Below are 512,894 nucleotides of genomic sequence, written 5' to 3' on the forward strand. Positions count from 1 at the left end.
TAAATCTTCCTCCATCCCTTTATTTTGAGCCTTTGTGTATCCTTGCATGTGAGATGGGTTTCCTGGATACAGCACACTGCTGGGTTTTTGCTTTTTATCCAATTTGCCAGTCTGTGTCTTTTGATTGGTGCATTTAGTCCATTTACATTTAGGGTTAATATTGTTATGTGTGAGTTTGACACTGCCATTTTGATGCTAGCTGGCTGTTTTGCCCGTTAGTTGTTGTAGATTCTTCAATATGTTGATGCTCTTTAACTTTTAGTGTGATTTTGGAATGGCTGGTACTGGTTGATCCTTTCTATGTGTAGTGCCTCTTTCAGGAGCTCTTGTAAAGCAGGGTTGGTGGTGACAAAACCTCTGAGTGCTTGCTTGTTCGCAAAGGATTTTATTTTTCCTTCACTTATCAAGCTCAGTTTGGCTGGATATGAAATTCTGGGTTGAAAGTTCTTTTCTTTAAGGATGTTGAATATTGGCCCCCACTCTCTTCTGGCTTGTACAATTTCTGCCGAGAGATCTGCTGTGAGTCTGATGGGCTTCCTTTGTGGGTGACCCGACCTTTCTCTCTGGCTGCCCTTAGTATTTTCTCCTTTATTTCAACCTTGTTGAATCTGACGATTATGTGCCTTGGGGTTGCTCTTCTTGCAGAATATCTCTGTGGTGTTCTCTGTATATCCTGCATTTGAGTGTTGGCCTGTCTTGCTAGGTGGGGGAAATTTTCCTGGATAATGTCCTGCAGAGTATTTTCCAGCTTGGATTCATTCTCTTCATCACATTCTGGTACGCCTATCAAACGTAGGTTAGGTCTCTTCACATAGTCCCACATTTCTTAGAGACTTTGTTCATTCCTATTTGCACTTTTTTTCTGATCTTGGTTTCTCGTTTTATTTCGTTGAGTTGATCCTCGACTTCTGATATTCTTTCTTCTACTTGGTCAATTCGGCTATTGAAACTTGTACATGTTTCGCGAAGTTCTCGTATTGTGTTTTTCAGCTCTTTAATTCATTCATATTCCTCTCTAACGTATCCATTCTTGTTATCATTTCCTCAAATCTTTTTTCAAGGTTCTTAGTTTCTTTACATTGATTTAAAACATGTTCTTTTAGGTCACAAAAGTTTCTCATTATCCACCTTCTGAAGTCTAATTCTGTCATTTCGTCACAGTCATTCTCCGTCCAGCTTTGCTCCCTTGCTGTTGAGGAGTTTTGGTCCTTTCTAGGTGGTGAGGTATTCTGGTTTCGGGTGTTTTCCTCCTTTTTGCGCTGGTTTCTTCCCATCTTTGTGGATTTATCCACCTGTCGTCTGTGTAGTTACTGACTTTTCGATTGGATCTCTGAGTGGACACCCAGATTGATGATGATGGAGTATTTCTGTTACTTGGTTTTCCTTCTACCAGTCTAGCCCCTTTGCTGTACGACTGCTGAGGTCCACTCCAGGCCCTGCTTGTCTGGGGTGCACCTGTAGCGGCTGCGGAACAGCGAGGGATGCTACCAGTTTCTTTTTCTGCTATCTTTGTCCCAGGATGATGTCTGCCGAATGTCAGCCTTATGGATATAGAGGGGTCAGGGAGTTGCTTGAGGAGACAGTCTGTAGGAGCTCAAGTGCTGAGCTGTGAGCTCTGTTGTTCATTCAGGGCTGCTAGGCTGCTATGTTTAGTTCTGCTGCAACCTAACTCGTAAGAAAACCCCTTTTTTTTCCTCAGATGCTCTGTCTGGGTGGGGGGTTTGGGCTTTCCTTGTGAGTGTCTGCCTCACTGTCCTGCCCAGCTAGGAGGCAGTCTAGTCACTTTTTGCCTGCCGAGGCTCCTCCCTGCTGGTGTGAGGTTCGCCCTTTTCCTGCAGGCTCTGCCCTTCTGCTGTGGTCTCCGCCCTGTTGCCTTGGGCTATGCCCTGCAGCGGAGTCTCTCTGTTGTACCGGGTTGCCTCAGCAGCGGCAGGCTGTGTCAGCAATGGGCGTGTACCTCAATAGGGGCTGATTGCCTCAGTAATGGCTGACGCCTCTCCCCCGCGGAGCTGCACTTTAAAAAAAAAAATCCTAGTCACTGGGAGCGTTTGGAATTGCCGTTTTTTTGTCGCACTGCACTCCTCCAAACGCTGAGTCCCTGGGATTTCCTGGGCTGGGTCACAGTTCAAGACCCATTCAGTCTCAAGTTCAGCCCTCTCGGGTCTTAGTTTGCCAGTTCAACAGGGCACCCATAACAGTGCACTTTTGTATGGAGTGCTGTGGAGCGCCTCTGCGCTCAGGCGCGGGCCGGAGCCGCACCAGCTGCTGGCTACGCCAGCGGAGACCTCTGCCTGGCGTCCCGCGTCTCTTTTATACCTGGAAATTTCCCCGTTCTGTGGGCAACTAAGATCTGTCTGGAAATGCTTCCCCAACTCACCCTCTCTGTGCATCCAGCGAGAGCTTCAATCCTGGGTTGTTCTCACAGTGCCATCTTGAGTCTAGTCCTGATTTACATTTCTTAATGACCAGAGATGATGAGCTTTTTTTCATATGTTTGTTGGCTGCATAAATGTCTTCTTTTGAGAAGTGTCTGCTCATATCCTTTGCCTACTTTTCAATGAGGTTGTTTTCTTTTTTCTTGTAAATTTGTTTAAGTTCCTTGTAGATTCTGGAAATTAGCCCTTTGTCAGATGGGTAGACTGCAAAAATTTTCTCTCTTTCTGTAGGTTGCCTGTTCACTCTGATGAAAGTTTCTTTCCCCGTGCAGAAGTTCTTTAGTTTAATTAGACCCCATGTGTCAATTTTGGGTAAAGAAAATGTGGCACATATATACCATGGAATACTATGCAGTCATAAAAAGGATGAGTTAATGTCCTTTGCAGAGACATAGATGAAGCTGGAAACCATCATTCATTCTCAGCAATCTAACATAGGAACAGAAAATCAAATACCGCATGTTCTCACTCATAAGTGGGAGTTGAACAATGAGAACACATGGACACAGGGAGGGAAACATCACACACCAGGGCCTTTTGGGGGTGGGGGACTAGGGGAGGGTTATTATTAGGAGAAATACCTAATGTAGACGACAGGTTGATGGGGGCAGCAAACCACTATGGCATATGGATACCTATGTAACAAACCTGCACGTTCTGCACATTTATCCCAGAATTTAAAGTGTAATACAAAAAAGAAAAGAAAAAAAGAAAGTATAGTGTTTTGAAATTTTTCTTTCATAACCTCACTATGGTTTACGTTTTAGCTTTTCAATTATGTGCAATATTCACCATTGGTTTCTTTGCTGGAATTTTCCAGTCAGCTTTAGTTTGTATAAAGCTTGCCCTGCAGTAGATTCCTCTAAAAGGGCACATGTATAGAGCATGTGATGAGTTCTTACATGTTCAAAATGTATTTCTTCGTTTTTGATGTATGAAGACCTGTGGTTTGCATTTTCTTTTCTTAGGTTTCTCAAAAGGCAGCTCTGCTGTTGTCTTACTTCATATGCTACTGGTAGCCTGATACTAGTTGAATATTTTTGTCTTTGTGATTTTTGATGAGACAACAATAAATGGCCTATTAGATAAGTTTTATGTTGATTGCATTTAAACATATCTTAACTCTTATGCCACCCCTACACCAATCTCTAGAGCCAGCAGGATAGAACTAGTTTAAGTCAATCAGCCAACTTTTAGTAATGAGGATGGGTTTAAAGTAACCTAATCACCTGGCTTAGAGGAGGAAAACTGAGATAGAAAAAGAAAATGACCAGGTAAAATAAAGCACATAGAAAGTGAGTTGCATATGTCATGGATGGAAAGTGATTGAAGAGGAAAAAGACAAAGAAGACTTACAGCCAAGGAATTTAGGTTTTTTCCTTGGGAATTTTTTAAGAGTTTGTATAATGTGTTTCCCTGTGTTTAGTGTGTTAGGAAGGCATCCAAGGATGGATGCGGGAAATGAAGAAATGATAGTCCTGGTAGCTTGATGATGGAAGGAAAGCTCAATTGAAACAAATTTGAGAACATGTTTGTGTCTGTTTCAGACTGCATAGCAGAGGGTATTGTTCCTGGAAAACATATGAGTTGTTCATCTCAATGGAAACATTTCTACTATGAGTCTAGGAGGGGATTAAAATCAGCTCATGTAATGCTATCTTTGAAAAAGACTGAAGCCCAAATACAGGAACAAGCTCCTGAGAAATTCTTCATAGCAATACAGAAAAGAGATGAACTATCAGTGATGAAGGTGAGATGAATGGATTTTTGGATTGATAGTATCTAGTACATTCTCAGATTTACAATCTACATATTTAAAGTAAATTTATATAACAAATAGAATTATTTAGTTAGAAACATTAAATAAAGGTTTAAGTTTGTACTTTATTTTACCTATGTCCAGGAGAACTAGGAAAAAATGGGAATAGAAAAATTAGAATATTTATCACTCAATACTCTTTAATGATGAATATTTGGGGAAATGTATGTGGCAAATATACTGATTCAGGTGTGAAATAAATAATGTTAGGTTATTTTGTAAAACCACACCTCTGGGAAATACTGTTTGTAAACCGTTTGAAAAGTTTGCCAGGTAATTTATAGTATAATGTTTTACGTTTCATGATTCAGAATAGTAACATAAATTTACTAACTGTGAAACAATCACATTGCTTATGGGAATTTTTTATTGAGATTATCACTCCAGGAAAAGAAGCATTAGTTGGAAAAATAGATGGTTTTTGCAGTAAACTTAATAGTGGCTCTCTAAAATAGCGGGTCCCAATCTCTGGAAACCGGAAATTTTAATTTATTAAGACTTTATATGTGTGACCAAGGATATTGAGGTGGGAATATTATCCTAAATTATCAGGGTTGATCCCAAATGCAATATATGTCTTTATAAGAGGGAGACAGAGAAGGATTTGACACATGGGAGAGGTAAAGGCAAAGAGGAGAGGGGTAGAGGTTGGACTGATGTGACCACAAGCCAAACAAGCCAAAAGAATTCTAGCAGTCACCAAAAGCTAGAAGCCAGGGATGGATTTTCCCCTAGACCCTTTAAAGGGAGTATGATCCTAATACTATATTGATTCTGGTTCGGTGACACTGATTTGGAACCTCTAGCTCCAGAACTGTGACAGAATAAATATCTGTTATTTTAAGCCACTACACTTGTGGTAATTTGTTACAGTGGTCATAAGAAACAAATACAGTTGTCAAAGAGAATGGCATAATTTTTCAAATCAATCATGAGTTTTGCCACCTAAAAGATTATACTCTGAAAATTATTTTATGAGTTGTCTTATTGTACATGGTCTACAGTTATTTAATTCTTAAATGGCAATGTTTATGAGAGCAGATAAACAGAAATTTACTATGAAAGTTCAAATAAGTCTATATTTAGCCTCACATCTATTAGAAATCTTTTGAATCATCTTCCCAGAGATTATAACTAAAAATCCAAACCAAACAAAATCATATCTAGTAGACCCTTTAAATAATTAATGAGAAAATATATTTTAATGGCCTTAAAAAGGTCTGCATGGCTGCATGGTGACATTCAAGTGTGTTGCCGGGTGCTCTTCAGCTCATGAGAAGCAGTTGCTTTCCATTACTTATCTCCCACCTTCTCCTGGTTTTATGAGTCTACTTCTTCAAAGCCAGCATAGCCTGAATGCTCATCTTTTAAATTTCTTTCCTGAATAGCAATTGCCAGATTTTCTGTGGTGTGGTTTTTTTTTAAGTAACTGCATATTTAAAATAACACTTGAAATTTTAGAAATACCATAGAAACTTTTAACAAGCATAGCTTTCTGAGAAGTATCGGAAGACACAGGTAAATGAAGGTATTCTGGGAATGATGAATAAGATGACATTTTTCCTTAGCGGATTCTAGAGAATAAGCAGAAAAGGGGCAGATTACTCAGGGACCCAACCCCAAAGAGCAGCCTGTCACAGAAGGTGGAGGGTGATGGGGCAATGTGGAAATCGGAAGGCTTCCTGCAGTTATTCTGGGGACAGATGTCTGAGGCAGCTCTTTGATCTGGGCTTGCCCACCCACATGGCATCTTATGCCTCTCTAGTAAAGCCACCCAAATTGAGCTTTTCTGAATGCCAGAGAACAGAGTGCTTGCCTTGAAGATTCATCACTAAGGAAAATAGTGCTATGTTAATCAGAATTTAAAAATAGGTAAAGAGAGTAAAAAAGCAAAACAAAAAATGTTATGGAAAGAAAATACTGGCAGAGCACTGTGGCTCATGCCTATAGTCCTAGCTAGTCTAGAGGCTGAAGTGGAAGGTTGGCTTAAGCCCAGGAGTTCTAGGCTACAGAGAGCTGTGATTGTGCTACTGCACTCTAGCTGAGCTGACAGTGTGAGACCCTGTTTCTAAAAGAAAAAAAAGTTATGAACTTAAATAGGTAACATTCTTTATTTGATCATTAATGGATCATGATTTTTGTATAGCTTCATAGTGACCTGGAGGCAGTATTTCTCTGAATGAAGAGTGCATGATTATGCAAAATAAACACAAAAATAAATTCACTGTAAAGCTCTAGAAGTCAGTAGTAAGACAGGCTGGGATTTCCTTTTTTTTTTTTTTCAGATGGAGATAATGAAAATAGTATTATAAAAACATGGTGTGTTTTTCTTCCTGCATTCAAAACACAGAAAGACATTGCTTGTCTGTTAGGACTTAGCTCACAAGTGCTTAGAACCAAGCACATATGTGGGGTGAGATGGAAATACTCTTTGTATGATGGACGTGAGCTCCAAGTGAACAATTAAAGGGAGATATACTTTGTCTTTTTGTTTAATATTAATATTATAGAATTTGGCGATACAAGTTGGAGAAAATTTCTCTTTCTGCTCGATTTGATGATACAGAGAAGTTAAGCCAGTATTTATGCATACTCCCTCCTATTAGAGTGAACAAACCTGAAATTCATAAGGATCATGTATCTAGGTCAATATCTCTAGATCTGGAATTCCACTCTATCATTTAAGTCTTCTAGTAATTTTTTTTTCAAAAAGCTACTGTGTTTTCTAAGACTTTTCAAGTGTTGAAGTCCTCCCAAAACTGGATTGCTTAGATCATGCCATTTCGTGCCCGATGAGCCATTTCAGAAATAAGCGATCTGCCAATCCATAATAAGATTACTTTTTTTAAGAACAGGAGTTACAATTTGAACAAGAGAAAGTCATGAATCTCAAGTGCCAAAAATGTCATTCAGTCAATCTTATCTGAGAGCTTGTTTGCCTCAGCAAGGTAAACAATCCTTTTGGGGCCTGATGTCATTTTCTAAATCTGCCTCTTTCCTGAATAACTTTAATTCTATGTAAGTATATTTGAATTGGATAGTGTAACTGTATCTATTTTTACTCATGCTAAGAATAATTTTTATTAGATATTCACATTATGCTTTACATTATTCCTCAGTCCCTTTTTAATCACTTTCTTTGTCTTAGATGATGATCACTGTGGATTCTGTAATTTTAACACCTTCTGAAAGCTTCAGACCACTACAAATGCTTTAACTATTGGCAATTTCCTAATCCCTGAATCAAGCCAAAAAGGATTGTATTTCCTTTTCTTCAAGGCCCTTCTCTTCTCAAATTATTTTGAGTTAGGGTGTGAAAAAGTTGTCTGTGCTATTCTTTACAAACAATATTTGCATTTTAACTCTTGCCTATTAATACTTAATTTAAGGTTCTTCAAGCTGGTTCTGGTCTAAGAACATGCTTCCCACAAATTCTGAGAGTTCTCAGGAGAATTTAAAACTTCTGTTCATTTGATGATTATCTTTGGATGATATCTTAAAAAACAATGTAAGTCTATTCTGGATCCTCTGGATGACCATGGGGTAGCTAAATGTTTCCTATAACTGTGGTCCTAGAGTGTTTGTTTACAATTTCATTGGTGCAATCTTTGGTTAATAAGAAAGGAACAGATGTGAACTTAATGGTGAATAATGATTTTGCACTAAGTGATGCCCAAATGTCAGCACTGCTCGCCAAAAGCTAGGACAGAAAATATGGTAGAAGAATTCAGATATCTAAGCCCACGAGCAGCAAATTAATTTCAGCAAAACAACATCAAAAGTCATGTTAAATAAATTACTAGTTTTAATATGACTATTCTTGTATCTTTGTTTCATTTTTAAATTTGCTTTGGTATGAGTTACAAGAATGAAAAGTTTATAACTGATTTTACATTGTACATATTTAAATAACATTTTAATAATAATTTTAGTCAACTGAATAGCTTGTGATTGCTGAGTTGATTTGTTTAATTTCATCTATGATTTCCTCAAATTTAAGGGGCGCTTGTTTAGAGGCAAAAAAAAAAAAAGATAATTATATAGAAATCTGCTATTAATCAGACAGATTGTCCTTTTTGGTAATTTGCAAATCACTCAATACCAGCAGTTGTTGCCCCAATAATTGATTTTGGAAATGGAAAATAGGTAAGTAATTAGTCAAAGTTTCTGGGCACAACACATTAAGGAGGGACATGTTAACCTATCCACTTAAAAAAATATCTATATGACCATATTCTCTAAAGAAAACTGAAATTCCATTATTTATAACAATGAAATATTAGAGAGAGAAACTTTTAAACAATCTAACATACTTCTGTTTATCTAAGCAAGTCCTTTGTAGATTCATGATAATGTTTCAGATTTTTACTTTACAGACTAACATGTATTATGGTGTCCTCTGAAGCATAGTCTGAATTAGGTGTAAAAGGCAAACTTTATTATTTCCCCATTTGGTTGCCCTCCAAGGTGCCTATTTCATGCTAGATAAAGCACAGGTTTTTTTTAGTGGGGTCTATAAAGCTCTCACCATCCACTTCTGTCTATCACTCTGGCCTCAGTTCTCATACTCCAGCCCTACTGTCCTTCTTACAACCTTTGAGCCTCATTGGGCTTCTCTACAGTACCTTCACAGTGCCTTTCTTTCTGCTGGGCACCTTCTTCTCCTCACTGATCCCTGTGTAATGCCCAGAATTTTTTCTTTTCAGGTAGTCCCATATGCATTGTTCCCTCTGAGAAACTTTACCTCATTGCTAGACTGCTGCTGCCAAGCCCACTCCATTGTCAAAGCATCTTAAATCTTCCCTATCATAGGACTTAACATACTTGATTATAATTTGTTCTTTAGTCATCTGCATTTCTTACTGATCAAGGAAAATAAGTTTTATAAATCCCTTGTGGGAGATATGTGCATGAAATAGCCACACTCCCTATTCTAACAATTTTACCTTAGGACATAATTAGAAATTCAGAGTTAAGTACAAATTGGTTTCGTGAATTTTTAGTTTCTTATTGAAACATAGCATGGATATATATATAAAAGTATGCAAGTCATAAACATAAAACTTAATGAATTTTCACACTGTGCAGTTGCTACCCAGATTAGGAAAAACCGTCTCCCTAGAAGTCCCTTCATGTTCCCTGACATGACTACCCTCACCTGTCTTCCCAAGTGTAACCAATATGCTGACATCTAATAAAATAGACCAATTTTTCTTGTCCTTATATATTTTTATTGATATATAAATAGTTGTACATATTTTGAAAGTACACGTAATATTTTGAGACATGCACAAATGTGTAATGGTCAAACCATGGCAATTGCTGTATGAACACTGACTAATGCACATATCGTATAAGATACATTCCTGTTGAATATAGCAATAGGCTGTTCATATTCATTTTTGTATAATATTTTATTTTATGAAAGTTACCTGTGATGGTTAATTTTATGTGCCAGTTTGACTGGGCTAAAAGATACCCAGATAGTGGGAAAAACATTTCTGGGTGTGCCGGTGAGGATATTTCCTGAGGAAATTAGCATTTAAATCAGTAGACTGAGTAAAGAAGATGGTTCTCACCAACGTGGCTGGGCAACATTCAATCTGTTGAAGGCCTGAGTAGGACAAAGAAGTAGAGGAAGGATGAATTTACTCTCTCTGTTGGAGCTGGGACATCCATCACTTCCTGCCCTGACATCAGCATTTCTGGTTCTCAGGCCTGGAACTGGAACTATACCACCACCTTTCCTCGTCCTTCTGCTTACAGGTAGGAAATGAGCAGACTTCATAATCAGGTGAGCCAGGCTCTCATAATAAATCAATCTCTCTCTCTCTCTCTCTCTTTCTTCCTTCCTTCCATCCTTCCTTTTGTTCTTTCTTTTCTTTCTTTATTTATTATCTATCCTATTGATTCTATTTCTCAGAGAACCTAATACAATACCATAGTGTATTTATCTGAGCAATTGTTGATGGGCATTTAGGATGACTTTAAATTTGAGCTATTATGAACAATGTTAGCAAGAACATTCTGGTACTTGGTGCACATACACATTCATTTTTCAATCATATATATCCAGAAGTAAAATCATTTGCTCATAATAGATGTGCATTAATGTTCATACTGCTAGGAAGAAATACCTGAGACTGCAAAATTTATAAAGAAAAAGAGGTTTAAGGGACTCACAGTTCCACATGGCTGGGGAGGCCTCACTATCATAGTGGAAGACAACGGAGGAGGAAAGGCACATTTTACAGGGCAGCAGGCAAGAGAGTATGTGTGAGAGAACTGTCCTTCATAAATCCATCAGATCTTGTGAGACTTATTCACTATCACAAGAACAGCCCTATGATTCAATTACCTCCCACTGGTTCTCTCCCATGACACGTGGGGATTATGGATGCTACAATTCAAGATAAGATTTGGGTGCTGACACAGCCCAATCATATTAGTCTGCCCCTGGGACCTCCCAAATCTGATGCCCTCACATTTCAAAACAAATTATTCCTTTCCAACAGTTCCTCAAAGTCTTAACTCATTTCAGCATTAACTCAAATGTTCACTGTCCAAAGTCTCATCTGAGACAAGGAAAGCCCCTTCCACTTATGAGCCTGTAAAATTAAAAGCAAGTTAGTTATTTCCTAGATACAATGGGTGTTCAGGCATTGGGTAAGTACACCAATTCCAAATGAGGGAAATTGGCCAAAAAAGGGGCTACAGGCCCCATGCAAGTCCAAAATCCAGCAGGGCAGTCAAACCTTAAAGCTCTAAAATAATCTCCTTTGACTCCACATCTCACATCCAGATCAGGATGATGTAAGAGATGGGTTCCCATGGTCATTGGGAGCTCTGCCTCTGTGGCTTTGCAGGGTATAGACCCTCTCCTGGCTGCTTTCACAGACTAGCATTGTCTGTGGCTTCTCCAGACACATGGTGCAAACTGCTAGTGGATCTACCATTCTAAGATCTGAAGGATGGTGGTCCACCTCTCACAGCTCCACTAGGCAGTGCCCCAGTAGGGACTCTGTGTGGTAGCTCCCACCCCACATTTCCCTTTTGCACTGCCCTAGCAGGGGTTCTCCGTGAAGGCTCTTCCCCTGTAGCACACTTCTACTTGGACATTTGGGTGTTTCCATACAACCCCTGAAATCCAGGCAGAGGTTCCCAAACCTCAATTCTTGACTTCTGTGTACCCGCAGGCCCAACACCATGTGAAAGCCAACAAAACCTGAGTCTTGCACCCTCTGAATCAGTGGCCTGAGCTGTATATTGGCCCTTTTTATACATGCTTGGATGTAGGGCACCAAGTCCTGAGGCTTCACAGAGCAGCAAAACCCTGGGCCCAGCCCAGGAAACCATTTTTTCCTACGCCTGCCTGCCTGTGATAGGAGGGCCTGCCATGAAGCCCTCTGACATGCACTGGAGACATTTTCTCCATTGTCTTGCAATTAACATTTGGCTTCTTGTTAACTTATGCAATTTTCTGCAGTCAATTTGAATTTTTCCTCAGAAGATGTGTTTTTCTTTTCTATTGCATAGTCAGCCTACATATTTTCTGAACTTTTATCTTCTGCTTCCCTTTTAAATATAAGTTCTAATTCCAAACCATATCTTTGTAAATATATAAAACTGAATACTTTTAACAGCATCCAAGTCATGTGTTGAATGCTTTACTGCTTAGAAATTTCTTCCACCAGAAACCCTAAATTATCTCTCTCAAGTTCAAAGTTCCACAGATCTCTAGTGCAGCAGCAAATGCCACCAGTCTTTTTACTAAAATATAGTAACAGTCACCTTTATTCCAGATTCCAACAAATTCCACATCGCCATCTGAGACCACCTCAGCCTGGACTTCATTGTCCGTATCACTATCAGCATTTTGGTCAAAGCTATTCATCATGTCTTTAGGAAGTTCCAAACTTTCCCACATTTTCCTGTCTTCTGAGCCCTTCAAGTCTCTATGAAGTTCCAAACTTTTCCGTACTTTTCTGTCTCTTTCTGAGTCCTCCAAACTGTTACAACCTCTGCCTGTTACCCAGTTTCAAAGTCACTTCTACATTTTTGGGTATCATTATAGTACTCCCCTCTTCTGGTACCAACTTATTGCATTAGTCCATTTTCACACTGCTATGAAGAAATACCTGAGACTGGGTAATTTATATTAAAAAAAAAAAAAAAAAGGTTTAATCGACTCATAGTTCCACATGGCCAGGGAGGCTTCACAGTCATGTCAGAAGGTGAAGGAGGAGCAAAGGCATGTCTTACCTGGTGGCAGGCAAGAGACCATGTGCAGGGGAATTGCCCTTTATAAAACCATCAGATCTCCTTAGACCCATTCACTATCAAGAGAGTAGCATGGGAAACACCTGCCTCTATGATTCAATTACCTCCCATTATGTCCCTTTCATGACATGTGGGCTTTATGAGAACTACAATTTAAGATGTGATTTGGGTGGGAACACAGTCAAAACATCAGTATGTGTATGTTTAAGATTTCTATAGAATATTGAAATGTTTTGTTATGAATAGAAAATTCACAAAAGAAAAATTTATAAGTAATAATTTTACAAAGAGGTGGTCAGCACATTTTGTAATCAGAGAAATGTAAATTAAAACACTTTACACATGACCAGATTGGCTAAATTTTGTATCTATATAATATCAAGTTTGGATGAGAAAATGGAAATCCTCAAATATTGAAAGAAGTGAAAATTGGAGTCACCTTTTAAAATTTGTATGACTTAATTTTTCTCATTGCTGTATCCTCAACATGAAGAGAAGTGCCTTGTTGAATGAATGAATATGCATGATAAATAGTGTATTATACACATATACAATAACCTAGTAATTCTATTACCAAATGTGTACCCTAGAAAAATTCCCATAGAGGTACATAAAGAAGTATGCAAATCAATGTTTACTGTAAAATTAACTCTAGTGGGGAGATATTAAAACAGAATGGGAACAGAGGAATAAAATGCACCAAAATTAACCAGCTGAATAAACTAGACATACATAGAATAACATAGATATATCAGAAAATGTAATGTTAATTGAAAGAGTTATGAAGCAGAATAAAATACACAGCAAAATATAATTAATATAAATAAAACCAAATATATAAATCCTGTGTATTATTTTTATGCAGTAGCATATAAATAAACACAATTAATTGAAAGGACAAACATTGAATACATGACAGTGAAAGCATGGTGTGATGTGGGATTGGAGTTAAAATAGAGAAACACATAAAAAATATAAATACATAAAAATAAATGATAAATGGGACAAGGTGCATTAGAGCCACAAATTGTATAGTATTATTGTTTACATCAATATGATCCAGCACTCATGTGGTACAAACATTTAGAAATAAATGTTGCAGAAACAATACTCAGAAGAGGAGGTCCTGAATATGTCTTGGGTATACAACTGTACATAAATTTATTCCTCTTTAGTGATCACCCTTCAATGAGCCTTTTTCCACTTACAAATTTTTACAGACTTAAACCTGTAAACATAGCATTGTCAAAAGCCGACAGTTCTTTTAGTAAAGAGTTCTCATGATATTAGAATATGTGGGATAAGCACATTATCAATCAAGTAACATAAAAATATTTCTAGAAATTATGCTAAAACACAAAAATCTAAAAACTTATTTCTTTTATTAATTCAAAAATCCATTCACTATATATGTGTTGAGTCCTTGATGCATGCATGAGCTTGTACTACTGTGTGAAGATGAAAAGAAATAGTGAAACAGTAGAGTTAGAACTCTTTGAGCTGTTGCCTTTATGATAGCTGTAAAGGTAGCAGCAACAGTTTTCCTGGACAGCACTGCTCATCTTAGCTCCCACTGGGATACCAGACAGTCAAACTGGAGTCTTGCATCTTCAGTAAATCAATTACTCTTCAACATCCTAAACTAAATATAACTTTCATCTTCTTTACCCTAAATTTAGTCACAGAAACTACAAGTGTTCATAAGAACTGTTAAGTGCCATATTTCTAGTCCACACATTTTTGAAATATGTTAACATCTCTTAAAATAGGATGCATCTTACAATTAATGATATCTTTCGATTGCTCTCAGCCAGGAGACAGCTACAGCAGAGTTATTATTGCCTACACATAAGTCACCTTATCATAACTGTTTATATTATCATTGATTCAATTGAGTGGGAAATATTTTGGAGAAAACACATGAGTTTGATTGTTTTTATGTGTCTTATAATTCAGCATTGAAATTAAATCATTATAGCATACAGAAATACATGAAAATAGAGTAGCTGAACATATAGGATTACATTTCTTAACTCTTGGTCAAATTGGACAACTACATTTGCTTAAAATTTTGGTCAACAAGTCACTTAAGAGTCTTAATCAATTGCCAATTGTATAGTTACTAGTACTATACAATGAATTATTTCAAAATGTATTGGCTTAAAACAACAAATAACTATCGTCTCACATAGTTCCTGAAGGTCATAAATCTGGAAGCAGATGTTTGGGTGGTTCTAGCTCAAGGTCTTTTATTAGACTGCAGTTAGGCTTTCAGCCTAGACTGTATTCCTCTGGAGGCTTGACTGAGGCTGATATGCTTGCAAGATGGCTCACTCGCAGGGATGCTGGCAGGAGGTATCAGTTTCTCTTTCTATGGATATCTCCACAGGGTTGACTGAACACCCTCAGAACATGGCAGCTGGCTTCTCAAAGAATCATTGATCTGAGAGAGAGAGAGAATGATTAAGATGGAGACCATACTGGCTTTTAATAACCTAGTTTCCAAAGTCCTCCACTGTCATTTCTGCTTTATCCCATTCTCTAGAAGTGATTCACTAAATTCAGCATACCCTCAAGGGGACCAGAATTATGTTCCACCTCTTGAAGAGAAGATTTATGAACAAATTTTTTTTTCAGTGGCCATAATAACTTTCTGTTGATACCTGGTAAGATTGAGAAAACATGGGCAGAATGGGCATCAGCCTTGAAAGAAATATTGGAGTATCCTTTAAGTAATGATGTAGACACCAATACCACCAAAAGATGACATTTTGTAACAAAATACAAACATCAACTACTCAGAGTTTAGAAATGATTTCTAAGGGTCTTATTCAAAATGTGGAAAATTTGTAGGACTTTCTTAGCACAATTTTTGTATAGTTTCTTTATTGTCTATGCATAAGTATAACATGTCATAAAAACGTATGTCCAAATAAATAGCCATTTCAATAAGAATAACAGTTCTACATGATAAGCAAGCATTGTGTTACTGTTTAATTAGAAATAATTTTTCTTGTCTAATAGTAAAATTGATGGCATATTATATCCAGTGGAATTTGATACGTATCTGTGGTAGATTACATCATTTGGCTCCAGTTCTTCAACACTCCCTGTATCCACACCCTTGTTGTACCTTTAAAGTGTCCACCCGCATATGTGGGTGACCTGCCCTGCCTCCTGGCTCTGGGTTTGTAATATTACTCGATTTGGTCAATAGGATGTTAGCAGACATGAGGCAAGCAAAAGCTTGAGAGAATAGATACGTGTTTCCACTCGCTTTCTTGCACCTCTGTCAGCCATGAGAACATGCCAGGTCTAGCCTGCTGGAGAGTGGGAGAAAAGTGAAGCAGAGTCAAGTTACCCTAAAGGCCCCATCTAAGGCCAGTCTTGAACAGCTGACAGTCAACTGACTCCCAGACATGTGAGGGACTTCAGTTCAGATAAGCAAAGCCACATATCTCACCTGCTGCTGCCCAAATGTGTGAGCAGTTTTTTATTGTTATATGCCACTGAGGTTTTGTTAAGAATGAATACAGTTCACTAAAAATGATGCATGTGTTTATAACACTTTAACATAACATATCCCTTCCCTGTGATTAATTGAAATGATTGTGTAATGTGGATAAGCTTTTCTAATGAAGTTTCAAAGTCCCCTGGAAACTTGTACTATAGTTGAATATTCATGTCATTCTTAGAAATAATAAAAACAGTGTAGATGGAACTGATTGACAAGAATTTCCTCTTACCTTTCATCACTGAGAATAGTGTATATTTAACGGGTGGGAAAAGGAGGATCTTTGTGCTAACAGGCACCTGATAGTTCTTCTGGAGGAACCATCTTTCTCCATTCCATCTAGTCCTGGTGGGAATTAACTTCTCTCTTTTTTCTTTTCTTTCCTTTTCTTCCTTTCCCCTTCCCTCTTCTCCCTTCCCCTTCCTTCTTTCTCTCTCTTTTTCTTTCTTTCTTCTTCCTTCCCTCCCTCCCTCCTTCCTTGCTTCCTTTTTATCTTTCTTTCTCTTTCTTCTTTTTTTTTTGTGACAGAGCCTCACTCTGTCACGCAGCCTGCAGTGCAGTGGCATGATCTCAGCTCACTACAACCGCCACCCCTGAGGTTCAAGAAAGTCTCCTGTCTCAGCCTCCTGAGTAGCTGGGATTAAAGGCAAATGCCACCAGGCCCAGCTGATTTTTTGTATTTTTAGTAGAGGCAGGATTTCGCCATGTTGACCAGGCTGGTCTCAAACTCCTGACCTCAGGTGATCCATCCATCTCTGCCTCCCCAAGTGCTGGGATTACAGGTGTGAGCCACCACACCCAGCTGGTGGGAATTTCTATTACAAGGTTTGTGCCACCTTTTGACTACCCAGAAGGTGGACAGGAGACCCAAAATGGCAAATAAAATATACCAAGTTTCTGGGGATAATCTGAGTCTTCACTGAGATTGTCTATGTATGCTGAGTCAGAGTGAGAGAGGCTCTATTACTTTTGGACCACTGATCAGGAGGATGTAGGTTTGGAACTGTCAGTACCCTGGATTCCTTCCAGAAAATGATAGTCTGCCAGACATGCAGAATCCATAGATGAAGAGAAACCCTGGGAAAATTACTGATGCCTTTATATCGGTTCCATCTTAGAGACTGCATTATTTGAGCCAGTAGACTCCTTTTTTTTTCTTTAAAGGTATTGGAGTTGAGAGTTTGTCATTTGCAACTAAAAGAACTCTGAACAATTGAGAAATATTATCCCTATTTTATAGACGAGGAAACTGCACCTCAGAATGTCACATTTCTTGTCCAATATCTCATAAGCAATAACAGATAGCATTAAAATGTTATCACAGATCTGTCCAATGGTCATGATCTTTTCAAAAATTTCATTTTTAAAATTTTTGTTTTGGCTGAGGCAGGAGAATTGCCTGAACCCAGTAGGCGGAGGTTGCGGTGAGCCAAGATTGTGCCGTTCCACTCCAGCCTGGGTAACAAGAGTGAAACTCCATCTCAAAAAAAAAAAAAAATGTTTTAATGAACATACTGTAAAGCTCACCCTTTTGATGGGGAATTTTGTGTTTAAACAAATGCATAGATTTGAGTCACCACAACCAGTTCCATGGCCCCTAAGAGTTTCCTCATGCTACTTCTGTACAGTCAGACCCTCCACCTGCTCTCAACTCCTTGCAACCACTGGCACTCTGACTGTTTCAGAAAGTTCAATAAATGGCATCACACCGCATTTGGAATCTGGCTTCTTTCATCTAACATAATTTATTTGCATTTCATCCATATTGTTGTACATTATCAACATAAATGTTTTCTGAAATGATGCTTAAAGCAGCATTTCAATCATATCCACATTAGCGTGAGTGATGAATGTCAGGTTTTAAAAAAAAGGAAATGAGAACTATGCTGAGACAAACTAGAATGATAAAAAATATATGTCCACTCAGAACCCGTGAACGTGATCTTATTTAGAAATAAGGTCTTTGCATATGTAATTAAGTTGAAGTCATGCTGGATATTAAGATGGTCCCTAATCCAATGACTGGTGTCCTGATAAAAGAGAGAAATGTGGACAGCAAGACACACACAGAATATGCCATGTGACAAGAGGTAGGGACTGGAGTGTTGCACCTGCAAGCCAAGGAATAGCAAGCACTGACTGTAACCATGAAAAGCTAGGTGGGGGTGTGGAACAGATTCTCCCTTGGGGTCTCCAGAAGACAGGCTGACACCTTCATTTTAAACTTCTAGTTCCCAGAACTGTGAGAAAATTCTGTTATAAGACCCTTGGTTTGTGGTAGGTTTTACTGCAGTTCCGGGAAACAAATGCAAGAAAAGATGAAGATTTTTGGCTTTGCTTTCAAGGCAGCATCTGTGAAACAAATTATCCTGAATGAAAAGGATTAACTTCATGGTTGTGCTTTAGGATGAGCCTGACTGAATTCTAGAGCAAAATTAGTAATGACATTGTAGGTACTGATATATATTACCCCAAGTAGCAGACTTATTTCTAATAACTGGAAAGTGAAACTTGGTTTTAAAATAGGTTTCACAATGGTGAAACCTAATTCTGGCTTCCCATAAACTAGTTTACAAGTCAGTTCATTCAAAGCATCATGTGTCTATGATGAAGAAACAAATAGTAAAGTTGGGGGAGGTAACTTTCATCATTTTTTTTATTAGCAACCTCCAGAAGATGATAGACTCAGGAAATTAACCATTAAAATTTAATTCATTTTCCAAGTATCATGAAGGAAAAAGAAAAAGTCCACATTCCTTTAGAGAAGAAATCTTCTGAGGTGCATTTTTGTCTGCAGTTGGGATACAAACAAGGTAGGGGATATTTTTGCCAGACAAAAACTGTATTATATTTTGATATTAAGATGTAGAACAGAAGACAATAATAATTATAAACAAATCAGCATTTAGGCAAGCCAAGATTATGGATTTTTTTTTCTTAAGATATATTAAGTTATTTAGACATGCTATTGAAATATACTGTTGTTTCAGCTAACACTATCAGTTTATCTAGCCTGTAGTGATCACGAAAACTTCAAACCCGACCCCCTATCAGATAGTACTGAACATTCCCTCCAAAATATAGCCCACGCCTCAGATTCTGATTTGGTGAATCTGGACTGAGGCCCAGGGAGTTCATTTTAATTTTTCTAATTCTCCAGGTGATGCTGACGGGCAACCAAGTTTGAGAATCAGTAACATGGAACACACTCTCACAGAAAGAAGCTTTGATCCTTCAAAGCCTAGAGAATGTGAGCTGGGGTCATATTAGAAGAGAAGTAATTTAATGCTTAAGATCTAGAAACAGATACAAGGTCCAAAAAGGAAAACCAGAATCCAGGGTGAGGCAAGCTTCAAGAAATAAGAAGGGAGGCAAGAATCTCATTGTGAAACCACAATTAGAACACAGGAGACAATGAGAAAGCAGGACACAGGCAGCTCTGGCATGCAGTTTTCTGGGCCCAGCCTGTCTCAGGACTCAGAGGCTTTACACTCCTATAGATTTACTCCTATAGATTCATGCCATTATGCAGATACCTCTATTCCAGGCTCAGCTCATTCAGCGTTAAACAGTCTCATTTTCTTAGCATCTAGCAGCTTGCTTTAGTATTTCAATTTAGATTGAATGATATTCACTGATATCTTCATGAGTTGAAGTTATTTACCAGGTGATCTTATTTCAATGTAATAATGACTCTATGTGTATTTCTATGTGTGTAATTTTTGTAGAACTTTTGAAATATTGAACTGTTTCTTAACCAGAATATTTATTCCCTACTATTGAACTTGTAATGAAAACCTTCTGAAAATAAATTTAAACTGAGGTAAATTGAAAGGACAGTTGTTCTTTCTTGGGTAACAGTAAGACATTTATTACTTTATACTAATTTTTTTTTCATTCATAAAAAGGACAAAGCACAGTCCTATACTACTCCATTGAAAAAAATGATAAAAAATAACTAAAAAAATCAATTCAATATTTATCAGTATCAAATAAAACTACTATCACCTTTCCTGAAATATGAAGAAAAAACAGATGTATCTATACCTATATAAAGTTTAATTCAGAATCTTGCATCTTAAAGCAGATTATTATTAGTTAGCTTGACAACAGTTTAAAACTGATGGTCCCAGTTAAATCTGTACAACTGTATGAGAAAATGAAAAGCTTGAGTTATCAGCATATGAGAGATTTTTAACTACTTTATCTCTGTCAGAAATTCAAAACTCCAAAGTCTGTTTTCCTCTTACCTTTCAGACCACTTCATGCAAAATCTAACCAGTTTTGTTCCTTATTACCATATATTAGAAAATAAAAGGCAAGCATGCATTTGGCAAAAGATTTAGTTGTTGATTATATAAAAATGCCCAACATAGGTCACATTGCAAAAGTAAAACCCCAAAGTGTAACAATGAAAACACAAACATTTGTACAGAAGGTATACAGAGTATTCATTTCCTTAAAGTATGAAGACTTTTTGTTTCTTTTTCAAATACTTAAATATTATGAAATCTGGCAATGATCTTAAGACTGTTTACATACTTCCACTGGGAAATCATCCATTTCACTTATTTTTAAAAGTTTCATTTTATAACAAAGAGTTAAATGTAAACTAACGAAATATTTATTGATATTTTCATAATGAAGGCTCTAAACATTTACACATAGATATATATAGTACAAAAATTATACAAATTAAAGAAAAAGGGGTAAAGTAGTAATAGATCTCTTTTGCTTCCTGTAAATATTTTTTACGAACCTATACGGTATCCTTTCTAAAAAGATAAACTCTAATTAGCTAGCAAGTTTGTGCTAATAAAATAGGATTATACCTCTTGAAGCATCCAAAATTGCACTATTTCATGAGCCAGCTAATTCTTTATTACTCGATTTCTTTCACATCCACACTCAAACACATTTCCGTGCACACCATGGAGAATGAAGAAATGTGCATCTTCCTTTTCATAACTTATAAAAACCCAAAGCACCAACACTTGGGAGACACAATCGGAAAGACATATTATTTGTCTCCTCCTGGCCTTCCAATTTTGCATACTCTTCAAAGTACCATTAGCAATATATTGATTTGGTATTTTTAGCCAGTTTTCAGTATTGCATTGAAGTGGGAAATGAGCTTACAACTAATTAAAAAAAAGAATACTGTAGGTTTTTCAACTAGGTGACTTTTTGATCTGACATCTGCAGTAAAAAGTTATACTTAGGAATAAAGCAGAAAAACCAAAGTTGCAATATTTACTTAACTGTCACTTGTTCCTAACCATGTAATGACTGTCACATCTCAATAAAAAAGGAAGCACTCTACTTTTCTAAATTTGTCATTCCACATATGAATGAATACAGCAATATCATGATACTCTAGATAAGAGCTGTGATTTTTGAGATTTGAAATTGATAAGAAAAGCATAAAATAACTTCAGAGTAGAATATAAAAGTAAAAAAAAATCTTTATATGGTATGTTAACTTTACTATTAAAAAACTGATTCTGAAAATCAAATATTTAGAAAATTACTTACTTTGAAAATAAGAATACTGATAGTAAGTTCTAGAATTTGGTTTTCAGTAATCAAACTCTTTCAACTCATGATTTGATAATGGAATTTATGACAATATTTGTTACACTCTATTGTCTTTTCAAGAAAACTCAGGACGTCATGAATGATAGGGGCCATTCAATAATATGCAGTACCCAAAATAGCGAGGAAAGTACAAGAGACTGTATTACTCTTACATTTACCACATACGACCAACATTTCAATCTCTATTATATTTCACAACTTGTTATTAAATTTAAAGCACCTGTATATGGTGATTTGACTTTCACTCTACAGCCTATAGTATTGAATTGAACACTGTAACTTGTTCCATTGGGTTAAATCATGCAATTGTCACAGAATCAGGTTAAGTGGTTTATAAGGCATATTGGAACGAGTTAAAAATCATTTATATCCATTTAAAAGTTTATTCTTTTGGATGAAGGGGTTCCTGAATGCCTCAGTCATCATTGTGTGTTGTAAATCAGTTGAATAGCTTGTTAAAGTATAATTTTTTTGGCTTAGGATGGAGCCACAGAAATCGGAAGGAATTGTGGTCATCCCAGGGATGAAGGGTGTCTTCTGAGCTCGGATGGGAACAGCAGTTGTCACAACACATTCAGAATTCCAAGTAGACAAGGATGCCAAGGGCAGGCAGCAGTAAGCCGAGAAGACTTGGAGATAGGGTGGGTGCACCTACAAGGTAAACCAGAAGTGTGCATATTATTTCATTAGTAAACATCACTGTTGCTCATTTAGTCTGCTTTGGCTAAGGCAAGATGACATAGTCCTGGAAAGCAAATGGGTCCTTTTATAAAACAGAGTCTCTTATTGTTACATGATTTAAGAAAAACAAAAGCTTTTGATCAGATTTTGTGTGTGAGACCATGTGAACTGTTTATACAACATGATTAAATTAATCGTTTAAAATAATATTGCAGATGTGTGTGTTGTCCTTATGATCCAGCAGTCCCAAATTCCTACCAGATGGCAAAAGGTCAAGAAACACATATACATACATTAAAATAAAAAGTAAGCTTTAAAAGAATATGACAAAGAGATACAGTAAAAATACTGCCAATGTTTCCTCGGATAATGATAACATAGGTATGCTAGGTAGGTCTTGCATAATTTCATATGCCAATGGTTTTAAGATATTGATATATTTATACACAATGAATTAAGGAATGTATTTCTGATCATATTAAATAATCTCATTCAATTCTTATTAAAGAACAATTGCCCTGAGATATTATACTGTGAATTAAAAATTGAAATGATGAATTATAATATGCTATGAACTTATTTCACATCTTGGGTGACACTTAGAAGGGCTGCTCCTATAGTCAAGTAAGTTTATGGGTCCAGGTCCTGTTGACTCGAGAATTTTTGAAAAACTGCTATGAAGTAGGACCAAAAAGTCATACTCTTTCTTCTCAGTGTGTACACCTATTAGGTACTATCTTCTTTTTTAATACATTAATTACTTTTTTAAGAGACAGGGCCTTGTTCTGTTGCTCAGGCTAGAGTATAGTGGTTCAGTCATAGCTCATTGCAGCCTCAAACTCCTGAGCCCAAGTGATCCTCCTGCCTCAGCCTCCCAAAGCACTGATATTACAGGCATGAGCCACCATGCCTGACTGACACTATCTTCAATGAACATATTGCTGGAATGAGTGAAGGCCTAAAAGATATAGTCAATGGCTTACAAATGTAACAGTTTTTGTTAATTTTTGGAAGTTTATTCTCTAAACTTGAAACCATCTAATAAATCATTATTATCTATCATATTAAAAGTGACTATAAACAGCTCATTCTTTGGCATAGTCCTTTTACATTCAGGGAGATTTAGGGCATTTCTCCTGAATCTCTGGTTATTAAAAGCACATTCATGTTCCCTAAAAGATGGAAGATAATAGTGTCTGTCTACTTGCTTGTCTTCAACATTGCTCTGCTTGTTGCTTTTGGTGCTGCCTGCAAACACAAGAGGGAAAGCATGATCAGATATAGATAAAGTGGTTCTCAGAAATTAGCAGGAAATTGAGGGTCCAAAAGTGAGGGCAGATAACAATGGCAATATAAACAGCCCTCAAGTAGCGGAGCTCCTAAGGACATTATCTACAGCAATGGTAAACTTAACAACTATGAGAGATGCTACTTACTGCCCTATAGTCAGCTACGAGACAGACTCTATGTTGGCTCATTATGCATATTATGACGTGACTACAACAAGCTAGAGTGGTAAGTCTTATTACTCCAACTTTATATATTTTGTAACTGAGTCAGGAAAAATGAATTGCTCAAGTCCAATAGTCACTAGAGGGCAGAGATAGGATTAGAATTTAGATTTGTCCAGCTGCAAAGGCCATGGTTCTTTTGGCCTCTCTCCTGTGTTCCTGCAGATAACTTTAGCAAGGGACCAGTTTTAGAAGTGCAGAAGGACACTGCACTCTGCATTTAATGTGTCAAGACAAGGGCACAGAAGAAAAATAATAAATGTCATAGGAAAAACAGCTACCACATAAGCTGCTTCAAAGAGGTCTTCTTATTCTTATGTATATTTTTTAAAATATGCCACAGCCCACACATTATTTTATTCTGATATGATGCCCAATAACAATCCTCAATCATGCAGCAAAATATTTAAACTTCATTATTTGACCCAGTGTAAACGATCTATCCTGAAGCCTTTTGTCTGAGGATGACTGCAGGGTTTCCACAATGCTCTGTCTTTTGACCACAAATTACATCTGTGTCAGGGACACGTTTATGTACTTGCCTGAATATGTGGGTTGGCAAAGTACAAACTGTGGCTGCTTAATAGAAATTTAGTTAATTGTGGATGCCATCTTGATGTTTTGGTGTTAGTATGAAAACCAAATACGATTTCATAATTTGTGGCTTTGACATCAGGATATTTGATTTATTTTTTTTTAAAGTCTCCATGTTTACCTGTGTTACATTTAATTTCTCTAATGGCTCAAGCTTATGTAATTTTGGTCTTCATCTTCAATTTTCTTCCACATTCCAAACAGAAATTAGAGACCTAACTGAAATACTATTTAAAGTGATTTTAAATGACACATATTCTTGAGGAGCTTTTCAATATGTATTGGTTTTGAGTCTAACAACATACATATCAGAATACTGCTATCAACCATAATTCTGATACTTACATGGTATATAGTAAACGTGTATTTTGCTTTTCACATAGCTGATGAATGTTAAACCATGAACAAATCTTTGCTCTTTGAATAATTTTTTTCTATCAGAAGAAATATAAAACCAATTTGGAGTACTATATCTCTTCCATGGGATTTTATTGATTTTTTTAAATCTAAACTTTGACTTAGTACTTCCTTCAGGAAGAATTCCTGCTATAGGGAGAGAGATATATTGAAAACAGAAATTTTAATTAAAAGCTGAGTGGTACTGCAAGCTTTTGATAAGTAGAAAACTGCTCTACTTGTTTTTTTAATACAAACCTCCTTTCTGATGCTTCAATCTGGACATCTTGATGCAGTCTCTGTTTTTATTGCTTGCCTATTACTGATATACTTTTCTTTTTGTGGTGTCACATTTTGTGATCACAACTGCTAATATCTCTAGATTATGAACAACTTCAGGACAGAGATGATATCCAAATTATATTTTAGCTCTGTTGACTAATACCAAGCCTAGTACCATAGAAAGGACTCAAACTATAATGTTCAAGATTGAGTTACACCTCCATTGAAGGCCCTGAATATTTTTTGATTACAGAACACAGGGTGTCTAAGGAAAAATAATATGGTTAGAGGAAACCACTGTGATCTTCAGTGGAACCCCTGATATTTCTTTTTATTTTATTCTCTATTGCATAATCTCTCTAACTTCTTGGAACCTCAGCAAAGAAGGGGGTTATATATTTCTCCTTTAAAAATTTACTTACTATACTTTAAGTTCTGGGGTACATGTGCAGATGGTGCAGGTTTGTTATATAGGTATACACGTGTCATGGTGGTGGATTGCTGCGCTGCATCCATCGCCCTGTCATCTACCTTGGGTATTTCTCCTAATGCTATCCCTCCGCTAAACCCCCAACCCCTGCTATTCCTCCCCTAGCTCCCAACCCCCTAGGCCCTGTGTGTGATGTTCCCCTCCCTGTGTCCCTGTGTTCTCACTGTATGAGTGAGAACATGAGGTGTTTGGTTTTCTGTTCTTGTGTCAGTTTGCTGAGAATGATGCCTTCCAGTTTGATCCATGTCCCTCCAGAGGACATGAGCTCATCCTTTTTTATGGCTGCATAGTCTCCATGGTGTATATGTGCCACATTTTCTTTATCCAGTCTAACATTGATGGGCATTTGGGTTGGTTCCAAGTCTTTCTATTGTGAACAGTGCCACAATAAATATACATGTGCATGTGTCTTTATAATAGAATGATTTATAATCCTTTGGTTATATACCCAGTAATGGGATTGCTGGGTCAAATGGTATTTCTGTTTCTAGATCCTTAAGGAATCACCACACTGTCTTCCACAATGGTCGAATTAATTTATACTCCCAACAGTGTAAAAGCATTCCTATTTCTCTACATCCTCTCCAGCATCTGTTGTCTCTTGTTGTTTTAATGATTGCCATTCTATCTGGTGTGAGGTGGTATCTTAATGTGGTTTTAATTTGCATTTCTCTAATAACTAATGATAATGTGCTGTTTTTCATATGTTTGTTGGCTGCATAAATGTCTTCTTTTGAAAAGTGTCTGTTCATATCCTTTGCCGACTTTTTGATGGGGTTGTTTTTTCCTTGTAAATTTAAGTTCCTTGTAGATAATGGATATTCTACCCATATTTGTCAGATGGGTAGATTGCAAAAATTTTTTCCCATTCTGTTGATTGCTGGTTCACTCTATTGATAGTTTATTTTGCTGTGCAGAAGCTCTTAAATTTAATTAGATCCCATTTGTCTATTTTGGCTTTTGTTGCCATTGCTTTTGGTGTTTTAGCCATGAAGTCCTTGCAATGCCTATGTCCTGAATGGTATTGTCTAGGTTTTCTTCTAGAGTTTTTAGGTGTTAGGCCTCATATTAAAATCTTTAACCCCTCTAAAGTTAATTTTTGTATAAGGTATAAGGAAGGGATTCAATTTCAGCTTTCTGCATATGGCTAGTCACTTTTCCCAACACCATTTATTAAATAGGTAATCCTTTCCTCATTGCCTGGTTTTGTCTGGTTTGTCAAAGATCAGATGGTTGTAATTGTGAGTTCTTTTTTTCTGAGGTCTCTGTTTTGTTTCATTGGTCTATATCTCAGTCTTGATACCAGTACCATGCTGTTTTGAGTACAGTAGCCTTGTAATACAGTTTGAAGTCAGGTAGCGTGATACCTCCAGCTTAGTTTTATTTTTATTTTTTGCTTAGGATTGTCAGGGCTATGCAGGATCTTTTTTGGTTCCATATGAGGTTTAAGGTGGTTTTTTCCAATTCTGTGAAGAAAGTCACTGATAGCTTGATATGGATACCATTAAATCTATAAATTACTTTGAGCAGTATCACTATTTTCATGATATTGATTCTTCCTAACCATGAGTATGTATAGCATACACAAACAGAAAACATTCTATCTGTTTGTGTATGCTCTTATTTCCTTGGTTTTTATCATAAAGGGCTGTTGAATTTTGTTGAAGGCCTTCTCTGCATTTATCAAGATAATCATGTGATTTCTGTCTTTGGTTCTGTTTATGTGATAGATTACATTTATAGATTTGTGTATGTTGAACCACCCTTGCATCCCTGGGATGAAGCTTACTTGATCATGATGGATAAACTTTTTGATGTGCTGTTGGATTTGGTTTGCTGGTATTTTATTGAAGATTTTTGCATCAATGTTCATCATGCATATTGGTGTGAAATTTTTATAGTTTTTGTCTCTGCCAGGTTTTGGTATCAGGATGTTGATCTCATAATACGAGTTAGGGAGGATTCCCTCTTTTTGTATTGTTTGGAATAGTTTCAGAAGGAATGGTATCAGCTCCTCTTTGTACATCTAGTAGAATTTGGCTGTGAACCCATTTGGTCCTGGACTTTTTTTGGTTGGTAGGCTATTAATTGCTGCCTCAACTTCAGACTTTGTTGGCCAATTCAGGAATTCAACTTCTTCCTGGTTTAGTCCTGGGAGGGTGTAAATGTCCAGGAATTTATCAGTTTCTTCTAGATTTACTGGTTTATTTGCATAGAGTTGTTTGTAGTAATCTCTGCCTTCTACTGGCTGGGTAATCTTGAGCGTGTTCTTTAATTTTTTTTAAACCTTCATTTATTCAACCATAAAATAATATGTCTCATGGCATATCACACAATACATATGCAGCATAACCTTTCCTCAGAAGTATATGTGGAAATCCACTATTGAAGTGGGTGAATGGGGGGTACTTTACTCAAAGATGGGTTTAGGAGTAGGAGACCACCAGATTTTTGTCTTCTCTGTGTTCATGCTGGCACCTGTACTTCCCCACAACCCCATCACACCATAGAACATGTGGGGCTCTGCTTATTATGGTTTGAAAATAACTGCTTTATGTAAAGTGTTTCAGAAATGCATGATTAATAGATAACTCCCAGTAAATGGTAGCAATTTGTACTACATTTGGTAATGTTTATTTCTTGCTCTAGGCCTGCACTGTATTTCTGGAAAAGTGGCTGGATAAAATAGAGCAAACAACAGCATAAGCTGGGCATACTGAATTTTTTTTTGTAATAGTGTAGCTTCCAGCTCCATTGTTACCTTCTGTGTAGCATGGTAGTCAGGGGTCTTTGGTTTTAAGGAACAGAACTCCAACCTGACAGCTGGTGTTGTACTGGCCTGAGGGACACCTGGAGCCGAGAACTGAACACGTCTCTTCCGAGTCTCTGGTTTCACCTTTTCTGTTGCAATTTGCCTCACATTCTCAGACTGACATCTCTTAAGAGAGACATGAGCTCCTAGCTCACATCATGTATTCTTAATAGCTAACAGACTGGGCTATCTTTTACCCCAACTCCAGTAAAACATTCGTAAGGAAAGGCTCTGCTTTGCAAACATCAGGTCACACACCTATCCCCAGACCAATAGCTGTGTCTGAGTTAGTGGCTTCTTTGATTGAACTAGCTTGGAGAAGGTTTCCATCCCCCAACCAATCACTCTGGCCAAGGAGGCAGGGCCACTTAAGAAGATGGCAGCTTTCATTCTTATCTCAGGAGAAACAGTACTTTTCCCCAGTGAAAGGGCTGTGTGGATCCAGGAGCAAAAGAGGAGTTCTGGGGCAAAAAAGAGACTACTCTCACCTAAAAAGTACATGTAAGTGTATGTTGAGAATCACCAAAGCAATAGGGGATAATCAGTATCTCCCAAACTTGTTGACCACAGTAATCTTCCTATCAAGGACCATAACACAGGAATACTATTCAGTCCACAGGTGTGGAAAAGTGTGCTTTCTGGTAATGTGGTAATTGGAAAAGCGTGTTTCTAGTCTTTGCTCACCTGTATCATTTAAAACCGCTCCAACTTGCCTTTCTCAGCTGTTAACTATTTTCAATTGTTTGAGGCTAATAAATACAAGAAAGGCAGTGTGGAAGACAACAATTTCAGTGAACTTCTCAGAGTACTGGAGCCATGTTTTATGAGCAACCACCGGGACGCAGTCAAGGTAGGTGCAGCATCAGAAATTTTCAGCGTTTTTTTATCCTATTTATTTGTGCAGGAAAGCCCAGTAGGAGTTTGCCACTGCAAATTTAATCACTCATAAGAATTTGTCTGAAAAAAAATGGTGAAATCGCAGTGAAGAGCTTTGTTTTGGACTTGGTCTAACCAGCTGGGAATTTTCTGGGATTGTCTTTTACTGGCGGTGTTCCATTCTGCAAATTACTAAATTGTGTTTGTTTCTGTCAGAACAGGTGAGGAAATCAGTTAGGTATTTACTAAATTTTATGGTAGAAATGTGTGAAAACAAACATTAAAAGAAGCAGAGGTATGTTTTACTTTGAGACAATGAAATCTTACTGTACGGCTAATTTTCTGACAATTATGCTTTTAAAAAATTCATGCAGTCTAATTTACTTCTAGAGTTAACACTTGGTCAGTGTGAAGCTATTGAGGTAAAAACAAATGTTTTAAATGTCTTAACTGAGATTTTATGAAATGTCTGAAACAAAGGAATCTTTGAATTATTATTGCTGGATTCATTTTTTGGCCTGTCTCATCTTTGTCTCTTTCTCCTCACACATTTTCTCTTAAGTAATTTGTTTTCTTTCAAGGTTTCCATCCTGTTTAAATGCAAGTATAGAAGGGAGTTGACATGTAAACTTACAAACCCGTAAGGTAGAAAAGTTGTACTTGCCTTGAAACTAGCATCCAGTTTTCAGTAAAACTGCTTTAACTTAGTGAGGTTGCTCTTAACATCTTCTTTGAACCATATATAAATATTGTTATTTTTATAAATGGTCTAATGTCATTAAAGATTAAAGGAGGTGACTTTTTAGAAAGTTAGCTGAGTTGGCTCCAAACCAGTTTCTTGGGGAAAATGCTAATGTAATTTTCAATTTTAGATCAATTACTATAAGCATTAACTTCATGACTTTGACAAAAGAAAGTGATGGATATTCACACTAATTGGTTTTAAGAGATTCTAAAAAGGAAACCCAAAGAGAAATCAGAAAATATAATGTGTTTGATCTTTGAGGTTCAGCAGAATTTTTCCACATTTGATGATTTTTGGTTTTTCCCTAAAATATCTGTTTTATTGTCTGTGTATCAGCTTGCTTATTTTGCTTTTGATGATTTTATCTCCATTTGCCTATTTGAGATAGCAACACTCAAATACTCAGCTAAGTAGAGAAGAAAAAAGACAGCTTAAGACCTACTTCCAGTTCTGTCAATAGCTAGTTATATAACTAACAACAGAGAATATTTGGGCTCAAGACATGGTTCTGATGCTGCTGTGATCTTTGGCTGTTTTACTTCTCGAGGAAGTGAATTTTCCTTTTGTAAAATGATACGGTTCAATGTTGTAAGTCTTAAGGTTCCTACTACAACTCTGAGTCTATAATTCTAGGCAAACCATAATATATTTGAGAATAAATAAGGGGAAATATAATAAATATGTTTTATATGGCACTTAGCCATAAAGTTTGCAAACATATTTATTATATTTCCCCTTATTTATGCTAATCAAAGTTGATATTAGTTATAAATGTACATTAAGTGCTTGATCGTCTAAGTGCAGTGGCTTTGGTGGGTTTTTCCATCCAGTGAAGCCCGCTAATCTTGCTGTTTGTACTTGTTTGACGATTGTGAACCCAAACCCACATGCCAAGCAAAATAGATTTTTGTTTGGCAGAGGTGCATAGTTTTCTGGCAGCTTATCCTGGCAGTTGTATTTGTTCCTTACTGTTGACTCTGGCCCTTTCCCTATCAGAAAACGCCAGATAACAAGGATGCATTTCCTTTTTGGGAAAGGAGTGAGCATTTCCAATAGAGTGATTGACTTGTAATTTCCAATTGACTTGCTAGGAAATATAAAAGCAACTTCTAGCTGCCTCCTGATCAATAAGCACATGCTCAACAAGCTCTAGTTTGATGTTTTGGGTTAGATGAGACCATTATTATGAGGACTTTTAAAATTGGCTTACCTACTTCTTTAGAAATGCAAGGTGACATTTGCACAAAAGCATGAGACTTGAGGTGAGACAATTCTATCTGAATGCTGTTACCACTCACTTGAGTGTGTGGCTCTCACGGGTACTTAATCTCTCTGCACTACATTTACTTATCTGTAAAATTGGGAGTCGGTTTAAAATGCATGGTAAAAATATCTATTAATTGTGAATTTGCAATATAAAATGTAGTTTATTCATTTAAAAAGATATTAGATTATTTAGTGAGAACATACTCAGTCTGGAATGAGACAGAGAAGACCCAGACCTTGGTATCTGGGTTCTAGTCTATGGAATATACAGCATATGTGTAATGTATTTCATGGGTTTATTTTATTCCCAACTTATATACAATCTTTTACAAATAACATTGAAGTTTTTCATTTGTGATTAATTACCCAATGACCAGAGCCAGTTTATTAGATAATCTTTGCACTTGGCTTTGCAAATAGCTGTTTGACAGAACATTCTCACATTTGCAGCCCTAACTTGATGGACTACATTGAGTTGCCACCAGGGTTAACTTTTACCAACCTCAATCAAAGTTAGAAATTTTGGGAACTTCAAATGCCCACTTCATTTTGCCATACTTACAAAAAAAAGTGCAAATTATTCCTTCCACTGCCTCTACCTCACCTTCTCCAAATTAGTTTTTGAGGCAAAAAGACAAGTAGAGCGAGAGAGCAAGTTTGAAATGTATGTGTTCCACGATGCCAAGGTTAATGGTTCCTCTTCAGTGCAAGGCTTGAGGGACCACTTGAACACTGTGACTAGGACTTCGTGGACATTTTCAGAAACTACAGATAAATGGCCTTGTGGGTTTCTTTACAGACAAAGAAAGACTGTCCCTCGCAATCATCCCCCTACAAAAGTTGCTTGTTCTATTGCTTTGCTTCTCTCTTTTTGTGGGGAGACTATTGGTGTTTGAGGGTAATAATAAAGAGAAAGAGTAAAACTCCTTGAAGGGGTCCCTTACGTTCCTTGTGAGTTGTATTCCAAGGTATTTTATTCTTTTTGTAGCAATTGCGAATGGCAGTTCGCTCTTGATTTGGCTTTCTTTAAGTCTGTTATTGGTGTAGATGAATGCTTGTGATTTTTGCACATTGATTTTATATCCTGAGACTTTGCTGAAGTTGTTTATCAGTTTCAGGAGTTTTTGGGCTGAGGCGATGGGGTCTTCTAGGTATACTATCATGTCGTCTGCAAATAGAGACAATTTGGCTTCCACCTTTCCTATTTGAATACCCTTTATTTCTTTTTCTTGCCTGATTGCTCTGGCTAGAACTTCCAGTACTATATTGAATAGGAGTGGTGAGAGAGGGCATCCTTGTCTAGTACCAGATTTCAAAGGGAATGCTTCCAGTTTTTGCCCATTCAGTATGATATTGGCTGTTGGTTTGTCATAAATAGCTTTTATTACTTTGAGATATGTTCCATCGATACCGAGTTTATTGAGGGTTTTTAGCATAAAGGGCTGTTGAATTTTGTCAAATGCCTTCTCTGTGTCAATTGAGATAATCATGTGGTTTTTGTTTTTGGTTCTGTTTATGTGGTGAATTACGTTGATAGACTTGTGTATGTTGAACCAGCCTTGCATCCCTGGGATGAATCCTACTTGATCATGATGAATAAGTTTTTTGATTTGCTGTTGCAATCGGCTTGCCAATATTTTATTGAAGATTTTTGCATCTATGTTCATCATGGATATTGGCCTGAAGTTTTCTTTTCTCGTTGGGTCTCTGCCGGGTTTTGGTATCAGGATGATGTTGGTCTCATAAAATGATTTGGGAAGGATTCCCTCTTTTTGGATTGTTTGAAATAGTTTTAGAAGGAATGGTACCAGCTCCTCCTTGTGTGTCTGGTAGAATTCGGCTGTGAACCCATCTGGACCTGGGCTTTTTTTGTGAGGTAGGCTCTTAATTTCTGCCTCAACTTCAGACCTTGTTATTGGTCTATTCATAGTTTCAGCTTCCTCCTGGTTTAGGCTTGGGAGGACACAGGACTACAAACCACTGCTCAACGAAATCAGAGAGGACACAAACAGATGTAGAAACATTCCATGTTCATGGTTAGGAAGAATTAATATCGTGAAAATGGCTATACTGCCCAAAGTAATTTACAGAATCAACGCTATCCCTATCAAGCTACCATTGACTTTCTTCACAGAACTGGAAAAAACCACCATGAACTTCATATGGAACCAAAAGAGAGCCTGCATAGCCAAGTCAATTCTAAGCAAAAAGAACACTGTGGGGGGCATCACACTACCGGATTTCAAACTATACTACAAGGCTACAGTAATCAAAACAGCATGGTACTGGTACCAAAACAGAGATATAGACCAATGGAACAAAACAGAGGCACCGGAGGCAACACAACATACATACAACTATACAATCTTTGATAAATCTGACAAAAACAAGCAATGGGGCAAGGATTCCATGTTTAACAAATGGTGTTGGGAAAACTGGCTAGCCATGTGCAGAAAGCAGAAACTGGACCCCTTCCTGACACCTTACACCAAAATTAACTCCAGATGGATTAAAGACTTAAACATAAGACCTGGCACCATAAAAACCCTAGAAGGAAATCTAGGCAAAACTATCCAGGACATAGGAGTAGGCAAGGACTTCATGAACAAAACACCAAAAGCATTGGCAACAAAAGCCAAAATAGACAAATGGGACCTAATGAAACTCCACAGCTTCTGCACGGCAAAAGAAACAGTCACTAGAGTGGATCAGCAACCAACAGAATGGGAAAAAATTTCCGCAGTCTACCCATCTGACAAAGGGCTGATATCCAGAATTTACAAAGAACTCAAGCAGATTTACAGGAAAAAAACAAACAAGCCCATTCAAAAGTGGGCAAAGGATATGAACAGATACTTTATGAAAGAAGACATATATGAGGCCAACAATCATATGAAAAAATGCTCATCGTCACTGGTCATCAGAGAGATGCAAATCAAAAGCACATTGAGATACCATCTCACGCCAGTTAGAATGGCGATCATTAAAAAATCTGGAGACAACAGATGCTGGAGAGGATGTGGAGAAAAAGGAACACTTTTACACTGTTGGTGGGAGTGTAAATTAGTTCAACCATTGTGGAAGACAGTGTGGCGATTCCTCAAGGCCTTAGAAATAGAAATACCATTTGACCCAGCAATCCCATTACTGGGTATATATCCAAAAGACTATAAATCGTTCTACTATAAGGACACATGTACACGAATGTTCATTGCAGCACTGTTTACAATAGCAAAGACCTGGAATCAACCCAAATGCCCATTGATAATAGACTGGATTGGAAAAATGTGGCACATATACACCATGGAATATTATGCAGCAATCAGAAATGATGAGTTCGTGTCGTTTGTAGGGACATGGATGAATCTGGAAAACATCATCCTCAGCAAACTGACACAAGAACAGAAAATGAAACACCGCATATTCTCACTCATAGGTGGGTGATGAAAAATGAGAACACATGGACACAGAAAGGGGAGTACTAAACACTGGGGTCTATTGGGGGAAAAGGGGAGGGCCAGTGGGAGGGGGAGGTGGGGAGGGATAGCCTGGGGAGAAATGCCAAATGTGGGTGAAGGGGAGAAGAAAAGCAAAGCACACTGCCATGTGTGTACCTACGCAACTGTCTTGCATGCTCTGCTCATGTACCCCAAAACCTATAATCCAATAAAAAATTAAAAAAAAAAAAAGAGTAAAACTAATTGGCCATGAAAGTCAATTTTTTTAAAAAATTAAACTTATTATTTCTTTAAACTTTAAACTTATTATAAGTGTATCTTAACAAAAGAAATCCAAACTAAAGGAAGCAGATATAATTTCCCCCAAAACCCACTGAGTTCTCAGTTCTTTGACATGAATTTGAGTAGATGATCTATTGCTTATGCTTATGTCTTTTTTTTTTTTTTTTTTTTTTTTTTTGAGACAGAATCTCGCTGTGTCGCCAGGTGCCAGGATGGAGTGCAGTGGTGCAATCTCAGCTCATTGCAACCTCTGCCTCCTAGGTTCAAGCAATTCTCCTGCCTCAGCCTCTGAAGCAGCTGGGACTACAGGTATGGGCCACCATGCCCAGCTAATTTTTGTACTTTTAGTAGAGATGGGGTTTCACCATGTTGGCCAGGATGATCTCAATCTTTTGACCTTGTGATCTGTCTCTCGGCCTCCCAAAGTGCTAGGATTACAGGTGTGAGCCACCATTCCCGGCCATGCTCATATCTTAATGCCTATGCTCAAGGTAATGGTGAGGCAGAGTGTTTGCTTGTAGGTGAGATAATGGAAGCTAAGAAGCTTGCCCTATCATGAGACTAGCCATTACAGCTATTCATTCATGGAGTCTATCTTGTATGGTCATCCATAAAATTATACAAGAGATGAAATATATTTAGGACACACACATTTACATACTTAGTAGTAGTATCAGTATTTGTGGGAGAAATCATTCTCTAGTACTAGGTGGACAGGGCATAAAGTTGCTCACTAAGTTTTCTTAGAACAGAAAATGCTTTAGGAAGATGAGGGCTGTGGGGATGACACAGAAAAGCTTCTGTTCAGTTGGTCCTGTGACCCCCAAAGTAGAAATTGTATTCAGTTTCATGTGGTTCTTTTGTGAGACCCTAATTAGCACAGCCATTGAAATGGCTGGCCTACCTGAGAGTAATTCCCATTTCACAAAGGGTAGATGCAGATTAAGTATAAATTTATATTTTACCTCTGCTTTTCTTTGTAAATTAAGATCTTCACCTAATAATAAGAAAAATTCTGAAATTTAAATAAAGTGATGATTTAAGAATAAATGAAAAGATTTCCTTAAAATTATTCCACTTATTCATAATAATCTGGAAAGTCTGATCTATAATATGTCATTAACAAATATCTGTTCAGTTTTTGTTTGTTTGTTTGTTTGTTTAGAAAATCCTACCCTGTCTCCTAGGCTGCAATGCAAAGGTGCAGTCACAGCTTACCAAAGCCTCTAATTCCCAGGCTCAGGCAGCCCTCTCACTTCAGCCTTCTTAGGAGCTGGGACTAGAGGCATGCATGACCACGCCCAACTGAATTTTTATATTTTTATAGAGATGAGGGTCTCACAATTTTGCCCGGGATGGTCTGGAACTCCAGAGCTCAAGCAATCCTTTCTCCTCGGCCCCACAAAGTGCAGGGATTACAGGCATAGGGCACTGTACTTGGCCTTTAAAACTTTTTCTTAACCACTTAGTAAGTGCCTAATCTTTCCAGGGCATTTTACAACATTTATTTTACTAAATTCTTATAATACATAGTTAAAATATATATCATTATTTATATTTACAGATTAGGGACATAGGGCTTATATTTACATACCTACAAGTCAGTAAACTTGGGCATTGAATGTAAACCTGAATCTAAGCACAGTACTATTTTCTCTACCTCCTGGCTGCTTCATGAACGTCTCTAAATATTGCTAGAGAATTCAGTGATGCCACCTTCCTTAATGTAATGAGTTGAGAGTTGAAAATGATTAGAAGTGTCTAAACACCTCAATAGCAACAACAGCCAATAATCTCATTCTATCATTGGTTTCAAACGGTGATTCAGAGACATTACTACCTTAGAAACCTTCTCAAGATAAAACTGGGGCAAAAAGTCCTGTTGATCATGAGTCATCTTTGGCTTTGGGGCTATGACACATGAGTGATTCAGCTGTTTGGGGCTGTATTTTGGTATTTAAGATTTTTCTTCCTAGTATGACCTTAAACTCATTTGTTTGTTAGACCTTGGGACTTTACTGTACAATTCAGTGTCATCCATCTATCAAAAAGGATTAACTGGTGTCTTTGTTTTTCTATAATGCACATGAAGGTCTTATAAGAAACTGTCTAAATTCATTGAATCTATTGAGAGGATCTCAATAGATCCTGAATATATTGAAAGCAGTTCAATCTTCTCTTTGTGCTTCCACAGCAGAAATAATTTTTCAGCTGTTTTAACAATAGTCTGAATGTGTTAAGAGTCACTGTCTAGAATTGGACATGAACTAAAAAATTTGTAAGAGATTGTGTTTGTTCACTTTCTCATCCTGAAGACATAAAATAATTCCAATCACTTTGGATTATATCTGCATGGAATTTCCTTCCTTCTCTTTATATATTCTTTAGACTTTCTTCTTTTTTGAAAAGGCTCATTCTTAGTCATGGTTTCATGATGCGAAACCCTAAAATTTTAAGTTCTTTTCTAATTCTTTTTAAGTTAAAAAAAAAATGCGGAAAAAAAAGAATAACTTTCATCACTTTGGCAGGAGTTTATTTTTAAAACCAACAGAGTAGTTACTTATTTCCATTTGGAATTCTGGGAAATTCTTTAAGAAACCATTTTGTTTACATTGAACAAATCAAATTCCCACACGGTGAATGGAACTGAAATTCTTTCAATACCAGCATTTCTACCAGTATGGCCAGGCTTCTTTTATTCATTCCATCATACAATTTTTGGTTATTATTGCTTTTTCTCTTTTCAAGACTTGTGTCTTGTAATACTCATTTAGCTTGACAGTGGAAACAGAGTGTTTTAGGTGCTTGTTGATGATATACTAACGTGTGAAGTGATTCATAATGAATTTTCTGAATGTTGAGAGAAATGTTAGGGAAGCTGGAAAGAAGTCTGGGAGCACTGACTCATTTTGGATGTACTATGTCTTACCCAAACTGTTCTATCTCTTGTTCACTTTACCTGTTTTTTCCAGGTAGGGTTTCTTCTGTTTGTCACAGGACCACTTCTCTCTCCCTCTGTACTCCCTATTCCCACCACTACTACTGTAAAAAATGTCCACCCTCCTGCACTACTTAGTTCCGTTCATGAGATACCATGCACTTAATTATTCATAACAGAAAATGCAGTCATTTGCAAAATGCTCTTTCTTCCTCCCCTGTAATATATCAACCTGGGTCCCAAGTCCAGCTGATTCGATCTCCAGTATAGCTCCAGAATTTCTCAAAACACTTCACATCTATTGCCTGTGTGTAAGTTTAAGACCTCATCATCTCATGCTGATATATAAGAAAAGCAAAAACTAAAAATAAAAAACACCTCCCAAATCCCAGAAAACAAAAAGCAAAGACCACAAACTTAATCTTCCCCCTTTTTATAGTCTAAATATAAATTATACCCCAGCCATATCTTTCTACCTTCATTTTTTAATCTTCCATTCCAATTCACTGAATAAGACTTAAAGCAAGCAATCTGCTCATCTAAACCAATAACCACTAAAGTGCTTAGTTCAGAAATATGAACAAAATCTTATATTGATATTCCATATTCTAAGAATGACATTGTTGGCTAACCATAGGTTGATTTTATAATATATATATATTATATATTATATATATATATCTCAAAGAGATTTCACCAAGCTAAATTAGGTGCACATTAAACTTTAACAATTTTTTTACTTGTAAAGGGTCTACTAATGTGAGATTTTTAAGTGTGATTTAGCCCCTTTCTTGCTTTTTGTAGTGATTATGTTCTATTTTAGGTTGAGCCTGTGTTTAGAATATAATCTTGGACCAGGAATACATGGCTGTTTTTTTAGAGGAGCATATTTAGATAATACTTTAATTTGACTATGTAATTGGGGCTTTAAATATGTTATTTTTAACTAAATCAGATGAATTTTCCACTTGTACAGATGGAGTCTAGAAGATTAAAATAATGTAATCTGAGCTTATTTAATTTTTTTCCTCCTCCAAGAATCATGTGGATTCTGTCAGTTTTGATAATGGTAGATGCTATGTCAGGTCCTCTTCCAAATAGTTAACAAAATCTGGTTTGCAGTTGGAGTGCTAGAAATTTCAACTGTGCCTATCTGGCATTCACTGTTTATTCTGCAATATAGTAGCTACTTATAGAATGACCTGGGTATTTCTGGGCATCTCTGTTTCTCTTCTCTTGTTGCTATGTCATGACCCAATATCAAGTTCTTGCTAAAAATTGCCATATGGAACTAATCATATCCCAACATAGTATAGAGATTAAGAGCACATGCTTTAGTGTTAGAACTAAATCATTTGAATTCTGGCTCCTAGCTTAACCAGCTGTATGACTTTGGACAAGTTACATAAACTCTGAATTTCAGTTACTTCATCAGTAAAGTGGTGATAGTAACATTTATGTAATTGTGTGATTGTAACAGAGGTACAGAGTACATTGCTATTGTAAATAAATATTTCATGATTGATGGCTCTTTGTATTATTATAGCTGGAAAATTATTTTCTGACCTGTTTCATTTGTTGAAAAATGAGTGCCATTTGTCTGTGGTCTTTGCAGGCCACATTCCAAAGAATTCTGGTAATGGATTCTGGAGAGAAAAAATTATCTGGCCAGGCCCAAACTGAAGGGCATTAGAAGGGAGCAAGTGGGATTTAGGATACCTCTTAATCTAAGCCAGGAGGAATCAGGGCTCTTCTGACTACAGCTTAACTACTTTGCATCTCCAAGGTTGTGCAAACTCAAAAACGGATCTAGGTACTGAGGTATTTGTGCTTCTTTCAAAGTAAGAGCAGATCCTTGGCTGTAATGCCTCTATATAGGAAGCTAAGAGGGAAGAGAGAGGAAGTCACTGGTGAGAAAGGTACAGGGACCTGATCCAACTGATAGATAAATATGCTGGGTGTTTTAACTAAGTGGGCAGGAATCATCTATCTGTGATGAGAATGTGTGATTCTGTTCAAGTCATTTTTCTTTCTTTAGGATTGCTTCTCAAAGTTTTGATACAACAAGAAAAAACTCAACTGCCAAACCTCCATTCATGAATTTCAGTTTATTAAGTACCCGCTACTACTGTGGTCAGTACTGGGTGCAGAAATGGCCTTTCTTCTTCTCAAGAGATCATGGTTGAATGATAATAAACCACGATTGTATTATGGTATGGTAGATATAGCTGGACTTAGAATGCCAAAGATATGAGAGGAGGAAAAGAGAGAGTACTTCCACATGGTAGCAGAAAAGGAGAGGAGGAGGGAAATACACTAAGAAAGGAGAGATGGGGCAAAATATATGAATGGGTTTTAGAAACACCCTCTGTCATGAAGCTAACAAAATATTTACTGAGAAATGAATTGCTAAAAAAAGAAAAGCTAGTAAAAGTTATCCTGGATATTCACAAAAAGTAAACTCTTATTCTAAGCCATTACTTTATAATACTCTAAATTAATGTAAAGTGTTAGTTGATCCTCTCAGGTATATTAATTTGAATTTCATTAATTCATAGACCATTCCAAAAGAATAAAAACATATAATTCCCATAAAACGACAAGACATTTTATCATCTTATAGGACATCAATTTTATAGAAGTTAAATACATGTCCTGTTAGACTATATTTGAAACACAGTTGTGCAAATGTCAAAGTTATTAATCTGGAAGAATAGCCACAACAGAAATATTTGCTACTTGGAATGATGCCTAATCTTTAGTATTAAAACTTGCAATGTTGCATTTCATCTAATTAAAAATGGCTGAAGACAAACCACACATGACATACTGTTCATTGACTACTGCAGCAGAACTGTGTAGAAACTAGTAAATGATTGAAACAATATTTGAAAATTAACACATATAAATGGAAATTCATCAAATTTGCAAAAATTTAATCCACAACTTGATATTCTCTAAATCATATAAGTACATTTAAGTACATCTAATAAGTAGAGAATGAGTTCTTTAAATGTGACATGGCAACTGATAATGTAATTTAAAGACTATTCCATGTGAAGTACCTATTCATGTGCTACCTTACAGAATGTATTAGCAAATGTTGAAGATAAATAAAATAATAGAGCAACAGTTATGCTTTGTGATAAGTGCTTTGGTTCATATTATCCAAAGGTTAATTATAAAGACAGGAAATTTATTTATGTTTAAAATGAGGAGATAATGACCATTTCTCTTCTTGCTAAAGCAGAGACTCTAATCATATTCTCACTGTGATTTTTCATCTTGTATTATGGTATGGTATAACGTTGCCTCATAAATGTTATGTTCCAGGAAAAATAGATATATAAAAAATATAAGATATTTAAGATATTAGGCATTGCCCACAATATCTATTTAATTTGTAGAAAAATGCTTACAGTCAAATATGTTCTAGGAAATATGTATAGTACTATGTTTACTATATATTTCATATATTTTTTTTGAATATCAATGCTATAACTCCTAGCAAAATCTATTACTAATTTTATCATTCTCAGATTTTAGAAAAATAAATCTTACTCCAGAAAGGATAGTATAGAGAACTTAAGGCACTATATAGTCCTAAATAATGAAATAATGACAAGAAAGTATACTCATTTTCACTTTAAGTTGAGAATCATATAACATCTCTTCCTTTGAGGAAAGGGAATTAGCCTCTAAAATTCAGATATAAAATATTTTTCCTTTTATAATTATTTTATCTGGCTTATAAAATATTGATTATTGTTTTACAAATTTCCTTGAAAATAATTAAAAGCTGGCATACAATATGTATTTTTAAAGAATGTAAGAAGAATAAGACAGTAGAGTTTTGGGGACTTTGCCTTAGCGACACACTGTATTTATTTTAAAAATGGGTGAAAAAGGATTAAAAAATCAGAGTAAGAAAATGCTAAGTAAAATGATCCTTTGTTTTTTTAAACTGAATCCAAAAGTTCAACAAGTATGATAATAAATATAAGTTAAGGCCGGGCGCAGAAGCTCATGCCTGTAATCCCAGCACTTTGGGAGGCCGAGGCGGATAGATCATGAGATCAAGAGATCGAGACCATCCTGGTCAACATGATGAAATCCCGTCTCTACTAAAAATACAAAAGTTAGCTGGGCATGGTGGTGCGCGCCTGTAGTCCCAGCTACTCGGGAGGCTGAGGCAGGAGAATTGCTTGAACCCAGGAGGCAGAGGTTGCGATGAGCCAAGATCGTGCCATTGCACTCCAGCCCGGGTAAGGAGCAAAACTCCGTCTCAGAATAAATAAATAAATAAATATGAGTTAGTATTATATTATTTGTAATGACATTAAAATATATGTTAGTTGTTTTAAAATCTGTTAAAGATTAGTTAAAAGTTCTTGATGATGACAGTCCCAGGAGTAAAAGCAAAAAGAATAACACTAGCTACAAAAGATATGTTCAGACATCCAAATCATCAATAGAAAGGGCAAAATAATTAACCAAATCACAAAAGAACAAGAATTTCCAGAAATAAGCAACTTTGTAAAGGACTAACTCTGCATTATTGGCAAAAAAAAAAAAAAAAAAAAAAAAAAAAAAAAACATATTCAGTGAAAACATAAAAGAGACAAAATCTAAATAAATTTTATCTGGGAATAACTTTTTCCTCTACATGAAATTCATTTTGGGTATCATATATCCACGGCAGTGTATTTCTATGTTTAGTAGTTTAGTCAGCCATTCATAGTGACTACATAAAAAAAAAGAATGTCTTTTTATTTATAAATCCAAGGCTTTCGAAAAATAAACTCAGAGAATATAAGGTCATGAAAGCACTTGAGGTACTTGGAAGTGTATGAGAATTATGAAGGCTATATTTTTCAAATGCGATGGCATCATTATTTTTATACTTCAAATTTTTATCAAATTAGCTTGCTTTGTATTTTAGACTTCTGCTTGGATTACGATATGTAATCTTAGAATCACACATGTCAGTTACCTATTTGCTAAGAAAATTTATTATACTAAACATATAAGTGCTTTTTAATTGTGTTCATTTTTCTTCTTGTGCCCATTTTAAGAATTTTCTCTTTAGATTTTATTGGCTTTTACATTTTAGATGCATTATTTATAACTTTAATATTTCAAGAATCATTTTGGCTAAAATTTAATTAGAAATCATATATCGAAAATCTGATTCATGTTTTATAGTTCTTGAGGATAAATAAGTGCTCTTAAGGCATTTATTATTGAAGTGTTTCAGATATTGCAATCCAACAGTATTTATCTCGATAACCTTCTTTGCTAGTTAATTGAAAAAACAAACACTGAGTCAAAATGATTTGCCAGGTTCTTTGGGGGCTAAAACATAAATATTTACTTATGAGTTATAGGCTACCTCATAGAAAAGGCTTTCTGATCATTTACAAAGATAAAGTATGATAAAACAAATAAAATTGAGAGAAAAAAATAAAGTTAGGAAAAATGATACAAAAAAGATAATACCAAAATAGCAATATCAACTAAAGCTAGTATGAATATTGACAATATTTATTGTGTCTATGGTATTTCAGGCACTTTTTAAAGCCACTGCGCATATATTCACACATTTTAAAGTAAAATATACAATACTTTATATACTTTGCTAGAGGCATGTAGCATTTTTGGCTCTGACCTTTGGCCATGCAGTGCAAACAAAGAAATACATCAGTCATTAAGAGTATTACCCAAAAGATAAAAACAAGTAATGCCTTAGGAAAAGCTTATCTACTTCTGGTATTAAGATGAGAGACACAGTTTAAGGAGCAGTCTTGTTGGGGAGATATCCAGAATATGATCTGTACTGCATGCTAACACAGTACTAGAAATACAATAAATTGGGAAAGCATATTTATCACCGTATTCTTCTCCCAGAGTTCTTTTACAGTAGACTACTCTACTGAAGGAAGATGTTGATAAGCTGTTTAGAGTGTATGTGTGAGTGTGTGTAAGCTATTTAGAATGTGTGTGTATGTGTGTGGAAGCAAGAGAGAGTGAGAGAGAGAGAGAGAGAGAGAGTGTGTGTGTGTGTCTGTGTGTGTGTAGAATGAGTCGCCTATTCAGTACATTCCAATAAATAATATCTAGAGTGCGTGTGGAAAATAGATTAACTGTAGGTTTTTTTTTTCTTTTAGTATGTGTTTGTGTGGGGTGGATGTTGAGGAGATGTACTGTCCAGAGCTTAGACAAAAGTGATCCTCCTTGCATTCTTCCTCTAACAAGATCTCATCTTCTCCATTAAAGAACTAGTGTGTAGGAATTTCAAGACTCCTCATTTAATGCTAATATTAAAGTAGTTTATTTAAACATGAAATATTTATTTATTGGCCTAGACCAGTGTGCTCACTTCTCTAGGTTCAGCCCTACCTGAGAGAATTTTCATTCACAGTTCCTTAAAAATATGACATTTTTGTGTGTGGCATAGAAAAATATATCCTCAACAATTGTAGAATAATACAATAGTAGATTATGTGTGTTTTTATTTGGGGTTGTTTTTGTTCTTTTTTAAAAAAATAAAATGCACTTTGGGAGGCTGAGGCGGGTGGATCACAAGATCAAGAAATGGAGACCATCTTGGTCAACATGGTGAAACCCCATCTCTACTAAAAATACAAAAAATTAGCTGGGCACGGTGGCGCATGCGTGTAATCCCAGTACTCAGGAGGCTGCTGAGACAGGAGAATTGCTGAACCCAGAAGGCGGAGGTTGTGGTGAGCCAAGATCGCGCCACTGCACTCCAGCCTGGGTAACAAGAGCAAAACTCCGTCTCAAAAAAATAAAAATAAAATGCCCTCATTCTAAGCCAATAGCATAATACCAAAGTACAATTCAATACAAAATTAATTCTATAAGAACACAAAACAATATATTCTAAAAACACAGCTCACTGAAGGTTTGGACCGATTGATTCGTAGAATTTACTGTGACTCCAAGGACTAGATGGAGTGAGAATCTCCACTGCGTGCCTTCTCAATAGGACCAACAGCCCTCCAACTAAGTGAAAGTCGGTTCTTGCGGGGTGGGAAAAACCTGAGATTTCATAATACTTTTGGATCATTAAAGGGCCACAGAACATAAACAGCTATACAGTAGATTTGTGGTATTAAAATTTTGTAAGTGGTAATGCCTGGAAAAAGAATGTGTAACAAGGCCCCCCAGGTAGGCAATCATGAAGAAAGTTTGAGAAATACTGAGAGAGAGTATTATCTTTCCCAGTCAGATTTCTGGTTAGAAGTAGGTGGCAAAGGTTTAAGATATTAAAAAAACAGGTTTTAATTTACTAATTTGTGGCTCATATCAAAGGTAGACACTATTCTCATTTATACAGAAAGAGAACATACCTATGCTAAATAATCAAGGCATATAATAATGATTTGGTTCTGTGTCCCCACCCAAGTCTCAGATTGAATTGTAATCCCCAGTGTTGGGGAAGGACCTGGTGGAAGGTGATTGGATCATGGGGGTGAATTTCTCCCTTGCTGTTTCTGTGATAGTAAGTTCTCATGAGATCTGGTTGTTTAAAAGTGTATAGCACTTCCCCCTTCTCTCTATCTTGCCACTGCGTGAAAATGCCCACCCAAGTCTCAGATTGAATTGTAATCCCCAGTGTTGGGGAAGGACCTGGTGGAAGGTGATTGGATCATGGGGGTGAATTTCTCCCTTGCTGTTTCTGTGATAGTAAGTTCTCATGAGATCTGGTTGTTTAAAAGTGTATAGCACTTCCCCCTTCTCTCTATCTTGCCACTGCGTGAAAATGCCCACCCAAGTCTCAGATTGAATTGTAATCCCCAGTGTTGGGGAAGGACCTGGTGGAAGGTGATTGGATCATGGGGGTGAATTTCTCCCTTGCTGTTTCTGTGATAGTAAGTTCTCATGAGATCTGGTTGTTTAAAAGTGTATAGCACTTCCCCCTTCTCTCTCTCTATCTTGCCACTGCGTGAAAATGTGCTTGCTTCACCTTTTCCCTTCTGCCATTATTGTAAGTTTTCTGAGGCCTTTTCAGCCATGCTTCCTGCATAGCCTGTGAAACCATGAGTCAATTAAACCTCTTTTCTTTATAAACTACAGTTTCAGGTAGTTGTTTATAGAAATGTTACAATGGACTAATAAAGCATATAAATAATAAAAACATACACAAATTTATAATAATGTAAACAGCTTGGCCGGGTGTAGTGGCTCACCCCAAATAATCCCAGCACTTTGAGAGGTTGAGATGGGTGGATCACCTGAGGTCAGAAGTTCAAGACTAGCCTGGCCAACATGGTAAAATCCTGTTTCTATTAAAAATACAAAAATTAGCCCGGTATGGTACATGCATCTGTAATCCCAGCTACTAGGGAGGCTGAGAAAGGATAATCATCTGAAACCGGGAGGCAGAGGTTACAGTGAGCTGAGACTGTGTTACTCTGCACTCCAGCCTGGGTGACAGAGTGAGACTTTAGCTTTGGGGGGGAAAAAAAAAAGAATATTATAGACAATTAGTGAAATCAGATAAACAGGCTTATTTCCCTAATTAAGGGAAATCAAATAAGCAGGCTTATGTTTGCCAGAAACAGGCTTATATATCATGAGCTGGGGACTTAGTGTTAGTGACCAAGATTGACAGAGATCAGGCAAAATACGAATATGAATATGATCTAGTTCTGTCCTAAGATAGGAAGTCATTAAAGCTTTTTGTGCAGAGACATGAGAAGAGCTGACATATTTTAGAATAATCACTGTGATCATTTCGTTGAGAATGAATTGTAGGTGTTAAGCACAAGCAAAGAGCAAAATTAGATGGCTAGTGCAGCAATCTTGGAGACAAGGCACAGTGGCTGGACCCTATGATGGGAGGAGGAGAGATGGATATTTCTAAATACATTTTGTTAGTAAAATCAATTTTAATTAATTTCTCGATGAAATAAATGTGGTGTGTAAAGAAAAATGATGTCAAAAATTACTTCAAAGAAAATTGGAGATACTTCATTGAGATGGGTAAAACTGCAGAAAAAGGAAAGAAAGGGCAGAGGGGAAGAGTTCAATTTGGAGGTCTGAATGGAGATAGCAATCAGGCAGCTGAATAAATCAGAGAAGACTGACATTTGATTGTTTTCAGCAAATACATGCCATGCACTTAAAGCCTTGAGACTGCATGAGATTACTTAAGGGCTAAGAGGAAAAGAATTACTGACTTACTGAGTCCTAGGAGATTTTAAAGTTCAAAGGTTGGAATGATTACCAGAAACCAGAAAAGAAGGCAGAATACCAGCTCGTAAAGGGAAAGGAATAATCAAAAAAGACTGTTGCCCAGAAAGCCAAGAAACAGAAAGTGGTCATATGCATCAGTGCTGCTAAAAGGTTGAGTAAGGAGAGGGCTGTTCCTGAATTAGAAACATGAGGTCATTGGTGACCTTGACAAGAGCTGTTTTAACAGGATGCTGAGGTGAAAATCTGATTGGAGCAAATTTAAGACAGAATTTTGGAAGAGGAATTAGGTGGTGAAGATGATAAATTTTTTGTTGAATTTTTCTTTGAAGAAAATAGAACATGCATTCATTACTGGAAGAGATTTTCTTTTTTTTTTCTTCCACCCTCCCTCCCTCCTTTCCTTCCTCATTTCCTTCCTTCCTTCTCTTTCTCTCCCTTTTCTTCCTTCTTCTTTCTTTCCTTCCTTCATTTTTTTCCTTCTTCTTTCAACTGTTACTCTGTTTTATTATATTTGTTTTCTCCCCATTAAATGTGGGCAATATTGCAGAATACTTGTATAGTGATGAGAAAATCAAATAAAAAAATGAAAGAAATACAATGATGTAGAAGAGGAAGGAAAAGATCGTTGAAGCAATATTCTTGAATTAACAAGAGGTGTTAGGATCTGACTTCCATGTAGGGGGTGTAGGAACATAGAGCCGACATCTACATATGTGCCCTTGTGACCTGTCTTCGGTCACATGGGCACATATGTAGATGTCGGCTGCTTCAGAATGCTTCTATTTCTCAGAGAAACAGGAAGCAAAGTCATTGACTAAAGAGGAAAGATGATAAAGATGTGTTAGAAATTTAAGGAAAGAGAAGAAGGTGTGAAATAGTTTGCTAGGTGAAAGAAAGAGTGGGTGTGTGTGCCAGGAAAATAGTGGAATGGCCCAGTAGCACTATGGACCCACATGAGGTTTTGTGGTCACGAATTTGAGGTGAAACTAGTGTTCATGTTGGCATTCTTCTCTGGCCACCTTTAGCTGTGAGAATGTAGGCTTGGAGGAAGTGATGAGTTAAATTTAATCCATTGCTTTAGACAAGTGAGTATAGTGAAATGAGAGAAAAAGGGACCTCTGGGTGGAATGAGAGATCTATGTCAGAGAGTAATTATATTATGTGGCTGTGGGTTTTAAGCTGTATATACAACAAATGAGGATACCAGGAAGGTAAGGGACACAGACAGTGGTCAGATCAATGGCTTGTGGTTCCTGATAGGTCAAAAAAGTTTGATAGTCTGAGCACCAGAAGAGGAAAGGTGGGAAGTGGGAAAGAGGATAGGATGTTTGATATTATAAAGACAGTAATGACAAAGGTTAAGGTAGAACCATGGGAAGAACAACATAAGAGAAAGAAACTGAGAGAACAGAGTAATGCAAAAATCATTTACATCTACATTGTAATCACTAGAAAGTATGAAAGAGAATGGCATCTCTTCAGTGTCATTTGGAAAGGATGACAATGATCTAAAAACTAAAGTCTTCAAGGAATGAGTAAGAGTGGCCCTGGATGTTGGTAGATAACTTGGAAAGAAGGGGAAATGGGTGGGAGAGGGTGATGATACGAGATTCCAACCAGAGTTTTGTAGGCTAGAGAGAAAGAGAATACTGCAGAAGTGACAAGATGGAAGATCATCTAACCCTCCACCAGGAGCAGCCTTCAAGAGGCATGAGAGAGAGCGCCACCAGTTTTAAATAGACAGTCGAAGGAGCAATGTCATTAGGGAGAGCAAGATTTCAGATAAAGTTAAAAGGTGAAGGAAGCATTCAGTGAATAGATGGAAGTTACAGGAAACTCTAATGATGACTGATGGTGAGTTTTAGAGGAAACAGTGGGAAGGTTTTAAGAGTCAAGTATGAATAGAGATGTCAGAAAATGGGCATCTGGATCTGTATTAATCAGAGAGGCCTGAGTTTCTGTAGGTGAGTGTCATAAACAAGGTCATAAACAGATTAGATCGCAGTCTCCAGATACGTGGTGCTGGTGAGACAATGAATGTTGGGAATGGAAATGTAAGGGGGAGATCCTGGTAGGGGCATCTGACTTCTGCTTGGATGTGGACACATAAAAGGTGAACAGTTATATATATTTATTTATTTTATTTTATTTTATTTTATATTTTTATTTTACTTTAGGTGTTTACTATATCCAGCATTTCTCCCCATATTATACCCCTTACCCTCCCCACCCCCCCACTGTCCCTCCCCTATCCCTCCACAACTGCCCCCAGTGTGTGATGCTCCTCTCCCCGAGTCCATGTGTTCTCATTGTTCAACACCCACCCATGAGTGAGAACATGCGGTGTTTGGTTTTCTGTTCTTGTGTCAGTTTGCTGAGAATGATGGCTTCCACATTCATCCAAGTCCCTACAAAGGACACGAACTCATCATTTTTTATGGCTGTGTAGTATTCTATGGTGTATATGTACCACATTTTCTTTGTCCAGTCTATCATTGATGCGCATTTGGGTTGGTTCCAGGTCTTTGCTATTGTACACAGGGCTGCAGTGAACATACATGTGCATGTGTCTTTATAGTAGAACAATTTATAGTTCTTTGGGTATATACCAAGTAATGGGATTGCTGGGTCAAATGGAATTTCTATTTCTAGATCCTTGAGAAATTGCCACACTGTCTTCCACAATGGTTGAACTAATTTACACTCCCACCAACTGTGTAGGAGTGTTTCTATTTCTCTATATCCTCTCATTTGAGTTTGGGTTTGGCCATGTGAGGAGCATAAAGAGGGAAAGGGACAAAGTATATAGGGCAGTTGTTTTCATTATGAACCATGGAGTCTGAGCTGACATTCAAGAAGGGAGCTGAGGCCATGAGGATGGATGAAGGACAAAAAAAAAAAAAAAAATACAGGCAATAGGATCAATGATAGTCTGGGTGGGGGAGGGTAGAAGAATTGCTGGAGTTGGAAGGAGATTTGAGGGAATAAATTAGAAAAAGAGTCAGTGGTCAGAGAACAGAGTATTTAAAATTAAAATTTTTAAAAATGCTTGTAGTTATTAATAATATCAAGATTTACAGGGATTCTTAAATTTTTTGTTTTGTGGACCCCTTTAGTGGTCTCTGGATATTTGGAAAAACTAAGAATAATGCTCTTACTACATACATAAAAATATAATACATAGTTTTTAAAAAAAAAACTATGAAAAAATTGAAATTCATTTATAAAAGTACCAAGAAACCAAATGTACATTACTAACACATTAAAATAGTATGCTTATTAACACATTAAATAACAGGGTCTGGGGCAGATTTAAGAAATGTATCATTGAAGTAATACTTCAGCAGCTGAAATATATGAGAATATCTGATTGTTTTGTGACAATATCTGATTTTGTTTTGGTGACAGTAATATGTGACCTGAATTCATATATTTTAAAATGTCCAACTTCAGTTAGAAATTCAGAAACCCCTCAAATTCAAATTCGCGCTGAAACCTGTGAATTCCTGTCTAGATTGTGATCATGAGTGAGTGGCTGAGTCAGAACACAGGACAAGATTATCAGAAAAGAAAAGTTAGATAAATTAAGAGGCTAGGGCATTGGATAGACTGTCTGGATGCTGATATCCTAAAAGTGCACAACTTCTAGGCACATCTGGATTCTAAGGTATCTCCTATGGGCTAAAGGTCTTGAGGAGTCAGTCCCTGTGATCTGCCTGCCATATCCTGACTCTTTGTGCATATTCCGTGACCTTCAATACCCTTCACTTCTTCTTCTCCTGGCCATGTGAACCAAGACTGGTTATTTGCTTTTGAGCCTATTTTTAAGAAAAAGAAGTGAGAGTCAAATATGCTGGCCCTGAAATGGAAGGTTATAGAAGAAAGACTACTGGCTGGAGGATCTCATACTCTTGAAATTGTTCTAAAATATTTATTTTCTTTTGGTCTGGATCATTTGCAGAAGGTGTATATAAAAACTGCCTCTGGAATGTCCTTTGCGCTGTTCTCATACTGTGAATAATCTACTGAGAGACCTGGCTTCTAGCCTTACCCAACTATGGGAATTACTTTGAGACCTAAATGTTCCTTCATAAATCACTAAATCTGATCCCTAATGCAGTATCAAATAGACCATTTTAATATGTTGACATATCACTTTCCAGTTTAAACATTTTATATTCCCTCTTATTATGGAATTAAAGGCTTCCAGTTTTATTTATGAGAAATTTCAAGGGTTTTATTTTTAACAATCACAAAGTCACTTTCTCTTCTAACTGGTTTTCAAATTTATGATACAGTGAATAAGTGTCAAACCTCAGGAGAGAAAATTGAAAACCCAACTCTTTCTCAGAACATACAGTTGCCTTTACATTTTCCTAAGAGGTTTACAAATTTCAACATAGCCTATAATGTTTCAAAGGAAAGTGAATTTTGAAGTTTTGTTTAGATGGTTGATGCATATATCTATTAAAGATAATCTGATTGTTTTAATTGACTTATGTGTTGCTCTTATTTCAGGAGAGAATATAAAGTAATATACTATTATTTGGGGTTGGGGTAGGTGTATCTTAGCTCATCCTTAGGAAGAGATGCATCTTAATGTAATTTTTTTATGTCATTAGTAAATCAACATTCATAGAATAATACAAAATTAGGCTAACTAGTAATTAAAATTCTTCATATAAGATACATCATTGTAAAAGATTATCCATTTTCTCTTGACTAATTTATTCATGCAAATATCATAAAATTGAAACTTTACAACTAATTTTCTCAAACTTTGGTATTACGCATACACATGAAGAGAAACACATTACTGCATAGTAAAACTAAAATTTTGCTGATACCCAATACTCAGAAAAATAAAACCATCTTTTAACAAAGGTATCTCTCTTAGAACTATTGGTTCATTCTCTGAAAATTCTTCACCATAATTGCATTTTCCAAAAATAATTAAGTAATTCCTTTAATTTCTGACCTCCTTTTCCAAAGCACTCACTGTATATGAGAGTTCCTCCTCATGCTAGCTTTCTATTTTAGTTCCTTCAGGAATATTTTTTCCAGATTCTGTCTTCCCACTATAACATTCTATATTTAGAATACATCACCAAATGCAGCTATTCTAGGTGAAGCGTTTGCCTCATAGATTTCAAAATTGTGGAATAACTGAATGATAAAACAAAGCAAAAACATTGACAATTTTTTATGTCAGTAATGATGTAAACCAATCCTTAAATATTCCTACTTGACTACTTAAATATACTTTAACAGTGATAGAGGCAAATAATATATTTTTAAACGATAAACCTGTGTTTACCTAATTTCCTCTCCTCTCTTTTCTCTAAGAATGTATCCTTCTTATGTCTTTGTTCACTTACCTCATTATTTAACTTTGAACATCATGCAAAAAATCTTTCTCCCTCTGCTTCTTTGCTAATACACTCTTCATATTGTGTTCTGATATTATTCACTCATCCAAGGAAGGTTTTCTCAACCCAGATCAGCAGTGAATCCTGATCACTTTGAGCAGGATTGTAGAAATGATATTAAGGATAGGCTTTTGACACAGTTCGGAACATTATAGGGAATGTTTTTCTGAGAATATTCTGTGAAAGGCTGGGCTGCTTTTTAAGATGCAGCTTCAAAAGAGACAGACCCTCTTCTTTCTTGGAAAATATAGGGTCTGTGTGATTCCTGACACTTCTGCAGACTCTTGCAACCACAGAGAGGTCAAGCCTTAGAATGAAGTTGAGGCCTCTCAAGTGGAGAAATGGGGAAAAACTGTTCTTTAATTATATTTTTGAGACACTGATTCCACAAGGGCTTTCTTAAGCAATTTTGAGTTGAGAGTTTGTTACTAACAGCTGAAAATATTCTAATGGATACTGACTCTCTGTTCAGCAATTTCAATTATTCTTTAACTAGAAGTAATAAATCCTTGTTTTCCTTCATCTCCACTTACATTAACCACATAATTTGTCAACTTTGGGCAACACCAACAAACGTCTGCTATCTCTATTTCCTCCATCCCTATCCAGGCTGGTATGCATTGCAAATAAAGTTATATAATTATGCCAGTTGGTTCTTTGACAAGTTTATGTCATCTGACCTCAGCTGCTTTCTTAGTTTTATTAGATGATTCTCTTTTCATCTCTTTCCATTTGGATATCTCACAGTCATATTGAACTTAGCATGTCAAAATTTGAACTATTCCTTAATTTCATGTGTTTTCACAGATGTGATTTCACAGAATCATAGATGATTCTGTTTTAATACATAATTCTGCTGATTGTTTCAGTAGATGATTGTGCTGGTCTGTCTAAATCCTTAAAGTTCTAACAAATCAAATTCACATACTTCATAAAATCATCGGAAAATACTGTTGAATCTTCCTCCATATAAATCCTGAACATGGCTGCCTCCCACTTCCACTCTTACTACACTGGTCAAAGATATCTTCACCTCTTGCTTGGACTGTCACCTAACTGATCTCCCTGTGTGCAGAGATTCTCAGAGATGTCCACCATTCATGAGATTTCTACTGCCCTTCCAAAAAGAGGTTGAGATGCTCTATTGTAAAATATAAATCTGATTATGTCACTTCCCACCTTAAAATGGTTCACTGGCTTCTCATCACCTTTAGGATAAAATTTAAATTCATTAATCAGAACCTCTAAACCTCTCTATGATTCAGATTCACCTGTCTTCCCCATGGCTTCCTTGGCCCCAGCCATACTGTTCTCTTTGCCGTACTGCTCTCAGGGCTTTTGTACTGTTCTGGTGAGAATACATTTTCTTCCCTCCAGAAAACTTCTTCAACTTTTCTCTCACTTCATTCCATTTTTCCCCCGGCATTTCCTTATTAGAATAAGCCCTTCTTACTTGGTGAAAACTCTTGGTGAAAACAGATGTCCTTGTTCTCTCCCACCTCTCTTTATCTTCCTCAGCTTACCTTCAGATATTATCACTACCTGACAAAACTTTATGTATCCTTATTTATTATTCATTTTGCCTCCTCACTTTAAAATGTAAGTTCTATGAGGTTTACTTAGAGAAATAAGATTTCACCCACACTATTTTGTCAAAGTTGCTCTCTTAAAACTACTGATGACCTTTGTTTGGGCAGAATTTTGTCCCTGCTGAATATATATATCGAACTTCTAACCCCCTAGTAGATCAGAAAGTGACTGCATTTGGGGTAGGGTCTTTCAATAGATAATTAAGGTGAGAGTGGGTCTAATTCAATATAAATGGAGTCCTCAAAAGAAGGGGAAGTAGAAGTCACACACACAGACACACACACACACACACACACACACACACACACTTTCTCTCTCTCTCAGAAGACCATGGGAAGAAGACATGGCCATCTACAAGCCAAGGAGAGGGGCCTTAGAAGACACCAACCCCACCAACACCTTTATATACTCCAGAATTGTGAGAAAATACATTCCTGTTGTTTAAGCCTCACAGGCTGTGGTACTATCATGGCAGCCCTAGAAAACTAATATACAGACTTCCAAAATGCCAAACTTTACTCGGCTTCTTCAACCTCCTTTTGACTTTTGCCACTTTAAAATAAATTATGCAAATTAGTAATTTTTAAAACTTTATTTATTTACTTATTTTTGAGATAGAATCTTGCTCTATTGCCCAGGCTGCAGTGCAGTGGTGCCATCTTGGCTCACTGCAACCTCTGCCTCCTGAGTTCAAGAGATTCTCCTGCCTCAGCCTCCCAAGTAGCAGGGATTACAGGCACACGTCACCATGCCCAGCTAATTTTTGCATTTTTAGTAGAGATGGGGATTTACCACTTTGGTCAGGCTTGTCTCAAACTCCTGAGCTCAAGTGATCCACATGTTTCAGAGGTAATTTAAATGTAAGTTACCTGTCAACCTACAACTATCTAGGCTACATTTATATACTTGAATGTTCAAATTAATCCCATGAAAAATAGTGTAAAGGAAAACAAAGGATTTGCTTATTTTAAGATGATTAAAGAGACAGCATGTCGATTGTGTCTTAATCACAGCCCAAAATTAATAATGTATGAATTGAATTTAAACATCCCACTAACTTCTTGTCCCTCTTATACTGCAAGACTTAGGGAGTGGAGAAGGGAGCACAGAGGCAGTGATGGAGTTAAACATGAAAAAGTTCCACCCAAAAACTGGTTTCCTAGACTTTCTTCTTCTGCTACTGAGCAGAAGAGGACAAAGCAAAACAACAAAATTGTTTTTCATTATAGTGTTTAAGTCAGTGGGTTTGGTTATTAAGTTTAACTTAATAGCTTGGAGTCTACAAAAATATTAGGTTAAATATTCAGATTACATCATCTGTGGTAACATCAGGATAAATTACAGATTTATTAGAAGATAAAATACACAAAATGAATATATAGTCACTTTAAATCAAATGGAAAAAATGCCCGGCTGTTTTAGAATCTATCCCGGACATCCACCACTGCCTTCTTTCCAGTCCAAGACATCATTATCTTTCAATCTTTTATGGAAATAACCTTGTACTTCATCTCTTTACATCTTATTCCCCTGCTATACATGTTTTCCACAGTCACCAATATAATTTTTCAAATGAGAAAATCTGATCACGTTACTCCTACATTACAAATTTTAAATGACGACTTCTTTCCCTAGAAAAAGATTCAGATTCTAAAATGTTCTGAAAAGACTTTGTTGATTCAGCTATCTGTAGTCTATTTAACACTAAAAAGAAAAATAGACTTAAAATATGCATGTTCACTATACATAATTAAATGTGTGCTTCTCTGTGGATATTTATTTATGACCAAGGATTTTTGTCAATTGATATTCTAAAATTTATAGAAAATATGTAGTAATCCAAATTACCTTACTGAAAATATTCAAAATAATCTCTCTCTTTATATATATATATATATATATATATATATATATACTTAATTTTCTCACAATAATTTATTAAAAATGGTTTTTAAAGGCAATATAGAATTTACTAGAGATAGTGTGCATGTGGCAAAACATTTGTGGTGTTACATTTGCCTTGATATGCACTACAAATATTCAATAAAGAATAAGTTATTAAAGCAATAGATAAGTGTTCAAGTCAGAGAGAAGTGCAGTTACAGATAACCATACCTAAAAGGATTTCTAAAATATGTCTAAAAAGAAGTCTTAATTTTTTTAAGAATCAAATTTGTGGATCAACACATGACATAATATAATTTATATACCTAATGGGGAAGTCTATCAGTTTTCTAAAGATGAAAACTATAGTTTTAAGTTGCTCACATTATTGTTAGTGAGCTTTTCTCTATACATAAATCATGAATCAATTCAACGGTTACTTGTCAAAACCCTGCTACATGCCAGATTAGTTCCCTAAGTGCTGGAGATTCAAAGGTTGACTGAGGCAAACAAGAGCTTGCTCCCATGGAGTTTAGCTTCAAGTAAGGATGGAGGAAGATGATAAACAAATAAAATTAATAAATAACTTTACATATAAACTAATATTATGAAAAATGCTATGATATAAGGAAGTGCTTATGATTTAAAACAGTGCTACAATATTAGGAAGATTTACTCAGAATATGCCACTACCTTAATTGCTGGCCATGTATAGAGCTCTTCTGAGAAGGTGACATCTGAACGGAAACAAGGATGAGAATGAACCTAACGTGCCAAGATCCAGAGAATTCCAGGCAGAAGGAAGAACAAGCACAGGTGCCTCAGGGCAGGGATAACACTAGTGTATTCACAAAGAGAAATGTCAATAGAGAAAGGAACAAAGCATTTAACTGAGATGAAAAAGAGGGTGGATCATATAGACCACAATAGGACACAGTAAGAAATGTAGATGTTACCTGTGAGCCATCTTTCTAAGAGGAGAGTTACATGATTTGATTTGTGTTTTAAAAGATCTGTCTGTCTGTTGCATAGATAATAGGCCTTAGGCGGCCAGCACTGGGAGGCAAGAGGATCATTAGAATTGCAGCAGGGCCAGGAAAAGATGTTGAAATATATAAACCTTAGCACATTTTAAATATGTGAACTGTGACTGCTGTATTATAGGCATTTAATGTCTATTTGTTGAATGAATGAGCAAATAGCATAATGCTTATAAAGATTAAAATCTAGTAGTATGTTATAATCCTGGCTACATATTTTGGGCATGAAAACCAAAACAAAGGAAGTACTAAGAGTCTTTAAATTTAGAAGAAATCCTGTAATTTTTGTTTATATTTACACATTTTCCTCATTAAAATAATTTAAATGATTTGAAAATCCAACTTAAAAACAAGAATATTCTATAATGGTATTATTCACCAAGCATCTGACATTTCTTAATGTTAATTCTACAATTTCTTTGTACAGTTATGGTCTTAATAAGAGATAAATAATAGAAATTCTGAAATCAATAAGAATGTTGTCCATTAGTTGACAAAAAGAGAAAAATTTGAAAAATATCCTAAGTTTGAGATAAAAAAAAATACTCTGTCTTCTTTATATGAGCTATTTATATAGAAACATCAGATTACAACTGTGGTATGTTGAAGTCAACCAATGCAACCCCCAAAATCCAATTGTGAAATTTTTAGGAAATTTATGAGCATTGTGTTAAACATGTAATTATTAAAATAGAATTTATCTAAACAAATTTAAAAGCTTAAAACAAAGGTAATAAATACTCAGAAAAATATCAATTCTTAATTGTTTTACTATATTATAATGCTGTCAATGTTTTTGAGGTTCTCATTGTATCTGTATGGCGGCAATTACATGTAATGATGCACTACTGCGCAACTCTTCACAGCTCCACATTAAGTGACATCACTTGGGAAGCTTGAAATCTCACATGGTGAGAACATTTACACCACAGAAATTGGCAAACCTTGTAAACAGAGGTTACCCCTCTCCCTAGTGATTCAACTGTTTAACATTTACCAGTGCCATTAGTGATAGCTAAGGTTACCATCACCGCTACAGCATCTCTTGCTAAAAACCTCGTCTCAGTCCCAGAAGCAGATAGGTTCTCCTTTCCACAAAAAATGATGAACCAAAGGTGAGTACAGAGAGCAAAAGCTTGCTATGGCTGGCTTCTAGACAAGAGAAGGAAGGACCAGGGTTCAAGGGCAATTTATTTAGTGATTTTGTGTCTTATCTTCCTTGAAATAATGGCCATATTTCCCTGTAATTTCCTTTTGTGGCATAGCTCCACTAGGTGTAAAACTGCTGAAGGTATTGCAAAGTGCTGAATTTAGAAAATGTTTCAAAACAAAAAAAAAATACATTTTTTTTCCTGTCAAATTAGCAATAACTAAAAAGCAAGTAACATTAGAGTGGTGCAGTGAGAAAAGCACTGATAGAAACAACAATAGATATTTAAATTAGTAAATGTTTTTGAAGAAATTTGGCAACCTCAAACACTTTGTGTTATATTTAAATTTAACCTGAAGATGAATTTATGAAAATGAACTCTAAAATTATTATATATAATTAAAAAACTAATGAGTTTCCATATTTGTTGGAAAAAACATCATTTATAATTTTAAATAAAATTTACAAAATAAGTGAAAGCTGAAACTTGAAATTACATATATGAAGAGTGACTATAAATAAATTCAACTAAGCATTAACAGTAGCTATTTTAGGGTATTTGGAACATGATTCTTTTTTTTCACAACTCTATAATTACTATATTTTCTGAAAAGACAAATGATGATTAAACTAAAAAATTCAAAGTTTTATTTGGATTTGAAAAGAATGTATATATGTATTGTGGCAAATTTTGCAAAAACATGGCATACAATTGAAGGTAGGATTTATTAAATACTACAGCTTTGTGTTAAAGGATTTCTTGTTAGTTTAATATATAGAATATTCATTTATTTAGATCAAATCAGCAAACTTTCTTTTCTTTTTTTTTTTAATTTAACTTTTAAGTTCAGGGGTACGTGTGCAGATTTATGATACAGGTAAACTTGTGTCATGGGATTTGTTGTACAGATTAATGAAATATTCTTATAAATTATTTATTATCATGTTTGATTTAGGATCTTCTAGTATTTCATAGCCTCTCATATATTTCTCAAATTAACATCTATTGAGATTTAGTATGATTAAACTCTATCATGCATATAGAATTAGAAAAAGTATATCAAAAATTAAATAACAGAATGCTACACATCAAAAAAGAATGACTGCCTCAAATATATTTATTTCTAAAACAAAGTGGTCAGAAATAAAATTTGTAGAAAAGGAATAGATAAGATAGAGAAAAAAAAAGGCAAAGGGGCTAAAATTTAGTGTTTTTTAATAATATGTAAAGTGAAAGAAAGTTAGAAGAGTATTAAAAATAGCCCAGTGTATTTCCTTTTGATATGAGAAGGTTGTTTATTATTAAATAATAGCCTAGTATTATATAGTATTCAATAAATTATGTCATTTTAATTGTACTTTTTATTTGAAAATTGTGCTTTTTATTTGAATGTGAAAATAATTGACAAAGATTAAATATATTCAAGGTGAGTAACATGAAGATATATATATATATATATATATATATATATATATATATATATAGTGTAATTATTACCACAATCAAATTAACTAATACATCCCATACTGTACATTGGATCCTGAAAACTGGTTCATCTTATGTCTGAAAGATTTAAACGACATCCAGATAACAATCAACAAGTATGTGGTATGTCACAGACTTACTTTTGTGACTCATAAGGGAAGAAATACCAAGTTTCATGGCATCCTTGATATGTTAAATCTACTTCAGAAAATACAAACATAGGTGTGAATATCAGGCTTATCCTAACCTTGGGAATCCATAGGGTGTAGAAACTCACAAATACTTAGTTTCAATGTGTCTTAAAAGACTCACCTGAAATTTTGACTTGAGACACCACTCCATCTCCTCCATCACTGTGTGCGCGAACCTCCACAACATATTCTCCGTCTCTGGGTATGGGGACTTCTATGGAGTGTTTGTGAGTTGAATACAGCTTGCCATCATGCTGGCCATCAGGTCTATAGAGTACCTTATCAAATATAGAAATGTAAATATGCAGTAAAATCATAATAATGAGCCAGTGCCCTAACATTAAAACCAGAATAAAAATGCTTACATTTTTATTAACAAAAATTAATGTTTAAAACTAGAGGAAAAAATAAATTTAAAACTAGAAGAAAAAGTGTTATTTTCAATTCACAATAATTGATTTTTGCAATTTTTTAGGCTATCCAAGGAGATGTGACTTAAGCATCTGAATTTTATTTTTTGAGATGACCCAAAACAAAAATATGGAAAGAATGTGTCTTTTTAAGAAAACAATCCAAAATGAGGACTTTTAAAATATATTGGAATGGACTGAAAATTGCCTCTCAATTTTTATGTTTACTGTTTTCCACAAAATTTGGTACTCAGTGAAAAATGTGATAGTGTATGATATAAAGACTATATTTAAAATAAGCTTTTCTCTTTTTGTTCATTTATAAACAGTAACTTAGTTTATCAAAGAGTTTGCTGGGTGCAGGGCAACACTATTATGATCATTGCCAAACAAAAATGGTTTCGTTCTCTCTCCTCCTTAAGAGAGCTTTGATTATTTTATTCTATCCTTAAAGTATTCCATTTATCTTAATCTTTTGACACAGCATTTTGCTGAAATTCATTGAAGACCATTTTTTTCCATTTAAAAATGTATCATGGCACTATGTCAGCTGATTCTGCCCTACAACTATTAAATAGAATAAAAAATCTGAATAGGGCTGGGCGTGGTGGCAATGCTTGTAATCTCAGTACTTTGGCAAGTCGAGGCAGGTGGATAATTTGAGGTCAGGAGTTCGAGACCAGTCTGGCCAACATGCCGAAACCCTGTCTCTACTAAAAATACAGAAGTTAGCCAGGTGTAGCGGTGGGCACCTATAATCCCAGGTGCTCAGGAGGCTGAGACAGGAGAATCACTTGAACCAGGAAGCAGAGGTTGCAATGAATCAAGGTCGTATCTCTGCACTCCAGCCTAGGTGACAGAGTGAGATTCTATCTTTAAAAAAAAAAAAGGTGGGGGGAGGGCTTGAATGGGTTTCACTAGAACAGGAAAAATTGAAAACATTAATTATCGCTATTTGTAAGAATGAAGTTTGTGTAACTAATGATCCAGTAATCTTTTATATACCTTATATCCTGTCACTGTAGATTCATTTGATAGTGCAACGACATGATCCCAGGTGATTATATAGTGTGAACCAGACCTTACTGAACTGATGATCCTTGGAGGCTGGCTAGGAGCTGTGAAAAGTAGTAATAATGTAATCAGTGGTCACCAAATATCCAATCTCAGTTCTGCATACTCTACTGCATCAGGTATTGTAATGCTGATGATAGTGGTACTGACACCACCATCACCTAATTTTAATAAGTGTTTGCTATGTGCCAGGCACTATGCTAACCACTTTACAACCATGAGTCCATTTAATGTACCCCATGGCCCTGTGAGCTAGGGAATATGACTGTCTTTTATTCTCTTCTCATCATGCTCTACTTGGGTTTCTTTCTCTACCAGTCTTTCAAAACTGCTGTTTACAAGGTTATCAATCACCTCCACTTGGCTAAATCGAATGTCACTTGTTTATTCTTTTTTAAATTTAACATTTCTGGAGTATTTCACAGAACTGACCATCTTCTTTCTTGAATCTCTCATTTTTTTCTTAAATTCCAATCCTAACAACTGGGTTTTCTTTCTACCTCATGGACTGTTCCTTCCCATTATTCATGTTTAGCTGGCTCCCTCTGTCAACTTGTAACTGTTGGATGACTTAGGACTTCATCTATGCACCCTTTTCTACTCTCTCTGTGGATCTTCCCTAAGTACTGACAGCTAGGCCCATGGCTTTAAATATTCGAAGTTCTGTCTCTAGCCCTAATCTCTCTTTTAACCTGTAGACATATGTGGCTAGGAGTCTCTCTATCTGGACAGATATCACCCTATCTCTACTTGAGTGTCTCAAAGATTTCTCAAATGTAATATAATTAAATGTAATACATTTCTCAAATGTATTATAATGTCAAGTATCCTCAAATCTTTCTCCATTGAGTCTTTGCCATTGTCAGCAAAGGCACACCAAACCCCCCTAGTTTCTCAAGCAAAAATTTGGTAGTCTCTCATCCCATTCATTGCCAACATCCATATTAGCAAGTTGTTAACTCTGCCTCCAGATAACTTTCCACTTCTATCTCCATTATCGCTTAGTGCTAGCCACTATCAGTTCTCTCCTTGACTGCTGAAATAGTTTCCAACTTGGCTTTTCTGCTTTCACTGTTAACCAACTACAATCCATTTTCTGTCCAGAAGCCAGAATAATTTTTTTTAATGACATCATAAATTAGATATCACTCTGTTTTAAAATCTTTCAATGGCTTTTTATCACGTTTAGAAAAAACTCAAATTCATCACAATTACTTACAAAGTCCTCCATAATTGGGCCCCAGAATTCTTCCTCCTCCTCACTCAGAAGCTATGCCTGCAACACCTAAAACATTTCAAGCACTCTCCGCCTTAAGGTTTTGTACTACTTAGCGTGCAGAGAACCTTAAGGCTCTGTCTAAAGCGTTCATCTTTTCACTTATCACTCAAATCTTAGCTTAACTGGCATCTTCTCAAAGAGGCCTTTCCTGGCCACCCAATCAGAATATCACTTTCATCTAAGTCACTTTCATTATGTCCATTTATTCATTTTATTGCCCTGTCATCTCTATAATCCCACTTATTTATTTGTCAGAGTTTTTGTTTGTTTGATGTTTCTGTCTCCTTCCATTAACTTGTAAACCATGTGAGAAAAGCATCTTGGACTGGTTGGATCCCTTTTTTATCCTCACCATCTCGAATAGTGCTGAGTACATAGCATATTTTTGGTGAATGAATAAATATATGAACAAATAGAAAAAGAACAAAGAAATGCATGCTCCTTTTACAAATTAGGAAACTGAGGTTTAAATAGGTAATTGATCTCTTGTCATACATTTAGCAAGTGGCAGAGATAGATTTCAAACATGTCTGACACCAAATTCTAGCTCTTGCCACTACATCCATCATCCCCTTGGGAGAGTCTCTGTCCCAAAGCGAACTTCGTAAATTTGCAAACTGTAATGGTAATGACATCTTCAGATTCTTGAGACATTCCCTAGAGTCCTGCATACAAATTGTCCTTTTTTATATATTCAACTTTGGTTTAGGAACAGAGATATCAAAATGAATCCAGAAAGATTAGAATAACCTGAAAGTGAGCAGGGATAGATGGTAGTGTTTTGTGAACCACATAAAACAGCACTAGAACATACAACAATTAGAGAATTCGCATAGTGCTACACATTTAACACGTACTGACACTTAACATACAATGACAGAGGTTTATAAATTAAAGCATGCAAAAACAAGCAAAATTTTCGTTTTCACATGCTGTTGATGTACTCTTATGAAAACAGTGTTTAAATTAATAAACACAGGATGAAGATAAGTTAATGGTAAAAATTTGAGAGCACAGCCTTTACAAAAGGGCAGTTCTCTAATTTTATTTCTATAATGAAATATTTAATGTATGAAGGTATTTTTCACATTTTTTCATCATCTATAGTAACTCTTGTTCTGAGGGAAATTTTGTGTGGCTGTAAAGGATATCATTGAAAAATGTGGTCAGGTAGCTAGCTAGGAAATTTCCTTCAAATGTACTCCTATCACAATGGAATCAAATAGTAGTTTTTGACAAGTCTAAAAACAAAATGTGAAACTCACGTGCTTTCTTGGTGAAAGCCTCAATCATGTCACTTGGAGGTCCACACCCTGCACTATTGCAGGCCCGAACTTCTATAAAATACTGGGTATCTGGCAGAAGGTTCTCCAGCCTGGCCGAGTACTCTTGGCTGGTGAGTTGAAGTCTGTGTGCAGCTACTTCTCTGTCATGGGTAGCCCAGTACCGAATCTGCAAACATTCAGGATGAGTTATATTCTGCCACGATTTAGACTCTTCAGTTGTGAAAAGTTGTATTCAACTACTTCTGTTATCATTGGTGTTGGCTGATCATCATAATTTCAAATCCTTTCTAATGATACGTACCCATCTATCAGCTTTACAATATAGTAGGGCACCCAGGGTAGAAATGAGTAAAGATGCCAAATGCAAATCAACGTCACTTCATTGCCCAAAATATTTTTACATTGACTGAAAAATAAATAAAAAATCCCCAAAACTTTGCAGCAGACTTAACTTTCAAAATATAAAAGTGGTCTCCATTTGGACATATTAGCCACAGTAATTTTTATCATTTTTTTCCTGTTTTGCTTCTGTTTGCATGATTTCAAACTTGTTCTGACCCATTCTTAAAGCAGTTGGAGCAGAATATAATTTTTCTTGATAAAAATAGTCAACTATGTGGCCTAAAACATGGTAACGTAATACTTTCTTCTAGCCCCTTTCAGAAGTAAGTTATTTCCTTTGAACCCATATATAAGCTAGATATCAAAGAAATACATCTAATAATTGGATAAACTGTCAGTTATTTACCTGTAAAGTAATGTTTTAAAAAATGTTATCAACTTTGTGATTAGAAATGATTGCTTTTGCAATATAATTACAGGATTTCTTTTCCCTTAAAGTTTAAGAAAACTTATAGATTATAATTTTAATTCTTTAAATAAACACTGTTTTTTTGCATCAAAAATTTATAATTAAGGTGTGAATAGAATGAAAAAATATATATTTTAGATGCCCTGTCTATAAAATAATAGGATTGTAATTTCAAAATTAACCAAAATGCCTAGATTAAAATGTCTAATAAAATAATCCTGCACTTTTTATTTACATAAACATGTATGAAACCATTATGAAATGCAACAGGATGGCTCAAATTCACTTGGCAAAAGTGAGGTTTATATGTTGAATGAGCACATTTCTAAACATTCAGGAGTGGATGAATGCTTTCACTTTCATCCCAGGCAGGGCAGTTTCAGAGCCACATTTATAAAAGTCCTCAAAGGTCTCAAGGGCTGGAGTACCAGTTGCCCACAGTGGTTGCCAACAAGACAAATAGCACCTTTGTTTCCGAGCTCCCCACTTTCCTGTTTAACTCTATCTTTTCCTCATTCCTGCTTCCTAGGATCATATTGAAAACAACAATAATGAAAACCTTTCTCCACATCGTTGTTTGAGGCTTTGTTTAGAAGAAATTCAGACTAATATGGATGTCTTCTCCAAAATAAGAAAATAAAGCACTTTCTAAATATCAGTTTCTGCTTACTATAATAATTTAACCTTTAAAAACATTTGAATAGACTATACAGGATTGTTCAACTTTTATGATGACTGTAAAATCAGTCATCTGCATTAATTTCCAATTCAGCTGGTAAAAGTTTTTGCATTCATTATTACTGGTAACCTATTTTACTTATTTGTATTAAATTAAGTGAATATTTTACCTGCTGGGTGAGCAGACTAAGCCTTTTGAAGATTCCTGGGCAGGAGCCCAAAGTTCCAAATGCCCTTGATAAGAAAGACTTTTTGTATTCTTCTAGATTACCTACACTGTAGAAAAACTCACTGGGTATTAAGATTGAGAGTGGGGAGCTCTTTAACCAAGTAAGAGAAAAAAACACTAAATGACATAAACAGTCTACCAAGATACACTTTAAAACCACAAGGGAGGAGATTATCTTTAGATTCAATTGCTCACAATTCTCATTTGAAATTTCAGGAAATGAACCTTGAAATGATGTCAATCAGGCAGGAGCCAGGACTTCCCAGCTTTATATTTTATGTTTTTAATGTGCTGCTTTCTTTCTATGTGTCTTTATGCACAGAAAAATATAGATCCATCATACATTTTCATAGGAAGTGCAGTGGGGTATTAGTTTTCACTATAATCTATCTTGTTAAACCATTGCTTCTCCCATCATATTTTAAAATGGAAACAATAACCACATTATAGTCAGTCAAGATTCCCCCCTCCACCTTCAGAGGAGCATTTCTTGCAGAAGAATAAATAATACGGATGTTCTAAGTGTTCGTGCTTGTCTCTCTGATATTCAAGACCCTGTGTGAAAGGCTTAAAAGGATTTTAAGAAAGAATGAATGAAAAGAATAATTGTATGATTTACCTTCAGCAATTTTAACCAAACATTGTCTGGAGAGGCAAGAACTGGATTAAACTTTCATTATGACAATTATTACTCAGACAAACATTTCTAAGCCTCAAGTCTTTGATCTCTAAAATGGGGATAATAATAGTTTCTATCCTCTAAGTCATGTGGATTTAATATAATGAGCCGAATTGAGTGTTTAGCACAATACGGACTCAAGAAGTGTTATCAATCTTTTAATTATTAAGATCATCATGATCATCTTCATCACCACCATCATCATTGTTATCATCATCAACACCATCTTTGAATGCTCAATGACATAAACAGGGAAAATCATTAAGTACAAGTTATTTAATATCTCTCACATAACAGTTCTATGAGACAGTGGCTACTTTCTTACTTTATAGGTGAAGAAACTCAGGAAGTTCAAATTAATTTTCTACAGAATTCTTAAGTGACAGAGCTGAAATATAAATCCATGTTTGCTCAGTGACAAAGCTCATAAGTTTCTACTTAATGTGAAGTTGGAAAAGGTCAGAAATCTGTGAGATGAACTCCTCATGGTACATACTTTTCCCTTGAAATTATTGTTTGATAAAATCTTATTTGGTAAAAATTACTTTTTACTGACTGTTTGAAAATCCTTAACCAACATTTAGTTCCCAATCAAAAGAGCATATTTAATTATTATCTGAATCACTGGTTCCACTGTGTTGCTTCCTACATCATATTTCCTTTGTCCTCTTCTTATTAAAAGTAAGAAAATAGTCAATATATAATTCTTGGCATTGACATAGTAATATATAACTTTCTAGCATGTTTTAAATAAAGTAAAATATGTCATATATTTGGTATTTTGACTCAGTGATATGGGTTATGTATTAAATTATCCTTTTTTCAATTTTTATTTGTTAGAAATAACACAAAAGAAGAAAAAAATCCTGTGATCCAAAATTTGACTTTCCAAGTTTTACACATTGATATATTCTCCCAAAGATACCTCAGACTTAGTTATTATAGGAATTCGTAACATCTAGCAAACTTCTCTTTTTCCTACTCCTTTTTTTTCTTTGAGATGGAGTTTTGCTCTTGTTACCCAGGCTGGAGTGCAATGGCGCGATCTCGGCTCACCGCAACCTCCACCTCCTGGGTTCAGGCAATTCTCCTGCCTCAGCCTCCTGAGTAGCTGGGATTACAGGCACGGGCCACCATGCCCAGCTAACTTTTTGTATTTTTAGTAGAGACGGGGTTTCACCATGTTGACCAGGATGGTCTCGATCTCTTGACCTCGTGATCCACCCGCCTCGGCCTCCCAAAGTGCTGGGATTACAGGCGTGAGCCACCGCGCCGGGTCTCCTACTCCTTTTCTACTAGCTGTGAACATAATTGTCAAGTTAGTACATTATGAATATTGGATATTCTCAGTCTAGTGATTCCCAGTCCACTCTTCTCTGTTCTGTAGTAAATTCAGCTGAACCCTTGAACAGATGGTCTGAGAGCTCTTTAATATCTTCCCAAATTATCACCTATTGCACACACACACAAAAAAAACTTCCTGTCAGTCTGGGTGTGTATGCTCAAAGACATGAATGTCTTCTACAGCTACATCTCAGAAACGTGGTCTTGAGAAAGCCCAATTGTAACACTTTACTTACTCATACTTCTTTATTCCCATCAGTATCCAGTGAATATCTATTTATAGCCTGCCAGGTGCCCAGCACTGTTCTTACATGGCACTGAGAATAAAACAATACCCTGTCCTCATGGAACTAATATTGCATGGACAAGGGAGAAGGGAGAGTGCTGGAGCTGAGAATGCAAGCTGTCTAGGGGAGTGGGGTGGGTGGATGGGCAGCCCTAGACAGCACTCCCTGAGTGAAACAGAAGGGAGTCTGTGAGGTGTGGCAATAAATCCCTGAACTTTGTATCTGACAACTCGAGTTTTAGACACTGCTCTGACATTTTCTGTAAGTAACAACCAAAGCAAGTTGTCAAATCTCTTTGGTATTCATTTGTTCATCTTTAAAGGTAAGATCATGTCAGTTCCTTTGAATTTTCACTTCTTACACTTAAAAATGTGAGATGATTTCACATTTTTACATAATTTAGTCTAAATTGTGATAGCATTGTATTGAAGACCCCAACTACCTTCCTATTTCGATTTTCCAGTTCTTGCTGGACGAAGACACACTTCCTCATTTGTATCTGGCTGACTCTTACTGCTTCTTTAAAATTCAGGTACAGGGAAGTTTTATTTGGGTCATTTTGATCGTTACTTCATAGATAACATAAGACATATTTGGTATTTTATAATTATTTATTTTGGAAGAACTTTTTGAAATGGACTCAAAGAGGGTGATTATTTTCAGGATGCATCTATAAATTACCAGAATGATTTCCAAAAAACTTGAGATTCACCAGCTTTTTATGAGAGTGTTTTCCTAAAAATGCCTTGGGGAATTGTAAATGTTATTGCCATAGTTTGTATTTTGGACAGTTGTTTCCCAGGACTTAGGTTTCTTTACATCTCCCCTGGCTAGGCCAGTTAGGAACCCCCATTTTATTCTTAATAATTAACTTATATTTGACCACAATTCTAGACACAGAGAATACAGTATTAGTTGCCACATAAATTAACGAGGCATTGAAACATAAAATACATTTGAAAACTGAGGCTTATATATTTATGAATAAATGTATTTACTTTGATAAAAATTGAACTTACCTGATAGCTTTCCACTATTTTTTCTAAAACATGTTCCCAATGAACAGATATCTCAGAAGATGATAAGACTTTTACACCTACTTCTGTTGGGGCTTCACTGGGAGCTGAAATTTTATGAGAACATTACATTATTAGTGAGATATTTACAATTAAGAAATTCAACTAGCATTATTTGCTATATGAATGATGTTGCACCGTACTTAATTTTTTCTAAAATAGCTTTAATATTCTCAAATGGACACAAGCACAATGATTTTATTACCTCTTCCTGTATTTTTTTCTGTTACTTTATTTTATGGCTTTAGTGATAGATGTACACACAGTCATATACAAAATTGTTAATATAGACATATACACATACACATGCCCACACGCACTTTTACCAAATACAGAAAGCTCCTTTAATTTCTATTATATCTGTAAGCAAAACAATACTAATTTTTAAAAAAATTCTCTCAACTGATATGCTTAAGAAAGCCTGTTGATGCAAATTAAAATTATTAATATTTAGCTATCAACTCTATATTACTGGAAATAGCAAATTTAGTATTTAGTATAGAAAATAGTTCAATATAATACATTTTCTCTTATATGCTATTTGTGTAAACTATAAGCAGCAATTTAAAAATAAATATTCCCTTTTTAAGTTCAAGCTAAGATCTTTAAAAAAAATTTTAAGAGTCTTTGAAACAAGTTGTGACATCCACTGTTTCCTGGGCTCAAGAAAGCTTTTATATGTCTAATCTTCCAAATGGGCATCAAGTCAAATATGTATCTAAAAGGCCTCTGTTCTGGGAAAAAAAGTAATTTACATCTCTTATGAAATTTACACAAAGAAACCAATGAAGGCTTTAAGCAGGGGTGATCAATTTTTATTGTCTTTCATTTAAAAAGCCATAATCCTATTTAATGTTTAAAAATGTTCTACACATGAACACTGTTGCCTTTCCAAATCAAAGCAAACCTGTAGCATTATGATTGATTTCTCAGCAGTAGAAGAAGAGATTAACACTTACACAAGTTTCAACACATGCAAGTTTTATGAAACTCATAAAATATTTAGGAAAGAAATATAATTAAATACAAATGGCCATGACGAACTAGATGACAAGCTATTTGCCTGAAAGCTTACTTTAGCATCAAGTAAAGCAGTAAAAAGGTGAGAAGGTAACTTGTAAAAATGGTTAAGATACTCATTTTATGTGTAAGATGTACTGATGTTCTTCAAATTTTAAAACCTGACTGAAGTTTTATATGTATATGTATATGTATGTGTATGTGTACATGTATATGTATATGTATATATTTCTTTTCTCTTTTTTTCTTTTGAGATGGGAGTTTTGCTTTCGTTGCCCAGGCTGGAGTGCAATGGTGTGATCTCCACTCACTGCAACCTCTGCCTTCCAGGTTCAAGCTATTTTCCTGCCTTAGTCTCCCTAGTAGCTGGGATTACAGGCATGAACCACCACACCTGGCTAATTTTGTATTTTTTGTAGAGACAGGGTTTCTCCATGTTGATCAGGCTGATCTCAAACTCCCGACCTCATGTTATCTGTCCACTTTGGCCTCCCAAAGTGCTGGGATTACAGGCATGAGCCATCACGCTCGGCCAAGTTATATTTCTGCTGAATGAGCTCAAGCATAGAGAATGTAAGTTTGTCATCAGGACTTTTCCACTGTTTGATAATAAATAAATTATTTCTACTTTTTTTTCTTTGAATGTATTTGATTGTGCTAACTTAAAGGTAAATGTATATGTGTGTGTGTATATATATATATATATACACACACAGTATATTCAAATACACATATTTTTGTATGCAGTAAAAATATATACAGTAAAAAGTATATGTTTTAAATATATACATATATACTTATATACACACATATATACTTAGATATATAAATGACTGCCTTTTATATTAATAATTGTTAAATCAATTGATGTATATTTAAGATAGACATGGTATTTTGAGATACATATATAGAATAAAGTGACATTTAATAAAATAAAGATCATAGGATGATTTAGTTATATGTTACATTTTTAAACAAATACTAAAACTAATAATCCTGTGACTGATGAACATGTGAGAATTTCTGTTGAGGTCTAAGTCATGGCTAAATGTCTGTTTTGGAGTAAAAATAATGCAAGTTGGGTGAACCAATTGAGCACACTTCCTCTAAGGACAGAAGTGTTCCTCACACAGCTTTAGTTTTTCAGCTCTTCCACTTGTGCTTCTCACACATGTGCAAGGAGAAATTTGGCCAAGGGTAAATGTATCATTGCCAAAGATCAGAAGGCAATGACATATCTATTTTCTTTTCCAGGCATTATTTACATAATGCACATATGTAATAAAGAAATATAAGAAGGTATTATTTTTGACAGAAATATAAGTAACAAAAGTATAGCAGCTTAAACAGAAAATCAGAGAAAATAATGTAATTATGCTTAATCTAAAACTGTGTATCATTTGTATAATCATATAAAGTCCCCTATGGCCATGCTTAGTTAAGTTAGTTTCTAAAAAACAAAAAGAGCTAGTATTAGTATTGTTTTTTTTTTTCCATAAATGTCCTATAGGACAATTTTTCCCTTTTCAAGAAAACAATATCAACTGACTATCTGACCACTTTTTCATATAATTATGTCTAGATTCCCTTTAACAAAATTTGTTCTCTCTTGTTATAAAAAGTTATATGAATGCTGCAGTTACATGCATTTCTAAGTTAGAATTTTGGGCCATTTTACAAATAAGGTATATGTTATAGAATTATAAATGTTATGAATATGTAGACATTGTGATGTTCTGTTCAAGTATGAAGAGTTTCTGACTACAAAATTAGAATCAAGAGCCCAGAAATGGGAGGCTAAGCCAATTATTTTAATGGGGATTTTCTAATACCATAGGCAGGAGCTAAATGATAAAAAAGACTTTAGCAACATTCTCATCATTTAGATGAAGAGGCTGACATTTAATTTGGTTTAAAATAGTACTCATTTACTAAATGCATAATGCTATAAAAAGGTCTTAGTAAGTCAGTCCTGAAAGGAAGCAAACTAAACAGCTGTTAGAGAATTTGGTTTTCCTCCCTCTTCACTTAGTAAGGACTTTCTTTGACCTACCATCCTCTGCTGAATTAATGACTGCTACTAGGCTGTAAGGTCCATCTCCTTTGTTGTTGAAGGCCTTCACTTTGACTTGAAATGCAGTGGAAGGGCTCATTGTTTCATCTTTATGGACGTATCGGCCAGTGTCAGGATTAGTAACAGTGACTTTTTTCCATTCTTCTCCATCAAACGGCTTAAATGCCACTATGTAACCAAAATTGTTGCCATAGTGGTATTCTCTTGACAAAGGCTAAATAGAAATTAAAATATTGAGTAAGTTTCAGTAATATAGGTAAATTTTTTTTATATATATATTTTTTATATTTTTATATTTTTAATATTTATATTAAATATTTATTTATTATTATTTTATTATAAATAAAAAATATTTATATATATTTTTAATATAGTAAAAAACTGAGGGAATCCTATGGGGATAATAACACACATGGAGGCATGCTCTTTGTAAAAACACATTCAGTCCATATATTAGTGCTGGTTGCAAATGCCAGAGGAAAAACATGCTCAAACATGGGATGACTTTATTTACCAAATGGTGGCCTTGCTTCTCCTTGAACACCTCAGAGGCCTCCTGCTCTGGGCCTTTTTACTTCAGTTCCTTCTGCCTAGAATGTTCTCTTCGATGTCATGGTACTCCTCCCACCTCCCCACTTTCCTGAGGTAAAAATCACCTACTTGACATTGTTTTCTCTGGCCACAGGTTCTGCCATTGCAAGATTCCTTCCACAATATCCCATGCCCCACCCCGGTGCGTACTGTTTTTCTTTAACCCTCACACAATCTATACTTACTTATCTACTTTATTGTCTCTCTCAACTACTAGAATACACATTTTATGAAGGCAGAGTTTTTGCCAGTTTTGTTTACCTCTTTAGCGCCTAGAACAGGGTTTCAAATAATATGTATTTAAAGGATGAGCAAATGAATTTCATTAGAACTGAAAGGCAATGGTAGGAGAGTTATACAAGACTCTAGAATATCTACTGTGTGGTAAAAAAGAAACTGGTCACAGGAATAAAAGCAGGTGACGAGGAAGAAGGCCATTTGTAGGAGGATGGCTTTGGGTCTCTGTCTATCCCCAGTGCTAAAGCAAGTGCTTGGTTTTTCATCATTTTCTCAAGGTTTCTTATTAGCACCCATGTCAATTGCCTTATGAAGAAGTCTGTGTCAGGCCTAAGCATCTATTATTAATAAATATTGACTTACAGCTACTTCTAGTGAGTACTTGCCAGTTAGCCCTTTTTAACAATTAAGGTAAATATACAGATTGTGTATTTACGTTTTTTTAAACCACAAAATAAAATTTAAGATGGCTTGAGGCAAAACCTTGAAGTAAATATAACATTATTGCTTGGACATACTTACATTAGGAAGATGTAGAAATGTTTAAAGATCAAATGGTAGAAGCTGGATATGGTTGCACAATATAGTAATAGATCTGTGATTTTAGATTATTAGATAGAACAGCCTAACACTTCTACAATGGTTTAAACATTTTTCTTATTGATAGTTCTCTACTTAGTTTTTGGAATTTAGAGTATAACAGAATCAGCTATGGAGCTTTCAAAAACAACAACTCTCAGGCTCTATCTCCAGAAACTTGAATTTGAATCTTTGGAGGAGAATTTTCAGTTTTGAATTTTTTAATAAGGTCCATCTTGGCCAGGCGCAGTGGCTCATGCCTATAATCCTAGCACTTTGGGAGGCTGAGGCAGGTGGATCACAAGGTCAAGAGATCGAGACCATCCTGGTCAACATGGTGAAACCCCGTCTCTACTAAAAATACAAAAATTAGCTGGGCATGGTGGTGCACACCTGTAGTCCCAGCTACTCAGGAGGCTGAGGCAGGAGGATTACCTGAACCCAGGAGGCGGAGGTTGCAGTAAGCTGAGATCACGCCATTGCACTCCAGCCTAGGTAACAAGAGCGAAACTCCGTCTCAAAAAAAAAAAAAGCCCATCTTATTCTATAGCAGATATCCACAGAATTTACAAAAATCAAATCAAGCCATAAGAGAAAAAGCGGAATGTTTTAATTTTTATAGTATTTGATTAGCAAATGGATTTTTTCACTAAATCTTGCTTTAAAATGTGATTTAAATGAGAAGCATAAAAATGAATACAAAGCACATAGTGAGCCAAGTTTTGCTAAACATTCACTTATGAAGTAAATCAGTTTGACTCATGCAAATAATAAAACCTGTCATTTTTTTTATACAGTCATTTGGAGCCTAAATTCTGCTCTTTGACTATCTGCAGTGATCCAACACTAAGCATATTTAATGAATACATGAATCTATATAAACCATGTTATCTGGATAAATGCCAGGTGTCTAAGTCAGACAATTTTGTCCTATAACAACTTTTCCCACCCCTCCCAATATCTTTCCTGTTTCCAAAATTCAGTTAAGATGTATTATATTCTAGTGATTATAGTCTCTGATAGAGAACTGTCCTTTGACTCATGAAACTGTAATAAAATGCTTTGGATACCTCAGTAACTAGCCCCATGGGTGACTTCTAAGATTGACCTATCATGCTACCTTACACCAGTGATCAAAATTAGCTTCAAGTGAGGAGGCAGATTTAAAATGGGTTTTGATAGAAAGTTTGTAAATGGAATCTTTGGAATTTAGAATGTCCATAGACAACGTTTTAAATTACAATTAGATTACCAGAATACAATGATCAAAGTATCCCTGGAATGAGACAGCTGAATGTTTAATCACCTAGGCTAACAGACATGTTACCATCCAGGATTATTCTTGCATAGGAACTACACACTAAGCCACAGTAAGCCAGATAAAGTCTGACATGCATTCAAGAAAAAGAAAATAGTAATGTATTCTTGCTTGTGCATTGGGCTTTCTCTTTCAACTTGATTTATGAAGCAATCTATAGTATGTGCAACTCATCAATACTTACTGCCCATGTTATGGTCAGCTCTCTGTTTCTTCCACCTCCACCTCCTACATCTGATGGAGCCACATTTGGTGCTGAAACAAACAAACCAACAAATATATTCAAAACAACAAAACTAGGGACTATATATTTTTCCTGGTGTTAGAATTTGTATTCACCACAGAAACCACAAATTTTTTCTTTAGGAAAAACACACTGCACACACGATCAACACAATTATAATAACAATGGCTCACAGTAGCTGTAATAATCTGTTTGTCTGCCAAGAGAAAAATTGATTTGGTGCCACAGGAAATGTGCGCATTTCCCTCAGCAAAGGATAGCAAAGCAAATTTGCCTCTCCATCTTTTTCTTTCTGTCCTTTCAGTTAATATGATTTTGAAAGATAACATAGACTCTGTTGGAAAAAGATTTTGCCACTTTTACTTTTGAACCCTATGAACTTCTAACAACTTACTGTTGTTAGTTTTATGCTTCATTCTACAAATCTATGTTAAGAAACCATGCATTTGTATTGAATGTTTCCCCAAATATCTATAAATACTAGAAATCTAATATTGTCTCTTATGCTCTATTTTTACTTTCTCAACTTTTCTCTGAAACTGTGCCATCAGTGACGCCCAAGTACTCCCTCCTCCACTCTTACATCATCTTGTAGTCTCAGTTCCCTTGCTAGAAAGAGCCTCTGTAGTCTCCTTAAAAATATTTGTCTACTTCTTTCTTCTTAATCCCCAAGCCATTGCTCCCTTTTCTGTCACTGAACTGCATGAAAGAACTGATATATGGCTATTATTTTTTTGTACTTCACTCCATAATCACTTTTTAACAACCCACATGTATCCAATATAGGAGTTTAGAAGAAATCACTTACGAAGAAAGTAAGTATATGGGAGTCCTTGGTAAGGCTTTGCTTTTTAGTGAAAAGCAGCCTGAAATCATTTTTTAAGAAAGAGCAGCCTGCAAAGTTGAGCTGCTGACATAGACAAGCAAACTGGGAGCTTGCATAGGTGAATGGTGGCAAGAACTAAGAACTAGACATGTTCAAGATGGTGGCTCCATCTTCCCTTTTTTCAGTCACATGTACAGTAAGAAGCAGACCAGATAGCACCAATCAACTGGAAAGCCCATTTACATAAGATTAGGGTGCAGCAACCAGCCTTCCCCATGCACAATGTAAACGTCATACCTGATCAAACCAATCTGAGCCCTATGTAGATCAGACACTGCCTTCTTAAACCTGACTATAAAATCCAGCACATTCACCGACATCTAGTCTTTTCTGCTCGGGGACCCCACTCTCTCTAGAGAGAGAGCTGTTTCTCTTTCTCTTCTGCCTATTAAACCTCCACTCTTAAACTCCTTGTGTGTATCCACATCCTAAATTTTCGTGGTGTGAGATGATGAATTCCAGGGAATATACCCAGACAGCATAGCCACTTCATACTGGCGACCTCATCTGGGGTACCAAGGTACAACATTAATCAAAACAGTGAGTAGAGGAGCAGACTCCAAATCTGTCCTTCCATTCCAAGGCTATTGGCCTCCATTTTAGAACCAAATCAAACAAAATACTGGGCCCACTTCAGGCATTTAAAAACAACCTGGCTGCCACCCTTACAAGACTTGGGGGACAGGCTTACTGGGGGGAACATAAAGAATCCACCAGGTACCGATGGGTCGCTTCGCATATTAGCCATGTTTGAACCAGCTTCCTTTCATGGAGGACTTAGCTGTCATGTGGGCCTGGAAGAGGATTTTTGGCTGGGGCTACTCCCTTGTGTTTTCCAAAGGCTACTGGATTGACCCCAGCCTTTGACCACCCTGATGTGGTGTTGGCCACAGGATCTCCAACTTTCCTATCATAGTTTCTTCCTTTCCTGTTGGCAACTGTCATAACTCTTATCCTCTCTGTGTATGTGATGTGCAGGAAGCCTTACAGTTCAGGAAGAAATCTTGTTTGCCAAGATCAGGGAATGTCATAGTAACAGGGGATATAGCCCAAGGAATATATTGTGATTTTCTAGAAACAGAGGGCACCCCCAACCCCCACAGAGAGCATCTCTCCCTGCCCTTAGTCTGGAAAGCAAATGGCATTTTCAGGTCTGTCTCTGCCCTTGATTTGGAGAGCACAAGGCATTTCCAGGTCACTCTCCACCTTTGGTCTGGAGAGCACATGACATGTCAAGGTCACTCTGCCCTTGGTATAAAGAGCACACGGCATCTCAAGGTCAACAGCACCACCTAGTGGAATAAGAATCCTCTCCATGAGGCACATTGTCAGTCCTTTACCAAAATCCCTAGCTTCCTAATTCTTTCCCCTTTTTATCCCTCTCTGCTAGAAACCAGGCTATACACTGTTTCTGTGAATGGGAAAACTCTGCCTTCAATAATTAGGAGTAAAATGTCCTGCCAAACCAAATTTTAGTCTCTATACTGTCCTACCATCAGGAAAACGGCCATTTGGTCTCTACGTTTTTCTTTTAAACAAGTGTCTCATGACACCTGTGACAAAAAGTGTCACAAAGCAGTAAATGACGAAAGACAAAAATAACAAGTGTGTATAATAAGAGGTGCCCTAAGAGTTGGGTTAGCATAGAAGGCTCCCATGGACTAGCATGATGGGAAAGGCTTTCTACATGAAGTAGGATAAGAGTGTGTCTTAGAGATTTGAAGAAGTGGAGAGAGGGGTGGGTAAGAATGATAGTCTCCAAATATAACCACCCTCAGTTTTCTGCATTCCATGCAGCTCCTCCCACTGATAGGAAGAGTGGCGGCTCACACCATGGTCCTACTTGGAGGCTGCAGTGAGCTATGATCTCACCACTGCACGCCAGCCTGGGCCACATGGCCAGACACTGTCTGTTAAATAAATAGGCTTGGCACAGTGGCTCACATCTGTAATCCCAGCACTTGGGGAGGCCAAGGTGGGCAGATCACTTGAGATCAGGAGTTTGAGACCAGCCTGGCCAAAGTGGCAAAACCCCATCTCTCTCTTTTTTTTTTTTTTTAGAAAGAAAAAGAGGAAAAAAAGAGGGAAAAAGAGAAAAAGAGGGAAAAAGAAATATTACTTCATTCCTGAAATAGGTATCAATAATGGCCAATCAATATTTTGTGTGTTTAAAGTGGATAATGTATATTTTGTGTGTTTAAAATGGAGAGCTTTATTGAGTTTATTGTTCTGGATCTGAGTTCAAGTCCTGCATATCGTTATCAATTTTCTGTCTCGTTGAATCTAAATCTCATTATGGTTCTTATGTATCTGGGTGTTAAGATCTCTTATTATTACATGAATCCTTTTACCCTTGTATCCTTGTAGCTTTGAAATCTATTTTATTAATTATGAGAATTGCAACTCCTGCTTTTTATTTATTTATTTTTGCTCTCCATTTGGTTGATAAGTTTTTTTCCAACCCTTTATTTTGAGTCTTTGTATATCTTTAGATATACCTTTAGATTTTGTCTGTATCTTTTGACTGGGGGATTTAGTCGATTTAAATTTAGGGTTACTGCCATTTGATATTAACTGGCTATTTTATCCTTTCGTTAATGTAAACTCTTCTTTATGTTAATGCTCTTTACTTTTTGGTGTATTTTTAGAAAGGCTCATACTGGTTGTTCCTTTCTATATATAATTCTTCTTTTAGAAGTTCTTGTAAAGCAGGCCTGGTGGTAATAAAATCTCTGAGTACTTGCTTGTGCCTAAAAGATTTTATTTTTCCTTCAATTGTAAAGCTCAAATTGACAGGATATGAAATTCTGGGCTGAAAGTTCTGTTTTTTAAGTATATTGAATATTGGCCCCCACTCTCTTCTAGCTTGTAGGGTTTCCACTGAGAGATCTGCTGTAAGCCTGATAGGCTTCCCTTTATGGGTAACCTGATCTTTTCCTCTGGCTGCCCTTAATATTTTCTCCTTCATTTCGATCCTGGTGAATCTAACGATTATGTGCCTTGGGGTTGGTCTTCTTGAGGAATATCTTTGTGGTGTTCTCTGTATTGCCTGGGGTTGAATAGTGTCCTACTTTGCTAAGTTAGGAAAATTTTCCTGGATAATGTTCTGAAAAGTATTTTCCAGCTTGAATTCATTCTCTCCATCACATTCAGGTACACCTATCAAATGTATATTAGGTCTTTTCACATAGTCCCATATTTCTTGGAGACTTTGCTCATTCCTTTTTATCCTTTTGTCTCTATTTTTGTCTTGTCATTTTATTTCATTAAGTTGGTCTTTGACCTCTGATATCCTTTCTTCTGCTTGATCCATTCAGCTATTTAAGCTTGTACATATTTCACTAAGTTCTCGTGTTATATTTTTCAACTCCATAAGTTCATTTGTATTCCTCTCTATATTGTCTATTCTTTTCATCATTTCATCGAACCTTTTTTCAAAGTTCTTAGTTTCTTTACATTGGGTTAGAACAAGTTCCTTTAACTCCCAGAAGTTTCTTATCATCCACCTTTTAAAGCCTACTTCAGATAATGGAACACAGTCCTTTTCCATCAAGACTTGTTCTGTTGCTGATGAGTCCTTTTCCATCAGGGCTTGTTCCGTTGCTGATGGGTTCTGATTTTGGGTATACTCGGCCTTCTTAGGCTGTTTTTTTCCCTTCATTGTAGATGAACCGCCTTTCTAATTAGGTTTCTGAGTCGACGTCAGATTTATTGATTCCCAGTGCTGGGATTCGAGCAACCCACTGTGGCAGCCTAAATAGCAGCGATAAGACTGATGGTGCTCTTCTGCCCGGGAATCTCTGGTCTGGCTTCTCTCTTGAGTCCGCAACAAGCGGCTCTGACTTCCCGGAGCTCCAAACTCTGGTCAGTAGGGGAAGCAGTCCCGTTTGCTCTGCATGAAGAGCTGCTGCGCTGAGGTGCCGGCAGAACCACTGCGGCAGCCACGAGAGTTGCGCTGGCGACCCGTGGGGCTCCTCCACTGGGAATCGGCTAATCCGTAAGTGATGAAAATTGGTCTAAAAGTGTGGCGTCGTCTCGTTCTCTCAGCTTTCACTGGGAGCTACAATCCTGAGCTGTTAGTGATCGGCCATCTTGGATCTGAATGGCCTCTACGTTCTTTTAAGACAACTACTCTACCTCCAATTAGAATGGTACTTAATTAACAAGGGGATTTGAAATCTGGAAGTTAACCAGAACCATTATCTACAGGTAAACACTTTAGCATGGGCCATAATATCAGGATATAGAGCTAAAACCAGCACACTTCCTCCATTAAGGTGGGAAGTGCAACAATTGCCCAAATACAACTGTTACAGAATCTCTCCCGAGATGCATTTTTCAGGGAGCCACACAGGCCAGACAAGGCTAGGAAATCAAAGGAAAATCACAGGCAGAGGACTAGAGTCACATGGGTGAGGGTGACTAAAACCTATCACTTAGTTTCTCTGGTTCCGCAGGTGGGGAATTCACACCCGTAACTATGGGCAGCACATTTAACAAGGTGACAGGAAGGACCCCAGGAAGCATGGAGGGAAAATAGCAGAGGGGACACCCTCAATGTCTTTCTTTCTACCCTAAGTAACATCAAAAGAAAGGAGAGTAAAGGAACACCTTTTTCCCCTTCTCTTTATTATCTAAGGCCTGAATGCACAGAGACTCCTGTGACCTTGAGACTTTGAAGAAAAAGTGGCTCATTTTCTTTTGCACAAGGACATGGCCTTCTTACTAGACCTTTGCAGGTTTTACAAAATCAACCCAGCCCTTTTAGCAATCATACCAGGAGCCCCAAAGGGAATGATTTCCTAAGGCTAGAAAAGCAACTTTCAGAGGAACATCTGAGAATCCTCTTATTTGGGGTCACCTCAAGTTTCCTTCTCATTACAGAACCTTTATATCATTACTGGTCATCATGATCAGTAGAGATATACAAATCAAAACCATAATGAGATATTATCCACACTAGTCAGAATGGATGTTATTAAAAAGTAAAATAATAACAGATACTGGCAAAGTTGTGGAGAAAAAGAGAACACTTACACACTCTTATATAATATGCAATCCAGTCACCAAATATCTAATCTCAATTCTGCATACTCTACTGCATCAGGTATTGTAATGCTGATGATAGTACTGATACCACCACTGTCTAATTTTAATAAGTGTTTGCTATGTGCCAGGCACTATGCTAACCACTTTATATCCATGAGTCCATTTAATGTACCCCATGGCCCTGTGAGCTAGGGGATATGACTGTCTTTTATTCTCTTCTCATCATGCTCCACTGGGTTTTTTTTGTCCACTAGTGTTTCAAAACTGCTGTTTACAAGGTCATCAGTCACCTGCACTTGGCTAAATCGAATGTCACTTGTTTATGATTTTTTAAATTTAATATTTTTATTGGAGCATTTCACAGAATTTACCATCTTCTTTCTTGAATTTCTCATTTGTTTTCTTAAATTCAGATTTTACCAACTTGGTTTTCTTTCTGCCTCATGGACTGTTCCTTCTCATTATTCATGCTGAGTTGACTCCCTGTGTCAACTTGTAACTGTTGGATGACTTAGGACTTCTTCTATGCACTCTTTTCTGTTCTCTCCATGGATCTTCTTTAAGTATTGACACCTACACCCATGGCTTTAAATATTCAAAGTTCTGTCTCTAGCCCTAATCTCTCTTCTAAACTCTAGACATATGTGGTTAGAGGTCTCTGTCTAGGCAGAAACTCTACAAGCCAGAAGAGATTGGGGGTCAATATTCAACTTTCTTAAAGGTAGGAATTTTCAACACTGAATTTCATATCCTGCCAAACTAAGCTTCATAAACAAAAGAGAAATAAAATCCTTTCCAGAAAAGAATATGCTGAAGGATTTCATTACCACCAGGCCTTTCCTGCAAGAGTTATTGAAAAAAACATTAAATATGGTAAAGAAAAACCAGTACCAACCACTGCCATCAGTACAATATAGTGTGGCAATTCCTGAAAGACCTAAAAACAGAAATACCATTCTACCTAGCAATCCCATTACTGGTTATATACCAAAAGGAATACAAATTGTTCTATTCTAAGTACACATGCATGAGTATGTTCATTACAGCACTATTCACAATAACAATGACACAGAATATACCTAAATGCTCAGTGATACACTGCATAAAGAAAAATTGGTACATATACACCATGGAATACTATACAGCCATAAAAAAGAACAAGATCATGTGCTCTGCAGGGACACGGATGGAGCAGGAAGTCATTATTCTTAGCAAATTAGTGCAAGAACTGAAAAGCAAATACTGTATGCTTTCACTTATAAGTGGGAGCTAAATGATGAGAACACATGGACACATAGAGGAGAACAACACATACTGGGGTCTACTGAAGAGTGGAGAGAGGGAGGAGGGAGAAGATCAGGAAAAACAACTTAATGAGTACTATGCTGAATACCTGGTTGACAAAATAATCTGTACCATTAACCCCCATGATGCAAGTTTCCCTTATATAACAAACCTGCACATGTATCCCTTAACTTAAAATAACATTAAAAACAATTAAAGGATATGATTATTTTCTTTCCCATAGAGAAATTATTAATAATATGAATTTGAGAGATTTTATTTTACTATTCAACTGTCATTACATGAGTGTCAGAAAATGAAATTGGGTATACAGGGTTAAAAATAATTTGTAGCACTTTAGATAGAATACATATTAAGGGCTGGAATATTAAAATAACTTAGAAAAACTCTTTTACCCCTATAACTCATACTCTGAACTTAAAACTCTTCATGCTGTAGAAAAACAAGTACGTTGTCCTATCAAACAATAAATCAAATTGTGGGTGTTTAAGTACAAGTATAGTAGTCACAGGCAAATAATTTCAAAAACAACTCTAACATACACTGCAATTTGTTGAATCAAATATTGTCTTCCTTAGGACAAGAATTATTTGTTAAAAGCATTTTACTGTAATGCTTTTCTGACCTGGGCCGGTTCACCCCTCCTTAGGCAACCTGGTGGTCCCCTGCTCCTGGGAGGTCACCTTATTGATGCCGAACTTAGTGCGGACACCTGATTGGCATAGCGCACTGCAGCCCAGAACTCCTGGGCTCAAGCGATCCTCCCACCTCAGCCTCCCGAGTAGCTGGGACTGCAGGCCTGCGCCACCATGCCCGGCTGTAATGCTTTTCATTAAAACACCTGCCTTTTTATTTGGAACAGACCTATAATATCTGCCTACAATCCATACCAAAATGGAGTTTGTTTAGACTGAATATCTATTTCCATTTTATCATGTTTCTTTTAAGCATGTTTTAACATATTTCAAATAAACAATTCAAGATTGATTTGCTCTTCAAACATCATTCATTCAGCTCAGTCCATGGGAAAGGGAACGTAAAGGCACAGAAGAAAGGTAACTGCTTCTCTTAATAGTGTTTTTATACCTTAACTGGATTAATTATTGACTTAATTTCTCCCATTTAGCTTTGAATGTTCAGTTGTAGCCTTAGTATATTAGAAAAAGTTTTTCACAGGTGGAATTGATACACAACCTACATATTTAACATGAATCTGAGAATAGAGCAGTTAGGTCATCTATCTGCACTTATCCATGCAGAAACAGGGAATTGGCCGAAGAGTGATTTGTTTCAGGGAAGTAAATCACCCTAAGCACAAGGAAACTTATTTAAGTTTAGGCTCCAGTGCATTTAACAGAAAACAAACTAGACAGTCTTTACACAATGAATCATTTAAAAAATGTAAAGTATAATTCATTAAAATTATTGAATTAATCATTCATTAACAACATGTATAATTTTATGTGAAAGAAAAATAGGGAGGTGCTTTAAATTGTCTTTTTGTCTTAATTTCTGTTTTGTAGAAATTCCCATACGATGCTTATAAGAGTGCTTCTGTATTTCAGTCACAGATCTAAAAAATTTTAAAAAGATAAGCCAATGTCATGACTATTCTTTCCTATGAAAAAAATTAATGCTGCTAGTTTTCCTTTTGGATCTGAATGCTTAAATGATTTGCATGAAAGTGCCTCTTTGGGCTTTGATGTTTTATTTAACAATGTACAAACTGGCTTGTGATAAATCCTAAATTATAAAAATTATGAAGTACATGAAGATAAGCTCTTTATTCAAAGTGTATTGACTACTTTAATTCTTATTAATTATTGCTTTAACTTATACAGTCATTTGTACAGATGAAAAGTTAACCATGAATTTAACTTTTTACTTTAACTTGCAACAAAATTTCATGGTGATTTACTACAAAGATTTTAGTAAAAGATTCAAAATTTCATGGTGATTTAAAATAAATATTTTAGTAATTCTTATTAACTATTGCTTTAACTTATACAGTCATTTGTACAGATGAAAAGTTAACTTTTTGCTTTAACTTGCATCAGAATTTTATGGTGATCTAATACAAATATTTTGGTAAGAGATGCAACATGGTTATGTAAATAGTGCTCTAGTCTGGAAAACCAAAAGGATTAAAGCCTTAATTCTATATTTATACATACATTCTTAAGCATTTAATTATATAATTCTGAAGAGCTATTAATAAAATCAAATGAGCTATATAATATTTTAATATTAAAATGAGAGTAGTTCTTATGAGCACCTGCTCTGATAGAGGAACAGATTGCTAACTCCCCTAATAGAATCTACCAGGTTAAAATGATGTTCTCATTATAGGTTAAAAAGATGGAGGATCATAATTATGTCTTATCAGACAGAAACTGTAGGTTTATTTATTATTATAGGCCTTGTTTTCAAAGAGGAAATTTAAACAGGTGAAGCAGAGAGAGTTTTTAGTTGCTCAATGAAATGATAATCTAAGAATAAGTCAGTTGGGGAAAATGTTTGGATGGGCAGAGAAGAACTCTTCACATTAATATTATGATAATCCACAGTAAAATTCTTATGAATAATCTAAAACAATTACAGATTATTTGTTTAAATTAAGTAAAAGAACACTTTGTTTTCTTCAGTATATGGACAATAGCATCAAATTATATGTTTTATTTATTTATTTATTTGTTTATTTTGATGAAATCTAGCTCTGTCACCTAGGCTGGAGTGCAGTGGCATGATCTCGGCTCACTACAACCTCCATCTTCAGGTGCAAGTCATTCTTCTGTCTCAGCCTCCCAAGTAGCTGGGATTACAGGTGCCTGCCACCATGCCCAGCTAATTTTTGTATTTTTAGTAGTGAAGGGGTTTCACTGTAAACTTGTTTTCAGTCATCAAAACACAATATGTTTGGTAATATATTCTTCTAAATTATATAGATTTGCATATGCAATTATATAGATGTGCATATGCAAATCTCATTGTCTTGATGACTCCTTTTCTTTTCATCATGATCTATCAGTATAAAATTACATAGGTAAACCAACAGTGGGATCAGGCTCCAGTTTCTTTTTGTTTTTCTTTTCATCATCCTCCAGTTGCCCCAATCATCATCTTACCCTCCTTGTTTCTCCCTTTTTTCTTCTACAAATATTTTTAGCATCCACTATGGACATTGTGTTACATAAAGCACTAAAGAATATGAATAAAAAAGGATTGCAGTCCTGGATATGGTCTTTTTTCTTTGTTTTTGATACCGAGTCTCGCTCTGTCATCAGGCTTGAGTGCAGTGGCATGATCTTGGCTCACTGCAACCCCTGCCTTCCAGGTTCAAGCGAATCTCCTGCCTCAGCCTTCCAAGTAGTTGGGACTACAGGTGCGCACCACCATGCCCAGTGAAGTTTTGTATATTTTAATAGAGACAGGGTTTCACTGTGTTGGCCAGGATGGTTACAATCTCTTGACCTCATGATCTGCCCTCCTTGGCCTCCCAAAGTTCTGGGATTACAGGCCTGAACCACCGCACCCAGTCTGGATATGCCCTTTTTATAGTGGCAAAAAATAAACATGTACTACTAGTTTTAATTCAGTGTGTTAAATCTACCTAATTCAGAAAGTTTGCTGAATGAATGATCTCAGCTTAATAATAGACATATCTAGAGCTTAGAAATTATTTTCATATACTACATCTAATTGGATACCCAGATCAGCACTTTGAAGTAGTTACATGGAGAAATGGCATTATCCCCACTTAAAAGTAAAGGCAAATGAGTCCTGAATAAATTAACTAGCTTGCCCAGGTTACACTGCTCACATGTAGAAAAGCTGCCATCTTTAATTCAGGTCATCTGATGGCTTAAAAATCTATCCTCTTTGTTTCTTTTAAAAAAGGTTTATTTAATTATTAATGACAGCAACTAACATCACGTAGTACCTTACCAGCTTAAAATAATGCTTACTTCTCTTCTCCTTTATCAAATATGTTTAAAAATGAGGAAAAAAGAAGAGCGAGAAAGAATACTAAATGAAAGAATGATAGACCTTCATAGGGCATGAAATTGAGTTTTCATATATAATATGAACATGTTGTTTCTGGTTTTATTCTTTTTTCTTTTTCCTTTTTTCAACTGGCTTGATCTGACTAACTAACAAAGATGTTAAACCTGAATGTACATTTTTAGGATGTGGACTCACCAACTGTACCTGCGGAGCTATTAGCTAAGGGGGCATGTCGTACAATGACAGGTTATTTCAAAGAATGCTTTTGTTATCTCTTTTCTATAGTCAAAATTAAATGGGTTAGGATAAATTACAAATATATCTTCTGATTTTTCATTTGGGAACATCCATTTTATGATGCACTTGTCTGAATCCAAAGAATGTACCCAACTGTGCACTGAGATCTTAACATCAAGTAACTGGACATATTAGGGCATGTGTGGCATTGGATAATGTCTTGTCTTTCAGTCAGCATAGAGAGGCTGGGGACCAACTGTTCCATCAAATGGGAACCAGCCTTTGTCCTGCATAACATATGCTGGCATCTCTTAGAGAATTGTTATAATGGTACATGACAAGACAAATATCCCTTATTTAGAAAGTATTTTTTTCTTATAAAAATAAAAAATGTAAGTGTCCAATTTTATGCATGTTCAATTTTAATAAAGCACGTAAATAGCAAAACAACAGAACTTTCTGTTGAATTTTATATAAAATATATAACATTATTAAAAATTATATAAAATTATATGCTCTGTGCTTATAAGAATTGAAAATATATTGCTAAATGGGTACTCCATTACAAAGTAGACAGGAGAGTATAGTTTCTTGTAAGTATATTACATTTTTAAACAAAATATAATAGCATAATAAATTTATTGAGCATACTATGCATTGCAGTGCTAACTGCTGTCCTGTATGTTTGTAAACATAAAAATCATCCTTTAAGATAAATGATTCCCATTTAGAAATGAGAAAACTGAAGCTCAGGCCATATGAGGTGGTTCATCCCTGTAATCCCAGCACTTTGGGAGGCTGAGGCAAGTGGATTGCATCAGGTAAGGAATTCAAGGCCAGCCTGGGCCACATGGAGAAACCCTGTCTCTACCAAAAACCACACAAAATAGCTGGGCATGGTGACAAGTCGCTGTACTCCTAGCTACTAGGATGGCTGAGGCAGTAGGATAGCTTGAGTCCTGGAGGTCAAGGCTGCAGTGAGCTGTGGTTGTGCCACTGCACGCCAAAAAAAGAGCCACTGCACTCTATCTAAAAAAAAAAAAAAAAAAATGAGGCTCAGAGATTAAGTAATGTGCCTCAAATTACAGAGCTTTTATATGAAAATGCCAGCATTCCACCAAGGTTCAGTGGGTGGGAGCCGCAATACTAAATACTGTGTACTATCTTCAGAAGGTGGTCTAGGAGCAAAGCCTTTAGAATGAGAAACATCTAGATTTGAATCCCAGCTCTGCCTCACATTAGCTGGGCATAATCTTAACTTCCTCATCTGTTTCATAAAGTTATTATGGGAATTAACCTAAGCAATGCAAACAGAACTAAGCAGTATGTCTGACAATAACTGCAAATGTATAAAGTATAGTAATTATGATTTGATTAATCAAAGGTCTCAAAATATTTTCTGATATATTAACAAATGTGTTAGAAGTTTCAGAATTAATTTTTTTTTTACAATTAGTAAGAATGAATCACCTCATATCCCTACAAGGTTGTATCTTACTCTGTCGATAGGTTGTCTATAGGTGTGTTTGCTTTTAGCCTTGGCTCTGATGGCTTGTAAAGAAAGTTATTTTGTAAGTATACCAGACAGCGAACTCAGTCCTTAACAAAATACCATTTGAGAAAATGTAACATAAGAGGTGAAGGTGATGACGAAAATAAGTTGGTTTCAAGTAACAACTGTGACAAAATTTTAGGTTTAATATTACTTGAAAACCATTTTTTCCTAACATTTAAGGATAAGAAGACATCAAGGTAAATATTCTTCAAAGTCACATACAAACCACTAGTAGTGAGCACATCACTTCTAGATAAGATCTTAAGTATAAATTATATTCAGAAATTTAGGTCTGAAAGAATTGGATTAAATTTCTCTGAGACATCATTTTTGTTGTTATTCTTAAAAACTATTTGATTTTGTCACTTCTACTTTGAGATTAATAATTTAAGACAGATATTATGGTAATCATGTCTAGATCATGAGCCTATATATTGTAAAGAAATAATTTTCTGAGATAAATAATAAGGATAGTATTTGCAACAAAACCAAAAAAGAAGGAGGGAGGCCTACATCTGTTACTAATGCCAAAGAAAGTATACTTTCTCCATGACAACTTTTATTTCAAAAAATGGTGTTCAGATAAGACTTAGGTCGTATCAAGAGATCACAGAAAATTAATTAAACTCCATGATTAAAGGTCTACATTCGAGATAGGTATGTAAAAATGTTTTACCTGTGATAAGTTTGTTTAGACCAATTTAATCACTCGGGATTTTCTGCAGTTTTAATGAATGCTTGTTAAGTCAAATCAAATACATGATCTGTCAGCATAAAATTACCGACATAATTTGGTAAACCACCAGTAGGATCATGCCCCAATTTTTTATTTTTTGTTTTAAAGAAAGAGCAACAGTGTTCAGTCTATAATACAGAAGCCTCTATTACAAACATAGGCAGCTCTAGGGAATAATAATATAAACCAAAGAGAAATCCTGGCTATGTGGTATCTCTCTCCTATAAAGCTTCACCTTAGATTACCTACATATCCTGATGAAATTTCTATGAGGTAGAGAAAAGCAAACTCTAGTGTTCATTTTGCAGGTGGATATGCTAAAACAAAAAAATTTAGTGTTTAGGTCATATCTAGTATAATAGTTAAGGATGAAATCTAAGTTTCTATTAGAACTCTAACAAAGATTTGTAATAAACGTGTTTCTTGAGTCCTGCTTGAGAAGCCAACTTTGAGAAAGCTCAATGTGTGAGAACAGCCATCAGATCTGGCTTCGAATTCTGAATCTTGCAATTAGTCATATTAACTTAGATAAACTATTTAGTGTCTGAGTCTATTGCTCATTAGAGAACATGAGCATAGGACGACCTGTCAAAATGTTATTATGAGGATTAAATGAAATACATGTAAAAAACTGACTACAGACAAGGTATTTTAGTGCTCTTGCCCTTTAATTTCAGAATTATCATTTTTATCTAATGAATTACATTAAATTGCATGAAACTAAGAGATAGTTTACTTGTGGCAGTTTCTGTGCATTACTTGGCTTTTAAAAATAAAGCCATTAGAACTAATCATTATATTTAGAAGTTAGGCCAAGGACCTGAGGTAAGCAGGAATATAGGGAAGTGATATTAAGAGATCACAGTAGAATTTTAATGGAATTCTGTCATTCATTTAAAGCCTTCTCTACACCATCTAAAACACTGAAGTTTGGCAAGGCCTAGTTAAATTAGCTCAGAGAGGCTACATTTTCTTTTTGATACAGGGAATAATAAAACAAGAGCTATCATTAGAATCGGAACAACATTTTTCCTTAATAATATAGGGGAGAAGGAAAAAAGAATAGATTACTTCTTGCACTAAAGGCTGTTTAATAGCAGTTGGTATTTACTATAAAATATACACTTACTTGGCCATTCAGTTATAAATGACTTAGAGAAACACATAAAATTATGAGCCTTCTAAATCATAAAACCTGTTTAACCAAGCAAGAGTCTGCCTAGTTAAGATTCAGAATTTACATTAAAGTTTATAATCTAAATACTTACCTAATTTCAGCAGTCTCAGTGGCATTTTCAGTGGCCCCTATTTACCTCTTTCTCTACATTAATTATGTAAAACATTCTTAAACTTTATATTTCTTCTTTTGATTTGTGGCATGTCTTGATAGAGAATACACACATGTGAAATACACATACATGCTTTTTAAATGAATTACTTACCTCAGAGCATTCTTTTCAAATACATTCAACCATATATTGAAATCACACTGTATTTACAAATCTTTTAAAATTTCGAGTTTCTTTTATATACATACCAGCACCATCTGTTTTAATTTTGTTAGATGGTATACTGGGCTCTCCTCTACCCAATGTATTGGTTGCCACCACGCGGAATTCATACTCCATCCATGGGATTAAGTCCACTGCTCTTGCTGCCTCCATATTTCCTTCAATAATTGGGGGATCTAAATAAATAAACATTAAAAAGAGAATATAGGATGATTAACATCACTTTTATAACTTCACATTTTTAGTTTACTATTTCTGGGAGAATGGTATACATTACATTGAGTTGAAATAAAAACTATAACTGGGTATGACAAAATGTTAAGTTCAAGAGAGTAAGAGAAGAGGTTTAGCAAATAATAAACTTACAGTGAAATGCATATAAATCACATAAGTAAGCAAGTTCAAGGTGGGGTGACTGCAATTCTGCATGTCTAACAAAGCCACCAGGCTTGCTGCTAGTCCATGAACTGCACCTTGAAGGAGCAAGGAGCTATAGTCTGAAGGTAGAATCTAAAAAGATTTCCTGAGATAAGGGTACAATTGGAGCAGAAAAATGTTATGGATTGCCACTGTTATAGTCTATGGCTAGCAAATAATTTATAACTAGGATAGAAAAGGTTACTGTTTATATAATTTTTACTTGATTTTGTTGATTTATACTCAAATAATTTGGAACAGTGAAAATTAATATTATAATAATTTATTTTGTTCGGTATCCCTCAGAATTCATGTTACTAGATACTAATGGGAGATGATAAATTATGGGTGGAATATGATCCCAGATTGCTTATTTAATTGAGATATAATAAAACATACAACCAAGGAAGGTCTGGGTGTTATTTTAAGCTTTCCTCAAATATTTCTACATATGTTTTTAATAATAAATCCACTCATGTAAATTCCTGTATTTGAAGGCTTGTCTATGACTCAATGTCTTATCATTTAGGAAAGTTTAGCTGGCAATGTAGACCAAGAATATGTAATGGTTAAAGATGATGTATCCATCAACACAATAAATACTAGGCGCCCCAGCATCCAGTTTCTACTTTTGGACAAATTCTCGCATGGCTCAGACTGTCCCATTTCACCCTGCCGTAATTTTAACACTGCTATACACTACTTTTGCCATTTGGTTTTTTATTTTGTTATGGATTTCTTCTGTAGATTTAACATATATTTTTGACTTTCTAATTAAAAGTTTCCCTTTCCTCTCTATTTTATTAAGATTTCTTAAGGATTTCTACCTCTTTATCTCTTATCTCTTTTACTCCTCCCTCACAACAAATCAGAACCTGTTTGTCTTAATTGAAATGCATAAAAATATTTTCCTAGGTAGTTTAAAGAAGTAAAGTGAAGTTTTGGTTTGTGAAGGGCTCTTTATGGATTGAAGGGAGAATAGAGCTTGTGTGATGATGCTGAGTAAGGTGGCCCTTCTTTCCTGGACACGTTTCAATGATTTTGATCCCTTATAGAAAACAGTCTGTCTTAGGTTAAATGGTGCCTTTCTCCACCCAAGAATATGTCCATGTTAAAATCACCAGAACCTGTAAATGTCATCTTATATGAAAAAAAAATAAAAGTCTTGCCAGACCTTTTAAGTTAAATTTAAGGTTGTAAGTGTTAGGAATCTTCGGGTAGGATTATCCTGAATTATCTACATGGACTCTAAATCCAATGACAAATGTCCTTATAAAAGAAAGAAGCAGAGAAGAGTCACACCTAGAAGACCAGAAGGCTGTGAGACACTGAAGGAGATATGAAAGTGATGTAGGCACAAGGCAAGGGACATGTGGAGCCACCAGAAGCTGGAGGAGGCAGAGAATGGAGACTTTGGAGAAGATGCAGCCCTGTCACCACTTTGATTTTGGTCTCCAAACTATGTTTTAAGCTATCAAGTTTATGTTGATTTGTTGGCAACCCTAGGAAACTAATACAGAACCTTAAAGGCAGAAGCTGATGAAGCTGTTTGTGAATTTAAAATTATTGAGTTTGGCGGAGGCTGGGGCGTGTGCAGTACAAAAGTGTTTTAGGAGGCTTGAGAAGACAGTCTGACCTGTTCCCCTGCTTCCTAGCCTGCAAAACTTCAGCACCATTTAAGGACTGGAAGAATGAAAATGTTGGAAGCATTCCAAAGGGTGACAATATTGTGCTCTCGTGATGGTCAAGGCTACAGTGGGTCTTTTCCAGGAGGCTGGGAGGTCAACAGATAAAAAGCAGGTATGTGCTAAGTTGAAAGCACCTGTCCCTCACAGAGGAAGCATATCTCTCTCAGCACTCCTGCCTTTATCTCATGTTTGTGGTATCTGTGCCCCAGAGGGAAGTTCTCTTTTTTCTTTTTTACACTTGTGTTCTGTCCCAAAACTTTCTTGAGTATATATGATGAAGGCCTATGAAAAAGAATTGCCAAATTATTATAGATTCTCCTTGTTCTTTGATCTGATCATCCAGTGATTGTAAACAGCCATATCAGCCTATACTTTGTCTTTAAATATGTTGGAAGTTAACCTGTTTTCTTCTTGTTAATGTCTATAACTACATCCTTCTTTCATCACTGTTCTACCAATAATAAATTTTAGTCCATTGTGTCTTCACAGACTCAGCTCTCTAATGGGCTTTGAAAGATGATGCTTTATACATTATCTATGTGTTCTTTGTGTCAGTGTACTAGTGAAGTCCTCTTCTGACTGCATCCTAAGTGGAAGTGAAAAACATTTTCTACAATGAACACAAAAATAAAAATTATGTGATTTTTATTTATGGTGTGACCACTAAGAAACAAAGGTATAGTATTAAACTCAGTTCTATGAAGGTAAATATTTAAGATATTAAATATTTTTTAAAGGCATCAACTTTCAGTATTCCAAATATTAAATTTAGAATAATGAGATGAAGAAATAGGCTATGTATTTTAAAGGCAACCTATTGTAAATTTTACTTCTCCTGGACTGTTTTTAGTGGATGGACAGCACAGTTTGATGCCATTCCTGGAGTTCTACAAGGGTGCTCAGGTCATTGTTAGAAAATTATGTTTGATTCGATGCTGCTACTGTCAGAGGGCAAATTATAGATTATTATTAGTGATGGGGTAAGTGTGTGTAAGAGGACGTTGGACAGAACATAAAGAGGCATGGTAACCATGCTATGAGAAATAGTTAAGAGGACCTGGAATAAATTATCCAAAAATGAAGAAGAAAATATGTTTATATTTAAATTTCTGTCATATGTATGACTGAGTTGATTACCAAAAGTTTTCTGCAATTAACATCTTTGCACATAAATGTTCCTTTTTACTTTAGATTATTTCCCTAAAATATATATTTGTAAATTAAATTATTGAATGTAAACAGCCAAAACCCATGAGCTATATCATATAATTGCTCTGCAGTAAGGTAGAACCAGTCTTTATTCCCATCAGGAGTATATGAGTATCTCTTCTGCCATATCTTTACCTAGTATTAGTATTCTCTTTTTAAAAACAAAAACACTCTATGTTTATTGCAGGAGAGTATTTTTTTTTGCCTTTCTGTTTCTTCAGTTTTGGTAGTTCTCATTTCAAACATGAATTTCTCTAGATTTTATGAGGCTACATATTTCCCTTAGAGAAGGATCAAGAATTCACACCTTCTGAGATGCCAGAGCACAGCTTGCTTTTCTTTTGGCCAAACCTATGGTTCCTTCCAGAGTCCTGCCAGGTGATCTGTGGGTTGGGTCTAGGACCTGTAACATGAAACTGAGTAGGTGCATTAGAACCAGTGAGAAGCCTTTAAATGCTCATTTCCAGTCTCAAACAGAGACCTGAATTTTTATTTAGAACCTCTGAGTGAATAGGTTTGTTTGGGGTACTTTCAAATATTTGGGTTTTAGATTGAAATGGGGGATTCCAAAGATACTGCTTCTGTTTAGATCTTAAAGAAATACCAGAACTCACTAAGGTAACTTCTAAAAATCTTCCATGGAGGGGCTTCCTCTTCCTCTCCCTCTTCTTCTTCACTTCTTTCTCCTTCTCCTCCTTCTTCTCCTACTTCTACTTCTCTTTCTTCCAAAATCACCTACACAGAAGGCTGCTCCCTACAGAAGTCAGCTTTGCTCGGGAAGCAGATTTATGCCTCAAGCCAAATGGAGAAGAGAAACAGGAACAGAGAGACTCTGTGTCCTCTTTCTTTAGCCAAGTTCCTTGTAACCTGTTTGTTATTCTTGGAGCCAGAAAGAGAGTAAAGTACTTCGCATAATGGAAGCAAATACTGGGTGGGGATCAGGAGCAGACCTTGTTTTAGACCTGATTTTTAACTGGGTCAGTTCTGAGTCAGGCCATACAGATAATCTCTGCAGTGAAAAATCATATCTCAACTGTATAATGCCAGCTAGAGGCATCTCTCTTTAAAAAAAAAAAAATCTATATGTTGTATATGAAATGGTTAGTTCTTTAAATATTTGTTTTATTTTTAGTGTCAGAAAAATTTTTTGGAGACGTAGTCTCGCTCTATCACTAGGCTAGAGTGCAGTGGCATGATCTTGGCTCACTGCCACCTCTGCCTCCTGGGTTCAAGCAATTCTCCTGCCTCAGTCTCCTGAGTAGCTGGGAGTATAGGCTCACACCACCATGCCCAGCTACTTTTCTTTTTTGAGACAGAGTCTCACTTGTCATCCAGGCTGGAGTGCAGTGACTGGATATCGGCTTACTGCAAACTGCATCTCTCAGGTTCAAGCCATTCTCCTACCTCAGTCTCCCAAGTAGTTGGGACTACAGGCACCCACCACCACTCCCAGCTAATTTTTGTATTTTTAGTAGAGGGGGGGTTTCACTATGTCGGCCAGGCTGCTCTTGAACTCCTGACCTCGTGATCCACCCACCTCAACCTCCCAAAGTGCTAGGATTACAGGCTTGAGCCACTGTGTCCATCCCAGCTAATTTTCTTTTTTGTTTTTTTAGTAGAGACGGGGTTTCACTATGTTGGTCAGGATGGTCTCGATCTTCTGACCTTGCCATCTGCCTGCCTCATCTTCCCAAAATGCTGGGACTACAAGTGCCAGCCACTGTGCCCAGCCTTTAGTGTAAATTATAAATGAAGAGATATAAAGCAGGAGACCTTAGTTCTTATTTTAGTACTTAGGCAAAAGTACACAGTTTAGCACCCAGCTAAAAGGAGTAATTCATAGATCTATTTCCAAATGCCTTGAAGCTGTAGGACTTGGAATAAAAAGTTTCTCATCATTCTTTGAGGAAAAGAGAATCAAGCCCATGGGTATCCTAATGCCAATAATTCATTGTGTTTTAGTTGCCTGGAAACCATGCCTGGTGCCTTACCTTTAGACCACACTGATTAGATGTTTGAGCAACTTTAGAAACAGCCAGAATGACTTCAGGACTAAAAACAGATTGTGTCAAGAATAACTCCAGCCAATGTAAGCCCCTCCATGGAAGATTTTTAGAAGTTACCTTAGTGAGTTCTGGTATTTCTTTAAGATCTAAACAGAAGCAGTATCTTTGGAATCCCCCATTTCAATCTAAAACCCAAATATTTGAAAGTACCCCAAACAAACCTATTCACTCAGAGGTTCTAAATAAAAATTCAGGTCTCTGTTTGAGACTGGAAATGAGCATTTAAAGGCTTCTCACTGGTTCTAATGCACCTACTCAGTTTCATGTTACAGGTCCTAGACCCAACCCACAGATCACCTGGCAGGACTCTGGAAGGAACCATAGGTTTGGTCAAAAGAAAAGCAAGCTGTGCTCTGGCATCTCAGAAGGTGTGAATTCTTGATCCTTCTCTAAGGGAAATATGTAGCCTCATAAAATCTAGAGAAATTCATGTTTGAAATGAGAACTACCAAAACTGAAGAAACAGAAAGGCAAAAAAAAATACTCTCCTGCAATAAACATAGAGTGTTTTTGTTTTTAAAAAGAGAATACTAATACTAGGTAAAGATATGGCAGAAGAGATACTCATATACTCCTGATGGGAATGAAGACTGGTTCTACCTTACTGCAGAGCAATTATATGATATAGCTCATGGGTTTTGGCTGTTTACATTCAATAATTTAATTTACAAATATATATTTTAGGGAAATAATCTAAAGTAAAAAGGAACATTTATGTGCAAAGATGTTAATTGCAGAAAACTTTTGGTAATCAACTCAGTCATACATATGACAGAAATTTAAATATAAACATATTTTCTTCTTCATTTTTGGATAATTTATTCCAGGTCCTCTTAACTATTTCTCATAGCATGGTTACCATGCCTCTTTATGTTCTGTCCAACGTCCTCTTACACACACTTACCCCATCACTAATAATAATCTATAATTTGCCCTCTGACAGTAGCAGCATCGAATCAAACATAATTTTCTAACAATGACCTGAGCACCCTTGTAGAACTCCAGGAATGGCATCAAACTGTGCTGTCCATCCACTAAAAACAGTCCAGGAGAAGTAAAATTTACAATAGGTTGCCTTTAAAATACATAGCCTATTTCTTCATCTCATTATTCTAAATTTAATATTTGGAATACTGAAAGTTGATGCCTTTAAAAAATATTTAATATCTTAAATATTTACCTTCATAGAACTGAGTTTAATACTATACCTTTGTTTCTTAGTGGTCACACCATAAATAAAAATCACATAATTTTTATTTTTGTGTTCATTGTAGAAAATGTTTTTCACTTCCACTTAGGATGCAGTCAGAAGAGGACTTCACTAGTACACTGACACAAAGAACACATAGATAATGTATAAAGCATCATCTTTCAAAGCCCATTAGAGAGCTGAGTCTGTGAAGACACAATGGACTAAAATTTATTATTGGTAGAACAGTGATGAAAGAAGGATGTAGTTATAGACATTAACAAGAAGAAAACAGGTTAACTTCCAACATATTTAAAGACAAAGTATAGGCTGATATGGCTGTTTACAATCACTGGATGATCAGATCAAAGAACAAGGAGAATCTATAATAATTTGGCAATTCTTTTTCATAGGCCTTCATCATATATACTCAAGAAAGTTTTGGGACAGAACACAAGTGTAAAAAAGAAAAAAGAGAACTTCCCTCTGGGGCACAGATACCACAAACATGAGATAAAGGCAGGAGTGCTGAGAGAGATATGCTTCCTCTGTGAGGGACAGGTGCTTTCAACCTGTTGAAGCCCAAGCACTCTGGGCTTTTGACTGATTATCAGAGCAGAAGCAGGGGAGATTAAAGAACCCTTTGTGGGGTCCAAAGTAGGAGAGCCTGCTGAAGTCTAATAGCAGGACAAGAAAACCTCCATATACTCAGATATGTAGGAAGGTCTGATCTTATACTCAAATCACTTGGAGGCTATATTAAACAAAATCTAACAACAATGCTCACATCATCTCAACTACAAATTTGATTGACTCAGTCCCTAAAATAATGACATGCACTTTCCCAGACATCAATTAATATTTACTTTAGTAATCACTGTTCTTCTATACACAATGTTTGGAATTGAGCAAAATGTTATCAGACACATGAATAAACAAAAAAATGTGACCCATTGTCAATAAAGAAAAAAACGTTAACAGAGCTAGACTTAAGTATGGCCCAGATGTTTAATTCATCTGATGGGTTTTAGCATAACTATAAGTGAAAATGTCAAGTGAAAAATATGCACAACTTGTATAAACAAATATGAAATTCCCATGGAGTACTATGTAAACAATATTAAAAGCAGCCAAATGCTAGAAATAAAAATTCCTATACACAATAAAGCAGTAGGTCAAAAGTATTTTAATGGGATTATTCACAGACTGAATCTAGCAGAATAAATTATAAAAGTGAGAGAGGTAATTAACCAATATCTAAACAGAAACACACACACACACACACACACACACACACACAGTGTCCACTACCTGTAGAATACTATCAAACAATCTAACATACATGTCAAGAGAGACCAAAAAGAGAGAGAGAGTAGAGCAGAGGACATGTCTAAAGAGGTAATGAATGGCTAAGAATTTTCCAGTTGAAGAAAATATCAACCCAAAGATAACAGAAGTCAAGCCAGTATAAAGCTCCATTAGGATAAATGCATTTTATCAATCTGGAAAGCAAATACAAAATAAATCTTGAAGCAGTCACAGAAAAGGTACATATCAAGTACAGGGAATTATGATTAAGGCAATTACTGACTTCTCATCAGAAACAATGGAGATAAAAGACAAAATAACAATATTTTTTAAATGTTCAAAGTAAAATGAAAAGCAATTTGGAAATACCACATAAAGATGAAATTAAACACATTTTCTGATAGAAAAAATGTAAAGAACTTTGAGTCTAACAACCTGAACAATTAGAAATGCTGTAAGTTTCTTAGAAGTGAAAATTATACCAGATAAAAAAACAGTTTTACAGGAAGGAATGAAGGACCAAGATATAATAAATATATTGGAAAATAAAAAGGAATTTTGTGGCACCTTTCAGCAAACAGAATAGAAAACAATTTTCTCAGCCTGAAAAAGGTATCTAAGATGGCATATGCAAAGCAGTGAAATTAAAAACAAAAATTGTCAACCAAGAATATCATATCCAAGAAAATATATGTTAAAACCAAAGAGAAAATGAGCTCCCAGATAAATAAATACTGAGAGATACTGTTACTAATAGACTTATCTTACAAAAATTATTAAAGGAAGTTCTTCAGGTTGAAAGTAATTGATCCCAAACAGTAATTTGAATAAACTCCCCCAAAATAATAAGCATTGGTAAATGTAATTTTCTAATTATAAAAGATAGTATAAATACTTATTTTTTCTTCTACTCTTATTTAAAAGTAATTGTAGAAAATGATATATGCGTGTATATATGTTCACACATACTTTGTTCATTTATATGTGTGTATGTAATTGTCCTATTGGATCTATAATATATTTATATGTCATGCATTTGATACTAGCTGCACAAGGGGACAGATAGGAGTAAAGCTGTAAAAAGATGACATCACATAGTGACATATAGTTTGTATGTTTGTCTGCTCTAAATCTCATGTTGAGATTTGGAGGTGGGGTCTAATAGGAGGTGGGGTCTAATAGGAGGAGTTTGAGTCATGAGGGTGAATTCCCCATGAATGGCTTTGTGCCTTTCTTCCAATAATGAATAAGTTCTTGTTTTATTAGTTTATACAAGAATTCAAGAACTGATTGTTACAAAGAGCCTAACACCTTGCTCCTCCCTTTGTTGCTCCCTCTCTCACTATGTGACAAGCCTTTGCTTTCACCATGAATGAAAGCTTTCTGAAGCCCTCACAAGAAGCAGATGCTGGTGCTATGCTTTTTGTATAGCCTGCAGAACTGTGCACCAAATAAATCTCTTTTCTTTGAAAATCACCCAGCCTCATATATTTCTTTATAGCAATGCAAAATAGACTAAGACAGATGATAACTATAATCAACGTGAACAAATGGGGAGGACCAGAAATAGTAAGTATACAGGATAATATAACAAATTAACAAAGGATAATATAGGCAAATGTATTATTTTAATAGACAAACAATTATAGAAAGTGATAATTTTAACATAAGATTATTGGTTTGTGACATATATAGATGTAATACACACACACACACACACACACACACACATTTCACTGAATATGAAAGTGTTTCTCCTATATAGCTCTGTTTCATCTTCCTCTTTTGTACTAATATAGTAATATATATATAACAATGTATCACTATATATTAATAGCATATGAAAGTGTTTCTCCTATATAGCTCTGTTTCATCTTCCTCTTTTGTACTAATATAGTAATATATATATAACAATGTATCACTATATATTAATAGCATATATTATTTATTATGGTAATATATTACTATATTACTTTATATTACAGTATATAATAAAATATACTATATATTTTATATATGCTATTAATATATAGTAATATATATTACTATAATAGCATATAACATATACTATTAATATATAGTGATATATATTACTATACTAGTGCAAAAGAGGAAGATGAAATAGAGCTATCTAGGAGAAATACTTTTATATTCACTGAAATTAAGCTAATAAAATATAAAACCTATTCTGATAAATTCAAATGTATCTTGTAAGCCCTAAAGTATTCATTAAGTATGTATGTGTGTGAATATACACATATATAATGAATATGAACTTCCCCTCATTTTATGTTTAGAGAGCAGGATTATACACACAAACACACACACAGTGAATATCTATAAACTGCCAACAGAAAACATACTTCAGATTAAAAGACTCAAATTCAATGAAAGTAAAAGAATTAGAAAAGCTATATAATGGAAACAGACACTTTAGGAAAGCAGCAGTGGCTGTGATTAATATCAGAAGTACCCAATTTAAAATTTATCTGCTTCCTACCCATTCCTCTTTTCTGTTGTTTCTCTCTAGCATTCATCACCACAGAACTTACTATATATTTTAATTGTGTTTTGGCATCTCTCCTATGATATAAGCTCCTTGAAAGCAGGTTGTATTGTTGTTATTTTTTTTTTTTGTCTATTTTGTTCACTGCTCTTCAGCTATACATACTGCATCAAGAACAGGTTCTGGCACACAGTGAGGACTCAATAAATACTTGTGGAACGAATGAGCACTATGGCCCTGATCTAGGTGCTAGAGATAGAACAGTGAATAAAACAGTTTATACCTTCATGGAAGTTACTTTCTAGTGGATATTTTAAAATGAGAAGCATATTTTAATTGAGCTACATAATAAGCATACATAAATAATTAATGAAATGATTGCAATTAGTATTCCTTTTTCAGAGCCAAACCAAATTTAAGCCATTTGTTTATTTTAATGTGGCTAATTTCTAATAGTTTCATTATTATCATACTTTTCCATTCTCTTCAGAAAAGTAGAAACTGCCCAAACTTTAGGGTTATAATTGTGGAAGACAGTGTGGTGATTTCTCAAGGATCTAGAAATAGAAATTCCATTTGACCCAGCAATCCCATTACTGGGTATATATCCAAAGGACTATAAATCCTTCTATTATAAAGACATATGTACATGTATGTTCATTGCATCCCTGTTGCAATAGCAAAGACCTGGAACCAACCCAAATGCTCATCAGTGATAGACTGGACAAGGAAAATGTGGCACATATAGACCATGGAATACTATGCAGCCATAAAAATGATGAGTTCATGTCCTTTGTAGGGTCTTGGATGAATCTGGAAACCATCATTCTCAGCAAACTGACCCAAAAACAGAAAACCAAACACCACATGTTCTCACTCATAGGCAGGTGCTGAACAATGAGAACACCTGGACTCAGGGAGAGGAGCATCACACTGAGGGTAGTTGCGGGGGGGCTAGGAAAGGGACAGTGTAGTGGAGGGAAGGTAGAGAGCGATAACATGGCAGAAATGCCAGATATAGATGAAGGGGGAATAGAGGCAGCAAACCACCTGGTTATGTATGCACCTATGCAACCACCCTGCATGGCCTGCACATGTACCCCAGAACCTAAAGTAAAAATTTTTAAAAAGATATCTAAAAGGTTTTAAAAATTATTTTTCAGATGGTCTGATTTTGTCAATAATGTTTATAGATAGTTTTAAAAACAATAAGCATAATATAATGGAAATATTTCACCTGTTTCTAATTTATTGGCAACTTTATACACTTAGGTGGGCAATCACCTGATATTAAAATATATCCTAAAACCTTGCAACAGACTTCACGTTTATATTTGATTTATTTCTCTGGAGGAGGAGAAATATCAAATGGAAGTAAGTTTAAATTAAAACAGCTTAGTAAGCAATACAAATAAATCCCATTATGTTAAGATAAATCTAAAATGAGAGCAGATGTGGGACATCAGAGTAATTTTTTATTTTTTTATTTTTTAAAAAGGAGGAAGATTTTATTCACCACTCATGTCTCTTTTCATCTCTTGTGACAACTGGGAAAATATTTTTATGTCTTCTTTTTCCCATCATAAAGAATTCTAGCAATGACAAGTTTATTTAAATATATTGTCAAAAGTTACAAACATAAGCAGGTTATTTTATCAAAAAGATCTTCAATCTTCTTCCATTTTACAGGAGAAAATATTTGTACTGATGTGTGATATTGTAGGCTAGTCATGAGAAATGACAACGAGAATAGTTGTAGACAAAGGAAAGTACCCACTTACTCTTTTTTTATATTATTATTATTTATATTGTATTTTAGTTTATTGTATTTATATTGTATTTAAGATTTTCTAGAGTTGATCAGGAAAAATTAATTAAGTGGGTATATATCCACTTACTCTTAAGTTTTCCTGATCAACTTTAGAAAATCTTAATATAAGAAAAGAAAAAGATTGAAAGATAAAAAATATCTTTAAAAATCTGTTTTGAGGAAATCCAAACCAGGTGAGATCATTCACATAAAGTAAAGGGTTCTAGTAGTAACATTTGGATGCTTAATTTAAGATTTATGATCAATGTGGCTTTTCAGAAATGCAAAACTATAGTACCTATATAATCAAATAAAATGGGTCATAAATAATATACTATAAATGCTATTTGCTCCAAAACAGACTTCTCAGTGATTTGGGGACAGTAAATCTCACACAAAACTCAAATAAGAAACCCAGGAGGACTCATTTTGCTTTCCATTCTAGATCGATTTAGAAATGATACTTCTTTTTCTATACCTTTAACACATTTAAATATTTTAAGTTCCATGAAATTTTCTCTACTGCCAAAATATTAGAATCAAAAAGAAAGAAAGCCTTTCAAGGTAGATAATAACATTTTTAAAACCTCCAAATTTTTGTTTTTGAGAAAAGAATTCACTTTGAAAACATGCACAGATTAATCAGACAAATAAACTTACCTGTCTTTGCGTCTTTCCAGTCATCTGAAAGAATAGTCTTGGTCTGAATAGTGTATTTAGAGATAGGACTATGATTGTCTGAACCCCGGCTCCAAGTCAGTCCCACAGAAGTGGCTCTAATGTCTTCTATTCTCAGACCACCTGGAGGGCCTGGAGGGCCTGAAATGAAAATTTGGGTAATGAATCAGTGAATCCCAACTAATGAGTTAAACACACATTAGAATACAAAAATGTCTTCTTACAATTAATCTAAAGAACATTTGTACAATATAATCAGTATAGCTGCATTTCTTTTAAATATCGATTATAAGAAGTGATGTCATTTGTGGTTTTCACTGAATGATTTCATGTGTCTCTTTTTAAGGAAGGAGATAAATGCCATCATTTTAAAATGACATTGTTATTCTGGTACGATAATCTCCGACTCATTGTATGCAATTGGCACCACAGGGACTTAATACAGATTGTTACATAGTGAGATTTAATAAGTTTTTGCTGAATGCACGAATCAGGGATGGCACAATTCAGTTTAGATATGGGAAAAGTTAGTCTGTCATTCTGCCTTTTTTTTTTTTTTTTTTGAGTTAGGGTCTCACTCTGTCCCCCAGGTTGGAGTGCAGTGGAGTGATCATGGCTCACTGCAGCCTCCACCTGCCTCCCTAGCTCAGGGGGTCTTTCCAGCTCAGCTGCCCAAGTAGCTGGGACTACAGGCACTCCACAACAACCAGCTAATTTTTTTGTGTGTGTGTACTTCTTTGCAGAGACTGGTCTCCAGGTTTTGGGCTCAAGTGATCTCCATGCCTAGGCCTCCCAAAATGTTGGGACTAAAAGTATGAACCACCACACTGGCCCACATACTTTCTTATAACTCTTAATATTCTAGGTAATTTATTTACTTTAAGTAGAAATTTCTGGGAATTGTATCATATATCATTTTGCATAATACATTTCATGTTAGTTATAGTCATAAGAATATTTAAAAATGTTTCTACTTCTATAGAAAAGAATTGTGAATTCGGAGATATACCAGGAATGCTCTTAAAAACCTCAAGTTATATTGAAGAGTCAGAAGAATTGTTATTGCAGAACATAAAACAATGTTAAAAATAGGTTTTCATATTTGCTTCATAACTCAGTACTAATACTATTCCTTTATCCTCTCAACAGAGCACTGTGTTGGAGGATAGAGATTAAAAGACAAATGAGACACAACTTTTTGGGCTTTGAAGAGCTCTTTGTCTTCAAATAAGACAAATAAAAATAAGGAAAAAAAATCTTTTAGTAAAGTAACATCTATCACTTAAAAAGCTAAGGAAGCCTTTCAGTTAATAGACAGCTCTTAGTACAGACATTTCAGAATGTTTATCACTAAACATGCATATCACCTGTTTTATTTGCACGAGAATGGAGTCTACCCTCAACTGATTTAGGCATATTGAATATAATAATTAATTAACAATTTGATTAAGTTGCACCATCATTTTTTTTATAATGAATGTAATACTAAAGAGGACATTTGTCTTTATCTTTTAGCTGAAATATGTACCTTTAAATTTAGATATCAGTTGAGCTACTTAGCTTAGATGGCCTTTTTCTTTATATGAACTTTGGTATTTGCAGAGGTATGGCCAACATTTCAAACCTTCACCTATTTCCTTATAGTGGACCCAAGGAAGAAAATGTGTACAGATCAACAAAAACACATCACCACTAATGATAAAATAACACATGACACACACCCTATCAATTACAGTAAATTTTATTATTTGGAAATATGTCACATATAAGATAAGCACACAAACTTTTATAAATTTATAATCTATAATTGTATACTTCTTAATTAAATAATTGAAAATAGACACAGAACACATTTGATATTCAGAAAGATTACATTTTTCATGTGTACAAAAGCACATTGAAAGACAGTGCACATTCTGGATCAGAACCAAGAAGTCCATTACTTCACATAATGCAGCATCCTAAGTCAACTACTGAGTAGAATATTTTAGAGTGTTAAAATAAAAAGTTAGAGGTGAATAATCAAATAATTTTTCAGAGGAAGACAAAGCCCTGTAATGCATGCATTCAGATACTTTTTCTGAGCATAGGGGTATGGCATTCAGAAAACATTACAGGGAATTTAGGACAAAATTACCATCGGTTAGTCATTAACCATTAAAGTATAAGTCATTTCCTTGCTCTCATTCTCTGATGTTCTTGAGGTGGCAAATGAATAATATTTCACAAAGGTCAGAATAAAGCTGTACATCATTAGTGTATTTGTTGAGACATATGCGTAATAATTCAGACATCCATTCATTTAAGGGAAATATTGTTGAGCAAAACACTATAAATTATACTCGCCCATTGTTTTATTGGATATACATCTGGCCACTGGTAGGTTCTTTCTTAAATATTTGGTGACTACATACATAAGTTTATAATAATTGATGTTCAGGCAGTTCTGTAAACATAATTGTCATCTATGATGGAGTCTTCATTTTTCCAATTGTCTTAAAATACTATATCATCATAAACAGGTAGAATTGAGAAGACAAATGTAAAGGGATGGGTTGTTATCTTCAAAACCCTGGTGTGGGAATCTTCCTTGGTTAATGGTTCCACTGATATAAAATAGATTTTTCCATATAGTACATCTAGTAAATCCCTACAAATATCTCCCAAAAAGTACCTGAGAAAAATAATACTATTAAAGTCATAACTGTATGAAAAAGCAGGGATTTTAGAATTAAGACTTAGCTTTAAATTCTGTGCTCTGATTTATCTTGGGCAAGTTTCTTAAAATCATTAAGTTCCTGTTTTCTCATCTGTAAAATAAGAGTAATAAATATGTAAGATTTTTTTCAGGCCAAGTGCGGTAACTCATGCCTATAATCCCGGCACTGCAAAGGGAGGCCAAGGTGGGTATGTTATCTGAAGTAAGCAGTTTGAGACCAGCCTGGCCAACATAGTGAAACCCTATCTCTACTAAAAATACAAAAATCAGCTAGGATGGCAGCTACACCTGTAATCCGAGCTACCCAGGAGGCTGAAGCAGGAGAATTGCTTGAAGCTGGGAGGCAGAGGTTGCAATAAGCCAAGATTGTGCCACTATACTCCAGCCTGGGTGACAGCAAAACTCCGTCTCAAAAAAAAAAAGCAAAGATTATTGTTAGGATTGAAATAATGTCCTTAAAGAATGTAATTCTCAGCCTGGTCCATAGAAAGCCCTCAGGAAACCTTAGCTATTAACAATAGTATTATCATTTTAAAACATGATAATTTTTTAAATGTCCAGAATTCTGGACACCTTAGCTACCTGGCAGCAGTTGTCAATTAGTATTTTTCAGCCATTGCCAGGGATCTGTTTATCAGAGTATTCATTTACCACTTATTACTTAAAGCAGGGACACTAAACCAAAAATAAAATTCTAAGCCCCCCAACCATCTGAAAGGAACCCTTCTCCTGTCAAGGGCATTCCAAAAGTAACCTGAAAACCTAGTTCAGGCAGTGATGGGAAGGGGCAGTCAGACATGCCTCATTATATCCTCCTCCTTTTTGGAATTACTGATAGAATAGACTATTTAAGTCTGATAAGAAGCATTTGCAATCTATTCTCTGAAGCTTGCCACCTGAAGTCTTCATCTGAATGATAAAACCTTGGTCCCCACCACCCTTTATGGTAATCCAGACATTCCTTTCTATTGATAACTCTTTCAACCAATTGCCAATGAGAAAGATCTTAAAATCTACCTATGATCTGGGAGCCCCTCACTTTGAGTTGTCCCACCTTTCCAGATGGAACCAATGTACATCTTACATGTGTTGATTGATATCTCATGTCTCCCTAAAATATACAAAACAAAGCTGTAGCCCAGCAACCTTGGGAACATGTCATCAGGACCACCTGAGGCTGTGTCATAGGTGCATCATAGCTTGGCAAAATAAACTCTCTATATCGATTGAGATTCGTCTCATATACTCTTTGGTGCAAAGGACAACATAGAAAATAAAATGTTTTCCAGTAATTTTGATGTGGGTAAGGAAAAGTTGGGAATCTAAAGACACTCTCTGTGTATGAAGAAATCAGTTTGTGGCATAAATAGAGCTTGGAGACAAATGTGGACAGTCTCACTTTAACCCAGGGCCAGCTTGCAAAGTCTCCCAGTAGGAAGGTTTTCAAGCAGTGTAGGCTGATTTGTTACTTGCTTATTTATTGTAATTTTTATTTTTTTTGTTGTTTAGAATGGACAGAAAAGTGTTGGGGTAGAAAATAAAATGACAAAACTACTTGTTTCTCAGCAGACAGGAAGGTATTAAGGAGCTGACCACACTTCTGGGGATTCTTTTGTCAATGAAAAAAACCCAATCATACATAATCCTAACCCTGAGTTTCTTTTTTGTTTTTGAAAGTTTCCATTGCCATGTACTCTCAATAAATTCTTCAGAAAAGAATTGAAGCCAGTAAAAATGTAAGCAAATGACTTGATGTGTGTAGCTTATTTCACTATTACTTTACTGATATCTCTTTCCAGTTTCTTAGGCTCTTCTCGGCCAGATAGCTAACTATTCCTAAGAACTATTTACCCCAAAGTTATCATAAAAGAGAGAAATTGTTCAGCTGAAAAAAACCGTTGGAATCTGACCCAATTTTATATGCCTAGATACATTAGATGACATATTATTTTAGCCTTCTATTTTTTTTTTCTTTCTTTGGCTGTAATAATTAAAGATCTGTGGTGGAAGGAAAAAGAACTGAAATGTATTTTGACTACACCTGGCAAAATCTTTTTATCAGTTTTTCTCACTAACAAATATTGCAGAGTTAGAAAAAGATGAAAAGAGAAAAAGAAAAAGCAATATGGAGGAGGGAATAAAAAGTTACTTAAAGCATGCTTTTTGTTCCATGCTTTTATGAATACAGTTTTATCTTTACTCTGCTCTTGTCACCACCTCCCGCTGCCCCATGCTCTGGAGTTTCTGAAATACATTTTACTACGCTCATATATCATATCCCTACTATTTCTGCTCCTTGATTCTTCCAAATGCTGACAGGCTGTCATCAAGAGTGGAGACCCCTAATTGTGCTCAGCCTCTCCCACTGACTGAATTTCTCTTTCATTACAATTGGCAGGACAAACTTCAGTGCTGTTTTTTTTGCTTATTTTCCTATTCAAAATCATAGTGTCCTTTGGGCTACCTTTCTGTACTTCAGATGGGGACTGCCACTATGGACTATTCTTCCTTTTCTATTTGCATGACACCCCCACCCCCACCTACTTACTATTCTTATTTTGCGCCAGTTATATTCTTTCACTCTCACTTTAAAAATCCCTCTTAGAGAATGCTGACTGAGACTCTTCCATAAAATTTCACCTATGGCGATACAGAAATAATGATGTATCAAAGTCCTTGTTAGTGTTATATTTCTTACCTTGTGGGTTCTTCAAAATTTGGCTAAAAACAAGTCTACAACCACTGAGACTTGTTTCTGTCACTTTTTTTTTCTTTTTTACCTACTAAAGGACTGGGGAAATGGCCTGAATGATCTTCTGTCATTCATGGTTCAATGCAGAGTCTCATTTGCCACATCCCTACTCTCTTTCTTTAAATTTCTTTGTTTTCATCATTTTTACTATTAAATCATGGGCTACAGACAAATGATAGATACATTTCAAGATTTAACACAGATCACATACATTTAAGAGTCCACTTAAGCCAATAAAGATATAAATAATCCATTTTACAAAAGGAAACCAAAGTCTAGAAGTGCTGTTGTCAGAATTGCATAGCTAATCAGTGACAGAGTGCAGAGACGGGATCGGAGACAGGGTTTTCTGGTATAACATGCTCGAAATGAGAAAACATCCATTTTCAAATTCAGATCATACAGCTTAAATGTGCCTGTCTGAAAAAGACTTCCTAGAAATTACCTGGATGAGAGCAAGTCTATCTGTTCTCTTTGGAATTGAACTCGTAACAATATAAAATTTACATGATATAAAATTATTAGTGATTCAGAAAGGGGAAATTTATATTATATATTTAATAAATATTATGCCTTTTTCTGAGTACTTATATCAAAGTAACTGCCAAATCTTTTACAGTTCTTACCAATAACCCTATGATGTAACTGCTATTATTTTTTGTATTTTACAGGTGAGGAATAGGAATACCTGTATTTTATTTAATCTATTCCTGTTTGTAAAATAGGAATAGGAATACCTGTATTCCTATTTTACAAACAGGAATAGATTAAATAAAAGGTCCATGGTCACCGAGCAAGTAAATTTCAAAGTTAGGATCTGAACCCAATTAATTTGCCATGAGACCAAATTTTCAACAACTATGCTAAAAACAATAATTTTAAAACAGCATAGTCAGTATCATATTCAAAAATGTTATTAGGTTTCCATTGTTGACCTTTCTTTTTAGGGAGAATATGAATTACTTATGTGCAAGTGAATATTTTGGAAAATATGACAGAAACTGTAATATATTGATCATAGCTTTTTATTTTTATTTCTTTTATAGAGATGGGGTTTCACCATGTTACCTAGACTGGCCTTGAGCTCCTGGGTTCAAGTGATCCACTTGCTTCAGTCTCCCAAAATGCTAGGATTACAGGTGTGCACATCACACCCGACCAATCATACCTTTTAAAATCTTTGTTTCTGTGTTAACTCAGATAAGTAAAGATAAGCACATCATCCATGAATAAATTTATATTCGATACATTCACACTCTTTATTGATTGCTGTAAATCATTTCTGGATTTTACTAATGTTTTTAGGAAAAAATACCTATGTATGAACAAAATATAGATTTCATTTTTAATCAGTTCTCATTCATATGTAAACTAATTAAAAATAAAAATGATGAGAAATACAGTTGTTTATCAGTTCTGTCATTTCTGCTTTTAAAATATAGTAACGTTCGATGAAGAAGAATTTAGACATTTGAGTAAGGACAGTGAGAAAACATATATTTTCCAACTGATACATTCTAAGCTGACCATATTTTCTTAATAATCAAGATTGATTTTTTTTATAAATCAAATTGGATAGAAGACTAGAAATTAAGATCCTTGAGTCTCAATTTCTAAACAGGATGTAAAGTAGCTGAGCTGTGACTACACCCCAGGTATCATTTTAGTTGGTGCCACTACTTAGGTAGTAGCCCTACCCGGCTTGCTTCCTCATAAACACTGGCTTTCTAAACAACTATACTTAGAAATGAACACCCTAAATCTACTGATTCTTTAGGGAATACACGTAGCACATTCATTTAATATAAATCATCATGCCGCAGAACTGGTATAAGCAGGAAAATACTGGTGACATTCTTTTTTCCACTGGTAATTCCCTAGTAAGGAATTAAAAGCAAAGCACCACATACAAATATTCTGTGGTTTGCTGTTTATTTTTACCAAAATAACAAATTTCAATTAAAAGTTTGAAATGTTAAGGAAACTAAAAAACTTTTCAGAACAATTTACCTCCCTTTTTAAATCAAGTAATCATAAAATTGAAATTGCTGACCGAAAATGAGTGACAGTTATATTAGGGCAGGTAACATCTTCTTTACCAAGGTGTCAAAATTTCATTATTTATTACAGGCCTCTTCTTTCCTTGAAAATTCGTTAAGGCAATGGATCTAATATCCTGATTTCAAAATAAAAATCAATGTTGTGTGATCATGTTGATGTTTAAAGTTGTACTAAGATGAAGCTGAATATTATTAAATATCTCTACCATTTAATAGAAGTATGGTAATTTTCTTAACCCTTTATATTAATAAAGGTAAATTGAGATCCCAATTAGAAATAAGAATACAACTAAAGGGAGATAAATGAATCTGTATAATCCTTCTACTTGATAATAATATAGTTTAAGATTGTCCTTTCTTTTCTGATACAAGTCACATTTGTCTTATGATTCCCTTTCAAATTATTCTTTCTTTAAAAAACTATATTCCTATCTGGTCTTGGTGGTATAATTTCAGTAAGGACTACACAGAAATATGCCCTTAATATGATTCATACATGTCTGTATGGTGCTGTTTACAGACACATGAAAATTCTCAAATTGATTTTAAACATCTCACAAAAACGGCAATTAACCTGGATCTCTAGTCTCAATTCTAAGATAGCTCCTTTTGGAACAGTAATTGAGACTAGAAAATATAAAAGACGGAAATAAGTAACAGCTTGAGCCATATTTCTTTATGATGACTAATAAATTATTTTTAAAGTTAACCTATATATATATATACATATGTAATAACTGAAGAATGATATTTATTTCCCTCAAAGCTTTCTTCAGAGTTCTTCTGACCACAGAGAGAATTGCTAGATGAAGTAAATGAGAAACACAAACCTAAACACAAACCTGTCTAAGAAAATCAAAATTATTTATTGTGAAGGAATGAGTTTTAAGCATGTCTCTTTGACCAAACGGGGAAAATGAAGGCATTTTCAAACAATAAAATTTAAGCAGTTCCAGAAAAAATTATAGTTTAATCATCCACTTCGACTTAAGTCCTTCCCATAAAAATTAAAATCTTCCACCCAAAAGAAAAGATCTACAAAAGCTGATGGCAGGAGTTAATAAAATTAAATATGAATGCATGCTGTTAATGGCTTAGTCATCTTTACTAAAATATTGCTAGATGAAGGTTTCCCCCACATGCTATCCATTTTCACTTTCCAATTTCAGGAATTGTTCCAAAAACCCTACAGAGCCAAGGTAGGACTTCAGTTGTTTACTGATGCTTTTCATTCTTTCATGCCAAAGAATATGTATGGCACTAGGATTAAAAAAAAAAGACTGCTGGAGTAATGCCCCTTTTAGCTTATGTCTTAATTATGGTGACTCATTAGAGAATTTGACAACATTGCTCATTACCTGCTTCAATAAATAAAACAGTACACTCAATGGCAATACTCCTATATTATACAATTCTTCAGTTCTTCATAAATTTTCAGATAATGAGCTGATTTCTGAGCTATATAATTTCAAAGAAAAATAGGACATGAAAATACAAAACTTTCATTTGGTCATTATATAAAGTACTGAGTTAGTTCACTAGCCATTTTTAAGGTATTAGAGAACATTATAGTTATATTTTTAAAAATCTTTATGCTCAACTTACGGTTACATATTTCAAAAGAGAAAACATACTCTAAGAACTAGGTGGGGGAGGGGAATGCAGAAGCTACAATACTGAGTTAGTCAAATCTAGTATAATATGTTAAAAAAAAAAATCTTTCACACAAATGGTGAGTGTCAACGATCACCAGGTTGGAGGCAGGCTTGCACAGACGGGGAGAAAGGAATCCACCATGTTTTTCTCTCCACCTTTTCTGTTTTTACCTGCAAGAGGAAAGATCAAGGCTGAAGGGAGAGTGTGGATGCCCAGTTAGGGCCAGGAAGCCATGTACTTGGGGTAGTTGCCACGTTTCCTTGATGGGTCAGTTGAATGAATGAATACAGAAAGGTATCTTCCCCTACACACTGAGGACAGGGGGCCAAAGAGAGAAGACCAATGTCACAAGCTCTAGCCCAATTAAAACCTTTCCCTCCTACATAGTGACTGACTTTCTAAAGAGCAAGAGTTGTACCTGAAGTCTCTCCTCAAAAAACAAATAACCAAAACAAATCTCATGGATCCTTTGTAAATTTCATTCCACATAGTATAAGTCTACCTACTAAAACATATGCTTATGTCTTGAAGACTTCTAAGAAAAAAAGTAATGAGGACAGATTGAAGTAATGGTTCAAAAAAGTTAATCAATGGTTGAGGCTGTGTTTTGTGAGAACTGTGTCTTGAGTTATATTTTATTTATTTCTTATCTCTATATATACATTGACAGTAAAGGGAAGAAAGTAAAGGAAAATATTTATAAAAAGTTGCCATGAACAATGTATGAATTGTAACAATTCATATTTGCTTTCACAAATAGGAAATTTGAGGCTCACAGTGATTAATCAACTAGGCTAAGACCATAGGTTAAGTAGGCAAAGTGGATATCTAAATGATTTATCTAATACCAAAGGCCACAGATTTTTCTATCACACCATGCAAATCATTTAACAACAGTATGTGTATACTAATACAGCAGTCATTTTTATAGGAAACCATGTAATTAACAGAGTGATCATTTATCTCATTCCCTATGCATAAGTAAAGATAGTTATTATTAGAATTACACCATTTTATAGCCACTACTGCCCCCTGGAGATAGCTATTGGAAAGATAACTGCCTGGAGAGAGCATCTAAGGAAACTTGCCTATGCTGACTGCTTGTGGTCAAATCAGTCCTTATGGTAAATACTAATAAAGGTCATAAGACTCATTTGACATTTTAAGCATATGAAACTTTAAATCCTTTTGAAGAAAACTGAAAATGCTAATTTTAGATATATTCTTTTTTTTTTTTTTTTTTTTTTAAACGCAGTTCGGGTAGATTTTTCTATCTTACCAGAGTTTGCTTATCTGTGATTTGAGATTTTAAGTCTGGAAAGAGCGGGCTATAAACAGTCACCAAGGGAGCCTCCCTAAACTCCTCCAGAGAGAGGTGCCATTTCCTTGAATTAGTCACTATATCTACCAGACAATGTAGGAAGGTATCAAATAGTGGTCCTCCAAATTGTTTAGACCCTATACATCAGCGGGTTCTAACATATTCCTATCAGTAATAGTTTCTTTCTCCTGGAGAAATTCTCAGGAATGTGTGCAGGAGGGGTGGAGTCAGGCTCACATTGTTGAGAGCCACTAAGAGTGCAGGGAGCAGATGCTCAGAAGAGGGCTCTTCAGTATGACAGACCTTAGACTATTCTGGATATAATTGCACAAGGGATCTCTACAATCTGGTGTGTCACAAGCAATTTGCTAGTAATAATATTGAGAATTCAGAAGTTTGTGCTTTTTTTTCCCAAAAGGTAAAGTAGATTCCAAGTTATATCTGTAGAATGCTAACTCTCACTCACTTGCATCCCAATGTACTTTGAAGTGAAGGTGTTGGTTCTTCAGGGTGCCCTAGGAAATGCACATGAACCTCAGCCACTCCCTTGTCTTCCCATGTCCACACAGTGATCATCACTGTTAGCTGGCATTAAGCAAGTCACAATTAAAAGAGTGTTGTGCTTTTTAGGGGAAAAAGGGTTTTTTGGACTTATGCCAGAATCCACATCAATTATGAGAGTATATTGTACAGTTAAACATGATGATGGAAATGCACTTTGGCAGAGGAAAGATTGAGAACTACTCCCCACTGCTCTGATCTAATAGGGTATCCCAGCTCAGCATCAGTTGCAGAATACTTAAACATTTCTTTCTTTCTCTTTGTGCATGTTTCATTTAATCCCAGTATAATGATTAGAGTTAGAGAAGCTATCGTAGTAATTCAAAAACACTAAAACCTCTCTGTAGCTTCATAAACTGACTATGACTTTAGAGGGTAAAAGCTTTTTCTGAGTTCCCTTCCTTCCAATATTCTTAGGTGCCAGAACTTTTATGACCACATTAAATTTCCGGCAACTGGATTGAAAGCAAGTCTGCAAAATGCTCCATCAGGAAAGCATTGCATAGTCATGAGCCTGGAAATGTCAAACTGCAGAAAAATCATAGATAATAAAACTTCACTTGAAAGGGATCTTATGCCATTTAGTTTTTTCTTGGTTATATTTTCAGTAATGAGGCTAAGGTGTTTTGGTCTTCTTTTATTTAGTAAAGTGAGCTGAAAAGGGAAGATATTGATGAAATTCTAATTTTAAACAAGCTAAAATGATACTCTACTCTCCAACTTAACTTGGAATTATCAATAACAGCATGTTTGGAGTGAACAATCTAATTAATTTGACAAACCATGTAACAGCAATGATAGAGATGCATAATACAAAATTATATGGTCTGATTTCTGCCTTTGGGAAAGTTAAACATCAAGAAGGGAAAAGCATGTTGACATTGTTGAATTTGGAACACAAGTATGTGGCTACATTCTGGCTTTATAACTGATAGTTGAAAATATATTTTTTCTTTTTTAAACTTCCTCTGCCCATGAAATGGGAAAAACAATCCTTGTACTATCATATCACCTCATAACAATTTTGAAGATGACATAGGAAAATTAATAGGAAAGCCCTATAGGTGTAGACATTATAATCTAAGATATTTAAATATTCTAAATGAACTATTTTTAACTCTATGAATTATATATGTATTTTTTTAAAAAAGCAGGAAAACACACATCAAAATTTCATTTACTATTTTTAGGCCAAAGAGCACATTATAAAATGAAGCTTTAAAGCCATATAGTACAATTAATTTACTGTTTTTGCTATTGTAATTATAACTACATAAAGCTGACAAGCTGAAAAAAAATTAACTACTATAGTTTCCCTTGTAATAGGCCAACCATAAATAAATATAACGAACAAAAATAAAATAGCAAAATCAGTATCATTGACTTTCTATAAACATTTATTGCCAAGAAAGTAAAAGGCCCACATTTTAACTTTTCCGTATTGATTATTTTATCTCATTGAATATATCCGAGTTAGTGTTTAGTTATAGTGTGCTACAGCCATGAGCTGGGTGCCACACCTGAAATTAGACTGTCTGCATGCAAACCTTGTTCTTCCATTTAGTAGCTTTGTGACATTGACTGATTAACTTAGCCTCATTAGACTCAACTTTCTCATGTGTAAAATGAATATAATACAGTAATTGTTCCTGTCCCTTTGAATCTGATAAACAATGTCTTTAATAAATGTTATATATCCTCATGATATAATCAATACGTGTTATATGCCATATAATATATGTATTATAATATGCTATGTAGTTATGTCATATATGATACATTAAATTGTGTAATTATATATATTATTTTATATTATATATACACACACACACACACACACCTTTTTATAGCCTAAAGATTTGAGGTGGAAAAATATATTTTACTAACATAAATCACAATTACTTTTAAAATATAAACTGATTGCCATTTATTCATATTGATCAAGACTTTTGGATATCACTGATTATCCGTATTGCTCTTGAACTTTGACATTATTGGCATAATTGTGGCCTAATTAGGTATAATTGTCTGGTAAATATACCTGTATGTATGAATCAATATGGAGCACTACCTCCTGAGTAGTAGAAGGGTTGTTTTTCCTACTCTGTAGGAAGGTCTTACAGAACTTAACAGGCCTTGGGAGTTTTGAGATACTGTATGCACTTCAGATTTGTTTTTTTAAGGGTTGTTGATTTTTTTTTTTTTTTTTTTTTGAGATGGAGTCTCACTCTGTCACCCAGGCAGGAGTGCAGTGGCACGATCTTGGCTCACTACAACCTCCACCTCCTGGGTTCAAGAGATTCTCCTGCTTCAGCCTCTCGAGAAGCTAGGACTACAGATGAGTGCCACCATGCCTGTTAATTTTTTTTTCTTTATTTTTAGTAGAGATGAGATTTCACCATATTTGGCCAGGTTGATCTCTAACTCCTGACCTAGTGATCTGCCCACCTAGGCCTCCCAAAGTACTGGGATTACAGGTGTAAGCCAACACCCCTAGTTGATTATTTTATTTTTTGAGATGGAATCTTGCTCTGCTGCCCATGCTGGAGTACAGTGTCATGATCTCAACTCACTGCAACCTCTGCCTCCTGGGTTCAAGCAATACTCCTGCCTCAGCATCCCCTAGCTGATTATTTTTTAAGGGAGCCATGGATACACATTAAGAGTGCATCTAAAAGGAAATTCCAGTTTGCCAAAAGCTGACCAGTTTGATTATAAGAGACCCAGAAGTAGTTAATTGCAGAAAAGAAGAAATTCTCCAAGGGAGCTTTTCTCATTGTACTCTAGTGAGGAGGGTAGAAAGAAATCTAAATTTATATTAGTGCATGACATAATATTTTCCAACCCGTATATTTTAAGTTTTGAATTTGTCAAATTAAGTGTTAATCTAGATAAGTTTTAAGACTTATCTTAAAATTTAAAATAATGTGACTCATTCTGAATAAATTACATATTTGAAAAGTTTCTTGAGTGCACATCAGTTAACATTGAACTTGCATTGAGAAATATAACGTCAAATTATTGATGGACTTTAAAATTACAGAAGTAATTGAGAAAGCTGTCATTTTTACTAGAGTTTTTGTTTAAATAGCCACTAAGTTCTAACTTTAAATTTTCTAAATTCTGCATATTATAACCAACTATGCTTTTCAGCTCAGTATTTTAGCTTTTGTATATTACAATTATGGAGAACTGGCCCAATAGCATTTCTTTGATTGGAATTTGTTGATTCTCAGTGGGAAGTGGAAGGCTTAATTTCTGGGCAGGTTTTGCTATCAATGGATGTATTGCTGTGGTTAGTGCAGAGTGGGGTCAGGATGGCTCAGAACGGCGCCCAGTTGTCATTGTTCCAGCCAGTGTGGGTAGCAAGGACCATTTTCCTGTCTCAGTCCTGCAAGGCTGATGAGATGGAATCTTTAGTCTGTCTCTGTGGCAAGACTTCGTTGGCCAAAGCAAGTGGAAAGCAGAGGCAACTATCCAAATATCTGAGGTAAATGTGTGTTTTTCTGCCCCAAATACTTGAAAAACTACCTCAACCATTCTCTTTGATTTGACTGTAATGATTTAGACCCAGATCTTTCTGCCTTTATATGTTCTTCTCTTTTCTGTGTGTGTGGTGTGATGACGTGCATATACTTACATGCCTGTCTAACTTGATATGTATTTTATGTGGAACCTTTATGTCTATTCTTCCCAGTTACATGATAATGAAATTGATTAATGTAAAAGTCCTTTTTATTTATTTTGGCCTGGAATACCTTAATAATAATTTCAAACATAAACCAATATTTGCTTATTTAGGAATATGATGAATATAAGAATTCTTGAGTACAATGTGAACATTTATGCCAGATACCACAGAATCCTAAAATCTGATTTAGCACCAAGAGTTTAACAAACTTTTAACATGGCAATATGCTGTCCTGTGGCCTTCACTACTATCCAAGTTTCTTGAGCTAGTCATACAAACAGAACCCTAAATAATCCAATAATTTGTGATTAAATCTGTTTCTGATGCATGTCTTTGGCTTTACTTTTTCCTAATACAAAACATATCATTTTCAAAACAATGTTTTAAAACAACGTTTTAAACATATGCTAATACAAAACATATCATTTTTAAAACGTTGTTTTAAAAATGATGTTTTGTATTAGCATATGTCAAATAGTGGGAACAGAAAGAGAAAAGAGCAGAAACTGAAATCAATAACTTTTACTATTTAGTAAAACTTAATAAAAGAATTTGTTTGCTCCAGAATAGACTTGATAATCTTTCTGATATAGTGAGTTTTAGAAATTAACTATAGATTTTATTTATCCATACTTTCTGGAGAAATTTTAGTACAGAAGGCTGGACTGGGGTCCCAAGGTTATTGTTTTCCACAATATAAATGGGTAATAGAGGGGAGGAACTCTCTCAGAGTCCAAGTTTTTAAATGAAGGGGTAGAAACAGTCTAGATAACCTATAGGATTAATTCTACATTTAAAATTGTATTTTTAAATTTGAACATAAATGCAGAGATTTCATATAGCCACTGTGAAGAAGTGGGAAGGAGAAAAGATGTAACTAATGCATGATTTGCCAATAATAGGACCATTAAAATGATTTTATCATAGAGAGAGAAAATGTTTATCATTCTGTATTTATTTAAAAAAATAGAATACTAATTTGTCTGGACCATCATCTCCAAGTAAATGCTTCAGAACTAATTTTGTCTGGACAGTGAAGAGTGGAACAGTCTAGATATTAAGTCTGCTAATGTAAACCAGCTGGCGGGAAAATACTCAAGAGCGTTTTCTATAGAAGAGATCTTTAGGCAACTATTATGGTACTTTAAAATACTGCATTATTATTCAAACTAAAAAGTATATTGATAGCTTCCATCAGCTTTATTTATTAGATCGACCATGTTACCTTAACTTATCCAACAGTTTAAAAGTGGTTTAGTAATCAACCAAATAGCCTTCTTAAGAGAGAATCTGGTAATCACATCATTAGTCTAAGTAACAAAAACCTGAACGGAGTATATCAATAAAGATGACCTCCAACTAATATCTCTCTCCATTCTGTAACTGTATTTTTGCCTTAGAAATAAAGTGGAAGGCAACACACACACACACACGCTTACTTGATGTTTCCATCTAAATACAAGTCCACATAAGATAAAATGAATAAGCTTCTAATGTAATAATGTAAACAACACAAACTTATTTTAAGGAGAAAATGATTTACAGAGTTTTCATATCATTTGCTTTAGGTTCAGCTACTCTTTTTCCAAAACATTTTAAAATTTGATACAGCATACATTAGGGTTGAGAACCAGACCAAAAGAAAAGGTGTAGATAGTAAAATTGTTTTCATTTTCTTTTGTTTGTTTTTGAACTCAGACTTGAGTGAAGAAACATCATTTAATGTAGTATATAAGATGCTCATAGGCAGGTGATGAAAAATGAGAACACATGGGCATAGGGAAGGGAGTACTACACACTGGGGTCTACCGGGGGGAATAGGGGAGGGACAGCAGCGGGGAGAAGTGGGGGAGGCATAGCCTGGGGAGAAATGCCAAATGTGGGTGAAGGGGAAGACGACAGCAAAACACACTGCCATGTGTGTACCTATGCAACTATCTTGCATGATGTGCACATGTACCCCAAAACCTAAAATGCAATAAAAGGAAAAAAAAAGATGTGAACAAATATATAGGATATAAGATAACATCCTAATTGTATTTTCTATTTTGGCAATTTCAGTGGCAAACATGTTTTGTTCACCCAGGTGGCAGGAAAGTGTTCCTAAAAGCCAGTAGCATTGCCAAAATTTTAGAATACATCAGAAATACTAGAGAAAGTGGTAAGGCATGTATAAGTTAAAGCCAAATTTTTTTATTTGGGGCCTAATTTTATGGTCCATTTTTGAATGTTGTCTAAAAGTGCACTCATGAATGAGAATTTAGATTTGGCAAGCCACACATACATTTCCAAAATAAATCCTGCTGAATAAATCCTGCAAAACCTTTGCCTCTAAATGACACTCTTCTAGCTAAAGACATTTAAGTTTTTCAGAAATGTTGTTTGCTGAAGAATATTCCTATAAGGCTGTTTACAAGCATCAGGCACTTACTTGATGAAGCAACCCAAAATACACTTTTATGGGACCTAAAAAGTAAAAATTTCATCAGAGGAAATTTGTATCAATCACTCTTAATGTGGATTATTATACATGAGGCCTAAAAACATCTGAAATATAATAGCTGATTTTTATTTTAAAATTAAGGCAACATAATTTTTAACTATAAAGGCCTTTTAAATATTAAGTAATGGATAATGGTTTAAGTTCTAAATTCCTTCAGCCGTATTATAAAAAATCATTGTCTTAAAGGGGTGATTCTGAAATTACTTCTTTCACCAACAGTATTATTTCCAATTGATGTTGATATATATTCTTCATAAGAAAAACATTAACTAAAATCTTCTTTAAACAATGTAAATGTCATAATAACAAGCATAGCATTTTAATTTCTTGCCACCATGCCAAACTAATTTTTGTATTTTTGGTAGAGATGGAGCTTCACCATGTTGCTCAGGCTGGTCTTGAAGCAATCCGCATTCCTTTGTCTCTCAAAGTGCTGGGATTACAGGTGTGAGCCACCACGCCTGGCCATGAATTTCCATTGTTTACATAGTTTCATATTTTATTATCTAAATTTGTTAGAATCCTGAGGGGGCTAAGTTGAAGACATCTTATTTCAGAGTAGATAATCTGCTTTTGCCAGGATTATGAGGAACAAACGTCTATTTATTTATCTTCATCTTCTACTTTATATGTTAAATCTTCTGGACAATATCATTTGAAGAAAGGTTACTCTTGCAAAAATAGTCTCTATACTGTAGAAAAACTAACAGAAATATTGCCACCGTTAACAGATATAACTCATATAAAAGGCAGCTTTGGAAACGAAAATTACACGATCAATACAATCTCATGACTTGAAGTTGTTTGCAGAGCTGGCTGTTAGACACCGTGTGCCACTTTACTGGTCTCTTTTCCTTAAGCATATTGGACCCAGTTAGTTCATAAATAAATTAAAGTGCTATAGCTTTTAGTTGGTCTACAGACCAACAATCGTTCATATCTGATTATTGGGGCCATTTTCTATAGATTGTTTTTCTTTGGCAACAACTGCTACTGCTTTCTTCATTTCTAAATCCTGTCATATATGATACAGAAAACTCAGCAGGAGTGAGTTTTCTCTCAGCAAAAGGCCTCATGAAATCAGATCCAATGCTACATTTTCTATTTACTATATTTTTCCTATATTTACTTTTAGTTTTATATTTAGAGGCACTCAGATTTAACTATTTGACTGCTTACATTCTAAGCTCAATATACAATAAAAAGGCAAGGAATAAACAAAAACACTTTTTTTTCTGATACAGATCGCTTTCATCAAGCTTCATGCATATACTCACACTTGCCCATTCACAATTACAAATGTGTGCACACATGCAAACACATGCACACACACATGTTGATTAGGGCAGCAACACTGTTCTCACTGTGTATTCATTTCATTTAGTGTAATGTAGGGTAAAAGAAATCCACAGTCTTAATTATGTCTAAATATTTATACTTTGTTTCAGTTTTCTGATAAGGTATAATCATTTATACACTTGTTTTGTTATAAAATTTCTTAGTGATCCTCATATTAAATTGCTTTCCCCTCTACTCTGTTTACTATCCTTCTCATTACACTAACTTCTGCAGCTGCAGTTCAGATTACCAATATCTGAACATGGATTAAAATTAGTCCATCTCAAATATGGCAAGTTCTTATACATGCCTACTGTCTACTACATAACATGTTTAATATTTTTGATAAGCATGTAATTTTGAAGGATTGAGTGCAAATTGAATCTTTTAAAAGCAATTCACAATATAAATGTCCTATTTTAGATTGGACTACATGAAATTTTTTTATACTTTTGCATGAATAATCATTTCAATTTATTTTATTAGAGATGTGGAAATAATAAATAGATTATCTTTTTAATGTCTTGTGGGACATTGTTGGCTATGAAAATCATATGAAAATTATAAATCCTTTTCCCAGGAAAAGATATATATACATAGAATTTTAAGTACAACTTCTGAAGGTCCATGGATCCCTTAAAGCCTGTTCATAGACTCCAGGTTATGATTTCTTGAACTAGATACAAAAGCGTAATTAAATGAATAAATAGACCAATAATATCACTTAAGGCAGGACATGTCTTATACATTACTCATCATTATTATAAGAAATAAAAACAACTGTTTAATTGTATACTTTCTGGTTTGAATATATAAAGCATATTAGAACATCTACTTTATATATGTATTTTACACAAGTTCTGCAATAGTCAAATATATAAGGCGATACTTAATTACCTAAGTGTGTTGATAGTATCTTGACTACCCTTGTATTATATCTGTAAAATTCCTTTTCAGTTAGAATATTACAGAGTATTTTATGATAATGCTACAATGAGTTTACTACAATGTAATCATATTAAGGCACTGATGTCCACTCATTGTAATGTAACTTCTATTGCAATATTAATGCTAATTATTTTTATATGTAAGCAATTTCAATTAAATATACACTCCTCTATTTCTGGATAGGGCTTAACAGCTATTGGTCTGACTAGGAAGAATAGTGAACTCATTCCTCTCCCTAAAAACTCTTGAAAACAATCAATGTCCCAGATAACAAAATACTTTAAATGAAAATACTGAACCTAAATGAACTTTGTTTGACTTAGGATTTTGTAGTCTCATATTTATTTGTTAAATTTCAATAAATGGTCTGTGGAATGTATTTCTAAGATTAATTGGATGAAGAAACTTCAGCTAGACTTCTTATTACTCTATTGGAGAATATATTCAAATGGAGTAGAAGGCTTTTCAGCATTTGCCCAGTGTTGCTTAGGGACTCCATATTCCATATTAACACTGCTGTAGAGGGAAATACAGGAGTTGCATGAGATTTAGTGAAATTATATTGACCCAGATCTGGAAGGGGTATGAAACCACAAATATCCTTTTTTTTCCCTATTTCTCTGATAGTGTGAAAAGTGAAGGCAACAATTGATGTTCAATAAATATTTTAGTAGGTGAAATGTGAAAAACAGAAATTTTACTGACACTGAGACAGAAAGAGAGAGGTATGTAACAATTCAAAGGAACTCTGCCATTCACTAAAGTTTACTACAAATACATATATGAATTGCAAAACTTAGGAGAGGAGATAACTGTGTACAGATTGCTATAGAATACATGAGAGAAAGCAATATATGTTATGAAAATTCAGAAGATAGGAGCTTATACTGGGGACATCGAGAGAAGGATTAATGAATTTAGTACATACTTTAGCTAAGCCTTGAAGGAAGGATAAGATTTGGTCAACAAATGATGAGAAAAAGACAAGGAAGGAATGCTGTGAATAAAGCAGCTGACATGGAAGTTGAAGAGTATTTTTGTGGATTAGTTAGATTGCTGGAGTCGGTTACATGAAGTGATATTAAAGGTAACAAGCTGGAGTCAACACATTGTACTTCTTGGGTGCTAAGCTAAAGGGCAGTGAGTGAAAAGCCAACTATTTATTTTAAACAACGTGTGTTGTGTTCCCAGCCAGCCTCATGACTATGGCAGTGGCTAGTTGCAAAATGTGTATTCCATTACAATCTCAGCTATATTATTCATAAGAACAAAAGCACTAATTTGAAAACCAGAAACAAATAGAAACATGATATGTGTATAAATTAACTTTACACTCTAAGACAAAAGTGATAAATATAGAACACTTGAGGTTATAGTAAACAGCATCAATATATATTTTTCCATAGAAATAAAAAAGAAAACAGCACTATACTCACACACCAAAAAGTATTAGCAGGAAATGAGAACTTTTGGTAAGTCTACAAAACACAAACATTAAGTAGGAGGTATGTGGTGTAACTTTCTAGAAGATATGTAGTTGGTAAAACAAACAAAATCAGCATCGTTTACTACTTGTCTGGCATAGGTCATTCTTAGGCATGGGAAGAAGCTTAAGATCCATCCTTAAGCATGGGATTGAGACTCTTAATAGATAAGAATTTGCACACGAGTTATCAGAGCATTATACATGTTTATGCAAGTCAAGTATCTTTGGTTTTATAATTTTAAAATGTTGAAACTCTTACCTCTCACAACAAGGTCAGCTGAAGCTGAAGAATTGTCCACAATTGTCTGGGCAGTGCATGTGTATCTTCCAGCGTGTCTCAGCTGCGCATTTCGGATGAGCAGTTCCCCATTGGAATCCAGCTGTTAGCAAAACAGCAATCATTACAATCAGTACATTTTGTACCAATTATATGGCATTTAAGATACAAGAGGTAGATTTTTTTCCCCTAACAAACACCACTTTAACAATGTATTTTAGATATGCTGTTATGTCCTTGCTCTAGGCTTCAGTTTCTCAACTGAAAAATAAAGTGAATAATTTATTAATAAGGTCATTTTCAGCTTTAATATCTTTAACATTCTATTATTTCCACAATCAGAGGACTATCCTGAGGGTTATATCGAGAGAAACCCAAGGGATGAAACTATTTCATTGATATCGCTTAAAGGGAAATACTACGGTCTAATAATCTTAGTGTTACGTATCAGTGAGTACAAACAAATGGTGTATGGTTTGGAAGAATTATTAATTTGGTTTCACAATGCTGATTTAATTGACTAGTTTTAATATGTGCCATAGTTCATTTTAGAAAGATACTAAAAGTTTGCAGAAATTGAGAAAATGTACAATTTCACTAACATGTGCTTGCTGACAAATTATAAGTTCTGGGAGGACAAGGGTTTTTGTTTTGTTCAATGCTCTATTCTAGTGCTTCCAGGAGTGTTCAATACTTATTTTTGGAGAGTGTTGAGGAAATTTTGCTTGTGATAATGACACTATTTCGGTGTAATTTCCAAAAATAGCTAATACCTACTTAATGACCACTCTACACTGGGCCCTGGGCTGTGCAAGTATATATATAGATATAATATATATGTGTGTGTGTGTGTGTGTGTGTGTGTGTGTGTGTGTGTGTGTGTGTGTGTGTATACACATACATACACTTTTATTCAATTCTTTTTTGACAACTGCCCTATGAGATAGGTCTTATTATGTCCATTTGATTAACAATATAAGTGGGACTTATGGAATCCAAGTAACTTAACTAAGGTTACTAAGGTCACTCAGCCTGTATGGTAGTGGGGGCATGTCAAAGTTCATGTTAATGATCTCCAAGATATTTTCCTAGAATGAAAACTTGGAGAACTCAGTTTTTAAATGGACACACTCAGTTTTCCTGTGAACCAAAAATATTGATTTACTATTTCAGTCATATGTATCTAGATATATTAAAGAAGGAATATATCATATAAAGAATACTCTTATATGTGATATAATATTTAAATAATACTTTACTAAGTTAGGCCTACAAAATTTTAAAATATGAATATTTAATGACTGTACATGGACTGAATGTTTTGCTTTTCACCACAGGTTCTACCAATAGCCTCTTCATATATGATGTTCCCTCCCGGTCTTGGAAGACATTTGGGTTTGTGACCCTTGCTGGATTAATGAGGTTACAAATAATAGCTGGGCTTATTGGTCTGGTTGGTTGAAACAGAATACTAATATTTTCACATAAAGAACTGATCAGTGACCATATACCTCATTTCTTGATGTTAGCCAGTCTTAGCACAAAACCAGAGGTTATAATTTAATGTCAGGTGAGCTCTTCCGGTCTCTTGAGGTATAGATTGGCCAAAAATCAAAACAGTTCCCAAGATTTCTACAAATTCTTGGAGTAGAAAAGTTTTTTCCTTCTGTCCTCTTGGTCTGTTATATTTATTTATTTTTTCATACCAAGGAGCTCCAGACTAGAAATTCAGCACTATTTCATAATAAAACCAAATAGCATGTAGTATTACCTAGAAAGTGAATTTACTGAACAACTGATGGCACTGTAACCGGTTATATATTTAAAAAAAAAAAAAAAGGCCAGGCAAATCAGCCTTAAAAAGTATCATCCATTGCATAGTTCTGTTTTTAAAAGTTTTACTGGCCGTATATTTACTGGGAATTTCTCAGTGACCTCCACCCCTCCCAGTGCTCTGCCATCCTGTTGGCAGCCACACCTCCTGCCAATCTCTTATTTCTCTCTCTCTCTCTTTTTTTTCTTCTTTCTCTTGTAAATAAAGAATTCTTATTTTCTCAGGTTAAGCTGCTTGATTGCTTGATTGATTTCTGCTTGAATTCTGACAAAATCTATTCTCTGTAGTTTTTCTATTTCTTCATTTCTTACTTTTCAATCAATTCTAATCTGAGTCCCACTGCTTCAGCTCCTCTTAGTTGACTTGATAGCATTTGGCTTTCCTTCCCCAAATATTCATTTTTTTTTCCTAGTCATCTGACTTTCCGGGAACTTCTAGGACATTCTTGGCCCCTCTCTTTCTTCAAATTTCTTACAAATCCATCATAAATTCTTGAATTTATCCAATTCTTTCCATCAACCCTGTCTCTTATCCAAATTCCCCACACCTGTCACCTGAACTCCTACATCTTATTTAATTACTACTTCCACCACTGTTCCACTCTATTCTTTCCTCTATTGGTTAACTAGAATGACTTTTAAAAATGCAACTAGGCTCAACTTACTTATCTCCATAAAAGCAGATAAACTGAAACCTTTAAAATTTCCCTTTCTTGGGACAAAAGCCATAGCATTATTGTAGCCAGCTTGGTTCCATTTTCTAGGCTCCATCAGATGCTCCAGCTCACCTAGTGCACCATCTCACTCACACTTGGCTCTCCAGGAAGAACATTCTGTTTTTAGGACTGCAAATACATCTTGTTCTCTTTAATCTCTAGTTTGCCACAGTCTTGTTTTCTGGAATTACGATTCATATTCCTCATCACCTCAATACCTCCTCCCCTTATTACCTTCACCTCCACCCAATACCAGTTCAAATCATTTTCTCCAACAAGCCTTTGCATTATCTGTGGACTAGACAGATCCACTTTATATATTTTATTATAGTACCATGAACCTTATATCATATTACTTACCTTAAATCCACTTAAACACTTGTGTGATTATGTGGTTGAAGTTGGTATCCCTGGAAGACTGTAAGTTTTATGTGAGAAAATATGTCAGTTTTATTTAGCATACGTCTTGTATCCCTGTGTTGTGTGTGTGTGTATACATATATATATATACAGCTGTATGTGCTGTCTCCTCAAGTCCAGCACAGTGCCAAAAAAAAATTACACTAAATATACCTTGTTTGAATGAACTTGCCAAATTGTCAAGAATTTTGGTATCTGCTCTTAAGATAATATGTATTTACTTTTTTTCAGCTACATTCAGAATTATATTAGCAAGTACATATAACCCATGACAGTGACAGCATTTACTAAATGCAAAATGAGGCTTTTCTTGTGTGAAAGTGAAGTACACATATCTTCAACCTCCACAGATTATCCCTGCATCTAACTCCTGCGCCCCAGCCACAGTGAATAGCATATATTTTTCCCTGTGCTCTCACAGAAAACCTTTGTATATACCACTTGCATTGCCCAGATTGCCTGTCTCCCACTTCCATTACTTGGCTATGAAGGTTCATTCCACATTTTAGATACCCCTCTTATTTCTGAAATTGCAAGGCTGGGTTAGGTATTGCTCTTTGTATATTTTCATTGTAACTATTCCTTTCTACTGTAATTGTGTCACTATTGATTTATTTCCATAGACTTTAATTCCTGGAGGAAAGAACCAGATCTTATTATTACATACAAAAGTACTTAATATAATATCTGACATACAAGAAAATTCAACAACTACTGGATACATTAATCTAAAGTATTTTTATTAAATAGACATTTTATTAGTAATTTCAAATATTTTTTCAGGTAAGATCATGATAATGTTATAAGGTAAAATAACCGAGTTGAGAAAAACTATTGCTATCCATATCTAGGAGATAAACTACCAATGAATGATATGTTTCAAATATCTACACACTAATTTCATAAGAAAATAGAAAGGTTATTGGGAAGATGTGACAATTTATAGAGAAAACATTATTACTAACATATAAGAAAACTGAACTTCTAACTTTTCCCACCCATATGTGTAGTAAAGAATTTGGCCTTGCCCAAAGAGAGGTCCTGCCATTGCTTTCAGCTTCTAGAAGATGATCTCTAATGTCTTTCTTTGCCTGCAGGGGCTCTTCGGTCATATGGGGTCATACAATCATATGATTTAGGGTAGGAGTCAGCCACACCTGTTTAGTCTTAAAGTTGGGGGTGGTCACAGAGTAGGAGCTGGGTCATACTGGAAAATCCAACAATGTAATTTAGAGCAAGAGTTTACACTTGTAGAGTCTTAGAGAAGGGTCTGGTCATGCCGCAAATAGGACATTTTGACTTAGAGTAGGGGCTTTGAGTCATGTGGTATCACTCAACCTAGAGACTGAGATTAACCAGGTGAGCAATGAGTCCATCAGTGATGTCTACTTGATGAAGTCCCCCCAGAAACTCTGGACAGAAAGGCTTGGTAAGCTTTGCTGGTTGGCAACACTTGGAGCATGTTATGACATATCAGAGCAGTCAGAGTAATGCATTTTAACCACTCAGGGAGAAGACAATGGAAACTCTGTGTTTTGTACTTCTCAACTCTGCCCCGAGTGCTTTTTCCTTTAGCTGATTTTAATTTGTGTCCTTCCTGTAAGAAGCTGAAACCACGTGCATAATAGCTTTGAGTTCTGTGACTCACTTCTAGTGAAGTGTGGAAACGGAGGATGGTTTTTGCAACCCCTTAAACTTGCATTTGGTGTCCGAAGTGAGGGTGGTTTTGGGGACTGTGCCCAACTTTGCAGCTGGCCTAACTTCTTATACCATTCAAAATAGAATTTACCTAAGAAAGGAGGTAAAGGAAGTTATTTTATTATTTCTAGTTATATTTAAAAATATTTTTGAGCTAAGCAGAGAATAAGGTTCTGTATAGAGGGAAAGTAAGTATGAGTTTTTCTTAAACTATCATAAAAGTTAATTGACATATATAAGTAATTTTTTAGTGGGAAAATAAAATATAAAGTAATTATGGTAAAATAAAATAATTTAAACATTTTGTATTTGTTAGACTGTTTCTAAATATCTTGACATCCTTAATAGAAATGAACTTGATACAAAATATTCAATAATATAAATGCATTAAGTAAAAATATTTCAATGTTTCCATGCAAGTAAAAAGCATTCTTTTTTTTTTTTTTTGTATTTGTTCATTAAATGAACTTAGTACTTTGGTTCCTTTGGTGTCTAATTGAAAGATAATCCTGTTACTAATCTCCCACTATTTTAATGAGCCATGACATTCATTAGATTTGAATTATTTAAAAATCACCTTAGCAATTTAAAATATTTCCTCATCCAACTGTACAACAAAAAATTGAGGGCAGGAAGTAATCTAATAAACATGTTGTGGTATCATAATTGCCCTTTTAAAAATATTTCTGTTATGTATCTCATCTTCTTTCTTTCTTATTGAAATTGCTATCTTTTTTCCCTAAACTCTGTTTGAAACATAATGATGTTTATACATGCACTTATTTTATTCTGATAGAATAATGTGGTCATTTTTCTTAACTCGTCACACATGTAATAAAAAGCACAAACAATTTTATATCCTAAAATGTATTGTGTTAAATTTATATTTATTAAATTTTCACAATAAACTCTTTATGACTTTTAATTAAACTAATCTAAAAGTTTAATGTTATATTCATTTGGAAATTAACTCTTTTATTGATAAGCCCACTTACATAAAGCAAGAAGAAACAACTGTAATGTTTATTCTCACTTGCTCTACATTTGGGGAACATGTAGCAATAAAACTTCTCAGAAGGAAAGAAGAAAAAAATATGAAATCTCATTCCCAATATAGTTGTGTATGTATGAAAGCACTCCTAAACTTTTTATAAATACTACTAGTACTTTCCATACCTCAAGAGAAGTTGAGGTTCTCAGCGGTTGGCAGAACGCTTACAAAGCAAGTCAAGATCATGGGCCTCAGCACATTCTAGCCACAAATTAGATACGAATGCTCACTGTATTTTTACTAAAAGCCACAGTTTGGCTCAATTACAAAATTCTTCCCTTCATATGAGGAGAGTTGAATCACATACTGGAAATTGTGATAGCGAAGCTCAGGGTTGTTCCAAAGTGTATATGCGGTTGACCACTTAGAAGTTTCCCAAGTTTAAATCAAAAGACGTCCAACTTATAAATACCCAGCCCTTCCTTCACCTTCACCCATAAACTAACTGTAGAATCATTTCTGCAATGTAAGTAAGTCTCAGTGATTACACTGTATTAACAAATTGAATTAATCCTGGTGAACAAAGAAAGATTCTATATGGTACATAAAAGGTCTAGATAAAACCTAGAGCTCATAATGGTCAATTAAATAATTTGTTCCATACAAGTTCAGAGTAAAGAGAGAGATATAGAGATTTGGAAAGAAGTACAGCCTTTAAAGAATATGTTTTGTAAACATAAACAAAAATTATTAAGTATGTCTTAATATATGCTATATCCATGAAACAATAAAACTTTTCTTCTTTTGGCTCATTAGAGAAGCAAAAATAATAGAGCAAATATGTCAATCCAACTGCAAACATTACCACCACCACCAACAACTCTACTGATAGCAGATATTTAGTTAGGTTTAATTAGGTGTCAAAGGTTGTTATAAACATATGTGCAAACTCACTCTTAATAACACTATGAGATAGGTACTATTTTTAGCTGCATTTTACAGAGGAAGACACAATACTCCTGTAACTAGAGCCACTAGTATTACTAGTGCCACTATTAATAGAACACTACCAAAGCTGCTACTAATATTGCTATTATAATGGCTACTATAACTTCTACTATTGTTACTGCCACTACTGATACTACTACTGAACTCCTACTTATTACCAGATCTAATTTATTGAATGCTTTTTAAATGTCTAGCAATGTGCTAGCTATTTCACATACATTTTCTCATTCAATTTCTATAAATACATTTATAATTTCATAGCCCTATTAATGCAACTAGGACTATTTCCTTTTCACTTCTGAGTTCCAGAAGTAATGCTACCCAAGGATTTACTAGTAATATTCCCATTTTGGAAATAAAGACCTTGAGATTTTACACTAAGCTATTTGTGACAGGCTCCACAGGTAATACATAGCCCTAATTTCACCCGATCAAGCTGTTTACAAGGTAGTGCTTAATAGATCAGGTAACTGGATTTAGGTTCACTATTTGGTAAGTAGATGTGGCACTTTTTTATATATGATATGTTATTATTTTACTTAATAAATTGTTTTTCTATTTAAAGTTTCAAACATAAGAAAGCCGTCTATAAACCAACTAGATTTAACAATTGTAAAGTTTTTGCCATATTTGCTTTATCTAATTGTCTAGCTAACTAGCTCCATATTTACCTTTCTCTGTCTACTATATGTCAGTCTTTCTGTCTAGTGTTGAACCTTCAAAAAATAAATTCTGGATATTATTATATCAATACAATCATCAACTCATCAGCAACTTCTAAAGACATTAGCTTGAATCTCAAAAAAATTGAGGTCATTCTCTTACATAATCACAAATCCATTTTCCTTTTCTTTTGTTTTTGTTTTTTATTTTGAGAGAGAGTCTCACTTTGTCACCCAGGCTTGAGTGCAGTGGCACAATGTCAGCTCACTGCAGCCTCCACCTCCTGGGTTCAAATGATTCTCATGCCTCAGCCTCTCAAGTAGTTGGGATTACAGGCATGTACCAACATCCTAGCTAATTTTTGTATGGAAAACCATTTTCACACATGACATAATTAACACTAATTCTCTAATATTACCTAGTTTTTCTTAGTGTTATTTTAAGTAATGCATCAATATTGAGTCTAAAAAATAAACAAAATGACAAAATAACTTATTAATGAAGTGATGTCGTTGGATATATACAAAGATAAATAAGGTAAGTTGTCCAGGATAATTTCTAAGATTACTAAGATTATATATGCAAACAGTGAGTTTGCATATATATTAAGAATGGATATGTTGAACACCTCTAAATTTGCCCCTGTCATATGTAATAAACAATGAGAATGACAATGAGAGTCTAATTTTGATCAGTTGGCCATTTTAAATGAAAACTCAAAAGGCCATTTTCTTTGAGGTTTCTGCTAAGCATTTTGAATGATGGACAAAAACATCAATGCCTTGGATTTGGAACCTATGTTTTAGAGCTGAAAGAAAACTCATATATCATCTTATTTATATGGTTTTCAAGTTAAATCCCATTAGCTTTAGCATTCTAAAAATCTTCCTGGACCACTTTGTAGAAAGCGGTGATCAGAATGGGCATTTTTGGGATAGGAAGAAGTGAGAGACCCTATGGATAAGGCTCTTTGCTATGTGGTATCCTACACAGACACACAATACACATAAACACACACACACACACAATTTCATCTTCAGTCAGGGCGATCTCATTTTCATCTGTTGTTTACATATTAGGGTTCTGATTTAAATTTTCCTTGGAAAAAGCATTCTGCTGCTAAAAACCTTTTTGCTGTTATTTTTCGAAACTATTGATGTAGCCCAGACTCTTCATATGAAAGAGGAGAAGCCTGAGGCTCAGAATGACTATTTTGCCCAAGGTCATATAACTTGTCAGTGGCGAAAGCAGAACAACTATCCAAATCTTTAGATCATGTTCTGTTCTTAAGCACAAACTGAAAAAATAGATATATAGTTTTTCAGGACTGCAACCACTAATACAAAGTAGCATATTTCTAGCATGCCGTAAATAAAACATCGAAGTCCACCTTGTAAACTCATGAAATGTCTAAGACATCAAAATTATTGTCTGTATTTTACAAGCATAAAAAGCCAAAATAAGTAACGTGGAAATGCTTAAATATGTGCGGAGTTCTATGTAAAAGGTGTGTTCTTAAATTTAAATGAATTTCGGCAGATCCCTCAAAGCCTATGTATACACTACTAATGTATATACACTTAATTGTATTTACCTGGCATTCTCATCAACAAATGCTTAGTAAGGACTATGAGAAGCTATGCTAGACAGTGACATCAGCTAACATGTTCTATACATGGGAAGTGTGATGATCTTCAAAGAAGCTAGCCCAACTAAAAACACACCCAGGAGCACAGATACCTTCCTTCATTTACCACTGGAAAATAGCAAATAAAATATAGCAGTTAGGTATAAGTAAAGATTTACTGAGGTAGTAAAAAGGAGATCAGAAAAGTTATATATCCGTACAGGATGAAGTATGATAGAACTATCTAATTATCTAACTCTTCTCCAACTAATTACTGATAAGAAAAATAGAGTGATTTGGCATGATCTGAATGCTTCTGTAGGTTTTGTATGTCACAAGACTGTGCCAGGAACCTGTATGCTTTATATGTATTTCTTCCTCTTTTCCACTGCTTATCAAAATTTAAGAGTTTTAAATTCAAGAAGCACATAAAACCTATTTTCTACTACTTAAACTATTTTGGATATGCATTTTTAAAAATCTAGTTTCTTTTTATTTGTGTCCCCAATACTCTTATCTGCTCAAAAAATATAACATCTCTTTGTTTCCAAATCATCATGTTGAAAACCTTTCAGTGGCTAGTCTCAGTATTGCTAAGTTTCTTCTTTAAAATCTTTCTTTTTCTTTTCAGAATAATAGTGAGTCTTTATTGTATGGATTTCTTTCTTGTGGCTGTTAAAAAATATATATCCATTTAGCTGATAATTTTTTTAATTATACTTTAAGTTCTGAGTTACATGTGCAGAACATGCAGGTTTGTTACATAGATATACACGTGCCATGGTGGTTTGCTGCATCCATCACCCTGTCATCTACATTAGGTATTTCTCAAAAGACATTTCTCAAACCTGGTTCTATTGATAATTTGGGCCAGATAACACTTGGTTTTTGGAATCTGCCTTAAATATCCTGCATTATAGGATATTTAATAGCTAAACAGAAGCCCAAAACACATCCCCCTCCCAACATGTCTGCAGTTATGCTAACCAAAAATGTCTCCACATGGGGCCAAAGTCACAATATTTCAGGGCTTCTGTGACTTCCCTGTGCCTGCCTGGTATCCTGCTCTAAATTTTTTCAGCTCAAATCTGATTCTTACCAAGGATTATTGCACAACCATCCTTGTTTTCTCCAACCTGTTGCCCCATAATTCTGGATAACCTTAACCTTCTTGTTCAACAGTGAATAGAGGCTGGGCATGGTGGCTCATGCCTGTAATCCCAGCGCTTTGAAAGGCCAAGGCAAGTGGATTACCTGAGGTTGGGAGTTTGAGACCAGCCTGACCAACATGGTGAAATCCCCATCTCTACTAAAAATAAAAAAAATTAGCCAGGTATGGTGATGGGTGCCTGTTATCCCAGCTACTTGGGAGGCTGAAGCTGGAGAATTGCTTGAACTCAGGAGACAGAGGTTGCAGTGATCTGAGATTGTGCCAGTGCACTCTAGCCTGGGCAACAAGAGCTAAACTCTGTCTCAAAAACAACAATAAAAATAGTGAATAGAGACAATGAAATATATATAAAATAACAAATTGACTTCTGTTTTATCATTTTTCCTCTTTTTGCTTGTCTGGCAGAAACACAATTTCTGTACAAGATCACCGCATGATCTAATTTGAAATACATCTTTCTAAAATCTAAAGACCTTTTTTGACATGGTTAATAAAGTTTTTCTTTAACAAGGGAAAATGATCTTTGGGTAAGAAGTCTGTCTTCTTTTCTCTTGAATGATATTGCCTATGCACTCAGAACAAATGCACACCCACATGCCTGCAAACACACACCTAGTCTACCTATCTACAGGGAATCATTGGGAATTGCCAGGAACTTTATAGTTAGACTACTTGAAACTGTGTAGACATAACTTGCAGTGTTGTAAAGGTGGCTAACAGTTAGGGAGAATGAAGTAATTTGGGCAATCTCAGTGAGCATACAAGGCTCATTAAACCAGATTAGAGAATAAAATGGGAGTTGAACAGTGACGTCTTGTAGAGTTTCAAGTTCTTAGGGGAGAATTATTTAAATAGACACAGACATGAACATTAACCAAAAGATGAAAAATCAAAGAGGTGGAGATTACAGGGTTGGCATTCAGGCCACCTGGTTTCAAATCTCATGTTAGCCACTAGTGAGTTATATGATTACAAGGGTCCAGTTATTCAGTTTTCTAATACTCACTTTCCTCACCTGGAAAGGTGAGAAAAAATCACAATAATATGGACTCCACAGGGGACTGCTGTGAAGATCAACTGAGAATTATGTGAAAAACATTTAACCCAACTCTGACTCAACAGTAAACCAACAATAAACATTGGCTATTATTACCTCTCCACCACCGTCAGCAATGAAATGCCCAGATTTTTTTTTTTTTTTTTTTTTTTTTTTGGTCTCAGACTAAGTATCTAGAACAGCAAACGATGCAAGTATTAAATTGTGAAATATAAGATCTGTGGCTCAAAAAAAAATAACTAATTGGCAAACATTTCTGGATTTTCCAATTGGGGATGGTTGCTCTATTATAAAAAGTATTAATAATAATCAATTACATACCAAATCCTGTGCCAAGTACTTTATATGCATTCTCTCATGAAGTAACTAGTTTTGCAAACCCAGTGAAGTAACCTGAATGAAGTAAGTGAATGATTAATCACATTTTGCAGAGGAAAATTCTGAGGCATAGTGAGTTTTACTCTCTGCATCAGGGTCACCAAATAAGTGAGGAAATGAAGCCTAAAGCCCAGGTTGGTTTGTGACAGAATCTCTGAACAATTCAAGTGATATTTATGAATTTATAAAAGGCAGGTAATAATGTCCCACAGAATTATAACATTTATAAGAGAATAATATATATAATTCTCATAAACAGTGATATATATTTTATGTATATATAGATTATAATTTTATGACAATCCTTTTGTCAATATAAAATATTGACAATCTTCAGAACCAGAAATATTAAGAAACTCGTGTAATTAACTAAGATAATGGCTCTAAGCAGGGAATATTGTTAAACAGTTGAAAGAAAATGACCCAAAACGAATATCAAAAATTGAGGGCTACTGAAAAAATAATTTCTCCAGGGCAGATGCCACCTTGAAAGAGGAATAAAAATTTTATATTTAAAATTTATATTTTTAAAAGATTTTCTCAAGCTCTCTCTGGAACATGGAAGGTTATAAAATTAAATAAAATGGCCTTTTGTATTTACTCTAAGGGATTAAGTAGCTATTGATTTAGGAAGCCAAAACAGGAGCCACTTTATAATTGGACTTGAAAAACTTGTGATCATTTGCCATATAACATCAATAAAATAAAAGAATGGTAGATAAACGGCTTTAATATCTTATTGTATCAAAGTGTCAAATTTATTAAATTTCTGTTTTGTGCTTGTATTTTTAACATCCCTCATGCATAAATTCAAGTTCGAGTGGAACATCTACTGATAATTATTACATAATAATATAATACTCAGGAAAATTTTAGATGTTTAACTCCTTAGTGTTTTTCTATAATCAGTACTAGATGTGCAATTACTGCTTAAAATTGAAAGTTACATTAAAAAATAAATTAATCCCAAAGAGTTTTACATAAAGTAGGATCACTAGAGTGTTATTTTTGCTTCTTTAGTGTTTTCATTAAACTCTTAAAAGAATTGTACATTTTAAAAAATGTATAGTTACATTTTTCCTAATAATTACATAAATTTAATTGGAAAAAGTATAAAGAAGACATTTGAAAATCAGCTATAAAATCACAATTTATTCATAAGTATAAGCAAATGCATCTGTTTAATTTCATGAAGAAAAAGAAGTCGCAATTTACTCCAGGCTGTGAAATTTGAAACCTTATAGAAGGTTGCCCCTTAGTGGTTAAAACAAGAATAGCAAGGTAAAATCAGTGCATACTTGATTATTGAATTCAATTTATTATCGAAACGAAATTGGAAAATAAAAACTTAGATTCTTTAAATTAAAAGTTTAAAATTTTATTTCTATAATATTTTTGTATTAGTCAGAACTTCTTGTATTAATTTTTAGCAATGAAAATTGTTAAAACATGTTAATGGTTTTAACTGTAATGGCTAACAAAAAACATCTGAATCTTTAACTCTCGGGGTGTCATTGATTTATTTTGGGCTGGTGTCTGTGTCTATTTCAGTGTTTTATTTACCTTAGTGCCTAAATCTGTGTCTGCTTATGGCATGTGTTCAGAACATATTCTTAAATGAACAAATGCTATTCAATTGTTGCCATATACCAATATATTATTTTGGTATAAAATACCAAATATTTTAAAAACACATATATAAATACATATAAGAAACATATATATATCCATACACACACAAGAAACATGTATGTTTATATGTTTGTTTATATATATAATCACACACCAAATTTCAGTATATGTATATACATATATGTACATATACACACACACATATATATATATACTGAAATTTTTGCCTGCATAGTTTTGAATAATAGACAAATGCAGGTTGGCCACGTTTCTTCCTTCACATTTTCTGTCCTCAATATCTGCTATCGCCATTAAGATTTCATTCATTAGGCTTTGGGTAGGAGAAGCCACTTCTGAAAATGATCTACTAACAAGCCTAGAAGCAGTTATTAGCCATTAAAACTCTTCCAAAAGGTGGATCAAATATTTATGGTGTTTTTACTTAAATTTTGCATGGTATATTGAGCAGTGAAGTCTAACTTTGTAGAGTGCCTTAAAAGAGAAGGAAGGTGCCAGGGAAAGCTACATTATTAGTCTTGTGTTGGTTTGAAAGACAGAATTCAGTTTAATTATTTATTTTAAAATGATGATTCTTATCTGGGCTTTTAAAAAATTGAGATAATTGAATGCATCTGTCTATCTACAAAGTGCTAAAAATGTGCATTTGATATTCTTATTCAATTAAGATGCATATCTAGCCAGTTGAGTAGGTTTGCTGCCACTGTCAGATTATTATTTGATGGAATGAACTGAAACCTGAGGTAGTGAGTCCTGAGACTGGGCCTGGGGTCAGGACTCTGCTCTGGATTAGCTGAGGGGCAACTATGTGAATCTCTGCTGCTATCCTCTGAAAAGGGAGCATGTGCACTAAGTGGCTACAAGGTCTTATACATTTTATGGCCTAATTTATTATGTCCTAATTAGTATTCCAGTTATTTCATTGTTTTCTGTTTTTGTTGTTGTTGTTGTTTTAAGGGACCGGGCTCCATTTTTCTTTTTAATTTTCTTTATCTTCTTTTTTCTTGTGCAGTGGTTATTTACATCAACCAACACAATGTACCTAGTATTATGAAAAACATAAATGAGCTCTAAATATGACATTTCTGTTCAGGCAATTTTTGTCTGAAAATTTATTTACATAGACTTCACTGCAGTGCTTAGTTACAACTTTATGAACTACAGTTGTGGGACTCCTAGACTTTATTTTTGAAATTATTCCATTTATACCACCATAGATGGTCCTTTCAAATTAAGATCCTGTTCAGCTCACTTTTTTCCCTTAAAGTGAATAAAACCGAGTTGTATTGACTTTTCTTGCAAAATAAAATACAATTTAAAGAAAGTATTGGAGACTTCGGTGCCAATTTTACTAATTTTAGGCATGTGCAAAATAGTTTCAGATCTATAAGGAAAATATATTACATGGTATAATGTCAAAATACAAAAGGTACAGTTCTCTGCCAATTCTCAATTGTTATTCTTTTAAGTATAATTTTGGTTCAGAAACTGAAAGAGGATTGGTAGGCTTACTATAGATGTACAGTTGTAGCCAGATCAGTTAAATTAAAACTCTTCTAAAGTTAAACACATAGCTGGACAATATGAAAGCATAATATTCTAATGTGTACATATCCATCTTCAGATTTTATGGGACTGAAACAATTTTAATGTCCAAAGAAGTTTATGCATGCTTTTTTTTCTATATTAATAACTGACTTCCAAAATGTAAGTTTTATTAATTAAGCCTATGTTCTAAATAGGTTCTAGTCTTTCAAATAGTTGCCTTTCTAAAGAAGAGGCTGGTAGGGCCAGTGATTAATTTACTTTTTAAATATACTATAACCTAGACAGTCTACCAAGACACTAACAATGTTTCTATACAAGTTGTTCTGCCTGTATTACTTCCCAATCTTTTCCCTCTATTTTATTTCTTCCTACACCTTGACTCTCTACATCACTTTTTAACTGTAGGACTTACAGAATGTTAATACTTTTCAATTCGGAAAATAGAGACATTTAACCCTCTTCAAATCACATAAACTAAATCTCCAAATTCTCCAACATATGTATTTTGTCTATTTCTTACCCTAAAAGCATAACACAAATGCTTTATTTATTTTTTTTATTTTTTTGAGACGGAGTTTAGCTGTTGTTACCCAGACTGGAGTGCAATGGCATGATCTCGGCTCACCGCAACCTCCATCTTCTGGGTTTAAGCAATTCTCCTGCCTCAGCCTCCCGAGTAGCTGGGACCACAGGCACACACCACCATGCCCAGCTAATGTTTGTATTTTTAGTAGAGACTTGGTTTTACCTTGTTGACCAGGATGGTCTCGATCTCTTGACCTCGTGATCCACCCGCCTCAGCTTCCCAAAGTGCTGGATTACAGGCTTGAGCCACCGCGCCCGGCCCACAAATACTTTAAAGTCATCATTACAACAAAGATTCTATGCTCTTACTTCATTAAAAATAAAAAGGTAGGCACTAGAACCTAGGGCACATATATACTGACATGTAGTATACATCAATGTAAAACTGTATTAAAATTAAAGGGGAGAGCACACCTAAAGCCCAATTAATATTAATTTATTAATATTTCTATAGAAATCCTCAGGGCTAGCCATCTGGAAATATAACAATTAATATAAGGAGAACTGCAAAAAGCTTTTTTGTCTTCTTTTTGGTCTCATGAAAAACAAAAGTCATATAAAGCTATGATTATAATAACAGAACTTTCAATGCAGACACAAAGGAATCACTGAGGTGTTAATAAGATGAAACTTAAAACACATACCATAAAATTCCTCTGGTAATGAATATTCTCTTTGTTAAAATCGATCACATAGCCATTGAAGGACCAAACAAATGTGAGATCCAAGGCAGGATCAAAGGACGCAGCACACTGCATGGTGGCATTTTCTCCAACTGTGATGTCGGCATTAATTGGGGCCAATATAATTCGCGTGGGATCTATATATTTTTAAATAAAGTAAAGCACAATTTGAGATGTAAGACACCACATTATATGGTATACTGAAAGAATAAAAACCTACATATATTTTTATTTCATAAAAACCTATATATGTTTATATTTCTTTGTGCCAAATAATAAGATGTTTTCACATCCAAATTCCAAGAACAATATCACCAAGCAAGAAAGTTGCCTGAAATACTTTTGAAACAGAAACTTACAAATAATTGACTGTTTAGATGCTTAATGCTGAATCATGTTTTTTAATGCATTAGAAATTAAGCACCCTCAAACATTTACTTACCTGTGATAACAAGGGTCCCAGTGCTATTAGCCTTCCCTCTGTTATTTTCTGCAAAGCATGTGTAGATACCTCCATCATTCCTTGTAATGTTATTGATTTCTAAGCTACCATCTTCCCAAATGAGTATTCTAGTGAAATAAAAAATACATAATTCACAAATCTGATTTAGTAAAATATATTATGTCTTAGTTTAGAAACACTAATATTTTTCAATTATTAAATTTTATACAAATCATGCTACCATAGACATTTTTTTAAGTTGAAAAATTCTAGCCTTTAGTTATAATATGTTTTCTCAGCTTTGACTATTTGTTTTAGAAATCCACTTTCTTCTTTTTTCTGAACTATTGCCATAGTCATCTAACAAAATGTCCACTATGGGGCAGGCTGAAATAAGTCATAGGCCTAAAAGAAATGAGCCCAGGTCTCTCAGAAATTTAACCTCAGGACCTCAATTCAGACTAGGAAGTGAGGACAAACTGCCATTTTCATGGCTACAGAGAAATATAAACATATTTTATTTTTAGAAACTAAAACATATTTTAAAACCTTCCCTGGTAACATCTTCTGGAACAAATTAATATTTAGGAAATTCTTCTTTGAACAGAAACTAAATCTTTTATACAACAGGTATTTTTTCTGCTTGTCAGCCGCTTCCCCAGGGGATGGAGACTAAAAACTCACTGAGTTTTATTGTACAGAAACTCACACTTAAATACTGAATTGCCTATCACTGGATTTTTACTTTCTTTAAAAGGATCTTTTTCAAATCTAAAGTATCTTTGAACGTTTGCAGAAAGCATGCAAACATATATCCATTTCAAGGGCAAAGTCTGATAAAAGAAAAAAAGAACTATCTAACTTACTAATAAAAATCTCCATATAAGAAAATATCAAAATTTTTCCCTAATATTATAGTTCAGGATTTCCTTTCCCTTCTTGAACAATCCAGTCCCAACTGGGAGCCTCCTTCTCCAACTCTGAGGAGTATAATTGATTCTCTGTCCCAGACGCTGTACTCAGAAATTCATCACTGTATTTATTCAGAGCCACACATTCCACAGGCTGTTCTCAGTCAATGACTAAGCATGGGAGGAATTTTAAACCATGCCTGATCCTGGAAGACAGTAAACTCCTCTGATATGCATTTTTGACTGGAAGACTCTTTAGTGGCATTACCATACTTTCCTAGAATTGCAGTGCAGTCCAAGTCATTTCGACCCAATCATTTTACTTTCCTTCCCTCTGTCCTTCATCTGGGATCAGACCCGTATCTCAGTAAAATACCTCCCTGAGCTTCTACCAGTTTCCTCTCTATTTTCCCTCCCATGCTTTGCCATTAATTAATTTCTTACATGGCTAATCTTCCTGGCATCAGAAACTTGGAGGACACATATTACTACAGTACCAATATTAATGTGCTGCACTTTTTCTCACTAAGCTCTAGTATAAGTCCTTAGCCAAATAATCACATCCATCCTATTTAACTATTTTTCAAGAGACATGAAAAAATTATAATCAAGTGGCAGTGGAAAAACAATGATGATTCTTTCTTAAATCCACACTAGTATGTTGAGCTTACTTATGTTAGTTTTCAATTGATCTTTACCATCTTTAAAGGGTATACATAATTCCATGTGTCATTCATGCCATTTATACTTTTAGGTGCTTTGCCCTTGAGATTAAATTTACATTTTAATAAAAATATTTAGGAAACCTAAGTTTTTAAATAATAATTCTTTTTATTCTTAAAGCAATATAGATCAAACTCTCATGATCTTATCCTTATTTCCAGATACTATGATATAGATCAGCTGTCAAACAAACTAGGATCCATCTGGTCTTTAACCAGTCGGTCACATATTGTTGCCAGAATTACTCCAGAATAGCATCTGGAGAAGAAAAGAATAATGAAGATCTCCTCCTATAAGTGGTTTAAATAAAAATAAAAACGACTTTAGAGCTGACAGCAGTTCATTGACTATAAATTAGCAACTGTCTTAATTCTGCTAATTACAAAGAAATTCTGCTGCAGAAAGTATATCATTTGAATCCAAAATATAATCATAAAATAAGAACCTAATTATTATTTATAGAGATGCATAGTTTCTCCCAAATATCACATAAACCACTCTATAGGCCACTAACCAGACACAAAAATAACTTTGTTATATGGAAATTGTTTTTATAATTATTTTCAGAAGAATAAGACTATATATTTTTATGCTTTAAGACCAATATTAAGTTAGTCCTTGAATATTCTTTTTCAAAATGAACACCAAAATTTTTATGTTTAGCTTTTTATATATACTATTTTATAATTCAAATATATTTGCATATGAATACTATACCTACTGCAAAATGGTACTTACACTGAGGTATTAATGGATTAAAGTACTAGGTAAAAATTTGATTTACAGACTCTTTCATCAAGGAAATAATACATTTGATTTCAAAGGCTTTAAGAATATTATAAAAAATCAAAATTGTAAAATTTCAGGAGCTAAATCTTTCTCTTCTGTTTTTTGAACACATACTGATATTTAGAAAAAACAAGTCCATGAAACATTGCTCTGGGAAATCCGTGGTTGAAGAGGTCCATGACATGGGTCTTCATCAGAATCAGAACAAGATTTTATCATTAAGGAAGGAGAACTAATGGTCTGTCCAGTGGGAAATGCCATGCTATAGGCTGTGTAAGGAGTAGGCACCTATGCATGGGGCTGCCCTTTCATCATTGTTTGTCCAGTGGGAAATGCCATGCTATAGACTGTGTAAGGAGTAGGCACCTATGCATGGGGCTGCCCTTTCATCATGGTTTCTCCATTGCTCATTTTCTGAACATTAATGTTTCAGTGGCAAATAGAACAAATGGACTTTTCCTTTAGCACTTCTTGTAATATCATTTTGTTAAAATCTTAACAACTCTTAGGCCAAACATATTAACTTTAATAGTTAATGTGTTCAGGGAAGCCCCTGCTGTCCCTTTCCTCTTCCCCCATTCCAAAAACAGCCATGCCTGTGCTCATCCTAATAAGAGGGCTGTGTTGGCATACTCTCAATTCATATCAATGTCCTACAACTTCAAGTTCTAGTTTGGATATCATCAATATATTTTTTCAGAAAGTCACTTTAACTTTACCAAGCTTTAGAGACTTCAAAATATGGATGAGAATTCCAATGTTATTTGTTGGGTTACTTTGAAGAAAATAATATATTTTCTACACTTGAATAAGAATGGTCTTTCAAATTCTTTGAAAGGACAAAAGTGATCTTTGTCCTTTTTCTTGTTTAAGACTTTTAAACAGATTTCTGTTACTCTTAGATGAAGCCCAATCCCCTTAGCATAGAAAACTTTGTCATTTATAATCTTGCTTATTATGTCTCATCCCTTAAAAGTCTCCTCCAATTTCCTCTACAAACAAATCATACTGATTTTACTTTCTCCAATTTCTTACACATTCTCACCATAGGGCCTTTGTGATGCTGCTCTCACATTTTGGAATACATCCCTAAGCCAAACCCCACATCCCATCCCTCTCACTTTCAATCCTGGCTTTCTCCTTCTCATAATTTTTGCACTCAATATTACTTCTTTCAGGAAACACAAAAACTATTCAGATTACAAATAATCTATGTAAGTCATACACTGCTTTTCCATTTTGTCCCAAAACCACCAAAACATTGGTAGATGGTTCACTTATAAGAAAGATAACATGTTGTTCATTTCAAGATGAGAAGAGATTATTTATACTTTGAAATCACCTTTTTATTTTTCTATAAAATATTTAATAGGCTAATTGCATAAAATTCAGTTGAATATGAATGGATATAGATGCCTATGTTAGGGGGAAAATATGTTAGAGAGATCCTATTTTATTTCCCATTGTTTATTAGCTGAGTGTCACTGGGCAATTTCTAACAACAAGAACTACAAAAAACACCTCTGAGCCTCAATTTTCTAAATTCCCTATACATTATAGAGTACGGTTAATTGAACCTTCATTATAATACATACTGACAGGGATAGGTATTTCTGTTCGTCTTAGAACTACAGGATCTTCTGTGGAAAAAAGTATTTTGGAACAAACAACATTTTCATTATTAACATATAAACATGTCTTCTATAAAATAAACTTTTTCAAACAGTTTATTGCAATTGGATGTCTAGTTTCAGCACTGACCTGCTGCTATTGACAAGCCACTCTGTCCCTTTACTCCATGAAAACTTTGGTTTCGGTGCAGCTTTAGGTTTGCATTCAATTATCACCCTTCCACCTTTGGCAGCCAGGATCTTTTTCTTCATAGGATTCATTTCAAAAGTTGGAGCCAATGCTAAAAAGAAAACAAATTGTTATTTTTCCCTTTTTGTTTGTAAAGCCTAAACATTGCTTCTGTGTTATAGAATCTTTTATCCTTTTTCATATTCATTGGAAAGGATTAATTTCAGTAAATATGATCAATTGTCACCAAGAGGCATTCTAAACCTACTGCTTTGTAACTTTAATAACTTTTACTTATCATAAAATCCACCCAATTCAAATGTACAGTTCTTGATGATAACTAAATTGATTATTAGAAACTTTATTAGAGTTCAGACATAGTGGCTCACATCTATAATCCCAGCATTTTGGGAGGCTGAGGTGGGCAGAAGGCTTACCCCAGGAGTTTGAGAGCAGACTGGGTAACATGGTGAAACTCCATCTAACCTAAAATACAAAAAATTAGCTGGGCATGTTTGCCCACCTGTAGTCCCAGCTATCCAGGAGACTGAGGTGGAGGATCACCTGAATCTAGAAGGTCAAGTCTGCAGTGAGCCATGATTGCACCACTGCACTCCAGCCTGAGTGACACAGTGAGGCTATGTCTCAATCAATCAATCACTTTAATTTCATCAAATGTTTTATACACATTTACCTTAAAATTAACACTAAATTCAGTTGGTTTGACTCAATCCCACAAGGAAAGTAAAATGAAAGGCTGGAGAAAATTGACCAGCATTATACACACTGACATATGATCCTAGTCAATCCTCTCAACCACATGTTGAATGAACTACCCCCAGTTTATAAATGAAAAAATTGAAATCTATTAGGATTATCTAATTTGGCAAAGGTGCCACAGGTAGTAATCACCAGGAGTCACATTTGAATCTAGGTCCTTCTGTTTCCAAAGCATGTGCTTTTCATTAAGCAAGCAATCTCTCCTTCTGTATACATTTACTGAGTATCAACTGTATGCAGACACTCTGCAAAATGCCAAAATAATTGAAGCCCTGCTTTCGGCACCTATCCATAAACAGCCATGGGAATAATGGATCTAATCAACGAATTAAGGAGAACATGATCATTTGTAGTTCATCCTTACATCCAAGTAAAGAACAATACTTATCAGAACAGAATACTCCTTCGCTGGTGTGCTCTGACTTTCCTCCGGTTTCCCACATTCAATCTACCGCTCACTCTCCTTTTCTCTTGGCAAACTCCAAGCAGATTTCATCCATATATTTCAACACATGACAATCAACTGTAACTGTGTACTTTCTGGAGGCTTTTCTAGGCTTAAGCATATCTTTATCTGAGTTTTGACTCTTCATTATCTAGTCTGCTCATTCTCAAATTTATGTGTGTATTGAAATCATCTGGGGATGTTTTTAAAGTGTCCATTCAGTAGGTCTGGGGTGAGCATGGGATTCTGCACTTCTAATGTGCTCCTTGGTATGGCCACTGCTGCTGACGCTCTGGGGAAGACACCTTCTGTGGCAAAGATTCATTCTATTCCATTGTTTTGTTAGTCTAAATTTTGATAACTGGCAATAAAGTAGTAAGCAACAACCCATGCTGTACACCTAACGCACTTCTGGGTGTTTTGTGTAGTCTCAATAAACATTTTGTGTGACATGACATATTGCTTTGAAAACATAAAAGAAAATTTAATAGGATTATATTTTAAAAACAAAAATTCAGATGGAAAATAAGGATTTTCCTTGAATCAGTTTAGGTGTTAATGAAATAGTTGATTTGATGTGGTCCTTTAAATGACTTCAGATTTATCTAATATTTGCATTTCTAACAACAGAATCTAGACTATGTTCCTATATATGTTTTAGAAGTGGCAAAATATAAGGTGATATCCTTCCTCTCAATTAAGATGAAGGTATGATGCATATCTTGTGTCTTTGGTTCTTTATTGTAATATATGAACCTATTAAAAGAATAGCATCTGCTGTAGAATAAGTGCTCAATAAATATTTGCTGGATGAACACATGAATTAACTAAATAACCCCGGAAAAGAGAGGGAGAGAGAAGCACTGTGCATAAGAGTATAATAAACGAGAATGACTGAGACAAATTTAAACATGTTCAGGGCTATTGATCTGGGGAGGATCAAATTGTTCTGTTTGCTAGTTATTACATTAACAGTCATTAAAAGACTTGACAATTCTAACCGAAATATATAGAAATTTTTCAGTCTGAGCTGAGGAATTGTTATATTTGTTTTTGGTAATATACTAAGATATGAACTTTAACAGAAAATAAAATTTACATTTGGGACAGAATTCAAACTGACTTCTCTGAGTGAAAATGATTTTATATTCTTTTTTACCAAAGATATCTGAGCTTGCAATGCTTTCTTGATATCCAAGAACCTAGAGTAAATATATTACCAGGAAATTTAGGCTTTAGGGAGGAAGAAATAGAGTATGATCTTCAGCATTATAATAAGTGGATTGGAATGTTAAAATTAAGATGGCCTGGCTGGGTGTGGTGGCTCATGCCTGTAATCCTGGCACTTTGGGAGGCTGAGGCGGGTGGATCACAAGGTCAAGAGACTGAAACCATCCTGGCCAATGTGGTGAAACCCTGTCTCTGCTAAAAATACAAAAAATTAGCCAGACGTGGTGGCACATGCCTGTAATCCCAGCTACCTGGGAGGCTGAGGCAGGAGAATTGCTTGACCCCAGGAGGCGGAGGTTGCAGTGAGCCGAGAATGTGCCATTGCACTCTAGCCTGGGCAACAAGAGCAAAACTCCGTCTCAAAAACAAAAAAATTAAAATGGCCTTAACTTATTGAGACTAGTTTTATTTACTTCTCTATAATTCTCTCATTTCCTATCATTTTCTTTTTGTGTCCGTCAATCTGTAGGGATACCAATGTTTTGAAGAGTATTCTTTGGGTGCAGCACGAAAAAAAGTGGCCGCATTGAGTCTTGCTTTATCTTTTCAACAACTAATGCTAGAAGAAAAAGCCTGACTTCCTGAATTCACTACTTAAAATATGACTTGACCTAGTGACAACTCTTTCAAACAACATGAAAAGGACATAATACAGTAAGACTTTTGGGCTGGGCACAGTGGCTCATGCCTGCAATGCCAACATTTTGGGAGGCCAAAATGGGTAGACCACTTAACTCAGGAGTTCTAGACCAGCCTTAGCAACATGGAGAACCTCCATCTCAACAAAAAATAAAGCATTTTGCTGGGTGTGGTGAAGTGCGCCTGTTGTCTCAGCTACTTTGGAGGCTGAGGTGGGAGGATGGCTTGAGCACAGGAGGTGGAAATTGCAGTGAACTGAGATCACACCATTTCATTTTAGCTCGGTAAAGGGATAACTGGCAATACATAAATTAGTAAACAACCAACCTATGTTGTATACCTAACATAGTACTGGATATTCTGTGTAGGTTCAATAAGCATTTTGTGTAACACAACATATTGCTTCAAAAACATTTAAAAAAATTAATAGGATATTTTAATAGGATTATAATAACATATACACTACTATTAAATTATAATAAATCATAATTTATATCAGAAATTATTGTAAATCACATTAAATTCAATTTTATTAAATATATATATTAAAATTATAGATTATAATAGGATTATATTTCTTCAAAACACTGGTATCCCTACAAATTAATTGACACTAAAACCCTTGATAGAGAGAGACTGTCTCAAAACAAAATAGACAATTGTAAAGTAGTTGTAGTGAATATACATAAAGTAGTCATAATAAAACACCTTGGAGATATCTCTGGTGTGAATTGCAGAAGATTAGCAGATGTACTGGATGGGGAAGGGACATGATAAACTCTGCCATTCTTCAGAACAAAGAATCTTTGAGGAGGAGATGTGAGTGTGGGTGGGAGATATTAAAAAAGAATTCAGCTGCAGACATGCTAAGTTTGGATTCTCTGTGGGATTATCCAAATGAATATTGCTTCTAGGAAGTATTTATATTGAGATTGAAGCTAAGGATAACTATCTGGGTCAGAGATATAAATTATGGGATCACTAGTAAGTAATAGGAGATGCAGAAAAAATTCACTAGAAATTTTAAAAATAAAAATAAAAACCAGGCATAATAATGTAGGATACATAAAGGGAAATGGAAAAGGGAATGAAATGGATCAGAGAAATGGAATGCTGGGATAGAGCAAGATTTCTAGCCAGACAGAGGAGAGGGTGAAAAGGTGACAATGAAGGAGATAGAGAAGAAGTGGTCTGTGAGGTCTTATGGCTCAGAATCACCAAAGAAAGAGATAAGAAAGCCTGAGAATAATACAGGACCAGAAAGAGGCAACTGGTGGATATGTTTTCAGACACAGACACACACACACACACACACACACACACACACACACACAGAGCACATACACATACACAGGAGAATGAACAGCTGTTGATATCAAGTATCAAGAAAAATGAAAAGGAATGAATATAGTGCAGAGAGGTAAAATAACTGTTTGATGTTTGCTTAGGAGAGATTCTTTCTTCTCCAGATAAAGAGTATTGAAAAGGCAAATGTAGTAAAGAGACAGCTTTGAGTGGATGGGAAGTTGAAATACTTTATGACAAACGATTTCAATTTTCATGGAGCACAAGAATACAATATAAAAGCCAGAGTCCGGGTGCAGTAAGGGACTTGCAGAATGTCCTAAAAGTTCTGAATAGCAACTGTAGGGCATGAGACCCAGGGACTGAGAATGTTCCAAAAATGACCAAATACTCATCTGAGGCTGGATCACATGCAGTGTTTTAGCATCAGTCTTCAATGTTATGTGATTCTGCAGGCAGTGTTCAGCTGTCCAGGCATATGAGAGGATAAGACTTGTTGTCAAAATTGGCATGTGTAAATTGTGCTTTATCATTTAAAAAAATACCAAAACAATTATATTCCATGTTCCTTCAAATTTATTATACACTTCAGCTTCTTAACTAAAAATAAAATGATGCAATTTAATTCAATAGAAATTTGTATGTAGTTGGAATTTTCAACTAGCATAAGAAAAGTTTAAAGCGTTACTTCCTCCCTGCTTAAATGTTCTTCAGTGAAAGGAAAAACCATATCATTTCATTCCCCACCGCATTTTAAAAGTTTTTAATATTGGACATTAAAGAACGTAATGTGAAATCAAATGTGATCCATGGATACTCCATCATCTTTTTTAAATGTCACCTTCTTGATGAATGTTTAACAGAAATTAGAAATGATACTGACCTAAGATCTTCAACTCAGCATTTGCATAAATGGCTCCATGTGTGTTTTCAGCTATGCACTGATACATTCCAGCATTTTCAAAAGTCACGTCATATAGTCTCAATTCCCCTTTATGATACTGAAAAGAATAAAAGTTAAACATATTCTCAATGAACTGTAATAGTAATACTTTCACTTAGGTTTGGGCTTGTTTGTCTTTTCATGTAGATACATTATGTTCATCTGCCCCCACTGTTACCTAAGATGAACTGAGTGGGATTTTCGTGGCATGGGAAAGGAAACCCACTTACCATGCCCAAAGGCTCTTGTTCTATTCATCCTACAGAGCTGAGAGTCCACCTTTTCCCCTCTTGGACCAGCTGGGAGATTACAGTGGGAAGGTAGAGAAGAATCCCACTGCTGCTACTTGTCCCCAGGGCCAAAGGTAGGACTTAGAGCTTCACTCTTACCTCTGTCTCTGTGGGGTACAGGAAAATAGTGGCAAGAAAAAGAGGACAATATCAGGTATTGGAGATGGATGAGTAGGAAGAGGGTGGAAAAGTGGAACAAAGGAAAAAAGAAGGAGAGAGAGAAAGAAGGTAGAGTAAGATTACAGAAAGTTGTTTAAACTGAAAGAAGATACTTTATGTTCAGTTTTTATCTTTTTTAGGAAGCTTTTATATTTCAGGGCCCAAGTACTCTTTCTCTATTGATTCTCCTGCTAAATTTATCCCAGGACCACCCTGAAACATTGCTTGAACAGGGACTCAGGAACAGCAAAGTACATGAACGTACATACCGCATATCCATTTTTCAACCATCGGATGGTAGGGATGGGCTTCCCTGTGGCCACACAAGGCCAGTAGAGATCGCTGCCTATGTCCACCTCTGTGTCATTGATATGTTCTACCCACTCAGGGAATGCTAAAAAGTAAGAAACATTGTACATTTTAAATGCAAGTCTCAAGATCCATTATAACCTCCAGAGTATAAATATTACATTAGTAAACCTTATTCTGCAGAATACATCAGATATTATAGGTATCCCAAATTCAGTATTTGAACCATCAAAATTGTACTTGCATAGGCCTTTTCTTTGTTAGGTTTAACCTATGCAAATCCTATATTACTCTAAAAGGAGGTAACTATAACTCAGTCATTATTTTTCCATTTGTAAATCATGTTTTGTTGAAAAGCTGAGTTATAATTAGTACTAAAATATTTTTTTTCTGCTCATAACAAATCTTTCAAGTCTGTCAAAATAACAATTGAGGTTTTAAAGAATTATGTCTCAATTCAATATGGCACCATCTCTTAACCTTTTGGATAAAGATTCAGATTTTTTCCCACTCCTTCAAGTATATATTATCTTCATTTTGATGTAATTTAGCTAGTGGCCACTGTAACATCTTACTGTGGTGTTAGAAAATTACCTGGACACTTAAATATACTCTTTCCATATTAGAAACTACATATAGTAGCCATGATTGGTGAAATCCATGCATGAGTAAAATTGATCTCAGTCTCATTCTTTAATCTGATCTACTTGATATCTAAAGAAACACCCATAAAAATGAGAAAATGCTAAAAATATTCCTAAGAAAATCATATTTCTAGAGAACAAGAAAATGAACAGTTTGATGGTCTTTTTGATTACTTCAGTTATCTAATCCAAATAGATGCAGATAAATAAATTAATATAAAATAAAATGGAAGTAGGAAGAAAGAATCCTGAGTGGAAAATAACTTTCTTTGAAAATGGGAACTTGTATTAAGTTTATGGCAAAAGCAATATATACATCTTATATAAGGCATTTAACAAGTAATAAAATACCAGAAATTTAAAAACTAGAAAACATTTTTATAATCTCACCAAATACCATCAATATTACACATTATAATGTATATAATATATGTAGACATATGTACACCTATATACATATTTTATAGCATATATAGTCTTATTTAGTACAATTTTTCACTCATCATTATATCTGTCCATAACATAAAGAGATTTTTTTTAAATATTGGTGGATACATTCATGTTAATTGAGAGAGGCTTTACTTTGTATACAATCTTAGCAATACATAATACAGGAATATCAGCACCTTTTCTGTCTTGGTCTCACATAGGTAACACAGACATTTGCTATTACATTTTATACTGAATAATTGAATTGGCTTGATACATTCTATATATGGCTTAATGATGTAACTTTCGAGTGATGTGATCAGACCTAAAGATAATACTGAGTATGCTGTATTAGTAAAGAAGAAATATTTCTCTTAAATTACCTGCTATAAATACCTGCTCTGGCACCTTGGTTCTTCTCAGGCTTTAGATATTGAACAGTTCAAAATTCTACTCTGCTGAGAGCCTGGGTGTAGTTTTCTTAATATGTTGAATAAAAACATGTCTATAAGCTTTAGAAACCTGGTAGAAAGTGATGGATTTATTTCAAAAGTTTTAAAGCTCTTAACTACTTTTCTTCCTTTCAGGAGGCTATTTCATGCATACTTGATATGTATCACGTTAACATTACTGTGGCATTGGATATACAAGTCTGAGGTTCAGGATAAATGTCTGGGTTACAGTGTTCAGGGTAGAGTGTGTCTAAAGCCATGATCATGAATGGGATCCTAAAGGGAGTGACTGAAATGGAGATGAGGTTCACAGATGGAACCCTGATCACACCGATGGTAGAAAGGTATGGAGTAAGGAGGAAACATAAATGGAGAATGAAAGATTATACAAGGAAATTCATAACAGAGCGGGTCCCAGTCAAAAAGCACAGAAAGTAAATAACGAAGAAGGGAGGGACCAACTGTGGCAACCACTTATGTTAGATTAAACAAAGTACAACTGAGAATTGAACATGGGCTTCAGCAATATGGAAGTTGGTGGTCATGGAAAGAAAGGTTTCTGTGGAGAGGTAGAGATGCAAATCAAGTTGGAGTGCATTTAAGAGAGAAGAAAAACTGGAGATGGTGACAACACTTTTAGAGAGTATGGGTGTATCTGTCAAAATTTTAATTCCTTTTTGGGAGAGACAGGAGGCAGTGAAATGGGACAGTAGCCAGAATTAAAAATGAATAATCTTGTGTAAGCCCTCAATGTTTATTCTGTGTGACCTGCAGGTTCATGTTGTGGAACACTATAGAGATTATTTCAGTCTGGAGTGTTTCCAATGTGGCCTTAAAAAAAATCTGTCTTCCCAAATGTAAGTTTATTTTAATGCATGAAAATCAAAGACTTGTGCCAAGACAATTTTCTCAAAGAAAAATGATTCCTTAGACCAGTGGTTCTCGAAGTGTGACTCCAGGGCCAATAGTATCGGCATCTCTTAGGAATTTGTTAAAAATACAATTTGATGACCCCCAACAGACCTCTGAATAAGAAATTCTGAGAGTGGGGCCAAGCTGTCTGTGTTTTGACAAGCCCTCCATATGATTTTGATGCATGCTTAAGTTTGCAAACTACTGACTTAAACTAAGTCATAACACACAAATTATATAAATAAAAAGATACTGAAAAAGACAGTGATGAAACAAGTAAGCAAACTACATTAATTGTATATTCTGAAAATTACCAATAACACTTGTGTCAATCCATTGCTATTACCTATGGTTCCATTGGTAATAAGTTTGTAACTTCTATAACTCATAGTTGTGACTGCATTAGACATATGAGAAATATTTTATCTTTCCCCATGATGGTAACATACATCACTGTTTTAAAAAATATTAATCATTACATAGTAGTTTTTCAAGTATGGAAATGAATCTAAATAAGATACTGTTGAAATTTATACAAAATTAAAAACATCTACCTTGAACATAAATTCTTGCTTGATGTTTATCCTTTCCTCTAATGTTCTCAGCCTCACATTCATAGATGCCTTCATCTTCCAGCTGAATATTGAAGATCTTAAGAACAGCCCCAGAGGTACTAATCTCAGCAGTGCTTGGCATTGGTTCTAGAACCTTCCGCCATCGGATATCTGGAACAGGACTTTAAATAGAAGATACAAGTGCTAAAGTTTCACACACTTAAAAAACAATTACTTTATGTTTATGGCTAAACAGTTATTTTTTTTTCTAAAATTGTACCATTTCTATGTATGTTAATAAAAGTGTCAGTATACTTACTTTCCAAGTGCAAAACATTCTAAGGTCACATTTTGGCCCATCAATGCATATATATCCTTGAACTGGACTACGATATCAGCAGGATATGGTTTTGTTGTTCCTAATATTAAGAGAAATACAAATGTCCACTAGTTATTAAGCACAACAGTAGTTTTCCTAAACGTGGTAATCCTATAGGATTAGAACTGCTTCAATACGGAAGCTTTTCTCTGTACAGGTACTGCTCATATCATAATGCATAGACTTCTTTGTTTATGCAGAGTATGAATGTAATATAACTTCCCAGCATTCTCAATAATATTAGCTCATTCTGACAGCTGCATAACCAATGTGACTCAATTTACTAAAAAATTCAAGTCTTTAGAGAGCATCAGGTATGTGTCAAACATTGTGATAAGTGCCACACGGAACTCAGGAAGGTGGAGAAAGAAAATGAAGGAGAAGGAAAGAGAAGAAGGAGAAGAGAGTAGAAAAGAAAAAGGCAAGGCAAGAAACTAAGGAGAAAAGAAGAAATGACCACAGAGATAAAGGGAAAGGGAAACAAATTGAAAAATGGGAAGGAGAGAGGGAAAGAAGGAAAACCTTTACTCAGACAACATCGCACTCCTCAAAATACACACTTTATTTCATTTATTTAGCATATCAGTCCTGAAAGATGTATTAATTCTTCAGGCTTACAAAAAAAAAAAACAGGCTCAGAAAGGTGAAAAGCATTGCTTAGGATCACAAATTGAGTGTGTACCCTACACCGTAAAATGCTAAAGAGTCAAATAAATAAATAATGATCTGATAAATAAACCAAACCGAAATGGGTACTCTGAAAGAGTGACTGATGAGCAGGGTAGTTAGAAGTAGGTAAGGGCTATAGGACTCTGCAGCAAATACGGCATTTAAATTGGACCAATTCAGGTTGAGGAAATAGCGTATTATTACAAAGCTCCAGAAGTCATTTAAATTGGACCAGTTCAGGTTGAGGAAACAGCGTATCATTACAAAGCTCCAGGAGCGTGCAAAGAATTTTAAAACGTCTAGGAACTCAAATGATGCTGAAGTATATGAGCTTGCACCCACAATCTAGAAGGACTGAAAAATGATATTAAAGAATTTGAGATGAATTTTCTCAATGGGTAATGTATTAGTCTGTTCTCATGATGCTAAGGAAGACATACCTGAGACCAGGTAATTTATAAAGGAATAAGGTTTAATGGACTCACAGTTCTGCATAACTGGGGAAGCCTCACATCATGGTAGAAGATTAAGAAAGAGCAAAGGGACATCTTACATGGCAGTGGGCAAGAGGCAGCATGTGCAGGGGAACTCCTATTTGTAAAACCATCAGATCTCATGAGACTTATTCAGTACCACAAGAACAGTATGAGGGAAAACATCCCCCATGATTCAGTTATCACCACCTGGCCCCACCCTGGACTAGTAAAAATTATTACAATTTGAGGTGAGATTTGGGTGATGGCACAGCCAAACCATATCAGGTAACTACCATTGGGACTTGGTAATAGAAGATGGATCTTATCTTCGGTTTAAGTAGAAGAGCTTGTTGCCATTTTTAAAGGATGGAGCATGGAGAGGAGAAACACAGAAGACAGTCTCAGTGGTCCAAACGAGGCTGTTTCAATAATTCAGGCAAAACAGGTGAGGCCCATCTCTAGGGCATACTTACGGTGAAAACAGAAAGGAAACAATAAATATAAATTGTATTTTAGAGGCAGAAACAACAGGATGACTCCTTGGATCAATGTTTCTCAATGTGTAGATTAAAGGCCCAATTCATCCGAATCACCTGGGATGCTGCTTCAACTTGTGGATTCCTGGGTCACGTTCCAGGCCTGCTGAATCAGTATCTCTGGGTCCCGCATTTTCCCCAAAACTCCCCAGGTGCTTAGATACTAATTAAGAACCACTGGGTTAGCTGTCCTGAAGAGCAGTGGAAGTCAGGATTTGATAATAAATAATCCTACCTTGAGTTGTTAGAAATAAAATTGTATGGCTAAATAAGCTAAAGAAGAGGAGGATTTAGGGAGAAAAAAAAGCACATTTATTTATGACACTTTGAGCTTAACATCTTTGAGAGCTTTTTCAGGAACAAGTCCAGGATATAGGAAGAACTGAGGTCTAGACACAAGAAAAGTTTTGGAGACATGAACTTGAAGTCTTTTTCAGAGGAATACTGTTGAAAATGTGTAAGTGGGTGAGAATATCAAGGAAAAGATTAGAGAAAAATATGAGAAGAATATTTGTGAAGAACATTCTATGAAATTTGTCAGAGAGGCAGAAGGAAGATGAAGAGTTCAGGGAATCAGGTGAAGAAAGAAAAGTTCACGAGAGGCAAAAGGGGTAGTACCGAAGTTCAAACAGAGTAAGGACTGAAAAGTATTCTTTGGATTTAGCAAATAGGAATTCATAATAATTCAAAATTGCATTGAATACAAGACAATATGCAGAGAGAATCAGGTAGAGTAGAATCTGAAGATTCAGGAAAGGAGAAAGTAAGTGATATAGTGAAGTTTCTGAGTCAAATAGAACGTGAACCAGAGCAACTGCAGGACCAAGCTTGAGCAGGGGGAGAAATATTCTGCTACTGAGACAAAAAGTAAGAAAATAAATAGATGTGCTGAACTGCAAGTGTATTTCTGGGCAGAGTTGAAAAGAAAATCAAGAAAATTTTTACATGATGGCTGCTTTTCAGTGTATGAAGTAGGGGGTGAGATTATCTCTTAAAACTGAGGAAAGAAAAATGAGCCAAAAAGTCAACAATATTTTTTGAATACCAATTACGTGAGTGTTGTCTTGCAGAGAAAAATAAAAATGGAACCTCAGTGTTATTATGTCATTTTCCCATTGTCACACTGTAGTTAGGGTAAAGGCAGAAACCAAACCTAAGTCTGTCAGTCTGAAGCTGGTAGGCTCTCATGAGCTTGAATTTGCTGATGTTAATGTAGCAGACGGACTTGGATAGAAATGATGTGAAGTAAGCAAATATATTGTGATTTGATTCTCTTAAGCAGCAGAACATTTTAAAGGGGAAGTAGTCCAATTGGAGTCTGGGAAAAGGCCAATGAGATTGTCAGTGGTCACCCACCATGGTGCTCCCAGGGTAGCACCCTATGCTGATTACATAGAATAGAAAAGACCATTTATTTGCTTAACTGTATCATGTAAATCGTTCCTTAAAAATATCAAAATAATCAAAATGACTTAAAAATAATTCTACTATTAGTATTGTTTTGATCTAATAATCATTTGATTTCTTCATGAGCTTTCTAAGAATTAGGAATGGCCATAAAACAAAAAGTAGATGCCAGTGATTGCCACTGCAACCAATACACTAGAACTTGACCAAGGTATCAGTCCCCTGTGCATTTCCCAAGCTAGCGGTAACTAATCTGAACTCAACCTTCCAACAGTAATTTTATCAGCTGAATCTTCTCAATGCGAAAAGCTAAGAACCAAGCCTTTGGCCCCTTAAACGTGCATCTCCTCTATATTGTCCTCCCTGAAAACCCAGCTAGTCTTCACTGGGCATCTGTTTTCATTATGGTAAGTATACCATATGTAGACAACCTTGCAAAAACAATGTAACAAATAAAATACTTACGTTCAGGTATTGGAATGAGTGGGATGAATTTGCTGAACACGCTCTTTGTAATAGAAGGACTGGAAACAAAGCAGGAATAATTGCCTTTGTCGGAAGCCTCAACATTTGCAATGTAGAGATTGCCATTTGTCTGAGACACAAATCGTCGTTTATCCATTGTGATAAATACAGGGAATTCATTTAGAAGCCAGCGGTAGCTAAGATCATCTAGGAGAAAATATCGTCTTCTAAATATTAAGTGCTTCTCCCAGAGCTGTTACATAATCTAATAGAGGCTAGTAACAAGCTATCACTTAATCTAATAGAGCCTCTTGTACAGCAAATGTTGGAAGAAAGCCAAGGCAAACAGTGCAAACCTTTAAATACCTACCATATTTTACATGAATATAAGCATTACACTAAGCAATTACATCTATTTATCTCAATTATTTTATAAACTATTAATATTCTTATTTTCATTTCAATGATGGGCTAAGTGAAACTCGAAGAGTTTACATAACTTGCTTAGACTTTCATGACTATTAAGAAGAAATGGGATTTTGAATCCACATCTAATAACTCCAAAGCCATGACTAATCTGCTGTACTGCATTTTATAAATAAAATTAAGATTACTTACCATATGATTGCTTTATCTATTTTTTGTGTGTGTACACCTATTTTCAGTTATAGATTTAGAAATGAGCTTACGTAAACTATTGTGGTCACATTAAATAGAGAAAACCACAGAAACAGGGAAGAGTATGGTACTGGTTTAATTAAATAGCAGGAGATGTATCATCGGGTAACTCTTACCCACATGAAATTCCTTTAGCTAAACACACTAGCTAGTTAAATGGAAAACTGAATTTCCTCCTTAATTTGCTGAATATCCCGTAGTTTTCTATTCCTTCTTTCCTCTCTGTTTTTATGAATGACTCCCAGTAGTCATTCAAGAAATACAGGAGAGGAGACAATGGGTAATGCATACCTCTAGGTCAAAAAATGATTCCCTTCAAAACATCTTGATCACATAACGGCAATTTCTACTAGGAAGAATACAAGTGGGACTCTCTCTAGGTCAGACTAGATAGGATTTTAGATGTAAACTGGTGGAAAACCAAGACCTCAGCACTCAGGCTTCTTATAAAGATAAATAATCACGACAAACAACTATTTTGCTTTACGGAACTCAATGTGGCTAGCAAAGCTTTCAATGCAAGTGTGAAAGCACAATGACTATGAAAAGCTATCAGAGACGTACATTATATGAGCCTCACACAATTGGGAATAATAACCTGGGCATTATAGTTAGCTTAGCTATGTAATTTTCTCCAGCAAAATATCAAGAAAGACAGTGAATATGATTATATTCTTTTGGTTTTCAACGTTGGTCTTTTTAAATTGTGGAAGCAGCAGCATATGTTTGTTATTAAAGAAACGGAATACAGTTAAAAAGAGGCAGAAAATTAGACTACCATCATTAGCCTCTAACTCAGAATTATGGTTAACATATATTTCCAGGCATTTATATCTGTGAATGATTGAATTATTTTAATTACTTATCTTTTTGCAGATTTAGGGTCACAGGATCATTAAGATAGGGAGAAATTTGGGGAGCTGCTTAAATTTCTGAAATGAGGTTTCCTGGGATAAATAAAGAAGTATCACATTCAGAAGTATGGCGTAGTCCTTCATCCAAACTGATATTTATAGTACATTTTTAAAAAGGCCTTGATCTCTTCTAATTCTGAATAATATTTCCTACTGTCAGTTAAGATGTAAATCAAAATTCTGTAGGGCTTTCTGTTAAAATTTAAATCCCCACTCCCCCTGCCCTACCACCAAAGCCAAAAATGTCAAGAAAATGTGTATCTCCATACAAAGAAAGGACTTTTGTAACTATAGAATGTATGAAGATACTACCCACAAAATGCATTTAGAGTAATCTGAATCCTCAGTGGTTATGTGAATGCAGAGACCTGGATTTTAATTCTCAATATGACTTTTATCAGGCAAATTAGTCACTCTATTATTTAGTTTCTCTAAAATGTAAGACATTTTCCTGTGCTCCACTCATAAGAGGTGTGTGAAAAGAAATGAAAGAAGTGATGGTATTTGATCCTTATAAGGGATAAATGCTAAATGAGAGAAGCTATTGTCATGATTTTGTATGAACATAAATCTTGGACTATAGAATAACTGCTCTGACTGATTTGATGCCCAATGTAGATTCTCTAACTTATTTATTTTGCAAAACCTGACTACCTTCCATGTGCTGCTAAACAAGATAGATGTGGCCTCTGCATTTGCAGGACTTGCAATATAATTACTCTAAATTTATTTAACAAATTTTAGCTTATTGTTAAAGCCATTCACTTGGACAAAACAATAATTACAATTTCTTAGAATCTGTCAGCACTCAGTACAAGAAAGGTAGGAATGGCTCTTTCCATTTTTAAATAGGGAATCCAAGGCCTAATAGGGTGAAGTGACTTGCCTGAGGTCATACAGCAAAGGCTAGGCAGAACTGATGTTCTAAGCTTCCCTACCCACTATCAGCAAAATAAGCTGTACCAAGACTGGAGCAATAGCCACCCTGACTCTCCAACCTATGGATGAGATGTGATTTTGTCAATCTTTTGATCTTTGGTCTTTTCCAATTCTGAAATCAAGAGCAAAGCCCTGATCTAGTTCTTTTAAGGATTCAATGGACCATCTTCGTTGTGTCTTTCCCAGCCCCATGCAGATGATAAAATCAACCTTCTTTGCAAAAGCCTTCTGTTTTCCTCAGATTGTAGACCGGATTAAACAATAAATTACTATGAAATTATATTTTAGTAAGAGTATGTGCCAGGACATGTTTAAGAAATATTACTTTTACCGGTAGACTCTTCTTGCTTTTGCCCCAGAAGCCTAGACCACATATATCACAGGTGAAATTCATTTTGTCCAATTATAGTGCATTAGGCTAACATCACTGTGTTACTTTGAACTACACCACTTATGTAACCTTGCAAAATGCTGCATCAATCTCCGTGAAATACACTTGAACTTCTTTAGTTCAAACCATGGAGAAATAACTTGAAAACTTTTTAGGAGATTTTCTTGCCTTCTGGAAAATTTGCTTGAACAGAATGGAATTTGCCTGTACCAAAATCACTGTAGTTTCTAATTAGTGCTTTAACACAATAAACTACATTAAACATGTTTAGAAAGAAAGTTTTATTCCTGTCTATTTTTGTGATGATCTATTTAGTCTATTGGGATTCATTCAAGATTATATTCAGTATTTCAGGAGTTGTTTTTCTGAAGAGTACTCTCATTTTCTTATCCATTTTAAAATTCATAATATCCCTATTATCAGGTATCTCTTATTTTGTCAATAATACCTGCCCTTGAAGTGACTTTTTTTCTCCATTTCCCTTTTGCTATATACAATGATATGATTTATATTTTGTGAAATGGAATAAGTCAATTTTTGATGGTTATACTGATAGAAAATTACTTGGAAAGAAAGCATTATATTTTCATTTTTGAGAGTCCATGACTTTAAAAAGTCTTGCATGTTTATGAATTAGGTATTGCAATGTAATAAAACAAAAATCAAACAAGAAAGTTTATGGTTTCAGGAAACTTAACCCTACATTTAATATAATGAACAAATCTATTTGCTCTTCATTCTCTCACTCTCTCATTCCTCAGATATTATATTGAACACTTACTTTGTATATGTACCAGAAAATTATTTGTATGTCAAATGTTATAAAATTGAGTGAACATTTGTATTCAAATGCATATTTGTGATCGCTCTTGATAAATAAGAAAAGCAGTTCAAATGAGAGTTTCCCTCCTTGCAAGGAACTGAAGACCATCCAAATATAGATAAAAATATATGGGATTGTAAAAGTTGATATGTTTCCTTTTGAACTTTTTTTTCCTGCACATAAATGAGGAAGATAACATTGCTATAATCCTGAATTAAAAATCTTTAGTGTAGTGACATGTACTGAATAATAATAACAGATATAAAACATTGGCTGTACCAAAATATATATTATTTACTTTAATAATAATCTAGTGAAATTGCATATCCATTTTACTATTTTCAAAACCATTTTAAATGAGGAAATTAAGATGTAGACTTGCCTAAGTTTACTTGACATAGTAAGGACTGAATCCCAGATCACCAAATAGAACAATAGGGTTTGACAATTCTAAATAATTGTGTATATAACACAATTATTTAGACATTCAGAACACAATGACAGGTTCCTTTGCACTCAACCCAAGTTCTAAGCCACAAAACATAAAACCTTAATTTACCTTCATTAAAACAGAATGAGAATTTATGGCAGAGAAATAGTAAAATAGTACATGTAAGCACATACATACACACATGGATTTGAAGCAAATGTCTGTTTCTATATCGGTTGAAGATGGCATATCTGATGAGCTACTCAGATTTATTCTGTGAATTATAATGTCTCTTGAACCAACTTTATTTTTGTTTTTGTTTTTTCCATGTAAACATATTTATCTTTATTGAGATAAAGAAGTAATGGACTCTTTTGGCTTAATGGCTTTAAGCTTCTGCCGACCTTGCTCTGGCCCATGTATTTCTACACTCAGCACCATGGCTTAGACACAGCAGAGACTGAAAAGCAAGACTTACCTTAGAAAAATCTCAAAGCCTGTGTTTTGGACCCCTGCTTCTTGCTTTCTATCTATTCTAATTCCCTAGGTAATCATATTGCAGACCCGTGGCTTTGAAAACAACTTATATAATGATGAATCACAAATTGATATTCCAAGCTTAGATATCACCCCTGAGATCTACACACATAGAGAACTGCCAACTTGATTTCCATCTGGAAGCTTAACAGATGCTTCACATTAAATATCCACACCTATTCCTTCAGATGAAGTAATGGCAACTTCATTCTTTCAGGAGCTCATGGCAAAAACTTTTATACCACCCTCAACTCTTGTATTTCTCTTATTACCACAAAAAGTCAACAAGCAAATCCTCCTGGCTTCTCCTTCAAAATACATCTAGAATTTAACTAAAATATACCTAGATTTCTATATAGAAATTTAACATATTCTATTTATCTAGAATATGCCTGGATTCCCACCTCCACTGACACCACTCTGGCCCATCATATGCTACCTAGATTATTATAATACCTCTAACCAATCTCCTATTTCCACCTTTGCCCTCCCCAAGTCCTTTCTTAAAACAGTAGCCAGAGTCACCTTTCTATAACTTAAGTCATGTCATGTGGCTCCTCTGCTCAAAGCCCTCCAATGTAAGTCACATTCAAAGTAAAAGCCAAAGTATTAATAATTGCTATGAATTGTAAGGTCCTCCATAACACAGCTCTTGGACCTCTCTTATTTCATTTCTTACTACCCTCTGCCTTATTCACACTATGGCACCACCCTGCCTTCCTTGGTCTTCCATAGTCCCACCTCAGCATCTGCCTGGCATGCTCTTCTCTCAGAAACTCGCGTTCTTAGCTCTTTTATTTCCTTCCCATGTTTATTCAAACTTTCCTTCTAGTGATCCTCCTCCTGAGGTTAGTCGTCCCCTCAATACTTACTCTCCCCATTTCCCTGCATTATTTATTTCTCCTTATTTATCAATATCTAACATGCCATATCTTTCAGCCATTTATCTTATTAATGTCTGCCCCTCTCCGTGGAAGATCTCTGAAGGCTGGTGGCTTTTCCTGTTTTGCTCCACTGAGGCATTTCTGTAGCATACATTGGGCCTGCTATATAAAAAATGCTCAGGAGAGATTTTTTGACTCAATGAGTGATGGAGTGAAGGCCCTCCCATATTGAATGCGGTCAAATGTAGTCACTGGATACTTTTGGTCATTACTTTGTGGGAAACGCTATAAAAATGGTAGGGTTTTAAAATATACATACATACATGTATATATAAATATACATACATACATAATATATGTAATTTATATATATATATGTAACTTCAATAGTTCCTTAAGAAAGTCTTTTCTCATTGAAAGGGTGTTACAACATTTTGAATTTTATATGTCACTCCTATATTATCAAGCAATTATCTTTCTCCTCTTGTGGAGAAAATTACTAATGTTTGATATGTAAATGACCACAACTACATAAACACACACACACACACACAATTTCACATGAAATGTATACTGCATAATTTTGTGTGAAATATATGTATCTAGCTAGGTACATACATACACATCAGATTGATGTATTTCACTCAAATTCCTGCATGGATTTTAAAAGCTTGTTATGTTTCATTCTCTATGGATATGTTTAAAGTCAAATTTATGACATAATATTAGAATTATAAGAATAGAAAAAATAATTTTTGAATTGTGAAGAGAGGTATTTATATATTGTTTCAAAGGGATATTTGATAAAACAAATGAAAATTGGTGAAAGCATATAAAGAATTCATCTTCCAGTTAGCACTTTTGTCGCTTTTGTCTTCGCCATATTAAATTACATAAAACATATTCAAAGTTGAATCTCATAACAGATGACACTTAATTTAGCCCCATTTTTGAAGTAGATAATTTTTGCAGATTGGTGTTCCTAAGGAGATTAATAATTTATTATGTCTTTATCCCTTTCTAGTGTTTAGTTACATACAGCTCACAGTATTTTATAGATGCTAACTTGTTAAGAAAATGATTGATTATACATCCTTCCTCAGTAGTGTTCCATTATAGGAATATTTTCTAGAAAACTATCGAAATTTTTCTGTGGAATAGGCATTTTAATGATGACATAATACAACACATATATATATTTATAAACTGAATTGATTAGAGATCGTTGGGACTAGAACCAAGTGACTAATGAGCCAAGAAAGGAAGTGCCCATTACGATCAGTGACACATTACAAGCTTATGCAAATATCCAGTCTAATTAATAGTGAGCCATGATTATTAATAATGTAGCATTATTACTATGAAAATGGAGCTTGCCCATTTTGTTTGATAGATGCTAATAGTCAGAGAGGAATTAAATTTACCTGGAAAATGGTATGGAGGGTCACAGAGCAGCACCATTCCTTTCCCTTCTTTTACTCTGACCTCAGGACGTTCCTCAGGTGGGAAAGGATCAAGATCTAATTACAAAAGGAAAAAGAGAAACATTCACTCTCTAGTCAAGATAAAGAGACACTCATCAATTTTACCTTTCAGCAACTAACTCACTTTTGAGATATCGCACTTCTCAGTGGTTTGGTGAAGTCTAGTAAAGTCAGCTCCTTGTTCTTACATTGCTGGGATTTGTATACACTATAAAGTTTTGTGATGAGCTCAGAGTCTACAGACATTGGGAGCAGCCTGCGTAAGAATTCTGACAACCCTGAAAATTACAAATGTCCTAAAGACTTTTGTTTCACACTTAGGGAGAATCTCAGGCAGGGCATACAATGAAATCAGACAAACCCAGGGACCTACCAAAGAAGGTAAATAAGAAGAAATGACTTAAAGGAATGGACTCATTTGATGGGTATTTCCTTTCCTGAGGGAAGGCTTGGATATCGGGAAGGAGTAAGGGTAACAGACAAGACCCTAATTAGGGAACACGAAAGTGACCAATCTCTTGCTCCTTTTCAAATTCCGGCTTTGCTTCAGTTCTAATTTTCTTTACCCCTTTTTTATGTATTTGGAACTTATATTCCGCTTGATTCCTTGATATTCTTCCAATCCTTCATTTATCTTACTCTTTTTTTTCTGCCTTTCTTCCTGTTCCTTACCTGTGATCAGCACCCAAATTATAACATTTAATTGTTACTTTTCTCCATATAAATTGTATACCTCTGAAAAACCACTTATTCTAAGTGTTACTTTTTGCAGAGGACTCTTCAAATCTACTTCTCTAGCTCTGATGTCTTACTTGAATGTCATCCCTCTCCTCAATAGCTTACTTGACATTTCAGCTTGGATAACTCAATATCACAATAACCTCTGCATGTGAGGCAACCATTTAAATGCTTCCTGCCACCCTTGAAATTGGTTTTTCTTGCTCCCATCACATTTTTAATGAGAACAGAATGTTTCTGCCCTTTGACTAGACATTACTTGGGAAAAAAAACTACAGTCTTCTTTCCTTTTGTGCAATGCAACCTGATAATTCTTTCCTTATAGTTAATGTATGCTATTTACATTTCCACTCTCACCACACTAATTTAATCTTACTTCTATTCCTGGCCCTCTCATTCCCTCTTGATAAACCCTACCATGTAGGACTTCTCAAAACATTGTTTTTATCCTATAATTCATTTTGCAAACAATTTAAGTGCTCATGTAAATCACATACTGGAGATCACTGATCCAACTTGTCTCCCAATGTAAAATTTTCTTTCAGAACAACCTCTAATTTTTAGCTTAGCACAGTTTATCATTATTGGCCCTAATTAAGAGAAAATTTTTATGTAATTTAAATTTAAAATAAATTAACAAAAATATAATTAAATTTATTCCTACTATGCAAAGTAAAATATTAGTGAATAAGGTATTGTCATATTGGGTTGATCTTTGAAGAGTTATAGCCATTATGTTGCAATATGTGACATCTTCTTCCCCCAAAAGCCAATTTTCCCCCCCTTATGGGTGATAGTGCCCCTTTGATAATATACGGCTTGACACTTTCACTGATGCTAATTTTTAAAGAGTCATTCAAAATCCTCACACCCTGGTTTTCCTTTAGTTGCCAACATCATCTTTCACTGTTTCAAGTGCCTTCATTGTATGCCTTGGGGCACTTCGTTGTCTCTATCACACAATTAGGGTCCACTCATTTTGTAAGATGCACCTCATCTATGATGTCTTCCTCTCACTGTCCTGTCTTGATTTTTCTTCTTGCTGAACTCACCTAAATACACTTAACATTTTTAAAAAGTTACAGTTTACTTACATCCAAAACTCAGGGTTGCTTCGGTGCTTCTGACCATCCCGTAGCTATTGGATGCTAAACAGTAGTAGATTCCAGCATCTTTCTGTTTGTCAGGGTTGTTGATAACAAGGTTTCCTCCTACCATACTATATCGATCACTGGTCAGATCAACATCCCCATTATTCATTCTCCATCTAAGAGAAAAATATACAAAGGTCAATCTCGGGTCATGAGACCTGAAAACTGTACGGAGCTAACAAAGTTCTAAAATAATCTGGGTATAGCTCAGGGTAAATTTAGACAATAAGAGATATGATTCAGATGGTATTTCTTTGTACTCTATAATTCAGAGTCTCTAGGATCATAATTTTTAATTTAGCTCAGGTACAGAAAGGTAAGAGTCAAAGTCCATACATATTTTGTCTTTTTTTTCATGAGGTATTCGAGTGACAAATATTTTGTTAAGTTTTTCTCCATAAATTGATTCTTGGCAGCTATACATTGGACATAATTGACAGTCATCCATGCACCAGTTAGATTCACAGATATGCAGATATGCTGCATAAAATATTAAAAGTATTGTTCTGCAGAAATAAAATATAAAATATCAATATCTGACTCTAAATTTCAAAGTAATTTTTCAATAAAACAAACGAATTGACATTGGGGTTTGCTCAGTAGGTGGCAATTCTGACCACTAGAGGTCAGTCACACAATTTGAAAATTATAAAAATTAGTTGGGTTTTCAAAAATGTATTCCAAGCCACAAATATACCAGTAAAACTAGATCTTCCTCAGCCTAGAGCTAGTGGTCACTTACATGTTTTCTCAAGACTCAAAGATTACTTTTAATAAAGTAGAAAAGAAAAACAATTCTTTTTCCATCCCACCACATAATCTCATAACAATATAAGACATGTTGCAGGTAATCAGAGCATTAATTGATAGGGATAGTGTTATAAATAAATTGACTGGAAACAGGATTCTAAATTTCTGATGCAATGATGAAAAGAATGCATGTAGAAAATAGTTCTCAACTAAAAGAACCAACTGTGTAATTATATAATCATCCTTTATCAGGGTTTACCCTTTAAAGTTCCATGTCCTCAGGAAAGTCATAAGCCTAGAGCTGTGGTCAAATCGCTGAAGTAGTAGGGGCTGGTGGCCACATCACTCATTTCCTGTCCACTTCTAATTTGCTTAATAATCATACCCAAATGGCCTAATTACTTTAAAACATCTGTTATCAAATCAAAGTTACTGAAACATTATTAGTTACAATTTTTGCAGTATAGGAACTAATTCAAAGCAAGCATAGGAAACTATGATTTTGCATTTTTAAAACTTACTAAATTCCAACCCAATGAATAAAGCCTTCCTCTGTCCCCAGGTGATGGCAATATTTTCCCTGCCTGAACCATCCTGCGTCAAGTTGCTCAGCTCTTGTCAAGACAGTGTGTTTCTTTGTTGGGCAGCTCCAATATTTGTAATTTTTCCCCTCATTATGTTGGTTCCAAATTTTTGTTTATTGTCTTAACTTCTTCCACATGGATCTGACTATGCTTGTGATGTCATATAAGGATGACCTTTTTCTGTGTTTGAGGAAGTTCACTGGTCTAGTTTCAGAAACATACGCTATTGCTACAATTTCTTTTAGTAATTTTTTTTTATTGTAGCGCTTATTTCTTTGGGGATGGGGACACGAGCATGAAAGCTGCAAGGCTTGTAAGTCAGAAGTCAAGTACCCCGTTGTACCTCCCAGGACGTTGCTATGAATAACAAGTTGTCACAGAACATGGTACAAATATGAAACTACTATATGAATGAAAAATTGGATGATTACCAAGGTCAGTATAATTTGGCCTGAAATTAAGTACATTTTAAAAACTTTAAACATTCTTTTCCATCAAAGTAGCTGCATCATGAGCTGATTTTTTTTCTGTTCTTTCATTTTTTTCCCTCAACAAAAGGAGACTGCCTTCATAACTAGATTAAACATCTGTCTTCTCCAGTTACCTCTATTAATGTATGGGTAACCAGGTCAAACTCAAAGAGGAAATTTCAGTGCTGGGTGCGACCTGCGAGAAGCAGGTGGTGACTTACTGGGCAAGCAAAGCTTTGCTTCTTATGGTGCTTGTGGGGTGGGATGATGCGGCAGCAAGGAGAAGCATAGCCTTTTCCATGTTTCTAGAACATTATCTGAGAGCAACCCTCTCTTCTGGTTGCCTCCATTCCAGCCTAGAGACTGATTTTCTAAGTTCCCTTTGTATGAATGTTAACAACGGAGTATTACAGAGTAAGTGTCGCTGAAAGAGCTTTTGGGATTTTATCAATCTATCTAGGTAGATAAACACTGAAATAATTGCATACTTCTTCAGAACTCATAAAAGCTGTGTTTCAGTCCCTGATCTGTGTTTGACAAGTTCTTGAGTATGCAAATTTACTTACCAAGGATTCAGCGTTCTCTCCGGTGAGATTTTCTTGGATTAGATCTCCTCTACAGATCCTGTTAGTTCTACTATCCCATGTCAATGACAAATAGGCTCTCATTATATATGGCTTAAGGGTGGAAATAAGTCTAGCCCATCAAATATTTTCAGTACAAATGTATTATTTATAATTGATAAAATAGCTACTTATATTGTACTCCCATGCATGAAATTGAAACAATAAAAATAATTTCAATGGGATGGTGATTTTGTATCTAAGTTCATATTTTATCTTAAGAATAATTTTGTAATTATAGCTAAAGGCAAGAAAAACTGAGTGCAATTAGAATCAAATGGGTGGAAGGGGATATTCTCTTTGATAAGAACTTTTTATAATAATAGAAAATTACTTTTCTACCCAGGGAAAAATATTAAAATTAACTTTCTTGAGTGACAACCTTCAATTAAGTCAGGTGACATTAACACACTAGAGCCCCCAGTTTCTCTATCAGTCTCTTGTTTTGTCTTCATGGAACCATCGCACAGGTGAAATTCAAATCCATTGGCAGTTAGTTGATTTTTGCATCTCATTCTTTGCATCAAATGAGAAACTGTTAGTATAATTTTCTGACCCATCTGAAGCAGGAAAATTCATTGTTGCTTTTTATCAAGTTGTTTTTGATAGCATACATATGTAACCCAGAAAAATAGAAAGAGGTATGTTTATGCAGAGTTTCCTATAGATAGAGACATTTAAGAAATTTGCTGTGTTGGATGTAATATAGATATGAGACTGTTGAAAAAGATGATGCTTTCTACAGTTATTTGTTCAAGATCTTTAACTGTACTTAAATAAAAAAATTTATCCATATCTGTAGGTATGAGTTATCCAGGCCAGTGCATAAAAAAATTTTATCCTCAAATCTGTATATTTAAATTATGCATAATTTGATGTAACCATTTGTAGGCTTAAAAACATCATTTCCATTATACACTTTGTAAGTGGATGGTGTCAAATGCCAGTAGCATTATCTGTACAGAGAACAGTAAGTGAATTATTTGCATATATTTAAGAAAACCTGCTATTTGAGCATTAGACAATTTTTTAAATAGCTTGTATGCCAATATTATTGTTAATGTCCATGGAATTTGTAGAAAGCACTATATTATATCTTTACAAGTTCATACATGCTGAACTGTGATCATTACTCTGACACTCCATTCTGAAAAGAGCAGTGAGGTACATTACTTGTAAACTGGGAATGGGCTGGCTCGTGCCCGACAGTTGAGTGAGACTTTTCCTTCCAGTGATTCCTCTGGATAAATGGTATTGATTGGCTGCTCTTCAAAAATTGGTCCAAATCCTTTGTCTTCCTCAGAAACTACAAGAAGAATAAAATTGTTTTATATTGTCCTACTTTATAAGTTAAAGAAAGTTTGAGAACATTGGAAAAACATTTGAAAAAAATCAGAAACAGACTCACCATTTTAATTCAAAACAAAGATGTTTGCCCCCATAATACTGAGCCAAATATTAGGTTCTTCATTTAAAATTATTTTCTGCACATCTCCTGTCATTTCTATGTGTTACCAAACTTAACTACTTACCACCTCCCCAAACAAGCTGTATTTTCATGCCCCGAGCCTCTGCATATGCTTTTTGTCTTCCTAGAATCATCATTCTACTTTTCTTGTCCTATCAAAATCTGCATGATCCTTTGTGACCTAGCCATATTTAGTTCCATCAGGAAGCCAAAACCTCTCATCTCTCCTGGCTTTTATTGGTCCTCTTTTGAGTTCCTGTAGCTCCCCATATAGGTTATGGTACTTAATACACATGCTATGATTCTTGGTACAACTTTCTGTTCTGCTAGATTGCAAATGCTTGAGAACACCTGGTTATGTCTTTCATCTGTGTACATCATTCTCTTGGGTAGCTGTCTGGTTGTCTGGAAAACAATAGGAACCTAATGATTTTTGAACAAGAGTCTGAATGAAAAGGAGAGCTTCTTGATTTGGGGGAAATGAGTCTCTTTCTAAGTGAGATTACTCATTTTTTTTCTAAACATGTGACTAGCATTGGCACTCAGCAACATGTATTATACTCAATCAATAAATTACATGGATAGTGGATCCGAACAACTGGTTCAAAATTTATTACAAACAGCTGTGTTGAGAAACAGTTGATCCTGGTGTTTTATTCTCTCTGGAAGGGAAGAGTGACACCTCACAGCAGGATGAGGAGAAGAGAATCACTCACTGTGGCAGCATTTACAGAGCATAGCGCAAAACCATATGCCTCAAATGAATTAATAATGATCTGTGTGGCTAGAAAGAATGAATATTCCTACAGGTCACTGGAATGTCTCTGCCTGATCGAAGCCATGATTCACTCCTCCAGTTTATTTTTTGAGAGAGAGATAAAGGCAATGGCACACAGACATTTTATCTTCTCTAACACTAAAGTTGAAGATGAGAGCTCTGTTCCAGCTTCCTTTTGAACAAATAGTTTTCATTGTGTCATTTAAATCTTGCCTCAGTGCCATTATCGGTGTGCCTTTGGACAAATTATTTAATCTCTCCAAGGCTCAATATCACTCTTTATAAAAAGGAGATAATAAAATCTACCCAATAAGGTTATTGTCAGAATTATTTTGAAATAATTCATGGAAGATCACAGTGTACCTGGCTTATAGTCAGCAATGAATAAATGCTAATTTTGAAAACATTCTCATAAATTTCTCTTTGAAATTTAGTTTAAGTTTCTTATGTATATAAACTATTTGACTAATCATGAAGCTTCTATAAGCAAGAAGCCGAATTTTCACTCTTGTAGCTCTGGTGCCATCAGCACTGTGTGGTTTGAGACACTCAGTACATTTTTGTTGTACATATAGATGGTTACTAAATCCTCAAGTTAGTTTCTCCCCATTCCCTCCAGGTATGAAGAATTAGTTTCTCCAATTAATAAGTTAACCCAAAATGTTTCAAAGGGAGCTGCCTTGTTCTTGGTTGAAATTTGCTATAACTTTTATTCAATAGTTTATAGACAGCAGACACATTTCATAACCATAATCCCATTTCAGATAGGAGATAAATAGCTGGATCAGAATCAGAAGAATGAGAGAAACTAAGACTTAGCTTCTGCAGTGAACTTCTCTAGTTATTGTCTTACGCGAGCAATTTGTTTTACAGGGCTAGGATATTCAGGCATATGTCCTAAGGACTCCATGTGCCTACCACACTTATCATTAAGATTACAGATATGAGGTATTCACAGAGATTCTGTCTGCTAATAATTTTGAAAGTTGTATTCTAGGTTGTCTCTAGTTCCATATCCTTCTTGAGGTTGTAAAAGCCATAAATGCATATGATATTTTCTGCTTCACTTCTAATACTTTTCCTGATGATGCCTGATATTTTCTGCCTATTCAGGCTGTAACAGCACAGCAGGGAAAAAATGAGAAATGAATCCTGAATCCCTGATGACTAAAGACTTTTGTTTTTTATGGAAGGTCTGGATTTTCTGACTTCTGAAAGAAATGACCTTGTGCTTATCTATGATAAAAATCATATGCTATTTTTCTTCTCAGTTTGACAATTTCACAAGCTTTTCCTTGAGTCTCTCCCAATTGCACAGGTTTTCTGACTTGAGCAATTTAGTAACACCTGCCAATTTGAAGATCTTGTTGTTTCTTCTCAATGCATATAAAAATGCTTAAAAAGATAAGTAGAGAAGGGTACTTTTCAATATATCTAGATTCTCTTCTTGAAGGTAAGATAATTTCTATTCCCACTAGAATCCTTGGTAAATAATGAATTTAGTATAAATTATTTTAAAACTATTTTAAATCTAAGTTCATAAATATTTAGAAAACTAAAAATAAATATTGCTTAGGGGATGGTAAAGTTCATAAAGATCTTCTAAGTACTTTGGTACTTATGCAACAAGCCTGGTGATTATGTCAATGTTATTATTACCAATGGAGAAGGATATCCATTTAAGGAGATTTAAGGAGAAATCAATGCAGATGCAAGTATGCAGATACTTTAAACATAAGACCATAGATCTGCACTGGATTGGATCTTGAATTTCTACTTCTTACAACAGAGTTAGCATAGAAATTTCAGACGGTCCCACTGGGGGCTACAATTTGATGCACTATAGATGTTAGTTGTCCTTGATTCTGACTTTGGGTACTCAGTAAGCTTTTAGACACAACACCAAAAGCGTTATCTATAAAGGAAAAAAAAGATTAAGTTGGATTTTCTTAAAATCCAAAGATCTGCTCTGTGAAAGACATTGTTGAGAGAATCTCAGGTCTTCAGGTAAGGATTTTTCTTTGAACCTACTCCAACTTGCATCCTATATGCAGCACACTTGAAAGATTTTTTAGAAACTAAATATCTGTCTCATTTAATAATGGGGAATACAGTAGTGATTAAATATGCCTTCCTAAAATATGAACTCATCTCAAGAGGTACAGGCTTACATTAATAAAGAGAGATTAGACAATTGTATTTCTAATGTAGAAACAGACAGCCCTGGCCTGTCTAGTGTCGGCTTCTAATGTGGCTTCTAGAAGTGCCATTATGTGGAGGGTCATCATCCAGAATTCTAAATTTAATTTATAATTTCATTTGCTTCCTTTAAATAAGCTTTTATCTTTTGAAGTAAGGTGAGTTATGGTTATTCAGAATTGCTTTGATTATTGAAAGTACTGCTTGGCACCTTCAAATACAATAAAGACAGATTCACATGAGCATATTGCCATGTAAAGATTAGCATATTTTCATATTTTAATAAAATGAATAGCCAAATATTTCTTTTGATAATGTTTCCTTTCATTTACTCTATATGCTTTTGAGATATAAGTTGGTCAGCTTTTAGAGACCTGGGAGTATGTTTTAAGTAGTTTTGCATCTAATAATATGTATTTTTAAAAAAGTAAAAGGTGCTAGCAATGAAAATTTTCATTGAAAATTATAGAATGGCACATACAAATAATGATGAGGCTATATCTATCGGATTATACTGAGTGCATATATAGGATTATTCCCATACATTAGGAATGAACAAACCCTCAAAGGTGATATGCAAATATTTAACAATTTTGGAGTGAATTTTTATAGGCCTAACTGGATAATATTGGTGCCTTATGCTACTTTTTCTTCTCAATTAAAATATTTTCCACAAATTATATGTATGTATTTCCCAATACTCCACTTACATTTGACCTTTATAGGAACAGCACAATGCAAGCTTCCAGGGATTAAAATAAGAAGGTAATCTCTAAGAAAATACTGAAATTATTTTTCATATTGAGAAAATATTACAGTTAAGATATTTCTCTTTGCCCTTTCCAAGAACAAAAAGCAGAATAGGACATACCTCATATCACATTAATTTTTCTATTAAGTATTTTGTTTTATAACTATATGCTTCTTACTTTTCTAAACTTTTTAGCTTGAATCACATCATGTATTCCATTTGATGGCTTAGCAATTACTGTATATATTTTATTTTAGGAACATATTTGGGCCCTTGAAAGAAAAACTACTCAAAGCAAGCATCTGTATTGCATTGCCAGGTTCAGCATGAACCTCTTGACTAGGATCCTCATGTTTCTCCTGTAGACTGTACCTGAGTTTATTGCCATGCTAGCTCATCTAGAGTGCTCAGATCCAGGGAAAAGAACTTTCAGGGATATTAAATTCAAGGCTCAGCAAAGGATCCAGCAATGTAAGCATTATGTTCTCAGCCTACAGAAAATACTGTCACCTATTGATTTTTTTCTATAGCCATGGAAACACTTAGATGACAAATTTTGATGCTTTGGAAGTATAATGGGGGTAAAAGGCCTAAGAAAGAAATCACAGATAAAGATTGCGTTTTTAAAAACTAGAATTATTTTTTAAATGCATTTCTTCTTTTAATAGATAGATTCTTCCTAAAAGGAGCACAAAGCTATTGATGACTTCTCAAGCCAATAGAGGCTTTAACACTTCACATCTCTGTTTTGATCTGCTCTTAATGTAAATTCGTTTATTTCCTACCTGATAGTGTATCATAAATCTATTACAGATGTAAGTACATTTCTTAAATGTGATCAAAAAGATTAAGATAGAAATAAAGTATGAATATCTGCAATCTTATTTACTAATGTAAATGACAGGCAGAAGCTACTGCTCTTTCATTCTCACTTTCACCATTAATATAACCAGTCAATTATATGATCCCAAACAGGATTACTTCACCTGTGACTATGTGGAAAGTCTCCACTGTAATGTTGTTATTTTATTTCTGGAAATTGAAAGTAAAATTATAATTTGTGCTTCAGAGGTATTTTTATTTATTTTATATACTTTTTAAGACAAACTCCACCTCCCACTCTATTTCACCTCAATCTGTTAGTTAGTAAACACAATTTTATATGTTATAGTAAATATGTTATAAGAACAGTCCTTGGAAAAAATCTGTGAGAAAAAAGTGATGACATCAAACTTTAAAGAGACTAAGATGTTGTAAATGTTTACCACTTTTACAAAATTACAGTGATTATTGGTTGGGGAGTGGTTTAAGCTCTCTTAAAACTCTCTAAAAGAGTTAATATTTAAACTGCCACAAAGCATCCTTCTCCCGCATAGTACAGCTTCCTGTCTGTACTGCCACGCATTTCCTGCTGATAAGAGAAGATGGGCTTAGCCTTTAAATCCACTGGTGCCCCAGTTTTTTAGGGTCATGGGTAATAGGTAACATTGCTATACTTTTCCATAACTAAACATAGAGAATAAGGAGTTGTTCTCAAAAACTTGTAGAAATACAGTTATTAGAATAAAGAGTAGGGTCAGGTTAGCAGAAAAGTTAAGTGAACTAAATTCTCCTTGCTTGGCTTTACCTGCCCGAAGGGAGCTTGTCACATATCTCTAGAGCAACTACTTCCTTGTCCTGTGACCCACCTCTGAAGCATCTAGACTGTGTTTTACATACCTGGCTGGGCATCTTCTGACACCTATCTCATATCTGACTGCAGCCTAATAAGTCTCACGAGATCTGATGGGTTCATAAGGGGTTTTCACTTTTGCTTCTTCCTCATTTTTCTCTTAATGCTGCCAGGTATGAAGTACCTTTTGCCTCCTGCCATAACTCTGAGGCCTACCCAGCCATGTAGAACTGTACGTACAATTAGACCTCTTTTTCTTCCCAGTCTCAGGTATGTCTTTATCAGCATCATGAAAATGGACTAATACAATAGGTATCCTTGATTTGCCATGCAAGTTCTAGCATGGGTTGTTCAGTGATTCTTCATGAGTTTTCATTTTCCTACCATTATGCAGTGGCTTTTATAAGTTACTAGTGTTACTATACTCAGGGAGCACCTACTTGCCAGTCATTACGCTAGAAGTCATCACTGCAATTCATTTTTAGTCCTAACAACAATGTTGTGATTTTTACATATTGGAAAGTTGAGGCTCATAGAAGTTATATAATTTACACAAGATAATAAGATCAGCTAGTGAGTACGGAGCTGAAAATGCAAATTCAGGTGATCTTACTCCAGACCCTGTATTATTTTTTCCAGTATACCATGCTGACTTTATTTCTGCAAGATCTGTTTGGTAGTTGAAGTAGGATCTAAATTAGAAGGATTATTAAACAATAAATTTTACAGTAACTGTGGACTTTTAATTGAACTGAATCTTAAGATTCCAAGTTCACTAACTTTAGTTATCTCCTTTTCAACAAAGCAAGAGGCTTTCAAAAATAAGTTCAATGCTTACAAATTTTAAAATATTGCTTCCCAAGTTTAGTGGCATAGCACTGTTACAAAGCATGCAGGAAATAATGCCAGCCACCTTTAATATTTTCCATTTGCTATAATCCTCTAATAGGATATTTGTTTGTGATGTATCCACTCATTCAACAAACAATTTGCTTATAATCTCAGAAAGATCACCTTACAAAATTTCACAGTAATCTAACATTAACCATTTGCCTTAAATTTAGAGAGTTAATGGCTTAAAGCAGAGATAATATATGATTCAACAGAGAAAACATGTTTACAAGATTTACTCTTTGGTCAACTTACCTCCATGACCATATCTTCTAAACCATGTAAACTCTAAAAATGAAAGAAAAAACAGTTTTGATCCCGAAGCAATGATTTGAATTGTGGTTTCAAACATTACTTGAATAACTGGGATGCTAGACAATGGAATGAGACTAGTGGCCCTTTACTATAAAGGTTGAAGTATCTTCACTTCTGTGTATATATATATTTATTTCTTAAATTTACATTTATAGTTGTGCACCAAAATTTGCAGTTAATTAGTATGAATTTTCAGTACTAAGATAATTTTTGTTTTATTTTATTCATAAAAATCAGACTTCATCCAATGACTTTACCAAATTTTCTTTCCTATATTTACATTATATATGTGTAAATATATTATGCATATGATTACATATATATGTGGGAGTGTGTGCATAATTACTATGGTTATAAAATATATATTTATCAATGTCATTAAAATTCTTAAGTACTAATGAAATTGTCTTTTCTGAGTTTTGGAGTGAGTATAATAAAAGCTATTCTCCAAAATAAAAGAAGACCTTTCATGTTCTTAATAGTGATGTCCTTCGGATTAATCATAAAAGGATGAGGACCATTTATGTCTGAATAAAACTGTCACCCAACAAGCACCTATTGAGTTAGGTCATTAATACAAAAGTATTAGAAAAATTGATTGTTAGAATTCAATTTTTCTAATACTTTCATGATAATGACCTAGCTCAATAAGTACTTGTTTGGGTGATGATATCAGTTTTGCAGATAAAGATATGATGTGCCTCTCGTTGTACCAAATAGGTCTGAATGCTTCACACTTGCCTTTGAAAGACAGAAATATAATATTTCTTTGTCCTAAAACTAATGTATTCTCAAAATTGTTTTATTGGTCTTATGTCCCTACACACATTGCAGATTACTTTAATCAATTTAAATTATATTGATCAAATTGGTAAAAGAGTTATAAGATTCAATAGTGTGTTGCATCTACCTAGAGCTCTCAAGAAGTAATTATTAATTTTTAGAAATTTTGTGAATCACTTGTTAAACATAGCAAGTATTAAAAATTAATTTACAAATATATCAATTATATTAAAAGTAAAGGGAACAAATACTTAAAATCCATTACTCACTCTCTCTCTCTCTCTCTCTCTCTCCCCCCGCTTTTGTTTTTTTTACTAGATACCATTGTGGTTATTTATAGCTGGATGGGGAAAATATTATAGACTGGTGAGCTGTTGCACATCTTTCTCAGTTCTACATTAATGATGTCAAGTGGAAATGAGTCACAGTAGGAGAATTTACTCCTCTGGAATAGACTAATGCTATGCTCCAGGGACCTCCCCAGAGATCTAGATCTTAAACATTCACCAGCACACGATTACCCAAGACTGATGAAGTTCTGTGAAATCTTAATTGAAATTAAAAAGAAAATAGGGTCAGCCTAAATACATATTTATATACTTGTCTGACCCAGCTATCATAATAAAATAATGTTTACTTCATACAACACATTTAATAAAATAAACGCACATATCAATTATGTTTACATAATATATGTAGAATATACAAAGGATATTTCTTACCTGCTAGACAGGTAGTAATAGATATTATCACAAGATGACTGACCAGCAACCACATTTTCATCTTGTATTCAGTAGTTCAGTTCAATTTTCCAAAATAGAATTTAGCTTTATGGCAGTTGGATAATATTAAACACCTGCATCAAGAAAGAAAACAAGCAGCAAAGAAATGGAGAGAGAGGGGAAAGAAGGAGAGAGGAGGAGAAGAGAGGAAAAGAAAGAAAGGGAAGGAAAGGGAAAATGTTCATCATTTGAGGAAAACATTATTAACCTATTCAATTTTATGCTTTTTGTTTGTGGAATAAGTTTTCATTTATTTAAATATATTTGTAAACACCATGTTTTGAAAAGAGTAGAGTCAGTATCAGAAGACTTCAGCTGACATTCTAGTATTGACACAATACAATTACAAGCATCATTCAATCATGTGTTTGGGTTTCTTTTCCTCTTTAACCATTGAGTATAATAATCCTTTTCTTAAAATAGCCCAGTTATAAACATTTTGATATCAGTCACTTTAATTGAAGGTTACATTTAATCGAAGGCCTGGTGGAAAATTCTATTGAAGTTACATTGGTATAAGGGCTTGTAAACTCATAGACATTACAGAAGGGTGCCAATGTTAGCATTTTCTGTTGGTGGCATGTGGAAAATTTTTGCCAGACATGCTAATTTTAAATGTTAAAATATATTAACTAATAAAATATCCATTCCTTCTCATTCCTTTTACTTCTTTCATTTATTCATCCAACAAAAAGCAAATAATCATTCCTTTCATGTCAACAAGGGACAATCAAGGTTTTGTGGGGCCAAAATTGTCCATTCGGGGAGTTTTCTTTCAGGACAAGAAGAAAGTAAAATTACTAACATAAATGAAACTACAAAGCCATGTAGCAGTCTAATTAAACCCTCTTAATTTTACAACTTTTGCAATAATGTATGACCACGTGATTACATTGCTAAGGTTTCACCCAGGACCCTGGAATAGCCTCATGCAGGTGAAGGGCCCTGCAACTTATGTTTCATCATCTCCATGGTAAAATCCACCACTGTGACTAAGCGCGTACCTACGGAGACTCAAAAAAGAAAGACATAGATTGTTTCCTCTTAAGAAATTCATAGAAAAAAAAAAAAGCACAGATATGTGAACAAGCCAGTGCAATGACATAGTTGCATGGACCTGTATGCTATTAAACATGAAAAAAGTATGAGTCATTTTCATTGAAACCATGGGAAATGCAGCATGGTGGGAACAGGCCTGCCTTCGGTAGGCAGGGCATTATACAGGAGTGTAGCATTCTTAGATTTGAATCATTTGGTGACTTACTGTCTCATCCAACTCTTACTGGAGCACCTTAAGAATGATATGGCCCAGGGCATTAGAAAGAACACTCATCAGTAATGACACAATAGGAATTTCATCTGGAAAAGACATTCAATCATGCTTTAAAAGAACATATAATATCATAATTGAAGTCTCATGACATGGAGTTGAGCCAAAACATAAATTAAGATAGAGCCTGAACTCGGTGTGGTGGCTTACGCCTGTAATCCCAGCACGTTGGGAGGCTGAGGCAGGCAGATCACCTGAGGTCAAGAGTTCAAGACCAGACTAACCAACATGGTGAAACCTCCATCTCTACTAAAAATACAAAATTAGCTGAGCGTGGTGGCACATGCCTGTATCCCAGCTACTTTGGAGGCTGAGGCAGGAGAATCACTTGAACCACTAAGGTGGAGGTTGCAGTGAGCCAAGATCATTGCAGCACTGCACTCCAGCCTGGGCAACAAGATCAAAACTCTGTCTCAAAAAAAAAAGAGAGAGAGAGAGAGCATGAAAACAATTCTGAAGGGAAAACACATAATGCTGTAATATTAAATGTATAAATATATTCAAACATTATTTAAAACAGCAACATTAAAATCCTACTGATTGCTTGCCTCATGCTATTATATAAAACAAAAATATGGGAGTTTATTTATTTTTTAATGGATTTTGAGAACACATATACTCTCTGATTTGCAAGAATTCTAGCACTGGCAGAGGCTGGACAAAGTTTTTACCTGGCCCATGGCAATATATGGACCAAGATAAACATAATTTTTATTTTTTTAATATATATAAGTCTGAAATTTTAAATGTCTATTAATTTCCTAAGCAGAATTGGGCAGAGAGGAAAATAGTTTAACAGAGGTGAAGAATGAAAAGCAATTCTTTTAGAGGACAGGAATACCAGTTACACGATCTGTGGAAAGATTCGTAGCTTTTTATTTTGATTGTGCATCACATCACTGTTATCTAAATGTAGACCTAACTGAAAATGTTGGAAATGTGTCCACATTGGTTATACCTATCTAAGCTTCTGTCACAACATGTGTATTTGATCATTTTTTTGTACTGATAGTTTCTAATTCTTCTCATTGGGCTATGCATACAAAATGAGATGAGTTCTTTTAATGAAGAGAAAGTTAGAAAAAGCAAAAACATTAAAATGCCAAAACTTTAATGCCAATCAAGGAATTGACTGTAAAAATTAATTTAGATAATATATTATTATTTTAATTTTAATTTTATTATTACACAAATTCTATTATGTAAACTATGCATGTTGGCACATGTTCCCATATTCTGTGGTTCCCATAGTTTGTGTAATAACAAATTCTAATTTGTATAATAATAAACTATTATAATTTGCAAATTCTAAACGTTTCCCACAGATATTCACATTTAAGAGCAAGAGATGCTGCTGCAGTGTTGGTATTGAGGGGCAAGGAAGCAGCACTGACCATTAAAAAAAAAAAAGGTAAATAAAAGTGAAGAATTAAGAGTAATTTCTGTGAAAGTCTGCTTCTGATTTTTCCTTTTGATAGAGCACACCAATGATATTTTGGTCTATTTACCCACGAACTTTATAGATAATCTGGAAAAGAAGTAGGATAGGCCAAAAGAAGGATTAGTTGTGTCCACATACAGCAAGAGATCTCAGTAAATTGTAAATAAAATACAGAAAACTTTCTAGGGCTAGAATGTAATTTAACAGTTCCTTCTCACTAATGACCATGGAATATGGGAGCATGTGCCAACATGCAATGTTAAACGTGTACAGGGGAAGTCAGCCAGATCTTGTCTGAATTTTGCCTCACCCACTCTTTAGCTTGCAAGTTTGGACAAGTTACTTATCCTCTGAACCTAATTTTCCTTATCTTTTAATATGGAAAGGATACCTATTGCATAGCACTATTGCAAGGTTTTCATAAAGTTGTTCATGCAAAATGCTGACTGTGAAAGTGTTCAGTAATCATTGATTATTCTATTAGACCATAAGCCAACCAGGATAGGGGATACATATCTTGTTCATCGTTGTGGCTCTAATACTTGACACACAGAAGTCACTCGATATAAATTTATTGAATAAATGATGAAATGAATAGATCATGTACATAACTACCATTCAATGCAAGTGCATTGGAATATATATATACAATGAACTTTAATTTTCTAAAATAAGATTATAAACAAAATGAACTTTAATTTTCTAAAATAAGAATTGGATCGGGTGCAGTGGCTCATGCCTGTAATCCCAGCAATTTGGGAGGGCGAGGCGGGTGGATCACCGGAGGTCAGGGGTTTGAGAGCAGCCTGGCCAATATGGTGAAACCCCGTCTCTATTAAAAATACAAAAAATTAGCCAAGCATGGTGGCTTGTGACTGTAGCCTCAGCTACTTGGGAGGCTAAGGCAGGAGAATTGCTTGAACCTGGGAGCTGGAGGTTTCAGTGGCCAGAGATTGCACCACTGCACTCCAGCCTGGGTGACAGAGTGAAACTGTCTCAAAGTTAAAAAAAGAAGAAGAAGAAAGAATAGGATGATGACCATGGGTAATAAGAAATGTCTCTTACTGGGGCTTTGATTCTTGTTAGGGATTCCTGTAGTTTATAAATATACTCCAGAAAGGATGTTTTAAGTATCAATATTTAAAAGTATTTTGAAATGTGTCATTTATTGGGCATTACTGGAAGTCTGTTTTCCAGTTTTGAATATGTACACTCTCATCAGAATGAAAAGTTATTTTCATTATTTTGAGCCTGTGTTATTCCATGCTATCTTTTCCTTCACTTCAAAATGTTGCCTCTTTCAGTAAGACAGTGAGATATCCCCCGGCAGCATGTAATTTATTTTATGCAACTGGTGTCTTGCCATTCGGATATAAAAGCATCTTTCACATCTTGTTCACACATTTGTTTTCTGCTGGTGATCTGTTCTATTGTGTTACCAGTTAGCCCATCATTTGTGACTCCCCCGATCACATCCCTCAGCAGCACAGTAGAGAAGGCACCAAGCTGAGCCCATTCCTGTTAATGTGGAAGAAACTGCTCTTATTACTTCTCTCTTAAGGCCATACCACTTAATAATTCACAGCTAGCCCCTGACCTCCATGGACCTGAAAGTGTTGCAAAAAACGAAGTGACAAAGTTAAAAAACAAGAAACTCTGACAAACATGCGCCAGTCACAGGAGCAGACCTATTTCTTCTCAACAACTGAAATAACAGAAGGACCAGAAGCAGGAACTGGGGGTACATTCCTTTTCCCGAGACCATGCTGTGCTGGCCAGCTCCCTGAGTATGACAGCCTTCAGAGCCCTGTGACCTCTCATACACCCAGCCAGGCCTTATGCCAAGTACTGCTGCTGCTGCTGCTGTATCTCACAGTCTCACACAGCTCTGTGGGTCTTGATGACTGCTGGATCCCTGACATGGACTGGCACTCTGTTAATTTCCAGTAGAATTCACCTTCTGTTCTCCGACATCCTTTAGTAAATCTCTTGCACATATATTAAAACAACAACACTTCACAATATAGTGAGGCAATGCAGTATGACATATCTTCGTCTTTCTTTCTCCTTCTCTCTTCCTCTACTTGTCATTCTTCTTCCTTCTCCTTCTTTCCTTTAGATAACACTGGGGTTTTCTCATGTGAAAAATATGGCCTATATCTAGATAAGCATTTTTCCACTGGATAGACCTCCGTATAGCTCCTGTCTTGTTTTATTCTGATGCTGGATAGTTCAAATAAATTATTAATAAATGCTTCAACAACACATTAGCAACTATTGTTTACAAAGAATTTAGTACTACTACGTAATCAAAGTGTGTTCCATCAACACAAATAAAACTAGTTTTCCACCACATTGATGATGAGACAATCATTTACATTGACAGAGATCATCACATGAATATTGAAGAAATATTCATATATATCAGCAAGTAGTCACATCTAATTTTACAAAAAATTTTTGGCACATCAAGTAAAAAATAAAATATGCCTTTATCCTTTAATTGTAACTCTATTTCAACCTCATGAAAGTTCATTTGTTAAAAAAATATTTAACCTAAAATTTGATGTTAAATATCATTCACCAGAAAGTTCTATTTCCAAGATATTATCAGAATCTTATTCAAGTAAAGCACATATTATTCTAGGCAAAAAAGACACCAATATTTCCTACTCTACAATTCAAAATTGAGGGACATTTTCCTCTCAGGCTTCATCTGAAATTCTGCCTCTGCTGCTCAAGTCCCTTAATCTTCTGAGGTTTCAGTCTTTAAAATGAAGATTCAAGTTTCTACTAAGAGTATTATCGTGAGGTGTAGGTAATGCATGTATAAGGATATGTGTGTGTATGGATGTAAAGCTCTACAACATATGTACATAAAAGTGAAGTGAAAAAATGAAATTTTGGGGGAATAAAACTAGTTTTGAATTTTAAAAGTGATACCACTATTTAATTAATTTATTTTTTTATTGTACTTTAGGTTCTGGGGTACATATGCAGATCATACAGGATTGTTGCATAGGTACATACATGGCAAGGTGGTTTGCTGCCTTCATCCCCTCATCACCTATATCTTGTATTTCTCCACTTGTTACCCCTCCCCACCCTCCCCACCCCCTCTCCTAGGCTCCCACAACTGAGTGCAGTGTGTGATGCTCCCCTCCCTGTATCTACGTAATGTAATTGTTCAACACCTGCCTATGAGTGACACCATGCAGTGTTTGGTTTTCTGTTCTTGTGTCAGTTTGCTGAGAATGATGGTTTCCAGATTCATTCATGTCCCTATGAAGGACACAAACTCATTGTTTTTTATGGCTGCTTAATATTCCATGGTATATATGTACCTCATATTCTTTATCCAGTGTATCATTGATGGACATTTAGGTTAGTCTCCTGAAACTGATAAGCAACTTCAGTAAAGTCTCAGGATACAAAATCAATGTGCAGAAATCAAAAGCATTTCTCTACACCAATAACAGACAGAGAGCCAAATCATGAGTGAACTTCCATTCACAATTGTTACAAAGAGAATAAAATACCTAGGAAGATAACTAACAAAGGATGTAAAAGATCTCTTCAAGGAGAACTACAAATCACTGCTCAATGAAATAAGAGAGGACGCAAACAGATGGAAAAACATTCCATGCTCATGATTGGGAAGAATCAACATCATGAAAATGGTCATACTGCCCAAAGTAATTTACAGATTCAACACTATCCCCATCAAGCTACCAATGATCTTCACAGAACTGGAAAAAACCACTTCAAACTTTGTATGGAACCAAAAGAGAGCCTGCATAGCCAAAACAATCCTAAGCAAAAGGAACAAAGCTGGAGGCATCAACCTGCCTGACTTCAAACTATACTACAAGGCCACAGTAATCAAAACAGGATGGTACTGGTACCAAAACAGAGACATAGACCAATGGAACAGAACAGAAGCCTCAGAAGGAACATCACACATCTACAATCATCTGATCTTTGACAAACCTGAGAAAAACAAGCAATGGGGAAATGATTCCCTGTTTAATAAATGGTGTTGGGAAAAATGGCTAGCAATGTGTGGAAAGCAGAAACTGGACCCCTTCTTGACACCTTACACTAAAATTAACTCTGGATGGATTAAAGATCTAAACATAAGACCTAACACCAGAAAAACCCTAGAAGAAAACCTAGGCAAATCCATTCAGGACATAGGCATAGACAAGGACTTCATGACTAAAACACCAAAAGCAATGGCAACAAAAGCCAAAATAGACAAATGGAATCTAATTAAACTCCAGAGCTTCTGTACAGCAAAGGAAACAATCATTAGCGAAAACCAGCAACCAATAGAATGGGAAAAAAACTTTGCACTCTACCCATCTGACAAAGGGCTGATATCCAGAATCTATAAAGAACTAAAACAGAAAAAAACAAACCCATTCAAACATGGGTAAAGCATGTGAACAGATACTTTACAAAAGAAGACATCAATGAGGCCGACAAACATGAAAAAATTCTCATCATCACTGGTCATTAGAGAAATGCAAATCAAAACCACATTGAGATACCGTCTCACACCAGTTAGAATGGCGATCATTAAAAAATCTGGAGACAACAGATGTTAGAGAGGATGTGGAGAAATAGGAACACTTTTACACTGTTGGTGGAAGTGCAAATTAGTGCAATTATTGTGGAAGATAGTGTGGAGATTCCTCAAGGACCTAGAAATAGAAATTCCATTTGACCCAGCAATCCCATTACTAGATATATACTCAAAGGATTATAAATTGTTCTAGTATAAAGACACATGCACACATATGTTCATTGTAGCACTGTTTACAATAGCAAAGTGCTACCCCTTTAAAAGGGGATATTATACAATTAAATACACAGCTAATGTAGCACTTTCATATAAATATTATCTCTCTCCAATTAATTTTTGGATTATTAAAAACAATTTAAATATAGGTGATGCAACTCCCTTTAACTGAAAAATGGTATTTTTTTAGATGTTCTTCTCCAGCCTCACACTGATTTCTTTAAACTCATTAACAAAAATCTAACCATTTTCTACAGTCATTAACAAGGTTTAAACAGATTATTGCTGTGGTCAAAGATACTTCATACAAATTTCTGAAGACCATACTGTTCTGAGCCAAGGAATATAGTACACACACAAGGAAAACACCCCCTTTTCTGCTAATGATTATAAGCACTATCCTTCCTTTGCCAGAAAAGAATATGTTGTTAAACAAGCAGGTAGAGCTGCATTAGTCTGCAGATGGTAACAGCCTTCGCCCCTGACATAGCCTGCCACTTGAATGTGTGTGCCATATACATGAAAAAGGAGCCACACAACACATTCTAAAACATCTCATGAAATATAACATCTCCAGAGGGTCAAACATTCCAACCTTCACTTGGCACATTTACTACAATAATTCTTGAACTTTAGTATGCCTACAAATTACTTACAAAGCTTGATTAAAATGCAGATACTTGAGCTCTTTCCACAGAAATTCTTATTATTCCTTTGTTGTGCTCAGGAATCTGTCCAATTACCAAGTACACCCCAAATGCCCTGGACCACATTCTGGGAAACACTGACTTAGTGTTATGAAAAATACACTAATTATTGAATATAAAACATCCTTTTTATGATCTAGGTCAAGAACAGGTTTTTAAATCTCTTTTTTAAAAACTAATAAAAAATGAGGACTTTAAATCTGTCTAAAATAAAAGAATTCAAATCCTGGCTGTGTTACTAGCTGTGCATCTTTGGGCAATCTATATGATCCCTATTAACTCAGTACAGCTCTAGAAATGTGAGTGATTTGGTCAGGATCAGATAAGAAAATGTACAAGTTAGTGGCTTGTAAGATTTTAAGCAGATATGCCTGTTACTTCCTTCTCTACTGCCTTTATGTATCTGAGGTTACTGTGTCACCTTCAGTACTCCCATTCATTGCCTGGCTCCATTCAGTCTCTTCTATCCAGATTCTTCATGTAAATCATTGACAACAGAGAGGTTGTCAGTTTCACATCCCCTCATGCTTCCCAACTCCTACTAAAACCTACCAATGTTTTCTCTTTCATTCAATACTCATTTAATATTTTAAGCAGCAGTTCTTTGCCAAACCTAAAATATGGCTTTGCCCTTGAGTAATAAACTGATTCTTATTAATGTACTGATGGGAAAGTTTGAGTGGAATCTCATAAATACATATGTGAATTCTAAATCTTGCTTGCTAAAACAGTACCTCTTTTGTTCGTTAATTGAATCAGTAATTCTCATCATTGCTGATAATCAAGAAACCACATCACTTGATTTGTTCATTATTACTATCTTTATTTTCCATTATCTTTATTTCCAATAATTATTGGAATTATTTCCAATAATTTCTCATATTTTGTAATTCTAAGCAAAATAACTGTGTGGAGTTGGTACCCTATCTGTTCCATGGGCAGGATAGTTTGGAATCAGCAGGACTTTTCTGCATTTTCCCGAACTTTATGAGGTACCTAACCATACATACACACACTTCTAAAATGTAGGACAAAAATCTATGTGGGACTTCCTATTTTTGTTACCACCTAAAAATGATGGTTTCCTGAAATTCCAGGGAACATGCATGGCTGTAGCAGTTATAGTCCTATGTGATACCATGGGCTTAAATTATCTCAGGAAAAAAATGTGCTATAAATATCACAAATGGAGTTCCACTATTTTTACATTCCTCTGCCTGCATTACATCATTTCAAAAATAAATGAGCAATTAATTTAATTATAAATCCAATCATCTAAAAATGTAAGCAGTCATTCTGTAAAATGTGTGCCTTGCTGTCAGCACTTAATTAACATCCACATCTGTCAAAGCCTTAATATTTTACCCCTCAGCAGCCATTTCTAGAGATGGATTGACTTAAAGGGATTACGCAGGTTGCTCAAATACAAATAGCTAGTAACAGAGCAAAGGTTTGACATCTATTCCATACAGATTTAAATCCCCTCTTATTTATTAATTTTTAAAAAACTACTTAGTGTCTGTCTTTTCTTTAGATTATAAAAAAATAATATTTAGCATATTCAGTGATTAACATATTTTTAAGAACAACAAGTCATTGTTTCCCAAACTGTGGTCCAAGGGCCACGGACATTAACAGCATTTGTCTTGTGATTGATAATAAGATAGATTTCTGAGCAACTCTCAAGAATAACTAGATTATCTGGACGAATAGTCATAGTATCTGCATTTTAATCAAGTTTTCCAGGTAATTTGTGGACATACTAAGTTCCAGAATTGTTGTGGTAAATGTGTTAAGTGAAGGTTGGAATATTTTCATTGCTCAGAGAGAACAATGCATAGGTAACTACATGCATGCAAATGTGTTCTAGGGCCACATGTTCAGCCAATGCATCTCTAAAAATTAGAAGATACATTATATTTAGTAGTCCGTTTCTTAAAACTATGTCTGTAGTATATTTTGTGTGGCATTTGGTCTACATGATAAATAAAGTTCTCTATACCTATATCTGATTTACTTTGCCATATCATAACGAACAAGGCATTTCGATGCATTGCTTTGACTAATATCTGGAAAGTTTCTGACTTTAATATGAGACTTTCTTACTAGACTACAATGACCTGATTGGATGAATTTTAACTTCCATTGTTGCTCAACTACAATTCAAAAGGATCTGAGATTGCTGGACTACTACAAAAGAAATAGGCGTTGTGATACCTATAAACCATATCTAAGGATCCAAAGTAGAATTTAATAAGTTTTTGACAGCAGAAAAAATTCCTATGTCGGCAAGATAGAATGTCCAAAATCCTTTACCTTTTGCTCTCACATAGAAGCATGAAAGGATGAGATCTGTAAAGAAACAGTGCCAGATCCAAGAGCTCACTCAATGTACGCTGAGAGTTTTGAAAACTTACTATGCTGTAATAGTTCCTTTGTAAGGCTTTACTCCTCTATGGAGATGCTCACACCTAATTAAAAAAAAAAGCTTTATCACTGCTACTACTGTGCTTTCTGAGGTTCCACTCTAAGTCATTCTTCCTAATGCTGCTGCACAGGATTATGATGCTCGAGCCTGCTCCATGCTGCACAGTATATGAATATCTTTGTTAAAATAGCAAGCATTTATTCTACTTCACTAATCCAAAGGTACACAAAACTTCTGAGTGTCTTCTGACTCAAGACCACCCATGAAGGAAGAATGAGACTGATGATCTCATAACTCTTATTAGCTGCGGTTCAGATTAAGCGATGTCAATATGGAAGGTACAATCCTCCTGGGAGCATGATGTAATCCCTGACATTCTGTTTTTTAGATAAAAAGAGTCATTGAATATAGGTCATTTTATCAGTACTTAAAGTGATAAGTGATTCATATCTAAATTATTTAGGTCCTTTTTTCTAGAAAGAGCTTAAGAGAACTTTATGTTAAATTCACTTCAATTAAAACTATTCAAGTGTTTATATTTAAAACACATGAAAGATAATCTCAATGAATTTTTATGCAATTTAACCACACAGACATCTGTTTTTATTGCGTGCTGTTCAAAGACCAAGATTAAATGTATTACATTTTCTTTGAAGAATACAGAACAAAGTAATCCATGTGGGTAGATGAATGGTACTTTAAAATTATTTATTAATTTATTCCATACATATTTCCAAAGTATCTACCATGTCCAGACATTTTGTGGCAGTAGCATAAGTACTGGTAAATCAGAGATATTTATTCAGGGAGGGAATTTCTAAATTATAAGCTCCTCAGCAGCAGATTGTCTCATTCCTTTTACTATACCCTCAAATTACCTAAGGTGACACCTAACACATCAAAGATACGCAACTAAAATCTGTTGACTATTGAGAAATTACTAAAAACAAATTACTGTTCCATATTTGGCAAGCAGATCCAGGAGGAAGTAGCAAAAAAGAAAGGAGGAAAATAAAGGTAAAATTCAGAGACCCTTCAAGAATAAGCATGGCCAAGGCATATTCTCATGGGAATATTTGAGAAAGAGAACTATGGTAAAGTCATGGCACCTTAAATGCCATGTGTTGAACTTTTAGTTGATGTCACAGAGAGTTGTTGAATAGTTCTACAAGAAAATATAATCATAGTATTTAATCCTAAGTCCTTTGGTTTATGAAAGTTCCTTTTTTTTTTTTTTTTTTTTTTTTTGAGACGGAGTTTCGCTCTTGTTACCCAGTCTGGAGTGCAATGGCGCGATCTCGGCTCACCGCAACCTCTGCCTCCTGGGTTCAGGCAATTCTCCTGCCTCAGCCTCCTGAGTAGTTGGGATTACAGGCACGTGCCACCATGCCCAGCTAATTTTTTGTATTTTTAGTAGAGATGGGGTTTCACCATGTTGACCAGGATGGTCTCGATATCTTGACCTCGTGATCCACCCACCTCGGCCTCCCAAAGTGCCTTTTAAAGGCTTCATTACCAGAACAGATACTGGGGAAATTCCCTGACTACCTCAACCTAGTGCCCCCAAAGCATTGAGGTTTCAGACTTATATTCACAACATGGTCTTGGGCTATACAGAGAGCTTTGTTCCTTTTTATTCAAATTTATATCAAATATTAATTAATTTGTCAGTAGGGCAAGGGTAAATACATGTCTCCAGTTACATGAAATTACAGAAAGAGATGTGAATTATACAAAAACTGATAGCTAAAGGAAAGTGATTCTATACTTTCTGAGATCTATAATTATTCTCCCTGAATGTTAGCAACTATTTGTTTGTATCTAAATCCAAGTCTTATCAATCAACAAATACTTCTTGAGTACCTACTATATGAAATGCTTTATACAAATCCAATTAGTAATAGCAGAAGCAAATTCTCAAACTTCAGAAGTATAGGGCCTAGTTAGGCACAAGCTTTAGAGAAAACTTGATGTATCTAACTTTTGATCCCTTCCACCAAGAGGAAACAATCTACGCATTTATTATTTTAAAGAACATATACCCAAATCTCTGAAGCTTAGTGAACAATACAAATATCAGTTTGACCTCCAGACTATAATCCTCTTAGTATACTCTTTAACTCAAAATTTACCAATGATACACCATCATTTCATCATTCATTCAATGATTATTAAATACTTTAATGTGTTAGGCATTATGCTAGGCCATAGAAATTAAAAGACCAACTTAAAATTTTTTAGCTTAGTAGTTAAGATACATGTACTCCATCTTCCACCTTGTAAGTCAGGCTCTGTTTTAAAAGACTAAGTATTAACTAAATTTTCATACAAATAAATGATATAGCTACTATTATTAATTTCAGCTTGTAAATGAGAAAATAAAAATTTCAACTCTATTTCATGATATGGATTTACTTTTATCTTGACAGGAAAGGGTCTCCTCAGACAACCTCCTTCTCTGAGGTCTTCTCTCTTGTCAAAAATCTTAGAGTAGTCATTTGTCCTACTACTGATATCTTATTACTATATTCTTGCTTATCTTTTAAATTCAAGGCCACTTCCAATTGAAAATTGGGAACCTGAATTAGAACAAATATATTTGAGGACAACTTCAAAGGTTGAAGAAAGAAAGTATTTTGGAGAAGTAGTTTCTTTGTTGAAATTTGGTGTTTCTGATAGGCCTAATGGACAATAAATAGAACAGAATATCCAACTATAAAACTATCCTAGTAAATCTGATCCTATGTTCATAGCATTTTAGATGTTTATATTATTAAAAGGCAGTGAGGCTGAGAGACAAGAGTACAGATTGTGAGTGTAGTCAGAACAGATTCACATGGCTCTGTGGATTTAGGCAAGTCACTTTGGTGTTTGTAAAATGGGAATAGTAGTATAATACATACTTCTGAGCATTATATAAAAAATGCATGTGAGACACCTGTGATAGCTTCCCTTTTTTTCCTAACTACACTGTAAGTTTCTGAGATATGGAGATACAACATGCCTATACATATCTTTATATTTTTAATTGGGCTTAAATATCATTCACAGTGTGTGATTAATACATATATGTGTGTTAAGTGTAAGTGTGTGTGTATGTTCAGAAGATTTAGGTGTCTTAGAGCTGATAATTAAAAGCACCTATGAACAGCTATGCAAGTGACCTCATTAAGAAATCTTGAAGCACAAGAATTGCCATTAAATACTTAACATTGGTGCTATGGTTTGCATGTGTCCCCCAGATTTCATGTGTTGGAAACTTAAATCCTAACATGGCAATATTTAAAGGTGAGACCTTAAAGAGGTAATTGAATCATAATTCATTCATGGGTTAATGGATTCATGGGTTATTATGGGAGTAGGACTGGTGGCTATAGGAACAGGAAGAGACACCTTAGCAAACACCTGAGCACACACAATCCCTTCACCACATGATGCCGTGTAGTGCTGCTGCCTCAGGACTCTACAGAGTCCCCAACAGCAAGGAGGCTTTCACCAGATGTGGCCCCACAACCTTGGACTTCTCAGCCTCCATCACTGTAAGAAATAAATTTCTTTTCTTTATGACTTACCTAGTTGCAGGTGTTATGAAGCAATAGAAAATGGACTGATATAATTGAACTGAGGATATTTCCATTCATTTTCTTTCTTCACTTTGTGAAATCGTGGTTATCTATTTAGCAGTTAGCATCTGTTCCACAATTTTCCCGGGATGACTATGAATACCAAGTAAGATAATATATGAAAGCACCTTTGCAAATTAAAAGTAGTACAAAAATGGACTATACTATTATAAAGGGAGGCTTCCATGTAACTGAACACCAATTTGACACTTTGTAAAACTGAAGCTTACTATAAAATAGAAATTTGAGTTGCAGTCTTTGAAATCTATTTCTGGAATTATCTTGAGGCCAGACTTTCAAAACCCTTTTATATGGAAATTTATTAAATAAAAGAATTATTCTATATAAATTTTTTCTTCTTCTTTATTCCACCAAGAACTTACAACATTTCTGAAGATATACCAGTACAAAAACCTCTAATGCCTCGCTGCCAACATTGAATTTATATGGACCAAATTCTCTAAAAATGATACTATTGTGAATTTCCAACACATTTCTTTCTCAGTTGTAATAAACTCATTCAGAAATGGTTTTTTTCATAGAACTGATTTCTTCATAATTATTCATGAAGTCAGCATTATATATTACCTCTTTTTACTTAGGGGAAAGAAAATGAAATATACTCAGCTAATAGATAGTTACCCAATAAAAGTTAGCTATTAAAACAAAAGGCATTGGGAACTGGGGAAAAAATGGGTCTCTAGATGTCTTGAGAATATAATGGCATAAAAATTAGAGAAATATTTTTTCTGTGTCATATTTTATATGTTATTTTCAGAGCAGTTTTAGACTTAAAGGAAAATTGAACCAAAAGTACAGAGTTTTCATATATCCCTTCTCTCCTATATAGTTTCCCCTATTAACATTTCACATTATTGTGGTCTATCTGTTACAATTGATGAGCTAATATTAATACATTATTATTAACTGAAGTCCACAGTTTAAATAAACATTCACTCTTTGTGTGTGACTTCTCTGAGTTTTAACAGTTAGAAGGACAGATACAACAGAACTTATCTTCCAAGATCTAGTGACTCCTTCAATGCAGAGAAGTTGCTAGTATGACTTGCAATGTAGACATGTAAAATCAATTATTTGCTTAGCAAATGAATAAGCTGTTATATAAGTAATTTTATTTGTTTTAAAATATTTGACTATTGTATATATACCCTGCTAGGTCCTAAGGACTTAACAGATTCAAGAAATATGGTCCTTGGCTTCAAGGGGGGTATGAACCAGTGAAAGATAAACACCGATTGCATAGTACCTGCAGAGATATTGGAACAGGTATTGAGGGAAAGGGCGGAATTCAGGGATGGGCATTTGCCTTTTGGGTTGGCTATTGGAGCATATGATGTTGCTATTCAACAAAGGGAAACTCAAGTTTTGATGGTAAAATTGCCCAAGAATTTGATTTTGAACATATTAGATTTGAGTTTCCCATTAGACATTCATGTGGAGTTACCAGGTAAACATTTGAATAAGTAAAACCAGAATCTAGAGGTCAGACAAGAGTGGGGAATAGCTATTTGTAAGTTGTCTGCATATTGATAACTTTTGAAGGCTTTAATAGAAACTCTTAATCTATTTGCAATGAAATGGAAGGAAGAAAAATGAAGCAACAGAAATATAAGTCTGAAATTATTTTGTTTTTCCTTTGTCTTGGCTGTCTAACTAAAAGAAACAGAGTAGGGGGAGAAAGCAGGGATAGCTGTATCTATTGGCAGCCATGAAGCTGTTGGCACTCGGTAGATTATTTACTTTCTTTACAAGTTTAGAATAAATAGCTTTGATTTGTAGTCTAAAGTTCTTGCTAAGATAAAACATTTGTTAAAAATTGCTTCCTGAGTGTTCTGATAATTGAAACAATATCACTACTATAGCTGCAGTTTCTTAGAATAAAGTTATTAGAAATTTGGAGGTTGTAGAATGCAGAAATTTGTCTTCTTTTATTTTTGTGAACTAATTTTGAATATATAAAGTTTGTGACAGCAATTCAAAGACACTTAGATTTTTCAATAAAGTATCAATATTGAGTTTGATATGTCCAAATTTCTATCCTTAAATTTTAAACTATCATTGACATTTTAAGTGATTTTGATTTAGCTTGAAAATTAAACTCCTAACATGACTATGCAGAGTGATATAATTATCTACACAGTTAGGATAAAGAGGAAGGTTTTGCACTTAACCAGAAAACTTTAGGCAAAAGGTGATATTTTTACTTGAATTATATGTGACCATACATTCTTTATTTAAATTTGAACTATATCTGAAATCATTACATCAGAATATTTCTATTTAATATTTTTGGTATTTTAATTAATATTTTTATGTTTTCAACCCAATTATATTTTTGTTTATTCACTCTCCAGTTGTTTTCATTTCTTGAGTTCCATTTGTTTTGATTAATGTGTCTTGAATTTCTGGGAAGAAGAATTTGTAATGATTTATATTGTGCTGAACTGTATCTCTCTGACTCTGAGTACTCCAGCAGAAACAAAAAGCACCATGTTTTGACCTTTACATTTCTCTTAAGAAACATTGAATAATGAGATGTTGGCAAATCACCCTCCAACCCTGTTAGCAAAAAAAAAAAAAAAAATTACAAAGTTTCAGGTTTCAAGTCTCTTGCCCTTCCAGAAGTGGACTTCCTTTCTGGAAGCTGTGAGTATACAGTTGTTGAATAAGTTATGTCCTGAAACATGATTCACGTTCCTGTCAAAGCACAATATCTTCACTAAGTCAGGTGCTATTTCCGATATGCCGACGATAATGATTGTTTGGTTATGGGTTTTCCATCTCCTGTTGTTGCATCTCCTTTGGGAACGATTCCATTTTATTTCCTGTAATTAATATTTTTATTTGAATAGGGGTTAGTAACCTAATACAGCTTCTTATAGAAAAATTCTAATGTGGCTGGTATTTAGTATATTTGGAAGAGTTCAAATTGTTCTTTCCTTGAACAAATATTTAAGTAAAACACAAAGATAAAAACATAGTGAGGGAGATTCTAAATTGTCAAGATAACAGTTCTTCCCAGCTTGATCTACATATGCAACACAATCCCAATCCAAACAGCAGCAAGTTATTTTGTGTATGTTGACAGTGATTCTAAAGTTTACATGGAGAGGCAGAATGGTCAACACAACAACACTGAATAAAAAGAACAAAGCTGAAGGACTGACACTGTCCAACTTCAAGATTTAAAGTTATAAAGACTGTAAAGCTATGGTCACCAAGACACTGTGCTATTGGTGAAAAAACAGATACATAGATCCATGGAAAAGAATAGAGAGTTCAAATATAGAACCATACAATCAAGAGGTTGTTGACAAAGAAATAAAGGCAATATAATGAAGAAACATAGACCTTTCAACAAATTGTGCTAAAATAACTGTACATCCATGTGCAACAACAACAAAGTTGAGACATATACCTTACACTCTTGACAAAAACTAACTCAAAATGAGTCATGGACCTAAATCTAGAATGTAAAACTATAAAACTCCTACAAAGTAACACAGGAGAAAATCAAGGTGACCTTGAGTATGGAAATAATTTCTTTTTGATATAGCAATAAGGGCAGAATCCAAACCTCTTTGATATAGCAATAAAGGCAGAATCCATGAAAACCAGAATTGCTAAGCAGGATTTCATTAAAATTTAAAACTCCCACTCTGCAAAAGACACTGTCAAGAGAAGGAGAAGACAAGCCATAGACAGGGATAAATATTTGTGACAACATCTGATAAAGGCATGTTATCAAAAATATACAAAGAATTCTTAAAACATAAAAATAAGAATACGAACAACTCAATTAGAAAATGGTCAAAATTCCTGAATGGTCATCTCACCAGAGAATATAAACAAGTGGCAATTAAATACATGAAGGGATGCTCAACATCATGTATCATCAGGGAATTACATATTAAAATGGTAAAAAGATATCACTACATACCAATTCAAATGATGAAAATTTAACACCAAATGTTGGTGGTTTCTGCTGTTCCATTTCCTTGCTAGCATTTGGTATAGAACAGCAGGAACTCTCTTTTTTTTTCCTGGTAGAAATGCAAAATGGTACAACCACTTTAGAAGATGGTTTGGCAGTTTCTACCACAGTTAAACATATTCTTACCATATGATCCAGCAGTTACACTCCTTAATATTTACACAAAGAAGTTGAAAATGTATGTCAGTACAAAAACTGCACAAGGATGTTTACAGCTGCTTTATTAATAATTTTCAAAACTTAGAACCCATCCTTTAGTAGAGGAATCAATATATAACCTGTGGTACAACCAGGCCATGGAATATTACTTAGCGCTAAAAAGAAATGAGCTGTCAAGCCACGAGATTATATTAAGGAAACTTAAATGCATATTAATAAGTGAAAGAATTCAACGTGAAAAGGCTATATGCTGTATGATTTTAACTATATGACATTCTAGAAAAGGGAACACCATAGAGACAGTAAAATAATCAGTGTTTCCTAAGGGTTAGCAAAAAGGAGAAATGAATATGCAGATCACAGAGCTGGAACACAGTGGCACAGAAGATTTTTAGGGCAGTGAAACTACTCTGTATGATACTATCATTATAATTTCATCCAAATCCACTGGATGTACAACAGCAAGAGTAACCCTAATGTAAACTATGGACTTCAGTTGATAATACTGTATCAGTTCAGTTTCACTGATGATAACAACTGTACCACTTTGGTGCGGGATGTTGATAGTGTGGGAAGCAATGTGTGAGGAGATGGGGGTATATGAGAACTCAATTTCATTTCTGCTCAACTTTGTTGTAAACCTAAAACTCTTAAATTCTATTAAAAATAATGAAAAATATAGGGAAAAATAAAGTACAATGGTGAGTTGCAGGAAAAGGTGATATTCGCTCCATTTAAAAACTACCTTAGACATAGTCCATATCTAATGCTATTCTCAGAATATACCACTCATGTATCTGTATTTTTTAATGATAATATCTATAAAGTATTAGAGATTAATATCGCATGGATATGAGTCTAATAAAGGAAATTACTCATTTATAGAACACACACTGTTTCAAATACCAGTGGTTTACAAGTATCTTTCATCTTCAAAATTACATGTAGGTAACTATTATTGACTCCAATTAACACATTAAGAAAATGAGGTTTGGAGAAATCAAGCAACTTGCCAGTGATAATAAATGGTGGTACCTGTACCCTAACAGCTTCATCCTCAGCATAGTGCTTATCTTCATAATTCTTCTCATCCCTGGAATATATATAATAGGTAAACTCTGCCATGATCACTGCCAGTTCTTTATGTGAATTATCATTTTTAATACTCATAATAATAAATTGAGATTTACACCATTTGTGCCTTTCAGGATGATTATTACATTTTATGATTAAATAATTCTCAATGTCTGACTTTCCCATTGATTTGGGACTTGAGAAACCCCAAAACCTATCACAACAGCTATCACACAGGAAACGCTTAGTAAACAGTTTTAAAATTCCTGAATGTATACATTAGCAAATTGTTTTGAGAGTTACAACTATGTCATTGACCCAAAAAATATTGCTTAATATTTTCACAGAACATGAAAAGGGATAAATTGAAGAGACTGAAAAGAGAAGCAATGACATTCCACTTGCCCTTTTTCTTTCCTTCAATCCCATTCAAATTAGACAACTAAATTTGACTCAACAATTTTGTTTTCTTTCAAATCACTTATCATGTCCCCCATTTTTCTTTTTTCCTCTAAACATTATTCCTGAAACGTAGTTAAGAAAGAGCAGTGATTTTAATTACAGACTCAGCTACTTCTCACCAACCTTTTAAAGAATCTCCCTCCCACTATAAATACAAGTATACAGACAGGAAGTGAATTTCCTAAGGCAGCAGGTTTAATCCTTACAGAGAATAACCTGAGAAGGAATTTTCAAATGGTTCAACTTTTTGCAGCTCCAGTCAAAATACTTTCAAGAGATTTCGGCTGACTGGCCCCATGGAGCAAATCCCTGGCACAGGCCTGCATGCCCACTGGCAAGATGCTGTGGAGTGAACTGAGTGGCAGGAGGGGAAGCAAAGCTTCGTTCTTTGTCCACATGAATCCCCTCCTGTGAATGGTTTTCTCCTAGATACTAAATCAAGGGAAAAGATCTCATCCTTTTGCTGCAACTCTCAAACTTGTTTTGTTTGTGGAAAGCCACCCAGCTTGTTAGATTCTTACTCTGTTTATTAAACTGATAAAATGCTCTCATAGTCTCTCTACCAGGCCGAGTAAAAGCCTTCCTGTCTCCTACCAGTCAGCTATCTTTCCCCTGTGTTTCCACAGTCCACAGAAAGATTAATTGCTGGCAAAAGAAAACCACAGCCTATATGCTTGCTTTTTTTTGTTAATCACATTTCTTTAAATTGTAATTGAGAGTCTAAAACCTCAAGTTAAGATTTTAAGCCATATCTTTATTTACATTAATGTTTACAGAAACTATAGGTGACCAATCCATGATTATAGACTAAATTATGTTTCCAATACTGCTTTTGAACTCTCAAAATAAGACTTAAAATATAAATTAATGTACCTATAGTATTTTTCTTTTTGATGTATTTTAACATTTCTCTATGGAAAATTACTTATTGATTCTTGAGAACATGGGTAATTAAAAATATATATACAGTACACAGATAGGAAATGGGTAATACTCTCACAGTTATTTAAAAAAATTTTAAGTCTATAACAGTGAATAAGAACATATAAATCACCACAAAATTAATCAGGATATTATAAGACTGATTTATCACTATAAAATTGGATTAAAAACTTTTAACCTTTTACAATCATAAGCCCTTTTAATAATCTAATAAAGACTATATAACATCTCCCCTAAATAATGTGAACCAAACACAGAATTTGATAGATCAATATCATGTTAAGTCCATGGGAACAGATTTAAAGTACTGTGACAACAGGGCCCATCACTGTCTGATCTGTTTGTTTATCCCAGTGTCTTCTATTCTACCGGAAACACAGAATTTAGCACTGTTCTGGAAGCTTAGGCAAATATTATTCAAAATGAAGTAAAAGTTACATTTACAACATTCAGAAAAGAGGACGTCGAACTATTATTTGCATACAGTGTGATTATAGACCAGAATATCAAAGAAAATAGATTTAAATAAAATATTAAAATTAAGAGTTAAGCAAAGTGACTAAGCAGAAGATAAATATAAATTAAACTTTAGCTTTCTTTATACTAACAATGTCTACTTAGAAATAAGAAACATGAAGCCTCAGCCTGCAGTATTAATAAGCACATAATTGATGACCTAGACATACTTTTAGTAATCAGTATGAGAAATAAAAAGCTATAAATATTTATAGATAGATCTAATAGAAGCATTGACAGTTTCTGATAACAAGACTCAATACTATTTTTTCCAAAATGACATACTTTCAATCATAGCACAAATAGGACTTCTCTAAACTTGAAAGAGTAAGTCTCAGTTCTATTAGAGAAGAAAAACAGTTGAAAGGAAATTAAGACTATTTTGGAACAAATTATAGCTAATGCTTACATAGCACTTACTACTAACCACTTTAAATGCGTTTAATTCTCGCTGGAGTCCTCACAATAAATCTCTATGGTAAATGCTATGAGTATCTCAATTTTACAGATAGAGAAATGAAACACAAAGATGTGAAGTAGCTAAGGTCACACAGTTAACTAGCTGGCGTGTTAGGATTCACCACCAAGCTGTTCAGCTCTAGAATCCCTGTGCTTAAGTATTCTACCAAATTGTTTCTCAAGGCTAATAAAATAACCATAAACCCACCAATAGAAAAATCATAATAAAAAGCTCCATAAACAAAAGTGTGATGATGTTCTTTGAAGAATAAACTGCTTCTATAAGAGCTAACATTTTCTGAGCACTTATTGTGTGCTAGACATCCTACATGTATTATCTCACCCTTCACAAAAACCTTGATATAGGCTCTTTCTTTGTGTTCATTTTAGAGATGAAACGACTGAGGCATGTAGGTTAAGCAATTTTCCCAGGATTATGGTGTTTCTGGTGCTAGTAAGTGGTGGAATTGAGATTTAAACAAGGCTTACATTTATATTGCTTACATCCTCTATTTGTGAAAGTGCTAACATGTAAAGATGCAAAATACGATTTAATAAAGAGCACTGAAGCAATTAGATAGCTAGAAAAACAATCAATAATATTCTAATCTCACTTCATATATCAACAAAAACTTAGATGAATTAAAAGTCAAAACACAAAAATGAAATTAACTTAAAAAGGAAACAAATACACCAACTCTCTGAAGACAGGAAAATGCAAAGGAAAAATTTAAACTGCATATATAAAAGTTATGAATGAATTTTATGGGCAAAATATAAACTGGGAAGAAACTTCAAAAAGATTACAGACAGAACCATAAGGAACTCACAGTTAATATATGAAAAACTATTATAGTAATAATAAACAAATGAATAAAGAATATGTTACACTTACATGAACATATATATGACAAATGAATAAGAAATGCAACTTTAAAATGCTGTATATATATTTTATTTGATAAAATTTGCACACAATTAAAATTAACAATACTCAATGTTTATGTGGATACAATGATTGATATTTTTCCTATACTGCTACAAGTAGTAACTAAGGAAACCTTTCAGAAAATAATTTAGTAATATGTATCAAGTGTCTTAAAAGAATTCAGACATTCTGATACAGTGATTCCTCATAGAGAAATCTATTCTGATTAAATAACTTGATGTGTTTACATATAATAGAGCAATATAATAAAATATTACAGAAGCCTTAAAATTATTCTAACAAATGCTTTATAATAATCAGTGTCAGGAAAAGCTTATGCTTTATTATATGAAAAAGCAGAACTAAATACTAGATATTATGACCTCAAAAATACATGGTACATAAAATATTCAAATAGAAGACAGAAAAGAAGGAAAAAATAAAAGAAAAAAGTATGGGTAATTAAAAAACATAAAATAAGATTTTAGAAATGCATCGTTACCTAAGAAATTACAACAAATATAAGTGGATTAAACAATTTTACCTGCTAAATGGCTGTGTGTAAGAACACAATTAAAGAAAAAATAACCTATAGCAACAATTAGCCAACATTCCATGAGTATTTAGAAGAAATAAAACATAGATAACACCATAACATGGTTATTTCTATAAGGTGGCATTATGGGTGATCTTTATTATCTTCTGCACATTTTCTGTATATCCACATTTTCCTATGATAAAAGATACCTTACTTTAATGGAAATTACTCCAGGAGCTGGTTTTTTGAAAAGATCAACAAAACAGACAGACTTCTAGCCAGATTAATAAAAAAGAAAAGAGAGAAGAATCAAATAGATACAATCAAAAACCGATAAAGGGGATATCAGCACGGATTCCACAGAAATACAAACTACTATCAGAGATTACTACAAATAACTCTATGCACATAAACCAGTAAACCTGGAAGAAATGGGTAAGTTTCTAGACATTTGCACCCTCCCAAGCCCAATCCAGGAAGAAGTCGAAATCCTGAATAGACTAATAACAAGAGCTGAAGTTGAGGCAGCAATTACCCTACCAACAAAAAAAAGCCCAGGTCCAGATGGGTTTATAACTGAATTCTACCAGACATACAAAGAGGAACTGGTACCACTCCTTCTGAAACTATTCCAAACATTCCAAAAAGAGGGAATCCTTCCCAAATCCTTTTATGAGGCCAACATAATCCTGATACCAAAACCCGCAGAGACTCAATAAAAAAAGAAAACTTCAGGCCAGTATCCATGATGAACATAGATGCAAAAATCTTCAACAAAATACTGGCAAGCCGATTTCAACAGCACATCAAGAAGCTTATCCATCACTATCAAGTAGGCTTCATTCCAGGGATGCAAGCCTGGTTCAACATAAGCAAGTCTATAAACGTAATTCACCACATAAACAGAACCAAAGACAAAAACCACATGATTATCTCAATTGAAGCAGATAAGGCCTTTGACAAAATTCAACAGCCCTTTATGCTAAAAACTCTCAATAAACTAGGTACTGATGGAACGTATCTCGAAATAATAAAAGCTATTTACAACAAACCCACAGCCAATATCATATTGAATGAGCAAAAACTGGAAGCATTTCCTTTGAAATCTGGCACTAGACAAGGATGCCCTCTTGTACCACTCCTATTCAATATAGTATTGTAAGTTCTAGCCAGAGCAATCAGGGAAGAAAAAGAAATAAAGTGTATTCAATTAGGAAAGGGGGAATTCAAATTTTCTATATTTAAGAAGACATAATTGTATATTTAGAAGATCCCATCATCTTGGCCCCAAATTTCCTGAAACGAATAAGCAACTTCAATAAAGTCTCAGGGTACAAAATCAATGTGCCAAAATCACAAGCATTACTATACACCAATAACAAACTAAAAAAGAAATTTCTATTAAAGCAAAAATTAACATGAGTTCATTATTTAAATGCATTTCTTCTATAGTGATTATTTTGACAAAATATTATTATATGCTTACAACTTTATGCTGGTGCCAATTAAAAAACAAAAGAATTCCCAGATGTGGTGGTGCATATAATGAACCAAAACTGTTTCCAAGTAAGTTTTAAATGAGCCTATAACAAATTCCCTCTGGATACACAGTTAATAGATTATTTTTTCTACTTTTTAAATGAGGACATGCTACCACCACATTTTCTTATTACAGGATGGAACACAGCTCTGTAGGGAATTTCATCTTCAAATTGTGTTTCCTAGCAACGCTCTTTAAACTAGAGTGTCTTTTTTTTTATATATCAAACATTGGCATCTGTAGAAAATGCTTGAAAACTTTTTTCTTATCCTGTGACTAAACAATGTGAACTAGGCTAGCAGGCAGCTGGAAAGGAAGAAAAGGAGTATCAATTCTAAAATCACTAGAATTTTCTTGTATCCTTTGAAATCTTGTGATGTTTTTGCTTTAAGTTTGGAGAAATATATTTGCATTTCTCTGTCACAATTTTATGACTTTCATAAGATTTTTAATTGTCAAGAATGTGGACTGAAAGAGAACAGACACCCTAATTATATCATTCTCATTTTTCTCAATACCAAAAATAGTCAACAAAGAGCTAAAGAACACATTTAACTTAAAAAAGCATTGTTTGAATTAGATCATTCTCAACTGTGAATGCAAATTAGAATCACCTGGGAATCTAAAAACATACCCATCCCTTGGTTCAAAACCCTAGTTACTCTGTCTGGAGTGAGGCTTGATTAAAATTTAGGCTTGATGAAATCTTCAGGTGATTGTAACATATGGTCTAATTAAAAGGATACACATTGTGCAAAACATATAGTCAGTGAATAAACATTCTCAAATAAACTACTGAAAAATGATCAGATATATCTTTAATATTCTAGCTTGTACAGAGATTTGTGCAAATGAATCAAATGTACAGTTCAGAAAATAAAATCACAAAGAAACCAAAATGTAAAAATAATTCTTCATGTGTACAAAGCAAGAAATGAAAAAATAGTTTTAAAAACTCATTTCTAAACTATTTTACTTATGCTAAATACAAAATATGTTAAATTCAAAGCATTTTAATAAAGATTATGTGTGTATGAATATTGACACTCATATTAAGTTTAGAAGGTATACCAGGTGGGCTTAGTAAAGATGGAATACTATTTTGAGGTCTATCATATGATTAAGCATGGCAGAGATCCTGAGAGATGGGCATCTAGAGAAAGAGGTCCAGATGAGAATATTTCCTCTGAAAGTACCAGTTGCTACTATCTTACAGGAGAGAAGATCTAGATAAATATTGATATAACTCGGTTTTCTGTGATGCACATTACAGAAAGTCTACAGAGAACTCTAGGAGAGCAAGTCAGAAACCAAAATTAGTCTGGGACAATATATCATTTATTTTCATACTGGAATGGCTTTCAAATCATCTACTTTTATTGTTGTTAATGACATATGTTTCTTCTTCTATGTAACAGTCTCTGAATCAAACTAAGAGAAGGCTTAAATAAACTAATTAGGTTTATTTAACCCATGTCTAAATAATTGGAACAAATCACTAATGGCATTTAAAGTATTCCAAAATGCTTGTTAGTTCAACTTGTTTATAACATTCCTTATGCCTATTTTCCTGATACTTCTTTTTTTGCCTTATCCAATCATAAGATTAATGCTTGAGAAAGTGAGAAGTGACCCAAATTTATTATAGGCAATTCTCTTTCCACTTCTGCCTGTCAGTCCGTTTTCCTTCCCCTCAACATCTGATGCCTATTATATATATTAAAGCCCCCATCATTCTATTCTTTATCTTTTCCTTCCCCACCAAAGAAATAATTTTTTTTTTTTGAGATGGAGTTTTGCTCTTGTTGCCCAGGCTGGAGTGCAATGGCAGGATCTCAGCTCACTGCAACTTCTGCCTTCTGGGTTCAAGCGATTACCTTGCCTGGGCCTCCCAAGTAGCTGGAATTAGAGGCAGACACCACCATGCCTGGCTAATTTTGTGTTTTTAGTAGAGATGGAGTTTCTCCATGTTGGTCAGGCAGCTCTCAAACTCCCAACCTCAGATGATCCACCCACCTCATCTTCCCATAGTGCTGGGATTACAGGTGTAAACAACTGCACCTGGCCAAGAAACCAATTTTATAAAAACCTTGTTCTCTGATCACTCACAAGTTATAAATAGCTCATAAAATCACTAAACAATCCAAAAACAAATGACATTTTACAAAAAGGGCAATATGATCTAGACTTAATATTTAGAAAGCAAGTCAATTTCTTCTCCAACTACAAATGACTGATATGTGAAATTAGTATTACGGTTTTTTAAAAGAATCAGAGTCCATTATCCAGAATTCACTTGAGGGAAAGTTTAGACAAAATGGTAAACCTGAATCACCTACTCAAGGTCTGCATGAATGAGTGTGATAGTTCTTTATATGTGATGTTACTGAACTAGTAGCTGCAAAACTCTTACCTATTTTCCATTTTCTGATCTCTCTCGGGAAGTAATAACACATTTTTGTAAGTCAGTAGCTATAGCCGTGATTCCCAAAATAGGGGCCTATTGGAGCATTTTACATGTTTTGAGTGAAATCCAACCTGATTAGCTTTCAGATCTGAATATTTTGTTTTATGGAAGAATCAAAGTAAGAAACCTAAGGATACGAAAAAGCATTTATTTGCAAAGGAAGAGATCATCTTAGCCTTTGGAAGGCTTACATGCTTAATGTGTTTTCTATTTGCTCATGAGATTTGCTCACATTAGATAGCTTTCAATGAGTTGTTTTGAATTAATTTTTTATAGTCCATGTAAAATTATATTACAAAACTAAAATAAACATAACTGAGGAGCCTGAAGGGCAGTGAGGTCACATATCCCAGCCTTGGTTTATTCAGAGATTGAGTAAGAGTTAAGCTGTGCCTTGGAGTTGGCTCATGTGCAAGAACTAAATGTCATGGTTTTTCATGTTGCAATCTTAAGGCACCATAATGATTTTAATTACATATATTAGCTTATTTATCAGAGATTATACACAGCACACTTTACTATTTCCTTCTAGAAGATTGGTCAGCAGTTCTTTTCAAAAAGCAATCACTCCATCAGAATGCTATTGACTACCTCTCCAAAAGGGTTTTCCAGTATTCCTCCTACAGTTAAGTAAAGGCCATTTCTCTGGCATGTGTTTTCTAAAGTCCCTTAGCTTAATCAAAAATTCTGAGAAAACAATAAAGATCCTGCTTCTCTAAGCAATAGCAGACATAAAATTCCCCAAAGAGAAATAAATTGAAGCATTTTATGCTGAAACAAAAATATTCTCCTTCTCCTCTCTCCTTGCTTTGTATGTTATGCAAAATCTCCTAGAGATTAGGAAGGAGAAAAGAAAATTAAGAAAGGAGTTAAACAAAAATCAAGAAAGAGTCCAGTATTATATCACCAAAAGATAGATATGTGTCAGGCAGCAAGGAGGGAAGTTACAGAAAGTAACTAAAGGCTGGAATAAGAAAATATTTATAGTTTTGTTCTTGATTTCCTATGTATAGGAGGAAATTATGGTCCTCTGTGAGAAGTCAGGATATGAGGGTCACAGAGACACATAAATTCTTTGTTACAGTCAGTACCACTTGTTTTGTGACTTTTACCTTTTGTGCAACTTTATGTCCTAGCCTTTTCTCTTTTGAGCATTTAGGAATTTGTATCAAGATAAAGAAGCAAGAAATTCATTGTGATAATTATATGCTACATGAAAATAAACAGCATTGTCTTATCAAAAAAGCTGAATGAAGATTGTGAAAAATGCCTGTAATTATACCTTTGCTCCAATAATTCTAATGCTGACTGCTGTAAGGAATACAAAATGGTGTAATACAGAGTGGACTCAAAGGAACACATTTTTTGAGGTGACATAGTCATAAATAATGTAAATATTATATAATAAAAAGAAAAAACAGATTAGCAATAAGGAAAAGGCAGATAATATAGTAGATACATACTAAGAATATATTCATTTATTCAACAACTACTTGCTGATTATCAGGAAACCTATAATCAACTGGATTTTAGAGGTCCACAGATTATTGTGAATTCTACAATTTAGGAAATCCGAGTAAGAGTATTTCCTTTTATTGAGTTTTTATTTAGGTTTGAAGGAGATGTAGGAGAATATTCCTTCCTAAGTGGATGTAAATACATTTGCTGAGTAAATGGTATAAAGAAAATAACAAAGTCATCAAGTTTTCAGGATGTAATGATAAATACCTTTGTCTATAATGCCAAGTACAAATCCATTTCTGCTTAAATGAGATAGAAGCAAGAGTGCTGGAAAGGACAGACTTTAATCATTATTCAAAATATTTGCTTATTGGTGCTATGTGCAAAAAGAAAATTTAAGCAAGTAGATGACATAAAGACTGTGCATTATTTAGGACTCCTTTGATAATAAGGTTCAGTGAACCCAGCAAAAGCTGATAAAAAAATAACAGGTTTGTATTGATATATATCACTGAAAATTTCAGAAGTAAGTATGGCTTTATAAATACTCTGGAATACAGATGATTTGATCAGGAAAATGTTTTTATCCTTCTCCTGACTCTATTTTATTCTCAGTCTCCATGACACGTTCTTTCAGTTTTAGGCTTACATCCTCGAAGCATTCAGTCCAATAGAAAAGAGAGGGAAACCTTGGTTTGCTTCTGAATGAAGTTACTGTGTTCTATGCTTGGAATTTCTAAGGCCAGAAGCTTATATTTTAGCCAATCACTGTGGCTAAAATTATGGAATTACACAGATTTACCAGGAGTAGACTACAACTCTATCCTTAACCTCCTGTGAATGGAGGAATTCAGTAATTCATTGTTATGACTGGATAAGCATAGAACCTATGTGCTCCCACCTATACATCCACACAGAATGAAAATTGAGGAAGTTTATTTCCCAGAAAATATTCGTTGTACTGGGAATGAGTGCAATGCAGAAGTTTTGCAAATCCACCCAAATGTTTACTCCAGCAGGTGTATAATAATACTATGCTGATGCCGGGAGTGGTGGCTCAAGTCTGTAATCCCAGCACTTTGGGAGGCTGAGGTGGGTGGATCACGAGGTCAAGAGATCGAGACCATCCTGGTCAACATGGTGAAACCCCGTCTCTACTAAAAATACAAAAAATTAGCTGGGCATGGTGGCATGTGCCTGTAATCCCAGCTACTCAAGAGGCTGAGGCAGGAGAATTGCCTGAACCCAGGAGGCAGAGGTTGTGGTGAGCCAAGATCGTGCCATTGCACTCCAGCCTGAGTAACAAGAGCGAAACTCCGTCTCATAAACAACAACAACAACAACAATAATAATCATAAGCTGAATGGGTTGGATGCAAGAAAGCTTGGAGATAGAACAAACAAGGACTGTGGCTATAAATTTTATGAATTTTAGCTATATACACAAATTAGAATGGAAAGGATGATATTAATGTACCATATTTTTCAAGAATGACCTGGTTGGGCTTGGTGATTATCTATTAGCTTTTCCAATAGTAGATGTTTTGGTGATTACACATATTAGTGCTATATTACAGCCCAGAGGTTCACGAATTTTTGCAACTTATAGCATTCTTAATTTCTCAGTTACTTTTGCACGGCACCCCTTCACCAAAATAAATATTTAAGAAATATATTTAACAAATATTGACTATGCTAGTAGGCCTCTATTTTGGGAATCATAGCTATATCTTTTGACTTACAAAAATGTGTTATTGCTTCCTATGTATTGTATTCATACAATTTATAGCTATAGCCTTTGTTCATTCTATCTCCAAGCTTTCTTTCATCCAACCCATTCAGCATAGTGCTATTATACAAGGCCTTGGAGTAAACATTTGGGTGGATTTACAAAACTTCTGCATTGAACTCCTTCCCAGTGCAAAAATGTCTTATTACTTCCTATTTTGCATTGTCTGATCCTAAACTTCATATGAGTATCCAAAGCGGGATCAGACAATGGAAAATAGATAAGGGTATTGTAGCTGTTACTTAAATGACATAGCATAAAGAAACTATCACATCCATTCATGCAGATCTTGAGTAGGTGATTTGGGTTTACCATTTTGTCTAAACTGTTCCTCATGTGAGTTCTGGATAATAGACTCTGACTCAAAAAATTATAAAAGTTATTTCACATATCAGTCATGTGTAGAAGAAATTGACTTGGTTTCTATATGTTAAGTTTGAACCATTTTGCCCTCTTTGTAAAATGTGATTTGTTTTTAGATAAGTTTAGTGATTTTATAAGCTATTTATAATTTACTCTGAAGATCAGAGAACAGGGTTTTTAAAAATTGTTTCTTTGGTAGGGAAGGAAGAGATGAAGAATAGGAGGATGGGGCTTTAATATAATTAGCATCAGATGTTGAAGGGAAGGAGTACAGAGATTGACAGGTATAATGGGAAAATAATTGCCTATAATAAATTCGGGTCATTTCTCAGCTTCAAAAGCATTAATCTTGTTTTGATTGGATAAGGCAGCAAAAGTGGTAAGTAGCAGGAAAATAGGCATATGGAATGATAGAGAGAGAATAAGTTGACAACAGGAACTAGTACTATCAAAGGAAATATTCTCATCTGGACCTCTTTCTCCAGTTGTCCCTCTCTCAGGATCTATGCCATAAGTCTGTTTATTTTATTCTACCATTTTGGGCATTAACCTAGAAGTTTCTAATTGCAATGCAAGGAAACTCAGGGTATGAACTTCAAGCTTTTCTGTGGAAAACTTTCTAAATATGCCTGACCTTCACTGAGCCCAGAATGTTAGGCTAGCTGGAATGGCAAATTGGCAGATGGTGATGTTTGTCGAAGGGAAAATATGCCATCTTGTTTAAATAAGAAGCTCTCAAACAGGAATTGTGAATTTCACCAATTGTGAATCATATTCACAATTATTTTGGTGAAATTCAGTTCTTAGAGCAGCTCAAAACCAAATGATTAATTGCAATGGAAAATAACACATTTGAGTGTTGAGGTTTTGAAACATTATATGAAGACAAATAGCCCAAAATTTAAAGAAAAATAATGCACAGAAGCAAATATATTATTAGACTTCCTACTTCTTTAATGAATGTGTTCAATTCATTAAAATAATGCCAACACAAAGCTCTTCTATCAAAATGTTTTGTGAAGAAAGGAAAATAATATTTGCCCAACAGATATATAATTATGTTTCTATCTCAAGAAAGCAGAAATCTCTGGTTGCACCAGGTAGGAAAAAGCAAAGCTCATAACAAAAGTTCAAAAGTTATTTTATATATATACATATATATATTTTATATATATATGTATATATATACATATATACACATATATATGTTATATAAAAGTGATTTTGTATATATAAACATTGTTATATATGTTATATATATAATAGGAAAAGTTTTGGTATAAAAGTAGATACATAAAACTACTTAAATAATAATGGGATAAGATATTTTATTTCTGTGATTATTTAATCATATTCTCCTTAATAGAACATTGTATCCATTGGCTAGTATCCTAAAAATAATCTGAGAAAAAAGATGGTCATATTGATGGTTTAGTCAAATTCCTAATAAATAAAAACATACTTCTAGGATATGGATATCATCCAGTCTTACTTGCTTAATTTTTTCATGCGGTTCTATGAGATTTAAATAGAACACTATATCCAGTTTACTATAAAAAGTGTTGGGCATTTTTTCTTCAAAGCATTCTTGTTTCTTTGGTTTTAAGTTATCTCATTAGAAAAGTATGCTTCTCTGAAATTGGTTTTAGGAGCGTTTAAACATTTGAAGTGTTTTCTTTCTCACATGCCATATCTAGAAAACAAAGCTAGTGAGATGGCTGCATAGAGATACTAATTTCCTTGTGGGATGCTTTGTAGATTAGAAAACCTTAAACTGTAAGTTCTGTTTATTTTATTTTAGCTTTTACTAAATGATGTTAGCAATATTTCACCTGTGACTATTTCATGATCTCTAATAGCTTAGAAATAATATTCACATAAAAATTAAACATATTGGTGGTGAAATCATCATTGGAGATTAAAAAAACTAATAATTTTACCTTTAGATAGACACATTTTTACCTTTAAGGGTGATCAAAGAGAGAGGGGTCAGCCAGTTAACACAATTTCCTTAAAGTACAATTAAAAAAAAGAAAAACACAGTAAAAAAAATTCTATATATAAACTCAGAATTGTTTAGGGCCCAGAAAAAGGAAAGAAAAATCAGAAGGTAAGTCTCCTATATTCCAAGAACATAGAATAAAGTCATACTGAAAACAACCAGTGTTAAAGTAACATGCCAAATATTTCATTATTAGATCATCATGGAGTTGTAGATGGAGAAATCTACAGAAATTTGAATAAGTACTTGGATGTGAGCTTTGAGAAAAATAATTGGCAGAGAAGAGCCATGAAGCTCTTCTAGGCAGAAGGGAACAGCATGATAAAGAGCAAACACAACCGGGGGCTGTCATGAAGCACAAAATGTTAGAGGGCAGAAGAAGGACTGGTTGGAGCCATCACTTGGATCATTGAGTCTGTGTGATCCACAAGCAGGAAAGGTTAGACGAGTAAGAGAGAAGAGCTGAAAGTGGGAGGAGACACCTGGACTTCATTCTGCCAAAAATGATACTAGGCCTTTCCAAGAGGATTGCGTTGGTAAGGTCCCACACTCTAGGAAGACTGAATGAGTAACAGGCGGTGTAAGAGACTTGGAGCAGAACAGTCGATTACAGACTTGTTATACGGTCCAGGACCAAAAGTATGGATCTGCATCATGGTGGTCCGAAAAGAGCAACATTTTGAATTTAACAGGTTGAACTAGATATAAAATTTGAAGGAAGAAGGAAGAAGTAACAGGATTTGATTTGTGATTTGACTTATTTGTGGAATAGAAAAATGACTCTAGAATATTGAGCCTAAGCAATGTTTTTAAATAGGGGTTTTATTGTTTTAAAAATAAAATAGAAAAGTGTACAAGGTTGGGGAGATCATTTATTCTTTACATATTTATATATGTAAAGTTAAAAAAAAAGATAAGAATAAGTCAGGATGTGATATGGCCTAGTAATTGCATTTTTTTGTGTTTTTTCCAGAGAAATGCAAACATACATTCAAACATAAATATGTAAATAAATATTCATAAAAACTTATATTTAATAGCCAAAAACCTGGAAACAACCGAGATGTCCTTAAACAGGTGACTATCTAAACAAACTGTGGTACTTACATATCATGGTAGAAGTTATAAAAGAAGTGAAATATTTACACATACAACAACCTAGATAAATCTTCAGAGAATTTTGATAGAAAAAGGTCAATCCCAAAAGGATATATAATTGAAATATAATGAAATAGTATATAGTGGGATTCCATACGATTTAGTGGAATCCTATAATATAATTCTATGTAATGAAATTCCATTATATAGTATGCAATCTTTTGGAATTGACTTTCCATTTACAAAAAATGCTATAACATTCCTGAAATGACAAAACTATAGAAATAGGTAACCAATAACTGATTGCCAGGGGTTAAGGAGGGGATGAGCAGGAGGGAAATGGGTGTGATACAACTTGGCAACAGGAGGGATCCTTTTGGTGACAGAAATGTTCAGGACCTTGACTGTATTAATGTCAACCCTGGATGTTATGTTGTACTATGGTTTTGCAAGATGTTACCCCTGGGGCAAACCAGGTAAATGGTGAATAGTATTGTCCCATATTGTTTTTTATAACAACATGCAAATTTACAATTATCTCAGAACAAAACATTTAATTAAAATCAGATTAACAGTATTTATATCTAGACTTGATCCCCAGCAATTTTGAGTCACTTGCTCTGGAGAGAGGTTTAAGCATGAGGCATTATATTTAATTGCCCAGATAATTCTAATGTGCAGACAGGATGGAGAACCAGTCTTTGAGCACTCTTATATGTGTGCCCGAAAGCACATGTGGTTCAGAGAACTACATCTTGGCCTGATTACCTTATTTTGATTTCCAGAAACACCATGTACCAGCTGTGTCAAGTTGACCTACTTTCTTCATCTGTACATTGTCGATAATAATAGTTCTTACTATGAGATTTTATGGGATTAAATGATTCAACATATGTAAATCATTGCCTAGGAAGTAAGCATTAGAAAACTGTTTTATATTACTTTCCTCATCATTTATTATTGCTATAGCAGTTTATGAAATAGTAAAAGTTTTAAAACACACCTAAATATACATCAATAAGAACATGATGAATGAACTGTAGTTTCATTCATACAATAGACATATTCTAGTTTCACTGCAGTTTCATTCATAGTGTATAGCAGTGAAAATAAATAATACAGAGCTTCATATATCAATTGTGATGGCTTTTGCAAGCATCACATATATCATAAAGCTATATCTGTTACAGAACAAATAGAGTTGGCCTCATCCATTAAAACACTTGTAAATGTTTCTACAAATTGCTTAATGATATACACATGTGTAAAATAATATATACATCTGTAATGAATGAACAAAAGCATGCATGAGAAACATAATTACTGAACTGCAAAATAGCATGTGCTTCAATTATATTTATAATTTTCTACCTGTTAAATTTCATTGTGTCTTTGATATTTATTATTTTATCATCATAGGTTTTTGTATATCTGAAGAATTTCCTAATAAAAATAACCAATATTTATTCATATTTACTAGGTTGCATACTAAATTCTTTATATAGATTATTCATTTTATCCTCCCAATAACCCTATAACGTGCTCTTATTATTCTTATTTACCTAATTTTACAGATAAGAAAATTAAGGCAAAGAAAGTTTAAATAATGATCCCAAGAACACATGGGTTGGGAGTGGTAGAGCCAGGATTTTAACCCGAACTCCTGAGTATGGTGCCTAGAACACTATACTCTGGTAGGCATTTACTGTACTCTGGTAGGCATTGGTGTGGAGTCCACACCAATTCATTTAATGATTTTTTTATGTTCGATGTTGATTTGTTACACTTGACATAACTGTATACTGCATGTTTTTAATTTTGCAAATAGTGATTTTTGACATCATGATAGGACAAAAAAAGGAGGTATCATCATTTCTAGTAGAAAGAACACAAGATTTTGAAATCAGGTAGACATAGGTGTCAATGTGAGCTCCCTGAGTCCCAGTTTTCCTGTCTCTAGATGTAGCAGGTGATTGGAAGGATGAGAAGTAATATACTAAAGAACCCAGCATGCAGATATCCAATAGTTGATAGCTATTGTTACATATTTAGTTTGGGGACAATGAGGAACCATTACAGATTTTTAGTCTACAGAGAAATAAACCGACAAAAAAATTGTAGAGGATGAAAGAGTGGAGAAATTTAGAATTCACTTATGTTTTGGGTTTTTACAGATATGGCCTTTAAAATATATTAATACATCTTAAAACTGTACTGTATTCTAAAGGGAAGCTCCTTGGGCAAATATCATGGACTGCACAAAGATATGTTAAGGCTTTTCATATCATTATAAACGTCCTTTGGCCTAACACACTAAAATTTTAACAAGAACATTTGGAAGAAGCAAAGAAAAATTGCTAAAATTTTATATGTTTTGGTTTAAAAAATATTTTAGCTATCAAACTAATGTGGAGTCTGTATTATGTTTTAAATACATGTATTATAATCAAAAGCTTAAACCAGGAGAGCTCTATGAAAGTTGTTTTTAATAAAGAGGATTATAACTATTCTTTGAGCTATGAGTTAAGCTTATGGTTTATACATTTCACATGTCCTATTTCATTATATATAATGTATAATGTGACAGGTAATAAAATTGCTAAAGTTTTCAGCGATATATACTCATGATAATTACTGCAATTCGTGTATAAAAAGGTTAAAATAATTTGTATATCTTACAGCACTTTTTAGAATTAATTTTTAATTAGGCATTTTCTGTTTCTTACCTAATGCTTCTCTCCCTTCATTATACAATGTTTTACTTTATGCAAGAATTTAGTCACAGGATTGTGATACATTTACTGGGTTACCAACTACTAAAATGGCAGAAGAGAGTAGACAGCAGCATGGGATTGGTGTCAGCCTGACTGGGGTTTAAATCGTGGATGGGCTGCTTACCTTTTTATGGCTTGAGGAGATTATCTTCCCTCTCAACCTAAGTTTATGCATTTTAAAAAATGGGGTAATAACAGTACAATACTCACAAGGTTGCTGTAAGTAGGCAACAAGTCAATGACCATAAAAATGCTTAGTACACACAACACAAACTATTACTGTAAATAGTATAACAATTTTTTCAAAGGCCATTTGAATATCAGAGGCATTTTTCTAAGCCCTCTCAAGATAATGATGTAGTTAGAAGTACTCAAGGTCGGATAAATATAACACTTTATTTATACTGTGGAAGCCTTTATTTGAGTCCACACCAAGTCATTTAATGATTTTTTATGTTTGATGTTGATTTGTTACACTTGATATAACTATATACTATATGTTTTTAATTTTGCAAATAGTGATTTTTGATATCACAATAGGACAAAAAAACAAAAAACCAAAACAAAACAATGGAAAAAAACCCTACTGATATCTCTTTTTTTTTTTTTTTTTAATTTTTTATTGGATTTTAGGTTTTGGGGTACATGAGCAGAGCATGCAAGACAGTTGCGTAGGTACACACATGGCAGTGTGCTTTGCTTTTCTTCTCCCCTTCACCCACATTTGGCATTTCTTAAGCTCAAGGTCTGTGCTGACTGATTAAATATATATGATCTTTTAAAAATTCATTTGGTATTTATAGCTCAATTTTCTCTTACTGTAAAATCAAGATTCACACTAGATGACTTCAGAGGTAACTTCAAGAAATGGGCCCCATAAAAGCAAAAATAGTTTTTCCTCATTTCCTCTCAAAAAGTATTCAATTTCATGAAGTCCAATTTGTTTTTTATAGTGAGTGTTTTTTGTGTTCCATCTAAGAAATCTTTGCCTAACCAAAAGTTTTTTCCGAAGTGTTTTATAGTTTTCACTGTAGCATTTAGATTTACATCAATTTTAGTCTATAGTGTGAGCTTAAGGTATATATAAAGCTCAAGTATAACATACATATAAAGCTATATATAGACAGTGGCTCATGCCTGTGGTCTCAGCAATTCAGAAGGTCGATGCAGGAGGATAACTTAAGTTTGAATGTTCAAGGTCAGCCTGGCCAGCATGGTAAAACCCCATCTCTACAAAAAAACAAAAGAAGTTGGCCAGGCGTGGTGGTGCATACCTGTAGTTCTGGCTATTCCAGAGGCTGAGGCAGGAGAATCGCTTGGGCCCAGAGGCAGAGGTTGCAGTGAGCCAAGATCATGCCACTGCACTCAGCCTGGGTGACACAGCGAGACTCTATCTAAAAATAAATAAATAAAGCTATATATATCTTTATATATTAAAAAAGTATCCAGTCTCATTTAGTGGTAGACAAGAACAAATATAAATTCACATTTTAGAAAAATGAAAATATCTTTCACTTATAGAAATCACTCAATAAACCAGATTTTTGGGGTATCAATGTTTTCCTTCTCATAGTTACTTAAAAAGTCAGTAATTTTTATAGCAAGCCACCACCAACAATAACCTCCAGCCAAAAGAAAAATAACAGATGAGTATTTAAATTATTTTAGAATTTTGCAATTGGTCTGATTCACTCCATTGAACACGATCATTTTTGGCCAAATTAACACTATTCTATTTTGGAAATGTAAAATGCAAAATATAACCTTAAAATTTTATACAAAACATTTTACCTCTTCCTGTCCCTCACTGCGGATCATTTCAGAGAATGAAACTAACATTCGCTCAGTTGATCAAGCATAAAACAGAGATTATTTTTGATTATCCTTCTTCTCTCCATTGGTATCCAATCTATTAGCAAGATGTTTTGAGTCTAGGTTCAGAATATTCCAAATCCAACCATTTTGCCCCATATCTCTACTATTACTCTACTCCAGGCTTTGCAACGGACCTCCCTATAGTCTACTCTGTATAAAATTATTTAGAGTGACTTTTAAAGGGTAATACATACTTCTCCTCTCCCTAGAGTCATACAATTAATGCTTATTGCAATTATGCATTATATAAGCCCCACAGTATTCAACCTATTTCAGCTCCAGCCTGCTTCCTGAACATAGCACAGAACACCATACCCTGTGTTTATCATCCTCTATCTTCTCTTTTATTTCCTCTCTGTAATAGGTCTGAGTCACTACTTAGGGATTTCTCACTAGTTACATAACTGACTCTCAACAAAGAGTTGTCTTTTATGGTAGCAGAGAGAAATATGAGTTAGGATTATTCAAGGGTATAAAAAAGTTGTGAGACACTGGTTTATGTTTATCTGGCCTAGCAGAATCCTCACTTGATTCTCTCCTCCAGATGGACAGAGCACAAAATTCAGGTATGCTTCAAGGAGGAACTGCATCTATTCATCCACTTTTATTAGATACGTGTTTGATAGTTCTGTATAGCACAAGATGGAAATGTCTGTAAATAGAGGATGCCATAGTTCTCATTAGTCTTTCCACTCAGACCAACCCTTTATGAACTGGCCAACCTCAATGATAATAAGCTTAATAAGCTTTTTATTCATTTATGTGTGACAATGTGTTTGGGTTGGAATGTATGTGTGTGTGTGTGTGTGTGTGTGTGTGTGTGTATGTGTGTGTGTGTGTATTCTGCATAAAAACTTCTTTAGATCAGCAACAATATCTCATACACCTCTATCATTCCTTCACCCACACCTTTCCCTACCATAGCATCTATCTTAGCAGGTACTCAGTAAATGCTGATTGAATTTTGCTTTATTGATTCCCCTCCAAAAAGTGATGCTCAGAACTGCCAGAAATGTTAGGTTTGGAAATGAAAATGTATGATCTGTCTGATTGAGTGCCTTATGCCAAAAAATGGAAATTGAAATAAACATTATGGCTAGAGTTATATTCCAAGTCTCCCTAGACTGCAAATTAAACTAGACATATAAATTATCTTATTTTTGCTCTAAGAATTGAAAAAGAGATCTTAAATGAAATGGCAATTTTGAAAAAGTATAATGTCTTTTGTTATAATAAACAGATCCTGCCATGAGTAGTCCCATCTTCCAGTAACTCAGTTATTTTACATTAATTTTTTGCTTTATTCCTTGAATAATTCTAATGGAACATGTATGTATTAGTCCATTTTCATGCTGCTGATAAAGATATACCTGAGACTGGGCAATTTAGAAAAGAAAAAGGGTTATTGGACTTATAGTTCCACATGGCTGAGAGGCCTCACAATCATGGCAGAAGGTGAAAGGCACATCTCACATAGCAGACAAGAGAACAGGGCTTGTGCAGGGAAACTCCCACTTTTAAAACCATTAGATCTTGTGAGACCCACTCACTAGCATGAAAACAGCACAGGAAAGACCCGTGTCCATGATTCGATCTCCTCCCATCAGGTTCTTCCCACAACATATGGGAATTGTGGGAGTTACAATTCAAAATGAGATTTGGTGGGGACATAGCCAAACCATATCAATATACATTTTAAATAAGAATCATTGTCTTCAGAGTATATTATTGACCTTTGAAATGCAAAATAATTTCTTTTCCATCCCACTATCTTCACGAACAGTTAAAATAATTAGCAGTTGTAATGGTTCATTTGTGTTTAGTTTGCAAACCATGAAAGTAACATGACATGAAGAAAAAAACACTACAGATTTTGCAATAGATCTAGCATAATTTTCCAATATATTTATTTTTTAAAATACACATAGAAGTGGACCCATGCAGTTTAAAGTTGTCTTGTTAATCAAGACACTATATACAAAATATTTTTCTATGAACTGTAGTTTATTTCAATGAATTGACTACAATAATATATGTATATAAAAAAGGAATGAAGTCTGGACATGGTGGCTCACAGGTGTAATCCCAGCATTTTGGGAGGTCGAAGTTGGTAGATTGCTTGAGAATAGGCATTTGAGGCCAGCCTGGGCAAAGGAGACACCTGTCTACAAAAAACACAAAAGTTAGCTAAGCATTGCCACGTGTGTCTATAGTCCAAGCTACTCTGGTGGCTAAGTTGGGAGGATCATTTGATCCCAGGGAGAGCAAGACTGCAGTGAGCTGTGATACCTCCTCTTCACTCCAAGCTGGGTGACAGAGAAAGACCCTGTCTCAAAAAAAAATGAGGAATGAAGTGATGGATTTAATATCCTGTCATCTGTATTTTGTTCAATATTTAATGCATATTTTTGTCTGCTTAGATCAAATCTTAAAGAATATAACTTATATTATTGTTGTATTATTTTGTATTTTATAAACTATTAAAACATTCATTCATCAATGTAGCATTTTATTCAAAATTAATTGAAATTTAATCAGAAAGTTGTTTTTCAATTTTCACAAAAAATTGACTTTAATTTTTCTGGAAAAAGTCTAAAATGAATAAAGACAGTGTAGTATCAAAATCTCTAAATAGCAAATAACTCACTTCAAGGTCCATAACTCAATCAAAACTGAAAAGTGGGTGAGGCTTTATTCATATTACAACTCTTTTTAAAGCATCTATTATTGTTTTCTACCACAGTACCAGTAACTAGGGGCATGTGAGTTTACAGCTGCTGGGAAGAGAAAACACAGTTGGTCTCAATCCACACAGAATTTATAATTAACTGCATGTAGAGACAAGGACCATGAGAATGTCAAGGACAGGTGTTCAGGCTGTGATGCAGGACACTCAGCCACAGGATCAGGGGAGCATATTACCCAGAGGGAGCATGTTCAGAAGCATCAAGAGGAGCAAACAGGGCACTTTTTAAGGGGGTGAAAGTAGTTCCAGGAGGCTAATGCAGAGTGCAGGGGAGTTAGGCTGTGGGAGTGAAGAGTAGAGAAATGCTACTGTAGTGTCAGTTTTCAGCATCCTTATACTGCCCTTTTGCGGACTTTATAGAAATTATTATACCGACTGTTCCTATGTCATTCTGGGTTCAGATTCAGGTTAAACCATGTAAGTACTGACTCAACTTGAATCTCTGCTCCCATCTCTCAAGGTATTGTCCAATTGTACAGTGGTTCCCAGCCTATATGTGGCCCACAAGGATACTGGAATCATTCCAACTGATCCAAGAATTAATCTGAATACCCACTTTTACTATGGACTAAACAAATAGGACCAAACATTTATCATGTGGCAAGCCTTCAACTTTTCTTCAGACTGCCGAAGAGTTTTATGACACTTTTTCTCTTTCCTATGTACTCACTTCTAGTCAAAATATAATGACTTTATGTTCTATTCTTCAGAACTTTGTGGGGATAGTGACCAGTGTAATAAACTTGCCTGTGTTCTTGTGATAATAGACAATGATGACTTCCATTATTACTATTTTCATTTAGTATCTTAAGCTTCAAGCAGGGATTTTCCAGAGAAAATTACTCAATGAGGAGCAATGGCCCAATAAATGTGAAATTGGAACATCTCTGTAGATATTGGGATGAACAATAATCGAAAACTAAAAATCTATTAGGTAAATTATTGTCTCATTTCCATGCTTATCATGCCTTATAAACCAAGGCAGCTACAGCTATATTCATATGGGAAGATCACATAGTACCTAGCAAAGATGCGTCTAGAAAAAATTAGTAAGACCAACTAAAACCAGCTAACAACATAATTTAATTCAGCAAAATTACTTTATGATTGACTTGCTCAATAACTATATTTTGAGTACCTACTGACAATAATATATACTTACTCTGATCCAAGTGTTTTACATGATTAACTTACTTAATACAGCAAAGGAATGAAAAAGTAGGTATTTTTTAGAGGATATTCCGGTGGGATGTAATACATAACAAATAAACAAAAAAAGTTAATCTCATAGCATGTTACAAGTATTACAAACAGAAAAATCCAAAATTCTCACTAATGAAAATCTGTAAATATAATTTTATTGACAATTTCTGAACTTGATTGATTTAAAAAGCTCCTACCTAACTTAATTGTATATTCCATATTGTTAGTTACACATTCCTCTGATTCTCCAGTTTTTACTTATACAACATTCACATTCTTTCTAAAATATGCCAAATATATTTTAGAAATTGGGTTTAAATTACCAATGTTTTTTGTAGAATTAAGGTCAACTTTGACTACCTGTACATTTTCTGGCCTATTAATTTGATGAATTAAAATAATAGATTTTTTTCTAATACTGATGTATCCGTTCTCATTTTAAGAAATAAATCTTAGTTGTATGTGGTTATAAATGTTCCACATACTTTCTTTTAATTTACTCATATGTGGAAATATCTTCAGGATTATTAACTTATTTAAATGATGTAAAACATAGGAAACATTGAAATAGTTGAATTATTTGAAAAGATTTAGGGATGCATGGTCTGTCACACTTAAGAGGGACAGAGGTTTTTATAAAAAAATATCTTAAATCTTCCATATATAACTTACACACCTGACACAAATGAAATATAATTTTCTAACTTAGCTTTTCATAGTTCAGCCAGTCAAAAAACATTGTTAAAGCTTGTGGCCTCTTAATAACAGGACTTAAAAAAACATTTACTTCACTAAGTATCCTTGTGGTTGGGGCTTTAGGTAAAAGACTAGTTTGAGAGGAAGTTGTACTAGATACCATTTAAAGTTCTTTCGAATGGCAAGAATAATTGAAATAGATGTTTCTGTAATCCTGTTTAGCAGACTGGATTAGAAGCTTTGCTTTGAAATTTTACCTACAAATTACAAATTTCCATCCAAATTAAAATCCTAATGATGCTGTATAGAGTAAAATTAGCATTTAAATGACCTCCTAGTTCTAATAAATAAAAACCTTCCATTAGGATATTTTTTTATTATTATTTATGGTAGTGAAGATCTTAAGCCCAGAGAGTAAGGAGTTACATTACAAATAAAAATAAACTAAAGAAATAGAAGCTATTTTCTCAAGAAATACTAAAATCTAAAAGATCTTAATAAGCTGTGACTTAATAACACTTTTAACTTCTCAAAGCAAATAATTTTTCCAGTAGTAAAGCCAAAACCAGAAGTTACAACAGGGCCCAAAAGTAGTGTTCAGAGCTAAGCTGTAATCCAGTGGTGTTTCTAACCACACTAACACAAACACAAATTACCACCGAAGACATCAACAAAATAATAAAGATAAGAATAATAATAAATCCAGAAAGGCCACATTTAATCTTCTCTCTCATTACTAAAGGAACCAGCATTGCTCCATTTTATATTAGCAAACATTTAACAAAGTAAAGAGAAAAATACATAAATTAGAAGAAATTAAATTCTGTATATGCTAAGTTTAAATACTGGGTTTTTGCTAACTACTGATTCTTTTAAAATACACATAGTTCATTCCGTAGTGTTGGTTACATAATATATTTATATATGCTATCATCAAGATGACTGGGACATTAACTTAATTATAATTAGATATATGGAGTGGCAGTTATGTGTGCAAAATTTATAACTGCACAGTCAAGAACTTGGCCCATTTCAAGAGTAACTAACTTTTGACTTTATTCATTGCTTTTAAATCTGACTATGCCATAGTTATTTTTAGTCTGGAAGTCCATTATCTCTTCCCTATCTAACAAATACGTATTTCTTCTTCAAGATCAGAGTTATGTATTACTTCCTTTGACTCTGGGAATTAAAACCTAAACTTCTCTGATTGCCCAAGGCAGAGTTAAACTCTGTCTCTTCTTGTATTTCTGTACCATTTTGGATAAAAATGTACATATTACATTTCCTTCCAATTATTTATATGTTTATCTCCAGTAAGTCTTATCTTTGTTTTCTTAAATGCTTCCACAGTTCAAAGCATACGTGCTGAATAAATATTTATTGGATTAAAGCATTCATTAATCAATAGATTAGAAACCCAGCATTATTTGACAGTGCAAGGATATGAAAGAAGGCTTTGGTAAGATAGCAGGGTTATATTGATTTGAAGATGATACATTGTTTTAGTAATTGGCAGAGACTGCAGGCAGTATCATTTTGCTCTACCTTCTACCTCCATAAAGTGAAAATGTATGACTGAGTCTAGCCAATGAATGTAAACAAACATAGCATAAACCTTTTTTCCAGGCCTGGCCCTTAAAAAATTCTCCAGCCCTCTTCTAAAACATAGGAAGCCACACATTCAAATGTCAGAGCCACAGATGTGATATGAACAAGAAATAACCCTTTTAGATTGAAGCAAATATTTGGATTATTATTACAATTACAGTATAACTTAGCATATCTAATATAGAAATTTGTACCTTGAAGAGAGGCAATGTTAGAAAATCAAAACAAATCCTAAAAATGTGAGACGAGAACCTGGTGGTCCAATTGTTGGCAGAGGGGGAAGTCAACATTGGACTCTGGAAAGATCTTGATTCATGTTAAGCAGTGACAGAATTATAATAAAGGTGTCTCTTATGGATCCTAAGAAGCAGATCACATGCTTACTGAGTTAGCATCTCCAGGGGAAGAGTTTTAAAGGTCTTTTAGTGAGTGTTTATTATTATTGGTTATGTTTGACTAAGTACAGTTGTGCATTTTGTAATGATGGGATATGTTTTGAGAAATGTATCATCAGGTTATTTCACTGTTATGAGAACATTATAGAGTATATTGACATGAACCTATATGGCATAGCTTTTTATACACCAAGGCTATGGATATATCCTACTGCTCCTAGGATAAAAACCAAATAAGATGTTACTGTACTAAATATTGTAGGCAAGTGTAATGCAATGCTATTTTAATATCCAAACATGTCTAAATAGAGGAAAGATACAGTAAAATAAGGTATACATGTTATACCTGTAAAGGACGTATACCATGAATGGAGCTTGTAGGATTGGAGTTGCTCTGGGTGAGGGAGTGAGTGGTGAATAAAAGGGAAGGCCAAGGACATGACTCTATACCACTGTAGACTTTATAAATACTGTACAAGTAGGTCACACTAAATTTATTTAAAAATTAAGTAATTGCATGATGACACTATGACAACTACATGTCACTAGGCAAAGGAATTTTTCAGCTCCATTATAATCTTATGAGAGTATACTGCTATATGCAGTCCACTGTTACCTGAAAAATCATTATTCAGCATATGACTGTGTTACCCAAAACTGAAGAGCTCAGGAAAGAGCTGGCCGATTTGCACAAAGAATTTAAAAGTATAGAGTAAGTCCAGAAAGGCATGGTTTCACAGGGGAAAAAAAGACATGCTTCTAGATAACAAGAAAAGTGAATAGAAAAGGTTTCAAGTGACAGACACCCTGAAAACAACTTCTCAGTTAAATAAAATAAATAGATAAAAGTTCAACTGAGGGTGTGCCCTTCTCCAGTTCTTCTACATACCCTAAGTGTAGCTTCCATGGAGTTGATAACAGCATAAAGCGGGTGCTGTGGTTAAGGAAATAAATGAACCTTGCCTTGAAAAGATGTTGAGATATTTTATGAGAACATGAACAAATCAAAACAGACATTAGGTACTTATTAAAATTGAGAGGATTTTGTTCTGAAGACTCAAGAGCTCACATCAAAATAGTTTCTGACTGTTGGAAACCTAAACCTGACTTTCCTGAACTAGGAAACTGTACAGATCACAAAAAGGACATGATCCCAAAAGTTGTACTCTGTGAGGCTGGTAGATGAGGGCATGGCCCTCATCACAAAACAGAAACAAAATATTTTCCAAGAGAGCAGAGCAGGAGTCTTAGGAGACTTCCCTCACTGCCAGAGTGGAAAAACTTCACAAATTATCTAGCCTAAAAGATTCCAGTATTTCTGTAGACAAGTTACTTTTTAAATTGACAAATAAAAAATATATATACTTGCCATATACAACACATTTAAAAATATGTATACACTGTGGAATGGTTCAATTGAGCTAATTAAGATATGCATTGCCTCACATAGTTATCTTTTTTTTTTGTAATGAAAACATTTAAAATTGACTCTCTTAGAGATTTTCCAATACATTGTTATTAACTATAGTCCCATGGTGTTGAAATTATTCCTCTTATTTAATTGACATTTTGTGTCCTTTGACCAATGTCTCACACAAAGATAAGTGATCTTTGTAGGTCATCTAGCCTTACGTTTTATTCATGGTAGATATATTTTTCTTTTCCCTGCCCCACTAATTTATGTTAGGTGCATGTATGGATGCAGATGGGGTGTGGGGAGGCCTGGTATTCTTAGTTTATATGCCACTAGACCAAGTAGATGCATTTCCTGACTTGAGAGTTCTTCGACTTGGAATTCAGTGATTTACGATTGAACTCCTTGGCGACCAGGATACATTGAATGTGTAAAAGTGATATTTGATAACTAGAAGTTTGAACGATGGCAGAGACTTCTGTTGCTCACCAAGTAACACTGTGCTTCTCTACATTTCCCAGCCTCTCTTGCAGTTAAGTGTAGACCATATGTTCAAATTCTGGTATTTGGGATTGGGGCAAAGTGATATATGTAACTTTTAGGCCTGGTCCTTAAAAATATACTGCACAGAAATAGACTTCACAAAGTTATTTCAGCTGAATCATTAAACAAATACACGAATGACCAAAAACTAAACAACAGTAACAATACCTAGGTGGAGGAATCAGTATCCAGAGTCACTATGATGTTATTATTTAAGATATCCAGTTATCAATTCCAAATATATAAGAAAAGAAAGAGGTGAGCAAGATCCATAAATATAAAAATTATCAACAAAATATTAGCAAACCGTATCTGTATCTGGTTAGATGGGTTAGGATTATACATCATAGCCAAGTGAGATTTTTTCCCAGTAATGTAAGATTAGTTTAAAATCCAAAAATCAATTGATGCAATACATCATATTAATCGAATAAAGAACAAAAACCACATGATCACCCCCAATAGATGTAGAAAAGGCATTTGACAAATTCCAACACTTTTTATGGTAAAAATGCTCACTAAACTAGGAATAGAAGAAAACTTTCAAATTTTAATAAAAAGCATCAGTACATAATCCACTGCTAACATTATGTTAAATATAAATTACTGAATACCTTTCCCATATGATCAGGAACAAGACAAAAATGTCTCTTTGACCACTCCTATTGAACATTTTACTTAAAGTTCTAGACAGAGCAAAGAGATAAGAAAAAGAAATAAAAGAAACACACATTAGGAAAAAAGAAGTAAAACTATTTTTATTTGCAGATGACATAATCTTGTATTTAGAAATTTCTAAGGAATCCACTAAAAAAAAATGAGGGCTAATGACTGAGTTCAGGAAGATTATAAGATACAAGATAAATATGGAAAAATAATCATATATTTATATACTTTCAATGAACAATCTGAAAGTACAATTTTAAAATTAATTTACAATAGCACCAAGAGGAATAGCATACTTAGGAATGAATTTGATGAAAGAAGTGTAAGAAATTTACATTGAGAACTACCAAACATTGTTTAAGAAACAAAAGGCCTAAATTAATGGAAAATCATCTTCTGTTCATAGGTCAGAAGACTTAATATTTTTTACATGTCAATATTCCCCAGAGTATTCTACAGATTGAATGTAATCCCTTTCAAAATCTCACCTGACTTTTTTGCAAATTTTGACAATTCAATCTTAGAATTAATATGAAAATCCAAGGTACCCAGGATATCCAAAAAAGTACTGAAAAGAAGCACAAAGTGGAGAATTCACAGTTCCAAATTTCATATTTACTACAAAGTAACAATACTCAAGACAGTCGTGTATTGGTAATAATAGACATATAGATCAATAAGATAGAATTCACAGTAAAGAAATGAGCCTTTACCCTAGTAATGGTCAATAGATTTTGAAAAGAAAGTGAAGACAGTTCAATGAGTATATGGTACTGAAACAACTAAATACTCAAACACACAAAAAAGTAAGTTTGGACCCTTACTTCACACCATGCAAAAAAATGACTCAGAATGAGTCATAAATCTAAATATGTAAGAGCTAAAAATATGTTTCTTGGAAGAATGCATAGAAGTAAATCTTTGACCATGAGTTAGGCCAAAATTTCTTACATAGGATACAAAAAGCATCAGCAACAAAAAGCAAAAATAAAATTAGACTTTGTTAAGGTTGAAAACTTTTTGGCATCCAAGTATATCATCAAGAAAGTGAAAAGACTACTGCACAAAATGTTTGCAAGACATATCTCTAATAAGTGACTTGTAACCAGAATTTAAAAAGAACTCTTATAACTCAATACTTAAAAAGACAAAAAGCTCAATTTAGATAAATAGACAAAGGATTTGAAGAGGTGTTTCTCCAAGGAAGATATACAAATGAACAATAATCACATGAAAAGACATCCAAATCATTACTATCACTACTCATTATGAAAATGCAAATCAAAGCCACAATAAACCATTATTTCATCCCCACTATGATGGCTTTAATAAAAAAGACAGGCAAGAACAAATTTTGGTGAGGATGTAGAGAAACTGGAACTTTTACTCACTGCTGGTGGAAATGTAAAATGGTGCTGTTACTTTGGAAAACAGTTTGGGGGTACCTTCGCCTCCAAATTTAAGAACAGAGTAACCATATGACCCAGCAATTATACCCTTAAGTATATGCACAGAGAAATGAAAACATATATCTATATAAAACTTACACACAAATATTAATTGCAGCATTATTTGTAATAGACAAAAAGTATAAGCAACCCAAATGTCCATTGGCTAATGAATAGATATGGAAAAGGTAGTATATTTATACAATGGAATATTATACAATGATAAAAAGGAATAAAGCAGTGATACAGGATACAACATCAATGAACCTTGAAAACATTATGCTAAGTGAAAGAAAAATCATGAAAATTATAAAATCATATTGTGCAATTTCATTTATATGAAATGTACAGAATAGGTAAATCCTGAATCTAGAAAGAAGATTAGTGATTGCTTAGGGGTCAGAGGAAGGGATGGGGGCAGAATGAAGCCAATACATATAGGGTATTTTTTTAAGGGAATGAAAATTTTCTGAAATTAGATTAACATCAGAGGTCGAAGACCAACTTAATGAAATAAAACGACAAGACAAGAATAGAGAAAAAAGGATGAAAAGGAATGAGCAAAATCTCAAAGAAATATGGAACTATGTGAAAAGACCCAATCTATGTTTATTTGATGTACCTGAATGTGATGGAGAGAATGAATCCAAGCTGGAAAATACTTTTCAGGATATTATCCAGGAAAATTTTCCTAATCTAGCAAAGCAGGACACTATTCAACCCCAGGTAATACAGACAACACCACAAAAATATTCCTCAAGACGAGCAACCCCAAGGCACATAATCGTTAGATTCACCAGGATCGAAATGAAGGAGAAAATACTAAGGGCAGCCAGAGAGAAAGGCCAAGTTACCCATAAAGGGAAGCCTATTAGACTTACAGCAGATCTCTCAGCAGAAACCCTACAAGCCAGAAGAGAGTGGGGGCCAATATTCAACATACTTAAAGAACAGAACTTTTAGCCTAGAATCTCATATCCTGCCAAAGTAAGCTTCACAATTGAAGGAAAAATAAAATCTTTTATGAACAAGCAAGTACTCAGAGATTTTATTACCACCAGGCCTGCTTTACAAGAACTTCTGAAAGAAGCATTATACATAGAAAGGAACAACCAGTATGAGCCTTTCTAAAAATATACCAAAAAGTAAAGAGCATCAACATAAAGAAGAATTTACATCAATGAATGGATAAAATAGCCAGTTAACATCAAATGGTAGTAACCCTAAATTTAAATCAACTAAATCCCCCAATCCAAAGATACAGCCAAAACCCAACGGTATATCCAAAGATACACAAAGACTCAAAACAAAGATTTGGAGAAAAATTTACCAACCAAATGGAGAGCAAAAATAAATAAATAAACAAAAAGCAGGAGTTGCAATTATCACATTTGATAAAATAGATTTCAAAGCAACAAAGATACAGTGGTAAAAGGATCAATGCAACAATAAGAGATCTTAATACCCAGATACATAAGACCCATAATGAGATTTAGACTCAACAAGACAGAAAATTAATAAGGATATCCAGCACTACAACTCAGATCCAGAACAAGTAAACTCAATAAATATTTATAGAGTTTTCCATTTTAAATACACAAAATATTGATCAGCCATTATTAATACCCATTTTTAGAGTGAAGCAATATTCCTGTTCTCTCTCCCTCTTTTTCTTCCTCTTCTTCTCTCCTTTTTTTACTTTTCAACATTCTAGTTCCTCACCTCTACTCAATACATTCCTCTGAACACCTGATTCCTTGTGATTCTCCCATCCCACTGAAACCTCCAATCCATTAAAAAAAAAATCAGATGAATAAGTTTTGGAGAGCTCTTGTACAGTATGGTGACTGCAGTTGATAGTAACGTATACTTCGAAATTAAGAATGAAGATCTTAAATGTTCTTACCACAAAAAAAGTTGTTAACTTGATTTAATCACTTCACAATGTATACATATATCAAAATATCACATTGTACACAATAAAAGTATATAATTTTATGTCATTTATACCTTAACAAAGCTGAGGGGAATCTTTTTTTAAAAAAGAAAATTCTCTGTTATATTTACATCTGCAACTAGACATGACTGAAAGACTTCTCATAATACTTCGCCAAACTGTTACTTATGCTCTCCAGTGGCATCAGACAAAACCATAGCCATAAAATTCCCCTTTCTTTCCTATGAGCTAGGGAAGCTTATTGGGGGGCAAGGACACTGATATGTTGAAAAGAGGTTGCATTTTAATAAACAAAGAATTACAGGAACAGAAGCATCATAAAAAAAGATTAACATTTAGAAATTAGAAAATGTTCTGAATTTAGATTACAAAACTAAAAATCAGTGAATTGTATGCTTTAAATAGGTGAATTGTAGGGTATGTGAATAATATCTCAATGAAGTTATTAAGAAAAAAAGAAAAATAGGGCCAGGCATGATAGCTCATGCCTGTAATCCCAGCACTTTGGGAGACCAAGGCAGGTAGATTCCTTCAGGTCAAGAGTTCAAGGCCAGCCTAGCCAACATGGTAAAACCCTGTCTCTACTAAAAATACAAACAAATTAGCTGGGCATGGTGGTGGGCACTGTAATCCTAGGTACTTGGGAGCAGAGTCAGGGGAATCTCTTGAGCCTGGGAGGCAGAGGTTGTAGCAAGCCAAGATGGCACCATTGCACTCCAGCTGGGCAACAAGAGTAAAGCTCTGTCTCAAAAAAAAAAGAGAGAGAGAGAGAGATAGAGAGAGAAAAGGAAAGGAAAAGAAAGGAAAGGAAAGAAGGAAAGGAAAGGAAGAAAAACATTCCTCTTAATCCTCTAGCCCTTTGTTGTTCTATATGGCAGTGGTCCCCTTTCCTTTGGCACCAGGGACCAGTTTTGTGGAAATAATTTTTCCACAAATGAGAAGGAATGCTTTCAGGATGAAATTGTTTCACCACAGATCATCAGGCATTAGATTCTCATAAGAAATTAAAAAACTAGATCCCTCACATACACAGTTCACCATAGGGTTCAAGCTCCAATGAGAATCAAATGCCACTGTTGACAGTAGTTGGAGCCCAGGTGGTAATGTTTGCTCATCTGCCACTCACCTCTTACTAAGTAGTCTTCTAACAGGTCAGGGACTGATGCCATCTACTGCCCAGGGGTTGGGGACCCCTGCTATAGGGAATTTTAAGAGATTGTTTGCTATAGATGAATTAAGAGATAGGATATTAGTGTATTTAGCTGTGATGTGAATAGCAAATAAAACTTTACTGTGTCAATACCTGAGATTTTATGGATATTTGTTAATACAATTGCTCCCTATTTTATCTTAGCCTATTCTGTCTAACACAGAATTATAGTGTTTTAGAATTAGAAATTATGTGTTCCTCAATTATTTTTTAATTGAAATAACAGTATGTAGAAGGAAAATACAATTTTAGCTTTCCCAAGTATCACGGATGAATTTTATATTCATAAACATTAATTCAGAATCTATAACAGTCCAGCACTGAACATATTATACTTCCTGAAGTTCTATTTGGCAATAATTCTATGATTATCATTTTAAACTAACAAAATACCAAAATCCCCAAACTCAATTTTTGTTATTAGGTCAGTGCTGTCATGAACATCTTCCTCAATGCCTGTAAAACAGAAAATTTCTAACAGCTATATTTTAAATGACTAAATTTAAAATGTTCTTTCTTTAATATATGTTCATTTAACAAGATATAGAAAAAATGTAAAGATTTAATAAATATAAAAATGCTTCTACTGTTATAATGGTAGATTTCAAAATATAATGTATCCAGTTAGGATGAAATGGGGAGAAAAACGAATTTGCTCTAAAATGTTCAATAAGCATATATTCAGTATTTATAAAGTTTACAGATGTAGCTTGGTATTAAGGCAATCCAGTGAAAGAAGGAGTCTTTACCCAGTTCAGAAAAGAGAGTTAAATTCATGAACAAGGAGATTTTTTTTTCACAGGGTTTACATTGACAATGCAGCATACAATCAGTGAAGGGGTGACCTGTGAGTGGACTTCTGTTTCTGCACTGGATGTAGAAAGCTTCAAAGAACCTTACCTGTATGTAACAATGTGAAAAAAGCCAGATCGTATTCATAACTTTCCTTGACAATGTCAGAGACCTGAAGTTGCAAAGCCACCGAGGTATCCGGGTAACAAAAAAATCACACCTCTCCAGAAGGAGAGGAAACACATGAAAAATTTTATATTTGTCAGACTACAGGAGAAATTGGTAACCCCCATAAAGGAGACCTGTGTTTTAAGAAATGTGCAAGGAAGATCTTTAAGCAGAAAAGTATGACACTGAACAGAACCTGGATCTACACAAAGAAATGAAGAGGATCGGAAAAGTAACAATAGGGTAAATAAGAAAAATATTTCGTGTGTGTGTGTGTGTGTGTGTGTGTGTGTGTGTGTGTAATAAGAGACAAGGTCTCACTCTGTCACCCAGACTAGAATTCAGTGGTACAATCATAGGTCACTGCAACCTCAAACTCTTGGGCATGAGTGATTGTGCTACCTCAGTTTTCTGAGTAGCTAGGTGCAGACCAGCTATTTTTTTTTCTTTATTTTTGTAAAGACAGGAGTGTCCTTTTGCTGCCCAAGCTAGTCTCAAACTCCTGGCCCTCAAACTCCTGACCTCAAGCAACCTTCCCATTTTTTCCTAATTTGTAATTGCTGTAAAAGAAAATTCACTATCTAGAGCAAAAATAGTAACAATATGTTGTGAGGTTTAAGGTATAAGTAAAAATGACATGTATGAGAGCAGGAAGAGCTGGAAGTATACTGCTGTAAAGGTCCTTGTACTATATAGGAAGTGGCATCATATCATTCAAAAGTGATTAAAGATACATATTAGAAACTCAAAGGACACCAGTAAAAAATTAATGAGTAAACTGAAAATAACTTTCGAAGAGGGTTGTTTGAATTGGTAAATATAAATAGGCATAGAATATAATGATCCTTCAGGATAATCCTAGAGTGAGTGAATCTCACTTCTACAATAAAATGGTGCAGTGGGGAGCAATCCAGCCAGTATTTCAAGGGGAAAATTATTCCTAAATAATCTCTGACTAGGAGAAAAAATCAAAGAGAAAGAAAACTAGTAGAAATGACTTACACTTATTTTCTTACAGAAAAAAACTTAAAATGTTTCACTGGGTACTTAAGAGACATTTCTACTTTTTGTAAAAAAAAAGGCAAATTTAATAATAAATATGTATTTTTTCTGAATAGAAGACTTTTAATCAGAATTCCCCAAGGATTAGTGCTAGGAGCAGTTTTAGTTTCACCTAATGTTGTATAAATGGGCTGAGAAAAATGCAGCCAAAAAATTGAGTCTCTAGAACGAGAAAAAGGTTTAACATGGACAAGCCATATTCACTCCAATTGGAGTGAATCTCAGGAAAATGTGATATGTTCTTCAAGTTAGCAGATAAGCATTAATTAGCTTTAAAGTAGCCATGTGTTTCTTTCCAAAGTAATTTAAATTCTGTTATACAGTGATAATTTCTAAATAGGTAGTGATATTATCATAGATATTTTGTCTTTGCCCCCTGTTCCTGGCACAGAGCTTTTAAAACTTTTGAAATTTCCTGAGTATTAAAGGCGATGGAAGTGTCTTTTATTCTAATAGGATGACTCTTTGTGGGCCCCTGGATACTTCAGCATGGGAACTGGTTGCCAGATTAGAGATTTGGAACTCTCAGCCTCACCTCCAACTTTCTACCAGTGGCCAGTTATTTAATCAATCATTTGTAAGTAATAAATTTCCACTAAAATCCCTCAATGATGGGGTTTGGGGAGCTTCCATAGTGGTGAACACATGGAGGTACTGGCAGAATGGCATGCCTAGAGAGGGTATGGAAACTCCTGCCCCTTGCCCCACACTTGCCCTGCATACCTCTGCCCTTTGGCTGTTTTTGAGTTGCATCCATCATAATAAACTGATAATAGTAAGTAGCATTCTCTTGAGTTCTATGAGACATTTCAGCAATTTATTAAACCTATGTAAGATGTCATGGGAGGCTGCAATGTGTAGCCGGTTGACCAGAAATACAGAAAGCTTGAGGCTTGCAACTGGCATCTGAAGTAGGGCAATCTTGTAAGACTGAGCCATTAACCTGTGGGTTCTGCATTAACTCCAATAAATTAGAGGCAGAATTGAATTGAATTGAATTGAATTTGTTGAACACCTAGTTGGTGTCCAGAGAATCAAAATTGGAAAAGCGTTATTAGAGACATCACATATATTGCACGGGACCTAGAAGAGATCCAGATAAAATATTAAAAATTATTCTAATGTATCATCAGGACATTTTTCACAAAATATTTGAGAACATAATAATGTGTTTCCGTTTTATATCCTGGCAAACTGACTAGCTAATATAGTATGCAATATATGTTTATAAAGATGAATTTTTGTCTGTTGAATTGAATTGAGCCTAATGGGTTTAAAAATCCAATTTCTGGTAAATATAATATAAAGAATTAGAAAAAATTGTAAAGTCTTACAGGGTTTGTAACAAGTTAAGACTTCAAATGTAATATATAAGATAATGGATGTTCTGTTTCAAGGAAAACAGAATACTTGGAAAAGTTTTGGAAAAGTATGATCAAACTAATCATTCTATTAATGGATTTTCACTGACATTGGCTATAAAAAGCAGTCTTCAGTTTAAGTGTTGTAAGTAGAAAAGTTGTGAATGATGAATTATTTAAGCAACCCTAATTGAAAACATTAGCATTGGTAAAAATTTATTAAAACTTGAATCCAGTAATTTTATAATAAAGTGACAGAATATAGATCATCAAATATCACTATGCTTCTGTATCTTTCACTCCTGTGGTAAACAGAATTGTAAGATGATCTCAAAAATTTTGCCCTAACCCCTCGCATAATATTCCTGTTTATTCTTCCCTTGAATGTGGGTGGAAGCTCTCAATATGATGGGATATTACTCTTTGTATTAGGTTACACAAAAGTGAACAAATACTGTGCAGCAAAGTGAAAAAATATTGAAAATCTTTTTTTGTTGTTTTGTTTTTTCCATTGCACAATTTATTTATTTATTTTAATAACTTTTTTTGGAGCAGTTTCAGGTTTACAGAAAAATTTGGAGAAAAGGATCAGATAGGTTCCCATATACCCTCTTCATCTGCCCACACAGTTTCTCCTATTATCTTATATATCCTACATCTTACATTAGTGTGTGTCTTTTCTTACAATTGATGAGCCAATATTGATATCTATTAACTGAAGTCCATAGTTTACAGCTCTCCTCATCTCTCAATCTGTTCTCGCCTCTGGAACTATTAATCTATTAGTCATTTATTGTACCTATTCTCTATATTCCCTTTCACCATCTCCTCTTTATATCTTTATTTTTATTTTAAGTTCTTGGGTACATACGTATGACATGCAGATTTGTTGCACAGGTAAACATGTGCCATGATGGTTTGCTGCACCTACCAACCCATCATCTAGGTATTAAGCCCCACATGAATTAGCTAGTTTTCCTGATGTTCTCCCTCCCCCAACCCCACCCCCAACAGGCCCCAGTATGTGTTGTTCCCCTTCCTGTATCCATGTGTTCTCATTGTTCAGCTCTCACTTATGAGCAAGAACATGCAGTGTTTGGTTTTCTGTTCCCACATTAGTTTGCTGAAGACAATGGCTTCCCACTTCTTTCATATCCCCACAAAGAACATGATCTTGTTCCTTTTCATGGGTGCATAGGTATCGGTATCACATTTTCTTTATCCATTCTATCATTGATGGGGATTTGGGTTTATTCCATGTCTTTGCTATTGTGAATACTGCTGCAATGAACATACATGTGCATGTATCTTTGTGATAAAATAATTTACATTTCTTTGGGTATATACACAATAATGAGATTGCTGGGTCAAATGGTATTTCTCGTTCTAGATTTTTGAGGAATCACCACACCATCTTCCACAATGGATGAATTAATTTATATTCCCACCAACAGTATAAAAGCATTCCTATTTCTCTACAGACTCTCCAGCACTTGCTGTTTCTTGACTTTTTAATAATTGCCCTTCTGACTGGCATGAGATGGTATCTCATTGTGGTTTTGATTTGCATTTCTCTAATGATCTGTGATGCTGAGCTTTGTTTCATAATGTTTGTTAATCTTAATTAAGATCTCAAATAAGTTGATTCTGAGTTAATTGAAAGAGAAATTATTCTGAATGGGCTTGTCTTAATCAAGTGAGAGTCCTTTAAAGAGGCTTGGGCCCTTCCAGAAGAGAAAGGGTCTCTTGCTGGCCTTGAAGAAATTAGCTGCTCCGTTGGGAGAGGCCCAGTGAGGGGTGCAGTGAGAAGGGCAAGTAAGGGAGTGGCCTCTCAGCAAGAAATTAGGACCTTAGTCCTACAACTACAAGGCACTGAATTCTGCCAACAACTGGAAGAGAACATCAACTCCAGAAAGGAACGCAGCCCAGATAAATTTGACTTCCATCTTGTGAGATTTGGAACGGAGGATCCAGCTAAGCTGTGCCTATTTTCCTAACCCAAAGAAATTGAGATAACAAAGTATGTTTTAATGATTGCTTAGTTTATGGCAATATGTACACAGAATTAAAAAGTAATATCCCACTACCACCACTACCAGAGACAAGAAAAACAAACCACAAAGAAACTTGCAGATTGAAAGAGAGTCAAGGAAGCTGGTCAAATCCTGTTTTAGGCCTGGGCTATCTCTGGAAACAAGAAGGGCTGTATATGTAGATCTCAGATATTTGTACCTGAAAGTTAACAATGACTTATTTTTTTGAGATTTTCTTTTGTATGAATGTGCAAAACTTACACATTTAGAAAAATTTAATTCATCAATTTAATACTATTTTGCTTCAAGGCATCAAGGTTCTGACGACCTTTTCCACAGGAAGCAGCTTTATTTTTCCACTGAAGCAGCACCATATTTCTATTTTCTGAGAACCCACCTGCTTCCAGGTCTTTCATTTCTTGTGAATGATTTAAAGATATAAACCTTTCTAACCCCAGGCTTCTTTCACTGTCAGCTTTCTCCAAAGTTCATAGGGCATCTCCACTCTGAACAAACCTCTGCAAGCTAGAATGTAGTAATAAAGATGCATTTATCAAATTCTTTTCCCATATCGCCTTTGCTATTTTCAACAGCCCTACCAAATTCTTAGAATGGCTCATTTGGTGAACACCTTTGGAATACTCATAGTCATACAATTCTTTGGATAAATTATGTAGATTTATTATTAAAATTGACTCTAAGACTACTGGCACCATCATTTAGCATCACACATTCCCCAGCATCTAGATAAACACCATTCTCTCTAAACCTCTGCTTCTAGTTTTCAGTACTTTATTTCAGTGGTCTTCAAAGTTTTGGCCTACAACCCCACTTAAATGATTATGAGAAAGTTATATGCCCCACTGCATACTGTATGTTGACATCTAAACTCTTATTAATATGTATATAGTTTCAAATAATATAATGTCCAGTGTGTTATATATTGTATAGTTGCTTTAAGTATATGTTGTTAAAACATTGGTGAGAGAGAGTCTAAATGTTCCACAACTTTGTCTCCTGAATGTCATTCCGATTATTTTTATGGCAGCTTTCTTTGCTTTGATCTGCAGGGGTTGTTTCTCAGGAGCTACGCGTTCTCAAGTTATTTTTGTGTATAGATTACACAAGGATTTTGTGTACCTTAAAGTCAAACTTGCAGGACATCCCAGATATCCAACCTCTGAACTTTTTCTCAAATTCTTTTCCCTTCCTGACATACTTTGGCAAGTCTTCCTTACTATTATACACACATTCCTCTGTTTTAGTCCATTTTTAGTTTATCTTGTCCAGAGAAACAGAAATTTATCACTTTCATTCATAACAATTCACTCTACCTCAAAATCAACTTTCTGAAATTAGTATGCAAATCCCTCAAACTTGTACCTTCTCTTTATCTTCATTCTTGTGGCTGATGACTGCCGAGAAAATTGTACAGCTTTGCAGGTCAGCCCTATAAACGTATTATCTCCAGATACCAGGCAACTCTTTCTGTTTCCCTACTCAGCTATTTTCTACTCTCTAGGGAAATATTTAAAAATATAGTCCACTCTTGTCAGCTTCTAGAACTTTTATACATGCTACGATTCTAATAGAATACAGAAATTTATTGAGTATTTTACCTTATATTTCTCTTTCTTTCCAATGCCTTTCAACTTTTCTCTGCTGTCATTGTCACTGCCTAAATCTATTGGAGTGGCCTTTAAACTGATGTATATATGTTCTTGAGGGCATAAAAATCCTTCCAAGTTGTACTTGGAAAGAGATTTTACCTAATTAACTGAAGATACACTTTTCATCTATTCTATCTTCAGACACAAGTGCAGACTCTACTTTCCAACACCCTCTTTCCTAGTTACCTTCCTCTTATTTCACAAAAGAAAGAAATACTTCTTACCCACCCAAAATTTAATGTGCATTGATCAAGCATGTAAACTCTTTGGGAGCACCAAACAAAAAGACAACTGATATAAATGTTGAGAAACACTGGTATTGCTATTGAGAAAGTCAATGGCTAGCAAATAAATTATTTTGTAAGTCAAGTAATTTCCATTTCTTTGCATTCAAAAAAATTCAGTTTATTAAAGATAAATTTTGATAATAGATCATGTAATTTTTAACATATAATTAGAAGTCCAATAATTGAATGACACAAATTGTTATATTCAACTCTTTATCACTATGTACTAATACACATCTATAGTTGGCTCACACCAGCACTTTGGGAGTCTGAGGCTAGCAGATCATGAGGTCAAGAGATCGAGACCATCCTGGCCAACGAGGTAAAACCCCGTCTCTACTAAAAATACAAAAATTAGCTGGGTGTGGTGGCATGCGCATGTAGTCCCAGCTACTTGGGAGGCGGAGGCAGGGAATTGCTTGACCCTGGGAGGCAGATGTTGCAGTGAGCCAAGATCACGCCACTGCACTCCAGCCTCAGTAACAGAGAGACTCCACCTCAAAAATAAATAAAATAAAATAAAAATAAATAAATAAAATAAAAATTCAAAACAGAGTTAATACTAAACCCTGTCTAATTTTGGCAATATGTAACATTCTCCCAAAGGTGGAGGGATTAAAATTTTTAAAGCTCATCTGCTATATTTAGCAAAACATTGCTAATAAAGTTGTACTTCTTTTGTCAGTAATGATTTTTTCTGAATCTGAAATATAGTTATATAAATTTAGTCAAGTGTTCAATAATAAAAATTTTATTGACAACTTATTCTAGAAAAATAATTAACACTTAAAACTTTACAATTATAGTAAATGTTTAAAATTAAATTATAAACATTTTATAACTAAAATGCATAATTGGATAATTACTTTTGAACACATGATATATAATAAAAGGTTGAAATTCATGAGAATGAAAGTATAAATTAAAACAAAACACTACATAAAACTTTTTAGAGTTGTATAAGAGTTACATCAAATACTTTTAACTAGAAAATGATGAGCATTGAATGTCGGTATTATTCAGCCTTTAATGGATACTATTCAGAATGATACAACAGGCATCTTAAAATGGCAAAATTTACAATATGGTGAAAATTATGTTTTGCACCTGTTTAAACTTATGATTAATGCTTGTCAATTCTTAAGTATATAAGATGATATACAATTCTTCAAAATTCTTTTGGGAATGTTTGAGGAACAAAGTTTGGTAACCACTAGACTAGGTTATTAGTATTTCTATTCAAGGTTACTGCACTATTCCCTAGTATTCTTTCTGCTTCAGTCACGCCCCACTCAAAAATTTTTCACAACTGCAGCCAGATCTTCCTTAGAGGCAAAAATTCAGTCAAGTCACTTGTTTTCTTAATACAATCCAATGGTCTCTCATTGCCTTTCATATGACCTCCCAGTGACACATTGCCACTGTTCCCCTATACCAGCACTCTCTTGGTCCTGAACTACAGGACTTTTCAATCCTCTTGCCTGTGGGCTCTTTCTCAAGTTCCTCTCCTTTCTTGACTCCCTGACTCCTGTGGGCTATCTTCCTCCACTTTTTCTCCTCTGCCATCTGCTCTTCTAAGGAGCTCCTAATCATCACTCAGGTCTCAATTCTAAAATCAGCTGCTTTAGAAAATGTTCTCTGGCTATCCAGCTCTGAGTTAGAAATCCTCTTCTTGTGTTTTCATAGCACATAACTTCCAATTTAGAACCAGAAATGTTAACGGAAGTGAAAAGCTTTCACTTGCTGATCTTCCTTTGGCTCCTTAAATCCTCATATTTTAAATGGTTAGACATTTGCATGACAGTCTCTTTTTTTTCTTATTTTTTTAGCTAATTTCTGATCCAAGTTTAGAGACACAGAGTCTTGACTTAGAGACTTAAGGTAATTCACATCTTTAAAAAACCATGACCAAACTTTTAAATCTAGAAATATGAAATGAGATGAAACTAAATATGAGAATGTGGGAATAACTAATTATTCCCCCATGTTCTGTCTTGAATAAATCTTTATTCTTTAGGATTCAAAATAAATCAGACTTCCACCAAGAGTCAGTCTTGCCACATTCATCTAAATTCGCTCCCACTCATTCTTATCCCAGAAGGAAATTCTGTGTTCCTGCCATTTCCTTGCTAACATGTATGACAAGCTGACTTAAATACTCATTTGCATATTTTTAATTTAACATTTATATTTACCACTAGACTTGAAACTCCCTAAGGATAGATAGCATGTTAGCCTGTCTATTTACTTATCATTATATCCTTGAGATATAGCATAGAACCTAGCATACAGTAGGAATAAGCCAAAGAATATTTAATAAGAATCTCTAAAATCAATTATTTTGATCCAGGATGCTGGAAAAGAGGTGTTTAAGAAATCTGAGATGACATTTGGAAAATTACTATAATCTTGGAGGTACAGGAAGATTCATTCTGAGACAGGTATACATAAAGACATTGTTTTACTACTGAGGTAAACTGTCAATGGACTTTATATCTTCCTGCATTTTTTAAAGTTATTCAAATATTTGATATGATCAGAGCAATTTAAACAAAAAGTAAGGACACCAGGGATTGGGAAAGAAAGTGGATGGAGCTAGAGAGAGAGCTAGACTAACTCTTGGTATCAAAGCTATAGGCTTCATTGTAATTAACTATTTTCTTGCCCATGTTTCTCAATATACTACCGTCTATAGGGGAAAAAAGATTGTGTATCTCCTGTTTATCGTGGGGCTCCAGTGCCTAGCACAGTGTCTTCTAGCTAGTGGGTTTTGAATAAATAGATGGTGAACAAATGAATGAAGCCTGTCTAAGACAAAGAAAACATGATCATCACTTGTTGGAAACAGTTTCGATGTCATAGATCAAATACGAAGGGTGCTTTGGATTTAGCACTCATTAGAGTCTTTCACTAACGTTTCTTATGTGGGCTAGGTTCATTGAACAAGAATCAACAAGTCTTACTTTCCTGTTCAATACTTCAGTTAATCCACTAATAATGGAACCATTGATTGGGTTTCATTTACGTATGAACACAACCTTTTGGAAGGCGTCCCACTTCCCCTTTTCCTTTACACTCAATTTTTATTCAACTTTGATTTCACTCTGCTCAGGACCTGTCACCCCTGGTAACAAAACCTCTAGCAGTTAAGGCAAAGACAGAATACATCAGCAAGAAATTATAAAACTCAATTTCTTACTTTTTATTTTCTTACTGGGTGAAAAATACTGACAATATGACATGGAATATAAGTTTGAAGGCAGGATAATGTTTATGTTAACACAACGGGGAAAACATGTTCCAATAATTCCAGCCATTATTATAAAACCCCAGTAACTATTTAGCAAGCTTATTTGAAAAACTAGTAGATATTAGATCAAATTCTATCAGGATAAAAAAAAACTATGCAATAAGGGTTATTTACCAAAAAAAACTGAGTGACAAAAAATAAATTTAGAATCATGAAAATTAATAAAGGAAGATTTACCACCAGTTTGGGGAATTGTAAGAACAGAAATAATAGTATTTGAGATATATAAAGTTTTCACACAAAAGCAAAAATATTTTTCAGAGGTAGCACAAGAGGGAATTCAAGATGTAGTAGATTTTCTAGGCATAGTGGCAGAACACAAACATTGTTCTTCCTCAGTTCTATGATATCATCTCTTTTATCAATTTATTCCCAGATTTTGAAAAAAAATATCATTGAAGCATTAATTTTAGTAGTGGGAAAAAATGTGCCATTTAGAATGGAGAGAATATGGCACTAAAAAATAAAGGCAGCACATGAAATTCTTAAAATACCAATAAGCATTTTACGGTAAATGAGTGATATGTAGGAAACCTGGTAAAGAGCTTGAAAGCCAAGCCACAGTCATGCCAGGTACCTGAAAGAGCTCTGGTCCCAGAGAGAGCCAGCCAAAGTCAAAACTAGGAATTGCTGCTCAAACTGAAAGCCAACATCCCTGAACATTTCTTAACTACAAAATAATAAGAAAAATGTCCTTCATACCAACCTTAAGTATAGCTGAGGAATTATAAGAAAACCGAGGGGTTAAGTTGATCAGGTCTCACAGCCCTGCTTGCTTTTGTTCACTTGCTTTTGTTATTATTGTTATTATTTTTCTTTTCCCCCCCCCCATGAAGCTGAAAGCCAGGTAGCTGAAGAGCTCCCTGCTGAATGCTGAAACACTGAACCTTCACTGGCTACTTTATAGATAACATCCGTGGGTCACCATGGTAATGTCTGATTTATTTGTTTTTCAAAACTTGGGTCAGCTCCTGTCCAGTTCAACCAGTTAAGACCACCTAGCCTTCAATTGGACCTGTACAAGTACCAGAGGGATATCATTTTCGCCGCAGAGGGCCCAGATGTTTACCCTAAAATCATGCTAATGCTACCATTTTCTGTACATGTGTCCTATGAAATACCATCAACACTGACTGTACTTGAACAGAACAAACCCGTTACTTTATTTTCCCCCACTGCCAATCACCTTTCCCCATGCCTTAGACCACTCCACTTCCCTAACTCATAAATATTCCCAAGCCTTATCTTCCTGGAGGCAGATTTCAGAGCTGTGCTCCTGCCTTCTTGCTGGATGCCTGTGCAAATAAATTTCTTTTGCAAAACCCATGTCACAGTGATTAATTTACTGTACATGGTCAGAAGGGACCTGGACCTGGGTGGTAACAATAAGGGGAGAATAACATATGTATAACAACTTTACACATGGAATTTTGTTTTGTTTTAACAAAAATGAGGATATAATTCTCTAGCAAGACTAAACTCAGAGAGGCTGAGAATGGCTGAAAGGTAGACATCCCAGCTGAGTCTCAAAATATGGATGACTTCTTTTTGACTGCATGTTTCATGCAGGGTACCCACTTTTTTTGCAAAATGTGATTTAAAGCAAATACATGTGAGTGTGCACATACATACTTTTTTCTAAACCAGGCTTTCATTCCCAGTGCACTGGAAAAATGCCAGGAAAATGAGAGGATAAGTGAAAAGACTACATACAAACTAAAGACAAGAGAGTCACACCTACTTCTAAGCTCTAATTTTACTAAAGTGTTGTTTGATCTCAGGGCACATGAAAACTCTGTTCCTACCTTTAACTAGGAGCTCAATCCAGAGTCCCAATTTTCACCACTATTAGAAGCCTACTACAAGGCTTTAGAAAAGTCCTTGATTTGTAGCAAATGAAGGCTCACCACACAGTTAAGTACAGTCCCAATCAGAACCCCAGCAGGAATACTTCCATTTCATGCCCTAAAATGTGAAAGTTATCTAGATGAAAGTAACTCTCTGTTCAAAACAATTGGATGGAAAAATATCTTTAACACTGAATTCATTTTTTGCCAAATGTTTTTTTTAAACCTCAAAATGCCAAACAAACAACATTTCTGCCAAACAAATGGTATTTTAAATTTCAAAATGAAAAGGAATAAAATGGGGGCTGATAATTTATAATTAGTTTAGATTTAGTACAGTAATAATGCAAAAATGAGTAAATATCCTTATCCACGACTCTCATTAGCAATTAAAGAAACCCCTCCTATCAATTGGTACAAATCCACACCAACTATAATCTCATAGACAGCTGAAGAATACAAAAGCTATTTATACTTATTCATCTAGTCATACAACTTACTAAAGTCTAGCTCATATTTTAACATCATCGCTTTGAATAATTTTGATTATGTCATTTGAAATGGGAACAATAATAGATTCAGACTGGGTTTGCATCTTCTAAAAGCTTTTTTTTTTTAAGACAAAGAATGATCAAGGAATAGATTGAATGCTTTAACAAATCCATTTTGTTTTATAACATATAAAGGAATAGAGCTTTCAGAAACTACTCATTCTGTCTACCAAAACTTCTGGATAGCCCTGCAGGGCACTGTTTGGGATGTATCTGACATAATAGCAGAAAAGTAATGAATCAATTCAAATTCATATCTGAAAAATCAAGAGAAAGAAAAAATAATTCTGGCCTAGTCCTTAGAAACTTCAAGCCAAATGAATGCAAGCTAACAGTCTTTGGAAAAAAGTAAAATAAACAAATATTTATAATCAGTTAATTTCATAATGAACAATAAGGTATGTTTACAGGGCATGTCTACAGAGGGATAGTTCAGGAAAAAAAAAATAGCACCAAAAAATTGTTGGGTGCTTTTGTAAAACACACAATTTAAAGAGACTTGACTCAACAAACATAGATTATAATGCTAAAGATACAAGTATTTTATATGACATCAGTATCATTTTCTGAAGAGTTTATTGGAATTGACTGATTCTTTACTACATACGTGTATAGTACCTACTAAAACAGTATTCTATGTTTCACAGAATATAGTGAGATATACATAGTTAGTAAGATATATATATATATGGAGAGAGACAGAGAGAGAGTACATACAATATGTATATATCTCACTAAAATAGTATTCCCTGTCTCACAGGTTAAAAAAAGAATCTTTTCCTTATTTGAATTTGTTTTGCTTTGGCTGCATATGACGTGCTGAGAAATTGAAAATCCTTATTTTAATAATACAAATCCCTATTATTTGTTTAACATATTATTATATATTAGAAATTACTACAAAGGGCCGGGCGCGTTGGCTCAAGCCTGTAATCCCAGCACTTTGGGAGGCCGAGGCGGGTGGATCACGAGGTCAAGAGATTGAGACCATCCTGGTCAACCTGGTGAAACCCCCCTTCTCTACTAAAAATACAAAAAAATTAGCGGGGCATGGTGGCGCTTGCCTGTAATCCCAGCTACCCAGAAGGCTGAGGCAGGAGAATTGCCTGAACCCAGGAGGCAGAGGTTGCGGTGAGCCGAGATTGCACCATTGCGCTCCAGCCTGGGTAACAAGAGCAAAACTCCGTCTCAAAAAAAAAAGAAAGAAAGAAAAAAGAAATTATTACAAAGGTAATTAAGAAAGTGTTCTCAGCATTCCATATTTTATGTAGACTTAGTCCCCTTAACAGAAATTCTTAGATAGCATGAGAATAAATTAGAGACCCTAATATAATGGCTAGCACAGTTGCCTTTGTTTCTCCTAATCAATTACAACCAAGCTCCATTATTGCTATTAGGGGAATCAGAGGGTAGACTCAATTGGAGCATAATTGTGAGTCAGTTTTTGTGGGAACTGGTTGAGATACTCAACTATGATTTCCAAGCTATAACATGTTTCTTTTGGAGTCAGTCATTAATATATTTATTACATTTGCTTATGCTTTATTTTCACTGAATGACTAACTTTACATATATATATTAATAACATAAAAGCAACCTTAATCAAGTATGTAGGTTTTCTTGTTGCTAATGTTAAATTTACCTTTCTGGTCTTCACACTTTTTTTAAAAGTGTAATGGTTATAAACAGTTCAGGGTATATTTCATTTGTACTTCATGAGCGGTTTGACAATTGGTGAAGCTAGGTATTGCTAATCCCCATTTCAACGATTAATAACCTGAAGCTTAGAGAGATTAAGCCGTTTGTCTAAAATCCCAAGGGACTAAATTTAGGTTTCTTGGTTCTTAGTCCAGTGTTTGATGGTATAACCACACTAATATTTATTGATCCTTTTAACTCTGCAGGGATGTTTTCTTTTGATAGTTCATTACCTTAGTAATTTGGATCTATCACAAATACAATTACATTATATTCTTACATTGTATTTGATTATTTTGTTTAAGAAGGCAATTAATCCATAGGGAAAGAAGTGACTTTTCTCTTTTATAACCAGCCCCTACTGTCTTTTATTTAACAACAACAAAAGAAAAAAAAAAAAACCCTGATGTCCTAGAGTGTCTGAACTATCATATAAGACCAGCAGCATATATAACTCAGTACAGTACAACTTCAGTAGCACTTCAAACTTTGAGAAGACCTTAAGGCTAAGTACTTTTGCTAGGCACCAGACACATGACATATATCCCTGAAAGGACTTGAAAAAAAATCAAAAGAGCATTTTCAAAACATCCTTTCTTAATTTTATTACATCTACATCTCTTTTAAAGAGAACTGAATGTAGTCAGATTACTGTTTATTATAAATTCCAAAATAGTATGTGAATCTCGACTCATTCAAAACAAGTGAGGGGTTAGATGTTAACTCATACATTATTCACCTACTTATTTTTTCATTATAGGCAAGTGTTTACTAATACTTGCAAAAAATTGTGACAGCGTACATAGTAAAGCTTTCAACACAATAATGAATGAGATAACACTATGAAGGGCATTAAAAACCTAGTCTACAACACAATACCACTTTACCTATTAATTTAACAAAAATTTAGTTAGGCTAGTGTAAAGAAAAAGGGAGCCAACAACATAGCTCTAACCTAACCTAATGAAATAATAATTTTGATAAAATAAAGTATTTATGTTAACGTTAAACACTAGAAGAATTCTGACAATACAAATGAAATTGGGGAAATAGTAATTTAAAGAGAAGTTTAGAAGAGTAATTTAAAAGGTTGTTTATACATGAATCCTTATATGAATTCTGATGTCAAATCACATCCCTAAGAATCTATTCTGTTAAGGCATAAAACTGACCATTCCTAGACAAAATATTTGTAGATTTAGAAGCTCTAGAGCAGGGGTCTCGAACCCCTAGGCTCCAGAGTGGTATGGGTCTGTGGCCTGTTAGGAAAGCAGCTACACAGCAGGAGGTCAGCAGAGGGTCAGCAAGCATTGCTGCCTGAGCTCCGCCTCCTGTCAGATAAGTGGCAGCATTAGATTCTCACAGGAGAGCAAAATCTACTGTGAACTGCCCAGGCAAGTGATGCATTTAGGTTGCACACTTTTTATGAGAATCTAATGCCTGATGATCTGAGGTGGAACTGTTTCACCCCCAAATCATTCTCACCTCATCTATGTAAAAATTGTTTTTCATGAAACCTGTCCCTGGTGCTAAAAAGGTTGGGGGCCACTGATTCCCAGGGAATTATCCCCAGCAGGAGAGGGACAGCCAGCTCCTTCAGGCTGTAATTCTACTTCCTATTTAAGAATGTGAATGGGGACATAACTAGTAAAATGTAATTGTAATGGCTATTCACATTATAAATCCATCGCTTTTTAAACTTTTCCCTAAAGATCTTTGAAACTCATAAAATTAAAATTTTAGTTTCCAGTTTTAATTTGCATAAATAGTGAACACAACATCTGAAAGTCACACAAATTAAAAGAAGGGGCAACCATTTGTGAATTCAGTTTTTTTCCCCTGAAATATAAAAGTTAAAACAACAGCAACAAAAAGTTTTCGCTGATTTGAAGAACTTTGCTACAGAAATTGCAAACGAAATACAAGGGGACTTTCAAAAAGTTTGTGGAAAATATAATTAAAAGATAAAAATATAAATATAAACTTTGTTCATCAAGTTTAAGACATAAGCAATGAGACCAGCCATTTAGTCCATCCCTAAAAAACTAAGAGTCCTAGGAAGTTAACCAGGTAAATGCAGTCTTTTTTAATGTTACTGACTGAAGGAAAAAATGGGTGCCTTTTAAAGATTGTTTAAGATCAGCAAACAAAAAGGAAGCAGAGGGAGCCAAATCAAGACTGCAAAGAGGGCCAGGTGCAGTGGCTCATGCCTGTAATCCCAGCATTTTGGGAGGCTGAGGTGGGTGGATTGCTTGAAGTCAGGAGTTTAAGACCAGCCTGGCCAATATGGTGAAACTCCCTCTCTACTAAATGTACAAAAATTACCCAAGCGTGGTGGCGCATGCCTGTCATCCCAGCTACTCAGGAGGCTGAGGCAGGAGGATCAGTTGAAACGGGGAGGCAGAAGTTTCAGTGAGCCGAGATAGCACCACCATACTCCAGCCAGAGCAACAGAGCTAGAGACTCCATCTCAAAAAAAAAAAAAAAATTAGCTGAGCATGGTACCACACTCCAGTAATTTCAGCTACTTGGGAGGCTGAGGCAGGTGAATCACCTGAACCCAGGAGACAGAGGTTGCAGTGAGCCGAAAATGTGCTACTGCACTCCAGCTTTGGTGACAGAGCAAGACTCAAAATAAAAAATAAAAATAAATTAAAATTAATTTTTTAAACAAAAGACTGTTTTTTAAACAAAAAACAAAATACATTTCTGATTAAAACTCTCCCAAAATGTCCCTAGTTTAATGAGATGAATGTGCAGGAGCATTATCGTGGTGAAGACTGACTCTCTGGTGAGACTTTTCTACGCTCTATGGGGTGACAACATATGGGAGCAATGAAAACATGGCCAGGACTTCATGGAAGCATGTGAGGTCTTGATACCCTAACCCTAATTCCTGCCATTTTTTTAATTACTGGAGGATTTGCTCTGTCCTCTCTGTATCATTTATCTGTAAGAGTTTACTGTTTTTCTAACTTCCACTGCAGTGTCATTGCTGAAATAATTTATTTACCACTTACACACTGATTATTTCCCACAGATTTGTTTGCTGAATTCATTTTAGATCACACTCCAGTTAAGATGTAGGTTAGGTCCAGCTATACCTCGACTCCATCCTTCTCAGCATTTGCTTATACAGCCTTCAGGCATGTGATAAATCGATATCAGTGCATCAAATCCCCCTTTTGCCTAAGTTAGTTAGTTCAAGACACATTTTCATTGCTGAAAAACAAGATCAACCACTACTGAATTCATCTTACATTTGATATGTACATTAGACATAACAGGTTCCTAAAAGTCTATTAATTTGATAGTTTGACAAATAATGTCTTAGTATTAATTCATATGATCTTTTATTCCACATATATTTATTGAACATCTACTATATTCAAGGCACTGTGCTAGACACTATAAATACAAAGATGAACAAAGCAGACTGTTGCCCTCCATAATCTTCAGTCTTACACAGAAGACTCTACTGGTTAATATTTATTTTTCCTTGACAGATAGTAAGGAAGCAAAAGTGTCTAAAGCATCTCCTCAGGGAAATTAAAAAATACTACTTTTTTCTCAATGATTATTGATACATAAGTTATACATATTATGGGGGTACATGTGATAATTTGATGCCTACATACAATGTGTGATGACCAAACCAGGATAATTGGGATACCCATCACCTCAAATATTTATGTTTTCTTTTGTGTTGGGAACATAGCAATTCTTGTCTAGCTATTTGAAGTATGCAGTTAATACATATTTTAGAGGAATCAGTAACAAGCTAATTAATCTGAATTTATTGAAAACTTATTCAAGATACTCAGTGATATTTTAGATGGGTATATGCAACAAACATCTTGTAAAATGTATGTATTTCCTCAGATGGCACTTTATTCTATATTTACCAGTAACATCTTCCATACTTAAGCAAAGTGATCTTTTTAATTTAACTTAGATTAGGGTCTGTGGGTGGCTTATTTTTCAAATTATACTTGACTTTCTCCTAATTAAAAAAAAATATATATATATATATATATATATGTTTTTTCTTTTTAAAACGTGTACAAATTTATGGGGTACACAGATACTTTTGCTATATGTTTATAATACACAGTGATCAAGTTAGGGTATCAATCCTATGTTGAATAGGAGTGGTGAAAGTTAGCATCGTTTCCTTGTTCTAGTTCTTTAAGGCTTTCAGCTTTTCCCCATTGAGTATGATGTGAGCTGTGGGTTTGTCATTTATGGCCTTTATTATGTTGGGGTACATTCCTTCTATGCCTAGTTTGTTGAGAGTTGTTTTCATAAAGTGAATTTAAACTTTGTCAATTTTTTGCCTGCATCTATTGGTATTACCATATGGTTTTGTCCACCATTCTATTAATGTGATGTATCACCTTTATAGATTTGCATATGTTGAACAATTCTTGCATACCTAGCATAAATCCCACTTGATCAAGGTGTAATATCTTCTTGTCATGCTGTTGGATTTAGTTTACTACTGTTTTGTTGAGGATTTTTGTGTCCATGTTCCTTAGAGATATTAGGGATTTCTTGTTTTGATGTGCTCTTGTCTGGTTTTGGGGTATCAGGTTGATGCTAGCCTCATGAGATGAGATATGGAGAATTCTCTCATCTTCAATTTGTTGGAATGATTTCAGGAAGGTAGTTACTACTACTTCTTTGTATGTATGATTGGCTTCAAATGACACCATCTAGTCTAGGGTTTTTCTTTGTTGAGAGACTTTTCATTACTGATTCAATCTTGCTACTTGTTATTGGTCTGTTTAGGTTTTCTACTTCCCAAGTCAACCTTGGTAGGTTGTATGTTTCTAGAAATTTATCCATTTCCACTTTTTCAGTGTGTAGTTGTTTAATAGTTCTCTGATGATCTTCTGTGTTTCTGTGGTATCTGTTTTCATGTCTCCTTTTGCATTTCTTATTTTATTTAGGTCTTCCTGCTTGGTTAGTCTAGCTGCAGGTTTATCCATTTTGTTTATATTTACAAATAACCAAGTTTTTGTTTTGCTGATCCTTTGTATTACATAGTCTCTATTTCATTGAGTTCTTGTCTTATATTTTTTCATCTGCTAATTTGGGGTTTGGTTTGTTCTTGTTCTGTTTCCTTTAGGTGCATTGTTACATAGATTTCTAGTTTTATTCCATTGTGGTCTGAGAAGACACTTGATATAATTTTAATTTTTAAATTGATGTGACTTGTTTTGCTGCCTCATATATGATTGATTGTGGAGAATTTTCCACATGCTTATGAAAAGAATGTATATTCTTTCATCGTTTGATAGAATGTTGTGTAAATATCCATTTTGTCCATATGGTCAAAAGACTAGTTTAAATCCAATGTTTCTTTGCTGATTTTCTGTCTAGATAATCTGCCTATTGTTGAGAGTGGGGTGTTAAAGTCTCCCACTATTATTCTATTATAGTCTCTCTCTCTCTCTCTCTAGATCTAGTAATATTTTATTTACAATCTGGGTGCTCCAGTGTTGGATGCATATGTATTTAGAATTATTATATTGTCTACTGAATTGATTCCTTTATGATTATATGATGAGCTTCTTTGTCTTTTTTTAAAACTGCTTTTCACTTAAAGTCCATTTAACCTGATATAAATGTAGCTATTCCTGCTTTTATGTGGAATATCTTTTCCTTTTATGTGGAATATCTTTTTCCAATCCTTTACTTTCAGTTTATATGTGCCTTCACTGGTATGGTGAATTTCTTATTAGTAGCATATAGTTGGTTCATGTTTTCTTATCTATTCGGCCAGTCTATAACTTTAAACTTGTAACTAATCATTTATAAATGATTAGTTCATTTATGTGTAAGACTATTATTGATATGTGAGGCTTTGTTCCTGTTATATTGTTAATTGTTTTCTGGTTGTTTTATATATTTTTTTTTGTTCCTTTCTTTTTCTCTTATTGATACTCTTTGGGGTTTGGTGGATTTCTGCAGTGGCACTGTTTGAGTCTTATCTCTTCATCCTTTGTGTTATTATTTACCAGTGATTTAATACTTTTACTTGTTTTCATGCTGGTGAATGTTTTTCTTTTGCTTTCTGGCTTAGGACTCCTGTGAGCATTTCTTGTAGGACTGGTCTAGTAGTTATTAATTCCCTCAGCATTTTCTTGACTGGGAAAGACTTTATTTATACTTCATTTATGAAGGATAATTTTTCTGGATATAACATTTTTTGACTGATATTTTTTTTTCAGTAGTTTGAATAGATCATCAGATTCTCTTCCAGCCTGTAAGGTTTCGACTGAGAAGTCTGCTTTTAGTCTAATAGGGTTTTCTTTATAGATGACTGGATACCTTTCTCTTGCTGTTTTTAGGATTTGCTTTATATCCATACCTTTAGACAGTCATACTATAATGTACCGTGGAGACACATTTGCATTTTATCTTCCTGGGGATTGCTGAGCCTCTTTTATATGAATATCTAAATCTTTTGCTAGATTTGGGAAATTTTCATCTTTCATTTTGCTAAACATGGTTTCTAATCTTTTTGTTGTTTCTTCACCCTTGGAGATATCAGTAACTTGACTATCCAATTGTTTTATGTTGTCCCAAATGTCATAATGGCTTTGCTCATTCTTTTTAAATTTTTTTCTTTATTTTTATCTGACTGAATTATTTCAAAAGACCTATCTTCAAAATCTGAGATTATTTCTTCCACCTGATCTAGCTTCCAGTGATGAAGCTTTCAAATGTATTTTTTTCCTTCAATAAATGCTTAAGTTCCAGAATTTATTCTTTTTTTTCTTAAAGAAGAAAAATCTCTCTTTGGTAAATTTCTCATTCACATCCTGAACTGTTTTTTTCTGATTTATCTCTATCATTTTTCAGACTTTTGTGTCTTACTGAGCTTTTACAAAAATTAAATATTTTGAATTCTTTGCCTGAAATTGAATTTTGTTTTGATTAAGACCTATTACTACAGAATTATGGTGTCCCTCTGGCAGTGTCACATTTCCTTGCCTTTTCATGCTTCATGTGTCCCTGCACCGATATCTGTACATATGGTGTAACTGTTGCTTCTTCCTATTTTTGAATTATTTTTGTAGGGGAGAATTTTTCCTAAAGATATTTTTATGGTGTTGTTTGGGTAGTGTACTTTGACTTTGATTCTAAGTGTGTTTCTGTATAATTTCTTTGCTATATACACCATTAGTGATGCCTGCCATTTTTTGGTGGGTTAGTGTGTGGTTATTAGTGGAAGCTGTGGTGAAGTTATGCTGGGGAGTAGGATGTCAGATGGGGCAGTGTTCACACCACAGTGGTGACAGCAGTGGGCTATGCTTGCCTATTTTTGTACCACTGGGTGGTATACACAGGAACCTTTGTTTGCCATTACTGGCAGGCTGACTCTTGGATCTCCAGATTTCTTGCTTAGATTCCAATAGTAGCAACAGTGGACTAAGTGGGTGGTCAGATACTTGGTCCCTGGGCAGATGGTGTGGCATGGAGGATGGCAATAGCAATGACAGAACAATTCTTTGGGCCTCAGTTAATGTGCACTGATGTTGGTGGTAGCAACAATGGGCTGGGCAGGCCCATTTCCAAGCTCAAAGATGGTACTTGCAGCTAAGTGCCAGCTGAATTGGTAATGGCTAAGAGTTTAGACCCAACTTCAGGCCACTAATAGGAGTGCTCAGGTTTCAGGCTGGTGAATTACGTTGGGCCATTCCCAAGGCTACAGGCTATGTGCTCTGTCTTGCCGGTGCGAGGGTGGGTTGGATGGCCTTCTGTTCAGTATCCCCAATGGTGAAAGTAGACACCAACTGTGGTGGATGGGTTAGGGTAATCCTCAGATACCAGGTGGAATGCTCTGGGGAGAAGCAGTAGCAGCCATGCTGAGGTCCTGCCATTGGATAGGGTGGGGTTGTCCTCAGTGGCCACAGCAAGTAGAAAACACAGGTCTCTCCCATACTCTACCTCTAGCAGTGGTAGCCTGAGCCTTGCTCAGGTCCTAGCCCTAGCTGCAGAAGTGTCCACCAAGCTGGCGTCCATGTTTCAGTGGCAACTTATGCCCTGCTTGTGTCTCAGTCTCTGTCCTGGCAGTGCTTGCTTCCTGCACTGGCCACTACAACCCATGCCTCACTTGCTTCTTAGCCTTGGCTGTGGGAACATTCCCAGCTTGCTCCTCAGTCCCATTAGGGACATCCCAAGTTTTCCTAACACCTCAGAATCAATCCTGCTGCACCCCAGGACAACATGCAGTCTGTCAAAAGCAAGGTTTAAAAATGGTACCTTGTGGTAACCACTTAGATCTCAGAAAGTTTGTGGGACCCAGGACAAGCTCCATCCATGGAGCAGTTCCATCCCACAGTCCCTATGATAGTTTTTGGGGTTGAGACGAGTAAGGGGTTCTCCTATAGCCAGAAGTGCATAAATCCATGATAGAGAATGTGGGCTTTTGAATGTTCCTTGCTCACCTACTCCCTGTGTTGGGAAGTCACTCGCAGCTTTCAGCTGATTCTGGGAAGGCAAACTGTCTCTCTCCCTTCTCCTTCCTGCTGTTGGTGTTCTCTGTCACTTCCTTATTAAATTCCACCACTCTCTCCAAGATAATATATTCAACATATGACTGTCTATACATTATTTTGGTTTCTAAAGTGGAGGAGGTGGGCATGAAATGCTTCTAGTCAGCCATCTTGAAGGCCCTCTCCAATCTTCTAATCAGTAGCATCTTAACGAAAATTAACATGCAACTTTCTACTGGCCCCATTATATGCATTTTAGTTAAAAGGAAAAGGAGATGAACAATCTAATTAATATAGGGGTTCTAAAATATCATGGATTATATAAATGCATTGACATTTAAACGTTTTTGCAAGGTACAAAGAAAATTTAGCAAAATTATGGTGTTATAGAAGAGGAACTTTTATCTCCTAATCCTGAACCAAAGAGTTTTAGTAACTGTAACATTCATCTTAAAAGTGAGGATATCATACTCTTTTGGAGAGGCTTAAGTGAGATAATACTTAAATAATGATCCCAACACCAAACACAAACTTGGCTTCCTTTCAAACTGTGTTCATTAATCACATGTATCATTTCGAGTCTGAACCTCCGAAGTTCATAGTCAACACCATTATAACAGCAGTGAATAAACCATTATACAAATACTTAAATAGTTTAAAAACTATCCTATGTATCCTTTGATTTCTTCATTGAGGAAGTTATCCTTGATGTCCTCTCCTGATTTTGGTTAGAACCCAATTTATATGCACTTATTGTACATACTGTATACCATATTTCACAGAAAGTTCACTCCTTTCTCTCTTTTTCAAAAGACTGTTTTGCCCACGCAATAGGAAAAAATCTTTTATTTGCATAACGTTGTACATAAAATAGGCTTGATAAATATCTACAAATTAATAAATTAGTGTGTTCCCTAACCTCAAGAGATTTAAAATTATAGAGGATATACACATGTATTACATGAACATATCATTGCATCTATTAAAGTATAAAATAGTATCTGATTTTGTATATAAACCCTATATGTATACATATACATATAATATATGCATAAATGATTATTTATACATATTATATACATACATATTATATATATTATCACATATATGTATAGATACACCTGTATATGCATGTATATATACACTTGTATACATATATATGCTTATATATACATATACCTGTTCATCCACCAAAATATAAACTCTGATGAAAAGGTTCATATTTTATTCATCTTTATATCCCTCAACGTCTGGACTAGTGCCTGGCATATGTGTAGGATTTGCCTCATATGGTTCTTTAGGAAATTGCTCCAACTTTTGTGTGTGTGTGTGTGTATAAATAGCACTTACAATTTTGGAAGACACTGCTACTAGCCTGTATCAATTCAAGTTCTCAGTGCTCTAGTGCTCAGAAGTTCAATTCAAGAGATTAAAGTGCCAGCTTAAGAAAAAATCACTTGAAAAGAATATTCATGTAACTCAGACAACCCTTGACATAAATGATCCCTGCTTCTATGTGTGGGATTGAATGGAATACAGATATTTTAGAAATGATCATATTGGCAGTAGAACAAAAAAGTTTCAGGCATAATGGCGTATGTGCTTCAGCTAGTAAAATAGCAAGTAATAGACTAGCCTGAGAAATGTGGTTGACAGTAGCAGAAAAAAAAGTTTATAGGCTAGATGGAAGAATAAAAAGAATGTTCATTTTAAGCTTATAATGTGGTAAATTGAAGTATCTTTTCCTCTAAGAAACCATGTAATTATCTGACGGTCAATCAGAATGGTCATATTAAGCCAATTCCTTCCTACAAATATTACTGGGTATGGTACTTTATATCATCCCATAATGACAGCTGTCATTTTAAAAAGTGCATAGCGGTACTACACAATTATACTAAGTGCTTGCAAGTATGAAGAACTGCCTAAGAATATGGTGATTTAAGGGAAGGTAAGTCTGAAGGCAGAAGAGAGACCAAATGACTTGTAATGGTCTTTATCTTCATTGAGACACTGCTATTATCATTTTTAATAGACAAAGACAACATAAGCTATTTTTATAAAGATGATATTATATTCAGATTTGCCATAGTCTGGTAAATCCTCTTTTTGAAAGGAATTAAAGTTCTTATTCTCCACTTTTACTTTGTGTCAGTATTATTTTCCAGCCAGGTCCCCATAGCCTCATACATTATTTATAGGAAACCCAAAATTAGGACATAAAATAAATTGTATACTCATAACAATTTTATAGAATATAATTATTTAGTGGTAAGCATCTTTAAGTTTTATACTAAAATTTTCCTTCTGTAGATGATCATCATCCTATTTATAATCATTATTTCAAAGTACTTTAACAGATTAAAGTATGTCATTTCCTCAGGTTCAAGCAAAGGGACAAATTGTAATTGTTTTCTATTATGCTTATCTATTTGTTCTGGAGCCTTGGGTGCCCTTACACTGACCTATTTCTTTTAATATTGGTCCATCTAATTCAGTTCTTGGCTGCCTATCCATCCAGTTCTTCAATAGACTCTTCTTGCTTGTCACCCAGCAGCTCTCCTTGCCAACTAATATATCATCTTCCATCTGTTTAAATTCCTATGTTCTTACTGGCACAGCTCCGCCTCCAGATTCCTCCCAGCCACCTACCTTGCTGCCCTTCCATCTGCTATCATGACTCGTATCTTTTCTAACCTATTCCCAAACTAAATTGTCACCAGTTTTCCACTTGAGTTTATCAAAAGTTTATTTCCGAAAGGGCTACTATGATAAATAACTTTTAATGCAATCCAGGAGTCAAAAAGTAGTTAAAAACCACAAAAATCAAACATACATTTAACGTTTGAATTCTTCTGCCCCTTAAAATCATTTACTGTTCTCTTCTTTTGGGATGGTGTTTTAAAATAATGGGGTGCACCACCGAAAGATAATGTCATGTGATACATATTCTTCAGAGCACTATTTTCTGTGTGATCCAATTCTTGTTAGTCTTTCTGGTTAATTGCATTTGGTTCATTGTTCCAAAGTTTTGCATCCACTGATTAACCATCTCTCCTTGGACACTGTTCTCAACAGAGTTCAATTCAATTCAATTTTATAGGCTTAATTTGGCAGACTTTTGTTTTTGTGTTAGGATGTGTAGTGTAGTTGTTCGTCAAATATTAAAGACATTATGTAAACAACACTAGCATTTGGTAGCTACAGTTTCAAAATTTCTATATTCAAGGAGTATAAAGATAGCATTTTCCCTCAGCATTGATTTAGTTGTTTGACAAAGTAAATGCTTGTTTTCATGCAGTAGATATGACATACTACAAGTTAAAGCAATCTCAGGAAAATATTTAAAACTTTAAACTGATGTATCTTGACATAAGACTGAAAACTTCGAATTGCTCATCACATTTCTACAGAATATACCCTCTTTCTATCAACTACAACTTAGGAAACAGTTAAGCTTCTTTTTATAAGAGATTCACTTAGAATTTACCCATAAATTAAAAATAACAGTTTAGTAAAAAGGTAATGATTTTTTTTAATAAAAAAAGACTTGGCGAATTTATTTCATGTCCTGGGAATATAATATTTCTATTTACGTTAGTTTGTATTAAAATTTAGAAGATGTTTAAATGTTTATTTTTAATGTTGGCTTTATTATTTAGGTTTGGTAAGGACAACAGACCTGGAGACCCACATTTCATAAGCTACTTACTCAGAGAAAATATTTTGAGGGGGAACTAGTGTAATCATTTCCTCAAATAGGAGAGAAAAGATGGTATCTCTCAAGGATGACTCTTTGTTGTAGTTTCATACTTGAAAAAGTTTTCTGTGAATTTCACAAAGCTTGCAACTCATCAGGACTATTTACTGAAGCACCCTGTGGGAAATTTTCTTGTCATCTAAACATAAGCTTCGATTTATACAATTTTCATATGAGCTTGCTTTATGGAAAATGGGTATATTACCTCTCTTTGAATACTTACAGGCTTCATAATCATCCATAAGCAATCTGTAACTACCGAAATCCTAAGTAAATATAGTATATATTTATATACTACATATTAAGATATATATATTATAAATAATATATAATATACTATATATATTATAAATTTATAAAATATATATTTATATATACTATATCTATAGTATATATAATATATTAAATATATATAATATACTATATATATAGTATATATAAATAAAAGTAAATATATACTGTTTATAGTATATATACTGTAAATATCTATACTGTTTATAGTATATATACTGTAAATATATATGCTGTTTATAGTATATATACTGCAAATATCTATACTGTTTATAGTATATATACTGTAAATATCTATATTATGTTTATCATATATATACTGTAAATATCTATACTATGTTTATCGTATATATACTGTAAATATATATATTATACTATATAGTGTAAAAAGTATATAACTGCACTGTAAATAAATATACAATACAGTATATAGTATAGTATATGTATTACATATGTAGTGGTTAGGATGATGGTAGTTACAGATCACTTACGGTAGTTACTAAGTAGAAAACTCGATAGATAGGTAGATAGGTAAAGAGTATATATATATATATATATATATATATATATATATATACACACACACACACACACATACACACATACATACTATACTCTGTCTATATATATATATATATACACACACACACACATATACATATACACAGAGAGACTTCTGCTTAGATTTATTACAGTGTAAGTTCAAATATATTTTAGCTATATGAGTATTCCCTATAGAAAATATTACAGCTATTTTAAAATATCTTGTCAATTATTTCTCACTCTACTAAGTCACCTTTAAAATTTATTTTTAAAGAAATTATAAACCCTTGTATTAGTAAACCTGTTACTTCAGAATTTTTATACATCGATTTTTAAGAGTCACTAATAATGTATATGTACTATAATTTAAGTACATTTTTCTTTCAAAAATCTTATTTTGATGTTTCACTACTCTGTCATTCTAGTTGCCCTATTTCCTTCTTAATATATATTTTTATAATATATTCAGTCTCCATTTCCAATTATATCGAAAACAATTATATGTTACCGTAACAATCACTATCTAACCTAATTTTGGTGCTTCATATATATCAAATAAGATACTAAAAAATTCGCATCAATTTTCTGTTGGTTCTTCCCAACTGATAGCCTATAGAAATTAATTATTATCACTCTGGGAAGCAAGAACTGAGAAAATCTTACTCCAGATTTCCCATACATGATCCGGAAACTATTCTTTATCTGACCATCATGTTTTTAAAATGAGATTGATGAATGGCTTGGGTTGAGACTAGAAAGAAGAAAGAGAGGTTTAGATATGTACAAGGACACTGCTCCTTGAATCCCATTGTTTATACAATCTCCCCTTGTTAGGCCATTAATTTTACTGCTATGATCTTGTCACCCAGCGCAAGTGCTTTTATTCTTCTACTGTCAACTCAGCCAGATCCAACAAGTAGCACTGCCATTCTACTTATTACTCAGAATTTAGTGTGTGTCATTAGGCAATAAATATCAAGTTTCTGCTCCTCCCCGCCCATTCTTTCTCATTTTCCTCTAGATTCCATTTTATTAGCTGTTAATCAGCCACCTCAGCCAGGAGGCATTTGAGCAGAACTGAACACCATGACTCAGCATCAGGAGACTTCTCAGATATGCAGGTAGTAATTTCTCCTCCTTTTATTCCCCTCCCTAAGGAAAAAACTCCAGGTGTGAGTTTCCCCTTATACTTAAACTAGATCAGTTTTGAAGATTTAAACCATTCTGTAATGCCGGGAGTTCTGTGCACAACACCTGGGCAACAAGAAACCCAAGTAATATAGTAACACTGTAGCAGAATTGAAATGCACTGTGAAATGCTTGAAAGGTAGTTTTCCTGTGCTCTTATTATCATCATTGTTCTAAATTTGTTTCTTAAAAAATTAAGTCATGCTTTTTTATTCCAAAACATACTTGTCCTTATCTATTCTTGGCCCTTGATAGATGATTTAGCAAGCATACTTTTAAAAACATTATCAATAAACATACATGAGGAAGTGGATATACCTATATATTATAGTGCATATATTTTATACACTATGAATTGTATATATGTATGTGTGTGCATATATATTCACTAGTAATATGAATTCACTGCTGAAAAGTATCCTTAAATAATTTTACTTATCTAGTGCTTCTTGCTTTATATTTATTAATTCTCTTTTCTCGTCCTAAAGAAATATTCAGGAATTAATAATTTACCATGATATTTAAGCAAGCAACTTTAATTAACAATGACTTCTGACAAATATACTAGCACAGTACTATATTTTTCAGGCTTACAGAGTTTTAATAAATGTATTCAGATCTTATGTAGTGGGTTCTATAGTTATATAATGTTAATTTTTAAAATGCCAAGAAACAAAACTCTTTTTTGGGTAAATTTTACAACATGTCATCTCTCCACACATTTTGGAGTAAGGAATTCTTGACAAGAGGATAAAACAAACCAGGTAGAAGTCAAATGGTTTTGTTTGACAGCAAGGTCTTCCCTCAAGGACATGTTAGTCCAAATTGTTTTAATTCCATCTGTTCAATTTGTATGCAACACAGTATTTTAGTTTGAGTACCTCAGTGCTCTCCTCTACTTCTGAAAGAAGGATTGAGCATTTTCTGGTGTCTACCCACATGTTTTACTAGAATTTGAAAATGTTGCCATTAAGGAAATAATATGAGCCAATGTGATGCAACAGCCGAGCTAAAACTTCCCCACAGGAAGGTAATTTCCACTTATCAATTCAGCTCATTCTCCTGCTGCCCCTCTCCAGTTTGCAGTCTTCTACACGTTCGAGCTCTAGTACATTCTTGAAAAGCTTTTGCATGCGAGATAAAATACCCAATGATCCAATAATATCAAATGTAGAAAGTCACCTCTCATTTAACATAACGGTTGAGAGTCCTGATGCTGGCATTGCAATACTAAGATCTGAGTCAACCTTACGAATATGGCATCACCATTACCCTAACTCAGCACATTCTATTTTACAATTACCTAACCTAGAAAAAAAAAACCTTGGACTTACCTTATGTGTTGAGTTATCTGTCGTCCTGGGTATAATATCTATTGCAAATTGTCCATTTGAATACATACAGCAACAGTTATACCACAATATGACTCTCTCCTGCAGCAGAAAGCAAGTTAAAAGGACTTCATGCTGTGACCTCACAGGCAGGCACAGCCGCTCCCATCCTTCAGCCAACCTGGGAGAGCAGGTTAGATGACAGAAAAGCCGGCTCTCTACATAGCAATACTTTCACATAAAGCATTCTGTGCTGTAAGCTGGGAGATTTACATCTTCCAAATTCGGCTGGCCTGAGTCAATGCTGCTTCTATGCCTGAAAATATTAGGCATTTCACTGCAGTCACTTAATGCAAGAAACTATCTGAGGCGACTTCACAAACCCTGTCATTCTGTTCGGAGACTAAAGAATGAGCGCTGCATGCATAATTCATGCATTAAAATCTTCAATGCACTTCCTGTAGTCGCTGTTCTATCCAGTAATGGGCTATTGATCACCTCACCGCCAAGACAATTGGAGCTCCGCGATTGGTTTACTTCCACAAATAAAATTACAAACTAAATCATAGGCAGAAGCCTCCAACCCTGCAACATCCACTCGGGTAAAACATTCACATAGAGGAGATGACATTTGCATACTGCAGAATGTTTAAACTGGACTCTTTCTTTGGCAGACATGCTACAGCATCTGCTATCGTTTATTGAAAAGATATACTGTCTGCAAGTTGAGGCTGAATATTTTACATTATAAGTGAGATATACGGAATTGGCTTTAGCCTATCATTTCTGGAACATCAATAAGACTAAATGAAAATAAGGAAAATAAATGAATGAAACAAAGAAAAAATAATATATGGCTATAAAATATGGAGATTTTTACATGGACTCATTTGAATAACCTTTCTTAGAAAACTTTAATTTACAAATACTTTTTTATTTCAAAAATGTGGAAGGAGTTTCTCTCTTAAAAAATCATTAATATGAGTACATGTGTTCATCAATGAGTTATTTTGGAACACAAGTACCTGTACTCTGGGTGTGTCAGTGGTTGTGAGAGCTCTTTCTCTTAGAATTTAAGCTTCTAAGAACATAATATTGTTTTCATTGCCTTAAAAAAAGCAGGCTTTAAAACAAAATGTCCATTTGATTATGCTAATATTCATCAAGGAAAAACAAAGGTAGCATTTTAAATTGTCATAACAGTATTTGCAAAAATACTAGGATGGGAGATTCATGCAAAACAGCAAATGCATGTATGTATAAGAAATGCTTGTCTATTTTTCAAAGTGTCTTAGATGTAAAAACTGATAAGCCTTATTTTTCTACCAAAAGTGGACTGAACATGATGTTATTAGGGTCACTGAGATGCCTAAAGTCCTATCTTCCCAAAGCCTCTTTTTATACTCTCTCTCACATGTGCGTGCACACATACACAATTCATATTTCTATGCCCATTCCACCTCATCATTTGTAAAATCAAAGTGAAACCATCAAGTTCTTTTAGGAATTATTTATTCCTCTTTAAGGAATAAATAATATTACTCATAGAAGTTCTTTACTCAGGTTTAGAGTACAGAATAACTGTCAGAGTTTAACCAAAGATTGCCAACTAAGAATTATGCAGTAGGGAGCCATTCACCCTGGGTGATATCATCGTGGTTAATTTCATCAATAAATCAAAGGCAGTTGATATCAGCCCTTGAAGGTAGTAGGGGTGCTGATGACAATAGGTGCAGAGTTTAGAGATGTCCAAGAGCATGTGAAGCATAATCCCTAGTAAGCCATAGAGAAGACAGTTGCATGTGGCTGATAAAGATCCTAAAACATTCTAAATGGCAGTCTGAGAAATTAGACACCCAATTCCTTTGTCTATTATGTATTCCATGTGCCACAATGTTTTGTTTTGCCCTGGGTAGCTTCTATTTTCATATTTACATATATTGTCACCAGGCTAATAAACTTCAAGTAAACTACACAGACTTTGTTTTATGATATTTCTCTCTTCTATGAGTAATATTATTTATTCCTTAAATAGAAGATTGAAAGGTCTTATTTTTAAAAATTACAGAAGTTTTATCAATTTAATCATATATAGAAGCAATTTCATATAACAAGAGCATTTTATTTATAAGTAGAAATTTGAATATTTTTGAAATTAGGTACAAGGTTATCTAGAATACAACAATTTAGGAAATCTAAATTATTGATATAACCTATGATTATTACAAATGTAAGCATTAGAAATTTAACTTTCCTAAAATGGTATGATTCGACAGTGTGTAACCAGGTAGCTGGGAAGAGTATTCACTTAGTTCCTCTTTCTTCAGTGAATGGGAGGAAAGCCAGCAGTTTCTCACATACAAGTCTCCAAAGCCAACTCTGAAATGAAGACTGCAACTTTGCATCTGCTTGGTTAAGTTTCAGGATTCAGTTGTCTAAAGATGGGGCCAGAGATGAGAAATACACACACAAACAACACACACACACACACACACACACACACATGCATACAATGATCATCTTCATCATCATCATCACCATTTCATCATCATCATCATCATTGTCATCATCCTAGAATAGATAAAAATCAAAACCCAGCAAAGTAGAGAAATACACAGCATGAGGAAAACCATGGAGATAGTGAATCCTGAAGCAATAAAAGATGCAGCAAGTAAGCCTTGAATGGAAATGATGGAGGTAAAGTAGACAACTGTACTCTCAGATAAAACAAAGGCAAGGTCATAGTAAAAAGCCAATTTCCATTTTTCAGAAGTCTGACTATGCCTGAGAAAAACACTTAAACGATCTTTCCAAATGGATGGAAAACGGAGATGGCCACTTTAGACAAATGTGATGTCTTTGCAGATCAAGAGGCTTTCCAATATTTTGAGTTTTATAATGCATGTAAAAATTAGGAGTGAACTCTGTAATGTTAATAGGGTCAATAAAATAAATCAAAATTTGGGTATAAATCGAAGCAAATTTGGGTATAAATCTGTGATATCTATTAAGATGTATAACTAGCCTGCCTGACTACTGTCATTTGGAAAATTAATAATTTGTCTCCAATACAAGAAAAAATAATGCCATGATGAGTTAGGAAAAGAATATAACCTACCAAAGATTCTGCATTTCTGAGTTCAAGGGATAAATACTGCTGGGAGAAGATTTCATTTGTTCTCTAAGATTTAAGACATGCTTTCTACTTTTCTCTCTGTGTCCTGCCAATATCATAGAAACTCTCTAATATAGCCGATTCATTTAATTAACATTATTTATTGTGCACCTTCTACATGCAAGGAATTGCATGATGGAGGGATGCTATGAAGTCAAATATGTATCAGTACATTGTTTCTTCCAAGGTTTTCATACTTTCATAAAGAAAGCAGGCAACCACATTGATGGAGGTTAATGCATACAGTCGCTGTGATACTTATTGAGATATGTAAATTAGATAATTACCAAAGCACATAGAACTGTATCCATATGTTAATTAACTGCTAGGTAAATGTTAATTATTCTTATTTTATTCTGCTATATGAGGCATATCAGCAGAAGAAACCGTGGCATTATCATCTACCCATGGGAGCATTGGGAAATGATTCCTTTGGAGAAGGGGTGATATTTAAAGACACTGGGGTTTATAATGGAAACAATGTGGGCTTTAATGTTCGTCAAATTTGATATGAAATTTAGGCTTTGCTGAGTTTAACTATATGACTAGGATACACCATTCATACTTCAAGAGCATCAGTTTTATCATGTAAAAATCAATTTAAATACCTATCTTTCTTTAAGTTTTTGACAGTTAAATAAATTATTTAGGGCACAGTTTTTAAAAGTACAGTTTTTGGAGTCAGCCGATGAGAGTTTAAATCCTGCCTCAATTTCTTCATCTTTAAAATGGAGATCCTGTCAACCTCAGAGAGTTATTAGGAAATTCAGCTATTACTATGTCTTTACATCACTTAACACAGTTTCTGATACAGTAAGGACTTTAGAAACATTAATTTATTTCATCTCAAGACTGTCTTGGAAGAAAAGGCTTGAAGTCATTTCCAGTAAATACAACAACACATGCATTTGTAGGGAGGGAGGATATTACATGATAAGCCTGAGAAACTCAAGTTTCTATATGATGAGAACTGTGGATACAATAGACAGATTGTCTGGTGATAGGGTAAAATTATACAGAATCTTTTAAAATCTGCTTAAATATTGATTATATATGACCGTTTCAACACTGTTGAGGTGTTTGATACTATTCTGCAGAAATAGAAACATTTAAAGATTTCACTAAGAGAGTAATAGGGCCAGATTCTGGGGGGCGGTGGGAATGAATGAAAGACTGGATGCGATAAGCAGAGGCAAGGAATAAGTTTAATGCAATATTATCTGTAATCCACCAGAAATGATGAGGGCCTACACAAGGCAAATGTAAGGGTAGGGTGAGGAATAAAATAGTTTAGAGATATTTAAACACTACAGTAGTAGCACTTAGTAAGTATTACAAGAATATGGTGAGATAATGAGAAAATAATTTTAGATATAACAAAGGAGGGATAAACTAGGAAAATGAAGAGTTAGACACATAAAATTTCCATTAATCTATTGGATAGAGTCTGTAGCTGAATAAACGGGTTTGGAAGTGTCCAGAACTGCTTAAGCTATGGAAGTTAATGAAATAATTCAGGGTTTCAAAGTGTACAGTGAAAAGAAGATGGAAAACAAATCCTAAAACGTAGATAAGTAAATGTATAAATGTATATAAAAGCCCTCTGTTAATATTTGACATGTTAATACATTGATGGCAAAAGGGAAAACTGCTAATATGTATTACACATATACTATAAAGCTGGAAAAATGCTTAGTACTTTACTCAACTGATTTTATTTGATCATCATAAAGCCCTTACCAATTAAGTGGCCTCATTTCCATTTTGTCAACGAAAAATCAGGCTCAAAGAAAATCAAGTAATTTGGTCAAGTTACATAATCAGTGAACTAGTGGGCTGGAATTTACATCCAGGATTTATGACTGAGCTATGGCTCAGGCCTCTTTTACCACATCAAGTTCCTGAGAACCACAGATGTATCAGAATTTTTTTCTTTACTTTCTTATGTCCCAGAATACCAAAAGTAGTCCCTGTTATATAAAAACTATTTATAGTAATCACAACTAATTTTAAATTTTGGACCTAGAAAAAAATTAGAATATGGAAAACAATATTTATTATGTTCCAAACATATATTATTGTATATATGTGTGGATACATGTTTATTTGTATACACACACACACACACGCACACACACACACACTGTATCATTATACCAAGGCTACTTTACAAAGAAAATGCTATATTCTCACTGATAAGTGGGAGCTAAACATTGGGTATACATGGATGTAAAGATGGGAACAACAGACACTGGAGAATATAAGAGGGAGAGAAAGAGAAAGGGCTGAGTTGAAAAAAAACTACTTATAAGGTATGCTGACTACCTGAGTGATGGATTCAATCATACTCCAATCCTCACTATCAAGCAATATACTTTTATAATAAACCTGTCCATGTAGCCCCTGGTTCTAAAATAAAAGTTGAATAAAGAAGATGCTATTATTTTATTCTACATTTCTTAAAAAAGCTGGCTGAAATAGCTTAAATAACTTTGTTAAGGTTACATAGATATAAGGAATAAGACAGAATTTGAGTTCCATATGACTAAAAGCCATGGTTATTACATTGTACCACACTTTAACAGAATTTTTAAAAATTCACTCAGAAATAATACAATAGAGCTACAAGAATCAACAAAGAGCCTACAAGCTTAACACTGAGGAAGAAAAAATAGAGAAGAACTCACACATCAAAATTACAATCATCAAATTTAAAACAAGCAAGAGAGTATAATGATACTATATTTTGTCTGGAATGGAAATTATAAAAAAGACTGAGAAGTATATAGATATCAAATTCAGGATTGTAGTTACAGGAAGCAGAGGAGGGTATTACTGGAAAGAAATTCACAGAGGACTTCAGTTGCATATAGTACTATTGATTAAGCTGGTAGTGGAACACAAATTTTGATTTTGTTTTTGAATACTATCTAAATATTTGCAATGTCAATAATATATTTCAAAGTGAGGAAAATATAATAAAGCAAGCTCCCTTGGTTTTATAGTTGGAGTCCCCTTTCTTTAGTTTCTATATCCCTTTTAAGATGGTAACCAGGAGAAAAAAAAATACTTCTAATGCCATTCAATTCTATTTAAAGCATCTGTCTAATCATTAAGAAAGAGATTCAGTTAAAGAAAAAAATTAAAAATAAATATCAATAGTGAACAAGTATCCTAACATGTCTCAAAATTTGAGATATTTTACATGGTTTATGTTTCTGGTTCCACTAAAATACCTAAGAGTTTCCTTAATGTTTCATATAGCTTTCAAATATCAGTATACCAAATGATTTCCCAGGTTTCATGAAAATTAGCTAATCTCCATGTAAAATGAGACCACTAACACTATTACTAATGGTTCCAAGTATAATTGAAAAACATAATTTAAAGTGTTTTAAGTTTAATGTATAACAAATAATTCTAATAATCCCTAGTTAATCATATTTACTTTTAGTTGCCTTAAAATACACAGGTTTGTTTGTTTTTTGGTTTGTTTTTTTTGAGACAGAGTCTTACTTTGTCACCAGATTGGAGTGCAAAGGTGTGGTAATGGCTTTGTGGTCTGCAAACTCTGCCTCCCAGGTTCAAGCAATTCTCCTGTCTCAGCCTCTTGAGTAGCTAGGACTGCAGGCACGTGCCACCACACCCAGCTAAGTTTTGTATTTTTGGTAGAGACAGGGTTTCACTATGTTGGCCAGGCTGGTCTCAAACTCCTGACCTTGTGATCTCCCCACCTCAGCCTCCCAAAGTTGTGGGATTACAGGTGTGAGCCACTGAGCCCAGCTAAATTAGGTAGTTTTTCTTTTTAAGTGACTAATGCTCCTGGAGGAAGCCATATTCAACCCATATTTAAATCAAGAGATGTCAGGAACAAGTTCTGCCCCAAGAGAGTCACCAAACAGCTTTGGATACCTGCCAATCTGTCTCTCTGGATACATATTAGGAAAGAGCTGTTAAAATTACATCCTATTTAGCTTCTCTAATAACACATTTAAATAGTTGAAACATAGTTTAGCCCAAACATGTTTCTCGTCTCAAGACAATTTAGACTTGTCTCATTATGGCTCAAATTATTTATTCAACAAATATGTGTTCACTCTTGGCTATTTCAGAACTTCTGGGCTTTTGAGAAGTATGAGTCAAACAGTAAGTAATTCCTTTAGAAAGCTTTAATGTGAAGTGATGCCATCAAGATGGTAGAGATGGAGACATCAGCCTTCTTTTCCCTACAAAGACAAGAAAAACATCCTTGGGATTGCTCAAAGTTCCAAAAGAATCTAAGCAACAAAATGAAACAAAACAAACACTAAATAAGCAAGAACACCCAGAATAATCACACAGAATAAATCACTGGGGAGAATGGCATACCTGAGATATATAGAGATGTCTAGAGTGGTAGGTTCTATCAGTATTAGCCACATATCAAATGCCAGGATGGTTTCTAGTGACCTTCTGTGCAGGGGACACTGGCAACTTTCACCACTGAAATAATCAAGAGCCATTGCCACTGTGCACAATCTGGAGAGGGAGATGGTGTGATCCCTCCAAAAAGGAGTCATTATTGTGATGCCACCTCCCAAACCCCACCAAACTCTAGAGCCATGACCACTCCACCTGGACCCATGTTCCAGTCCACTGGCTCTATGGCTCCACTGTAAGTGTCCACGTCTCAGACACCAGAGAACCATGGTCCCTGTGAGCTACCTACAGTCTAGGTCCTATAGTCACTCTACACAACTGTATTCTGGACACTGACTTCACTGCCATTCCACATGTGTCCATACCTCAGAATCCAAGGCACTGCTATGGTTTGGATACTTGTCCCCTCTTAACCTTACATTAAAATTTGATCCCCAATGTGGCAGTGCTGGACTTAATGGGAGGTGTCTGGGTCATATTGATGGATATCCGAGGAATAATGTCCTCCATCGGGGTGAGTGAATTCTCACTCAATTAGTTCCCATTAGAGCTGGTTGTTAAAAAGAGCCTGGTACTTCTTTACCCTCTCTCTTTCTTCCTCTCTTGCCATGTCATCTATGCACTTGCTGGTTCCCCTTTGCCTTCTTCCCTGAATGAAAGTATCCTGAGGCCTTTACCAGATGCAGATACTAGTGCCATGCTTCTTATAAAAACATAATAAAGACGTGAATCCTTCACCAGCAACCAAGGTATCCAGGTTCTCTCGTCAAAATTGACTAGAAGGCTGGCATGACTCATGGAGAGAAGTGAGAGCAGTGTGGTGTGCTGGCCCACCTAACAGCCATACAAGGAAGGGGAACCCCCTGCGCTGGCCAAGGGAGGTGGTGAGTGAGCATGGTATCCAGCCAGGGAAGCGGTGCTTTTCCACAGAAATGTGTGACCCACAGATCAGCAGATCCCACTCATGAATACATACCACCATAGCCTATCGTCCCAATCCCAGAATGTGCAGATTCTTACAGCCTCTCAGCTGGAATCTGCTAAAGCTTACTGAACTCCAGAGAGGAGAGCCTACCAGCACTGGCTGCAGCTGCCTGCTGTCTAAGCCATTTGAGCTCCTCGGGGGAGAGACAGCAGCCAGCACTGGGACTTACAATTACCTAATAACAAGTTAAGCTCTCTGAGGTTGTGGGGGAAGGGTGGCACCTATTTCTATAAATCCAGATTGTGCTTTTTTTTTGCTAAAACCAGGGAGTCTAGATGGCCTGGCCCCAATACTTGTCCCAGGCATGTACCAGAATCCCTGGGACACCTATGTCTGTACTAAAAGACAAATGTATCAGAATCTCTGGGATATAGCTAAAGCAGTGTTAAGAGGAAAATGTATAGCACTAAATGACTAAATGCCTCCATCATAAAGCTAGAAAGATCTCACATCAACACTCTGGCTCTTTTAATTGTGATATTCAAAGAGCCAGAGAGGCAAGAGCAAACTAATCCAAAAGCTACCAGAAGACAAGAAATGACTAAAATGCCGGCTGTGGCAGTCATCAGGTCAGAGTACCTCTTCAGATCTAACCCTGACCTATCTTTCCTATCTTTCCTTAGTGGGTGGGGCTTCCCTACAGGATCTCCAACCATTCCAGCTGGAGGCTCAGGGGCAGAATTCAGGATCTCCCTGAGCCTGAGCCCCTAGAGGGAGGGGTGGCTGCAGTCTCTGCAGACTAGGAGACTTAGCCTCTCATCCTGGTAGTTATGAGGACTCTGGGCAGCCCAGACAAGTGGGTTTCCCTCCAGCAAAACATGCCATCTCCCTCAAAGGACAAAGTACTTCATTAAATAGGTCCTTCTTTCTGTGCCACCCAACTGGGTGAGACCCTTCAACAGGAGTCATCAGACATACTATATGGGAGCAATCCTACTGGCATCTGATTGGTGCCCCTCAAGGTCAGAGGTCCCAGAAGAAGGAGGAGGCACCCATCTTTGCTGCTCTCTAGCCTCCTTGAGTGACATCTCAAGGCACAGCAGCGAATCAGATGAATAAGGCCCGAAGCGAACCCCCAGCAAACTGCAGCAGCCCTACAGAAGAGGGACCTGACTACTGAAAGAAAAACAAGCAGAAAGCAACAACAGCATCATCAACAACAAAAGGCCCCCACAAAAACCCATCCAAGGGTCAGCAGCCTCAAAGCCTGAAACTAGACAAACTCACAAGGACGAGAAAGAATCAATGAAAAACTGCTGAAAACCCAAAAGGCCAGAGTGACTCTTTGTCTTCCAAATGATTGCAACATCTCTCCATCAAGGCTGCAGAACGGGATGGAGGATGAGATGGATGAATTGACAGAAGTAGGCTTCAGAAGATGGGTAATAAAAAACTATGATGAGCTAAAGGAGCATGTTCTAACCCAATGCAAAGAAGCTAAGAACCTTGATAAAACGTTAGAGAAATTGCTAACTAGAATAACCAGTTTAGAGAGGAACATGAATTACATGATGGAGCTGAAAAACACAGCACACAAACTTTGTGATGTGTACACAAGTAACAGCCAAATTGACCAAGTGGAAGAAAGAATATCAGAGTTGAAAGAACTTCTTACTGAAATAAGAAAATGTAAAATAATAGAGAATAAAAGAATGAAAAGGAACGAACAGAGCCTCCAGAAAATATGGCACTTCATAAAAAGACTAAAGCTACTATTGATTGAACAACCAGGAGATGGGGAGGATGAAATCAAGCTGGAAAACACACTTCAGGATATTACCTAGGAGAACTTCCTCAACCTAGAAAGACAGTCAAAACATGCAAATTCAGGAAATACAGAGAATACCATTAAGATGATACACCATGAGAAGATCAACCCAAGTCACATTATCATCAGATTATCCAAGGTCAAAATGAAGAAAAAACTGTTAAGGACAGCAGAAAGAAAGGTCAGGTCACCTACAAAGGGAAGCACATCAGACTAAGAGCAGAAAATCTACAAGCCAGAAGAGACTGGGGGCCAATATTCAATCTTTAAAAGAAAAGAATTTTTAACCCAGAATTTCATATCTGGCCAAACTAAGCTTCATAAACAAAGGAGAAATAAAATCATTTCCAATAAGCATATGATGAAGGATTTCATTACCACCAGGCCAGCCCTTGCTCCTGAAAAAAAGCATTAAATATGGAAAAGAAAAACCAGTACCAGCCACTGCAAAAACACACCAAAATATAAAGACCAATGACACTACTGCATCAACTAGTGTGCAAAATAGCCACATAACATCAAGATGATGGGATCAAAATCACCCATAACAATACTAACCTTAAATGTAAATGGGATAAATGCCCCAATTAAAATACACAGACTGGCAAACTGGATAAGAAGTCAAGACCCATTGGTGTGCTGTATTCAGGAGACCCAACTAATGTGCAAAGCCACACAGTCTTAAAATAAAGGGATGGAGGAAAGTTTACCAAGGAAATGGAAAGCAAAGAAAAAAAGCAGAGGTTGCAATCCTAGTCTCTGAAAAAACAGACTTTAACAAAGAGCAAAGAAGACAAAGAAGGGCATTACCTAATGGTAAAGGGAACAATTCAACAAGAAGCTAACTATCCTGAATATATATGCACCCAACACAGGAGCACCCAGATTCTTAAAACAAGTTCTTAGAGACCTACAAAGAGACTTAGACTCTCACACAATAATAGTGGGAGACTTCAACACTCCACTGTCAGCATTAGACAGATCAATGAGACAGAAAATTAAAAAGGATATTCAGGACTTGGATTCAGCTTTGGATCAAGTGAACCTAGTAGATGTCTACAGAACTCTCTACCCCAAATCAACAGAATATACATTCTTCTCAGTGCCACATGGCACTTATTCTAAAATTGACCACATAATTGAAAGTAAAACACTCCTCAGCAAATGCAAAAGAATGGAAATCATAACAACCAGTGTCTCAGACCACAGATATATCTGTGCTTCCATGTTCACTGCAGCATTATTTTCAATTAGCGAGTCATGAACACAACCTAGGTGTCCATGAAGAATGAATGGATGAAGAAATCTGATGTGTATGCAATTAAATATTAATCAATTTTTATTTGGTATTTATTTATTCATATAGACAGGCTTTCATTCTGTCACCCAGACTGACGTACAGTGCCATGATTATAGCCTTAAATTTCTGGGATCAAATGATCTTCCTGCCTCAGCCTCCTGAGTAGCTAGAACTACAGTACATGTATCACCATGCCTAGCTACTTTATTTATTCATATTTTGTAGATATGAGGTCTATGTTGCCCAGGCTAGTTTCAAACTCTTGCCCTCAAGTAATCCTCTAGTCTTAGCCTCCCAAAGGTCTGAGATTACAGGCATGAGCCACCATCCCAGCTTAATTTTTAAAAGGAAGGAAATCCTGTCATTTGCAACAACTAGGATGTATCTGGAGAAAATTATGCTAACTAAAGTGTCACACACACAAAGATGAATACTATGTAGTCTCACTTATATGTGAACTCTAAAAAAAAAATCAATCTCATAGAAACAGAGTAGAACGTTAGGTGCTAAATGTCAGGGCATGGTGGAAATGGGGAGATCTTGGTCAATGGGTACAAACATGGCAGTTGTAAGATGCATAAGTTCTGGAGACCTCATGTAAAGCATGAGGTGACTATAATAATACCATAATATACACTTGAAATTCTCTAAGAAAGTGGATCTTAAGTATTGTCAACAAAAAAGAAAAAATGGTAGCTATGTAAGGTGATGGCTATGTTAATTAACTTTATTGTAGAAATCATTTAGCAATGTGTATATAGATATCAAAACATCATTTTGTGACTCTCATATACCTTGAGTACATACAATTTTTATTTGTCAAGTATATCTCAACAAAGCTGAAGAAAATAAAAGAGGGTTTATTGTAGGAATGCATGAAAGAATAAATGCCCAAAACAAAATAGTTGATACATTCATTACAATACTTAATTTAAAATGCAGGCTTTGTTTATGGACTTTCAACCTCATTATCATTAAAAAGGTATTTACTTAAAAACTTTTGAATATATTTTAAAAAATAACCATACCATGATTATGTCATACAGGTATATATTGTTCACACTAATAATGCACACAAATCCATCCTCTACTAGCCCCAAAGATAGCCACTACCCTGATGACTAACAACATAGATTGGTGTCACCTTATTTTTATTAAATACAAATATGTTAAAGCAATCTGTAGCGTTGTAAAATTCTCCAAATATAGAGCTGTTTACAAATGAGTTTTGACAAATCTTTTGTATATATCCTCTTCCCATTCTTAGTTGATTATAGGTTCAAGATGTAAAATTTATAGATTCACTTAAGATGTAAAATTTATAGATTCATTTAATATGATAATTTTATATAAGTTCCTTTTGATATGCATACTTTGGAACACAGTTTATTTCCTGCCCCAAACTGACTCCAGAGAAGGATATTAATGTACCAGTAAGTTATTCTGTAAAACATTCATTTTGTGGAGTTATTGCATAAGGTAATCAATCAACTTTGCTTCTTCATAAGGAGTTTTATCTTGAAACCAGCAGCTGTAATTTCCTGGAAAAGATTTCACCATAGACATTTGTCCTATGAAATTAAAGAGAAAGTCATAAAAAATATCTTGAAAATACAACTAGTATTTTAGTTGTCAGAAAGTGTTACTTTATAAAAATATACAAGATTTTAATTAAAAATATATAATTAAAGTAGATAATAAAATTCCTGATTTATGTGAATAACATATGATCTAGATTGCCTACTTGGTGAAAAATTGTCAGATGCAAAATTCTTGACAAGAATAACTGCTATATAACCCAGTTATACTTATGTTTGAAAAGTAATCTAAATTATATGCAAAAAGAAAAACAAGGGAAATGGAGGCAAATGAAAAACCAGTTTGGACCATGCAGATGTATGAACTTAAAGAATAATGCCTAGGTTTTTGTTTGTTTGTTTTTTATTGGCTAACCTTGACTTGAACTGTTTCTTTCACAAATATTCACTGATGTGGGCTGTGAGTCAAAACCCAATCCAGTGCTGGGAATTTAAAGGCTCTTGTCCTCAAAGGCATAGAATCAGTGGTTTGTTGGCACCAGCCCATCACAATTTGGAAGAGCCTAATTCAGGAATTTTGCAAGCTGGTTGTTTGAAAAAAATCATAGCCATCATTAATAATTAAATGATAAAGTTTAAATCATATTTTTAAAATGCTGAATACTCAAAATATATTATTTCCTATGCATTTTAATATTATTAATGCTGTAGAGATTATTTACACCTATTTTATCTGTATGGTGGAAATTCTGTATAATAGTGTGCTGCTGAGTACCTCTTCCCAATTACATGTTCGGTAACATCATGTTGGTAGCTTGGAATCAACCATGGTGGAGATATTTATATGACCAAAATCAGCAAATGCTACACATTAGGGTTTTCCCTTTTCCCCTGGAGAATCAGTTATTACAAATTTACCAGCACATCTCAGCTCACAATACAATGACTGGAGAGATTTAAAAATAACCCTAAGTCACTTCCAAAAATAGCGTTTTTAAATTTTGATTTTAACACAGCCAACTCAGAATTTTAACTAATGTTACCAGTATAGATAGCCAAAAGTTGATCTATAGTAACTTCTCTTTGGTCAACTGAACAATGACTGAATCTAAAGGAACCCACAGATAATGCTTATTCCAAAAGATCTGTACTTTTACCATTAGGAGTTGAGGGGAAAAAATTAAGAAACTATCAAATGTAGTTATACTGTCTAAGTAAACACAGAATTTAGAAAACCATTGAGGTTAAATTTGCTTCATCACAGTCATGCAAATTAGTTATAAATATGCTTTGAACCAGCTGATTTAAATTCCCATCCGTCCTGGATGACAAATATTAAAAGATATTAAAAGATAAAAGAAAACATTAAGGTAATTATATTCAAAATTAGCCACAAATGTGCCTTTTTCCTGTGGTTGAATAGGTTAATAAGGTAGTTACCTAAAAATACACAACAGTAATTTAAACAGCACCATGGCTTAACAAAGTAGCATAGAAAATAAGTCTTATAGATTCCACTTGAATAAACATAGGAACAGAGAATGATTTTGAGGTTCTGACAGGATCTTATGAAGTCCACTCCTAACCTGTGTGAGTCTTATCTAAGATCTTCAAATCCCTCTACATTTAGAGCACTCGCAGTACTATTCCAGAGTTCTTGAAATTGAGAGGCTTTGGCCTTTGGTACAGCAGAAAGTTTAAATGAAAGAGTACGGTAACTATCGGACAAGGCTAGAGCCACCTTTACCCCTCCTTATGCTAGGTCTTTGGAAATGTCTACCATGTTAGCTCTGTTGGTGATCAAGTCTCTGGTCAGTACTCTCCAGACTAGAGAACTACTCACCGTGCAGGGATGGGATGAAAAGAGAAGGGATATGAAAATAACTGAGGGAGCCTTTTAAAAGTATGACATGACCACCCCCTTTCCTTGAAAGTATATGTCAGAAGTGAGGAGGGAAAATAGGAGGGAATAAAGAGCTATAGAGGAGGGAATATATGTTACTTGATTTCCAGGGATTTTATACTGCTCGATCCCAGCCCAAGTTAAGTATCCATCCTTTAGAGGCCTCTCCAGGTATAGAATCAATTATTATTTTGTATGAATTATCACTATTCTGTACCTTTCTTGTGCTTGCTATAGTGTGACTGCTCTACATCAGTATGACTGATAATCAGAGAAGTCCTATAACTTGTCTTCATTTAGGACATAGAAAGCAGCAAAGAATAATGCTTCTACCATTATCTGTGAAAAAAAATGAATAAACTAGAAAATAATGATTTTATTGTTCATCAGAGAGCTCTGACTACAAGATAATCAGGTAACCTGGAAGTCAGAAAGGGATAACTTCCTCCAAAGAAAAGCAGGGCACACAAACTGTCTCACTAGTGATGGAATATAGGAGAAAGAAGTGCCACACTAGGGACAATATGTGCAATCGATAATTAGCTAAAATTTTAAAGATCTACAGAGGCCATATGGGCTACCATGTCAATCTGAAATAGCTGGGGACATCTAACAAGAGGAAAAGCTTCAATCATTTGCAAGATCCAAGGATATTTTTCACGTGCTCATAAAGAAGATTGGCATTAGGGAAGGAGATCAGAGAGCCCCCACTGGTGGTCCATTTGGGTGGGAAATGATTGGCAACTGTGGAGAGACAGGCCATGCACTTCCCTGGACTCTCCTCTCTTACAAAAGAAACACACTTTATGACATTAGCAGGGTGGGTAAAGTCTCATAACCACAGAACACAGACAGAGACACATTACATCTGGAAGAAGGGTAAAAGCAAATAAAACTACTCTCCTCTCTAGGGGAGGTCTTAGATCTAGGCTTAGAAATCTCTCATTGCTAATGAAGGGGCAGGAAACTCTCTGCCAAGACCAGTTGCATATATAAAGGTAGCTTGGCCTTCATGGGGAGGAGGGGCAGAAATGCTGAAAAATCAGCACTCTTGAAGCATCGGCACACAGGAGCTCTTTAAGCCTGAGATTAGAGCAGAACTTGACCCCTGTTATCCTGCATTCCAATGTAACCTAGCATTGAGTATCAAGCAACAGCAGTCTACCTTTTGAGTGCAGGCAAGAACGTGGCGACAGGTATCATCTGTGTGAAGGGCACATGGAGTCAGCTGACAGCTGGGAGCAGATTACAACATTGGTTAAAAAATAGGGAAGAAAACAAACTAGCAACAGCAACTCAGCCTTCTCTCTAAGCATCAGGCCACATTAGAGAAATCTGAAGCCTGTATCCCATTGAAGACAGCCAGGGTGAGAACAAAACTAAAAAGTCAGATCCCCTTCTATATACTAACAACCCAACAGAAGGGGCATGCTCATTTTCAGGTATAAATACCATTGACCTCAGTCTCTACTGTTCCATACACAATGTTTAGCATCACACACACACACACACACACACACACACACACACACACACACACAGCAACCTATTTTCAAAAGCAAAGAAATGAACTAAACCAAACTCAGAGGTGGCTCAGATATTGAAAATATCAGATAGAGAATTTAAAATATCAGTGATTAAAATACTAAAGGATATAAAGGGGAGAGTGGCAAACATTCCTTAACACAGTGAAAATTTAAGCAGGTAGATGGAAGCTTTAAGTAAGAGTGAAATGGAAGCACTAGATTTTTTTTTTAGAAGTTAACATTAGAAATTAAGAATTTCTTTGATAGACCAACCAGTACTTGATACAGCTCAGGAAATATTCAATGAACTTAAGGGTAGCCTAATCGAAATCACCCAAATTGACATATAAAAGGAAAAATGGTGGGGAGGAAAACATAGCACAGGGCTTCCAAGGACTCTGGGACAATATCAGATGATAAATATCAGTCATCCAGAAGAAAAGAGGAAAAATGGGATAGAATAAATATTTGAGGTGACAATTGTTGAAATGTTCCAAAAAGAATAAAAAACAATAAATCACATATCCAAGAAGCTCAGAGAACCTCAAACATTATAAATACTAGAATAAACAAATACAGCACATAGATACATCACAGTCACACCTATGAAAATAAAAGTTAAAACTATATTAAAGGTAGTGAGAATATGGAAAAATGCACTGTGCACCAAGGAACAAACATTAAAGAGTCAGACTTTTTTGTCAGTAACTGTGTACACCAGGAGACACTGAAGTGACATCTTTGGAGAAGCAAACAGCAAGAATAAAAACAGCCTGTCAGTCTGTGATCTGATACCCATGAAAATCTTTCAAAAATACAGGCAAAATACAGACATTTTCAGATTAAAGAAAAAGACTGAAATAATGCATTTTCAATGTACCTGATTTACAGTAAATATTAAGATTATTTCTTTAGACCAGAGGAATGTGATTGATACTGGAGAGAAACTTGGCTACACATTAAAAAAATAAAGAGCTCTTAAAATGGTAAAATAGCTAGTCCACTGTGCTCTAGTTACCCTGAGATAAAATTCTGAAGACCCCATAACCTGAATCCATTAAAAGTTGCCTTTTCTACCTTAAGCCTTGTTCTCTTGATGCATCTTAAATCTTACCCTCCCCTCTAACCATCAGCAGATTCCCATCCTGTTATTAACAGAGGCATGTGACTACGATCTCAATCTAATACAGGGTGGGGCAACCATCTGCCCTTGTACCAGTGGAATATTAAACTGGTTTCCCACCTTACTTTCAAACATACATTCTCTCGAGTGGCTTTCAAAACAACAACTTTGTAAAATTGCAATAGTACCTGAAATAAAATTTTATGGAATTATTAAAGAAAATGACTAGCATTCTTAAAATGGCAGGTGGCTTGTGAACTGTTTATGTACACATACCTTGTCAACATTTGTTCTGAATTTTATTAATATTTATAAATACACGTTTCCTACTTCAACATTATTACTGTTATATTCAAGGGAATAGATGGAAATTTCAAAGCCGACAACCTAATCACTGCTTTTACATGATCTGTCTTTTGTTCTGTGTAACTTCCAGAGCAAAGTATAGAAGGGTAAATCACTTGGAATTCTTTTATTCATTAATGAGAGTCACATTACCATGTTCAGTAGTCTCTAGAGCAATTAGCAGCAGTAAAGTTTGGAACCAGAGAAATTAGCTTAGTGAGCACACTCAACCATACCTCCTTTACCTCCACCTTGCAGTAACTCTTGGTAGGTAATTGTAAGTGAATCATAGCTTGATGTCTTGTAAGTGATCAGGCATTAAGATCAGCTTAATGCACTTAAAGCAGATGCACTTTATTTTCCCTTAAAGATCTGTGGTTCAAAAGTTATCTCCCCATCTTCTCTTTCCCCTCCCCTTTCCTCTCCTCCCTTCCTGTGTCTTTCTCATCATTCCTCTCCTCTTCCCTCTTCCCCTCTCCTTTTCTCCTTCATGTTCTTTCCCTAGATATCCTCATTTACTCTTATAACCTGAAAGATCATGCATAATAAATGCAAATTTATATGTCTAGCCAAAATTTCTTTTCTGAAATCCAGACCCTCAACCAAATTACATGCAAAGGGTCTTCAAAAATACATATTGTGAAAAAACTAAACAGGGGTTTCAAAAATTTTTGCATCATAATAAAGTTGTACTAACTTGTTAAAGCATGTCTAAACAGGATCTAGCTTGAGATTAAGAAGGATAGAACATGAGTTTGAAAAGAGACCCTATAGGAGCAACTTTACTTCACTAAAATTAAAGCAAAAATAAACATTAAATTGATGGTAAAGCTTGGGAGGAAGAATGGTGAAATCATTGATGCTCCACAAAAAGTTTATGGGGACAATGCCTCCCCACAAATCAGCAGTTTACAAATGAATAACTCATTTTAAGAAGGGATGAGACAATGTTGAAGATGAAGCCTTCAATGACGCACCATCCACATCAATTTGTGAAGAAAACATTCATCTTGCTCATGCCCTAATTGGATAGATCTACAATTAACAGAAGAAACAATAGCCAAAACTATAGCTATATCAGTTGGTTCGGCTTAAATATGCTGACTGAAAAATTAAAGTTTTTAAAATTTCCACTCAGGTGCCCAAACCATTGCATGCTGATCAATTGCAGATAACAGCAGAGCTTTCAATGCACATTTTAAACAAGGGGATCAAGACTCTAGAGCATTTCTTCAAAGAATGTTGACAGGATTTGAAAGGTGTCTTTGCCAGTAAAATTCTGAAGACAAAGACAAAGATAATCAAAGCCAGGTGGAAGTGGTCTAGTCAAAGCAAAAGCGGACTGGTCACCAGCAAAGTTCATGGCAACAGTTTCTGGCCTCCTCAAAGCGTTTAGCTTACTGACTTTTAGGAGTGCCAAGAATGGCAATATCTTCTTTTGATGAGAGTGTTTTGAAAAGTTATCCAAAGCTTTAAAAGAAAAGTGTCTGGAAAAGCTTTACCATAGAGTCCTTCACCATGCCAGTGCTTTTTTTTTTTTTTTTTTTTTTTTGCTCATCCTTCTCATCAAGCAAGGGTAATTTGGGGAGAGTTTTGATGGGAAACCATCAGGCATACACCTTACAGTCTGATTTGGTCCCTTCTGACTTATTTTTGTTTCCTAATGTTAAAAAGTCTATAAAGGGCACCCAGTTTTCTTCAGTTAAGAATTTAAAAAGGACTGTGTTGGCAGATTAAATTCCCAGAACCCTCAGTTCTTTAGGAATGGACTAAATGGCTGGTATCATCACTTACAAAAGTGTCCTGACATTGATGGAGCTTATACTGAGAAATAAAGTTTATATTTTTGCAACCTTTAAATCCATTTTTCGTGACCATACACAAGTCACCTCATACTTAATATTTACACTTGGGTATCACACAAACATCTCAAATTCAGGCAATGCACAACTCAGCTTTCTTTTTCTAAACTTGGTATTGTTTCTGTCTTCCTGTTATAGATGTCATCTTTTATAGAACATGTATATACTGATTAACTCAAACTCTGTCTCCAGTTAAGATATCTTTTCCTAACTGTAGACACACACACTTAATATTTCTACTTGGTTATTTCATTCTAAGATAACTGAACTCTCAATATTTTCCCAAAATCTGGTCTTCCTTCAGTTCTTCCTTTTCTAGTAAATGGCACCATCCTACACCATCTGCTCATGTTTGATGCCTACAGCTACAATTCCTTTTTCTATGTCCTAATTATGTACTGAATCCATTGCATTTACCTTTTTTTTTTTTTCGGTCTTCATTGTCAATAACCAAGTTCAAGCCCCAGTAACCTCTTTCTTGTAGACTTCTGAAATGGCCTTATAAGTGATCTCCCCATAGTCACGCTCCTGCTTGCTAATTTATGCCAAATACCATATCAGAACATCTCAAAGAGTCTTTTAAAAATGTAGATGTCATAATACCAACTGGACTCAAATGTTGTTTTCCCACTACAATTAATATTTTAAATCTTCAATATAGCATATAACATCCTGTTGGCCCCTAACCAAACCTCTAGCCTCATCTTGTTCTCTTTCCCCTCCTTCACCACATTTCAGTCACGCTGGCAATCTCCCTATTCTCTTCCAATTCATGAAACTTATGCTCCCTGTCAGGAATGCTGTTTATCCAAATGTTTACTTGGCTGACAGTCTCATATTTGAGGCTTTGTCTTCTTTACTACTTTGCAAACTAGGAAACTTCCTTCTTCAATTTATGCTCACAAAATACTACCTTTTGTCTATTGCTTTGATCGAAACTATAATTAACAACCCAAATTTATAATTATCTATTTAATACCTAACTCTTACACAATAATGCACTACAGCAAAGAACATATGTATTTCATCTGACTTTCACTTATCACAGGCCTGGTGTTTATCACTGTGATGGGCATATAGAGGATCAAATTACATTTGCTGAATACATGGAAAAATGAATCATTATATATTATTGCTGATGTCAGACAATCTGATTCTTTAATTTTGAATGACCAGTTACCATAATGGAGTTGACCATCAAGAACTGAGAAGCTTGCTGCTGAATAAATGGTTCATTTTTAACTTCAGACCTTTGGCTAAAGGTACTTGTTATTAACCTTCTCTCTAAAAATCGATGCTGTCTCTTCCAGGATTTTGCCTTCCTAGCTTGTCAAACCTATCTTTAAAAAAAAATCTAGTTTGACCTGATGTTACCCACATTCTGCTCTGACTTTGTGTCCAAACTCATTTATTCTTATGTGGGAAAGTTTTCTTCCTTCCACAATCCTACCTATGCCTAAACTACCTACTTGAATTCTCTGCTGTTAGGGATTCCTGCTCATGCTCACCCTAAGACAGAACACTGATGAGCTGTTATTAATTCTAATACATTTGTTGTTTTCACTTTGCTTTCTCCAGGGAGATTCTTCTCAGTTCTTTGAGAATGTTCTTAGCTGGCTCCTATTTTTCTAGTTGTTCAGGCTGATGTGTTCATCTGATATGGAGATGACTGCCAGATATGTAGAAAAACGCTTGACGGCTTTAGGCTTTCTAACTGCTGGTTTCCAAGGTACCATCTATGTCTGTACTCTCAATGATTAAGGGGTCACTTTTCTTCTCTACCGAATTTGGGAAAACTTCACTTGGTTGGGAAGCCTACTGATTTTTAAATTTAATAATTTCACAAATATTACTTAAGAGTAGAAAATACTATTTTTTAAAAAGGATAATTAGAGAGTATTTTTCGTCCTAACTCGTATTATTATCTCAAATGTATCTTTCTTGCCTTCTGCATTAGTCCATTCTCACACTACTATGAAGAAATAGCCAAGACTGGGTAATTTATAAAGGAAACAGTTCTAATTGGCCCACAGTTCTGCATTGCTGGGGATGCTTCAGGAAACTTACAATCGTGGTGAAAGGCTAGGGAGAAGCAGGCACCTTCTTCCTAGGGTAGCAGGACAGACTGACTGCAAGTAGGGAAAATGCCAGACACTTATAAAACCATAAGGTCTCGTGAGAACTCACTGTCATGAAAAGAGCATGGGGGAAACCATCCCTGTGATCTAATTACCTCCACCTGGTCCCAACTTTGACACATGAGGACAAAAGGAATTACAATTCAAGGTGAGATTTAGGTGGGGACACAGAGCCAAACCATATCACCTTCCCAATTAGTTATAAAGGGGGGGAGAGAGAGAGTATATTTAATTGTTAAAAGCCTAAGTTTTCATTTCTCACGTTTTGGACTTTAATGCCATATTGCACACTTAGTTATTGTTTGTCCATAGCCAATTTACCTCAGCTCACTAAAGCTCAGTATATTTATTTCTCAGATGAAAATACTACTACTATGTCTACATCATGAGAATATTGTAAGGCCTGATTAAATGAAAGAACATAAAAAACATATGCTTCTATATTGTAAGTGCTCATAGTTGTTCATTACTATTAATATATAAACTTTATGCAAGCCAGCACCATGCTTTATGCTTCTGTATTGTACACATCTAGTACAGAGTTTGCATAAAATAGGTTTGCAATAAATGCTTACTTATTGACTAGCTGATGAATTTAGCCAGATTTTCTGAAGCCTTTTGTTTTGTCAGGTCTCATGATTCAGAAAATATTATCTCTCACAAGGAGAGCCAAGTGTGAAAACACAAGGGTTACGTCCTGCCAAAAAATGGTACAAACACATTCTAAAGTGTTTGCTAATTTTTATATAAATTTTTACCAACTCCTTAATGCTTCAAGGAAAAAATTAACTCATCAGGCATTTAAGATAATTTAATTTCAGTACTGATTATAATGTGATCCTTTTTATACTATGACTTGGTGATACAGGTAATTTTAGGGCAAATGCTACATAGTGATAGATTTTTTGATACATACATTAAATAATTACTAAATATATTTTATTAAGTATACAAATATCGATTAAACAAACTTCAAATAATGCTTGTGATTATAAGTAATAAATTTTATTTGTATATGTATATATATATACACATTACCAAACAATATTAGTCTATAGATTAGGAAATTTATTTGTGACTGGTATTTTCCTATGTATTTCTCATGATTTATCAAATCTCATGTTTCCAACAACTTTTCAATGCTTTGTTTTCCTTCGGTAATGTTGCAATAACCCAAAAGTCTTGAACAGGAATTCAATGTACTGATCTTTATATATATATGTATATATAAAGTTAAAAAAAATTATAATGACAGTGGAGTTTATGCTTATATTGTGTTCCACTTCTGACTAGAAAGCAGTATGGATATCATGTGGACTTTTAAAAAACTAAAAGATCAGAGGTACATGTGCAGGTTTGTTAAATAGGTAAAACCATGTCATGGGGATTTGCTGTACAGATTACTTCCTCATCAGCCAGGTATTAAGCCTAGTACTCATTAATTATTTTTCCCAACTTCTTCCCTCCTTCCACCCTCCACTCTCCGGTAGGCCCCAGTGTCTGTTGTTCCCCTCTATGTGTCCATGTGTTCTCATCACTAAGCTTGCACTTCTATGTGGTATTTGGTTTTCTGTCCCTGTGTTAGCTTGCTAAGGATAATGGCCTCCAGCTCCAACCATGTTCCTGCAAAGGACATGATCTTTTTTAATGGCTGCATGGTAAAATAAAGACTTTTATACCCTGGGCCTTCATAATACATTGCTCTGGGAAATACCCTCTGCTATCATCCATCTAAAAAACTTTCTTTGCCATTATTTGTGCTGAAGGTCTACAAGCCATGAATTTCTGTAGCTTTGTTTGTCTGGAAAAAAAAAAAAAAAGACATTCGTTGGGCAAGATTGACTAAGAAAGTACAGTAAGTATAGGAAAACAAAAGATAGCAAATCTGTCTGTCCTCCTTCATTTTGTTAAATCCCTGGTGCTGTGTCACACAATCAATGACTCTTTAGTAGGAACATCTCAACTGGATTTTGAGACACAAGCTCTCCTCCTTTTGCTTCTCTGTCCATTCAGTCTGCTTTCCAGCACAACATTTTTATTAGCATGCTTTAAAAAGTAAAGGATAAGAAATCTTTTCTCATTTTTTTCTCTCTCCCTAGATATTTTCATCCACTCTAATAACTTGATATATCATGCATCATGCATCTAAACTTACCTCTCCAGTCCAAATGTCTTTTCTGAGTTCCAAACTCACTGACCCTCTTATATATTTTATATTACACTCAGGCATCTCAAACTCAAGCAGTCACAATTAAACTCTTGACTTTTCCCCTAAAATATGCTCATCTACCAGTTTTCCCTCTTCAAGTTAGTGGGACAAGTCTCCACCCATCTGCCCCTTACATGTCATAGTTTATATTTTCTTCTTTCTCTACGGCCACTAGCACCTTGTTTGTACTTTATAACGATATATTGAGTCCTCTGTATTCTTTCTTTCCTCACTGCCATTAACCTAGTCCAAGCCATCATATTCCCTTGTTTGAATGATTGCAAATCTCTTAAAAGATTTCTTGTGCCAAAACTCTATCATAGCACCTAGAAGAATATTCTTAATGTCAGTGTCATATTTACTAGCTTAAAAATGTTTGATATTTTCCTATTATAATTATGATGCTATGCTATGTCTTCAACCGGATATGGAAGGTCCTGTATCATCACTAGCCTCACCTACAGCTCTTTTTCCCTCACTCATTATATCGCAGTTACCCTGGGCATCCTCCCACTCTATTCTAACATACTCACTGTCTTTTTACAGGCTGCTTTTTTGGCTTAAGATGCTTTTCCCCAGTTCTTTCCTTAACTAACACCTTATCTGAGGTTGTTATTTAAAATGTACTTCCTTTGAGAAACTCCCAGATCACATTCCCACCATTCTTCCTTGCAAGCTAGGTTAGGTGTCCTGTGACACTCACCATAGCCATGGTTTTTCTAGGTAGAACTTAGAATAACTGTTATTAAATATTTACTTGTATAATTATGTATTCAGTGTCTCTCTCCTGAGGTATGGGATCATATTTGTCTCACTTACTTTTGTATCTCTCCTATTTATCACTGTATTGGGCACATAGGTGGTGCCAAAATATTTTTTGAATTAATAGGTGAATGTATCAGTGGCACAAGATGTAACTTTATTTGGTGTATAAGATGGAGAATTGACACCTGTGAGAGGGTTGAACTGACAGATGCAGGCTGCCTGCTTCCAAATAATTAGTTTATATTCAACGTCAGACCTCTGGCTATGAATTCTTACATGTTCAGTTTCTCCTGAGAATAGCTATTCCTTATCCCAGAACTTTTGTCTCCTTGGTTTGCCAGACTTTGTCCTCATTGTTAAGTCTGCCTGGATCCCTAGTCACACACCACCCTGACCTCTGGCCTATGTTGTGGTGCCATTCTCACTTCTGCCCAAACTCATCTTCACTTAAGTGAGAGAATTTCACTTTCTACATGACTCTCCTTAAGTTCTGTCCCTCCTGATGTTATTTTTGTCCCAGATTCCCACCTTGCAAGATGTCTTAGACAGAACATTCATTAACCATTAATTCTAGTTCATTCCAGCTTGGTGTCTTCATTCTGCTCTCCTTGGGGAAGCTCACCTCGGCATCAGGGCACTCTTCTTTGTCACCCCTTGCTGTTCTACTACAACACTTTTTGAACTTCGACTTAAGCATAGATGACTTAGCTATTTAAAACAGATTTCTAAGACCCACTCCTAGAAATTTTGATATATAAGATCTGGAATGAAGTCTTCAAGTCTGCTTTTCCAGCAAGCTCTCAGGCAGTGGCGATGCTGATGTTACCAGTCACACAGCTATATTCGAAAGGGCCTCAGTCTAATAGTCTGAAGCAAATTTATTATAGTGTGATTTGAAGTTTATTAATTGAGGTTTTGAAACACCATGATTGTTTTAATGTTTCTTAGGGCTTGTCATCACATTCTATGCTAGTTCTCTCTTCTTACTGGTTAAGCCTGTAGCCTCCTTCTGCAACCCATGAAGACTCCTGTGCTTAGAAACTCTTTCTACAAGAAATATAGCTACTTATGTTCTTATTTATGAATATTTAAAAGCATGGTTTTATACTGTTCACTGATTGGTGATCATAGTCAAATCGTTTTCCATGAGGAGATGTGCATTTTGTTGGTAAAATATACATTTCATGCTTTATAGCCCAAGTTTGGCCCTGGGTATGACATTTACTAGCCATAAATTTAGCTAATTCCCCTATCAAATTAGAAATACAATAATATTTATATTTAAAATATCTACCCCACAGGAATATTGCATTCATTAGTTAAGTAAAATATTTTAAAAACACTTAGCACATTGCCACACACAAGTGATAAAAACTGTGTAGCCATTATTGCAGAAAATCCCTGAAAACTGGTATTATATTTTATGCTTCTGTTTACTGCGTAGCATGTAGCATAAACCCGGCATAAACAAAAGCTTAAAATTACAGAATCTAATTTGTGCCAGAGAGGGAATAAATATAGTTTTGTTTAAAACTTGCTATAACTCCTGATTCAGTTTATTAGTTTTTAAGAGAAACAATAGAATAAGCATTATATGTGTGTGGGGTGAGGGATGTATTTTTCAGAATCAATAGAACCTATATATATGTGTCTATAAATAGGTGCATATATTTTAAATATTCTAAATACATCTATTCTAAATATATGTATTCTATATATGTTTATATATACACATATATATTCTATATGTGTAAGTTCTGTTAAATGTATAGATTCTGCTCAGTAAAAATGTTTGTGCGTTTGTATACATGTTTACAGAGATTTATTTTAAGGAATTGTTCAGAGGATGTGGGTGTAGGGTTGGCAAGTAAGAAATCCCCAAAGCTGCTGGAAGGCTCAAAACTTGGCAGTAGCTGATCCTACAGTCTTGAAGCAAAATTTTCTCTTGTTTGGGAATCTTCAGATTTTTCTCTTAAGACCTTCACATTGTTGAATGAGATCTTCCCACATTATGGAGGGAAATCTGCTTTACTTAAAATCAACTGATTGTAGATGCTAACTAACCATATCCACAAAATGCCATCACAACAGTACCTAGATTAGTGTTTGATTAAGTAAGTACTATAGCCTAGCAAATTGACCCATCAAATTAATCATCACAACTCCTTTATATCTATGGAACAAAAATAAAATTCTCCCAAGGTGTTTAATGACCTCCATGATTCCACTCAAATCTTGTCTTGTAATTATTCCTTCCTCAATTGGCGGACTCACTTTTCAGATTTCATTGAGAAGTCTTTTCCAAACACTCCTTCTCCATGGGAGCTACTAGAAGTAAGCTTTCCCATCTCTTTATTCAGAATCATAGTAAATTTTCTGCAACTCTCTGTGTGTGATCCTCTGTACATTTAAAAAGTATAATGCACTAACAAGGTGTCCATTCCATTTAAATAAAGACATAATTTACTTTGAAAACCCTGTAATGTTTAATAAATATTTAATATTTTTGGCAATATATCATTTAGGTAAAATATCAGGTGAACATATTTTTAATGACTATGATTTGTTCAGTTTCATTCAAAATATATATTTCCTCACCAACTATGGCAAAAAAAAGAGCAGTTATTCATTATTAAATTAAAGGGGCAGGCTATAAAACAACAGGAACTCAGGCAATTCAGCAATCTATCTGTCTGAGAGGAATAAAACACTATTCCACTCTGTACTGGCTGGCACAACTCTTCACCAACAATCCCCCATTTATATATAAAAACAAACTGGCCTTTGTATTTTATTTATGCTGTCACCAGGGCATTACTTTCAAAGCACTTCAGCAACACAAAAATAATGTTTCTGTCTCTTACATGCATGAATATTAAAAACAATTCATGCAAAGTGCTGCTCAATGAGCATATTTATCTCAGTTGGTTTCCTGATTGTACAATGACAGGGTTATTAAATAAAATTTCTTATTTTGCCAGCATCCTGAAGATTTTCTGGTTGTATGCACATCTGGGCAAAACCTTGAATTGTGGAACACTTACTAGGTAGGTATAATAGAAATGACCTAAATTTATCCACATGAATTTTCCCCTTACCACTTCTCTACTATTTCCATTTCTCATGTAATAGGTTGGTACAAAAGTAATTGCGGTTACTACATTTTAATAGAAAAAGATTTGAACAAATGGATGGAATAATGTTATAGGGATGTGATAAAAATAAATATTAGATTCAGAGCAAGCAGAAAGGAGAAACTAGAATAACTTCTCCAAAAGGGTGGAGAAGAAGAAGGTCAGAAAAGGTTTCGTTCAACTAAATGCGGGGATAAGAGTAGATATTTTTCAGGTGGCAGACGGGAGAGTTATTCCAGTACGAGGAAGCCACATAAAAGCAGCACTCAAGGATGACACAGCTTGGCTTATGCTCTGTGAAGAACGATAGAGTAAGGCATAATTTAGAGTGACAGAAAGAGATAAGGGCATTTTTTATCTTTTAAGTTTAAATTGTTGATGTCAGAGTTCAAAGTGTTTCATGATCTGATTCCACATTACACATACAACCTGATTTTTTTTTCCCCCACAAATAGGTACTGAAGGGGACAAATGTGTAATTTCTTTCCCCAACTCTCACAGGTTCTTAGCTGGGACACTTCTGTAGCAAAATACAGACTAACAGGGAAAAAAAGTATACAGATTTATTTTAATATGCATATGGACACTGGAACCATGCATAAACTATGGGACTCAAAAGAGGAGCCAGATAGTTGAAATTTTTATACCATCCTGAGGTTATGGAAAAAATAAGGGATTGGAGCATGGCAAAGCAGGTTACAGAAGGGAAAGGAGGAAAGGCGTGGCTAGCAAGGTGGTCTTGTTACTCACATGAAGCCTCTCAGGTAGCAGCCCTCAGAAAGATGAGATGCTAGCCTGTGGTAAGAGTTTCTCCAAACCTTTAAGATTATTCAACTCTGAGTCTCTTTTTCTCTGTGAGCTTATCTTCTTTAGATGAGGCTAAAAAGGACTCCAGAGAAAGCCTGGCTGTTTATTTTACTAATGTAGATTTTCCCTATAAATGCAAATCTCCCCCCACAAAGGGAAACTTTTCAGAGCTATTCCTGTGGTCCTCAGCCCCTTTGAATAGCCGTCTCAAAACAGGCCAAAGATGTACATTTTAGGGTGAAATATTTTTGGTTTTCTTCCCTGCTGAAGAAATATTTACTTAATGAATACACAAGTGAACAACATTTTCTAAAATGAAACTATATGCAAGGAACTTTGCCAAGGTTCTTAGAGGATAAAAATAAGCAATTGAAAATAAAAAGACCCACAAAAGTTAACAACTCATTGTTCAATAATAAATATAAGAAAAATAATTGTAAATCAAGACAGAAATTAGAAGAGAGGTAAATCTTTGTAAATCGAGAATTTATTTTGTCCACTACTCTGCATAAGCCTGTGTCGTCAAGGATCTCTGTACCTATTATTTTAGTGCTGTGGTTTACAATAATTTTCCTTTTCTGCCTTAACTGTTTTCATTACCTTCTTTTACATGTCCAGAGAAGAAAAGACAAATTTTTACTTGATTAAAATATTAAATAGAGAACAAAATTGAATGATAGCTTTTAAATGTAAAAAATTGAGATTTTTGTTATCAAGTATTTGTATTTTCTATAAAGCATCTTACTTAATAGTCACAGAAAGTAAAGTAAAAATTGCCTCATTTTACCACTGTGAACCCTTGTGGCTCAAGTTTAGGTAACATTCCAAAAAAAATTAAAAAGTGAGTGGAGGAGCTGCGATCTGGGCGCTGCTGGGTCCCATTTCTCCCCAAAGCTCAACTCACCTATTATTTCCTCAAGGAATCATCCTCTGATGACTCCAGCCCCTATTGTCCTTTACATTCTCGGAATTCCTATGATCAGCACTCCAAACCCTAATACTTCATTTTCCCTATTAATTCTTATTTTTTTAAAATAATTATTCAGGTTAATTTGATTTCCTTACATGGATTATGAGATATTTGATAAACAGAACAAACAACACTGTGTTCTTTTGAATGGCCCATAAAACTCTCAACAGTGCTGAGCACACAGCAAGTACCTTGAGACATGTGTAGATTGATCAGACTGCACCTTCAGGAGTTTGAGCCTTTATTTTACATCAACATAAACATTTCTCCCAATCACTGAAATATCATGCAGTTAACCATCATTTCCAGTGCTCGGTGGGAAGATATGGGTAGGATATTTTCTGACACATAGTATATTTTTGGAGACCATTTTTGCATATCCTAACAAAGTGCTATCTACATTATCTTGTAGTCTACTATTTATTAGCTCTGTGCACAAGCTACATAATTCAGTTTTTTTTGAAGGTTAAAAATTATTATTCACGTAAACGAACATTATAGACTTTAGAGTAATAAAATGTAGGACTATGACTACAATATTTAAAGGAATAGTCTACAGGTATTTCTTAGTTCCATCCAAATTTATTCCTAAGCTAGTCTGATAACTAAATCAACATCCCTGCATCAAAAGAAAAATGCAGTGTCCAAATGTATTTTAACTGGTCTAGCAGAGAAAATGATCCAACTCTGGTTACGAAGAACATTAGTAAATTTAACCATAGGAATTTTAGACCATAGCAGATAATTTGGAACATATTTTGGTAATTGAGGTGAGCAATTACTCTACCTATACATATTTTCAGGAATAAGGTGATAAACCATCTCTGGTAATAAGACAATGGCATGGGTTCAGCAAAAGTGACTATTTTTTTAATTTGCTAAAATGCAAAACAAAAAAAGTTGACAAACTAGACACATATCATAGGCATCAATGTGTGTAAATATTATATTTGTGAAATCGAGCACAAATGAAACAGTAGGTAGGATTAACGCCAACCGAAACAAGCAGTAACAAAACTTTTGTGAAAATATGAAATAAAGAATTTGAGGAAAGTGCTCCTTCCTAATCCCAGCCATAGACTACCAGAATGCCTGTCTTTTACAAACTGTGCCTGACACTAAAAGGCAGGGATTCTGTGAAAACAATCCTTGGCTAACTGAGAATAAAAGCCCAGCCCTTAATCATTACCGGGACTTCCTTGAGTTTGAGTTAAGGTCATTGATGTGAAACAGGCAGAAGTAGTTTTGGGGGATCTTTTAGCATGGAAAGAATTTTTAAAAGGGGCTTTAGAAAGACACTGGGAAAGAAGAATTTATGGAGAAATAAGGATTTATATTCTTATGTTGGCGGTGGTGGGGGCAGGAGATGTGGACAGAAAATTCTCCCCTAATATCGGGCAGTGGTTTTGAATGAGGGGTGCTGTACACCCTTCTTGCCTGCAGTTGACTGGGCAGAATAATCTCTTTTCAGTGCCGCCAGGGCCCAAAGATTAGACAGCAGTGAGATGGCAAGGAGGTACACACAGGCAGGAAGAAGAAGACAAAGGTGCCTATTTTTCTAAGGGAGATAGTGATGCACAGAAAGAATTCCTAGTGCCTATTCATTTAAGACTGTCCAGAGATGTTAACCGAAATCTCTAATCTAGGGGTCTAGTTTTCTAAGAGCTCTTCTGGTAGAATTAAGTGACCCAGCTCACTGGGTCAAGTTGAGGATGTGGCTTCCTATCCATAACAGCCTACCGCAGGAAGTTGTTGGGGGAAATTCTCTGGCTCCTGAAGTTCATCTGTGTTGCTCTTTGGAGGCAGCAAGAGACATCAGCTGGATGTGACAAATCTCAAAGGCCAGTTGGGCCTGCCTTAAGAGCAGGAGTCACGCATATTGCACAAATCTTCCCATGTACTAGAATCTGCAGCTAGAAGAAGTAGAGGGGCGTGCAATCACTAGACTTCCTAAATATAGGTGAAGTGCATGCTATTAACACTAGCCCTGGGCAGCACACATGTGGAACATCAGCAAAGTAATAGATTTATACAAGTCATGGTGCTGTGAAAATATTTTAAGATTAGATGGAAGAAGAAATGTTAAGATAGCAGATACCAATGGTGTCAATCTAAAAAGTAAAAGTAAGAATTTTCCGTGTGTTTCCATCATATTTTCCAGGGAAATATACAGAAATATAGAAACTTTACAAACATGATAATAATACATTTATTTCAAAGAAAAAATGTAAGGCAACCATGAGAAATACCCACATTATGTGAAGTATACCATGAAAATAATATTTTTGAAGAATTTACAACATGGAGAAGTTCAAAATTCAATACAATGCAAGATGAAATAAAAATAGGATATTGAAATGTATGCATATATGAAATTAAAATGTGAACAAAAGGTTATCCATGAGATATAAAATTATGAGTAATTTCTCTTATTCTCCAACTTTTCAACATATGTATGCATTTTTTAAATTAAAACATTCCTATCATAGGACAGTGTGCATGCATTTTCTGTAATCCTTATAATGGAATCTTCTCCTTTTCATTCCTTTTTGCCGAATGAGAATCATTAAATGACTTGCCTACACTCTTGCCAGTGTCAGTGGAGATTGAGAATTCAAATTTCAGTTTCTTTAGTTTGTTTTCATTGCAACAGTATGCCTCTTACAAATGTATTCTTGCCTCACCATTTCTGAGAAAGAAGGGAACCCATTATTTCAAGTGTTCAAGAAAATTTCTAAGCAATTTAGGTGTTACTGACTGATGGGTGATTCCGTTACCAAAATGCAAATAGCTGGATTAGAAATTCATCTCTTTTTCTTTCCAAGCTTCTTCTCAGAATAACAACATTAGTACCATAGCAGAAAGTCACACAAAGAAATTTAAAAAGCAGATTTTTTAAATCTACATATGGAAAAATCAATCTCAAAGTAATCACTGAAGTAATAATTATATAGCAATTAATAAGTAGCTGCAAGGCATTATGCTAAATAATCTGTGGACTTGAAAGATATATAAGACATAACTCTCTTCCCCTGTAAATTTTGTAATCTCATGTGGGATATACTGAAAATGAAAAACAGCAATAAATATTTAAACTAAAAATTAACAATATAGAACAAGAGAGAAAATTAACATGTATAAAGTGTCTACTATGTAGTGGGTACTGACAGACACTTTATATATGTCATCTCATGAATCCTAACAATAGCACTATGTATGATGTGTGTGATGAGGCAGAACATAAAAGAAAGAGAAGCTTTGCTAGTGAAACTAAATCTAGAAAGAACTTAATTTTAAAGAGTTACTTTACTTATCTCTAGTCACTTAGGAAATGTCTATTTCCCTTGGGGAAGGTAATAATAGGGCCTTTCATGATCTGGTAAATTATGGCTCACTCAAGCCTTCCCAAGAGTGGGTCACAGAGGTGTTAGCAAATTTTCCAAAGGGTCATTTGCAGTTGTTGGAGAAGGATCCTTTTGTGATTTTAAGGCCACTGGAACCTGTTTGAAGTATTTATGCTCCTGACTGATGGTGCCGGCAGAAAAGGCTATCAGGAGCCCCAGATAGGTCACCATGAGGCAAAGGAGAGCCTGGTCAGGCTCAGAACTGTGGTGTAGAGGTTTCTGCAGAAGGGCTGAAGCTGGCAGCCTTTCCTGTCCTGGCTACTGCCTCCTGGTGGACATGTGAGAACACTGGCCGAGGTGCTGCTTTCTACAGATGGCAGATGGAATCATGAAGCTTGCAAGTTTCAGTCTCAGTCAGGACCCCCTTGTAGCATGCAAAATCACCAGTTACAATGTGCTGCGAAGTATTTTTCCATAGCGGCTGTGTGTGTAGTGACAGAGATGAATGGATGAACTTCCTGGTTTTCTCTCTGCCTGGCATTTGGAAGCAGGACAGACTACATTAGATGGAGTAATTCTCTAGAAATCTTGGGTAATGGGAGGAGACATTGGACTTTCCGCAAATATGGTCAAGTTTAGAGTTGTGTAATTAGAAATAAAAAAGATATGACTACATTTGAATTCTCACTTTTTTTATTTTTAACAGTGAGATGAGGCTCGGGAAGATACAAAGCTTGTCTGAGCAACCGTAGGTAGTAATTGGCAAAGCCAGGATTCAAACCAACTCTGTTTAACACTAATATTCTATTCTTTGCATAAGAGATGCCACGTTATATATTTTTCAAATAAAATTATGCATCTAAAGAAATTTAGTAAATTATTAAATTCAGCAAAATGTTAAATTCCAGATGAATTACACAATGACATTCATCTGGAATTTAGGAAAACATTTTGCTAAATTCCAGATGAATGTCACTGTATAATTCTGGGAAAAAATAAAGCTTATGTTTGATTTACGAAAAATTCAGTTATTTTTTTTATTCTTCATTGAAACTCAGACACTAAATCCCCTGTGACTGATAGGATTTACTTTTACTTAATAAGGAATTCTTGTTTTGATGAAATGAAAAGTCATAAGATTTTCTTATACTAGTCATGCTCAGAAAAATAAAGCAACAGCTTTTCTTATCTATTCTATAATTTATTCAAATGTAAGTTATGAGGAACTAGAAGTTATTAAAAATCCAAAATAATTCAATTGTGCAATAAAAATAACAAAAAGAGGAGTCTGCCAAAATGCAATATAACGAATAATCTCTAATAACACAGAATAATACAGCGGGGCTGTAACACTTTTCCCTGTGGCCCAAAGTGCTAAGCAGAGTAGTGAGCACATATTTGGTGCTAAACAAATTACTGTCATTGATGATGGCTGCCAAGTTCTGAGTCAACTGTAACATTTAAGAGAGACTACGGAATTGTTCAAAAATTATGTAAGATAAAATTTATAGAGAGAAAGGTTTTTAAGTGATAACCATTTGACAGGTTATCTTGTAAATAAGATGAGGCCACGCGCTGTGGCTCACACCTGTAATACCAGCACTTTGGGAGGCTGAGGTGGATGGATCATGAGGTCAAGAGATCGAGACCACCCTGGCCAACATGGTAAAACCCCATCTTTATTAAAAATACAAAAAAATTAGGTGGGCATGGTGGTGCACACCTGTAGTCCCAGCTACTCGAGAGGCTGAAGCAGAAGAATTGCTTGAACCTGTGAGGTGGAAGTTGCAGAGAGCTGAGATTGCACCACTGCACTCCAGGCTGGGTGATAGAGCGAGACTCCTTCTCAAAAAATAAAAATAAATAAGATGAAAGGTATGACTTTATGCTTACAACTTCTAAACCAAGAAAAAATTATATAAATAAATAACTTGATACAGAGGCAGATTTTTAAATATATCCCCAGTATTCCAGTAAATCAATGAACATCATAGTGAGCCGATGACAGATATTGGCTGAATAAATGAATATTTAAATATGTGACACACACATTTATACTCATTTATTAGATAATAGAAGTGCTAAACTGAATTTAAAGGACAAGGTAATACATACAATAAGGCCAGTTAAATAATATATAACTGAAGGAAAGAAATGACCAGCGTGACATGGAAGCTATTCACAGAGAGATGGAATCTTCTAGACAGATCCTATATTCTAGTATCTTCTGGATTCTATTGTTGCAATTTAGAAACTATCTATAAGTCTAATTGCCTTTCCTTCAGTGATGCTTTCCCTTGTTTCTCTAGCTGCTTCCAGTTCTTCTTTATTGGTGGTGTCCTGCATTTCATTTTTATGTGTTTAGGCATAATTTTCTTTTAATTTTTCCTGCTTCGGTTCCCTTGGATTTCCAGTCCTGAAGATTGGACAGTTTATGATACCCATATTTCTACTAACAGTATTCAAAGCAACCACTTTGTAAACAGCTTCTACCTTATAAATCCCTTCAGCCATCTCAGCAGAAGCCAAAAATGAAGAGATTACGTTGGAAAGATCCATGGACATGCCTCTTATGTAATGAAGTAAAGCCTTATGATGCATACAAGACACACACAAAGTTCTTGAGAATTTCATATCACCAGAAACACTACCAGCTTAGACTGAAAGGGCTAGAGGGAGCTGTGATGTGAGAAGGACATAATCAGGTGTTGCTGATTTTGAAGATGAAAAGGTGGTCCACAAAGGCATTCTGTGGCCTTTAGAAGCTGGGTGCAACTCTCAGCTTAGAGCAGCAAAAAAATAAGGAGCTCAGTCCTACAACCACAGAAACCGACTTCTGCCAATAACCTGAATGAGTCAGAGAATGATTTTCCTGTAGAGTCTCCAGAAATAAAGATACCCTAACAATACCTTGATTTTCAGACTGGTAATGCCCATACTGGACCTCTGACCTACAGAACCAAGGTTTTACAGAACTGTTGTTGTAAGACACAATATGTATCATAATTTGTTATGGCAGGGATATAGTTTCTTACAAATGAAAAACTCTAAAATATGACTGTAAGAAACTTGTTTTTAAATGTTTTGCTGAGCAGACTAGAAAAGAAAGTATTCAAAGAGAACAAAGATGAAGTGATAGCAGGGACCCTGAGAGGCAAGCAAGTGCCACGCTGGGCATGTAAGATAAAGCCCGGCTTGCCCAAGTTGGAGACTGAGAGAAAAGTTCCCCAGCTGGATCCCAAAGGGCAATACTCTGAGGGTCAGATTTTATAGGAAATAAACTATCACTGGGAATATACAGTGATATGTTCCGAACCTCATATTGAAATGTAATCCCCATGTTGTAGGTGGGGCCAGGTGGAAGGTGATTGGATCATGGGGGAAGATTCCTCATAAATGACAGCACCATCCCCATGGTAATAAGAGAGTCTCCCTCAGTTAGTTCCTGTACGATCTGGTTGTTTAAAAGAGCTTGGGACCTCCCCCTTCTCTCTTACCCCCTTGATTGCCAAGTGACACGCCTGCTTCCACTTCACCTTCCACCATGAGTGAAAGCTCCCTGAGGCCTCACCAGAAATGGAGGAGATGCTGGCACCATGCTTCCTATACAGCCTACAGAACCGTAAACCAATTAAACCTCTTTTCTTTATAAATTACCCCGTCTCTAGGTGTTTCTTCATAGTGATGCAAAAATGGAATAACACAGGCAGCAAAAGAAAATTAACATAATACTAAGTTCTGTGTCTGATACTGCCAATATCTGAAATCTCTGTAAGTCTAGATCTCCTGTCATGCTTTTGTTCGCTTTAAGTCTATTTTATTTTTTACATTTTATAATTTTTAAATGATCTATTCATTTCCTTAGAACTGTATCTTGGAAATGCTTTGAAGTCAGGTTCACACTTCAAAGGATTCCTTTTTCATCCACCCCATGACTATGAATCTGTAACCACTCAAAGGTAGAGGGATGAGGTTTGTTGGACCACACAGGTGAATTCTGCCACCAAAGCTGAGTGGAGGCTACTTTATATTTCTGAATTCTAAGGGCAGATTTGTGCCAATCCAATCAGTGGCAAGGTGTGAGTAGGTAAATTTCTTTGATGTATATTTCCAGTAATAGTTTATTTCCTGTAAAATCTGACCCTCAGAGTATTGCCCTTTGGGATCCAGCTGGGGAACTTTTCTCTCAGTCTCCAACTTGGGCAAGCCGGGCTTTATCTTACATTCCCAGCGTGGCACTTGCTTGCCTCTCAGGGTCCCTGCTTTCACTTCATCTTTGTCCTCTTGAATACTTTCTTTTCTAGCCTGCTCAGCAAAACATTTAAAAACAAGTTTCTTACAGTCATATTTTAGAGTTTTTCATTTATAACCTGCCAGAAAGAGAACCCTCGATATAATCTTTAAAACTATCCCAATTTATCTTCAAAACCTGAAGTGACTCATTACCTTGCCTGTACATGGGTTCCATTACCTTAAATAAAACAGTTACCAAAATGATAGCTTTTCCACTCAACTTAATACATTTAACTGAAGTACCACTATGGGGGGAACTGCTGTGTAAGTCAAGTAAGTAGCAGACCACAGGAACAAGCATCACATTTTAAATCCCCACTTTCTGAAGATATATTGATAGCACCAGATGAAGACTCATCTCCAGACAAATGCAGGTCTAAATTCAGAAATTATATCTCCTTTTAGAGGTTTGATAAACTAAAGACTCATATTTTCCCTAATCCTGAATCACCCAGTGAAAATGAGTAATAGCATCCTTTGGGCTTCTGTAATAGGAGATTACACTGTGCTGTAATGATTTGTTTACATATCTGATATTTTTAACTATACTGTGGCATCTTGAAGAGAAATAATATCTATTTTTCTTTACCATTAGCTCAATATTTAGCATAAAATTTACAAATTTAATCTACAAGTGAAGATGGTCAGTTTAAAGGAATTCATTGATAAGAAATTTGTAACTATATTGTACATTAAATTTCCATGTATATTTTACTTACTAATGTTTAGAAAAAGTGTTTTTCTTTCATTTTTATAATACATATATCAGCATTAGTGAATGACATCTCTCAAAATGAATTTCTAGCATAAGAAGAGTTCCCCTTCCTTATGCACCTTGTTTTTTTTTTATTACCTGATTTACATGTTTCACATAATGAGTACGGAGTGCTGTGATTCAAAATAAAAGTTATTTGAAATCCTATTTTACCTGAAACAGTGTTAACAGAATAATGATAATACCATATGAAAGAAAATGCTTAAAGTAAGAGAAGTCACATTGTCAGTAACATAGTTAAATCAATGTTTACTAGAGTTATATTCTATGTAATTTGTATTATTAAGGGAGTTTGATGATCAGCCTTCAATTTACTTTATTCATTTTGTAGAAGTCAACATTTTAGTGTCAAACAAACTAACAAAAAAGAAATTCAAAGCACACAATATTTTGAGATTTTTGAGTAAGGCATAGGGGGCAAGACTTGCATCCAGCTTGTGTCTTTTCACATGTATTTTTTAGTCTTACACAGATATATATATATATATATATATATTTTTTTTTTTTTTTTTTTTTTTTTTTTTTCTGAGACAGAGTTTCACTCGTTACCCAGGCTGGAGTTCAATGGCGCGATCTCGGCTCACCGCAACCTCCACCTCCTGGGTTCAGGCAATCCTCCTGCCTCAGCCTCCTGAGTAGCTGGGATTACAGGCACGCACCACCGTGCCCAGCTAATTTTTTTGTATTTTTAGTAGAGACGGGGTTTCACCATGTTGACCAGGATGGTCTCCATCTCTTGACCTCGTGATTCACCCGCCTCGGCCTCCCAAAGTGCTGGGATTACAGGCGTGAGCCACTGCGCCCGGCCCACACAGCTATATTTTATTCAAAACTGTTCATCTGATAATTACGTTTAAAATGCCGGCTCTATGTTCTTCTGTTTTTCTGTGAATTCTTTCAGAGAAATCATTCACTCTAAAATCTATAATAAATACATTTAATAAAGTTAGGACTCAGTCTTTAACTCTCTTCTTCACTCAACTTTCTGTGTCCTATAGAATAAATGAAGCTGGGCTCTCATTGGTACTTAAAAAACAAAATAGAGACCAAACTCATTTTGTTATCTAACAAAACAGTTTATATTCTTATTTATATTCATTTGAAAATTTCCCTTTTGCTGTAGAAGAAACTCAAAAGCCATCTTATCTCCTCTTCTCTTTATTCCTTTTATCTAATCTTTTATAAATACTGTCATATTATTTACTTTATGTCTTCTGGCAACAGCATGCTCACCCCTCCTCTATTGCCTCTGTTAAGTCCTCATTTTATCCCTTGGAAAAACTAAGTTATTCTACTTGGTCATTTTTAATTTTTTTAATTGGCTACCCAATACAGATTGTGGATTCTTTCACTCAACTATGGTATTATAAAATGTAGCCCATTATTTTACATGTACAGTACACTGTAATAGGGGGATCAGTTATAAAGCTGGAAAAATCACTTACTCTTATCAGCGAAATAAGTCCATATACCTTCATCTATTTGGGTTGTACCATTTTTCTAAATTTTCTGCAAATATTCATTCCAATTTGCCCCTCTAGCAAACTTGGGTGTGAGACAAACCTCAGCTAGTAACTACACCAGAAATGATCCAGAGTGAATATCTATAAGTCAGTAATTATGAAATTATAGTTAGTTAACTCAAATATTAGTTTTTTTTTTTACTTTTAGGAAAAATTTACAGTTTGTTCTATAGAAGATCAGTTGTATTTTAATCCTGTAGAAGTTTTATGTTCTTGCTTTGACCATTACATAAGGTTTTGGCATATTCATAAATTACATTTAAAATTCAGTAAATACATTTAGCTAAAATGATATGACCTTTTTCTTATTTTTCAAAGACTGTTAATGGTTCATATCCAAAACACCATCTTATTTGCATTATCAATGTCTATTAAAAATTAATGCTTTAAATAAAACTATAATACATTAACATCACTGCTGAATTTGTCCCACTTTATGATGTAGAATATTATTAGTGCATATAGATTGGTAGATAATAGGTAACACAGTTTATCTTTAAAAAATATGTGTGCAGATAGCTAGCTAGATAGATAGATAGATAAAAGATAACATGGTTTCACTCAATTGAATTACTATTATGCTACAAAATCAAACTTCAAAAATTAACAATTTCTTATGTGACAAGACAAAATTATATCAAGTAGTATTCTCAAGGTATTTATTCTCTCAAGATGACTAATAAAAAATTCATGGAGGGAAGATAACAGAAAGAGTGCATTAGATTTCCAAGTTTCAGTTACCTTGATAATTAACATTGCATTCTAAAGGGAAAGCATTATTTTCTCCTGAGAAAATATGAGATCAGATGCAGAAACTGAAATACACACAGGCATTAAATAAATCAATAAAGATCCATTCTGACTATAATAGAGAACAATTGAGAAGACAGTGTACACACAGAGACAATTAAATTTAGGGGCTTTTATTCTGCTATATTCACTTTATCATGTTGCTTTTGGGTTTTTATGTTCTAGTACTTCACTTTGGTGACTCATTTAAACCCAGATGTTGGTGAGGAAAAAAATAGATTAATGATTAAATCTTGAGGGAGGCAGACATTTAACAACGACTAACCCTCCTGTTAAGCCCATGGAAGATAATAACAAAATTTGTACCACATTTACGTTTGTTCCTAATACATGGAGAAGAAATATTTGTCTCCCATGAAACCCTTAGGAAAGGATAGGAAAGTACCCAGGGATCTCTGACACATACTCAACAGAGGACTGGGACCAGGATCAATTGGCCCAGCCTGAATTGAGATTTAAATTTTCTATGTGAATGAACAAGACAGATGCTCAATGAGACAGATACCCAAGTGTGAGAGTGCAGTGTTATTGTGTCTTCTGGTGGCTTACATAAAATCTCTCTTCTTCTGACTTCATTCTTTGATCTCAACTGAGGCCATTTGTCCCACAGGTATGGTTGTAAGTTCACCTATCTCTGCAAATATGACTTTGAAGGTCTAATATAGTCATAGCTTATGTCCTAGATGCTATTCTCTTTGCTGGTCACTTAAATTTCGAGGGTCTTATATTTGCTTCACGTCTAATTTATTTCATCTATTTGGTTCCCATTATTAGCTGCTTATGGAGGAGATAGGTCTTGCTAACAGAGGTAGCCTTACTAGTGAGCATGTGATTGCTGTCTAGTGTAAAACAAAGCCTGATACATTGAATCTATCACCATTAGAAATAAGAAAAAAAAGATATTTGCATTATTTTTGCATAAAATTTGTTTAAAAAGAAAATTGTACACTTTGGTGTGAATAGTCACTCCAGGAACCACATCATACCTTCCTACGCAATGAACCCTGAACCTCTAACCAAAAAAAGAGATTTGAATAGAATGCCTTAACCTCTCCTTAAAAACTGAGTCTTTTGATTTATGGATTTTTGAGATGAACGTTGAAATGAAGATTTTTTTTTTTCTTAGATGGAATATTACTATGTTGCCTAGGCTGGCTTCAAACTCCTGTCCTCAAGTGATCCCTCCACCTCAGCCTCCTGAGAATAGAGAATTTGACATTTTATTCTCAAACAATGGCACTCTCTATGAAAATATCAGAAAGGCAAGTATAAGAAAGTCTTTCAAATTTTATTTTCATAGATATAGATAGCATGGAAATCAATTGAAATATTGTAGCTGCCATATTGTAGCTGCCCACAGTGTTGGCAACTAAATAAATTATTGATCATTGTCAGACCTTTGATCTCAAGTACATTGAATTCCTAATGGTTTTAAACTTCAAAGCCTACTCATTCAGGTAATTCCTTATCCCTTTTCCCAATTGCGATGCATATGTGACAAGTTCATCTGTCATCATCCTCCCAGGATGCCCATCTTAGATAAATAAACTGCGATAGGTGGCTTACTGTTATCATCCTGTACAATTACAACAACTTCTTAGAATTTTCCTAAACCAGGTTTGTTTGTTTGTTTGTTTGTTTGTTTGTTTGTCGTTGTTGTTGTTCGGTCTCAGCCTTAGAATACTTCAAATGCTTTCCAGTTACTTCCAATTCTAGTATATTTGCATATGTTGCTTGTTTGACTTTGTCATTGTTTTGGTGTGTGGTACTCCCAGTATTATAAGCTCACAGAGGACTTCTTCCATATACCTGTACTGATCAGCCGTACCTCCAAAGCAGGTCACTTTTAGGCATGGTAGGGCTATGGTCTAGAATAGGATGTTAAAAGAGAACACACTTTGATCTGAAGGCTTTTCAGGAGAAAGATACATGCTCCAGGAGATCTTAGGGATCCTGACTATAGTCCAAGCTCAAAGTCTTTCCATTTGTTCCAGAACGACACCTGTTTGGGGAGATTTTAGCCTTCCAGTGTAAAAGAGTCCTCTACCAATAGCAGAAACAGAAACCAGAATCAGATTACTTTCAACTGCACTCATCTATGAAAAGCTTTCATAATCTAGCCAAAATGTATCCTGCTGAACTATGATTATACCTGCACTCTGATATCCATGGCAATGACACTTTTCATATTCAATTTCTTCTTTTAAAAATATTTAACTTCTACTTTTATTTTAATTTAACTTCAAGGACCTTCTATATTGACTCCCAAAGCATCTCTTCTTAACTGTTTTATAGTCAGTAACAGGAAAACATCACTTTCATGGCTTAACTCTGAAGAAACACATTTAAAAGAACATCTTAAGTGACAGCAAACTTTTTGGAGTCTGTACTTATTATTAAGGTTCAATCCCTGGCCACTGGTATTTAAGACTTTGGAAACCTCAATAAAAAAAATAAATCTCTTAAGGTTTTCTGTTTATTTTCTTACTCTGTAACTAATTATTCCTTTAGCTGTATCTACACATCCAAATGATACCAGACAGCTAGCTTTTAAATTGTAAGTGTCCTTGGTAGAATTATTTCAAATGGTAGGTGAAAAAAGGTGAGTAAGGCTAAATTCTTAACTTGTTTAAAAGAACGAGAAGTAGCACACAAAACAAATTGCGAAATAAATTCACACAAACAGATGGAGATTTAAGAAATAGACTTTTTAAAGAATATTCTGAGTAAATTTGACATATTTTATGTAATGAACTCAATCCTTATACTTTACTATTAACTGAGAAACTATTATGTACTAAGATATTAACATACATTATCATCAAAACTCCTTAAAAAATATAGATTATTTTGCTTTCAGAAATGTGGAAACTAAAGTCTATCCCAAAATTACACAAGTAGTATTTGAATAAGACTACATCTGCCTGACCCCTTTCATGTTATTCCATAACAATATCCTGCCTAATTTTTAGTTATTTTTCCATATGAAAAGTAATGGTTTCAACTACTTGCTTTAATGAACAAAGTAGCCACTCATGAAATTTCCTGACTTCCAATTGAAAATAGTTTCAAAGAGGAAACTATCTCAGATTACTTTGAACTGCACTCATCTGTAAAAAGATTTCATAATCTAGCCAAATTTGTGTCATCAAATAACATGGCTCTTCTAACATTAGTAAATGGACTTTTTCCCACTATCATAATTTAATGACAAAGCAGTCAGTCAGTTGTTGAAAGCCAATTTCTTACAGGAATTATTTTCTATGTTGTTCCAATAAAAATCTGGCAAAAATGAGCAAGTTGTTTTGTCTTAGGGTTTTGTTGTTGTTGTTGTTAGATTTGGTTTTTTAAAATAAAACCTAAGGAACTGTTCATGTTTAAGCCAGCATGCTATAATTAGTTTTAGGTTCATCCATAAAAGATACTTTGAAAGGTAAAATAAGACTCCCCTGGTCCAGATTAATATAATCATTTTTTTTTTCAGTTTGTAGAGTTGAGTAAAATGGAAATTCATGTGAATTGGTATTTTAAAATGGATAAAAAATCAGGGGTTAGCAAACATTTTTACATAAAGGCCCAAATAAATATTTTATTCTTTGCAGACCATATGGTCTCTGTGACTACTACTAAATTCTGCACTTGTATCAAGAAAGCAGCCTAGACTGTATATAAATGAATGCAGGTGGCTATGTTCCAGTAAAACTTTATTTACAAAAGCAGCACAGGGGTTCAATATAGTCCATGCTGTGCTTTGCTGACCTCTGAAATAGGAGAACAATAAAATATGATAACATGGAAATAGTGATGCCAAGACACCTTTTTGTAGTTTTGTAAAAAGCCTTCACATAGTTTTGTCCAAAAATTCAGGTGTAATTAGATTTCAGGCTACATCTTGAGTCACTGAAAAAAATAGGGTAACTGTTCCTGTGGTTCTTTTGAAATGACCTCAAATAAAATATTCTTGAAGACACAGTATTTAATGATTTGTAGTGAAATGTTAAAACCAATAGTGTTTTCATTGCCTCTTTATTGTTAGCATAAGAAATTCCACAATCTGGTATCTTGTTATGATGTGATTTTGAAGCAGTAGACTGAGAACATCTACACGTAAATTTGAAGCTGCTGATTACATATATATATTTCCATATTTACCCTTCCCAAAGACTGACTGAAAGAGACAGTGTTATTAGTTATACTATAGGTGATGAATCTGAAGTTTGAAGTTGTTGAGTATATTACCAAGGTTTAGCTACTAAACAGGATTTGAAAAGCAAAGCATCACACAGAGCTTCCATGTGCACTTACACAGTTTGTGCACCCCTAACAGCACAGCATATCAGGGCATAGACAATGCATATTTGTATATTTATTCCAGAACTTTTTCCACTGATGGCAGTAAAATATATTTTTCTTAACAAGTTTACATTGTGACCATTAAAATAGAAGGATGTATATTAACTATGGAATCTTTTTCTAAATCACAGCAGTATGCCATATGTGATAGTACTAATTCTGTGCTGACCCTGAAGACTTGTTCATTTACATTATGCTAAACTCTGTCCCAGGAAGGTCACCTAGCTGTTACCAAAGAGCAAAGTCTTGAGGAAATTCTGTGTTCCCAGACAACATAAGTAACATTAGCTTTTCCCTGCCTTTAAGTCCTAGGAAGAGCTTATTACTATGTAACAGAGAAAGGTTTCCTATATAAGAAATTCCAAGGTAGAATTGATACAACTTGGTAAGTGATTGGATATAAAGAATTAAAAAAAAACATAGTAATTAGATACCCTGAACATCCTAGCATGGTTGACCAAATGTATAGATATGCTATTGCCTGATACTGGAGATAGAGCCTGCAAAAAGAGAGATAATTTTTACTTTAAGGTTTAATGAGAAATGTTGGAGAAATCAAACAGGAAGTTGAATATATGTACCCAAAGTAAAGAGAGTTGTCAAGGCTACAATTAGGGTTTGGGATGTCATTTTTATAGAGGTATGAGAGTTAATGCCAAGAGAATTAGGGGACATAAGTGGGAAGAATTTAAGATTGGGAGAGGTGGGATATACAAGACAAGCAAAAAACAAAACAACACTATAAAAGTGTGATCAGAGAAAACATATGACACATTAAAAATAGGGTCACTGAAACAAAAAACAAAAACTGCTTTAATGAAAAGGGGTTCTTAAGTGTGTTCCCTGCTTGAGAGATTCCAGGAAAATGACAATTGCACAGAAATGACTATAGCTGGCAATTCAAGAGTAAATGGTGAGCTCTGCCAGTCACTCTCAACCCGAGTAAACAGAGGTGTTAAAGATGTTGAAATAATATGAAGACCATTCCTTTCTTAAGTGTACGAATTATAAGACAGAAAAAAAAGGAAGAAGGGATAGAGAAACATTTTTGTTTTTTTTTTTCTGTTTGTTTTTAAGAATGTAAGCTCATTGGACATTTTTTAAGTTGAGAATGTATCTGGAAAAAAGGGGCTATACAAGATATAAAAATGAGGCATGGATAATTGACTCCACAGTATTTCACAGAAGACCCAAGAATTATCCTCTCCTGGTTCTATCTTAAAACAAAACAGAAGAAAACAAAATGTAACTTTATTGATATGTAATTTGCATACCCTAAAATTGATCCATTTAAGTGTGCAATTCAGTAAATTTTGGTGTATTATAAAGGCTTTACTTTCATCTTACGTGTCCACCTCTTGTTGAGAACTCTTGATTTCATCTGTCTTATAGTGTTGCAGGAATTCTAGCCTGTCATGAGTCCCAACTGTACACTGGCTAGAACACAGAAATTATAATTTGTGGTCCATTTTAAATAAAAAATAATGGAAATTTTAAACAAAGGAATAATGGAGAAATATCAGTGCTTTGGGCTGCAATAGCATTACCATACATCATGTGGAATGAGGCAAATGCCCTAAATAATTGTTATTGTCACTTTTACAATGGACAATTAATAAGCCACACTGTAAATCAAAACTTTTGTTTTATACTGTTAAAAATCTATATCTGTAATTGACTCATGAAGTAACGAGGCAGTAATGGCATGCTATTCACACTATGTTTTTGCCTCATATTGCTCTCTGGGACTTGTTTTCTTTGCTTAGTTGGTTCTGGCAATGTTACCCAGAGCAATTTCTAGCATTTCAAGTCACCATTGTCTTATTTATTTCTCACTTCGATCTTGATTTATAAGATAAAACTTGCTGGTGCCTACACATAACAAAATTTATTATGTAACTCTGTCTTTGTACTGTTTTTTGTTAAACTCATGGATTTTTAAATTTGTACTCTTTACTTTTTGAATGCTGATTTCTACACTTAAAAATATTCATATTTTACTTGTGATTAGGAGAGAAATGATTTTTCAAATGAAGTAAAAAGTAAGCAGAAAAAAACATAAACCATGGCCTGTTCATAATATACCTACATATGTTATTTCATATTAGGGTATCAGGGTTAGATATGTAATCAAAGAGACATTTATTTAGAACCAAAATATAATGGAAAAAAATAATTATAGAACTAAAGATAAACTACATATCCAAGCTTCTAGGCTTCTAGTTGATTATATCTCATACATAAAAAATTTTCCAAATTAAGACCTATCAAAGGAAATATAAATATTAAATATAATTTGTTTATATTAAAGAAATATGCATCATATTTAAAAATATTTATTTATAGTCTTCATTTAAATATGTTTATTTTCAAATACAGCATCTAAAGTTATTTTTAAAATCTCTCCTCAATATAGCAAATCAAGAAAAGTAATTTCCTAATTAAACATTAGAAAGAAAAACTAAAGAGTGGATGGTTAATGGGTACAAATATATAGGAAGATAGAAGGAATAAGATCTAGTGTTCAGTAGCAAAATAGTGACCATAAATAACAGCAATTTACTGTGCATTTCAAATTAAACCAGGTGAATTGGATGCTCCAAATACAAAGAAATGATAAATACTTGAGATGATGGATACCGCTATTACTCTTATTTAATCATTATATATTGTATACTTGTATCAAAGTATCACATGTACTCCATAAATATGTACAACTATTATGTAATTTCTCTCTCAAAGACTTTAGTAAACTTTGGTTTTAAAACACTAGAGAAAGGTTAAAAACAAAAGAACAAAATTAGAAGACTAAAAGCATAATTTAAATGTTCTCTTAGTGCAGGAAGATTCAATAATAGCTAAATTATATATTTAGATGAGAGTTAAGTATGTGATTTCTGTAGGTATTCATGAAATTATACTGGAGAGGAAGTGGTAGAATATGTTACAAAGCAGAATTTCTCACACTGAGTTTGTTTATTTGTTAAAATTTTCATGAAAGTTGACAATCACCATTAGTTTTTCTCTCCTTGGAGGAGATTCTCACCAGATCAAATGTATTTTCTATAATCATTCTTCAAATATGCACTGTCTTGTGAGATTGCAAATTTCCCTCTCATGGATAATGGAACTACTGATGGATCAATTTCTTAATCATTCAAAAATGAATCTAGTCTTTGAAATTCTCCTTAGACACCATAATCATGACCGCCTTCCTTAAAGTGCCTTTCCAACCACACAAACCCCACACTAAGTGGGAACCTTCTGAGGAGCTCTTTCAAATATGAGGCTTCTTCCTTTTGTCACCAATCCTCAATTGTAGAAATTAATTTTGCAAAAAATTATTTGGTCTTCGATTTGTTTTGAGCTTCTCTCGTCCCTGATTAACTCATCCCACCTGTATCAACCAAGTTATTGTCTTCTCTTACAGTCTTCCTTGTTTGGAATTTCATGTTTTTGCTCATGACAGTCTGCCTACCGCAGTTTATTCTATGTTCCAGATTCTTCAGGGCATTGCAAATACAGTGATAACCAATGAGAATAAGTCAAACACATCTTCTCTGTTGCTGAGCTTAAATTGTGGAGAAAAAAGATGGTAAGTGTGCTGACAAAAATTAGTTTCATGAAAATTGCATTTGATGAGATCATATCTGGAGTTCTATGTCCAATATTAAACATATGCTTCTAATAATTATATATAATTTATACTATGTTTGCTGAAACATTGGTTTGGAATTATGCTCTAACTGTTGTGCAAGACTTGCTTGTTAAGAACAGGGATCACAGCTCACACTTGCCAGAAAGTACTTAGAATAGCAACAAATATATACATATATTGTTGCTGGTCAGAGGTCAGAAAAACATTTTTTTATTTTTAAGTGAAGAAAGCTGAGCACTATCATAAAAACTAACACTGTTTTTGTTTTGTTTGGGGAAGTCTCTCTTCCTGCTGCTCACCCAGCACAGATTTAACATAAGAAAGTCAATGAAATGTTAACTATTTATATTAAAATCATTTCCTAGGTTTACACATCTATTCTTACATTTTAAAAAATAAATATAGCTTTTGAGAATTTGAAAGGATGGAAAAATGTCTGAATCTTTACTGTTGTACAGGATAAATGTAAAATTAAAAATAAAATGACTTAACTATCATTTTCTAAAATGAAAAGTTCCAAGCCAGTCTGAGCAGAAAAGGAGTGGGCTTTTTAGGATTACATAGAATGTTATATCAGCACTTTGTCTCATAACACCAATCTGGAATTTAGTTGTCTTTAACTCAGGTATTAATTTTTATGGAGTTTAAAGGTATTTTAAGGTGTTATTTTACAGAAACATTAATATTAGAGTCAACATATGGTAGATACATTGCATGAATCTTTAAAAGAACTGATATATCAACAAAAGCAATGTTTATATACATTTGCCTATCAAAGATTAGTTACAAAATTTGAATTATATGTATATCCAATGTATGTGTGTGTATATATACACGCACATGATATATATAGTTCTTTCCCACATATCTGAGCTTGAAACCGTGCATTTTACTTCCACTTCCCTTGGAAAGTAACAGCATGTGAAGTGGCAATTTTAATGGAGTCTACAATCATTGTAGTCTCACTGTCCCCATGCTAATGAAGCCCTTCTTTTTATTATTTAGACAATTACAACAATTTTCTAATTAGCCTCCTTTTCCACTTTATCCAGCGCGTTGATTCCAGAGAAGTATTCTTATGTCACAACCATCATCATCTGACTGCCCTGTTAAGACATCAGTTAAAGATTCATTTTGAAATTATCAAGGTACAGAATGATACTTACATTTATTATTCCTGAGCCTAAATATTCAACTTACACTATTTAGTTACTAGGTAAAAGAAAGCATGGCAAAAATTCTACAAGTATAAAGTTAATCTTTCAAACCTATAACCCTTGGGCAAATATTAATATCTCCCCTCTGTTTTGCTTCTTCCTTAGTTTTAATACCATAATAGATTTTACTTCTTTACTCTCTGGCTTTAACTTCTCATATTATAATTAGAATTCCTCTAGGTACCTGAGTATGGAAGCCATCTGTCACACTGTGATAAGACACAATATATGATGACAAACAAGTGAGTGTGGCTGCTTCAGTCAAAGAAACTTCATGTTCTTCTTGCTTTTTACTTGTACCACACACATAAAAACAATTTATCTTTAAAACTGAAACACTTGAAGGCAATTTACAAACGACTTTATTCAGAAATATATGAAAAATTCACAATTCCATATAACATCTACATCATCATTCTGCAGATAAGAAATATGAGAAATAAGTTTATATAAAGGGTTGGAGGTGAACCCAAAATTAGTATTCCAACATCTAGATAACCAGGTTTCTCCTCCAGTAAACTTATTTGACCATCAAAGTAAAGGTACAAGCATAATTTTCTGAGAAATCTAAAGAACCCAGAGCCCGGAGCCCTGGAAACTTAGATTCTAATCCTCCTCTGACATTTGCCATGTGTTCTGTTCAAATTACTATGTGTGTATTTCCCTTGGCATAGTGTTAGGGAAGAGGGTGCAGAAGATCAAGACCATTTAAATTGTCAACAACTAAAAATCTCATAAAATTGATATTTATTAAATAATTAGTATTACCAAATAATCGTAACAGATCTCATATTCTAATTTTTGGGCACCTCATAAATACACCACCGACCTCAACCAATTTTGATTTTACAATTGGCAGTTCTCTTTGGGTAGCTCGATAGGCAACCCACAGCCTGTAGGTGTCTACTTTTCATATTAACAATGCAGCTCAGTTGCTCACGAAAACAGCAATAGAAATCTTTCCCACTTATTTACATTATCATTGACTAATCCTGATTCGAAGACTCTGCATCAGCACAGAGTAGATAAATAGTCTAAGGTTTCCCCTGTCTGGGCTGTCATATCCCTCTTAAATATATAGAATTTCCCATATCTAGCAGATTATTTGCAAGAACAACATTATAAAAGATATAAATAACACTGGACATTGACTTGATTTTACTTGAAAATTAAGCTTCTCAGCAAATTATCCTAAAGCCAAAGTAAAAAATATAAATAGTGACCATTCAGGGAAAGAATACAGAGTGACAGACTAACATAAAGAATTTTTGTATGTGAGCCTGAGAAATGGTTCTAGACCAGATTCTAATACTCTCTGAGTGCGATTCTAATTTAACAAGCTTTCACAAATCACAATCATTTTTCTAATTGTAGCAGAATTAAATTTATGTCTAATGTGATTTCTTATTAGAATATTCTAAGAGTTTCATGAGATCCTATTGAATTTTTTTCCTGGGTTTCACTTAAAGCAGACTTCTCTAGTACATGAACAAACTACATAATGAACAAATGAAAATGCACTGAGGTTTCTGACTCGATAAGCAAAGCAAGACTCAGCTCATAGAATTGGAAAACAATGAATTAAAATTGAAACACTAATAAGGGAGTTTCCACCTCATTAGTTTCATAATGCACCTGCCCCTGCTTATTTCACTGTCACTAGTAAAATGTAATTGCTTCATATTTCATATTTATTATTTTGCATATACCATGTGCTTTAGACTGTCCAATATAGCTCATGTAATAGTAAAAGCATTAATCAAGCCAGGCCCGTCTCAATCTCTTGCACAATCTCTGATCATCTCCTCTTTATACACATATTTTAGAAATATTTGTGATTATATTTTTGTTAATGACATGTTATATTTTAAGCTTTATGTATTCCCTATATGGCATCTAGCTTCTAAAATTCCAATTTGAACTCAATATGTGAATTGGTATAAGCTACATGCACGCCCTTTACTAATTCTTTTCATGGCGTCAATACCCAAAGCACTGAAAGTACACACACATATGCACATATACATACATGCATACATGGGAAAATCTAAAGGCTGTATTTTAACAAAAGTTTATCATAGAAATGTTCTGATTTCATTTATACACACCTCATTACTGCAAATTTTTATTATTCTACTGCTAGTTTTATTTCCAGTTCCAGATAATATCACACCTAAGTTGGCTCTTTAGAAAAGACACAAAGAGATTTTTAATGACTTCTCCGAAAACATTCTAAACCCAACCCTGGGCCTGAGGGCTATTCTTTTTCCAGATCACTGATTTGGTGAATGCCTCTCCAGAATAACTGAGGTTACAAAGACTACCAATTTATTCTCCAAGAAAGCCTCTTTCCAGGTACCTGTCACATACTTTGAGGTGCTAAAAAAAAAATTTGATTGCTTTTAAAAAGGGATTTGGTAGTATTTAACAAAATACAAATCTTGGCATGACTAAGGCAATAGAGTTCCTCCTATATCCATAGGGTTACAGTTTTTGTTTCACCACCTGTCAAAAGAACGTTGTTCCTGCGTGCAAAACAACCTAGAAGAACTCTCTTCTCACTTCTCTGCAATATAGTTCATAGGCCCGTAGGTCTTCTCCTCTCAACATTTGGGTCCTTTTTTTATTTTTAATAATGTTATGTTAGACATATTTACATAAAACTAAATAGTGGGCCAAGGATGAAATCTTTCCTAGAGGTATATTTCTATAAATATTATAATTTATTATTGCCTTTAAAATATCTAAGCAGTATAGGGCCAGGACCAGGATGAAACCATAAGGCACTTACCTCAGGTGCAAAATTTAAGGGAACTCCAAAAAAAATCCCTAATAAAGATAAATAATATTTTAGTGCAATATCCTAAAGCAGCGAAATTAATACAAAAATTCATGATGTGCAAAATACAAATGAAATGAAGACAAATTCTTACGCATTGTGTCTAGCTAAATAAGCCCTCACACTGTCAGTTGTTTTCTCTTGTGCTGGTTAATTGTAACACACTACAGTTTAGTTCATAAATGTCAGAATAAATATCATTAAAGACCAAATCTATAATGTATTTAATTTTTTCTCCTGTAAAAATTGAATTTTAACTGTTGGCCATGGGCAAACACAAGATGTACTTTATAGCCTGCTCTTGTATCCAGAATAATTACAATTGGCTATGATATTAATAATATTAACATCATGTTGATCAGAAGACTGAATTTAGTACAATGTTATTCTTCTCCTCTTACTAATAAAATCAATTGTTCATGTGTTTCAGAAAAAAACATTGTTTACAACTACTAAAATTCATCTTCATAGAATTATTCTGCTTATTTTTGTTTTATGATTTTTTAAAGCATGTTGAATGTAGAAATGAAAATAACAATAATGAATTTTTTATAATTACACACAGATGCACTGTGGTATGTCTGACTTTGTAATCTGCAATAATGAATTGTAACTAGAAAGCAATTACACCCAGTCAGACCTTCTGCAGACCCTGCTTTGGGATGAGTGGCTCAGGATGGTCATCATAGCCTGAGTTGGATGACACCACCAGAGTTTGAAAGAACATGTAAACATATATGTTTATATACGAACATATGCAATAACATAGAAAATAAAAGATCCTTATGTATAATAAAATAAAAATAAATAGTTCTTGATTGTGCATAAGAATAAAGTTACTATTTAAAATTTGAGAAAATATACACAAGGGACTCACTAGAGATTATTTCTTGCTCAAGCTCCTCTTCCTTGTCTGTTTCTCACTTTGCATTCAGAGAAGGCAGCCTTTCAGCTGACCTAATGAAAACATTGTTGTAAAAATGAGAGGCCAACCTGGATGCAATTGCATTTCAGCCAGAAAGAATGCTAATTCTTGGCTTCAGTACTTTGTTTAAAGGAATTATTCAGGCTTCTCTGTGGTGTGGAACATGGTGATCAGCCAGGAACTGTTAGAGATGAAAATAACCTTGCTTTGTTATAACACAAAAAGCGTAGCACTGTTTCAGTTTCATACAAGATGCTTATTTGTGCCAGTTAAGAAGAAGACAGAGGGTTGGGGGGAGATGGGTCATGCCTTGGCCATTTTCTGTAAAAGATATGACTTCCTAATTAGCATGTACTTACAAGGGATTTATAAAAGTAGTACAAACAAGTGCTTTAACAAAAATATTGATATGTCTTTGAAATTGCCCAGGTATAGACAAAGAACTGTGGGCTCGGAGGTGGAGGAACTAACTTGAGGGCCCCTCAGCCTTTACTAGCTGTATGACCTTCAATTCTGAGCAAAAGTGTCCTTTTCCATGAAAAAATATTACTGACATCCACTTCACAGAATTGTGGTAAGAATTTAGTAACGTGGCAACTATGAGTAATTTGTAAATTGTGAAGTATAATACAAATGTTGCAAAGGAATTTAAAGGTACACTGAGAATATGAGTAACGTTGAAAAGCCAATCTCCATTTGTACTGAGAAAAAAATTATTTTAAACTTATTTTTTTTAAATAAGTCTATAAAAGTATAAGCTGGTCAGTCTTTAGAACTATAACTGATAAATCAAAATATTGCAACAAAATCATTTATTATGTTAACATTTTCCTTCTTGGGAATATGAAGTATTAAAGAAACATTAATGAGGCTTATAATTTACGAGGTTAGAAAAGTCAATCGTTTAAGAAAAACAGTTTACTTATTTTTACTTTATTTTTTACTTATTTTTTTATTTACTTTATTTTTTACTTATTTTTACTTTATTTTTACTTATTAAAATATAAACAAATAAGAAAAGTGGAGAGAAAATTATCTGTTTGGTAACTTTTCAAGTAGTATTTAAGTAACATTTAAAGAAAGGTCAATAGAAATAAGATAATTCAATTATTGAGAATGAATTAAAAAGTAAATATTTTATATTTATAATATTTTGACCCCTAGTAATTTTCAGACCAAGGAGAGATTATGTAAAATGAAGTGAAAATTTCTAGATATTCTCATTGATCATATACGCAGTTCCTTGAGTCATTTGTTTACTTTAAGATAGCTTTTCATTAGTATAATGCTCATTATTGTTAACCCATGATTCTCAAATCTATCTCCGTTCCCAATCTCTCTTCTGAAGTTCATGTTCCTATTTTCAATTTTATACTGGACATTATACTTGGATATTTCCCACGGTCCACTAAAATTTAACCTGTTCAAAAATAAATTCAACATCTCCCACAGGCTAACCTCTCCTCTGTCCATATATTCCTGCGTGACTGAAAAGCACTACCACCCACACAGTGACTCACACCTAAAAGGTGGCAGTCACAACCTTGCCTGACCTCAGACCCATCTGATCAGTCACCAGGTTAAATGTATTCTACTTCTAAAATATCTGCCATATTTATCATTGCATCTCTCTACTGTCCAACATCTCTTCTCATCCTCTACCACCACCTGTTCTTCCATGTATAACACTCTGAAATATTATATTACATTTCAATTGAGAAACACCCTATTGGGGTGTATCAGTTAAGTTGATCAGTTAAGTTGAGCATCCACCCAAGGATTATATGACATTTAGTATCCTCCTCCCCTTTTAAAGGCTGATGACACCTAAAATTTGCAGGACCAATCTCCATCCAATACATACACACATTAATAGCTATCTCAGAGATGGTGATGGTACAGTTCTCTGATTATTTCATTAAATGCTCTGCCTCTGAGCCTTTAGAGCATATTTTTCAATGCCTTTGGAATGCTGGATGCTCTTTTTTTCTTTTTTCTTTCTTTTTTTTTTTTTTTTTGAGATGGAGTCCCACTCGGTCACTCAGGCTTGAGTGCAATGGCAGAATCTCAGCTCACTGCAACAACCACCTCCCAGGTACAAGTGATTCTCCTGCCTCAGTCTCCTGAGTAACTGAGGTTACAGGCACCTGCCACCACACCCTGCTAATTTTTATAGTTTTAGTAGAGATGAGTTTTTGCCATTTTGGCCACGCTGATCTCAAACCCATGACCTGAAATGATCTACCCGCCTTGGCCTCCCAAAGCGCTGCTGGGACTACAAGCGTGAGTCATTGTGCCCAGCCTGGAATGCTCTTTCCTCCAATGTTTGCCAAGAAAACTGCCAAGCACTTTTGAAGCCCCAGTCTTTTCTCCTCTTAGTTTCCCACAGTTAAAATAACCATGGGCATCTCCAGCTTCTGCAGTATTGGATATATCTTTTGCCAGGACTTATAAAATTTTGTTTTAATTTGATTTTACATATCTGATTCCCTCCAACACTATGGACTCCATCAAAGCATAAAACATCTTTTGTCATCTTTGCATCCCTGGTGACCTGTATACAGCAGGAAATTGAGAAATGGAAAAATTCATTTATTCTTTCATGATTAAATAATGTTTTAAATTTTCTTGGCAAAAAATATGGTAAGTGTTATATCATCTTTTGCCAATTATTTTTGTCAAGATCATCAAGGGTCTTGGATTAGCAAAATCAATAGTCATTTTTCTGTTCTCATATTACTTCACCAAATAACTGTGTATTTGACACAGTTAACCACTGAACTCCATTTTAAAACATATTTTTTTCCTTGACTCTGTTAACAAAACTTATTATCTTCCTCTCCTTTTCCCAAATATTCATTCTTGTTCTCCTTTGGTGGTCCCTCTGCCTCTGTTCTATCTCTGAAGTTGAAATATTTTAGAAGTCTTCTCTAACTAATCCCACTGTCCAGGTGACTATTAGACTCCCAAATCTATGAATCAGTTTCCTATCTTTTCACTGAGGTCCAAACTTTTATACTCTACTGCTGAATTGATATCTGCACTTGTATGTCAAATAGACATCTAAAATGAGCATGGCCAAATTTGACATATTACTCGAACCTGTTTGAGTTTTCTTGTCTGAAAAATGTCCTCATCATTCATACTGCAGCTCAAGTCAAGCCATGAAGCAAGGATCTAGAGTTATTCTGGATTCCTTTATTTGCCATATTCTGCATATATATCCATTACCAATCTTGTCAACAATATCCTCAATCAGCCAAATAACCTTATATACATATATAAAATATATATTATATATGACCTCATATATATAAAATATTGTACCCAATTACTACAAAAACACATTTTTTTCAAGTGCTTATGGAACATTTTACAAATATTATTATAAAGCAGAATCACAGAAGAAATAAATTATGTTCTCTAATCTCAATGGAAATTTAATTTGAAATATAAACCAAAACATAACTAGAAAATCCTCAAATGTTGGTAAACTAAGCAATATGCTGCTAAATAATCAACAGTTTAAAGAAGAAATCAAACAATGCCTGTAAACTGTAAAGTATCATCTCATGAAAGATGGAATGCTTTTTTTTTTTTTTTTTTTTTTTTGAGATGGAGTTTCGCTCTTGTTACCCAGGCTGGAGTGCAATGGCGCGATCTCGGCTCACCACAACCTCCGCCTCCTGGGTTCAGGCATTTCTCCTGCCTCAGTCTCCCGAGTGTCTGGGATTACAGGCACGCGTCACCATGCCCAGCTAATTTTTTTTGTATTTTTAGTAGAGACGGGGTTTCACTATGTTGACCAGGATGGTCTCCATCTCTTGACCTCGTGATCCACCTGCCTTGGCCTCCCAAAGTGCTGGGATTACAGGCGTGAGCCACCACGCCCGGCCGAAAGATGGAATTCTAAGGGACATTGCGGAAATGCTTCTAAATTCATCATTGACTAAGAGAGTCTTAAATTTTCCCTTAACTTTAGTAGACTTAAGATAGGTTTCTTCCTAACTATAGGCCCCTGACCTGACTCATCTCAGAGAATTAATTTTTTAAAACTTGCAATTGTGAGTTCTCTCTCTACACTTTTGAGAAGTAAATCTTCTATACCAGGAAAGTCTTTCTCAAGGGCCTGGAAGCCACTGCTTTGAAATGTAATCACCAAAAAGAGATAATATTAATACCTTTATCTACCAGTCTGTGTGGGAGAGTAGAAACTTAACATCAATAAAAAGCAATTAGAAAACACAGATGGCTTAATCAAATAGACTAACCCCTTTTCCTAATGTGCTTCTGTACAATTCCATTAGTACACTTCAGCATTTAAAAATCTGCTTTTTGTTTCACTGGAGTTGAGGGTAATCTCTTTTCCCTACTGAAATGGTTTTTCTCCCATACTGCAATAGTCTTGATTGAAGTCTTCCTTGCCTGTTTAACCTGCCTGGTGCTATTGTTCTTTAACATTTTTAATCCATAGCTTCCAGAAAATTCTTTAGGTGGTTATTATGGTTCACCAAATAACCACACTTCTCCACACCCCCTCTATGGAAGGAGCACCCCTTCTATTAATTTTGAATTTATCCCTGTGACTTACTTCAGTTAATGGAAAGCATTTATGTGAACAAATGCAAATAAGCCATCTCTAAACAGAGCCTTAAAGATGTTTCCATGGTTTGGCTTGGCCCATGCTATTCCTGTCCCCATCTCCCACACCCTGTCCCCAACTCCTGTACCCCATGCTATAAGAAAAGCATTGCCCAGGTAGATATTGAGTCCCTAATGAGATATTCTACTAGATTTCAGGCCTAGAGTCTGAAACCTGGAGCAGAGTTGCTACAGGAACTGCTCAGACCATTGAGTGGGAAATAAGCATACTTGAAGCCTGTAAGATTTTGAGGTTGTGAGAATAATTCAACATATTCTCAGTAAATTCACTGAAATTCATTTTTCAATAAATTAGTCATGGATATCACATACCTCAGAAGTCCCACTTTGTTTTCGTCATTTTATTCTGTGGTACCCTGGACAAAGACATAAATACTTAAAATGACCTATGAAGTCTTCTGTGGTATATCCTTTTTTCATTTCTTTAACCTCACCTTCCTTTCATTTCCTTTCCTTTCTCTGTACACTAGCCACAGTGACATTCTTTCCATTTTCCTAATACAGTATGTTTCTTCCCTCCACAAAATGTTTGTTCTTACTACATTTTTCCATTCCAGAATAGTCTCAGCTGCACAAACCCCTCACGCTTCATTTACTAAATTTACTTAATAAATGTATTACTTAACCTTCAGATCTCCCCTTAAATTCTTCCATCTGAGAACTATTTCCTGTTCTCACTCAATATTTGTTTCCATTAATATGAAGATTTATAAGCTTATTTCATTTGCCTCATGTCTTAGTCATTTGGCATTCTCATAAAGGAATACTTGAGGCTGGGTAATTTATGAAGAAAAGAAATCTCACAGTTTTGCAGGCTGTACAAGAAGCCTGGCACTAGCATTTTCTACTGGTCAGGACGTCAGGAGGCCTTTAATCATGGCAAAGTGGGTGCAGACTTGTCACATGGCTAGAGAGAAAGAGAGGTGGAGGTGGGCACTGTGCTCTTTAAACAACAGGTTCTCATATGAACTAACAGAGTGAGAATTCAATCATTACAGCAGGGAGGGTGCCAAGCCATTCATGAGGGCTCTTGCCCCATGACCCAAACACCTCCCACTAGGCCCTACCTCCAATATTGGGAACACATTTCAACATGGGATTTGGAGAAGACAATATTCAAACTATATATGAATTTCAGAGCACCCATTTTACTTTTTAATTACATGCTTTCATTATTATCATTATTCACTCAATTCCTGTCTTAGCCATTATAATGTAAGCCACAAAAGAAAAGGGGCCATGTGTAACTTTACTCATCATTTTATCTGTGGTGCCTGCACACTGTATAGCACAAAGCAGGGTCTCAGTCAGTTTTTATGCACAAGTAAAGATTTAAACCTGGCTGCTAGTACACAAGTCCTTTCCTTTTATTATTTTACGCAGAACATTTATCCTCGTACATTATACAAGAAAACTTACTTCGTTTTGTTTGCCTTTGAACTTATGCTCAGTTTTTGTGATTATACATATTACTCATTTAAAATTTTGTAGATAATTTTTTGCCTTAATGTATTTTTATTTTGGGTAAGTTCTGAGCATTTCTCTGAATTCTCAAGAACACTTAAATTCGAATCTGTTCTCTAAGGTGATAATCTCTACTCTCCATGGACAAATTCCTTGTCTTAACATCATGACTTTTACCCACAAAGTTAAAGAGTGTACTTAGCAGTTCATCACTGATGAAGGTATTCTATCAAATGTCAAAGGTTTGCCCTAAATCCATCTTGTTTAAGGCTATTGCTACTTTGAAAATTGTACCTCTAAATGGCTATATTAGAGTTTTCTTTAAATATGGACTTACTTGTAGTAACCCTGAGATTAATATATTTGAAACTGATTTTGAATTAAAGAGGAACAAAAAGTATACAGCATGGAATGTAAAGACCTTGTGATGTCCTTGCTAGTCAATATGTACTGCAGAAGTGTCCCTAACAAAAACAGAGAAATGAGTTATCCTGCACTGCCATTCAGCTTAAATTAGGATTCTGGTATTAATTTGAAAGTTTAATTAAGCTTAGAAGTTTAGCCTATTCTAAAATAACATTAAATTATTTCCTAGCCTTTGATGATTGTAGCTGAGCTAATTCCAGCCTTTGATGATTCTTCACTGAGAACACAAACAGCCCCCAAAATACAAGTGAAAAGGAAAACAAACAAACAAACAAAAAACTCTCTAGCAATGGAGGAAAAAAAATGGGAAATTTAAAATAATACAATTAAAATAATTGAAATCTAAATGCTCATACAAGCAACTGATACCAACCAGCAGTTTAAAAAAACTTACCTTTTAAAATATTTAAGCTGATCGAAGAAATAAAATAAACCCAAAATATATTTTAATGCTCCATGTCCACAACCAAGCTGAAAACTGGTAATCAAAACTGATTGAATCATACATTTAAGAAAAGTTCATTAAAACTTTACAAGAAAAAAATAATGAGAAAACTGCAGATTAAAGAGTAAAACTGCACCAATCAATTTTGGGAGAAGAACAAATCTTATAATTTTCCAAGTCTAGGCTGTTTTTAAAAGATACCCATTACTATGTTATAAGAAAATTAAATGCTGCATAACTAAAAAGAAGTTTTACTACCCAACATCACAGAGGATATTTTTCTAAGGATTGGTATAAACAAAAATATTTTAAAGTTGGAAATCTTTAGATAAATCTGTTGACTACTTCATAGTACGTTGTCATTACTTTCCAAATTCTATTTCACTTACAGATTTTTATCATAATGATTTACAAATACGAGATGCATTTGTGAAATGCTACATGTATAATAATCTTCTCTGAAGATTACAATGCACATTTCCAGAAAACCTATTTAGTTTGACTAATCCATATTTTTTCCAAATGTATATGACAGAGTAATTATTTTTCCAAGGGAACAGTTCAGTGTTCTGGAGCATATCATGTAAAATTAAATTAGGGGAACACAGGTAACATGGACTACATCCCTGGCCTTTATGATATCAAAATGGAAATGTGTATGTGTGTGTTATTTTAAAAGCCCAACAACATAAGTACAAACTATTTATTTTTTGAAGTTGTCACCTATCAGGGTATGAAAAAAAATAGAGTTCACGGTATGAGCTACCAACTAGATTTACTTAAATACAATTTGTTTTGTATTTTTGCCATTGAACCATGCAAATATTTTGGGTAATTATAAAATAAAATCTGAATTTCAATAAAAAGCTTTTAAAAATCTCAAAATGAAATGAATAAATCCACATGTGTATCCAATCACTGGTGTAGCCACACTGCATTCCAAGTGATTTTAAAACACAATAATTTACACGTCTACTGAGTTATAATTTAAGGAACTACAAAAAATACCGAACATTAACTGTTCTTAATAATAATATTGGTGGCATTGTCTGTATTGTAGATGCTCTTGTACATTTTATAGGATAAAACAAAGGTGTTATTTTGTGATATAATTTTATCATCTCTTGTGTTCATGACACATGGGATGCTTGATATGGAAAAAGGATGTACAGAGGTAAGACAGAAGTGATTAAAAATTCAGAAACATTGAATTTCAATTGTAAAAGTCTGTATGAACTGAAAATATGTTTTATATTCAAAATAAAAAAATATTTCCTATCCTGTCAACTAAAAAAAGCAAAAAAAAAAAAAAAAACAAAACAAAAAAACAAAACAAAACAAACCCAGCTCAGTAGCAATGAAATCCCCTAGAGCACCCAGATTAAAGTCTTGAAATACTATGCAATCAGAACCTGGAGGAGTGGTGGTTGATTCCAGCTCTAAGGTGTTAAAATTTGTCTCCAATCAAAAGGCAAAATGGACCTCTGTGGCTGAGATGTTTATATTTAAGACAGAACCTGGTGGCCATAGCTGGGTAAGGGAGTGGTCCCCTACTTTGTGTTCTCAGAAAGATGTTGTAAAAGTGTCTATCACAGGACCTTCCTTTCTACAATCAAGTCAAATCAGTTCCTGTTGTAGGTCCCAAGATAAATTGTTGCCTGATTCCCTCCCCACTCCCACCATGAGTTTTTGAAAAAAAAAAATCTTGGCCAAGTGTCATGGCTCACACCTGTAATCCCAGCACTTTGGAAGGCCAAGGTGGGTGGATTTCTTGAGCCCAGGAGTTTGAGGCCAGTCTGGACAACACAGCAAGAACAGGTTTCTACAAAAAATACAGAAAATTAGCCCGGTGTGGTGGTGGGTGCCTGTGTCCCTAGCTACTTGAGAGGGTCTGGCAGGAGGATCATTTGAGCCTGGAAGGTAGAGGCTACAGTGAGCCATGTTCACTTCACTGCATTCCAGCCTAGGTGACAGAGCAAGACCCTGTTTAAAAAAGGGAAGAGAAGGAAAGAAGAGAAAGGGGAGGAAATGAGGGGAGGGAAAGGGAATGGAGGGGAAGAAAGGGAAGGGGAAAGGCAAATAAAGGGAAAAGAGAAGGAGAAAAAGGGGAAGGGGAAAGGAAAGGGGAATTGGAAGGAAAGGAGAAAGAGAGAGGAAGGAAGGAAGGAAGGAAGGAAGGAAGGAAGGAAGGAAGGGAGGGAGGGAGGGAGAGAGGGAGGGAGGGAAGGAAGGAGAGAAAAAAATCTAACAGAGACAAATGGTTTTGGGCTTGGAAACCAACCAATCAGAGCTCCCCTGACCCAGCCAATCAGTTCTATAAGACAATCAGAACTAAAAAAGTTTCAGTTATCTATTTGTATAAACAAGCCTTATTGGGAAACTGAGCAGGAACTTTGCTATAAAACCTGAATCCTTGGCCAGGCGTGGTGGCTCACACCTCCCAGCAATTTGGGAGGATGAGGTGAATGGATTACTTGAGGTCAGGAGATCAAGACCAGCCTGACCAACATGGTGAAACCTCCTTCTCTACCAAAAACATAAAATTCGCCAGGGATGGTGGCACACGCCTCTAGTCTTAGCTGCATGGGAGGGTGCAGCAGGAGAATCGCTTGAATCTGGGAAGCAGAGGTTGCAGTGAGCTGAGATCACACCATTGCACTCCAGCCTGGGCAACAAGAGTAAAACTCCGTTTCTAAATAAATAAATAAGTAAAACCTGAATTCTCTCTTTGTTTTTTGTAATGCACTTTCATTACCAGAAAGCTGTGTCTCCCGTGGTTTGCAAACTCTTTACTGGAATAAAATCTCTTTCCTTCAAAATTGTTTTCCAGAGAACTTTTGTTCAAAGAGGTTAAGTTATATACAAGCGAGTGGGGTACGGACAAATCAGATTCATCTTGAGTTGGTAACTGTTGAAACTGGGTCATGTATATGTAGCAGTTCATTATATTCTTTCATCTAGTTTTGTACATATTTGAAGTTTTTCATAATAAAAACAAACTAGAACAGAAGCAGTTTACACAATCTGGGGGGATGCAGAATCTTACGAGTGGAGTGTTCATAAATCTTCCAAAATCTACAGAAGTCACAGTTTTTAGGCAGATATAAAAAACTACATAGGAACAGGAAATTCAATGTTTACCTTTTGCAATTATTGTCTCAGTTATTTTTACTTCAAAAAAGGTGTCTATGTTTGTTATCTTAGGGTCTTTCACTTGGTAGGTGCTTGATAACTGGTTGCAGCATTTCTCCTCAGATTTCTCCTCAGATCTCCTACAAAGTTCTCAGAACACCAACAAATAAAAAAATACTTTGTTTTGAACTTCAAATATTCTGAGTATATAAACAGAAATCAACTACTGTATAAAATATTCATACTACCAGAGGCTTAAAAATGTAAATTATTAGAAACATTAAATCATGGATGAGATTACAGAATGGCATTTTATAAAAATAGGGCAGCAACAATTAGAATCATACTAGATAATAACCATCTGCAATGTGGAAAAAGTTTCTTTCTCTAAGGCACCAAATTAAAGTATAAGAAGATGAACAACACATATGTGGTCTGTTAAAAAGAAAAGAATAGGAGACAGATTTACATTTGTTATCTTAATTAATTCTCAACAACACCAAGAGCTCATTCTGCCATACCATGCTATTTCTTGCTTTCAATAAATAAACTAAATAGCACGTTAATTACCTAATAATGTCTGCTTATTGTCTAGTCATAATAAAATAATTTATAGTACTTTGTATTTACCACAAAAATATAAAGATATTTGATTCTTTTAATAAAGAAAGAGTAATTTAAGATAGACAAATGGTTTTATTTCTTCTTACTAATGAGATTTTCATTTCATATTTAGCCTAGTTTCTAAAAGAATGTGCAAAGAATTCTAAAACAATCTCATAGTGAGGGGAGCACAGGTTTATCCATGTGTGAGGAAAATATATGGAATTTCTTGGCTGATCAAAACAGCATAGTGGAACCTGAAACCAATACATCAAGAGATAAGTGTTTTTCAAGTTCATTAACCCAGTGGTAAGAATTGCTTGAAGTAATAATTTACAATATCTGTGAGTCCTCACCTTTACACTCTATTTATGTTCTAATACACATTTCTTGAGGAAAGGGTCAATACTAGGAATTCTTATAAAAATGTATCCTCTGAGTTGGAGGATGCTTTATAAAGTATATTTGGATAAAAGAAGTCACAGTAATGTGGAAGATAATATTTCATCTATATAATGGATTGAAAGGTTTTGTCCTTCTCAGACTCCAATATTGAAACCCTCACCCACAATGTGATGGCATTAGGAGGTGGGACCTTTGGAAAATAATTACGTTTAGATGAGATCATGGGAATAGAACCCCCTTGATGGGATTCATATACTTAGAAGACCAGAGGTCACTCTTTCTGTGCCATATGCGGTTACAGCAAGAAGGCTGATGTTTGTAAACCAAGAAAAGGGACCTCAATAGGAATTGCACTGTTGTTTAAGCCACCCAGTCTATAGCATTTTGTTATTGCAACCCAGGCTAACCAAGATGCCCTGTAAATATTCATTTATTCAATCAAAAACTAATTATTGACTGCTACCTATTTAGTAATCTGGGAAACTAGCCACACAAAAAGACTAGCAAAACTGTTTTCAAAATAGATGCCATAAGAAGGAGTGAACCAGTATATAAAAACAAATAAATAAACAAGATAGTTTCAGCTAGCTATAAGTACTGTTAAAATATGAATGAAGCAACAAAGCAGAGAATGACTTGAAGGACTACTTCAGACTGGATGATGAGGTGATGCCTCTTGGAGGTGACATGTGAACAAAGAACTAACTAATGAAGTAGGAGCAAACTATTTGTGAGATCTAGGGGAGGTACCTAATGGAAACGCCCTCCCTATGAACCCTCAGCTTTGAAACTCATGGCCTTTGATGGTACAGTACTGCTTCTTGTTACAACTACCTACTCATTTCTCAGACACCTGTGCCACCTGTCACAATCTCCAATGCTAATTTTATTGTAATTTTTGGCAGTTCCAATATCTATACATATGGCTTCTTTGAAACACTAAACTTTTAGTTTCTTGACTTCCTCTCATTTGGTAATTTTGTCATCCATGCTACAGCAGCTCCCCTGGTTATACCAGTAAGGACACTCCCTTTATAATCTCAATTTCTAGCACTGCACTCTCTCACTGTGGCCTTTTTCTTCCCAGATCACTCGCTCTAAGTTCCTTAATTCCAACAGTTCCATCACACCAGGTCCTACAATCCATGGATCCTACCACTTGCTCTGTCACCTCCAACTCATGCTCTTACTACTTTCCTTACTTGGCTTAAATTTCATGACACATTACAAAACTCACTACATTATATAAAACTGTCTTGCTCCTCTCCTGCTTCACTGTATTCTTGAATGGATCCAACTCTAGTTAAAATCAGTTACAACTTTTCTGTGCTTGCAACTATATATCTAAATGTGGCTAGAACAACAAAACACACCCTATAATCATACAGAATGTTTTCAATTTATGTTTATGAACAATCTCCTGAAATTAAACAATCCCCTTACATCTATAAACAGTTCCCAATAAACCAGACCATTCACACTCCCATTCTTCTAGATTATTATTTCAAACTTCTCTTCTCTCCTTTAGCTATAAATATCCCTTCCCTCATTTCCATCCCTACTAGGCAAGTACCATAGCCTAAAAGGATCTACAAAATCTAATGCTACAAGATCAAAACTTCCCCTTTATATATAAGATCTTATCCTTCTCACCTACACTAATCACTCCAGGAAGTCTCCCCTTTTTTATTTTTTTTAGAGATAGGGTCTTGCACTGTCACTCAGGTTGAAATGCACTGACACAATCATAGCTCACTATAATCTCAAACTCCTAGGCTCAAGGTATCCTCCTGCTTCCACCTCCCTTCCAGTAGCTGGGATTATAACACCCTGCCCAGATAATTTTTTAAAAAATTAAAGACTTTGTAGAGAGAGGATCTCACTATGTTTCCTGGCTGATCTCAAACTCCCAGCCTCGAGCAATCCTCCCACCTTAGCCTCCCAAAGTACTAGGATTATGGTGTGAGCCATCTTTCCAGCTTCTTTTTCTTCTTGAATCATCCATGTTTTCCAACACCCATTGTTCATTCCCATCAATGCACAAACTTTCTATTACTTCTCTTTTCCCAGATAGATTTCTTTGAAGAATAAACAAGAAAATGAAAAAGTATTTTTCTTTCTGGGATAAATAAACAGTAAGAATAACCAAGCCATTTTTTTTTTTTTTGAGATGGGGTCTCACTCTGTTGCCCAGGATGAAAAGCAGTGAAGCAATCATGGCTCATGGCAGCTTCAACCTCCTAGCACAAGCAATCCTCCCAACTCAGCCTATCACATAACTTGAACTACAGGCATGTGCCACCATGCCCAGCTAATTTTTTATTTTTTTGTAGAGACATATTCTCTCTCTGTTGTCCAGACTGGTCTAGAATTGGGCTCCTGTGATACTGCAGCTTTGTTTCCCAAAGTTCTGGGATTACAGCATCCAACCTCAACAAAGAAACTCTTTAAAACTTACAAAATGATTTTTAAAATATGAAGACATGTTATGAAGTAACACTAATAATGAAAATGGTATAATAGAAGGTATAGAGTTCTTTTTAATGGACTAAAGATACAGAAATGGACCTAACAACAGATGTGATAATTATGACAATACCAAGCAAAAAAGAACACAGGTAGATTTAATTCTTAAAACTATGAATATAACATTGAAAAGCTGAGAAAAAACTTGCAACATAAATACTAGAAAAGGAGAAAATATCATCAAAATACAAATAACTGTTACAAATGATTGCTCAAAAGAAAAAATAGGCAGTGCATGATTAAGAAATGCAAAAGAAGATACAGTTGGCTCTCTGTATCTGCATGTTCCACATCCACAGATTCAAACAACTGTGGCTAAAAATATATATATATATATATATATATATATATATATATATATATATATTTTCAAAACCAGTAAAAAACAATGCACCAATAAAAAATAATACAAATTTAAAAAGTATAACAACTATTTACACAGCCTTTACATTGTATTAGGAATTGTAAGTAATGTAGACAAGATTTAAAGTATGCAGGAGAATGTGCATAGGTTATATGTAAATACTGTGCCATTTTATAAAAGGGAGTTGAACATTTTGAATTTTGATACTTGTATGGTGCTGGAACCAATTTCTCTGTAGATACAAAGGACAGCCATATGGATAACCAGTAGTATATGAAAGATATTTAACCTTGCCAATATAAAATAGTATAAAACAAAATGAAGAAATGAGGCACTATTATGACTTTTGAATTTAACTTGTTTAAACATAATAAAATTTATCATATACATGTGTATATGCGCATCCATCTATAGTGTACCAAATATTGTGAAGCATAGAAGAACATGAGGGCTTTCATACTGGTGGAATATCAACTGATAACTTTCTAAAGGTAATTTAACAATATGAAGCAAAAGTTTTAAAACTTTGATTTTCATAACAGTGAACAAGAGAAACAATATAAATCTCCAGAATAGGGATTAATTAAATAAATTATAATATATCCTCATATTAGAACGTTATAGGACAGTAAAATTCATAACTTGAGGAACGTGTAAGCATATCTGTTGTTGCTCCAGACACTGTCAAATCTATGAGGCAGATTATAAAATCGTGTGAAATATATAGTCTCAATTTTCTAAAATATCTATTACAAAAAGTGCACCAAAAAAATAATGATATGTTGTAGGAGGGACCCAGTGGGAGATAATCGAATCATAGGGGCAGTTATGTCCAGGCTGCCCTCGTGATAGTGAGTTCTCACGAGATCTGATGGTTTTATAAGGGGCTATCCCCGTTTTGCTCTGCACTTCTCCTTGCTGCCACCATGGGAAGAAGGACATGTCTGCTTTCCCTTTTGCCATGATTGTGAGGCCTCCCCAGCCATGTGAAACTATGAGTCCATTAAGCCTCTTTTTTTTCTTTATACATTACCCAGTCTCAGGTATTTCTTCATAGCAGTATGAAAATGGACTAAAATAGTGATAAGACAGCAGAATACAGAGAGCGGCTATTTCTCAGTTACGGAGTTACAGGTAATAGTAATTTTCTGCAGCATTTTCTCCTTTGACAGTAGTATATTCAGAAAGTTGAGAAAGGAACAAATATTGAAGATTAAGAAGATGAAAAGGATGGAGATGAGGAGGAAATGAGAGTAAGATTTGCCTCTCTTCACTCGTTTTAGTGGGGGTCAAAATTATTAGAGCTTCAGAGTATTCACATGGTTGCACTCCTCTGCAAGGTAAATTAACACTGCAGGACTGTGATCAATCCCATTCTATGCTCACCATCACTACCACCACCATATGTAAAGATATTTAATTATGAAAACTACCAAATGCAATGATATGTTTTCTGGTAATGAAGGGATTCCAGGCTCTACATTCTAATCATGTAGTCTTGGGCAGTTACAAAATATTTTTAAACTTCAGTTTTAATTATAATATAAATTGGTTGAATGAGATAACATCATTACCTTAATTCCTTAATTACTAAATTGTTTGATTTAGCAATATGGAATAAAGAGAGATATATTTTGTCTTTATAAATCAATTATATCTAAAATGGAAATGTTCTAGAGTTTAAAACGTATGTTTGCAATGTTTTTGTCTTTAACTTTTATGACACTATTTTGAAACATTATGTAATCATCATCAAAATTATTGGAAACTTCCTGGAATGAAGATTAGAATTAGAATGAAGATTATATTATATTACAGAATTGCCTTATTTGAAGTTGGCTAAAATAACAACTTGTTGAAGTTGACACTTGGATCACATTCATTGACATCAGCACTAAGGGGAGAGTGGGAGGTAAGGTGGATCCTCTGTGTAGTTATTTTTTAAACAGAGATTTTCCAAAATCTAATATAAAGACAGTTTCTACCACTTTAAATATCTTAATGCCCTTACACAATTTGATGTTCATTAAGTGTTTTCTAGAGTCTATAAGGAAAGAACCCTAAAATTCCAAGGTTATAGTCTCTTGAGATTCTACTCAAGCAAGAGAGTATTATTCAAAGGACAATGAATGGCTACACACGTTGTATTCTGAAACAGCGAATTTAGGACAAGTTAAATTGCCCCAAGGCATGGGCTAATAAACACCAAACAAAGCAGTCATTGTAAGCCAAGGCTCATCTATTATAAACATGTGACCACACAGGGCATAATAAAGTCTTTGTTTTTGTGTCAGTGCACAACTGTCAAGGAGAATTATATATTCGAAATTTCTTTTGTTGCTGGCTCATAAATAAAATATGTTGTAAATATTCTACAAATTTAAATTTAAGAATAACAACATCAAGAAGATGAAGAAAATTCACTCCAATAGACCTCAGATGAATAAAAATAAATAATCATAATTAAAATGGCTTCAATTTAAGAACCACAAATATGGGTCACAAGATTCTGAAGATGTGCTCTGTCAATTAACACCTTCTTATAATAAACCCTTTAATTTATGAGGCTCCTTTAGAGATCGTATTATTTCATCTGACCAATGTAACAACACTTGGAGGTAAACAGATATCATCACTACTTAGCCGAGAAGAAGCTATGGCTCTGCAGGATTCTTTCCTTAACTGGCATAACTGGTGATGTTGTAGGTCTGATACCACAGTCTTCTGACACCTAGAATATTGTTGTTTTTACTGAATTACAATGTTTCTCTGCAAGATCCTTGTTCATGTAAGGCCACAAACAAAACCAGAGTTGCCTGGTTTACATTGTATCATGGTTTCCTTTTGTGATGTAATCTAAACACTTAGTGAATTTCTCTTAGTTCTGCAGTGCCCTGGAGACATCTCCTTTATTTCTGTCTCTCCTTTGCCTCCTTCTCCTGATACAAAATTTCCAGGCTAAAAGAAACCAACTAACTTAGAATGTAAGATCTTTGAGGATAGAAATTTTTGTCAATTATGCTTTCCACAATGTCTATTTTGTCCAAGGCTACTGCGAATTGTATCTGGCACACAGGAGATACTTAGTTAACTTTTATGAAAACACAAAACTTCCTCTGACTCATTTTAAACTATTAATATCTCATGATGTTTCATTTCACTTTCATGGTCAAATATATCAAACCTGAAGCCAACAGTATTGTGGCTTCAAACTCATCACTCTTCTGAAATAATTCCCAATTAGACAATCATTAACTGTCTACTTTTTAAAAATGCAGTGGTTTCATTTTGGTGTTCACCCTATTAGATTCCATTTAAAACAGAACACTCTGAAAATGGCCTTCTTGTCATTGCCATTGCTGTTTGATCCTACTTTTCTTTATCAGTCTTTGTTTTCTCTCTCCTGTGCTGGCTCCTCTTCTATTATTTAATGAAATTCTTCAAGTTATGACCTTGCCCTCTTCTCACTCTGCTAGCTCTCCTGGCCATATCTTTTACACCATGGTTTAAATTACCATATCTGAGCCGTAAATGCCCAAATCTATCTCTAGTCTTCATCTCCTGACTGAGCAGAAGGATTAGATATCCTCTTTTCTTGAATGACCAGAGGATCTCAAGCATAAGATCTCCAAAATAATTTTTTCCTTTATAAACTTCTTTCCCCAAACTGTCTTCTCTTGAGTTTTCTCATTTGTATTCCCTCACTAGCATTTTTCCCCTTTTCTAGTTCTCGGCTGATATCCATGCTTTAAAAAAAAATACAGATTTTTATTTTTAAAACAGAGATGGGGGTCTCACTGTCTTGCCAAGACTGTTCTTAAACTCCTGGTCTCAAGTGATCCTCTGGTCTCAGCCTCCCAAAGGGCTGAGATTACAGGCGTGAGCCATGACCCCCAGCTGATGTCCATGCTTTCTAATTCTTTTTTAAAAGATACAATCAAAAGAGAACTTTCAAATATTGCCAGTGCCTCACCCACCAATTCACTTTCATGTTTATTCATGTATTATATATCTTTTCTTCTGTTAAAATACATGAGCTTCCCTACTTTACCTAGAGTGACTACTTCCCTAGATACAGAACACATTCATACCTTCATATCTACTTAGAGGCAATGCTCCAGAATATCCCCCATCTTGCCGCATTGATATTGCTTCTCTACTAGATGATCTCATCATGCAAACCTGATTTTTAAAAAGCTTTCCATCTTAGAAATGAGAATCGCCCTTCCTAGATGCCACATCCCCAACCAGCTACTATCCCATTTTTCTGCTTTCCTTTATAGTAACACTTAAGAGCTGTTAATATAGTTTCCACTCCTTTCATTCATCTGAACCAATTCAATCAGGCTTATCTTCTTATGACTCCAGAAAATAACTCCTGTCACAGCCTCACTGACCTCTACAGCACCAAATTAAAAGTCCAATCCTCAGTTCTCATAGGAACTAGTAGAATAATTTGATACAGTGTATCACTCCTTCTTTCTTGAGAGTCAGAACTTCCTAAACACATTTATAAAATACTAATATATCTCATTCCCAACACCCTAGACTCCAACTCTTCTCTTTCACCAGACTGTCTTTCCCCCATACTCAGCTTCACTGAAGCTCTCCACACCTATTGCCACCTGATATATGTATTTACTTTTCATGAAATGTAAACTCTGTGATTTTGGTCATGTTACTTAACCTAACAGAACTTTATTATTATCCATGAAAATGACATGATTATAAATAAAAGCTGGTTGCCTAAGTGGTTCCAAGGATTACATGAAAAAAAACACAAACAAATCATAAGTAACTACTCTTATTACCACTGTATAGATAGTTCCTCATTTTCTTCATGACCTCACTCTAGTCCTATCAGGTTATTAACAAAAAACATACTGAATTAGACTTACATTCTGGCTCTTAACCCAGCGGAAGTCTTATTTTGTTCATTGGAAAGATGTCTCAAGTAGTCCTAACATACATCACAATATTTTTACACTTCTGTGCAGGACTAAGCATAAGGATCAAAAGAAATATTTTTTCAGTCAAAGAAATCAGTGAATTGTGGTGGGTTATACTGAAAGGTGGACAGTGGAGGTATATAGGCTGTCTACTGTACATTTAGTTTGCTACAATTCTGGTGCACTATGTGAAATCAATGACAAGAATGATTTACCTTAAATCTTTAAGAAGAGACAACTCTATACAACAATTATATAGCTCTGTCTCTCAATGATCTTACAAAATGAAAAAGAATTTCAGAGAGATAATAAAGTATAGGTGCTTTTCAGATAGCCCTAATAAATCAGGAGAACACCAGGTTAATCATTCCTATAACAATTCAAAGAAGCAAATGGAAATAGTTCGCTAATATCAGAGTGTTGTGGTATATGACCAGGTTAAAAAACCTCAGGGTGCTTTGTCTGTTTTCAAGTCTATCACATTTTGATTTTAACTTAGCAAGAAAATATAGATTATAAATACATATTGCACCTAAAATGTTTAGACTACTGCTTGTTATCGAAGCACATTCTCTTCCACTAAATTGTTTCTATAGCTTGATTCCTCTGACTTTATCCCATTTTTTAAACCATAGTAATCTCCAATTAGGTCTGTCATAGAGAAATCATTAATTAAATCAGTAAGCAAATAGATTTAACAACACAGCAAACATAAAACACTTTCGGAACAAATACATTATTTTTGTGATTAAATGAATATGGGAATAAAAGCCAGTTCTATTTAAATAAAGTGTTGATTTTAGTTTGTGTTTTAAATAGCTTAGAAACAATAATATCTATAAATAAGCACAACAGTTTTTTAGTACAACTACTTCAGCAAGGAAGTCAATATTCTGAGAATATGTACAATAAGTTTGCACAATCACTCTTTAGAAACTTTGAATTGTTCCAGCATGTTTTGGAGACGGTGTTATATAATTTACTAGTGCTTACAAATCCCACTCTGCCCCTCACTCTATGTGAGAATTAAGCAAGCTACTATGCCATGACCATCTCAGTTTCCTTTTCTGTAAAAAAAAAAGACTCTTACTTCCCTCACCAGTTTGTTGCAGGAATTAACGGTGATTTTTTTACGTAAATAAAATGGAGTTACCCTTCATTCTTCCTTCTTCAACCCCACTGCAGGCAGTCCCTTCCAATGTCTCTCACCTAACAGTTAACAATAAACCTGGCTTCTCTCAAAACTTCATTTATATCCCATCTATTAATTTATTTCCCAGCAAGTCTTCTTGTGTGTACTCTTAACCCGCAAAACATACTAAAAGCCACTGCTGGATCAATATGCCTAAAGCACCAAATTGTACATTCCATGGTCCTCTTCAAATATTTGCTGTTAATTCAACTGCCTACAGGATGAATTACAAACTCTTGAACTTCGTATTTTATGCCCTCCACAATGTGAGTCTCTCTGCCTGCACAGAGATCTAATTTAGTATCTGACACTCTCCTTTCATGAATACTCCATTCCCCTCAACTGAGACTACTAATTGCTGAGAAAGTAGTCATGCAAATTTAAGCCTCTGTTACCAAAATAGTTTTTTTGTTGCTTGTAATGTATTTGCCCTTGTAACTTCTTATTAAGGAACACTTATTTTTTGCATCAAATCACCCACTCCTTGTGTTATTATTTATTCTTTTAATTCACAACAATATCTTGCTGACTAGATCCCTTACTTCTTCTGACCTCTTCAAGCTATTCTCCAACAAGCAGCCAAACTGATTACTTTAAAAGCACAAATCATATCGGGTGACAGCTCCACTTAAAATCCACTAGTGGGTCTCCATACTGAGAACGCAAGGCAAAAGCATCATGCATCACTTTGCACCAGACCAGCCCACCTCCTCACTTGTGCTCTGGAATTTATCACTTGGCTTTTGCTCACTAGGCTCCTGGTATGTTATATTTTATCATCTTTTTTGTCTATGAATTTTCTCCCATGTCTTTGCATGGTTTGCTTCTCTGAGATACCTTCTCTGACCACCGTATCTAAAACAGTCACCAACACAACACACATACACACACACACACACACACACACACGCCTTCATAAAATACTGGATTATTATAATATGTACAACATTCAACAGGGTTGAAAAAGTGAGAGACAGAAATGCCATGTATAATAATTATTTCATGTGTAAACTATGCACCCAGTGAGACAAATGAAAATATGAATTTTCCAACTAGAAACTAAATCAAAGAGACAGAATGGATTTTTATTTTGATCTACATTATAAGATTAATTACCCCTGTTACACGTAATGGGTCTTGGCTATATTTGTTACAGTAGGTGGTCAGGCAGGAGTGGGGCAGGAGTGGGCTCTCCATACCCCACCAGGAATATCAGGCAACCACCAGGTGATGATCAGGCAGTTGTCACACTGCCTCTCTATAATAATAACAGGTTGTAGCCAGCATCAATGAAAGGCAATTTCCTAATAGATAAAAACACCTGAAACTGGTGATTGATAGCTTCCCGATAAGATGTCAGGAAGTGGGTCGGTGGGCTCAAGCATGAACACTTCAGAGGCGAAAAGGCAAAGTTTAACTGGTATATGACCTTCCATGGGCATTCCACTGAAAAAGGGAAGAACGCTTCATGTCAGCATGCCTACAACTCCAGTAGACACACTGCAATTACTCACTTCCCAAGTGTTAGCAGACCACCATGCATGTAGAAGCCCACTCCAAGAGAATAATCAAGGGAAACGGGACGTAAGACCTTGGAAGTATGCCAACATATAAAACCCAAGTCAGAAGGTCAAACCTCGCACTTGTCCTTCAAGTCACCTGCTTGGGCCTCTTCCAAGTGTACTTTCCTTCCTTTTGTTCCTGCTCTAAAGCTTTTAAATAAACTTTTACTCCTTCTCTAAAGCCTACCTCAGTCTCTTTTTCTGCCTTATGCCTTTAGTCAAATTCTTTCTTCTGAGAAGGCAAGAATTCAGATTGCTGCAGACTCATATAGATTTGATGCCAATAACATATTCATATATGAAAATGGCTTAGATGGTTTTTTAGTGAATAATACAGAGTTAAGTTCTTTAATAAATATTGGAATGGCCAAGATTGTTTGAACCAGATTTTTAATACCTTAAAATATTTAACAATGAAGCATAATTTGGTAGTAGTAACACAGTCAATAGTTGGACTTTTTTTAAAATGAGCATTTGATGCCAATGCCTGTGTCTTGATGGAAAATGACAATAACGCGTGAGAATGCCCCTAATAATTAAGTTGTTGCATCAATAATTGCTGGAAAGTTGAATATGTTTTACTATTAAAGTAAATCAATTCTGTAAACATTTTGTGATTTATGTCCAGTTTCATAAATAGGACTACCTAAGTGAAAAACTAAACTTTGATCTTTTTTCTTCTCTTGCCCAAATTCCTATCTAAGGGGCCAGGGAGTCACTCCTACAAACCATTAAGTCTCATCAGAGGGGTTTTATTTAACCCTATATAATATACCTTACATAACATACCTATAAAACAACCTGACTCTGGCCTTACATCACATGACAGATAGGAAAAAAAATAAAAATATTTTAACCCAAATATATTTCTTTGCCATATCTTGAAATAGCCCTGCAAAGTTGTCTCCTGTGGGGGGAAAAAAAAAAAATCTACATTCTGTAGAGAATCCCCTTGCTCTTTCCAGGCCTCTTCCCTGATCCATGAAAGAATCAACTAAGACTCTGGCACCCTTTTTTTTTTTTTTTTGTGACAGAGTCTTGCACTGTCGCCTGGGCTGGATCTCTGCGCTCACTGCCACCTCTGCCTCCCAGGTTCATGTGATTCTCTTGCCTCAGCCTCCGGAGTAGCTGGTATTACAGGTGCACACTACCACACCCAGTTTATTTTTTGTATTTTCTGTAGTGACAGGGTTTCACTGTGTTGGCCAGACTGGTCTTGAACTCCTGACTTCATGATCTGCCCTCCTCGGCCTCCCAAAGTACTGGGATTCCACGTGAGCCACCTGGTACCTGGTCCTCAGTCTGGCACATTTTTAAGTCTGATAACAAATATTTACAATCTATTCTCTCTGAAGCCTGCTACCTGGAGGCATAATCTGTATAATAAGAACCTTGTTCTTCATAATCCCTTAGGTCAATCCAGACATTTTCTTCCTATTGATTCCAGATCTTTAGATAAACTCTTTCAACTAACTGCCAATTAGGACATCTTTAAATTTGCCTATAAGCTGGAAATCTGTCCCCCTTCCAGTTATCCCACCTTTCCAGACAGAACCAGTGTACATCTTACATGTACTGATTGATGTCTTATAGCCCCTGAAATGTATAGAACTTAGCTGTGGGACGAGCACCTTGGGCACATGTTCTCAGCATCTCCTGAAGGTTGTGTTGTAAGCCATGGTCACTCATATTTGGCTCACAATAAATCTCTTCAAATATTTTACAGCATTTGACTCTTTTCATCAACATATGGATAAATGAGAAACTGAGAAAGTCATTTTAGTTCTGAAGATATCTGGCAGAACAAAATCAAGAAATAAAGAAAATATTAGCATATTTCCCAGTTGGGAAATAGTTTAGGAAATTTGGTGCAATTCAATGTGGACTTTTTATAGTTGCTAAACATGGTAATTATGAAGATTATGTGACAATATGGATCATATCAAATATGAAGTGAATGAATTAGGTTATGCATTTTTACAGTCCAATCACAAACATGTAAGGAAACATTTGTTTAGGAAACAAAGGGTTGAAAATAAACACATAAAATAAATACGATTATTTTTCCAAATGTTCTCCAAAACAGTTATTTTATTTTCCTAATATGTAACATAGATGTTACGCCTCCATGAAAAGTTCTGGCACCAAAATACCTCCCTTCTGAATATATCTATGAATCTCTCATTTGCAATTTTTCCTCTTGTCATCCTTAAAAACTGCTGTAACAAACAATTCTTTCCACCTTTTAATCCACACATTCACTGTGAATGGCTTTAACAGCCATCTTTTATGCCCCTGGCTCCCAAATATTTCTTTTCTAAATACCACTTCTATTCTAAGTTTTGGTCCTATGTACTCTAACATCATCTGAAAAATACAGCAGTTTCTTACAAAGATTTTGTAGCATCTTTCGTACAAAAATGCTAACAGGAATTCCTGCAATCACCTCTGATCTTCTTTAGCATTTTATGTTACCATGCCTGTTTCTTAGGCTAGAAAACCTCAGAGCAAATTTCGCTTCTTTATCTTTCCCGTCACAACACACCAGTTCCCAAATGAAGGCTATTCCATTCCAGAAATCTCCTGAAATTGATGCATCTTTTCCACCCTCATTCCGTTCATGCATTCACCTCTGGTATTTTGTTTTGTTTTGTTCTTTGTTCTTCTATTTTTTTAATATGACTTAATTTTATTTTATTTTACATTCTAGGATACATGTGCAGGATGTGCAGCTTTGTTACACAGGTAAACATGTGCCATGGTAGTTTGCTGCACCTATCAACCTATCACCTAGGTATTAAGCCCCACATGTATTTGCTATTTACCTGAGGCTTTCCCTCCCCTACTCTTCCCTACTGACAGGCCCCAGTGTGTAATGTTCCCTTCTCTGTGTCCATGTGTTCTCATTGTTCAGCTCCCACTTATAAGTGAAAACATGTGGTGTTTGGTTTTCTGTTCCTGTGTTAGTTTCCTAAGGAAAATGGCTTCTGGCTTCATCCATGTCCCTGCAAGGGACATTATCTCATTCTTTTTTATGGCTGCATAGTGTACCATGGTGTCTATGTGAAACTCAAAACTATAACAACCCTAGAAGAAAATCTAGAAGATGCCATTCAGGACAAAGGCACAGACAAAGATTTCATAATGAAAACATCAAAAGCAATTGCAACAAAAGCAGAAATTGACAAATGGGACCTAATTAAACTAAAGAGCTCCTGCACAACAAAAAAAAGTTTATCAGCGCCAACAGACGACCTATAGAATGGGAGAACATTTTTGTAATCTATCTAATATCCAGAATCTGCAAGGAACTGAAACAAATGTACAAGAAAAAACAAAAACAAAAAAAACGACATTAAAAAGTAGGCAAAGGACATGAACAAATACTTCGCAAAAGAAGACATTTATATGGCCAGCAAACGTGTTTTGTTTTTATTCTAAACACCCATTCTAAATACTTAGCCTTTATTGCCTTATTTAATCTTTAAACCAGTCATATGTATTAGCATGATTTTGTAGAGAAAACTGATGTACACAAGGATAAGTAATTTGATAACACAGCTAGTATACAGCAGAGCTGGCAACCTTAACTATTCCAACAATCTCTCTGCCTCTGTGTGACTCATTGCAATTTTTTTTAGCATTGTTTTTGTCCTGCATTGCCCCCATGATTGCATTCAAACTCAATAGAATTACAAAGAAAGTCCTTGAATGTCTACAGCAAGTCTAACTGTCCCAACATATGGCTTGTCACTCCCTACCCCACACCATGTGTTCCTGCCAAATTCAATATAAAGACTCAGGACACAGCAGGTCCTTGCTCAACCCCATTGCTTGTGAATTCCTCAGCTGGTTAGAAAACTGTCCCAATTATTCTCCGTAGAAATCCTTCACAACAAGACTCAGATACTTCTTTCTTAATGAAGCCTCCCATTCTCCTGGCCTCAAGCTGCAGAATAATTTGTTCTGCTTGCAGCATTCCCATAACACAGTTTTTGTATATCTAACTCATTACCTACTGTAAGGTAACGGAATTTAATTACTGGCTATTCCATCTTGCTGACTTAATTATAATCTCCTCCAGAGTATGGATTGGGTCTTACTCATCACGGTATCATTATCTCATCCAATATTAGTTGCACATCCACCATATGCTAATGCTTCACTCAGTGATTGGCATATTTGATTAACGATTGAGGAAGAAAATTATTGGAGCACCATGTATCAGTTTTCAAGGACAATGAGCCTTGTAAGAGAACAAGAGAACTAATAGCAAAGTCTGACAGGCTTCTAGGAACAGAAGTCAAAGGACATGAGAGAAGACAAGATATAGAAATTAGGGAAGGCTGCCTGAGTCCAGGAGTTTGAGAGTGCAGTGAGCTACTATCACACCATTGTACTCTAGACCAGGCAACAGACTGAGACTCTGTCTCAAAAAAAAATTAAATTAAAAATATACACTTAGAAAGGAAGAAAGATGAAAGAGTTGAAAAGTAGCAAAGACAAATGTTACTCACCTGAAAACGTTGTTGTTTCAGAAATATGAAGTAATTAAATGTAAGTTAATTTGGATAAAATTCTCTGTAGAAAAAGACAAAGCATTCTTCCTCCTTCCCTTTTTGTATAAATTCAGTTCAGCTATTGAGCACAAGGGCTACTATGGTGAAATACCACTCTACCAAATGCTTTAGTTTTAGCCCATTTAAGCTATTGTAAACTCAACTTGGCAGTCACCTTGCTGAACAGTGAAAGAGAAGTATAAATGAAACTTTCCTGTAGTTCTTTTTATCATCAAACAGTAGGAGAGCATTATTGGCTTCATTCAGTTGTGGCTAGGTTACACGGGTTATATTTTAAATACTTCAGGTCAAAATCCCACTCTAATGTGATATTACTGGGTCGGTTTGTCTGACTTGAGAAAAAGCCCTATTATAAGCAGAAGGAATTTTGTCTCATTTCTCAGAACTCTTGGAAAGTTTAAGAACTTAGACTATTTTCCCCTACAGTAAAGAGGGAAAACAAAGGAAAAGAAATCCTGCTTCTCAAAGAAAATTTTTTTTTTTTTTTTTTTTTTTTTTTTTTTTTTTTTTGAGACGGAGTTTCGCTCTTGTTACCCAGGCTGGAGTGCAATGGCGCAATCTCGGCTCACCGCAACCTCCGCCCCCTGGGTTCAGGCAATTCTCCTGCCTCAGCCTCCTGAGTAGCTGGGATTACAGGCACGCTCAAAGAAAATTTTAAAAACATAATAACAAGTTCAAATGTATTCAATTAAAATGATAATACATTATAAATTCATTTCTAGAATTTTCAAAATTTTTCCATTAAAATTTCTTTCATCTAATAATAATTGTCATTTGTAAATATCCACCACAAAAGATAAGTAAAAATAGCATAAATACTTGTATCAAGGAAAATAAGTCTGAAGTGAAATGATATAATGTCTACTTCTCTGAGATTTGGCATTTACTAGTCATAATATTACCACTCAATGTCACATTTCCTCATCTGTAAAATAGAATTAATGCCTAATGCACAGGCTATTTCAAATATTAAGTTGATATTTATCATATCTTGTGCAAATAGTTGCTCAATAGATGTCATTCTAAATGAAATTTAAATATATTAACGTAACGAATAGCCTTGTAATTAAAGTTAAATGATAAGATTATTTCTAATTAAACCCATTATTTCAATTTATTATTCTTATATCTTTTTGTGGTAAAGCATATAATTTATAGAGTGTATACAGCTAGAAAAATAGATGGATCCTGGCTGGGCACGGTGGCTCAAGCCTGTAATCCCAGCATTTTGGGAGGCCGAGGCGGGTGGATCACAAGGTCGAGAGATCGAGACCATCCTGGTCAACATGGTGAACCCTGTCTCTACTAAAAATACAAAAACTTAGCTGGGCATGGTGACGTGTGCCTGTAATCCCAGCTACTCAGGAGGCTGAGGCAGGAGAATTACCTGAACCCAGGAGGCGGAGGTTGCAGTGAGCTGAGATTGCACCATTGCACTCCAGCCTGGGTAACAAGAGCGAAACTCTGTCTCAAAAAAAAAAAAAAAAAAAAAAAAGAAAGAAAAAAGAAAAATAGATAGATCCTAAAATTGAGAGACACTTGCTTATTTGAGTTGTTCTTGGAACCAACATTATAAAATGAAGAAATGTGGAATATGGTTTGTCCTTTCAACATTAAACTGATAACAAAAAACAGATTTATTAAAGCTGATTTAAAGTGAAGTAAACAAACCAGTGTAAGGACATAAAACTAGAAATACCTGTTTAACTTCCTATTCCAGGAAGTTTATTGTTTTTTGTCTGTATTAAATATCAGTTGTCTGGACATGTATGCAATCTTTTCTTAAAAGGATTTCAGCTGATATTCCACAAGTCACTTCATTTACTAACCATCATTGTATATATGGGATGCTACAATTAAGCGCAAAAAGGTAAATAAAATTTTGTCTTGAGGATATACTAAGTAGTGGAAAAGACTGGTACATAAACAGAGAAACACAAGATTTGATACTGAGTTGAAAAATAGAGACATTCACAAGCAGAAAGCCAGAGGAGGTGCACTTAGTCCATCCCTCTGTCCCATTATGGAAGAGCAAGTATAGGATAGCTGAGTCAGTTTCTTTAGGATGAATAAAAACTGGCCAAGTCAAGGAAGTTGCAAAGAAGTTCCAAGCAGTGAGAAATGGTCAGGGATACAGGTGGGGTCGTACTCCATTTTCATGCTGCTATGAAGAAATCCCCAAGACTGCGTAATTTATAAAGAAAAAAAAGATATAATAAACTCACAGTTCTAGACAGCTGGGGAGGCCTCACAATTATGGTGGAAGGCAAAGGCAAAAGCACATCTTACATGGCCGCAGAAAAGAGAGTGTATGCAGGAGAACTGCCCTTTATAAAACCAGCAAATCTCATGAGTCTTATTCACTATCACGAGAACAACATGGGAAAACCCACCCTCATAATTCAATTACCTCCCACAACATGTTGAGATTATGGGAGCTACAATTCAAGATGAGATTTGGGTGAGGACAGAGCCAAACCACATCAGGACGGGACAAGGGGAAGCTCTCAGAATTCTGTCAGTGCTAGAGATAAGGCTGAAGAGGGAGGCCAAGGCTGGGCCCTAAAGTGTCTTTTATTCCATGTTACTGTGCCTGACATTTGTCAAAGATGCAATGAAGAGGCATTAAACTATTTTATGCAAGGAAGTAACATATTTTGTGCTTATCACCAATCATTTTACCTAAAGTTTTAGAAGAAACTTGAAGAAGAAAATACTGTAAGTATGAACAGCAGTTAGAGTTACTGTAACTTCCAAATGAAAGGTAATAGAAATCTGAACTGGGGCAAACAGTAAAACGATAAGGAGGATAGCATAGATTTTTAAATATATTGGGGGTAAATCTGTATTATGTAATAACTGATACAATTTTACTTGTATGGCTATCCAATCTGTTAAAATCAAATGTCACAACTTCAGCTTAAATGCAATTATGATTATTTACCTAATCCTTCATTTCAATTACAGGTTTATAACATGTTTCATTACAAGGTTGAGTTATCTACCCTTTATTTTTCATCACTCTCAAATTTATCTGGCAGATCTTGTGAATTTATTTACCCTTATGATGTTTAGAATCCATTATTTTGTCTAGTTCCTAAGAATTTATGTTGAGATTTTTGTGGGGAATTCCTTTATGTTCACATAAATGTAGGAATCTCAGATTTTTTTTTTTTACATCTTAAGTCTTACAATCCAAAAGCAAGCTATGGCATGTCTCTCTGTCTATTCATATCTTCCTTTCTAATCCTTGGTAGTATAATATGTTTTCTTCATATTGATCTTGAACATTTACTGATGTTTGTTTCAATATAGTTTCACCTTTGTATTGTTAATACAACTGAGGTCTGTTCTTTCCTTATATTTTTTCTTAATATTTTTATAATAGTATTTCAGAGACACAGAAAAATATGAAGTAGATACCCCCGTAGTAAATAACCTCTGTCAAATTCTAGCATTTGACCATAATCGCTTCAATTATTTCTTGAATAAAACATTACAGATATGGCTGAAGTCTCTGTTTACCTCTCTGGGTCCCCTCCCAAGTGGGACTGCCATATAAAATGTTAATTTTGAATTTTGAATCCCAGCAAAATTTGAATTTCAGAAAAACAATGAATAAATATTTAGTATGACTGTCTCATATAATATACAATTTGAATGTGTTTTTATTTGCTAAATCTGATATCCTTACCCCTGAGGTCTAGAAATATCCTGAATTTGTTTTTTAATCATTCTTACACATTTCAAAATGCTGCACATTATGTGATCAAGAACATTCTATAGCATTGTTTTGCATGCCTTCAAATATTATATAAATAGTGTGATATGTTTCATTCTGCAATTAGCTTTTTAAACTAAATGCTGAGATTTTGAGATTTATCCTTATCGACTATCCAAGTTGTTTACTCATTTGAAATGCAGTTTTCATTATTACAAACAAGATTAAAATTAATACACTTATAGATTTCTTCTCATTTTTCTTATACATTTGTGAGAGATTCTCCTAAATGGGTTCTTAAGCTCCACTGCACACTAGAATCCCCTGAGGAGCTTTATAGCATACTGGTGCCAGAAAAATGTCTCTGGTATTTCTGATATAACTAGTTTGTAGTGCAGCCTAGGTCCTGTTATGACTATCATGTGCAGCCAATGTTAAGAACCACTGTTCTTCTCCAGCATATATTTTTAGAAGTTGAGTTGCTAGGTTGAAGGGCATACTGCTATCGTACAAATATTGCCAGATTGGGCTCCAGCATGCTTTTACGAATTCAAAATCCTATCAGCTACATTTACGACTTTCCACTGGTATGCTTTTTAATTTTTGCAAATTTGTTAGACATAAAATATTAAATTTTTGTAGTTTTATTTTGCATTTCCTTGACTGTTAGCACCATTGAGCCTTATTTTATATATTTATTGACCACTGAGATTTTTCTCTTTTCTGATATGCCTGTTGACAATATTTGACCCTTTATTAATGGGTCATTTATCTTTCAGTTATTGAGTTATAACATTTTTATATCTTGTTTGTGGTTCCTTTTCTACTGTAGGTCTTAGATATTACTTTTGCTAGTTTATAGCTTGACTTCAAACTGTATTTAATGATGTCCTTTGACAAAATGAAGTTTTACATTTTTAATCATACCATTTATGGTTTTTGCTTTCTATAATTTGTTTAAGAAATGTTTCACAACATAAAAGTTAACCACAAATTTTCATATATTGTTTATCTAAAGACTAAAAGTTTTTTCACCCTTCAAAATTCTAATGTACTTGAGGTTAATTATTTTGATTAGTATGAAGTAAAAATTTCTGCCCCATCTCCCAAAATAAAATAGCAATTTTCTCAGTGCCATTTGTGGAACAGTTCTTCTTTTCCTCCATTATTTAGTGTATCCATATAATCATATCAATATAAGTTTCTGAGCTCTCTGTTTTGTTCAACATTGTATACTATGAACAAATATCATATTATAAAATTATGCTAAATTTGGTATGTGATACAGCAGTTCGCCCTCACGTGTTCTTCACAATCACTTTGGGATTTATAGATTATTTATTAAGAATACACGAACCTATTACTAACTTATTAACAGTTTTTAAAAATACAGAATGTAGGCTAAAGTATGCAAATAATTTCAATTCTGTGTATTTAAATATCTGATTTTTCTCTTGTGATCTCTTAATATGATACTTCAATCCACAACCATATGAGTCCCTAGAGTAAGCCACACTTTGTGGTCATATACTAATCTTTATTTGTAATGTTTCATTCTAGTTGCTCGTGTTTTACTTTGATCTTTGTTTCAAGTTCTACTGTCTATATATCTTTTTAACTTCTCAGATTTTAGTATTAATGTCATGCTAAATAAGAAAATATAACTATGTGATGGTTAATACTGTCAACTTGATTGGATTGAAAGATACAAAGTATTAATTCTGAGTGTGTCTCTGAAGGTGCTGCCAAAGTATATTCACATTTAAGTCAGTGGGCTGGGGAAGGCAGACCCACCTTTAATCTGGTGGACATAATCTACTCAGATGCCAGCAAATATAAAGCAGGCAGAAACATGTGAAAGGAGAGACTGGCCTAGCCTCCCAGCCTACATCTGTCTCCTGTGCTGGATGCTTCCTGCCTTTGGACATTAGACTCCAAGTTCTTCAGTTTTGGGACTGAGACTGGCTCTCCTTGCACCTCAGCTTGCAGACCGCCTGTTGTGGGACTTTGTGATCGTGTAAGTTAATACTTAAAAAACTCTTTATATATATACATATATGTATATATATGTACACACACACACACGAACACATATATATATACACACATATGTATATATATCCTATTCGTTCTGTCCCTCTAGAGAACCCTGACAAATGCAAGTGTAAATATGTATTTTCTTATCTTTTCAAATAGTTTGATGCACTACAAGAATCTGTTTATTGTAGTGCCTCAAACAATTTGAAGATAAAACATTTAAAGGTAAAATCCACCAATCAGGATTTTATACTCATTTGCAGAGGGGAATATCTCCATGATAAAGTTTTTGAATTTTTTTCTGTAGCAATTGGGCTGTGTTCTCAAGGATCAGTTTCACTCACTTCTATTTTCCTAGAAAAATATTGATTTCATGTAGGATTTAAAATTTTTATAATGTTGAAAAAACTAACCTTGTGCAATTCTTTTAATGTCTTCTGCCGCTGTGATATTTTCCCATTTTCATGTGCTTTCACCATCAGCATCCTGATTAGGTTATTCATTGTTTTTTCTTTGTTTAAGGTGAAGTTATTGGGTTGATTTATTAGCTCTGTTTTTTCTTTTCTCTAAGACATTACTTTTCTGATTTACATTATTAAATATTTTGTTTTCTTTAGCTTATTTTCTTATGTATGAGTTAGTTATCAAAATTGTTTTTATTCTTTCTCAATGCAAGTGTTTGTGGCTAGGAACTTGTCTCTAGCTACCGTGACTTAATTGTATACCATAGGTCTTTATGTATAATGCTTTATTATATTTATTCCTACGTAATCTGCTCTTTTTCTCTGAACTTCATTGTTAACCCAAAGCCACTTGTAAGAGCCACTTATTTGATTGTGATCAGTGAAGCTAATATTTTTGCTTTGGGAAATATGTTAGTGATGTCTTTCTAATCTATTAATTTTTTCTCAGGTAAATATCCCAAGAGCTTTTTAAACAATATTTTATATGATTTAGAGCTATGCATTACTTTTGGTCTATTTGTTTGCCATGGTCTGAGAGATGAATTAGAATATCCTACATAAAGTAGATTATTGCATTACTATATTTCTGTCCATTTTACTTGTGACTATGTATTAATGACTGCTAGATCTTCATTATCATTTATATACCTTTTACACTCCAAGTGCTCATGTCTGACTGACTGATTCTGTATGTGTGTCTGTGTGTGTCAGAATAGTGGTCTGTTTAGAGAAAGTGGCCCTGGCTCACAGAGTGCTGCCTTTTTCCTTCAGCTTCCCCTAGGGATTGGGAGTTTATATGAGGCCAGCCTGTCTTGCCCCATCTTTCTGAGAGAGCTGCAGGGTCATCACAATAGACGTTTTCTCCTCTGCTTATTCCACAGTTTTCTTCCTGCAAAGATGGCAAGCAACGTGATTTCCTCAATGAGACCTACCTCACTGCCTCTCTGAAATGGAAGACAGGAGAATTCCTATAGGCAGCTCAAATGTGTTGTTTCTATTAACTCAAACCAAGGACTGTTGGTTTTCCTCTTTAGCATCCCCCAATGCTCTGGACAATATTTGCATTTAGCTGGCTGTGTCTATGTAACTGCACATGCCCTCCGTCAGCATCTTCCTGCACCCTGACTTGATATTTATTTCATTTGACAGCTCTTCATCTTAAATTGTGATTGAAGATTATAGATATCCCTATTTTTGTCAAAAACATGGTTTACATTTTTCCTGTTATTAGCGTTTCCATGATTTCAGAGGACAGAAAGAGGAAGTATCTTTGGTCTTCCTTCTCACAGTTACAATTCCCTTATAATCTTTGAAAATTGCTGATGGTTTAAGTCTCACTCTAAACAAATGAAATTAGAATTTTTAAGAATCAGCCCAAGAAGTGTTTAATTTGATAAACTCTACAGGTGATTCTTCCATGGGAACTATGTCCACTGCCTCAGCCAAACAAATATAGGCTTTTAATAATATTTAAAATATTCTACTTACCTTTCTTTGTATATACCAAATGTGTATTTTTGCACATCCCCTTACACATTTTTTGAAGCTTCTTGCCACTTCTAAATAAGCGTACTAAATTGACTTCCGTAAAAGCTACTAGTTTTAATCTCCAAGAAATTAGAAATAGCTTTAATTATTAAATACATGTCTAACCAATATTTTATAGGAAGAGAAAGCCTGTTTTGGTTCTGTGGAAGTCTTTGGTATTAAACTATTCTAAACTTTAAAGAATGAACAAAATACCCTCTGAAACATTCAACAATGATGATTTAAATAGTCAATCCACAAAATTTATGGAACCTTTCTTTGCAGTATAATCTTCTTTTACTCTATCACAAACTCTTAGTAAAATGATTGCTTTACTGTTCCTCAGTTGTACATCATGCTTTTCCTGATGAATGACTTGGCTCTTACTCTACCTAAAATAAATCTCCTCAACTTAGTTGATAATTATTCCTATCTTTTGAAAAACACCTCCAAAATTAACTTCTCTTCCTTCAAGGTTTCCCGCCCCAGATGTGGGTTCTCTATTTGTAAATTCAGTGGGAAATTTCATGTGTATTTTTCTTGGCATGCTTCTAATGTTATATTAATGTGCATACTTCACCTTTCACTTAGTGATAAATTATAATGATAACAGAATTATAATATGTGACAGTTATCGGGCATCTACTAAATTCCAGGTAACAGATTAAGTCATTATTTGCATTAATCCTTAAACATATAAGCTATGTAAAATTATTTCTTCTATTTTCCTAATGAGAAAATGTGTGCTAAATGAAGCTGAGCAGTTTGTCCCAAATCACACAAAGAGCAAAAGTCCAGTATTTAATAGTCTCAGTGCAGAAGCAGTGCTCTTTATCCATGATGCCCTGCTGTGTCCTGAAGGTCAACTGCCTTTCCAGGGTCTTACTTAGTAACTTTTACATGGTAAACCCTAGGATATTTATTCCATTGAATATCACCACTTAACCCTTACCATTAGTTTGATCTTAAATAGGCTGTTTTTATATAATTCTAAATGTGGAACCCTCATGTCAACAGTTTGAATGTTTCTGTTTCCTCATTATACTCCAGGATTTTAATCAGAATATGTTCTCAGCTAGAGAACTTGGCCTAATCATTAGTTCTTATGCCTCTTTGCCTTTTAGTGGACTCCAATTGTTTTGTAGATCTGAATTGACAGCAATTACATAAAGCAGCCAGAGGATGATTAGCTTGGAAAGCTGAATTTTGTCAAGTTAATTACCAGTGGTGCACACTGACTTTGATTCATGAATATGGCTTTTTGCAGAGCTCTTAAGATGCTAATCAGTCACCACTTATTTTTTACAGTTTAATGGAAATGTCAGAAGGAGAGTTGCAAGGAAAACCCAGGAACAGAGACCCTGGTGAGCACTGAATCACCAAATATAAAAGAAATATTCATTTTAAAGAAGTGTTTTCAGGCTACTTGATTCTGAAATGAACACTCCTTTAACTGCAGCCAAACCAATCGTCAGTGTTCTAGACAAACATGAGGATCACCTGAGAGACTATACTCTTCCACGTACAAACTTGCTAAATGCCTTAAATGGAGCTCTGTGGCAGTGGACAGAAATGTAAAAAGATAAGAAAGAATATTTATTCTTTTAAAATAAAAAATATTTGGAATATATTATAAACTTTTTTTTAATCAAATTGGAAATATTCTGCAATCTCTTCCTAGTTCAACGTTGAACTACTGGGAATAAAGACTTCCTTACAATTAAGTCCTTCAGCTGCTTTTTAAGCCTGCTGCCTTTCTTTATCTCATGGCAAAAATCTCTTTTACCTTTTCCTTTGACAGGGGAAGGGAGAGGGCAGGAAGACCTCCTTACCTGAACACTTTTGAGAATAATAGCCTGATAATAAAATATGAACCCCACATTTTGCTGCCAAATTTTGAATATATTTTAATTTCTAAAAAAAAAAAATTTTGCTTTTAAAATAAGGAATCCAAATCTTGAATGTATATGTCAGCCATCATTTTTAAGCTATTTGTTTGTGACCAAAAAAAATACTAACAAACGAACCAAAAAAACCTGTCACCTCATTTGAGCTGATAAGCTTTTTGTTACCAGGCAACATTGTATTTCAAGGACCCTGTAGGTTGTATTTTGAAAGCTGCAAATCAAGTGTGACATCAGCCAACAAACTATTATAACCAAATACATTTACTTACTGTATTTATAAATATTCTCTCCTGGTTTACCTGTTTCCGCTCAGAGTCCAAGTTCATGCCTAGGAACTGTGTCTCTTTTATAAATAGAATACAAAAGCTTCTAAGCTCTGTACTGATTATTATATCTATTAGGTGAGTACAAGAATAAATTTTCTAGTAAATATAACCAAGCAGTTGTAACTTTTGAACCTAATTAAAATATACACCAACCCTATGAATAAGGAGAGAGAATAATACAAAATGTCTGCTTCATTTATTAATATTAGGTAGGCAAAATTAGCATTTGGATATGAAGAGGAATGTCAAAGAATGCTACTGGATTGAGGAGTTTTACGTTAGTGAAATAATTTGAAAGAAAGGATTTTTATAAAATTAATTCCCGTCAGCTTATCCAAACATTTAGACAAAAAAAAACTGTAGGCAAATCATTAACACTTCAGTGCTTTTCTTCTAGGTTTCCTTAATACACTAATAGGATTTCTGAGCAAATACAGATTTCCATGTTCTTTTGCATTGTTTTAAAGACCACCACAGTGAGTGGTTTCTCACGTCCTTCTATCCACTAGAGAGAAGAAAACAACTCAACTACAATTCTGCAATGAAGTTTTCCTGGCAGACCATCAGCATGGTCTACACAATTATTTGACATCTTCAAAGATCTCATTTTTGAAATTTGAGAATTTTGGATAATGAATCAGTAAAATGTATTGATGTAATTTCACAAATCATTATCATACATTAAAATACTATGCTGCAGTTCTGTTCCAAACATTTAGATGGGAATGTTCCCTTTATGTTGAATGTCCCCATTTATCATTGGAGTTTCCTTAGTTCCCCACATATTAGTGAAATTTAATAAGATGTTTTCAAAGACAGCTAGAAAGCAGACATAACATCTCATAATAACATTATCAGATACTACACTTACTGAACACTTTGCAGAAAAATTACTGCCTAAATTAAGTACTACAGGCTTAAAATTGCTTTGACCCTTCCATATGGTGAGACAAATGGTTTAATGAGCAATTTCTCTAGCTTTTCTCATTTGCAATTTAACATTTTCTATTTTATGGTACAAATATTTTTTCAGTCATTGATTCAACAAATATTTTCAGATTTCTTTCTGCATCAAGAATGTAATGATTACCAAAACCAAATGCCTGTTCCCCAAGGGTTCATACTTTAGTGAAAGATTATGAAGCTATGCGTACATGGTATGTGCTTATTTTGTTCCTGTATTAGAATCTTATTAGACTGTTTAAATCACCCAAAAGCTCCCCACTCAGAGATAAGCACAGTTAAATTACTGGGATATTTAAATATGTGTTTATGTAACATTTATTAGGTTGGGCCATTTGAAGTCATTGTATTTGTTGTTAGATATGGTCAACAGAAGCAATCTGATACAGTTCAACCTAATAACATATTCCACTGTATATGTGACCCACAATTTTCTGCAGTTGAATACTGAAATTATTATCAATACTTTGTCTAATAAGTAGTGCTAATAATTACGGTATATTTCATACCTGGTCACATCAATCTTTATGTATACTTTCCATTCTTTCCCCAAGAAAAAATCCCTGCAAGCAAAATATCTAAAGAATATGTGTATTTTTATAAATTTTGAAATTTATATTTTCAAATTGTGCTTATGATTTTTTGCTCAGACTGTCGTTTCCATTTCAGTTTGGTACATGGTGTTTTGAAAATTAATGGCTGCTTTATCCATTTTCCTCATGGTTTTCTATTATCTGCCAAATCAATTTTGCTCATTTATGTTTTACTGAAAAATTTGTACCTCACTCCTATTTGGCCTTTCTATAAAATATAGAATCCTCATAGTATTTTCTTTATTGTTAAGGGAAAAATATCCAAAATATATTTTTATCTTCCTCACACCATCATTGCTAATACATTGCTTTTCTCCTTTGTCTTCCTGTATGTCTTGCCAAGGATTGGTCTATTTTAATGACCTTGTCAAAGAAAAAATATTAAATTTAAAATGGCATTTCCATTGTTTAATGATAATTTTTACATTTAAGTTTTTGTCTTTGGTGACTTTTTTCTGCTTTATTTTCCTCAGGTATATATATATATTCTTACTCTTTTTTTTCTAATGCTTAGTTTGTTTAATAATAAGTTTATTTATTTTCAGGCTTTACTATACCTGTTGCATAATATCATTGTTTGATAGTCATTCAAACATTTAAATCTCATTTTACACATTATATTAGCATTCATATTGCAAGGCATCCATCACAAACATTACAGTTTGATAAAAGCTTCACACACATACTCCCCAAAATCTAAACCAGATACAGTCACTTTAGTAAATCAAAAAACTAACAGAAGTAATGGAAATGTTATTATAATTATTTTAAAACAACAAGGTCTCAGGCCCTCTGGAAAAGATGTTCTCTTACAAGCATTAAATAACATGTCAGTGGTATGAAATTATATTACGTGAAAGTTAGCAAATACCCAATAATTAAGTCCACTCTAATAATGACAATGACTTTAGGATCTGATACATATTCATCAAATACACTCCTATTTGGACAACTGTCAAAAGGAACATACAGATACTGGGCAACTGAGGTCATTTCTAATGAAGTTCTCAACTACGTAAAGGTGAGGTATGTTTTTAGCATACCATGGACAGTTGCATCCCTACTACAGTAACCATTAGGTTTACCAAACAGAATCTAACAGCACACTTGACTTCCTGTGCTCACAACTAGAGACACTTCAGAACTCTTTCCCCTTCATCCTCCACAAATGCACCCTCCACCCTCCTCTGAGCATCTCTAAGTATGCCCTTGAAATGAAATAGAGCAGAAAAGGGGCTTTGCTCCTCCCATTTCTGACCAAATAGAGGTTTGGCATAGCAGTGTATTACAACATTCTCATGCCCTGCAACAGTAGCCACCACTGGGAGCATGGCTACTTTTACCATAATCTAAACTTTAAAAAGCCTGATAATGAGAAAATGGGTGTGTGGGCAGATTTAGAGGGAGGACAGAACACTGAAAGGATTTAAGCGATGTTTCCTTTATTCTTCTCAGCTTTTTCAGACTGAAGACAAGTTCTTAAGGACACACATGAAATTGCTGTGGTCCTTTCTTACCTATAGTAGAAACAAAATAAGTGATTTTAAAAAGTACCTTTCCTTTCTCTACTCCCCCCCAAAATGCATAGTACAGTAAGAAGATACTATTGAGATGTGCTACCTTGGAAGAAATTAAAATTGGGATATGAAGTGAGGCTGTACACTATCAAGTTGCCAGGTTAGCATTACACAGCCAGTGTCTGTGACCAGCAAGGAGTGCTGGAACCGAGCAGACCGTTTTCAATGTCTCCTCACCACATTCAACCATCTGGCTAGGATTCATCCTGCCATCCACCTTCACAAATCATTGGCTCAACTGTAAATACACTGCTTGACTGTATCACACCAAATGCTTTATTTTAGGCACAGTGGAGTGCATTTGGGGCTGTATGAAAAAGTTTGTGGATTCCACGCTTCAAACAACTGAAAACTCATTTGCTTGGGGAGGCTTCTGAAATACATTTCCCAATTCTCTGTATCAAATATCAGATTTCACTACCTTGATGACTTGCATGAGGCACTTATATGTGGACTGAACAAATTTGCATGTGTCCTCATCCACACTGCCAACAAAATATGTCTCAATCATGTCCCCATAATAACTACTGCAATAAAGAGTGATGTTGACATTAACAATATCACCTCCTTACAAGGCCTGTCTGGAATTCTGTGGGAAGGTGCAATTCAGAGAAGGATAACAATTTTGCAATGCATGCTGAGTGTACAGCATAGTCTGTTTCTTCAGTAGTTACATGTGGTTTAAACGTCTCAGCAGCAATATCCAAAACTCTCTAGCAGCTTAGATATAAGTCGCATCCCTTTTGATTTTCAGATCAGAATAATTTAACATAAGAATTATCTTTAAGAGCCTGTTCAGATTCAGACATTCCCAAGGAATGATCAGTAAAATCTGGTCTTTGACTATAACTTGGCACTGGTCTTGTCATCAGTGGATAATGTGGTCTAAGTTTACCAGTGTATGGATAACCTGCCCATGGGTCAGTGTTAACATCACCTTCTACGGTCCAGGAAGACAATTCTTGTTTGCCTTTTCATCTTTTGCTTTCTTACGTAATAATTTGTGAGCAGCTCAATTTTCTTTGAAATATCCTGCGAGCAGAAGCTCAAGCCTTGGATGCTCAGCTTGATGCAGGTGGGACAATGGAGATTGGCCTGGAAACTCCAGCCACCTGTCTCCTTGGCCGCCATGCTGCCTGCCTGCTGGGAGAGCACTCACCCAGGAAGAAGAGGAGGAGGAGGAGGAGGAAGCCTGGGCATCATTTTATATGTACTTTTTAATCTCTGTTATTTTCTAACCATGGTAAAATTGTATAACTATTTTTCTAAGAGTTAATTAAGAGAGTCATTTATCTCAAATGTAAAATGGGTTGATTTGGTAAACATTGTTGGTGTTCACAGCCATTCCAAATCCCAGTTCTCATCTGCCTTCCCTTCTTATAAAATGTAGAGAGCCAACGTTTTTGCCAAGTCCTTACAACTAGGATCTAGTTCTTACCCAATGAGATATTAACAGAAGTCGCTACATAGTGCTACCAGGAAAGCTCTGGAAGAGGTCTTACAGAACTTACTACTAGTTGCCAATTTTTTGATCCTCTACTCTTCCCCATAACCTGCCTGGATATGGTCATTTGCCCAAAGGCTTAGCAATCATCTTCAGCATGAGGATGAAACCAGCACACACTTAAGATTCTATGGAGCGGGAGAGCAGGGAGGAAAAAGCGGAGATACTGAAGGATGTCCTGGAGTTAATGCACAGGTCTAAACTGCCTGCCTCTGAACTTCCTGTTCCATGGAAAAAAGTAAGGCCTTTACTTATTTACACTACTTTCATTCAGTTTTCTCGTTCTAGCTGCTAAAATTAATGTTAACTAAAAGCATGGCTTTTGATGTCAGTCCTCAACCCAGAATCCTTTTTTATTAGTCAGTGCAAATGTCTCCCAGCTACTGTGAGCACAGAGCTGCACCCTTCTCTGAAATTAGAGATGCACTTTGCTCTGCTCTGCCTGAGGGTGGGACACCTCTACAGGATCATTTGTATTCCAGTTTACATTAGGAGTGACTGAGACTATACTTCAATCTCTCATCCCACCTGAACACATTATTCTATTTCCTCACTTACAAACTTGTCCTGAGTATATATATCTTTAATAAATCACTTGCATCTAAGAAGCCCTAATTGAGTCCATATTCTTATGTAAGGATTTTTAATAAAGGTCCTGTATTTTTATTATAGATAGAGTGCAGCATGTGTAGTTTTTGCTTCTTAGAATTATTCAACAATTTGTCCATGACCTAATAGAGGATTAATTTTGTTTGGATACATGGACATTTGAAAATAAGCTGTTTTTCTTTAAGTAAGTTACAAGTTTATTATATGTTAACCTTACTAGTTATATTACTCAAATCCAATATGTTTATATTTATCATTTGAGTCTCCTTGTATTTATAACAGTTTTTTTTTTCTTAAATTTGCATGTACATTTTTCTGGCTCATTCAGGTCCATCCATTTTTTATCTGTGATATAAATTTTTTTATCATTTATAAAGCTAATCCTCTACATTCCATCTATCCTCTTTGCTTTGAATTCTGTTGAACATTTTACTGTTGACTATTCCTGCTTTACATTTGCTATTATATTCATCTGACCTTCTTTTCATTTTATTCAAAGCTTTAGTCATTTTAAACATAATGACTAAAAACTTTTAACCTTTTCTCTTATAAATAGAACATGTCAGGATGATTTTTGCCCAAATCTTACAGTCTTTGATTTTTGTTTTTTCATTTTTTGACACTTTGTCCTTGCAGAAGTATAATTAACCATCACATTTATTGTAGTGTATCACAAATTTAAAAATATTTCATCATGTTCTTTATTATTAGAATTTTTTTTTCTTTTGAGACAGAGTCTCACACTGTTGCCGAGGCTGTAGTGCAGTGGTGTGATCGCAGCTCACTGCAATCTCTGCCTCCTGGGTTCAAGCAATTCTTCTGTCTCAGCCTCCTGAGTAGCTGGGACTACAGGCGTGCACCACCATGCCCAGCTAATTTTTTTTTTTTTTTTTTTTGTATTTTTAGTAGAGACAGGGTTTCACCATGTTGGCCAGGATGGTCTTGATCTTCTGACCCGTGATCCACCCGTCTCAGCCTCCCAAAGTGCTGGGACTACACAGGTGTGAGCCACCGTGCCCAGCCCTAGATTTTTTAATTATAATAAAAAAGAACATGAGGATGTATTTTAAAAAAATAATTATTAGAATTTATTAAAATTTATTAGAATATTTTTATTCTTAGAATTTTTAAACTCTGATAAGACTTTAATTAGGTTAAATATTAGACTTAAATTTCATTTTAATTAGATTTTTCATAATTTTATTAGAATGTTTAAAGTTTAATAAAAAATGAGAATTGTAAACAAGTATTTTAAAGAAAATATGTGATACATTATAAAAATTTTGATGGCTAACTTGTTTTAATTCATTTTTCTTTATTAGTTTGTCTGCTAATTTTGAAGGCTAACATTCTATCTTTATTCCAACAGTGCTTTTTAAAAATTAAAATAAAGTTCACGTCTTTTGTTGGTATTAATATAAAAAGAAAAAAATTGTTGAATTATCCCTTGATATGGTTTGGCTCTGTCTCCCCACCCAAATCTCACCTCAAATTGGAATCCTTATAATGCCCATGTGTCAAGGGTGTCACCCGATGGAGGTAATTGGATCAGGGGATGGTTTCCCCCATGCTGTTGTAGTGATAGTGAGTGAGTATCAGGAGATCTGATGGTTTTATAAGCATCTGGCATTTCCCCTGCTTGCACCCACTCGATCCTGCCACTCCGTGAAGAAGGCCCTGCTTCTCCTTTGTCTTTCACCATGATTATAAGTTTCCTGAGGTCTTGCCACCCATGCAGAACTGTGAGTCAATTAAACCTCTTCCCTTTATAAATTACCTAGTCTGGGGTATTACTTCATAGCAGTGTGACAATTAATACACCACTTTTGTCTAATTTCTTTGTATATACTATTTTAAAGCCAGAATGTAGTTTCTGAATTGTTTCAACATTTTAATTTTTCCAAAATATTTTAATATTTGTATTGCTTTTTATCACATCGGCAATAATAAAGAATATTTATATTCTAATTTTGGAGTGAGTGAAATTTATTTTCCTCTGTTTGCCGCATTCTTTCCCCCTCCCTAATCATTAACAAAAGGTTTTATTATCCTTGAAATGTTACATATTTTGCCATATCTGTGTATTGATCTCTTTCCATTAGTTATTGCCATACATTGTCTGCCATTTTAATTTGCTGACTCAAGACTTCCTTGAACTCACAAAAAGTTTTCTTCCCCATTATTTTAAACTATTGCTTCTCCTGTTGGCTTTTTTTTTTTTTTAATTGAATGCCTACTAAACACCTCTTTAATCTCAGAGCTCTGGCTTCCTGTGTCAAAGAAATATTTTACTGGACAAATTTAACCAAGCAAGAAAAACTACTCAAGACTATTGTAATAGTGGACAGGGATTAAACTCAACTCCACAAAAACAGTAAGTGAGAGAAATTTTAAGAGCTGAGGTGAGCTAGTGGACATGTGCTGAAGGATGTTATGGTGAGGCTGGTGATTAGGTCAACTGTGTTTGTCAACTGGCACTTGTTGAAATTAGGTTCTACTCTCCTACAGAAACTAAGAGATAGGGACGCTATTTTCCTTAATGATTATATTTCAAAGGGATGGCTCCCAGGTCCTCTAGAAAGACATTTCTGGATTTGTAAAACTGGCTAGATGCTGGGAAGAGATTTATGCACATCTCAAAGGGGTAGAGAAAGAATTTTCAATCACAAGTTTTCTTTCTCACTTTTATTTATTTTTTTTTTTTTTGAGAGAGAGAGTTTCACTCTTTTTGCCCAGGCTGGGGTACAATGGCGCAATCTTGGCTCACTGCAACCTCCGCCTCCCAGGTTCAAGCAATTCTACTTCCTCAGCCTCCTGAGTAGCTGGGATTAAAGGCATGAGCTACCATGCCTGGCTAATTTTGTGTTTTTAGTAGAGATAGGGTTTCTCCATGTTGGTCAGGCTGGTCTCTAACTCCCAGCCTCAGGTGATCCACCTGCCTCAGCCTCCCAAAGTGATGGGATTACAGGCCTGAGCCACCACGCCTGGCCCCATTACAAGTTTTCTAAAATAAATCCCCTAGAAAAGGGTGGTAAGGGGCCTGAGACTCAAAAAGAAACCAATTTAGTCAAGCTAATTGGAACTTAAGTCTGTCTTGGTCACATGTAATTTTTATTTTGTTATTTTGGTCCCTATATTTTTTTCTGAGTTCCAGGAGAATTTCCTCAACTTGTCATCTACATGGCTGATTTGGTAAAATTCCATCAATGATCTCTATTTTCTTTCAGGTTTTAAATGTAGCAATAGTGCTTTACATTCCATACAATCTCTCATTGCTTCAGAGCCTTTTCTCCTCCATGATTCTTATTCTACCTTAATTGGAAAAGCATGTCCTTGGTTTATTTCTGATATCAACATAATGAGTTCAAAAATTCATTATTGTGTGTTGTAGTAACCAATGCATAAATATATACCCTGTCTTATTTTAAAGATCACTATCTTTTGGACCAAAGTAACTGTTCTTTTGTTTTCTTATAATCACAGAGGATGGTCTGTGTATTTTCAACACTGAGTATTGAGATGATAGTTTCTGCCAAAAAACTTATGTATCTATTTCCAAATCTTTCTAGCACAAATGAAAGAATAATTAAGTTGTTTTAAATTCTTTTATTTTTATTTTGCTAGTCAGGAGATCCAATAGCCTAGGGTGGTGGTAGAAAGAAGTTGTGTTGGAAATCAGGACAGGATCTGTCAGTCTATATCAAAAGTGAGTTTTATTTTTCTCTGTTTGTTGAAGAAATTAGTAGTTGGATGAGCCAACCCTCTATTGTCTATGCTTGAAAGACGCACCTGCAGAAATCCAGGGATTGCAGTGGTACCCTCACTTCGTTCCCAGAATATGCCAGAATCTAACCATAACTGGCTTTTAAGAGAAAAGATTAGCAAACATTTGCTAGTTTCTGGGGCCAACTTACCCATGAGGCAGGCACAATAGGCACGGTGCCTAGGGTACGTGTTACTTTTAGAGGTATAAAAATGTTCTAATTTGTCTTAAAATTAGGAATTAAAAATATAGTGATAATGAATCCAGCCTGGATATACAAGGGATAGTATATGTAAAATACATGAATATATAATAATAAATCCAGTCTCTATACCAAGATAGAATATAATTTGTCATTCTCTCTCTTTTTTATTATTTGTAATTCTTTCTCTTTCTATTGGGAAAAGAGGCTGAGACAGTTAGAAGTGTCTATGGTCCATCAAAGTCTTAAATTGACCCTGTTAGCACCTCTTCACTACCTTTTAGATAAGCCATTTAAACACATACAGAGATTCCTGGTCACATTAGTAGTTCTTTCAAATGACGATGACTTCACTATATGTAGCAGAAGTATGTGAGAGTTTCTAGTTGTGAATATCATCCATTGCCATATATCCTCTGTTTTTGTATCTTGTTGCTTACTGTGGTAGAATCCTAATAGGGCAAAAGATGCCTGGAATGGATAACAGAACTATAAAATCTGCAGTCACCATGAGTAAGTCCATGAATAACACATCAAGTGTTTCATAAAACACTTTAAAAAACAAATCTGAGATAATATAGTATATATTCTTTCAAAGCTCAGAAACCACTCAGGAACATTTATATAGCCATATTCCATTTATTTCCCACATCCTCCACTTTCTGGAAAAATTCTAAAGCTTCAATCTGGAACTCTCATGAGAATCATCTTGGAAGCTTTCAGGTTAATAAAACTGAAAGCATAAAGTAGTTGAGGTTGGCTTCTTCGCCAGACAACTACTTTAGTTATTAGAGATGAAATCTTAAAAGATTATGGAATAATCAAGCCTAGCAAAAGGAAATTTAATATGAAATGAAAATAATGATCATGAATAGCTAAGAATTAATTATGTAGAATTCCGCAGCCTAAAAACTACCATCTGCTAGACCTGGATGGAACAGCTTCCAGACAAGGAGTGAAATTGGCCTGCCTTCTCTGTGCCGGGCTCCCGCCAGTACACACACTATCCCATGTCATCCTTTAACAGCTCTATATGGCAGCTACTTTTATTATTAATATCTCATAGATCATAAAGCAGGCTGAGAGATTTTAAGTAACTTGTCTAAAGTCAGATCTAGTAAGGCAACAATGAAAGCCAATAGATTCTTTTTTATTTTTTATTTTTTGAGATGGAGTTTCGCTCCTTACCCAGGCCCTGGAGTGCAATGGTGCCATCTCGGCTCACAGCAACCACCACCTCCTGGATTCAGGCAATTCTCCTGCCTTAGCCTCCTGAGTAGCTGGGATTACAGGCACGCGCCACCGTGCCCAGCTGATTTTTTTTATTTTTAGTAGAGACGGGGTTTCACCATGTTGACCAGGATGGTCTCGATTTCTTGACCTCGTGATCCACCCGCCTCGGCCTCCCAAAGTGCTCGGATTACAGGCTTGAGACACCGCGCCCGGCCGAAAGCCAATAGAGTCTATTTGGTTCTTTGCTCTAAACTGATTACACTGTCTTCAAAACAGCTTTCCTTTCCATTAAAAAACACACACACACATTTGTTGGAGGGCTCTCATGAAAATTTTACTGCCTTATATACTTTTTCCTTCAGCATATGTGCAAGAGGTTTTCTTATTGGCTGTGGTTTTATTTTATTAATAAATAAATTCAAAGATGCTCAGAAAACAGAGAACCAATTCTGTTACCCTCCGAAATATTTTACATCACTAGACTTATTCTACATTATCACTACTTTTCTTCTGTACCAGGAAATCCATACTATATATAAGATACATAAAATATGGATTGTGAGTGTGTGCATGTGTGCATATGTATGTATGTATATATCTGTATATATCAGCCAATTGGTGGACTTTCAGTAACTATTTTGACTCTCTGAGAGTAGAGTTTACTGTCACACATCTCAATAAAATACAAGTGGCTTGAAGATACGGACAATATCTAATAGAGACCTACAACAGCTTTTCCAAAGCTCATGGGGCCAGATATGTATTCGACCTATTTTTTGTACTTGTTAAAAATGTGTGCATATATGTATGTATGTGTTTGAAATAACATGTAATCAAAGACATCCATATTTCTTCAGCAAAAACTGTGAATATTGTGAATATTCATTCACACCGAGTGGAATAGATAAGGTATATCCTACCAAGGGAGTTCATGTCAAGATCAGATTTTGTCACTAAATGAGCCAAAGACACTGCATGTTTAGTTTGAATTTCTGTATTATAAGGAAGGAAATGTGGACCTGTACTTCTCTTGAGCCTTGTGTAGCTCCCCTACAAGGTGTTTGTTAGCTGATGGAGAAGTCTGTCATTCCCCACAGTTCAAATTAATGTAATATGTCTATATTCAGCAGATAGCTTCCTTATAATAAATTATAAAAATGAACATATTAAGTTTTGAGATTGAGAATCAATGTCAAATTTTTCTTTGTCATTTCTCTTTGGCGAGGAAAATAAATTGATGTTTTTAGAAATCCTTATATGACATAAAGAATCTTAAAACCTAGAAAAATGGTTGAATATAGAAGAGATAGGAGCTGGTCCTGAAGACTGTTACGGTCATCATCCATGTAGCTTATTCCATTGTCATTTCGGGGCAGGGATTGTGATAAGAAACATAACAAACTGGCACATGAGATTGCTATGAGAGAGGACTGAGATGAAACGCATTACATCTTTCATGTAAATATCACTGTCTGAAACATAATTCTGCTAAGTGAGATGTTTAGATGAATGTGATGCCTGGCATTTGGAAAGAGGAGAGAGATTCAACTAATGCATTTGTTTTCTCTAATGAGCAAAAAGATTTCACTTTATATTTTACATAATCATAGCTGGATTTCAGGTTAAGCAATCTGACAATATTGTTTTAATTACACAAAAAATTTATGATTATTAAACTTTCAAGAAGATTTATATTATGATTCAGTTGTCCATCTACTGTATTGTCTTTGCATTTCAAATACAATTCAATTCTCAAAAAGACAAAATAAGTAGTCACACAAATGAAATGGCATTTGACTCTGTGCTCTAATACATTGGTTGTACTACAAAACTCTTGTGTAGGTGTGTTTACACACACAGACACACACACACCCCTTTGAAATGAGTATTACTTATCCTGTGATCTAGCCACAGTATTTAACAATGAAACGCATACTCTTAATTAAGCCTTTAAAAGTCAACGAAAAGACTAGAACTAAAGAGATCAAATTAGTACCAACAAATAATGCTTTTCAAAACTTACTCTTTTGCTTCTAACATATTTCAGAGATAAATATATGTGAAAATAAAAACAAATAGTATAATTCTTAGACTAGCCATTAGCAGACAAGTGTAAGAAAGCCACATTGATGAATGTCAAAGTATTGGGACCACCAAGATAAGTCTTTTAACAATACTCTTTTTAACTTTGAGTGATACTGAAACATGGTAAATACTTAATAAATATTTGTTTTGTTATCTAAGATCTACAGTTATACAGCAAGCATATTATGTATTTCATCTGAACAATGCAAGAATATACTAAGATATATTTTATTGATCTCAAAGCATAATAAGATAATTTATGTTTCACAATTATACATGAAATATAGTCAAGGTTTCTTCTTCTGAAAAGAAGGGGCTTTTATGAAAAAAGGAATTCAAAGATAAATTCTCTTTTCCACCTTGGAATTCTCTTTTTCATAAAAGCCACTTCTTCTTTTCCTCTTTTTCATAAAAGCCACTGCTTCCTTTCTTTCAGTTGTAACATTTAGTTAACTCTTTTATAAGCCCAATCATCAGGTTAAAAAGGATAGCTATTTAGAATTTGCTTATAAAAAAGCATAGAAGTTACATAGCAATTTTTGAGCTTAAAGAAGTGTATGATGTTTAAATGATTAGGCCTGTACATGAAGCATTCCTAAGTACCATACTCTAAAAATACAACTATCCTGCCTCTTAAATCAAAGAGACTATTAATTCTTCTTCCCATTGTGTTCACATATTAATTTATTTAGCATAGTCTAATATTATAAAAAAAGAATATCCATAAATTGTATTGTTTCATCTGGTGAATCAGAAACTGTTATTTTCGACATTAAGCACATTACTTCTCACTGAACGAGCAACACTTTTGTTCAAGGGACAAATAAGTACATGATTAAGTTTAGTTGTTCAGGGTTTAAAAAGTTTTGAACTGTAATAATATGCAGGTAATCAAATAGTGCTGATCTCAAATAATCTCTATTAAAAAAATTCAACCCCTCACAACATTTAAGGTGAGGGGGAAAAATGTGATGAAACTATCCTTCTAAAGACATCTTTGGAAAATTTTCTTTGATAGAAAAAAAAAATCCCAGATTTTCATCATATGAATAGCCAGGGACCAGAAATGCACACAAAGCCCTTTTCAACTAAAGATAATAGCAGAGTGAGAGAAAGCTTTGAAGGACAGGTGTGATGTCCATCAGATGTAACTTAGAATCCCAGTCCTATCGCTTATTGAGTCTAAATTTGTAACCTCACTTGACCTCAGTTTCTTCGGTAGTAGTCTCTAACCCACAGCGCCATGTGAGTGCTCTATTCAATTGTACTGATACAACATGCTGGAGTTTTAGAACACTTTAGCCATTGCCCCTAGAGGCTTCATTTTTTTGCCTACTAGGACAAAAATAAATTAGTGGGCTCTACCGACATGACTGAATTCACTGAAGCCAGCCTCTAGTGTTGACTGGAGGCCTCTCAGGTATCTTATCAGAGAAGGCACTGGAAAACTTTCATAAACCTCAGGAAATATTCTTACAATTATTCAGCTTGTTCTTGATTTCAAATGAGAACGCATATTACTTTAAAAAGGAGATAGCCATCAGATGAGATAAAAGAAACATTAAATAGGCCCAATTCCATGTGAAAACATAAATAAAATACTAAGAGAAAATTAAAATTTAATTTACTTTTAAGTCATTCGATTAAAAATTTAGAATCTTTCTTCTTTAAAGACAAAATATATAACCTATCTACAAAAAAGTCCCGTTTTCTTAGTAACTGTAAAGCTCATTAAAGAATGATTAATACAGACCTAAAGATGACAAACCTAATTTGCAAGAATTCATGAGCACAATTACTTTCAAGAAGGCAGTTTTTTTGCTGAAGTAATCCACCAGACGTCCCATGCTTAAAGGAGAAATTTTATCCAGTGGTGCCCACAATTCTAAAGCTTCAACTTAACTAACGCAAGAAAAACAAAACTGTATTTTTACATAAAACTGTGAAGAAACTGACTTGAAACAAAATAAGTGAAGTTTATTTGAAAATGATTTTATATATTTACAAATACTGACATCTAGTGAACAAGCAGAAATTCATTTATTTTAAATATCAATTTGCATGGGTAGCTGAAGTTTAAATAAGAATGTACTTTAGAACTGAAAGGAAGAAAATGATTTTTAAGTCAGAAAACCAATGTGTATGATGAATATAACTTTACCCTATGACACTTTTTGAAGCTCTTTATATGAAAAGCAGCTCAGTGTTCATTTTAGTTGAGTTTAATGGATTTATTATTTAAAATTTCAGGTGAACGAATATCCTTTATTGATTTTCTTATTTGTATATACATCTAGGTAAAATAAATAATAGCTTCTATACAAAGGTTCAATAGTGTTTCAGCTTAATATAAATGACTATTAAAATCAATGAGAGTAAAGGCAGTAATTTTAGTCAAATTTTTGCTTGTACTATGTTCAGGTTTTGATCTCAGTCTCCAGCAATAACTTAATCAATGACTGTGCAAGTTATTTCATTTCTCTGGGCCCTTCTTATAAAACAGAAAAAAAATAACCCTTTTGGCTAGCTGTGAGGATTACATAAAAATATGAACAAAAGGCTTTATACGTACCTATAAACATATAAACCGTTATTTTCTCTTTCCCCAAAGCTCTAAAAAGATGTTGTAAAGATTAAATCAGATTATACAACACATTTAAAAGAGCTTTGTAACTGTGAACTTTAAAGTGTTACTAATATATTATATATTGGAACAGGGTATATTTATGTTTTTAGGTAGACTGATTTCTACATGGGTTTGTTAACATTAAAGAAGAAAGTATTTCTAGTGGTTCCTCTGATATTGTTCACTTATTCTTAGTATCAGAAGTTTACCTTCATCTTGTCCCTATAACTATGTGATGAGATCACAGATGGCTTTCAACTACAATTACAGTAATAGTTGTTGCCAAATTCTGAATCTAAATTATCTACCTATATGCGAATGCCCTTTTTCATTGAAGACTAAGCCAATGTGTTTGAGATATGCTTGGATTTGGAAATGCAGGTCATGTCTCAGTCTCTAGACACATTTGTAATTGCCCATGTCCAACACCCAGGTGGTATAGGCAAAGCTCTATTCATAACAGACATCAAGTGTATATTTTGAAGGATACATCACTCCTTTAATAGCACTTCAACATTTTTTAGAGGTTTTCTCTTATCCCAAGTTATTTAGATTTGTGGAAGAATAAAGAAAAAGGAGGAGGAGGAAGAGGAAAAAACGAGGAAGAAGGAAAAAGAAAAGGGGGGAAGAGAAGGCGACAAGAAAGGGGAAGGAGGAAAGGAAGGGAGGAAAACGAGGGAAGAAGAGAGAGGAAGGAAAGGAGGAGGGAGGGAAGAAAGGGAAGAAGGAGAGAGAGAAAAGTGATGGAAGCATCTAGTACCCCTGAAAAGATGCTGGGGCCAGTCCCATATTATTTAACAACCTCTCGCCATGGGAAATTTTTTCTTTTCTTCAAGCTTCTTTTCTTTTTCTTTTTCTTTTTTTTTTTTTTTTTTTGAGACAGAGTTTCGCTCTTGTTACCAGGCTGGAGTGCAATGGCGCGATCTTGGCTCACCGCAACCTGCGCCTCCTCAGTTCAGGCAATTCTCCTGCCTCAGCCTCCCGAGTAGCTGGGATTACAGGCACGCACCACCATGCCCAGCTAATTTTTCGTATTTTTAGTAGAGACGGGGTTTCACCATGTTGACCAGGATGGTCTCGATCTCTTGACCTCGTGATCCACCCGCCTCCGCCTCCCAAAGTGCTCGTATTACAGGCGTGAGCCACTGCGCCCGGCCCCACAGGGAATATTTCAATCAGCTGCAGAATGACCACAAGGACTTGAAGTTCTTGTCTAAGGTCAATATTTACCTTTTCAGTAAGAAAAGAAAGACGTTCAGTCTATTTTTTAGTGAGTAGATCACACACAGAGCATAGAGTTAAATATTGAAGGTGTATTTTGTTTCAGCAGGTCCTGAGGCAGTAAGAATCACTTGGGAGCTGGACAGCACAAAACCCAAAAGTTGCAAAAGCTGCAGAATAATCATATGATACAGTCACTTATAGCTCACTGAAATATAATCTTGCATTTTGGTTGCTTCATTGCTATAAAAAAAACTCATGTTAAATAGCATTTTTGACAACCCTGACATCCTACAAGGTAATCAGTTCAAAGTGGAATAAAGTCTACAGGAAAACTGATTCAACGTGTCACTTCTTAAAAGAAATAATATGTAATATTGATGTCAACCTCTATTTCTGTGAAGACATAAAAGAGCAACTTGATAAAGTACTAGACATGCTACTGTATCTTTTCATTTTCTAATAGAGATGGATATCGTAACTTCACAAATAATCAACGTTTTAATCATGCCTATGTTGGAGAGATGGGAGAAGGTGCTATTAATATGGGATCCTTTGTGTAAGATTTACAGTTACTATTGACCAACCCGCTGAATCCAGAAACACCCTTTCTGTTCTACTTTTCTTCATGAAGTGCCCAAACTGCATGACTTTCCTGGGTTTATTAATGTTTAAAGTGAAAATCTGCTTTTTGAAAATCCAAAAATCTTTAATATGGGTCTATCTGAAGGATTTTCAAACAAATAAAATGCTAAGTCAACTCCCAAATTTAAGTTCCTTAAGTAGTGAACAACTACTTTCTAAATAATACAGACTGAAAAATTAAATAGTTGGTAATCATTCCCATCTCATACCACATGGACAGTCAAAGGGTAAAGTAAGATCTTTCCAGTGATCAAGAGAACCCCAATTACCCATCAGGGAGGTCCTTTAACCTCATCTTTTTCCTCTCAGCAGTGAGAAATAGAAAAGACTGTAATTTCATAATAGTAGGGGGAAAAGTATGATTCTGTTATTAAGCAATAGATTTGACCAAAGCACTAAATGTGGTAAAGACATATGACTGGTTTTCAGTGGTTCTCATAGTAATAAGGCACAAGGGTTTCGGGTTGGACATTTCATTTACTTTTTTGTTTATTTTACTAGGAACATATAGAGCTCCTTTGTTCTCCCTAAATACTAACTTTCTTCTCCTATGCCTTATGGGATATTTTTAACAGGGTAGGAATTTAAAAATGTTACATCTACAGCACAACTTCTCTAGCACTTTCATTAGTCAAATGCTTTTTTTTAATGGTGTGTGGGGGGGGCATTATATGTGTTATATCATTCTATATAAATAGAAAAATCAACACACAGTAGTATTCCAAATAGTCAATAGATTATTAGTGTAAAGAAACAGAAATCACTGAGTCAGTTTATTCTACATATATATATATATATATATTTCTTTTTTTTAATTTAGTATAATATATACAAGTACGACAACCTGATAAAATGCTCCTTGGCATGACAGTTTTGATTTTGTCCAACATTAAGTTTATTTAAATTTCTGCTCAATAAATACCTGTAATTATTCCCTTGAACTATATCACTTTATTTGTGAGAAAGCAGAACAAAAAAAGCCATGATATAGGATTCAAAATAAAAGGCCCAGTTCATGTAAAAACTTTTTAATGGAATGTACTTTGTTTTGAAATGAATACAAAAATAAGCTGACCACACAGTATGGAAGACCAAAATCATTAGAATAAGCAAATTATTAAATAATATATAAGAATTACAGTTTAGTGACATTTTACTTGCATAATTCCAACTAAATTAAAAATTCCTATGGAGTAGATAATATTTACATATAGTGTGAAAACTTCTATATGATTAAGATCACTAGTGTGCAGGTAATTTGTAATGAATCTTAGTTGATATAAGACTGAGAAAATATTGTGCTACAGGACTTTAAGAAATTAACTAGTAACCTTGTAAAGAATCTGAGGACCTTTTATGGAAATCTTAATGAAGTGTATCAAAGAAAGTGAGAATCTGGATAAATGTGAAGAAGACAGTACACTATTATTTATAACAAATCATATAAATAAAGGCACAGAAGCAATAATATGGGTGGTTTGCTTGGAAAGTAACAAAGTTTCTCTTTGGGAAGCAGTGATATAAATATTGTTGAATGAATAGTAAGTACAGGAAGCACAACATCCTCGAAAAGACAGTTGGCAAATTTGGTCCTTAAATTTATGTTTTCAATAAGCAACCAATCAAATTTAGTAATATGTCTGTAGTATGTGATGACTAGAGTCAGAAAGATTTGCCTTTGACCTGGTTCAGCTCCTTGTTAGTTATTGATTGTATGCAGGTTATTTAATCTCATCATGTTTCAGGTTTCTTATCTGCTGAGTAGAGATAATAATATAATATAACCCATAAGCCTGTTGTTATAATTAAATGACATGTATTTAAAGGTAAAAATGCACTAAATGATGCCATACTAATTTTTGTAATGATATTAATGGTGTAGAACCTTTTCAGATTTTTTTTCCTGCTGGTTGCATGCAAGATAGATTGTGGAGTTGAGGCACTATATTCAAGAAATTGAGTTTGCCGTGCTTCTTGTAACCACCAAATGCAGTTGTTCTATGCATTTTTGACAAGGCGTGCAGGGTCAAGTTTGAAGCTAAAGATTTAGAAGTTGGATCAACAAATAAGCAGCAACTGCTGTGGCCTGGATATGGTTTGTTTGGCCCAGCCAAGTTTCATGTTGAAATCTGATCCCCAGTATTGGAGGTGGGACCTGGTGGGAGGTGTTTGTCATGGGCAAACCTCTCTGGAATGGCTTGGTGGCATTCTCTCAGGAATGAGTGAATTCTCATTCTTAGTTCCTATGAGAACTGGTTGTTGAAAAGAGCCTGGAATCTCCTCTGCTTTCCCTTTCTTCTCTTGCCAGGTGATGCCAGCTCCCCTGCTCCTTTCACCATGATTGGAAGCTTCCTGAGGTAGAAGCAGAGGCTAGTAGTTTTTTTCTTGCACAGCTGGCAAAATCATGAGCCAAATAAACCTCTTTTCTTCATAAATTACACAGCCTCTGATATTCTTTTATAGCAATACAAGAAAGACTGTGAAGAGAAGTGCCCGACTTTTTCTTAACAACCAGGTCTCATGGCAATTAAGAAATAACTCACACCCCCAAATTACCTGCAGGATGACAGCAAGCCATTCATGAAGGATGCTTCTGGCAGCCTGACCCAAACACTTCCCATTAGGCTATGCTTCCAACATTGGAAATCAAATTTCAACCTGAGGTTTGGAGGAATAAACATCCAAACTATAGTATGTTACGATGGTTCCTGAAACTTAAAAGAAAAATCCAGAAGATGGTTTTCTAAAATTTCTAGCAATTGAGTAATATCAATCAGCTATTGTCTAATAATGCTGCAAAATAAACATCCCCAAATTACAACAAGCATTTTTTTTTTCTTGCTCATGGATTCAGAGTTTGACTGGGCCAGTTACTCTTTAGGCTATGGGGTTGATTCAGCTTGCTCTAAGCTTTGTTTTGAATTCAACTCTGTTCAGATCTCTCCATGTTCATCTTGGTATCAGAACCAAGCCTTGCTATCACACTAGTCTTTAAGTAAAAACTTAAAAAATAGCAGATGGACATTTGAAACTTCTGCTTAGTTCATTTCAACTACTATTACAGTGGGCACAAAAAGTCCTATGACCTAGCACAAAATCAACTGATATGGGAGTATGCTATATCACAGTAGAAATAGAAGAGAAATAAATATTTGCTGAAAAATAAATCCAAACTATCAAAAGATCTTTCCCAGAAGAAAAACTAAATAGTGTTAATTTTTGATAAAATGTCTAGTAAGATAACATCTGAAAATTACATGATTTATGAAAGAAGGATATTTTAGTGACCTAGTAAAGGGCAGCTTTAATTAAATAATAAAAACTAATTTCAGAGGTAATAAAGTGAATTCAAGGCAAAGAACTGTGAAGTAAGCATAGATGAAGAAATATGGGGCTGGGCACAGTGGCTCACTCCTGTAATACCAGCACTTTGGGAGGCTGAGGCAAGACAATCACTTGAGGCCAGGAGTTTGAGAAGAGCCAGGGAAACATAGCAAACATAGTGAGACCCCTTCTCTACCAAGAAAAATACTAGGCTAGGTATAACGGCAAGTGCTGTAGTCCCAGCTACTTGGTAAGCTGAGGTGGGAGGATCGCTTGAGCTCAGAAGTTTGAGGTTTTGGTGAGCTATTAATTATACCACTACACTCCAACCTGGGAGACAGAGCAAGACCCTGTCTCCTAAAAAAATGAGGAGGAGTAAGAATAGGAAGAGGAGGAGGAGGAGGAGAAGAAGAAAGAAAGAAATTTAGCTACAAAAGAGAAGAGAGAGAAATGACTATGGTCACTAGTTGGGGGTGCAAAAGTTTAAATAGTGCTTTCAATTGTTTAATTTCTTCTGCATCTTTTTTAAGATAAAGAATTAGGCAAGCATAAATCCTGACATCAGGAAATCAAGAGAGGGTAAGGTAAAAAAAAAAAAAAACAAGAAAGAAGTGATAACGAATACAGTGAGGTCCCTAAAAATGTGAAGGGATGTAATCCAGCACAAGAGGAGAAAGAAGACTTGGACCAAAATTGGCTTTACTCCTTCTCTGTAATAAGTAGGGTGGAAGAGATTTTGAAACTATAGACTAGTAATTCTGTAAAGGGAAGAGAAAAATGAAATAAAAACATAGCTAGAAAAGTTAATAGAGAGACATAACCCAAAAGTGTGAAGACAGAAGAATTCTAGAACTGAGCAGGAAAGACTGAATATTTCAGGAGTGGAAGTTTCTGAGCATGAGAAAATTTCCTTTCATGTTGTGGAAAGTTGAGATCCACAACACTGGGAGAGGGATTAGAAATATTAAAGAGAAGAGATTCCTCTCTGACAGGTTTAAAGGATAGCTATATAACTAGAGATGCTGAGGTGAAGCCGAATTTAACTAAGATACTGTACCTCAGAGTAATATTTTTAGTAATATAACTATCAGGGTCTTCTTCCAGAATAGGTTCCAAAAGCATGTGGAGAAAGGCTGAATTTAAAATTCAAAAATCAAAATAACTAGCTTGTGTGTGAATTATACTATGAAATCTAAAATGATTAACTAATTCTTGAGAACAGAAAGATTGTCTCAACCTACCCAAAAGAAATTCCTTGGTTTTGCAGTATTCTTTTTAGAAATAGAGGAAAATATAAATAAATATTATTTGTAGCAACACTGGTAACATTGTTTTAAAAGTATGTACTCAAAAAATACCTTAAATGAATACCAGTCATTATATTCATATCTACCACTGTGGATCAGATATTAGGTTTCCATATTCAGTGGAAATTTATCAGTACAGACACACCCATTTTACTGGACTTCACTTTATTGCACTTCATAGATTTACATTTGTTTACAAATTGAAGTTTTGTGGCAACCCCATGTCAAATAAGTCTGTTGGCATCATTCTTCCAACAGCATGACCTCACTTCTTATCTCTGTGTCATCTTTTCGTAATTCTCACAATATTTCAAACTTTTTATTTTATTATGTCTGTTATGGTGATCTCTGATCAGTGATCTTTGATTTTACCATTGTAATTGGTTTGGGGTGCCACAAACTGCACCTATGTAAGACTTTATTGATACGTAATCAACAGGTGTTCTGACTGCTCCACCAGTGGGTAAGTCTCCCATCTTTCTCCTCCTCGTTGGGCCTTCCCATTCCCTGAGACAACAATATCGAAATTAGTTCAGATAACTCTACAATGGCCTCTAAGATTCATATGATCTAGTCAGACATTAGCTGCCATAGATAGTGATTCCTCTGATGACTCTGGGAAAAACTCAAATAAAATGGTCTCCAAGTGTTCAATTGAAAGGAAGAGTCCCATGTCTCTCACTTTAAATCAAAAGCTAAAAATTATTAAGAATATAAAGGAAGCCATGTGGAAAGCTAACAAAAACCTAGGGGTCCTGGCCAAATAGCCAAGTTATGAATATAAAGGAAAAATTCTTGAAAGAAATTGAAAGTACTACTTTAGTGTACACAAAAATAAGAAAGACAATCAGACTTATTGCTGATAATGGAGAAAGTTGGAGTAGCCTCGATAGAAAGTGAAACCAGCCCCAACATTCCCTTAATCCAAAGCCTAATCCAGAGCAAGGCCCTGACTTGACTCTCTTCCATTCTATGAATGCCAAAAGAAGAGTTGGAAGGTAGCAGAGGTTGCTTCATGAGGTTTAAGGAAACCTCATGAACATAAACATAAAAATGCAAAGTGACCAGGAAGAGCTGGTAAAAGCTACAGCAGGTTATTCAGAAGATCTAGCTAAGCTCCCTGATGAAGGTGGCTACACTAAACAACATAATTTCATTGTAAACAAAACAGCCTTATACTGGAGAAAGATGACATCTAGGACTTCCAGAGCCAAAAAGAGAAATCAACAGCTGACTTCAAAGTTTCAAAAGACAGGTTGACTTTCTTCTTAGTGGCTAATGCAGCTGCTGACTTTAATCAGAAGCCAATGCTCATTTACCATTCTGAAAATTCTAGGGCACTTAAGAATTACACTACCACCACTCTCCCTGTGCTCTATAAACAGAACAACAAAGTCTGGATGACAGTACTCTGTTTACAGCATGGTTTCTAAATATTTTAAGCCCCTATTGAGACCTACTGCCCAGAAAAAAACAATCCTTCGAAATATTACTGCTCCTTGACAATGCACCTGGTCTCCCAAGAGCACTGGGGGAGATGTATGAAGAGACTGCTGTTATTCTCATGTCTGCTAACATAATATCCATTCTTCAGCCATGGATCAAAGGGGAATTTTGACTTTCAAGTTTTTTTTTATTTAGGAAATACCTTTTATAAGATTTTAGCTGCCATAGATAGTAATTCCTCTGATGGATCTGGGAAAAAGTCAATTAAAAATCTTATGAAAAGAATTCACTATTTTAAGTGCCATTAAGTACATCTGTGATTCATGTGAGGAAGTCAGATCAAAGTATCAGTATTAAAAGGAGTTTAGAAGAAGTTGAATTTGAGTTTAGTCTTTCAGTGGAGAAAATAAATGCAATAGTGGTAGAAATAGCAGGAGAAATAGAAGTGGAGCTTGCAGATTTGACTAAATTGCTATAATTGCATGATAAAACTGTGACACAAGAGGAGTTGCTTCTTTTGGATGAAAGTGGTTTCTTGAGATAGAATCTACTCCTGTTGAAGATGCTGTGAACATTGTTGAAATGGCAAGTAAGGACTCAGAATATTATATAAATTCAGAGGATAAAGCAGTAGCAACATCTGAGAGGATGAATTCCAATTATGAAGGAAGTTCCACTGTGGGTAAAATGCTATAAACCAGCATTGCACACTACAGATGAGTCAACTGATTTCACAAACTTCAGTATCTTTTTAGAAATTGTCACAGCCACCCCAATCTTGGCAACCACCACCCTAAATCAGTCCTCAGAAATCAGCATCTAGGCAAGAGCATCCCCCAGCAAAAATATTATGACTGACTGAAGGCGCAGACAATTATTAGCAGTGTCAGTAATAAAGTATTTTTTAATTAAGGTTACATTTTCTTGGACATAATGCTATTGCACACTTAATAGACTACAGTATAGTGTAAACATCACTTTTATATGCACTGCAATGTCAACAAATTTGTGTGACTCTTTTTATTGCAATACTGGCTTTATTGCAGTGGTCTGGAACTAAACCCACAAAAACTCCAAGTTATGCTTATAGTTTTCCAGAAACCCAATAGTTAATGAACAAATGTTAATATAAAGTCTTACTGGTACAATTTTGATTTCCAAAATAAAAGCATAGTATGAGTAATATACCATAATTCATCTCTAATGAAAAATTTAACAAATGGAAGAAAATGTAACTTCAAATTATATTCAAAATTCTAGATCATAATTTGTATTTGAGAAAAGTACCTAGGAATAAAAAGCCATTGGGAGAGTAAATATTATAAAATAGTGCATCAATTTTTGCTAATAGTTATATACAAATTAAAGCAAGTGGCCTTTGCTCTTATTTTCTACATAAATTATGCTTCATTTTGCAACCATGTTGAGAATTTGGTAGACTAAAAATATCTTACATTAAAACTAGCAATCTGTAAACCATGTTTCCAATAGCCACCCAGGAAACCGAAGACTCCAAAATATTTTTTCTTCATATTTTCCTCTTCATTTAAAAGTGAAACACTTTCTTTAGAGACAAATCAGTCATCAAAAAACATATCTGGACGAACACAGTAGATTAGAACATTTTGTGCACTGAAATAAGTTAGTATTTAACATGAAAGGAAAGGGATGCTCAGATTGGCTAGCAATGTTTGTAAAAAGTCACCCTTTGTTAGAAAAGAAGAAAGATGATAGAAACGAAAGAGGAAGAGGAGAAAAGCAGTGAACGGAGTAAGAGAAAGAAGTGATGGTGATGACTTTGGCATCATGGTGATCCTTAAGTTATTTAAAAAACAATTCAATAGCCTTAGTCTGAGCAGAAGTGTGTGTGTGTGTGTGTGTGTGTGTGTGTGTGTGTGTGTGTGTGTGTATTTGCCTGAGTGTCTTTATATGTATGTTTTGCTGGAGCACAAGCATTAACGCCATTTAGATTGATCAAAATTTTTGTTTCTGGAATGTGGTCTGAGAAACAACAGAGACACTGCTAGACATTCAGATTCCTGGGTCACATATCATCAGCTCTACTAAGCCAGAATCTGTAGGGATGAAGGTCAGGATTCCTCCTTCTTAACAATCTCAGGTAATTCTTATAAACTGTAAATACTGAGAACAGTCAATGCCTTATAAATATTAGTTATAGAGCTAATATATTATCATCATCATATCTACCAACAGGGAAGAAATAGTCTGGGCATCTGCTAATATAGATGACTTTCCTCTGGCATTTCAGAATATGAAATATTATTACAAAAGATCATTTCTAAAATATTTTGTTTACTTAATAAAAAACCCAAAATATTACTGTGTTTTGAGGGGTCCTATAAGTTTGAGGCAGGGTTCTAGGCATTGGAGATTCAAAATAAAAATTGAAAAGACATATTCTCAACTCCTATAATCTAGTAAAGAAAGGAAGAAATGGAAGTAAGTATGGATAATGAAATGTTAGAGAGGCTATGTCAGAAGTTTATACAAAGGTGCACTGGGAACATATGAGGGAGATGTCAATCTTCCTGGGAGAAATCAGACCAGCAGAAACTTCCTGAAAAAGGTGGCATAGAGGAATCTTGAAAAAATGAGCAGATGTTTACCAGAAATACGGTGAAGACACAGGCAAGGCTTTCTCTCTGGTTAAAGTATCTAATGCTACAGTTTGGATCTGTGTCCCCAGCCAAACCTCATGTCAAATCACAACACCCACTGTTGGAGGTGTGGCCTGGGGGGAGATGACTGGATCATGGGGTTAGATTTCTCACGAATGGCTTGGCACCAATCCCTTGGTGCTGTTCTCAAGATAATGAGTGAGTTCCTGTGAGATCTGGCTAAGTGTGTAGCCCCTCCCCACCACTCTCTCTTGCTCCTGCCATGTGAGATGCCTGCTCTCTCTTTACCTTCCATCATGATTAGAAGCTACCTGAGGTCTCCTCAGAAGCAATGCCTGCATTATGCTTCCTGTACAGCCTGCAAAACCATTAGCCAATTAAACCTCTTTTCTTTATAAATTACACAGTCTCTGGTAATTGGTTATAGCAATTCAAAAATGGACTAACACAATCTTTAAAAAAAATACACACAAAAAACAGATGTTGCTTTTGCCAAGAAATCTGTCTAAAACCTGTTATTAAATATTGAACAAAACCCTATGATCTTATTTAGATGGAATAATTCTCTATTACTACCCATCATCAACAGCACTTACTCCACCTCAAACACAGGGAATTTTATGATAAATAAATTGTATACGCATATGTAAACTGAGCAGAAGGTCTATGGCAAACATGAAGCAGAAATAACTCATCAGGATTCACACAGCGGTGTCAAGTCAAAAGACACTGCAAGCAATTGTGAAGGAAAATATCCTCTGGATGAAACAAAATCCTGGAGAAAAGGCTGACAAATTGTAATTCTTTAATGAATCAAATAATAGGCAATCACTAGCTTTGAGAAATACCACTGTTTTTAGACATTCAAAAAAGGACAGGTATTGTCAATACACCTTGGCATGACACTTCCTTGAATGCTAAAGACTCTAAAAAGAGACAAAGTGAAAAAACAAAGAAGAAATTACACTTGCTACATATCAGTAAATCTTTGTGACTTCTCAATATATAATGTTATCAGAATATTTGAAAATAGAGGAATTTTATTACAAGAATAAGCTTTTCATATGCTGAGCAATGATTCTCTGAGCACATTTCAGAATGACTAACAAAATCACTTAGGTCAGTAACAATTGCATTTTTTCCTCTTTACAACTAATCACTTTACGCATTATAAAACTAAATAAGACAAAAAATTCTCAGTCTGGTGATGTGAGGCATGAGACGTTCCAGGGAATGGCTTTTTATAGAAACCATCAGTTTGAAATACCTCTAAAATTTGAGTTTTACTGTATATCTTTTCTTTAGTGATTTAGTCACATTGTAAATGACTATTTCTTATATCCTATAGCAAATATGAGTGTATACAAACAGGAAATCATACGTGTTTATAAAAATAAGAAAGGCATTATTCTAAGCCACAGCTAGGGATGAGATCCTAAGTCTAGGACATCTGTTAACTTTTATGCCTTTTAAAAAGATACGTGTGTTAGCCAAAATCAAGAAGAAGCTGTGAAATCAAAGAAGCTGTGAAAAGGATAAGGATGAAAAACTATGACTCTGTGTTTAATTATCTTTCCTTAACTACTCAAAGGAGTTTCCATAACATGCCTAACAGCAAGACAAAGTCAATAATGAAATTACTACTAGATCTTTTTTAAAAATTATTGAAGAGTATGGGCTTGCCAATTTTTCAAAATTTCTTTAAGCTATTTATGACAAACCCACTGGCAATATCATACTGAATAGGCAAAAAGTGGAAGCACTCCCTTTGAAATCAGGCACTAGACAAGGATGCCCTCTCTCACCACTCCTATTCAATATATACTGGAAGTTCTAGCCAGAGCAATCAGGCAAGGAAAAGAAATAAAAGATATTCAATTAGGAAAGGAGGAAGTCAAATTGTCACTATTTGCAGACAACATGATTATATATTTAGAAGACCCCTTCTTCTCAGCCCAAACTCTCCTTAAGCTAATAAGCAACTTCAGCAAAGTCTCAGGATACATAATTAATGTGCAGAAATCACAAGCATTCCTATACACCAATAACAGACAAACAGAGAGTGAACAAATCATGAGTGAACTCCCATTCACAATTGCTACAAAGAGAATAAAATATCTAGGAATACAACTAACAAAAGAGGTAAAAGACCTCTTCCAGGAGAACTACAAACCACTGCTCAAGGAAATAAGACAAGACACAAACAGATGGAAAAACATTCCATGCTCATGGTTAGGAATAATCAATAACGTGAAAATGGCCATGCTGCCCAAAGTAATTCATAGACTCAATGCTATCCACATCAAACTACCAATGGCCTTCTTCACAGAACTGGAAAAAAAAAACAATTTAAATTTCATATGGAACCAAAAGGGAGCCTGCATAGCCAAGACAATCCTAAGCAAAAAGAAAAAGCTGGCAGCATCATGCTGCCGGACTTCAATCTATACTACAAGGCAATAGTAATCAAAACAGCATGGTACTGGAATCAAAACAGACACACAGACCAATACAACAGAACAGAGGCCTCTGAGGCAACACCACACATCTACAATCATCTAATCTTTGACAAACCTGACAAAAACAAGCAATGGGGAAAGGATCCCCTGTTTAATAAACAGTGTTGGGAAAATTGGCTAGCAATGTGCAGAATGCAGAAACTGGACTCCTTCCTAACACCTTACACTAAAATTAACTCCAGATGGAGTAAGGACTCAAACATAAGACCTAACGCCCTAAAAACCCTAGAAGAAAACCTAGGCAGAACCATCTAGGACATAGGCATAGGTAAGGACTTCATGACTAAAACACCAAAAGCAATGGCAACAAATCTAAAATAGACAAATAGGATCTAATTAAACTCCGAGCTTCTGTACAGCAAAAGAAGCAATTATTAGAGTGAACCGGCAACCAACAGAACAGGAAAAAATTTTTGCAATCTACCCATCTGGCTAAGGGCTAATATTCAGAATCTACAAGGAACTAAAACATATTTACAGGAAAAAAAACCCATCCAAAAGTGGGTGAAGGATATGAACAGACACTTTTCAAAAGAAGACATATATGAGGCCAACAAACATATGAAAAAATGCTCATCATCACCGGTCATTAGAGAAATGAAAATCAAAACCACAATGAGATACCATCTTAGGCCGGTTAGACTGGCAATCATTAAAGATCTGGAGACAGCAGATGCTGGAGAGGATGTGGAGAAGTAGAATCACTTTTACACTGTTGGTGGGAGTGTAAATTAGTTCAACCATTATAGAAAACAGTGTGGCAATTCCTTAAGGATCTAGAAATAGAAATTCCATTTGACCCAGCAATCCCATTACTGAGTATATACCTAAAGGACTATAAATCATTCTATTATAAAGACACATGCACACGCTTGTTCATCGAGGCACTGTTTACAATAGCAAAGACCTGGAACCAACCCAAATGCTCATCAATGATAGACTGGACAAAGAAAATGTGGCACATATACACCATGGAATGCTATGAAGCCATAAAAAATGATGAGTTTGCATCCTTTGTAGGGATATGGATGAACCTGCAAACCATAATTCTCAGCAAACTGACACAAGAACAGAAAGTCAAACACCACATGTTCTCACCCATAGGTGGGTGTTGAACAATGAGAACATGTGGACACAGAGAGGGGAGCATCACACACTGGGGTCCATTGGTTGGGGGGGGACTAGGGGAGGGATAGCAGGAGGGAGGGTGGGAGGGTAACAGGAGGAGAAACATCAGGTAGAGGTGATGCGGGGATGGTGGTGGCAAACCACCTTGTCATGAATGTACCTATGCAGTGATTTTGGATGATCTGCACATGACCCCAGAATCTAAAGTACAATCAAAAAAAAAGTTAAAATACATCAGCAAAACTGTTTGATACATGTGTGTGAGAAAATTAAGTTTATAGCAAAATAAGAGTGAGAAAAAAGAATGATCTAGATAAGCTGTTTCAAATCTAGACTTATTTTCTTTAACATTTTAAATTTAAAGTCCTTTCATATCTAGTGTCTTTCTCTTACTTCATTAAATCCTAAAAAAAATTTTGAAATCTGATTAATCACTGCCTTTCTTTGAAACATTGCTCCAAAAATAAGACATATACTTAAACACTTTAAAGAAACTTTATCTGCTCTTCAGCCACATGTCTTGCTACCATATAATTTATAATATACTATATTTCTTTATTTCTTTTTGTTATCTGAACCAGTCATGCTGTTCTTTGCTTCCAGGTCTTTACTTGTCCTCTGCATAGAACATTTACCTAGCATGTTGGCTATCCTTGCATCAGAGCGGCCATTTGCAGTTTTTAATTCCTTTTTATCAATTTTGTACTCTTAGCTTAGAAGAGTCTTGAAGGCAAGAAAAAGTCTCACTTAATCATTACTATATCTCCAGCCCCTATGCAATGTCTACCACATGGTAGATCCGCGTTTCTGTTCTCTTCCTCTCTCTTTCTCTCTCTCACTTCCTCCCCATCCTCTCACCAACAATATAAATGAAAGAAAGAAGGAAATATTATTCACATCACTTCTTTCAATTTCTAGCTAGCAGAAGAGACTACTGTGTAGATTAGTCATAGGAAACGGGTCCATTTTCATATCTGGAAACTCTTCTCACTGAAGAATGAGCAGCTCTGAGAGGGTCATAATAGGTCAGTGTGAAACAGGTACAGGCTACTGCCTAAATCGCCTATTACCTAAATCAGACCTGGAAAACAACTAGATGAGGGACAATACAGCAAACTTAACTTCCATATCTGTTTTCAGCACTTCAGAAAATGAAGGCACTCAAAGAAGAAGAACTGAGTAAATTTTCCAAAATTACATATCTACTGAGTGCCAGAATATAGATTTAAATCTTTCTCCATTGAAAAGCTGTAATACTAAAAATAACAATGAAAGCAGGGGTGGTTTAGCATTTGAATTTCATAAAACAACTTAGGATCCACTTAAATAAACTGAAATGTTTTCCAATTCCAAAAATAACTGAAATATTTTTATATAAAATAGCAAAATTTAGTCTATAGGGAAATACCAAATTTTATGTTTTATGATCTCTTTAGCACACAGTCGTGCTTCATGTATAATATTTTTTTCAGTAATAATTTGATTTGGAAATACAATATCTAAACATACTTGAAAGATTGGTAATAGTACTATGGAGAATATGCAAAAGCAGACATTCTTATTCATGTTTCTAGGATTATAAATTACTACAGTCTCTTTAAAGGGCAACTTGGTAATATTAATAATCTGTGAATACATATATATTTACCTCTTGGCTAGCAATTTCGTTCTGCAAATATCTTAGAGACATGTTCCCAGGAATATTCAAAACTACATGCAATGCTTCTGTAGTACTCTTATTTAAAGAACATCAGAAACAACCCAAAGTTCCAACAATGAGACATAAATAAATTGTGTTTTATGCAAAGGGATACTATGCAAGTGCTGAAAAGAATGTGTTAGCACTATTAATATGTGAAAAGAAGTTGTCCAAGATAAAAGGAAGTGGCAGAACTCTGTAGACAGTCTAATGCAATTTTGGGCTGGGCATGGTGGCTCACGCCTGTAATCACGGCACTCTGGGAGGCTGAGGCCGGTGGATTACCTGAGGTCAGGAGTTCACGACCAGCCTGACCAACTTGGTGAAACACCATCTCTACTAAAAATACAAAATTATCTGGATGTGCTAGCGCATGCCATAAAATCCCAGCTACTCAGGAGGCTGAGGCAGGAGAATCACTTGAACCTGGAAGGTGAAGGTTTCAGTGAGCCAAGGTCGTACCACTGCACTCCAGCCTGGGCAACAAGAGCAAAACTCATCTCAAAAACAAAAAACATCTTAATAAATTTGAAAATTCATATGGACAAATCCTAAAAAAATACAACTTATCAAAAAAGATAAAATGATAATTAGAAAATATGTATAGACTCATAAATCTTAAAGTACTTGAGCTCTTAATTTAAAATTCTGCCTCAAAGAAAATGCTAGGGCCTTGTGTCTGTTTGCTGAGAATGATGACACAAGAGCAGAAAATGAAATACCGCATGTTCTCACTCATAGGCAGGTGTTGAACAATGAGAACACATGGACACAGGGGGTAAGCACTACACACTGGGGTCTGTTGGGAGGAATAGGGGAGGGACAGCGGGGGGTGGGGAGTTGGGGAGAGATAGCAGGGGGAGAAATGCCAGATACAGGTGAAGGGGAGGAAGGCAGCAAATCACACTGCCACATGTGTACCTATGCAATGATCTTGCATGATCTTCACATGTACCCCAACGCCTAAAATGCAATAAAAACATTAAAAAGAAAAAAAGAAAATGCTAGGGCCAAAAGACTTCATCAGTGGATTCTGCAAAATATTTAAGAAAGAAATAACATGCATCATCCACAGACTCTTGCCAGAATAGAAATAAGGGAGACTCCAATTCATTTCATGAGTTCATCCAGCACAAAGTTGACACTGAAGCCTGACAAAAAGTATTGCAAAACAAAAAGAAAAACAAAGCTGAAAAATCCAAAATAAAACATTATCAAACCTAATTCAGCAACATGCATAATGAGTAATAAGTACATCATAAACAAGATAATTTCAGAATTTTAACATGGGAATATTAATGCAATTCATTACACTAATTTATAACAGCAAAAAGTTACAGTGATCTCAATAAATTTTAAAATAGATAAAAATTTAAAAATTTAAACAAATAGAAATAAGAACTCTCTCACCCCAATAAAGGGTATATTTATCTTAGAAAAATATACTTATGAAAAATGTTAAGAAATTTTTCTGAGATCAGGAATGATATAAGGATGTCAAAAATAACCAATTCTACTCAGCATTGCATTAGAGATCCCAGCTAATACAATAAGGTATTAATTTTAAGAAGTTATAAGGAATAGAAAGGAAGACATTAACTCAGATGATTAAATACCTAGAAAATTAAGAAGAATCAACAGAGGAATTATTAGTATTAATAAGTGAGTTTACAACTTTATGTAAGTCAACATTGCAAAAATCAGTTCTACTTCTGTTCACTACCAACAAAGTTAGAAACTAAAATTTAGAAATTATAGTACTTTCAATAGTATGAAAGGACAAATACCTAAGAACAAATTTAACAAAAGATGTGTAAGATTTTTACAAGTGAAACTTTAAATGTCCTTTAGAGAAATTTTAAAATATGAAGTGGCCTGTAGGCCATGTTCATATATTTGAGTCTTGAGACCCAAATATTGACCAATTATCCTCAAGTTGATTTATAAATTCAATGACATCCTAATCAAAATTCCCACAGAAATTTTGTGGAAATTAACTAGTTGATTTTGATGTCTACATAGAAAAGCAAAGAGTCAGTAATTCAAGACAAACTTTAAGAAGAATAATGAAGCTGGAGGACCTACTCTAGCAAATATAAAACCTATTTTAAATATGCAGTAATTGCCTTGCATGGTGCCTCATGCCTGTAATCACAGCATTTTAGGAGGCCAAGACAGGAGGACTGCTTGAGGCCAGAAGTTCAAGACAAACCTGTGCAATAAAGCAAAACCCCATCTCTCCGCGCGCGTGCATGCATGTGTGTGTGTGTGTGTGTGTGTGTGTGTGTGTGTGTGTGTGTGTGTATCTGCCACTCTATATCATATATATATAGAGAGAGCTGGATGTGGTGGTGCTTGCCTGTAGTCCCAGCTACTTGCAAGGCTGAAATGAGAAGATTGCATGAGCCCAGGAGATCAAGGCTGCAGTTGCTGTGATCACACTACTGCACTCCAGCCTGGGCAACAGAGCAAGACCCTGTCTCAAATAAACAAACAAACAAGTGTACATAAATATATTGAGACCGTGTGCAAAAGACAAAAGAGTAAAAAAAAAAAAAACCAGAATAGAAAGTCTAAAAACAGATTTGCCTATACGTGGATACTTGACTTATAAGAGAGGTATACTGCCAAAATGTAGGGGAAGGACAGTCTTTTCAATAAATGGTTCTGAATCTACTTTATGCCCATATAAATAAGAAACCAAAACTCAAGTCACATACGAAAACCAACTCCAGGTGAAATGTAAAACAATACAGTTCCTAGAAGAAAAATATCTTGGATTTATTAACCAAGACATTAATGGTGCCCTGCATTAAAATTGAGAACATCTGTTGACATAATATAACATTAAAAGAGTGGTAAAAAATTACAATGAGAGAAGGTATTTGCAAATATTCTCAAAATAAGTATTTATGAAGAATTTCATACGAATCCATCAGAGATAACTCAATAATAAAATAGACAAAACTTTTGAACAAACACTTTGAAACAAGATAGCCAAACAGAAAAAGCACATATAAAAAGATATTCAACTTATTAATGAAATAAATGTAATTAAAACCATAATTAGACACTCACCTGCCCACATTCACAGTCAACAACTGGCCATCTCATTCATTGCAAGTTAGACTGGAAATTTGCAAAACTGCTTGAGAAAAATTTGCAATTTCTACTGAAATTATAGCTAAGCGTAGTCCATGACTCAGCAATTTTAATCTTACATATACTGTAATCCCAACAAAAATGCATATGCATATACCATAAATGACAAATACGGGCCGGGCATGGTGGCTTATCCCTGTATTCCCAGCACTTTCGGAGGCCAAGGCGGTGAATCACCTGAGGTTACAAGTTTGAGATCAGCCTAGCCAACATGGTGAAACCTTGTCTCTACTAAAAATACAAAAAAACAATTAGCTGGGCATGTTGCACACACCTATAGTCCCAGGTACTTGGGAGGCTGAGACAGGAGAATCACATGAGCCCAGGAGGTAAACTTTGCAATGAGCCGAGATGGCGCCACTGCACTTCCGCCTGGGCAACAGAGCAAAACTCGATCTCAAATAAATAAGTAAATAAATAACAATAATGAATATTCATAGGAGAATTATTAGTAATTATGCAAAACTGGAAACAACTCAGGTATTCGACAGCAGAATAAATATGTACATTTTGGGGGCATTCATTCAATGGAATTCTATAGTGCAATGAAAATAAATTATTGTTACATGTAAGAATATTGACACAGCTCACAAAAAATTTTTGAAGAAAAGGAATCTGGGCTGGACACCATGGCTTATGCCTGTAATTTCAGTACTTTGGGAGGCTGAGCAGGGAGGATTGCTTGAGGCCAGGAGTTTAAGAACAGCCTGGGCAACAGAGCAAGACCCTGTCTCTGGAGAAAAAAAAAAAGAAAACTGTGATACAAAAATGCATACTTCATGATTCCATTTATATAGATTTCAAAAACATCTAAAACTATTCTACAGCCCTGTTAGTCAGAAGCTACCTTTGGAGAAGAGTAAGGTTATAGTGATTAAGTGAGGCTGGAAATGGGGTATCCGTGCTGACAAGGTTCTTTCTTCTGAACTGAGTGCTGATTTCAAAGGCATGAATACTTTGTTATAGCTCATGGAGCCAAATGTTTTCTATATTTCTGCTATTCTTTAATTAAAAAGGGAAAGGAAAGAACATAATAATACACCATTTTACTAAAAGTAGATGTCTTAGGTTCAGTACCACTTAACTTGTGCATAAACCATAATTTGAAATTAACATTTTTAGAGAAACTAAGTTAATTTTCAAGTAATCAGAAAGTTGTTATGCTCTCCAAAATAATATAAGTACACCAAAAGAAAAGTTAATCCATTAAGCATTTACAAATATTTTTAATTAAATCATATTGCATTTAATATATAAAAATAATTTACAAAGGAAAGTTTGATCTGATATAAAATTCTGATACAATAAACAACTTGAATTTCAAGCTAGAATATTACAAATATTGCTTATAATATTCACCTTGTCTGTTACAGTTAGCAAATCTGTACTTTTAGTAACCATGACAATTAAATACTATCAGATTAGAAGCCTTGGGAGAGAATTACTGTTTATGGTTTGAGATGTTAGAAAGCAAAATTAGGACAGAAATGGGTCAAAACTTCTGGTGCTTGCATCAAAATTCTAATGACTGACCCATTAGAGTCATATTTAATGACACATTGTAATGGTCCAATTCATGTTTGGGAAACTGCACCATGAAATTACTGTAGTGAAAGATATTAATAAGACGTTCATAAATAAAACATATGCAAATTTAGAACGATTTAATTCCTTGTGTTACCAAATTTATTTGAGGGTCTAGGGATAGATTCAGGTCAATTAAAATAGCAGAGTTTTAAACTGTGACTCACAAAATACTAAAACCAGTTATGGGGCCTGGGGGGTGGGTGCTGAATAACACAGCAATTAAAAACTCAGGCTTCAGAGTCAGACAATCTGGGAGTAAATTCTAGCCTCTCCATGCATTAAGTTCTTACTCACTTCTCTGATTTGCAAAATGGGAATAATAAACTTTTGAAAGCCCTCTACACTGGTTTTGTAAAGTTTTGAGGTGTCACAAGCAACATATTTTTTAAAATGCTCAACACAGAGTGAGTGTTCAATAAGTGGTTCTTAATAATTGAGGTGTAATTACAGAGAATACATTTGCACAAGTCAAATTTTACAAATCGGTCTTATATCTCAGCGTTTGTAATTTTCAAAGTAGGATAAATCACTAAGATTTATCTAGCTAAGAACCCACCTATTTTTCATAAGTTTCTTTTTCAACACTGCACTATTTCCCAGCTTTTGACCCAGCTGGTTCTCCAAGACTACACAGAATACATGCTAAGCCAAAAATTGAAGACTAAAGTTGAATATTGTCTACTAAATTAAGAAACCCAGAAAAAATAATTTAATAATTCAAGTTAAAAAAAAGATAAGGGAAAAAGCATTGCAGTTGTCACCAAATATAAAAAGATATACACTTCAAAACCAAAAAAAAAAAAAAAAAAAAAGGGGGGGGGTAATATGGGTGTGTGTGTGTTCAGTTAACTAAGACTAAAATATGTTTAAAGCAAACACTTCTGTCAGCTGGTTTCTTCTCACATTACTAAAAATCAAAGTAAAAACCCTAATAGATAATAATGTAATACATTTTTACTAGATTGCTGAGGACTTTCAGGTGATTATTATTATCAAGATTTTTGTCCTTAACCTGGACAAAATGGTGGCAGTCATCTCTCAGTGAAATGTTCTGGGCCAAACATAACACACGGGACACTTAGCTATGAGCAAGATCATCTTACTTGTCCAAATTTGCCACTAATATGTAATTTTGGGCAAATCACTTACTTCTCTGAAAGCTTGTTTTTTTATCTGTAAATGTGGATAACCATGCCTTTGAATCTAACTTTAAAAACTGTTGCAAAGGATTAAAAAAGGCTATGCATATGACCACACCTTGTAACTACTAGAGATGACACCAATGGAAGACCTTCTATTAAATAAAGAAAAGTGAAATTAACTTTGCCATTATTTAATTCCAACACAGTTAAATTTATACATCTACATTATCCATGTAACTATACACTCCTCTTTCCTTTTAAAATGCAGAATTATTTAAAAGATATTTACCTACTGATTTATCAATTTGGATTTATTGGCAGTCCTAGACATGCTTTTCATTACAAAATTCCTCATATAAAAAAATCCCTTTTATTTATCCTGTATAATTCAACAAAACCAAGAAGTTAATTTTTGAAATACTGTGAAGATTGACATAGTTTTTATTAAATGGTTTCCGGGGTAAAGATATGAATCCTGCATTTGCTGAAATCCTAAAAGCTAATTTAGTCTTAACCTTCTTTTATTCATTTTTTCAGGAAATACTTATTAAGTATCATTTTAAGGTCAGGTCCTCTATTAGACACAGCTCACGCATGTAATCCCAGCACTTTGGGAGGCCGAGGCAGGTGAATCAGGAGGTCAAGAGATCAAGACCATCCTGGTCAACATGGTGAAACCCCGTCTCTGCTAAAAATACAAAAAATTAGCTGGGCATGGTGGCCCGTGCCTGTAATCCCAGCTACTCGGGAGGCTGAGGCAGGAGAATTGCCTGAACCCACGAGGCGGAGGTTGCGGTGAGCCGAGATCGCACCATTGCACTCCAGCCTGGGTAACAAGAGCGAAACTCCGCCTCAAGAAAAAAGAAAAATAACATACGATCTCTATCCTCAAGGACTTACAGTGGGGAAAAGAGAAACAATCAGTGCAATGTAGTATTGTAAGTGTTAAGGCAAGGATAGCCACAGGTTTCTGTGAGAGTCAAAATTTAAGACTGGAAATTCAGGGACTTCCTCCAAGAAATGGTGGCACCTGACCCAAGGCATTAAAAAGGTTAGGTCAGTTAAAAGCAACAAGAAACATAGAATTTGGGGAACATGGGAGGGTGTTGAGAGAAAAGAGAAAACAAGATGAGTTAGGAGGAGACAAACAGTTGAGTGTGATTGACATTGTGGGAGACTAGAGATGGAAGATACTTGATTAATGAGAAAATGAATTTAGAGAAGTTACCAGGTACCATTTAATAAAGGAATTTAAGTGCAATGCAAAAGACTTCAGCCATCTTACTAATAGAAGAAACTGGGAACTACATCAAAAAATTTTCAGCAGAGGAAGAATATGAGGTTGGTTTTAGAACGACAACTTTAAAACATATAGAATGTACTTAGGAGAAGGTGAGTACGAGAGAGGGGACGGAAACAGGGACTTTAAATTCTGAATATCAGTTTCTTACACCGAAAACAAAGGTGTAAAAAGATTTAAGTGGCTTCCCTCAAATCACACTGCTAGTAACTGGCTGAGCTAGGTTTCCCGCAAAGTTCTGCATAACTCTTAACACCTATGCTCTGAAGAACCAGGCAACCTGCCTCTCATAAAACAAACTAATACAACTAGCCCTAAGCATTTAGAGTAGTAACAAAACAGTGCAGGAAAAGGGATGACATGCTCAGGTCTACACCATCGAAATCAAGTACGGGGTGAACAATTATCTAGTGAATTAAGGACCATCTGGATAATCCTGGCAGAAGCAGATTTAGTGCCTGAGTCATTCAGATAATTGTACAAACAAAGTGCCCTGCTCTGGCTGAGTAACCTGGCCATTAATATCTTCTACAGCGCATTTTTCCCTGTGGCTCTTTTGAAATGGACGATAGTAGCTCCGAAAGAATTAAGGTACTATTCACTTCATGGGAGAGCTGCCTGAAGAATAATGGGATCTTAATAGACTGAGTGTGTTTTATGTGTCCCCGGGAGCCGTTTCACACTGGGATATACATATGATACACATAAGCCAGATTCCGCTTCAAAGGGGGAAAGAAGTTCAGCAATAGCACCATCATATGTTGTTTTTATACTCAATTCCCGTTAAGTGGCAGAAAGTTTATTGAACCTAAAAGCTACAAAGAAACGCTACTGCAAATATTTATAAACTATAGTGAAGCTATAAATTCTGTGTTAGAAAACATTTTTTAAGATGCAAAGAACAAGGTGAAGAAAATTTTTGCACTATACCACAGATTTCCTATTACATGAAGAAAATATGAACTCTCCGATAAAGAGTCAAATGAAATTTACAAATTAAGAAATATAAAGAACAAATATAACATTTTGAACTCCTCTGCAATCATAGAAACATAACTCAGAATAGCCAGATACACAATTTATGCTAACATAATGATCCCAATTTTTAAAAATAATACTAAGTGTTAACAAGAGAGTGGCCAAACTGGTACACCCACTGGTAGAGTATAAATCTGTGCATACATTTTGGGGGAAGCAATTTGGCAGTAAGTGTTATAGGGCTAATAATAGTTACACTTTTGCTTGGGTAACATCTAAGAAGTTGTCATAAAGAAATTATCAAAAATCCAAATATTAATGTTATATATAGGTTCATTTTCATGACTGCAGAAAACTGAAAACAATCTAAAGATCTATGACAGAATATTGACAGCCATAAAAACACAGCTAGTAAGGATATTAAATGAAATGAATGTTTATGGTATCTTAGGTTACAAAAGCTAAATACAAATATGAATGTTCACTACAAACTCAAATCTATAATTGGAAAATACCTATTTAATTTAATAGAAATAATATAGAAGACTGAAATAGGGTCTCTTGGTATTGTGGAATTTGGTGGATTTTTCTTTATTTCCAATTTTGCTTTAATGATGCTAGATTTCCTTATAATAATAAAATGTTATTTTAATTTAATATTAAAAAGATAGACTTTTGAATGGAACATTACACAGTAGGTCACTCATATCATCAAAGTGAAATAATGCCTCATCAATTCTCCTGCTGCTACATTTCCAAGGACACACAACTGATCAGTCCTATTGTCAGGAGTTGAACCTGAGTCTCCTGCTCCAAAGTCAGTGCTCTTTAAGATTTGAACTAAAGGACAGTGAAAGATTCAAAGCAAAGTAGAAGCATTAATAAACACTGAAAACACATTATACCAATAATATGTGGCATCTTAGATTAAAGAAGATAAACTTATACACTGGAAAATTTGATAACATGCCTACTTCTCTAATCCAGGCATGCAGTGCCAGTTGAAACCAGCACTGGAATAAGCAGAGAAAAATACAAAGTACAGTTGAAAATTAAAATGAATTAATCATTGAATATATGGTGTACTCTTGGAGAGAGAGGAAAGAAAGTCTTAAAAAGTAGCTGACCACAAACAGAAAGCCTGTAAAGTTGTTGCCTCCATTGAGAAAACCCAGTTTAGGAATGATGTCTATTGATGGGGAAAAAGCAAAACCAGTTTTCACCTTGTCCACTACAATTGCTATAAACACCACTTCTATTATTCTTTATGAGTAATTACTATGGGCCAAACCCTATTTTGAATGTTTAACATGCATTATCTCATTTAATATTTTAAAAATCGCAAAATCCTCCCACATAAGTGCAATAATAATCCCTAATTGACTTGCTGATATTTACTTAGCTGCATCATAATACATAAATATCAACACCTGCAGGCTTCCTCCCAAAGTCTGTGCCCTTAGCCAGTAGGATAAGTGTAAAGGAAATGGCTAATGGGATTGAGATTAGGAATGGAAATGCAGAAGGAGAATTTTATTTTCAGTAAGATAAACTGTCATCAGTTTGGGAGATTTTCTTGAAAGCTAGAAGTAGAAAGAGAAGATAAAAGGGAGACAAAGAAAGTAAAGTTAGAAAAATTAAGAAAAAAAGTGTACCAGAGCATTGTGGTGTCAAGGAGCAAAATTTCAAGCAGAAGATGGACAATATGGAAAATGGCAGGTCAGAAGATAACAATGGGTAATACACCAATAAAAAAGAAAACAAATATTGGAATTGAGGAGGAGGAGTTTACTGGTGAGTTAGAATAGGTTGTGGGATTTGACACAGACTACGGCCAATTTACATGTAGAAATAGACGGAAATCAAAACACTTGTTGATTTTTTTGAAATAAGGCAATTACCCGGCATATTTTATATGCAGAAATATGAATTGTCTATTTCAGCTGTTTCTAGTTGGCCTCAAAGGACACAAGATACAAGAGGATATGGAGACCAAGTACACAGTCATAACCCCTACTGGAAAACTGAATCATTCTATGGTAGGATATAGAAACACTTTACTTCATCCATTACTCCTCATGGAGAGGATCATAAAGCCAATGGAAGTTTCCTCCCAATGCACAGTCTTCTACCAGAAACTTATCCCGAAATCATTACAGCACACATCCAGTTTCTTAGGATGATGCTTCCTGAACAAGAATCTTTAAGTCTACTTATTATAGGACTGTGTTCAATGTGGTGGGGTCTACAGAAAGATTATAAGCATAGTCTTTCTGCCAAGCACTTCCTAATTAGAAAACAAATCAGCCATACAAATGAAGACTAAGTATGATTAAGTTTCCAAGTGAAAGTAGTCTACTAGAGATTCTAAAGAAGAGTGATCATTCTGTTAGAACCATGAATTTTAAAATCCATTTAGTTGATACATACCAATGTTGTTATGATTACCAGTAGCCCTATTTATTAATGACTCACTATGTACACATCCCCATGATAGAAACATGCATACATGTTATGGAACCCTCATAGCAATCTGAAAATTCAATGCTATAAAATTCCTTTTGAAAATGAGGAAACGGATTCTCAGAGTTTAATTAACTTGCTCCAAATCAGATCATTAGGAAGTTGCCGAGCAAAATTAAAAGCTAGCTCCCACTGTCTGTGATGGTAATTTGGTAGATTAAATCATTTATCTTCAAAATTACTTGGCAAGTTAGAATTTTGTTCTAAAAACACAATTAAATTTTGTAGGGATACGTGTCAGAATATAACTGAATAAACTTGGTTTATATTGTTCCTGATGTCAACACTGGCCACATTTTCTTGCCAGGACCAAAAAGCATGTGAAGCTAAAATATATTCTATTTAAGGGAAACTGCTATGCTGTATAATTACACAGCAGGTTGATGGAATATTAGAGTTTAAGTTTTCAGAAGACTTCAAACCAATCACTTGCGTCCTCTGAATCTTAGTTTCTTCATCTGTGAAAACAGAAAGGTTGTCACCAGGAATAAATAATTCTGGGGAATGGCAAAGATAAATACACATTTATCTATCTATAAAAGAAAGTTCACATAGTACAAATAGATGCGACAAATTTAAATATCAGGTTCAAGAGTAAAATACATACAATTAAATGCATCAAATCTACCCCGCATAGGGGTCTAACAGTTCCTTAGTCCTGGAAAGTAGGTGGATCCAATTCCACATCCCCAAATGCTATTAGCTGTAAGTTATCACTCAAATAAATTTACTACCAAATAACTAAACCATTATGCTGATAATATCTAATAAAATATTTTAGATATGGCAGGTATTAATTTGATTTGTTTTTCACTTTGGGCTGGTAAGGTTCATATGTACACTTAGAAACCAAAAAATGCGGCGAAATGAAGAAGATCACATTGGCACATTTTGAAAACATGAAATATTGAAAATGTGAAATACGAAATATTGATCTTTACGTGAGTTAGAAAAACAGTATTTCACGCAGGGTTTCAGCAGTCTGAATCCCTGTTCTCCGGTTTTCCCCCAATGGAGAACTGGATTCCCTTTTGCCCCTCCCACTCAGTGCTTACAGATTGCTTGAGAAGGCCAAGGCAGCCGGCTCAGCAGCAGGGAAGCCGGGCTGGCTATGCAGGAGCTATATATAGCTCCACCTTGGAGATGTGCACACAAGCACACGTACGAATGCCCATGCCCGGTCTAGCATGAAAATAAATAAATAAATAAGGAAAAGTCACAGCTCTCCCCTCTCCCTCCTTCTTATCCCAATTTTTCAGGAATTTTCAAAGCAGGCTGTCATCAGTCCCGGAGGGCGATGCAGCGTCGGATTTCTCTGCAATTCTTCTGCCTACTGCTCCCAGCAATCTGACTCCAGCAGGAACCGGCACTGAGCCAACACCTACTACCCAGATGCGGTCACCCAGGGAGGCAGCCTCGCAGCCGCTCGGAGCCCATCCGGGCACAGTCACTTGACTCCCTGGGAATCCCTGAAGCCAAACCCACCTTTCAGAAACTAGGTGTGAAGGTGGTTCCAGTAGGTAGCGCCAGGCTAGGAGGGAAGAGGCAGCGGCTCCGCGGTCTCTCCCCTCCCACCTGCCGCAGATTGAGGGCAGGTGCCTTCTCAGCGGAGATGTAATTAATCGGAACGTGCCCTTTGAGTTGCGGGGATTCTTCCCCACCCCCCTCTCCTGAAGGGAGCTAGATCTTAACAGAGGGGCCAGGGAACAAGCAACTCCCTTCCTCCCCTCTCCGCAACCGCTCCTAGGTTTTCGGGGATGGGCTAGCCAGGCGACCAGGTGGGATGGCGAAGACGGGCAGGTGCGGGCAGGCATCGAGAGCCGAAGAACGGCTGGCCCCGGACTGCCGACCCCTCCGCTTCCCCACCCCTCCCCAGTCAAGGAGACATGGCATCCCTAGGGCGAGTTCCCGGCGCTGGCGGCCGCAGCCTCGGAGAGGAAAGTTGACCTCCGGCTCGGAGCCCTCTCCTAGGGCACTGCCGTCCTGCCCTGCCCGGCACCCCGGGTCTCCGGCATCCCGCACCCCTGCTTCCCCGCACCCCAGCCACCTCCGCCCCCCGCCCCCAGTCCTTCCAGCGCCGTACTTCACGGCGAGAGCTACAGCGACCACAAGAGATTTAGGGGTGACGAGGGCGGGGCGGGGCTGGGGGAAGGGAAGCAACAGCATGGAAATGCGCATTCTTTATTTTATCTGCAAAGAAGGAAAAGTCCTGCCCTCCTACCTGTTCCCTGCTCCTGCTCTCCTCGGTGCGGCACAGCTGGACCATACCCTACAGGTTTCCCACTTCCACTGCAAACACCTGGGAACGCATCTCCCCACCGGCACCCCTCCTCGCCTCGGCGGAGCCCACCCTGGCTACTTGACAGCAGAAGCCCAGCCTTTAAGGGCCGTTATTGGGGCAGCGGGGAAAGTGGGGCGGGGACCGCAGTGAAACCTACGTCTCTGATTGGACAACAGGGATATCACTCTCACCCCCAGGACCAGCGCAGGCTGCAGACTTGGGTAGCTGCTAAACCCAACTGCAAAGGGTCTCTGCAGTGCTTGGAACCCAAACCTGCTGCTACTGGATCAAAGACCCCGTGCAGGAGGGAAACTGGTTTGATGACTTGTCATCTGAGGCCCCAAGAGGTGGGGAGGAGCAAGGCATGACCAAACACCCAGCACTTTCCTGAGCTTCCCTGAAGGGACCATCTGCTCTGGGAGATTTGTCAGGCGAAAATATCAGGGCAGCGCCTCATAGAGAAGAATGAGCTTCGATTAGGAGATAAAATACTTACGTGGAAAACACACACACACACGCAGGAAAATAAAAAGATGTGAGGATTTTTTTTTTTTTTTTTTTTTTTGTTTCCATTTTTGCCCAGATGTAACATAACAGTTTTTCTTCTAGAGAAAAGACTGAATTGCTTAGTCTGTAATGCAGAAAACCCACAAATATCCCCTGGTAGAAACAGTGTTTTAGATAGGGAAGCACTGCATCATAGCCTCTCAAGAAAGGGTAAATGATATTAAGTCCAAACTGCATGAGAGATTTGCTTTGGGGAAGTTCAATTTGTGGCAAAAGTCTTAAAAAAATCACCACCAGACTGACTGATAATTTTCTTTGGGGAAGTTCAATTTGTGACAAAAGTCTTAAAATAATTACCACCAGACTGACTGATAATTAACCGATCTGTTACTTTTCTACTGATAGTAGTTCATCATTTCTTTGGTACTCAAACATTGAGAGGATGTTTATGTCCCCCAAACCTAAGTGAACCCAAGCCTGCCTTTTATGTGAAGGGAACAGGGTAAAATAACTTTGTGCCCAATTGCCATCTCTGCCATTTATTCAGGTGGAATCTGGAAGTTATGGAATTCAAGAGACTCCTTAAGTGAAGGAAGGTGCAAGAATGACCACAAGTAAAATTGAGGGCCTAGGGTGTTTTAGGAGAGTGCCAAGTGAGGAATCAAGTTGTCTTCTGCCTGCAAATAGCCACATTCTTCTTCTATCTAAATTAAGGAGCCATCTTAAGTGTAGAGCATAAGACACAACTCTCATTCTCAAAGAGCTTATGATAGGCCTGGGACACTGGACAACTGTTAGAGAAGATGTAGACTCTCTACTTAGTGGTTATGGTTGTTATTACTATCAGGTAAGGCTCTTCATAATATTTTCTTTATAATACTGAAGGAATCCGATTCATGTCTTTGAAAATGGGAAGGGACCCTGGAGAAAATTTACAGTAAACAAATAGATACGATTTGTATAGTGACAACCATCTTAACACTGAAAGGAAATCACTAAAAATGCAGTGGCAAATTTCAGAACTCCTGTGTCATTTTTTTCCTTTCTTTTTTTTTTTCAGACGGACTCTTGCTGTGACTCCAGGCTGGAGCATGATTTTGGTTCACTGCAACCTTCGCCTCCTGGGTTCAAGCAATTCTCATGCCTCAGCCTCCTGAGTAGCTAGGAGTATAGGTACGTGCCACCATACCCAGCTAATTTTTTTGTATTTTTAGTAGAGACAGAGTTTCACCATGTTGGCCAGGATGGTCTCAATCTCCTGACCTTGTGATTTGCCTGCCTCAGCCTCTCAAAGTGCTGAGGGTACAAGCATGAGCCACTGCACCTGGCTGGCTAACCCCTCTGCCATTTCTTACACAATACTATTAGTCATGTGCCTCTGTCCCAGGTACTCACACCAGTTATTGGACAAATCATTCATGAAATGCTGAGCACGTATTCAGTGCCATAACCTGTGTTAGGTGCTACAGAACTAAAGCAGAATAATGTATTAAACATTTTAAAGATGATCTCAGGAGGCAAATGCAATAGTAATATCTTAGTAAGGAATGGGTGTTTGCAAAACGAACATCTTTTGATTCCTAAACATAAATTATTCTGAGTCCAAATGAGCTTCAACATACCCTCCTTTAGAGGTCATCAGAGGGGAAGAAAAGTGTCAAAGAAAATACCTAAACATTGACCATGACACAAGAATTGAAATTGATAAGAAAAAGAAATATTTGCTATCTGCCTTCTTTAATTGCTTAATTCACTCATTGTTTCAATAGATATTACTATTATAAATATAATGATGAATAAAGTAGACAAGCTCTCATGGAGCACATTCTTTATTCTTCAAGCAGACAATGTTACTTTGTGCATTTACTGTGATCTAATTAGCAGCTTTGTTTGTATATGCACACACAACTCTAGAACAGTATTAGGATAATTTCTATAAGGATCAGGCATGTCATACATTTTCAAGTAAAACAGTGTGTTTTCAGGTTATTGCTTATTATCTCAGAGAGAAAAACCTGTACATATGTTCCCAGAATACAAATGAATATATCAAACGTATCTGTTGCAGAACATTTTAGATTTCCAAGATCACTTTCAGATACAATCTCCTTCTGTGTTCTAAAATAATCAGGAGAGTCAGCATTAGTCTCATTTCACAATGAGGAAATTGAGTAACCGAAGAGAAATATGGTCCTTCAGAGGTAATAAAATATTATAGGTGTATATATAATGCTTGGCATATTGGAGACATCTAATGTGTATTTGGTGACAAATGTGTGGTTTCTAAAATGTGAAGATTTGAATGATCTTAGAAATTATTGAATTCCACTCATTATTCTGTGAGGGAGGGACAGGATTTGCTCAAGGTCATGTGGCCAGTTAAGGGAAAGCTGCATCTAGACCCCAGGTCTTAAAACTATTCATTCACTACTTTTTCTACCACAGGAACAATAACTATTTTGGTATTTCTTCCAGCAGACTTTCTGCCATTTTTCCTCCCTGTATCACCCAGACTTTTGATGTTTTCAGGACTGATCCAATTGGTATACTCATCTTCCAGCATCTATAAAAATATGTGAAAGTATTCCACTTTAACTAGAAATTAAGCTGAGACTCAACTTGCTTCTAAGTTTCAGGTCTGCCTCATGAGTATAGGATCAGAGTCATCAGGACTGGTGTGGAGGTATGAAGAAAGCTGGTCAACTAGCACTTCTGCCCTTAAAAAGAGGAAGAAGGGGGCCGGGCGCGGTGGCTCATGCCTATAATCCCAGCACTTTGGGAGGCTGAGGCGGGTGGATCACGAGGTCAAGAGATTGAGACCATCCTGGTCAACTAGATGAAACCTCGTCTCTACTAAAAATACAAAAATTAGCTGGGCATGGTGGTGCGCTCCTGTAGACCCAGCTACTCGGGAGGCTGAGGCAGGAGAATTGCTTGAACCCGGAAGGCGAAGGTTGCGGTGAGCCGAGATCGTGCCATTGCACTCCAGTCTGGGTAACAACAGCGAAACTCCATCTCAAAAAAAAAAAAAGAAGAGGAAGAAGGGAATTATAGAAACAATAGACTGAATGCTTCCAATCTGAAACTCTGGCATAGAACCTGTCTGCAGATCTTCAAAAGAAACAGTAGAAAAATTTTGCCTTGTCCCCTGGATGGCTCTAACTCCCTTATGAGTTCCATAGTACAATTTATTGGGCATTGCTTTGCTAAACTGCCCTTGGCCCTATTATTGAATTCTCCTGTCTTCCCCCACCTTTTTCTACCCTGCACTGGCCTTTCTTCTTCAAGCATTCCAATTTCCTCCAACTAGTGATTACATCTCAGTGAGGGGAAAGGAAACTACACAGTGCAGCTTTCCACAATGTGCACTCCCTTTCTTTCTCCTCTGCCCCGCCCACCATTTCCTCACTTCTCAAGCCTTCCCAGAAGTTTCTAACATGCCCAGTAATGCAAAAAAGGGGGAGAGTAAGGAAAAGGGGGCTTTTCCAATTAATATTTTAAGCTGCAATTACCACAGCAGAAAAGTAACCAAGGTTCTGCCTACTGGTTTAAAGACTGTCATGCTAAACCCAGCCTGCAGCATCTCAAAGATCACATCAGCCCACTGACCTAGCTTTTACATAGCCAACTGGGAATGCAGGCAACGGGAAGAGTAGTGCACCAAGCATGCGTGTGTGCGCACGCACACACACACACACACATTCACATCACACACACACAATCAGTGCCACATGGTGGGGAGACCAAGCCAGGAAAATAGTTTTGGAATACTAAATACTGGATATATATTCAACAGCAGCAACTTGCTACTCATGCAGAGTCACTGTAATCTTTTGTGGGATTAAGACTAATATTCGAATATCCTAGCTTTGGCAGTAACTGCTGTGCACCAAAAGAGCAAATTTACAGAAAAGGACACATGCTAATATTGCAAGGATATCTTCACATTTATTGTTTCACAGTGGAGTCCAGTGATTTCTCTTTCATGTTGCCCCATTTGTGTAATAGAAATCAATGTCTAATATAACAAAAGGACTTGTTACTCCTTAGTTCATAGCCCATGTGTCCTCCAGATTATTTCAACTCATATAACTAATGGGGAGTGGCCTTTGCTCTTATCCATGAAAAGTCAGCAGTCAGATATTATTAGTGAACTCCCACTCTCCACCTTAATTAATATGTCCTTTCCTTTCATTACCAACTCTCATTATAGACACTGAAAACCCTATTTTCTGAGTAGCTCTTTGAAATAATGGATACCTTCACCCTCTGAAGTGGATAAAAGACTGGACGTTGGAAGACCTTTTATCATAGTCTCTTTTGTGCTGCTTTGACAGAATGCCTGAGACTGGGTAATTTATGAAGAATGGAACTTTATTTCCTCACAGTTCTGGAGGCTGGGAAGTCTAAGATCAAAGGGCTGACATATGGTGGGGGCCTTCTCCTGCACCATCCCATGGCAGAGGGAGGAAGGGAGAGGGAGGGAAGGGAGGCAAGAAGGATCGACTTATTGTTTCATCAATCACCCACTCCAGCCATAAGAGCACTAGTCCGCACATGAGGGCAGAGCCCTATGACCTAATCATCTCTTCAGGGTCCCACCTCTCCACACCATTGCATTGGTTTTAATTCCCCCAATATATGAACTTTGGGGGATATATTTAAACAACACTATCTTTGCTAAACCCTCCACTAATAACTAGCTAAGAGGATAGGGAAGAGGCATAGTCAGTTGCCTCTTGGCAGTTGACTATGCCATAAAATTAGGCATAAAAGTTAAACAATACACATATTCAAAACTATTTGCTGATGACATAGTTTGAACATTTTCCCCACCTAAATCTCATGTTGAAATGTAATCCCTCGTGTTGGAGGTGAAGCCTGGTGGGAGGTGTTTGGATCGTGGGAGCAGATCCCCCGTGAATGACTTGAGCCATCCCCTTAGTGATAAGTGAGCTTTCACACTGAGTTAACACAAAATCTAGTTGTTTAAAAGCATGTGGCACCTCTCCTCTCCTCTCTCCATTGCTCCTTCTTTTACCATGTGATGTCCCTTCTCCCCCTTCTCCTTCTGCCATGTTTGTAAACTTCCTTAGGTTTCCCTGGAAGCCAAGTAGGTGCCAGTTCCACATTTCCTGTACAGTCTGCAGAACAATGAACCAATTAAACCTCTTTTCTGTGTAAATTACCAGTTACCCATTGCTGTAAAGCAGTGCAAGAATGGCCTAATACAATGTATCAGTGCTTTTATGAAAGGTCATCTATCAAAATATACATCCTGCCCTCACAAAATGATAGAGAGGTGCAAAGAAGGAACAGAGAAGAGAATTTGTCCATTTCATCCAAATATTCAAACTTATTTTGAATATTTTGAACAAAAATTGTTCACAATATCCCTTATGTTTAATGTCAATGGGTTTGTGTTTATAATCTAAATTTTATTTCTGATTATTGATAAGTTGTCAGCAGCTTTTTTCTTGTCTGTTTTTTACAGTGTTCAGAAATTTTATTAATCATTTCAAATATCAATTTTGCTTCATTATTTTACTCTAATGTATATATTTGGTTTTAATTTTATTGATTTCAGCTCTTATATCTATTATTTCCTTCCCCTCTCTACTTAGTTTTGGGATTTGTTATTCTTTTTCTCTTTCTTGGGATGGAAATATATACATTGTCGACTTTTCACCCTCTCTTCTTTTTAAATATTTGCTATTAAGGCTATAATATTTTCTCTAGGTAGTGCTTTATTATATCTGACACATTTTAATGTCATTTTTCTTTTTCAGCATTTGGTTAAAATATTTTTAATCTTTGTTTTTCTATCGTCACTCAAAGATTATTTTAAAGTCCATTGTTTTGACTGGGTGCGGTGGCTCACACCTATAATCTCAGAACTTTGGAAGGCCCAGGTAGGCGGATCATTAGGTCAGGGAGATGGAGACCATCTTGGCCTACATGGTGAAACTCCATCTCTAGTAAAATCCAAAAGATTAGCCATGTGTGGTGGCACATGCCTGTAACCTCAGCTACTCGGGAGGCTGAGGATTGAACCTGAGAGGCAGAGGTTGCAGTGAGTCAAGATCATGCCACTGCATTTCAGCATTGCAACAAAGCAAGACCTTATCTCAAAAAAAAAAAGGCCATCATTTTAAATATAGTCATTTAAGGTTTTTAATTTATCTTTTTGTTTCAGAATTTTAAATTTCTTTTGTCAGAAAAATGCTTTAAAATAATTGCAATCTATGGTGATTTGTTGAGACTTTGCTTATACAACAAAACTTGCATTTTTTTTTTGTAAATTCCCCATGTAATCTTAAAAACATGTGCAGGCCCAGCTTTCAGTAATAGAGGCGTAACTACTATTGACCATGTACACTATAAACAAAAACTATAAACTCTGGGAAAAAGAGAAGAAAATCTACTTGAGGTCAATATAGAGTAGTCCAAAACAGGCAGAAATTGAAGAAGTGCATATATGTGGGAAAAGGAAATGACAGGAGTTATCTTTCTATTTCATGCAGCTTTGGGTCTTGAAAACAGAAACTGGCTGATTCCAAACAGGATGGCTAACTCTCAAACAAACAACAATAAAGGCACAATCTTTCTGTCTTGAAGAAACAGCAGACAGATCTCTAGATGACAGCAGAAGAAAGAAGTGAGACAGGCAAATCTTAGAAAATAGACATCCAGAATGAGAGAGTCCCCAGTTCAGAATATAAACTATCCAAATCTTAAACTGACTCATAAACTCTGTAAACACAGGGCAAACTCGCAGCAGCTCAAATAAAGCTAAAAAAATTTGTAAACTGAAAAGTCTGCACCCTCCTCCCCTAATCCCTGGAACCTGTGAGAGTTACCTTATGTGACAGTCTATGTCGTGATTAAGTTAAGGCTCTTGAGATGGAGAGATTATCTTGGATTATCTAGCTCAGATCGCCCTAAATGCAATCACATGCATCCTTATAAGAAGGAGGCAGTGGGAGATTTTGCTACACAGAGCAGAAGGTGATGTGAAGATGCCACAGAGAAAGGTTTGGGAATTCTGCCCTTGAAGATAAACATCAATACAGCCATGGACCTAGGGGTCCCAGTAGCCACCGAAAGTTAGAAACAGCAAACAGTCTCCTGCAGACCTTCTGAAGGAAATTCAACCCTGCTCACACTTAAATGTTAGCCCACTGATACTGAGTTGGACTTGTGGGTCTCCAGAACCACTAGAGAGTAAGTTTTTGTTATTTTAAGCCATTTTGTTGTTTCAAGTCCAGAGTAAATTTTTGTTGTTTCATTGTCATCATATTTTGTTACAGTAGCCATAAGAAACTAATACGAGAATTTAACAGAGATTTCACCAGATGCTTGTCCAAGGGGAGACACAGTTTGGAGTTGACTGCAGCCAAGTTAACTGTCTCCCAAAACTAATAAACCAAAGAAATATTAATACTCTTGCAAAAAATATACCACATACACACAACAGAATCCAAGATGCATCATCACAATGTCCTGGATATACTTTGAAACGTCCACCTCATCCCCTCTCCCCCTCAAAATAGAAAAATGTGATTCATATTAAAGAGAAAAGTTAGATATTATCATCACAAGCAAGGTTTTAAAACAGCTATTATAACTCTGCATAAGGCCAAAAAGGAAAATATGTCAATAGTGAATATTTTCCCCAATAACTTTTCTGCACACAAATTTTAGCATCTGTTTCCTGGGTAAACCAACATAATGTCACAAATTATATATGCTCTTACAGAAAGTGCAAAAAAACTATGAGGCTTAATAGTTGGAATGAAATGCATCCAAAGATTGACAAATTATTGTTTGATATTAATTTATTAGGCTTTTGTAACTTTGCAAATTTTCCCTGAATTTTCATGGGTGTTCCAATAGAAGGCTGACTAGTTTCAGTTAAAACCAGAAGATAGGCTTTTTTAAATTCATCCTTCTTCTCTTGTTCCCTTTTTAGCAAGTTTTATCTATATATCTTATATTTCCAACATCTATTCCTCTACAGACTTCCCCCTATTATACAAATATGTTCAAGTTTTTTCTCATGGAAAATCATTCTGACCCTGCATTTCCCTCTAATTACAATAACAGAACCTGAGAACTAAAAATTTTCTACTGTGATCCTTACATGTGATCCTCAGATCATTTTTCCATTTTCTCCTTATTTTCAGCCTACTTCTCCAAGAACTCAAAAGCTCCCTCCCCAAATATTCTTTTTCAGCCTATCTCTCACTGTTAATTTTATTTAAAATTACAGAGCTAGTTTTTGACTTTCTTATCACTTTTTCTCATCTGTGATACTACAGATTCTTCTGGTTCCAACGTCCTCCTATAAGATCATCTTTCTGCATCCAACTTTGGATATACTCTGCACTGCAGATTCATGCATCCATTCCTCTAGTAAACATCTTTATCTCGTTGATCCACAATCATATCAAACTCAAAATGTTCAAAACTACCTGTTACTTCAGTACAATTTACAAAGGAGCATTGTGACAACAGCACCACAATATGACTGGGAGGGAAAAAAGAAAGTAGAGATGACATTTGGGTGAACACTTAACTATTCTTGAAGAAAAAATTATCTGTATCCAGGGAAATAAGGATGTAAAATAGCATTCCTAATAAGAAAAAATGTAATAAATTTATATTGTAAAATAGTAAGGCATACTCAAGCATTGAGAGGAGTTGATTGTGATTAAATCATAAGCATTAAGAGGATGAAAAATAATGAGAAACTGCAGGGGCCTTCTCATTAATCCTCAAGTAAATGAAGAGAACTCCAGATGTAGGACCTTTGTACTTTATTTTTTCTCTCCTGAAATGTTCTTCTGTTTTTTGCATGAAAACATTGTTCAGATTTTTATTAATATGTTACTTTACATGAGAGCCCATTCCTAACCATCTCATTTAAAACTCACTTCACCCAACCCATCCCAGATCTCTCCATCCCCTTTCCTACTTCCTATTTCTCAATGGCATTTTCCATTGAGAATGTTCTGTGTTCAGTGGGTTTATTGCCAGTCCTGTAGAATATAATTACCCTACCTCTTCTCTAGAACTTAAGCTTCATAGAATAAATAGTCCATGGGGCATGATAGGTACTCAACAAATATTTGTTACCTATATATAAAAAAAAGAAAGAATTAGGAACACAAACAAAACAGAACACCCTGAATGCCATTCTTGTTGCTTGACTATATCTTCACACATATTTTTCTCTCAACCTGGAAATAATTCCTCTGTTTTCCTCACCTAGACTTTTTTCAACCAGGTGAATTCCTGTTTGCCCTCCAAAATATTTTCAGCTGTCATTTCTTTTGTGAAATCTTCTCTACCCCTTCTTCCATGCCCAGATATAACCCCTTCCTCTTCAGTACTTTTATATTTAACACATCAATTTATCATAATACTATAACATTTTGTTATTGGCATTTATTGGTATATGTCTGTTTATTACAAATAAAAGCTCCTTAAAGGAAAAGGCTGTATTTTGTTTATTGGGTATCATGGTCAGAACTGAAAAAAATAAAGTTACTTCTCTCTACTTTAGATTATATGTCCTTTGAGATGCCTTCAGAAAAAGTGTCATATAAATTAGACATTTGTAAACAAATAAAAATCAACAGGATAGAAAGAGGATAAGAAATGCATACATGTAGTTTTATGGTGACAAATTAATTTGTTTTTAGTTTCCTTATTCTTACACGAAATAGAAAGCATAGATTTTTGAGGCGTACATTACCAATTTTTCACTATAGAAAGAGTAGCTGTGTCACCTTTTATCTTCATGATGGTTAACCTGATGTTTTCATAGCTTTAATTATGAAAATATAGGCAGCCACAAGTTAAAGCACCGAAAATTCTAAATCCACCTAGACAAATAGAAAATATGTAGACTTCAAACTTTAGGACTCTGAATTCCAGATTGTTTCTGGAATTCAGAAAATGAGATCAGAAATGCCATTATCTTGTTCTGTTGTCATTCCTTTGAGTCTTCAGTAATATTATAAGAAACATAATCACAAATATCTTAACACACAAGGAAAGCAAAAAGCACAGCTTGAGAAGAAAGTGTTGCCTACTTCCAATAAATCTAAGCACTTAGCCCCCACCCAATTTTCAAATAAGAAGCTCTGCTTACAAGAAAACTTACTTACACTTTAGGTAGACATAATCATTCGCTTTCTCAAGAAGCTGTACCATTTGGCATTGGAATAAAATTGGTTCAAAGCCTAGACTTGCCTCCAACTGGTGGTCCAAGTAAAGGGAGTTAACTGATTAGATATAGATATGTATACTTATCACATATATTGCTGGAAGCTCTGTAGCATACTTTTCCAGTATACCTGAATGTCTGAATTTTTCCTATATTGCTATTGCTCTTTACAATGTTGTAATTCTACATTAAGTAGGTAGTTCTTAGACTACCCAAAATTCCATTATTGACCAGCAAATTTCTAGTAAGAACACAAAGAAAAATGATGAAAGTCAGGTTAGTTAAAAAAAGAAAAATACACTATAATGATTAATTTAAACTGTAGACTTGAAAACATTATGAGATGCTAAAGTTTTTCATGTATGCCACAGTTATTTGGAAAATCTTTTTAGAAAAGCATAACAGAGTCGACGGGAGATGCAGGCTTGTTGGTGCCAGGTTTATTCCACCCTGAGATACTCTCTCACTTTGAAAGTCCTCTCTCATCTAAGTCCTCCCTTATTTAAAACTCTTGAATGGCCGGCCCTACATTACAGTGTTAATGTCCAGTTCTTTATTATTAGGTATGATCTGACTCTTCCCCACTTCTCTGACATCATCTCAAGCCATTCAGCACTTTGCTTACTATGTTGCAGCCACACTGGCCTTCTTTCTGTTCCTCAAATGTGCCAAAGTCAGTTGCTGTTCCTTTTTCCTTCTCCTGGTTATTCATATGACTGGCTATGATTTTTGAGGTCTAGTATTAAATGGCACCTCTCAGAAAAGCCTTCTCAGACAACACTACTAAGCAGGGGTGCAGAGCCTGCTGCATGCTGAGACCCAGGCCACCATTGTTCAGCCACCAGCTGAATCCCTGCTGACCCTAACAACACTGTAAAACTAAACCGTGAGTTTTGACCTCATGCAACAAAAGAAAATGAAAACTTCCTACCAGTCCCTTTTCCTGCTCTTCTGTATCCCTCCTCTCTCCTTTTGTGACAACATTAAAGCAAATCAGCAACAATTTCTGCAGTATTAAATGCCAATTTGTTTACTTTTCCAATGTCCAATCAGTAGCTCAAATTCAAAATCAATGTCATCCTCCATTTCTCCCTTTCACTCACTCACCTAATTCATTCATAATTCATATGAATCCTCCTCCAGATTATATTCTAATGTATCACCGGTCCTGTCACTCTGATCAAAGTTATCATTATCTTTTTGGAAGCCTAATGCAATAGTTTGCTAATAGATTTCCCTCCTTTCACTCATGTCTCCCAGCTATTTGCTTTACTCAAACAACCAGAATGATAATTTAAAAGCACAAATGAGTCTATATCACTCCCTCCTTTGAAACCTTTTAATAGGCTTTAATTTCAACTTGAATGTCCAAATCTTTTTTATTATATATGATCTGGTGCCTCCTCACCCCTCTGACTTCATCTCAAACCATTCAATACTTTGCTTACTGTATTCCAGTCATATTGGCCTTATTTCTGTTTTTTGAATGTGCCAAACTTAGTTGCTGTCCCTTTTCATAAAAGATCTTCGCCTGGTTCTTCATGATTGGCTCTTTAAGATTTTTCAAGTCTAGTCTTAAATGTCATTTCTTAAAGAAGACTTTGTGACAACACCACTAAAGTATCTTCACTATCACTTCACACTGTTGTTTTCCTTTTATAACGCTTTCCTGTAGAAAATAAAATTTGGTACTTATTTGTTTATTTGTATATCTCTTTTCTCTCTCTTCATGAGTATATGCTCCATGAAAACAGGAACTTAAGTGCTCAGCAGATTTTTTTTTTTTTTTTTTTTTTGAGAGGGATTCTCACTCTGTCACCCAGGCTGGAGTGCAGTGGCACAATCTCTGCTCACTGCAACTTCTGCCTCCCAGGTTCAAGCAATTCTCCTGCCTCAGCCTCCCTAGTAGCTGAGATTACAGGCAAGCACCATCATGCTTGGCAAATTTTTGTATTTTTAGTAGAGACAGCGTTTTGTCATGTTGACCAGGCTGTTCTTGAATTCCTGACCTAGGGTGATCCACCCACCTTGGCCTCCCAAAGTAGTGGTATTACAGATGTAAGCCACTGCCCGCCCAGCCTCAACAGATATTTTAGAATAAATAAATAACCATAATAACACGAGTGTGTTTTCTTTAGGAAAAAAAAAAATCCATGGCAGGCAGTAATGAAAGAACAATTTTGGTGAGCACTCACATAGTCACAAACTGATAGCTCCGCACTGGATGAACTGTCCTATGGTGTGGTTCAGTTAGAGCCAGGGTAGGCTGCTTGGTTTTGCTCCATAGGCAGTTGGTAGGCTCAAAGGGTAGCACTCCAGTGATGCAGACAGTCCATTTAAGCAAAGCTTTCTGATGCTTTACATCAAATAATCTGGTGGTTTATTCACTAATGGTGGTAATTTATTAATTCCCTTTACATAATAGAAATACCTTAATAATTCTGCTTAGGTACCCAAACTTTCTTCCCACACACCCCCCCCACACACACACATAATTTCCCTAAACTTGGAATAGGTAAAATTTTTACACCAATGGGAAGAGAGGAAGAGTTATAAAGCTACTCAATCAAGCCATAAACTGACCAGATCACAGAGCGAATCACAAGGTTGAGTCTGGAGATATTCACTTTAATTTATGACTACTAATTATTTATGAAAAACATTTCTAGAAACAACTTATTCAGAGAAGGTGGTTTCTCTGAGGTTAAACTATAATTTTGCTACAGAGAAATTGAGTATTTATTTATTTATGAAAGACAAGATCTCACTCTCTCACCCAGGCTAGAGTTCAGTGGTGCAATCATAGCTCACTGCATCCTTGAACTTCTGGGCTCATAGAATCCTTCCACCTCAGCCTCCCAAGTAGCTGGGACTGCAGGCATGTGCCACCATGCCTAGGCTTAATGACCATCTTCAGAAGACTAAGGGACATGTCTCACTATGCAACTGTGGATATGGAGCTCTTGTCATGTATTTCCAAATGTAGCCTCAATTTCTGAAACCTTATTTAAAACTATATTTATGAAGGGTAGGGATATCTGCCTGAATCTGAATATCTTTACATACTATCTCAAAAAACATCAGAACAACAAGGAAGGCAAATAAAATCGCATATGACCCAAGTATTCAGCATTATTAAAGGACAGGAATACTAAGATTCAGATTAAATGTAAATAAATAAACACATGATTTCTGACAGTCGCCATGTCTGTTGTGTACCTGCAGGTATAAATGATAGGAGAGGGGAGGTTTAAGAAAGTCCATGGAAAGAGGAACAGAGTAAATACATGTTTTAAGGAAAAAGTATCCCTAAAGGGGAAAAGAGGATTGAGCAGCTAATGCAAAAGTATTGGCCTGATACTTGGTAATTCACATTACTACAGGAAAGGTACTTGAAAATGAGAACTGGACTGACTGCCTGAGAGGAAAACTACTGGGGAAGAGAAATAGAGAAGGGTAACACCTCTTGGGAAAATATGATAGTAGAGGGAAACAAAGCTACAAGGGGGAGGGAATTAACAATCTTGCAGAAACAAAAGGAGAAAAAATACACCATCACAAAAATAAACAAAAGAATCCATTAACAAAACTACATTTCCATAAACTAAGAGGTAGCTTTCAAACAAAAAATCTTGTCCATTAGATGCTTGCAAATAGAAAGAAATCAAACAAATTTTATATATGGTATTGAAGGAAGCAAACAGAAGGTGTGAATCAAGATTTCGGTTTCAAAAATTTATCCTCAAAAATAAAGCAAGCCACAAAGCAGAATAAATCTATAACACAACATCTAAACCTTAGTTCAAAATCCTCAAACAGCAATATGAAGGTATTTTTAGAAAATACAATTCAAAATACAAAAGCTAAGACTACAAATGGCCACCCGAAAAAGCACCATCAACCAAATTCCCACAGAAAGAAAGCAACAGGAGTTTAGTGAATTCAAAATAAAAATAAAAAAATAAAAATATATATCATATTAGAAAAGAAGAATAAATTACCAAATGTTCAAGGGGCAATAGATTTAAATGGAAATTTAACAAGCAGTATTGAGGAAAGAGAGAAAGAAAAGCAATCATAAAAATACAATGAAATAAAAAAGTAAACATGTTTAGAGAGATAGTAGATGATATAAAAAACAAAGAAGACCTAACACACGTATAATTAGAGTCCCAGAACAAGGAAAGCAACACAATCAAACAGAAATAATATTTAAAACTGTAGTCTAACAAAACTTTTGAAAGAAAACTTTAATTTAAAAACTGACAGCCTATTATATGCCTGGGAAAACTGACCCAGAACAATAATTCTGAGATATCCTATTAAAATGATTTGGTTTTTTTGAGACAAAAACAAAATCATCAGCATCTGCACATAAAACATGAAATTATATGGATTAAAAAAATAGGCTGGTGCCAGACTTTTCATAAGCAACATAAAAAGCAAGGTCACATTTATAATAAAAAAGCACATTTTTAAAAAACTTAGAGAAAGTGTGAGAACAATATTTTATATGCAGCCAAGTCACCCTTCAAATAACAAACCTATAAAATAAATAGCTTTGAATTAAATGAAGCTCAAGGTGTACTATGTCATGAGCTCTTCATGAGTAGTATATTACAAGATAAACTTCATCAAAACAAAAGATGCCTGGGGAATCTTATATAAAAGGACCACAGATGAGCATTTAATGTGTTTAATTATAGAACTAACACTAATTCTAAGGAGATAAATGAATGAAAGAATAGTGTGTTAGCATTATATATATATATAGACAACGTAGAAAGAAAACAATTAATAAATGGAAGGAGAAAAGAAAGAAAAAGGAGAAAGTAGAATAAGAGCATTGACTTTAAAGGTGATAGGTGGGAGTCAAGGAATACCATGTACATTTCACAGACTGCAGAGTAAAACATTAAAAAAGAAATATCGTTATTAAAGGCACTTTAAAGGTGTATGTGAATAGGTAATAGACAATATAAAATACAAGTTTTTCTAAATAAATAAATATATTTTCAAATAAAGGAAAGAAAATTTAGTAAATATAGAAAGACACATAGTAAATATAGGCACAATAATTACAACCTAATATGACAGAAATCAACATAATTATCATAACATTGAATATGAATAGGTTTTATTCACCTACTAAAAACAAGCTCTTTTTGAATTGGCTCATAAAGCAACCCAAGTCTCTGCTGTGCACCAGAGACACACATGAAATATAATAATTCAAAAGTGCTAAAAATAAAGGTATCAGAAAAGATATATCAGGCAAATGGGAACAATAAGGAAGCAGGAATTATATTTCTGACATTAAAGTAAAATTCATGGCCAAAAGTATTAAATGAGAAAAAAGGGCACTTTAAAGTATTAAAAACCAGAATTTACAATGAAGATATGAAAGTTAAGAATATCTAAGCACTAAATAATAGTATAACCACTTGAAACAAATGACAGGAGATATAAAATAGAAACGCTATATATATTTGATTTTAATATATTACTCTCAATATAAGACAGGTTAAAAAAGGATTACAGAAAATGTAAATGACATAATCAACAATATAGATCTTATGGAGGTATTATATCAAACATGACACTGCATATTGATATGGAGAATATAGTTTCTTCTCAAGAACACGTGGATGAGTAACAAAGAGAAATCATATGGTAGATCACAAAAAAGAAGTCTGCAACTTTCCTAAGTTGAAACAATGACAACACACTCTAATCACAATGTAAAAGACTAGAAATTAAAATAAACATGGCTTTTTCACACACACATGCACACACACACACTGTCTACTGAGTAACTCTTGGGTAGAAGAAACACAAATAGAAATCACAAAAAAAGAGTAATTTTAAAAATGCTATTACAATCTGTGGGATAAATTTAAAGCAAAAATTGGAGAATTCAGAGCCTTAAACATCTGTATCAGTAGTGGCCAAATCTAACTCACTTCTGTTTCGTACGGCCTACAAAGAGTTATGCTTACTCATTTAAGCATATTCTGTTACTGTTTCTGCACAACAGCTGCGGAGTTGAGTAGTTGTGAGAGACTATATGATCCACAAAACAAAATATATATTATTTATAGGCCCTTTACAAAAATAGTTTGCCAATTCTTGCTCCATATGCATCAACAGATAGATGAATTGTAAATAAATTCCCTATTCAAAAAGTTTTTAAAAAGAGAGCCAAAATAAGCACAATAAAGAAAATAATGGATATAAAAACAGACATCAATGAAGTTGTGAACAGAAAACCATCTTTCAAATAAAAATCTTGATTCTTGAAAAAAGTCAACAAAATAGAATAAACACTAGCTAATTGAATAAAAATAAAAGGAAACAAAATAGCATGGGAGAAATAACTATTGCTATATAAGGAAAATATATGTTAATATATAGGAATCATATGTATTATATATTTTATAAAATAGACAAATGCATATAAAATATATTTTATATACATGAGTAACATATAGAAATTAACATATATGATACACATATCTATATGATATATGTATTATAAAATAACTTTGTAGATATATATTAAAAACTGAAAATATAGCAGATAATTTCTTATGATAATACAGTTTATCAAAATTGTCTCTGGTAGACAATATATTAATTTCCACAAAAGAAAAAAGATCCTTCACACCCATTAGGATGATTACTATTAAATAAAAAAACAGAATAAATTTTGTTGAGAAAGATGTGGAGAAATTCAAATCCATGTGCACTGTTGGTGGAATATAAAATCGCATAGGCACTAGGGAAAAACTATAGTGATTTCTCAAAAAATTAAAAATAGACCTATCATATGATCCAGTAGTTCCACTATTGGGTATATATCTAAGAGGATTGAAACCAGGGTCTCAAAAGATACTTGTATACCTATGTCCATAACTATTGTCTTAATATATTTGGGCTACTGTAACAAAATATCTTAAAGAAGGGAAGTTGTACACAACAGAAATTTGCTTCTCACAATTCTGAAAATCAAGAGAGCCAATGTTGTAATTTCCATTTCAAGTCAGTACGCCTGAGATCCAAGAAGACCCTAAGCTTAAGTTTGAGACCAGTGTCCCAGCTCCAAAATATTCAGGCAGAAATTCCTGCTCACTCATGGGAGGTTCAACCATTTTGTTCTAAGCAGACCATCAAGCGATTGGATGAAGACCACCAAATTATCATTCTACTGATTTGAATATTAATCTCATTCAAAATTACCCTTTCAGACACACCCAGAAAAAATGTTTGACTAAATACTTGGTCATTCAAGTTAATGCATAAAATTAACCATCACATTCAGCAATAGAACTACAAGCCTCCACTCTGTAAAATTTTTTGTTAAATAATGGTTTGGAAGAGGTGGAAGGGAAGAATGTGGGAGATTTGAGAGAAAACATGAGAGGTTAATCTTCACTTTCAGCTCCTTAGATGTTTAGAAGATAACTCATAGATGACAGATGATTTGTAAATGTGCAATTTACAGTTTTGAGAATACCAGAAAAACGTCGAAAGTGTTGCAAATGGTTGCCTCAGGGAAACAGATATTATGAGTAGGAAGAAGTAGAGCAAAGGGACAACTACTTATAATTTGTCATAGTAATAACTTTTTGAAAATTGTGCACCCTCCTAAGCAATTGTTTCTGGTGGAATATTTGAGGAGTTACTTTACGGACTGTATTAACTGGAATGGACATAAAAGTAACTCACCCTGATACTTAGCTTTCACTGACTAATGTATTGGAGAAATTCAGTTTTTCATTTATTTGCCAGAGCCAAAAAATGTAATTTTAGAAATGTAGGTATCATAAAGAATGCATTTATGTATCCTTCCAAGAAAAAATAATACACACATGGACATCTGGTGGTTCAAAATGGATTAATATAAATAGAGAAAAAGGTAATCAAGATTAAAACAGATTATTTTCAACCAGGAAAGAGAAGTAGAGGAATCAGTACATCATCTTGGAAGCAGAATATTATAAGCTCTAGAAATTTTAAGACCAAATTAAAATTATAATTTGAAAGACATCTTTGATTTTACAACTTTTTTTTTTTAATGGAGAATAGTTTATTCATTAGACATGGTTTCCTCAGAATATTTAATGGTGGAAGGAAACAGTGAAACAGCAGGGCACAAAATGCTGGATGAAGTATTTCGATTTTGTTAACATTTGATAATACAAGCACAGAAAAAATTATTAAAATAACAGGGATATCATTACAGGGGCATTTTTTTCCTTTTTGTGTTTACAATAGTGAATCACATCGTCTCTCTGAGTCCCGGTTTACTGTTCTGTAAAACATCCATGATGCTGAGAAGATCCACTTCAACATTTTTAAAGCATCCCACACAGTGACCGGCACATTATAATTCTCAGTGGATCGTTTGTGATATCATTATCCACAATTGCCATTGAGACACACCTAGTCCAGATATTGATCATAACAATTACTAAAGTCATTTTGCCTCACTTTTTTTTTTTTTTATTTTTATTGGATTTTAGGTTTTGGGGTACATGAGCAGAGCATGCAAGACAGTTGCGTAGGTAAACACATGGCAGTGTGCTTTGCTTTTCTTCTCCCCTTCACCCACATTTGGCATTTCTCCCCAGGCTATCCCTCCCCACCTCCCCCTCCCACTGGCCCTCCCCTTTTCCCCCCAATAGACCCCAGTGTTTAGTACTCCCCTTTCTGTGTCCATGTGTTCTCATTTTTCATCACCCACCTATGAGTGAGAATATGCGGTGTTTCATTTTCTGTTCTTGTGTCAGTTTGCTGAGGATGATGTTCTCCAGATTCATCCATGTCCCTACAAACGACACGAACTCATCATTTCTGATTGCTGCATAATATTCCATGGTGTATATGTGCCACATTTTTCCAATCCAGTCTATTATCAATGGGCATTCGGGTTGATTCCAGGTCTTTGCTATTGTAAACAGTGCTGCAATGAACATTCGTGTAAATGTGTCCTTATAGTAGAACGATTTACAGACTTTTGAATATATACCCAGTAATGGGATTGCTGGGTCAAATGGAATTTCTATTTCTAAGGCCTTGAGGAATCGCCACACTGTCTTCCACAATGGTTGAACTAATTTACACTCCCACCAACAGTGTAAAAGTGTTCCTTTTTCTCCACATCCTCTCCAGCATCTGTTGTCTCCAGATTTTTTAATGATCGCCATTCTAACTGGCGTGAGATGGTATCTCAATGTGGTTTTGATTTGCATCTCTCTGATGACCAGTGACGATGAGCATTTTTTCATATGATTGTTGGCCTCATATATGTCTTCTTTCGTAAAGTATCTGTTCATATCCTTTGTCCACTTTTGAATGGGCTTGTTTGTTGTTTTCCTGTAAATCTGTTTGAGTTCTTTGTAAATTCTGGATATCAGCCCTTTGTCAGATGGGTAGACTGCGAAAATTTTTTCCCATTCTGTGGGTTGCCAATCCACTCTAGTGACTGTTTCTTTTGCCGTGCAGAAGCTCTTGAGTTTCATTAGGTCCCATTTGTCTATTTTGGCTTTTGTTGCCAATGCTTTTGGTGTTTTGTTCATGAAGTCCTTGCCTACTTCTATGTCCTGGATAGTTTTGCCTAGATTTCCTTCTAGGGTTTTTATGGTGCCAGGTCTTATGTTTAAGTCTTTAATCCATCTGGAGTTAATTTTAGTGTAAGGTGTCAGGAAGGGGTCCAGTTTCTGCTTTCTGCACATGGCTAGCCAGTTTTCCCAACACCATTTGTTAAACATGGAATCCTTGCCCCATTGCTTGTTTTTGTCAGGTTTATCAAAGATTGTATAGTTGTATGTATGTTGTGTTGCCTCCGGTGCCTCTGTTTTGTTCCATTGGTCTATATCTCTGTTTTGGTACAAGTACCATGCTGTTTTGATTACTGTAGCCTTGTAGTATAGTTTGAAATCCGGTAGTGTGATGCCCCCCACTGTGTTCTTTTTGCTTAGAATTGACTTGGCTATGTGGGCTCTCTTTTGGTTCCATATGAAGTTCATGGTGGTTTTTTCCAGTTCTGTGAAGAAAGTCAATGGTAGCTTGATGGGGATAGCGTTGATTCTGTAAATTACTTTGGGCAGTATAGCCATTTTCACGATATTAATTCTTCCTAACCATGAACATGGAATGTTTCTCCATCTGTTTGTGTCCTCTCTGATTTCGTTGAGCAGTGGTTTGTAGTTCTCCTTGAAGAGGTCTCTTACGTACCTTGTGAGTTGTATTCCAAGGTATTTTATTCTTTTTGTAGCAATTGCGAATGGCAGTTCGCTCTTGATTTGGCTTTCTTTAAGTCTGTTATTGGTGTAGACGAATGCTTGTGATTTTTGCACATTGATTTTTATATCCTGAGACTTTGCTGAAGTTGCTTATCAGTTTCAGGAGTTTTTTGGCAGAGACAATGGGGTCTTCTAGGTATACTATCATGTCGTCTGCAAATAGAGACAATTTGGCTTCCACCTTTCCTATTTGAATACCCTTTATTTCTTTTTCTTGCCTGATTGCTCTGGCTAGAACTTCCAGTACTAAATTGAATAGGAGTGGTGAGAGAGGGCATCCTTGTTTAGTGCCAGATTTCAAAGGGAATGCTTCCAGTTTTTGCCCATTCAGTATGATATTGGCTGTTGGTTTGTCATAAATAGCTTTTATTACTTTGAGATACGTTCCATCGATACCGAGTTTATTGAGGGTTTTTAGCATAAAGGGCTGTTGAATTTTGTCAAATGCCTTCTCTGCGTCAATTGAAATAATCATGTGGTTTTTGTTTTTGGTTCTGTTTATGTGGTGAATTACGTTGATAGACTTGCATATGTTGAACCAGCCTTGCATCCCTGGGATGAATCCTACTTGATCATGATGAATAAGTTTTTTGCTTTGCTGTTGCAATTGGCTTGCCAATATTTTATTGAAGATTTTTGCATCTATGTTCATCATGGCTATTGGCCTGAAGTTTTCTTTTCTCGTTGGGTCTCTGCCGGGTTTTGGTATCAGGATGATGTTGGTCTCATAAAATGATTTGGGAAGGATTCCCTCTTTTTGGATTGTTTGAAATAGTTTTAGAAGGAATGGTACCAGCTCCTCCTTGTGTGTCTGGTAGAATTCGGCTGTGAACCCGTCTGGACCTGGGCTTTTTTTGTGTGGTAGGCTCTTAATTGCTGCCTCAACTTCAGACCTTGTTATTGGTCTATTCATAGTTTCAGCTTCCTCCTGGTTTGGGCTTGGGAGGACACAGGAGTCCAGGAATTTATCCATTTCTTCCAGGTTTACTAGTTTATGCGCATATAGTTGTTTGTAATATTCTCTGATGATGGTTTGAATTTCTGTGGAATCTGTGGTGATTTCCCCTTTATCATTTTTTATTGCATCTATTTGGTTGTTCTCTCTTTGATTTTTAATCAATCTGGCTAGTGGTCTGTCTATTTTGTTGATCTTTTCAAAAAACCAGCTCTTGGATTTATTGATTTTTTGAAGGGTTTTTCGTGTCTCAATCTCCTTCAGCTCAGCTCTGATCTTAGTTATTTCTTGTCTTCTGCTGGGTTTTGAGTTTTTTTGATCTTGCTCCTCTAGCTCTTTCAATTTTGATGATAGGGTGTCAATTTTGGATCTCTCCATTCTCCTCATATGGGCACTTATTGCTATATACTTTCCTCTAGAGACTGCTTTAAATGTGTCCCAGAGGTTCTGGCACGTTGTGTCTTCGTTCTCATTGGTTTCGAAGAACTTCTTTATTTCTGCCTTCATTTCGTTGTTTACCCAGTCAACATTCAAGAGCCAGTTGTTCAGTTTCCATGAAGCTGTGCGGTTCTGGGTCGGTTTCTGAATTCTGAGTTCTAACTTGATTGCACTATGGTCTGAGAGGCTGTTTGTTATGATTTCAGTTGTTTTGCATTTGTTGAGCAGTGCTTTACTTCCAATTATGTGGTCAATTTTAGAGTAGGTGTGATGTGGTGCTGAGAAGAATGTGTATTCTGTGGATTTGGGGTGGAGAGTTCTGTAAAATCTATCAGGTTTGCTTGCTCCAGGTCTGAGTTCAAGCCCTGGATATCCTTGTTGATTTTCTGTCTGATTGATCTGTCTAGTATTGACAGTGGAGTGTTAAAGTCTCCCACTATTATTGTGTGGGAGTCTAAGTCCTTTTGTAAGTCATTAAGAACTTGCCTTATGTATCTGGGTGCTCCTGCATTGGGTCCATATATGTTTAGGATCGTTAGCTCTTCTTGTTGTATCGATCCTTTTACCATTATGTAATGGCCTTCTTTGTCTCTTTTGATCTTTGTTGCTTTAAAGTCTATTTTATCAGAGATGAGAATTGCAACTCCTGCTTTTTTTTGCTTTCCATTAGCTTGGTAAATCTTCCTCCATCCCTTTATTTTGAGCCTTTGTATATCCTTGCATGTGAGATGGGTTTCCTGGATACAGCACACTGATGGGTTTTGGATTTTTATCCAATTTGCCAGTCTGTGTCTTTTGATTGGTAAATTTAGTCCATTTACATTTAGGGTTAATATTGTTATGTGTGAATTTGATACTGCCATTTTGATGCTAAGTGGCTGTTTTGCCTGTTAGCTGTTGTAGATTCTTCATTATGTTGATGCTCTTTAGCATTCCGTGTGATTTTGGAATGGCTGGTACTGGTTGATCCTTTCTATGTGTAGTGCCTCTTTTAGGAGCTCTTGTAAAGCAGGCATGGTGGTGACAACATCTCTGAGTACTTGCTTGTTCGCAAAGGATTTTATTTTTCCTTCACTTCTGAAGCTCAGTTTGGCTGGATATGAAATTCTGGGTTGAAAGTTCTTTTCTTTAAGAATGTTGAATATTGGGCCCCACTCTCTTCTGGCTTGTAGTGTTTCTGCTGAGAGATCTGCTGTGAGTCTGATGGGCTTCCCTTTGTGGGTGACCCGACCTTTCTCTCTGGCTGCCCTTAGTATTCTCTCCTTTATTTCAACCCTGTTGAATCTGACGATTATGTGCCTTGGGGTTGCTCTTCTTGCGGAATATCTTAGTGGTGTTCTCTGTATTTCCTGCAATTGAGTGTTGGCCTGTCTTTCTAGGTGGGGAAATTTTCCTGGATGATGTCCTGAAGAGTATTTTTCAGCTTGGATTCATTCTCTTCGTCCCCTTCTGGTACACCTATCAAATGTAGGTTAGGTCTTTTCACATAGTCCCACATTTCTTGGAGACTTTGTTCATTCCTTTTTGTGCTTTTTTCTCTAATCTTGGTTTCTCGTTTTATTTCATTGAGTTGGTCTTTGACTTCAGATATTCTTTCCTCTGCTTGGTCAATTCGGCTATTGAAACTTGTGTTTGCTTCGCGAAGTTCTCGTATTGTGTTTTTCAGCTCCTTTAATTCATTCATATTCCTCTCTGTTATCCATTCTTGTTATCATTTCCTCGAATCTTTTTTCAAATCTTTTTGCAAGGTTCTTAGTTTCTTTGCATTGATTTAATACATGATCTTTTAGCTCACAAAAGTTTCTCATTATCCATCTTCTGAAGTCTAATTCCATCATTTCGTCACAGTCATTCTCCGTCCAGCTTTGTTCCCTTGCTGGTGAGGAGTTTGGGTCCTTTCTAGGAGGCAAGGTGTTCTGGTTTCGGGTGTTTTCCTCCTTTTTGTGCTGGTTTCTTCCCATCTTTGTGGATTTGTCCGCTGGTCGTCTGCGTAGTTGCTGACTTTTCGATTAGGTCTTTGAGTGGACACCCAGAATGTTGATGATGAAGTATTTCTGTTGCTTGGTTTTCCTTCTACCAGTCTAGCCCCTTCGCTGTACGACTGCTGAGGTCCACTCCAGACCCTGCTTGACTGGGGTGCACCTCTAGCAGCTGTGGCACAGCGAGGGATGCCACCAGTTTCTTTTTCTGCTCTCTTTGTCCCAGGATGATGCCTGCCTAATGTCAGTCTTTTGGATATAGAGGGGTCAGGGAGCTGCTTGAGGAGACAGTTTGTACTTTATATGGGCTTAATTGCTGAGCTGTGAGCTCTGTTGTTCATTCAGGGCTGTTAGGCTGCTATGTTTGATTCTGCAGCAACAGAGCTCATTAAAAAACCCTTTTTTTTCTCAAATGCTCTGTGTTGAGGGGTTTGGGCTTTATTTTTGGATGTCCGTTGAGGTCCTGCCCAGCTAGGACGCAGACTAGCCACTGTTTGGCTGCCGAGGCTCCGCCCTGCTGTTGTGTGATTCGCCCTGTTCCTGCAGGCTCTGCTGTGGTCTCCGCCATGCCCTGCGGCGGAGTCTCTCTGTTGTAGCGGGTTGCCTCGGCAACGGCAGGCTGTGTCAGCAGTGGGCGTGTATCTCAGTAGGGACGGGTTGCCTTGGCAACAGCAGGCTGCGTCAGCAGTGGGCATGTATCTCAGTAGGGACAGGTTGCCTCGGCACCGGCTGGCTGCATCAGCAATGGGCGTGTATCTCAGTTGGGGTGGGTTGCCTCGGTAATGGTGGACGCCCCTCCCCCTCAGAGCATCTTGGGCCGTCTGCCCGGGGCTTGTTTGAAATCGCGGTTTTCTTCGTCCCACTGGGCCAACCCTAACGCTCTGTCCCTGCGATCCCCTGGCTGGCCCACTGTCCAAGTCTAGCTCAGTCTCAAGTCCAGCCCTCTCACGTCTCCTGTTGCCGGTTCAACGGGGCACCCGGACAAGCGCGCCCTGTGGGGAGCGCTGGGTAGGGCCGGCCGCTGCCACCCCAGCTGCCGGCTTCGCCAGGTGGAGGTTCTGCCTGGCGTCCCACGTCTCCTCTTTACTTGGGAATTTCCCCATTCTGTGGGCAACAAAGATCAGTCTGGAAATGCAGCTCAGACTCACCTTTCCGCGGACACAACGCGAGCTCCAATCCTGGGTTGTTCTCACAGCGCCATCTTGAGTCCTCCCCCCCTTTTTTTTTCAACTATTTTTTATTATAATATTTAATTTAGTTTGAAAAATCAGCTAGCATTTTAAGTTTTTCAAAATTGTATTTAGATAATACATTTTTTTCTTTTCTGAAGAACAACAGAAAACCTGTTTAAAAAAAAAAAAGGCTGATAGTGAGAATACAAATATATCTGAATCAGAAGCAGAAGCATCAAATAATAGCCACAAAATAGTGCAAGTCCATAGTTTTAAATATCGACAATTAATAAAACTTGTTGAAAGACAATTTTCAATGTCAAGGCTACCCCTAAGGAATACAAACAGGACATACATCACCCAAATCCTTAAGAAATACTTTCAGGAAAAGAAAATAGAAAAAAATAAATTTGCAGTCCATCCAATATCCTTCTTTTTTCACCTTATCTTCTGTTGGAACTACTTTGAAGCATTATTGTTAAATAGCTAAGCCAAAACTTAATCGTTAAATTGTTAAGCCATAATGAAATATAGCAGAAACCAGGCAACGTGGAATAAAAGAACAATGAGTTCTCAGATTCAGCTAGTCTTTTTGGAGTAGTCCCTGTGTGCCAGATTCGTTCAGAAAAGGCAGGATTTCATCACAAATCTTCAGGACTGGTTATCCTTATCCTCATTTTTACAAATGGGAAACTGAAACTCAGAGAAAACAAATAGCTTGCCCAAGGTCATCAATCTAATGAGTGTCAGGGTTGTGGTGTAAGTCCAGGAATGTGGACTCTAATTCGACTATTCTCTCAATAACTTCTCACTACAGCCTGCTGAACATCAGCAGTGCTCAAGTTGGACAAGTCAACAACTGCTTTTTCTTTCCTCCTCTGTTGTGCTGACTTTCCTGTTCTCATTGTTTATGCAAAGAATCAAATCAACAAAATTACATGTGCCTTGTGCCGAAATAAACAGGATGTGCTTACTTACAAGATAGAGTAGCCCACATTTGTATTCTATCATGCCTCCAGCATCAATCTCAACAAGAGTGAAAAGAGGGCAACTCTAGCTGCTTCTAAATTTCCCTTACATTCTAGGAGCTGTGCCAAGTGAAATCTTGCAGCTTAACCTAGCAAAAAGAAAAAGTAAAACAAAACACCAACACCAAAACAAAACCAAAAAAGTTTGCATTTAATCTAGTAAGCAAGCACACACAAACTATTCTATTATTTATAACTAATCCCAATAGTAGCCAAGAAATTTCCCATTTTATACTAAAAACTCTAGTTATATGTATTTTTCAATGTTTCTGAAATTATGAGAATACAACATACACATCCACTTCCCTCTGAAGAAGGGAAACCAACTGTCAAATTGTCAGTATATGGGTTTCTCCAGAGAGATTCCTATTTTCTGCATAGTATTGGTGATGATGGGATAAAGAAACAATGCTGCTGAGATAGGTTCACCCACGATTTCTGCGGATGATCCAACTATCCATCCTAAATAGAAGGTCAGGGCATTTGGACAAAACAGGCACTTGAAGAGCTGAGGTATAGCTTTTCTGTTGAGAACATTAATGCTCAACTATATTGAGGAATTTAGACCACAACTTATATACTATGTACTTACTTTATTAGAGAATCCAAAATCCAGGTTTTTTTTTTAAAGTAAAAAGTGGAAGAAAAAAATAAAAGGAAATGTTTCCAAGCAGAAGTCAAAATCTTTTGCATATATATAACTGAAATCAAGGCATGTTGCACATGCTGGAAGAAAAAACCGGTTGTTTTATTTGGAAATATCTTTTCTTTACATAATTTCAATGTAAACTTGCTTGGTCTGCCAAATTTAAAAAATTAATCACTTTGCTTTTATTAAAAGAGATGCAAAGAGACTTTCATTTTCATTTATGTTTTCTGTGGATTTGTTTTTAAATAAAAGGAAAGATTATCCTAAACAATAATATATAAAAATATTGCAGTTAGGACATTAGTTGAACAATTTTAGAAAATTTAAATATAATTGGAAAATCCCTAAGAATCTACTGGCAGTGCAAGTCTCAAACTGTTACAGAGTAAATGAACGCTCCCTTTAACAGCTTTCAAAACATGATCATTTGATTTCTAGTTGAAGTTTTCTAATGACAAGAAACAATGACAAGGGATTTTTTGGCCTAAGATTTCTCCCCTCACCATTTTGAAGAATGAAAATTCTTTATATTTGTCTTCTTGACTAATATAAAATTAATCTAATTACTCACCTATTTACCATTGCTCTATATGTTTGAATACAACTAGCATTTCTTTTGAATACATTGTGTATCACAGTCTAAATACACATAAGTCCTTCAGTGCTTCCTCATGTTACATGGTTTTCATTTTCTTCCCCATATCCCTTAAATTCCACTGGAGGTGCCAGTGTTTGTAGATGCCTCTATTTAAATATGACCTCACATACTAAACATAAAATTCCAGATGTGTCATGACCACTGAAGATTAAAATTCCTTTGTCTTTCTCTGGTCTATGTAATATCTTTAATATTCATGATGGATTTGTATTATACTCTAGTCAACTAAAACTTCCTGGCTTTTTTCTTTTTTTAACCCATCTATGTCAGGTTCTTCCCATGGTATAATTTATTTTTTAATTAAAAATCATTATTTTTCTGGTATCTTGATTTTACTACTTTTCTCCTCCAGTTTTGTTTGATTAATTGATCTGACAAGATAGCTTCTGTCACTATGTTATTGATATAGTGTTAAATAGAAGATTCCTTAAGGTATATTTTAATAGAACATATTTGGAAACAATAGTTCATCTGTTTTTAAAATATTCTTATCTGTATTATCATCTAATGTACATTACTCTGGGGATATTCTTCAGCAAGATCTTGAGACATTTTGTTAAAATTTCAATGAAAGTGATTCACAGTAATTATATATAATTCTTCTGACTTAGCAGTCTATTTATCTCAACTCCCTAAAAAGAGTATAATTTAGGTTAATTTACACTTAGTGGATCCATTTTCTAAATAAATAACACTTTTTATTCCAAATTCTCACCGACCAATTGTTCTGAGTTTCCTGTTCTTTTACTGGATGACTTAATTCAGCCTAATTCCATTATTAGCAGAAGACAGTCGATGTGAGTGAGTTTGAGTATGTGTGTGCATGTAAAAGACAAATTTGTTTCAGTCAATCCACACAATTTTGAACAATGTGTCTCAATCCTGAAAGCTTGAGTGTATCTCTAGGTTTAAGAAATAGTTCAGAATCATTGATATAATTGTCTCTACATTCCTGTGGGTGAAAATATAAAAATACATGAAAAAGTCCAGGCGTTGTGGCTCACGCCTGTAATTCCAGCACTTTGGGAGGCTGAGGTGGGTGGATTACGAGATCAGGAGTTCCAGACCAGCCTGGCCAACATGGAAACCCTGTCTCTACTAAAAATACAAAACTTAGTCGGGTTTGGTGGTGGGGGCCTGTAATTCCAGCTAATCAGGAGGCCGAGGCAGGAGAATCACTGGAACCTGGTAGGCAGAGGTTGCAGTGAGCCGAGATCACACCACTGCACTCCAGCCTGTAACACAGCAAGACTCTGTCTAAAAAAAAAAATTACACGAAGAAGAGGTTTTTAAGTTTCTTGGACTGACAAAAATATGTGCTGAATGGCTCTGCAGAGCAAGTTACACCAAGTTTTAATGTAATGCAGACAATTGAAAGAATCATTGCATCGTCAATTTAACAACTTACACAGACATTTATGTAAAATTTTTAGGTTTCAGAGTAAAGTTTTATTTTTACATAATAATATATAGTTTAAACAATAATAAAAATGTTCTCAAAGGACATTGACACCAATTGACAGTATCCACTCCTACATTTTGTTTAGAATTTAAACAAAAGGAAATTTGTTGGTGGTGGTGGAGGGGAAGGGTGCTTTTTTTTCTCCTGGAAAGTATCAGTTTGGCTGATTTATTTCTCCTGGAAATATCAGTTTGGTTCTGATAGATTAGGTTAGACTGCTTAGAAAAAAAAATGCTTCAAAAGCTCCTAAGTCATAATTGATCTGATAATTGATTAACATTCAGTTCAAAATTCAACTCAGCTATACCAGTGTCCCACCATGCAGCAGAAGCAGCATCCTGGCACAAAAGGAGGACCTCCAGAAGACAGCCCCTCCACACAGGGAGAAGTCAGGGTAGACGACAAAGGCATGGGCTGGGCCTGGAGATCCAGAACAGCAGCCAGAAGATTGGTTGAGATGTTGCACTCAGCCACAGGGATGGTGCTCTCTCTTCTGGCCATCATCTTGCTCCTCACCAGGACCCTTTTCAGTGGGCTTTGCAGGAGGAAACAGGAAGGTGAGCCACTGCAGTACCCACAGATTTGGGAGTCCATCACATAACCCTGGCTCCAGACTTGGAAGACTAAGCCGTACTCAGCAAAGCAGGGCTTTTTGTCTCCTTTGGTCCCGGCTGTGTCCCAATGTCCTGGAATCTTTGTGCTTAGCACAGCAGATATGTTTGAGAAATGTTTTTTGGATGTATCAGTTGGGATATCTTTATGCTGAGTTAATGAAAACTTAACTCCACATTTATAATCTCCCTTATTTCTTCTCACTCTAATTTTCTTTTAAAATACAAATAATAATAATAGTAGCTAATATTTGTTGAGTATCATATGCCGAATACCATTCTGAACACTTCACATGAATAAACTCATTTACTTAAAGCAAATTAAATAAGCTTTCTTAGCTCTTCTCCCACTGCATATTTTATCATCTGAACTTCACTCTCCGATGTTGCTACTCTGACTACAAAATGTCCTCCACTCCAATGCACTTCAATTAACCCAACTTCACATCCAGACCCCAAACCAGCCTCCCCATGTCCTGGCAGACCAGATAGATAGCTGTAGCAACTGTCTTTCTTTATTGTGTCAATACTGAGTGAATCATATAAAAATTTAGTATAAGATAAAAAAGAATGCCAACCTTACAAATACAGATTCTATTTGTAAGTGTATTGTTTATACATTTCAGATTTTGACAATATGAAATGGTCTTCAAAAAGAATCACACTTTGTAGGGTAAGTTCCCAACTTAATGATTTATGCCAGTCATATCTAGTCTCTGCCTTCTAATTAGTCATTCTCTGGCACTTCCATATGTCTTTGCACATGTTGTTTCTCTCTGAATGAGATGACCTCTTGGCAAACATACTTCTTGACAAATTCTTATTCATCTATAAAAATCCGGCTTAGCTGTTGCCTCTGTAGGATGCCTTCCTTGATTAACTAACATCTCCCTTCCACGTATTACTTCTGCCCCTTGTGTCTCCTTCTGCACTGCCCTTAACATGCTGTACTGCTAATTGTATCGTAAGCTAGAGTCCTTGCAGTCTCTCCAGACTTTAGCATGGTAATATGTGTTTGGTGCTCATTAAAGCTTTAATAGATAAATGAGGGAATTAATAAAGAAGATTCATTGCCAGATAATAATGAATTTCTCTTTTACTCTTGTTAGAATGAATGCTAACTATGTATTTTCCCAAGTACCGTATAATGAAAAACCTCCTTCAGCCCAACGTTGTTTTTTCCACAAGAATTCTCTGGAGGCAGCTTTCAATTCCATCTTCCCGGCACTCTCTTAACTCTCCAAGGGCTAGATCAGTTAATACGTACACAATGAAAAATGGTTGGAAAGAAGAGAAGTAATAGCAAATAGGTTTCCTTTGTGGATGCCTTCGTTATCCCCAGCCACCGCTCAGGCACAGCCAGTTCTATGTTCCTATTCTGCTCTCTACAGTCACTAAATCTTCATAGGACGCAACAAAAGGGGTAAAGGGAAGCTTTCCCTTCCCCACTTCAGTGCATTTATTGCACTGTAATATATTTGCACACACCAAAAAAGCCAGGAGGAAACTTTAGTAAATACTGAAACATCTGAAAAGATTTTAGCTTAAAAACTTACATAACTCTGCATAAACATTTAATGTGGACTCTTAAAGGTCAAACTCTTTGTCTCTTGTGAAATTCATTAATAATCTTTATATAAAAATTTCAAAAGCTAGCTGCAAATATTTCCTATTTTTTCTAGACTTTTACATTTTCTTTTTTATCATTTCCTTACCTTCTTTCTAGCACTAGACTGACTTCCAAAGTACAACACTGATTGTGCGATTGCCTGGCTCAAAAGCTTTTAATAGAAATTCATTACCATGAAACAATGTGCAGCAGTATTCATGGGATACTCTAGGGCTTCTGAGTGTCTTATATTTCAAATTTCATTTACACATACCTTTTTTTTTCCAGAAAAATGATTCTCCTTGCTATTCCTAATTCTTTGTTCTCTGCCTAGTATGGCTGATTTCTGAACTCCCTAATCATTTTCTACCTTTCCTTTTTGTATGATTTACATATTATCTTATTTAACATTAACAGTTTTGTCTACATACATGAGCATACAAATGTGTACAATGTAGGTAACATGCTACCTTTCTGCAGGCATCTTTCTTGTTTCTGTCCTCTACAATTCAGAACCTTACAAATAGTAAGTAGTCAGTAATTGTACATTGAATAAAATAGTAATAATTATATTTCCTAATGAAACTTCCATCCACCATTTTGTTTAGACATAAAGGTTTTTAATCTCATAAATCATCTTCCACACAGCAGTTGTCTTTCCACCTGTTGCTTCTTAGCTAACAGTCAGTAGAAGGGTGCAGAAACCTTGCTTGACTAAAGAATCTCCCCTCTCTGGGAGGCTGTCGCCAACCTCCAACATTGCATCTTGCTTGTGCTGTCCTTTCAATAATGTGGATATTCAAACCCTCAAAATGGGAACAATTTTCATAATTACAATAGTGTGGAACTATTACAAACTATGCTGATAGTTTTCAAACATAAACTCTGGTACTTCACTGTCAGGTCCAGAAAATTCCAAATCATGGCAATTTTTGAAATGATACATAGAATGGATTGTAGGTCCAATTATGGCAATCACTTAATAGTCACAGTGATGCATTTGCATATTTGAAAGTCAGTACCATTCTTAGACACTAGTAGTGGTGTATTCACAAACATTAGAGATCATATTCCAATCTCTTGCATCCTTAGGTTAAAGTTTTGTACTTTCATTTCTAAAATGCAATTCATGAAGTTAAAATATATTTGCTGGCTTCTCTTAAACAGTGTCTCAGGACAAACTACTACTTTGTGTGTTGCCTTTAAGACACAGCAGAATTTATCTTTTCATTAAGATTCTGTGTGTGTCATATATGATTGTGTGATGGGGTTTGAATTGAGATAACTCTTTAAGGGAGCCTTTTAGATATGCAAATGTGAAGTCTATTCTAGAACAGAGGCTATTTCCAGACAGGCATAAGTCAGAGATATTGTGAGTTTGGCTCCAGAGCACCATAACAAAGATCACGATAAAAAATCACATGAAGTTTTTGGTTTTCCAGTGCATATTGAGTTATGTTTACATTATATTTTGGTCTGTTAAATGAGGAATAGCATTATCTGAAAAACTAATATACAAACCTTAATTTTAAAAAGATGTTATTTCTATTGCTAAAACTGCTAATAATCATCTGATCCTTCAGTAAATAGTAATCTTTCAGCTTGTGGAGGATGTTGTGTCAATGTTGATGGTTACTCACCAATCAGGCTGGTGGCTGCTAAAGAGGGGTGGTTGTGGCAATTTCTAAAAATAAGGCAACAATTGTTTGCTAAATTGATTAATTCTTCCTTTCATGAAAGATTTTTTTCTGTAGAATGTGATGTTGTTTGATAGCATTTTACCCATAAATAGAACTTCTTTGCAAAATAGAGTCAATCTTCACAAACCCTGCCACTGCTTTATCAAATTACTTTATTAAGTATTCTAAATCTCTTGTTGTCATTTCAACAATACTCACAGTGGCTTCACCAGTAGTCGATTTCATCTCAAGAAACTACTTTGTTTGTTCATCCATGAGTAGCAACTCCTCATCTGTTATAATTTTATCATGAGATTGCAATAATTCCATCACATCTTCAGGCTCCACTTCTTTTTTTTTTTTTTTTTTTTTTTGAGACGGAGTTTCGCTCTTGTTACCTGGGCAGAAGTGCAATGGCACGATCTCGGCTCACTGTGATCTCAGCTCACCGCAACCTCCGCCTCCTGGGTTCAGGCAATTCTTCTGCCTCAGCTTCCTGAGTAGCTGGGATTACAGGCACGCACCACCATGCCCAGGTAATTTTTTGTATCTTTAGTAGAGGCGGGGTTTCACCACTTCTAATTCTAGTTCTCTTGCTATTTCTACCACATCTGCAGTTACTTCTTCTGATGAAGTCTTGAACCCCTCAAAGTCACCCAGAATCAACCTCCAAAACTCTTGTTAATGTTGATTTTTGTACTCCTCTGATGAATTATAAATGTTCCTACTGGTATCTAGAATGATGAAATCATTCCAGAAGATTTGCAATAGATTTTTCCCAGATCCATTAGGAATCACTATCTCTTGCAGCTGTAGCTTCACAAAATACATTTATTAAATAATTACATGTGAAAGTTAAAATTACTCCTTGATTCATGGCTACAGAATGAATATTGTGTTAGCAGCATGAAAACAACATTAATCTCCTGTTACATTTTCATTAGAGCTCTTGGATGGCCAGGTACCTTGTCAAATAACTGGAATATTTTTGAAGGAATCTTTTCTGAGCAGTAGGTCTCAATACAGGGCTTAAAATATTAAAACTATGCTGTAAACATATTTGTTGTCATCAGGCTTTATTTTTCTATTTGCCAGGTCAGGCAAAATAGAGTTAGCATAATTTCTAAGGGTCCTAGAATTTTTAGAATGGTAACAGTGTATTGGCTTTGCCTTAAAGTCACCAGCTGCATTGTTTTGAACCCAAGCATTTACTTCTCCTTTTTAGTCTTGAAAGTCCTACATGGCAGTTTCTTTCAGTATAAGGTCATTTTGTTTACATTGAAAAATCTGCCGTTTAATGTAACCTCCTTCATTAACGATCTTAGCTAGGTTGTCTGGATAACTTCCTGCAGTTTCTTCAACACATGCTGCTTAATATTGTACTTTTTTACTACGGAGGGGGCTTCTTTCTTTAAGCTCCATGAAACAACCTCTGCAAGCTTCCAACTTTTCTTCTGCAGCTTCCCCGCCTCTCTCAACTTTCATATAATGGAAGAGAGTTAGGGCCTTGCACTGGATTAAGCCTAAGCTTAAGGGAATGTTGTGGCTGGTTTGATCCAGACCAGTCTAACTCTTCATATTGGCAATAAAGTCTGTTTTGCCTTCTTATCGTTTGTGTGTTCACTGAAGTAGCACTTTTAATTTCCTTCAAGAACTTTTCCTTGGCAATCACAACTTGGCTAACTGTTTGGCACAAGAGACCTAGCTTTCAGCATCTCTCAGCTTTCCACGTGCTTTCTGCACTAAACTTAATCCTTCTAGCTTTTCAATTAAAGTGAAAGATGTGTTTCCCTTCCAGTCACTTGAACACTTAGAGGGCATTATAGAATTATTCACTGGCCTAATTTTAATATTGTTTTACCTCAGAGAATTGGGAGAGCATAGGATAAGGAGAGAGACGGTAGAGCAGTCTGAACATTTATTAAGTATCAATTAAATCATATATCTGTGTAGTTCGTGGCAACCCCAAACAATTATAATAGTAACATCGAAGATCACTGATCATAGATCACAGTAGCAGATAAAATAATAATGGAAAAGTCTGAAATATTGTGAGAATTACCAAAATGTGACATAGAGATACAAAGTGAACACACGCTGTGGAACAAAATGGTTCCAATAGACTTGCATGTTTCCGGGTTGCCACAAACTTTTACTTTACTAAAAATGCAATATCTGCAAAGTAGAATGAAGCAAAGCATAATAAAACAAGTTGTACTTATATATTGGACTACTAAATTCTATGCATAATGTCTCAAGTTTAGACATCTGGATTCTAACTAAATAAGGAAGGTCTAAAGAAAAGGGGCATGATCATGACCGGGAAATTAGTCTCTGCAACAGAATGACATGTATGGAATTAGGAGAGTGCTGGTTGAGCCCTAGATGAGGGATGTGGCAAGTGAATGTTAGAATCCATTACAGCTGCTCTCTGGCAAAAGGGGGTTTGTGGGATTTCCATGACTCCCTTCTGCAGTCTACATTATAACTTTTTCTGTTCTTATGTCTTTGGGTAGTTTTGTTAAACAGTAAACTTTAAAAAGTTGTTGGATGAACATGCTCCCACACATAGGAGTGCTCCGGTATCCTGGAGGAGTACTGTTGACCTGGCAAGCAGTGATGTGTTTGGAAGTTCAGAGAAGCAGCTTGAAGTAAAAGATGCCAAGTGACATGCAGGAAGCATTTGTAAAAGAAGAGAACATTCCTGAATGTTAACGGAGAAATATTTGGAAAGAGAAATGTGGTATAAGACAGTATTTCTTATAAATAAAACAGGATAGAAAAATGCAAACTACTTGTATTAGTCCATTCTCACACCGCTATAAAGAACGGCCCAAGAATGGGCAATGTTATAAAGGAAAGGAATTTAATTGATTCACAGTTCCACATGGTTGGGGATGGCTCAGGAAACCTACAGTAATGGTGGAGGGAAAGCAAACATGTCCTTGTTCACATGATGGAAGGAAGGAGAAGTGCCAAGCAAAAAGGGAAAGGCCTCTTATAAAACCATCAGATCTTGTAAGAACTCACTATCACAAGAACAGCAGCATGGGGGCAACCAGACCCATGATTCAACTACCTCCCACTGGGTCTCTACCATTACATGCGAAGATTATGGGAACTACAATTCAAGATGAGACTTGGGTGGGGACACAGAGCCAAATCATAGCATTCTGCCCCGGCCCCTCAAGTCCTCACATTTCAAAACACAGTCATGCCTTCCCAACAGTCCCCCAAAGTCTTAACTCATTCCAGGATTAACCCAAAAGTCTAAGTCCAAAGTCTCATCTGAGACAAGGCAAGTCCCTTGTGCATATGAGCCTATAAAATCAGAAGCAAGCTAGTTACTTCCTAGATACAATGGGGGAACAGGCATTGGGTAAATATAGCAAATCCAAATGGGAAAAACTCCAAACAAAGGGGCTACAGGCCTCACGCAAGTCCAAAATACAGTGTGGCAGTATTAAATCTTAAAGATCCAAAATGATATCTTTTGATTCCATGTCTCATCTCTAGTTCATGCTGATGAAAGAGATGAGCTCCCACAGCTTTGGGCACCCCCATACCTGTGGCTTTACAGGTACCACCCCCCTCCTAGCTACCTTCATGGGCTGGGATTGAGTGTCTGAAGCTTTTCAATGCTCATGGTGCAAGCTGTTGGATCTACAGTTCTGGGGTCTGGAGAAGAGTGGCCCTCTTCTCACAGCCAAACTAGGCAGTGCCCCAGTCCGGATTCTGTGTGGGGCCTTCAACTCCACATTTGCCTTCCACATTGCCCCAGCAGAGGTTCTCCATGGGTGCTCTGTCCCTGTAGCAGACTTCTGCCTGGACATTCAGGCATTTACATACATCCTCAGAAATCTAGGCAGAGGTTCCCAAACCTCAATTCTTGACTTCTCTGCACTTACAGGCTCAATACCATGTGGAAGCTGCCAAGGTTTAGGGCTTGCACCCTCTGAAGCCACAACCTGAACTGTACCTTGGCTCCTTTTAACACAGCTGGAACACAGGACACAAAACAGCAAGGCCCTGGACCCAGTACACAAAACCATTTTCCCCAGGCCTCTGGGCCTGTGATGGGAAGGGCTGCCGTGAAGAACTCTGACATGCCCTGGAGACATTTTTCCTATTTATTGTCTTGGCAATTAACACCTGGATCCTTGTTTTTTGTGAGATCTCTTCAGCCAGTTTGAATTTCTCCTCAGAAAATGGGTTTGTATTTTCTACGACATCATCAGGCTGCAAATTTTCCAAACTCTTATGCTCTGCTTCCCTTTTAAAAATAAGTTCCCATTCCAAACAATATCTTTGTGAATACATAAAGTTGAGTGCTTTGAACAGTACCCAAGTCACATCTTGAATGCTTTGCTGCTTAGAAATTTCTTCTGCCAGATACCCTAAATGATCTCTCTGAAGTTCAAAGTTCCACATATCTCTAGGGCATGGCAAAATGCTGCCGGCCTCTTTGCTAAAACTTAGCAAGAATAACCTTTATTCCAGTTCCTAACAAGTTCCTTATCTCCATCTGAGACCACCTCATCCTGGACTTCATTGTCCATATCACTATCAGCATTTTGATCAAAGCCATTCAACAAGTGTCTAGGAAGTTCCAAACTTTCCCACATCTTCTTTTCTTCCTCTGAGCCTTCCAAACTATTCCAACCTCTGTCTGTTAACCAACTCAGAAGTTGCTTCCACATTTTTTGGTATCTTTACAGCAATGCCCCACTACCCAGTGCCAATTTACTGTATTAACCCATTCTCATGCTGCTGTAAAGAACTCCCCAAGACTGGGTAATTTATAAGGGGAAAAGATTTATAGACACAATTCTGTCTTATAAAAGACACAATTCTGCATAGGTGGGGAGGCCTTGGGAAACTTACAATCATGGTGGAAGAGGAAGCAAACACATCCTTCTTCATATAACGGCAGGAAGAAGTGCTGAGCAAGAAGCAGAAAGCCCCTTAGAAATCCATCAGATCTCATGAGAACTCACTTAATATCATGAGAATAGCAGCATGAGAGTAACCACCTCCATGATTCAGTTACCTCCCACCAGGTCCCTCCTATCACATATGGAAAGTATGGAAACTACAATTCAAGATGAGATTTGGGTGTGGACACAGCCAAACCCTATCACTACTGTTGTTAGGATTTTAACAACAGAAGTGTCAGCACCACACAATATACCCTTGTAATAAATCTGTACATTTACCCCATGAATCTAAAATAATAATGGAAAATTTTAAAAGTCCCATTGTATGAATGTACCAAGTTTTGTTTCTCCATTCATTAGTTGATGGGCATTTAGGTGGTGTCCACCTTTTAGCTATTGTGAATAGTGCTACTATGAACATTCATGTTTCAGTTTCAAAGAGAGAGAGAGAGAGAGAGAGCAAAGTGGCACAGAAGGCTGAAGAATTTGAGGACATTGTGTTCTTAAAAGAGTCAAATATAAATGAAATGGTTTCAAAATATAATAATTCACAGTCAGTAATACTTTATCATTAATATTTATTTTCAGCAGTTTCTCATTATTCAGAGAACTTAGATTTGGCTTCCAGGATCCAGCCATGGATAATTAGTGCTGTATTCAGCATATATTATTTCACTTCTTGTTGGATAGAAAGAATAGTTGAAAGAAAAGCAAGTACAATCAGTCAATAACCCCAAACCCTATCTCTTTCTTCTCTACTAAAAATGTCTTTGCCTTTTACCCTGGGGAAAAAAATATCTTAATTAACTGTAAAAGGCAGCATTTAAATATGAAAATATTAATAGTCAATTACAAAAAGTAAAAAATAGAGCTAGTTAAAGATAATATAAACAATAATAAATTCTTATAATTATAACTTAAAATGGGGCCACAGGTAAAAGGTTATGAAAATTGTTTGGATTTTATTTTCATTTGTAGGTAATTAAACACTATATTTTCACTGACTTTACTGAGATCCATAACTCTGACATTTCCCTGACAACTTAGATTTAGCTGGTTTTAAATTAATAATCCATTTTAGGGGAGCAAATTTTTACCTGCTACTCACATAGAAGACAAAAAAATGGTGGTAGAGAATTCATCTTTTATCTGTTAGTTTGTGTTATTCAATTGCGACTTTTACTGATACATATTCTGGGAAAAAATACATATCATAATGGTATTCTGTCCATTCCCCACTGGTATCCTTACCACCTCTGGTCATCCCTCACAAAGAATCCATTTGTTTTCACAAATGGATTTGTGAAAGGCTTTTCATGTAAAGACTTCCTGTGGGTTAAACCCCTGTTTGTCTTTCTGCATATTATTGCCTATGTAGTGGACATATATTATTCTGGCCTACCTGGCTTTCCCTCCTTCTTATTCTGTAATGTAATTCCTCTTTTCTTTGGGAAATCCATTTCATGTGGTTCACATGCATTTGTCACTCCTCATGAAACAGAGGAGGGATTAGGATCCAGGCCTGGCCAAAATTCCCCCATCTTTGGGGAGGCTCCTGGTGATTGTGACTGGTCCAGGAATATGCACTTGACTTGAGACATACTAAGAAATGTCTTCCCTAGAACAGTTCTTCTGGGGCAATCAGAAAAGACCTATTCTGTTGAGGTTAATAGGCTACTAAGATATGAAGTGGGGCTGTGGTAAGCCATTTGGCCTTCAACGTAGCACAGGCCTGTTCAAGAGATAAAGAGTGAGACTCTTATAGTTCTATTATAATATCTTTAAATGAGCCACTGGATCTAGCTGTGACTGAAACTTTAGTGCTTTCAGACTTCTTGGTACATAAAACAATATATTCCCTTATGTGAAAAAGGTATTTTGAGTTGAGTTTCTATCATTCTCAATGGAAAACTCCTGTCTAATAAATCTGTTCTTGAATTGCATAGTCTATGTCCCATTCATGGGCCAGGATCTCTTGTTGCTTTATTTTAAAACACCCATCCTGTAAGACTTGCTTGGCCAGAATCCCTAACTATTTACTTCTGTCCCATGCTATGTTCTCCCTGTTGGACCTACACTTGGGTGTTGCTCCAATTTATGGGCTGGCCTGTCTTCAGAGCCCAGCCCTGCCCATAGTAGATGACAGTAGACCATGAACAGCACCAACTGTGTCTGAAACAATTATCATATATGCATCATTCTCCACGAACTATGGCAGAATGCAAAATAGGGTGATCCTCCCATGTAGCTGAAACTACAGGTGTACACCACCACACCCAATTAACTTATTTGCTTTTTAGTAGAGATAAGTTCTTGCTACGTTGCCAAGGCTGGTCTCCAGCTCCTGAGCTTAAGTGATCCTTCTGCCTTGGCCTCCCAAAGTGCTGGGATTGCAGGCATGACTCACTATGTACTCCTAACATTGTTTTTCTTTTATGGTATTTTCTTTTGGTTTGTTTATTTCATGCACTCTTTAAAACTAGGACTCACATCACTGATTACTACTGTTTTGATATTTATATATAGTGAATATTTTTTCTCTTACATGATCATCTTATGTAATAAAAGTGGTTGTTTGTAATTATACATATTTTAATCTGCCTTTGTGTTGAAAGCAACTGTCATTTTATTAGTTGCGAGGAAATAGAGACTACACTTCTAGTCTCCATCTTCCTTATGTTACATAGACAATCCTAATGCAGATGTTCATATGGATATGGATGTGCATACATCCACAGACACATATAATGTAAGTTTTTTCTTCAGCATTGTTCTGTATCTTTTGTGGTAATACTTGACTTGAATGCCAAACATCTTTGGGATCGCTGCAAATGCCCTGTGATGTTCCCAAGCAGCACTGCTAAAGACATTTGAAGTGTGATCTTAAGCGCCACTGAAAGTTGGATGGCATGCCTTTCCTCTCTCTGTTTCTCTCCCTTCCATCTCTGAATTATAATTTAAATAAGTTGAAAGGAGTTTGCAAAGGTTGACTCTTAATGACAACATCCTGGTAGAAGAAGCTCTGGCTTACCAGAAAACCTGGACAAATCATTTGACTTTACTTTGCCTCAGCTTTACTCTATCTGAAAGGCTGAGAAAATATTTGGCTCCTTCTAAAATATACTGAAAATGAAATGTCATGTGAATGATTTGAAAGCTGCATGGATAACTATAAAATAAAATTATTATCACTATTCATCTTTGCATTTCTACTCAGACTAGGAAAGAAATGTGTCTCTCTCATCTACTGCAAAGTTAAATTATTGAAAATAAGCCAGTAACTGAGGCTGGACTTGGTGGCACATGCCTGTAATCTAAGCACTTTGGGAGGCTGAGGCAGGTGGATCATTGTAGCCCAGGTGCTCGAGACCAGCCTGGGCAACATGGTTAATCCCCCATCTCTACCAAAAGTACAGAACTTAGCCAGGCATGGCTGCACACAACTATAGTCCCAGCTGCTTAGGAGGTTGAGGCAGGAGAAGGCAGAGGTTGCAGTGAGCTGAGATCATGCCATTGCACTCCTGCCTGTGTGACAGAGCAAAACTGTCTCAAAAACGACAACAACAATAACAACAACAAAACAGAAAGAGAGAAAAAGAAATATGCCAGTAACAGTACTCAGCACTTAGTGTGTTAACCAGAGAAAGGTACAGGTTGCCAGAGTTTGCATGGATAAAGTCCCTGTGATTTCAAGTCCAACCAGAAAATAGAAGCCACTCTACATATGTAAACCAGCAAAAAAGTAAATAAAAGAAAGGGTGACACATTGAAAAAGAGATGAAAAGTTGAAAAGGAAGAGTTAAATCAACAAGATTAGCAGTTACAAGAAATGACTATCATCCTTAGACTGAAGTGATTGTGAAAGAAAAGACATCTATTGGAGTTTGGGGCTGGAGTCCATTGGGAAAAGCTAGAATCAGAAGGAGATGGACAACTACAAAATGGAAGACACCACTGTTCTCTGAGAAGCAAGAGGACAGAGAGAAATACTCCCCAGTGTCCTTAGTCCTGCCATGGGGCTTGATGCTGCACTGGGTCCAACCTTGGCTAGAAGTCAGTTACCCAGCAAGCTTGGGAAATGCAGCCTTTAGGAATCAACTAGTAGGCTAAGAACCAATGAGTGAGTTCCCATTACCTCTCTGATTCCCATATGTAATGGTGATTATACATATCTTTCAGTATTGCCGTATTAAATAGTATAAGCAAACTATTTGAAATAGCAGTCATTCAACAATTCTTTCTTTTCTCCAAGTTTTGAATAGCTTTGATTTAGACACTTACTTATTTAACAACTTTACCTGTTGCATTCAATTGTTTACTCGAAACAACAAAATTGTATGCCTACGATGCCCAGACGGTACGGTGAATAGGATATAGTCCCTGCATGTATGATGGAATAGTAGGGAGGACAAATAATGAAAAGCAGACAAACAAACAATGCAATAACTAAGTGCTAGGAGAGAATTAATATTGTTTTGTGATAGAGTAGTACAGAGCAAGGCGACAGGAAACAGAAGGACCTCCTAATCCCAAAAGGTCTCCAGTGGCAGTAACCAGACCAGAGCATGACAAAGAAGCTTTGCTTAAAGAGCTGAGAAAGTTGTGATAGATGGAGAAAATGACCTGTGGGTAAGCCCAAGGTAAGAAAAAGGTGGAGTCTTTTTTTCTTTGTTGTAGAAACTTTTTATAAAAGCCAGATTAAATGAGATTCAAGGGAAACTGTGAACTAGGAGCTAACGTCTTCCAAGAAGGAAAAAGAGAAGATGCAGATGGATGGCACTCAGAAGCAGAATCTTGAAGGAACAGGTTTTTAAGTGCTGGGAAATGACACTGGGTAACAAGGAGATAGAGGGATGCTCTGCATCACAATTTACTTAAATTGCTTGACAGGTTTCTATGATAACAGGATAGGATATTTATTCTCCACAGGCGTTAGGTCAGTAAAAAATTATATACAGTCAAACCTGCTTTTGAATGTCCTTTAACTCTTAAATGAGTGAGTCTTTGGAAACTCAAAAGCTGAATTAATCTTATATGTGTCACTTGGACCTTGTGCTCTTCTTTCTCTTTTCCTTGAGGCCTGCAACAGGAGAAGCCATGATTTGACAAAGAAAAAGACAGAAGTACAACTAAGGAGATCTCTGTCTCTCTTCCTCTCTTGCTCTACGTTTCCCCCTTACTCTGTTTTCTCCAAGTGGGAAGTAGGCAAATTACAGTAAGTTAAACAGATGTTTGCTACGCCAAAGTCATCAGGCCTTAATTGGTTTAAAATGGTGGTAAGGCCAAATCCAAGTGAAATTATGAAGTATTTTGTCTTCAAGAAACTCTCAGAGCACCTGTTACTCTATTGCCCTCATGTTTCATCATCTTCATACTTCCTACTTAGTCCCCCAACCCAGCCCCCACAACACACACAAAGCAAGATTTATGCTTCCTCCCTCAATATTCATGGCTACTTTGTCCTGTTTCTTGGGCAAATTCTCATGTGTTGGACGGTGGGTGGCAAGGGGCTTTACTAATGTCTCCCTTTCCAGATACCTGTGCTTCCTAGTTAGTTAACACCTAGCTGGAATTTCACCCATCCCTAAAAGCTGATAATTTCTCAACAAAAAGGATTGTCTTATGGTTCCACGAATCCCTCTGTACTGGCAGTCACCTACTTATTCTGTGATTAGAGTTCTGTATGCCAGCTAAGAGACAAATATGATGATGCTCACTGAAAAGATCAAACATTTCAATGTACAAATTTGATGCCTTAAACTATGCCAATTAAAATATCCACGTCAAAATATAAATCCTAAAACATTAAAAACATCATTCTCATGCAAATATTTGATGAATACATGCCAAAGAGGCATGTAACTCACCAATGTGGGAAGTAACCAGGCCTGCAAAGTTGATTCAAGGGAGGTAGGAGAGGCTGGTCTGTGGACATGTGGTGAGTGGATGGACATATTATCAGCACAGAAAAGAATGCTGACAAAGGATGAAAAACTGAGGTACAAAACTCCTACATGACAATGAAATCATGATTGCAAATGTTATATTTTCCATTAAATAAAAGTTATTTGTTTCACTATTGGACCAAGAGTTGATTGTACTAAACCAGTCATCTCTAAATTAACATTATGAAATTTATAGAATCTGGAAACTATCAAAAATAAATGTCATGTCATTAAAAATTTAAAAAAATAAATAAATGTCAAACAAATATGTATTTTCCCTAGAGCTGTATTAGTTAGTATGTAAGCCACATGTGGCTATAGAGCACTTGAAGTGTGGCAAGTCCATGTTAAGACATGCTACAAGTGTAAAATACACACTGAATTTCAAAAACAGTATTATAAGAAAAGAATATAGTCTGGGCACTGTGGCCTTTGGGAGGCTGAGGTGGGCGGATCACCTGAGGTCGGGAGTCTGAGACCAATCTGACCAACATGGAGAAACCTCATCTCTACTAAAAATACAAAATTAGCTGGGTGTGGTGGCACATGCCTGTAATCCCAGTTACTCAGGAGGCTGAGGCAGGAGAATCGCTTGAATCTGGGAGGTAGAGTTGCAGTGAGCGGAGATCCTGCCACTGTACTCCAGCCTGGGAAACAAGAGGGAAACTCTGTCTCAAAAAAAAGAAAAAAGTAAACTGCTCCATTAATAATTTTCCATATTGAGTACATGTCAAAATAATATTTTTCATACACTGGGTTAAATAAAATATATTATTCAAATTAATTTTACCCATTTCTTTTAAAATATTTTACTATAGCTACCAGAAAATTCAAATTACATATAAGGTTCACGTTGTATTTCTGTTGGACAGATCTGGTAGACGGGTAAGACAGGGTTCTTATATGACTTTAAAAGAACACAGGATGCTCTTTACTTTGTTGTTAAATTTTGGATAGTTTTTATTATCAACAAAAAAATTGAATAGTCCCTTTTATACAAGTATGTTAAAATAGATTCAAAAATGAAAAGCTCTGCCCTTGATTAGCTGAGTGCCCTTGAGCAAGCGTTGGCCAATCTGTGACGGGAGATTATGTCAGAACATTTGTAAGGGCACTTCAAAGGCAAGCTTCATATGGAATTTTCTGCTCCTTTACTGTGAGCACAGGCTTGGTTATAATGTTAGACTTTGAGGATGAAAACCAAAATCTGCACCATCAGGTAGTAGGTAAATCAAACTTGACTTCTTCACAAACCAAGCAAGTTACCAGAAAACATTAGCTTTCATTTTCTTTTTCTTTTGCCTAAGACCTTTAATATTTGTAGCTTGTTGATCATCCTAAGAAAATACCTCCTCACCAAACAAGTCATATTCATTAATAATATCATGATGCCAATGTATTCATTCAACAATATTTATTGAAATTTACTTGGACAGAGATACTACTATAGGCCTTAGGGACATTTCAAAGAACAGGGAAAGCTTGCTGCCCTCTCACAGAGTTTATAGTCTAGTGAGAGAAGATTGTCAGTAAAAATAATAAGCAAAACAAATGAAGAAATAAGTACACGATAGAGCAGGGAGGGCTGGGGATAGTCATGAGGTGTCAAGGCTTCTTAATGCTAGGTCAGGGAGGCTTTGCCAGTGAAGGCATACATGGGCAGTGACCTGGAGAAAGTGAGGAAGGAAACCATGGGACTCAGGGGAAACTTTCAGGCAGAAAAGAATGCGTACGAAACCCCTGAAGCCAGCAACAAGGCTGATGTAGTTGAAGCAGAATAAGCCATGCCAGGAGAATCAGTAGGAGACAAAGTTGAAAAAGTTGGAAAGGGGAGAAAGGGTTTTGTAGACACAGGAACTTTGGCTCTTACTCTGCATGAGCAAGGAAGTCATTGGATGGTATTGGTTAAAAATGTAATAGCACCCAATCTTCCATTTTCAAGAGCATTCTAGGGGCTGTATATTGAATAGACAGAATAGACTGAAACAAGTGTGGAAGTAGAAGGACCAGTTAACAGCCTGTAGATATAATACAAACATGATTTCAGTGGCTTGTACACTGGTGATAGCATTAGATATAAGAAGACAGTCAGATTTCAGATCTGTTTTGAACATAGATCAAGTAGGATTAGTAATAGGTTGAACTTGGTTGAAGAGAAAGGAAAAGGTAATGTTTCAGTCTGAGCAATGAAAGAATGGAGTTACCATTTACTGAGATGAGGTGGCCTATGGGAGAAGCAGGTTGGGTCAAGAATGTAGAAAATCAGTATTTGGTCTAGATATGTAAGCTTGAGTAACGTTATTATACTTGTGAGCAGAAATGTCAAGTATATGGTTGAATACATGAGTCTGGAGTTCAGCCAAGACACCTAGAAGCATAAATTTGGAAGTAAGGGCATTTAGAAAGCCATGAGACTGAGCTCACCTAGGAAGTGAAGGAAGCCATCTGCGTACACTTTCATAGTGCCCTCCAATTTAGTTAGGAGAGATGAATAGAAACCAGCAAAGACTGGGAAGGAATAGCTAATGAAGAAGGGCACTGAGAGAGGGATAATGAGATAGAGAGAGAAATATGCCAGAGGTCAAGTGAAGAAAGTGAGAATAAGAAAATTATCACTCTATTAAATATTAGATGAGAACGGAGAATTAACCATTGCACTTGGAAATGTACAGGTCATTGGAGACCTTGACAAGAACTGTTTCAGTGAATTAAAAGCCTGATTGGCATGGGTTCTGAAAAATACTAGAAGAGAGGAATAGAGATAGCAAACATAGACAATGTTATCAAAAAATTTTCTGGAACAGAGGACTGGGAAATAGGACAGAAAAAGAGAGGCATAGAGAAGAGGTATTATAGCATATTGGTATGATATTGAGAATGATATAGTAGAGAGGGGAAATTGATGATGCCACAGAGAGGAGATGGTTGCTACATTAATGTATTTGAATTGGCATGAAAAGTTGGGATTTAGTGTCCAAATGATGGGATTGACCTTATATTAGATGGTGGTTATTCTATGGGGGAAAGGCAAATATATCAGTAAGTAAGTAGAAGTGGTTTGGAGAGCATGAGGAATTGCATTGTTTGGCTTCTTTGATTTTCTATGGAGGAAGAAAGGCAGCTATTAAGATTGGAAAGCAAGAAGGAGGTGCTGGTGGTTGAAGGAGAGAGATGGCATAAGATGGCCCTCTATGAAGCTGTAGTAGTGAATGCGCTAAGAAAATGTGGTGAGTGAAGCTGCTGGGCAACATTGAGGGACCATTTAAGAGTGAGGGTCAGAATATTGGAAGGTAAAGGGGAGAAGAAATTGCAAGAGAATTAGTATATTCCAGAACTGTCATTAGGTTCATACTGATAGTGGCAGGAGGTAGAAAAATGCCTAGGCAGATGGTGGTGGGTCCCCTATGAAACCCCACCTCCAAGCCAAAGACAGTTAGTTTGAAGCCTGAAAGCCAAGCTGCAAGTCAAATCCAGGCATTGGATTGAGAACCTGTCTTCCCATTTGGCATGCTTTTCTCTGATTGATCCCTACCTTTCACCTCTTTTACATCTACCTACCCTTCCCTAATTGGCGTTCGCACGGCCATGCCCACTTATGAGTGCTGCCTTTGTTTTTATCCTTTTTTGCATACTCACAAACCAATCAGGATACACTCCCCTATTGTGAGCCCATAAGAGACCTGGACTCAGCCACACTGGGAGAGAAACCATCCAACTCTGGGTGGCTGACCACTCTCACTACCCCTCTTGGCTAAGAGCTGTTTCATCCTCAATACAAGTGGCCTCTGCTCTTCTCACTGTTCCACTGTCAGCATATCCTCATTCTTCTTGGACATGGGACAAGAACTCAGGAACTGCTGAACGTGGCTTGAGCTATAGTACAGGTGGGCTGGGGTGTACTCAGCCCAGCTGCAGGCTCAGCCGGTACACAAACCAGGCACAGTCTGGGTAAGCTAAGTGGGTGGGCTGTCTCCTGTGGCAGGTAGCATGGCCAAGTGAGGCCCAGGCAGGGGCATCACTGGCTAGAAGACTCTGATTTGCAAAGTAACTAAGAAAACTCCTGCATCAATATTGCCTACAACATCTCAACTTTCATGAAGCGCCCAGGGATTTAACCCAAATGCAGGGACTCAGCTAAGATCCTGGTAACTGATAACAAAGTTTTTGTGAAAGGTAGTGTGACCCTGTAGGGTAGTGTGACCCAAACCAGAAAACACAGCAGGATATAGCATACAAATTTAGCAAGAGGCAGATCCAAATAAGTTGCCAAAGTGGAATCAGTAATGGGAGGATACAAGAAACAAAGGAGATCGAAGTGACCTCAGTAAAAGGAAATGTAGTAGCAGGAAGAAAATCTGGTTAGTAACTAAGAGTGGCTCTTTAACGGGTTACAACTGGACAAAAAAAAAAAAAAAATCAAAGAGAAAATATAGGAGACAGTTAAAATCCTAGGGTGCAAAGTCAGTTTTATCTGGTTCAGGAGACCAGTGGTTAACTCTAAAAAAGAGTATTTCTACACAACGACATTATTCCCTCTTAACAACATTCTTCCCTCTCAGAAGCAAAACTGTCTCTTCAAAAGCTGTTATCAGTGAGAAAATTATGACAGTGAAAGAGATCTGAGCTAGTCCACCCCTATCTTGCCTTTTCTTTAACTATTCCTTGGTCAATTGAGCCAAGCTGACTCTGGAGGATATTTATGCTATAGTTTAAATGATAATGGGCTTTGCCCAAAAACTCAGCCACTTTTGTAAAGCTCATGGGAGGCCATTAGGCTGGGGTAGGAGAGAAGCAGGAGTCATGCTAAGGTAGAGACATAAATGATTGTCGGCCATTATTCTGGAGATTATAAAATAATGCAAATTCCCTGTTTACTCTTGCAAATTACATCACTATTGTAGAACCTAAGATGAGCCTTTTGAGATACCTTTTCAGGTTCTTTTGCAAGTCTGAAATGCATGGCTCCACCTGGACCGCCCAGCCCTACTACTGTGGCCCCACTCAGAAGCTATTCAGCCCACAGGAGGACAGCTTTGACTCCCTATGATTTCATCTCTGCCCCAACCAGTAAGCAGCAAGCACCTGTTACTTGGCCACCCCATCTATTTCCCAAAACTGCCTTTGAAAAACCCCTAACCCTTGAGCTTTGGATGCGATGACTTGAGCACTAACTCCGTCTTCCATGTGGTGTGGCTGGCTTCCTGTCTGTTAAACTTTCTTTACTGCAATGCCTGTCTTTATGCAGCAGGCAGGGAGAACCCCTTGAGCAGACTCAGAAGTTACACTATTTTTATCTAAAAGGAGTATCACTACCCCTGACTAAGAAAACAGCAGCCATCACAGAAGGATTTCCCAATCAGTACATTCTAATAGTTTGACGGACTTTAAAAGCCATGGATTGTCTCCCCTGACGTCCATGTTGCAGATTCCATAGTTAAAACACCTTATACATGGGCTGGGGACAAAAACACTGAGGTTTCTTTAAAGATTCAAATTTTGAATAGAAAGATGACCATCTCTAGGAATTAAATCCACTTCACTGGGCAATGATTAGTCATTTAAATGTGAGAAGATTAATCTTTATGATTTCTGAAGATAAATTGTGATAAAATGGAAAACGAGTGAGCATAATAGTCAAAATGAATTTTAATCCTGGTTTCAGTTTGCTATATTTAATTTTTATGCATCTCAGTTTCCTCTTCAACGTAAATGGGGTAATATTTATCTAGAAAGTTATGTTAAAGATTAGATCAGGTGGCATACATAAAAGCACCTATCACAGTACCTAGAGCTCAGTAAGTGCTCTAAAACTGTTGGTTTGTATTCTTTGCTTTCCTTTTCTTTTTACTCCTTCTCTTCTTCCCTCGTTCTCAAACTATCCCTTCCCTTTACCTCTTTTTCTTCCTTTCCTTTTTCAGACACTAGATCTCATGATCAAAATGTGTTTATGCTGTATGTTCAGGAATAGTTGATTTAAATATATTATTTTTCCTTTCTCCCTACCTTTCAACAGAAAGTATGAAAAAGGTCTCAATTCGTATACTGATAGAAAACATGAGCCTACTATTTTTCACACAATCCCAATGCTCTGTTTCTATTTTCATTTGACTTTTCTTAAGCAAGTTTGTTTTGCTTTTATCTCTGCCCCCGAGAATTAGTGTGACCTCCCAGACAGTTCTCCATTGACCCAATTTATGCGACTGTTATTTCGAAGTGAGAGGGTGAAGTGAGGATACATTTCCTACAATATATCAGGTACTTTCTTGTAAGATGACAGAAGATTTTTTTGCTACGTTATTACATTTTTGTATTTTTCCTTATAAATATAATATCTTATTTATCTCAAAATATCTCAAGTCTGAAAAAAGAAGCTGCCTTTAGCAGCTACCTTGAAAGTAACTTGTCTCTCCTTCTTCTCTGCATAATGCGTGTTATTTCTGTTTGGACAAAAAGTTCTTGAACTCTTAATGGCCACATCAGCCTAGCCTTCTATCATCTCAGAATTACCACAAGATTATGGTATTACCTCCCACTGCAGGAAGATTAATGGCCTTTGTTTTTGCTTTTTATCTAAATTGCCAAATTTTCTTTTTTGAAAATCTTCCTGTAGTCTGTACTTAGCTTGATTCAAATAATATTATTCAAAATTCTGGACCATCTCAGATTAAATAAAATATTTTATAATATTCTTATCTATTGTTTAGAATGTTTGCTTTAGATTAAAAATGTCAATTAAAACCTATCTTAGGTAATTCTTGCCTTCTTCAGGGCATGCGTAAAATACAGCTTTCCATTTTCACAGACATTTCCCCCAAAATGATGCATTGCTTTTTTACAGAAAAATGTAAAAAATTAAATTACATATAAAAGTATAAAATGGTATTAAATTAACATTATGTCAAAATTATTATTAGTTTCTCTATAAATAGTTGCCTTTCATAGCCATAACGTCAGGCATTGTAATGTTGAGAATATAAGAAAATGCACATTGTAAAAGCAAAGATCTATACTTACTTTTATGAGAAACCATTAATTAATTGTTCATATGGGTTGTGAGGTAATAAAGTAAAATACCACATAAAATAGTAGAAAATGAGCTTTTGTAACATAATATTTAAAATGTGTAGGCAATTCAAACTACTCTGGAGAAAAAAAAACTAACATTTGTTTTAGGACATTTTGCTTCAAGATCAAATCAATATCAGCATTAAGAATATGAAATCCAAATTCACAGAATTTCAATATGAAGCCTTCAAATGGGCAGAAATATTGCATTCTTTCTAGATGCCTGCGTTCAAAGAGCTTTTTGTCTCCTGGCAAGGAAAAGGTAATTGAAAAAGAAAAGAATAAAATACCAGAAGAAAATTCTCTTACTTCTTTTTGTGACTCACAGACAAAGATGGGAATGATCTGTAAACTGGTAACTGTATGTCGTTCCAAGAAGACTGACCTGCTCATTCAGGCAAACTGCTCTCCTATAGAAGCCATATGGCTGGCTTTAGATTTTGATCACGTACAGGAAACATTAGGCTGTCCAAGGTGTAGTCTTTGATGCTAGTCTTTTCTTAGAAGTTCATTCTTAATTCTTTTCTAAACTGAAATTTAAGTTAGCCAGTCACTCTTGGAATACTTTAAAAATATGTTTAAATATGTTAAAGTATGTTTTCTGCAAAAACAAAAATGTTTTTCCTATGGGAAAAGAGCAAATTTAAAAAACAAAAAACTCCTTTAAATCCTAAAACTCTTACCTGCCGCAAAGCATTACCATTATCTCCATTATCCATAGAGAAAGGTTATGTATGCCATGTTGCTCCCAGTTTTAATCAATGACTTTAAAAGCTAACACTTTGCCAATTTTGTTCTCTTCAAGCAATCTGTTTGAAATAACCTTGAAAGAGTAAGAATAACTGTGGGGTTTTACAAAAGGTTTTGACATTTTCTTCCCTGAGAGGGCAAACCTTGCCAAAAAGCAGAAGATATTACATTTGTTGAAGGCATATAAAAATATTAGTGTTTGATGCCAACATAGTGTGGATGTGTTTATCCAATCACTGCGTCAGGGAATTAAAATGGATAAGAAGCCTGATGGAGGAGAGGGACTGACATCAGGAAGCCTGTCAATGTTAATTCCCTGGAAATCAGTGAAGGGAGATTGGCAAGAGGATTTGTTTCATTCACGTGCTCTCCCATGCACAAAGCCTCCTTGGCTCTGCAATATTTCTCTCAGACACGGAAGAGACAGTTGACCATAACATTTGGTGGTCCTTTTATTTTGGAGAAATAGGTGATTTATTCTAGTCTAAGTATGTAATCCTAAAATATCTGTAAAGCAAAATAACACTGGGCCTGCTTTACATGTCGTCTGAAACCCAGGATTTAAAACCGTATTCCCTTTAAAAACTTTCCTAATATAACTTCATTAAAAGTTCTGTGATTGCTTAGATAGGATGGCATATCTGGGATATGCTTTATTATTCAAGAAAACATTTACAAGAACAAATAAATCCATAGTCAGTGGGTGTCAGGAAGTCCGGAATTATGTTTGGGCAGTCAGCCATTTCTTTGTCCTTTTTTGTTTTGCTGTTGAATTTATTCTAATGAAACTGTAAAGCAGTGTAACACTGGTTTGAATTCCAAGGTATTTTAACGTTTTTCACTAATTTTAAATTGTCTTTTTTGTATTTTATGATAGGTCAGTTGCCAGATTTAGTTGTGTTTGGTAGGACAGTTTGGTCTGGACACTGCTGTTATAAAATTCAGCCTTAATACTTTAGGTACCAACACTGTGGCTCTCATGCCCTAGTCAGGTGTACATGATTCCTCTCAGTCAAGAGAAACCATGTTTTTTGTTTTCCTCTTGTTGCCAGAATCTCAGTTTTTACTTTTAGAATGCTTTTAAATGTAGTTGGCTAAGTAATGACCAGGGTTTTATAATTTTAGAGTGAAGAAACTTCCACTCCCAAAATACAATGCCTGGCATAGATATCTTCTTCACTGCTAACTTAAAATCTCAAATATTTTAATTAGATGGTCATTCCCACGCAAACACAAATGTAACAGGATATTTTAGCCAGCGGCTTGCTAGTGTAGAAAATACTATATACATACCACACGCACACTGGTAGATATGCCCTCTCCATGTACATAGTATGTATCAGCCTCCATTCTTGTGTTCACGTCCATGAGAGTTTTTGTGGGAACGATGTTTTCACTGATAGATGTTTGGTGAAATCTGGGAACTATAAGGTTGGTGCAAAAGTAATTGCATTAAAAGTAATGACAAAAACTGCAATTACTTTGCACCAGCCTAATAAATTAGAATGTGGAAACCATGAAAGGGATAGTCAAGACTATTTGCTTCCCCAGGAATGTGACATTGTTTTCCAGCCCCTGGAGTGTTAAAATCAAGAGTTTATAGTCCCCCTCAAATGGTGGTTGTATGACTCCAGATAAGAGAGTCATCCATGGGGTGTATGTGAAAAATAGAGGCTCAGGGACGAGTTAGAATGCCCACCCCATGCCCACCCTTTATATCTCTGCAGAGAGCCCTGCCCTGATCTGGAACCTGGATGCCAAAATCCATGGCAGGGTGCAGAGTCTTAGTCTTGGCCTAGATAGACACTGGTGACCGCATGATGAGCAGTCTGGCACATTGAAGCTTTTACCAAGGATCTTGGACGATCCTAATATTCTAGAGCTGGGGGTTGGCAACCATTTTCTGTAACAGACCAGACAGTAAATATTTTTGGTTTTCGTGCCACATGCTATCTCTGTCATGTCGTTACCTCTTCCTCCTCCCCATCTTCCTTCTCTTCTTGTTGTTTAAATAAACCCTTTAAACTTAAAAGAAGAAGAAGAAAAATGCATTTGGATTGCAAACTGTGTAAAAACAGCTTATGACTGTGTTTAGCCATTTCTGTAGTTTCCCAAATCCGGTTCTAAAGGGTAAGTGGATAGCAAGCAAATAATCTGGAAAGAGAACACTGTATTTGTGAAGATCTGCTAACTGCTCTTATAAACAGTTCTCAAGTGCCATGGATTACCAAAATTAACTGTTTACTCTCATCCTTGTTGATTGCGGAGATTGGTTAGGGTGGAGGCAGTGGGAAGCAGGTTTCTCTGCCCCATATAGTCACCTGGGTACCCAGGTTTCTTTTATCAGTAACTCTTCTATCACCTAGAGCCTCTATACCTTCCAATCAATGCTTTGCATCTGGCTAACGGAGAAGGGAAAACAAGAGAAGGCAGATCTGGAAGGAAACTTTAGACACCTGATTTATAAACGTTGCACATCTTTGAACTCAGTCTTCTTGCCCCACTTAACCGAGAAAGGAGCTAGAAAAGGTAATGCCACAGTGTGCGAGAAGCAGAGGCAAACATGGATTTTAGAGACGACTAGCAATCTCTGAAGCAGTGACAAGTAGACTGGTAGCAGTAGTACACAGTCCTCAGTAGGTATTCAAGGTGGGAGGGACAAAGGAGGGAGAAAAAAAGAACAGAGAGTGAAGACACATCCCTACCTATTTAACAGTAATGTTAGAAACTGCCTCGGTTTGCATACCATATGCAAGGATGCAAATATCACCCGCAGAATTTAGAATTACTGATAATAGTCAAATGATATGCATATTGAAGTCAAAAGGTTAGAAAGTAGTGGTCTTCAACCTGACAGTTTCCATCAGCAGTTTTTCCAATTCAGAATGGGGGTTGGGGTTAAGGTAAGATAAATAATCCTCAACATTATTTTATTTTGATCAGGGTATTAATAAAAGTTTGATAATTTTTCTAGTATTTAAAGCATAGTGTTTCTTTTACTAATGATGCGTCCCAATGGGTTGGATATTTTGTTTACAAACCTTATTTGTCATGAATGTTTCTATTTTAACTCACTCATTACCTTATTCAACAGGAAATGATCCTTGTTTGCCATTATTTATCTTGTTATAAATTGTACTCAGATAACTTCCATTAATTTCACTGTAGCAATTTCAGCAAGGATAGCAGAAATTTATGCTTATAACACTATAGCTAAAGCAGAATATTCAATGTAAGCATTTACTAGCAGTATCAGCACATAAATCAGTACAATTATCCAGAATGCTACTAGTCCCAAGTCCTTTTGAAGGAAAAAAAAAGTATATCAGTCAACATTTTCACTGTGTTATGTGTATTCCCTAAGATAGAAGTTTCTGCTTTCAACTTGCAAGAGCCAAAGATACCTTTCTAAGCTAACAAAACTCAGTGACTTCAAAAGATACCTTGAAATGAGTGCTTATTTTCTATAAGCTGCTATACCCATTTGAATTACAAATCAATCAACAGGATCACTTTTGTTCTATTTGTACTGAGAAGAACCAAACCTCACATCTCTAGTCACAGTCTCTGCTTCAATCCTCGCGCCTGGGATGCCTATGTCACTGAGGCTTCTTTTTGGCTCCAGAGCCCAGTGATTGTATATAAAACCCTTCAAATGTATGTAGTTCAGCAGCCATCTCTAAAATCATATAAATAACTAGAGTTTAAAATATCTGGCTGGGAGCCATAAACTACATCTAATAACTAAATCTTACAGTGGATTATAATAAAATAGAAAACACACACCTCATTTCATGGTTGGTATTACTAATTTTATATATGTTATTTCATTTCATTCTTTAACACACCTTTTTTTTTTCTCAGAAAGCTTGTTAGGATAAATCAATTTCAACCTTACTAATGTGTCTTGGAGCCACTGTTAAAATGTAATTTTTTGTTTATTTCTGCAAACCCTCTAAAACCTGTTTCTGGCCTGTTACAGTTTTGTTTCCAGAAGGGGATCCCAATCCAGACCCTAAGAGAGGCTTCCTGGACCTCACACAAGACAGAATTCAGGGCTAGTTCATACAGTAAAATGAAAGCAAGTTTATTAGTAAAGTAAAGGAATAAAAGAACGGCTATTCCATAGGCAGAGCAGCAGCCTCAGCTGCTGGTTGTCCATTTTTATGACTATTTCTTGATTATATACTAAACAAGGGGTGGATTATTCATCAATTTTCCAGAAAAGGGGTAGACAATTCCTGAAACGAAGGGTTCCCCCCACTTCTTGACCATATAGGGTAAATTCCTTACATTGCCATGGCATTTGTAAACTGTCATGGCACTGATGGGAGTGTCTTTTCTCATGCTAATGCATTATAATTAGCATATAATGAACTGTTAGGACGACCAGAGGTCACTCTCAAGGATACCTTGGTTTTGGTGCGTTTTGGCCAGCTTCTTTACTGCAGCCTGTTTTGTCAGCAAGGTCTTTATGACCTGTATCTTGTGCTGACCTCCTGCCTCATCCTGTGACTAACAATGCTTTAACCTCTTAGAAATACAGCCCAGTAGGTCATAGCCTTATTTTACTAAGCCCCTATTCAAGATGGAGTTGCTCTGGCTTAAACAACTCTGGCAGTTTGGCTCTGTGTTCCCACCCAAATCTCATCTGGAATTGTAATCCCCATAGTCCCCACATTTCAAGGGAGGGATCCAGTGGGATGTGATTGGATCATGGGGGCAGTTTCCCTCATGCTGTTCTCATAACAGTGAGTGAGTTCTCAGGAGATCTGATGGTTTTATAAGTGTTTGACAGTTTTTCCTTCACACTCTCTCTCTCACCTGCTGCCATGTAAGACATGCCTGCTTCCCTTTCTGCCGTAATTGTAAGTTTCCTGAGGCCTCCCAGTGAGGAAGATCTGTGGGTCAATTAAACCTTTTTTAAATAAATTACCCAGGTCTTTATAGCAGTGTGAAAAGGACTAATACATGAGCTTTAAGTTTTATAGATGGCCCTATGTCTTATGATTTCAGGGCAGTGATGAAGATTTTGAGATTTTGGCTGAGTCTCTTAGACTAAATCTGATAAAATGTTATTTTCACAAGAATTTGTTGCTGCTCCCTGTGGGAGAATCATTATTGCCCATTCTACTGACATCAGATTTGTCAAAGGCACCTTCAAGGGACTTTGTCTACTTTAGTATATGAAAATAACAAGACAGACTTAGAAGAGAGTCACATCATGTGACATCATGCAAACTTTATTCTTAAGGTGAGTTCTGGAGGACATCCTAGAAATAGTTGGAAAGCTCTGTTCGCCCATAGCTGCCTACAGAAGTCCCATAAGAATCTGGGAACTCCTTCATAGTAAAGACAATGTCAGTTCTTTCTAAATAATTTATATATTTATTGCTATTGCAATTAAATTCTCAGCAGGTTTGTGTAGGTGTCTACATGGAAATTGAAAAGCTAATTCTAAAATTTATATGGAAATACAAAAGAAATTTTTTTTTAATCTGGAAAAATGTAGGTAGAGAACTTATAATCCCAGTTATCATGACTTACTATAAAGCTACAATAATTACAACAATGTGGTGTTGCATAAGGAAGTAAATAGAACAATTAAATGAAATAGAAAATCCAGGAGTAGACACATACCTATTCAACCAATCTAATGTGTGACAAAAGTACCATTGATAGTAGGGAAGATATTTTTTATTGATAAGTGGTGCTGTATCAGTAGATATCCATATGAAAAAGCAAATTTTGATCCCCATTCTACATCAGAGTAATTAATTCATGGAACTAATTGTGAAATATACATACAAAGTTTTAGAAAGCAACATGGATAAATACTTTTATGAACTGAGGTATGCAAAGATTTCTAAACAGAACAAAAAACTTTAGCGAAATAAGGAAAGACTGACAAATTATACTTTTTAAATTAAGAACATGTTATTAAAAGATACTATTAAGAGAGTGATGAGTAAACCCATATGTTAGAAGAAGATATCCAGGCTGGCAGCCTGCTCTAAAGATTTGATACTTGCCAGACCTCATTGTCATGTATCAAATCTTCATTTGATGTTTTGCAAGTTTATTACCTTCACTTCTTCTTCAACACTGCTTTTGCTCAGTGATTGCATTTGGTAAGTCTAGCTGGACCTATTTCTACTTCTCTCATCTCTCTTTGCATCCTAATCTTCACTTCTTACTCCTGACTTTCTGTGATTGTTTCCTATCTTCTTCAATAAGATGATTGTTAGAAGACAGTCAGATATCTTCTAATAATTTCTAATGTTTTACCTGTTTCTAGTAGAAAGGAATCTTCAGCACTGTAAATATTCCCTCATTAATCTGAATTTTAAACATATTTATAGAGTATTTTCTCTACTAATTTGGAATGGAGAGCCACAGAATCTGTAGGAAGCAGTAGCCATCTGGCTATCTTAAAGGTGATGATAAGCAGTCTTGTGGCCTTGTTATCTCTCCACATCCTGCCCCACTTATCTCTCCACATCCTGCCCCACTTATCTCTCCACATCCTGCCCCACTTTTCTCTCCACATCCTGCCCCACTTATCTCTCCACATCCTGCCCCACTTATCTCTCCACATTCTGCCCCACTTATCTCTCCACATCCTGCCCCACTTATCTCTCCACATCCTGCCCCACTTATCTCTTCTCCACTTTCTTCTTAATCACGAGGCCAGTCTGCGCCTCATCTCCATGGTTACTCTCTGACGTCGATTACCCCAAGTTTTCCCGCCTTTGCTTGCTTATAAGCTGCTGCTTTGTGCCTAATAAATGAGACTTGATCAGATCCCTTGACTTGTCTCCATTCTTCGCGTCTCCTGTCTCTCCCATAATCCCCACTTCCTCCCTAGGGTCCGCGTTGCTCGTCCCGTGGGTCGGGACAAGAATCAAGCCTACCATTTGCCAAAAGACAAACTATAATATCTCTTGAATCATTTACTGTCCACATGGGTGCTGGTAGCTTCTCTTTCCAAATGGAAGGAAAGCTTGATGTACTTAATGTGTTATTTCTAATCATAATCCAGTGTGATTTTGTTGAATTCAAGTCAGAGCTTATGATTTCTTTGCCAAGATTTCAGACTGAAATGCACTGTGCATGGTATTATTCCTGCTTTCTGTGGAGGGGAAAAATACATTTCCTAAGGCAACCAGATACCCTCACAACCACTTAGCCTTTTCCTCTCTTTCCTAGCATGTTGCCTGTTGAGAGTTATGGACTCTGAATGATATGTAGAGGTAAGCTTACATCAGACAGTTTTCATTTACAAGAAACAGAAACCACAGTAGACATATTTTATGTAGACATTGGTTTAAATGTAGGAAACGAAGTGCTTACAAAAATCATTAAAGGAGTGGAAAGGCAGACTTTAGCCTGAGCTTCCTCCAGGAGTGATTCCAAGATCAATACAATTGAACAGGCTCACCAGGGAATTACAATCTTTACCGCAGTTAGGAAGATAGGGTAACACAGAGGCCTCTATGACTGTGACCCAGAAAGTAAGAAACCAGCATCTCCACAACTCCCTTCTGACACCCATTCTCTAGTCTCACTCCATGACTAGCGAATGCATTGCTGAGTAGGACCACCAGTGCTGCTTTAATCTGCCATTCCACGACTATGCTCTAGAAAAGAGGCTGGAAATTGAGGTTCCCCAGACCCAATCCAGACAGCAAACATGACCACACTCCTCTGTTTACATACTGCCTGTGGCTGCTTTCACTGCAAGACGGAGTTGAGGAATTGTGACAGAGCTTGTATGTGGCCTCTTGTTCCATAAAACTGGTATATATGCTCTCTAGCCCTTCACAGAAAACATATGTCAACCTCCAGTCTCGAAGTCAGTGGTTGGAATGCCGTTTCAATGAAACCAACAAGTATACAATGGTGCCTGCCAAAAATAACACCCAAAGCAATAGAGAGACATCTGCTCTCCATGCTTCAGGCAGTTCTATGCAACATTCATTACATAATTCTCATCTTCAACCTCAGCTTCAAAGGAGTCTAAAGCATGGAGTTTTAATTTTGCAACCATTGCTATATAGAAAGCCACATGAGGAGAAAGTTGGAGTGAATGTGAATGCCATTTTCACTATATCCACCAAGTTTAATTTTCTGGGTATGCAACATTTATACACACATTTCTCCATATGCTTAAACTTCCAACAATGGCAACCTAAAATAACCATCGTCATACAGGTATAATGCATTTGCCATCTCTCCAAAAGGAGAGAACCAAAGTCTCATTAGTCACTCTAATGATCTCTTGGTGATAGTCATTCTTCTTTTAGTTCAGTTGAAATGCTACCTTCAACATTGTTGTCCTTTTTTCTTTCCTTTTTTTTACATGTTGAAATATACATGTGGGCTTGAACTATCTTTGACATTTTAGGCAGGGAGGGCATTCAAGGAATGGGAGAGCAAGCAATAGAAGAAACCTGGATCTCTGACAGTGGCTCAAGCCACCACCAAGCCCTAGACTATAAGCTCAACTATTATTTCAGAGAGAAATAAACTTTTATCTTAAGCTATTGGATTCTAGATTCTCTTGTACAGCAGTTTAGATTGTTTTCTTATGTATAAAGCTAAAAATTAAATTAGAAATTTAACATCAATGATACATTCTATGAGATAAGCCTAGGCAACAAAGTGAGACCCGCCCCATCTCCACAAAAAAATAAAAAATTAGCTGGGTGTGGTGGTGTGTGCCTATAATCCTAGTTCCAGCTACTCAGGAGGCTAAGGCAGGAGCATCACTTAGACCCAGAAGTTTGAGGATGCTATGAGCTATAACTGTGCCACTGCACTCCAGCCAGGATGAAAGAGCAAGACCCTGTCTTACACACACACACACACAAATCCTATATAAAGAAAGAAAAGGAAGGGAAGAAAAAAGTTAACAAGTAGTATAACATAAACAGAAAGAACTATGGATATCGATAACCTAAGTCACATTCTTTACCCAATGCCTTAGCTGATTAGTTTTGTTTGTTTTGCTTGATGGTTTGTTTGTTTTGTCTGCACATTGTTCCAAATCTTTATTCTGAGATGCTGGCTCATTGCTGGTCTTGTCTGAATGACCATTTGGCCAATATAATCTTCCATTATCTTTTAACTCTGGACAGTCTAGTATTTGGAGACAATTCATATGACTTGGCTCCAGACATATATTTTTTCGTCTCCATTGTGAAATAATAGCCCTGTTTTTCTTTGGTAATTCAATTAATTTCTGCAAAAGTTATTTTACTCCCACACTAGTTGTTATTTTATTATGTTTTGCTTGTTTCAAGAAGAGCCTAAAATGCAACTGTTGTTATGTCCCTGGTGGAAGCATTTCTCCATTTGGAAACTTAAGGAAAATATTGTCCCAAACCTGGTCTGGAAAGTATTTCACAACCTCCTTCCAAGAAAAAGTTGGCATACCTAATGAAATTGCCCAAGAACCATCATATCATTGCCTGATGAACTGTAAGCTAGAGATCTGTTCTGAAAAGCTAGTCACCCACCCACCCTCTAACTGTCAGCTGACTCTCAGTCAGAAGCCTAATCATCTCTAATCAGAAAGTCTTTTCTTAATTAACTAACAATTCTCTTTTTTAGAAATGTCACTAGCAAGAGATATATCTTTAAATTGGTCTGCTTAGGTCCCTTTCCTTGAATAATCTTGAAATAAAATTTTGACAAGTCCACATAATTACATTGTCAGAATAGGTTTAAATTTTTTTTTAAACCATACCAGAAGAGTCCAAAATGGCACAGGATTTTGCGAAGGTGACATTGTTACAGTAGGTTAAAACATTACTTTCACTTCCACTCCTTGGTCCCTGGACTTTTGAATTATTGCTATAGAAAACAAAAGTACCATTTACAATATTTCTTCTGTTTTACATCACTTCTCTTTTGTCTTTTTTAAAGGTTTTTGTGTCTCTGACATCAGCCTGCTTCTTACAATCATTGTAAGTCATAGTTTACTTGATAATGTATTTTTCTTTTTTAGTTTTACATAAAATAATTGCACTCTTTACAGTCCAGGCCATCTTAAATTTGATGAGCTGGGCAATGACTCACTGCTTAAGATCATGGAATGCGTTTTCTAAAACAGCCTGTTAACCTCACAAGGCACTATCTTCCAGAAAGTGCTATAAATGGGTCTTCAATATGCTGTTTCATTTACATTGTCATTCTTTTTTTTTTTTTAACTGAGCCTCACTTCTTCACCCAGACTCTAGCGCAAATGGCATCCACTAACTGCAACCTCCACCTCCTAGGTTGAAGCGATTTTCCTGCCTCAGCCTCCCCAGTAGCAGGGATTACAGGCATGTGCCACCACACCCAGCTAGTTTTTGCATTTTTAATAGAGATAGCGTTTCACCATGTTGGCCAGGCTGGTCTCGAACTCCTGACCTCAGGTGATCCGCCCACCTTGGCCTCCCAAAGAGCTGTGATTACAGGCGTGAGCCACGGCGGCCAGCCTCATTTTCGTTCTTCTATAAGGAGAGTTCTTTTGAAGTAATGGGAGACATAGGACAGTCAGAGAATTCCTCAGGTTTCAGCACATTGTTCCATTTATCCCCCAAGGAAAACAGGCCCCATGGTTAGAAACAATATTATGTGGAAACCTGATATTGTGAATGAAATGTTCACTAAGTTCATAAATGTTGGTGCCAACAGAAAATGGACAAAATGCAAATTCAAATTCAGAATGTGTGTCTCTTCCAGGGAGAATGAATGAATCTGATAGATGTGGTTCAAAGTAGCCACCTTGCCCCCAGATGTTTTCTGGTACCTCTGGGATATGCAGGCAGAGTGGGTGCAGCATTTGTCTCTGTTTTCGCAAGTGGAACATATAACAATACGGTCAGCCAGATTAGTATTGGTGAGGGGAGGCCTGTACACAAGTGCCACATTGGCCACTGTGGGCATTACATTCCCAAACCCCTTAAGCAGGTACTAGGCTGTCTGGGGAGTGAGGCTTCTCACATCCTCTCCATGTGATTTCTTTTTTCAGTTTTCACATTTGTGCTTTTATGAAATCGAGTGCTTTACAAAACATTATGGATGTCACAGTTATTATAACACTAATTTCCCAATCTCTCACTATCTGGTGCCATGTGCTGAGCATATTTTATAAAGGAAGGGAAATGCTAAATCTCCAAGTTAGTGGTTTCATTGCAGCCTAGGAGACAAAGGAGATGTTGTTTCTCAAACTTAAATTTGGCTAATGAAACAGGAAAAGAAATTCTCTCTCCCTCTGAAGAGTTGATTCAGAAGGAATATTCTATAGCATAAGTTGTGACATCCCTTTCTTAGAATTCAAAATTGTAAAAATATGGTCTTTCAATTTGAGGTATCAATGTATGGACATTTCAGCCTTAATATCTTCACTCTGAAATAACAGTCTGCCTCGTAATTTCTTTGTAAAATTCTAGCACAGTACTTTGAACCAAACATTTAATACTAAACACACACCACGTGCCTTATTGCAAACTGTGTTTCCTTTTATGTTTTCTCAGCAAGTTACAAAATAATTCAGGAAGCTGTGGTTAAAGCTATATTTCTGAGTGTTATTGATAAATGCTACATGATTTTTTTTCATCTTTATTTTGTCTGTTTCTGCAAAATATTGTCACTGTTATAGAATTCCAGGTTGATAGATTTAAAAAAAAATTTTTTTTTTTTGAGACAGGGTCTCCTGCTATTATCCAGGCTGGAATGCAGTGGTACAATCATGGTTCATTACATTCTCGACCTCCTGGGCTAAAAACATCCTCTGATTCTCTTGCTTCAGCCTTCTGAGTAGCTAAGACTACAGGCACATGCTACCATGCCCAGTTAACTTTAAAAAAATTTTTTTGGTAGAGACAGGGGTCTTGCTAAGTTGCCCGGGCTGGTCTTGAACTCCTGGTCTCAAGCCATCTTCCTGTGTCAGCCTCCCGAAGTGCTACAGGAATGAGCTACTGGGCTGGGACTGTTTTTCTTTTAATACTTTAGAGGCATTGTTCTGTCTTCTGGCTTACATTGTTTACATTGAGAATCTGCTGTCATTCTTATGCTTGTCCCTCTGCCTGTAATATGTCTTTTTATCTCTTGCTATTTTTTACATTTGCTCTTTGTCATTAATTTTAATCAATTTGGTTATGAGGTGCCTTGGCATAGTTTTCTTCATGTTCTTTCACTTGGGGTTTGTTGAGCTTCTTCAATCTGTGGGTTTGAAGTTTTTGTCAAATTTGGAAAGTTTTTAGCAATTGTTTTTTCAGTCTCTTCTCTGTTTTACTTTTTCTTTCTTTCTTTCCTTCTTTCTTTTTTTATTTCTTTATTTTTATTTTTTTAAGAAAGGAGAGAAGGAAAGAAACAAAAAAAGGAGTGAAGGAGAGGAAAAAAGAGAAAAAAAGGGAGAGAGAACAGGAATGTTGCTTTATTCTGAAAATGGGTATTGAAAACCTCTTTTCTGCCAATAATTGTGCTTAATAATGGCCTATCAATATTTCATTTAAACCTATGAGTAGGTGTGATGTGGTACTGACAAGAATGTATATTTTGTGTATTTAAAATGGAGCGCTCTGTAAATGTTTATTAAGTTTACTCGTTCCAGATCTGAGTTCAAGTCCTGGATATCATTATTAATTTTCTGTCTTGTTGATCTATCTAATATTGATGTTGAAGTCTCCCACTATTATTTTGTGGGAGTCTAGGGAGTCTAAGTCTCTTTATAGGTCTCATGTATCTGGGTGTTAGGATCATTAGCTCTTATTGTTGCATTGATCTTTTTACCATTATATGTTTGTTGCTTTAAGATCTATTTTATCAGATGCGAGAATTGCAACTCCTGTTTTTATTTATTTATTTATTTTGGCTCTCCATTTGGTTGGTAAATGTTTCTCCATCCCTTTGTTTTGAGTCTTTGTGCATCCTTGCATGTGAAATGGGTCTGGATGTAGCATACCGTTGGGTTTTGCCTGTATCTTCTGATTGCGGGATTCAGTCGATTTAAATTTAGGATTACTGCCATTTGATGTTAACTGGCTGTTTTTTCCATTCGTTGAAGTAAATTCTTCTTTATATTGATGCTCTTTACTTCTTGGTATGTTTTTAAAGGCTAATACTGGTTGCTCCTTTCTGTGTGTAATGCTTCTTTCAGAAGCTCTTGTAAAGCAGGCCTGGTGGTAATAAAATCTCTGAGTACTTGCTTGTTCATAAAAGATTTTATTTTTCCTTCAGTTGTGAAGCGTAGTTTGGCTGGATATGAAATTCTGGGATGAAAGTTCTGTTCTTTAAGGATGTTGAATATTGGCCCCCACTCTCTTCTGGCTTGTAGGGTTCCTGCTGAGAGATCTGCTGTAAGTCTGATAGGCTTCCCTTTGTGGGTAACCCAACCTTTCTCTCTGGCTGCCCTTAGTATTTTCTCCTTCATTTCAACCCTGGTGAATCTAATGATTATGTGCCTTGGGGTTGCTCTTCTTGAGGAATATCTTTGTGGTGTTCTCTGTATTACCAGGGGTTGAATATTGTCCTGCTTTGCTAGATTAGGAAAGTTTTCCTGAATAATATCCTGAAGGGTATTTTCCAGCTTGGATTCATTCTCTTCATCATATTCAGGTACACCTATCAAACATAAATTAGATCTTTTCACATAGTCCCATATTTCTTGGAGAGTTTGCTCATTCCTTTTTATCCTTTTTTCTCTATTCTTGTCTTCTTATTTTATTTCATTAAGTTGGTCTTCGACCTCTGATATCCTTTCTTCTGCTTGATCAATTCAGCTATTAAAACTTGTGCATATTTCGCTAAGTTCTCGTGTTGTGTTTTTCAACTTCATTAATTCATTTACATTCCTCTCTATATTGTCTATTCTTGTTAGCATTTCATCAAACCTTTTTTCAAAGTTCTTAGTTTCTTTACATTAGGTTAGAACAAAGTTTTTTTAACTCCCAGAAGTTTCTTATCATCCACCTTCTGAAGCCTACTTCTGTTAATGGAACACCGTCCTTCTCCATCAGGCGTGCTCCGTTGCTGATGAGGAACTGTAATCCCCTGTAGAGGGAGAGGCATTCTGATTTTGGGTATTCTCAGCCTTTTTAGGCTGGTTTCTTCCCTTCGTTATAAATTTATCCATCTGTAGTCTTTACAATTACTGCCTTTCTAATTAGGTTTCTGAGTGGATGTCCAATTTATTGACTCCCAGCACCAGAATCTGAGCAACCCACTGTGCTGGCTAAAACAGAAGCATTAAGACTGATGGTGGTCTTCTGCCCTGGAATCTCCAGTCTGCTTTCCTTCTTAAATCCGTAATAGGCGACTCTGCCTTCCCGGAGCTCTAAACGTTGGTCAGAAGGGAAACCAGTCCTGTCTACTCTACTCTGCACCAAGAGCTGCCACACCGAGGCACCAGCAAAACCGCTGCGCCGGCCACAAGAGTTGCGCTGGCGACTCGCGGGGCTCCTCCACTGGGAATCTTCTGGTCCGTGAGTGACAAAAATTCGTCTGAAAGTGTGGCGTCCTCTCATTCTCTGCGCTTTCACTGGGAGCTACAATCCTGAGCTGTCAGTGATCAGCCATCTTGGATCTCTCTCTGATGATTTTTTAATACATAAGAACTTGTTTCCAATTTAGTGACTCAGTTACTCTGTAATAAGATAGCAACTACTACAACAATATTAGAATTTCTCTTCCAATGATTTGGTAAAAACTTCTCTTTACTAATTTTAATCCTGGGGCAACAAGATACAAGTTTTCTTCCTTATATTAATAGCTAATTGACAAGGAATTTAAAGCTCAACACACTTGTTTTGAGTAGTATTTGTGGCAACTGAAAGGAAATGAAGTCATGTTCCATGTTGAAGCAATTACAGCCAAAAAGAAACACAGAAGCCCTGCTGGGTGTTGTGGCTCATGCCTGTAATACCAGCACTTTGGGAGGCCAAGGTGGGTGGACCACTTGAGGTCAGGAGTTCAAGGACCAGCCTGGCCAACATGGTGAAACCCTGTCTTTACTAAAATTCAAAAATTAGCTGGGCCTGGTGGTATATGCCTGTAATCCCTGCTATTTGGGAGGCTACAGTGGGAGAATCACTTGGATCTGGGAGTTGGTGGTTGGAGTGAGCTGAGATCATGCCACTGCACTCCAACCTGGGTGACACAGTGAGACTCTGTCTCAAAAAGAAAGGAGGAAAGGAGGAGAAAATAGGATGTCACAAAACCTAATGTACATTCTCCTCCTTAGTCATCATGCTCTGGAGTGCCCATTCATGGAGGTCTTATATTCACTTCCCAAAATCATTCATTTCTCCTTTTTAACTTTTCTTTACTTGTGTTTTTACCTTTGCATATCATGAGCAACAAATTTTTGTCTTTTCCAGGTACTCACTATCCATTAAAATGCATTTATATTGAATAAATGCCTTCCAGAAACCACTGTATGATAAAGTAATTTTTCATATCCTGTAATTTTATCATTTAGTAACCTTCCAAACTGTATAATCACTTCATAAAGAAGCGCTTATGACATCTAGCCATGAACTGAGTTGATAATGCAAAAATTATATTTCTCAGTAACTTTCCAGGAGCTTTTTTCTTGAACAATACTTTCTTTGTATGTAATTCATATTCCATAAAATTTTCTCTTTTAAAATACATACTATGTGATTTTTAGTATACACATTGCATATATACTATTATACATATATACTATTGCAATGGCCACTTTATCCACCAAGGCTTGCCTTCTGCAAATGCTTCATTCTAGAACAAAAGTGATAATTCAAGAACTACTTTATCATGACATGTCATGTGTTACCAATATCCCATTTTCCAGTGGTAACTGGTCCTTACTGCATTAAACACAAACTTGATTAAATAACCAATCCCAGATTTCCATCTAGAAGGGTCCATTGGCTGCAATCACTCCCTGCACATGGTGCTACATATCTGTTATTCAGGTTTCAGATGTAGGAAATAAGAACCACTTTAACTATCTCAAGCATAAAAGAATTAAATATTTAAAGGGAATCAGGTACTTATAAAGTCATTTAGTCTCCTTTGTTGGTGGTAGTGGGAAGCTTGTGCTGCACTCAGTTGTGCAAAAATTGAACTTCCTTTCTATATCTCATTAACTGAACTAAATGTAATCTCTCCAAACCTCCATTTTGCTATTACTGAAGACAGAGCTCTTAGTCTTGCCAGTACATATTAAATAATCTTCACTGAATCTAAAACAGAATTTAATTCATTTAATTCAAGAGTATTTGCTCCTCTTTCTTCTCTCTTCTCCCTAAGTGAGAAAGTGCTTACATATGATTAGGGCCACAAGGGAAAGTTGATAACTATCCATGGCCACATTCTGTCCTACTTGGCCTTCAGCAAGATATATAATCCATCTTGGCCTTGAATTATCAACATCCATCTTCTCTACCATCTAGTGCACTTACAGCCCATGGTACTGCCTTGCTCTCAATTGCCAGGAAAATACACTCCACATATTCCTCATCCCAGCTCCAGGGCCTAGCCAATGTGGGAGATGAGACTATGCCATCCCAAAACATGCCTCTTTTACATAAGATTAATATGTGCTTTCTCTTAGTTGTATTCAGATTGTTGAGCTGAAGGCAATTAAGAAAGAGCAGATATAGGAAAGCTCTCTTCCCTTTCTCTATTTTTCTAAAAGTAGGTAATAGATTTACAAAGACAAAAGATATTCCATCCACTCTTCTACCAGGCAGACAAAGGTCAACCACTAAAGAAAACTTTAGACCTGTATTGGCCTGGAGATGGCACTGTAAGAGTCTACATGAACAAGCTATACTCACCAATATTTATCTGTCATTTATTTCTCTTCCCACAAGTTGCTATTTCTAAAGACTCAAAATCCTTTACTTTTGTCTTGTCATTTCCCTAAAAATGTGCCTTTCTTTACCAAAGATACTATAGAAGCTGGAAATCAAATCTCCCTCTGAGAATTACTCATTCCCTGGGTATCTCCTTGTACACATGAAACATGCCTGTAAACAAATTTCTGCTTTTCTCTTGTTAATTTGTCTTTAGTTACACAGGTCCAGGCCAACTAAGAATTTATGAGGGTTGAGGAAAAAATTAAGATTCCTCCCCAACCCCAGTGTCACCTGTACTTTCTCAGCCTTTCTGTGCATCAATTTCAAGGGAACATGGACATCATTTAGATGCTCATCCACACTGCTCTTGGCTCATGACAGCAGGGAGATATGTTACTGGTAATTAGATAGGCATGAGTGGGGCAGGAGAGGGCTTTCCCACCCACTAGAAATATCAGGTGATGGTTCAGTAATTATCACCTTGCCCCCAAAAGATTTATAAATCATTCTACTATAAAGACACATGCACATGTATGTTTACTGCAGCACTGTTCACAATAGCAAAGTCTTGGAACCAACCCAAATGCCCATCAATGATAGACTTGATAAAGAAAATGTGCACATATACACCATGGAATACTATGCAGCCATAAAAAGGATGAGTTCATGTCCTTTGCAGAGACATGGATGAAGCTGGAAACCATCATTCTCTGCAAAGTAACACAAGAACAGAAAACCAAACACTGCATGTTCTCACTAATCAGTGGGAGTTGAACACTGAGAACACATTGACACAGGGAGGGGAACATCACACACAGGGACCTGTTGGGGGTGGGGGGGGCTAAGGGAGGGATAGCACTAGAAGAAATACCTAATGTAGATGACGGGTTGATAGGTGCAGCAAACCACCATGGCATGTGTATACCTTTATAACAAACCTGCACATTCTGCACATGTACCCCAGAACTTAAAGTCTATTTTAATAAAGTGATAAATTGGCAGCCGGTGCTATGAAGAGGCTATTTCCTGATGGTCCACACCTATTGCACTGAAGTCATAACTGAATGCCGATGACAGGAAGAAGCAGCTTTCTAGGCATGCACATTAAGAGACAAAATGGCAGAGTATGACTTTCCTGGGGCACTCTACCAGAAAAAGGAAGAAAGCCTCGGACAGGCATGAATACAATTTCCTAAATACACTGTACATGCTCACTTCCTGAGGGCAAGGGGACAATGAGCATGCAGGCAGCTTACCCTAAGGGAAGAATCCTGGGAAAGGGTCCAGCCTACAAAGTCCTAAGATCAAGGTTGACCTTGGTGCCCGATTGGGTTTCTTCCAAGTATACTTTTCTTTCCGCTCTTTTCAGTTCTAAAGCCTTTTAAATACACTTCCACTCCTGCCCTGAAACTTGCCTTGGTCTATTTTTCTGCTTTATTCCCCTTTGTTGAATTCTTTCTTCTGAGGTTGCAAGAACTGAGATGACTACAGACCCACATGGATTCACCAGTGGTAAATCTGATACCTTACAATGGTAAGAGATGGGGGTGAGAGTGTCTCTCTCTCTCTCTCTCTCTGACTACAACTGCACTTGGATGCATGTTTCCTGCATTATGATTGCGATATTCTTCATAAGTTTTCCTTCTCAACAATCCAGATAAGAAGTAGGGCACTCCTGCTCTTCAATTCTCAAATCTATTTGCAGATATCTAATAAGCACAACCTAAATTTTGGAGAGACAAAGGCAGGATGCCACTCCCCGTCCACATGGGAACATTCTTACTCTCCTCTTTCAATCTTCAACTCTTTCCCCTAGGCCATAAAGAATTTTTATTGTCTGTTTTCTGTGCTACCAAAGGAGATGATGTGTATACAGGACAGAATCAGAAAATGACTCTTCCTCTACTGACTTTCCAGTCCAACATTACATTTTCTTGCTTTAAGCTTTTTCTCAGGATAGTCAAAACTTCTATCTTTATATTAATTTATTTGCTTTGGAAAATCGAAATAGTTTTTCTTTCTCTTGTAGTGGAAGTCATTCTTTCTGATATGTTTTTTCTTAAGAATTCATTTGGAATTCTTTCCTCTGGAAGTGTACTGCCCTCTCTTTTCAGAGACCATTTTTTTGTTTGTATTTTGGCAACAGAGTCTCACTCCATTGCCCAAGCTAGAATGCAGTGGCATGAACTCAGTTCACTGCAACCTCCACCTACCAGGTTCAAGCAATTCTCCTGCCTCAGCCTCCCAAGTAGATGGGATGACAGGCTTATGCCACTATGCCTGGCTAATTTTTGTATTTTTGGTAGAGAAGGGGTTTCACCATGTTGACCAGGCTGGTCTCGAATTCCTGACTTCAGGTCATCTGCCTGCCTTGGCCTTCCAAAGTGCTGGAATTATAGTTGTGAGCCACCGTACTCAGCCTGAAAGGCTGCATTAGTGGCCTCAGTGGCTTCTATAGCTAGAGAAGTAATGGATGAACACGAAATTGTATCCGTGTGAAAAACTAGATGAGATCAAGCTTTCATCGCTCTCTCCAAATATTCCTCTCATAGTCTCTTTTTATGGGATGGGAAATATTCTGCATATCCTACCTGGTTTCCTAACAAGATGAACATATGAACTATGAAGTATATACACTTAAAATTTCCACTTGATTATTTTTTTCTTTTTTGAGACAGGGCTTCACTCTGTCACCCAGGTTGGAGTGCAATGGTGCAATATAGGCTTACTGCAACCTCTGCTTCCAGGGCTCAGATGAGCTTCCCACTCAGCCTCTCAAGTAGCTGGGAACTGCAGGCATGTTCCATGATGCCCGCTAATTTTCTGTAGAGATGGGGTTTCACCATATTGCCCAGGCTATTCTCAAACTCCTGAGCTCAAGGGATCTGTCCACATGCGCCTCCCAAAGTGCTGAGATTAGAGCTGTGAGTCACCACACTTAGCCCTTCCCCTGAAATATTTAGTGCTCTGGTCTACCCTGATCCCATCTACCTCACTTTATTTGAATAATGGGAGTAGGGAGAAAGGCTAAAAGAATAGCCTTCTGACAACTTCAAAATCAACACGAATGAAGCAAAGACTTGATTTTCTTCTTTTGTGGTTGATAGACGTTTTAGTTTGGATGCTTGTCTCCTCCAAATCTCATGTTGAAATTTGAGCCAATGTTGAAGGTGGGGCTTAATGGGAGGTGTTTGGGTCATGGGGGTGGATCCCTTGTGAAGAGATAAATGCCCTCCCTGGATGTCGGGAGAGGGGGGTGAGTGAGTTCCCACTCTTACAGTTCCCAAGAGAGCTGGTTGTTAGGAAGAGCCTGGTACCTCCATGATTTCCTCACCTGCCAGACCTTCTTCCCCCTCCACCATGAGTGAAAGCAGCCTGAGGCCCTCACCAGATGAACAGTCTTCCAGCCACTCAGAATCATGAGCTGAATAACCGTTTTCTCCTATAAATTACCCAGTCTCAGATATTCCTTTATAGCAACACAAATGGACTAATGCAATACAGGACCTGAAACTCCAATGAACAGATTGGCAGTGGGGGAAGGATCAAAGATCTCACAACCTTCTTTCACGTAGCGTGTTTACTCTCTTTTTCTTAAAAAGGAAGTGGGAGGGCAATCACTATTGTTACCTTACTCCAAATTCCATCAAACATACAATGAATAGAAATTTCTAAAATTCCTGCAAGTAGGAATTTCATCTGTCAGGCAGTAGATTGTTTGCTGGTCTTTTCAGGATATTCCCAGGAATCTAAAGTGTTAAGTTGGGTGTGAGGAGGCTGCATTAGATACTGCTTCCCATTTTTCAGACCAGGAAAAATTTTTTAACAGTAAATTTATTCAATGTGATTTGTTTCCTGGTAACGTTAAAATTCTGGAAACAGAATAACAATGTGACCGATATGAAGTAGCAGTACCGAGGGTTTTTTTTTTTTTTTTTTTTTTTTTGGTTTGTTTGTTTGTTTTTGGTTTACTCTAATGGTCTTTTTGCCCTTTAACCGGTAATTATCTAACCCTGTCTTTGCACCTGGAAGTGAAAGAATTCAGCCTTATGTGAAGGAGAATGTCCACCATGACCCAATTCTCATCCTCCACTGCATAACTCCTGAAAGCGCTGATTGATTTCAAAGAGAGTGCTGTAAAGAGATCCTCTGTGTGTGAAGAGAATTAGAATTGGGCACAAAGGTAGAAGTGTAACTGATGTTAAAAATAGCTCATGCTTTAGAAAGTTGATTAATCCAAAGAAAAGAAGTTATTAAAATGTTCAATTAGAATTTCTGCAGCTTGGAGATTCTATTTTTAATTTCTAAAGCGTTACATATGCAAAATACAGGAGAGTGTGAATCTTACTAGGATCAGAAAAACAGAGAGGAAAGAGCAAAAGCTTCCTTTAAGCAGCAACTGTAGACAGAGTTTGATAGCAGTAGGAACGATTATTACTGAAGGTGTCCTAGTCTGATATGTCTCTTCATTCTCTTCATTATCTTGACATTTGTATTTTTTACAACGTATATGTCTGTAGAATCTCACAAATTATTTTAAACATAAATTTTCTAAGTTTGATATCCTAGATTTAAAATATCTTATTTATTCTTACTATATATTTCTAGACCACATTAAACAAAGGATTTATGTACTCTAACCATTAATTAAAGGATCTATGTACTCTAAATATTAATCAGTAATATATACTCAAATCACCCCTGGAAACAGCACAACCATCTATATAGTGTGGCTCATTCTAGAAACCTTAGAGTTCACTCGATTCCTTCTTCTCCTTTATTTCCCACAACGAATCACCAAGTTTATCAATTTTGGCTTTTTTTTTAATGAGATGTAGCCCAGGCTGGAGTGGAGTGGCACAATCTTGGCTCACTGCAACCTCTGCCTACCGAGTTACAGTTACAGGCAGGGGTGCCTCAGCCTCCTGAGAAGCTGGGACTACAGGTGCATGCCACCACGCCCAGCTAATATTTTGTATTTGAGTAGAGACAGAGTTTTATCATGTTGGCCAAGACGGTCTCCAACTCCTGCTCGTGGTCCACCTGTCTCGGCCTCCCAAAGTGCTGGGATTACAGGCCTGAGCCAATATGCCCAGTTAATTTTGCCTCTTTAATAACTCTCAAATTATTCTACTTCTCTCCATCCCCATGGTTACGGCCCTAGTCCTATCTATGAAAAGCACTTGCCTAGACTATTCCGATAACCTCCCTACACTTTCTCAGACCTACCTGTGCTCTTCCCCAATTTATTCTCTAGATTGTAGTTAGAGTAATGGATCAAAACCACATCTGATTATTTTATTACTCTTCTTAAAAGCTGCTGCTTATTTCTTCCTACTGTTGGGTACAGTCCAGTATCCTTACTAAGGCTTTTAAGAGTCTGAACTATCCATCTCCTTTCTAACTCTCCGCCTCATTTGAGTGTCCTTCCCCTTACTGTCTCTGCTCCAGCACGCTGCGCTAGTGATTCCTTGAACTGATAGATACCATCTTCTAACTGAGGAGTTTTACACATGCTCTTTTCTCTGCTTAGAATTTTTGCCTCCCCTCTCTTTGTCTAGATGGTTTCTATTCATTCTTTAGATCTCAGTTTTAGTATCCAGGAAATCCTCTGTCACATGTAAAAGACGTGTTCTGTAGATCTTTATAGCATCCAACGTACAATTAACTCTTCATTTAATTTCTCCTTACCCTTCTATATTCTGTGATAGCAGTGATGTGATTGTTACTCAGCACATTAGATATCATGGAATTAATGAATAGTTACTTACTAGATGAATGATTGCATGAAGTGACATATAGAAACTAAAACAAGAGTGTCTTTCTGTGTGAAGGAGAATGAAAGGCAGAAAAGCTTTCAGAAGGAGTTACATTTGCGATGGATCTTGAAAAAAAAATAGAAATGTTTCAACTAAAAAGAGCTGCTGGATTACTCGTAGACCTGGGGTTGGCACGAGCAAAGGCACTGATGTGATTGAAGTGTTTGGGAAATGGGGAGTTTATCATGACTAGAGTAGATAATGGAGGGGGAAGTGATTGTAGTCAGTTAGTGACACTAATTCAAATTTAGAATGTTAACATCCTTTATGCCAGCCCAAGTTGTTCAATTCCAACAGGATAGCAAAATAATTACAATGATTAATAAAACTACACAGCTGTTAGTGCATTACTATTGAGAGCACCTGATACAGCAGCTCATGCCTTTTCTTATATTTCTTATTTTTTGAGCCAAATTGGTGTCAAGTGAATTAATTCATTTTCAAATATAAAATGTTTCTATCAAAACCCAACTTACGTACATTCTATGTTGATTTTAAGGTTCTAAGTTAAAGTTAAATATTATTTTAGGAAAGAAACCCCCTCTTTTGTTTTTTGAGACAGGTTCTTGCTCTATACTGCAGCTCGAACTCCTGGGTTCAAGCGATCCTCCCATCTCAGCCTCTTAGGTAGCTGGGACCAAAGATTCACGCCACCATGTCTGGCTATTTATTTATTTATTTTTGAGATAGAGTCTCACTCCATTGCCAGGTGCCAGGCTGAGTGCAGTGGCGAGAGCTCAGCTTACTGCAACCTCTGCCTCCTGGGTTCAAGTAATTCTCCTGCCTCAGCCTCCCGAGTAGCTGGGATTACAGTTGCGTGCCACCACGCCCCGCTAATTTTTGTATTTTTAGTACAGATGGGGTTTCACCATGTTGGCTATGATGGTCTCAATCTCTTGACCTCATGATCTGCCCACCTCGACCTCCCAAAGTGCTGGGATTACAGGGGCGAGCCACCGCGCCCGGCCTATTTTATTTTTTATAGAGAAGTTTGTCTTGTCATGTTGTCCAAGCTGTTCTTAATTCTTGGCCTCAAGCGATGCCCCCATCTCCACCTCCCAAAGTGCTGAGATTACAGGCATGAGCCACAAAGCCCGATCCTATCATTTTTAATTCAAAAAAATCATACAATTTTTTTTCTTTTCTGAAGATATCCTTTTATTTAGTAGAATTTTTCCATTGAATCTATGAATTGGAAGTGTTTGAAATAAACAGAAAGAGAAGCCAAATGGGAAAATCACTGATGATGCAAGTATATTTGAAAAACAATCATATTTTAATAACTAAATAGGGGCAAGATTTGAAAGTAGCCATGCTAGAAGATACAACTCTTCACTGCCATCTGGTGGCAGCCCTTTATACCACCAGACTGTCTCTTGAGGTCCCACTTTTAAGCCCCAGTAAAACTAAGAATTAAGCAGTTTCTTGAGAACCCAAGAGAAATTGCTCCATCTGGCATAAGGCTTCTCTGATCACTTTAGATCTTGAAATGTTCAATGGTTCCTCTACGTTAACAACTAGGAGGTGGAAATACAGTAAGATTCATAATACAAGGGATGTTAATAAACTGCTTTGACATAGGCAGGGCTGACTGGGAATCTTGATTGTGAACCCAAAACTCCTTGGAAACTCCCGCTGACCAGAGAGGCTTCTTCTGGTCCATCTTCTCAAATTGCTTCCTTGTGTGAACAAAAATAGGCTCCTTGACTATTTGTCAACTCATTACTTTAACAAATGGCTGGGATAATGTAGTAAACAAAGGAAACAGGCAGCTTGCATTGTAGTGAGGGTGACTGACAGACAAAAAAAAAAAAAATAGATAAATAAGCAGTTGCAAACTGTAAAAATAGTTTTGAAGAGAGCAAGGGTCAGTGGTCATGGAAGGCCTCATGATGATGTAGCACTGCAGTTGAAACCTAAAGGAAGATAATGAGCTAATCATGGAAAAAACTGGGATGAGTGCATTTTAGACAGAGGAGATAGCGTCTGCAAAAGCAGTCAGATAGGATAGAGCTGGAACACTCAGTACCTAGATATATTAGAGAGCTGTGGTGGGAGTGTGCTGCGGTGGGAACAGAGAAAGATGAAGCTAAGCCTGAATAATGCAGGGTCTTTAAGCCACTGGGAAGACTTAGGATTTTATTCCAAGTTCAGTTAGTTAACATTGGGAAGCTTTAAGCAATCGAATGAAATGATGCAACTTACATTTTCAGTTTAGTCATTGCTGGCAATCAATGTATTGTAAGAGGACAGGAAAGAAAGTTTTAAAAAGTGAGTTATTAAGTGTACACCAGATCTAGGAAATAGGTGTTGGTATTTTTTACTTTGTGATGACAAGGGACTTTCAGAGAAATGAGTAGATCCAAAAATCTTTTGAAAGTCAAATCAATGGGAGTTAGGTGAAGGAAGAAAAGGGAAGACATTTTGATCATGAGCAATTGACAGGAGAGTGGCATTGTCACTTACTGAGATGAAGAATGCTGCAGAAAGATGAATTGGTAGAAAATGAAAGATATCTGTTTTGGAGACTGTGCCTTTGAGACACCCTAGTGAAAATACTATGTAGGCAGAAGGTTTTTAGAGTGCTTCCCAGAAGGGAGATCTGGACATGAAATGTAAATTTAGTAGTGACCAGAATAAAGATATTGCACTAATCCACAATTATTGAAAATATCACCTAGGGAAGCTATAGCCAAAGAAGACAAGACAAAGCTAGACTATAAGAATCGCCTATTGTTAGAATCGCCTTAACACATTTTTTTGTTTGTTTGTTTTCTCAACCCACAAACTGTGACCATATAGAATCCCATGCATATTCTCTCTACAGTCCCCAGCTCTATACCAAAGTGCAATCTCTATAACACTGTAAGGGCTATGGGAAAATCTCTTCTTTGCCCTCTGAAGTTTTGCTGAAAATCAGCAGACAAAAGGCAGATTAATAAGAGAAAAGGCACAGAGATTTATTAATGTGCATAGGGTGAAAATGCCAGAGTGATTGCCCCACCACACAATGAGGTACAGATATTTACACACCCTTCTTCTTAGAAGAAAGGGAGATGGGGAAATGCAGATGATTTTAGGCAGGTAGGAAAGGATTTTTAGGGAAATTCAATAGACTTACATACAGTGACTTGGAAAAAGTCTGTTGGGCCTGCAGAGCAGTAGTTTGCAAGTGTGTGTGGGTGTGTTGAGACTTTCATCCAGCCAAAGGAGTTCAGTTAATGAAAACTCAGGGAGGGACCAGAGGTAACTGCTTTCTTCTTTGGTGGGTCTGAGCTTTTGCGAGATAAGGGAACTTCAGAGAACATTTTTATTTTGCATGTTGGGAGAGACAGGAGTTGGGGGACAGAGAGACCTTGAGGCTTCTTCAGTTTTGCATGTCAAAGTACCATATTTTGGGTATCAGTCTCTAAACCCCAACATCATCTTCCAGATTTAACCTCTAACCTGCTCCTGTCTAAGAATCTATCAGTAGCTAGTTCAGGTTTATTGGATTTTTCCCTCTGTGAATCCTGATTCCTGGATACATTGCAGAGAGAGATTTGCACCTCAGCTAATGTTCCTTCTGCACCCCGACTGGGATCAGCAGAATTTAAGACTACTTCAGCAGATCAAGTGACATAGAGATTTCAGTGAATGTGTTATGAAAAAGTTTCATAAAAAAATGAAATTCTTCAGATTCTAATCTTAGAAGTCTGCTCATTTTAAAAACTAGGGATTTGCTAGTAAAAAGAAAATAAATACATGAAACTAGTACACCCTGTTTATTGCTTCAATTAATGCCATTACACTCTGTGGAGATATATATCCACATATATATAAATACACACACATATATATATCACCACATAGTATAATATCCACATATATATATATACACATATACACATAGTATAATATCTATGTCTATGTATCTATATATAGTCTATGGATATTTATATTTTCTAAAAATTAGTGTCTTAATCACTCTGAAAGCAAAAGTAATTTCTACATCTTAAAGTTAGAATTACTTGAAAAAAGATAGAAAGCTTTTTGTTCTAGAGACCACATAGAAAAAATGGTTTTTGTTTGTTTGTTTTTATATTATACACAGCATACTACAGAAAATGACTTCTCAAAAATATTTTAGGAGTTCACAACCGGGAGTGGTGGCTCACATCTGTAATTCCAGCACTTTGGGAGGCTGAGGCAGGCAGATCACCTGAGGTCAGGTGTTCGAGACCAGCCTGGCCAACATAGTGAAACCTCTTCTCTACTAAAAATACAAAAATTAGCCATACTGGCACATGCTACCTGTAGTCCCAGCTACTCAGGAGGCTGAGGCATAAGATTCACTTGACATCTGGAGGTGGAGGATGCAGTGAGCTGTCACATCACCGCACTCCAGCCTAAGCGACGGAGTGAGACTCTGTCTCAAACAAAACAAAGCAAAACAAAAAACACAAGCACAAACAAAACAAACACAAAACAATATTGTAGGAGTTCTAAATCATTAACTTGGTACTTTCAACTGGATAATTAATACTGAAAATTGTAAATAAATATTCTTGCTGTTATACTTCAAGTAGGTCTGATTCAACCAACAATAAAGATGAGAAGGTTAAGTTTCAATGTACATGAAGCTTGCAGCCTATAAAATGCTTATAGATTGTGATGTTAAACAGAAGAGGAGTTCCCTTCTGGAAGCCTTTATTCTCTCCTGGAAGAGCACACCTGGCCGTAGACTCCTTTCTTTTCTGACTGAGGCTTATCATGTGAGACCATCAAACAATTTGAACTAGAGAATCATTTTTTTCCGTTTTAGTCACATTTACATACTTCTTACATTTCCCTTCTGACCAAAAGAGTACTGATGGGCTGGCTTCAAACATTTTGTTTCCAAGTAAGACAACAAATCTTTGCAACTGAAAAGAATGAAAGTCAGAAGGATAGACACGTTATAATAGAAAAGTTAGGAAAGGAGTTCAAGGATTCTGCCTTCTTGGCTTTGGAAAATGTTAAAGAGCAAGTACTGTTTTGTTGCGTTTAAATTCAAAGCTTGTTTATTATTTCAAGAGAAAACGTTACAAATAGTATATTCCAATTTATGAAAAGCCATTGATTTCTTTAGAGCGCAGTATAAGAGAATGGCACAGAAGGAAGAAGAGTGACACGGCAGCTGGGATTAGGTCTTGGAAAGCAGGTGTAGGCAGAGGCCATGTACTGACGCAGATTTGATTCCAAGATGCACTTCTGCCGGGCTGCACATCTTGGCCTCTCATTTAATCTCTCTTAGCCTAGGGACACATCTATTAGGTGGGAGAAATAAAACTTACATGTGGTTCTTGTGAGCAGCCAAGATAATGAATATAAAACATCTGGCATTCCATAAATGGTATTAGACTGATGATTTCCTGGTCAGCATATGTGGGTAAAATGAGCTGAGGATCACTCCAAAGATGTGTCTTTTTACCTTTCAAAGGCAATCTTTTCATAATTGTGTTTTGTGCTGCAAGAAAGATTTACTACCAATTCACTTTGAACCAGTAAGCCATGACCCAATTTCCTAAAGCCAGATGGCAAAGTCACTTCCAGTGGAGCAGATGGGCCCATTGACTTTGAGTCCCATGAAAACATCAGGCTTGGAAGATACTCTGGGACCCAACTAGTGCCCCAAGAACACAGAGGAATGCCTTTGATATTGGCCTGGGTATCAGAGAAGCAAAAAACTATCAGAAAGACATGTGCAGTTTTAGACACTCACACAGTATTTGGGGCATGAAATAGACTATTCAGAGGAAGCCAAGTTGCTTTCTTTGGCACATGGGATATTCAACAAGCTTTATCAATTAACCCTCTTTGTGTGAGATTGTAGCATTGCTTCTGAGTACCAGATGTGCTTACCCTGAAAGGAAATGGAAAAACTGGACACATTCATATTCATTAATTAGGTAATATCAAAGTTAATTTATAAGGGCAGGTATTTTGTGGGAATCACACTAGCAAAAAGCATTTAAAAGAAATATTACTTCAATGGAAACATTTCAAGAATTATTTTTCTCTTGAAACAAACATAAATTAAATTGAAAGTAATAATAACCTTAACAATAACTCTTAAATCTAATACTGCAAATTGAAAAGGTATTTATCATGCAATGTGTTTAAATTTCAAAAGAACTTCTACCTTAGTAAGAGGCTTGGTAAAAAGAGAAGACAAAATTGAGTCAATAAAGCAAGGAACTTTCAACAGTAAGATATCTCTATAAATAGAATTAATTTCCATAGAACACAGATATTCCTAATACAATAGAGAGAGAACTAAAATTAGCTCCCTATGAATGGCTAAACCATATGACTTTTTTGGCAAATACAACCCTTGATTTATCTCTCTTTCTACGTAGGTGACACTTCATAGTCATTATTTCCACTCATTTTAGAGTAACAAATGTGAATATTAAAGATAAGATTAGAACCCAGGTCTAAATCCCAGCATTCCTTCCCACCAAATCATGGTTCTCTGATCTCTTTTATGCACAAACTAACATATAACCACTAGGTACACAAACCTACTTATAGGTCATTCTTTTAGTCAAATTAGAGCTGAATAATCAATCATTAAATACAAAATTCAGCATACATGGCAACTACAGTGGACACTCATTTGCTAGCCCAATATACATTCTTATTTACTACCAAAACCCCAATTTTATTTAGAGCAGAAATATTTACCTCCCTATGATCCTTAACACTTATGAGTGACCAGGTGACTCAATTCTGGTCAAGCTGTATAAATGTCAGTGTATTTATTGAGGCCTTGGGAAAAAGTTAACTCACCTCCTCAAAATAATAACTTTTATATTTTCATCATAAAAAAATATACTATTACAGAAAATACAGTTATACAAAAATAAAACTAAATTCATCTACAGTTCCAATTATACAGTAGTATCCCCTTATCTGCAAGGGGATTGTTTCAACACCCCTAATAGATGCCTGAAATCTCAGATAATACTGAACACTATATATACTATGTTTTCCCTATATGTTTATACCTATGATGAAATTTAGTTTATAAATTAGAAACAGTAAGAGATTGACAGTAATAACTAGTAATAAAATAGAACAATGATACTATACCAAAAGTCATATGCATGTAAAGATCCGTGGTAGAAGCGTGCTTTCTCAGGAGAGGTTGCACACTCACTCACCACTTCCCTTGGCAGGGGGTGGGGAAGTTCCTCACACTCTCTCCCTCTCTTTCTCAAAATATCTTAATATTTTTGAACCATGATTGACCACAAGTAACTGAAACCACAGAAAGTAAAACTATGGATAAAGGGAGACTACTGTACAGATAAACACTGGTTGTCTCTTAAAGCATAATCTGTTAGTGTTTTGTACATACGTGTATACATGTACTCTTTGAAAATAATATGATAGAACCAGAGCTTGGGGTTAGGTCTTCACTGCCCTGTGTTCTCTGCTCCAGGAGGCTGAGTTGATTCTATCACAGCCTCCATCATCTGTGATCTGCTGGTATTGGAAGATCCATATCTAAGACTTCAGAACACCCATGAAGCCAAGGAATTGGGCCAAGATGGCAGATTAGAAGCAGCTGCAGTCTGTAGCACCCATGGAGAGGAATGAAAGGGGCAAGTGAATTCGGCACCTTCAACTGAAATATCGAGGTTCTCACATTGGGACTGACAAGGCAAACAACTCAACCCACAAAGAATGAAGAAAACCAGAGTACGGTGATGGTCCACCTGGGAGCAGCACAGAGCCAAAGGAGCCCCACACCCCCAGCCAAGGGAATTGCTGAGTGTTGTGCAACCCCTCCTGAGAAATCACGCTTCTCCCACAGATCTTTACAACACACAGATCAGGAGATCCCCTTATGAACCCCTGTCACAAGGGCCCTGGGTTTGAATCACAGAGTTGTGTGGAGTCTTGGCAGAGAAGCCACTCAGGCACATACAGTGATCCAGGAGTTTACACAGTCCTGCCCTGGGATCCCTGGCAAGGCAGGAGATCCATCCATACAAATCTTTAGGAAGGGGGCTGAGTCCAGGGAGCCAAGCAGAGTCATTCTGCAGGCCCAACTTCCACTGCACCTCATAAGTTAAGACCCACTGACTTTGAATTACAGCCAGTTAATGGCAGCAAGAGTCTGCCTGAGACTGGACTGAGTCCCAGGAAGAGGGGTGACCACCATCTCTGTGGTTTGGTCAACTCAGCCATTCTAGTTTTCTGGCTTTGGAGAATCCAAGCAATCCAGACACAGATGGGTCCCCTTCAACACAGCAGAGCTGCTTCGCCAGATCATGGCCAGACTCCTTCTTTAAGTGGAAACCCAATCCATTCCTCCTCACTGGGCGTAACCTCCCTTCCGTGGCTTCAGTTGCTCTAGCCAGAGTTATATGGGCAGAGCTCTGATCTCTCCCTGAGATGGAGCTCCTGAGGGGAGGGGTGACTGCCATCTCTGCAGTTCAGTCAGCTCAGTTATTCCAGCCTGCTGGCATTGGAGAATCCAAACATTCTAAATGAGGAAGGTTACCCCAATGCAGCACACCTACTTTACTGAAAAACAGCCAGATTGCTTCTTTAGTGGGTACCTGATCCTGTTTCTCCTGACTGGGTGAGACCTCCCAACAGGGGTCTCCAGCCATCTCTGATAGGCACATTTGGGTTGGCAACAAGTCACTGCCCAACTGGATCAGAGCTTCCAGAAAAGGCTGCCATCTTTGCTGTTTTGCAGGCTTCACTGATGTACCTCCAGGTATAAGAAAAACCAAGGCAACTCGTGCATAAAGTGGATCCCAACAAACTGCTGCAGCCCTGTGGTAGAGTGGCCTGACTGTTAAAAGAAAAACAAACAGAAAACAACATCAACAAAAAGATCCCACTAAAACCCCATTCAAAAGTCAGCAGTCTCAAAGATCAAAGGTAGATAAGCCCATACAGATAAGAAAGAATCAATGCAAAAACACTGAAAACTCTAAAATCCAGAGTGCCTTTTCACCTCCAAATAACAGGAACACCTCTTTAGCAAGGCCACAGAACTCAGGATGAGGATGAGATGGCTGAATTAACTCACAGCTGAGGATGAGATGGCTGAATTAACAGAAGCAGGCTTCAGAAGATGGGTAATAATAAAATTTGCTGAGCTAAAAGAGTTTTCAGTACCCCAATGTAAAGAAGCTACGAATTGAGACAAAATGATACAGGAGCTGATAGCCAGAATAGCCAGTTTAGAGGAATGTAACTGACTTGATGGAGCTTAAAAACACAACACTAGAAATACACAGTGCATTCATCACAAGTATCAATAGCAGAATAAACAGAGGAAAGAATCTCAGAGCTTGAACACTATCTTTCTGAAAGAAGACAGGCATATAGGAATAGAGAAAAAAGAATGAAAAGAAATGAGAAAAACCTCCAAGAAATATGAAATTACATAAAGAAGCTGAGCCTATGACTGATTTGGGGGTACCTGAAAGAGATGGGGAAAACATCTTCAGGGTATCATCCAGGAGAACTTACCCAATGTAGCAAGACAGGCCAACATTCAAATTCAGGGAATGCAGAGAACCCCAGTAAGATACTCCAGGAGAAGATCAACCCCAAGACACATAATCATCAGATTCTCTAAGGTCAAAATGAAAGAAAAAAATGTTAAGGGCAGCCAGAGAGCACAGTCAGGGAAACCATCAGACTAGCAGTGGATCTCTTAGTGTAGACCTCACAAGCCAGAATAGATTGAAGCCAGTATTCAACAGTCTTAAATAAATAATTTTCAGCCCAAAATTTCATAACTGGCCAAACTAAGCTTCCTACACAAAGGAGAAATAAGATCCTTTTCAGACAAGCAAATGTTGAGGTAATTCATCACCACCAGGCCTGCCTTGCAAGACCCCCTGAAGGAAGCACTTCATATGGAAACAAAAAACCATTACCAGCCACTAGAAAACACACCAAAGTACACAGACCAGACCAGTGACACTATGAAGTAACCACGTAAACAAGTCTACAAAATAACCAGCCAGCATCATGATGACAGGATCAAATTCACACATAACAATACTAACCTTAAATGTAAAGAGGTTAATGCCCCAGTTAAAAGACACAGAATGGCAAGCTGGATAAGCAGCCGAGACCCATAGCCAACAACTCATTTCATGTGCAAAGGCACAGGTAGGCTGAAAATAAATAAATAGAGGAAATTTACCAAGCAAATGGAGAATGGAAAAAAGTAGGAATTGCAATGCTATTACATTGATGCAAAAGTAATTGTGGTTTTGGCTGTTACTTTTAGTGGTAAAAACCACAGTTAATTTTGCACCAACCTAATCGTTTCTGACAAAACAGACTTTAATCCAACAAAGACCAAAAAGACAAAGGAGGACATTACATAATGGTAAATGATTTAATTCTACGAGGAGAACTAACTATCCCCAATATATATGCACCCAATACAGGAACACCAGTTACATAAAGCAAGTTCTTAGAGACCTACAAAGAGACTTATACTCCCACACATTAATAGTGGAAAAATTTAGCACCCCACTGACAACATTAGACAAATCATTGAGATATAAATTTAACAAAGATATTCAGGATCTGAACTCTATGAACTCAGATCTGGATCAAGTAGACCTAATAGATATCCACAGAATGCTTTAACAAAAAACAACAGAACATACATTCTTCTCATTGCCACATGGCACTCACTCTAAAATTGATTACATAATCAGAAGTAAAACACTCCTCAACAAATGCAAAAGAAATAAAATTGTAACAGTCTCTGAGACCACAGCACAATCAAATTAGAACTCAAGATTAAGAAATTCACATAAAACTACATAACTACATGGAAATTGAACAACCTGCTCCTGAATGACTCTTGAGCAAATAATGAAATTAAGGGAGACATCAAGAAGTTCTTTGAAACTAATCAGAACAAAGAGATAATGTACCAGAGCCTCTGGGATGCAGCTAAAACAGTATAAAGAGGGAAATTTATAGTGCTAAATGCCCACATCAAAAAGCTATAAAGCTCTCAAATAAATAACCCAACAATTACAATCAAAAGAATGAGAGTATCAAGAGCAAACAAATCCCAAAGCTAACAGAACACAAGAAATAACCAAGATCAGAGCTGAACTGAAGGAGATGGAGACACAAAAAAACCCTTCAAAAAATCAATGAATCCAGGAGCTGGTTATTTGCAAAAACTAATAAAATAGACTGCTAGCTAGACTAATAAAAAAAAGAGATAAGAATAAAATAACACAATCAGAAATGAAAGGGATATCACCACGGACCCCATAGAAATACAAACAACCATTAAAGAATATTATAAACACCTTTATGCACATAAATTAGAAAATCTAGAAAAAAAATAGATAGGGGGGAAGATCCAAGATGGTGGTTTAGGAGCAGCTCAGGACTGCAGCTCCCAGTGAAAGCACAGAGGTGAGTGGACGCCACATTTCCAGAAGGATCTTTATTGCCCACAGACCAGGAGATTCCCAGGCAGAGGAGCCCAACGGGTCACCAGCACAGATATTTTGGCCAGTGCAGCTATTGTGCCCTGGCGCAGTGGTTCTCCGTACAAAATACACTGGTCTGGTTGCCCTTTTAAGCTGGCAATTGGAGCTCCGGGAAGGCAGAGTCACCCATTTATCTGATTACATAGGGGACAGAAACAGGGAGCCAGGCCAGGAGATTCCCGGGCAGAGCCATTGTTTCAGCCAGCACAGTGGGTCGCTGCACAGGAAATCACACAGATCCTGGTGCCTTTTCAGCAGGCAACTGGAACACCTGGGAGAGAGTCAGCCTTTCAACTTAAAAAAAAAAGGGCTCTGAAGCAGGAAGCCAGGTGGTCAGGCTCAGTGGATCCCAACCCCCCCCCCCAAAAAAACAGCAATTGGAAACGTTCTGGGTTGAGAGTTTCACGGCAAGCACAGCTGAACCCAGGACGGTCCAGCTCTGTGAGGGAGGGGCATCTGCCATTACTGAGGCACTCCACACCTACGGAGGTAGTCCACAATTGCTGAGGCAGCCATTGCCAAGGCAACCCACCACTACAGAGAGAGTCCACCATTACAGAGGCAGGCTACCATTGCCGAGGCAGTTCTAACGACACCCATATAAATAGTACTGCAGGGAAGTTCACACAGCAGCAGGGTGGAGCCCACAGTAGCTCAGCAAAGCCTCTGCAGGCAAACAATGACTAGGTTGCCTCCTCGCTGGACAGGGCAGCCCTGAAAAAAAAGGCAGCAGCACAATGGAAACCCATAAATAAAGCCCTGACTCCCCAGGACAGAGTACCTGGGGGAAAAAAGGGGTTTATGAGACCTGCTGCAGCAGACTTAAGTGTACCTGCCCAGCAGCTCTGAACAACAGAGCTCACAGCTCAGCACATGAGCTCCTATAAAGGACAGACTGTCTCCTCAAGCAGCTCCCTGACACCTGTATATCCAAAGAGTCACCTCACAAAGGACTGATCAGACTGATATTTGGTGGGCATCATTCTGGGACAAAGATAGCAGAAGAAGAAACTGGTAACAACCCTTACTGTTCTGCAGCTGCTGCAGGTGATCCCCAGACAAGCAGAGCCTGGAGTGGACCTCAACAGTCCTACAGCAGAGGGGCCAGACTGTTAGAAGGAAAAATAAGAAACAGAAATAACTTCATCATCAACTGACCTCCACTCAGAGACCCAATCTGAAAATCAGCAACTACAAAGACAACAGGTGGATAAATCCACAAAGATGGAAAGAAACCAGTGCAAAAAGGATGAAAACACCCGAAACAAGAACACCTCTCCTCTTACAAGGGATCACAACTCTTCACCGGCAAGGGAACAAGGCTGGATGGAGAATGAGTGTGATGAAGTGACAGAATCAGACTTTAAAAGGTGGGTAATGAGAAACTTCTGCGAGGAAAAAAAACATGGTTTAACTCAATGCAAAGAAACAAAGAACCTTGAAAAAAGATTTGACAAAATGCTAACAAGAATGGACAACTTAGAAAGGAATATAAGTGAACTGATGGAGCTGAAAAGCACAACTCAAGAACTTTGCAAAGCATGCACAAGTTTCAACAGCTGAATTGACCAAGCAGAAGAAAGGATATCAGAGGTGGAGGATCAACTCAATGAAATAAAATGAGAAGGCAAGATTAGAGAAAAAAGCATAAAAAGGAATGAACAAAGTCTCCAAGAAATATGGGACTACGTGAAAAGACCTAATCTACGTTTGATAGATGTACCTGAATGTGACGAAGAGGATGAATCCAAGCTGAAAAATACTCTTCAGGATATTATCCAGGAAAACTTCCCCAACCTAGCAAGGCAGGCCAATATTCAAGTCCAGGAAATACAGAGAACACCACAAAGACATTCCTCAAGAAGAGCAACCCCAAGGCACATAATCATCAGATTCACCAGATCAACAAAAGCCAAAACCCATCAGTGTGCTGTATCCAGGAAACCCATCTCACATACAAAGATACACAAAGGCTCAAAATAAAGGGATGGAAGAAGATTTACCAAGCAAATTGAGAGCAAAAAAAAAGCAGGAGTTGCAATTCTCATCTCTGATAAAATAGACTTTAAAGCAACAAAGATCAAAAGAGACAAAGAAGAACATTACATAATGGTAAAAGGATCAATGCAACAATAAGAGCTAACAATCCTAAATACACACACACCCAATACAGGAGCACCCAGATACATAAGACAAGTTCTTAATGACTTACAAAGAGACTTAGACTCCCACACAATAATAGTGGGAGATTTTAACACCACATTGTCAATATAAGACAGATTAACCAGACAGAAAATTAACAAGGATATCCAGGACTTGAACTCAGACCTGGAACAAGCAAACCTAATAGACATTTACAGAACTCTCCTTCCCAAATCCACACAATATACATTCTTCTCAGTACCACATCACACCTACTCTAAAATTAACCACATAATTGGAAGTAAATCACTCCTCAGCAAATGTAAAAGAATGGAAATCATAACAAATGGTCTCTCAGACTACAGTGCAATCAAGTTAGGACTCAGAATTCAGAAAAGAACTCAGAACCACACAGTATCATGGAAACTGAACAACTGGCTCCTGAATGTTGACTGGATAAACAATGAAATGAAGGCAGAATAAAGATGTTCTTCAAAACCAAAGAGAACGAAGACACAACATACCAGAATCTCTGGGGTACATTTAAGCAGTCTCTGGAGGAAAATATATAGCAATACATGCCCACATGAGAAGAGTGGAGAGATCCAAAATTGACACCCTATCATCAAAATTGAAAGAGCTAGAGGAGCAAGATCAAAAAGACTCAAAACCTAGCAGAAGACAAGAAATAACTAAGATCAGAGCAGAACTGAAGGAGATAGAGACACGAAAAACCCTTCAAAAAAATCAATAAATCCAGGAGCTGGTTTTTCAAAAAGATCAACAAAATAGACAGATCATTAGCCAGATTAGTAAAAAAGAAAAGAGAGGATAACCAAATAGATGCAATAAAAAATGATAAAGGGGATATCACCACAGATTCCACAGAAATTCAAAGTATCATCAGAGATTATTACAACCAACTCTATGCACATAAACTAGTAAACCTGGAAGAACTGGATAAATTCCTAGACATTTGCCTCCTCCCAGGCCTAAACCAGGAAGAAGTCAAAAACCTGATAAGACCAATAAAAAGATCTGAAGTTGAGGCAGCAATTAAGAGCCTACCTCACAAAAAAAGCTCAGGTCTGGATGGGTTCACAGCCGAATTCTACCAGACACACAAAGAGGAGTTGGTACCATTCCTTCTGAAACTATTCCAAATAATCCAAAAAGAGGTAATTCTTCCCAAATCATTTTATGAGACCAACATCATCCTCATACCAAAACCTGGCATATACTCAAAAAGAAAAGCAAACTTCAGGCCAATATCCATGATGAACATAGATGCAAAAATCTTCAATAAAATACTGGCAAGCCGATTGCAACAGCACATCAAAAAGCTTATCCACCATGATCAAGTAGGATTCATCCCGGGGATGCAAGGCTGGTTCAACATATGCAAATCTATAAACATCATTCACCACATAAACAGAACCAAAGACAAAAACCACATGATTATCTCAATTGATGCAGAGAAGGCCTTTGACAAAATTCAACAGGTCTTGATGCTAAAAACCCTCAATAAACTCAGTATTGATGGAACGTATCTCAAAATAATAAAAGCTATTTACAACAAACCAACAGCAAATATCATACTGAATGGGCAAAAACTGGAAGCATTCCCTTTGAAATCACACTAGACAAGGATGCCCTTTTTCACCACTCCTATTCAATATAGTACTGGAAGTTCTAGCCAGAGCAATCAGGCAAGAAAAAGAAATAAAGGATATTCAAATAGGAAAGGAGGAAGCCAAATTGTCTCTATTTGCAGACGACATGATTGTATGTCTAGAAGACCCCATCATCTCAGCCCAAAATCTCCTGAAACTGATAAGCAACTTCAGCAAAGTCTCAGGATACAAAATCAATGTGCAATAATCACAAGCATTCCTATACACCAATAACAGACTTAAAGAGAGCCAAATCAAGAATGAACTGCCATTCACAATTGCTACAAAGAGAATAAAATACCTAGGAATACAACTAACAAGGAATGTAAAGGACCTCTTCAAGGAGAACTACAAACCACTGCTCAACGAAATAAGAGAGGAAACAAACAGATGGGGAAACATTCCATGTTCATGGTTAGGAAGAATCAATATCGTAAAAATGGCCATACTGCCCAAAGTAATTTATAGATTCAACCCATCCCCATCAAGCTACCAATGACCTTCTTCACAGAACTAGAAAAAACCACCTTAAACTTCATATGGAAACAAAAGAGAGTCTGCATAGCCAAGTCAATTCTAAGCAAAAAGAACACAGCGGGAGGCATCACACTACCAGACTTCAAACTATACTACAAGGCTACAGTAATCAAAACAGCATGGTACTGGTACCAAAACAGAGATATAGACCAATGGAACAAAATAGAGGCCTCGGAGGCAACACAACATATCTACAACCATCTGATCTTTGACAAACCTGACAAAAACAAGCAATGGGGAAATGATTCCCTGTTTAATAAATGGTGTTTGGAAAACTGGCTTGCTATGTGCAGAAAGCAGAGACTGGACCCCTTCCTGACACCTTACACTAAAATTAACTCCAGATGAATTAGATTTAAACATAAAACCTAATACCATAAAAACCCTAGAAGGAAATCTAGGCAAAACCATTCAGGACATAGGAGTAGGCAAGCACTTCATGACCAAAACACCAAAAGCATTGGCAACAAAAGCCAAAATAGACAAATGGGACCTAATCAAACTCCACAGCTTCTGCACGGCAAAAGAAACAGTCATTAGAGTGAATCGGCAACAAACAGAATGGGAAAAAATTTTTGCAGTTTACCCATATGATAAAGGGCTGATATCCAGAATTTACCAAGAAATAAAACAGATTTACAAGAAAAAAAAACAAACAAGCCCATTCAAAAGTGGGCAAAGGATATGAACAGACACTTTACAAAAGAAGACATACATGAGGCTAACAAACATATGAAAAAATGCTCATCACACTGGTCATTAGAGAAATGCAAATCAAAACCACATTGAGATACCATCTCACGCCAGTTAGAATGGCGATCATTAAAAAATCTGGAGACAACAGATGCTGGAGAGGATGTGGAGAAATAGGAACACTTTTACACTGCTGGTGGGAGTGTAAATTAGTTCAACCATAGTGGAAGACAGTGTGGTGATTCCTCAAGGACCTAGAAATAGAAATTCCATTTGACCCAGAAATCCCATTAGTGGGTATATATCCAAAGGATTATAAATCATTCTACTATAAGGACATATGCACATGAATGTTTGTTGCAGCACTGTTTACAATAGCAAAGACCTGGAACCAACCCAAATGCCCATCGATGATAGACTGGACAGGGAAAATCTGGCACATAAACACCATGAAATACTATGCAGCCATAAAGAACAATGAGTTTGTGTTGTTTGTAGGGACATGGATGAACCTGGAGACCATCATTCTCAGCCATCTGACACAAGAACAGAAAATGAAATACTGCATTTTCTCACTCATAGGCGGGTGTTGAGCAATGAGAACACATGGACACAGGGAGGGGAGCACTACACGCTGGGGTTTGTTGGGGGGAATAGGGGAGGGACAGTGGGGGTGGGCAGTTGGGGAGAGATAGCATGGGGAGAAATGCCAGATATAGGTGAAGGGGAGGAAGGCAGCAAATCACACTGCCACATGTGTACCTATGCAACTATCTTGCATGTTCTTCATATGTACCCCAAAACCAATAATGCAATTTAAAAAAAAATAGATAAATTTCTGGGCACATATACCCTGTCAAGACTGAACTAGAAGGAAACAGAATCATGAATAGACCAATAATGAGTTTTGAAATTGAGTCAGTAACATACAGCCGAACAACCAAAAAAAGTCCAGATGAATTCACAGCTGAATTCCATCAGAGGTACAAAGAAAAACTGGTACCATTTTGACTGAAACCATTTGAAAAAGTTGAAAAATAGGGAGTCCTCCATAACTCATTCTCTTAGGCTAGAATCATCCTGATACAAAACCTGGCAGAGATACAACAACAAAAAAAACTTCGAACCAATATCCATCATTAACATTGATGTAAAAATTGTCAATAAAATACTGGCAAACTGAATCCAGCAGCACATCAAAAAGCTTATCCACCACAATCATGGCTTCATCCCTGGGATGCAAATTTGGTTCAACATATGCAAATCAAAAAATGTGATTCATTACATAAACAGAACTAAAGACAAAAACCACATGATTATCTCAATAGAGAAAGGCTTTTAATAAAATTCAACATCCCTTCATGTCAAAAACAGTCAATAATCTAGGTAGTGAATGAACATACCTCAAAATAATAACAACCATATATGACAAACCCACAGCCAATATCATACTGAATAGGCAAAAGCTGGAAGCACTCCCCTTGAAAACCAGCACAAGATAAGAATGCCCTCTCTCATCACTCCTATTCAACATAGTATTGGAAGTTCTGGCCAGGGCAATCAGGCAAGAGAAAGAAATGAGGGGTATTCAAATAGGAAGAGAGGAAGTCAAATTATCTTTGTTTTTAGATGACATAATCCTATATCTGGAAAATCCCATAATCTCAGGCCAAAAGCTTCTTAAGCTGAAAAGTAAATTCAGCAAAGTCTCAGGATACAAAATCGATGTGTAAAAATCACTAGCATTCCTATAAGCCAACAATAGGCAAGATGAGGCCAAATTATGAATGAACTCTCATTCATAATTGCTACAAAAAGAATAGAATATTTAGGAATACAGCTAACAAGGGAAGTGAAGGACCTCTTCAAGGAGAACTACAAACCACTGCTCAAGGAAATCAGAGAGGATACAAACAAATGGAAAAACATTCCATGCTCATAGATAGGAAGAATCAATACTCAGAAAATGGCCATACTGCACAAAGTAATTTACAGATTCAATGCTATTCTCATTAAACAACCATTAACATTATTCATGGAATTAGAAGAAACTATTTTAAAATTCATATGGAAGCAGAAAAGAGCTTGGATGTCCAAGACAATCCTAAGCAGAAAGAACAAGGCTGGTGGCATCATGCTACTTGACTTCAAACTATACTACAAGAATGCAGTAACCAAAACCTCATGGTACCAGTACAAAGACAGATCAATGGAACAGATTAGAGAACTCAGAAATAAGACCACACACCTACAACCATCTGATATTTGACAAACCTGACAAAAATAAGCCTTGGCAAAAGGATACTGTTTAATAAATGGTGGTAGGAAAGCTGGCTAGACATATACAGAAGATTGAAACTGGATCCCTTCCTTACATGACATACAAAAATTAATTCAAGATGAATTAAAGATTTAAATGTAAAATCAAAAACTACAAGAACCCTAGAAGAAAATCTAGGCAATACCATTCAGGACATAGGCACAGGCAAAGATTTCATGACAAAAATGCTAAAAGGAATTGCAGCAAAAGCAAAAATGGACAAATGGGATCTAATTAAACTAAAGAGCTTCTGCACAGCAAAAGATATTATCAGTGTGAACAGACAACATACAGAATGTGAGAAAATTTTTACAATCTATTCGTCTGCCAATATCCAGAGTCTGCAAGGGACTTAAATTTATGAGAAAGGAAAAAACAACCCCATTAAAAAGTGGGCAAAGGACTGGAACAGATGCTTCTCAAAAGAAGACATACATGTGGCCAACAAACATATGTAAAAAAAAAGCTCAACATCATTGATCTAATGAGAAGTACAAATCAAAACCACAATGAGATACCATCTCATGCCAGTCAGAATGGCTACTATTAAAAAGCCAAAAAACAACAGATGCTGACAAGGTTGTAGAGAAAAATGAATGCTTTTACACTGTTGGTGGGAGTATAAATTAGTTCAACCACTGTGGAAGACAGTGTCACAATTCCTTAATCACAGAAATACCATTTGACCCAGCAATCCCACTACCAGTTATGTACCTGAAGGAATATAAATTATTCTATTATAAAGATACATGCACATGCATGTTCATTGCAATAATATCTAGGAAAGACATAAAATAGACCCAAATGCTCATCAATGATAGACTGGATAAAGAAAATATGTGGTACATATACAGCATGGAATACTATGCAGCCATAAAAAGGAATGAGTCTATAACCTTTGCAGGGACATGGATGGAGTTGGAATCCGTTATCCTCAGCAAACTGACACAGAAACAGAAAACCTAACACCACATGCTCTCACTAATAAATGGGAGCTGAATGATGAGAGCACATGGACACTTTGGGAGTGGGGACAACACACATTAGGACCTGTTGGAGGGTCAGGAGTGGGAAGAGGGAGAGCATCAGGAAGAATAGCTAATGGATGCTGGGCTTAACACCCAGGTGACGAGATGATCTGTGCAGCAAAGCACCATGGTACACATTTACCTATGTAACAAACCTGCACATCCTGCACATGTACAAATGAGCTTAAAATAAAAGTTGAAGAAAAAAAAATGTGTCTTTATTATAAAAAGAGTGTGAAGAGCATATACTTGTCAGTTACTTTTTTCAGTTAATATATTGTAGATGTTTTTATGGCATTAACAATTCTTGTACAAGATCATATTAATGGCTTCAAAATATGCCTTTGTGTGATTATATAGGTAGTTATGATACCTAGGATGACTCTCTTGTTAAGAGCAGAAAAGCAGGAAGATGAACAGGCCCTTGGTCTTTGATAACTGCCTTCAACTATTGTACCAACCATAACCTACTGACTTCTGGACTTTTTTCTTTTTACATGAGAAAAATACACCCCTCATTTAGGATGTTATCAGTTATCTGTACACGATGCTGAGCACTGCCCCAGGTTTAACAGAAAATAAGTTATTGAGGCTCACAAGGAGTTACCGATGCTTTATTAATGCAGAAAGTTTGTGTTTAAGTTGCAAACAACTCAGTAGATGGGATAAAGCAAATAGGAATTACAGTGTTATTTTATATATAGCAGCTAGAAGACACCCTCGGTGCTTTACTTGGCAATTAGTTTTGCTGAAGGGTGGCCAGTATACTTCTTGAGCATATTTCTCATTCCTTTTAATAAAAATAGGCAAGTGAAAATAATAGATTTTAAAAATAATGTTTGGTATATATTCTAGGAATAAGTTTGGACCAAAGCATCTCATGAATATCAATAACATGAACAATTATTAAATATTATCAATAAGAAAAAGTTACATTCGGTTTGACAGACTTTTCACAAAAGTAAGGAAAGGTATAAACTAGTTTAGAAAAGTATTATTTGCCTAACTTCAACACAGCCTCCAGTTTTCCAAAAGCATGTAGAGTTATGCTCCAATACAAGACCAAAGTGAAAAAAAAAAAAAACCCAAAATCTAAAGCAAGTCATTAGAATGACTTTACAGTTGTGGTGAGCTAGATGGGAAGAACAAAACTAAGGAAGGTAAGCAGATAATGACTACATTAACTAACAGCAAACAAGTTCATTGAAATATAATATATATGCAATAAAATTTACTAATTTTAAGTGTACAATTAAATTATTTTAAGTAAATTTACAGAGTTGTACCATCACAACTACAACCCAAAAAGATACTTCCTGGTCATTTGCAGTCACTTTCTGTATTAGTTTTTTATTGACTGCAACAAATTACCACATACTTTAACACAACACACTTTTATTGTCTAATGGTTCTGAAGGTCAGAAGTCCAAAATGAATCTTATATGACTAAAATCAAGGTTTTGACAGAGTTACATTCCTTATGGAAGCTCTAAAAGGGAATCTGTTCCCTTGCTACTGGTTCTTATAGGGATGATCCATTCTCTTGTCTTTTTCTACTTTTTAGAGGCTGTCAGCATTCCTTTGCTCTTGGCCTCTTCCTCTGTCTTCAAAGCCAGCAGTGCAGCATCTGCAAATCTCTTTCTCTAACTGACATTCCTGCTTCCTTCTTAAAAGCATGCTTGAGATTACACTGGGCCCACTTCAAAAATCCAGAATAATTTCTTCACCTCAAGATTCTTCACTTAATGACATCATTAAAGTCCCTTTTGCCATGTAAGGTAACATAGTCACAGGTTTTGAGGACACAGACATCTTTGGGATCATTATTCAACTACCGTATTTCCACACTGAGTCTCATGCAACTACTAACCTACTTTCCATTTCTATAGATTTGCCTTTTCTGAATATTTACTATATTATGTAGTCTTTGTGTCTGACTTTTTGCTCTTAGTGTAATGTTTTAAAGGTCATTTATGCTGCAGCATTTCCCCCTTTTATTGCTGAATAGTATTCCATTAAATGGAGAAATACCATGTTTGTTTTATCTGCTCACCAGTTGATGGATATTTGTATTGTTTCCACAGTTTGGCTACTATGAATATGCTGCTATGATCATTTGTGTGGACATATGCATTCCTTTCCATTAGGTAGGTATCTAGGTGTAGAATTGCTAGGTCCTATGGTAAATTTACACTTAAGTTGCTATGAAACTGCCAAATTGTTGTATAAAGTATTTGCATTTTCATTTCCATTAGGTAGGCACTTAGAAGTAGAATTACTAGATCATATGGTAAATTTATGTTTAACTTGTCAAGAAACTGCCAAGTTGTTTTAGAGTATTTGCACCATTTTATATTTCTACTAGCTATAGATAAGGATTCCAGTTTCTCCACATTTTCACTGGTAGTTATTGATGTTCTTTATGATTATCAACATTCAAGTGAATGGAAAGTGATATTTCATTGTGGTTTTAACTCAGACATTTCCCTAATGACTTACCATGCTGAGCATTATTTTATGCGCTTATTCATAAACCTTTAGTGAGATGTCTATTTTAATCTTTTGACCATTTTTTTAAATTGGATTGTTTATCTTCTCCTTGAATTGCAAACGTTCTTTATGTATTCTGCTGACAAGTTCTTTATCAGTATATACTTTACAAATGTTTTATCACTTTCTATTGCTTTTCTTTTTACTTATTGTGGTATCTTTTGAATGACACGTTTTTATTTCTTATTTTTAAAAATCACTTACACTTGGTGTCGCACTTAAGAAACTTTGGCCTAACTCAGTATCAATAAGATTTAATTCTACGTCTTCTTCTAAAAGTTTAGCTTATACAGTTAGGTATATGGCCAATTTTTAGTTATTTTTGTTGTAGGGTCAAATTCATGTTTTGCATGTATAATATATATGTAAACAACCATTAATTATATATGAATATTTAAATTAAATTGTGAGATATTCTGTTTTTTTAATTCTAATTATTAAGTATCCGTGTCTCAGTTTTATATCTTAAGCAAATAATCTTTTTTTTTCTTTTAAATAAAGACTGGGTTTCACCATGTTGTTCAGGCTGGTCTTGAACTCCGACTTCAGGTGATCTGCCCCTACTTGGCCTCCAAAAGCAAATAATCTTAAACATGATCCTATTTCCCGAGTTTCATGTTTTGCATGTGGATAGCCAATTTTCTCAGCACGCTGTTGCAAAGACTATTCTTTTCCCATTGAATTGGTTTAGCACCTTTATCTGAATTCGTTATGCCAGATACATAAGGGTTTATCTCTGGTCTCTCAATTCTCTATTATTGATCTGTGTATCTAGTTTTACCACACTTTCTTCACTACTGTAGCTTCGTAGTAATTATTAAAATTGAGTAGTTTTCTAACTTTGTTCCGTTTCAAGAATTTTTCACTCGTCAATTTCAGCAAAAAAGTAAATTGGGATTTTGGTAGACTTCACTCTGCACTTCTGGATCAATTTGGTTAGAATTGCTATCTTTATAATGTTCAGACTTCTAATCGTGAAAATGAACTACCTCTCATTTACTTAGATATTCTTTAATATTTTTCAGCAGTTTTGTTGTTTTTTGTAACACTAGTCAAGTGTTTCAGCAATAGTTTGCAGCTCAAATATGTTGTATTTATAAAAGTAATATAAAGTGCTCCAGGAAATTTAATTAATTAAATTAGTAAATGAGACTACTTGCCTAAGGGAAAGTATTCATTCTATGTAAGTTAATTAAACAGTAATCCAAGAAAAATTAAAGGGAGTTATTATTATTTTGCTAGATTTTTAAATACCAAAATGAGATTCGTAAGTAGAAATTGAAGCTGTTAAGAAAATTAGGCCATTTTAATTTTTAACTTTAATAAATTGAATATTTTAAACCCTGATCATCTTAAATAGTTCTTTCTATAAACAAAAACTCTGTTTGAATATTAAAAACAACAATGTCTCACATTGATCCTGTTAAAACAATTTCTTTTAACTTGCCTTTTGAAAGCATTATTTAGGTGTTTTCACATTTTTGTGTAATGCCTTCTGTTGGCATAAAAAGTAGGTTTAGGTATATATCACTACCCAGAAATCTTAAAATCGATATAATATTGACAAAGAGGAATTATAAGAGCACATAGAAGATCCAATTTTGCATGGCTTGATGATGTCTTTTTACCACTCACATTCTCCACTAATTTTCTTCATAATCTATATTCAGTCACACCCCTTAGAGGCTTAGTAACAGCTTGATGTTAAGAGAATTCTCCCAACCTCGCCCTTCTGCTTTCTCAGAAATAACTTTTGTTAAGCCCTAATATTTTATCATACCTAATAAAAGTGTCCAAAAAGAGAAAGACACTAACCATGGCAGGGGTTGGTGACTCGCCTAAGGCTGTTCAGAAAACCAGTGGCAGCATGCGCTTGGATAATTGTTCCTTTCATAGCAGAGATGTTTCTGGCAAAATTAATTTTATAAACATACCATGTGTCGAAAATGATATGCTATCCTTGTTATGTTTAGGATCAGACAAAAGAGGATCAATATTGAGAAAAGGTAATAATGTGCTCAAAAAGAAGCAACTTTGTAAAATACAATGTGGGATTATAGGATCTTGTAAGTTAATATCATACTGTTAGAAGTAAAAATTTATTTGTGAATTTTAAAATCACTAGTGTATACTATGGAAATATATGGATATAAAAATCTTCAGTATTTTACTATTATGGGAAATGTAATGTACAGTAGGTGCTTAAACTATTTAAAACACTTGATCAAATTTATATTCGTTTCGTAAATTAAAAGTATTTTAATTGTGCCAATTCTCATTGCTGCCACAATTCCTCCGGAATCCTGGAAGTGCATTTGAGGGATGATTTTCATTTCACCATTTGCCTTACTTAGCTTTTCCTGCTAAGAAATCCATAGCATTCTCAAATCCCTAAAATAAAATGCATCATTTAAATCATTTACTGGACTTTCTAATCTATTCACTCTTTCCTTTTTTGACTAAGATGTATATTTGTATGTCAGCGATAACAAATTTTAAGTAACTCGGGAAATAGGATCATGTTTAAGATTATTTGCTTTTGGAGGCCAAGAGGGGCAGATCACCTGAAGTCAGAGTTCAAGACCAGCCTGAAAAACATGGTGAAACCCGGTCTTTATTTAAAAGAAAAAAAAGATTATTTGCTTAAGATATAAAACTGAGACATGGATACTCAATAATTAGAATTAAAAAAATATATCTCACAATTTAATTTAAATATTCATATATAATTAATGGATTGTTTACATATATATTATACATGTATGTATATCCATATATACTTAATATATTTGCAAAAACAGTATTTGACATAATTTGACAAAGCATTTTGCCAAATATAAACTCAACTTTTCTGGAATTTAGTAGCATAATTATTAGTGTAATTTGCAAGTCACAATTGGTCATGTTAAAAGCAACACATTTATTGTCTCTGACATAGCGTATGAGGAGGCAGTGAGAGTTGAATCAACAGGGTATTTATTAGGAATGAGAGTGGACTCTATTCCTATAGAAACAAGCATACCATATTACAGTTATTATTTTACCTGTGTTTCCTCCCATATTGTCAATTCTAGTGTATTATTTATCTTTAAATTTTTGTCACACATCAGAAAATTGGCGTATACAGTACCCTCCCAATAACTGAAGAATAAAAATAAATTGAAACTTTAGATTTCTCTATTGTGAGCAAACTGCATGGCTTTGCATGAATTGCTTAATCTATCTTTACCTAAAAATTACCAGAAAATTTGATAAAATGTTCCCTAAAGTCCCTTTTAAGAATTCTATAAATGCAAGTGTATATATACATTCCATGCCCTATCACAGACCTCTTCATGGTGTTATTACTATTTTTATTTCACTAGAGTTTTAACTCTTTTATCAGATTATACCATGGATAACATTCAATCAGCTGTCTAGCCCTGAAACTAATTTGCTTTGTAATATCAAGCAAGACCATTACCTGTCTAGGTTTTCAGGAATTACTGAGTATGATACGGTTAGTGATGCCTGCCACCTTTCTTTAATGTAATAATGTTTGTTAAAAGCTCTTTGAAGACCAGCAAAAAATACTATTATAGGCAGCAGAAAATTAGTCATATAAAAGCTATTCATAGAGCTATTTCTAAAATAACCATGGCTGAATAATAAAAATGGTTTTGAAAGAAAAATGGAACATAAAAGACACATTAAAACATGCTTTGTTCCCTCTTTTGGTGTGAGTAATTTTAATAAAATTGTTGCTATTAATTTACTGTTAGGCTATCCAGGGAAATTCATAATTACATAAAACAACACTTCATATTTAATAGAAACTTCCTAATTGAATTTTAAAGTTAAAAATTCCTGAATTAAGTCAGATGTCAAGAAGAATAAAAACTATCCCCCAGATTTAGAGAAACCTGGTTTACCCAGGCTGCCTCTAATCTGGCACCCACCCTCTCCTTAATTCTATCATCTTGTACATTAAAAATGTTTCTTATGCGCAAGTACCCAGGGGCTATTCACTGAGACAACCATGTTTTCCCAACTCAGCAGTAAGTAATCAAATAAATCACTAGCTATGGAGGGCCTTGATCACTGCAGGAGCACCTGGTTATTGAAGGAATTGTATGTTTAAGAACCACTAGGGCTAAGAATTAGTTATTTCGGAAGAACTAGAGATTTCTTTCTTTAGTTTTATGTACTATACTCTTTTTCTCTAAAAGTCACCAATAAGCTAGATAAAAAGATGTAAAGAAATGATCTATGTAACATGCTGATTAAGAGGATGGGCTCTGAAATCACATGAGTTTAAATCCCAACTCTACCACTTCCCAGATGAATGACCTTAAGCGAGCCACTTAACATCACTTTTCCTCAGTTTTCTCATCTGTGAAATGGAGATGGTAATTGTTTCTTACTACATAATGTTGTTGTGAGAATTAGGTGAGCTAATATAATATCCTTAGGTCAGCTACTAAGATTCAGAATAGGCATTGACTCAATGGTCAGAATATTATTATTTGTTGTTTAGACGTGTGAAGTATGGGAATAATTGCTAGAATGAGAATGGAGAATACAAGGGTCAGAATGCCTCCTGGTTTGTTAGGAATGGGTCCTGTTTGGCATAGGATAAGTGATCAATAAATAAACATTGTTGTTATTGTCATTATTATTGGTAAAAGGGCTTTGAAGGCATCACTGGAAATAGAAACAGAAAATAATATAACATTTCAACATAAATAAGGTGAAAAACGAATTGGATATGACTTAAATGCTTAGCACAATTTGAGACTAGTGAAAATTAGCAGTATTCTAAGGATAAATATTTCTGCTTTGGAGACACGTGTGCAAACCAGACTTTAGGTCCTCTACAGTAATGCACTTTTTTAACAAAGCAGATTAATTTTAATGATATTCTAATGTCTCACATCTCTTGCCAAAAATAGGAATAATATAGTGGCAGAGAGTTCAATCTGGGATAACAGAAATTAGAGTGAGAGTCACAGACTTCAAAAGTATTTTTTCTTTCTTCATGCAATTCTAAAAACTTCGATACATCTTTAATGCTGATTTTTAGAATATGTTGAACCCAAAAAGTTATCTCAACTATGTGAATATATATTTTTTCCATTTTGAATCTGTTTCCTAAATAAGGCACCTTTAGGAAACCTATGTTCCTACAGAAACATAGATTCAAAATGGAAAAGTATATATTCACATAGTTGAGGTAACTTTTACATCATCTAAATATATTACCTGTCTAACTATACTATAAAAAATTGTCACACCTGAAATCCAGCAATGCAGTTGGAGGTTACATTTTAAAAAACCCATCTAAGGTCATCCAGAGTGAACCAACCTAATTTTATAATCTTTTATTTTGCTTTGCCTTCCTTTACAACTCCTTGAATGACTTGGGAGTAGAAATTGTGAATTCTAATTTGCCATTGTATGTGCAGCAAGTATTTTCTAGACAGTGAGAAGTAGTTGGCTATCACCAATAAACTGGCACATCAATGGCTACCATAAGACACATTACACTTAAGTGTAAGACCCGAAACTGAAACTATAAAACTATTAATGGAAAACATAAGTTAAATGCTCTAAACATAGTATGGTCAATGATTTTTTTAATACAACCTCAAAAGTACAGGGAACAAAAGCAAAAATTGATGGACTGCATCAAACAAAAAAGCTTCTGTACAGCCATGGAAACCATCAACAGAGTAAAGAGGCAATCAATAGAGTGGCAGAAAACATTTGCAAAGCATACATTTTATAAGAGGTTAATATTCAAAATATATATAGAACTCAAATAACACTATAGCAATAAGAATAATGATTACAATTAAAATTATGGGCAAAGGACCAGAATAAACATTTCTCAAAAGAAGACACACAAATGCCCAATAGGTATATTTAAAAAATGCTTTAAAAAATGCTCTTTTATCTTCAGGGAAATGCAAATTAAAACCACAATAAGTGAACACATCACACCTGTTAGAATAAGTATTGTCTAAAAGACAAAAGATAAGTGTTCATAAAGATATGGAGGAAAGGGAACTCTTGCACACAGCTGAGGGAATGCAATTTGGTACAGCCATTATGGAAAACAATGTGGAGGTTCCTCAAAATATTTAAATTAGAAATACCATATGATCCAGTAATTCCATCAATTCTTCTCCTGAGTATATATCCAAAAGAATTGAAATCAAGATCTCGGAGAGGTATCTGCACTTTCGTGTTCATTGTGGCACTATTCACAATAGCCAAGCTATAGAAACAACCTAGATGTCCGCCCATGGATGAATGAATAAACAAATTATGGTACATACACACAGTGGAATATTGTTCAGCCTTAAAAAAGGAAATTCAGCCAGGTGCAGTGGCTCATGCCTGTAGTCTCAGCCCTTTGGGAGGCAGAGGCAGGTGGATCACCAGGTCAGGAGATTCAGACCATCCTGGCTAACACCATGAAATACCATCTCTACTAAAAATTTTTTAAAAAATTAGCCAGGCATAGTGGCATGCACCTGTAATCCCAGCTGCTTGGGAGGCTGAGGCAAAGAATCACTTGAAACTGGAAGGTGGAGGTGGCAGTGAGCCAAGGTCATGCCACTGCACTCCAGCCTGGGCAACAGAGAGAGACTCCATCTTAAAAAAAAGGAAATGCTATCATTTGTAACAACATGGGTGAACCTGGAAGACATTAAGCTAAGTGAAATAAGCCAGGCACAGTATGTCAAATACTGCATGATTTCATTTATTTGTGGAATCTGAAAGTCAAACTCATAGAAGCAGACAGTAAAATGGTAGTTGCCAGGGGATAGGGAGTTGATGGGCAGGGGAGATGGGGAGATGCTGATCAAAGGGTACAATGCTGAAGTTAGACAGGATAAGTTCTGGAGATGTACTGTATAACATGGTACCTATAGCTGATAATAATTTATTACATAATTGAAACTTGCTGAGAGTAGATCTTTTGATGTGTAATTTTATACACATCAAAAATTAAGTGTATAAAGCAATAGATATGTTACTTAGCTTGATTTGCCCATTTTACAATGTACACACATGTCAAAACATCATGTACTCCATAAATATATGTAATTTTATTTATCAATTAAATCTTAATAAAGTGGGAACAGGAAAGACACATAACAATAATGTTCAAGTTTTAAATTAACTTGTTAAACGTACTTGCCCCAAAAGAAAAATAAAAAGAATTAAAAGGGAGAATTAAGGTGTTTAAAATTTTATCATAGTTAATATTCCTACTAACCTATATTCTCATAATTCTCTGGGGATATGTTCTTCAAATAAGATGATTTTAATAAAGCAAATGACTTCTTATCAGTAAAAGTAATATTTTTATGAATATTTATATAATTTCCAGTGGAACCCTCTGTTCATTTTAGGAGATTTAATGGCCCTTATGACTAATTAATTCCTTTCTCAGAAACTTCCTTCTATTTAAAAAATCAGTTTACTCTAATGGACTGAATTAAAATTATTTTTTAATCTCTTCAAGGGGATCTGACAAAATTACACATTTTAGAAATAATTAGCCTCAGCTTTTAGTGTATATTTAACCTTTAAAAATTTATTTTCAGCTTTTGTCATATTTTACATGTTTGCTTCTTCTAACATTTCTTTAAATCAAATCTGATAAGTCCATTAGAAATTCCAGAAATGGAATTTGGGGGCGAGCAGTGGGGGAGTCTAAGGAAAAGTCAAACTTTCTATATGATTTTTAGTTATTCTTTGGAAGGGGAAGATAAGCAAGTTACTATCTCATTACTAATATTATATTAATGCCTGTTGATATAAATATTGGTGCTTAATGTGGTGATCTTTAGACAAACCGTGATCAAGTAGCCTTTCAGAGATTGGATTAGCAGAAACATTCACGGCATATGGTGTGAAGACTCATGGTGGAGACCCTGGGCCTCCTCCTTTCTCACACTAGCAGGCTCCCTTTCTGCACTTATTACAATGTCCCAGGGATCCAACCTCATAACCCTGCCCTGGCTAGACTCAAGCCTATAAGTAATCTCATCCAGTACCATGGTTCTAAGTTTACCTATGGTCCAGAAATGACTCCCTAATGTATTTCTAATACAAACTATTCCTTGAACTTCAGACTCAGTTACCCAGCCCCCTCTATGGCATCCCTATTTCGTTGTTCAATAAGCATTTCAAAGTTAATATATACAAAACTCTTCCCCCAAGCTCCTCTCTAAGTGTTTCCCATCTCAGAAAATGGTCACCTTTCAATTACTTGGAACCAAAATCTTGGAGTCATCAGTATGTCTTTTCTATCCCCTCCTGGCTACATCTCACTTTCTCACTGCAACTGCCATGGCCCTCGCCAACATCATCTTTTGCCTGAACTACTAAAGTACCCAAATGATCCATCTCCTTACTTTCTCTTTTGTAGTCCTCGCACTAGCATCCATACTACAAGGATTACTAGTGATCCTTGTAACAGTTCAATTTGGTCATGTCAATCTCCTGCTTGAGACTTATAAAAAAATTCCACTGTGCTCCCCATTGCCTTCAAAGTCCTCTACAACCTGACCCTTGCCTCCTTTCCATACCTTATTTCCAACCATTTTCCTCTCACCCACTCCTCTAGCAACCATATCCCCTTGGGAAAACATCAGCTGTACTCCCAACTCAGTGCCTTTGAACTCAAGTTTGCATTGCCTGGAATATTTCTTCCCCAGGCATTTATAAGGCATGGCTTCTCATTCTTTTCATGTCTAAAGTTCATGGTCCCCTTCTCAGAGAGGCTTCCTCAAAAACAGTCTAGAATAGCCTTTTCCTGCCCACTCCCAATTCTGTCTATCTCTTTTCCTGCATTTTGTTTGTTGCTTATATTACAACATAATAGGGTATTATAGTAGTTTGCTTCACTAAAAACATGCTTGCTCATTATAATATAAGCTCCATGAGGGCATAGACTTAAAAAAATTAAATACTATTTCATCAATACTTAGATGAGTATTCTCACTGTATGGTGAGTACTCAATAGATATTTGTTGAAGGAATCAGTGAGGTTCCTCAGAACCCAGACTTCTAATACAATAACCTTAACATGTAACAGATGAAGTGAACCATTTTGAACCACCTTACCTATGACATCCCAGGAACATGTACCATAAAGAAGTTTGCTGAGTACTCAAATTACAGTGAAAGATATATATTCAAAGTCTCACTTTGGCATATATAACATTGACCTATCCAAAGAGCAGAGCTGACCAGATCACATGGTACATACAAAAGGAAGAACAGATACAAAACGTGGTCAGTGGCTAAAGCAGTCACTGTTCAGCGAAGGAAACTTGGGTCATGGTTTCAAGTTTCACAATTGCATTGACTGGGTTATTTTATGGTAGCAAATACTGCTTCAAGACACCTCAATTCCTTTGTTTTGGTACAATGTCCCCCAAATAGGGGTTACATTATGAGTCCCCATGAAGCCTGCTTCTGATGAGACTGCTAATCTTGTGCAATAATGAAATTTGCTCAACAGTTGGTCATTTCTGATTCCATTAGTCAAAATAATACTGTGTTTTCAGAATCTGTTACATGAGGACCATGAAGGACCCATCTGAAGGGGCCCCAATAAGACCAACATGTGTAAATACTCACAACAGTGACTATGGTGTATATGCCATATTATTATTATTAGGATTTGACACAGAATTCTAAGAAAGTACAAATCCATTAATAAAATATTTGTTTGGTTTTAATAGTCTACCTTATCCACGCCCATGTTTCTCTTATGGTTGGTGACCCATCACCTGAAATGTTGGACTATTACTAGAGTTCTGGGGAGCTAGGACAGGGCTGGAATGCCTGGGTATGGATGTACGGTCTGCAGCAGGTAGATCTAAAGATGTTCTAAGAAAAGGCTTTCAAGGGAAAAAAGAAAATTGTGTACTGGGTCTGAATACAAAGTGAATATGAGGAGGGTACAAGGTAACAAGAAAGAACCAAAAATCCAAGCAAGAATATTCAGAGAGAAGGCTAGAGACAAAATATAGACATGCCTCTTGGATTGCAAGGAAAAACTGGCTACCCTCTTTTATGGGGTGCTGCTCACCTTGCCCATGCAAAATAAGGGCACAGTTAAGGGCACTAACATGGCTTCTCATATCTTCTCCTAAAGATAAAATAGTTTAGCCTATAGAATTTTAAAACCAAGATCAGCCACAGTGGCTTGGGTTAATCAATCATGAGAGGGAGGATATATCTTAGACCTATTGCTTTCATTTCCTTTGGATATATGCCCGGTAGTGGATTACATGATGGTTCTATATTTTTTCTTCTTTGAGGAATTTCTATACTTTTTTTCCAGAATATCTATACCAATTTACATCCCCACCAACAAAGTATAATAATTTCCCTTTCTCCACATCCTCACCAGCATTTTTGTTTGTTTGTTTGTTTTGGTAATAGCCATTCTAAATGGGGTGAGGTGATATCTCATTGTTGTTTTGATTTGCATTTTCCTGATGATTGATGATGTTGAACATTTTTCCCATATGCCTCTTGGCCATTTTGTATGTCTTCTTTTGATAAATGTCTATTCAGACCTTTTACTCATTTTTTAATTGAATTATTAGGTCTCTTTGCTATTTAGCTGTTCGATTTCCCTACATAATCTGGATATCAACGTCTCGTCAGATGCATAGTTTGTGAATATTTCTCCCATTCTGTAGATTGTCTCTCCACTCTGCCATTTGTTTCCTTTGTGGTGCAGAAGTTTTTGAGTTCGATGTGATTTCATTTGTCTATGTTTGCTTTTCTTGCCTGTGCTTTTGAGGTCTTATTTAAAAAATCCTTGCCCAGATCAATGTCATAAAATATTTTACATTTGCTTATACTAGTTTAGAAGTTGCAGGTATGACACTTAAGTTTTCAATCTATCTGAGTTTACTTTTTTTATAAATGATAAGAGATAGGGATCTAGTTTCATTCTTCTGCATATGGATAGCCAGTTTTCTCAGTTCCACATATTAAACAGACTGTCCTTTCCCCAATGTGCATTCTTGGTATCTTTGTAGAAAATCAATTGGCTATAAATACATGAATTTATTTTGGAGTTCTGTCTTCTGTCCATTGGATTTATGTGTCTGTTTTTATGCCAGTACCATACTATTTTGGTTAATATTGCTTTGTAGTATATTTTATTTATTTTTTTCTTTAATCTGTAACTTATTGTAAATATATCAGGTTCAGTTTGTGTAAACACTTGTACTTACTTAGTCTTATATGAGGTAATCTTTTTTTAAAAAAAATTTTATTTTTTATTGAGTTTTAGGTTTTGGGGTACATGTGCGGAACATGTAAGATAGTTGCATAGGTACACACATGGCAGTGTGTTTTGCTGCCTTCCGCCCCTTCACCTGCATTTGGCATTTCTTCCCATGCCATCCCTCCACAGCTCCCCTCCTTGCTGTCCCTCCCCTATTCCCCGCAATAGACCCCAGTGTGTAGTACTCCCTTCCCTGTGTCCATGTGTTCTCATTGTTCATCACCCACCTATGAGTGAGAATATGCGGTGTTTCATTTTCTGTTCTTGTGTCAGTTTGCTGAGAATGATGTTCTCCAGATTCATCAGAAATAGGAACACTTTTACACTGCTGGTGGGAGTGTAAATTAGTTCAACCATTGTGGAAGACAGTGTGGCGAGTCCTCAAGGATCTAGAAATAGAAATTCCATTTGACCAAGCAATCCCATTACTGGGTATATATCCAAAGGACTGTAAATCGTTCTACTATAAGGACACATGCACACGAATGTTCATTGCAGCACTGTTTACAATAGCAAAGACGTGGAACCAACCCAAATGCTTTGTAGTATATTTTAAAGTCAGGTAGTGTGATGCCTCCAGCTTTTTTCTTTTTCCTTAATTTTCTTTGACTATTCAGGGTCTTTTGTGTTTCCATACAAATTACAGGATTTTTTTTTTTTCTATTTCTGTGAAATATCTCACTGGTAGTTTGATATAGATTACGTTGACTCTGTAGATTACTTTGGGTAGTATGGATATCTTAATGACATTATTTTTTTAATCTATAAACATGAGATCTCTTTTTTTGTATTAGTGTCCACTTCCATTTCTTTCATCAGTGTTTTATAGTTTTCATTGCAGAGATCTTTCACCTCCTTGGCTATATTTATTACTGTATTGTTTTGTTTTGTTTTTTGGAGTGACTGTAAATAGGATTGCTTTCTTTATTTGTTTTTCAGATAGTTTGCTGTTGATATATAGATGATTATTGCATATATTTCCAAGGGAAATGAAATCAGTATGTCCAAGATATATTTTCATGTTTATTGCAGCACTATTCACAATAGCTAAGACATAAAATCAACCTGAGTGGCCACCAACAAATGAATGAATCAATTTTAAAATGTGGCATATATACACAATAGAACACTCTTCAGTTATAAAAAGTAATGAAATCCTGTCATTTGCAATAATATGGAATAACTTAGATGACGTTACATTAGGGAAATAAGCCAAGAACAGAAGAACAAATACCACATTATCTCACTTATATGTGGAATATCAATTATTGATATCATAGAAGTAGAGAGTACAATAGTGGTTATCAGAAGGTAGGAGGGGAGGGAAGAGGGTCCAAAGGTATAGTTAGGAGAAAGAAATTCTGATGTTTCATTGCACAGCAGGATGCTATAGTCCACAACAATGCATTGTATAGTATATTTTAAAACACCTAAAAAGGAGGATTTTGAATATTCTGACCACAAAAAACTAACAAGTATTTGAGGTGATGGATATGCTAATTACTCTGATTTGATCATTACACAATGTATATATGTAACTAAATATCACAATATACCCCATAAATATGTACAACTATTATGTGTCAAAAGCCAAATAAAACTTTTAAAAAGAAATAATGGCATAAATCTATTTATTCTTCTGGTAGCTTGAGTGTATATTTTGTTTTATAGACATTTATATAATGTAATAGTTGTTAGCCTTAAGAATACTTTTCTTGAAATTTATAAATTGCTATTTTAAAACATATCACCACTCCTAGTTAATTCCTTACTAATCAGATGAAATGATTTTTTCTTTGGCAATTGCATCTCATTCATATATTCTTTCTTGCATGACAGCTTACAGTTTTTCTTCTTGAGTCCTTGAAAGTCTTATTCAGTTTGGCCTGGCCCAATAATTGTATTTGGTTTCAGTGTTGTGTTTTGATAGAAGCAAGATAAATATTGTAAATTAATTTTTGGTCAGGGTTCTTCACCTCTTCTTTCATTTTCTTTTCTTTCTTTCTCTCTCTCTCTTTTTTTTTTTTTTTTTTTTTTTTGAGACAGAATTCTCATTCCTTCGCCAGGTGCCAGACTGGAGTGCAGTGGTGCAATCTCGGCTCACTGCAACCTCTGCCTCCCAGGTGCAAGTGATTTTCCTGCCTCAGCCTCCCAAATAGCTGTAACTACAGGCATAAAAATGTGCATAAGCATATATACACATGTGTATATGTGGATAAAAGTCATGGTACATACATGTATGTATAAGTATATGTAATATACATGTATATGCGTTAGTTTCTTGTTGCCATTACAAAATGCTGAATTACTACCAAAATGGGTCTCACTGGGCAAAAATCAAGGTGTGAGGGCTGTATTTCTTTCTGGGGGTGCTAGAAGAAAACGTTTTTCTTGTTCTTTTTAAGCTTTCAGAGGCTACATACATTCTTTGGCTTATGGCCCTCTTTTTTCATCTTCAAAGTCAGCCATGCTGGGCTGAGTCTTTCTACACTGCTGTCTCTGGTTCTTTCTCTTCTGTCTCTATCTTCACTCGTAAGGTCCCTTGTGATGGCATTGGGCCCACCCAGTTAATTCAGGATGATCTTTTCATCTCCACATCAGCTAATTAGACAGCTTAATTCATCTGCAACCTTAATTCCACCTTGCCATGTAACTTAACATATTAATAGGTTCCAGAGTTTAGGATGTGAACATCTTTGGGGAGCCTTTATTTTGCCTACCATAATACCGAAAGTCATATATTGAATCTTTAAGACCTGATGTATGTTGGAGTTCAGAATTTTTAGGATTTAAAGATAACACTCTCAGCAGTGTCTGCAACCACATCCCATATTCAAGCACATTAATTTTTCTGCAGGAAATGTATGAATATTCACTCCAAGTAAAATAAATAAGGACTATAAATTACCTCATGTCAGTTGAGGTCAAGTTTTGTCACCAAATGAGTTCAGTTCAGGTCAGAATTTTGTTGCCAAATAAGCTATAAAAAACACTTGGATTTTGAACTTTGGGGATTACAAAAGAGCAGATAGTGTTTACATTTATAAAATATGGTTGGAAATATGAAAAAATATTAATACTCATCCTATGTTTCTAAATATTTCTTGGTCTTGATCTCTGGCTTCTTTTCTAACTTTCAAGTGAATGCCCTCAAAACCTGAATGCTAGACCAAAAAGCCATAAACACATTTTGCCTGTTTTTGAACTTTTAAAGATTGGAATCATAAAGTACATATTATTTTGTTTCTGGCTTAGTTGCATTCATATTATTTCTTGTAAGATTCATCTACACTGTTGCATGTAGTTATAGTTTCTTCGTTCCCATTTATTTATGTAGTATTCCATTTTGTGAATGTACCACAGTGTATTCATCCACTCTAGCGTTGATAGAAATTCAACTTGTTTCTATTTGGGGGCTACTATTGTTAGTGCTGCTTTGAGCACTCTTGTTAAACATATGGGCACATATCTGCTAGGTATATACCTAAGAGTAAAATTTCTGGGCTATAGAGTTTCAGATACTTTGTTTTAGTGAATGCTTCTAAGCAGCTTTCCAAAAACTATTTAATTCATGCATTTTTTAAAAATCAAGGGTGAGGGGACAAATAAAGATAAAAATAAAGAAAAATTCCATTTGTTTCCTGGAAAGAACACAGGATTCTACCACCAGTGACTCCTGTTTCTGGTCTGGCCTTGCCACTAACCAACTGTGTGGCCTTGGACAATCACCTAATTTCTCAAGGCTGAGTTTTCTTATTTTTAATTTAGAAAGTTCGAGTCGAAGACTGCATAAGAACCTTCCAATCTCTGAGTCTAGCTTTAAGGGACTAAACAGTTGAGATTAAAAAAAAATTCACTGTTTCATTCACTCGTTAACTTACTTTACAAATATTTATTAAGTATCTAACATGATGGAGACGAATACAAAAAAAAGCACATTTAGCAAAGGCTAATGGGGGTTGTAAAACAAAAAAACATATATAGGATATATGAGTGTCATAAATTTGTTTAACAAAGATGCTGCCTCAGCAACTTGTAGGCTGGACATGAGTTGTTTGAAACCCAGTCCTACGCTGTCACTTTTGGCCTAGTTAAAATTTCTCCCACTGTGGTTGAGATATAGCCCACCTATTTCTTATTTCCCTAACTCAAAACCCAACTCATCCCACAGCTGCTACCATGATCAAATTTAATGGTAAACACCTGAGTCATGTAAACAGGTTCACCCTCTTGCTCATGTTTTCTTTTTTTTTTTTTTTTTTTTTTTTAATTTTTTATTGGATTATAGGTTTTGGGGTACATGAGCAGAGCATGCAAGACAGTTGCGTAGGTACACACATGGCAGTGTGCTTTGCTTTTCTTCTCCCCTTCACCCACATTTGGCATTTCTCCCCAGGCTATCCCTCCCCACCTCCCCCTCCCACTGGCCCTCCCCTTTTCCCCCCAATAGACCCCAGTGTTTAGTACTCCCCTTTCTGTGTCCATGTGTTCTCATTTTTCATCACCCACCTATGAGTGAGAATATGCGGTGTTTCATTTTCTGTTCTTGTGTCAGTTTGCTGAGGATGATGTTCTCCAGATTCATCCATGTCCCTACAAACGACACGAACTCATCATTTCTGATTGCTGCATAATATTCCATGGTGTATACGTGCCATATTTTTCCAATCCAGTCTATTATCAATGGGCATTTTGGTTGATTCCAGGTCTTTGCTATTGTAAACAGTGCTGCAATGAACATTCGTGTACATGTGTCCTTATAGTAGAACGATTTATAGTCTTTTGGATATATACCCAGTAATGGGATTGCTGGGTCAAATGGAATTTCTATTTCTAAGGCCTTGAGGAATTGCCACACTGTCTTCCACAATGGTTGAACTAATTTACACTCCCACCAACAGTGTAAAAGTGTTCCTTTTTCTCCACATCCTCTCCAGCATCTGTTGTCTCCAGATTTTTTAATGATCGCCATTCTAACTGGCGTGAGATGGTATCTCAATGTGGTTTTGATTTGCATCTCTCTGATGACCAGTGACGATGAGCATTTTTTCATATGATTGTTGGCCTCATATATGTCTTCTTTCGAAAAGTATCTGTTCATATCCTTTGCCCACTTTTGAATGGGCTTGTTTGTTTTTTTCCTGTAAATCTGCTTGAGTTGTTTGTAAATTCTGCATATCAGCCCTTTGTCAGATGGGTAGACTGCGAAAATTTTTTCCCATTCTGTTGGTTGCCGATCCACTCTAGTGACTGTTTCTTTTGCCGTGCAGAAGCTGTGGAGTTTCATTAGGTCCCATTTGTCTATTTTGGCTTTTGTTGCCAATGCTCTTGGTGTTTTGTTCATGAAGTCCTTGCCTACTCCTATGTCCTGGATAGTTTTGCCTAGATTTCCTTCTAGGGTTTTTATGGTGCCAGGTCTTATGTTTAAGTCTTTAATCCATCTGGAGTTAATTTTAGTGTAAGGTGTCAGGAAGGGGTCCAGTTTCTGCTTTCTGCACATGGCTAGCCAGTTTTCCCAACACCATTTGTTAAACATGGAATCCTTGCCCCATTGCTTGTTTTTGTCAGGTTTATCAAAGATTGTAGAGTTGTATGTATGTTGTGTTGCCTCCGGTGCCTCTGTTTTGTTCCATTGGTCTATATCTCTGTTTTGGTACCAGTACCATGCTGTTTTGATTACTGTAGCCTTGTAGTATAGTTTGAAATCCGGTAGTGTGATGCCCCCCGCTGTGTTCTTTTTGCTTAGAATTGACTTGGCTATGCGGGCTCTCTTTTGGTTCCATATGAAGTTCATGGTGGTTTTTTCCAGTTCTGTGAAGAAAGTCAATGGTAGCTTGATGGGGATAGCGTTGATTCTGTAAATTACTTTGGGCAGTATAGCCATTTTCACGATATTAATTCTTCCTAACCATGAACATGGAATGTTTCTCCATCTGTTTGTGTCCTCTCTGATTTCGTTGAGCAGTGGTTTGTAGTTCTCCTTGAAGAGGTCCCTTACGTTCCTTGTGAGTTGTATTCCAAGGTATTTTATTCTTTTTGTAGCAATTGCGAATGGCAGTTCGCTCTTGATTTGGCTTTCTTTAAGTCTGTTATTGGTGTAGACGAATGCTTGTGATTTTTGCACATTGATTTTATATCCTGAGACTTTGCTGAAGTTGTTTATCAGTTTCAGGAGTTTTTGGGCTGAGGCGATGGGGTCTTCTAGGTATACTATCATGTCGTCTGCAAATAGAGACAATTTGGCTTCCACCTTTCCTATTTGAATACCCTTTATTTCTTTTTCTTGCCTGATTGCTCTGGCTAGAACTTCCAGTACTATATTGAATAGGAGTGGTGAGAGAGGGCATCCTTATCTAGTACCAGATTTCAAAGGGAATGCTTCCAGTTTTTGCCCATTCAGTATGATATTGGCTGTTGGTTTGTCATAAATAGCTTTTATTACTTTGAGATACGTTCCATCGATACCGAGTTTATTGAGGGTTTTTAGCATAAAGGGCTGTTGAATTTTGTCAAATGCCTTCTCTGCATCAATTGAGATAATCATGTGGTTTTTGTTTTTGGTTCTGTTTATGTGTTGAATTACGTTGATAGACTTGCGTATGTTGAACCAGCCTTGCATCCCTGGGATGAATCCTACTTGATCATGATGAATAAGTTTTTTGATTTGCTGTTGCAATCGGCTTGCCAATATTTTATTGAAGATTTTTGCATCTATGTTCATCATGGATATTGGCCTGAAGTTTTCTTTTCTCGTTGGGTCTCTGCCGGGTTTTGGTATCAGGATGATGTTGGTCTCATAAAATGATTTGGGAAGGATTCCCTCTTTTTGGATTGTTTGAAATAGTTTTAGAAGGAATGGTACCAGCTCCTCCTTGTGCGTCTGGTAGAATTCGGCTGTGAACCCATCTGGACCTGGGCTTTTTTTGTGAGGTAGGCTCTTAATTGCTGCCTCAACTTCAGACCATGTTATTGGTCTATTCATAGTTTCAGCTTCCTCCTGGTTTAGGCTTGGGAGGACACAGGAGTCCAGGAATTTATCCATTTCTTCCAGGTTTACTAGTTTATGTGCATACAGTTGTTTGTAATATTCTCTGATGATGGTTTGAATTTCTGTGGAATCTGTGGTGATTTCCCCTTTATCATTTTTTATTGCATCTATTTGGTTGTTCTCTCTTTTCTTTTTAATCAATCTGGCTAGTGGTCTGTCTATTTTGTTGATCTTTTCAAAAAACCAGCTCTTGGATTTATTGATTTTTTGAAGGGTTTTTCGTGTCTCAATCTCCTTCAGCTCAGCTCTGATCTTAGTAATTTCTTGTCTTCTGCTGGGTTTTGAGTTTTTTTTGATCTTGCTCCTCTAGCTCTTTCAATTTTGACGATAGGGTGTCAATTTTGGATCTCTCCATTCTCCTCATATGGGCACTTATTGCTATATACTTTCCTCTAGAGACTGCTTTAAATGTGTCCCAGAGGTTCTGGCACGTTGTGTCTTCGTTCTCATTGGTATCGAAGAACTTCTTTATTTCTGCCTTCATTTCGTTGTTTACCCAGTCAACATTCAAGAGCCAGTTGTTCAGTTTCCATGAAGCTGTGCGGTTCTGGGTCGGTTTCTGAATTCTGAGTTCTAACTTGATTGCACTATGGTCTGAGAGGCTGTTTGTTATGATTTCAGTTGTTTTGCATTTGTTGAGCAGTGCTTTACTTCCAATTATGTGGTCAATTTTAGAGTAGGTGTGATGTGGTGCTGAGAAGAATGTGTATTCTGTGGATTTGGGGTGGAGAGTTCTGTAAATGTCCACCAGGTTTGCTTGCTCCAGGTCTGAGTTCAAGCCCTGGGTATCCTTGTTGATTTTCTGTCTGGTTGATCTGTCTAGTATTGACAGTGGAGTGTTAAAGTCTCCCACTATTATTGTGTGGGAGTCTAAGTCCTTCT

The 512,894-nt window shown here is 35.6% G+C and overlaps 1 protein-coding gene and 1 long non-coding RNA gene across 12 annotated transcripts; one reads left to right on the plus strand and one right to left on the minus strand.

The window, feature by feature from the left end:
• Positions 1 to 19,894: 19,894 nt before the first annotated feature.
• CNTN1 (contactin 1) lies at positions 19,895 to 396,609 on the minus strand. Of its 11 annotated transcripts, none has more exons than XM_054238172.2 (25): positions 396,478 to 396,609; positions 180,668 to 180,762; positions 179,344 to 179,477; positions 177,779 to 177,811; positions 170,938 to 171,070; positions 167,281 to 167,453; positions 165,389 to 165,484; positions 158,369 to 158,575; positions 154,756 to 154,855; positions 154,437 to 154,618; positions 151,406 to 151,530; positions 150,628 to 150,745; positions 145,307 to 145,457; positions 141,123 to 141,250; positions 140,642 to 140,817; positions 124,635 to 124,755; positions 103,323 to 103,481; positions 90,496 to 90,645; positions 75,126 to 75,196; positions 72,196 to 72,430; positions 69,066 to 69,169; positions 63,998 to 64,184; positions 61,385 to 61,497; positions 60,091 to 60,247; positions 19,895 to 22,297 (listed from the first exon to the last, which is right to left on the minus strand). In XM_054238172.2, the coding sequence occupies exons 3-25, from the start codon at positions 179,402 to 179,404 to the stop codon at positions 22,221 to 22,223; spliced, it is 3,057 nt and encodes a 1,018-aa protein (XP_054094147.1). In that variant the 5' UTR covers positions 179,405 to 179,477; positions 180,668 to 180,762; positions 396,478 to 396,609; the 3' UTR covers positions 19,895 to 22,220. The 11 variants fall into 11 exon arrangements, with proteins under 11 accessions (XP_054094147.1, XP_035111692.1, XP_035111693.1 ...); XM_035255801.3 differs by lacking the exon at positions 180,668 to 180,762 and adding an exon at positions 193,686 to 193,829; XM_035255802.3 differs by lacking the exons at positions 180,668 to 180,762; positions 396,478 to 396,609 and adding exons at positions 193,686 to 193,829; positions 262,489 to 262,901.
• On the plus strand, positions 261,005 to 316,072 carry LOC144577880 (uncharacterized). The gene is made up of 4 exons (XR_013522709.1): positions 261,005 to 261,087; positions 290,523 to 290,588; positions 311,051 to 311,145; positions 312,261 to 316,072. It is a non-coding gene; the product is annotated as an uncharacterized LOC144577880 (long non-coding RNA).
• Positions 396,610 to 512,894: the final 116,285 nt, after the last annotated feature.

This window comes from Callithrix jacchus, chromosome 9, assembly GCF_049354715.1.
Source record: "Callithrix jacchus isolate 240 chromosome 9, calJac240_pri, whole genome shotgun sequence".
Taxonomy (NCBI): Eukaryota; Metazoa; Chordata; class Mammalia; order Primates; family Cebidae; genus Callithrix; species Callithrix jacchus.

Coding starts and splice junctions, on each gene's coding strand:
- CNTN1 (XM_035255799.3), bottom strand. CDS start 179,404: ATGAAAATGTGGTTGCTGGTCAGTCATCTTGTGATAATATCTATTACT. Junction 177,812..179,343: donor TATTACTACCTGTCTAGCAG/GTAAGAAATATC, acceptor TTTCATTTTTAG/AGTTTACATGGTTTAGAAGA. Junction 145,458..150,627: donor TGCTGAGTTGAAGATCTTAG/GTCAGTATCATT, acceptor TTTTCTTTTTAG/CATTGGCTCCAACTTTTGAA.